The sequence below is a fragment of the Hyla sarda genome, chromosome 3, assembly GCF_029499605.1.
Source record: "Hyla sarda isolate aHylSar1 chromosome 3, aHylSar1.hap1, whole genome shotgun sequence".
Taxonomy (NCBI): Eukaryota; Metazoa; Chordata; class Amphibia; order Anura; family Hylidae; genus Hyla; species Hyla sarda.
In genome coordinates, this window is record NC_079191.1 from 12,310,889 (window position 1) to 12,887,604 (window position 576,716).

General features: G+C 43.9%; 2 protein-coding genes across 4 annotated transcripts; both read right to left on the reverse strand.

Annotated features, from left to right (window-relative positions):
• Nucleotides 1–12,508: 12,508 nt before the first annotated feature.
• On the reverse strand, nt 12,509–350,375 carry SCARA5 (scavenger receptor class A member 5). Of its 3 annotated transcripts, XM_056563754.1 has the most exons (9): nt 350,237–350,375; nt 327,422–327,552; nt 288,855–288,983; nt 182,220–182,894; nt 158,080–158,160; nt 148,369–148,467; nt 94,446–94,499; nt 41,479–41,673; nt 12,509–13,439 (listed from the first exon to the last, which is right to left on the reverse strand). In XM_056563754.1, exons 2-9 carry the CDS (start codon nt 327,531–327,533, stop codon nt 13,303–13,305), a joined length of 1,482 nt encoding a protein of 493 aa, XP_056419729.1. In that variant the 5' UTR covers nt 327,534–327,552; nt 350,237–350,375; the 3' UTR covers nt 12,509–13,302. The 3 variants fall into 3 exon arrangements, with proteins under 3 accessions (XP_056419729.1, XP_056419730.1, XP_056419731.1); XM_056563755.1 differs by lacking the exons at nt 327,422–327,552; nt 350,237–350,375 and adding an exon at nt 292,275–292,354; XM_056563756.1 differs by lacking the exons at nt 327,422–327,552; nt 350,237–350,375 and adding an exon at nt 292,264–292,298.
• A 40,424-nt stretch (nt 350,376–390,799) lies between these two features.
• On the reverse strand, nt 390,800–516,032 carry LOC130361141 (L-gulonolactone oxidase-like). The gene is made up of 12 exons (XM_056563757.1): nt 515,898–516,032; nt 505,069–505,170; nt 501,336–501,461; nt 496,642–496,736; nt 454,022–454,112; nt 443,699–443,884; nt 412,050–412,157; nt 409,080–409,156; nt 395,293–395,442; nt 394,220–394,384; nt 391,364–391,454; nt 390,800–391,161 (listed from the first exon to the last, which is right to left on the reverse strand). The coding sequence occupies exons 1-12, from the start codon at nt 515,898–515,900 to the stop codon at nt 391,033–391,035; spliced, it is 1,323 nt and encodes a 440-aa protein (XP_056419732.1). The 5' UTR covers nt 515,901–516,032; the 3' UTR covers nt 390,800–391,032.
• Between the last annotated feature and the right edge of the window lie 60,684 nt (nt 516,033–576,716).

Below are 576,716 nucleotides of genomic sequence, written 5' to 3' on the forward strand. Positions count from 1 at the left end.
CAGGAGAAGGCAGAGCTGTCCGCTGGGGATCCGGGACAAGTGTCCTGGATCCCCAGGAGTGGCGGCAGTGGTGGGCCCTGTACCCGGCCAGGCCCTCGGACAACATCCGTTCGGACCGGCCAGTCAGTCTACCCCTGCTGCTCAATGCTTTCTCAGCCTGCTCTCTATTAAATTTGTAAAGACTTTCTGGGATCAGTAATTCCTCTGTGCGCTGCTCTCTCTCATTCAGCTATCGCTCCAAGATGGCAGCTGCAATGCAATGCACAGGGTTTTATCAGCCTCTTAAACCTACCCCTTTGCTGTCTCCTGATTGGCCTGGAAGCTGTATGTCACATTATGCAAGCAATGGTTGGATAACCTGGGGTCATGTGATCTTGCTGCTAGCGCAGAGTATGCTGGGTTACCCTGACATCATCTCAGTGTTCCTAGTACTTCCTCCATTCATTCGGACACCAAAACGTCATGTGTTCCTCATCCTTTTTGCTAATGGTAGCGTCAATGCCAGGTTTGAGCTTACCGAGCCTGGCAAAGTTTGAAAGTCCTGCGAGCCAGTAAGTTACCCTAAAGTTCTGAGCGAGACCGGGTGTGCCGGGCTTGGCTCGCTCATTTCTAGTCATTACAGAGTGCAACGTGTCTTGCAAAAAACAAGCCCTCTAGATGGGTCTCTAGATGAAAAAGTCTAGGAGTCATGTTCTTCAGAGGTGAGGAGGAAAATTTTGAAATGCTAAAACAAAAACTGGCCCGGTTTTTAAGGGAGGCTACCCCCTTACCACAACAGCATGCCCTGTATTGCCTTATGTGTGGGATAACAATATGGGCTTTCATACAACATCTCACTTCCTTTTTATTTCTTTTTGATCAGATAAACTTTTTTGTAAACAATGAAGGAAGAGGGTGCAAGATTAGGGGCATCAAGACACAAAGCCCAACGGGCATAAAGTTTTTTTTTACAGACCCTCTTTTTTGATTGACAAATTGTTCCAGACTAAGAGCGGCATTGACCCTAGTCTTACATCAGGCGCATTGACTCTAGTCTTACATCACGTGATGTGGAACTGCCTCCATTTAAGAGGCCTGAGGAAGCTGCGCTTGCGCAGTGAAACGCATTGCATCTTGGTCAATAAAGAATTTTAACTCAAGCCACCGCACCTGGATTGTGTCTGTTCCGGTCAGCGCCAAGCAAATTCCTGCTACCTTCGAAGTTGCACTTTGTCTCCCAAGTTCCTACAGGAAGGCTGCAAGATGGGAACTCCAATATACCTGATATTCACTATGTGCTGTCCATTGTTGTGTATGTCGGTACACAACCGGAGTGGGTAAGCGACCACCTGTATCCCCTCCGACTTCCCTTCATTTCAGCACGTGTGATCCTCCACATGGAGCGCCTTTGCTTTTTGTTTTAGCCTCCTAAATGGAGGCAGTTCCACATTGCACACATTCATTCCCAGGTTTATATTCCCATTTTTGTAGTAGGGAGGGTGTCCTGTAGACCCTACACATGGGAAAGAGACCAACGGTTGGAAGGTGAATTCATACAATACTTAAAGACCACCTAGATGGTCCAATAATACCCTTAGGTTCCCAACCGTCAAACTTATTATGAATTTAATCCTAAATTAAAGGACTTTATTGAACTGATCCATAAACTAAATAAGGTATAGTAAGAAATAACAAAATCACACTCTTAAAAGCACTGCATGCATGACAGCCTGATTGTTTGTTAGATGATTGGGCTAATTTTAGCTCCTTGTGTTTATTTGGTTTGCAGGGGCCATTCTGCAGATAACGTCCCTTTCTACTCTATGGCTGGAGCATGCAGCTAGTTAAAACCAAAATACACTGCCCCCTCAACGTTTCGCCACTTCAGTGGCTTTGTCAAGAGGCATGTGGGCAATGGCAGCTAAGAACGCCGACCTGCAGCTTTATAACCTAGTAGCGTGATGTCATGAAGTACTTCTACCAATGGCAATACTGTATTCTGAGTTCCTTATTTAATTATCCAATCATGTGCTGTGACTGTTATGATAGACAGTCAGTATATCCATAGGTGAGCATTTAGGGGTGTGGTTATGACATCATGAGTGGGGCACAGCTGTGACGTGACGAGCCTCCGGCACTGCACCCGATGCTCTAAACAAACTCAGAGTGCAGCAGGGATCAGACTTATTTTCCCCTATACTTTGGATAGGGGATAAGATGTCTAGGGGCCGAGTACCACTTTAAGGGATCAAAGAGGGTTGTTGTACTGCTTCCAGAAGTCATTTATAGTGAGCAAGAGGCAGACTGGACTGGGCACACCGTGTTCTGAGTCTGAGAAGCATGTCTAAGCTGCAAAAATTTAAGGGACCTGTTATGGGAGATACCAAACTTCTGTTGAAATACCAAAAAGGGCTAACATATGATACCCTGAAGCAGCTGTGATATCCTTATAACCCCATTGTCGTGCCAAAATGCACAGCCCTTCAGTTTTGATAACATTCATTGTTCCAGATGGACGAGTATAATGTATACACCGACACCCCCAGTAGTGTTTTTTTTTTTAATCTTAATCAACACCCTTCGGATAAGATAGAGTAAATGCCAGATTCTAGAGTAAATGCCAGAATCCCAGCACAGGTAGATGAGGGGGCATCCTGCCCTAAATCATGAAGATGTTGCAGCTGAGCGGCTATATAATACAGCCAGGGGTTACACACCGCAAGGCCTCCATACGTCTTGGCTCTTTGAAGGGTTTCAAGTCTGATTCTAGGGATTTGTTACTTCCATATGAGATCCCTAAAGATACTGTTAACCTTAAAACAAAGTGGGAGCCATATCGGGGCATTGTGACCTTTCTTTCCTTTATTATTCCACCAATATAATCGCTCAGCATCTGCAGCTCTGGGAGTTCTGCTCTCTTCACTTTACCCAGATACTATTGGTATCAACACATTATCTATTGCTCACCGGTATCTCCTGTGGTAGTCACACTGGGGTCTAAATGTTTGTATTTCTACAGGTCACTTCAGCCTTATGTGGTCTCAGCCACAGACTGGCTCACTTTCCTCTTACAACCTTTATATACAGCCTATGGTGCTGCAGAGCCATCTGGTGGCCACTTTATTAGACTGTTTTTATGTATTGATTGTCAAACCATTTCTGAATTAGTCTTACTTATCACCTACCTATGTTTATTAATACTTATTGAGCCCTTCCAGGAATGGCTTTTAGTCACATTCATATGAGCCATGTGATTAATGTGTCCACCGCCTGAGCCTCCTAATGTGACTCCAGGTACACTTACTCTACCACAAGTCAACGTCAATGGGAATTTCTGATCACTTCAATGAGATCAATACTCACGTGGCCTTGTTTTTTTTTTTGTTTTTTTTTCCCCATAGTTGGCCTATTTGGCAGTTTTCACCTCCCACCGCATTAGACGGGATACAATCAATACCAATAGTCTCAACTATAGACACCTTGCAGCGTTTTACCTCTTTGGATGGGATTCGGTGATACCATTCGGTGATACCATGCTTGGTCTAGTGGTGGCCATCTTGGACCTTGTTACATAAAATCAAGCTGGATATTAATAGAATTTATATACATAAATAAAAAGGGGTAAGTATTCTCCTTAGGAAGGAGCACCCCTTCCGGTGTAGAACGGAGATTCAAAAAGGCCATTAGCACTCCGCGGGCTTTCTGGGTAAGGAATATGCAAAGCAGCTCATCACATCACCTTCTCCCTTCTGGATAGAATTCTGGCTTGGCATAAATCCCAGTTTCTGAAACTTTGTAACTGGAGCCAAAGCTGATCTTAGGGCCTGCTATCTGAGAAGGTGGTGTGATGAGCTGCTTTGCATATTTTATATACGGGGTATATGTATATATATATATATATATAATGAGGTAATATTTTTTTTGTTGCTTTTTACTAAGTCTGAGTAAATTGTAGTCATGTTCTTGGCCGTTGTGCGCTCCTGCGTCCCCACCACATGTTTCTCATTTGTCAGGCTTCATCGATGGTCGTATAAACAGATGAACAGAAAGACGTTCACAGCAACCTAAATAGTTCAAATCCAATTTAGATCTGGACGGAACATATTAATCCCGCGGTGAAGTAAAGCAGGTCTGTCGGGGGAGGTCACCCATTACTTTAGGGTCATTCCGAAAAGGTTTACTTGTAGTTTTCGGCTTTGAGATGCATCAGGATAATAACAGCGAGATGAAGGACCAGACTACACCCGATATATGAATACACAAAGTGCAAATCAAGTGGTGGAAAGACCTTGTACGTCCCTCTCTAGGAGCAAATCATAAAGGGGTACTCCGCCCATAGACATATTATCCCCTTTCCAAAGAATAGGGGGATAAGATATCTGATCGTGAAGGACCCCCCACAATCTCCAGTTCTGAATGGGCTTCAGGCGACCATGGTTGGGATGCCCCCTCCCATTCATGTCTATGGGGTGGGGCATGACGGCTGCACCGGGTCCCAGTGACCCCCTGGGATCAGACATCTTATCCCCTATCCTTTGGATAGAGGATAAGATATCTAGGGGCAGAGTACCCCTTTAACTCCTTAAAGGGGTACTTAAATCAACTGGTGCCAGAAAGTTAAACAGATTTGTAAATTATTTCTATTAAATAAAATCTTAATCCTTCCAGTACTTATTAGCTGCTGAATACTACCTAGGAAATTATTTTTGGAACACAGAGCTCTCTGCTGACATCATGAGCACAGTGTTCTCTGCTGACATCTCTGTCCATTTTAAGAACTGTCCAGAGTAGGAGAAAATCCCCATAGAAAACATATACTGCTCTGGACAGTTCCTAAAATAGACAGAGATGTCAGCAGAGAGCACTGTGATCATGATGTCAGCAGAGAGCACTGTGGTCATGATGTCAGCAGAGAGCATTGTGTTCCAAAAAGAAAATAATTTCCTCTGCAGTATTCAGCAGCTAATAAGTACTAGAAGGATTAACCCCTTAAGGACGCAGCCCTTTTTCACCTTAAGGACTGAGCCCTTTTTCGCAATTCTGACCACCGTCGCTTTACGCATTAATAACTCTAAAACGCCTTTACCGAATTTTCTGATTCTGAGATATTCTACTTTATTTTGGTGGTAAATTTTCGGCGTTACTTGCATCCTTTTTTGGTGAAAAATCCCAAAATTTCATGAAAATTTTGAACATTTTGTATTTTTCTAACTTTGAAGCTCTCTGCTTGTAAGGAAAATGGATATTCCAAATAAATTTTATTTTTATTCACAAATACAATATGTCCACTATATGTTGGCATCATAAAATGGCCATATTTTTACTTTTTGAAAAAATTAGAGGGCTTCAAAGTAGAGCAGTAATTTTCAAAAATGTCATGAAAATTGCAAAATCTGAAGGGACAGATGTTACAGAACTACAACTCCCAGCATGCCTGGGCAGCCTAGGCATGCTGAGAGTTGTAGTTTGGCAACATCTGGAGGGCTACCGTTTGGGCACCACTGTAACAGTGGTCTCCAAACTGTGACCCTCCAGATGTTGCAAAACTACAACTCCATGTCTGGGCATGCTGGGAGTTGCAGTTTGGCACCCACTAGGAAGGGCAGCAGTAAATATTGCTTACTGCCCCTTCCTTCCCCCTCCCCCCCACGTCGTTTCCCTACCTGCGCCTGTCTCCAACGACAATCTGCGGTCCCCAGGCCATCTTCTTCTCAGGTACCGGCCTCCATCTTCTCCCCCCGTTCTGCCCGACATCCAGGGGTGGGCAGAACGGGGGGTTGCCATGGCAACCCAGTGTCCTGCGCTGCCATTTTTCAGTTATGACCAATGGCAGGGGATAGGAGGAGATAGCAGCACTGCGACCTCACTCCTATCCCTCAGGATGATCGGGGCTGTCACTGACAGCTCCGATCATCCCTATTTTCTGGGTGATCGGGTCACCAGAGACCCGATCAGCACGGAATAGCAGAAAATGGCATGTCTGAATTGACATGCGATTTTCTGCGATCGCCGACATGGGGGGGGTCTCAGTACCCCCCTCGGCGACGGCTAGCGGCGGGGACCGAAATTCCCATGGGCATATGCATACGCCCCACGTCATTAAGGACTCTGGATGCAGGGCGTATGCATACGCCCGGCGTCCTGAAGAGATTAAGGTTTTTTAATAAAAGTAATTTACAAATCTGTTTAACTTTCTGGCACCAGTTGATTTAAAAAAAAAAAAAAAAAAGGTTTTCCACCGGAGTACCCCTTTAACTCCTTAAGGACGCCCCTCGCCCGGGCCAGGTGTTTAAAACGGGGTCACGCCGTGACCCCGCATCACACCGTGTCATTCCCGGCTGCTAACGATAGCTGGGACCCTGGGCTAATAGCGTGCGCACTGATCGTTGTGCCGCACGCTATTAACCCTTCAGACGCGGCGATCAAAGTTGACCGCCGCATCTGAATGTGAAAGTAAACGCTTCCCGCCAGCGGACTTTTCCTATTCCATCCTGCCCGGGCTTCAAAAAAAGAGAAAACAAACTTTCACTCACCTTCCTAGGTTCCCCCAGAGCTCCGTAACAGCTGATCTGTCAGCCGGGCTGTCTACTTCCCTTAGCCCGATACGTCACACGACACTTCAGCCTATCACCTGCCGAGGCGGGTCATTGCTGCGCCCGGTGATAGGCTAAAGCACCGTGTGATGTACCGGGCTAAGGAAAGTAGGAAGTAGACAGCCTGACCGAGCAGCTGTTGCGGAGCTCCGGGGGAACGTAGGAAGGTGAGTGAAAGTTTGTTTTCTCTTTTTATGCAGCCTGGGCAGGATGGAATAGGAAAAGTCAGCACCGGACATCTCCTTTAAAACCTGTTGGTCACACCGTAACACCTGAATGTGGATGGCATCATGGGGAAGAAGGGGGTCATTGTGTTGCCAAAGTTATAGGCAGGACATCTCGTACTGGATGAGGAACATCTAACGGAACAGGAATACAAAATACTTGACCTTCCTTCCCAGTATAAAGTCTGGTTGTTCATCCAATGTGTTCGGTTTATTTCCCTGGGGTGAATATTCACATTGTAGAGGCAAACGTAATCCTTCCATGAAGCTGACGTTAATGTACCATGGAAAGTTTAGGCAATCATCTTCACCGCAGATCCTCATTGAGTCCTGCGTGAGTCACCAAGTTGTGTAACTCCAATCGAAACCAAATGAAAAGTATAGAAGTAGTGAACCACCAGGAATAAACACGGAGCCAGGTCGGGTGAATCAGATGATGGTTATAGTAGATGCGAGTTGTAGTTCTCTGTCTACATGGCAGGGTGAGGACGCTAACCTGGTGTTCCCTGTGACCCAACCACAAAACCAGTCGAGGAAGCTGTTTCCATATGCAAAGTGCAGGAATGAGACCTCTGGACACTAGGATTCCATAAAACAACATTAAAGGGGTCCTTTGCCCCTAGACATCTTATTGCCTATCCAAAGGATAAGGGACAAAATGTCTGATCGCGGGGGTCCCGCCGCTGGGGACCCTCGGAATCTACCTGCTGCACCCGGCATTTATTTTGAGCGTCGGATGCAGCGCCAGAGGCTCGAGAAGTCACGGCTGTGCCCCGCTTGTGATGTCACGACCACCCCCCCTCAATGCAAGTCTATGGGAGGGGGCGTGACGGCCGTCACGCCCCCTCCCGTAGACTTGCATTGAGGGGGCGTGGCCGTGATATCACAAGCGGGGGCGTGACGTCACAAGCCTTCACCCCGCATCGCCAGTCATCTGGCACGGAGCAACGTTCACTCGGTGCACCGGATGTGTGGGGTGCTGCAGACGAGATCACGGGGGTCCCCAGCGGCGGGACCCCCCGCGATCAGACATCTTATCCCCTATCCTTTGGATTGGGGATAAGATGTCTAGGGGCTGAGTACCCCTTTAAAAACATTACTCAAATGTCTGGTGCAATTCCAAAATAAAATGCCCTCGCTTTGGTACAGACTCTGAGCCAGATGAATGGATATTTGATCACTGTCCCTTTATTTGGTGCTTTTTGCAGTTTTACTGAATTTATCAATCTTTGAGGATGCTTTTTAACACATGTATGTGTAATGTCTACTGCAGGTGTAGATATAAATGTTCTCAGGTTCTCAAGTTAACGCTAAAATGACTAGAGTCCTTACTTAATAGGATTTTCACAGGTTAGCTCACCGGGAAATGTTCCTGACATGACAGACAAGCAGCACTAACTCCGACCGGAGACAAACAAAGAGATTAGCTTGTTGCAGAGGGGTCCTTGTTCAACTTCCTCTCTACTGGCATAGACAATATTCTCCCTCTTGGATATGTAGAATTTGTAGCAACTTTATCTTGACATTGTGGACATGAACAGACATGAACAGTGACTTGATTGGAGACAGGATGGTATCTATGTATATGACATGTGGCCTAGGTGGAGGTAGGCAAAACAATAGCAGAGCTTGGAAATATATTCACACTTTTCTGACTGACTGGAATACACAGCAAGTATGGAATGTAATTCCTGTAATCTAAGATAGTGGATTAATTTATTCTATCTCAATCATTGTACATCTTTCTACGATTATTATTATTATTATGTATGTTCACATTGTCACTTTGTCACTTTATTATATTGTACCTAAGGGCATTGTACCCTTACACTAATGTACTATCTTTGTTGTGTTTTTCCCTCTTTTTCTCTCTCCCCTTTTTATATAATTTTAATTTATATACATATATATTTTATATATAATTTACATAATTTTTATGCACTATTGCACTTTATGCAACATTATTGTACTTTTGACTGTGTGCAGCTATATTTGGCACCTCACGAATAATATTAGTGTATATAGATTGTCATGATATGATCCTTTATATATATATTAGCTGAGTACCCGGCGTTGCCCGTTTTTTCCTTCCAAATCCTTGTTGGGGAGGAAAATAAACAAAGGAGGAAGCTTTTGACTTCACATCCAGTCCTCATATATTGTTGTCATAGCCCAACCCCATATCCCGACCTCCTATCCCGTCCTCCTATCTTGACCTTCTATCCCGACCTCCTATCCCGACCTCCTATCCCGTCCTCCTATCTCGACCTCTTATCCTGACCTCCTATCCCGACCTCCTATCTCGACCTCCTATCCCGACCTCCTATCCCGTCCTCCTATCCAGTCCATCTATCCCGACCTCCTATCTCGACCTCCTATCTCGACCTCCTATCCCAACCTCCTATCCCGTCCTCCTATCTCGACCTCCTATCCTGACCTCCTATCCCGTCCTCCTATCCAGTCCATCTATCTCGACCTCCTATCCCGACCTCCTATCCCGTCCTCCTATCCAGTCCATCTATCCCGACCTCCTATCCCGTCCTCAGATCCTGACCTCCTATCACGACCTCCTATCCCGACCTCCTATCCCGTCCTCATATCTTGTCCTCATATCTTGACCTCATATCTCGACCTCCTATCCTGTCCTCCTATCCTGACCTCCTATCCCGTCCTCCTATCCCGATCTCCTATCTCGACCTTCTATCGCCCTCCTCCTATACCCTCCTCCTATCCCGTCCTCCTATCTCAACCTCCTATCCTGTCGTCCTATCCCGACCTCCTATCCCGACCCGTAATATGTGTACCAGTTATTGAAATATCTCCAGCCGTACGGATATTATGTGGGAACATACATTTCCCATTGATTTGCATGGGACTTTAAACAAAAACCCCGACCCTCACAAATGGGGGTAGTTAAGGGTTAAATTAACTATTACTATATTTTAAGTGGACATATAAGTAACATGTGACCAAGTATTATCGAAATATCTCCAGCCGTTTGGAAGTTATACAGTAATATGTAATTCCCATAGACTTGAATGGGACTTTAAACATAAACCTCGCCCCTGACAAATGGGGGTGAGTAAGGGTTAAATCACCTATCCTATGTTTGTTGTTGACATATAAGTTTCATGTTAATATCTTTAGCCGTTAGGACGTGATGCTGGAACATACATACACACAATGGGGGAGATTTATGAAAGGATTTAGACTGGTTTTTCCTGTCTAAATTTGTCGCACAGAAAGTCGCAGTCTAAATATGTGCGACTTTTCTGCGACTTTTGCTCTAGAGGATTTTTAGTCCATGATGCATGCAAGTCTATTTTAGACGGAAATGCATTGGAAAATGCATTGGTGCTGAATTTATCAAGTGCGACTTTTGTGCGACAAGTCGCATCTGCCCAAAATACGCTGAAATGTCAGACCATGTTGGAGCAGGTCTAAATGCAGTTTAAGCTGTAGACCCTGAAGTCTGAGCACAGAATTTATTAAGGGCTGTGAGACCTTTGATAAATTAGGAGCACAATAGACAGGAGACTACCACATACGCTGGTCTATAAGCATGCCCAGAATAGACTAGATTAGGAAATGTCCCCCATTGAGATATATAGATATATATATATATATATATATATATATATATATATATATATAAATGGGTTGAGTATATACCTCAGGGCGAAGCCACCACTCCTGGTGTAACGGATCTCTTACCCCAGCCAAACCAGATCCCCCTGCTCTGTACTGACGAGTGGCAAAAACCACGAAACAGATGTCTGCAGATGGGTAGAAACTTACCTTTTGGGGGAGTAGTCTGGCTTGGCATAAATCCCGATCAGCTTTTTATAATCCTTAACAGGAGCTAAGCTGATACCAGGGAACATTACCTGAAAAGGTTGTGTAATGAGCTGCTTTGCATATTCCCCTATATATATATATATATATATATATATATATATATATATATATATACACATACCTGTACTATCATCATCATGTGTGGCTCTAATTATTACTATTGAGTATCACTCTGTTATTTGTCTATTTCCCCATTATTCCCTTTGTAAGATGTGAAATCCATGTCTTTATATACATGGATTTCCTATATTCATTTTATATTTCATTAATGCTTATTATGACATCACCTGTTACCTATATTGTCAATAAACAGATATTTTAACAATCTAATTTTGGGGTAATAATTTTCGGATTCATATACTAGGTGTAGGTACGCCAAACAATAGCAGAGCTTGGAAATATACACACTTTTCTGACTGACTGGTATACACAGCAAGTGCAGGGCTAGGAGATGTTAGTCTGGCAAAGGTCAGGTCTCCACTACTAACAGGTTTAGGTCCACCTATTATTTGGGATAGAGGGGTCAGACTAAGGACTTCTCCTGCAATCACGGACTAGGGGGGGGAATACCCACTAGACCAGGGAGTAATTCTGATCACTTGGACTTGGAATATAGAATGGAGGTACTGCCAGAGGGGGATACTAGACCACTGAATCGTCAAGCACAAAAGTCACGGCCCATAAGGTGTGAGCTCTGTATAACTGGGGTAGTACCGTATTTTTCGCTCCATAAAACGCATCTGACCATAAGACGCACCTATATTTTAGAGGAGGAGAACAAGAAAAAAAATATTCTGAACCAAACCCCCCCCCCTTGTGGCCAGCAGGACCCCCCTTGTGGCCAGCAGGACCCCCCTTGTGGCCAGCAGGACCCCCCTTGTAGCAAACAGAACCCCCCCCTTGTAAACAGCAGGACCCCGCTTGTGGCCAGCAGGACCCCCCTTGTAGCAAGCAGAACCCCCCCCCCCCTTGTAAACAGCAGTACCCCCCTTGTGGCCAGCAGGACCCCCCTTGTAGCCAGCAGAACCCCCCTTGTAGCCAGCAGAATCCCCCTTGTAAACAGCAGGACCCCCCTTGTAGTTGTTTACCGGTACTTATCACTACTGTTGCCCTGTTCTGCCGTCCGCAGAAATGAGTCTATGGAGGAGCATGTGACACACCCGTCACTCTGCTTCCTCCGTAGCGTTACGCTGGGCGCAGGGGAGGAGGTGGAGTGAAATGTGTCACATGCTCCTCCATAAGACTCCCTTATGCGGACAGGAGAACGGGACAGCGGCAGTAAAGGGGAAAGGGGATGGAAGAACGGGGCAGCGGCAGTAAAGGGGAAAGGGGATGGAAGAACGGGGCAGCGGCGTGAATCAGAGGCAGCGGAGCACTTTGCCGTACAGACCCAGGAGCAGGTAACCTTAGCAGCCTCCCCTCTGCAGCCTTCCCTGCACTTCGGCACACACATTCGCTCCATAAGACGCACAGACATTTCCGTCCCACTTTTGGGGGAGAAAAAGTGCGTCTTATGGAGTGAAAAATACGGTATTTACCTGTAATTTGCGTCATCATGTTCCTCCAATGTTCCTCTAAATCCATTCTAGTAGGATGTTCTGAACTCTGTGTATGAACATTTTCCTACTTTTGATAAAAGTTTCTAATTTTATCCTTGTACAATTCTCACCATTGTCTGAGCCGGAATCGTGGCTTAGATACCCCAACCGAGTCTGAATAATGACAGTAATAGCAAAAAGATGTATCCCAAATGGTTCCCATGGTCAATATAAATGACCAAACCCCTTCAGGGCAGTCGCCCCTCCGGGATTAATAAATAATGACAGGACACGTTCTTCATAAAAACATTTTCCTTTACCTCGTACCATATGGTCACATTATCACCGTATATTCCTCAGTAAATAGCCTCCGTTTTGTCTGTCTTCTGTCTGCGCGAGCTACGGAAGTAAAAAAAACAGAAGCCGTGCCATGACAATATGGCTGTCTACCTTAGTGCCCATCTCGGTCATATTGTGTTTCCTGCTATTTCATGGTTTTCCATTAGTTTCAAATACATGAAATTCGAAAAAGACGACAAAAGCACAGTATAAGAGAAACGGTCATTGGATTAAAAAAAAAAAGCAGAATCGGTGAGTAAATATCTGCCCAGAATTTTTTTTTTTTTTTGGGGGGGTACATTTTTTATGCATATTGCTTGGTATACAAGGCTCTGGGACAAGTTAGTCAGTTTCTCGACAGATCGCGGACGCGAATAGCAATGTCCTATATGTTGCATTTTATGTATGAATTTTTGGTTTATTACAATGGCGCTCAGCTCAATCTTAGCCCCCATTTGTACCAAAATCGGAGCTACACCAGATTCGGGATGCTACTGGCTGAGTCCTGGTCTTCCCAGATAACAATAATGTGCCCCCCGCTGAATATTTCTTTGGCTTCATAAACACCTGCGATAAACGGAATTGGAAGCGTGGCCATCTTGGTTTCCTTCCTTTTCGAGCCTGAAGTCAACGAAGAAGCAAAGTCTCGTTCAACAGTCTCCGCGATGCTCGGGCCACAACACGTAACATAAGATGTTGTGACCTTCTAAGCCGGGACTGGATCTAACGTCTCCATGATCAAGGTTCCACCGTCTTCTGACCCCCCTTGGCTCACTGTTTGAGACAGGTCACTCCGGCATCCTCGGCATGGCCACAGTTAGTCTTGCCCCAGCTGGAGAACATGCACTGAAGAAGCGATTCCTCGGTTCCTTTACAGGCAACGTCGTCCATCCAGATACGTCCAGTACCTGCAAAAGTGAAAAAAGAATGCATCAGTATTATTCTCTTGATGGAAAAAAACTTTTTGTCCAAGTTTATAGGTACTATAGCACCCGGTGTGCTAGGACACCTTCTCTACTGGTCAGAAGATCCATCACAGTTTCAAATACACGGTAATTTGCCTCGAAAAGGTCGCTCACCTCACCAATTTCCCCACCATTGCCATTCTGATGGTGCCCTGGTCTCAACCATCTGGTCATCCTTTTCGAAAAAATGACCTACTTAGCCAGTCGTTGGCTACGTTGGGTCACCACTGTTGCTGTTGACTGTCTAAAACTTTTTGACAAGGTTTGGGGGGGGGGGGGGCACTACATTTTTCAATACTAAAGAACCCGATGTGCTAGGACTCCTTTTCTACTGGTCAGAAGATCCATCATAGTTTCAAATACACAGTAATTTGGCATCAGTAATTTCCCCACCATTGCCATTCTGATGGTGCCCTGGTCCCAACTTTCTGGTCATCCGTTCGGCAAAATGAATTGCTTAGCCAGTCATGGCTATGTTGGGTCATGTCTGTTGCCGATGACTCATAGGTCACAAAGTGTGGCCCTCAGATGTTGCAAAACTTCAACTCCCAGCATGCCTGGACAGCCGTTGGCTGTCCGGCATGCTGGGAGTTGAAGTTTTGCAACATCTAGAGGGCCACACTTTGAGACCACTGGCCTAAACTGACATCCTTGACATCCTGTGTGTCAAGTCAAGGACCAGTAGGTGGAAATCAGCAGTGACCTGGTGAACGTTGGAATGGCACCGGTAGTGGATCGGGCACCCTGATCCTGTATAAAACATTTTTTTTGTATTTCTGGAAAAGCCCTTTATACACAATATTAAACAAAGTTATTTTGGACCCCAAAAGCAGCACAGTGTCGAAAGAAGGATCAGGCTTCCATGTGACATTTCATCTTCATTACTTCAACACAGTAAGACAGGCTGTCAAGACCGGAGCATTCATATTGCCCCAGAAACTTCTTGGGCTCTTTGATGCATTGCGTAAATGTAATATTTTGCATTCGGAAAGGAACCAGGGAGTCAGGGCAACCCCGTGCATTGCTCCAGGGCACAGTATTGAACATGGGGATTCCTGCGTTCTCCTCATGATTTATGGAGTCTCTTCCCGTCTTTGTCTGAGCTGCACATGCTCCTGATTTATATCTCCGGGATGGAGATTTGGACTCAGTTCTGTAATTACGAAGGCAGCAGAACATGTCCTGCAGATGAACAGGGAAACCTCTATGAATGTCACGGCTGAATGTTTCAAGAGGAACAATGTGGGGCTCTGAGCTTTAAAGGGGTACTCCGGTGGGAAATAAAATCAAATCAACTGGTGACAGAAAGTTAAACAAATTTGTAAATGACTTCTATATAAAAATCTTAATCCTTCCAGTACTTATCAGCTGCGTCCTCCAGAGGAAGTTGTGTAGTTCTTTCCAGTCTGACCACAGTGCTCTCTGCTGCCACATCTGTTCATGTCAGGAACTGTCCAGAGCAGGAGCAAATCCTCATAGCAAACCTCTCCTGCTCTGGACAGTTCCTGACATGGACAGAGGTGTCAGCAGAGAGCACTGTGGTTAGACTAGAAAGAACTACACAACTTCCTCTGGAGCATACAGCAGCTGGAAGGATTAAGATTTTTCTGGCACCAGTTGATTTGAAAAATAAATTTCCACCCCTTTAAGGAGGTGCATGAAGACCTTCTGAGGCTGGTGGTGGATAAAAACTTCTCATAAAGTTTTTATACATACATATTGGGATGCAGAATTAGGGGCAAACCACCAATCCCCAAAACCATACAAACTACCAGACTAAATGTAATCCTCCAAACCAGGAGATACATAGTGTGGAAGAAACCACCATATGGAGAAACAAGAACAGTTACTAGGTCTTTCTGACCTGGAATGGTACAGGCGGTGGACCCCCGCCATACCATTGGACCATAGAGAAAAGGTATACTCTCGAATGTGGTCATCAACATGTAACTTTTGAACATCCAGACTTGGACATATACTACTTGTCTATAGAACATACAGCTGGTCTGTTGGTTACAGGATATACTCTACTCCAGTGTAACATGTACCCACAGGTGTACACACCTGCCAAGACTCAAAAATCAACATTAAGGCCCCATCTCCTAGGAATGCCCCCAAAACACTTATGAATTCGGTTTACATAGACCCTGAAACTTTTGCTAACTGTTTCATGAAATTGTTCAGCTGTGAGATTGTCCTGGCACCCCATGTTTCTAGAGGATACCCATACTAGGCTCATGCTCTCAATGTAGAACCATAGATGATCAGTTTGGGGGATACTTCGGTGTAGGTTAAGTGAGAAGGGAATATTTTACCTAAGAAGGTTGAGGAACATGAGTCTACAGTATACGGTCCTTGTGCTAATAGAGCTGTCACCATATGTAGGTCAACATGTTCCAGTTGTTAACCAATTGATTTGGGGTTTGTTGATTTCCAATTGGTGTAATGACCACATTGATGTTCGTGTCATTTTGGGCTGAATGATAAACATACTGATGTTCTCTAAGATTACATAATCAGAATCTCGATTCAACATCCTGATTTACTTTGTGGGGACACAGAGGAGTTACTATTACTTTGTGGGAACACAGAGGAAGTACTATTACTTTGTAGGGACACAGAGGAGGTACTATTACGTTGTAGGGACACAGAGGAGGTACTATTACTTTGTAGGGACACAGAGGAGGTACTATTACTTTGTAGAGACACAGAGGAGGTACTATTACTTTGCAGGGACACAGAGGAGGTACTATTATGTTGTAGGGACACAGAGGAGGTACTATTACTTTGCAGGGACACAGAGGAGGTACTATTATGTTGTAGGGACACAGAGGAGGTACTCTTACTTTGTAGGGACACAGAGGAGGTACTATTACTTTGTGGGAACACAGAGGAAGTACTATTACTTTGTAGGGACACAGAGGAGGTACTATTACGTTGTAGGGACACAGAGGAGGTACTATTACTTTGTAGGGACACAGAGGGGGTACTATTACTTTGTAGGGACACAGAGGAGGTACTATTACTTTGTAGAGACACAGAGGAGGTACTATTACTTTGTGGGGACACAGAGAAGGTACTATTACTTTGTGGGGACACAGAGGATGTACTATTACTTTGTGGGAACACAGAGGAGTTACTATTACTTTGTAGGGACACAGAGGGGGTACTATTACTTTGTGGGGACACAGAGAAGGTACTATTACTTTGTGGGGACACAGAGGATGTACTATTACTTTGTGGGAACACAGAGGAGTTACTATTACTTTGTAGGGACACAGAGGGGGTACTATTACTTTGTGGGGACACAGAGAAGGTACTATTACTTTGTGGGGACACAAAGGAGTTACTATTACTTTGTGGGAACACAGAGGAGTTACTATTACTTTGTAGGGACACAGAGGAGGTACTATTACTTTGTATCGACACAGAGGAGGTACTATTACTTTGTAGGGACACAGAGGAGGTACTATTACTTTGTAGGGACACAGAGGAGGTACTATTACTTTGTAGGGACACAGAGGAGGTACTATTACTTTGTGGGGACACGGAGAAGGTACTATTACTTTGTGGGGACACAGAGGAGATACTATTACTTTGTGGGAACACAGAGGAGTTACTATTACTTTGTAGGGACACAGAGGGGGTACTGTTACTTTGTAGGGACACAGAGGAGGTACTATTACTTTGTAGGGACACAGAGGAGGTACTATTACTTTGTGGGGACACAGAGGAGGTACTATTACTTTGTGGGAACACAGAGGAGTTACTATTACTTTGTAGGGACACAGAGGGGGTACTATTACTTTGTGGGAACACAGAGGAGGTACTATTACTTTGTAGGGACACAGAGGAGGTACTATTACTTTGTAGGGTCACAGAGGAGGTACTATTACTTTGTAGGGACACAGAGGAGGTACTATTACTTTGTAGGGACACAGAGGAGGTACTATTACTTTGTGGTGACACAGAGGAGGTACTATTACTTTGTGGGAACACAGAGGAGTTACTATTACTTTGTAGGGACACAGAGGGGGTACTATTACTTTGTGGGAACACAGAGGAGGTACTATTACTTTGTAGGGACACAGAGGAGGTACTATTACTTTGTAGGGACACAGAGGAGGTACTATTACTTTGTAGGGACACAGAGGAGGTACTATTACTTTGTAGGGACACAGAGGAGGTACTATTACTTTGTGGGGACACAGAGGAGGTACTATTAATTTGTGGGGACACAGATGAGGTACTATTACTTTGTAGGGACACAGAGGAGGTACTATTACTTTGTAGGGACACAGAGGAGGTACTATTACTTTGTAGGGACACAGAGGAGGTACTATTACTTTGTGGGGACACAGATGAGGTACTATTACTTTGTGGGGACACAGAGGAGGTACTATTTGTGGGAACACAGAGGAGTTACTATTACTTTGTAGGGACACAGAGGAGGTACTATTACTTTGTAGGGACACAGAGGAGGTACTATTACTTTGTGGGGACACAGAGGAGGTACTATTACTTTATGGGGACACAGAGGAGATACTATTACTTTGTAGGGACCACAAGGAAGGCACAATTATTTCGTGGGGTCACAGAGGAGATACTTTAATTTTGTGGAAGCAAGGAGGGAGCATTATAATTTGTGGGGGCACTGAGGAAGTCTGATTATTTTGTGGGGGCATTAAGGGCTACAAATACTGAGTGGGACACAAATGGGGCATATTTAATAAGTAGGAGTAAAGGTGGGAACGGTTGCTGTGGGTATTTCACAGAAAATAACTAGTTTGGCAACAAGGTCAAGTAGCACTAAGGTTGTTGGAGCCGCATCTGCCATTCCAGGGTTCCCCTGTTTCATTACTGCGCCCAAATACTCCTGCACTTTTGGTATTTTTTGTTAATTACTGTTAAACCTGTAAATTATTTACTACCCAATTAGTACATTATATTTTTACACCTTTGTACTGTTTTCTACAGACCACTTCCTACCCACTCCCCTGAGGATTTTACCAACAGTTGAAACACGTAGGGATATACATGGTAGGATTTATAAAGGGGTGGCTCGGGGCATGTGTTTACCTTTATTGGACAGGTGTCCCGATGGTTCACTGTGTGATCAGGTGTAGTCTTCAGCACTCAAATAGAGTGATTACACCAGTTTTCATATGTCCCTTATTTGCCCACACCCACTCCATTGGATTACACTTCTTCCACAACCTCCTGGATGACTTGAAGACGACTTGATTACAGTGTTTGGATCGACTCCTATGCATTTTTATGGAGTTCCTATTTTGGTGTCTCTCCACGGGTTCCATTTTGGTATCGGTTCCTTGCTGTCCTAAGCAGGTTTGGTTATTGTTGTGTTATGCGGTATCATTTTAGGTTTATAAGGTTATGTTTTAATAGGTGTGAATTTATTTTTGGGATTTTCTGAACTAAATTGTGGGGCCCAGTGAGGGGATTATTACTTGTGGGACAATAAAAGGAGCACTAGTATTTTGTTAATCTTAAAGGGGGCACTGAGTGGGGTATTGGGGGTGACTGCAGGATCGGGAGATCCCCTCTGTAGGCACTTGTGGTAGAGTGTGTGATAAAGGCAGATGTTATTACCCTAGGGGAAGATGGCATTAACCCCTTGTATTCGTGATGCCAGGGTGTGGTTTTACCTCTACACCACCCGAAGGTATGGCCGCTGGATCCTGGGCTAGGCACGATGCAAATAATGACTCTGACGTCAAGTTACAGAACAACGGCAGCTTTACTGAGGCAGACAGATGGAATAGTCTTTACAGCCCAAGGAGATGACCAGTGACTTAGGAGACTTGAAGTTTCGCTGGGACTTGTACTGGACTTGGATAGAATGCTGCAGACCCATGCTGAATTTAGACAGACTTGACTGACTTGACTAGGACTGACTAGACTTCACCCCTTGTGTAGCTTACCAGGCTTTGACGTTAACCTGTGGGGCACTTGGTCATGGAAGCGTGACTGGGCCTCGGGTCTCCTCAGGACACCAGACACTCTCAGATCTTGACTGTACTGCTCCTCAGCTAAGACTGGAACTCAAGAGAGCTAGCTAACTCTGCCCAGGGTTTATATGGGGAGACTTTGGAGGGGTCCTATAGGTCACCCACAAGTCATCTGGTCCCTGACACCTTCCCTGGTTACAAGACATGGCAACAACACTTAAAGGTATATACAGTGACCCCCCGACCTGCGATGGCCCCGACATACGATCATTTCAGCATACGATCACTCTCAGAGGCCATCGCATGGTGAAGGCAGCATCAACATACGATGCTTTTGTATGTCGGGTCCATCGCATAAACGGCTATCCGGCAGCGCAGACCGCTTCAGCCGCCACCGGATAGCCGTTTACGGTGCCCCGTTTGTGGTCCGGTGACGATCACTTACCTGTCCTCGGGGCTCCGGCGCGTCCTCTTCGGAATCCCCTGCATCGTCGGCGCTCTCCATCGTCGTCATCACGTCGCTGTGCACGCCGTCCCGTCATCAAATAGGATGGCGGCGACGGAGAGCGAGGATGCCGGGGAAGCAGAGGCCTTACCGGAGCATCGGGGACGCGGCGACAGCGATGGAGGGTGACATCCAGGGCAGCGGTGACGAGCGGTGGCGGTCCAGAGCGGCGGGGACACGTGAGTATAACCTCCAATACCAGTGGTCTTCAACCTGCGGACCTCCAGATGTTGCAAAACTACAACTCCCAGCATGCCCGGACAGCCAACGGCTGTCCGGGCATGCTGGGTGTTGTAGTTTTGCAACATCTGGAGGTCCGCAGGTTGTAGACCACTGTCCTATACTGTACATTGCACGGATCCCTCAACATACGATGGTTTCAACAAACGATGGTCCGTTGTACAGTGGCTGAGGGACCACTGTACGTTATAAACACACTTTCATGAATAACATAAGGCACTGATTAACCATTTAACATTCTCAATAGAAGGGTGGAATCAGGGGTCACTGCAATAGAGTCCGCCAGACAGGACAGGAAGGGTATAGGGGTTCACCTCCTGTACTGGGCCACCACACTGTATAGAGCAGCTGTAGCTATACGTGGAGCCTTCTAGAAGCTGTTCTTATAGATAAGCCATCTCCGGGGTCCTAATCACAGTACTCACTGTATCATCTATAAGATCTAATGGTGTTGTTTGTGGATCATCCATTATTGTGTCAGCTGCGGGGCCCCCCGGAGGATCCTCAGGTCATTTTACTCATTTGCTCGGACATGGAAAACCTTATTAGAACCATTCCAGGAATGACGGAGCCCCTCACCACCCGGATGGTAAATCGTATAAGCGCCTCATGTATCTGCTGAGGGGGTCCGGTGATAATCTAATAATCTCGGAGTCATCATTACACAATTACGGAGAGAAATTTATCTGGAAAATCGAAACTCTGAAGCGGAGGAGAATTATTCCTTATACGTCACTGTCCGCTCTTCTTTACTTACTTTCTGAATCCTTTCGTGAAGCGAGGAGCTGCTTTACTCTACCGTCGCCTCTCGTCCCCTCCACAATAAACGTGCAGGCACAATAGATACAATATATACATTGCCCTCCCCCCATAATAAGCTTTCCCTCACACTGTGGAGATTGTCCGGGACTTTTAAACATCCTGCCAAATGTCTGGAAGACCGATGCAGAGAACAGTTAGTGCAAGGGACAGGATATGAGGATGGGATATAAGGTTGGGATATGAGGACAAAATATAAGGACGGCATATGGGGACGGGATACAAAGTCGGGATATGAGGATGGGATATGAGGTCAAGCTATGAGGACGGGATATAAAAGGGGGATATCAGGACAGCATATAAGTGAGGGATTGAGGGCTGGGTAAGAAGATGGCATAGGAGGATGGGTTATGAGGTTGGCATATCAGGACAGGATATGAGGTCGGTATTTCAGAACGGAATATGAGGACAAGATATGAGGATGAGATATGAGATCGGGATATAAGGATGAGATATGAGATCGGGATATCAGGATGAGATATGAGATCGGGATATAAGAATGAGATACAAAGAGATATGAGATCGGGATATCAGGATGAGATATGAGATCGGGATATCAGGATGAGATATGAGATCGGGATATAAGGATGAGATACAAAGAGATATGAGATAGGGATATCAGGATGAGATATGAGATCGGGATATAAGGATGAGATATGAGATCGGGATATAAGGATGAGATACAAAGAGATATGAGATAGGGATATCAGGATGAGATATGAGATCGGGATATCAGGATGAGATATGAGATCGGGATATCAGGATGAGATATGAGATCGGGATATCAGGATGAGATATGAGATCGGGATATCAGGATGAGATATGAGATCGGGATATAAGGATGAGATATTAGGTCAGAATATGAGGATGAGATACAAAGGGATATGAGGTCGAGATATGAGGATTGGATATGAAGGTGGGATATACGGGTGGAATTGAGGGCAGTTTATGAGGTCGTGACATGAGGATGGGGTAGGTGGATGGGATATGAGGATGGGGTAGGTGGATGGGATATGAGGATAGGGTAGGTGGATGGGATATGAGGATGGGGTAGGTGGATGGGATATGAGGATGGGGTAGGTGGATGGGATATGAGGATGGGGTAGGTGGATGGGATATGAGGATGGGGTAGGTGGATGGGATTTGAGGATGGGGTAGGTGGATTGGATATGAGGACAGGATAGGAAGACAGGTTGTGAACTGGGGATATAAGGAGGAGCTCCAAAATGATTGCTTTACCAGACAATATCTTCAGTAGACTGGGAAAGCTGGGTGGCAGGCAGTACACAGGTGAGGACTCACAGCACTCCTCCGGCTTTCCCAGTCTCCTGAAGAGATCATCTGTCTGGTGAAGCCATCATATATATCATTGTTCACCGGCAACTCCAGATTTCTGCCAGATTCTCAGACTAAACACAATGGGGGGAGATTTATCAAAACCCGGTCCAGAGGAAAAGTTGCTGAGTTGTAACATAGCAACCAATCAGATCACTACTTTCATTTTTAACAAGGCCTCTGCAAAATGAAAGAAGCGTTCTGATTGGTTGCTATGGGCAACTGAACAACTTTCCCTTTGCACAGGTTTTGATAAATCTCCCCCAATATGAAGTAATTATTCTGAAGGAGCGAGAACAAGAAAATCGATAGATCCACCCGGCCAGAGAAGACATTTCTACCACCAAAACGAAAACAAATGGCCCCCGAACTACTACCTATATTAGGAGGGTACAAGTCAGAATGGGACCAACTCAATGGCTTAAAGGGGTCTTCCAGTTTTAATATTTCATGTCACTTGTTGGGAAACTAAACCGAAGACACATCCAGTGATCAAGGGCTCTCACTATTTAAAGGGGTACTCCACTGGAAAACTTTTTTTTAAATCAACTGGTGCCAGAAAGTTAAACAGATTTGTAAATTACTTCTATTAAAAAATCTTAATCCTTCCAGTACTTATCAGCTGCTGTATGTTCAACAGGAAGTTCTTTTCTTTTTGAATTTCTTTTCTGTCTGACCACAGTGCTCTCTGCTGACACCTCTGTCCATTTTAGGAACTGTCCAGAGTAGGAGCAAATCCCCATAGCAAACCTCTCCTGCTCTGGACAGTTCCTGACATGGACAGAGGTGTCAGCAGAGAGCACTGTTGTCAGACAGAAAGGAAATTCAAAAAGAAAAGAACTTCCTGTGGAGCATACAGCAGCTGATAAGTACTGGAAGGGCTAAGATTTTTTAATAGAGGCAATTTGCAAATCTGTTTAACTTTCTGGCACCAGTTGATATCTATCTATATATCTATATATATATATATATATATATATATATATATATATATATATATATATATATAAATGTTTTCCAGGGGAATAACCCTTTAAAGTGTCCGGACCTGCTAGTGGGGTCAGACAGACTTCTCAACTCTACTTTGAAGGCAGACGTTAAAGGGGTATTCCAGTTAAAAACAATTTTTTCCATATGAACTGGCTCCAGAAAGTTCAACAGATTTGTAATTTGTAATCTTAATCCTTCCAGTGCTTATCAACTGCTGAAGTTGAGTTGTTCTTTTCTGTCTGACCACAGTGCTCTCTGCTGACTCCTCTGTCTGGCTCAGGAACTGCCGAGAGTGTTAGCAAATTCCCATAGCAAACCTCTCCTGCTCTGGACAGTTCCTGAAACAGACATAGGTGTCAGCAGAGAGCACTGTTGTCAGACAGAAAAGAAGAACTCAACTTCAGCAGCTGATAAGTACTGGAAGGATTAAGATTTTGTAATAGGAGTAATTTACAAATCTGTTTGACTTTCTGGAGCCAGTTGATATGAAGAAAAAAAAAAGTTTTTTTATTGGAGTACCCCTTTAAGGGAAAGAAGGATAAGGCTGTTGGGTTTCACTTGCCCAATCTTTTTGCTCTTAGTAGACAAAAGTCACTGCCAAAGGAGTCTGGTTTCTTTCTCCCTATTCAGCAATGTAAATGTATAAGGAGGTTGGGATAAATTTCAGTCGACAGCCAGTATCTGGTCAATAGGTAGAACTTCAGTGGCTTCTCTGATTAAAGGGGTACTCTGGCCCTGAGACATCTTAGATGTCTCACCGTGGGGGTCCCGCCGCCACCCACCTGTTTGAGCTGCACGGCGCAGTGCCAGCTCACAAACAGCCGGGTGCCGACCACGGGGCCAGAGTATCGTCACGCCCCGCCCCCGCTATGCAAGTCTATGGGAGGGGGCGTGACGGCCGTCACGCCCCCTCCCATAGACTTGCATAGCGGGGATGATATCACACGGGGCAGAGTCTCCGGCCCCATGGTGGCGAATACAAGGTTGCAGGGGTCCCCAGTGGCGGGACCCCCGTGGTGAGACATCTTCTCCTCTATCCTTTGGATAGGGGATAAGATGTCTCAGGGCCGGAGTACCCCTTTAAGCGTAGTGTAGGGTTCTGGTTGGCTGAGAAAGATGTTGTGTTAACGTCAAAGTTATTTCAACATATATGGCTATGGGTAAACAGAAAGTACCCGGGGGTAACTAATAGTTACACACTGCAATATTTTTTTATGTTTTTATTTTATTTTATATAAAGTCCACAAATTATCTCTTTTTGGAGGCACATGTGTGGTAGCGGGGTGTGATGAGGGCAGATGTTGTTATCCTAGGGGAAGATAGCATTAACCCCTTGTATTCGTGATGCCAGGGCGTGGTTTAGCCTATAACCACCCGAAGGTATAACGCTGGATCCTGGGCTAGGCACGGGGGCAATAAAGACTCCGATGCCAAGTTATGGACAACGGTAGCTTTACTGAGGGTAGACAGATGGTAAAGTCTATACAGTTCAGCCAGGGCCCAAGGAGATGACCAGTGACTCAGAGACCTTAAGGATGGCTTGCTGGGACTTGTAGTATAGCTGACTTGACAAATGATAACTTGACTGACAATACTGAGACTGTGGTTACTTGTGGCTGCAGACTGGACTTGAGGCTCCTAGGACTCTGGACTCTCTAGGACTCGACTTGACCTCAGCAAAGACTTGTAAGGAAAGAGCGAGGGTTAGCACCACCCAGGGCTTATATGGGGAGACTAGCAGGGAGCCCATAGGTCACCCCTGGGATCACCTGGTCACTGGTACCTCCTGGGTAACAATCACATGACAAGTCACATGGTGAACAGTCTTAAAGTGACAAAGTTTTCTGAACACATTACATGGTATAATACATTAGAAACATCTTTACATGGGGGGGACAGATGCAGGGGGGGGGCCCAGGGGACACTGAAGGGAGGCTGCCGTACTGGGCTACCACACATGCCTGCTGATATATATATATATATATATATATATATATATATATCCAAAATAGATGCAGCACACCACCGGATTCAATTCAAAGTGAAGATGTTCATTCCATGATGTATTACAGACAACGTTTCACCAGCCTCACCCTGGCTTTTTCAAGTGGGGCTGGTGAAATGTTGTCTGTAATACATCATGGAATAAACCTCTTCACTTTGTATTGAATCCGGGGGTGTGCTGCATCTATTTTGGATATGTGGATGAAGGAGCCAGCCGGCCGAGGCTCTAGTTTGCTAGTTTGCTTGCACCCCAACATCATCTCTTCTGGCTACCTGGTGTGCTGCTCATATTGGAATTTTATATATATATATATATATATATATATATATATATATATATACATACATTCACGAAGGTATCAGAAGAAGCAGCAGCTTTTCCCAAGTGGACCAAATATTATACCTTTTTGGAAGTAGCAACAAGTTTTGCAGCTGTGGAGTGAAGAAGCAATGGCTTTTTACAAGCCTCCAAAAAATTGGATTGGTATCCTTGAAAGGGCACAAAAATGATACAACACCCTCAATTCAGCTTTTTACATCAATTAGTGTACCACACACAAAAAACTGCCACACATGTAAACAGATTTTGCACTGACAGAACAGATGCAGAACGCTCTCTGCCGCTTTAATACAATTATTACATGTGTGTGGGGTCCTAATCCTATCTGTGTTGTTCTTTGCTCACTGTCCCTCACAGAGATCTTCACCTAACACTTGCTAGAGCTTTGTTCTTGGCTTTGACATGACCCCTTTAATGCCTCCTGATTGGCTGGGAGACATGTTTGCACTGTATTATGGGCTGCCCTGAGGTCATGTGACCTGTCCTCCTCCTCTTTTCTGCCATGTGGCTGGCACTATATCAGCAGGTTCATTGGAAACAAACCATCTAAGGTTCTAGTTCTTGCCAAACCAAACTTTTAGCAAAGTTTGGACAAAACCCAGATTGGACAGTTTCAATTCGCTTATCTTTAGTACTGACATACCTCATATGAAATATTATTGAAAATCCAATAATTTTGGAAGATGACGTCATCGATATAATGGAGGGAATACCGTAAGTCATGTATCTATGAATTCTGTGTACAGGTGTTTTATATAACTTTAATGCTTTTAACGTCCAAGATGATGACTTCTTAATTATGGGAACATGTTACTGGCTGGAAATGTAACAAGTCATTACCAGCTTGGAGAATTGGCGCGTCTGCCAGCACATTTCACTGGCCTCTGGGGAACAGAGCCGTGTTATGTTTATTAATGACGATAAATGAGAATGGACTGTGTCAGTGAGTGGCTGGTCTGGTGCCCTCCTACTGCGCCCCCCTGAGGTCTTCACCAATTATCATGTATAAACAGGGCTAAGTAAGACTCATTGTGTGCCGAATTCCTAATAAAAAACCTTCTAGGAATATTTTATTGTGTCCAGTTATGGTCCAAGATGCAAAATGACACTTCAGAAGATGTTTTAGTGGGATCCAAGTACAGTAAAGTCCAAGGATCTCTTTAGTATAGGATCTCATTGCAGTGAAGAAAAAAGTATTTGACCCCCTGCTGATTTTGTATGTTTGCACTGACAAAGAAACGATTCGTCTATATTTTTATTGGCCGTTTTTTTCAACAGTGAGAAACTAATGAACACGAAAAAAAAAAGAAAAACATTTCAGATAAGTTACAAATTGATTTGCATGTTACTCAGTGAAATAAGTATTTGACCCTCTATTAATCCACAAGATTTCTGGTCCCCAGGAGTCTTTTATAGAGTTAATGAGTTGAGATTAGGAGCACTCTCTTAAAGCGAACACTACTAATCTCAGCTTGTTACCTGTATAAAAGACACCGCTCCACTGAAGAAACCAATCAGATCCCAAATTCTCCACCATGGCCAAGAACAAAGAGCTATTCAAGGATGTCAGGGACAGGATTGTAGACCTACACAAGGCTGGAATGGGCTACACGATCATCACCAAGCAGCTCGGTGAGAAGTTTACAACAGTTGGTGCCAATAATCACAAATGGAAGAAACACAAAATATCTATCAGTCTCCCTCGGTCGGGGGCTCCATGTACGATCTCACCTCGTGGAGGATCAATGATCATGAGAACGATGAGGAATCAGCCCAGAACTACACGGGAGGATCTTGTCAATGATATTAAGGCAACTGGGAGCATAGTCACCAAGAAACAATTGGTAACGCACTACACTATGAAGGAATGAAATCCTGCAGTGTCCGCAAGGTCCCCCTGCTCTCAAGGATGCACATGTACAGACCCGTCTGGTCCCTCTGCTATCAAGGATGCACATGTACAGACCCGTCTGGTCCCCCTGCTCTCAAGGATGCACATGTACAGACCCGTCTGGTCCCCCTGCTCTCAAGGATGCACATGTACAGACCCGTCTGGTCCCCCTGCTCTCAAGGATGCACATGTACAGACCCGTCTGGTCCCCCTGCTCTCAAGGATGCACATGTACAGACCCGTCTGGTCCCCCTGCTCTCAAGGATGCACATGTACAGACCCGTCTGGTCCCCCTGCTCTCAAGGATGCACATGTACAGACCCGTCTGGTCCCCCTGCTCTCAAGGATGCACATGTACAGACCCGTCTGGTCCCCCTGCTCTCAAGGATGCACATGTACAGACCCGTCTGGTCCCCCTCAAGGATGCACATGTACAGACCCGTCTGGTCCCCCTCAAGGATGCACATGTACAGACCCGTCTGGTCCCCCTGCTCTCAAGGATGCACATGTACAGACCCGTCTGGTCCCCCTGCTCTCAAGGATGCACATGTGCAGACCCGTCTGGTCCCTCTGCTCTCAAGGATGCACATGTACAGACCCGTCTGGTCCCCCTGCTCTCAAGGATGCACATGTGCAGATCCATCTGAAGTTACCAATGAACATCTGAATGATTCAGAGGAGTAATGGATGAAAGTGCTATGGTCAGATGAGACCAAAATCGAGCCGTTTTTGGAGGAGGAGGGAGGCTTGAGTAGCCAAATGTCAGTCTCGAAATCTTAAATGGGTTATCCATCATAAGGTGATTTTAGTACGTAGCTGGCAGACAATAATGGACATGCTTAGTAAGGATCTGCGCTTGTCTTGGGGCTAAATGGCTATGTTGTGAGATTACCATAATACTGTGGCTAGCTTTTTGTGAACTGGTATTTCCTGTTTGAGTTTTCTTCTTTTGTCTACAAATCTCATAATTCCATTTTCCTCCCTCCCACCCATTGAAACATAAATGAGCTGCATCCATTCAAAAGACCTGCGGTTTTCAATCAGGGTGCCTACAGCTGTTGCATTAGTTGCAGATTGATCTCTCTCCCACCAAGCGATCGCTCCACCCATTGATGCAGACAGGCTCCCTGTCATCAGCTGACTAGTGATGTCAGGTCTAGGACGCATTGCAACCTGGGAAAAATCTGAGACAACAGTCATTTTGTATGCTGGTAAAAATAAATATTGGGGTGAAAATCACATAAGAATTGTGAGAAAACCGTCACACACAGGTACAACAAAAAAGACAAAAAGGAGCGCTCCATGGTGCAATAAATAACATATGTGGAAACGCTAGTGATGATAGAGCGCTTACCAATGTAAGTTGTGCAAATGCCAGCACAACGTGGATGATAGCATGAAACAGATCCCTCTGCTGCCACTACACAATAAGAGCAATATAAAAAACCAACGACCTCCAGACCAGTGGATAGTAGGGCGCTGAGGGACCAGGCAACAGTTGAAGCAATCAGCTTTATTCCCAACATGCAACGCGTTTCACGCTAGTGCGCTTCATCGGGCATCTGATGCCTGATGAAGTGCACTAGCGTGAAACGCGTTGCATGTTGGGAATAAAGCTGATTGCTTCAACTGTTGCCTGGTCCCTCAGCGCCCTACTATCCACTGGTCTGGAGGTCGTTGGTTTTTTATACACACAGGTACAGACACTATATTATGAACTATACTAGTGTTGAGCGGCATAGGCCATATTCGAATTCGCGAATATTCGCGAATATATGGACGAATATTCGTCATATATTTGCGAATATTCGCATAGTCGTTATATTCTCGTTTTATTTTCGCATATGCGAATATTAACATATGTGAAAATTAGCATATACAAAATTAGCATACGCGAAAATTCGCATATGCTAATTTTCGCATATGCGAATTTTCGCACGCCAGTCTCACACAGTAGTATTACAGCCTTCTTTACACCACACAAGCTGGAAGCAGAGGGGGGTGATCACTGTGATGTGTACTGTGAAGAAAAAAATAAAACTAAAAAACGAATATTCGTAATTACGAATATATAGTGCTATATTCGCGAAATTCGCGAATTCGCGAATATGCGATATTCGCGAATAATATTCGAATTGCGAATATTCGCGAGCAACACTAAACTATACTAACTTTACAGCCCCTGTAAATTCCTGGAATACCCCTTTAAGAAGATCTGTAAAGAGGAGTGGGACAAAATCCCTCCTGAGATTACTGCAAACCTGGTGACCAACTACAAGAAACCTCTGACCTCTGTGATTGCCAGCAAGGGTTTTACCACCAAGTGCTAAGTCGAGTAAAATGCAAATTAATTCATAACTTATGTGAAATGCATTTTTCTGGGAATTGTTGTTATTCTGTATCTTGATGTTGAAATAAACCGACCATTAATATTAATAGATGCATAATTCCCCTACAAAATCAGCAGGGGATCAAATACTTTTTTCCTTCCCTGTAAATGAGCAGGGGGTGAAGCTTCTCATACACATTAAGAAATTTAGACTGACCCTGCCAAATTTGGATTCTCTCCCAATATTTAAAGGGGTTCTCCACCCCTAGACATCTTATCCGCTATAGAAAGGATAGGGGATAAGATGTCAGATTGCGGGGATCCTGCCATTGGGGACCCCTCTCGATCTCCCTGCTGCACCAGGCATCCGTTTAGGAGCGTTGGGTGCAGCTCCGGAGGCTCGTGACGTCACGGCTGTACCCCGCTCATGACGTCATGGTCACACCCCCTCAATGCAAGTGTGGCCCCCTCAACGCCCCCTCAATGCAAGACTTGCATTGAGGGTGTGTGGCTGTGACTTCCTGAGCCTCCGCCTCGCATTGCCAGTCATCTGGCATGGGATGTCAGGGGTGCCGCAGCCCAGTGGCGGGACCCCCATGATCAGACATCCAAAGGATAGGGGAAAAGATGTCTAGGGGCGGAGTACCCCTTTAATGTTGGGGGAGAGAAGGATCAGGCATGCTGGATTTTATCTGCCTAATCCTTAAAGGGGTATTCCAGCAAAAAACTTTTTTTTATATATCAACTGGCTCCAGAAAGTTAAACAGATTTCTAAATTACTTCTATTAAAAAATCTTAACCCTTTCAGTACTTTTTTGCTGCTGAAGTTGAGTTGTTCTTTTCTGTCTAAGTGCTCTCTGATGACACGTGTTTCAGGAACTGTCCAGAGTAGAAGCAAATCCCCATAGCAAACCTCTTCTACTCTGTACAGTTCCCGAGACAAGCAGAGATGTCAGCAGAGAGCACTGTTGCCAGACAGAAAAGAACAACTGAACTTCAGCAGCTGATAATTATTGGAAGGATTAAGATTTTTTAATAGAAGTAATTTACAAATCTGTTTAACTTTCTGGAGCCAGTTGATTGGCTTACTCCCCTCTCCCCATTCGGAACACTTGGTTAAACCAAATAGTTTTAGAAGTTTTTCCTGGGATAGGCCATCAATGTGAGATCTGTGTGCCAGAGCCATGACGGTGCCATACACAGTGCAACATAAAATCTCTGAGGTAAAGACAGTAAGGTCAGTAAGTAAGCGGCTGCCAAATGATAGCTGGGCCTATGCAGTCTCCTCTCTGCTGGTCACAGGAAGAGCATGCTACTGTGCTTGTTCAGCTTCTCCTCTGACAAGCAGAGAAGAGGCCGAAGATCCATTGGCAGCTATAAACAATAGACGAAAGCTTGGTTTAAAGGGGTAGTCCAGTGGTGACCCAGTGGTGAACAACTTATCCCCTATCCTAAGGATAGGGGATAAGTTGCAGATCACGGGGGGCGTGTCGACTTCCGCACGAAGCGGCGGCCGACACGCCCCCTCAATACAACTCTATGGCAGAGCCGAAGCGCTGCCTTCGGCAATCTCCGGCTCTACCATTGAGATGTATTGAGGAGGCGTGTCGGCCGCCGCTTCGTGCGGGGGTCGACACCCGCTATCTGGCCGGAGAGCCTGGCCCCCGTACAGAGAGATCGCAGGAGGCCCCAGCGGTCGGACCCCCCGCAATCTCAAACTTATCCCCTATCCTTAGGATAGGGGATAAGTTTTTCACCACTGGACTACCCCTTTAAAGGGGTTCTTCGCCCCTAGAAATCTTATCCCCTATCCAAAGGACAGCGAATAAGATTTCTGATCGCGGGGGTCCCGCCGCTGGGGCCTACTACAATCTCCCTTGTCCACCCAGCGATCATTTAGAACGTCGGGTGCAGTGCCGGAGGCTCGTGATGCCACTGCCATGCCCCCGTGACATCACGACCACGCCCCCTCAATGCAAGTCTATGGGAGGGGGCCTGACAGCTGTCAGGCCCCCTCCCATAGACTTGCATTGAGGGGGCGTGGCCGTGACGCCATGAGCCTCAGGTTCTGCATCCCTAGTCATCCGGCAGGGAGCGAAGTTCACCAGATGACTGATGTCTAGGGGCGGATTACCCCTTTAACCTCTTCAGGACGGAGCCTATTTTGGCCTTAAGGACCGGAGCGTTTTTTGCACATCTGACCACTGTCACTTTAAACATTAATAACTCTGATGCTTTTAGTTATCATTCTGATTCCGAGATTGTTTTTTCGTGACATATTCTACTTTAACATAGTGGTAAATTTTTGTCGATACTTGCATCCTTTCTTGGTGAAAAATCCGTAAATTTGATGAAAAATTTGAAAATTTTGCATTTTTCTAACTTTGAAGCTCTCTGCTTGTAAGGAAAATGGATATTACGAATACATTTTTTTTGGTTCACATATACAATATGTCTACTTTATGTTTGCATCATAAAATTTGAGTTTTTACTTTTGGAAGACACCAGAGGGCTTCAAAGTTCCGCAGCAATTTTCCGATTTTTCACAAAATTTTCAAACTCAGTATTTTTCAGGGACCAGTTCAGGTTTGAAGTGGATTTGAAGGGTCTTCATATTAGAAATACCCCATAAATGACCCCATTATAAAAACTACACCCCCAAAGTATTCAAAATCACATTCAGTCAGCGTTTTAACCCTTTAGGTGTTTCACACGAATAGCAGCAAAGTGAAGGAGAAAATTCACAATCTTCATTTTTTACACTCACATGTTCTTGTAGACCCAATTTTTGAATTTTTACAAGGGGTAAAAGGACAAAATTTTTACTTGTATTTGTAGCCCAATTTCTCTCGAGTAAGGACATACCTCATATGTCTATGTAAAGTGTCCGGCGGGCGCAGTAGAGGGCTCAGAAGGGAAGGAGCGACAAGGGGATTTTGGAGAGTACGTTTTTCTGAAATGGTTTTTGGGGGGCATGTTACCTTTAGGAAGCCCTTATGGTGCCAGAACAGCAAAAAAAAAACACATGGCATACCATTTTGGAAACTAGACCCCTCGGGGAATGTAACATGGGATAAAGTGAGCCTTAATACCCCACAGGTGTTTCACGACTTTTGCAAATGTAAAAAAAAAAAAAAAAATTTACCTAAAATGCTTGTTTTCCCAAATTTTTTTTATTTTTAAAAAGGGTAATAGCAGAAAATACCCCTAAAAATTTGAAGCCCAATTTCTCCCGATTCAGAAAACACCCCATATGGGGGTGAAAAGTGCTCTGCTGGCGCACTACAGGTCTCGGAAGAGAAGGAGTCACATTTGGCTTTTTGAACGCAAATTTTGCTCTGGGGGCATGCCGCATTTAGGAAGCCCCTATGGTGCCAGGACAGCAAAAAAAAAACCCACATGGCATACTATTTTGGAAACTAGACCCCTCGGGGAACATAACAAGGGGTTAAGTGAACCTTTATACCCCACAGGTGTTTCACGACTTTTGCATATGTAAAAAAAAAATTTTTTTTTTACCTAAAATGCTTGTTTTCCCAAAAATTTTACATTTTTAAAAAGGGTAAAAGCAGGAAATACCCCCCAAAATTTGTAACACAATTTCTCCCGAGTACAGCGATACCCCATATGTGACCCTAAACTGTTGCCTTGAAATACGACAGGGCTCCAAAGTGAGAGTGCCATGCGCATTTGAGGCCTAAATTAGGGATTGCATAGGGGTGGACATAGGGGTATTCTACGCCAGTGATTCCCAAACAGGGTGCCTCCAGCTGTTGCAAAACTCCCAGCATGCCTGGACAGTCAACGGCTGTCCGACAATACTGGGAGTTGTTTTGCAACAGCTGGAGGCTCCGTTCTGGAAACAGTGGCGTACCACAAGTTTTTCATTTTTATTGGGGAGGGGAGGGGGGCTGTATAGGGGTATGTGTATACGTAGTGTTTTTTACTTTTTATTTTATTTTTTGTGTTAGTGTAGTGTAGTGTTTTTAGGGTACAGTCACACGGGCGGGGGTTCACAGTAGTTTCTCGCTGGCAATTTGAGCTGCAGCAGAAAGTTTGCGGCAGCTCAAACTTGCAGCCAGATACTTACTGTAAACCTCCGCCCATGTGAGTGTACCCTGTACGTTCACATTGGGGGGGGGGGGGGGACATCCAGCTGTTGCATAACTACAACTCCCAGCATAGCCGTTGGCTGTCGGTGACTGCTGAGAGTTGCAGTTTTGCAACAGCTGTAGGCACACTGGTTATGTATCACTGAGTTTGTGACCTAACTCAGTGTTTCACAACCAGTGTGCCTCCAGCTGTTGCAAAACTACAACTCCCAGCATGTACGGTGCATGGTGTACGGTGACTGCTGAGAGTTGTAGTTTGCAACAGCTGGAGGCACACCGGTCGTGAAACACTGAGTTAGGTAAAAAAAAAATGAGTTTCACAACCAGTGTGCCTTCAGCTGTTGCAAAACTACAACTCTCAGCAGTCACCGACAGCCAACGGGCATGCTGGGAGTTGTAGTTATGCAACCAGCAGATGCACCACTACAACTCCCAGCATGCACTTTAGCTGTTTGTGCAAGCTGGGAGTTGTAGTTATACAACAGCTGAAGGTACACTTTTCCATAGAAAGAATGTGCCTCCAGCTGTTGCAAAACCATAAGTCCCAGCATGCCCATAAGGGAATGCTGGGAGTTGTGGTGGTCTGCCTCCTGCTGTTGCATAACTACAGCTCCCAGCATGCCCTTTTTGCATGCTGGGAGCTGTTGCTAAGCAACAGAAGGAGGCTGTCACTCACCTCCAACGATCCAGATGCTGCAGGTCAGTCCCGCCGCCGCCGCTGCTCCTGGGGCCCTGATCCCAACATTAACGCCGGGGATCGGGGTCCCCAGCACCCGGGGTGCACGTCCCGCACCCGCTCATGTCCTCCAGAAGAGGGGCGGAGCGGGTGCGGGAGTGACACCCGCAGCAGGCGCCCTGATTGGTCGGCCGGTAATCCGGCCGACGAATCAGGGCGATCGTGAGGTGGCACCAGTGCCACCTCACCCCTGCAGGCTCTGGCTGTTCGGGGCCATCTCTGACGGCCCCGATCAGCCAGTAATTCCGGGTCATCGGGTCACTGGAGACCCGATTGACCCGGAATCGCCGCAGATCGCTGGACTGAATTGTCCAGCGATCTGCGGCGATCGCCGACATGGGGGGGCATAATGACCCCCCTGGGCGATATGCCGGGATGCCTGCTGAACGATTTCAGCAGGCATCCGGCTCCGGTCCCCAACCGGCTAGCGGTGGGGGCCGGAATTCCCACGGGCGTATGGATACGCCCTCGGTCCTTAAGGACTCGGGATGCAGGGCGTATCCATACGCCCTATGTCCTGAAGAGGTTAAAGGGGCACTCAGGTGAAAAACTTTTTTTTTTTTTTTAATCAACTGGTGCCAGAAAGTTAAACAGATTTGTAAATTACTTCTATTAAAAAATCTTAATCCTTCCTGTACTTATTAGCTGCTGAATACTACAGCGGAAATTATTTTCTTTTTGAAACACAGAGCTCTCTGCTGACATCACGAGCACAGTGCTCTCTGCTGACATCTCTGTCCATTTTAGGAACTGTCCAGAGTACCATATGTTTTCTATGGGGATTTTTTTTTTTTTACTCTGGACAGTTCCTAAAATGGACAGAGATGTCAGCAGAGAGCACTGTGCTCATGATGTCAGCAGAGAGCTCTGTGTTTCAAACGGAAAAGAATTTCCACTGTAGTATTCAGCAGCTAATAAGTACTGGAAGGATTAAAGGGGTACTCCGTTGAAAACCTTTTTTCTTTTAAATCAACTGGTGGCAGAAAGTTAAACATACTTGTAAATTACTTCTATTAAAAAATCTTAATCCTTCCAGTACTTATTAGCTGCCTAATGCTACAGAGGTAATTTCTTTCTTTTTGGAACACTGATGATATTACGAGCACAGTGCTCTCTGCTGACATCTCTGTCCATTTTAGCAACCATGCATAGCAGATATATGCTAAGGGCAGCATGGTGGCTCAGTGGTTAGCACTGCTGCCTTGCAGTGCTGGGGACTTGGGTTCAAATCCCACTAAGGACAACAATAAATAAAGTGTTATTATTATAATAACGTCAGCAGAGAGAACTGTGGTCGTGATGTCATCAGAGAGCATTCCAAAAAGAAAAGAATTTCCTCTGTAGTATTCAGCAGCTAATAAGTACAGGAAGGATTAAGATTTTTAATAGAAGTCATTTACAAATCTCTTTACCTTTCTGGCACCAGTTGATTTAAAAAAAAGTTTTTCTCCGGAGTACCCCTTTAAATGTTCCCGCTTTCAATTTGAATCCTGAGCTTTTTGACCAGTTTTAAGTACTTTTTTTTTTTGTCAAAAAGAAGCAAAGTCGGTCTTTGAGTAGAAGACTACCACAATGTGGCCCCTGTTTATTTGGTTCTATACTGATTGATGCATGAACCCCAATGGTAGGTGTGGAGGGTGGTATAGCGAGCGTGCAGGATGCTGGCGGTCCACGGACCCCGCAGTTACTGTTTATATAAATCTGCTTTATGTTCATCAGATCGTAACCCAGATAGGACGAAATCTACCAAAGCGACGGCAATACACGCGTCACGCAGCTGTCAATCAACCCGGGATATGTTTGTAATCATCTCCCCCCATAGCGCATGTAATGATCAGCACCAGATCCTTATCTAAGAAGGAAATCTACATCGGATCTGAGCGCGGGCGAGCTGGGTGGTTACAAGTCTCCAGGACCCTAGTAATGTGTATATTTACCATATGTATGATTTGCAGTACAGAATATTTTGTGGCTTGGGGCCCTAAAAAGGAGACATTGGATTTAAAAAAAAAAGCACTTTGGGAAGTTTTTCCTTTTTTTCTTTAGCCTGTATAGTACATCATAGGCTATTATTAGAGAATAATGTAGAGGTTCCTGTGTATGCCCTGTGCTTACCTGTTTTAGCTGATGTGGCAGGTATGGGGTTTCAGTCATATTGTTTGCAATTCACTGAAATGATTTCCTAATCCTCTGCAGAGAGAGGGGTGGAGTCTGATCACTGCACCTGGTCTTCTTATTAGGCTACTGTTGCTGGAGGTCACTCAGGTGAACTAATTAGATTCATAGGTGGGTAGGGGTCAGTTCACATTATGTGCAGTTTCTATGAATTTTATGTTGTTTTTTTAGAGAAATATTGTGAAAGTGATTTGACCTATAATCACAGTCTTTTATGTTTTATAAATATTTGACGTCTTTTATCTGTGTTCACATGCTGAACTTTTAATGCGTTTTGGCTGGTTTTGCAATGTTTTTCCGAAATGGTAGACAATTACGGTAAAACAGCATCATTTTTTAAACTATTTTAGAAAATCAGATAAAGCGCAGCAAAAAATGCAATGTGTGTTAAAGGTGTAGAGATAGAGCTGGAGGGGGAGGTGTATAACTACTATATATCCTAATCTCATAGAGATAGCAGCAGTATACAGATAGAGCTGGAGGGGGAGGTGTATAACTACTATATATCCTAATCTCATAGAGATAGCAGCAGTATACAGATAGAGCTGAAGGGAAGATGTATAACTACTATATATCCTAATCTCATAGATATAGCAGCAGTATACAGATAGAGCTGAAGGGAAGATGTATAACTACTATATATCCTAATCTCATAGAGATAGCAGCAGTATACAGATAGAGCTGGAGGGGAGGGGTATAACTACTATATATCCTGATCCTATATAAATAGCAGCAGTACACAGATAGAGCTGGAGGGGAGGGGTGTAACTACTATATATCCTGATCCTATAGAGATAGCAGCATTATACAGATAGAGCTGATCTGTTGGCTGTCTGGGCATGCTGGGAGTTGTAGTTTTGCAACAGCAGGAGGCACCCTGGTTGGGAAACACTGTATTAGACCCTTGCAGGTAAACAAATGGGTCACGATGTGATAAGATTCACATATCGGTAGGAGCATGGTCCCCTCGCATTGTGGAAGAAACGGGTTACACAGCAGCACAAAGTATTTCAGGAGAAGAATACACTGATCATGTGGGGACGGTAAGGGCAGAAATCTCCTTAAGGAGCAAATTAAAGTAAAGCCCACCATATCCTGGAGGAGAATTACATGAAGGGTCTTGAAAGCAGTGCGGCTATATGAGTGCCCCCACATCTATCTATCTATCTATCTATCTATCTATCTATCTATCTATATATATATATATATATATATATATTCCTGTTGGACTTGGAGCGTGGACCCCTCTGCTGGGTGGAATGTAGAATGACACCCCCTATGGCAGTGTTTCTCAACCAGGACGCCTCCAGCTGTTGTAAAACTACAACACCCAGCATGGCCGGACAGCCAACGGGACCAAATTCCACACTGTGAAATCTGTGAGCGCTTTAAAAATAAAGAATTATTATTATTACACGAATAAACGCTTTCAAGTCCAGTCTGCAGCCACAGTCAATTGCAAGTAATCTACAGTCACAGCTTTGTCAGTCATCAGTCAAGTCAGCGTGGTCTGCATTACATTGTCCAGTCCTACTACAAGTCCCAGCAAGCCCTTAAGGTCTCTGAGTCACTGGTCACCTCCGTGGGCCCTGGCTGAACTGTATAGACTTCACCATCTGTCTACCCTCAGTAAAGCTGCCATTGGTGCCATTATTGCCCCCGTGCCTAGCCCAGGATCCAGCGGTATAACTTCAGGTGGTAACGAGGATAAACCACGCCCTGGTGTCACAAATACAAGGGGTTGCGGGACAACTGCCTCTGGGGTAACAACATCTGCCCTAATCACACCCCGTTACCACATATATATATATATTCAAAAACAATGCAGCACTACTTCACCATTAGATGCCCGGTGCCAGCGCCCCGATCGAAGTCCATGTAATAGCAAACAATGGCGCAGCACTCCAAAATTGTAAAAAAAAAGTGTAAAAATGTATTCCTTCATGTCAAAATTTAAAGCAACGTTTCAGCTCCTCAATGGAGCTTTTTTCAAGCATCAAATGCTTGAAAAAAGCTCCATTGAGGAGCTGAAACGTTGCTTTAAATTTTGACATGAAGGAATACATTTTTACACTTTTTTTTTTACAATTTTGGAGTGCTGCGCCATTGTTTGATATATATATATATTTATAGTAGTGTCAACAGTTTGGGGATAACATATATATTTACTTTTCCAAATGACTCTGATTTATTTCACGTGTAAACAAGATAACATTCCTCCATCTGATCAGACAGAGCAGCGCCACCTAGTGGCCATATTATGTCATGATCAGAAATGATCACTTGGGGTTTTCTTCTTACCTTCTTTGACAATAATTCTCAGTTATATATCAATCTGAACAGGGTCATAGACATAAAGATCTGACCTACAGTGACACCTCTCTAAGATGACCAAAAGGGTGGTCTTCTAGGAAGGGTGGTCTTCTAGGAAGGGTGGTCTTCTAGGAAGGGTGGTCTTCTCAAAGAGTGCATAGTAAATGAGGAACTGAAAATTTGTGACAGAAAATCTGGGCTGGGTTTAGGGAGTGGTTTTCTCATGGAGGTGGTCTTTTGGAGAGGTCACATTATATGTAATTTATGTCTATGGATGATCAGCTCGGGACACTTATCGGGACACTTATCGGGACATTTATCGGAACATTTATCGGGACACTTATCGGGACACTTATCGGGACATTTATCGGAACATTTATCGGGACACTTATCGGGACACTTTTCGGGACACTTATCGGGACACTTATCTGGATGCTTATCGGGACACTTATCTGGGCAATTATCAGGACACTTATTGGGACACTTATCTGGATGCTTATCGGGACACTTATCTGGACAATTATCAGGACACTTATCGGGACACTTATCAGGACACTTATCTGTACACTTATCTGGACACTTATCGGGACACTTATCTGGACAATTATCGGGACACTTATCGGGACACTTATCTGGACAATTAACAGGACACTTATCGGGAAACTTATCAGGACGCTTATCTGGACGTTTATCGGGACACTTATCTGGACACTTATCAGGACACTTATAAGGACACTTATCAGGACACTTATCTGTACACTTATTGGGACACTTATCAGGACACATATCAGGACACTTATCAGGACACTTATCAGGACACTTATCAGGACACTTACCAGGACACTTATCTGTACACTTATCTGTACACTTATCAGGACACTTATCGGGACACTTATCGGGACACTTATCAGGACACTTATCAGGACACTTATCTGTACACTTATCTGTACACTTATCGGGACACTTATCGGGACACTTATCGGGACACTTATCAGGACACTTATCAGGACACTTATCAGGACACTTATCTGTACACTTATCTGTACACTTATCAGGACACTTATCAGGACACTTATCAGGACACTTATCAGGACACTTATCAGGACACTTATCTGCACACGTATCCGGACACTTATCCAGACAACTCGCCATCCACATCAATATCTATAGGTACTGTGTATGTGGGTGGTTATTGATGGGAATGAGAGATTTTATCTGCACAATTAACCATTCACATCTACCACGTCCCCATGACAACACTTATCCACACAACTCACCATCCACATCAATATCTATAGCTATAGAATAGAGGAATTTATGTGTATATATGTGGACATTGATGGGGATGGTGATTTTAATCTACACAAGGTCCCCATGACAACACTTATCCACACAACTCACCTTCCACCTCTATGTCTACACCTAATCTAATGGTTTCCAAACGATGAGTCTCCAGCTGTTGCAAAACTACAACATGCTGGGGGTTGTAGTTTAGCAACAGCTGGAGACACACTGTTTAGAAAACACTGCTCTAATCACATGGTAGATGTTATGTGTATATGTGTAGATATTGATGGGGATGATGATTTAAATCTACACAGGGCCCCTATGACAACACCTATCCACACAACTCCCCATCCATATCAATATCTACATCTATAGAATAGTAGAAGATATGGCTGTATATGAGGACATTGATGGGGGTGGTGATGTAATTCTATGACAATTCTTCTCCTGACTGAATTCAGTCGCAGACATATGCCCAGACACTCTCCATAGCGCACCTTAAAGGGGTATTCCAGGAAAAAACTTTTTTTTATATATGAACTGGCTCCAGAAAGTTAAACAGATTTGTAAATTACTTCTATTAAAAAATCTTAATCCTTTCAGTACTTATGAGCTTCTGAAGTTAAGGTTGTTCTTTTCTGTCTAAGTCCTCTCTGATGACACCTCTTCTAAACTGAGCATTTCCCGAGACAGGTGTCATCAGAGAGGATTTAGACAGAAAAGAACAACCTTAAATTCAGAAGCTCATAAGTACTGAAAGGATTAAGATTTTTTAATAGAAGTAATGTACAAATCTGTTTAACTTTCTGAAGCCAGTTGACATATATAAAAAAGTTTTTTCCTGGAATACCCCTTTAAGGTTTTGGGTAACTATAAGACGAATAAGAGATTTAGGGCTTTTTTTGATGAGATGAAATGCAAGACATTTTTTTGTTACCTTGTCCAAACTTGGCAGTCCTGTACACCTCTTCGGCTCCCTTGTATCCCAGCATCCGGCAGACCACGTCGCCGTCCTTCTTATCCCAGCCGTCGTCGCACACGGTGCCCCAGCTCTTGTTGTGGTAGACCTCTACCCGTCCTTCGTGGGGTCCCGATCCGTTCACCAGCCGCACCACCCCCTCCTCGGCCGACCCTGGAAGACAACACATGGGTGTAAGTCATAGAATCCTGGTTCAGAACGGCAGTGGAGACTGGCACATAAAAAACATTACACATAGAAGACATGACACATAGAAGACATGACACATAGACGACAGGATACATAGAAAACGTTACACATAGAAGACGTGATACATAGAAGACAGGACACATAGAAGACATGACACATGAACGACAGGATACATAGAAGACATGACACATAGACGACAGGATACATAGAAGACATGACACATAGACGACAGGATACATAGAAGACATGACACATAGACGACAGGATACATAGAAGACATGACACATAGACGACAGGATACATAGAAGACGTGACACATAGAAGACGTTACACATAGAAGACAGGACACATAGAAGACATGACACATGAACGACAGGAGACATAGAAGACGTGACACAGACGACAGGATACATAGAACACATGACACATAGACGACAGGATACATAGAAGACGTGACACATAGAAGACAGGATACATAGAAGACGTGACACATAGACAATAGGATACATAGAAGACATGACACATAGACAACAGGATACATAGAAGACATGACACATAGACAACAGGATACATAGAAGATGCGACACATAGACAACAGGATACATAGAAGTCGTGACACATAGAAGACAGGACACATAGAAGACATGACACATAGAAGAAGACAGGACACATAGAAGAAGACAGGACACATAGAAGACAAGACACATAGACGACAGGACACATAGAAGACATGACACATAGACAACAGGATACATAGAAGACGTGACACATAGACAACAGGATACATAGAAGTGACACATAGACGACAGGATACATAGAAGACGTGACACATAGAAGAAGACATGACACATAGAAGACAGGACACATAGAAGAAGACAGGACACATAGAAGACAAGACACATAGAAGACATGACACATAGACAATAGGATACATAGAAGACGTGACACATACATAGACAACAGGATACATAGAAGTGACACATAGACGACAGGATACATAGAAGACGTGACACATAGACGACAAGACACATAGAAGACATGACACATAAACGACAGGATACATAGAAGATGTGACACATGGATGACAGGATACATAGAACACGAGACACATAGACGTCAGGATACATAGAAGACGTGGCACATAGATGACAGGATATATAGAACATGTGACATAGAAGACAGGATACATAGAAGACGTGACACAGAGAAGACAGGATACATAGAAGACGTGACACATAGACAACAGGATACATAGAAGACGTGACACATAGACAACAGGATACATAGAAGTGACACATAGACGACAAGACACATAGAAGACATGACACATAAACGACAGGATACATAGAACATGTGACACATAGACAACAGGATACATAGAAGACGTGACACATAGAAGACGTGACACAGAAAAAGGAAGTCACCTTTGGTGATGGAACGTGTGGGGACCTGACGTGACACATAGACAACAGGATACATAGAAGTGACACATAGACAACAGGATGCATAGAAGACGTGACACATAGAAGATGTGACACAGAAAAAAGGAAGTCACCTTTGGTGATGGAACGTGTGGGGACCTGACGTGACACATAGAAGACGTGCCCCTGAGGAAGTCACCTTTGGTGACGGAACACATGGGGACCTGTTTCTGGGGGGACATCCGCTCCTGTGCCTACTATGTGATGTATCACTAATGTTTTTTTCTCCCTTGTGATCAGATTGGTTAACACCATTACTAACTTGTGACTACGGGTATTGTGAATACGGGTATTATTTAGTGATTACTATTATTATTAGCTTTTTTTGAACATATACTATTACATGAATTGAAATTGTTTGTTACTACTCTGTTTACCGACTATTGCTGCTAGGACCTGTGCAATTTATATTATTCTGTTTACTACTGTTTACCAACTACTGCTGCTAGGACTTGTGTTATCCTTATTTAGGGATTGCGGGTGTCACTTGGGGGGGATTCTCCAGGTGACTGGGGGTCCTCCTTCGTGGAGTTGGGAGACCATGTACTTACTGGCTCCAACATTTTAATTGTTTTAAAATCTTGATACATACACACTTTGCTTGTTTTTTCATGTGATTTAATAAAAGTATATATTGCTTTATGCACAAGTGAAGATCAATGAGAGAAAGAAAAGTAGGGGGAGCACTCACAGAAACCAGGTCTCACTTATGGTGCAGAAAGTTTCTTTATTAAGGTGCTGTACGGAACTGAAGAAGTGGTGGATTGAAGAAGCGCCTTGTATCGGCGTGAAAGCTTACCTGTAACACCGGCGTCCCTGGTGTCCAGCTTGTACCGTACAGCACTTGAATAAAGAAACTTTCTGCACCGCAACTGAGACCTGGTTTCCGTGAGTGCTCCCCCTACTTTTCTTTCTCTCATTGATCTTCACTTGTGCATTTGAATTGCTGTCCGTAAGGGGTTTGAGCACCGAAGATGGGTGAATGGTGCACCGCGAGTGGTGAACCACTGTACAGGATTGTCCAGCATTTGTATCTATCTCCACACATCTCAACTTAGGCCGGAGCAAGGTAGTGCCGATCACTATTTCTATACATTTTCCATATATTGCTTTATCATTGGTGTGCGCCTTCATGTGCTCTTGCTTTTTCATTTTTAGTACATAGAAGACAGGACACATATAAGATGTGACACATAGAAGACAGGACACATAGAAGACAGGACACATAGAAGACATGACACATAGAAGAAGACAGGACACATAGAAGACATGACACATAGACGACAGGATACATAGAAGACGTGACACATAGAAGAAGACAGGACACATAGAAGACGTGACACATATAAGACAAGACACATAGAAGACGTGACACATAAAAATGTGACACATAGAAGACAGAACACATAGAAGAAGACAAGACACATAGAAGACGTGACACATAGACGACAGGATACATAGAAGACGTGACACATAGAAGAAGACAGGACACATAGAAGACGTGACACATATAAGACAAGACACATAGAAGACGTGACACATAAAAATATGACACATAGAAGACAGGACACATAGAAGACAGGACACATAGAAAACATGAAACATAGACGACAGGATACATAGAAGATGTGACACATAGAAGACAGGACACATAGAAGACATGACACATAGAAGAAGACAGGACACATAGAAGACATGACACATAGACGACAGGATACATAGAAGACGTGACACATAGAAGAAGACAGGACACATAGAAGACGTGACACATATAAGACAAGACACATAGAAGACGTGACACATAAAAATGTGACACATAGAAGACAGAACACATAGAAGAAGACAAGACACATAGAAGACGTGACACATAGACGACAGGATACATAGAAGACGTGACACATAGAAGAAGACAGGACACATAGAAGACGTGACACATATAAGACAAGACACATAGAAGACGTGACACATAAAAATATGACACATAGAAGACAGGACACATAGAAGACAGGACACATAGAAAACATGAAACATAGACGACAGGATACATAGAAGATGTGACACATAGAAGACAGGATACATAGAAGACGTGACACATAGAAGACAACACACATAGAAGACGTGACACATAAAAATATGACACATAGAAGACATGAAACAGACGACAGGATACATAGAAGATGTGACACATAGAAGACAGGACACATAGAAGAAAACAGGACACATAGACGACAGGATACATAGAAGACGTGACACATAGAAGACAGGACACATAGACGACAGGATACATAGAAGACGTGACACATAGAAGACAGGACACATAGAAGACGTGAAACATAGAAAACATGACACATAGAAGACGTGACATATGGAGGGAAGGAATAGAACTAAACTGCTGCTCAGGACCATAAAAAAAAGCTGTGTGACATGTAATGGCCGCCATATACTTGTCACCCCAAGGGATTGTATGTTTGGGGTGAAGTTTACTTTAAGGGCATTCAGGGTACGCAACATCTGTGAGGTTATAATCAGGACCATATAGCGCGTGGCGAGCAGTCACAGATTGGATGAATAGCGGACACATGGTTCTCATTATCGTCTTTGGAAAAGGGAGGGCGGACATTGGAGACCCCAGCTGTAGGCGATGCAGCGCGGCTTTCGTGTGCGGTTCATGGTATATCGCAGCTGTACTCATAGGTCACCATCCTTGTGTGTCAGACCGGGCGACACCCTAGACCACTGATTATAATGGGGTCTCAAATATATAGCTGGACTCCCCCCCCCCCCCCCAAACATATTATAACTGGGTGCCCTATTACAACATAATGGGTTCTGAAAAAAAAGCTAATTAAAATATCCATTATATTGAGAAACATTATCCTGACCTATTACTTCTCACAGCTGAGGTTTAGTTACACATCCAGTCAAGACAATCCTTTCTGAACTGCTTAGGCTAGACTCCAGAGTGATGCAATGTGTTTATCAGTGCAGGACTAAGGCAGTGTTTTCCAAACAGTGTGTCTCCAGCTGTTGCAAAACTACAACTGCCAGCATGCCCGGATAGCCTTCGGCTGTCAGGGTATCCTGAGAGTAGTAGTAGTAGTAGTAGTAGTAGTGATGCTCCAGCAACAGCTGGAGCATCACTGTTTTAAAAACTCTGTACTAATGTGTTCAACTCACAGGACCATCTAATCCGCCATATCCTGTATTATACTCCAGAGCTGCACTCACTGTTCTGCTGGTGGGGTCACTGTGTACATACATTACATTACTTATCCTGTACTGATCCTGAGTTATATCCTGTATTATACTCCAGAGCTGTACTCACTATTCTGCTGGTGGGGTCACTGTGCACATACATTACATTACTTATCCTGTACTGATCCTGAGTTATATCCTGTATTATACTCCAGAGCTGCACTCACTGTTCTGCTGGTGAGGTCACTATGTACATACATTACATTACTTATCCTGTACTGATCCTGAGTTATATCCTGTATTATACCCCAGAGCTGTACTCACTATTCTGCTGGTGAGGTCACTGTGTACATACATTACATTACTTATCCTGTACTGATCCTGAGTTATATCCTGTATTATACCCCAGAGCTGTACTCACTATTCTGCTGGTGAGGTCACTGTGTACATACATTACATTACTTATCCTGTACTGATCCTGAGTTATATCCTGTATTATACCCCAGAGCTGTACTCACTATTCTGCTGGTGAGGTCACTGTGTACATATATTACATTACTTATCCTGTACTGATCCTGAGTTATATCCTGTATTATACTCCAGAGCTGTACTCACTATTCTGCTGGTGAGGTCACTGTGTACATACATTACATTACTTATCCTGTACTGATCCTGACTTATATCGTGTATTATACTGCAGAGCTGTACTCACTATTCTGCTGGTGAGGTCACTGTGTACATACATTACATTACTTATCCTGTACTGATCCTGAGTTATATCCTGTATTATACCCCAGAGCTGTACTCACTATTCTGCTGGTGAGGTCACTGTGTACATATATTACATTACTTATCCTGTACTGATCCTGAGTTATATCCTGTATTATACTCCAGAGCTGTACTCACTATTCTGCTGGTGAGGTCACTGTGTACATACATTACATTACTTATCCTGTACTGATCCTGACTTATATCGTGTATTATACTGCAGAGCTGTACTCACTATTCTGCTGGTGAGGTCACTGTGTACATACATTACATTACTTATCCTGTACTGATCCTGACTTATATCGTGTATTATACTGCAGAGCTGTACTCACTATTCTGCTGGTGAGGTCACTGTGTACATACATTACATTACTTATCTTGTACTGATCCTGAGTTATATCATGTATTATACTGCAGAGCTGTACTCATTATACTGCTGGTGAGGTCACTGTGTACATACATTACATTACTTATCCTGTACTGATCCTGACTTATATCGTGTATTATACTGCAGAGCTGTACTCACTATTCTGCTGGTGAGGTCACTGTGTACATACATTACATTACTTATCCTGTACTGATCCTGACTTATATCGTGTATTATACTGCAGAGCTGTACTCACTATTCTGCTGGTGAGGTCACTGTGTACATACATTACATTACTTATCTTGTACTGATCCTGAGTTATATCGTGTATTATACTGCAGAGCTGTACTCATTATACTGCTGGTGGGGTCACTGTGTACATACATTACATTACTTATCCTGTACTGATCCTGAGTTATATCCTGTATTATACTCCAGAGCTGTACTCACTATTCTGCTGGAGGGGTCACTGTGTACATACATTACATTACTTATCCTGTACTGATCCTGAGTTATATCCTGTATTATACTCCAGAGCTGTACTCACTATTCTGCTGGTGTAGTCACTGTGTACATACATTACATTACTTATCCTGTACTGATCCTGATTTATATCCTGTATTATACTCCAGAGCTGTACTCACTATTCTGCTGGTGAGGTCACTGTGTACATACATTACATTACTTATCCTGTACTGATTCTGAGTTATATCCTGTATTATACTCCAGAGCTGTACTCACTATTCTGCTGGTGAGGTCACTGTGTACATACATTACATTACTTATCCTGTACTGATCCTGAGTTATATCCTATATTATACTCCAGAGCTGTACTCATTATTCTGCTGGTGAGGTCACTGTGTACATACATTACATTACTTATCCTGTACTGATCCTGAGTTATATTATGTATTATACTCCAGAGCTGTACTCACTATTCTGCTGGTGAGGTCACTGTGTACATACATTACATTACTTATTCTGTACTGATCCAGTTAGGTCGGACTTGGGCACAGCTAGGTGGAAGCCATCATGACAGGGTTTGCCAGGGAGTAAAGGGTTAAGTGGAGGGAAAAGGATACATGGGGTGATATGGGGGTCAAGGAAGTGACAGGGGGAGGAGTAGGGGATGGAGGGGCTAGAGGTGATTGTTGGAGAAGGGGGTAAGATCTAGGGGGAAAAGGGGGGGGGGGGGGGAGGGATATATAGAAGAAGTAGGGGGTGGGGAGATTCAGTGTGACTGAGGGACAGAAGCAGAAAGCTCCCACCCTTCCACCCTTTGTGTGGGTTGTTTTGGTTGTTGTCATACATGTCGGGGGGGGGGGGGTTGTGTGTTGTGGGGTTTTGTGGTGGAATGGGATGGTTGGCCTTGAGGTTTGTTTTTTACTTGTCACAACAGTTGTGGGGCAGGGGGGGGGGTCCTCGAAGTCGGTGAGGAAAAAGGTGTGGGAAAACCTAAAAGGGAGGGAACCGAATTGTTCTGGACTCCTTTGTGGAGGTTTGATCGGGGAGGATGGCGGTTCCAGTGGAGGAAGTCAGTAATGGGAGGCTTAGGCCTCTGGAGGTGGGTCCCCGCGGGGTAGTGTCCTGTCTCTGAGCCAGAAGGATCGGCTGGAGGCAAAATAAAAAGAGCCCGTGTGGGATCGAAGTGGGGGAACTGCCATGTGGATTTTTGGGCCTCGAGGACCATCTTGGGATTTGATTGGATTATTTAATGTTATTTAAGATTATATTAATGTTATGTGTTTGTTATAATAAAACGGCTGCTGAGGCCAATTCATTCCATTCTGTGTCCGTGTTAATTATTGGTAGGAGGGGTGAGAGGGGACGAATTGGCAATACCTCTGTCATGAGTTGGAGCTCATGGGTCGGTCGGAGATAGAGACTAACGCAGGTCATGTGATCTAGTGACTTGTGGGATCAGTACTGAGAGGGTTATTATGAAATGTATGGAGGGAACAGTCTTATATTATTTTTATGCCGCACGCTGGAATGTCACTTGGCCGCTGACTCCGCATGACGAATATTGGAACAGTGCGGAGCCTTGGTCTGAGGCCAGGGACTGGACAGAGGAGAGCGCAGAGCTGGAATGGTGGCACAACACAGACTGCACGAGCTAAAATTATCTACAGATGAAGTGGAGCTAAATTTGTATGATGTAGCAGACGTGAATTTGTCAACAGAAACATAGTGGTCTTAGATTATGAGCTGCTTAAAAAAAATAATAATGTGCAGATGTAGCTGAGCTGTGTTTGTGAATGTAACAGGTCTATAATGTGAACTCTGTTTCATAGTATGTATTTCATTTAGGTGTCAGGTTTAAGATCTTTATTAGTTTAGGAGGTTTGGTCTGGGGTCTGTATTAGTTTAGGAGGTCTGATCTGTGGTCTTTATTAATTTAGGGGTCTGATCTGTGGCCTTTATTAGTTTAGGAGGTTTTGTCTGGGGTCTGTATAAGTTTAGGGGTCTGGTCTGAGGCCTGTATTAGTTTGGGGTCTGGTTTGCCATCTGTTTTAGTTTAGGGGTTGGTCTGGGGTCTGTATTAGTTTAGGAGGTGTCTGGTCTGGGGTCTGTATAAGTTTAGGAGGTGTCTGGTCTGGGGTCTGTATAAGTTTAGGGGTCTGGTTTGCCGTCTGTATTAGTTTAGGGGTTTGGTCTGGGGTCTGTATTAGTTTAGGAGGTTTGGTCTGGGGTCTGTGGATAAGGAAATATAGGAAAAAAAGAAAGGGAGGGCAGCCCCTTGTGTAATTCCGTGAGGTCAGTGGGTCCCTAAATACCCTGGGGTGGTATTGTGCTCACCTTAGGTGAACCTTGGGCTCATGCATATAACCCCTGTTGGGGTACAGATGTGCGATCAGAAGCTGCAGCCCGCTGGTACAGGGCCGATGTCCTCGAAAGGGTCGGCAGTTCAGACAGGAGTTAAAGCAGAGGAAAAAACTTGCGATGGCGCTGTTCGAGCAGGGCCAACGCAAGTTGTTTCCTCTGCTATAACTCCTGGTCTGGGGTCTGTATTAGTTTAGGAGGTTTGGTCTGGGGTCTGTATTAGTTTAGGAGGTTTGGTCTGGTGTCTGTATTAGTTTAGGAGGTTTGGTCTGGGGTCTGTATTAGTTTAGGAGGTTTGGTCTGGTGTCTGTATTAGTTTAGGAGGTTTGGTCTGGGGTCTGTATTAGTTTAGGAGGTTTGGTCTGGGGTCTGTATTAGTTTAGGAGGTTTGGTCTGGGGTCTGTATTAGTTTAGGAGGTTTGGTCTGGGGTCTGTATTAGTTTAGGAGGTTTGGTCTGGGGTCTGTATTAGTTTAGGGGTCTGGTCGGGGTCTGTATTAGTTTAGGAGGTTTGGTCTGGGGTCTGTATTAGTTTAGGAGGTTTGGTCTGGGGTCTGTATTAGTTTAGGAGGTTTGGTCTGGGGTCTGTATTAGTTTAGGGGTCTGGTCGGGGTCTGTATTAGTTTAGGGGGCTTGCTCTGGAGTTTGTATTAGTTTAGAGGTCTGGTCTGGGGTTTGCATTAGTTTAGGTGTATAGTATGGGATTTGTATTAGTTTAGGGGGTTTAGTCTGTGGTTCGTATTAGTTTAGGGGTTCTGGTCAGGAGTCTGTATTAGTTTAGGGGGTTTAATCTGTGGTTTGTATTAGTTTAGGGGGTTTGCTCTGGAGTTTGTATTAGTTTAGGGGTCTGATCTGGGGTCTGTGTTAGTTTAGGTTTATAGTCTGGGGTATGTATTTGTTTAGGGGGTTTAGTCTGTGGTTTGTATTAGTTTAGGGGATGTAATCTGGGGTCTATATTAGTTTAGGGATCTGGTCTGAGATCTGTATTAGTTTAGGGGGTTTAGTCTGTGGTTCGTATTAGTTTAGGGGTTCTGGTCTGGAGTCTGTATTCGTTTAGGGGGTTTAATCTGTAGTTTGTATTAGTTTAGGGGATTTGGTCTGGGTCTGTATTAGTTTAGGGGGTTTGCTCTGGAATTTGTATTAGTTTAGGGGTCTGATCTGTGGCCTTTATTAGTTTAGGAGGTTTTGTCTGGGATCTGTATTAGTTTAGGGTGTCTGGTCTGAGGTCTGTATTAGTTTAGGGGTCTGGTTTGGTGTCTATATTAGTTTAGGAGGCGTCTGGTCTGGGGTCTGCATTAGTTTAGGGTGTCTGGTCTGGGGTCTGTGGATAAGGAAATATAGGAGAAAAAGAAAGGGAGGACAGTGCCTTGTGTAATTCCGTGAGGTCAGTGGGTCCCTAAATACCCTGGGGTGGAATTGTGCTAACCTTAGGTGAACCTTGGGTTCATGCATATAACCCCTGTTGGGGTACAGATGTGCGATCATCAGAAGCTGCAGCCCGCTGGTACAGGGCCCATTTCCTCGAAAGGGTCGGCAGTTCAGACAGGAGTTAAAGCTCGAGCAGCGCCAACACAAGTTTTTTCCTCTGCTTTAACTCCTGGTCTGCGGTCTGTATTAGTTTAGGAAGTTTGGTCTGGGGTCTGTATTTAATTAGGAGGTTTGCTCTGGAGTTTGTATTAGTTTAGAGGTCTGATCTGGGGTTTGCATTAGTTTAGGTGTATAGTATGGGATTTGTATTAGTTTAGGGGGTTTAGTCTGTGGTTCGTATTAGTTTAGGGGTTCTGGTCTGGAGTCTGTATTAGTTTAGGGGGTTTAATCTGTAGTTTGTATTAGTTTAGGAGATTTGGTCTGGGGTCTGTATTAGTTTAGGGGGTTTGCCCTGGAGTTTGTATTAGTTTAGGGGTCTGATCTGGGGTCTGTATTAGTTTAGGTGTATAGTCTGGGGTTTGTATTAGTTTAGGGGGTTTAGTCTGTGGTTTGTATTAGTTTAGGGGTTGTAATCTGGGGTCTGTATTAGTTTAGGGGGTCTGGTCTGGGGTCTGTATTAGTTTAGGGATCTGGTCTGTGATCTGTATTAGTTTAGGGGGTTTAGTCTGTGGTTTGTATTAGTTTAGGGGTTCTGGTCTGTAGTCTGTATTAGTTTAGTGGGTTTAATCTGTGCTTTGTATTAGTTTAGGGGTTCTGGTCTGGAGTCTGTATTAGTTTAGTGGGTTTAATCTGTGCTTTGTATTAGTTTAGGGGATTTGGTCTTGGTCTGTATTAGTTTAGGGGGTCTGGTCTGGGGTCTCTATTAGTTTAGGGATCTGGTCTGTGATCTGTATTAGTTTAGGGGGTCTAATATGGAGTCTGTATGTTAGTTTAAGAGCTTATATCTGGGGTCTGTATTAGTTTAGGAGGTTTGGTCTGGGGTCTGTGTTAGATAAGAGGTCTGGTCTGGGGTCTGTATTAGTTTAGGGGTCTGGTCTGGGGTCTGTGTTAGTTTAGGAGGTCTGGTCTGGGGTGTGGGTTAGTTAAGGAGGTCTGGGGTCTGTATTGGTTTATTTGGTCTGGGGTCTTTATAAGGTTATGTGGTCTGTATTAGTTTAGGAGTTCTTGAGTCTGTATGAGTTTAGGAGGTTTGGGATGGGTTCTGTATTAGTTTAGGGGGTCATGGGGTATGTGTTAGGTCTAGTCAGGTTTATTAGTTTTTGAGGTGTGGTCTTGGGTCTGCAGTAATTTAGGGGTCTGGCCTGGGGGTCTGTATCAGTTAAGGGTGTCTGGTCTCAGGTTTCCATTAGTTAAGGAGGTTTGTTTTTGTTTTGTTTTTTCATTAATTGTTAGAACATTTTATACGATTATATTCTTTTTTAACTGTTACTTCGAGAAATACATCAAATTCCCTTCCAAACCACATAATATAAAAAAAACACAGGCCCAGGACTGCATGTTCCAGCAGCAGCGTCAGGCGGCCATCTTTCTCTTCGGACAATATATCTTTCCCCTGAATGTGACATCACATTGGCGTCATCTGTCTGGTAAACAAATCTAATTATTCAGTAATTCATTAACTCTCTGCCTATTAAGGAAATTCATAGAAAATATGTTTTTCCACAATTTCTCTTTGAATATTACATTTCACTATAAGAAGAAAACCATGAAAATTAGTAATTTATCAAAAACATCTTTCAAATTTGCCAAGAAATTTCAATCTGGCTTGATGGTGACTGGACAAGGTCCCAGCGACATGTGAGGCCAATCGCGCCAATCTTCTCTTTACACATTTTATTTATTTATTTTTTTCTGTTCTGAGAAATACAACCAATATTTTTACCCCATGTGACTTTTTTGTAATGGAGGACAGATGTGCTGCTTTTTTTTTGTTTTTGTTTTATTTTAAGGTAAAATGATCTCCGCCCCTGTACTGTTCTTCTCCCCCCCCATCACTTGGTTTCTCCATATGGGAGCAAAGACTATTGTGACCCTTGGGGCCAGTTACCCAATGGCTTTTTGTTAAAGGGGTTTTTCAGGGCTTTGATATTCATGGCCTATCCATAGGACATCATATCTGCCTCCCAGCACCCCCTTATGATGAGCTGATTAAAGGGATACTCCATTACTTAAAGGGGTACTCTGGTGGAAAGCATTTTTTTTTTAAATCAACTGGTGCCAGAAACTTAAACGGATTTGTAAATTACTTCTATTAAAAAATCTTAATCCTTCCAGTACTCATAAACTGCTGTATGCTACAGAAAAAGTTATTTTCTTTTTGGATTTATTTTCTGTCTGACCACAGTGCTCTCTGCTGACACCTCTGTCCATGTCAAGAACTGTCCAGAGCAGGATAGGTTTGCTATGGGGATTTTCTCCTATTCTGGACAGTTCCTGACATGGACAGAGGTGTCAGCAGAGAGCACTGTGGTCAGACAGAAAGGAAATTCAAAAAGAAAAGAACTTCTGGTGGAGCATACAGCAGTTGATAAGTACTGGAAGGATTACGATTTTTAAAAAGAAGTAATTTACAAAACTGTTTAACTTTCTGGCACCAGTTGATAAAAAAAATAATAATAATTAATAATTCGACCAGAGTACCCCTTTAAAAACATCTTATCCCCTATCCAAAGGATAGGGGATAAGTTGCCTGATTGCCTGGGTCCTGCCGCTGGGGACCCCGATCTACGGGCATCTGGTACACGGAAGCTTGGAGCTTCTGTGTTCATCACGTCACACCACGCTCCCTTCATTCATGTCTATGGGAGGGGACGTGAATGGCTAGTACTGGAAGGAAGGGGACATGGCGGCTGCAGTTCGCTCTGTGCACGGATGACTGGGTTGCCGCCCTGGAGATTGCGTGGTCCCGCCGCTGGGGACCCCTGTGATCTCCGGAGCGGCACCCCGGTCATCTTATACCCTATCCTTTGGATAGGGGATAAGAGGTTTTTCACCAGAGTACCCCTTTAATTGTGTACCAGACGCAACGCCATACACTTGATAGTGGTTGTACCTGGTACTGCAACTCAGTCTTAATCAGTTGAATGGTAGTAAACTGCAGTACAGGCACAACCAATACCCATGTGGCATTCTCAGGGCTTGGTGGCCCCTTCGATCAGTTGATCACTGAGGGGTTCCTGGGAGTTTGGATATGTTAAAACAGGCAATGTCCGCACAAAAAATTCCAAGTGCGGACATTGGGGGGCATTTACTAAGATGTGTGTGATTTAGTTCATTTTTTAGTGTTTTTTTTTTTTGCATGTTTTTTTGCGTGACTCCGCCAAATCTATTAAATGGTCGCAGGGCATTTGATAAATTTTGTGGAGGATACACATTTTCAGAAATTTGACTCTTCACATACACCAAAAAAGCTACGATAGGTCTGGGCTGGTGTAGAATTGCGCCTTAATGGTGGGTTTTGCGTTTTTTTTGCGACTGTCGCCAGTTGATAAATTCATTACCACTGCACAAGACTGAGCCTTAACATCTGGCCTGTACGCTCTTTTTAAAAAGTGTCAATCGAAAAAAGGCGCAAAAAATAGCCTGAGGCGCAGCGCTGCTCCTAAATAGCGACAAAGCAACGAGAAAAAAAAAATAACACTCAAGACACAATGATAAATGCCCCCCATTGCCCCTGAATGCGCTACGCATTCAGGGGCCATGGGGGGGGGCATTTACTAAGAGGTGTGTGATTTTGTTCATTTTTTTAGTTCTTTTTTTGCGTGTTTTTTGCATGACTTCGCCAAATTTATTAAATGGTCGCAGGGCTGCGCCTAAATAGCAACAAATCAAAAAAGCTAAAAAAAAATGCTCGAAACACAATGATAAATGCCCCCAAATGTCCTCACTGAGGTTTTTTCTCATGTCGGCCATAACATGCTGACACTAGGACCGCTCGGGAATGTGCTGTCTCATAGACGTCAATGCATTTTTGCGCGGAGTCTGCAGAAAGAATAGACACGTCTATTCTTTCTGAGGACACAGGAATTAGAATTTCCGTGCCAGATGTAAACAGCGCAGCAAAATTCTATTTAATCCAATGGGACTGCGCTGCTGCGGAACTTCCATGCGGAACTCCAAGGCGGAATTCCGCAGGGAAATTCCCTTGTGTAAACACAGCCGTAGGGCCCATACATGCTATGGATTTTACGGATTGATCTCAATGGGATTCTGCTGCTCAGTGCACACTGGGACTTCCGGACTTCAGATCCGGAATTTACCCCATAAAAGACCATTGTCAATAGGACTTTGAATGCCAGGGGTTATTTTTGGCTGCAAATTAAGTGCAAAATTAAAGGGGTATTATGCCCTTAGACCTCTTATCTCCTATCCAAAGGCATTCTGTGTGGGGTGCTGCTCCAGTCTCAGAAACACTGGGTTTCCGAGATGGAGGCACGCCACACCCCGTCACGTCACACCGCGCCCCCTACCGGGTGCTGCACCGAGATTGCGGGGGGGGGGGGGGGGGCGGGGGAGGTCTTGGGGGTGTTTTTCCAGTATGGGATAGGTTTGTCTAAGGGCAGAATAACCAAAAAAAATGCCTAAGGGTGGAATACCCCTTTAACCCTTATTCTGGGTGGCATGGAATTCGGCAAGGAAAGTGTGCATGTGTCCTTTACCAATTTGATATCCCAAAGGTAGGTAGCTATACATCTACGACAGCTGTCGGCCCAAGGCTCACACACTCTGCTCTTCTGAGTGTTGCTGTGTAAGAGGGGGCGTGAAAGAGGAGTTTCAAAAACTGGAGTTTGAAAGCAGGAGGTTGAGATCGCTGTGAGTGTTAATTTCTGAACCCACAAGGTCTACAAAAAATTTTAAGTGTAATTTTGACTGTCTGTTTCTGCCTATACATTTGTGAAATCCCCATAACTAGATGGCCTCCATGTTGGAAAAGGCAGTCCAATGTACATCCTGTTCAATGTATGCAATCCTTGAACAACAGTTTGAGGGTGCATATTGTTGTGCGAGATGTGTGCTAGTTGTCCGTTTGGAAGCCCAGATCCTGCGTCTAAAGGGGCGACTGGCAACAATGAGAAGCATTAACAACATGGAGAGGAGTCTCGTGCTCACTGAGCAGGCACTCTCGGGAGTAGAGGTGGGGGAGGACAGTGGGACGGAGTTGCAGGACAGTCAGGCAGTTAGCTGGGTTACAGTTAGAAAGAGGGGTAGGGGAAAAAGTGTCAGGGAGGCTAGTCCTGAACTGGCACACCCCAACAAGTTTGCCCGCTTGGCAGATGAGGGGGATGCCATTACAGAGCTAGCAGAACTGCAGCAGGATACCGCCTCTGACCGCCAGGGGGGTGTCTGCTCCAGTAAGGAGGGAGGGAGGAGTACAGGGCAGGCCAGACAGGTACTAGTGGTGGGGGACTCAATTATTAGGGGGACAGACAGGGCAATCTGTCACAAAGACCGGGATCGCCGAACAGTGTGTTGTCTGCCTGGCGCACGAGTTCGGCACATTGCGGATCGGGTTGACAGGTTGCTGGGTGGGGCTGGAGAGGACCCAGCAGTCATGGTACATATTGGCACCAATGACAAAGTAAGAGGTAGGTGGAGTGTCCTTAAAAATGATTTCAGGGACTTAGGCCGCAAGCTTAAGGCAAGGACCTCCAAGGTAGTCTTTTCTGAAATACTACCAGTACCACGAGCCGCACCAGAGAGGCAGCGGGAGATCAGGGAGGTAAACAAGTGGCTCAGAAGCTGGTGTAGGAAGGAAGGGTTTGGGTTCATGGAGAACTGGGCTGACTTCGCTGTCGGTTACCGGCTCTACCGTAGGGACGGACTGCACCTCAATGGGGAGGGTGCAGCTTTGCTTGGGGAGAAGATGGCTAGAAGGGTGGAGGAGTGTTTAAACTAGGGACTTGGGGGGAGGGAACCTACAGCAAAGAGGGGGAAGATAGTGTAGATAGAGAGGTGGGAATTATAAATGTACCTGGGGGTGGAGCGGAGGGAGGGGTTAGAATAGTTAATAGGAATAGGCTTCATAGGAAAATAAAACTTACACCCTTGAATCCCATTAACCCCAATAACATAAAGGATGGAAATGTAAAGTGTATGTTCACAAATGCCAGAAGCCTAGCAAATAAAATGGGGGAGCTTGAGGCCTTGATACTGGAGGAACATATTGATATAGTTGGGGTCACTGACACATGGCTGGTGATATAGTTGGGGTCACTGAGACATGGCTGGTGATATAGTTGGGGTCACTGAGACATGGCTGGTGATATAGTTGGGGTCACTGAGACATGGCTGGTGATATAGTTGGGGTCACTGAGACATGGCTGGTGATATAGTTGGGGTCACTGAGACATGGCTGGACTCCTCGCATGACTGGGCTGTTAATCTGCAGGGGTTTACATTGTTTCGCAAGGATAGAATGAACAGAAAAGGTGGTGGAGTCTGTCTGTATGTAAGAAGTGGTATGAAAGCCAGTGTGAACGATGCCATAGTGTGTGATGATTCTGAGAAGGTGGAATTACTGTGGGTAGAATTACAAAAGGAGGGAAATACTGAAAAAATAATATTTGGTGTAATCTACAGACCCCCTAATATCACTGAAGAGATAGAAGGTCGGCTGTATAAACAAATAGGGAGGGCCGCCCGGGCAGGTACAGTGGTAATAATGGGAGATTTTAACTATCCAGATATAGATTGGGGCCGGGGGTTGGCTAAAACTACAAAGGGGCGACAATTCCTAAATTTATTGCAGGATAATTTTATGGGCCAGTTTGTGGAGGACCCAACAAGAAGTGATGCCTTGTTGGATCTGATCATTTCCAACAACGCAGAGCTGGTTGGTAATGTAACTGTGAGGGAAAACCTTGGTAATAGCGACCACAATATAGTTACTTTTGACTTAAAATGTAGAAAACAAAGACAGACGGGGAAGGCAAAAACCTATAACTTTAAAAAGGCAAACTTCCCTGGGCTGAGGGCTGCACTACAGGACATAGACTGGGGGGAGGTGTTCTCAAATACTGATACAGAAGGGAAATGGGACATCTTTAAATCAACTCTAAATAACTATACAGCTAAATATATACCAAAGGGAACAAATATAAACGATTAAAACTAAATCCTACATGGCTGACAAATGAGGTTAAAAGAGCAATAAACAACAAAAAAATAGCCTTCAAAAAATACAAATCTGATGGGTCAGCTATAACATTTAAACAGTACAAGGAGGTTAATAAAATCTGTAAAAATGTAATAAAAACAGCAAAAATTCAAAACGAGAGACAGGTGGCCAAAGAAAGCAAAACTAATCCTAAATATTTTTTTAGATATATAAATGCAAAAAAAACAAGGACAGCATGTAGGACCCCTTAATAATGATAATGGGGAGGTTGTCACAGGCAATAAAGAGAAAGCGGAGCTACTGAATGCGTTCTTTAGTTCTGTATACACTATGGAAGAAGGAGGAGCTGACATTGGTCAGGTCAGTGCTGGTAACACATCATGTACAGATCAGTGCTGGTAACACATCATGTACAGGTCAGTGCTGGTAACACATCATGTAATGTACTGAACTATCTTAATGTAGAGATGGTACAAGGTAAGTTAAGTGATATAAATGTAAGCAAATCCCCAGGGCCGGATGGACTACACCCAAGAGTTCTTAGAAAGGTAAGTTCAGTAATATCTGTACCCCTGCTCATGATATTTAGAGATTCTCTGGTGTCTGGTATTGTGCCAAGGGACTGGCGCAAGGCGAATGTGGTGCCAATCTTCAAAAAGGGCTCTAGGTCTTCCCCAGGCAATTATAGACCGGTAAGTCTAACGTGCATTGTGGGTAAATTATTTGATGGACTTATAAGGGATTACATACAGGAATACATAGGGGATAATAGTATTATAAGTGATAGCCAGCATGGGTTTACTAAGGATAGAAATTGTCAAACCAATCTGATTTGCTTTTATGAAGAGGTGAGTAGAACCCTTGACAGAGGAATGGCTGTGTATATAGAGGGGGGCAGTGTATATAGAGGGGGGGCTGTGGATATAGAGGGGGGCTGTGTATATAGAGGGGGGCTGTGTATATAGAGGGGGGGCTGTGTATATAGAGGGGGGTTGTGGATATAGAGGAGGGCTCTGTATATAGAGGTATGGCTGTGGATATAGAGGGGGGCTGTGTATATAGAGGGGGGCTCTGTATACAGAGGAATGGCTGTGGATATAGAGGGGGGCTGTGTATATAGAGGGGGCTGTGTATATAGAGGGGGGCTGTGTATACAGAGGAATGGCTGTGGATATAGAGGGGGGCTCTGTATATAGGAGGGCTGTGTATATAGAGGGGGGCTGTGTATACAGAGGAATGGCTGTGGATATAGTGTTTCTGGATTTTGCCAAAGCATTTGATACTGTCCCTCATAGATGTCTGACAGGTAAGTTAAGGTCTTTGGGTTTGGAAACTTTAGTTTGTAACTGGATTGAACACTGGCTCATGGATCGTACCCAGAGAGTGGTGGTCAATGATTCGTACTCTGATTGGTCCCCGGTTATTAGTGGTGTACCCCAAGGTTCAGTACTGGGCCCCCTGTTGTTTAATTTATTTATCAATGATATAGAGGATGGTATTAACAGCTCTGTTTCTATCTTTGCAGATGACACCAAGCTTTGTAGCACGGTACAGTCTATAGAGGATGTGTATATAGAGGGGGGGGGGGGGGTGTATATAGAGGATGTGCATAAGTTACAAGATGACTTGGATAGACTAAGTGTCTGGGCATCCACTTGGCAAATGAGGTTCAATGTGGATAAATGTAAAGTTATGCATCTGGGTACTAATAACCTGCATGCATCGTATGTCTTAGGGGGGATTAAACTGGCAGAGTCACTGGTAGAGAAGGATCTGGGTGTACTTGTAGATCACAGACTACAGAATAGCACAATGTCAGGCTGCTGCTTCCAAAGCCGGCAGGATATTGTCATGTATCAAAAGAGGCATGGACTCAAGGGACAGGGACATAATACTCCCCCTTTATAAAGCATTGGTACGGCCTCACCTGGAATATGCTGTTCAGTTTTGGGCACCTGTCCATAAAAGGGACACTGCGGAGTTGGAAAGGGTGCAGAGACGCGCGACTAAACTAATATGGGGCATGGGACATCTTAGCTATGAGGAGCGATTAAAGGAGTTACAATTGTTTAGTCTTGAGAAGAGACGTTTAAGGGGGGATATGATAAACGTATATAAGTATATAAATGGCCCATACAAAAAATATGGAGAAAAACTGTTCCAGGTTAAACCCCCCCAAAGGACGAGGGGGCACTCCCTCCGTCTGGAGAAGAAAAGGTTTAGTCTCAAGGGGCGACACGCCTTCTTTACCATAAGAACTGTGAACTTATGGAACAGTCTACCTCAGGAACTGGTCACAGCAGGAAAAATTAACAGCTTTAAAACAGGATTAGATACATTCCTGGAACAAAATAACATTAATGCTTATGAAGAAATATAAAATCCCATCCCTTCCCCAATATCGCGCCACACCCCTACCCCTTAATTCCCTGGTTGAACTTGATGGACATATGTCTTTTTTCGACCGTACTAACTATAAAAAAAAAAAAAAACTCTATTGATCCCCACAGCCTAGTGGGGATCGGGGGGATAAGCTGCTGCAAGGCTCATGTCCGATTCTCCTCAGAAGACCTTTCCCCTCCATGCACATTAGATAGTTGGCCAGTTCTGACAATATTGGCTGGTTTGGCCAGTTAGTGGAATGGTGTCTTCTTGAGAACCTTCCAAATCCACCGGGGAGAACATGGATAGACTCTTGAAGATCTAATTCCGTCTAGACAGGTGTTATCCGACTTAATGGATGGAATTGTTTTTCCCTTAATAATCCTCAGGGTTAATCCACCAGGACACCACCCGCCGTTTCTCAAAAACAATATCTTATTAGATCAACAAATTGTCCTGCCAATTTCTGTAGGTTCGCCAACAGCTCGTAAAAGCAGCTTAGCTTTGGGATCTCGTGGGGACCAATAAAACTGTCTTATGTTCAGCAACGCCAGCTCGAAGACCGTAAGCCTAGAACAGAAGGCGGCGCTCCCCCCGGTACAGGTGCTGAGGTCGGACCGTCACATCCATCAGCTGTAAAGATGCCTTATAACGGCTTCATAAACCCTTTATCAGGGCTTTATGGGTAAGTGCAGAAGACTGGCCCTGAGCCTACGGAGCTTCAGTCAGGAGGAATCATGTACAAATGCCTTCCTGGAGGATTTCTACATCACACCAGGCTCCAATGAACAGGACTCACAAAGAAACCTGAGACATTTTATAACGCATTCAACCATTTAGCTGCCGGCGGTTTCTGGACAATTTTCACATTTTAAAGGAGTACTCGGGTCTAAAACTATTTTTTCTTTTTTTATCAACTGGTGCCAGAAAGTTAAACAGATTTGTAAATTACTTCTATTAAAAAATCTTAATCTTTCCAATACATTTTAGGGGCTGTATACTACAGAAGAAACACTTTTCTTTTTGGATTTCTCTGATGTCATGACCACAGTGCTCTCTGCTGACCTCTGCTGTCCATTTTAGGAACTGTCCAGAGCAGCATATGTTTTCTGTGGGGATTTTCTCCTGCTCTGGACTGTTCCAAAAATGGACAGAGATGTCAGCAGAGAGCACTGTGGTCATGACATCAGAAAATCCAAAAAGAAAAGCATTTCTTCTATAGTATACAGCCCCTAAAAAGTACTGGAAGGATTAAGATTTTTTAATAGAAGTAATTTACAAATCTGTTTAACTTTCTGGCCCCAGTTGATTTAAAAAAAAAAAAAAAAAAAAAAGTTTTCCACGGGAGTACCCCTTTAAGAAAAGGCAAAAAAAAAGTAGATTTAAAAAAACAAACAAACAAAAAAGCATTTTACACCTCATGCCGGAAAGCAAAAAGCTTTATCTCCACTGCCACATATTAGAGATACCTTCAGATGCCCCCTCCAGTAGGTGGCAGTGCACAGCATGGTCTTTTTTGGTTTGGATAGGAGACACACTATCATGTCAGTCCTGAACCCCCATATCTATATATTCCAACAGCCTAGACCAGTGTGTGGTGTCCCCGTACCGCATTCTATCCCGTACCTGTGTATATAGGTCCCCTTAGCCAGAGTCCCTAGGACGTCGAGGTCCTTATTGTTTCGTTCACTCATAGTCACCTCTCATCCAGATAGTAGTTATCCGGTAAGCCTTTAGCATTTATATCTATAGTATTGTATAAATGTAAATAAAAAGTAAATTACCTGTCCATAGCGTAGCAGGACCTGCGGGTCACGTGATCAGATAAACTCTATGGTTTTGTGCTTCAGGACCTTTGGCGGTCCCTATGACATATATCTCCCATCACTCCTTGTAACGGTGAGTGACAGTTAATTGGACCAGTAAAAGCGGCCCTGCCCATATAAGGGGGAGGCGGCAATTGTTCTCTCTCTTTGCTCCTGCGCTCCTGATGAGGAAGGACCTGTACAGCTATCTCCCGCAGTGAGTTAGGCCCGAGCCTTGTGGCAACAGCTGATCGATTCTAAATTGAGAGTGTATCAATCCCTAAGCACTCTGCATGATCACCGGACCTTATCTATCCCCTAAATCCGGAAGGATCTGCAAAATTACCCTAAATTCAGAGACTATATCTAAAGTCAAGGTCGGCCACAACTGTCAGTCATTGCACTATATAGAGACTGTATTCTGGTGACTGTTATTGTGCATTGGATGTACCGTAAGCCTTTCAGTAAAGTTATCCAAGTTCAAGTTCAAGTACCTTGTGGACCTTCAATAATTTTATACATGCCCCTATTGCTACTGGGAAGGGCGGCGATAGGCCGGAGAATTACCTCAGCATACTAGCCCTCAGCCTGGCGTCACGAACAATAGGGTTAACATTAACCCCTCATCTATCACAATACTCCAACTACCATACACCCCCCAGGGCCACCACAAGTGTTTTCCAACCTTTTTACACCTTGACATTTGTTTTTTACTGCGGGCAGCCCCACGGACACCCCCCCCCCACCCATTCAGTTTGCCCCCCCATGTAGGTAGTTTTCCCCCAGGATGTAAGAGTCCTCTGTCGGTAGTTTGTAGTTTGCCTCCTATATGTAAGACTCCCCTTTAGTTATTTTTTCTTCTGTATATAGAACCCCTGTATGTAGTTTGCCCCATGTATATAGGACCCCCTGTAGGTAGGATTCCACTGTAGGTAGCTTTTTAAAGGGGTACTCCACTGGAAAACATTTTTTTCTGAACCAACTGGTGCCAGAAAATTAAGCAGATTTGTAAATTACTTCTAGTAAAAAAAATCTTAATCCTTCCAGTACTTACCAGCTGTTATATGCTCTGCAGGAAGTTAATTTCCTTTCTGTCTGACCACAGTGCTCTCTGCTGACACGTCTGTCCATTTTAGGAACTGTCTGGTGTAGAAGCAAATCCCCATAGCAAACCTCTCCTGCTCTGGACAGTTCCTGGCATGGACAGAGGTGTCAGCAGAGAGCACTGTGGTCAGGCAGAAAGGAAATTCAAAAAGAAAAGAACTTCCTGTGGCTCATACAACAGCTGATAAGTACTGGAAGGATTAAGATGTTTTTAATAGAAGTAATCTACAAATCTCTTTAACTTTTTGGCACCAGTTGATATATAAAAAAAAAACACATTTCCAGTGGAGTACCCCTTTAAGTAGCTGCCTGTATTTAGGGAGACGGGAGCTTCTCTACCTATGGGACGTGCATTATGACATCATTTTTCATGTCCCAGAGGGAGGGACTTTCCCATCCTATCCAGCCTTTTGCTGTCCGTGCATGCTGAGATTTGTAGTTTTGCAACAGCTGGGGGCACCTTGGTTTGGAAACACTGGTCTATCCTTCGGAAAGAGGGGTGATAACCTGAAGAAAAGCTCTATCCCTTACATCAGTGTTCCCCAACCTTTTGTAAAACGACAATTCCCATCTTGCTCGGACAGCCTTTGTTGGGGTTGTATTACTCGACAGCCGGAAGGTCACAGCTTGAGAAAAAAGCCGCCATACATTGTACGTGCAGAAAGTGTTTACAGACATGATGTATGGCGCACGGCGCACGTTCTTGGCAGCAACAAGTTTGTAAAGTTTTTTTTAAAATTATTTTTACATGGATGTAGGAGGTGATGTTTTTTATGGCTTGGCGTAAACCTTTTATGTAGATGTATTCTACAAAGGATAAGGGATAAGATGTCTCACAGCGGGGGTCCCCCGCAATCTTGTATTCACCACCCACCTGTTTGAGCTGCATGCCACGGTGCCAGCTCACAAACAGCCGGATGGCACCTCCATGTGACGTCACCCCCCGCCCCCGCTATGCAAGTCTATGGGAGGGGGCATGACGGCACGACTCCGCCCCCGTGTGACATCACCACCCACCCCCCGCTATGCAAATCTATGGGAGGGGGTGTGAAGGCCCGACTCCACCCCCGTGTGACGTCACCCCCTGCCCCCAGCTATGCAAGTATACAGGAGGGGGTGTGACGGTACGACTCCGCCCCCCATGTGACGTCATCCCCTGCCCCCGCTATGCAAGTCTATGGGAGGGGGTGTGACATCGCGACTCCTCCCCCGTATGACGTCACCCCCTGCTATGCAAGTCTACAGGAGGGGGCGTGGCGGCACGACTCCGCCCCCCGTGTGACGTCACCCCCCGCCCCCGCTATGCAAGTCTATGGGAGGGGGCGTGACAGCACGACTCCGCTCCCATGTGACGTAACCCTCGCCCCCGCTTTGCAAGTCTATGGGAGGCAGCCGTCACGCCCCCTCCCATAGACTTGTATAGCGGGGGGTGATGTCACACAGAGGCGGAGTCGTGATGTCACGATACTCCTGCCCTGTGGTCACCACCCGGCTGTTTGTGAGCTGGCACCGCAGCGTGCAGCTCAAACAGGTGGGTGGCGAATACAAGATTGCGGGGGAACCCTTGCGGTGAGACATCTTATCCTTTGGATAGGGGGATAAGATGTCTCAGGGCCGGAGTACCCCTGTAAGGCTAATTTCTAACACATTACCACTGTGCATGATATATGCTCATATATATAGGTTAGGACGTGTAACGTATGGCCTAACAAAGGGTCTGTGGTTATAGGGGGATGAAAGGATAGGGGATAAATTGTATAAAGCTGGAATACCCCTTTAAGAATGGTTAAGCTGGGTGCTGTAACCAAGCCCACCGAGCTCAGTTACATCATTTATTTGCATATGGAGGCTCACTGCATCCTAATATAAAGGGGTCCACCACACTGCCTTATAGAAGATGGACATAAGACGTCTAGCGTACAGAACATTTCCATGTCAGCTGGTTTCCATAAATGATTATGTCTTCATTGGCACTGAGAAGATGGCGGGTTCACCACCTGCTACGTGGAAAGTCCCATTCATCTCCTCCTACAAACCCTTCAGAGAACACAGCGTTTATTTTATTATGTGGTTGGGTTTCTGGTCAAAACACATGATGTCACCTACCGTAAAAAACAGGAAGGACCACCCTCAAACACAGGTCAGGGGCTGTATATATGTATATTAATTGGCTCCAGTAAGTTAAACAGATTTGTAAATTACGTCTATTAAAAAATCTTAATCCTTTCAGTACTTATGAGCTGCTGAAGTTGAGTTGTTCTTTTCTGTCTAAGTGCTCTCTGATGACACCTGTCTCGGGAACTGTCCAGAGTAGAAGCAAATCCCCATAGCAAACCTCTTCTACTCTGTGCAGTTCCCGAGACAAGCAGAGATGTCAGCAGAGAGCACTGTTGTCAGACAGAAAAGAACAACTCAACTTCAGCAGCTGATAATTATTGGAAGGATTAAGATTTTTTTAATAGAAGTAATTTACAAATTTACTTTCTGGAGCCAGTTGATATATATATATATTGGCGTAGTGGGAGGACCCGGCACTGTGTTCGGACTCTTGGTCCCGTGGGTGCTCTGCTTCTCAGGACAAGACCCAATGTCCCATGAACTGTAGTACCAAGGAAGAGGCGGCACTCCAATTTGGCATAAAAAGTGGTTTATTCACCCATTCAGTCACAAGTGCTACGTTTCGGTCTACTCAATGAGACCTTTTTCATTTATGCCACATTGGATTGCCGCCTCTTCCTTGGTACTATATATATATATATATATATATATATATATATATATATACAGACAAAGAATGGCCTTGCACCCCACCCACCTCTATCAGGTGTATATAAGGTGTCTTGGATGTTCCAGACCCTGCCATGCTTACTGAACTGTTCACACAGAGGCATATTCACAGTGTAGGGTCCGTCCCAATGAGGCCACCTTATCGCGGTGGGACGGTCCAAGCTATTTGACCGCCGGCGGAGACAAATTTGCGAGCTAAGTGCCTCACTATTTCATAGTTTCACATTTGCATCTATTACACCATAGCTGTATAGTCTCCATGTTTTATCTGCGTGTTCATGTTTTATCTATATCTTTGTGCTGGCAGTGTGCTGCTGTATTCTTCTGTTGCTGTATATATATATTAGAGATGAGCGAACTTACAGTAAATTCGATTCGTCACGAACTTCTTGGCTTGGCAGTTGATGATTTATCCTGCATAAATGAGTTCAGCTTTCCGGTGCTCCGGTGGGCTGGAAAAGGTGGATACAGTCCTAGAAAAGAGTCTCCTAGAACTATATCCACCTTTTCCAGCCCACGGGAGCACCTGAAAGCTGAATTAATTTATGCAGGAAAAGTCATCAACTGCCGAGCCGAGAAGTTCGTGACAAATTGAATTTACTGTAAGTTCCCTCATCTCTAATATATATATATTTATATATATATATATATATATATATATATATATATATATATACACACACACACACAGTGATCCCTCAACTTACAATGGCCTCAACATACAATAGTTTCACCATACAATGGTCTTTTCTGGACCATTGTAAGTTGAAACCAGACTCAACATACAATGCTATGGAATCTGCGAAACGTGTCAATGGCTGGAAGAACCGACCAATCAGAATGGACATTTCACTGGTAAAACCTCTGTATACCAAAAGTGCATGCACTGACTGGTGTCTAGTAGCGCCCCCTACAGTACAGGGAGGTATTACATGTCCTGTACTCTTTACCATTATTACTGAAGTGTATGCACTGACTGGTGTCTGGTAGTGCCCCTTACAGTACAGGGAGGTATTACATGTTCTGTACTCTTTACCATTATTACTGAAGTGTATGCACTGACTGGTGTCTGGTAGCGCCCCCTACAGTACAGGGAGGTATTACATGTCCTGTACTCTTTACCATTATTACTGAAGTGTATGCACTGACTGGTGTATGGTAGCGCCCCCTACAGTACATGGAGGTATTACATGTTCTGTACTCTTTACCATTATTACTGAAGTGCATGCACTGACTGGTGTCTGGTAGCGCCCCCTACAGTACAGGGAGGTATTACATGTTCTGTACTCTTTACCTGTATTACTGAAGTGTATGCACTGACTGGTGTCTGGTAGTGCCCCCTACAGTACAGGGAGGTATTACATGTCCTGTACTCTTTACCATTATTACTGAAGTGTATGCACTGACTGGTGTCTGGTAGTGCCCCCTACAGTACAGGGAGGTATTACATGTCCTGTACTCTTTACCATTATTACTGAAGTGTATGCACTGACTGGTGTCTGGTAGTGCCCCCTACAGTACAGGGAGGTATTACATGTTCTGTACTCTTTACCATTATTACTGAAGTGTATGCACTGACTGGTGTCTAGTAGCGCCCCCTACAGTACAGGGAGGTATTACATGTCCTGTACTCTTTACCATTATTACTGAAGTGTATGCACTGACTGGTGTCTGGTAGCGCCCCCTACAGTACAGGGAGGTATTACATGTCCTGTACTCTTTACCATTATTACTGAAGTGTATGCACCTTTAAGGGATCTTGTGTTCTATGGACAGTGCCGGACATAGAACAGAATTATCCAGTAATGAATGGAATGGAATCAGATGTGCCTAAAGTTCTTCTCCAAAGGAGGTTGTAAATTGTTTAGAAAAGTAACCCAAAAATAATCCAATCATCGTCCCACCCTCAATGATCAGGAGTCTGAGAGGGAACCGGGCAGCATGAAGTGTCACCACAAGAGGGTCCACACCACGACCACAGTGCTCTCTGCTGACATCTCTGTCCATTTTTAGAAACTGTCCAGAGCAGCATATGTTTGCTATGGGGATTTTCTCCTACTCTGGACAGTTCCTAAAATGGAAAGAGATGTCAGCAGAGAGCACTGTGCTCGTGATGTCATCAGAGAGCTCTGTGTTCCAAAAAGAAATGAATTTCTGCTGCAGTATTCAGCAGCTAATAAGTACTGGAAGGATTAAGACTTTTTAATAGAAGTAATTTACAAATCTGTTTAACTTTCTGGCACCAGTTGATTAAAAAAAAAAAAGTTTTCCACCGGAGTACCCCTTTAAAGGGGTATTCCGGCTTTAGACATTTTATCCCCTATCCAAAGAATAGGGGATAAGATGTCTGATTGCAGGGGGGCTGCCGCTGGGACCCTCGTGATCTCCTTGCAGCACCCGCATTATGTGCGGAGCTGCGTCTCCAGGCTCGGAAACCGTAATTTTTCGGGACTGGAGAGGTGACGTAACACCACGCCCCTCCCCCCCCCCTCATGATGTCACATCATGTCCCCTACCTTCATGTCTATGGGAGGGGGCGTAATGGCCTTTGGATAGGGGATAAAATGTCTAAAGTCAGAATACCCCTTTAAACATCTTGTCAAGCCTCCATTTGAACCTCTTGAGTACAGAACTGAAGTTCCTCTCCGAGAAAACAATTGCGCACAGAATGTTTCCCAACCAAGTGTGCCTCCAGCTGTTGCAAAACTACAACTCCCAGCATGTTGGACTATATAGTAGTATATAGTATAGATCAGTGTTTCCCAACCAGGGTGCCTCCAGCTGTTACAAAACTACAACTCCCAGCATGTTGGACTATATAGTATAGGTCAGTGTTTCCCAACCAGGGGTGCCTCCAGCTGTTACAAAACTACAACTCCCAGCATGTTGGACTATATAGTAGTATATAGTATAGATCAGTGTTTCCCAACCAGGGTGCCTCCAGCTGTTGCAAAACTACAACTCTCAGCATGTTGGACTATATAGTAGTATATAGTATAGGTCAGTGTTTCCCAACCAGGCGTGCCTCCAGCTGTTACAAAACTACAACTCCCAGCATGTTGGACTATATAGTAGTGTATAGTATAGAACAGTGTTTCCCAACCAGGGAGTGCCTCCAGCTGTTGCAAAACTACAACTCCCAGCATGTTGGACTATATAGTAGTATATAGTATAGATCAGTGTTTCCCAACCAAGGGTGCCTCCAGCTGTTGGAAAACTACAACTCCCAGCATGTTGGACTATATAGTAGTATATAGTATAGGTCAGTGTTTCCCAACCAAGGGTGCCTCCAGCTGTTGGAAAACTACAACTCCCAGCATGTTGGACTATATAGTAGTATATAGTATAGGTCAGTGTTTCCCAACCAGGGGTGCCTCCAGCTGTTGCAAAACTACAACTCCCAGCATGCCCGGACAGCTGTTGGCTGTCCGGGCATGCTGGGAGTTGTAGTTTTGCCACAGCTGGAGGCGCTCTGGTTGGGAAACACTGGTATAGTATATGGTGCAACATTCCGGGAGTTGGAGGATTGGTTGGATAAGTACCGGCCATGTGGGAACCCTAGATGAGGAATCCTCTGTTCACCTACTGGATGTCAGGAAGCCTGTCGTATGTTACCCAGACTACCGAAACCTTTCACATTTGTAAATTACTTCTATTAAAAATCTTAATCCTTCCAGTACTTTTTAGGGGCTATATACTACAGAGGAAATGCTTTCCTTTTTGGATTTCTCTTCTGACATAACCACAGTGCTCTCTGCTGACCTCTGCTGTCCATTTTAGGAACTGTCCAGTGCAGGAGAAAATCCCCATAGAAAACATATGCTACTCTGGACAGTTCCTAAAATGGACAGCAGAGGTCAGCAGAGAGCACTGTGGTCGTGACAGAAGAGAAATCTGAAAAGTAAAGCATTTCCTCTGTAGTATATAGCTCCTATAAAGTACTGGAAGGATTATGATTTTTTTTTTTTATTAGAAATAATTTACAAATCTGTTTAACTTTCTGGCACCAGTTGATTTAAAAAAAAAAAAGTTTTCCACTGGAGTACCCCTTTAAAGGGGTTATTCCAGGAGAACACTTTTTTTTTTTTTATCAACTGGTGCCAGAAAGTTAAACAGATTTGTAAATTATTTCTAATAAAAAAAAAAAATCATAATCCTTCCAGTACTTTATAGGAGCTATATACTTAATTCTTTCAGTAGTTATGAGCTTCTGTAGTTAAGGTTGTTCTTTTCTGTCTAAGGCCATGTTCACACTACGGAATTCTCGCGGAACTCCACAAGCGGAACTCCGCGAGCGGAATTCCGCGGTGTGAACTTAACATTAGTGTGAATGGGTCTCCGCGAGACACTGCGGAATTTCTGTGGCGGACACTTCCTCCGCTGAAATTGTTCTGCGCAAAGAAAGAACATGTTCATTCTTTGCGTGGATTCCGCGAGCACTGCATAGCTGTCAATGGTGACAGCTCAGTGCCCCGCGGCCCTAGCGCCGAAGCACTTGCGGCAGCGGCCACCAGCCGGAATCTCCGCTCGCGGAATTCAGCGAGCGGAGATTCCGTAGTGTGAATGCACCCTAAGTGCTCTCTGATCACACATGTCTTGGGAACCAGTTTAGAAGAGGTTTGCTATGGGGATTTACTTCTAAACTGGGCGGTTCCCGAGACACGTGTCAGCAGAGAGCACTTAGACAGAAAAGAACAACCTTAACTTCAGAACAGTGTGAGTAACAGAGTACTTCAAGGAGCTGCCTCGATTTTATCCCATATGTTCTGTCCTAGGATGTCCAGGAATTTATAAACTTTGTTTTCTTTTTCCTGAAGTCCATAGGCAGCACAAGTTTCACTCCCTAATACATTATTATTGCCACATACTACTCAGTGTAGTCCGTCTTGTGTGGTCTATTTATAGTGTCTGATTAGTCTTTACTAGTCATAATAAAAGGGGTTGTCCAGAAAAAAAAGTTTTGCTTAAAGGCATACTCCACTGGAAAAAATGTTTTTTAAATAAACTGGTGCCAAAAAGTTAAACAGATTTGTAAATGACTTCTATTAAAAAATCTTAATCCTTCCAGTACTTATGAGCTGCTGTATGATCCACAGGAAGTTCTTTTCTTTTTGAATTTCTTTCCCGTCTGCCCACAGTGCTCTCTGCTGACACCTCTGTCTATTTTAGGAACTGTCCGAAGCAGGATATGTTTGCTACGGGGATTTGGACAGTTCCTAAAATGGACAGAGGTGTCAGCAGAGAGCACTGTGGTCAGACGGAAAATAAATTCTCGTGGAAGATACAGCAGCTGATAAGTACTGGAAGAATTAAAGGGGTACTCCATTGTCTTCTCCACAGTGCTCTCTGCTGACACCTGATGCCCGTATCAGGAATTGTCCAGAGAAGAAGAAAATACTCATAACAAACCTATGCTGCTCTGGACAGTTCCTGACACGGACAGAGGTGTCAGCAGAGAGCACTGTGGACGAGACAAAAAAGAAATTCAAAAAGAAAAGAATTTCCTCTGTAGCATACAGCTGCTAAAAAGTATTGGAAGGATAAATATTTTTTTTATGGAAGTAATTTACAAATCTGTTTAACTTTCTGGCACCAGTTGATTAAAAAAATAAAATAAAAATGTTTTGCAGCGGAGTACCCCTTCAACAAGCCTTATAAGTTGTTCTGCACTGCCTATGTGCTGCCACTAGTGGGCGACTGTGTGCTCACACTATATGTTGTGAATAGCATTTGTCGTGTACTGTCACAGTGAGTGCTTTATGTTGTGACTAGAAGGTGCTGCTATATTCTTGCTGTAGATTGCTACGGTGGGCTGTGCGTTGTTGCTTGTGGTCACCAGGGGGCGCCGGCGGCGCAGATTATTTTTCAGCTGTGTTTGCTTTTTTTTTAACTTGTGGTTTGGATGTAGATAAATTCAGATCTGGTTAGTTTGTTGCACTTGTTGATGTGTAATAGGGAACAGGTTCCAGTGAACAGACGTCGTCCTTACCCGGAAAATATCCGGAATATAGCATCGAAATATTAGACATGAGGGTCCGCCCTTAATTAGGCCACGCCTGTGTTAAGACTCCTCCCCTCATAAAGGCTCCTCCCCTTTGTCAGTGTTCTGTGGTCACCTGACAATTTTGTAATTTATTATCTGTTCTTGCTGTAATGCTTTGGTCTCCAAACTGTGGACCTCCAGCTGTTGCAGCACTACAACTCCCAGCATGCCCGGACAGCCGTTGGCTGTCCGGGCATGCTGGGAGTTGTAGTTTTGCAACAGCTGGAGGTCCACAGTTTGGAGACCACTGGATGATAGACTACGTCATAGACCAAATAGTCAATGCAGCTAAGCACTCACTTATCACTGCTGTGCCCCAATAGAGCAGAACTGCAGTATAAAGCATCAGCTGGAAGATGCTGGGATTTGTAGTGTTTTAGCACAAACATAAAGATTAAAGGGGTACTCTCCACTTGAAAACATTTTTTTTTTTAAATCGACTGGTGCCAGAAAGTTAAACAGATTTGTAAATTACTTCTATAAAAAAAAATCTCAATCCTTACAGTACTTATCAGCTGCTGTATGCTCCACAGGAAGTTCTTTTTTTAAAAAAAAATTTTTCTATTATTTTCTGTCTGACCACAGTGCTCTCTGCTGACACCTCTGTCCATTTTATGAACTTTCCAGAGTAGGAGCAAATCCTCATGGAAAACTTCTCCTGCTCTGGACAGTTCCTAAAATGGACAGAGGTGTCAGCAGAGAGCACTGTGGTCAGGAAAAAAGGAAATTCAGAAAAAGAAAAGAACTTCCTGTGGATCATACAGCAGCTGAGAAGTACTGGAAGGATTAAGATTTTTTTTAATAGAAGTCATTTGCAAATCTGTTTAACTTTCTGGCACCGGTTGATTTATGATTTAAAAAAAAAAAGGTTTTCCAGTGGAGTACTCCTTTAATACTTACAGTACTTATCAGCTGCTGTATGATCCACAGGAAGTTATTATTTTTTTTTTTATTTCCTTCCTGCCTGACCACAGTGCTCTCTGCTGACACCTCTGTCCATGTTAGGAACGGTCCAAAGCAGGAGAAGCTGTCCATGGGGATTTGCTCCTGCTCTGGACAGTTCATAAAATGGACAGAGGTGTCAGCAGAGAGCACTGTGGTCAGACAGATAGGAAATTCAAAAAGAAAAGAACTTCCTGTGGACCATACAGCAACTGATAAGTACTGGAAGGATTAAGATTTTTTTAATAGAAGTAATTTGCAAATCTGTTTAACTTTCTGGCACCAGTTGATAAAAAAAAAAAATGTTTTCCAGTGGAGTACCCCTTTAATACGTACAGTACTTATCAGCTGCTGTATGATCCACAGGAAGTTTTTTTTTTTTTCAGAACTTAATTTTTAAAGGGGTACTCCGGTGGAAAACATTTTTTTTTAAATCAACTGGTGCCAGAAAGTTAAACAGATTTGTAAATTACTTCTATTAAAACAATATTAATCCTTTCAGAACTTATCAGCTGCTGTATGATCCACAGGAAGTTCTTTTCTTTTTGAATTATCTTTCTGTCTCACCACAGTGCTCTCTGCTGACACCTCTGTCCATTTTAGGAACTGTCCAGAGCAGAAGGAGGTTTGCTACGGGGATTTGCTCCTACTCTGGACAGTTCCTAAAGTGGAAAGAGGTGTCAGCAGAGAGCACTGTGGTCAGGCAGAAAGGAAATTCAAAAAGAAAATAACTTCCTGTGGATCATACAGCAGCTGATAAGTTCTGAAAGGATTAAGATTTTTTAATAGAAGTAATTTACCGATCTGTTTAACTTTCTGGCACCAGTTGATTTAAAAAAAAAAAAAAAAACCTTTAAAGATTAAGTTCTGCTTTAAACAAAGAGGTAAAAAAAGGAGTGTGACTGTCATACCGAGGATGGGTAAATATTTTTTTTAAAAAGTAAATTTTTTTACAATAATTCTGCATGCAAGGATGGATAAAAAGGCGTCTAGCTGTATTTTGCTGTCGGAGAGACCCTTTAAAATGACTTTTCTGACATTGGAAAAATCTAGCTGCTGTCTTCCATAAACAGCCCCACACCTGTCCTCAGGATGCAGGAGATATTACAACTCTTCTTCATTCACTTAGATTGAACTGAGCTGCAATACCACACACAACCTGAAGACAAGTGTGGCGCTGTTTGTGGAAGAAAGCAGTTATGTTTTTCTAATCCTGGCATTCCCAAGGACTTTAACATTGGTGGCATATTATAATTATTATAAGCAGTCAGAATGGTGGGTGCGCCCACAGGTCAGAACAATAAAGAAGTACTACTCCCCCCATTATTGTTTACACATCTGATTCCAGAACACAGCCTATGGTGCAGAGCTGCGGTAGACTGTGGGACGCAGCATTCATAGGAGCGGGTCAGGGCCTCTTCATTGTGTTGACGTGTGGGAGACCCAAAGGTCAGACCTTACCAATCAAACACTGATGGCCTATCCTCTGTCCTGGAGGACCCCTTTAGGCAGCAAATCACACATGCAGTTTTTGTAGCAGTTTTTTATTTAATTTTTATTTTTTATATGCCATTTTAGTGAAGTCCTTTCTCTCTATTTCCAATGTTTTTCAACCTAATTTATTTTAAAGGGGTACTCCGGCGCTAAGACATCTTATCCCCTATAGGGGATAAGATGCCTGATCGCGGGGGTCCCGCCACTGGGGACCCTCGTGATCTTGCACACAGCAGCTGCCACGCCCCCTCCCATAGGCTTGCATTGAGGGGGCTGAGCGTGATGTCACACGGGGGCGTGGCCGTGACGTCACAATGCTCCGGCCCCATGATCGCCAGTAATCAGACCCGGAGCGAACATGCTCCGGGGACTGATGGATAGGGGATAAGATATCTTAGCGCCGGAGTACCCCTTTAAGTCTTTAGCTTCAGGAAGGAACTTTTTTTTTGTATTAGCAGAGGGGAATAGGCTGAACAAGGGCCCCTCTACATAGGCTAACACCTTCACTGGCCTACGGTCGGAATCAGTGCTGGGTATCTTATCACTTCATCAAACGTTTCTGCGTGCGTCCATCCTGGTATCGTGCCTCAAATGAGAGTTTGGGAGTTAGGGCCCATTCACACTACATATTGTTTGAGTGGAATGAAAAATTCTGCTGCACCATTTACACTATGGAATTTCCTAAGTAACTACTACAACATGGGGTAGTGTTTGGATTCTAACTACTATATGGGGCAGTGTGGAGGTCCTAACTATTATTTGGGGGCAATGTGGGGTCCTAACTACTATATGGGGCAATGTGGAGGTCCTAACTACTATATGGGGCAGTGTGGAGGCCCTAACTATATTATGGGGGCAGTGTGGAGATCCTAACTATTATTTGGGGGCAATGTGGGGTCCTAACTACTATATGGGGCAATGTGATGGCCCTAACTAGATTATGGGGGCAATGTGGGGTCCTAACTACTATATGGGGCAATGTGATGGCCCTAACTAGATTATGGGGGCAATGTGGGGTCCTAACTACTATATGGGGCAATGTGATGGCCCTAACTAGATTATGGGGGCAGTGCGGGGGTCCTATCTGATGTGTGGTTGCAGTATGTGTGTGGGCTAACTAGCCTACCATGAGTTTATAATGAGTTTGGAAATAATTAATTACACTTAAAGGGGTATTGCAGGAATTTTTTAAAATTTGACTATGCTACAGGGGCTGTAAAGTTAGTGTAGTCCATAATATAGTGTCTGTACCTGTGTGTGACGGTTTTCTCACAATTCTTCTGTGATTTTCACCCCAATATTTATTTTTACCAGCATACAAAATGACTGTTGTCTCAGATTTTTCCCAGCTTGCAATGCGGCCGAGACCTGACATCACTAGTCAGCTGATGACAGGGATCCTGTCTGCTTCAATGGGCGGAGGGATCAATCTGCAACTAATGCAACAGCTGTAGGCACCCTGATTGAAAACCACAGGTCTTTTGAATGGATGTAGCTCATTTATGTTTCAATGGGTGGGGTGGCTGATGTGTGGGAGGGAGGAAGATGGAATTGTGGGATTTGTAGTCAAAAAAAGAAAAGTCAAACAGGAAATACTAGTTCACAACAGCTAGCCACAGTGTTATAGTAATCTCACAACATAGCCATTTAGCTCCAAGACAAGTGCAGATCCTTCCTAAGCATGTCCATTACTGTCTGCCAGGTACCTACTAAAATCATCTTATGCTGGATAACCCATTTAACTAAACCCATTACATTTTAATCTTCTCAGTTTTCCAGGAGATCAGCCATGTCCCCCTGCCCCACCTTCTCCTCACTTTCCTCCTATGTCAGGCTGTAACAGACAGTTGGCTGCAGCAGGAGCCTCCCCCCTTTTTTCATCTGTTAGACCAAACTTCTAAGATAAGCCCCACCCCTCAGCTAAAAGATGCAATCACAAATCATGGAAATCTGGACTCTCTGCGGGGTTTCTCTCGGACTATTCGCTTTCCGTAGCTTTCTGTAAGAGAATGTCTGATGGTTATTTCACGGTTTCCTCAGTTTATTGTTATAAACTTGTTATGTATATTATTACAGAATGTAATGATCCTAGGTGGGCCCCTGCCCTTGTGTAATGATTCTAGGTGGGCCCCTGCCCTTGTGTAATGATTCCGGGGGAGGGGGGCATTGTTATGTAATGATTCTGGGGAGGGCCCCCGCCATTGTGTCTATGTCTTCTAGCATCCAGGCGCCGGATCATGAGACGCGCAGTTCTGTTATCGGTCTGCAGGGAAAATCCGTGACGCCGCAGCTTAGACACCTTTGCCCGCCGCCTGCGAAGACTTCACAGGAGTCAAGTTATCGTCTGGAACGCGTCAGTCCATGTCTGGATTGTGTCACAGCGAAGACCAAAAAACCTAATGGGCCCATTCTTTACTACTTAGTAACATTAAGGGCCCGGAATATTGATGCACAGAACTAGAGGGGCCTGGGGGGAGGTGGAGCCATGAGGGAGTGAGGATACCAGCTGGCATAACTTTACTTCGGAGTTTTCTTTCTTTCGTTGTTTTTTTTTTTTTTTTTTTTTTAACAAAAAACAACACAAAAAGCTGTCCTGTTATTTTGCACTCCCAAGATGCAGTTTTTGTGGCGTTTTTTCCACTGTGTTTTTCTTACAAGTCATGTGACTCGAGGATTATTAGTTAAACCCACACAGCTGCTTTCTTCCCGGTTCTGTGTGGTTTTGCAACTCAATTTAATTCACTACTGCGCCCTCCCCTGCCCGCAGGTTGCCTGTGGTATTGCAACTCAGCCTAATTTACAACACATGGACAAGTGATTGATTTTTGGTCTGTTATGTTATAACTCAGAGAAAACATTATTATTTTTTATTTGTTCTCAGAAAATAAAATTCATAAAATGTTTTATTCTTTGGCAAAACCTAGAAAGGAAAAAATTCTGCAAATCCAAAAGTCTCTATCGATGCCCAGGACTGGAGATGAAAGGTGGACCGGGGCCAAAATGTCTCCTCCTTGTATGTAAGATGAATACTGAACGTCAATGTTGTATCCAGAGTGAAGAGCGTAGGAGACGACCGACCCCCTACACAGCATCTTATCCCCTACACAGGATCTTATCCCGATCCCCTACACAGCATCTTATCCCTATCCCCTACACAGGATCTTATCCCCTACACAGGATCTTATCCCTATCCCCTACACAGGATCTTATCCCCTACACAGGATCTTATCCCCTACACAGGATCTTATCCCCTACACAGGATCTTATCCCCTACACAGGATCTTATCCCGATCCCCTACACAGGATCTTATCCCTATCCCCTACACAGGATCTTATCCCTATCCCCTACACAGGATCTTATCCCGATCCCCTACACAGGATCTTATCCCGATCCCCTACACAGGATCTTATCCCTATCCCCTACACAGGATCTTATCCCTATCCCCTACACAGGATCTTATCCCGATCCCCTACACAGGATCTTATCCCTATCCCCTACACAGGATCTTATCCCTATCCCCTACACAGGATCTTATCCCGATCCCCTACACAGGATCTTATCCCTATCCCCTACACAGGATCTTACCCCTATCCCCTACACAGGATCTTACCCCTATCCCCTACACAGCATCTTACCCCTATCCCCTACACAGGATCTTATCCCTATCCCCTACACAGGATCTTATCCCGATCCCCTACACAGGATCTTATCCCTATCCCCTACACAGGATCTTATCCCTATCCCCTACACAGGATCTTATCCCCTACACAGGATCTTATCCCCTACACAGGATCTTATCCCTTTCCCCTACACAGGATCATATCCCCTACACAGGATCTTATCCCGATCCCCTACACAGGATCTTATCCCGATCCCCTACACAGGATCTTATCCCTATCCCCTACACGGGATCTTATCCCTATCCCCTACACGGGATCTTATCCCCTACACAGGATCTTATCCCTATCCCCTACACAGGATCATATCCCCTACACAGGATCTTATCCTGATCCCCTACACAGGATCTTATCCTGATCCCCTACACAGGATCTTATCCCGATCCCCTACACGGGATCTTATCCCGATCCCCTACACGGGATCTTATCCCTATCCCCTACACAGGATCTTATCCCTATCCCCTACACGGGATCTTATCCCGATCCCCTACACGGGATCTTATCCCTATCCCCTACACAGGATCTTATCCCTATCCCCTACACGGGATCTTATCCCTATCCCCTACACAGGATTTTATCCCTATCCACTACACAGAATCTTATCCCCTACATGGGATCTTATCCCTATCCCCTACACAGGATCTTATCCCTATCCCCTACACGGGATCTTATCCCTATCCCCTACACAGGATCTTATCCCTATCCCCTACACGGGATATTATCCCTATCCCCTACACGGGATCTTATCCCTATCCCCTACACAGGATCTTATCCCTATCCCCTACACAGGATCTTATCCCTATCCCCTACATATCTGGGACTGACAGGAAGGTGAATGTAAGGGGAGTTCTCTTTTGCTCCATATGGACATGATGACATCACACAGTTCCTCCATATAGACATGATGACATCACACAGTTCCTCCATATAGACATGATGACATCACACAGTTCCTCCATATGGACATGATGACATCACACAGTTCCTCCATATAGACATGATGACATCACACAGTTCCCCCATATAGACATGATGACATCACACAGTTCCTCCATATGGACATGATGACATCACACAGTTCATCCATATAGACATGATGACATCACACAGTTCCTCCATATAGACACGATGACATCATACAGTTCCTCCATATGGACATGATGACATCACACAGTTCCTCCATATTTACAGGATGACATCACACAACTCCTACATTCGGACATGATGGCATCACACAGTTACTCCATATGAACATGATGACATCACACAGTTCCTCCATATAGACATGATGACATCACACACAGTTCCTCCATATAGACATGATGACATCACACAGTTCCTCCATATAGACATGATGACATCACACAGTTCCCCCATATGGACATGATGACATCACACAGTTCCTCCATATAGAAATGATGACATCACACAGTTCCGCCATATAGACATGATGACATCACACAGTTCCTCCATATGGACATGATGACATCACACAGTTCCTCCATATGGACATGATGACATCACACAGTTCCTCCATATGGACATGATGACATCACACAGTTCCTCCATATGGACATGATGACATCACACAGTTCTTCCATATAGACATGATGACATCACACAGTTCCTCCATAGGGACATGATGACATCACACAGTTCCTCCATATAGACATGATGACATCACACAGTTCCTCCATATGGACATGATGACATCATACAGTTCCTCCATATGGACATGATGACATCACACAGTTCCTCCATAGGGACATGATGACATCACACAGTTCCTCCATATAGACATGATGACATCACACATTTGCTGTAGATTTGTCGGATCCATGATGAGAATCTCTGGTTCCACCACATCCCAGTGGTGATCTATTGGATGAGATCTGGTGACTGTGGAGGCCATTGGAGTCATGTGACCTCATTGTCCTGTATGAGATGACGTCATGTGATCTCACCGTCCTGTATGAGATGACGTCATGGGACCTCATTGTCCTGTATGAGATGACGTCATGGGACATGGGGCATTATCCTGCTGGAAGTATGATCAGAAGATGGGTCCACTGTGGTCATTGTAGCCTCAGTTTCCTGTTCTTAGCTGACAAGAGTGGCCCTAGGTGTGGTCTTCTGCTGCTGTAGCCCATCTGCTTCAAGGTTGGATGGTGTTATGCTTTCAGTGATGGTACTCTGAAGGTACCTTGGTTGTAACCAGTGGTGTTTTAAGCTACTGTTGCCTTTCTGTCATCTAGAACCAGTCTGCCCATTCTCCTCTGACCTCTAACATCAACAAAGCATTTTTGGCTACACAACTCAATATTATCCTTTTTTTTTTTTTTTTAAATGATCAAGGGTATGATGTCAATTTTAGGACATCGTCAGAAATCAGCCGTAACTCTGTCCTCCGTCGGGTGAAACGGCGTCCCGCCTCCTCCCACGGACCAATCGCTGTCAGCCGCAACTCTGTCCTCCATCAGGTGAAACGGCATCCCGCCTCCTCCCTCACACAGTCATCCTTCAGCCACAACTCCCTCATCTGAAACTCCCTCGTCCAAAATGCCGTCATGCCTGAGATGATTCTCCCTCAGATGCAACTTCCTGCCGCATAGCAGAGCCGACGCTACACAGACACTACATGTGCTACAGAGTCTGTATAGCAGAGCCGACATTGAATAGCACGTACAGCAGAACCCGTATAGCAGAGAGCCGACACTGACTTGGCTCTGCTACACGGCAGGAAAGTTTTTCGTTTGAGGGATGGCGGAGTTTCGGATGTGAGACTTAAGGATGACAAAGGAGGGAGGAGGGAGTTGCGGCTGAAGCCTGACGGAGATTGGCCCGAGGGAGGAGGCGGGAGGCCGTTTCACCTGATGGAGGACTGAGTTGCGGCTGACGACTGGCGGCGATTGGTCTGAGGGAGGAGGCGGGACGCCGTTTCACCTGACGGCTGACGATGTCCTAAAATGGACACCGTACAAGGGTTCTTGGTATTCCCAGTGATTGGAGCCCATTTGATCAGCTAGTTATCCCCTATCCTAGGGATGGGGGGTAACCCCTTTAATATTAAGATTTATGGTGGCCACAAGTCCTCTTGTAATAGCAGGTGATTCCTACTCGTATATAGACCATTCACCTAACATTGGACACAGAAGATATCTCTATTGACCCAACTATAAACAAGGGTGACCAAATAGGGACACTGTTTTTACTCGGCCTATGACTCTCACTAGTTTTGACAAAAGGCAAGAGATTTTAGTTGGGTAGATGCCACCAGTAATGGCAGGATATCTTTTGAATATGATATCTATTGAATGAGACCAAAATGGTGCCAAGGGACTTGTCAAGCATGACCCCTGTCTCTGGAGGTCTACAATGGTGGAATGGATGTTCATTGGTTTCAACCGGCGCCATATTCACTGCAGAAACTAATCTCTTATCTTCATGTCCAGTTGACTTGAGGTTCAAGAAAACATGAATTGGACCATTTACATTTTAACCCATCAGATGCTAATATTTCCTTGAGCCATATGTCCTGGAGGACATAATAGGATCTGATGGGATGAAATCTAAATAAGACGTCAACTGTTGCAAAGAGATATGGGAATCCTGACTTATGACTCTGGTCTACGATGGTGGATTCCCATTGGTTTCAATTGGCGCCATGTTCACTGGAATAACCACTCTCTTGTACCTTGTAGAGGTTGGAGAAAACAGGGATTTGACAATTTAGGTTTCAACCCATCAGATCCTTTTATGTCCTCCAAGTCATATGGCACAAGGAAATAGTAGGATCTGGTTAGTTGAAATCTACGTTGTCCAACCTCTAGTCAGTTGGACATAAAAACAAGAGAGTACTTTCTGCCCTGCACATGGCGCTAATTGAAACCAATGAGTCGCCACACCATCGTAGACTTCCAAAGTCTAGGATCATGCTTAACGTGTCTCTTGGCACTATTGAGGTCTTATTCAGATTTTAACCCATCAGATCCTATTATGCCCTCAGGACCTATAGGATCTTATGGGTTAGAATCTACATTGTCCAATCCGTTTTTTTTTTTCAAGTGTAGACAAGTAGGCAAGAGAGTAGTTTCTGCAGTGCTCATGGTACCGGATGACACCAGTGAGCATCCACTCCACCATCGTAGACCTCCAGAGAACAAGGGTCATGCTTCACATGTCTCCAGTTTGGTCTTATTCAATAGATATTGTATAGAAAAGATAATTCTGCCCCTACTGGTGGCATCTACCAACTAAAATCTCTTGACTATTGACCATTTGAACAAATTTCTTGAACCATCTATATCAGTGGCCTCAAACTTTGGCCCTCTAGATTTTGCAAAACTTCAACTTCCAGCATACCCGGACAGCCGTTGGCTGTCTGGGCATGCTGGGAGTTGAAGTTTTGATACATCGGGAGGGCCATAGTTTCAGACAAACCACTGTTCTATATAGTTTGAGATACTGTGGCATTGTTCATGTTCTACAGGCTCCTTATACATTAAGTTGTGAAATTCTGCCCAACTTTAAAATGTTGTCGCAAATGGCGCCAACTTCATTACCATCACAGTCAACATGAAGTGAATGTTTCCATTTAGGTTTGATGAAGTGTCAGAGGACTTGAAATGGCCTGTTGGCCGTACCTGTGAGTGTCCAGTTCCCATCTGATTGCTATGTAATGCCTTAAAGGGGTACTCTGCCCCTAGACATCTTATCCCCTATACAAAGGATAGGGGGTAAGATGTCTGATCGTAGGGGGTCCCGCCACTGGGGACCCCCTGCGATCTCGGAGGTGGCACCGCAGGCATCCGGTGCACGGAGCAAAGTTCGCTCCGTGCCAGATGACTTCCCATCGTCACGGCCATGCCCTGTTCATGACGTCATGGCCACGCCCCCTCAATGCAAGTCTATGGGGGGGCCGGTGATAGTACAGCATTGAAAAGTGCTGAGTCACCTGAGGATGCTTGATGGGCTGAAACGCGCACACCCGCCTTCGCCCAATGGTTCTAGAAGGGGGGATGGCACGGGACCACCCATGCTGTGTTGTAATACAGTTTTCTTCAGTGTGTTGTAGGCTTCCACAGCGGGAGGATGTCTCCTGCTGTGAGAGCACAAGCACTTTGGCTGAAAGTTAATTCATTCCCCGATGTGGGGACAGCGTCCTTGCAGGAGATAAGCTGATCTGCGCCGCGGGTTACATATAATTGAATCCCCGATGTGGGGATAGCGCTTGTAAGGGGAGAAGCTGGCAGCTTCTGTTCCCCGATCCGCGATCTGGGAAGGGGAACAGAAGCTGTCAGCTTCTCCCCCCGCAAGCGCTATCCCCACATTGGGGATTCAATGACATGTGACCTGCGGCGCTGCTCAGTGCCCACCCCAGTAGTAAGGAGATTACATGCGGAGGAGGTTTGTTACAGTGTGTCACCCCAGTAGTAAGGAGATTACATGAGGAGGAGGTTTTTTACAGTGTGTCACCCCAGTAGTAAGGTGATTACATGAGGAGGAGGTTTTTTACAGTGTGTCACCCCAGTAGTAAGGAGATTACAGGAGGAGGAGTTTTGTTACAGTGTGTCACCCCAGTAGTAAGGTGATTACATGAGGAGGAGGTTTTTTACAGTGTGTCACCCCAGTAGTAAGGAGATTACAGGAGGAGGAGGTTTGTTACAGTGTGTCACCCCAGTAGTAAGGTGAGTACATGAGGAGGAGGTTTGTTACAGTGCGTTACCCCAGTAGTAAGGAGATTACATGAGGAGGTTTGTTACAGTGTGTCACCCCAGTAGTAAGGTGATTACATGAGGAGGAGGTTTGTTACAGTGCATGACTCCAGTAGTAAGGAGATTACATGAGGAGGAGGTTTGTTACAGTTTGTCACCCCAGTAGTAAGGTGAGTACATGAGGAGGAGGTTTGTTACAGTGCGTTACAACAGTAGTAAGGAGATTACATGAGGAGGAGGTTTGTTACAGTGTGTCACCCCAGTAGTAAGGAGATTACATGTGGAGGAGGTTTGTTACAGTGTGTCACTCCAGTAGTAAGGTGATTACATGAGGAGGGTGGTTGTTACAGTGTATCACCCCAGTAGTAAGGAGATTACACGAGGAGGAGGTTTGTTACAGTGTGTCATCCCAGTAGTAAGGAGATTACATGAGGAGGAGGTTTGTTATAGTGTGTCAGCCCAGTAGTAAGAAGACTACATGAGGAGGAGGTTTGTTACAGTGTGTCACCCCAGTAGTAAGGAGATTACATGAGGAGGAGGTTTGTTACAGTGTGTCATCCCAGTAGTAAAGAGATTATATGAGGAGGAGGTTTGTTACAGTGTGTCACCCCAGTAGTAAGGAGATTACATGAGGAGGAGGTTTGTTACAGTGTGTCACTCCAGTAGTAAGGTGATTACATGAGGAGGAGGAGGTTTGTTACAGTGTGTCACCCCAGAAGTAAGGAGATTACATGAGGAGGAGGTTTGTTACAGTGTGTCACCCCAGTAGCGAGGTGATTACATGAGGAGGGTGGTTGTTACAGTGTATCACCCCAGCAGTAAGGAGATTACACGAGGAGGAGGTTTGTTACAGTGTGTCATCCCAGTAGTAAGGAGATTACATGAGGAGGAGGTTTGTTATAGTGTGTCAGCCCAGTAGTAAGAAGACTACATGAGGAGGAGGTTTGTTACAGTGTGTCACCCCAGTAGTAAGGAGATTACATGAGGAGGAGGTTTGTTACAGTACATCACTCCAGTAGTAAGGAGATTACATGAGGAGGAGGTTTGTTACAGTGTGTCATCCCAGTAGTAAAGAGATTATATGAGGAGGAGGTTTGTTACAGTGTGTCACCCCAGTAGTATTAAGGAGATTACATGAGAAGGAGGTTTGTTACAGTGTGTCAGCCCAGTAGTAAGGAGATTACATGAGGAGGAGGTTTGTTACAGTGTGTCAGCCCAGTAGTAAGCAGATTACATGAGGAGGTGTGTTAATGGGAGGAGTCAAGGGGCAGCAAAATTAGATTTTGCCTAGGGGAGCAAAAATCCTTGCGTGTTTCTGCTTGGAGATAGACACCTCGGGCCAATGCGTTGCAGCTGAACTGTAAATAACAAGTCTTCTCCGATTGAGCCTCCCTCTAAGAGAGTCAGGAAATTGCTTACAAATGAGACATTCGTAAGGATAAAACAGATGCACATTTTTTCTCTGTGTTCTTTTTGGAAACCTTAAGTGTCTGTTTTAATCCCGAGAAGAGACTTAACATCAACACAATGAGGTTCTGTTCACGGATAAAAGAATAAAAAGGAAAGAAAACAAAGAATGGCTGCCTCGAAACGCATCCACCGGGGATGTGACCTCTCTCCTGTTACTGGATCTGATTACATGACTTAGACTAGAGTTATGCATGCGTTCCGCTCTAGGCTCACTCCTCTGACACGTCGGCCCATGGATGGGACTTCTGGGCCAGATGGGTGGAAATATGTAAGGTCCCAAAGACTAAAACATAGAGGAGAATTACAAATCTGTGACTGTGCGGCTGCTCCTTACCCTGGTCACCTGGGTCTTGTAGAGTTAGAATTTGTGGTGGCCCAGTAAAGGAGTTGCACCCCTGAACCCATAGCTGCCCTGTCCGGCAAACTCCATCCTGTGACCCCTGACCCCCCGCACCTGTTCCTTGTGCATTTACTTCTATGCCTGTTGTTCTGTAACTTGGCGTCGGAGTCATTATTTGTCCCCGTGCTTAGCCCAGGATCCAGCGGCCTATCTTCGGGTGGTTAAGTGGTTTTAAACCACGTCCTGGCATCACGAACACAAGGGGTTAATGCCATCTACCGATAGGGTAATTCCATCTGCCCTGCATCGCACCCTCACCACAAATTCATTATTCTTAAGCTACTCTACACAACTACACCATAATCCATACTCCAACTCCAGACCACTCATGTAAGGTCTTATGTACAGGGTCCTCTCTCCTGTAGAGTGTAAGCTCTTATGTACAGTGTCCTCTCTCCTGTAGAGTGTAAGCTCTTATGGGCAGGGTCCTCTCTCCTATATAGTGTAAGCTCTTATGGACAGGGTCCTCTCTCCTGTAGAGTGTAAGCTCTTATGGACAGGGTCCTCTCTCCTGTAGAGTGTAAGCTCTTATGGGCAGGGTCCTCTCTTATGTACAGGGTTCTCTCTCCTGTAGAGTATAAGCTCTTATGTACAGGGTCCTCTCTCCTGTAGAGTGTAAGCTCTTATGTACAGGGTCCTCTCTCCTGTAGAGTGTAAGCTCTTATGGGCAGGGTCCTCTCTCCTATATAGTGTAAGCTCTTATGGACAGGGTCCTCTCTCCTGTAGAGTGTAAGCTCTTATGGACAGGGTCCTCTCTCCTGTAGAGTGTAAGCTCTTATGGGCAGGGTCCTCTCTTATGTACAGGGTTCTCTCTCCTGTAGAGTATAAGCTCTTATGTACAGGGTCCTCTCTCCTGTAGAGTGTAAGCTCTTATGTACAGGGTCCTCTCTCCTGTACAGTGTAAGCTCTTATGGGCAGGGTCCTCTCTCCTGTAGAGTGTAAGCTCTTATGGGCAGGGTCCTCTCTCCTGTACAGTGTAAGCTCTTATGGGCAGGGTCCTCTCTCCTGTACAGTGTAAGCTCTTATGGGCAGGGTCCTCTCTCCTGTATAGTGTAAGCTCTTATGGGCAGTGTCCTCTCTCCTGTACAGTGTAAGCTCTTATGGGCAGTGTCCTCTCTCCTGTAGAGTGTAAGCTCTTATGGACAGGGTCCTCTCTCCTATATAGTGTAAGCTCTTATGGGCAGGGTCCTCTCTCCTGTAGAGTATAAGCTCTTATGTACAGGGTCCTCTCTCCTGTAGAGTGTAAGCTCTTATGGGCAGGGTCCTCTCTCCTGTAGAGTGTAAGCTCTTATGGGCAGGGTCCTCTCTCCTGTAGAGTGTAAGCTCTTATGGACAAGGTCCTCTCTCCTATAGAGTGTAAGCTCTTATGGGCAGTGTCCTCTCTCCTGTACAGTGTAAGCTCTTATGGGCAGTGTCCTCTCTCCTGTACAGTGTAAGCTCTTATGGGCAGGGTCCTCTCTCCTGTAGAGTGTAATCTCTTATGTACAGGGTCCTCTCTCCTGTAGTGTGTAAGCTCTTATGGGCAGGGTCCTCTCTCCTGTAGAGTGTAATCTCTTATGTACAGGGTCCTCTCTCCTGTAGTGTGTAAGCTCTTAAGGGCAGGGCCCTCTCTCCTGTAGAGTGTTAGCTCTTATGTACAGGGCCCTCTCTCCTGTAGAGTGTAAGCTCTTATGTACAGGGTCCTCTCTCCTGTAGAGTGTTAGCTCTTATGTACAGGGCCCTCTCTCCTGTAGAGTGTAAGCTCTTATGGGCCAGGTCCTCTCTCCTGTAGAGTGTAAGCTCTTATGGCCAGTGTCCTCTCTCCTGTAGAGTGTAAGCTCTTATGGGCAGGGTCCTCTCTCCTGTAGAGTGTAAGCTCTTATGGGCAGGGTCCTCTCTCCTGTAGAGTGTAAGCTCTTATGGGCAGGGTCCTCTCTCCTGTAGAGTGTAAGCTCTTATGGGCAGTGTCCTCTCTCCTATACAGTGCAAGCTCTTAAGGGCAGGGCCCTCTCTCCTGTAGAGTGTTAGCTCTTATGTACAGGGCCCTCTCTCCTGTAGAGTGTAAGCTCTTATGTACAGGGTCCTCTCTCCTGTAGAGTGTTAGCTCTTATGTACAGGGCCCTCTCTCCTGTAGAGTGTAAGCTCTTATGGGCAGGGTCCTCTCTCCTGTAGAGTGTAAGCTCTTATGGGCAGTGTCCTCTCTCCTGTACAGTGTAAGCTCTTATGGGCAGGGTCCTCTCTCCTATATAGTGTAAGCTCTTATGGGCCGGGTCCTCTCTCCTGAAGAGTGTAAGCTCTTATGGGCAGGGTCCTCTCTCCTGTAGAGTGTAAGCTCTTATGGGCAGTGTCCTCTCTCTTATACAGTACAAGCTCTTAAGGGCAGGGCCCTCTCTCCTGTAGAGTGTTAGCTCTTATGTACAGGGCCCTCTCTCCTGTAGAGTGTAAGCTCTTATGTACATAGTCCTCTCTCCTGTAGAGTGTTAGCTCTTATGTACAGGGTCCTCTCTCCTGTAGAGTGTAAGCTCTTATGGGCATGGTCCTCTCTCCTGTAGAGTGTAATATCTTATGTACAGGGTCCTCTCTCCCTGTAGAGTGTAAGCTCTTATGTAAAGGGTCCTCTCTCCTGTAGAGTGTAAGCTCTTATGTACAGGATCCTCTCCTGTAGGGTGTAATCTCTTATGCACAATGTCCTCTCTCCTGTAGAGTGTAAGCTCTTATGTACAGGGTCCTCTCTCCTGTAGAGTGTAAGCTCTTATGGGCAGGGTCCTCTCTCCTGTAGAGTGTAAGCTCTTATGGGCAGTGTCCTCTCTCCTGTAGAGTGTAAGCTCTTATGGGCAGGGTCCTCTCTCCTGTAGAGTGTAAGCTCTTATGTACAGGGTCCTCTCTCCTGAAGAGTGTAAGCTCTTATGTACAGGGTCCTCTCTCCTGTAGATTGTAATCTCTTATGGGCAGGGTCCTCCCTCCTGTACAGTGTAAGCTCTTATGGGCAGGGTCCTCTCTCCTGTAGAGTGTAAGCTCTTATGTACAGGGTCCTCTCTCCTGTAGAGTGTAATCTCTTATGGGCAGGGTCCTCTCTCCTGTAGAGTGTAAGCCCTTATGGGCAGGGTCCTCTCTCCTGTAGAGTGTAAGCTCTTATGGGCAGGGTCCTTTCTCCTGTAGAGTGTAAGGTCTTATGGGCAGGGTCCTCTCTCCTGTAGAGTGTAAGCTCTTATGTACAGGGTCCTCTCTCCTGTAGAGTGTAATCTCTTATGGACAGGGTCCTCTCTCCTGTAGATTGTAATCTCTTATGGGCAGGGTCCTCTCTCCTGTAGAGTGTAAGCCCTTATGGGCAGGGTCCTCTCTCCTGTAGAGTGTAAGCTCTTATGTACAGTGTCCTCTCTCCTGTAGAGTGTAAGCTCTTATGGGCAGGGTCCTCTCTCCTGTAGAGTGTAAGCTTTTATGAACAGGGTCCTCTCTCCTGTAGATTGTAATCTCTTATGGGCAGGGTCCTCTCTCCTGTAGAGTGTAAGCCCTTATGGGCAGGGTCCTCTCTCCTGTAGAGTGTAAGCTCTTATGAACAGGGTCCTCTCTCCTGTAGATTGTAATCTCTTATGGGCAGGGTCCTCCCTCCTGTACAGTGTAAGCTCTTATGGGCAGGGTCCTCTCTCCTGTAGAGTGTAAGCTCTTATGTACAGGGTCCTCTCTCCTGTAGAGTGTAATCTCTTATGGGCAGGGTCCTCTCTCCTGTAGAGTGTAAGCCCTTATTGGCAGGGTCCTCTCTCCTGTAGAGTGTAAGCTCTTATGGGCAGGGTCCTCTCTCCTGTACAGTGTAAGCTCTTATGGGCAGGGTCCTCTCTCCTGTAGAGTGTAAGGTCTTATGGGCAGGGTCCTCTCTCCTGTAGAGTGTAAGCTCTTATGGGCAGGGTCCTTTCTCCTGTAGAGTGTAAGGTCTTATGGGCAGGGTCCTCTCTCCTGTAGAGTGTAAGCTCTTATGGGCAGGGTCCTCTCTCCTGTAGAGTGTAAGCTCTTATGGACAGGGTCCTCTCTCCTATAGATTGTAATCTCTTATGGGCAGGGTCCTCTCTCCTGTAGAGTGTAAGCCCTTATGGACAGTGTCCTCCCTCCTGTAGAGTGTAAGCTCTTATGGACAGGGTCCTCTCTCCTGTAGAGTGTAAGCTCTTATAGGCAGGGCCCTCTCTCCTGTAGAGTGTAAGCTCTTATGTACAGGGTCCTCTCTCCTGTAGAGTGTAAGCTCTTATGTACAGGGCCCTCTCTCCTGTAGAGTGTAAGCTCCTAAGGGCAGGGTCCTCTCTCCTATAGAGTGTAAGCTCTTATGGGCAGGGTCCTCTCTCCTGTAGAGTGTAAGCTCTTATGGGCAGGGTCCTCTCTCCTGTAGAGTGTAAGCTGTTATGGGCAGGGTCCTCTCTCCTGTAGAGTGTAATCTCTTATGGGCAGGGTCCTCTCTCCTGTAGAGTGTAAGCTCTTATGGGCAGGGTCCTCTCTCCTATATAGTGTAAGCTCTTATGGGCCGGGTCCTCTCTCCTGTAGAGTGTAAGCTCTTATGTACAGGGTCCTCTCTCCTGTAGAGTGTAAGCTCTTATGGGCAGGGTCCTCTCTCCTATATAGTGTAAGCTCTTATGGGCAGGGTCCTCTCTCCTGTACAGTGTAAGCTCTTATGGGCAGGGCCCTCTCTCCTGTAGAGTGTTAGCTCTTATGTACAGGGCCCTCTCTCCTGTAGAGTGTAAGCTCTTATGGACAGGGTCCTCTCTCCTGTACATTGTAATCTCTTATGGGCAGAGTCCTCTCTCCTGTTGAGTGTGAGCTCTTATGTAAAGGGTCCTCTCTCCTGTAGAGTGTAAGCTCTTATGTACAGGGCCCTCTCTCCTGTAGAGTGTAAGCTCTTATGGACAGGGTCCTCTCTCCTGTAGAGTGTAATCTCTTATGGGCAGAGTCCTCTCTCCTGTTGAGTGTAAGCTCTTATGTAAAGGGTCCTCTCTCCTGTAGAGTGTAAGCTCTTATGGACAGGGTCCTCTCTCCTGTAGATTGTAATCTCTTATGGGCAGGGTCCTCTCTCCTGTAGAGTGTAAGCCCTTATGGACAGGGTCCTCTCTCCTGTACAGTGTAAGCTCTTATGGGCAGGGTCCTCTCTCCTGTAGAGTGTAAGCTCTTAAGTACAGGGTCCTCTCTCCTGTAGAGTGTAAGCTCTTATGTACAGGGTCATCTCTCCTGTAGAGTGTAAGCTCTTATGTACCTCTCTCCTGTAAAGTGTAATCTCTTATGTACAGGGTCCTCTCTCCTGTACAGTGTAAGCTCTTATGGGCAGGGTCCTCTCTCCTGTAGAGTGTAAGCTCTTATGTACAGGGTCCTCTCTCCTGTAGAGTGTAAGCTCTTATGTACAGGGTCCTCTCTCCTGTAAAGTGTAAGCTCTTATGGACAGGGTCTTCTCTCCTGTACAGTGTAAGCTCTTATGGGCAGGGTCCTCTCTCCTGTAGATTGTAACCTCTTATGGGCAGGGTCCTCTCTCCTGTAGATTGTAACCTCTTATGGGCAGGGTCCTCTCTCCTGTAGAGTGTAAGCTCTTATGTACAGGGTCCTCTCTCCCTGTAGAGTGTAAGCTCTAATAGGCAGGGCCCTCTCTCCTGTAGAGTGTAAGCTCTTATGTACAGGGTCCTCTCTCCTGTACAGTGTAAGCTCTTATGGGCAGGGTCCTCTCTCCTGTAGAGTGTAAGCTCTTATGGATATGGTCCTCTCTCCTGTAGAGTATAATCTCTTATGGGCAGGTTTCTCTCTCCTGTAGAGTCAAAGCTCTTATGGGCAGGGTCCTCTCTTCTGTAGAGTGTGAGCTCTTATAGGCAGGGTCCTCTCTCCTGTACAGTGTAAGCTCATATGTACCTCTCTCCTGTAAAGTGTAAGCTCTTATGGGCAGGGTCCTCTCTCCTGTGAAATGTAAGCTCTTATTGGCAGGGTCCTCACTCCTGTAGAGTGTAAGCTCTTATAGACAGGGTCCTCTCCTGTAGAGAGTAAGCTCTTATAGACAGGGTCCTCTCCTGTAGAATGTAAGCTCTTATGGGCATGGTCCTCTCTCCTGTACAGTGTAAGCTCTTATGGGCAGGGTCCTCTCTCCTGTAGAGTGTAAGCTCTTATGGACAGGGTCCTCTCTCCTGTAGAGTGTTAGGTCTTATGGGCAGGGTCCTCTCTCCTGTAGGGTGTAAGCTCTTATGGGCAGGGTCCTCTCTCCTGTAGGGTGTAAGCTCTTATGGGCAGGGTCCTCTCTCCTGTAGAGTGTTATCTCTTATGGGCAGGGTCCTCTCTCCTGTAGAGTATAATCTCTTATGGGCAGGGTCCTCTCTCCTGTAAAGTATAATCTCTTATGGGCAGGGTCCTCTCTCCTGTACAGTGTAAGCTCTTATGGGCAGTGTCCTCTCTCCTGTAGAGTGTAAGCTCTTATGGGCAGGGTCCTCTCTCCTGTAGAGTGTAATCTCTTAGGTACAGGATCCTCTCTCCAGTAGAGTGTTATCTCTTATGGGCAGGGTCCTCTCTCCTGTAGTGTGTAAGCTCTTATGGGTAGGGTCCTTTCTTCTGTAGAGTCTAAGCTCTTATGGGCAGGGTCCTCTCTCCTGTAGTGTGTAAGCTCTTATGGGCAGTGTCCTCTCTCCTGTAGAGTGTAAGCTCTTATGGGCAGGGTCCTCTCTCCTGTAGAGTGCAAGATCTTATGGACAGGGTTCTCTCTCCTGTAGAGTGTAAAGCACTTATGGACAGGGTCCTCTCCTATAGAGTGTAAGCTCTTGTGGGCAGGGTTCTCTCTCCTGTAGAGTGTAAGCTCTTATGGACAGGGTCCTCTCCTATAGAGTGTAAGCTCTTATGGGCAGGGTCCTCTCTCCTGTAGAGTGTAATCTCTTCTGGGCAGGGTCTTCTCTTCTGTAGAGTGTAAGTTCTTATGCACAATGTCCTCTCTCCTGTAGACTGTAATCTCTTATGGGCAGGGTCCTCTCACCTGTAAAGTGTAATCTCTTATGGGCAGGGTCTTCTCTTCTGTAGAGTGTAAGCTCTTATGGGCAGGGTCCTCTCTCCTGTACAGTGTAAGCTCTTATGGGCAGGGTCCTCTCTCCTGTACAGTGTAAGCTCTTATAGACAGGGTCCTCTCCTGTACAGTGTAAGCTATTATGGTCAGGTTCCTGTCTCCTGTAGAGTGTAAGATCTTATGGACAGGGTCCTCTCTCCTGTACAGTGTAAGCTTTTATGGGCAGGGTCCTCTCTCCTGTAGGGTGTAAGGTCTTATGTACAGGGTCCTCTCTCCTGTAGAGTGTAAGCTCTTATGTACAGGGTCTTCTCTCCTGTAGAGTGTAAGCTCTTATGGGCAGGGTCCTCTCTCCTGTATAGTGTAAGCTCTTATAGGCAGGGTCCTCTCTCCTGTAGGGTGTAATCTCTTAGGTACAGGGTCCTCTCTCCTGTAGGGTGTAATCTCTTAGGTACAGGGTCCTCTCTCCTGTAGGGTGTAATCTCTTATGGGCAGGGTCCTCTCTCCTGTAGGGTGTAATCTCTTAGGTACAGGGTCCTCTCTCCTGTAGAGTGTAAGCTCTTATGTACAGGGTCCTCTCTCCTGTAGAGTGTAAGCTCTTATGTACAGGGTCCTCTATCCTGTAGAGTGTAAGCTCTTATGGGCCTGTAATTTACCCTTCCAGTTAACCACCATTAGCCCTATGTACAGATCACCATATGTTAACCCTTTAAGATAACAATATATATTCATATAAAAAAAAATGTGAAAAACTATTTCTCACCTAGTTCTCCTCTGTCGCCTTTCTCGCCCTTTTCTCCTCTTTGCCCACGATCACCTAAACAAAACACAAATAAATATAAATATAATGTTCATGGTTAAAGCTGTGACGCAAACACTTTATACACACACAGTGCCAGCAGAGCGCCAGCTTAGCTCCCCCTAGTGGTGCTTGCAGGCAAAACATAATTTTATCATTTAAATTGAAATAGTTATTAAAATGTTTATTAGTTTTTTTTATTACAAAATATAGATTTTTTTTTCTTTTTATAATTAATTTTATTAACTAATTGTGGCCCTCCGGGAGGCGTGCATACAAGATGTGATCTGCATTTGCAAAACGGGTCTCCGGCTGCTATTAATATACAGAATATAAATACATTTATCAATAGAAAATGTTAGACCTAGACATGACATAAAGATTAAATTCGGAGATTCACTTTAACCATTGTTCTTATTTGGTATATGACAACTTTCTGCCCTAGTCCCGGTATCACACATAACAACTGTTCTGCATGGCCCCGTAATACGTCTGCTTCTAAATATTTTTCAATGTATATGCACCCCACCATTTACGTGCAGTGTTTCCCAACCAGTGTGCCTCCAGCTGTTGCAAAACTATAACTCCCAGCATGTCGGGACAGCCTTCGGCTGTCCCGACATGCTGGGAGTTGTAGTTTTGCAACAGCTGGAGGCACACTGGTTGGGAAATATTGTTTTAGGTCTTCGTATGTATAAAAATATGGAATATTTCCTGTTTAACCTTCTGATGTCAATCAATGCTGCAAGTCACTACTACCCCCCCAGAGGCCCGGGCCTAGAACACCCATCCCTCGCCATGTATACAGCTACCACTAATGTTTCTAATGTGTACGGCTGTGAGCAAATACGGTAACATGGTCTCAGAGCCAGTGAGAAGGATGGGGTTACATAACACAGAGAGTGTTGGGATATTTATGGGGAGCAGGGACTCCTCTGGAATGTGTAATGTCTCACAGGGGACCCGGCTCCGCTTCCTCCGCCGCGGGGGCCGAAGGCCATTTGTCTCAGATCTGCACTTGTTCTGAATAGTCAGGAATAATAAAACTTGATTAACTAGGAACATGCAGGGGAACCATTTGTAAGGACGGTGCTGGATTACCGGGAAAGGTTCCTACTAATGTATAATATGAACCTGAACCGATAGGAAGGATGAGGGGTCATTACAGTTCAGATCCATCTTTCAATCCTAAATAGTAGTGTTGCTCGCGAATATTCGCAAAGGAGCGAAGTTCACTCCGTGCACCAGATTTCTGGGGAGCCGCAGCCGAGATCGCGGGGGTCCCCATCGGCGGGACCCCCGCGATCTCCCTGCTGCACCTGACGTTTGTTTAGAGTGTCGGGTGCAACGCCGGAGGCTCATGACATCGCGGGTGCGCCCCGCTCGTGATGTCACGGCCACGCCCCCTCATTGCATGTCTATGTGAGGGGGCGTGACGCAGTCACTCCTCCTCCCATAGACTTGCATTGAGGGGTTTGGCCGTGACGTCACGAGTGGGGCGTGACAGTGACGTCACGAGCCTCCGCCCCGCATGGCCGTCATCCGGCATGTTGCGAAGTTCGCTCCGTGCACCAGATGTCTGGGATGCCGCAGAAATCGCGGGGATCCCCGCGATCAGACATCTTATCCCCTAGCGCACTTATAATAGTGCAAGTCTCAGTGTGTGTCTTATACAGTGCATCTGTGGTGTCCCGGTACCATATTGCATACCATACATAGTGTGGTGGTCCTCAAAGTCAGAGTAACTACGCTCAGGTAGGGTCCCCAGGTGGGGCAGCCCCTAGTCACCTCTTCTCTACTCTAATTCTACAGTCTTAATATATGTATATATTTAGTAATAATGTATATTTAATATAATGTATAGTACTTACCTTGTTTAGCGTCGCAGGACCTTCGGTCATGTGACCATGTTAATATCCTCTTTGGTATTTTGGAGGACCTTTGGAGGTCCTTGTGTCAAATGTTACCCATAATCCTTTGTAATGGTGATTGACACAAGTATTGGACCAATTAGCACTAGTCCAGCTCCTGCCCATATAAGGGAGCTGTGGCCAATTATCGCTCTCTTGGGTTGCTGCTCTCGTGGATGCCGGACTAGCAGGACGGATCTACGCAACTTGCAAAGATACGCTAGGCCTGAAAACCTACCGGCCTCAGCGGAACTTAAACCGTGAGTTCTAAACTACTCCCCGCTAAAGCTAGCGTGACTACTGGACCGCAACTAACTCCCCTAAATCCAGTGGAACAGAGCATATTATCCTAAAGACTCTAAATTGCTAAAGTCCCAACCTTTGTCAATCTCCAAAGAAATCTTGCATGTATAGAGGCTGTTCCGGTTATGAAAACTCAGAAAACTCAGAAAACTCTCCGGTTGTGGACATTGCATTATTATCTACCTCCCTATAGCTCTTGGGAAGGGTGGCGGTAGGACAAGCATTACTGAGGAGCCCCCACCCTGGCTTCACGAATTGCAAGGGTTAACAAGCACCCTTTAGTCACCACACAGCTGCACTCCCCATACCCTACTTTCCCCAGTCTATCACACATCTGTACAAGGCAGCTCTCTCTTTCTACCTCTCGCCCTTTTTCTTCAGGACATATGGTCCTTGAGACATCTCCATGCTTTCACGTTTTACTTAGAGGATTACGCCAAGTGAGAGCACAGCGGGGGCAGGTACTATACGTAGATGAAGAGTCTAGTCTGGGATCACTCCACTCTCGGTGTCCTCTCCAGAACATATGGTAGCCACAGCATAACTACCACGAGCCGGAGCAATCTCATGGAGCTCCATAAAACGCTCTTCATTAAATATTCCAGAAGAACCCATCAGCTGTTTTATGTCTTGCTCTATATTGTTTAAGCTGAAATAACAAAAAAATAAAATAAAATTGTAATAAAAACCTACAGGAAATTCTTGAACTCGAAGACTCTAGGAAAGAATTGTTCTCCAGAGTCCTTCTCAGCTGTGTCGGATACAACAAGATGCACCGAGGCCCGGAGACCTGATGAGAAGCAGATGAGCGGTGGCTTTGGGTTATTAGACGCTACACGTTATAATAAGTGCGGGCGGCACATGAAGGGCCACAATAAAGCGCATAATGAACAATATAAAGATCAAACAAGATGGTCACTTCTACTGCGTTAGATGGATGGAGCTTATCATGAAACGTTCTTATGGCTGTATTCCAAAGAGCCTAACAGAGAAGTACAATCATGTAGAATCATGATCATTTTTATGTAAAGTAAGTCATTTTTTGTTAAAGGGGTACTCCAATGGAAAACATTATTATTATTAATTTTTTTGAATCACCTGGTGCCAGAAAGTTAAAACAGATTTGTAAATTTCTTAATTTAATAAATCTTAATCGTTCCAGCACTTTAGCTCCTGCAAGAGCCAAAGGAAGTTATTTTCTTTTTGAATTTCCTTTCTGTCTCACCACAGTGCTCTCTGCTGACACCTCTGTCCATGTCAGGAACTGTCCAGAGCAGGAGAGGTTTGCTATAGGGATTTTCTCCTACTCTGGACAATTCCTGGAATGGACAGAGGTGTCACTGTGGTCAGGCAGAAAGGAAATTCAAAAAGAAAAGAACTTCCTGTGGATCATGCAGCAGCTGATAAGTACTGGAAGGATTAAGATCTATATAGAAGTAATTTACAAATCTGTTTAACTTTCTGGCACCAGTTGATTTAAAAAAAAAAATAATATTTTCCAATGGAGTACCCCTTTAATATTGAATCTCCTATTGCCATTGGTCAATATCGACCCAAAGCTTTAGACGTTTTATGGGATTTTTGTTCACACATAGGTCAATACCCCCTTACCTCCCAGGCCCCATCGTAGTGCCATGTCCAGCTTTTACCCTAGTAGACCTTCTGTCTGAAAAGAATTTGTCCTGAAGCTCCAGCTCCATTTATCTAACTTTGTTATTGAACATGAATGAGGCCTGGTGAGGTAGTGGGAATTATTATTATTATTTTTTTTATGTGCCTCAGTTTTGGCGTTATGGTCGGAACTCACAGAATAACTAGGAGGGGTTGAAGTCGCTCATGAAACCTGTAGCCTGCTGGGGCACACAGCTCCCTTGTTTCCATATGAGAAGACCATTAGCCATGATAGTTGTGGTGGCCCTATCTCAGAAGGTCCCTTGTCTCCATATGAGAACACCTCCAGTAGCCATGATAGTTGGGGGGGACCTTGTTTCCATATGAGATCATTAGACATGATAGGTGGGTGGGTGGGGGCCTTGTCTCCATATGAGAAGATCATTAGACATGATAGGTGGGGCTGGGGGTGGGGGCTTGTCTCCATATGAGAAGACCAGTAGCCATAATAGTTGGGGTGGTCTTTTCTCAGATTTTCCACTGTTGCCCATAAGATTTAGTTAATGGGGTACTCCGCCACCTGGAAATCTTAAGATTAAGATCTCCCTGCTGCACCCAGCGTTTGTTTAGAGCATCAGGTGCAGCACCGGAGGCTCGTTACGTCATGCCCACGCCCCACTCGTGACGTCACGGCCATGCCCCCTCAGTGCAAGTCTATGGGAGGGGGCATGCCGGCTGTCACACCTCCTCCCATGGACTTGCATTGAGGGGGCGTGACATCACGAGTAGAGATGAGCCAATTCAAATCTGCCCGAATCTGAATTTGTTACGAATTCCTGAAAAATTTGATTCATAATGAATCCGAATATTGCCGTGATTCGATAAAACAATCGCTTCATTAAACTCCATTTAGTGTGGTCCTAGGGATCTAAAATGGCTACACGTGTGAGAACATGGGGCAAGGAATTCTGGAAGGTGTGTAGGATGGATGACCCTGAATCCCATGGTGGCATGCAGCCAGCCAGCCCCTGTGATGTCACAGCCCTATATAATCGGCAGCCATTGCTGTCAGACAGGCATTTGTGGGATTCTTAACACAGACAGTATGTGTTCACAGAGAAAAAAAAGCTTTACAGCAGCGAATTGATTCTCAAGCCAAAAAAAAACAGCAGACAGGCAGGGACAGGAAAGAGAGAGAGAGAGAGAGAGAGAGAGAGAGAGAGAGAGAGAGAGAGAGAGAGAGAGAGAGAGAGAGAGAGAGAGAAAGAGAGAGAGAGAGAGAGAGAGAGAAGAGAGAGAAGAGAGAGAGAGAGAGAGAGAGAGAAGAGAGAGAGAGAGAGAGAGAGAGAGAAGAGAGAGAGAGAGAGAGAGAGAGAGAGAGAGAGAGAGAGAGAGAGAGAGAGAGAGAGAAGAGAAGTGCACTCTTTTTCTGTTTCCTGTACTGGGTGTACTACTCTTGCTAGTCTGTACTGCTGTACTGGGTTGTACTACTCTAAAGCTAATAGGGGATAGTTAATGTGAGCACTTGAAAGACCTAGTCACCTGCTTTTAATGCTAATACAGGTTTAATTGTACCAGGGCGTAACGTCCTCACATAGGTGTAACCTATACGCCGGTGTACATTTTTTCCTGTTAAACTCATAAGGGCCAGTTACTGTTTTAGGCCAGCAATACCTGCACACCTGCTTTTAACGCCTAATTGAGGTGTAACATTACTAGGGCATATTGTCCTCACACAGGTAGTAACCTATAAGTACACTTTGCCGGTTGTTAGCTTTTTTCCTGTTAAACTCATGAGGGCCAGTTACTGTTAAAAGCCAGCAATACCTACACATCTGCTTTTAACTCCTAATTCAGGTGTAAGCATGCTGGGGCGTATTTTCTTCTAATAGGTGTAACATATATGCACTCACCTGGTGTATGAGTATGTCAAGGCAGAGAAGTGCCAGGACATGCACAGAGGAGTGGTAGAGGCCTAAATTTATCAGGCGGCAGGCAGAGGTCACAGCAGACTAGGGGCACGTGGCAGCAGGAGTTGCAAACGAGAGGACTGAGCTCCCGGTATCAGCTAGTAGTCGTGTCTCGACCAGCAACCCATCTGCCGTCATTGATTGGTTAACTTGGTCATTCCATTCCAAGTGACATCTGACACCCCCCAGTCAACAGTCGGTGGGTTTCCTCAGACACAACCCTTAGTTGGCATGGCCCGGAGCAGTCCCTGTCCTCCCATTGCCCTTTGTCCTATGCTGTTCCCCTCTTCTAAAGAAGTATCTTATGCTGTGGGTTCAGCTCCACTATTTACTGAGGACGATCTAATAGAGGACAGTCAGCAGCTACTGCCCAGCCAAAAGGAGGGAGGAGGAGACATGCGCCGCTTGCTCGCTAGGCGGCCAAGTAGTGATGCGGAGAGTGACGTGGGAGGCTGTGCTGCAAGCGTTCAGGCTCCCTGAAGCAGACACTGTTGGGGAACCTGAGGAGGACATCAGTGACGTGCAGTCACTTATTGATGATGAAGAAGCCGATCGCAATTGGGAGCCGGGTGCCAAAGGGGCTTCATCATCATCAGGAGAAGAGGGTTGCAGGTTGCCCATGAGGCAGCCAGCTGAGCCAGCAAGGTGGGTAGCATGGTTGGCAGTCAGCATGGTGGCAGAAGTGTGAAGTCTGGAGCCCAAACGTGCCCTGGGGTAGACCACCTTCCCAGGGGTTCCCGGTATCAGCAGCAGTAGCAGTAAGTCAGTGCGGACTGTTCGGGGGAAAATCACCTACTCGGCGGTTGTGGCAGTTTTTCATCAAGCATCAGGAGGATGTAAACCTGGCCACATGCAAGATGTGTCGATAGAAGGTGAAGCATGGCCAGGGTCCCAATGTTGGCACCAAAGTCCTGCGTCAACATATGCAGCGTCACCATAAAGCGGCCTGGGAGAACTGTGGGGAGCTGTGTGTCAAACCCATCTTCTGTCGCTCCAGATGCTCCTGCTCCTCCCTACTTTTAGTCAGCCATTCCGCCAACAATCCATCGGCTAAGCCATGTCCAGGAGACAACAGTATGCGCCCACTACTCCAACGGCGCAGAAGTTGAATGTGCTCCTGTCCAAGTTGCTGGTGCTGCAGTTCCTCCCTTTTCAAGTGGTGGACTCTGCACTTTTCAGAGAATCGATGGCTTGTGCCGAGCCGAGGTGGAGAGTCCCAAACCGTCATTTCTTTGCGAAGAAGGCAGTACCAGCCCTGCACAATTTTGTGGAAGAGAAGGTGGGCCAGTTCTTGAGCCTGTCGGTGTGTACCAAAGTGCACAGCAGCGCTTACATCTGGAGCTGTAACTACGGTCAGGGACAATACATGTCCTTTACGGCCCAGTGGCGGGACCCCTCACAATCAGACATGTTATAGATGTCTAGGGGCGGAGTACCCTTTAAGGCTATAAGACTATGTAAGGTTTGTTAAAAACTATAGGCTTGCAGTGGGTATGCTATTTAGTAGATATTTCAATGTGCAGTACACCGGCAACGTAGCCTCCAAAGTTGATGTGAATGGGGCTGATGCCACTAGGAAAATCTAACCGCAATGGACAAACCTAACCATTCACTGTTGTAGACCAACAGGGATGTTGTCATATACTTTCTTACTACCATAGATCACCAGGAATATTATCTTTAACTCAGTCACTGCCCCAGACCACCAGGCATGTTACCAAAATTAGCATTTTTGACATATTCACGGTTATTTTCGCTTTGCGTAAATGTGCATGCCTGTCTGCGCATGCGGATAACTATCTACCTATATTATCTATCATCTATCCATCCATCTATCTATCTATCTATCTCCAAATTCTTGGTCTAGTCTTGGTCTATACAGAAGTGATAATGGATCTATGACATTTTTCATTTTGAATATTGTCGTGTCATATTCGCGAATATCGTCACCGTCTACCTAATTTTAGTGATGATATTCGCTAATATGAGGATTCACATATTCGCATATTCTCATATTCGCGAATATTTTGCTCTCAGTCTAATACAGTAAATAGTATAGGACAGTATGAATATTGCAGGTCCATCTTCATCCAAAATCAGTCTGGAAGACATACAGACCTACCCAGTGGCATACATAGAAGAAAAGTGGCCCAAAGAAAATATTGAAATGGGGGTCTGATTTTGCCCCCCAGAACTAAAGGGTCTGGTGTTTATTTCTCCAATCTTTCCATGACCCATTGATCAGTACCCCCCCTCCATTAATTTGCTGACAATTGCAATATTTACAAATAGAAAAAGGGATAGGACCAACCAGGATGGGGCCCATCTCTCCAAGGGCTCCATAGCAACTGCATGGTTTGCCCACTATGGTGCGTTCGCCCTTGGACCTACCACTGACTATTTATTCCATTTTTGGCTCAACCTGAAAGTCCTCCATGTAGCTTAGATAATATAATAATTGGAAACTCTCAGGCACCGTGGGACATTAAAGGGTTAATGCTGCGTCCAATGATTCTGGGATTGGAAGGGGTGAGAATACTCAGATGCTCAATACGTTTTCGGGGCTAAGATAACAAACATGGCTTCGAGGACTCAGCGAAAACATCTTTCCTTACAAAAACAGTTTACGTTCACTATACACAAGACAGACTCGAGGTTTTACATTCACAATAAACCCTAAGTCTGAATAAACAAGAAAGGGAAGAGGGACCCCGGAGACCTGGCGCCCGCCCCCAGTCCTTGTGCCCACTGTGAGTACCCATTGTGCAGGAGACGACATGGCCGCCATCACCGAAGCACAAAAATATACACGGCCTGACCCAGATTCTTCATTTCTAGGGAGGGGGGAGGGAGCCGGACACTTCGCTCCAAACATCTGTAGATCCAGCACAGATCTGGCTCTGAGATCCACCATGACTTTGTATATTTATACAGTATTGTAAATGTGGCGGAGGTGGGGGGGGGGGGGGGAGGGGGGTCAGGTTACAAAATGTTAAGAGTCTAGTGGACTGGAAATTGTCACAAGGAAACTAAACCATTAACTCACAGCCACAATACTGACCATATCTGATATGTTGATGAACAGATGTAGCAGAGCTGATTATGTCATTTAAAGGGGTATTCTGGCTCAGAAAATTGTTTTTAAATAAAACTAATTCCCCAGATATATAACTTACTAAGAAAGTGTTATCACACATTGTACTGGGCTTCAGCGTGCTTTTGTGTAATTTACCCTTGATAGGAAGTTGTGTAGTCTTGTTATTATCAGTGTGGTGTTTTCTCAGCAGCTCCACAGCTCCTCCCTCTCTCCTGACAGGGAGTTGTGTAGTCCTCTCATTGTCAGTTTGGTGTTGCCCTCAGCAGCTCCTGACTCCTCCCCTCACTCCCTAATAGGAAATTGTGTAGTCACTCTCATAGTCAGTGGGGTGTGTGCCTTAGTAGCTCCCGGCCCCTTGCTCTCTCCTGACAGGAATCTGTTGTCGGCCTTTCATTGTCAGGGTGGTGTTGTCTCAGGCAGCTTCCCTACTCCTCCCTTTATCCTGACAGGAAGTTAGGCAGTCATTTTATTGTCAGTGAGGTGTAGCCTCAGCAGCTTCCAACTCCTTCCTCTCTCCTTATGGGATGTTGTGTAGTCCTCATGTTGTCAATATAGTGTTGTCTCAGCAGTTCCCTAGCTCCCACCCCTCTCCTGACAGGAAGTTGTGTAGTCCTCTCATAGTCAGTGTGGTGTTGTCTCCAGCTGCCCCCTCTCGTCTGACAGGAAGTTGTGTAGTCCTCTCATTGTCCGTTTCATCAAAATATCTCCAGCTATTTCGAAGTTAAGGTGGAACACACATACATACATGCATAAAAAAATACACATACACACGTACATACTGTACATACACACATACGCACACAAACATACATACATACACACGTACATACTGTACATAAACATGTACATACATACATACACACGTACATACAGATACACACGTATATACATATATACACGTACATACATACAGACACACGTATATACATACATACACACGTACGTACATACATACAGACACACATACACACGTATATACATACATACATACGTACATACATAAACACACACGTACATACACACATACATACACACGTACATACATACATACATACATACACACGTACATAAACACACACGTACATACACACATATACAAACATACATGCACACATACATACACATATACACACGTACATGCACATATACACACATACGTACACATATACACACATACATACACATATGCACACATACATACACACGTACATACAGATACACACGTATATACATATATACACGTACATACATACAGACACACGTATATACATACATACACACGTATGTACGTACGTACATACATACAGACACACATACACACATACATACATACATACACACGTATATACATACATACATACGTACATACATAAACACACACGTACATACACACATACATACACACGTACGTACATACATACATACATACATACACACGTACATAAACACACACGTACATACACACATATACAAACATACATGCACACATACATACACATATACACACGTACATGCACATATACACACATACGTACACATATACACACATACATACACATATGCACACATACATACACACATACATACACATATACACACGTATATGCACATATACACACATACATACACATATACACACATACATACACATATACACACGTATATGCACATATACACACATACATACACACGTACATATGTTGAGTTTTACAGATGTAGATTGCAACTACAGCATCTAGCACTCAATGCCAAGCAGCAGCTACAAAAGCCAATACAAATACATTAGGATGCAAAAAAGAGCTAAATACCTTGGGCTCATGCATAGAACTGCTCTGATTTGAAGCCACATCTCCAGTGCACAGGGGCAAGACCTTGAATTGACCCCGATACAAAAGTATAATACAGAAATCATATAAAGGTATAACCCCCTCCCCTGCAAATATTTTATATGTCTGATTATTTGTACGACTTTATTAGGATTCCCTGATACAGATCTGCACACGCTGAACTTTTTTTTCTTTTTTTTTTTCGCATTATGCGCTCGAAAGGCCAAAGGAAGCTTCTCTTGGCCGAGCCCCATCTGGCAGTGAAGATTCACCGCGAGGTCCAGGAAGAATAATATTTCTCCAGTAAATAATAATTGTCAATTAATAAGGAATCACTCAGAACACGGACCCTCCGCTCCAATTCCCCCGAATGGATCTCATTAGCCAATATTACCGGAAAAAGTTTTTGCTTTTCGATGTGAATTTTTTTATTTTTTTTTCCCAGGCAGATTATGTAAAGGATCTTCTGCTTTCTGTTATGGGACGAATGGCCGGTGAGAACCTCCGTGGTTTCCAACTTGAAAAACATTGGTGTTTTGCGGTATTGGGAATACGAGCGTCAAGTTCCAAAAAAGTTTGAGGATTAGGAGGGAAAATTTGTGATTGTGGAAAAAAATCTGAGCCGTAATGTGAAGGAGGGGGGGGGGGGGGGGTATGTTTTCTTAATCAGCCACATGATGTCGAAAATCAACATTTTAGTGGGAAATACTTTTTCTTCTCACCCTGGGGGGTTGAGTTGAACTCATGGAAATTCTTGTGGTCGGTGGTTAGACCACTATGTTGATTGTAGATTTATCTTCCCCGCGGGTTGGTACATTGTAGATAACAAATACCTTATTCTCCAACGTGAGATTCACATTTTAGTGGTTTGGGGGTCGGTGAACCTGCGCACACACACGAATGAGTTTACCTAGAAGATGTATTGTCTAATCATGGGGACCCCCAAGCCGTATGAGCGAAGCGGTGAGATTGGATGACACAATGTGGATAGTAATAACCACAGAATTGACTACGGTCATTACTCTTCAACCACATTTCCAAAATACCCAATAACATTTGGGTTATTATCGACATGTGGGAACATTTATGGTGTCGGGTCATCACGGGAGGTCATACCATGTCTTAGAAGCACTTAAAAATGCAGAGAAGCCCCACCTGAAAAGGAAGGTTTAAAGGGGTACTCCGCCCCTAGACATCTAAAGCATAGGGGATAAGATGTCTGATCGCTGGGATCCCACTGCTGGGGACCTTCGCGATCTCGGCTGCAGCACCCCAGACTTCCGGTGCACAGAGTGAATTTCGCTCCGTGCCGGATGACTGGCGATGCGGGGCGGAGGCTCATGACATCATAGCCGTGCCCGGCTTGTGACATTACAGCCCCGCCCCCTCAATGCAAGTCTATGGGGGGGGGGGGGGCGTGAGAGCCCCTCCCAATTTTTTTCTAATCAACAGGTGCCAGAAAGTTCTACAGATTTGTACATTACTTCTATTAAAAAATGTTAATCCTTCCAGTACTTCTGGATCATCTGCTGTATGATCCACAGGAAGTTCTTTTCTTTTTGAATTTCCTTTCTGTCTGACCACAGTGCTCTCTGCTGTCACCTCTGTCCATGTCAGAAACTGTCCAGAGTAGGAGAGGTTTGCTATGGGGATTTGCTCCTGCTCTGTTCCTAAAATGGACAGAAGTGTCAGCAGAGAGCACTGTGGTCAGACAGAAAGGAAATTCAAAAATAAAAGAACTTCCTGGGGAGTATACAGCTGCTGATAAGTACTGGAAGGATTAAGATTTTTTTTAATAGAAGTAATTTACAAATCTGTATAACTTTCTGGCACCAGTTGATTTAAAAAAAAAAGGTTTTCCAGTGGAGTACTCCTTTAAGTTCGAGTCAGCTTTAGGAACAAGTGCCAAGAGAGCCGAGTGAAAGCCTCTGGCAGCTCCGGTCCAAATAAGTCCACCCTGGCGGTAAGCCCTAATGCAGAAACCCTGTGTGTGTGTGAGTCCAGGCCAGTGGCAGCTACCTTCTCTGTCTGAAGACTGTGTTTACCACTTTCTCAAGTCAAGTCTAAGGGCCCGTTCACACGGAGTAATTCAAGAGGAATTTACTCGAGCAATTCCTCTTGAATTCTCCGCTCCAAATTAATGCCCATCTCCTTTTCAGCATGAATTCCTCTTGATTTGCTCAGTGTGAACGCACCCTAAGTCAGTCCAGTCTAGTCACTTGGCACCGGCAACTGCTTCATCCTTGAAGTGTGGTGGTTAACACTTCTGGCGTCACGAACACTTATCCATAAGTCTACATACACACCATTTACCCCAGCCTCCACAATTGTCTAAGCAAAAATATTCTGATTTCTAAAGAACTAATGACTCCAACCTGTTGACTCGGTCCAATGTCACTGTTCACAAGTGCTAAGAGGAAAAAGGGTTTTGTACTTTATTCTGTCACATAACAAGAACCTCGATGTTCTAACAGAGTCTCCATGTTCTTAGGATTTGCACAATGACAGATCTCCTATTATTATGGGAAACATATCCATGTTGTGCTGTCTGACCATAACTCTTCTGTGTTGCGACTAGTGATGACATTGTGTTCCAGCTGGTCCTTAGGAAATACGTCCAACATTACGTTTGCGGTAAAACTGCATCTAAAATAAACAGCTAAAGCAGTTTTTTCCAAACGATGGATTAAAGTTTCCCTCCATTCTATGTCTACAGCTGCTACAGACCTATGTGTCTCTATGGTAACAGACTACAGACGTATTAGGTGTAGTCAGAAGGCAAAAGGCTCCAGTTTTGTCTTATCTGTCCCAAAAGCTTTGTGTCTTCTCCTTTGGAAAGATAAGACAAAACTGGAGCATTGTGATAAGTCACATTAACTCTATGCGGGACATTTCTCAAAAGTCGCTGAGTTCCCCATAGCAACCAATCAGATCGCTGCTTTCATTTATGAAAAGGCCTCTGTAAAATGAAAGAAGCGATCTGATTGGTTGCAATGGAAAACCCAGCAACTTTTTCTTTGGACGGGTTTTGATATACAGTGGTCCCTCAACATATGATATTAATTGGTTCCAGGAGAACCATCATATGTTGAAACCATCATATGTCGAGTACATATGTATATGTAAAAATGGTAATTGGTTCTGGGGCCTCGGAACCATTGTATGTTGAATACATATCTCTATGGGAAACTGCTAATTGGTTCTGGGATGACCATTGTATGTGGAGTGTATGGGGAGTGTTTAACAAACCAAGGTGCCTCCAGCTGTTGCACAACTACAACTCCCAGCATGCATGTACAGCCATTCACTGTCTGGGCATGCTGGGAGTTATAGTTTTGCAACAGCTAGAGGCACACTGATAGGGAAACACTGATGTATGGGGTGTATTGTGTGTATATGTATTGTATGTGATGTGTGACATCGCATACAGTACTGTACAGTTCTTTAAATACCTTCAGGGGGGACAGAATGTCCTCCATTACCATCCTGCCGACTACAGCTCTATAGGAAAGGAAGGGGAGGGCAGCCAGCAGCTCATTGGATGCCTGCAGCAAGATGCTGCAGGCTATTGGCTATGGCTGCACTGGGGGGCGGGGCTTACACAGAGCTCACAGTGGAAGCCTGTATGAGTTAGCAGGACAGCATGTGAGTAACAGGAGGCAGAACGGGGCACACGGGGACATTATACAACTATCTGTCAGTTGCTGAAGTTGTCAGCGCTGTCACATAGCTGTTTGTACGATGGCCCCGACACACAGCAGCATCATATGTCGAGGCTGCCTTCAACATACGATGGGCTCTGAGAGGCCATCATATTTTGAAATGATCATATGTCGGGGCCATCATAAGTCGAGGGGTCACTGTACAGCGGTCCCTCAACATACGATGGTAATCCGTTCCAAATGAACCATCGTTTGTTGAAACCATCGCATGTTGAGGGATCCGTGCAATGTAAAGTATAGGACAGTGGTCTACAACCTGCGGACCTCCAGATGTTGCAAAACTACAACTCCCAGCATGCCCGGACAGCCAACGGCTGTCCGGGCATGCTGGGAGTTGTAGTTTTGCAACATCTGGAGGTCCGCAGGTTGAAGACCACTGTTAGAGGAAGTTGTACTCGCCTGTCCCCGCCGCTCCGGACCGTCACCGCTGCCCTGGATGTCGCTGTCCATCGCTGTCGCCGCGTCCCCGATGTTCCGGCAAGGCCTCTGCTTCCCCAGCATCTGTGCTCTGCGTCGCCGCCATCACGTCGCTACGCACGCCGCTCCTATTGGATGACGGGACGGCGTGCGCAGCGACATGATGACGACGATGGAGAGCGCCGACGATGCAGGGGATCCCGAAGAGGATGCGCCGGAGCCCCGAGGACAGGTAAGTGATCGTCAGCGGACCACACGGGGCACCGTAAACGGCTATCCGGTGGGAGCTGAAGCAGTCTGCGCTGTCGGATAGCCGTTTATGCGATGGCCCCGACATACAAAAGCATAATATGTTGATGCTGCCTTCAACATGCGATGGCCTCTGAGGGTGATCGTATGCTGAAATGATCGTATGTCGGGGGCCATCGTAGGTCGAGGGGTCACTGTATCTTCCCATATGTTAAAAGATGCAAAAAATGAAACCTACAAAGAAAAGAACACTGTATCTACCGTGGAGTATGGAGGAGGCTCGAGTATATTTCTGGGCGGCTTTGATGCATCTGGCATCTGTATAGGTTATAATTGCGGTGGGCCCCATACGGGAGTTGTGCCCCCATACCCTTGCTGCCCTATCAGGCAGCCTCCTTACAGTGTCCCCTTAGGTATATACTGTTTGCCATGTGCTATACTGTATAATGCATAAAGAAAATGTTATTACTTTAGTAGAGGTTAACATGTGATCACCAGTTGTCATGTGAGTGTAACCCATGAAGTATCAGTGACCATGTGACTTAAAGAGGCACTGTCATCATGAAAAACTTTTTATATTTTGTAGTAATACTGATAAGATGACTTTTTTTAAATATACATTTATTTAAAAAAAAAAATTCAATTTTTACAAAAAAAAAAATCAAAAATGAAAATAGCCACCACTAGGGGTCATCTGTCTTTATGCAGACAGACTACTCTGTATTTTTCAGCATACTGGATACCGGCCGTAAAGCATGTTGGTATCCAGTATAGGAGATCACCATTGCACCACTACAGACTATAGCTGTTCCTAAACTACAACTCCCATCATGGAAGTTGTAGTTTTACAACAGCTGGGGATAGAATCTTTGTAAAACTCAGTTTTAGAGCTGGGGAATTCTCCAGCTGTGTGCCTCCAGCTCTTGCAAAACTACAGACAAAGGATGTGTGGGCATGCTGGGAGTTGTAGTTTTGCAACAGCTAAAGGCAACACTGCTCTAACACAGTGCTTTATAAACACTGTAGCTCCAGCTCTTGCAAAACTACAACTCCCAGCATGCTTGAACAGCCAAAGCTTTCTCTGACTCCTGAATGACAAAGAAGCTGATCAGACATTCAGGAGTCTGTGAAAGCTGAATGACCCACATAGTAAGAGCTATGTTTATTAGCATCCAGCTTTACTAGGAACAGATAGAAAATGTAAGCATAAAAACTACTGTGCCGTGATTTGCAGACTGCCAGGCTGCTCACAGACTAGATGAGTCATCACAGTGAGGGAGAGAGATGGACACGCCCCCTCAATAAGGAAGAACGAAAAGCAAGTGAGCTACATATAAAGGCTTTTTGTAAGGGATACATGATCAGGATTAGGTACTGAGTAGCTTAACACTTTTTTTTTTGCACTATGACAGGTACGCTTTAAGGATGACCTGTGGGAGCCTACCAGATTCTCCCCTAGAAAAGCCCTGGGAGGAGTCTCTTCGCTCCTCTTTCTGCTGAGGTGCAGTGCAGTCTAGTCCTAGAGTGTGCCTGGAGTCCATAGGAGCCTCAAGTCAGTCCAGCAGCCACAATTCTACAAGTAAGCTACAACCACAACATTGTCAGTCTCAAGTCAAGTCAGTGACAGTCATCTTTAATCAAGTCAACGTAGCCTGCACTAAATTGTCCAAAACCACTGCAAGTCCCAGCAAGCCCTTTAGGTCTCTGAAGTCACTGGTCACCTCCGTGGGTCCGGCTACACTGTATAGACTGTTCCATCTGTCACTCAGTAAAGCTACAGCTATCCGTAACTTGGCGTTGGAGTCACTATTGTCCCCGTGCCTAGCCCAGGATCCAGCGGTATACCTTCGGGTGGTATTGAAGATAAACCACGCCTTGGCGTCACAAATACAAGGGGTTAATGCCATCTGCCCCTAGGATAATTCCATCTGCCCTGCATCCCACCCCATACCACATAATGAAATCAAAGCATTCTGGAGCAAAATGTGCTGCCCAGTGTCTGAAAGCTTGGTCTCAGTCACAGGTCATAGGTCCTCCACCAGGATAATGACCTAAAACACAGATAAAAACAACAAAAAATGGTGAAGAGTAAAACTATTGTAAAGCATCCTTCTAAATGCCCTGATCTGAATCCTATTGGACATCTTTGGAAAGAGATGAAACCTGCAGTCTGGAGGAGACAGCTGGAGCCAGAGGCGGATCCGAGGGTGGGGGGGGGGGGGGGGGGTGGGAGATGGGGGCAACGGGACAATTGCCCCCCCCCCCCCCATATTGCTTCCCCTCACATATAATGTCAGGGGGGCATTATATGTGAGGGGCAAATGTCAGGGGGGGCATTATATGTGAGGGGCAAATGTCAGGGGGCCCCCATGTCACATGCCCCCCTGACATTTGCCCCTCACTTATAATGCCTTCAGTCATGTATCACTCACATATAATGCCCCCCTGACATTTGCCCCTCATTTACAGTATAATTCCCCCGTCATGTGCCCCTAACATATAATGTGCTCCCTGACTTATAATGCCCCCCTGTTATGTGCCCCTCACATATAATGCCGCTCTGTCATGTGCCCCGCACATATAATGCCCCTCTGTCATGTGCCCCGCACATATAATGCCCCTCTGTCATGTGCCCCGCACATATAATGCCCCTCTGTCATGTGCCACACACATATAATGCCCCTCTGTCATGTGCTCCGCACATATAATGCCCCTCTGTCATGTGCCCCGCACATATAATGCCCCATGTCCTGTGCCCATCACATATAATGCCCCATGTCCCATGCCCCTTACATTTAATGCCTGAGGGGGCAGGACAGGAGGCATTATATGCTAGGGACACAGGACTGAGGGCATTATATGTGAGGGGGATGGGTCATAATTATTACATGTGGGGGCACAGGATGGGACATTATTACTGTATGAGAGGGGCACAGAGTGCTTTGCATTCCAAAGGTATAGTGTATATTATTAGGAATTTATGGGGTAGTCTGTTTTTTATGGGCCACAATACATTACGGTGTTGTATTCAGAGGGTACATGGCAAGGTTACATTCAGAGAGCGCAGTATGTGGTAGTATTATATTCAGAGGGTACGGTGTTTGGCAGTATTATATTCAGAGGGTACAGTGTGTTGAGGTTTAGTGTGTAGTAGTATTATATTCAGAGGTATGTTGTGTGGCAGATTTATATTCAGAGGGTACAGTGTATAGCAGTAGCATTATATTCAGAGGGTATGGTGTGTGGCAGTATAATATTCAGAGAGTACAGTGTGTAGCAGTATTATTATATTCAGAGGGTAGGATGTATGGCGGTATTATATTCAGAGGGTACAGTGTGTTGTAATAATATATTCAGAGGGTTCAGTGTGTAGTATTATTATATTCAGAGGGTACGGTGTGTGGCAGTATTATATTCAGAGGGTACAGTGTGTGGCGGTTATATATTCAGAGGTTACAGTGTGTAGTAGTATTATATTCAGAGGGTACGGTGTATGGCGGTTTTATATTCAGACGTTACAGTGTGCAGTAGTATTATTTACAGAGGGTACGGTGTGTGGCAGTATTATATTCAGAGGGTACAGTGTGTGGCGGTTTTATATTCAGAGGTTACAGTGTGTAGTAGTATTATATTCATACGGTAGGGTGTGTGGCAGTATTATATTCAGAGGGCACAGTGTGTCAGAATTATATCAAGAGGGTGTGTGCCAGTATTATAATCAGAGGGTACAGTGTGTAGTAGTATTGTATTCAGAGGGTACGGTGTGTGGTAGTATTATATTCAGAGGGTACAGTGTGTCTGAATTATATTCAGAGGGTGTGTGCCAGTATTATATTCAGAGGATACAGGGTCTGGCAGCATTATAATAATGATTGTTTTCATATAGAGATCAGAATCTGCTGACATAGTGAGGAGCCGTCTGGGCATCAAGTTCTGCAGAGAGAACATTTAGCTGGACCCGGCGGTATGTACATCTGAATTAGATAAGGAGGAACTATAGAAAAGACGTCACCTGTAGTCACTGATATCATTGTGTATTGTCCTCACTATAGAGAAGACGTCACCTGTAGTCACTGATGTCATTGTGTATTCTCCTCACTATAGAGAAGACGTCACCTGTAGTCACTGATGTCATTGTGTATTCTCCTCACTATAGAGAAGACGTCACCTGTAGTCACTGATATCATTGTGTATTCTCCTCACTATAGAGAAGACATCACCTGTAGTCACTGATATCATTGTGTATTTCCTCACTATAGAGAAGACGTCACCTTTAATCACTGATATCATTGTGTATTCTCCTCACTCTAGAAAAGACGTCACCTGTAGTCACTGATATCATTGTGTATTCTCCTCACTATAGAGAAGATGTCACATGTAATCACTGATATCATTGTGTATTCTCCTCACTATAGAGAAGATGTCACCTGTAATCACTGATATCTTTGTGTATTCTCCTCATTATAAAGAAGACGTCACCTGTAATCACTGATATCATTGTGTATTTTCCTCACTATAGTGAACGTCACCTGTAGTCACTGATATCATTGTGTATTCTCCTCACTATAGAGAAGACATCACCTGTAGTCACTGATATCATTGTGTATTCTCCTCACTATAGAGAAGACGTCACCTGTAATCACTGATATCATTGTGTATTATCCTCACTATAGAGAAGACGTCACCTGTAGTCACTGATATCATTGTGTATTCTCCTCACTATAGAGAAGACATCACCTGTAGTCACTGATATTATTGTGTATTCTCCTCACTATAGAGAAGATGTCACCTGTAGTCACTGATATCATTGTGTATTCTCCTCACTATACAGAAGATGTCACCTGTAGTCACTGATATAATTATGTATTCTCCTCACTATAGAGAATACATCACTTGTAGTCATTGATATCATAGTGTATTCTCCTCACTATAGAGAAGACGTCACCTGTAATCACTGATATCATTGTGTATTATCCTCACTTTAGAGAAGATGTCACCTCTAGTCACTGATATCATTGTGTATTCTCCTCACTATAGAGAAGATGTCACCTGTAATCACTGATATCATTGTGAATTCTCCTCACTATAGAGAAGACGTCACCTGTAAAAACTGATGTCATTGTGAATTCTCCTCACTATAGAGAAGACGTCACCTGTAGTCACTGATATCATTGTGTATTCTCCTCACTATAGAGAAGACGTCACCTGTAGTCACTGATATCATTGTGTATTCTCCTCACTATAGAGAAGACGTCACCTGTAGTCATTGATATCATTGTGTATTATCCTCACTATAGAGAAGACGTCACCTGTAGTCACTGATATCATTGTGTATTCTCCTCACTATAGAGAAGATGTCACCTGTAGTCACTGATATAATTATGTATTCTCCTCACTATAGAGAATACATCACTTGTAGTAATTGATATCATTGTGTATTCTCCTCACTATAGAGAAGACGTCACCTCTAGTCACTGATATCATTGTGTATTCTCCTCACTATAGAGAAGATGTCACCTGTAATCACTGATATCATTGTGTATTCTTCTCACTATAGAGAAGACGTCACCTGTAGTCACTGATATCATTGTGAATTCTCCTCACTATAGAGAAGACGTCACCTGTAGTCACTAATATCATTGTGTATTCTCCTCACTATAGAGTAGACTTGTGCACTAGAAAAAATTTCGTTTAATTTCGTTTCGTTTTTTCGTTTTGGAAAAAAATTTCGGTTCGGCAATATTTTCGGATTAGATTTTTCGGATACATTCGGTATTCGGGTATTCGTGTAGTTTTTTTCGGATACATTCGGTATTCGGGTACATTCGGTAAATCTTTTTAGTCTTTTTTTGGACTTTAGCGGTCCTAATAAATAATGGAGATACCTTTTTTATTAAAATTTCGCAGGGTATCATAAAAAAATCATAATAAAAAAGATACAGTGGTGATGAAAAAAATTGTATCTAAGGAAATGTATCTTTTTTATTATGAAATGTTTATTCATTTTTAAACAGGGATCAATTTATGTGAGCGGGTAAAGCACTAAAAATGTAGCCGACAATAATGAAAATGTAGAGTGTGCGTGTTTTTCACTTTTTTTTTTAAACATTTTTTAGGTAGTACTACTACTCCCAGCATGGAACACACTCTTCCATGATGGGAGTAGTAGTTACCTGTACTAATTGACAGATTGCAGGGTCCCTTGCGATCATCTTGTATAATGTATAGATGCGGCGGCTGCTCTTCTATGGTCCCCTGCACTCACGTATATATACACATATTCATATTTCCCGCAGAGCTGTGATTGGCCAGATGGTTCCAGCCAATCACAGCTCTCTGTGAGAAATAGGAATATGTGTATATATACGGCCGTGCAGGGGTCCATAGGAGAGCGGCCACCGCATTCATACATTATACAGGAGGATCACAGCGGGTGTCAGGAGTGATACCCACAGTGATCTTTACTTTACTACAAGTACTACCACTCCCAACATGGAGTACACTCTGCTCCATGCTGGGAGCTGTAGTACCTGCATTAATAGACAGCGGGTGTCAGAAGTTACACTCGCTGCCATATGTCTATTAATGCAGGTACTACAGCTCCCAGCATGGAGCAGAGTGTGCTCCATGTTGGGAGTAGTAGTACCTGCAGTAAGGGACAGATCCCAGGGATGTCACTCCTCCTGACACCCGCTGCGATCCTCCTGATGTGAATGTCGGGATCAACTGTTCTCAGGGCTACAGAGCCGGGAGAACAGCTGACGCTGAGCCGTAGGTATACATCGTATATCTACTGCCCAGCAAGAACTTACAGTGAGCCTGCAATGTGTATACAGCATACACATTGCTGGCTCACTTAACCCCTTGCTGAGCTGTGCGCTATGCGCAAGCCCAGCAAGGGAAGAGTTAACTTACACTGCTGGACAGTGTAGGTTAACCCTTTGTGCAGTATACACTTTATACAGCTATCTATAGATAGCTGTATACAGTGTATACAGAAGACGAAGTCCAGCTTACTTCCCTCGAGTCCCGGGACGGGTTCGTGTAGCTCCGCCCCCTAGTGGTGACGTCATTAGGGGGCGGAGCTACAGAAGGGAACAAGGCTAGTTTATCTGAAGCTCTGTTCACATTGTACGTTTTGTATAATGTGAACAGACCCTTCTGGCAGTGTCTACCCAGACAGGGAGACTCCAGCTGTTGCTAAACTACAACTCCCAGCATGCCCAGACAGCCAAAGGCTGTCTGGGCATGCTGGGAGTTGTAGTTTTGCACCAATTGGTTGCTCCCTGTTTGGGTAGACATTGCATCATGGGTGCTCTCCCCAGCGGACAGCGCCAAAAATGTCATAACCAATTTTTTGTGTTTTTTTTTCTTCTCGTTTCAGATCCGTGTATGCAGAGGATTACTGCGGATTCGATGGATTACGGCGGATTATTTTTTTTCCCTTTAATAAAATGGTTAACGAGGGCTGTGGGGGAGTGTTTTTTTAAATAAAATAATTTTTCCAATGTGTTGTGTTTTTTTTTTATTTTTATTGAATTTTCAGGGTTAGTAGCGGAAGCTGTCTTATTGACGGAATCCATTACTAGGCCAGGGCTTAGTGCTAGCCCCAAAAACAGCTAGCGCTAACCCCCAATTATTACCCCGGTACCCACCGCCACAGGGGTGCCGGGAAGAGCCGGTACCAACAGGCCCGGAGCGTCAAAAATGGCGCTCCTGGACCTAGGCGGTAACAGGCTGGCGTTATTTAGGCTGGGGAGGGCCAGTAACAATGGTCCTCGCCCACCCTGGTAACGTCAGGCTGTTGCTGTTTGGTTGGTATTGTGCTGAGAATAAAAATACGGGGAACCCTATGCGTTTTTTTTTTTTTATTTAAATAAAAAAAATAAAAAATAAAAAACGCATAGGGTACCCCGTATTTTCATTCTCAGCCAGATACCAACCAAACAGCAACAGCCTGACGTTACCAGGGTGGGCGAGGACCATTGTTACTGGCCCTCCCCAGCCTAAATAACGCCAGCCTGTTACCGCCTAGGCCCAGGAGCGCCATTTTGACGCTCCGGGCCTGTTGGTACCGGCTCTTCCCGGCACCCCTGTGGCGGTGGGTACCGGGGTAATAATTGGGGGTTAGCGCTAGCTGTTTTTGGGGCTAGCACTAAGCCCTGGCCTAGTAATGGATTCCGTCAATAAGACAGCGTCCACTACTAACCTTGAAAATTCAATAAAAAAAAAAAACACAACACATTGGAAAAATTATTTTATTTAAAAAAACACTCCCCCACAGCCCTCGTTAACCATTTTATTAAAGGAAAAAATAAATAATCCGCCGTAATCCATCGAATCCGCAGTAATCCTCTGCATACACGGATCTGAAACGAGAAGAAAAAAACACAAAAAATTGGTTATGACATTTTTGGCGCTGTCCGCTGGGGAGAGCACCCATGATGCAATGTCTACCCAAACAGGGAGCAACCAATTGGTGCAAAACTACAACTCCCAGCATGCCCAGACAGCCTTTGGCTGTCTGGGCATGCTGGGAGTTGTAGTTTAGCAACAGCTGGAGTCTCCCTGTCTGGGTAGACACTGCCAGAAGGGTCTGTTCACATTATACATAACGTACAATGTGAACAGAGCTTCAGATAAACTAGCCTTGTTCCCTTCTGTAGCTCCGCCCCCTAATGACGTCACCACTAGGGGGCGGAGCTACACGAACCCCGCCCGGGACTCGAGGGAAGTAAGCTGGACTTCGTCTTCTGTATACACTGTATACAGCTATCTATAGATAGCTGTATATAGTGTATACCGCCCAAAGGGTTAACCTACACTGTCAAGCAGTGTAAGTTAACTCTTCCCTTGCTGGGCTTGCGCATAGCGCACAGCTCAGCAAGGGGTTAAGTGAGCCAGCAATGTGTATACTGTATACACATTGCAAGCTCACTGTAAGTTCTTGCTGGGCAGTAGATATACGATGTATACCTACGGCTCAGCGTCAGCTGTTCTCCTGGCTCTGAAGCCCTGAGAACAGCTGATCCCGACATTCACATAAGGAGGATCGCAGCGGGTGTCAGGAGGAGTGACATCCCTGGGATCTGTCCCTTACTGCAGGTACTACTACTCCCAACATGGAGCACACTCTGCTTCATGCTGGGAGCTGTAGTACCTGCATTAATAGACATATGGCAGCGAGTGTAACTTCTGACACCCGCTGCGATCTGTCTATTAATACAGGTACTACAGTTCCCAGCATGGAGCAGAGTGTGCTCCATGTTGGGAGTGGTAATACTTGTAGTAAAGGGAAGATCACTGCGGGTGTCAACACCCGCTGCGATCCTCCAGTATAATGTATGAATGCGGCGGCCGGCGCTCTCCTATGGTCCCCTGCACGGCCGTATATATACACATATTCCTATTTCTCAAAGAGAGCTGTGATTGGCTGGAACCATCTGGCCAATCACAGCTCTGCGGGAAATATGAATATGTGTATATATACGTGAGTGCAGGGGACCATAGAAGAGCAGCCGCCGCATCTATACATTATACAAGAGGATCGCAAGGGACCCCTGCAATCTGTCAATTAGTACAGGTAACTACTACTCCCATCATGGAAGAGTGTGTTCCATGCTGGGAGTAGTAGTACTACCTAAAAAATGTTTTAAAAAAAAGTGAAAAACACGCACACACTACATTTTCATTATTGTCGGCTACATTTTTAGTGCTTTACCCGCTCACATAAATTGATCCCTGTTTAAAAATGAATAAACATTTCATAATAAAAATGATACATTTCATTAGATACAATTTTTTCCATCACCACTGTATCTTTTTTATCATGATTTTTTTATGATACCCAACGAAATTTTAATAAAAAAGGTATCTCCATAATTTTTCAGGATCGCTAAAGTCCAAAAAAAGAATAAAAAGATTTACCGAATGTACCCGAATACCGAATGTATCCGAAAAATCAAACTATCTATATCCTTTTTATTATATTTGTTATCAGAATGAATTCTTCACGTTCGTTTACAGATAACGAATGCATTCGTTATTTACAACGATATGGTCGGGAAATAACGAATGTATTCGTTACTTTGCTATTCGTATTATCGTGGCTATTCGGGAATGTTCAAAATATGTTTTCGTGCATTCGGATCGGTCCGAATGCACGAAAACGGTAAAATTCGTTAATTTAGACATTCGTGCCGAACCGAATTGCACATGTCTACTATAGAGAAGACGTCACCTGTAGCCACTGATATCATTCTGTATTCTACTCACTGTAGAGAAGACGTCACCTGTAGTCACTGATATCATTGCGTATTCTCCTCACTATAGAGAAGATGTCACCTGTAATCACTGATATCATTGTGTATTCTCCTCACTATAGAGAAGACGTCACCTGTAATCACTGATATCATTGTGTATTCTCCTCACTATAGAGAAGACGTCACCTGTAGCCACTGATATCATTCTGTATTCTACTCACTGTAGAGAAGACGTCACCTCTAGTCACTGATATCATTGCGTATTCTCCTCACTATAGAGAAGATGTCACCTGTAATCACTGATATCATTGTGTATTCTCCTCACTATAGAGATGATGTCACCTGTAGTCATTGATATCATTGTGTATGCTGCCTGACTGTCCCATCAGAGCTGGAGTCATTTGTAAGTTTTGCAGTAATGATGGGTGAAACAACAACTCCCAGCATAACCTTACCACAAACTTAAGGTCATACTGGGAGCTGTAGTTTTAAATGGTAAAAACTTCTTTAGCACTTTCCCGTTCTGTGGCACTTGGTATATTTGATTATTATACTGGAAATAATTTTCTGCAACATGCTATAGTGCGGGCATCCCAACATGCTAAAAAAAACAGGTCCAATATTCCTTAATGTTAGGTTTTTCCAAGTATTCATCCAGTTGCTGTTTAAACGTCTGTACAGACTCTAATAAAACCGCATCTGCAGGCAGAGGATTCCACATCCTTATTGTTCTTAGTGTAAAAAACCCTTTCCTCTGCCTTAGACAAAATCTCATTTCTTCCATGCTAAATGTTTGATCACGTGTCTTATGTGTAGTCCTGTTTATGTAAACATTCTAATATATTATACGTGAACTGCTTAAAATGTCTTCTCTTTGTAAGGCTGGGTTCACACTACGTTTTCTCCCATATGGGAGCGCATACGGAAGGGGGGAGCTAAAACCTCGCGCTCCCGTATGCCTTCGTATGCTCTCCCGTATGTCATTCATTTCAATGAGCCGGCCGGAGTGAAACGTTCGGTCCGGTCGGCTCATTTTTGCGCCGTATGCGCTTTTACAACCGGACCTAAAACTGTGGTCAACCACGGTTTGAGGTCCGGTTGTAAAAGCGCATACGGCGCAAAAATGAGCCGACCGGACCGAACGTTTCACTCCGGCCGGCTCATTGAAATGAATGACATACGGGAGAGCATACGAAGGCATACGGGAGCGCGAGGTTTTAGCTCCCCCCTGCCGTATGCGCTCCCGTATGGGAGAAAACGTAGTGTGAACCCAGCCTAATATTGATATATCTGTTTAAACATATCCTATCTGTTTGTAATGTAATGCCATGTTCACACTACGGAATGTCCGTGCGGTGTCTGCAGAAAGAATGAACGTATTTGTTCTTTCTGCAGATACAGAACGGAATTTCCGTACTGTAAACATCTGGCATGGATATTCCGCCGAGTGCACAGAGCAGCGGAATCCCATTGAATTCAATGGGACTCTGCTGCAGCGGAATTTCTGTGACAAATTATGCATTGGAAATTTTGATATGTGAACATGGCCTAAGAGTCTTAAACAAGGTTAGGACTGTATGATACATTTAATAATATTGTAAGTTCCTTAAGCAACACCTTTTTTCTGTCCGCCAACACAAAATACTCTAATAGTGCCCCTCCCGAGACTCCACTCTGGATCCGCCCCTGGCTGTAGGAGGATCTTATGAGGAGTGGGCCAAGATACCTGCAGTCTGGAGAAGACACCCACACACCTGAGCCAGCTGTAGCAGGATCTTATGAGTAGTGGACCAAGATACCTGCAGTCTGGAGAAGATTCCTTCACACCTGAGACAGCTGTAGCAGGATCTTAGGAGGAGTGGGCCAAGATACCTGCAGTCTGGAGAAGACACCTTCACACCTGAAACAGCTGTAGCAGGATCTTATGAGGAGTGGGCCAAGATACCTGAAGTCTGGAGAAGACACCTTTACACCTGAGACAGATGGAGCAGGATCTTATGAGAAGTGGAACAAGACCGCACTGTCCTACAAGGTTGTGCAACCAAATATTACGTTTAGGGACCATCATTTTTGTCCAGGACAGTTATACTACAGTAACCGCCCGACCTGCGATGGCCCCGACATATGATAAAATCGACATACGATGCTTTTATATGTCGGGGCCATCACATTAACTGCTATCCGACAGCGCAAAATGCTTAAGCTGCTGTCGGATAGCAGTTTAAGCATCCCGGGCAGGTTCGCTTACCGATTCCCGCTGCTCCGGGTCCACTTCGCGATCCTCCAGCGTCTTCCGCATCTTCTCCAGGGTTCGGGACTCACTTTCCGGCGTCGTTATTACGTCACTACGCACGCCGCGCCGGCGCAGCAGCGTAATAACGTCACCAGAAAGCGAGGCCCAGACCCTGCAGAAGATGCGGAAGAAGCCGGAGCAGCAGGAAGACACCGGAGCAGCAGGACAGCATCGGGAGCCCCTTGGACCGCATCGGGAGCCCCTGGGACAGCATCGGGAGCGGTGAGGACCTGGTCCGGAGCGGCGGGGACAGGTGAGCACAGCTTCCTATACTTTACATTGCACGGATCCCTCAACATACGATGGATTCGACAAACGATGGGTCGTTTGGAACGAATTATCATCGTATTTTGAGGGACCACTGTATTTTGTTTTACAACATCTTTCTGTTGAACCACAAATCAGAAGCAATGTCTGATCTTCATCAGGTAATTTTCAGTACATTTTTATTCATTATTATCTTTATCTGTTTCAAGCTATTTCAGGGATCATTGTGGGTTTTTCTGTCTGAAAATGAAGGTAATCAACAATTTTGTCCAAGTCTGTATACAAGTGTCTATATCTGCTTTTTGTATAGTGTTGATAGCACAACTGGGTTAAAGAGGTTATCCAACATAAGGTGACTTTAGTAATTAAGTGTCATATAGTAATGGACATGCTTACCAATGATCTGTGCTTGTGTTAGTGGTAAATGGCCGTGTCCTGTGTCCCACATCACGCTGCTGGCTTATTTTTGGGACCTGGCTACACCCTCCCTCAGACTACAATCCCCAGGATGCTTTGTTTCAAGGTGGGAGGTGACTTATTTCCCTCCTACACATCGGTCGCCCCACCCATTGCAGTACATCTACACTACCTTTGATCTCATGACTTGCCTGACATCACCTGACACGCAAGCTGTGGATCTGTGTGATGATAAATGCATGCACATATGTGCTGGTCACGTCATCAGGGGGCCGACTTCACACACACAGACAAAGCATCCTTTCAGCTCCTGACATGTGATGTAATGTCTCGGGCCGCACAGCAAGCTGGGAAAGGTCCGAGACAACGCTCATTTTGTAGGCTGCAGAATTTGAACTTCCAGGGAAAAGAAAGACAAAGAAATTTGATACCAGCCAACAAACACCGGTAAGTGAAGTATATTAGTAACTAGATTAACTTTGCTGCCCCGTCTTACATTCCAAGAACCGAAATTCCCGGAATACCCCTTTAATAGGGAAATACGCACTGTTATTGTGTTTGAGTGTCTGATGGTAAATGTTACATTCCTTGGAGTTAATATAGGATATAACCACAGTCCATTTGGATCGGTAACCATTACCTCCATCCGGCATTTACTCGGTCCATTACATGACTTTGTTTACCCGATGGAGGCCAAGCCTCGGGATTACTGAGGCCTCTCGTTAAAACGCTCTACCCTGATTAAATCCAAGTGTCTGATTGGAAATGTGTTGAGCAGACGTCTCTTCACCCAACATCTCAGCCTTGGTAACCACACAAGCCAAGATGTTGGCCAAGACTCTTCTGCATCTCCAACCTCGACCTCATTGGTCTCCTGCCAACTCCTTATTTGTGGGACGGTCCATCCCACCGCTGACCAGACTGGCCAAAGCCACCGACACCGAGATTTCATAGGAGCCTGCGTTATCTTTGCATGTGGTTCTATTGATTATTTCTGGATTAAGGCTGTTTATTTCTTATTTCTATTGGATTGGATTTATTTGTCCTGGCTCCTATCCTGAGCTCTCATTTCCTTCATGTCGGCTATTAAAGTTTTCCTATGGACAGATTGTTTCCCACGAATGTCATAAACAAGCAGGAACGCGATCGAAACTCCACTCGAAACTCTACGGCAACTCAACGGTTGGTAATCAGGCTACGTTCACATCTGTTACAGTGCCTTGCATAAGTATTCACCCCCCATTGGACTTTTCTACATCTTTTCATGATATAACCACACAGACTTAAATTTATTTTATTGGAATTTTATGTAATAGACCAACACATAATAGTTTATGATTTGGAAGTGGACTTCAAAATTATTTATAAATAAAAATCTGAAAAGATGTACCGTATATACTCGAGTATAAGCCGACCCGAAAATAAGCCGAGGCCCCTAATTTCACCCCAAAAACCCAGGAAAAGTTATTGACTCAACTATAAGCCTAGGGAGGGAAATACATCTTCCCCCCATGTCATCATCCAGACCCCCGTCATTAACACCCCCTTCATCATCACCGCCTGTCAATCCCTTCTCAGTGGTCTTCAACCTGCGGACCTCCAGATGTTTCAAAGCTACAACTCCCAGCATGCCCGGACAGCCGATGGCTGTCCGGGCATGCTGGGAGTTGTAGTTTCGAAACATATGGAGGTCCGCAGGTTGAAGACCACTGATAAGGGATTGACAGGTGGACAGGCCGGGACCATCCCCTCACAGCTAAAGCCAAAAACGTTTTTGTTTTTTTTGTTCACTCGAGTATGAGCCGAGGGGGGCGTTTTCAGCACGAAAAATCGTGCTGAAAAACTAGGCTTATACTCGAGTATATATGGTATATGTATTCAACCCTCTTTACTGTGAAACCACCAACAAAGATCGCGTGCCACCAATTATCTTCGCAAGTCATATCAGAAGCAAATAGGGTCCAACTACCTGTAATTTAAAGGGGTATTCCAGGCAAAAACTTTTTTTTATATATCAACTGGCTCCGGAAAGTTAAACAGATTTGTAAATTACTTCTATTAAAAAATCTTAATCCTTCCAATAGTTATTAGCTTCTGAAGTTGAGTTGCTGTTTTCTGTCTAACTGCTTTCTGATGACTCACGTCCCGGGAGCTGTCCAGCTCCTATGGGGATATTCTCCCATCATGCACAGCTCCCGTGACGTGACATCATCATTGAGCAGTTAGACAGAAAACTTCAGAAGCTAATAACTATTGGAAGGATTAAGATTTTTTAATAGAAGTAATTTACAAATCTGTTTAATTTTCCGGAGCCAGTTGATATATATAAAAAAAGTTTTTGCCTGGCATACCCTTTTAATCCTTCCAATAATTATCAGCTGCTGAAGTTGAGTTTCCCTTTTCTGTCTAAGTGCTCTCTGATGACAAGTGTCTCGGGAGCTGTCCAGCGTAGAAGCAAATTCCCATAGCAAACTTATTCTACTCTGTGCAGTTCCTATGGGAATTTGCTTCTACTCTGGACAGCTCCCGAGACACGTGTCATCAGAGAGCACTTAGACAGAAAAGAACAATTCAACTCCAGCAGCTCATAAGTACTGAAAGGATTAAGATTTTTTAATAGAAGTAATTTACATATCTGTTTAACTTTCTGGAACCAGTTGATATATATATATATAAAAAAGTTTTTCCCTGGATAACCCCTTTCATCTCAGCACAAATACATCTGTTCTGTTAAGGCCTCAGAGTTGGTTAGAGAGCAATACTGGACAAACAGCAACATGAAGACCAAGGAGCTCACCAAACAGGTCAGGGATACAGGTCTGCCCTCGACCACCAGAGATGTTGTCATAAGCTCCCCTGAACATCCCTGGTGGTCTGGTGCAGTGGTCTTCAAACTGTGGCCCTCCAGAGGTTGCAAAATTACAACTCCCAGCATGCCCGGACAGCCAACGGCTGTCCGGGCAAGCTGGGAGTTGTAGTTTTGCAACAGCTGGAGGGCCACAGTTTGGAGGCTACTAGACTAGACCACCAGGGATGTTCTCTTAGAATAGAGATGTTCCACATTCTCTACAGTTCTCTCATAGATAACATGGAATATAGCCCACCAGGAATGTTCTAAATTACCCAATCTGTGCCCTGGACCACCAGGGATGTTATTATTAACTTTTTCACTACCCTAGGCCACCAGGAATGTTATCATTTACCCAATCTGTGCCCTGGACCACCAGGGATGTTACAATTAACACCTTCACTGCCCTAGACCACCAGGGATGTTATCATTAACTCCTTCACTGCCCTAGATCACCAAAGATGTTATGATTGACCCCTTCACTGCCCTAGACCCTCTGGGATGTTATCATTAAATCCTTCACTGCCCTACACCACCAGGGATGTAATCATTAACTCTTTCACTGCCTTACACCACCAGGGATGTTATCATCAACCCCTTCACTGCCCTAGACCAGCAGGGATGTTATAATTTACCCCTTACCTGTGCCAGACTACATAGGTGTTAGAATTTACCCCTCTCCTTCCCCAGACCTCTAGGGGTAATTAAGCCTTTTCGCCACACTAGACCATCAGGGATGTATCTCCTCCACAGCCCTAGCCCATTTGCTTTTATTTCATGACTTTCCTGTTCTTTATCTCCTCTGCGGCCCTAGACGAAGGTTCAAGTGAGACAGGTGAACATGTAGACACTATACAAAACCATGCTGGACAATGCTCAGATAACATCTATGTAGTCCCTAAATAATAACATCATAGAGTACACACATATTCTGTCTGTATATAGTAGTAACATTTATTGCCTACATTTCTAGCCAAATTGGAGATCCCAGTGTAATGTCCCAGTACAGAACATAGTCCTGTACTACACTTAGGCCCTGTCAGATTGAGTCCCTCAGTGTCCTGGGGGCTCTCCTGCAGTGTCTCCCCCATAATGAAGTTAGTGTTACTATGTCTAGCCAGTACAAGGTTATGTATTATGTGGATATAAAGTATAAAGGACCTTTGGAGGACCAATGTAAATGTCTAAAGGACCTTTGGAGTTATCACATGTTACCCAGAGAGCACCAGTTGAACACATGACTTGCAGCTTGACCTATGGGCTGCTGGCTCAGCCCCCTTTATAAGAGGGGTGGCCATTACAATCTCTCTCTTCCACCATCACTCCTGCTGAGGAACAGTAAAGCACAGACATGACAGATCCTGTGTCCAGTCCACCTGGAGGCCACAACGCCTGCACACCAGCCACATTGTCAGTAAGTCAACTCATCTATGTCTGCTGTCTCTACCTACAACCAAGTCAAGATACTAGTCAAGTCAATTATAGTCAGAGTGGCTGTATTGAAGTCTGAACCAAAAGTACTACAAGTCCCAGCAAACTTCAAGGCCCTTTCCGTGTTACTGATCGACTCTCTGGGATTCTGTCCGAGCTGTAAAGACTTAAACAACTGTCTAACCTCAGTAAAGCTACCGTTAACCCTTACCTGGTCTTGGACTATTATTGCCCTGCCTAACCTTGGGATAGATGTTCTACCGTTCGGGTGGTTACCGGAAAAACTACTCTGGTGTCATGAAAAATAGGGGTTAATAACACCTTGCCCCTGGGTTATACCATCTGCCCCATCCACCTACACCCTTCACACCCCGTGGTCACACCACAACTTTGGCATCACCACTCCAGGGATTTTGCCCCTTATGCCCTCCCCATTATCCAGTAGACCTAAATGAGGAACATCATGGTGTGTCAGCTGGCATGAGACTGCTGATATGGATACACAACCTCACAATTACATATAAGTTTGTCAGGAAGCCCATCCCTAGCAACCATCTGTCTTACAGTGCCTATACATTATCTTTCCCGGCCTCCCCATATACATGTGTGGTAGCCCTTGGGGGGTGTATGGTAGTGGTGGTATGGTATAGGCATATAAGGGGTTAATGTTAACCCTAGAAGAGTTTGTGATGCCAGGTTGAGGGCTGGTATGCTGAATCAGTGTTCCGGCCTATCGCCGCCCTTCCCAGTGACGATAGGTACATAAAATAACTGAAGGTCCGCAAGGAGAATTGAACTTGAACTGGAACAACTTTTACTGAAGCACTTGCAATGTCCAAGTACAGTAACAGTCTCATATAACAGTCTTGAGGTTGCTTAGTGACTGGCAGAAGTTACGGACCTTGAATTAGACATATAGTCTCTGAATTTTAGGAAGAGATTTGCAGATCCGTCCGGATTTAGGGGAGTTATTAGGTCCGGTGGTACTGCAGAGTGTTTGGGAGATGATACACTCTGTTTGTAATGGCTCAGCCGTTGCCGCAAGGCTCGGGCCTAACTCACTGCGATAATTGCTGTACAGGTCTTCTCTCATCAAGAGCACAGGAGCATGAGAGCAAAAGATGGCCGCTGCTCCCTTATATGGGCTGGGCAGGGGGCGTGGCAAATCTGATTGGTCCGAACATTTGCCACCCACCATTACATGGTGTGATGGGATTGCCTACATCACAAGATCTATACACATTATAAAACCAAAACGAGGCTAGAGATACCAAAGTGAGGCCTGGAACGCATCCAGAGTGAGGCTTGGAACGCATCACATGACCCGAAGGCCCTGCGACACGATGGAAACAAGTAATTAACCATTTATTTACATTTATACTATACTATTTACATTATCTATACATAAATTACTAATTATACATTAGGATAGAGGCGACTAGGGGTAGACTAACTAATAGGGAACCCTAAGTCCTAGGGACTCTGGCTATGGGGACCCATAAATAAATAAGTACCGTATGAAATGCGGTACTGGGACACCACACATGAACAGTTGGCATGGCTGAACCTTCATGTAGATAGAAGGAAAAAATCCAGCTCCCAATGGTGCAGTTAAAACTTAACATTTAATACATCCAAAAATAAAAATTTAAAAGACATTGCAGGGATGGGTAGTGACATGTCACTCTAAAATCAGAGTGAAACTCTGTCGCATTTCGAGCCTAAGCCCTTAGTCATGGCAATAATATCACTGCACTGAGGGGTTTAAGTACACAAATGCAAATGACGCAAAACCCATTGCAGGTACGCCCACTGGGCTTCAAAGCCGGAACTGACATCATGTTCCATGTACAGGTGCAATATAATTACTTCTTCTCATTTACTATTGTGGTGCTGGGAAAAGCATCTAGTTGATCGTGAAATTACTTGCCGCACAGTGTGAAAACACCCGATATATTGGTGTGTGTTAGATTCTGTATTTTTTCGATTTTTTTCAAATGAAATGAAATTTCATTTTATTTGAAAAAATGTAAAACAATACAGAATCTTACGCACACCAATATATCGGGTGTTTTCACACTGTGCGGCAAGTAATTTCACGATCAACTAGATGCTTTTCCCAGCACCGCAATAGTAAATGAGAAGAAGTAATTATATTGCGCCTGTACATGGAACATGATGTCAGTTCCGGCTTTGAAGCCCAGTGGGCGTACCTGCAATGGGTTTTGCGTCATTTGCATTTGTGTACTTAAACCCCTCAGTGCAGTGATATTATTGCCATGACTAAGGGCTTAGGCTCGAAACGCGACAGAGTTTTACTCTGATTTTAGAGTGACATGTCACTACCCATCCCTGCAATGTCTTTTAAATTTTTATTTTTGGATGTACTAAACTTTAAGTTTTAACTGCACCATTGGGAGCTGGATTTTTTCCTGCTATCTGTCTTTCACGAGGGAAAAGTGGTTCCCTGCATCCATGCTTCCGAGTCATCCTCCACCAGTGCCCGGCTATCCACAATCTGAGCGGTGAGATGATCTATTTTTTCTTTCATTACCTTAACCTTAACCATGTGTTACCTATGGGAGGGAAGGGGTAAACCACAGCCAGACAGCTCTGGTGACGGCTTATACCAAACCCACAACCACCGGCTTCAGCCAACTCTCCAAGGTGTATGGTCACCTCTTGACTCTCCACCGACAGATGATGTCGGTGGAGAGAAGGGTCAGGCACATTGAATTTTCACCTCTGACTCTTCTCTCCACCGACATCATCTGTCGGTAGGGAGTCAAGAGGTGACCATACAGCTTGGAGAGTTGGCTGAACCCGGTGGTGGTTTGGTCGACATAAGAATAACGTGCATGGACATATTTACATTACGTGGGTCAGAGGGGTAAGGAAAAAGTTGGATAAACCCTGTACAGATGATGTTAGGAGGAGAAGGGTCGGCCATGTTGAATTTCACACCCCCCATCCATTTGTTCTCTGAGAGATAAGCCACCACCAGAGTCATCTGACCCTCCTTTTTTCACATGGACGCCCGGCTGGGTGGCATACTAATCACAATCGGAATACATTTTTGTACACGTAGCCGAGTGATAAATACTTGGAGAGATGTAGACTTCTTCTGACCCTTACACATGTGTGAACCTAGTAAAAACGTCCACATCGACAGAGAAAGAAAAACTCATTGTTTGGAGGCAGGTCACTTCCGCCCTGTGGATTTCTACAATAGATAAACCATGTTTGTTTCCATTCATCACTTTGCCTAGAATCCAGGACTCCAGTGTCGACCACTATCAAACACAGATGTACCACCTGCTGTGCTCCGGCCCCGGGAGAGACGTCCGATGTTATGGCCAATATAAGACCCCATTCTTTCTGCTCATATAATTCTAAATGCTCCATAACTCATGTTACACGGAGGACAACAAATAACCCTGCATCAGTTAACCCCTTGGTATCCATGCAACCATCAACAATAGAAACATTTTTTTTCTGGTCTGGCTGGGGGTCTCCCATTCTCCCATTACGCTATTTTATTAAATCCTCATAGAACAAAATCCTTAGAACATGGAGATTTCACATAAGAACACTGAGGTTCTTGTAAGTGACAGAATCCAGTACAAAACCATTATTCTTCTTAGCACTTTGGGAGTGGTAATATTGGACCGAGCTCAGAGTTCATGGTCCTTTCTTATTAGTTCACTGGAAACAAGAGGTTTTTTTCTTCCAAAATTCTATCAAAAAAATTCTCGTATGTGATCCTATCCAGTTATAGCCGTCTGTTTATGTAGAATCAGACCTGCAAAGAGAAGGGCAGATATAGAAGGAACCTCATGGCCAGCTGCTTCCTTCTCCACAAAAGATCTGATGGCCATGATTATGGGGTCTTAAAGGGGTACTCCACCGACCAGCATGGAACTAAATGTTCCGAACACTGTTTTCACGCTGCGGGTGTCAGCCATGCCCGACGGCCAGACACCCTCAATGCTGTCACGCCCCCTCACATAGACTTGAATTGGATGGGCGAGGCTGTGAAGACACGAAGGGGCGTTGCTGACCCCTGCAGAGCAAAAACAGTTTTCGGAACATTTAGTTCCATGCTGGCTAATGGAGTACCCCTTTAAACCTCTATCCGTTGCGTGCATGGAAGCCATTCGTAGGATTCGCCTCTATGAAGTCCATATCATTGGTGGGACACAAACTGATCCGGAGAAGGAGCCAGTGCCCGTGTCCATAAGAGTGCCAACCAAGTCTCTTGGCCCACTGGGACCACTTTGGTGGGAATCTCCATACAGGGGTTAAAGGGAAAAAAACAGGTGGTCTACTAAGACAATGTTTTTGAATGTGGCCTAAAGCCAAAATGGTTGAGTGGCTCAATTAGTCCATGTGTTTGCCAGAACTGTAAGGACCAACTCTAGGTTCTGGGTCCCAGACAGGAAACCCCTCAAGACATCCAAATGCCCTTGTAGGGTACATGGACAGCTCTTTTATAACCCCCAAAAAGATACAGGGGCCAAACAAAGGAAATATATAGAATTATAATAATCTGGCCCATGGCTAGCGGATCTGGCAGGGCTTAGAGGCAGATGAATATTTCATGTATCCGGCACTATGGCCTGGTAAGAGGACAACATCATGTGACACCTGGATCCTGGTCATGCTGAGATACAATAATCTACAATTCCCAGAATCTCCTGCTCTTCCAGTAAGAATTATATAAAACTAGAAATGACAATTAACCGGATATTTCTGTCATGTAATCCGATCATTTCTGTCATGTATTTCCATCTGTTTATTCTAGGCCCAGATACAGTGGGAAAAACTTCACCGTGAAACCTGATTAAAGGGATTGTTGGCATCACTGAGCAAACCCCTTAACAATCCACTACATTAACTTAGTCATCACAACCTCCTGTATTTACCCTCATTCCTGATAGAGTGTAAGCTCCTATGGTCAGGACTCTTACTCCTCCTCTGGTATCTCCTCTTATTCCTTATAGAGTGTAAGCTCCTATGGTCAGGACTCTTACTCCTCCTCTGGTATCTCCTCTTATTCCTTATAGAGTGTAAGCTCCTATGGTCAGGACTCTTACTCCTCCTCCTGTATCTCCTCTTATTCCTTATAGAGTGTAAGCTCCTATGGTCAGGACTCTTACTCCTCCTCCTGTATCTCCTCTTATTCCTTATAGAGTGTAAGCTCCTATGGTCAGGACTCTTACCCCTCCTGTATCTCCTCTTATTCCTTATAGAGTGTAAGCTCCTATGGTCAGGACTCTTACTCCTCCTCCTCCTGTATCTCCTCTTATTCCTTATAGAGTGTAAGCTCCTATGGTCAGGACTCTTACTCCTCCTCCTCCTGTATCTCCTCTTATTCCTTATAGAGTGTAAGCTCCTATGGTCAGGACTCTTACTCCTCCTCCTCCTGTATCTCCTCTTATTCCTTATAGAGTGTAAGCTCCTATGGTCAGGACTCTTATTCCTCCTCCTGTATCTCCTCTTATTCCTCATAGAGTGTAAGCTCCTATGGTCAGGACTCTTACTCCTCCTCCTCCTGTGTCTCCTCTTATTCCTTATAGAGTGTAAGCTCCTATGGTCAGGACTCTTACTCCTCCTCCTCCTGTATCTCCTCTTATTCCTTATAGAGTGTAAGCTCCTATGGTCAGGACTCTTACTCCTTCTCCTCCTGTATCTCCTCTTATTCCTTATAGAGTGTAAGCTCCTATGGTCAGGACTCTTACTCCTCCTCCTGTATCTCCTCTTATTCCTTATAGAGTGTAAGCTCCTATGGTCAGGACTCTTACTCCTCCTCCTGTATCTCCTCTCATTCCTTATAGAGTGTAAGCTCCTATGGTCAGGACTCTTACTCCTCCTCCTCCTGTATCTCCTCTTATTCCTTATAGAGTGTAAGCTCCTATGGTCAGGACTCTTACTCCTCCTCCTGTATCTCCTCTTATTCCTTATAGAGTGTAAGCTCCTATGGTCAGGACTCTTACTCCTCCTCCTGTATCTCCTATTATTCCTTATAGAGTGTAAGCTCCTATGGTCAGGACTCTTACTCCTCCTCCTCCTGTATCTCCTCTTATTCCTTATAGAGTGTAAGCTCCTATGGTCAGGACTCTTACCCCTTCTGTATCTCCTCTTATTCCTTATAGAGTGTAAGCTCCTATGGTCAGGACTCTTACTCCTCCTCCTGTATCTCCTCTTATTCCTTATAGAGTGTAAGCTCCTATGGTCAGGACTCTTACTCCTCCTCCTCCTGTATCTCCTCTTATTCCTTATAGAGTGTAAGCTCCTATGGTCAGGACTCTTACTCCTCCTCCAGTATCTCCTCTTATTCCTTATAGAGTGTAAGCTCCTATGGTCAGGACTCTTCCTCCTCCTGTATCTCCTCTTATTCCTTATAGAGTGTAAGCTCCTATGGTCAGGACTCTTACTCCTCCTCCTGTATCTCGTCTTATTCCTTATAGAGTGTAAGCTCCTATGGTCAGGACTCTTACTCCTCCTCCTCCTGTATCTCCTCTTATTCCTTATAGAGTGTAAGCTCCTATGGTCAGGATTCTTACTCCTCCTCCTCCTGTATCTTCTCTTATTCCTTATAGAGTGTAAGCTCCTATGGTCAGGACTCTTCCTCCTCCTCCTCCTGTATCTCCTCTTATTCCTTATAGAGTGTAAGCTCCTATGGTCAGGACTCTTACTCCTCCTCCTGTATCTCCTCTTATTCCTTATAGAGTGTAAGCTCCTATGGTCAGGACTCTTACTCCTCCTCCTCCTGTATCTCCTCTTATTCCTTATAGAGTGTAAGCTCCTATGGTCAGGACTCTTACTCCTCCTCCTCCTGTATCTCCTCTTATTCCTTATAGAGTGTAAGCTCCTATGGCCAGGACTCTTACTCCTCCTCTTGTATCTCCTCTTATTCCTTATAGAGTGTAAGCTCCTATGGTAAGGACTCTTACTCCTCCTCCTCCTGTATCTGCTCTTATTCCTTATAGAGTGTAAGCTCCTATGGTCAGGACTCTTACTCCTCCTCCTCCTTTGTCTCCTCTTATTCCTTATAGAGTGTAAGCTCCTATGGTCAGGACTCTTCCTCCTCCTCCTCCTGTATCTCCTCTTATTCCTTATAGAGTGTAAGCTCCTATGGTCAGGACTCTTACTCCTCCTGTATCTCCTCTTATTCCTTATAGAGTGTAAGCTCCTATGGTCAGGACTCTTACTCCTCCTCCTCCTGTATCTCCTCTTATTCCTTATAGAGTGTAAGCTCCTATGGTCAGGACTCTTACTCCTCCTCCTGTATCTCCCCTTATTCCTTATAGAGTGTAAGCTCCTATGGTCAGGACTCTTCCTCCTCCTCCTCCTGTGTCTCCTCTTATTCCTTATAGAGTGTAAGCTCCTATGGTCAGGACTCTTACTCCTCCTCCTCCTGTATCTCCTCTTATTCCTTATAGAGTGTAAGCTCCTATGGTCAGGACTCTTCCTCCTCCTCCTCCTGTGTCTCCTCTTATTCCTTATAGAGTGTAAGCTCCTATGGTCAGGACTCTTACTCCTCCTCCTCCTGTATCTCCTCTTATTCCTTATAGAGTGTAAGCTCATATGGTCAGGACTCTTACTCCTCCTCCTCCTCCTGTATCTCCTCTTATTCCTTATAGAGTGTAAGCTCCTATAACCTTCTACCCCATTATCTCTTCCTTCCTTTTCTCTCTATTTTGTGTATGTTCCATCTGTTCTCGTCTTCGTCTTTATCCTGTTATGTCGCAGTCACACTGTCTCAGTATATAATCTTATTGCCTGTAGACCTCCCCCCGGGTTTAGACCCATCGTTCTCGTCTGTACATTTTACAAGGTGTCTGATGGTCTCTGGTGGAGACACTAAAAACCGCCCAAACAAGGAAAATTCCCAGAGACAAATGTAGTGACGTCCTGAATCCCACAGTAATGTCCGGGACCGAGCCACAGGGGAAACTCGTTCCTTCATGTGTAATAAGCCTAAATGATCCTATTATAATCTACAACAAGAAGAGTCTGGAGGACGTGAGGCACCAGGATAGATGGAAGACACATGAAGTACTATGGATCTATGGATAAATACTTAACTTAATACTTAAAGGGTTTTTTTGGGCTGGATTTGTGATTTTTGGTGGGGGCAGACTAGTGATCACATGACCCAGTTACAGTTAAGAAACGCATGTATGCAGCTGTGTTGGAATAAAACAGATGGCACGGTATGACCAGTGATGGTGAGTGTGCATGATATAGGAAAAATACAGTGGAAAAAAGATTTTTTCATCTTCTCTCAACTGGTTCCAGAAAGTTATACAGATTTGTTAATTACTTCTATTAAAAAATCTTAATCCTTCCAGTATTTATCAGCTGCTGTATGCTCCACAATCTGAGCACAGTGCTCTCTGCTGTCCAGAGCAGGAGCAAATCCCCATAGCAAACATATGCTGCTCTGGACAGTTCCTGACATGGACAGAGGTGTCAGCAGAGAGCACTTTGGTCAGACAGAAAGTACTACACAACTTCCTCTGTAGTATACAGCAGCTGGTAAGTACTGGAAGGTTTAAGATTTTTATATAGAAGTAATTTACAAATCTGTATAACTTTCTGGCACCAGTGAAATTAAAAATTTTTTGTCCTCCGGAGTACCACTTTAAAGAAGCACTCAGGGTTTGTTTGTATTTTTGTCATATCATGCACACTCACCATCACTGGTCATACAGCTAAATCAAAAAGAAGAATGGTTCCGCTCACCCCTCCACGTTGTAACTCCAGTGTTCAAGTCGGCCAGGTGCAAGGGCGTAGCTGCCGTAAGCACGGTGATGGGAATGAAAGAGATCCTTTTTTTTTTACCAGGAAGCCAGGACTGCAGTCCGTACTTGAAAAATAGTTAAAAAACCTGAGGCTTTATTAAATCCATGTTAAAAAGATGCATACAAGAAGGGAAGGAGAGGTTAAAATGTACAACACCGACGCATTTCGGGAGGCCCTTTGTCAAGGCATGGAGCGCCATCTGTTTTATTCTAGCACAGCTGCATACAGGCATCTAACTGTAAGTGGGTCATGTGATCGCTAGTCTTCCCCCACCAAAAATCACAAACACAGCCAAAAAACAAAACGTATTCCCTATCCAAAAGTATGTAAGTGTCTGGTTGCAGAAAAGGTTTGGGGTCCAACCATTGGGACCCCAGAAATCTCCAGAACGTGGGGCTCCAACTTTCCACTTGCCCTGGAACTGCAGACGCTACGTCATCCATTCATTTCTATGGGAGTGCCGGAGAAACCTATAAGTCCGGAACGATGGCAGAGAGAGCTCCGTGTTGCGGCTCAGTAACTCTGTGTGTCAGCTCGAGCCCCCTGTTGTAAGAGCAGGGCCCCATTCTGAAGATCATGGGTGGTCCCTGTGGATAGGGGGTAAGTTTAACATAATTAGAGAGCCCCTTTAATGCCTATGTCTAAGCGTTTATCGATAGGTCCGTACGGTTCTGTAGATATGGAGAGAGGTCTTGGGCCTCCTCTCTTGAATTCAGGTGTATTATATCCAGCCCGACCAATGCAGTCGCCTTTACAACCAAAAAAGGGTTCCTCTCCCCCCTATAGATGCTTGGGATTACCACATTTGGGTTAGGGCACAACTCACTATCTGGGATATACGGTGTGAAATGTACAGAAAGTATCTTTGACCTTTGGATTGTGGTGGCCCAGTACGGGAGGTGTTCCCTCGTACCTTTTCTACCCTGTCAGGCAGCCTCCCTACAGTGTCCCCCCCCCCCATGTAAAGATGTTTCTAATGTATTATACCATGTAATGTGTTCAGAAAGCGTTGTCACTTTAAGACTGTTCACCATGTGACTTGTCATGTGATTGTTACCTAGGAGGTACCAGTGACCAGGTGATCCCAGGGGTGACCTATGGGCTCCCTGCTAGTCTCCCCATATAAGCCCTGGGTGGAGCTAGCTCTCGCTCTTTCCTTACAAGTCTTTGGTGAGGTCAAGTCGAGTCCTAGAGAGTCCAGAGTCATAGGAGCCTCTAGTCCAGTCTGCAGCCACAGTCAATTGCAAGTAAGATACAGTCATAGCTTTGTCAGTCATCAGTCAAGTCAGTCCCTGTCAGCAACTGTCAAGTCAGCGTGGCCTGCATTAAATTGTCCAGTCCTACTACAATTCCCCACAAGCCCTTAAGGTCTCTGATTCACTGGTCACCTCCTTCAGCCCTGGCTGAACTGTATAGACTTTACCATCTGTCTACCCTCAGTAAAACTACCGTTATCCGTAACTTGGCGTCAGAGTCATTATTGCCCCCCTGTGCCTCGCCCTGCATCCAGCGGTATAACTTCGGGTGGTATCGAGGATAAACCACACCCTGGCATCACGAATACAAGGGTTAATGACATCTGCCCCCAGGGTAACAACATCTGCCCTCATCACACCCCGTTACCACAGGATTTTATCGAGTCGTAGCTCAACCTGATGGGAACATTGGGCCCTTTATAGGAGGTGACGGCTGTGAGTATCCGACCCTCTGGTTTATATTATGTGGATCTAATCATGGGGAGGAAGCGTTCACTCTGATGAGTTATGGCGGCTTGTTATGGAATGAAGCTACATGTTTCTATCCCCCCGGGGGATTCTGTTCCATGTTCTCCAGTATTAAGGATTCCCCCGAGGATATTTTTTAAATCTCAAAATCATTTTCGTACCCAGATTGTTCCAGTGCAAACGTTTCAAGTGTCCGTCACGTGACTGGATTCTGCGGACAGAGCGAGGAGGTATCTAGAACCTTCAATGGTTTTCATGTGTTGACCCGATACCTTATCAGGACGACTCAATGGGAATTATTTGCAGGTTTTGTCTCTACCGTCATCCCTCTGATCAGCACACCCACCGCTAAATGTTCACATTCCTCTCCAACCCTCTAAGGACCATCATGGCACTAAAAAGGTTAATGTTAGACATTATGACCGGATCAATTGTTTTTTTCATCCCACGGCTCATAACTTAGTTTTAGCTTTCTGTCTATAGCTGTCGGAAATGTTCTTTTATTTTTCGGGGAAGGGGGATGACTGAAGATCAGTGGTGAATGGAAACTTAGTTTTTTGGCAATGCTTTCTGGGAAAAAAAAGTATGCAGATTAGCTGACCTCTGTCCCTGTTACGTGGGGCCATAATCGATGCTTCTACTACTCACCAGCTAAGAAGTATCTGTAGGCCCTTAAAGGGGTACTCCGCCCCTAGACATCTTATCCAATATTCCCTGTCTGATTGTGGGAGTCCCGCCGCTGTGGACCCCCGCGATCTCCCTGCTGCACCCAGCGTTCGTTTAGAACATCGGGTGCAGCACCGGAGGCTCGTGACGCCACGGCCACGCCACGTTTGTGATGTCACGGCCACGTCCCCTCAATGTAAGTCTATGGAAAGGGGTGTGACAGCCATCACGCCCCCTCCCATAGACTTGCAATGAGGGGGCATGTCCGTGATGTAACGAGCGGGGCGTGGCCGTGATGTCACAAGCCTCTGGCAGGCATCGCCAGTCATCCAGAAGCAGGACCCCCGCAATCAGACATCTTATCCTTTGGATAGGGGATAAGATGTCTGAGGGAGGAGTACCCCTTTAACTTACAGTACACTCTATATATAATGTGAGAGATTAGCTCCGTAGAACCAGTCAAATAGAGGCAAAACAGCTGTCAGAGACCGGGACACAGAAGTAAAGTTTAAACAGGGCTTCTCCAGTAACAAAACAAATACAGCCATTAATTTCAGGCATAAGCAAATACTAAATAAATTGCCCAGTGCTAACTACACAAATCTCTTCCCTATCTAAATAGGTTGATATGGAAAGAAAAAAACGACAGTGGTGGCGCCATCCTTGTGCCGTTACCAAGGGCAACACAATAACAGTTTCCACTTTGTAAAATGCCCTTGTACCTGGACGTGTTGGGCTCAGAGCTCAACACCTTTTTGCGCATAAACAGGACTAGTTGTGTGGCAGCCAGGACCCGGTTCTGTAGATGAACCGAGTTTGCAGAGAAGACTTGATCCCGTTGGAAGGCTCGAAAGGAGAGGTAAAAAACGGGTTTTCCTGAGGGCGCACACCGCTATGGTAGGTTAAAACCGCGGACATCAATAGTAATATAATTAAACGGCTTTAATGACATAAAGACGACGCGTTTCGAGAGCGCAGCTCTCTTTATCAAGTCATGACTGGATAAAGAGAGCTGCGCTCTCGAAATGCGTCATCTATATGTCATTAAAGCCGTTTTATTATTTTACTATTGATGTTTGCGGTTTTAACCTACCGTAGTGGTGTGCACCCTTAGGAAAACCCGTTTTTACCTCTCCGTTCGAGCCTTCCAACGGAACCAAGTCTTCTATCTAAATAGATGGCTTACTACCAGGTTGAAAAAAGACAAGAGCCCAACAAGTTCAACCAGAGATGTAACTTGTAGCTTCTGGGCCCCAGTAAAAATCTGTAATGGGGCCCCATGTCCACCATGTGCCACTTATAATATTGGTGTTTTCCTATGGGGTAGGGGCGCTTTCGGGCGCTCTTGGGCAACAAGGTCCTTGTACAACTGCTACCTCTGCACCCCTTATAGTAAGGCCCCTGATTCAACCTAAATCCCTACTGCATTGATTGATCCGAAAGGAAGACAACGGAAAAACTATGTCTTACTCACACAAGACAAATGTCACCTTTGAGGCAGCACCTCAGGACTCCACCTCTCACCAGAGGTTTCTCACAGCCTCACTCGAAGACGGACTCTCTCCTTGTTTTAACGCGCAGTGATAACCTGTCTTCAGCACCTGTGTTGATCTGGGCTACACTGAAACCCTGGAGTGGCACAGGAAGGGGATGAAAAGCCCCACTACCAAGCCTGCCTTTCATGTCATAAAAATCCAAGCCCGATAACAGGACTTACCAAAAATGCTCCCAAGGGAATTTACTATTTCTGTATTTCCACTATTACAAAAAGCTTTTCATGCTCTTCGTGAAACCTGGTGTCCACATACGACAGGTACCTTGGGGAAATAAAGCGATCCCTGACCACCATTCTTATCACTGTCTGACAATACATTCATCATTGTCTTTTTGTGGGTATTGTATCTCCTCTGATTTCCACCGCCTGGTGACCCCCATATACAGATGTAGCAGAGCCGAGTTTATTCCATCCCCTGGCTCCTCAGCTCGTCCTCCATTGCTCCCTTGTCCTGTGATCACCTGGCCGTATTATTCTACATGTAAGATATATCCGCTGTACAGCCAAGTCTTCCTTGAAAAATGCGAAAACGAAACGTTGTCTACATCTTCTCGAAACAATTCATTGGTTCATAAATAAGATGTCCGTCACGTTTATCCCTGTATAATCCTCTCATTGTGAGAGCAGAAAGTTGGCCAGAGGTTTGTCTGGAGAGACGATGACTTTTTGTTCTGAAGGTAGAGGTGTGGGCGAGAGCCATGGAGGATCAGTCATCTGCCCGGGTGTTTGTCTTTGCTCTCAGGTATCAGCCCTCACGCTGTGCTCCTCTGTCCTTGGCACTGCCAGCTCCAGACTCTTCCATACGGGGCCACATTAATTCCCTCTGCAGACTCTTGGATCACCGGGAACGGCTTAGAAATTACCAAGATGAATGCGAGATCTGAAATAACATGGTCCCAACCCAAGAAGTAACTGGGAGCCTCACCAAAGATAAGACACAAACCTGCTGTTATATCGGGCATGGGGCGGGGGAGACGTTCCTCAGCTAGACGTTACAACAACATGTGAGGGCCGAGGATGAGGAGCGGGTACAGAGGCCCCACTGTTCTGTCTGCAGCCGCTCATTGTAAGAGAAGGAATTCTTACAGGAATCTCAAGAGCATCAAATAATACATGAAATATAAATCCTAAAGAGACATCTTGGTGTAGTCCCTACCTAGTCCCCAAAATGTCAGCGTGTCATTATCCTGTACCCCAAGTGTAATTATCCTGTACCCCAAGTGTTATTATCCTGTACCCCAAGTGTTATCATCCTGTACCCAGAGTGTTATTATCCTGTACCCCTAGGGTTATTATCCTGTACCCCAAGTGTCATCATCCTGTACCCCAAGTGTAATTATCCTGTACCCCAAGTGTTATCATCCTGTACCCAGAGTGTTATTATCCTGTACCCCAAGTGTTATTATCCTGTACCCCAAGTGTTATCATCCTGTACCCAGAGTGTTATTATCCTGTACCCCAAGTGTAATTATCCTTTACCCCAAGTGTTATCATCCTGTACCCCAAGTGTTATCATCCTGTACCCCAAGTGTTATCATCCTGTACCCCAAGTGTAATTATCCTGTACCCCAAGTGTAATTATCCTGTACCCCAGGTGTTATCATCCTGTACCCCAAGTGTCATCATCCTGTACCCCAAGTGTCATCATCCTGTACCCCAAGTGTTATCATCCTGTACCCCAAGTGCTATTATCCTGTACCCCAAGTGCTATCATCCTGTACCCCAAGTGTTATTATCCTGTACCCCGAGTGTTATCATCCTGTACCCCGAGTGTCATTATCCTGTACCCCAAGTGTTATCATCCTGTACCCCAAGTGTTATCATCCTGTACCCCAAGTGTCATCATCCTGTACCCCAATTGTTATCATCCTGTACACCAAGTGTTATTATCCTGTACCCCAAGTGTTATCATCCTGTACCCCAAATGTTATCATCCTGTACCCCAATTATCATCCTGTACCCCAATTGTTATCATCCTGTACACCAAGTGTTATTATCCTGTACCCCAAGTGTTATCATCCTGTACCCCAAGTGTTATCATCCTGTACCCCAAGTGTCATCATCCTGTACCCCAAGTGTTATCATCCTGTACCCCAAGTGTTATTATCCTGTACCCCAAGTGTTCTCATCCTGTACCCCAAGTGTCATTATCCTGTACCCCAAGTGTTATTATCCTGTACCTCAAGTGTTATCATCCTGTACCCCAAGTGTTATTATCCTGTACCCCAAGTGTCATTATCCTGTACCTCAAGTGTTATTATCCTGTACCCCAAGTGTTATCATCCTGTACCACAAGTGTCATTATCCTGTACCCCAAGTGTTATTATCCTGTACCCCAAGTGTCATCATCCTGTACCCCAAGTGTCATCATCCTGTACCCCAAGTGTTATTATCCTGTACCCCAAGTGTTATTATCCTGTACCCCAAGTGTCATTATCCTGTACCCCAAGTGTCATTATCCTGTACCCCAAGTGTTATTATCCTGTGCCCCAAGTGTTATCATCCTGTACCCCAAGTGATATTATCCTGCACCCCAAGTTTTATCATCCAGTACCCCAAGTGTCATCATCCTCTACCCCAATTGTTATCATCCTGTACCCCAAGTGTTATCATCCTGTACCCCAAGTGTTATTATCCTGTACCCCAAGTGTTATCATCCTGTACCCCAAGTGTTATCATCCTGTACCCCAAGTGTTATCATCCTGTACACCAAGTGTTATTATCCTGTACCCCAAGTGTCATCATCCTGTACCCCAAGTGTTATCATCCTGTACCCCAAGTGTTATTATCCTGTACCCCAAGTGTTATTATCCTGTACCCCAAGTGTTATCATCCTGTACCCCAAGTGTTATCATCCTGTACCCCAAGTGTCCTTATCCTGTACCCCAAGTGTTATCATCCTGTACCCCAAGTGTTATCATCCTGTACCCCAAGTGTCCTTATCCTGTACCCCAAGTGTTATTATCCTGTACCCCAAGTGTTATCATCCTGTACCTCAAGTGTCATCATCCTGTACCCCAAGTGTTATCATCCTGTACCCCAAGTATTATCATCCTGTACCCCAAGTGTTATCATCCTCTACCCCAAGTGTCCTTATCCTGTACCACAATAATGGAATTTAGATGCTAAGTAGGATTAAACATATTTATAGCCTTATATTCCAATCTACAGATTCCTCCTCCACTTTTAGTACTAGGAAACATCGCACTAGAGAATATCAAGTCCAAGCCTCAGGAATGGCCCCAGAAAAGCAACGGAGGGAAAACCTGATTAATGTCACTGACTGGATGTGAGGCCCACGAGTAAACACCGGCCATGCTTTATACTACACTTACGTCACAGTCATAAACTTCATGGCTTCTTCCCTTTGGCTGAGATTTATGTGAAGGCTTCCAGTCATAGTGAACTAACATTCCTGGCCAACAAGTGGTTTTAGGTTGGCACATGATCTCCATGTCCTTTCCCATTATTTCGGTAAACATAGAGTTATTTTAAGAAATGCGTCTAATAGAAGATGACTGCAATGGAGATGACGATGGGAACAAAATATGAGGGCAAAACAAGTATTAATAAACATGGTGAGGACTGAGGATAGTGGTGGCCAACACATTGGAGAACGTGACTGGATTGAATATGCTGATGAGAATGGAAGATGGCGGCACTCCCTGGATGGGTGTAGGCGCCCAAGTAGGATCATACTCTGTACAGATGCAAAAGACAATATTTGATACTTGGTGTCTTGCCAAATTGTATCTTTTTTATTTGTAATCTACCAAACAATTCATGACGATTTGGTCATCACAACCTTCATCAGATAATCGGATTAATGGGTTAATATCTATGAATAGTGGTTCAGGGGGGTAGTGGCCTCTGCGTATGAGGCAATCGCACTGTTGCAAGGGGGTGCATTGGCCAGAGATGTCCGGAACACATTACACTGGGCAGTGATTCTTAATCAGGGTGCCCTGGCAGGGGTCCTGGGACACTCCGGTGGTTAAAGATGACAAACCATTTTCTACCGTACCAGGTGACACCAACCCGAGCATCGCCACTGCTCATACTCCGTATACTCTGGGTTCTGTAAGCAACGCCTTATTTTCTGCAAAATACTCTGAGACACCACAGGCTTCAGGTACTGCACCCCCACCCTTCTGTCAACCCTCTGTCACCCTTCTACATCCCTTGTTACCCCTCTACACCCCTCATTACTCCTCTATCACCCTGTACACCCCTCTGTCACCCCTCTACACCCCTCTGTCACCCCTCATTACCCTCATGTCACCCCTGTAGACCCCTGAGTCAACCATGTACACCCCTCTGTCACTTCTCAACATCCTTGTCACCTATGTTCGCCTCTCTGTCACCCATGTACACCTCTGTGTCACTCTTGTACACCTATACACCCATGTACTCCTCTTCACCTGTAAAAGAAATGCTGGAGGTATTTTGTGTGGGTGAGATTGTAGGCACTGTGTGTGGGTGAGGCTAGAGACATTGTGTGTGTGGGAGGCTGGAGGCATTTGGGTAAGGCTGGAGTCATTGTGTGTTTGTGTGATGTGGGGCTGGAGGCCTTGTGTGGGGGGCTGGAGGTATTTGTGTGAGGCTGGAAACATTGTGTGTTGTAGGGAGGCTGGAGGCATTTGTGGATAAATGAGGGGAATAATGCTGGAAAAGTGCAGAGTTTAATGTGTTTGTGTTGCAGGTTCTGTGCTGAAGAGTTTTGGCTGGAAGTAATCATCATGATGTCCTGGGCCAGATGGGGAAGAAGAGAACAAGAGGACGACTCCAATCAGAGAAGACGTCATTTGTGAGTCGCTGCATATAGAAGTACTGCAATCTACATAGCCAACATATAACAAAAATTCGAATTTCTGAAGAGTGTCCTGAGCCAAAATGGAGGGGGGCGCAATCTTCTGTTCTCGCCTCAAGTGCAAAAGGAGCTACAGCTCTGGACCTCCATCACAATGGAAAAGCTGCAGTGCAATGTTTAGTTGTTGGGACACTGTGAATCCTTGTATTGAGTGTGGCCCAACTGGTCCCACCAAGCCCGGGGAGAATGACAGTGCCCCCTGCTCACCTAAAGACTGCTTAGTGCCACCTGTCTGCCTACATCTTGGTGTAATCCACAAGATGGGCGCAACTATAGTGACCTATGCAACTTCATCGTCAGCATCAGCATTACATCCCATGGTTCCAGTAGGGGGCACTACAAAATCATTTACCCAAATCGAATGTCTCAAACTTATTAGAGGACTGGGAGGAAAGGCTTAAAGTTGAAGCTGAACTCGGCCCCAGCGTGGCCCCGTATTTGAGGGCCAATCTAGCCTGGAGTACCCTTTAAGGTGAAGCTGGAAGAACAAATGGTACTGCTGCCAGCAGGCAGAGAACATGTGGACAGATTACATCCATCCAGGAAGACATGTTCAGAGAGTGCAAGACTTTTTTTTTTTTTCTTATATGGCCACAATTATTAATACATGGGAACACAGGGGCATTACTACTACAGGGGCTTAATATTATATGTGGGCACAGGAGGGCATTATTTGTATATGGGGCACTGGAGGGAATTATTTGTATATGGGGCACAGGAGGGCATTATTTGTATATGGGGTACATATGGGCATTATTTGTATATTGGGTACTGGAGGGCATTATTTGTATATGGGGCACAGGAGCGCATTATTTGTATATGGGGTACAGACGAGCATTATTTGTATATTGGGTACAGGAGGGCATTATTTGTATATGGGGCACAGGAGGGCATTATTTGTATATGGGGCACTGGAGGGAATTATTTGTATATGGGGTACATATGGGCATTATTTGTATATTGGGTACAGGAGGGTATTATTTGTATATGGGGCACTGGAGGGAATTATTTGTATATGGGGTACATATGGGCATTATTTGTATATTGGGTACAGGAGGGCATTATTTGTATATGGGGCACAGGAGCGCATTATTTGTATATGGGGTACAGACGAGCATTATTTGTATATGGGGTACATATTGGCATTATTTGTATATTGGGTACAGGAGGGCATTATTTGTATATGGGGCACTGGAGGGCATTATTTGTATATGGGGTACAGACGGGCATTATTTGTACATGGGGTACAGGAGGGCATTATTTGTATATTGGGCAAAGGGGGCATTATTACTTTTGGAGGACAAAGGGGGCATTATTGCTACAGGGGGCACAAATAGATATTTCTAGAGGGTATTATTGCTATATGGAGGCACAGAGGCCCATTATTACTACATGGGGCACAATGGGGGCATTTTTACTAGTTGGGGCAGTTAGGCCTATATGATAAATCAATATTTAGGGACAGTGTAAAGATAAGAGACTCCCTATGTCTGCATTTTGCGCTCACTATTCCGCTGGTGGAGTCAGGTGTGTCTGTATCCATTACTTATAGATGTGGAAATATTACCAGGTAACTATGGAGAAGCTCTGATTGAAACGTAAAAGTTACATGTCAGAAATGAACCTCCTTTGTTGTTCCCTTACGATATCCCACAATATTTCAACCTCCGATGCAGAAAACACTTGGACACGGCTGAATATATTTCCCTCTTAGCCGTCACGTCTCCTTGGCCCCGTAGGATCTTGGCAGACGTCTTGGAGCACTGTATCACTTAAGTCCACCACCCCATTAGTCTTAATCTCTGTCCTTCTGCCTTAGGAACAAGTCCTTATGTAACGGAAAGGCGAAGCTTATAAAGCGTGTGAGCTCTCACTTACAGAAGATGATCCTGGAGAGAAATCCAGAAGGTCGGAGCCAGGAAACCAATGTGCGTTCTCTGTCATCTCAGGAACATCGCTGTTAGTTGTGTTTGCATTTTACTATTGTCCAGGAACATTCTCAGATTCTCCGGCCACTAATCCCATCAGGTCATCTTCAGACAATTTCAAAGACCCCAGACATTTTATTATCTTATAAACTTTACTCCAATAAATCACTTTCTTACCGATCTAACAAAGAGAATTTCACATGAGCCTAATATGAGGAAGCAGAAGGTTCGGAAACACTGAAAAGATCTAAGACACTGACAGCCCCGGCCTGTCTAATGGGATCTCATCAGGGGAATATAAGAAACGTCTGGTCTGTAACATGTAGGAGGTTCAGGTAGGGACAAAATCGGTCTGGAAACCTCTACTCAAATGTGGGTCTTCCCAGACTACCAGAGGTATGAGGTATGCCCATTATAGTGCGAGGATATGCCATAACATTCTGGCGTGTACAGAGTACAGAGATCATTTTGGGGTTTTCTCTAAGAAGAAAGGTAACCCCCCCTCACAATAAGAAAATAATACAATATATCATCACTTGCTAAGGTGAGAAACCTATTTCTTTAGGCAGGGGTGGGGGTGAGGTAGGTTAACATCACCTATATTTAGCTGTCTGAGTAAATATCATTGCCTTGACTCCCTGAGGAACCTGTCTTATATCAAGAGAAATGCGTCGGAAGCAATGTGATTTGTTTTTACCTGTTGAGTATGTTTTCAGTATCTTGATACCATCATTATGTTAAAGGGGTTGTCTGGGTATTGAGAATGTACCCCCTATCCACACGATAAGGGAAAAGTGTCTCATCTCATGACTGCCAGGACCATAGCAATCTCCAGAACAGGGACCATCTCTTACCTCTGAATGCTCACGGCCAAACCTTCCAAGACTCACTGGTCTCAGCAGTGATGGTCCGCTCAGGCACAGCAATGTCCTGCCTCAGCCAGTGATTGGCAGAGCAAGCCCTCACTGCAAAGACCAGTCTTGGAAGGTGGGGGCCGGAGAGCTCAAACATAAGAAACGGCCCTGTTCTGGAGATCTGATTGGACCCTTTGCGGTCAGACACTCATCTCCTATCCTGTGGATAAGTTTTTTTTATACCCGGAAAACCTCTTTAAGTATGCTCACAGAATTCCCTCATGTTGGGTATACATCTTTCCAGAATTCCCTCTTGTTGGGTATACATCTTTCCCCTTACCTACCTTAATTTATCCTGCACTTTATGGTAAGGAGGGACCATCTTCATGGTTGGGGCCACCCTGTTAAGGAGGGTATAAGGATAGTTTGGGCTCCTATCCCACTGTTTTATTGGGATGAGACCAGTCATGTAATGGTGGAAGCTGAAATTATTGCTCATTAGATTTATGACTCATTAGATAAGGCAGCAGGAAGCTGTTCTCAGTTACAGTAGTTTTTGTGAGAAAGGGTTCCATGCTGCCTTATCTAATGAGTCATAAAGGTATTTCTTAAGGTATTTTTGTCTATATGATCTTAGATGTAAGAACTTTTAGCTTTTCTTGCAGTGGTTTTTGATGCGGTGATCAGCTTTAGTTTCTGGCTGCCAAAGGTGACATTATTTGGTCATTCAGAGACCTTGTACTAGTCCGACTCTGTGATGTGTTTTCTGTGTCAGTAGTAGGTACTTTTACATCATCTACTGTCATATCAAAGTTTCATAAGAAATACAAAGAAGAAAAGGACAGAATGTAGGTACCTTTAAGTCCACGTAGACCCATACTACCAGGAACTCCAATATCTCCCTGATCTCCTTTCTGACCAGGAAGACCAGGAAGTCCTCTTTCACCTGGAAAACCTGGAAAATAAAGAGAGGGATCTCATTAGACAGATTAGACTCCCACCTGCAGGGGTTTACATTGTTTCGCAAGGATAGAATGAACAGAAAAGGTGGTGGAGTCTGTCTGTATGTAAGAAGTGGTATGAAAGTCAGTGTGAGCGATGCCATAGTGTGTGATGATTCTGAGGATGTGGAATCATTGTGGGTAGAATTACAAAAGGAGGGAAATACTGAAAAAATAGTATTTGGTGTAATCTACAGACCCCCTAATATCACTGAAGAGATAGAAGTTCAGCTTCATAAACAAATAGAGAGGGCCGCCCGGGCAGGTACAGTGGTAATAATGGGAGATTTTAACTATCCAGATATAGATTGGGGTCCGGGGTTGGCTAAAACTACAAAGGGGCGACAATTCCTAAATTTATTGCAGGATAATTTTATGGGCCAGTTTGTGGAGGACCCAACAAGAAGTGATGCCTTGTTGGATCTGATCATTTCCAACAACGCAGAGCTGGTTGGTAATGTAACTGTGCGGGAAAACCTTGGTAATAGCGACCACAATATAGTTACTTTTGACTTAAAATGTAGAAAACAAAGACAGGCGGGGAAGGCAAAAACATATAACTTTAAAAAGGCAAATTTCCCTGGGCTGAGATCTGCACTACAGGACATAGACTGGGGGGAGGTGTTCTCAAATACTGATACAGAAGGTAAATGGGACATCTTTAAATCAACTCTAAATAACTATACAGCTAAATATATACCAAAGGGGAACAAATATAAACGATTAAAACTAAATCCTACATGGCTGACACATGATGTTAAAAGAGCAATAAACAACAAAAAAATAGCCTTCAAAAATTACAAATCTGATGGGTCAGCTATAACATTTAAACAGTACAAGGAGCTTAATAAAATCTGTAAAAATGTAATAAAAACAGCAAAAATTCAAAATGAGAGACAGGTGGCCAAAGAAAGCAAAACTAATCCTAAATATTTTTTTAGACATATAAATGCAAAAAAACCAAGGACAGAGCATGTAGGACCCCTTAATAATGATAATGGGGAGGTTGTCACAGGCGATCAAGAGAAGGCGGAGCTACTGAATGGGTTCTTTAGTTCTGTATACACTATGGAAGAAGGAGCTGACATTGGCCAGGTCAGTGCTGGTAACACATCATGTACAGATCAGTGCTGGTAACACATCATGTACAGGTCAGTGCTGGTAACACATCATGTAATGTACTGAACTGGCTTAATGTAGAGATGGTACAAGGTAAGTTAAGTGATATAAATGTAAGCAAATCCCCAGGACCGGATGGACTACACCCAAGAGTTCTTAGAGAGGTAAGTTCAGTAATATCTGTACCCCTGTTCATGATATTTAGAGATTCTCTGGTGTCTGGTATTGTGCCAAGGGACTGGCGCAAGGCGAATGTGGTGCCAATCTTCAAAAAGGGCTCTAGGTCTTCCCCAGGAAACTATAGACCGGTAAGTCTAACGTGCATTGTGGGTAAATTGTTTGAAGGACTTATAAGGGATTACATACAGGAATACATAGGGGATAATTGTATTATAAGTGATAGCCAGCATGGGTTTACTAAGGATAGAAGTTGTCAAACCAATCTAATTTGCTTTTATGAAGAGGTGAGTAGAAGCCTTGACAGAGGAATGGCTGTGGATATAGATGGGGGGCTGTGTATATAGAGGAATGGCTGTGGATATAGTGTTTCTGGATTTTGCTAAAGCATTTGATACTGTCCCTCATAGACGTCTGACAGGTAAGTTAAGGTCTTTGGGTTTGGAAATTTTAGTTTGTAACTGGATTGAACACTGGCTCATGGATCGTACCCAGAGTGGTGGTCAATGATTCGTACTCTGATTGGTCCCCGGTTATTAGTGGTGTACCCCAAGGTTCAGTACTGGGCCCGCTGTTGTTTAATTTATTTATCAATGATATAGAGGATGGTAATAACAGCTCTGTTTCTATCTTTGCAGATGACACCAAGCTTTGTAGCACAGTACAGTCTATAGAGGATGTGTATAGGTTACAAGATGACTTGGATAGACTAAGTGTCTGGGCATCCACTTGGCAAATGAGGTTCAATGTGGATAAATGTAAAGTTATGCATCTGGGTACTAATAACCTGCATGCATCGTATGTCTTAGGGGGGATTAAACTGGCAGAGTCACTGGTAGAGAAGGATCTGGGTGACTTGTAGATCACAGACTACAGAATAGCATGCAATGTCAGGCTGCTGCTTCCAAAGCCGGCAGGATATTGTCATGTATCAAAAGAGGCATGGACTCAAGGGACAGGGACATAATACTCCCCCTTTATAAATCATTGGTACGGCCTTACCTGGAATATGCTGTTCAGTTTTGGGCACCTGTCCATAAAAGGGACACTGCGGAGTTGGAAAGGGTGCAGAGACGCGCGACTAAACTAATATGGGGAATGGAACATCTTAGCTATGAGGAGCGATTAAAGGAGTTACAATTGTTTAGTCTTGAGAAGAGACGTTTAAGGGGGGATATGATAAACGTATATAAGTATATTAATGGCCCATACAAAAAATATGGAGAAAAACTGTTCCAGGTTAAACCCCCCCAAAGGACGAGGGGGCACTCCCTCCGTCTGGAGAAGAAAAAGTTTAGTCTCAAGGGGCGACACGCCTTCTTTACCATGAGAACTGTGAACTTATGGAACAGTCTACCTCAGGAACTGGTCACAGCAGGAACAATTAACAGCTTTAAAACAGGATTAGATACATTCCTGGAACAAAATAAGATTAATGCTTATGAAGAAATATAAAATCTCATCCCTTCCCCAATATCGCGCCACACCCCTACCCCTTAATTCCCTGGTTGAACTTGATGGACATATGTCTTTTTTCGACCGTACTAACTATGTAACTATGTAACTTATTGAGAGAATGTGTACAATAATCCCAACAGTGCTGCCATATGTAGTTCAACCTTACTTTGTTGAGTTGGAAGAACGTATGGAGTCCATACTTGATGATGACCTTTTTGACTTTGGGGCCCCATTGTACTAATTGTGTTATATTATGTACCCAATGACCAGTACCAATTCACAGAGCGTATGGGGTAATAAAGATTATATTGTAGACGTTCTTTGGAACAAGCCGCAAAAATTGGGAACCATCTGTCAATTCAAGGGCAGTCTGTAACATTAGGGGACTTCTGTCAAGTGGTCATTGTGTCCTGAAAAGGCCCCATGCTTAGATTGTTGAGCATGTGCATATGTGGGGAACTGTATATATGGTGTCTCTTAACACGCCTCTCAAAGCAGATGTCAAGGGAGAGAAGGGTCTACCATGTTTGTTCTTAAAGGGGTACTCCGGTGGAAAACAAATGTTTTCAAATCAACTGTTGCCAGAAAGTTAAACATATTTGTAAATTACTTCTATTTAAAAATCTTAATCTTTCCAGTACTTCTCAGCTGTTGAATGCTCCAGAGTAAGTTGTGTAGTTCTTTTCAGTCTGACCACAGTGCTCTCTGCTGATACCCCTGTCTGTGTCAGGAACTGTCCAGAGCAGGAGAAGTTTTCTATAGGGATATAATTCTAATCTGGACAGTTCCTGACACGGACAGAGGTGTCAGCAGAGAGGACTGTTGTCAGACTGAAAATAACTACACAACTTCCTCTTGAGCATACAGCAGCTGATCAGTACTGGAAGGATTAAGATTTTTTAAATTGAAGTAATTTACAAATCTGTTTAACTTTCCTGCACCAGTTGATTTGAAAGCATTTGTTTTCCACTTGTCTCCACCGGAGTTCCATTTTAACTTCTTGATCTTCTTGTTTTCTGGGAGATAAGCTACTGCCAGAGGAGGCAAGGCTAAAACTGAAGAAGACAATGAAATTGTCAGTAGAGGAAGGGCTAAAGTCAGTAGATAAGGTAAGCAGAGGATGACCTAGAAATAAAGGGGGCATGACTGTCAGGACATAAGCAGTACATACAGGGGTGCTTGAAAGTTTGTGAAGTCTTCAGAATTTTCTACATTTCTGCATAAATTTGCAGGTACATAGCCCTGGCTTCCTCAGACTCTCACCCCCTGCACATAGCATATGCTAAGCTCCGCCCTCTATTTCCTATGTACTTGTGTCTGTTACTAGAAACATACTGTCCCTAGACAACAGACAGTTAACAGCAGATTGCATGGAAGGGAGACACCTAGTGGCCAAGATTTTAGAGTTTTTTTTTTTTTTTGTTTTATGGGGTAAGGAGTCATTTTAGTAAATGGGCGAGAAATTGAAGGGGGAAAAAATGGAGACAAGTTCTTTGAAACAATTGTAATGACATTTAAAGAAAACAGGTCATCGCCTCATCACCCGATTATCATCCCATTGATCGAAAACACCATGGCCGTGACATCACAAGCTTCTGCCCCCCTTCGCCAGTCATTCGGCACGGAGCGAAGTTCACTCCGTGCACCGGATGTCTGGGGTGCCGCAGCCAAGATTGCTTGGGACCCCCGGGATAAGATGTCTAGGGGAGGAGTACCCCTTTAAGGGCTGGTCCTGCAGTACTCCTGCCAATAGAAACTGTGTTCCTGCTATGGAAAAAGTGCAGGAACTCCATTCCCATGAGTTTCTGCAGGACTTGAGCCCTGGATAGATAGATAGATAGATAGATAGATATGAGATAGATAGATAGATATGAGATAGATAGATAGATAGATAGATATGAGATAGATAGATAGATAGATATGAGATAGATAGATAGATATGAGATAGATAGATATGAGATAGATAGATAGATATGAGATAGATAGATATTAGATAGATAGATATTAGATAGATAGATAAATAGATATGAGATAGATATGAGATAGATAGATATGAGATAGATAGATAGATAGATATGAGATATAGATAGATATGAAATATAGATAAATATGAGATATAGATAGATAGATAGATAGATATGAGATAGATAGATATGAGATAGATAGATAGATAGATAGATATGAGATAGATAGATAGATAGATAGATAGATAGATAGATATGAGATAGGTAGATAGATATGAGATAGATAGATAGATAGATATGAGATAGATAGATAGATATGAGATAGATAGATATGAGATAGATAGATAGATAGATATGAGATAGATAGATAGATATGAGATAGATAGATATGAGATAGATAGATATGAGATAGATAGATTTGAGATAGATAGATAGATAGATAGATAGATAGATAGATAGATATGAGATAGATAGATAGATAGATATGAGATAGATAGATAGATAGATAGATATGAGATAGATAGATAGATATGAGATAGATAGATATGAGATAGATAGATAGATATGAGATAGATAGATATGAGATAGATAGATATGAGATAGATAGATATGAGATAGATAGATAGATAGATAGATATGAGAGATAGATAGATAGGAGATAGATAGATAGATAGATATGAGATAGATAGATATGAGATAGATATGAGATAGATAGATAGATAGATAGATAGAAAGCAGAGACCCTTACAGTTGCACCTTGTTCTCTTATTATGAGGAGGGTCCCTGATAATTTTCTCTCATTCCGATGGATCAGTCGCAGGATAAATGCCGTCTCAGCCCCGGAGGATCAGGGCATTGATGGGGACGTCACATGTGGAAGCATTTTAGTAGTTTCTGTAATTTTATACAAAGTGCAGATGATCCAAAAATTGTGAATGATGTGAAACGTCAGTATTCAGATGAAATAAGCAGCGTGTCCTCTCCGAGGGTTAATGACAGATAAAATGAGCGATGACATGAGGTGGTAATAATGAACATGGGTCGGTACTGTTTGCTGTTGGGACCTGCTGGGAGTTGTAGTTTTGCCCTGTACACGAGCTGCTGTGACATCAATGGTTAAAGGTGTTATCCAGGATAAGAAAAACAGATCTGATCTCTTCCAAAAACAGCACTCCCCTCATCCTCAGGTTGTGTGTGGTATTGCAGCTCAGTTCAATTGATGTGAACAGAGCCGAGTTATGATACCTCACACAACCTGAGCACAGGGGTGGTGCTGTTTCTGGTAGAAGTTATCTGTTTTCTATCCCTGGATAACCAAACTAAGTAATTGGGGGAGAAAGGTCTTAGTATGAGAGGTGACCGAGAACCCAATGGTCACTCTGGCTGAGCAGTTATAGGGAGTGGAGAAGGTAAAATCACTTAAAGGGGTACTCCGGTGGAAAACTTTTTCTCAACTGGTGCCAGAAAGTTAAACAGATTTGTAAATTACTTCTATTAAAAAATCTTAATTCTTCCAGTACTTATTAGCTGCTGTATACTACAGAGGAAATTCTTTTTTTTTTAAATTTCCTTTCTGTCTGTCCTCTCTGCTGACACCTCTGTCCGTGTCAGGAACTGTCCAGAGTAGGAGGAAATCCGCATAGCAAACCTCTCCTGCTCTGGACAGCTTCTAAAAATGGACAGAGGTGTCAGCAGAGAGCACTGTGGTCAGACAGAAAAGAAATTCAAAAAGAAAATAATTTCCTCTGTAGTATTCAGCAGCTATTAAGTACTGGAAGGGTTAAGATTTTTTTTAATAGAAGTAATTTACAAATCTGTTTAACTTTTTGGCACCAGTTGATTTAAAAAAAAAAAAAAAAAAATTGTTCCAAACACTCCACAACAGATAATACCCGGCACTGCTGCTTCACTACAGTTAATCCCGCTAGGCTTTACTGGTACAATAACCTTTCCGGTGCTCACATATGACAGTCCATGACATGGTCCACAAAAGAAATCGAAAGAATGGAGCACTCACCAGGTTTCAAGGAACAGCAAACTCCTTTATTTCATATTTGCTCGATAGCGTTTCAACATGTGCGGGAGAGCGGACGGATGCAGATGGGTGGGGGAGTGGGTTGGGCGACAGTCCATATTGCGCAATCAGCGCTTCATCAGGCCCCTCATAGCGTTTCAACATGTGTGGGAGAGCGGACGGATTCAGAGTGGTGCGCGATAGTCCGTATCGTGCAATCAGCTCCTCATAGCGTTTCAACATGTGCGGGAGAGCGGACGGATGCAGATGGGTGGGGGAGTGGGTTGGGCGACAGTCCGTATTGCGCAATCAGCGCTTCATCAGGCCCCTCATAGCGTTTCAACATGTGCGGGAGAGCGGACGGATGCAGAAGGGTGCGCGATGGTCCGTATCGCGCAATCAGCGCTTCGTCAGGCCCCGAGGGGCCTGACGAAGCACTGATTGCGCGATACGGACTGTCGCCCAACCCACTCCCCCACCCCTCTGCATCTGTCCTCTCTCCCGCACATGTTGAAACACTATGAGGGGCCTGATGAAGCGCTGATTGCATGATACGGACCATCGCCCAATCAACTCCCCCACCCCTCTGCATCCGTCCGCTCTCCCGCACATGTTGAAACGCTATGAGGGGCCTGATGAAGCGCTGATTGTGCAATACGGACTGTCGCCCAACCCTCTCCCCCACCCCTCTGCATCCGTCCGCTCTCCCGCACATGTTGAAACACTATGAGGGGCCTGATGAAGCGCTGATTGCATGATACGGACCATCGCCCAATCAACTCCCCCACCCCTCTGCATCCGTCCGCTCTCCCGCACATGTTGAAACGCTATGAGGGGCCTGATGAAGCGCTGATTGTGCAATACGGACTGTCGCCCAACCCTCTCCCCCACCCCTCTGCATCCGTCCGCTCTCCCGCACATGTTGAAACACTATGAGGGGCCTGATGAAGCGCTGATTGCATGATACGGACCATCGCCCAATCAACTCCCCCACCCCTCTGCATCCGTCCGCTCTCTCGCACATGTTGAAACGCTATCGAGTAAATATGAAATAGAGAAGTTTGCTGTTCCTTGAAACCTGGTGAGTGCTCCATTCTTTCGATTTCTTTTGTGCAACACATGAAAACAAAACAAAAGCTGTTTTCCACTGGAGTACCCCTTTAAAGGGGTTCTCCGGTGCTTAAACATCTTATCCCCTATCCAAAGGATGCCTGATCGCGGGAGTCCCGCCGCTGGGGACCCCCGGGATCATGCACGCGGCACCCCGCTTGTAATCAGTCCCCGGAGCGTGTTCGCCCCGGGACTGATTACCGGCGACTACAGGGCGGGCGGCGTGTGACGTCACGCTCCGCCCCTCAATGCAAGCCTACGGGAGGGGGTGTGATAGGTATCACGCCCCCTCCCGTAGGCTTGCATTGCGGGGCGGAGCGGGACGTCACACGCCCGCCCTGTAGTCGCCCGTTATCAGACCCGGAGCGAACACGCTCCGGGGACTGATTACAAGCGGGGTGCCGCGTGCATGATCCCGGGGGTCCCCAGTGGCGGGACTCCCGCGATCAGGCATCCTTTGGATAGGGGATAAGATGTTTAAGCACCGGAGAACCCCTTTAAGGCTTTGGTGCAGAATAAGCCCAAGGGTCCCACTGCCCCATGAGTAAACCCCAGTATTACAAATGACACATGGTAGATTACGCCCCTGGAAACCAGTTTGGGAAGAGGTAAAGTATGAGGTTTCTGGCTTCACCAGGAGATCTTGTAGATCACAACTGGGTCAAACCAACCTGGAAAAGTACAAGGCTAAGGGAAGAGGCACAAACAGAGTCAGAAGGTCAGAAGAGTCAGAACGAAGATACAAACCATACATGGCCCCATGCCAAAACTATCTAGAATCACCATATTATGGATCTAATAGTGTTGAGTGACATAGGCCATGTTCGAATTCGCGATATTTTGCGAGTATATGGACGAATATTCGCAATATTTGCGGCCTTTTATTTTACTATGCGCCATAAAATTTGCATGTGCATTCACCATAAAAATCGCATTGGCGCAATATCGTGTTATAAAAGAGCTAGTAGTGTTGGGCGCAAATATTCGCAATGCGAATATTTGCAAATATTGCGAATATAACGCTAAATATTCGCAATTACGAATATTCACTTTTTTTCACAGTATACATCACAGTGATCATCACCCCTCCCTGCTTCCAGCTTGCGGTGTCAACAAGGCTCCAATACTAGTTACTGTGTCAGACTGGCGGGTGCCCGAAAATTCGAATTTTCGTGCATAATGATCCCTCCCTTCTTTTAGCTCTTTTATCACATGATATTGTGCACGCGCATGCAAATTTTATGGTGAATGCACATGCGCATGCAAATTTTATGGTGAATGCACATGCAAATTTTATGGTGAATGCACATGCAAATTTTATGGCGCATAGTAAAAAAAAGTCCGCGAATACTTTGAATTTTGCGAATATATGACGAATATTCGTTCCATATATTCGCGACATATCGCGAATTCGAATATGGCTTATGCCGCTCAACACTAGTAATATTAGAGCTGGAAGCAGGGAGGGATGGTCACTGTGATGTGTACTGGGGAAAAAAATGTGAATATCCGTAATTGTGAATATTTAGCGCTATATGCGCAATATTCACAAATTCACCAATATGCGATATTCGCAATAAATATTCGCATTGCGAATATTCGCGCCCAACACTACTAGTGATAGGAATGTTCTGTCCAACAAGGGGCCCCTATGGTCCTCTATAGACGGGGCAGCTCCATGATGTCATATACAAAAATTCTAGAAACATTGAAGTCATTGTCACCTCTTAATCCAGGCAGTCCGGGGACCCCAGGTTCTCCTTCCATTCCTTCATGTCCTTGGTCTCCCTTTGGCCCTGGCGGACCTGGAAAAAATATTTGTATATATATCTATTATTCATCAGAAAGGCTTGTTTCTCAGAAGATTTATATAGAAATATACATCGAGGTCACTGACAGGACCAGAACATCATCATCTGGTTATCAAGAGTCTTCTAGAACTTTCTAGGTTGTGATCTGTCTTATTAAAGGGGTACTCCGGTGGAAAACTTTTTTTTTTTTTTTTTATCAACTGGTGCCAGAAAGTTAAACAGATTTGTAAATGACTTCTATTAAAAAATCTTTACCCTTCCAGTACTTATTAGCAGCTGTATGCTACAGAGGGAATTCTGTTATTTTTGAATTTCTTTTTTGTCTTGTCCACAGTGCTCTATGCTGACACCTGATGCCCGTATCAGGAACTGTCCAGAGCAGGAAAAAAAAGCATAGCAAACCTATGCTGCTCTGGACAGTTCCTAATACAAACATCAGGTGTCAGCAGAGAGCACTGTGGACAAGACAAAAAAGAATTTCAAAAAGAAAAGAATTTCCTCTGTAGCCTACAGCTTCTAAAAAGTACTGGAAGGATAAAGATTTTTTTTAATAGAAATGACAAATCTGTTTAACTTTTTGGCACCAGTTGACTTATAAAGACCTAAAAAAAAAAAATGTTTTCCACCGGAGTACCCCTTTAATTCAAGATACAATAACCTTTGAAACGGCACAGTCACAATATATGGCAGAACAGTGGGATTCATTGATATTCTAATGTGTTGGAAGGAAAAAGAACGTCAGACATGTTGGATTTTGGTAATATGTAAAATGTATTAGCTCCTGTATCTATTATTATATTATATTGTATTGTTGTATATTATGCTGGATGATGATACAGAATTCAAAAAGTTTCCTGAATATTGTATGACAATTTTTTTTTATTGGACGTGACTCAGCACCGGGAACATTACACAATATTAAAGGGGTACTCCGGTGAAAAACTTTTTTCTTTTAAATCAACTGGTGGCAGAAAGATAAACATATTTGTAACTTACTTCTATTAAAAAATCTTAATCCTTCCTGTACTTATTAGCTGCTGAATACTGCAGGGGAAATTCTTTTCTTTTTGAAATGCTCTCTGATGACATCACGAGCACAGTTCTCTCTGCTGATGTTATTCTAATATTAATAATGCTTTATTTATTGTTGTCCTTAGTGGGATTTGAACCCAAGTCCCCAGCACTGCAAGGCAGCAGTGCTAACCACTGAGCCACCAGGCTGCCCTTAGCAAACAGCTGCTATGCATGGTTCCTAAAATGGACAGAGATGTCAGCAGAGAGCACTGTGCTCGTGATGTCATCAGTGTTCCAAAAAGAAAGGAATTTCCTCTGTAGCATTCAGCAGCTAATAAGTACTGGAAGGATTAAGATTTTTTAATAGAAGTAATTTACAAATATGTTTAACTTTCTGAAACCAGTTGATTTAAAAGAAAAAAGGTTTTCACCGGAGTACTCCTTTAAAGGGGTACTCCGGTGGAAAACTTTTTTTTTTTTTTTTTTTTTATGAAATTGGTGCCAGGAAGTTAAACAGATTTGTAAATGACTTCTATTAAAAAATCTTTACCCTTCCAGTAATTATTAGCAGCTGTATGCTACAGAGGAAATTCTTAGTTTTTTAAATTTATTTTTCGTCTTGTCCACAGTGCTCTCTGCTGACACCTGATGCCCGTATCAGGGACTGTCCAGAGCAGTATAGGTTTGCTATGGGGATTTCACAGTTCCTGATACGGACAGAGGTGTCAGCAGAGAGCACTGTGGACAAGACAAAAAAGTAATTCAAAATCAAAGATTTTCCTCTGTAGCAAACAGCTGCTAAAAAGTACTGGAAGGGTAAAGATTTTTTAATAGAAGTCATTTACAAATCACCACTGAGGAAGGGGCACTACTAATCTGCTTTGAACCCCGAAACGCGTTTGGTGACTGTGATTGAGCCTTGCATATCTGTCCAGTTCACACTACAGTTGCAGGTTATACAAGCACTGATCGGACAGTTCCTCTCTGGAGAGACTCTACTTATCATCCATCATCCACTCACTACATGGTCTTGTATTCAAATCCATCTGCTGAACCGGTGCAGAGCCCTCCACCATTGGAATAATACTTCTATCTGCACGTATTATTGACATTTAACGTTATTCAGTATCAACTAGCCTCCCGCACAAGGTCAGCTGACCTGCCATCAGCTGACCTGCTACGTCAGACGCCAAGAGACACCTCGCCGGTGAGAGCGGCTGGATACTTTGCGATCAACACTCCGCCCCGGCTAGAGTACACCTGACGCCAAGGGACAGCTCGCCGGTGAGAGCGGCTGGATACTCTGCGATCAACACTCCGCCCCGGCTAAAGTACACCTGACGCCAAGGGACACCTCGCCGGTGAGAGCGGCTGTACACTCTGCGATCAACACTCTGCCCCGGCTAGAGTACACCTGAAGCCAAGGGACAGCTCGCCGGTGAGAGCGGCTGGATACTCTGGGATCAACACTCCGCCCCGGCTAGAGTACACCTGACGCCAAGGGACAGCTCGCCGGTGAGAGCGGCTGGATACTCTGCGATCAACACTCTGCCCCGGCTAGAGTACACCTGAAGCCAAGGGACAGCTCGCCGGTGAGAGCGGCTGGATACTCTGGGATCAACACTCCGCCCCGGCTAGAGTACACCTGACGCCAAGGGACAGCTCGCCGGTGAGAGCGGCTGGATACTCTGCGATCAACACTCTGCCCCGGCTAGAGTACACCTGACGCCAAGGGACAGCTCGCCGGTGAGAGCGGCTGGATACTCTGGGATCAACACTCTGCCCCGGCTAGAGTACACCTGACGCCAAGGGACAGCTCGCCGGTGAGAGCGGCTGGATACTCTGGGATCAACACTCCGCCCCGGCTAGAGTACACCTGATGCCAAGGGACAGCTCGCCGGTGAGAGCGGCTGGATACTCTGCGATCAACACTCCGCCCCGGCTAGAGTACACCTGACGCCAAGGGACAGCTCGCCGGTGAGAGCAGCTGCACATCCTGCGACCATCACGCCGCCCCGGCTAGAGCGCATCTGTCCATCGCCTATCTGTCCACCAGCGGTGCGGTGAGTGGCACAATCGTGCCAGCTATCGTATTTTCATTTGCAGGCCATTTGGTTGTGGAGTGGAGAAACCGGTAACAGCGATCCAGCTTTAATACCCACTATACAAATTGATCTATATGTCATAATTATTACAGCATATGACTATATCACAGGACATTGTTTCAGGACAATCGTAGGATTTATTTGACAGGATACAACTTCACCATCTATTATTACCATTCACAGGATATTTTGTACATTTATAAATTTTTATTTTTTTTATTTTTTTTTATATCAAGCCATTTCCTTTCCAGGAGGAACGTTCCTATTCTATTTTTGTGCACACCGAATCTACTACCATTCTGATCAGTGTTAGGCTGGGTTCACACTATGTTTTCCCCCATACGGGAGCGCATACGGCAGGGGGGAGCTAAAACCTCGCGCTCCCGTATGTCACCGTATACGCTCCCGTATGTCATTCATTTCAATGAGCCGGCCGGAGTGAAACGTTCGGTCGGCTCATTTTTGCGCCGTATGCGCTTTTACGACCGGACCTCAAACCGTGGTTGACCACAGTTTTAGGTCCGGTTGTAAAAGCGCATACGGCGCAAAAATGAGCCGACCGGACCGAACGTTTCACTCCGGTCGGCTCATTGAAATGAATGACATACGGGAGCGCATACGGTGACATACGGGAGCGCGAGGTTTTAGCTCCCCCCTGCCGCATGCGCTCCCGTATGGGAGAAAACGTAGTGTGAACCCACCCTAACACTATATGTTACAGTATCATTCAGTGTATCATTATACGGCTGGTAGCCATAATAGATACATTTGTTATTAAGAGTGTTATTAGTACTACACATGTTCGCTCTGTAGTGTAACAACTTGTTGCATTTTCATATTTATTATCTTTTAACCATTTGTGCGCCACCGTAGGGCCCTGCGGGAACGCACAATTTAATACACATTAAATACCATTTTTATATACCAATTTTGTTTTCTCTATTATTGACACCAGACATCCACCATTTCATCTTTTTGATATTGAGCTGAGGACTAATATCCCATTTCTATCACTTTTTTTATATCTCTCTGTGGGGGAGAGATTTTAGTTAACCTCGCTCATTTTTTGTGGTTGAGCTACACATATCTGTATATCCATAATTTACAAATCTGTTTAACTTTCTGGCACCAGTTGATTTAAAAAAAATAAATAAAAAAAAATAAAAGATTTCCACCGGAGTACCCCTTTAACCTATTTAGATACAGAATACCCATCCAATTGCCTAGACCAGTGGTCTTCAAGTTGCAAAACTACAAGTCCCAGCATGCCCGGAAAGCCGTTGGCTGTCCGGGCATGCTGGTAGTTGTAGTTTTGCAACATCTGGAGGTCTGCCGGTTGAAAACCACTGGCCTAGACCAGTGTTTCCCAATCAAGGGTGCCTCCAGCTGTTGCAAAACTACAACTCCCAGCTGGCCCAGACTGCCTCCAGTCAGAAAACCAGATACGGGTAAAAAATGAGCTGACTGGAGTAAAACAGGCCGACCGGAGTAAAACGAGTAAAACGGTCACTCTGGTTGGCTCATTAATGTCAATGGGTTTCAGCGCCGATCCGGTAGGGGTACGGGAGCGTACGTTCCCCCCCCCCCCCAGCCGGATCCGGAACCTATACTGTGAAAACGTGGTATGCATGCACTCTAAGAAAACCCGAAAAAGGGGTGTGGTCGTTGGGAAAAGGGGGCGTAGTCACCGAAAAGGGGCGTGTTCCTGACAACAACATATTTACTGAGGTTTTTCACATAAAATGTGGTGGATTTGAGCTGGGAAAAACCAGACAGATCAGAACATGTGTAAAAAAAAGAAAAATGTAGGGAAAAGTGGAAAATGTAGGGAAAAGAGGAAAATGTAGGGAAAGCTTAGTACGGTAAATACCGTGGGGCAAAAAATTGTAGAGAATTAAAACCCACAAAGAAATCTACACAACTCTTAGTAAATCAGGGCCATTGAGTCACGATTTCCATTTTGCGCTCTTTTTGGCCACATACTCTTTCCATAACATGGCGGCCCGTAGACACCTCCTCCATGAGCGTTTCCCATGTTGTACATAATCCCATCCGCCCGCGGGGAGTGAAGAACAGATGTACCCCCCCCCCCCCCCCGGCATCCAGGGAGGAGAAATAAAAAATGTGACCTTATTGTAAAAACCCTTTTTACTTTCTCTTGTGGTTTTATGAATGTTGGGAAGTAAACAGCGCTCCCCGACTGACGACAGGCGCTGTCATAATGTCGCTGCCAAAGTGATATCTCTGGCAGAACATCTATAACCACAGCGCGCGGATCGGGGGTGAGAGACCGGGAAATGTTGGAAGAAATTCGCACTAAGTACAAATGCCAGAGGGAAAATGACACCGTATCAATCATCGTACCGTCCCACGGGAATGGATTTACTCTGTGCCAGTGTGAGCTGAAAACATAGACAAATCCCAAATCCTATTATTAGTATTAAAAAAATATCATTATTATGTTTACAAAGAGTTTCTCTTACTCTGAAGGACCAGTCCTGTCCACTGTTACAGAGACAACCCATTGATTTCAATAGGTGTAATACTTCATTTAGCCTCTAGGGGTGCTTCAAAGATATTGAATATTGATGAGCGGCAGGGGCCATATTCAAATCTACGATATTTCGTAAATATATTGATAATTATTCGTCCTATGTTTGCGAAAATTTGCATATTCGCTTATGCTCATTCCCTTAATAATATTTGGCATTAAGATTGTATAGCACTATATTCTAAATATTCACGAAATTGCAAAGTGCCGATATTTGTGATAAAAATTCGCATTACGAATATTCGTGCTCAACACCTGAACACCTACTTGCTCTGGACTACCGATCCTGTCCTGCATTACATAGACAAACCATTGATTTAAATAGGCAACTGTGTAATACCTCATTCAGTCTGCGGGGGTGCTGCAGAGATATTTAACACTTACTGCCAGATTTCCAAGAGATTACAATTGATCTCTGGGTGTTCAGCACGGGGTCAATCTGGGTTCAGACTTCTATAGGGGATCCTTATGACTATGGGTCGCCACCTTTCTTGCAAAAGAAATGCCGGCCATGCTAATCTGCATAATTAATTATATATGCGTGACATCACAGGATAGACATATGCAGGGGGATTTTTTTGTGGTATTCTGACCCCTATAACTTTTTTATTTCTCCTTATACGGGGATGTATGAGGGTCATTTTTTGCGCCCCGATATGTAGTTGTTAGCAGGATCATTTTTGTTTTGATGTTACTTTTTGATCACTTTTTTTAATTAAATTCGGGAGTTGCAGATAGTTACTAACTACAACTCCCAGCATGCTCTGATACAGCCTGTGGCTCAGCAGCTGCCCCAAAGAAAACTACAACTCCCAGTATGTTGGACTATATAGTAGTATATAGTATAGGTCAGTGTTTCCAAACCAAGGGTGCCTCCAGCTGTTGGAAAACTATAACTCCCAGCATGTTTGACTATATAGTATTACATAGTATAGGTTAGTGTTTCTCATCCAAGGGTGCCTCCAGCTGTTGCAAAACTACAACTCCCAGCATGTTGGACTATACAGTAGTTTATAGTATAGGTCAGTGTTTCCCAACCAGGGGTGCCTCCAGCTGTTGGAAAACTACAACTCCCAGCATGTTGGACTATACAGTAGTTTATAGTATAGGTCATTGTTTCCCAACCAGGGGTGCCTCCAGCTGTTGGAAAACTACAACTCCCAGCATGTTGGACTATATAGTAGTATATAGTATAGATCAGTGTTTCCCAACCAGCGGTGCCTCCAGCTGTTGCAAAACTACAACTCCCAGCATGTTGGACTATACAGTAGTTTATAGTATAGGTCAGTGTTTCCCAACCAGGGGTGCCTCCAGCTGTTGCAAAACTACAACTCCCAGCATGTTGGACTATACAGTAGTTTATAGTATAGGTCATTGTTTCCCAACCAGGGGTGCCTCCAGCTGTTGGAAAACTAAAACTCCCAGCATGTTGGACTATATAGTAGTATATAGTATAGATCAGTGTTTCCCAACCAGCGGTGCCTCCAGCTGTTGCAAAACTACAACTCCCAGCATGTTGGACTATACAGTAGTTTATAGTATAGGTCAGTGTTTCCCAACCAGGGGTGCCTCCAGCTGTTGCAAAACTCCAACTCCCAGCATGTTGGACTATATAATAGTATATAGTATAGATCAGTGTTTCCCATCCAAGGGTGCTTCCAGCTGTTGGAAAACTACAACTCCCAGTATGTTTGACTATATAGTATTGCATAGCATAGTTTAGTGTTTCCCATCCAAGGGTGCCTCCAGCTGTTGGAAAACTACAACTCCCAGCATGTTGGACTATATAGTAGTATATAGTATAGGTCAGTGTTTCCCAACCAAGGGTGCCTCCAGCTGTTGGAAAACTACAACTCCCAGCATGCCCGGACAGCCAACGGCTGTCCGGGCATGTTGGGAGTTGTAGTTTTCCAACAGCTGGAGACGCTTCGGTTGGGAAACACTGACCTATACTATATACTACTATGTAGTTTAACATGCTGGGAGTTGTAGTTTTCGTTTGGGGCAGCTGCTGAGCCACAGGCTGTATCAGTGCATGCTGGGAGTTGTAGTTAGTAACTAAGTGCAACTCCCGAATTGGATAAATACCGGCCATTGCATTGCCGTTATTTTTGGGTATTGACATGAAGGAATTGTCCCCCTCTCAGATATCTGTACAGCCTGTAGAGTCAGGTAATCTTCTTCTGGGCCCAACAAATCATGGAGACTCTTCAATAAATGAGCGCTGTCAGATACAAACACTTTTGATATGATGTAAAGCATGTATAACCAATAAGTTTTGCAATTGGTTTCATTAGAAAATTTTCAGTATTTCATAGAGAAAAATCCAGTCAAACAACTGCCCCCCCTGCCTGCTTGGACACATACTAGTCCTGCTGTGTCCATGAGTCATCACCTATGTCATGGACACACTTCCTGGATTGACAGCTGTGAGTGTAAAATCCTCCCACTGTCAGCTTGTGTCCTGCTACTGTCAGTGAGGACAAGCTGGGAGTTGTAGTTTTGCTAATGCTAGGGGAGATGTGAGTAGACAGCATACTGAGGGAGGGGGCGGAGACCTGCACAGTGAGGCCACGCCCCCTCCCTTTGAGAGGAATTCAGACTAGTCAGCTAAATTAAAAGTGTAATAAAAAAATAAATAAAGGTTCTAGACACATAAAAATTAGATGTACATGGTCAGGATTAGGGAAATGTTTTTTTGTTGGATCTGACGGAAACACTTTAAGGCAACTTATATGGCAGCCGGGCCGAGGCCTCCACAGTGATATAAACCTGAAGCCTTTTTCTGCAAAAAGCAAATAAAAGTGACCTAATCAGCAGATAAAACATGTTCCAGAGGTGGACGCCATCCAAGACCCTCAGCGAGGACTCAGCAAAAACGTAGAAAGAATCCAAGAAAAGCGAAAACTCATTGAGGGACCGGAAGGGACGTGAGGCCTAACGAGCTTTCATATAAAGGACAAGAAAAGCACAACAAAAAGCGGGTCACAACCGGGTCACAACCGGGTTACCAAAATATAGTGAGACCGTCCTGGCACACCACAGGACAGGGGGGATGAAGATGGACACAGCGGATAAGGAGGGAGGTTTTATTTATATATATTGTTCTAAACAATAAGACCAAATGTGATTGGTGTCTCCGGAGAATTGGGATCCTGTATGGATCTGTTACCTGTATCCTGTACGGTTCTGTTATATGTATCCTGTACGGTTCTGTTATCTGTATCCTGTATGGTTCTGTTATCTGTATCCTGTATGGTTCTGTTACCTGTATCCTGTATGGTTCTGTTATCTGTATCCTGTATGGTTCTGTTATCTGTATCCTGTATGGTTCTGTTATCTGTATCCTGTATGGTTCTGTTATCTGTATCCTGTATGGTTCTGTTATCTGTATCCTGTATGGTTCTGTTATCTGTATCCTGTATGGTTCTGTTATCTGTATCCTGTATGGTTCTGTTATCTGTATCCTGTATGGTTCTGTTATCTGTATCCTGTATGGATCTGTTACCTGTATCCTGTATGGTTCTGTTATCTGTATCCTGTACGGTTCTGTTACCTGTATCCTGTATGGTTCTGTTATCTATATCCTGTATGGTTCTGTTATCTGTATCCTGTATGGTTCTGTTATCTGTATCCTGTATGGATCTGTTATCTGTATACTGTATGGTTCTGTTATCTGTATCCTGTATGGTTCTGTTATCTGTATCCTGTATGGTTCTGTTATCTGTATCCTGTATGGTTCTGTTATCTGTATCCTGTATGGTTCTGTTATCTGTATCCTGTATGGATCTGTTACCTGTATCCTGTATGGTTCTGTTATCTGTATCCTGTACGGTTCTGTTACCTGTATCCTGTATGGTTCTGTTATCTGTATCCTGTACGGTTCTGTTACCTGTATCCTGTACGGTTCTGTTATCTGTATCCTGTACGGTTCTGTTATCTGTATCCTGTATGGTTCTGTTATCTGTATCCTGTACGGTTCTGTTATCTGTATCCTGTATGGATCTGTTATCTGTATCCTGTATGGTTCTGTTATCTGTATCCTGTACGGTTCTGTTATCTGTATCCTGTATGGTTCTGTTATCTGTATCCTGTATGGTTCTGTTATCTGTATCCTGTATGGTTCTGATATCTGTATCCTGTATGGTTCTGTTATCTGTATCCTGTATGGTTCTGTTATCTGTATCCTGTACGGTTCTGTTATCTGTATCCTGTACGGATCTGTTATCTGTATCCTGTATGGTTCTGTTATCTGTATCCTGTATGGTTCTGTTATCTGTATCCTGTATGGTTCTGTTATCTGTATCCTGTACGGGTCTGTTATCTGTATCCTGTATGGTTCTGTTATCTGTATCCTGTACGGTTCTGTTATCTGTATCCTGTATGGTTCTGTTATCTGTATCCTGTATGGTTCTGTTATTTGTATCCTGTATGGTTCTGTTATCTGTATCCTGTATGGATCTGTTATCTGTATCCTGTATTGTTCTGTTATCTGTACCCTGTATGGTTCTGTTATCTGTATCCTGTATGGTTCTGTTATCTGTATCCTGTATGGATCTGTTATCTGTATCCTGTATGGTTCCTGTATGTATCCTGTATGGTTCTGTTATCTGTATCCTGTACGGTTCTGTTATCTGTATCCTGTATGGTTCTGTTATCTGTATCCTGTATGGTTCTGTTATCTGTATCCTGTACGGTTCTGTTATGTGTATCCTGTATGGTTCTGTTATCTGTATCCTGTATGGTTCTGTTATCTGTATCCTGTACGGTTCTGTTATCTGTATCCTGTATGGATCTGTTATCTGTATCCTGTATGGTTCTGTTATCTGTATCCTGTATGGTTCTGTTGTCTGTATCCTGTACGGTTCTGTTATCTGTATCCTGTACGGTTCTGTTATCTGTATCCTGTATGGATCTGTTATCTGTATCCTGTATGGTTCTGTTATCTGTATCCTGTATGGATCTGTTATCTGTATCCTGTATGGTTCTGTTATCTGTATCCTGTAAGGTTCTGTTATCTGTATCCTGTATGGTTCTGTTATCTGTATCCTGTATGGTTCTGTTATCTGTATCCTGTATGGTTCTGTTATCTGTATCCTGTATGGTTCTGTTATCTGTATCCTGTATGGTTCTGTTATCTGTATCCTGTATGGTTCTGTTATCTGTATCCTGTATGGTTCTGTTATCTGTATCCTGTATGGGTCTGTTATCTGTATCCTGTATGGGTCTGTTATCTGTATCCTGTACGGTTCTGTTATCTGTATCCTGTACGGTTCTGTTATCTGTATCCTGTATGGATCTGTTATCTGTATCCTGTATGGTTCTGTTATCTGTATCCTGTACGGTTCTGTTATCTGTATCCTGTACGGTTCTGTTATCTGTATCCTGTATGGTTCTGTTATCTGTATCCTGTACGGTTCTGTTATCTGTATCCTGTACGGTTCTGTTATCTGTATCCTGTATGGTTCTGTTATCTGTATCCTGTACGGTTCTGTTATCTGTATCCTGTATGGTTCTGTTACCTGTATCCTGTATGGTTCTGTTATCTGTATCCTGTATGGTTCTGTTATCTGTATCCTGTATGGTTCTGTTATCTGTATCCTGTATGGTTCTGTTATCTGTATCCTGTATGGTTCTGTTATCTGTATCCTGTACGGTTCTGTTATCTGTATCCTGTATGGATCTGTTATCTGTATCCTGTATGGTTCTGTTATCTGTATCCTGTATGGTTCTGTTATCTGTATCCTGTATGGTTCTGTTATCTGTATCCTGTATGGTTCTGTTATCTGTATCCTGTACGGTTCTGTTATCTGTATCCTGTATGGATCTGTTATCTGTATCCTGTATGGATCTGTTATCTGTATCCTGTATGGATCTGTTATCTGTATCCTGTATGGTTCTGTTATCTGTATACTGTACGGTTCTGTTATCTGTATCCTGTACGGTTCTGTTATCTGTATCCTGTACGGTTCTGTTATCTGTATCCTGTACGGTTCTGTTATCTGTATCCTGTATGGATCTGTTATCTGTATCCTGTATGGTTCTGTTATCTGTATCCTGTATGGTTCTGTTATCTGTATCCTGTATGGTTCTGTTATCTGTATCCTGTATGGTTCTGTTATCTGTATCCTGTATGGATCTGTTATCTGTATCCTGTATGGTTCTGTTATCTGTATCCTGTATGGTTCTTTTATCTGTATCCTGTATGGTTCTGTTATCTGTATCCTGTATGGTTCTGTTATCTGTATCCTGTATGGTTCTGTTATCTGTATCCTGTATGGTTCTGTTATCTGTATCCTGTATGGTTCTGTTATCTGTATCCTGTATGGTTCTGTTATCTGTATCCTGTACGGTTCTGTTATCTGTATCCTGTACGGTTCTGTTATCTGTATCCTGTACGGTTCTGTTATCTGTATCCTGTATGGATCTGTTATCTGTATCCTGTATGGTTCTGTTATCTGTATCCTGTATGGTTCTGTTACCTGTATCCTGTATGGTTCTGTTATCTGTATCCTGTACGGTTCTGTTATCTGTATCCTGTACGGTTCTGTTATCTGTATCCTGTACGGTTCTGTTACCTGTATCCTGTACGGTTCTGTTATCTGTATCCTGTATGGATCCGTTATCTGTATCCTGTATGGTTCTGTTATCTGTATCCTGTACGGTTCTGTTATCTGTATCCTGTATGGTTCTGTTACCTGTATCCTGTATGGATCTGTTATCTGTATCCTGTATGGATCTGTTATCTGTATCCTGTATGGTTCTGTTATCTGTACCCTGTATGGTTCTGTTATCTGTATCCTGTATGGTTCTGTTATCTGTATCCTGTACGGTTCTGTTATCTGTATCCTGTATGGTTCTGTTATCTGTATCCTGTATGGTTCTGTTATCTGTATCCTGTATGGTTCTGTTATCTGTATCCTGTATGGATCTGTTATCTGTATCCTGTATGGTTCTGTTATCTGTATCCTGTATGGTTCTGTTATCTGTATCCTGTATGGATCTGTTATTTGTATCCTGTATGGTTCTGTTATCTGTATCCTGTATGGATCTGTTATCTGTATCCTGTATGGTTCTGTTATCTGTATCCTTTATGGATCTGTTATCTGTATCCTGTACGGTTCTGTTATCTGTATCCTGTACGGTTCTGTTATATGTATCCTGTACGGTTCTGTTATCTGTATCCTGTATGGTTCTGTTATCTGTATCCTGTATGGTTCTGTTATCTGTATCCTGTATGGTTCTGTTATCTGTATCCTGTATGGTTCTGTTATCTGTATCCTGTACGGTTCTGTTATCTGTATCCTGTATGGATCTGTTATCTGTATCCTGTATGGTTCTGTTATCTGTATCCTGTACGGTTCTGTTATCTGTATCCTGTACGGTTCTGTTATCTGTATCCTGTATGGTTCTGTTATGTGTATCCTGTATGGTTCTGTTATCTGTATCCTGTATGGTTCTGTTATCTGTATCCTGTATGGTTCTGTTATCTGTATCCTGTATGGTTCTGTTATCTGTATCCTGTATGGTTCTGTTATCTGTATCCTGTATGGTTCTGTTATCTGTATCCTGTACGGTTCTGTTATCTGTATCCTTTATGGATCTGTTATCTGTATCCTGTATGGATCTGTTATCTGTATCCTGTATGGATCTGTTATCTGTATCCTGTATGGATCTGTTATCTGTATCCTGTATGGTTCTGTTATCTGTATCCTGTATGGTTCTGTTATCTGTATCCTGTACGGTTCTGTTATCTGTATCCTGTATGGTTCTGTTATCTGTATCCTGTATGGTTCTGTTATGTGTATCCTGTATGGTTCTGTTATGTGTATCCTGTATGGTTCTGTTATCTGTATCCTGTATGGTTCTGTTATCTGTATCCTGTATGGTTCTGTTATCTGTATCCTGTATGGATCTGTTATCTGTATCCTGTATGGATCTGTTATCTGTATCCTGTACGGTTCTGTTATCTGTATCCTGTATGGTTCTATTATCAGTATCCTGTATGGTTCTGTTATCTGTATCCTGTATGGTTCTGTTATCTGTATCCTGTATGGTTCTGTTATCTGAACCCTTTATGGATCTTGTATATTTCTCCTATTATCTGTCAGATTCTCACATAGTCTAGATTATTATACAGGAATATATAAGTCCATTATGTTTTCTTCTCTGGTTGAAGACATTTCAGGGATAAGAGCAGAAATGAAAATATGATATATTTATGGGATTATTAAATGTCGGATTGGAGGGCCTCACTATATTTTGGGGGGCCCTCCTATATTACATGTTGTTATTTTTGGGGGCCCCAGGCAGATCCCACACAAAATATCTGCTGCCTCATTACAGGCCGGCGCTGGATGACCGCGTGCTGCCAAGTTTTTGGTTTTTATTTTTCTGGCGCTCGTCTCAATGTTATGAATATTCAACATAAAAGTGAGAACAGTCGACCATGGAAAAAATCTCCTCCTGAAGGAAAACACACGGAGGCTTCACAGGCTTTACACTCGGTGGGAGAACTTCTCCAGTTTATGGTGGTGGAAATAATGGAGTTCTCCACCCAATGAGAAGCCTCAAGGAGCCAAGAACTGATGGTGTCTCCTTCCCTGGGTTCTCATAAGTCTTCAGGAGATGAGGCTTTATGGTGAGGTCTGTAGGACTACAGAAACAGTAAACAGGCAGGAGGAGTACTGCTGATGACCACAGGCTGCGCTCTCCTATACAAGTGACTATTACATAAAGATTGCCTGCAAGAGGGGTCAACAGGTGAAACACATAATGGGGCCATAGACAGATGGATAGAGCTGCACAGTCCTCTCCATATCTTCTCTGCACTCATCTCTATGATCATAGAGAGAACTGTGTGGTCATACAGTTACAGCTGCACAGTCCTCTCTGTCCCCTCCCTGCACTAATCCATATGATCATAGAGAGAACTGTGTGGTCATACAGTTACAGCTGCACAATCCTCTCTGTCCCCTCCCTGCACTAATCCATATGATCATAGAGAGAACTGTGTGGTCATACAGTTACAGCTGCACAGTCCTCTCTGTCCCCTCCCTGCACTCATCCTTATGATCATTGAGAGAACAGTGTGGTCATACAGTTACAGCTGCACAGTCCTCTCTGTCCCCTCCCTGCACTCATCCATATGATCATTGAGAGAACTGTATGGTCATACAGATACAGCTGCACAGTCCTCTCTATCCCCTCCCTGCACTCATCCATATGATCATAGAGAGAACTGTGTGGTCATACAGATACAGCTGCACAGTCCTCTCTATCCCCTCCCTGCACTCATCCATATGATCATAGAGAGAACTGTGTGGACTTACAGTTACAGTTGCACAGTCCTCTCTGTCCCCTCCCTGCACTCATCCTTATGATCATTGAGAGAACTGTATGGTCATAAAGATACAGCTGCACAGTCCTCTCTATCCCCTCCCTGCACTCATCCTTATGATCATAGAGAGAACAGTGTGGTCATACAGTTACAGCTGCACAGTCCTCTCTGTCCCCTCCCTGTACTCATCCATATGATCATTGAGAGAACTGTATGGTCATACAGATACAGCTGCACAATCCTCTCTATCCCCTCCCTGCACTCATCCATATGATCATAGAGAGAACAGTGTGGTCATACAGTTACAGCTGCACAGTCCTCTCTGTCCCCTCCCTGCACTCATCCATATGATCATTGAGAGAACTGTGTGGTCATACAGTTACAGCTGCACAGTCCTCTCTATCCCCTCCCTGCACTCATCATTATGGTCAAACTGAGAAGTATGTTAGAGAACTGGTTATTCCTAAAACTGCAAGGGCATACTTGGTGACCTAGTTGTATTTTGATAACAGGACTCAGCAGGAAAATATGTATTTGCCTTAAAGGAGATCTCCAGGAAAAATTTACTCATCCCCTAACCATGAGATAAGCGGATAGGAGATAAGTTATTTTTTTTCCTTTAAAGGGGTACTCGGGTGGAAAACATTTTTTTAGGTCTTTATAAGTCAACTGGTGCCAGAAAATTAAATAGATTTGTAAATTACTTCTATTAAAAATATTTACCCTTCCTGTACTTATTAGCAGCTGTATGCTACCGAGGAAGTTAAGTTCTTTTTTAATTTCTTTTTTGTCTTGTCCACAGTGCTCTCTGCTGACACCTCTGTCCGTATCAGGAACTGTCCAGAGCAGCATAGGTTTGCTATGGGGATTTTCTCCTGCTCTGGACAGTTCATGATACGGGCATCAGGTGTCAGCAGAGAGCACTGTGGACAAGACAGCGAGCTTCTAATATCTTTACTGCTCTTACTCCTTATTCTTTTTCTTTTGTCTCTTTCTTGTTTTTGTTCTTATTATTTGGCTTAGATTTTCCCCATATTTTTTTCACCACACAGTAGACCAATGTTATACAAGTACCGATTCTGCAAGTGCCTACTACTGATTTATGCATCTTCATGTCTTTGAATTTAATCGACAGTGATGCAACATTGTTATGTATGTCATATCCCTTTTGTTTTTGTTGTTTTAATTTTACCCCTGTATTTTATACTTGAATATCTCTTGCTTTTCACTTTGTATGGAAAAAATTTGAAAAAGTTTATAAATAAACAGTTTGAAAAAAAAAGAAAAAAAAAAAGAACAGAATTTCCTCTGTAGTATAAAGCTGCTAAAAAGTACAGGAAGGGTAAAGATTTTTTAATAGAAGTCATTTACAAATCTGTCTAACTTTCTGGCACCAGTTCATTTAAGGAAAAAAAAAAGTTTTCCATCGGAGTACCCCTTTAACCTCTCAAGGACTTTGGAGATAGATATGAGATAGATAGATAGATATGTCAAAGACGAAAGCAGCACTCCAAATAGTGTGGGTAGGTGCCTCCAGCTTGGGTCCCAGTCCAGGATCCTTCATACGTACTCCAAGGAAGATGCAGTGGCACTCAAATAGTGAAAAAATGAAGTTATTTATTCATCCAAAATGTGCAAAAAAGCGACGTTTCCATGGTCTCACATCATCATTATAATGCTTGATAGATAGATAGATAGATAGATAGAGAGATGCGAGGATAGCACACCAAAGTAATTCCACAGCAGGTGGGTGCAGGCCAAAATCAACAGTCGCAGACTGTATAGCCAATATCCAGAGTAGGTATAAGGCAGCACACCAAATAGTGTTCAAATCAAAGTATATCTTCATATCTATCTATCTATCTATCTATCTATCTATCCCATATCTATCTATCTATCCCATATCTATCTATCTATCTCATATCTATCTATCTCATATCTATCTATCTATCTCATATCTATCTATCTATCCCATATCTATCTATCTATCTATCTATCTCATATCTATCTATCTAATATCCAGAGTAGGTATAAGGCAGCACACCAAATAGTGTTCAAATCAAAGTATATCTTCATATCTATCTATCTATCTATCTATCTATCTATCCCATATCTATCTATCTATCCCATATCTATCTATCTATCCCATATCTATCTATCTATCCCATATCTATCTATCCCATATCTATCTATCTATCTATCTCATATCTATCTATCTAATATCCAGAGTAGGTATAAGGCAGCACACCAAATAGTGTTCAAATCAAAGTGCGATTTAATATCCCATATCAAGATACAATGTTTCGGCAGTATCACCCTGATGCTTGAGAAAGGCAGGGTGATACTGCCGAAACGTTGTATCTCGATATGGGATATTAAATCGCACTTTGATTTGAACACTATTTGGTGTGCTGCCTTATACCTACTCTGGATATTAGATAGATATGAGATAGATAGATAGATAGATAGATAGATAGATAGATAGATAGATATGGGATAGATAGATATGGGATAGATAGATAGATAGATAGATATGAGATAGATAGATAGATATGAGATAGATAGATAGATAGATATGAGATAGATAGATAGATATGAGATAGATAGATAGATAGATATGAGATAGATAGATATGAGATAGATAGATATGAGATAGATAGATAGATAGATAGATAGATAGATAGATATGAGATAGATAGATAGATATGAGATAGATAGATAGATAGATATGAGATAGATAGATAGATATGAGATAGATAGATAGATATGAGATAGATAGATATGAGATAGATAGATAGATAGATAGATAGATAGATATGAGATAGATAGATAGATAGATATGAGATAGATAGATATGAGATAGATAGATATGAGATAGATAGATAGATAGATAGATATGAGATAGATAGATATAGATAGATATGAGATAGATATGAGATAGATAGATATGAGATAGATAGATAGATAGATATGAGATAGATAGATACGAGTTAGATAGATAGATAGATATGAGATAGATAGATATGAGATAGATAGATATGAGATAGATAGATAGATAGAAAGATAGATATGAGATAGATAGATAGATAGATAGATATGAGATAGATAGATAGATATGAGATGGATAGATAGATAGATATGAGATAGATAGATATGAGATAGATAGATATGAGATAGCTAGATATGAGATAGATAGGTAGATATGAGATAGATAGATAGATATGAGATAGATGGATAGATAGATAGATATGAGATAGATGGATAGATATGAGATAGATATGAGATAGATGGATAGATAGATATGAGATAGATAGATATGAGATAGATAGATATGAGATAGATAGATATGAGATAGATAGGTAGATATGAGATAGATAGATATGAGATAGATATGAGATAGATGGATATGAGATAGATATGAGATAGATAGATAGATATGAGATAGATAGATAGATATGAGATAGATATGAGATAGATGGATATGAGATAGATAGATAGATATGAGATAGATAGATAGATAGATATGAGATAGATAGATAGATATGAGATAGATAGATAGATATGAGATAGATAGATATGAGATAGATAGATAGATAGATAGATAGATATGAGATAGATAGATAGATAGATATGAGATAGATAGATATGAGATAGATAGATATGAGATAGATAGATAGATAGATATGAGATAGATAGATATAGATAGATATGAGATAGATATGAGATAGATAGATATGAGATAGATAGATAGATAGATATGAGATAGATAGATACGAGTTAGATAGATAGATAGATATGAGATAGATAGATATGAGATAGATAGATATGAGATAGATAGATAGATAGAAAGATAGATATGAGATAGATAGATAGATAGATAGATATGAGATAGATAGATAGATATGAGATGGATAGATAGATAGATATGAGATAGATAGATATGAGATAGATAGATATGAGATAGCTAGATATGAGATAGATAGGTAGATATGAGATAGATAGATAGATATGAGATAGATGGATAGATAGATAGATATGAGATAGATGGATAGATATGAGATAGATATGAGATAGATGGATAGATAGATATGAGATAGATAGATATGAGATAGATAGATATGAGATAGATAGATATGAGATAGATAGGTAGATATGAGATAGATAGATATGAGATAGATATGAGATAGATGGATATGAGATAGATATGAGATAGATAGATAGATAGATATGAGATAGATAGATAGATATGAGATAGATAGGTAGATATGAGATAGATAGATATGAGATAGATATGAGATAGATGGATATGAGATAGATAGGTTATTGGCCGTTGATGACCTCTCTCAGTACACAGTAGAGCAGATATCTGGCAGATATCTGGTGGATATTTCTCTTGGCACTGTCATTCCCCTGTGGATTATAGAGGTGACACCGAGTGCACTGACACATTGTAACGCCACATGCAGCATCTGTCCTCCAGCTTGTAATAATGGTCTTTATATGTGTTTTGTGCTATCAGCCGCCCAGATCTGCGCCTCATGATCTCCTTATTTCAAACAACTTGTTCCTTCAGGATTCACCTCAAGTGACCCAGTGTAACATCTCCCGTATACCTCCCCTCCTATATATTCTCCTCCACCCCTACAGGACGACCATAGACGTTTACTACAACAGGAAAAATCCTACCAAAACAAAGATCCTTTATTAAGAGAGATAATAATTAATAGATTCTTATTTGATGGTGTACATTAAACATCTATATCTAGATTCCCTTATAAAACTGTAATCCCATAAAAAAATTATATAATAAAATGCAAATAAAAATTGTAATGAAAAAATAGTGAGGAAATAATTTTATTTTCTTATATTTAAAACAAAAATAAATAAAAAAATAAAACCCCTACACATACTAGAATAAAAAAAAACAATCACAAAAATTGGTTTACTCTGTGATCTGCAACACAAAAATAAATAAATTAATAAATTACGCAAAGCACCACAAATCCCAACAAGACAACAGGGCTCCCAAGGGGTTACCCTGCATCCTCTCACCCAACCCCAAACTGTCTGGGTATTACCATCTGTACCAGCTCAGTAAAGACAGTTTTCTGTAACCTGACGTCGGTGCGTTCATTTACTCCCCGTGTCTGGCCCAGGAGAAGCTGTCTCCAACCTCAGACTGTGTATAGGATAACGGTGCCCTGGCGTCACGAAGTGATAAGGTATTTCTCCTAACACCCCATGGTACCACACATAGATCTGCTTTCTGTATCCTCTAAGGGCCGTGACCTGAAGGACAGCTCGTGTCAAAGACCATATTTCTTCTATGGTGGCTACATTTAGACTCCAGGCCCTGTTGACCGATTACTAGGTATAGAGGAGGTTCTCCGACATTCACAGGTTTGAAGCCAATTTAAAATATGACAAGTATGAAAGCTACATAAGAAAAAGCTACAAGTTGGGGAACCAGTGTATAAATGACCCGCGTACCCTATATAACAGGTAGACAAGATAATGGAGCTTATACACAAGGAATCCCCGCACGTTGTCCACTATCCCCATCCTAAAGTGGAACCAGAGGACAATTACAGCAGAACATCCACATCTGGAAGTCGGACACAGCCCCGATAAGATCTAAGAACACCATGGCGTAAATCCCTGACGGCCCAAGGCTGCGAATGCTGGACATGTTTCATTGGATCTGACACAACACCAGAGGACATGAAAGCAGCCCCGATAGGACAGGACATATCTAATGACTTAGATACCATCAGTACAAACACAATCTAGTCTTAAGACGCCATTTCATGTCTTGTGTTTGGCCAATAAAGTCCGACAGATCATATCTCAAGTGGTTAAGATGGTGGAGAGCAGTTTATTATTCAATCTGACATCTTAGTCTCACAGTGTTCTCCAATGTTCCCAAATGTTGGCAAATGGCTGAGGGTGGGTGTATTTATCCCGATCCCTGGGGGTCGTTCTATAACACAATAGTAATAACACTACAGAACAGATATATACAGTATATATATATCCCAGGGCAGATGAATACCAATTGTATTTTATATGGATTCCTAAAGAAGCATTCCATCTCATGCACACCCTCAGAAAATCACAGTGTTAAATGTGACCCCTCCACTCTGAGCTCTATCTGTATACTGCTTCTATCTCTATGGGATCGGAATATATAGTAGTTATAAACCTCCCACCGAGCTCTATCTGTATACTGCTGCTATTTCTATGGGATCAGGATATATATTAGTTATACACCTCCCCTCCAGTTCTATCTGTATACTGCTGCTGCTATCTCTATGGGATCAGGATATATAGTAGTTATACACCTCCCCTCCAGCTCTATCTGTATACTGCTGCTGCTATCTCAATGTATCAGGATATATAGTAGTTATACACCTCCCCTCACAGCTCTATCTGTATACTGCTGCTGCTATCTCTATGGTATCAGGATATATAGTAGTTATAGACATCTCCTCCAGCCCTATCTGTATACTGCTGCTTTCTCTATGTGATCAGGATATATTGTAGTTATACCCCTCCAGCTCTATCTGTATTCTGCTGCTATCTCTATGGGATCAGGATATATAGTAGTAATACACCTCTTCTCCAGCTCTATCTGTATACTGCCACTATCTCTATGGGATCAGGATATATAGTAGTTATATACCTCCCCCTCCAGCTCTATCTGTATACTGCTGCTGCTAGATGCATAGTAGTTATTCCCCTCCCCTAAGGCTGTGCCCCAAAAAATCCTTCTTTAAAGTGTATCTGTCATTGTCATACCACAATATGTATATTTGTCATATACATTGGTTAAAAATGTTATATATATATTCTGTGGGAAAATGCTGTCCCTGCAGCTATTGTTATTTTCTACATTATATTAAAGATTTTTGTTAATGACAGGTACACTTTAACAATTGTATCTCTGTCCACACAGCATACTATTGTGGCATTGAGGCAGGATTGAAGGCAATGAAAGGGTGTTTTTCCCAGTCCTTCATCCTAGGTGAACTAGCAGAGACTCTCATCAGGGCCTGATCATCACAGAACAGCAGGGAGGCCGATATTTAAGTGTAGACTGGTCAATCTCCCCAAAAGACAGCAAGGTGGCTGTGTGGGAGAGGCAGGGGTCCTTGCAAGGAGAACACAGCCCGGCGCTGTGAGTGACCCACACCAGGGAAGTGGACTATGACAACTTGTGGTAACACAGGTAAAGTGTTCGTTCTCCAATATGAGACAGACAAGAGTCTGAGAACATGAGGCCACAAATGCTGTGTGTGAACGGTGAGTAAAAGGTTACAGGACACATGTTTTAATTGGCAGGGAAAAGCCCTAGAGCTGATAGTCAGGGCAGGCTGTTTTGTGTAGTCAGTGGCTAGACGGCCTAGGATTTTGTTTGTTCCTGTGTTATGTTTTTGTTTATCCGGCAACCTATCTATTAAAGCTGGCGAGCGGCCGGACCTGTATAAAGAATTGTTTGCTGCTGAATGAAGTAGAAACGTGTCCTGTGACTGCGTCAAGGACGATCCCAGAGCAAACCCCAGAGTTAAATCCCTACATTATATAAAATCAGACGTATATGGGGTCCAGTAAGGGTCCATATACCTGCAAACAATCTCTTACTTTTATACATATTGATGTTTTTCAGTGTTTAAGATTGCTTGGATTTCTTGATGCGGGAGGGGAGAAGGAGAAGCGCCTCATTAAATAGTCAGCAGCTAAAAAGTACTGGAAGGATTAAGATTTTTTAATATAAGTTATTTACAAATCTGTTTAACTTTCTGGCACCAATTGATTAAATAAATAAAAAGTTTTCCACCGGAGTACCCCTTTAATATTAAATAAAAAATATCACTGCCTATTTTTGTCTGGCTAAGGCCAATTCCTCTCCACCTCCCATGTAGATATTTCTTTTTGTTTTCTTTTCTTTCTCTTTTATTTATTTATTTATTTTTTGTTTGTTTCTGGCAGAATTTACAGCTTGTTGTCTGGGTTCACACTACGTTTTGTCCCATACGGGAGCGCATACGGCAGGGGGGAGCTAAAAGCTCGCGCTCCCGTATGTCACCGTATGCGCTCCCGTATGTCATTCATTTCAATGAGCCGACCGGAGTGAAACGTTCGGTCCGGTCGGCTCATTTTTGCGCCGTATGCGCTTTTACAACCGGACCTAAAACCGTGGTCAAAACAGAAGTGATCTTTAGAGCCCTGTGTTCTTACTTTACAACATGACTACGATTACAAACAAGGTTTGGCGGATATATATACGGAATACACCAATATCTGATCTAAGAGGAACACAGAAAGGAGAAGGGGAAAGAAGACCTATCATTCACTAGGAGAAAGAATGGAGAGGTGGCCATGATGGTAACTCCCATAACCAACACAATGGTGGTAGAGAGAGGTGGCCACATGGCTACCACATAGTCACATGTCCATTCTCTGTCTGGGTACTCTGCCCCTGGACATCTTATCCCCTATCCAAAGGATAGGAGATAAGATGTCTGATTGCGGGTTTCCCAACGATAGGGACCCCCGCAATCTTGGCTGCGGCACCCCAGGCATCTGGTGCACGGAGCGAACTTCGCTCCATGCTGGATGACTGGTGATGCAGGGTGGTGGCTTGTGACGTCAGGGTCACACTCCACTCGTGACGCCACGGCCATGCCCCCTCAATGTAATTCTATGGGAGGGGGCATGACGGCCATCACGCCCCCTCCCATAGACTTGCATTGAATGGGGGGGGGCGTGACGTCACCAGAGGGGCGCGGCCGTGAGGTCACAAGCCTCCAGGGCAGCACCCGACACTCTAAACGAAGGTCGAGTGCAGCAGGAAGATCGTGGGGATCCCCAGAGGTGGGACTCCAGTAATCAGACGTCTTTTCCCCTATCCTTTGGATAGGGGATAAGATGTCTAGGGGCAGAGTACACCTTTAAGGTGGTGGTGGGTCCTCTTGCCTTCATGGTTGTCACCCAGCATTCAACATCTACATCTTGAAGTAATTGACATAAGACGTTCACCTACCTCTTACGAATGTGATGTTTTTTAGGGCTATTGAGTGTTCCCAATCTTTAAGACGAAGATCTTCGGTCACATTGTTGATCAGAGCCATCTCATGTTTTAGCTGCTGCTCCATAACCATGTGAAGAAGCCTCGTCTGTCTGGTGTCTTCAGATACATTGGTTATGAGACCCTGAAGTTCTTGTATCCTTGAATGATGGATTCCGATGTCGTAGGAAAAAGTTCCATTTATGGCATTCAGGGTCACCATCAAGTCACTTATCTGCTCATTGAGTCCTTCGACTTTAGTCGTCAGTGTCTTCAGCATGGCGTCATGGTGGTTCCATACATAATGGCTGTTGTTTACCTCGGCTGATAGTCTATAGATGTCTAGATTGTGAGAGTCAGTGACCTGGTTTAGGCTGGCACCAAGACTTGAGGCAATTGTGTCAGTCTTGGAGGCCATGTCTTGGACACCATTGAGGTTCTGCTCAAGTTTCTGCAAGGATTCTGTCAATTGAAACAAAAAGTCTGTATGGTTCTGTAAGAGGTCCTGCAGCTTCCAGATATGGACCATAAAGTCTCCTTTAAAGGTGAGCTGCATGAGCTTAAACTGAAGATCCCTGTAGCTCTCATTCAGGCGGTTGACGTTGCTTGTTAGCACCTTAAGATCTTCTGGGGCACTCTGAGGTCTTGACACTGAAAGAAAATAAAAGCAAAAAGGCATAAAAAAACAATGAAGGACACCTTACATACAAGAGCTGAACACGCTGAACACTGTGTATACATAAAGAGCTATGTGATCAATTCTTGATACCTGCAGCCACCACTAGATGGAGCTTACAAGCTGACTGCATACTGATCACAAAATAATAACACAGAAATAAACAGAATGCAGTAAGCTACATACTACCTTCAACTTGGCAACCAAAATTAAGAGCAGATCTGTCTAATCCAACATTTACAGCTGTCAAATCCAACAGTTTTATGTCCATACAGATATACGCACCCCATTGGAATTCTCTGGAATTTTGTTCAGATTACCAATAAAACAAGTGACAATTATAGATAAAAAATTAATTAATGGGGTTCTCTGCCCCTAGACATGTTATCCCTTATCCAAAGGATAGGGGATAAGACGTCTGATCGCGATGGTCTCGCCGCTGGGGGCCCCCCGCGATCTCCCTGCTGCACCCAGTGTTCGTTTAAAGCATCGGGTGCAGCGCTGGAGGCTCATGATGTCAAGTCTGTGCCCCCGCTTGTGACATCACGGCCACGCCTGCCTCAATGCAAGTCTATGGGAGGGGGCGTGACTTGCATTGAGGAGGTATGGCAGTGACGTCACGAGCGAGGCGTGACTGTGACGTCTTGAGCCTCCGTCCCGCATCGCCAGTCATGCAGCACGGAGCGAAGTTCGCTCCATGCACCGGATGTCTGGGGTGCCGCAGCCGAGACCCCGCGATCAGACATCTTATCCCCTATCCTATGCATAGGGAATAAGATGTCTTGGGGCGGAGTACCCCTTTAAACTCATAACACAGAAGCAGTTGTACTGTTACAGTATGTTAGTGAGCACATTTTGAGTATACATCCACAGTGCAGGGAGAAAATGTAAGTGAATCATTTGAATTGATCTGGATTTCCACACTTTTTACAAATAACATCTATTCCTATTGTTAAGTCACATTAAAAAACCAACACACTAGGGGGGGGAGGGGAGCACTTGCATTGAACCCAGCTTTGGTTTTTCGGATGCCTTTTTAACAATTATTGCTATGGGCAACTGCTACTGTTTCTCTACACAATTTTGATAAATCTCCACCAATGTAAATAAAATTGAGCACATTGAGTAAACATACACAGTGCAGGGAGTAAGTGAAGCATTGAAATTGCCTGGATTTCAGGATTTATTACTGACAAAATGTGGTCTAATTGTCCTGTAAGGCACAAATATGAACAAACACATTGGGGCAAATTAATTAAAAGTGTCTAAAAGAAAACTTAGAGAACTTAGTTTTACCAGATACCCATCGATTGCTATAGGCAAGTAAATACACCTGATTATACACTTTTGATCAAATTTGTCACAATGGCCCAGATTTAACTGTGTGAGAGACAAAGTGGAGTGATTTTCCCACAGCAGCCAATCACGGCTCAGCTTTCACTTTACCTCAACTCTTTAGCTGAGCTGTGATTGGTCGCTGTGGAAAAATCACTCCACTATTTCTCTCAAACTGTTTGCTAAATCTGGGTCAGAGGGTTTTTCCTACAGCATCCAATCACAGCTCAGCTTTCACTTTACCAGAGCTTGTTAGCTGAGCTGTGATTGGTTGCTGTGGGAAAATCACTCAATTTTTTTTCTCTCACACAGTTTAAAGGGGTACTACCGTGCTGACAACTTATCCCTTATCTAAAGGATAGGGGATAAGTTGCCTGATCGTGCGGGGTCCTGCCGCTGGGGAACCCAGCGATCTCGCACGCAGCACCCCGCTCTCATCAGGCCCCGGAGCGAACATCCGCTCCGGGTCTGATGACGGGGCCAGTGATCGTGACATTACAGCTACGCCCCCGTGTGATGTCACGCTCCGCCCCCTCAATGCAAGTCTATGGCAGGGGCGAGACAGCTGTCTCGCCCCCTGCCATAGACTTACATTGAGGGGGCGGAGCGTGACGTCACATGGGGGCGGAGCTGTAATGTCACGATCACTGGCCCCGTCATCAGACATCACAATACTCCGACCCCGTGATCGGCAGTGATCAGACCCGGAGCGATGTTCGCTCCGGGGCCTGATTAGAGAGTGGTGCTTGGTGCGAGATCACGGGGGTCCCCAGCGGCGGGACCCCGCGTGATCAGGCAACTTATCCCCTATCCTTTAGAAAGGGGATAAGTTGTCAGCACGGTAGTATGCCTTTAATAAATTAATAAATTGTTGTTCTGTTCATGTCTTTTATTGAGCATATTGAGTTAACATCCACAGTGCAGGGAGAAAACATAACTAAATGGAAAATGGATGGCATACAGCAGCATCTGTTAACATATACGTTTTTCCATAAAAAGGTATATGTTAAACTGAAACAAAATGTGGTGTCAATGTACCCTAATGCCCTTTCAAACTGGAAAACCAATCAAAAATTTGCAAAAACAATGATAAGTGCGCCCTAATAATAATAATATAGATAATTATAATAATAATATGGATAATAATAATAATAATAACAATAAAAGGATAATAATAGTAATAATTATTAGTGTTGCTCGCGAATATTCGCAATTCGAATATTATTCGCGAATATCGCATATTCGCGAATTCGCGAATTTCGCGAATATAGCGCTATATATTCGTAATTACGAATTTTCATTTTTTTTTTTCTTTTTTTTCTTCACAGTACACATCACAGTGATCATCCCTCTCTGCTTCCAGCTTGTGTGGTGTAAAGAAGGCTCTAATACTACTGTGTGAGACTGGCGTGCGAAAATTCGCATATGCGAAAATTAGTGTATGCTAATTTTCGCATATGCGAATTTTCAAGTATGCGAATTTCCTATATGCTAATTTTCACATATGCTAATTTTCGCATATGCGAAAATAAAACGAGAATATAACGAGTATGCGAATATTCGCGAATATATGACGAATATTCGTCCATATATTCGCGAATATTCGCGAATTCGAATATGGCCTATGCCGCTCAACACTAATAATTATTATAATAATACTAATCATAATCCTTAATTTATATAGCACACACAGATTCCGCACTTAATATAATCATCCTGGGATAGTCCTATATGCTTTAGTGTTTGGAGAAGGAATAAAGCTGTTCTGATTCCATACAGCAATGATGTGGGAAAAGTATGTGAACCCTAAACATGTTGAAGTCCTGAGTTATTCTATTCCAGTATTTCCGTCACAATATTATCTTAGAATCATTGAGGACAAAGTTCACCCCTCCTGGCTGTTGTCTTGCCCCCCATGTGATGTTTTCTCACTGGGCCCGCGGTACAGAACTCATTATTTCCCCCGATCAATAACGCATCATGGAGTCCTAACATCCGAGGTTACGGTTTGTACTTTGTTGTGAAGCCAAAGGGATTTAGTTATTTAAGCTGAGATAAAAAAAAACACCGAAGGAAGGCCCGAAAATTCCTCAGGAACATTGTTGGACATAACACAAAGCAGGAGTCACATGTCAGCGGGCCTGGCCGGGCTCCAGGGTCCATTAATGTATATCTTCTGTGAAATATGGGGAAATTTGTACTTGAGATGTTTCCAAGTTCCTGTGATTTATTGTGACGTGTTAGATCTGGATGTTCCATGTTTTCCTGTATCCTATATGGTTCTTATAGGCTTTTATACGTTCTAGTTGTCCTCAGGGGTAATGTAGGAGGTGTTATCCAAATCTGGTGGTTAAAGTTGCATTAAATGTATTTGGCAATCCTAAAGTGGCTCAAAATAGTCTCTAAAAAGGTCAGATCCAGACATCATGAGTTCCCTGAATGCTGATCCCATGCCCACAACTTGACACCTTTACTCCATACAGGGACGAGGCCAAATGGCTAGTTTGACCCCATCTCTGTTCTTCATGGGTGCTAACAGGCTTGGGATCCACCTCTCCCTACGACCGCTGTCCCTTTCTATTGCCCATCCACCCTAAACGATGGATCAACAACCAAGAGGACGGACCCTATACTGTGCTAAAGTGCAGGGCATAAGAGTCAAACAAAACAAGCCAAATTGTACATGTCGGGAAACAAGTAAGGAACAAAACTGGAATACTACAAAGCTACAAACAGATTTACCAGGCAGGATATAGCATACTAACAAACATTTTAAGAACCAGGATCAAGATTAACTAGATTAGACTAGACTAGATATGAGGATAAGTATACAGCAGACAAAAGCAGGAGATGCAAGGGATGAACAGGTTAACTGAATTTCAGAGCTCTAAACGGCCAGGAAATCTAGAGCACTGGACTCATAACAAGAGACACACTGGACACCCCACTCCAATCATGGAGGGACAACAATACTAAAGCCAAATAGGCTTCTAGCCACCAGGCACTCTCTACAGTGTGAACAGGATACTGGCCTAGGAGGAACAAAATCCTAAATACAAGCAAACACGGGTACAGACACAAGATACATTCACTCCTAGATAGACGGATTAGCACAAGACACAGAACAGGAATGTATCCTAGGAGATCCAGGATCAAACAAGGTCAAAACAGGACGGACAAAATGCACAGTGTGAACACGGACTAGACAACACAAAGCAAAAGTTAAATCTAGATATCAGACAGGACAGATACCCATGGTTAAAACTCAGGATACATGTGGTCAGACAGACATAGTGAACATAATGCAAACATGGTCAGAGTAACAGGTGTAATTAACAGCCCAGAGCAGCACCTGAAGAGGCCTTATATATCCTCCCAGTGCTGAAGGGCTAGAAGGTTAAAGGGGTACTCCACCCCTAGACATCTTATCCCGTATCCACTTATCCAAAGGATAGGGCATAAGATGTTTGATCGTGGGAACCCCCGCAATCTCTCCTGCAGCACCCTGTGTCATCTGCTGCATGGAGCGAACTTTGCTCCGTGCCAGATGACGGGCGATACAGGGGCTGGAGTATCATGATGTCAAGGCCCCACCCCCTTGTGATATCACATCCCACCCCCTCAATGTAAGTCTATGGAAGGGGGCGTGGCAACCCAGAGGTCCCATCAGCCGTCTTCTATAGAAGAGATGTAAGGGTAGTTTGGGAACCAGAAAATAAAGGAGGGGGGGGGCATTGAGATATTTACTCTGGGCCACTTTTTGTACATAGATCTCTCTAAATTCTGTGAAATAACGGGTGCAGATGTAGTGACTCTGCTCCTTTCCCATCTGGATCCTGTGCGCAGTTCAGCTGCACTTAACATATTTAATCAGCTTTTATGGCAAGTGAATGTGTTTATTTAACACCCATTAACTTACAAGGTCGGGATAATGGGATTTGTTTTGGACAGTCAGTCGGCCCCATAAAATAAGGGGAGGCGACAGCTCAATAACACGAGGACAAGTCAAGGAGCGAGCGCGGCCAAGGAAAAGCCATTAATGCCTACAAATGGATCTGGAAATTAGGGAAAGATGGAAACAAACTCATCATGTGACCGCGCCAAGAGGAACATCACAGGCTCTAAAAACACCATTAACCCTAAGCCGAAGACCCTAAAATCTCAAGGGGGCACCAGAGATGTTGGGTGAAGACACCAGTCACTTTACTAATGGGGGGCAGTCAAAGTGGAGGTCACCACTAGGGGGCCTTTCAGCCATGGTGATTCTTGGTGACTGTGTTTTGCGTTTTCCTATTTGCCTTTTATTTTTCAGTTTTGTTTTATTTTTCAGTTTTACTATTTTTTGATAGGATAAGTTGCCCTTCTTAATGGCTCGGTTTATTTTAACCCATTGTATATTGGAAAACAACTAAATAATTTGGGGAGAGAATGGAAAAACAAACCGTTCTTTCATTTTGTGGGGGATTTAGTTTTTATATGGAATTTCAAAAACTATCATGATATCTATTCTGGGGTCGGAACAATTTGTATTGTTTTCGAGAAGTTTTACCACTTTTACTACATTTATGAATGTGGCGGCACTAGTTATGTTTATTTCTGTATTGTTTTCTTTGTTATCCTTTTCTAATGTTTTTTCACTTTTTTTTCTTTGCCCTTTTTTTTTTACTTGCACTACAATTTCAAAGCAACACTAATTATGTAAATTTTTTTACTCATTTTTTAATATGACCATTCATGACAGGAAAAGGTTTTCTTTTCTAATAGTTTTTATGCTTTTATTTATTAATTTTTTTTACTTGAACTACATTTCCAAATGCAGCAACACTAATTATATTAAATAATTATTAAATATTATTTATTATTTATTTATTAAATTATTTATACATATACAGGAAAAGTTTTATTTGTAATTTAGTTTTTGTTAATTTTATATTCCTTTTTTTTTTGTTTTTACTTGTACTACATTTTTAAATTCGGCAACACAAATGATATATTTTTTTCTTTTTTTATACTTTTTAATTTAGATTTTTTTGGTATGCTTGTACTAACTACATTTCCAATTGTGAAAACACTAATTATGTGTATATTTTATTGTTTTCTTTTTTTTTTTTTGCCTTTTTTTTTTTTTTTTTTTTTTACTTGTACCACATTTCCAAATGTGGCCAAACTACTTATGTTAAATTTTTGTGTCCTTATTTTCATATGATCTTTTTCATATAATTCTTGTATATTTATTCATTTTATTTTGTTTTTAATATTTATTTATTTAAAAAAAAATTCTTTGTCTTTTTTTTTTTTTTACTTGTGATTTTAGTTTCCATAGGGAACTTGATTGCGTGATGCCTTACTGTATTAAAGGGGTTGTCCAGGAATAGAACAACAGAGCTACTTTCTTTAAAAAAAAACGCTTCCTGTCTGTCTACAGGTCGGCTGTGGTTCTACAGCTCAGTACCACTAAAGTGCATGGAGCAGAGTTGTAAAACCACACCCAACCTGGAGACAGACGTGAAGCTGTTTTTGAAGGAAATTAGCTCTGTTTTTCTATTTCTGGATAACCCCTTTAATGTGTTGCAGCATTTTGTTTTCTGACCATTCCATTAGTACACCCTTCATATGACCCCCTCCTACAACCATCACCCTCCATCCTCCCCCATCCCTCGTTGTCATCTTAGCCACTGGGCACTAGTGGGCAGCTTAGCCGACCATAGGGGGCAGCCATCTGCTACCCATCAGCCTCAAAGCTGAAGCTGCCATTAACCACTGTGGTAGTAACCCTGGTTGAGATACATAACTGGGATCTGAGTTATCTCTTGTACCGTCCATATATAGAGCAGCCTCAGCTGCTGAGCCTGCTTCATACTCCTTCTACCAACACCGTGACATAATACACTGCTCAAAAAAAAGAAACGAAACCCTTAAAAAACACAATGTAACTCCAAATCAATGACACTTCTGAGAAATCCCACTGTCCACTCAGGAAGAACACTGACTGACAATCAATTTCACATGGAACAGACAACAGGTGGAAATTATAGGCAATTAGCAAGACACCCCCAATAAAGGAGTGGTTCTGCAGGTGGTGACCACAGACCACTTCTCAGTTCCTATGCTTTCTGGTTGATGGTTTGGTGACTTTTGAATGCTGGCGGTGCTTTCACTCTAGTGGTAGCATGAGACGGTGTCTACAACCCACACAAGTGGCTCAGGTAGTGCTGCTCATCCAGGATGGCACATCAATGCGAGCTGTGGCAAGAAGGTTTGCTGTGTCTGTCAGTGTAGTGTCCAGAGCATGGAGGCGCTACCAGGAGGCAGGCCAGTACATCAGGAGACGTGGAGGAGGTCGTAGGAGGGCAACAACCCAGCAGCAGGACCGCTACCTCCACCTTTGTGCAAGGAGGAGCAGGAGGAGCACTGCCAGAGCTCTGCGAAATGACCTCCAGCAGGCCACAAATGTGCATGTGTCCACTCAAACGGTCAGAAACAGACTCCATGAGGGTGGTATGAGGGGCCGACATCCACAGGTGGGGGTTGTGCTTACTGCCGAACACTGTGCAGGACGTTTGGCATTTGCCAGAGAACACCAAGATTGGCAAATTCACCACTGGTGCCCTGTGCTCTTCACAGATGAAAGCAGGTTCACACTGAGCACATGTGACAGATGTGACAGAGTCTGGAGACGTCGTGGAGAACGTTCTGCTGCCTGCAACATCCTCCAGCATGACCGGTTTGGCGGTGGGTCAGTAATGGTGTGGGGTGGCATTTCTTTGGGGGGGCTGCACAGCCCTCCATGTGCTTGCCAGAGGTAGCCCTACTGCCTTTAGGTACCGAGATGAGATCCTCAGACCCCTTGTGAGATCATATGCTGGTGCGGTTGGCCCTGGGTTCCTTCTAATACAAGACAATGCTAGACCTCATGTGGCTGGAGTGTGTCAGCAGTTCCTACAAGAGGAAGGCATTGATGCTATGGACTGGCCGCCCTTTCCCCTGACCTGAATCCGATTGAGCACATCTGGGACGTCTTGCTCCATCCACCACAGACTGTCCAGGAGTTGGCGGATGCTTTAGTCCAGGTCTGGGAGGACATCCCTCAGGAGACCATCCCCCACCTCATCAGGATCATGCCCAGGCATTGTAGGGAGGTCATACGGGCACGTGGAGGCCACACACACACTGATCCTCATTGGGACTTGTATTAAGGACATTACATAAAGTTGGATCAGCCTGTAGTGGGGTTTTCCTCTGTGATTTTGAGTGTGACTCCATATCCAGACCTCCAGGGGTTCATACATTTCATTTCCATTGATCATTTTTGTGATGATTTTGTTGTCACATTCAACTATGTAAAGAGGAAAGGATTTCCTACGATTAGTTCATTCATTCAGATCTAGGATGTGTTATCTCAGTGTTCCCTTTATTTTTTTGAGCTGTGTAGTAATGTTGGGAAGAAGTTAAATGTTGAACTCAATAAAATTACCCTATGCCAGTGTTTCCAAACCAGCGTGCCTTCAGCTGTTGCAAAACTACAACTCCCAACATGTCCGGGCATGCTGGGAGTTGTAGTTTTGCATCTGCAACTAATACTATCTGGTAGACATGATGCCAGGATTCACTGTCACACTGTAGGTGCTGCCCCATAAAACTGGCAGCAAGAATTTTAAATCAAAGTCATGGAGGGAGAACACCCCCCCCCCCCTTTTAAATCCCCCACCTCCCCGCCCCTCTCCCCCCACATTCCACTGATTTCTAACTTTCACATAATTGTAACAAAGTAATTCACTGTTTCCAGATGCTAAATGGAAATTCTAACTATTTCCAGAGTGTAAAATACCTGTGACCCCCAGCCCCCCCCCCCCCTCGCCCGTTCACACAGCAGGGGGGGAGATTTGTTACAGTGTATCCGCATACACAGTGTATTGTGGGATAATCAATACACAAGTGCCACGGGCGACACACCGCGCTCAGCCACTCTGATACATTGTAACAAAAGAAGAAAAGGTTCCAATTATTGACGATAGGTGAAGGTAAGAAAAATAAATATATACAAATAAATAAAAATAAATTCAAATTTCATCATTCAAAATAAATAAATAAATAAATAAATCCTGGTGGTCTATGGCAGTAAAAGGGTTAATATTACATTCCCTTATGGTCTATGGCAGTAAAAAGGTTAATATTACATTCCCTTATGGTCTATGGCAGTAAAAGAGTTAATATTACATTCCCTTATGGTCTATGACAGTAAAAGGGTTAATATTACATTCCCTTATGGTCTATGGCAGTAAAAGGGTTAATATTACATTCCCTTATGGTCCATGGCAGTAAAAGGGTTAATATTACATTCCCTTATGGTCTATGGCAGTGTTCCCCAACCTGTGCCCTCTGTCCAGATGTTGCTAAACTACAACTCCAGCTGGTAGCTGTCAGGGCATGCTGGGAGTTGTAGTTTTGCAAAAGGCTGAGGAGCACTGGTCTAGGGCAGTGGTCACCAAATGTTGGCCCTCCTGATGTTGCAAAACTACAACTCCCAGCATACCCAGACAGTTAAGGCCCTCCAGATATTGCAATACTAGAACTCCCAGCATGCCCGGACAGCCAAAGCCCTCCAGATGTTGCAAAACTACAACTCCCAGCATGCCCGGACAGTTAAGGTCCTCCAGATGTTGCAAAACTACAACTCCCAGCATGCCCTGACAGCCAAAGCCCTCCAGATGTTGCAAAACTACAACTCCCAGCATGCTTGGACAGTTAAGGCCCTCCAGATGTTGCAAAACTACAACTCCCAGCGTGCCCGGACAGTTAAGGCCCTCAAGATATTGCAATACTACAACTCCCAGCATGCCCTGACAGCCAAAGCCCTCCAGATGTTGCAAAACTACAACTCCCAGCATGCCCGGACAGTTAAGGTTCTCCAGATGTTGCAAAACTACAACCAGAAAAACTGTTGCAAAACTACAACTCCCAGCATGCCCGGACAGTTAAGGCCCTCCAGATATTGCAATACTACAACTCCCAGCATGCCCTGACAGCTAAAGCCCTCCAGATGTTGCAAAACTACAACTCCCAGCATGCCCGGACAGCCAAAGCCCTCCAGATGTTGCGAAACTACAACTCCCAGCATGCCCGGACAGTTAAGGTTCTCCAGATGTTGCAAAACTACAACCAGAAAAACTATTGCAAAACTACAACTCCCAGCATGCCCGGACAGCCAACGGCTGTCCGGGCATACTGGGTGTTGTAGTTTTGCAACACGTGGAGGTCCACAGTTTGGAGACCACTGCTCTAGGGCAAAGAAGGGGTCAATAGTAACTTGGGGAACGTCCCTAGGGCCCCCACCAGTAATCCGGGGCCCTTGGCAATGGCCGTTCACCAGGAACACGACTCCCATGCGCGGTTCTATCAAACCCATACGCAGAAATACGGAGCCGCGTCCAGCCAGGAATCTTTAATGTAGCCGGGCGCAGCGCCAAAGCAGCATAAAGCTCCAACGAGTTACGTGATTTATACGATTGCCTTAACCCCTGCGGCAAGTCAAGAGGGAACGGACTAAAGACATACATATGTAGCAGAGCCGAGGCTGTCACATCAATAGAGAGTTTGTCAGGTGTAGAAAAGTTACGATCATTATCGGATATAGCAGAGCTCAATTCGGGAGGCGGAGAGAGATTGAGCTCGCCACATCGTAAAAAGATGAGTGTGTACATGTAGCAGAGCTTAGTGTGTACTGTAGATGTAGCAGAGCTGAGTGTGTGTAGATGTAGCAGAGCTGAGTGTTTGGATTTAGGACAATTGGGTTAGGTGAATTAAAGTTATTATCATTATTGGATATAGAATGCCATTTGGAAGGCAGGGGAGATTGAGCTATCTGCATGGTGAAAAGGCTACGCATGTAGATGTAGCAGAGCTGAGTGTGTGTAAATGTAGTACAGGTGAGTGAGAGTAGAGAGTTTGAGCTACATTGTAAAAAGATGAGCACCTAGATGTATCAGAGCCGAGTGTGTAGGGGAATCAAAGCTGAGTGTGTGTAGATGTAGTAGAGCTGAGTGTGTGCAGATGTAGCATAGCTGAGTGTGTGTAGATGTAGCAGAGCCGAGTGTGTGTAGATGTAGTAGAGCTGAGTGTGTGAAGATGTAGCAGAGCTGAGTGTGTGTAGATGTAGCAGAGCCGAGTGTGTAGGTGAATCGAAGCTAAGTGTGTGTAGATGTAGTAGAGATGAGTGTGTGCAGATGTACCATAGCTGAGTGTGTGTAGATGTAGTAGAGCTGAGTGTTTGTAGATGTAGCAGAGATGAGAATGAGTAGATGTAGCAAAGCTGAGTGTGTGTAGATGTAGTAGAGATGAGTGTGTGCACATGTAGTAGAGCTGAGTGTGTGTAGAAGTAGTAGAGATGAGTGTGTGTAGATGTAGTAGAGCTGAGTGTGTGTAGATGTAGCAGAGATGAGAATGAGTAGATGTAGCAAAGCTGAGTGTGTGTAGATGTATCAGAGCTGAGTGTGTGTAGATGTAGCAGAGCTGAGTGTGTGTAGATGTAGCAGTGCTGAGTGTGTGTAGATGTAGCAGAGCTGAGTGTTTGTAGATGTAGCAGAGATGAGAATGAGTAGATGAAGCAAAGCTGAGTGTGTGTAGATGTAGCAAAGCTGAGTGTGTGTAGATGTAGTAGAGATGAGTGTGTGCACATGTAGTAGAGCTGAGTGTGTGTAGATGTAGTAGAGATGAGTGTGTGTAGATGTAGTAGAGCTGAGTGTGTGTAGATGTAGCAGAGATGAGAATGAGTAGATGTAGCAAAGCTGAGTGTGTGTAGATGTAGCAAAGCTGAGTGTGTGTAGATGTATCAGAGCTGAGTGTGTAAAGATGTAGCAAAGCTGAGTGTGTGTAGATGTAGCAGTGCTGAGTGTGTGTAGATGTAGCAGAGCTGAGTGTGTCTAGATGTAGCAGAGCTGAGTGTGTGTAGATGTTGCAGTGCTGAGTGTGTGTAAATGCAGCAAAGCTGAGTGTGTGTAGATGTAGCAGAGCTGAGTGTGTGTAGATGTAGCAGAGCTGAGTGTGTGTAGATGTAGCAGAGTTGAGTGTGTGTAGATGTAGCAAAGCTGAGTGTGTGTAGATGTAGCAGAGCTGAGTGTGTGTAGATGTAGCAGAGCTGAGTGTGTGTAGATGTAGGACAGTTGAGTGAGTTTGTCAGGTGTAGAATGTTTTACATTTCTCTCTTATGTAGTGGAGATGAGGATGTAAATGTAGCAAAACTGACAATTTCAGATATAGTAGAGCTGAGTAGGTAGAGACAGTAAAGCTAAGTTTGTCAGGTGTAGAAGGGTTACGGCTTGTTATCAGATATAGCAGAGCTATATTTGTGAGGTGTGGAGAGTTTTAGCTGGCCACATTGTAGAAAGATGGGAATGTAGATCGAGCTAAGTGTAGAGGTGTAGCAGAGCTGAGTGTGTAGATGTAGCAGAAATGAGTGTGTAGATGTAGTAGAGATGAGTGTGCAGGTGTAGGGCAGGTGAGTTTGTCAGGTGTAGAAAGGATAGGGATTGGTATTTTTATATAGCAGATCTATATTTGTAAGGCACAGAGAGTTTGAGCTTGCAGAATTATTAAAGGGTACCTCTCATCAAAAAAACTTTTGCTATATTATAGATAAATATATGCAGAATAACTTTACAATTGCATGCTATTAAAAAATATGCTTCTTTCTATTTAATTTTCCACTTTGAAGAAATGACCACTAGGGGTCTCCCTACCAGTCCTGGCAGCAAGCATTTCAGACTCATGCTGGAGTCCTAAACACTACGAGCTGCCAGTCTGCTTTGTTCACAAAGGAGAACACTCAGAGCTGCCAGCCTGCTTTGTTCACAGCCTGTTTGGCTGTGAACAAAGCAGGCTGGCAGCTCTGAGTGTTTAGGACTCCAGCATGAGTCAGAAATGCTTGCTGACAGGACTGATCGGGAAAAATACAATAGAAAGAAGCATATTTTTCATTAACATGTTATTGGAAAGTTATTAAACATTCATTCATCTAAAATATATCAAAAGTTTATTTGATGAGAGGCACCCTTTAAAAGCCAAGCATTAAGATGTAGCAGAGCTGAGTGTGTGTAGATGTAGGACAGGAGTGAGTTTGTCTGGTGTAGAATGCTTTACATCTCTCAGATGCTAAAATAATTTGTCCTATGTAGAGGAGATGAGGATGTAAATGCAGCAAAACTGATCTTTATAGATATAGTAGAGCTGAGTATGTAATGGCAGGACAGCTAAATTTGTCAGGTGCAGAAAGGTTACAGATATGTATGTATGAGATATAGCAGAGCTCAAATTGTGAGCTGTAGAGAGTTTCATCTTGCCACATTGTAAAAAGCTAAGCATGTCGATGTAGCAGAGGGGAGTGTGTAGATGTAGCAGAGCTGAGTGTGGGTAGATGTAGCAGAGCTGAGTGTGGGTAGATGTAGCAGAGCTGAGTGTGGGTAGATGTAGGACAGTCTACTGAGTTTGTCAGGTGTAGAATGCTTTACATCTCTCATATTCAAACATAATTTGTACGGTGTAGAGGAGGTGAGGATGTAACTGTAGCAAAACTGACCTTTACAGATATAGCAGAGCTGAGTATGTAGACGCAGTACAGCTAAGCTTGTCAGGTGTAGAAAGTTTACAGATATGTATGAATGAGATATAGCAGAGCTCAATTTGTGAGAGGTAGAGCGTTTGAGTTCCCCACATTGTAAAAAGATGAACATGTATATGTAGCAGAGCCGATTGTGTAGATGTAGAAGAGTTGAGTTTGTCAGGTCTAGAAAGGATAGAGATTGTTATCTGATATAGCAGATCTATATTTGTGAGGTGTAGAGAGTTTCAGCTTGCCACATTGTAAAAGTGTCTATGTAGCAGAGGGGAATGTGTAGATGTAGCAGAGCTGAGTGTGTGTAGATGTAGCAGAGCTGAGTGTGGGTAGATGTAGCAGAGCTGAGTGTGGGTGGTTGTAGCAGAGCTGAGTGTGGGTGGTTGTAGCAGAGCTGAGTGTGTGTAGATGTAGCAGAGCTGAGTGTGGGTAGATGTAGCAGAGCTGAGTGTGGGTGGTTGTAGCAGAGCTGAGTGTGGGTAGATGTAGCAGAGCTGAGTGTGGGTGGTTGTAGCAGAGCTGAGTGTGGGTTGATGTAGCAGAGCTGAGTGTGGGTAGATGTAGCAGAGCTGAGTGTGGGTGGTTGTAGAAGAGCTGAGTGTGGGTTGATGTAGCAGAGCTGAGTGTGGGTAGATGTAGCAGAGCTGAGTGTGGGTAGATGTAGGACAGTTGAGTGAGTTTGTCAGGTGTAGAAGGTTTTACATCTCTCATATGTAGAGGAGGTGAGGATGTAAATGAAGCAAAACTGACCTTTACAGATGTAGCAGAGCTGAGTATGTAGAGGCAGGACAGCTAAGTTTGTCAGGTGTAGAAAGCTTACAGATATGTATGTATGAGATATAGCAGAGCTCAATTTGTGAGGTGTAGAGAGTTTGAGTTTGCCACATTGTAAAAAGATGAGCATGTATATGCAGCAGAGCCGATTGTGTAGATGAAGGGCAGTTGAGTTTGTCATCTGTTGTAGCAGATCTATATTTGTGAGGTTGTGTAAGAAGCCAAGCTTGTAAGATGTAGCAGTGCAGAGTGTGTAGATGTAGGACAGCTGAGTTTGGCGACCCAGGGGGATGCATGCTGGCACTAGTAGTACTCCTAATATGTTAACAGTGCTGCGAATGGTGTGGCAGTCCCAAGTAAACCCGGCCCTAGGTGCGCACAGCTTTGTCACTGGAGAGGCTGCACATGTTGCTACTATGGCGGACTCTCGGGGCACACCTCTATATACAGCAGTGCTTCCCAACCAGGGTGCCTCCAGCTGTTGCAAAACTACAACTCCCAGCATGCCCGGACAGCCGAAGGCTGTCCGGGCACGCTGGGAGTTGTAGTTTTGCAATAGTTGGAGGTGCCCTGGTTGGGAAACACGGGTATACAGTGTACAGGTGAGCCCAGGCTGTAAGATCTGTAAGGGTTACTGTAGCGTGCAGAGGAGAGGTGTTTGTTGCAGTGTAGCGGTGACTAAATTTTCTTGGAATATAGGATGACTTGCCTTAGGAGTTTGGACTCATCACTCGGTTCTAAACCAGGACATGAATTGGTTCCTGATCACAGTGTGGTGGCCCAGTACGGGAGGTGTTACCCCGTACCCTTGCTTTCCTGTCAGGCAGCCTCCCTACAGTGTCCCCTGGGCCCCCCCTGCATCTGTCCCCCCCATGTAAATTTGTTTCTAATGTATTATACCATGTAATGTGTTCAGAAAGCGTTGTCACTTTAACCCCTTCCCGCTATGGGACGTATGCTTACGTCCCAGCATACGACACGTTCGCGCACTGGGACGTATGCATAAGTCCTAGCGATCTCCTGCACTGCCGCAGGCAACGCAGGAGATCGGCGACAGGACCCGGCTGTCAATCATAGCCGGAGTCCCGCCGCAGCTGCCGGGACAGGCAATCCTGATCATGGGATCTATGGTGTTGACAGGGGGAACGCGCTCCCCCTGTTCACCAACGGCAATGGCGCCGTGATACGATTCCAGGTCGCCATTGGTTGCTATGGCAGCAGGAGGTCAGATCATGACCTCCTGTCTGCCTGTTACGGAAGCCTGTGAGATCCAGCCAGAGGCTGTAGTGTGTGTAGCTGATCGGGTCATACTTAGTGTTGAGCAGCATAGGCCATATTCGAATTCGCGATATTTTGCGAATATATGGATGAATATTCTTCATATATTCGCTAAATTCGCATATTAGTAATCGCGTTTTATTTTCACATATGCGAAAATTCGCGTATGAGAAAATTAGCATATGCAAAAATTCACATATGCAAAAATTTGCATATGCAAATTTTCGCATATGCGACAATTCGCACGCCAGTCTCACACAGTAGTATTAGAGCTTTCTTTACACCACACAAGCTGGAAGCAGAGAGGGATGATCACTGTGATGTTTACTGTGGAAAAAAAACTAAAAAATAAATAACTAATATTCGTAATTACGAATATATAGTGCTATATTCGCGAATTCGCGAATATGCGATATTCGCTAATAAAATTCGCATTGTGAATATTCGTGAGCAACACTAGTCATACTGTGCTGCAGTACAAATGTTTTGCAGCATAGTATAACCTGTAAAAAGTGAAAAAAATAAAAAAAAAAGTTCTTCAATAAAAGTATGAAGTGTAAAAAAAAAAATTTAAATTTTAAAACACCCCTTTTCCCAATAAAAGCACTGTATTATCACCAAAAAAGATCAAAAACACAAATCATATACATAATAGGTATTGCCATGTCCGTAATGATGTGCACTATAAAATTATAATGTAAATTATCCTGCACGGTGAACGCCGTAAAAAACAACAACAAAAAAAGCACAAAATTTGCCAATTTTGGTGCAAATGGCAGAATAAAAAAGTTCAAAAGGTAGCACATAACACAAAAATTATACCAATGAAAAGTACAACTCATCCCGCAAAAAATAAGCCCTCAGTCAATGGCGTCGGACGAAAAATAAAAAAAAGTTACGGAAAAAGAACATAGAAAGCCATATAAAATGGTATCGCCATAATCGTACCGACCCACAGAATAAACATAACATCACTTTTACCGCACGGTGTACACTATAATTTTTTTTTTCAAATGCCACAATATTTTAGAGTTTTTCACAAAAATTGCTGAATGTGTCAACAAAAATGCACCAGTTATATAAAGTACAATTTGTCACGAAAAAAGGATATCAGAATCGCTCCGCTCAGAAAAAGCGTTCTAAAGTTATTACCATTTAAAGAGACACATGTCACATAAAATATAAAGAGCCTGGTCATAGAGGTAAAAAATGGGTCTGTCCTTAATTAAGGGGTTAAAGTAGTATTCCAGGAAAAAAAAAAAAAAAAAATTATATCAACTAGCTCCAAAAAGTTAAACAGATTTGTAAATTACTTCTATTAAAAAAATCTTAATCCTTCAAACAATTATCAGCTGCTGAAGTTGAGTTGTTCTTTTCTGTCTGGCAACAGTGCAGTCGGGAACTGCACAGAGTAGAAGAGGTTTTGCTATGGGGATTCGCTTCTACTCTGGACAGTTCCTGAGACACGTGTCATCAGAGAGGACTTAGACAAAAAAGAACAACTCAACTTAGACAGAAAAGAAAAACTCAACTTCAGCAGCTCATAAGTACTGAAAGGATTAAGATTTTTTTATAGAAGTAATTTACCAATCTGATTGACTTTCTGGTGCCAGTTGATATATAAAAATAACTTTTTTCCTGGATAAACCCTTTAAGACTGTTCACCATGTGACTTGTCATGTGATTGTTTCCCAGGAGGTACCAGTGGCCAGGTGATCCCAGGGATGACCCAGGGCCGCCCTTTGAGGTGTGCGAGCTGTGCGGCCGCACAGGGCGCCATAGCAACAGAGGAGCCGGGTGGCCGACACAGCTCGCAGTGTAACAGGCCGGTGTGAGGTGGAATTTTGTGCCCCCGGTGAAAACTTGCGTCCGCTCCTCCCCCAGCCCTCCGAAGATGAGGACATTCCCTAGTGTGAACAGTCACAGAGTCAGGTAACAAGTCCGGCTATACTGTTGTGGTGGAGGGTGTGATGCAAAAGGCAGATGGAATTTCCCTAGGGGCAGATGGCATTAACCCCTTGTATTCGTGACGCCAAGGCGTGGTTTAGCCTATAAACACCCGAAGGTATACCGCTGGATCCTGGGCTAGGTACAGGGGTAATAATGACTCCGACGCCAAGTTACGAATAACTGTAGCTTTACTGAGGGTAGACAGATGGTAAAGTCTATACCTATCATCATGGGGGGCGATCCACTGCTGAGGTATCCTGAGGGCTTACCTCTCATGCTGCGGCGGCTCCGGTGCTCTGAATGATACAGTCTGGCTGGACCAGGCTTTATCAATCGAGCGCAGAGCACACAGATCAATGTGGTTCTATGGAACCATAATGATCTGTATGAGGAATCTAATGATTCCTCCTAAAAGTCCCCTAAGGGGACTTAATGTGTAAAAAAAAAAAACAAAAAAATAAAAAGAGTTTCAAAAAAGTTTCAAAACACACACATTAAAGGGGTATTCCAGGATTTTTTTTTATTTGACTATGCTACAGGGGCTGTAAAGTCAGTGTAGTCCATAATATAGTGTCTGTACCTGTGTGTGACAGTTTTCTCACAATATTTATTTTTACCAGCATACAAAATGACTGTTGTCTCAGATTTTTCCCAGCTTGCAATGCGGCCGAGACCTGACTCACTAGTCAGCTGATAACAGGGAGCCTGTCTGCTTCAATGGGTGGAGGGATCGCTTGGTGGGAGAGAGATCAATCTGCAACTAATGCAACAGCTGTAGGCACCCTGATTGAAAACCACAGGTCTTTTGAATGATTGCCGCTCATTTAGGTTTCAATGGGTGGGGTGGCTGATGTGTGGGAGGGAGGAAAATGGAATTATGGGATTTGTAGTCAAAAAAGAAAACTCAAAAAGGAAATACCAGTTCACAAAAAGCTAGCCACAGTGTTATGGTAATCTCACAACATAGCCATTTAGCCCCAAGACCAGCGCAGATCCTTCCTAAGCATGTCCATTACTGTCTGCCAGGTACCTACTAAAATCACCTTATGGTGGAGAACCCATTTAACCCCTTCTTCCGCTACATTCCGCAAACTGCGGACACCAGCATGAACAGGCCGGCAATAGGACCGCACAGGGATGGGCTGTCTCATAGACGGCAATGTATTCTGTGCAAAGTCTGCAGAAAGAATGAACGTGCTCATTCTTTCTGCGGACATAGAAAATGGAATTTCTGTACCGTAAACATCTGGCACGGAAATTCTGCCATGTGCACAGCGTAGCAGTATCCCGTTGAATTCAATGGGACTCTCTGCAGTGGAATCTCTGTGCATTTCAATGTAGAATCCAGCATGTAGATTCCGATGTGTGAACATGGCCTAAGACTTGTGTGGCTTGTGTGTTTCCTCTGTTTGCTATCAGGCCCTTCGGTATTTGCCTTTCTCCTGAAAGCTTCATTTAGACTTGTAGTGGACAATATCCACCCTGTCAGCATAGAAAAGGCTAGGCATAGACTCGACTTGTGTTCAGCTAGGGCAGTGTTTCCCAACCAGGGTGCCTCCAGCTGTTGCAAAACTACAACTTCCAGCATGCCCGGACAGCCAAAGGCTGTCCGGGCAGGCTGGGTGTTGTAGTTTTGCAACAGCTGGAGGCACCCTGGTTGGGAAACACTGAACTAGGGACGGGTGAGCAGTGTTTTATATGGACTCCCCTGACCTACACCTGCCATGTGACATTGCCCCTTAAAGGAGACCTAACCCTAGTGTGACCTCTGCATCACATGCGTGTAGTGCGGTTAAATGGGTACTCCGCTGTAAAACTTTTTTTTTTTTTAATCAACTGGTGCCAGAAAGTTAAACAGATTTGTAAATTACTTCTATCAAAAAATCTTAATCCTTCCAGTACTAATTAGCTGCTGAATACTACAGAGGAAATTATTTTCTTTTTGGAACACAGAGCTCTCTGCTGACATCACGAGCACAGTGCTCTCTGCTGACCTCTCTGTCCATTTTAAGAACTCTGCAGAGTAGGAGAAAATCCCCATAGAAAACATATGCTGCTCTGGACAGTTCCTAAAATGAACAGAGATGTCAGCAGAGAGCACTGTGCTCGTGATGTCAGCAGAGAGCTCTGTGTTCCAAAAAGAAAAGAATTTCCTCTGTAGTATTCAGCAGCTAATAAGTACTGGAAGGATTAAGATTTTTTTTTTTTTTTTTTTGATAGAAGTAATTTAGAAATCTGTTTAACTTTCTGGCACCAGTTGATTTAAAAAAAAAAAAAAAAAAAAAGGTTTTCCACCGGAGTACCCCTTTAAGATCTCTGCTTGATGTCAGTGAATGGGAATATTCTTGTTTACACACAGACATGAGGGTTTGTTAAAATTGCATCCAAGCTACGAGTTCACTTGCAATATAGGGTCACTACTAGGCATGGCTGACAGTGACTGTCTTCGTTGCCCCCCGGGACACCAGGGATGGTTTAGGTTTTGGGGATTCTGTTGTATTTTATTATATTATATATTTGTCGCTTGCGCGGTACGTACAGTCACGCTTCACTGTAATTTCTGGTGTATTTATGGGATACAGATGGGAAGTATTGGAGAACACAAGCGTGGAGAGTCTTGGCAGAAGGAAGTGCCCCTGAGGAGCAGAAGATGTAAATCATTGTATTTTATCTCCATATAACACAATGTGCACCCATCACCCTGCACCCAGCACATGTGCAACGCATTTCAACATTCATTCTTAGGATATGCAATAAAAAAAAAAAAATCCCCCCTTTGGTGAGCCTTTGGCTGTCTGGGCATGCTGGGAGTTGTAGTTTTGCCACATCTGGAGGCACCCTGCTTGGGAAACACTGGCACATGGTCTCCCCCCCCCCCCCCCCCTACAGCATTGTTTATCTGCTGGCCAGGGAGGCAGGCAGCACTTCCTCAGCGGAGCTCCCTGTCAGCATGTAGGCTAAGGGAAGCCGCAGACTATCGCTCCCCACAGCAGAGGAGGGGGAGGAGCAGGGACTGACTGCCGCCAGGGCCCCAGTGATGCTCCTCTCCCAGGCAGCCATTGCGGTACTCTTAAAGGGCCATAGTGGCTGCCTGGGCAAATGACCTCCCTCCGGCTCCTCTACACAATGTGGTCAATTAGCGCAGCAGACGGGCCGACACCCATGCCACCCCACCCCCACCCCCACCCCCCCATCCTAATTTTTATCTGGGCCCTGACTTTAGGTACAGAAGCAGCAGCACGGAAGCAGAAGACCACTGTTTAAACAGCAGTCTTCTGATTCTGTGCTGGGGCTGCTGCAGGTTGGTGTAGCGGGGGCCCGGGCCACCTGGGATCCCGGGCCCCTCACTGGAGTACTGGCTGTACCCCCCTGATGGCGGCCCTGCATTCAGCCAATATACTTTGCAAATGTAAAAATGGTTGTGCGGGCCTCATGACAGGGGAAAAGGGTGAGGAGAGGAGCTCATCATACTCCAGGGGAAACACCCCCAGCCTCTGAGAGAAATTCAGAAGACTGATCACAGTAATACATAAATCAAAAGTTATTTTACATATTAACACTTGCATATTATTATGCATACATGTCTTAGGGCACATTTCTGCACTGATTTAAAGGGGTACTCCGCCCCTAGACATCTTATCCCCTATCCAAAGGATAGGGGATAAGATGTCAGATCGCCGGGGTCCCGCTGCTGGGGACCCCCGGGATCCCCGCTGCGGCACCGCGCTATCATTACAGCACAGAGCGAGTTCGCTCTGTGCGTAATGACGGGCGATACGGGGGAACGGAGCAGCGTGACGTCATGGCTCCGCCCCTCATGACATCACGGCCCGTCCCCTTAATGCAAGTCTATGGGAGGGGGCGTGACGACCGCCACGCCCCCTCCCATAGACTAGTATTGAAAGGGGCGGGCCGTGACGTCACGAGGGGCGGAGCCGTGACGTAACGATGCTCCGACCCCTGTACTGCCCATCATTACGTGCGGAGTGAACTCGCTCTGCGCAGTAATGATAGCGCGGTGCCGCAGCGGGAATCCCCGGGGTCCCCAGCAGCGGCACCGCGGCGATCTGACATCTTATCCCCTATCCTTTGGATAGGGGATAAGATGTCTAGGGGCGGAATACCCCTTTAAGCATTTTTTTTTCTTACTAATGACAGTAACGCTTTAAATCATACAAATGTCATCATCATTGTGTCCTCTATTTAAAAGAAGATTCCTTAAACCTGAGGCCACTGGTGCTCCTGACCCTTTTGTAACTGGGTCAAGTAGCAGCAGCCATGTTAGTAGCTATGGAGCCATCATTTTGTCACAGAGTCGCCCAGTCCTCAGAGAAGCGCCTAGCCCCTACAAATAAGAGGTTTTCTATCCAGGACTGGAGATTTTCTTTAGTGAGGCTACAGGAGGATCATTTGTGTAAGTTACTGGTCCTGATGGGTTTACCAGCGCTTAAGACAATGGCCGAGACGTGAGGTCATCTTCCCAGCTACGACCCGATCCAAATTTGACATGAAGAAACCCATTGTGCTGCTTTATGCATAAGACAGATGACTCCTTATGTCAGTGCTTTCCAACCAGGGTGCCTCCAGATGTTGCAAAACTACAACTCCCAGCATGCCCGGACAGCCTTTGGCTGTCCGGGCATGCTGGGCGTTGTAGTTTTGCAACATCTGGAGACACCTTGGTTGGGAAACACTGCCTTAAAGGAATTATCCAGGGAAAAACTTTATTTTTATATATATATATCAACTGGCTCCAGAATGTTAAACTGATTTGTAAATTACTTCTATTAAAAAAAAATCTTAATCCTTTCAGTAATTATGAGCTGCTGAAGTTGAGTTGTTTTTTTCTGTCTAAGTGCTCTCTGATGACACCTGTCTCGGGAACTGTCCAGAGTAGAAGTAAATCCCCATAACAAACCTCTTCTGCTCTGTGCAGTTCCAGAGACAAGCAGAGATGTCAGCAGAGAGCACTGTTGTCAGACAGAAAAGGACAACTCAACTTCAGCAGCTGATAATCATTAGAAGGATTAAGATTTTTTTTATAGTTATTTACAAGTTAAAAGTTATTTACAAATCTGTTTAACTTTCTGGAGCCAGTTGATATATAAAATTTTGTTTTCTTGGAATACCCCTTTAAATGCAGACAGTATTTCATTGTCTATGTCCCTTTACCAGGCTATAAAAGGTGTCATTCCACATATGGGGCCCAAAATCCCTGGCAGGGCTGAATGCTGGCACCTCTCCTGTAGGATATAAACCCCGGTAATTGCTCCGGATTAGGAAAGATTAGATATAAAAACAAACGCGCGGTGGTTTCGAAGCACGGGCCGAGGAGACGTCGCCCCATCTGGCATCACGAATGCAAGAACATAATATAGAACAAAACACCATAAAATGGGCAAGAATGGCCTTGTTGTGCCAAGCCTGTCAATAAAACCATCTACCGGGACGGTCGGAGACAGTGGGGTGGGGGCCGTTTTCCGGAGGTCACATGCTTTTTTGCTATCAAGGGATTTCTTAACCCAACAGATGTCTGGAAATGATAAACGTGGCAGAAGGCGCCCTGGGAGGGGCAAGGGCCCAATACCAGACCAGTCCTAAGTCATGACAGTGCTCTCAGCCTATCACCGACCGAGGCGGGACATCGCTGAGGCCGGTGATAGGCTGACGGCTTTGTGACGTTCCCATCCCCAGCGTGAGGCCATTACCGGAGCAACGGGGGAACGTAGGAAGGTAAGTTAAAGTTTATTTTGTTTCATTTTGCAGCCCGGGCACACGAATATGTAGTACAGTACAGATTTCCAGCGCCGGCGGCCCGCAACTCACAGGAGGATGAGGTGACATTTATTAGTTCCCCGATGTGGAAGCAGCGCACACGGGTCACATGATTGGTGGGGAGGGTGAAATACCGTTAAATACCGTGGAACCACCATAACTTGCAAAAATACTGTGATACACATTTTTGGTCATATTGCCCAGCGCTCACAGACCCTCAAATAAATACAGACCTAGAGTAAAAACAGACACTTTTCCCCAGAACAAATATAGACTCCAGACTAGACAATAGAATACTGTAAATATAGACCCCAGACTAGACCCCAGAACAAAAACAGACCCCAGGCAAGACCCCAAAACAAATACAGACCCCAGAATAGACCCCAGAACAAAAATAGACCCCAGGCAAGACCCCAAAACAAATACAGACACCAGACTAGACCCCAGAACAAAAACAGACCCCAGGCAAGACTCCAAAACAAATACAGACACCAGACTAGACCCCAGAACAAACACACACCCCAGGCAAGACCCCAAAACAAATACAGACCCCAGAATAGACCCCAGAACAAATACAGGCAGAAGACTAGACTTTAGAACAAAACAGATTCCAGGCTAGACCCCAGAACAAATACAGACACAGAATTGACCACAGAATAAATACAGACACCAGACTAGACCCTAGAACAACTACAGGCAGAAGACTAGACCCCAGAACCAAACAGATTCCAGGCTAGACCCAAGAAAAAAATAGATTCCAGACTAAACCCCAGAACAAATACAGACACAAGACTAGACCCCAGAACAAATAGATTCCAGACTAGACCCCAGAAGAAATACAGACACAGACTAGACCCCAGAAGAAATAAAGACACCGGACTAGACACCAGAACGAAATAGATCCTAGACTAGACCCCAGAACAAATAAAGACACAGATTAGACCCCAGAACAAATACAGACACCAGACTAGACCCAGAAGAAATACAGACACCAGAACGAAATAGATTCTATACTAGACCCCAGAACAAATAAAGACAGATTAGACCCCAGAACAAATAGACACAAGACTAGACCCCAGAACAAATACAGACACAGACTGAACCCCAGAACAAATAGACACAAGACTAGACCCCAGAACAAAATAGTTTCCAGACTAGACCCCAGAACAAATACATGCACAGACTAGACCCCAGAAGAAATACAGACACCGGACTAGACACCAGAACGAAATAGATCCTAGACTAGACCCCAGAACAAATAAAGACACAGATTAGACCCCAGAACAAATACAGACACCAGACTAGACCCAGAAGAAATACAGACACCAGAACGAAATAGATTCTATACTAGACCCCAGAACAAATAAAGACAGATTAGACCCCAGAATAAATAGACGCAAGACTAGACCCCAGAACAAATACAGACACAGACTAAACCCCAGAACAAATAGACACAAGACTAGACCCCAGAACAAAATAGTTTCCAGACTAGACCCCAGAACAAATACATGCACAGACTAGACCCCAGAAGAAATACAGACACCTGACTAGACACCACTACGAAATAGATCCTAGACTAGACCCCAGAACAAAGACACAGATTAGACCCCAGAACAAATACAGACACCAGACTAGACCCCAAAACAAATACAGACACCAGACTAGACTCTAGAACAAATACAGACACAGACTTAACCCCAGAACAAATAAACACACCAGACTAGACATCAGAATGAAACACAGATACCAGACTAGACCCCAGAACAAATACAGACACCAGACTAGACCCCAGAACAAATACAGACACTGGACTAGACACCAGAACGAAATAGATCCTAGACTAGACCCCAGAACAAATAAAGACACAGATTAGACCCCAGAACAAATACAGACACCAGACTGGACCCAGAAGAAATACAGACACCAGAACAAAATAGATTCTATACTAGACCCCAGAACAAATAAAGACAGATTACACCCCAGAACAAATAGACACAAGACTAGACCCCAGAACAAATAGAGACTAAAATCCTGAAACAAATAGACACAAGACTAGACCCCAGAACAAAATAGATTCCAGACTAGACCCCAGAACAAATACATACACAGACTAGACCCCAGAAGAAATACAGACACCAGACTAGACACCACAACGAAATAGATTCTAGACTAGACCCCAGAACAAAGACACAGATTAGACCCCAGAACAAATACAAATACAGACTAGACCCCAGAACAAATACAGACACTGGACTAGACACCAGAACGAAATAGATCCTAGACTAGACCCCAGAACAAATAAAGACACAGATTAGACCCCAGAACAAATACAGACATCAGACTAGATCCCAGAACAAATACAGGCACCAGACTAGACTCCAGAACAAATACAGACACAGACTAAACCCCAGAACAAATACAGACACCAGACTAGACATCAGAACGAAATAGATTCCTAACTAGACCCTAGAACAAGTACAGACACCAGACTAGACCCCAAAAACAAATACAGATACCAGACTAGACCCCAGAACAAATACAGACACCAGACTAGACCGTACAGCAAGATAGATTCCAGTCTAGACCCCACAACAAATACAGACATCAGGCTATATTCTAGAAAAATATATAACTAATACTGGACCCCAGAATAAATGCAGATCAAAAAATAAAGACCCCATACTAAACCCTGGAATAAACATGGGCCTCATAAAAAAAATAAACATGCCCCCCCCCAAAAAAAAAAAAAAAAAAATTGACCCTGGACAGACCCTCAAATAAATACAGACCCCCCCCCAAAAAAATTCCCTTAATCTAATGCCTTAGAAATACAACTAAAACATGATAAAAACACCCCAAAATAATTCAGACCACAATACCCCAAACCTAAAATAAATACAGACCCCAGACTAGACCTAAATCTCTCCAAAATACAGAGGTGAATGGTTCCCCTTTCCACAGCCCTAAACTATTCACTATACAACACATAGAAAGAATTTGGGGACCAGATGGTTTCTTCTTCCCTCCCGCGACTTTGTGGGATTACATATGATTGCTATGACAGGCCGTCATCTTTTTTGCTTGTTGATGCAGCGTTCTATGGGCGATCACATGATTCGCATCCCCTTCATGTATATACAGCGCTCCCCGCCGTCTCTTTTCATGTATCCTGGTGTTTGGGGGATCGTGTTCGCTCGGCTTGTTATAGGCCTCGTGTATCATTGGAGGTAATTATAGAAGGATTTACAAAATGTACACGAGAAATGAATTGGCGCGGAAGCAATTTAGAGATTTTTGTGTTAGGAGCGGTGGGTGGCCCATAAAAATGTTACCATTATGATGTCAATTGGCCTTTGAATCCTATAATGAAGTGCTCAGGGCTGACAGGCCTTCTGGGTCACATTAACCTCTTACAGACCGGATTCCAATAACGGTACAAAAATGGAAAAAACAATACTTTCTCCAAAACTCAAAAAAAAAAAAAAAAAAAAGATGCAAAGTATAAAATAAAAGCCATTGATTAACATGAGACATTGAGATAATGCCACTTTATCTCATAATGTTCTCTTGCTGCCATCGTATGTCATCACTATCTAATGCCCATGGTCACGCTGGCCCACCAGTAACAAGGCTCCTAATATAATGGGTCCTTCATATAACCAATCAGTACGGTCCAATAATACTTCCATACAGTCCCTCAATAATACCGACATATATTTGCCCCATAATACTACTACAGTATGCCAGTATTGCTCCTATGGTATGAGAGAACCGCACATACATCTAACCAGATGAATCCTAATGGAAGACATATCGGCTCCTCGGCGCTAATAAAACGATTATTCAACATGCAGATCCGCCATAATTGCCGCTTGACCCACTAAAGAAAACAACGCTCCGTCGGGATTTATTAGAGGAGAATTCCTAATTGGATCGGTCTGGTTGGGTGGACGCCATCCAGAAGAGATGTTGGCAGCTGCCGCAAGTCATTCCGGAGCAGAATCTGGGACAGGCGTCAAGTGAGACAAAGGTTCCACGAGCTCGGAGAGGAGTAGAGTTATCATAGGGGCCGGTTTGTAGAGATACCTGCCCCGGACTGTCTACAGTTCAGTCGTAAATTTAGCGGTCTTATGGGTTATTACTTGGTCTGGAAAGGCCCAAAATGTGTAACAACAACACTTACAGCTATACATCTACCCAAGTGTAAAATCTGAAGAATATGTAGCCAGGGCTCAAGTCCTGCAGGAATGCATGGGAACAGAGTTCCTGCACTTTTTCCACAGCAGGAACATAGTTCCCATTAGCAGGAGTTCTGCCGGACCAGCCCTTCGAGTGGAAATCTTGGGTGAGTTCCTGTACTTTTTTTCCCCAGGACAAAATTCACCATTTCGGTATAACATTACTGACTGTCATTGGGACTTGTCCACTTACAGATTATATACAGGCTATATGTGGCTACATTTCAGGGTTGCACCATTTTGCCTTGGTCTTGTTGGGTGGCACCCGATTGGAATGTTGCGAGTCAGCATTTGGAGCAAACAGGGCTCAAATCCTGCAGGAACGCATGGCAACAGAGTTCCTGCACTTTTTCCACAGCAGGAACATTGTTCCCATTAGCAGAAGTCCCTGCAGGACCAGGCTTTTTTTTTCCAGGACTTGAGCAAACAGTTTAGGATATATCTTCTTTCTCACATGGAGGCATGGACTCTTGATGGTTACAGTGACTCTCAATGGTACTACAGTGGTGATACACTACAGTACACACAATGTTGATGGTTCCAGGACAACCATTGTGCACTGGGTCCATAACTCTATGGAAAACTGGTGATTGGTTCCGAAGCGCCAGAAATGTCCACACAAAGTAAGAAAAAATGAAGAATGAAGAAAAATGTCCACAATAAGTACAAATAGTACAAATAAACCATGTTCAGACCCTATCCACACCAAACCGCGCACCATGGCCTTCCTGCAGGTAACCAATAAGACACGGACAACTTTTTTTCAAAACAACAGGCAATAACCCCAAGAACCTCTTCCTGCTCATCCACAAACCCAAGAGGCAGGAAGACACAGAGGCCGCACTGCTGGGGGCCGAGGTAACTGAGAACATTATGTCCATGATCAGCGCGGCCATCCTGGTCTCATAGACACAGAGCGGGGACAGAAGCATGCGGCCATGCACTACTTGTTCTCATGATCGGTTTGGGTCCTTCAGACATGTCGAAAGTTTTTTTATTGACAGGTACAACTCAAATGTCCCTTGTAAGGATGAGCGACGACTTGGTCACATGACCCATTCCCCACCAAAGCTTACTATGCAGAAGTTTCCAGAACAGCTGTCTACTCTAGAATGTTCCTCCTAGGCTGAGTTAGAAAAGGTAGTGCCTGGTCTAGAGTGTGTTTCTCCTAGGATCTGTTAGAAAGGGTCTTGCCTAGTCTAGAATGTTCTTTCTAGGTTCAGTAAGAAAAGGTGGTGTATACAGTAGTCCCTCAAGTTACAATATTAATCGTTTCCAGGGCGACCATTGTATGTGGAAACCATTGTATGTTGAGACCATAACTCTATGGAAACCTGGTAATTGGTTCTGAAGCCCCCAAAATGTCATCCAAAAATAGGAAAAAGTGAGGATTAAAGACAAATAAGTAGATAAGTAATAGAGATAAAGCAAATCCTTACATATAAAAGTACCGTAAGAAAGATCTGCTGGGAGCTTAAATAATTTTCTATGTCAGTGTTTCCCAACGAGGGTGCCTCCAGCTGTTGCAAAACTACAACCCCCAGCATGCCCGGACAGCATGCTGGGAGTTGTAGTTTTGCAACAGCTGGAGGCACCCTCGTTGGGAAACACTGGTCTATGTAGAGGACAGGAGCTTTTTCAGGGTCCTGTACAGTACACATAATGCCCTAAAAAAAAAGTTAAATAGAGCCGCCCTTACTTTGTGTCCAAAGGAGCAGCTAACCATGGGATAGGTTAAAAGTAGTACAGAACATGTAATACTACCCTGTACTGTAGGGGGCACTACCAGACACCAGTCAGTGCATACACTTCAGTAATACAGGTAAAGAGTACAGAACATGTAATACCTCCCTGTACTGTAGGGGGTGCTACCAGACGCCAGTCAGTGCATACGCTTCAGTAATACAGGTAAAGAGTACAGAACATGTAATACTACTCTGTACTGTAGGGGGCACTACCAGACACCAGTCAGTGCATACACTTCAGTAATACAGGTAAAGAGTACAGAACATGTAATACCTCCCTGTACTGTAGGGGGGGGCGCTACCAGACACCAGTCACTGCATACACTTCAGTAATACAGGTGAAGAGTACAGAACATGTAATACCTCCCTGTACTATAGGGGGCACTACCAACACCAGTCAGTGCATGCACTTTAAGAATACAGGAGTTTTACCAGTGAAATGCCCATTCTGATTGGTCGGTTCTTCCAGCCATTGACATGTTTTGCAGATTCCATAGCATTGAATGTTGAGTCTGGTTTCAAGTTACAATGGTCCAGAAAAGACCATTGTATGTTGAAACTATTGTATGTTGAGGCCATCGTAAGTTGAGGGATCACGGTAGTCTACTGTAGAATGTTCCTCTTAGGTTCAGATAGAAAATGTGGTGTCTAGTCTAGAGTTCTTCTAGGTTCAGTAAGTATCCGGCCAGAAGCGAAAGACAACCCCTAGTTGAGTGTTTCTCCTGGCGGCCTCTTCAGTGTCCTGCATCCAAATCATGTCAACTCCTTATCCAGTTGCAATTTCCATCACCTGAGACAGATCTGGGCCACGTGTAAGGTGATCACGGCACTGTATGGAGGGTTTGTCCAAGAGATCGTCTCCAGTCCACACTGTGAGGGCAGAGTGCTTCCAGTTTCCAACTCCAAGAAAGAGTATCATCTTGGCCTGAGGAGAATAATGCTAAACAAGGACCCCTCTGCTTACACTAATCTCTTCAGTTGACCGATGGACAGAGTTAGTTCTGGAAGAATGGCATGTCACAATGGTTTACTGCGTATGCTCTTCCTATAGGGTATCGTGCCGAAAGACTCTCTTTTCAGTATATCCGCTAGTGAGGTCATTCTTAAAGGGACAGTGACCAACTGTTCCACTTGGACATGTGACATTCCCCCCTGTGCTGAAAAGACGGTGTTTGCACAGAACATTCAGTAGTCAAGTTGTTTCCCTAGTATCCAGAAGTCTCATTCCTGCACTTCGTACTCTGGCTCACAGGGGAACATCAGTTTGGCTACACCACACAGCCACTTGACATTCCTAAAGGACCATTATTCCCAGCTAGCCTGCATTGTAATCTCCCCTGTACTGCACATTGGCCACATTTGTCATCACAATACCCCATTAAAGGGGTACTCCACTGCCCCAGCGTCCAGAACATTTTGTTCCGAACGCTGGGGGCAGGCTGCAGGGGTCGTGACATCACAGTCACGCCCCTCATGATGTCACGCAACGCCCCCTCAGTGCAAGTCTATGGGAGGGGGCGTGGCTACTGCCACCCCCCCTCCCATAGACTTGCACTGAGGGGCCGTTGCGTGACATCGCGAGGAGCGTGACCGTGACGTCACGACCCCCGTAACCCGCACCCATCGTTCGGAACAAATCGTTCTTGACGCTGGGGCAGTGGAGTACCCCTTTAAATCCACCATCGGCCACAATAACTATAAACTAAAAGCAACTAAAACAGCGAGAAAGAGAAGTGTGTAATGTAAATGTCTGACACAGATCGGAGAGAATGGGAAACGTCAGGTCTTCATCCTGTAAACCCAACACACAACCAGTAGGGGGGGTAACTATACCAGGTGAAGAGGTCACAATCACACTTTGGCCCTGGTGCCTGAGGGGCCCAAAGGTCCTTCCACAACATCAGAGAATATTAAAGCTACAAATTACATGATAATTGTTGGGCCCAGTTCTAATTTCGCATCAGGGCCCAATGGCTTCCAGTTCTATAGCTAACATCAGCTTTAATCCACCGCCGCCCAAGTCAATCGTAAAAGTACAGAACCTGTAAAAAATACCGCTATAACCTCATCACTACAAGAGGATGAATCAGACAGGACCCGAGCCAGGCCGTATATGTGTTTACTATGTGAATGTGCCAGAGAATTGGTGGAGTCTCCTCCAGGATTAGTCCATGCCTGGGTGGAGCGCAATTCTTATCTCTGACCTCACACCATATGGCGGTGATTATAACAGAATTACTGTACCGTATCAATAATCTGTTTTACTGGAAGTTGCAGCACATGGAAGATGTCACAAGAGGGAAGGTGATGAAATGTTTATTGTGATAACTCAGCAAAAAAATTAAAAAATAAAAGAGAAAAAAGGCTGTGCAGAAACAGAGACAATGCCTAAATACCATAAATATAGATATTGCTAAAGAGTAAGTATACTTCAAAAGTAGGCAGAGCCAAAAGCATAAAAAATAGGCATAAACTTTGCTAACTGTGACTCTGCAGTTTGATTGCTATATATGTTATAATGCTGCCACCTATGTACAAAAATATAACAACTATAATACTGCCACCTATGTACAAGCATATAACTACTATAATACTGCTCCTATATACAAGAATATAACTACTATAATACTGCCACCTATGTACAAGAATATAACTACTATAATACTGCTCCTATATACAAGAATATAACTACTATAACACTGCTCCTATATACAAGAATATAACTACTATAATACTGCTCCTATATACAAGAATATAACTACTATAATACTGCTCCTATATACAAGAATATAACTACCATAATACTGCCACTATATACAAGAATATAATTACTATAATACTGCTCCTATATACAAGAATATAACTACTATAATACTGCCCCTATATACAAGAATATAACTACTATAATACTCCTCCTATATACAAGAATATAACTACTATAATACTGCTCCTATATACAAGAATATAACTACTATAATGCTGCCTCCTATATACAAGAATATAGCTACTATAATACTGCCTCCTATATACAAGAATACAACTACTATAATACTGCTCCTATATACAAGAATATAACTACTATAACACTGCTCCTATATACAAGAATATAACTACTATAATACTGCTCCTATATACAAGAATATAACTACTATAATACTGCTCCTATATACAAGAATATAACTACCATAATACTGCCCCTATATACAAGAATATAATTACTATAATACTGCTCCTATATACAAGAATATAACTACTATAATACTGCTCCTATATACAAGAATATAACTACTATAATACTGCTCCTATATACAAGAATATAACTACTCTAATACTGCCTCCTATATACAAGAATATAACTACTCTAATACTGCCTCCTATATACAAGAATATAACTACTCTAATACTGCCTCCTATATACAAGAATATAACTACTATAATACTGCCCCTATATACAAGAATATAACTACTATAATACTGCCCCTATATACAAGAATATAACTACTATAATACTGCTCCTATATACAAGAATATAACTACTATAATACTGCTCCTATATACAAGAATATAACTACTATAATACTGCTCCTATATACAAGAATATAACTACTATAATACTGCTCCTATATACAAGAATATAACTACTATAATACTGCTCCTATATACAATAATATAACCACTCTAATACTGCCTCCTATATACAAGAATATAACTACTATAATACTGCCTCCTATATACAAGAATATAACTACTATAATACTGCCCCTATATACAAGAATATAACTACTATAATACTGCTCCTATATACAAGAATATAACTACTATAATACTGCTCCTATATACAAGAATATAACTACTATAATACTGCTCCTATATACAAGAATATAACTACTATAATACTGCTCCTATATACAAGAATATAACGACTATAATACTGCTCCTATATACAAGAATATAACTACTATAATACTGCTCCTATATACAAGAATATAACTACTATAATACTGTCTCCTATATACAAGAATATAACTACTATAATACTGCTCCTATATACAAGAATATAACTACTATAATACTGCCCCTATATACAAGAATATAACTACTATAATACTGCTCCTATATACAAGAATATAACTACTATAATACTGCTCCTATATACAAGAATATAACTACTATAATACTGCCCCTATATACAAGAATATAACTACTATAATACTGCTCCTATATACAAGAATATAATTACTATAATACTGCTCCTATATACAAGAATATAACTAATATAATACTGCGCCTATATACAAGAATATAACTACTATAGTACTGCTCCTATATACAAGAATATAACTACTATAATACTGCCCCTATATACAAGAATATAACTACTATAATACTGCTCCTATATACAAGAATATAACTACTATAATACTGCTCCTATATACAAGAATATAACTACTATAATACTGCGCCTATATACAAGTTGTAGTATTGTATAGTATCCTCTGCAGCGTCTTCTGTTGTGTACAGTCTTTAGGTTCTGTTCTGTATTATATCATCTCTATGTCGGCTCCATTGTGCTGTAATCTATGGTGACTGTGGGATCAGTGGACGCTCTGTGGTATATAACAGATAGTGACGCCTGTAGACATGTATTCATGGATGTGATGGATTCAGTTTCTTGTAACAAAACATAAATAATCGCCTAAAATATCTAATCTACAAAATATGGAGCCAGCGTGAGGAGGAATTCTCCAAAGAAAACAAATAAAGAAAGGAAAGAATATTCAGAGACATAAATCCTAGACAAGTGAAGAGCAACAAATATACAGAAACACTGATACACAAAGATACATTATATCCTAGGAGAATAATGAAATAGATATAGATAAAACATGAGTATATAGATGAAACATGAGTATATAGATAAAACATGAGTATATAGATGAAACATGAGTATATAGATAAAACATGAAAAGCTATACAGCTGTAGTGCAATAAATATGAAAATATGAAAAATATGAAATTATGAAGTTATGAAATAGTGAGGTACTTAGCTTGCAAATTTGGCGGCCAAATAGCTTGGACCGTCCCACCACGGTAAGGTGACCTCATTTTGGGACGGACCCTACACTATGAATATGCCTCTGTGTGAACAGCTCAGCAGGCATTGCAAGATCTGAAACATCCAAGGCACCTTATATACACCTGATAGAGGTGGGTGGGGTGCAAGAGCCAACATGGAGGTAGCCACTCCCCCATATGTGTAATTCAACCAAAGAATAAGTTGGCCAGCACTAATGATTCCAAACTATTGTAAAGACCTGGCTTACAGGTGCAGGCTGCTGGGCTAAATGAGGTCACCTTACCGTGGTGGGAGGGTCCACACTATTTGGCCGCCAAATTTGCAAGCTAAGTACCTCATAATTTCATAGTTTCATATTTTCATTTATTGCATTACAGCTGTATAGCTTTTCATGTTTTATCTATATACTCATGTTTTATCTATATACTCATGTTTCATCTATATACTTGTGTTTTATCTATATCTTTGTGCTAGCAGTGTGCTGCTGTATTCTCCTGTTGTTAGATAGATAGGTAGATAGATAGATATGAGATAGATAGATAGCAACAGAAGAATGCAGCAGCACACTGCCAGCACAAAGATATAGATGAAACATGAATATGCAGTAAAACATGGAGAGCTATACAGCTATGGGGTAATAGATGCAAATGTGAAACTATGAAATAGTGAGGCACTTAGCTCACAAATTTGTCTCCGCCGGCGGTCAAATAGCTTGGACCGTCCCACCGCGATAAGGTGGCCTCATTGGGACGGACCCTACACTGTGTATATGCCTCTGTGTGAACAGTTCAGTAAGCATGGCAGGATCTGGAACATCCAAGACACCTTATATACACACCTGATAGAGGTGGGTGGGGTGCAAGGCCAACATGGAGGTAGCCACTCCCCCGTATGTGCAATACAGACAAAGAATAAGTCAGCCAGCACTTTAGTTGATACCAAACTATTATATGGACCTGGCCTACAGGTTCACGCTACTAGGCTAAATATACAGCAAGCTATTTGACCGCCGGCGGAGACAAATTTGCGAGCTAAGTGCCTCACTATTTCATAGTTTCACATTTGCATCTATTACACCATAGCTGTATAGTCTCCATGTTTTATCTGCATGTTCATGTTTCACCTATATCCTTGTGCTGGCAGTGTGCTGCTGCATTCTTCTGTTGCTGTATATTTAGCCTAGTAGCGTGCACCTGCAGGCCAGGTCCATATAATAGTTTGGTATCAACTAAAGTGCTGGCTGACTTATTCTTTGTCTAGATAGATAGATTGATAGATATGAGATGGATAGATGGATATGAGATAAATAGATAGATAGATATGAGATAGATACAGTGGGGCAAAAAAGTATTTAGTCAGCCACCAATTGTGCAAATTCTCCCCCTTATAAAGAATGGGAGACGGTCATTTTAATCATAGGTTATAACCTCAACTATGAGAGACAGAATGAGAAAAAAAATCCATAAAATCACATTGTCTGATTTCTAAAGAATTTATTTGCAAATTATGGTGGAAAATAAGTATTTGGTCACCTACAAACAAGCAAGATTTCTGGCTCTCACAGACCTGTAACTTCTTCTTTAAGAGTCTCCTTTGTCCTCCACTCGTTACCTGTATTAATGGCTTCTATTTGAACTTGTTATCAGTATAAAAGACACCTGTCCACAACCTTAAACAGTCACACTCCAAACTCCACTATCGCCAAGACAAAAGAGCTGTCGAAGGCCACCAGAAACAAAACTGTAGACCTGCACCAGGCTGGGAAGACTGAATCTGCAATAGGCAAGCAGCTTAGTGTAAAGAAATCAACTGTGGGAGCAATTATTAGAAAATGGAAGACATACAAGACCACTGATAATATCCCTCGATCTGGGGCTCCACGTAAGATCTCACCCCATGGTGTCAAAATGATCACAAGAACGGTGAGCAAAAATCCCAGAACCACACGGGGGAACCTAGTGAATGACCTGCAGAGAGCTGGGACCAAAGTAACAAAGGCTACCATCAGTAACACACTACGCCACCAGGGGCTAAAATCATGCAGTGCCAGACGTGTCCCCCTGCTTAAGCCAGTACATGTCCGGGCCCGTCTGAAGTTTGCTAGAGATCATTTGGATGATCCAGAACAGTATTGGAAGAATGTCATATGGTCAGATGAAACCAAAGTAGAACTTTTTGGTAAAAACTCAACTTGTCATGTTTGGAGGAGAAAGAATGCTGAGTTGCATGCAGGACCATAAAAAGCCAGAAGCTGTAACACTAGTTGCTTGATAATGGCTGAGTGAGTCAGCCGAAACGTCGCCTTTATTGCACATTCAAGATGAATAAATAATTCAACTTAGGATAATACCAGCCCATACTAGTACCACACCTCCACCTTGTTGGTGTCTGAGCAGAAGTGGAGCTCTGTGCCCATTACTGATCTAGCCCTGGGCCCATCCATCTGGACCGTCAAGATTCATTCACAACTCATCAGTCCATAAAACCTGTGAAGAATCTGTCTACAGATAAGTCTTGGGCGAGTCATGTTCAGAGGTAGTTAGGTCTCTAGATAAATCTTGGCCAAGTCTTGTGTCTTGTTCAGTGGTGGTTGGGTCTTCAGATAAGTCTTGGCCCAACCTCATGTCTTGTTCCATGGTGGGTGGGGTCTTCAGATTAGTCTTGTCCCAGCCTTATGTCTTGTTCAGTGGTGGTCGGGTCTTCAGATTAGTCTTGGCCAAGTCTTGTGTTTGTTCAATGGGGGTCAGGTCTTCAGATTAGTCTTGTCCCAGCCTTGTGTCTTGTTTAGTGGTGGTCAGGTCTTCAGATAAGCCTTGGCCCAGTCTTGTGTCTTGTTCAGTCAGTAGTGGCCAGGTCTTCAGATAAGTCTTGGCCCAGCCTTGTGTCTAGTTCAGTGGTGGCCAGGTCTTCCGATTAGTCTTGTCCCAGCCTTGTGTCTTGTTTAGTGGTGGTTGGGTCTTCAGATAAGTCTTGGCCGAGTCTTGTGTTTGTTCAGTAGTGGTTGGGTCTTCAGATAAGTCTTGGCCAAGTCTTCTGCCTTGTTCAGTCAATAGTGGTAGAGTCCTCAGATAAGTCTTGGCTGAGTCTTGTGTCTTGTTCAGTGGTGGTCGGATCTTTACATAAGTCTTGGCCCAGCCTTATGTCTTGTTCAGTGTAGGTTGGGTCATCAGATAAGCCATGGCCAAATCTCGTGTCTTGTTCAGTAGTGGTCAGGTCTTTAGGTAAGTCCTACTCTAGACCAATATATGGTGGGTAAATTAACTAATTACAACCTATTGGTCACTAGGGTGACCCAATGATACCCTTTTTCCCATATATAAATAATCTTATCTTTATTGATTTACTAAACACACATTATCAAAAAGATTTAAATTCCAGTGTGACTCACTCCCTATAGATGCATAGTTTGATGTGTAGTGCCGAGCTGGCCACTCTCATTAATTGTTTGTTTAAAGCCCCTGTGTATCTGCAGTATACACTCGAGGTGTCTGGAGTGATCACTGTGAATAAAATCGTTCACTAGCCAAGAGTTAGTGGAGCATCCTGAGTATAAGGTTAGAAATGTTCTGTATAAGGAGGTCTTGAATTACTGAAGCCCCTACATGACGGGACCCCCTAGAAAATGTCCTTTGATTATACTATAAACTGAGTGTGAATGTGCCCCCGAGCCCTGTGTATGTGTGCGTCCAGGAAACACCTGGGGACGGGGCCAAAATACACTGATCCAGACACTTAGCACCTAATATACACACAGGAGCCTCTCCCTCTTCTAAGAACTTGGGTTAACTCCTTGTGTATCGCTCTGCAGTGCTCCTCCGACATCACAGTGCTGGACTGTATTCAGCACCATGGTCAGAGGTCGTCTTCTCTGTGACTACAAGGATGATTCCTCTCCAACCAGACAACCATCGAGGAGACACAGACACTATAGTGAGTGCAGCTCTGGAGTATGAGACAAGATAATTAATGTAATGTATGTACACAGTGACCCCACCAGCAGAATAGTGAGTACAGCTCTGGGGTATAATACAGGATGTAACTCAGGATCAGTACAGGATAAGTAATGTAATGTATGTACACAGTGACCCCACCAGCAGAATAGTGAGTACAGCTCTGGGGCATAATACAGGATATAACTCAGGATCAGTACAGGATAAGTAATGTAATGAATGTACACATTTACCTCACCAGCAGAATAGTGAGTACTCTGGAGTATAATACAGGATATAACTCAGGATCAGTACAGGATAAGTAATGTAATGTATGTACACAGTGACCTCACCAGCAGAATAGTGAGTACAGCTCTGGAGTATAATACAGGATATAACTCAGGATCAGTACAGGATAAGTAATGTAATGTATGTACACAGTGACCTCACCAGCAGAATAGTGAGTACAGCTCTGGAGTATAATACAGGATATAACTTAGGATCAGTACAGGATAAGTAATGTAACATATGTGCACAGTGACCTCACCAGCAGAATAGTGAGTACAGCTCTGGAGTATAATACAGGATATAACTCAGGATCAGTACAGGATAAGTAATGTAATGTATGTACACAGTGACTGTCACGATTTGGCTGGCTGGAGGTGGATCCTCTGTGCCAGAGAGGGATTGGCGTGGACCGTGTCGGTGGACCGGTTCTAAGTTGCTACTGGTATTCACCAGAGCCCGCCGCAAAGCGGGATGGTCTTGCAGCGGCGGTAGCAACCAGATCGTATCCACTGGCAACGGCTCAACCTCTCTGACTGCTGAGATAAGCGCGGCACAAGGGAGTAGACAAGAGCAAGGTCGGACGTAGCAGAAGGTCAGGGCAGGCAGCAAGGATCGTAGTCAGGGGCAACGGCAGGAGGTCTGGAACACAGGCTAGGAACACACAAGGAAACGCTTTCACTGGCACAATGGCAACAAGATCCGGCGAGGGAGTGCAGGGGAAGTGAGGTATAAGTAGGGAAGTGCACAGGTGAAGGTACTGATTAAAACCTCATGCGCCAATCAGTGATGCACCGGCCCTTTAAATCGCAAAGACCCGGCGCGCGCGCGCCCTAAGGAGCGGGGCCGCGCGCGCCGGGACAGCACAGACGGGGAACGGGTCTGGTAAGGGAATCGGGATGCGCATCGCGAGCGGGCGTGTCCCGCATCGCGAACCGCATCCCAGATGGGAACATTATCGCAGCGCACCCGGTCGGCAGGTCTGACCGGGGCGCTGTGAATAAGAGAACGCCGTGAGCGCTTCGGGGAGGAGCGGGGACTCGGAGCGCTCGGCGTAACAGTGACCTCACCAGCAGAATAGTGAGTACAGCTCTGGAGTATAATACAGGATATAACTCAGGATCAGTACAGGATAAGTAATGTAACGTATGTGCACAGTGACCTCACCAGCAGAATAGTGAGTACAGCTCTGGAGTATAATACAGAATATAACTCAGGATCAGTACAGGATAAGTAATGTAATGTATGTACACAGTGATCTCACCAGCAGAATAGTGAGTACTCTGGAGTATAATACAGGATATAACTCAGGATCAGTACAGGATAAGTAATGTAATGTATGTACACAGTGACCTCACCAGCAGAATAGTGAGTACAGCTCTGGGGTATAATACAGGATATAACTCAGGATCAGTACAGGATAAGTAATGTAACATATGTACACAGTGACCTCACCAGCAGAATAGTGAGTACAGCTCTGGAGTATAATAAAATGATATAACTCAGGATCAGTACAGGATAAGTAATGTAATGTATGTGCACAGTGACCTCACCAACAGAATAGTGAGTACAGCTCTGGAGTATAATACAGGATATAACTCAGGATCAGTACAGGATAAGTAATGTAACATATGTGCACAGTGACCCCACCAGCAGAATAAGTAATGTAATATGTTACTGATCATCTAGCAGGTAGCGGTCATATAGTCGGATAGAGAATGTCACAGATACATTCCATATAACGTAATATATAATATCTAAGCCTTCTGTCTCCTCCATCCAGATTTTCTCCTCGAGGCCTTTGATCTCCGGGGCCCATGAGCTCATTCTCTCCTTATTGTTCCCATTGACACATTACTCGGTAAATCCTCTTTTAATTACTTTTATATGAAGCATACGTTACTTTATTACTTGTATAATTCTTTCGTTACACAAACATTCTCTGGTCACTGGGCGGCCATTGCTCTCAGATATATAGCGGTGCAGCGCCCAGGTGATGTGCATTGGAGGAGGTTTCGCTCCTCTGTATCAGGCGGTTCTAGTATAGAGGACTGTGATTTGGATCCTGGCCGGGGCTCAGATCCGCCTTTTCCATGTTGTGCACAGACTTGTTTTATTTTACTTTTTGGCTATTTATAATTGTAATAAAATATGGTGCATATCATGTAGTCTGAACACGAGCCAAGGGGGAGCACGTGCAGGAACATTTACCGATGCTGCCTGAGGCACCGCACAAAATGCGCAAAATGATTTCAGCTACGATCCAAGTCAGTGTATTATCAAAAACGTAACGTGATATGGAAGAACGAGAGTCAGACAGAAAACACATTACACTGAAGGGTTCAAGATTTTCCTACTAAGCTGAAAATGACTTATACAAAGCATTCGGAAAGTTTTCAGACCCTTTCATCTTTTTCACGGTCCCCCTTGCTCCTTGTGCTAAAATTTAAAAAAATAAATAAATAAATCCAGTGCCCCAGTCCCCCCCCCCCCCCCCTCAAATTTTTTTTTACAAGTTACAGTGCAAAAAAAAAAAAAAAAAGATTAGTAAAAGTTATTAAATAAAATATTTATAAAAAAGAATTTTTTAAAAATAAAATATAGTTATAAAATAATTACCGTATATACTCGAGTATTAGCCAACCCGAATATAAGCCCAGGCCCCTAATTTCACCCCAAAAACCCAGGAAAAGTTATTGACTCGACTATAAGCCTAGGGTGGGAAATACCTCATCCCCCCATGTCATCATCCAGACCCTTGTCATTAACACCTCTGCCATCATCCCCCCCCCTTCATCATCACCGCCTGTCACAGTGGTCATCAACCTGCAGACCTCCAGATGTTGCAAAACTACAACTCCCAGCATGCCCGGACAGCCATCGGCTGTTTGGGCATGCTGGGAGTTGTAGTTTTGAAACATCTGGAGGTCTGCAGGTTGAAGTCCACTGCAGGCTTTCGTCATCATCCAGACTCCCCTTTAGTTTTCTACTCACCTCCCCTATGTTGGAAGGAAGGGTGAGCTGGTACGGGCCATCTATGCTACAGGGACCGTCCGGTGGCGGGGGGTTAGTCATTCCGGGCTGTCCATCTTCACCGGGAGGCCCTCTTCTCCGCTCCGGGCCGGCCCCGGACTAGTGATGTTGCCTTGACGACGACGCACAGGGACGTCTGCTGCGCACGGACGTCCCTGTGCGTCGTCGTCAATGAAACGTCACTAGGCCGGGGCCGGCCCGGAGAAGAGGGCCTCCCGGTGAAAATGGACAGCCCGGAATGACTAACCCTCCCCACCGGACGGTCCCTGCAGCATAAATGGGCCGGACCAGCTCACCCTTCCTTCCCACCGAGGGGAGGTGAGTAGAAAACTAAAGGGGGGTCTGGATGATGACGAAAGCCTGCAGTGGTCTTCAACCTGCGGACCTCCAGATGTTTGGGAGTTGTAGTTTTTCAAAATCTGGCGGTCTGCAGGTTGAAGACCACTGGAAGGGATTGACAGGCGGAGAGTTCACTCGAGTATAAGCCGAGGGGGGCGTTTTTAGAACGAAAAATCGTGCTGAAAAACTCGGCTTATACTCGAGTATATACGGTATGTCTCATTTGACATAACTATTTTTTTCTGCTACAGACCCATGTGAGACTTGTTTATTCTATATATGGAAACACTTTTCATTTTACAGTAAAATGTACGTCTAAACCAAAAAAACTATTATTATTTGTGAAAGGAAATTGATAACAAATCCATAATTTAGCACTTTATGGTAAAAATGAATCGTAGGTCAAATATCATGTTTTAGAATGCTTAAAGGGGTACTCCGGTGGAGAACAACTTTTTTTTTTTTTAATTCTACTGGTGCCCGAAAGTTAAACAGATTTGTAAATTACTTCTATTAAAAAAATCTTTACCCTTCCAGTACTTTTTAACAGCTGTATGCTACAGAGGAAATTATTATTATTTTTTTATTTCTTTTTTCGTCTTGTCCACTGTTACGCCGAGCGCTCCGGGTCCCCGCTCCTCCCCGGAGCTCTCGCAACATCCTCGCAATCGCAGCGCCCCGGTCAGACCTGCTGACCGGGTGCGCTGCGATACCTCTTCCAGCCGGGATGCGATTCGCGATGCGGGTGGCGCCCGCTCGCGATGCGCACCCCGGCTCCCGTACCTGACTCGCTCTCCGTCGGTCCTGTCCCGGCGCGCGCGGCCCCGCTCCTTAGGGCGCGCGTGCGCCGGGTCTCTACGATTTAAAGGGCCACTGCGCCGCTGATTGGCGCAGTTGGTTTAATTAGTGTATTCACCTGTGCACTTCCCTATATAACCTCACTTCCCCTTCCCTTCCTTGCCGGATCTTGTTGCCATTGTGCCAGTGAAAGCGTTTCCCAGTGTGTTCCTAGCCTGTGTTCCAGACCTCCTGCCGTTGCCCCTGACTACGATCCTTGCTGCCTGCCCCGACCGTCTGCTACGTCCGACCTTGCTCTTGTCTACTCCCTTGTACCGCGCCTATCTTCAGCAGTCAGAGAGGTTGAGCCGTTGCTAGTGGATACGACCTGGTTGCTACCGCCGCTGCAAGACCATCCCGCTTTGCGGCGGGCTCTGGTGAATACCAGTAGCAACTTAGAACCGGTCCACTAGCACGGTCCACGCCAATCCCTCTCTGGCACAGAGGATCCACCTCCTGCCAGCTGAATCGTGACATCCACAGTGCTCTCTGCTGACACCTGCTGCCCGTATCAGGAACTGCCCAGAGCAGGAGAAAATCCTCATAGCAAACCTATCCTGCTCTGGACAGTTCCTGATACGGGCAGCAGGTGTCAGCAGAGAGCACTGTGGACAAGCCAAAAAAAATTAATCAAAACGAAAAGGATTTTCTCTGTAGCATACAGCCACTAAAAAGTACTGGTAGGGTAAAGATTTTTTAATAGAAGTCATTTACAAATCTGTTTAATTTTCTGACACCAGTTGATTTAAAAAAAAATATGTTTTCCACTGGAGTACCCCTTTAACCCCTTAAGGACCAAGGAGGTACCGGTACGTCCTTGGTCCTGCTCTTCTGATATAACACGGGGTTACACAGTAACCCCGCGTCATATCACGGCGGGCCCGGCGTCATAGTGAAGCCGGGACCCGCCTCTAAAAGCGCGCAGCGACGATCGCGGCGCTGCGCGCTATTAACCCTGTAGCCGCGCGCTCAGAGCTGAGCCGCGCGGCTAAAAGTGAAAGTTACCGGCTAGCTCAGTCGGGCTGTTCGGGATAGCCGCGGCTAATCGCGGCATCCCGAACAGCTGACAGGACAGCGGGAGGGCCCCTTCCTGCCTCCTCGCTGTCCGATCGCCGAATGACTGCTCAGTGCCTGAGATCCAGGCATGAGCAGTCATGCGGCAGAATCGTTGATCACTGGTTTCTTATGAGAAACCATTGATCAATGTAAAAGATCAGTGTGTGCAGTGTTATAGGTCCCTATGGGATAACAATGATCAGTATAAGAGATCAGTGTGTGCAGTGTTATAGCCCCCTATGGGAGCTATAACACTGCAAAAAAAAAAGTGAAAAAAAAAGTGAATAAAGATCATTTAACTCCTCCCCTATTAAAAGTTTGAATCACCCCCCTTTTCCAATAAAAAAAAAACACAGTGTAAATAAAAATAAAAATAAACATATATGGTATCACCGCGTGCGGAAATGTCCGAATTATAAAAATATATCATTAATTAAACCGCTCGGTCAATGGCGTGCGCGCAAAAAAATACCAAAGTCCAAAATAGTGCATTTTTGGTCACTTTTTATATAATTTAAAAATGAATAAAAAGCGATCAATAAGTCCTATCAATGCAAAAATGGTACCGTTAAAAACTTCAGATCACGGCGCAAAAAATGAGACCTCAAACCGCCCCATACACAGAAAAATAAAAAAGTTATAGGGGTCAGAAGATGACAATTTTAAACGTATAAATTTTCCTGCATGTAGTTATGATTTTTTCCAGAAGTCCGACAAAATCAAACCTATATAAGTAGGGGATCATTTTAATCGTATGGACCTACAGAATAAAGAGAAGGTGTTATTTTTACCAAAAAATGCACTACGTAGAAACGGAAGCCCCCAAAAGTTACAAAACAGCGGGTTTTTTTCAATTTTGTCGCACAATGATTTTTTTTCCCGCTTCACCGTAGATATTTGGGCAAAATGACTGATGTCATTACAAAGTAGAATTGGTGGCGCAAAAAATAAGCCATCATATGGATTTTTAGGTGCAAATTTGAAAGAGTTATGATTTTTTAAAGGCAAGGAGCAAAAAATGAAAATGCAAAAACGGAAAAACCCTTAAGGGGTTAAAGGGGTACTCCGCCCCTAGAAGGATAGGGGATAAGATGTCTGATCATGGGAGTCCTGCCGCTGGGAACCCACACAATCTCTCCAGCAGCCCCCCTGTCATCTGGTGGACTTCGCTCCTTGATGACTGGCGATGCAGGGGCCAGAGGATTGTAACGTCACGGCCCCGCCCCTAATGACGTCATGCCCCGCCCCCTCATGCAAGTCTATTTTTCTGTATACGGGAATGTATTAGGGTCATTTTTTGTGCCGTGATCTGTAATTTTAAACGGTACCATTTTTGTTTTGTTTTTTGTCACTTTGCATGTGGCGATACTAAATATGTTTATTTTATTTATTGTTAAGTGGGAAAATAATATTGATTTTATTTTTTATTAAAGGAGGGGCTTTTATATAATTAAAAAATATAAATAGCTTTGCCTATGTGGGGTCCGATAAGCTGCAATAAGCTACCAGCATCTTTCACTTTCAATTTGTGAGGTCAGCACCCGATCCTCACCACATGAACTCCTTCGCTTGCTTAATAGTCATTTATAATTCCAGGGCGTACATCTACACCCTGGTGCGGTAAGTGGTCACTGTCATCTGAACAAAGGTTACATAGATCAATGGTGCAAGCGAATATAAGAAACTTTGTATCTTATTAAACAAAAACACTTCTTTCTCTGTTATCAAGCTTCTTCCCTCTGGCGGGGTGGTGTATAACTACTATATATCCTGATCCCATAGAGATAGCAGCAGTATACAGATAGAGCTGGAGGGGAGGTGTATAACTACTATATATCCTGATCCCATAGAGATAGCAGCAGTATACAGATAGAGCTGGAGGGGAGGTGTATAACTACTATATATCCTGATCCCATAGAGATAGCAGCAATATACAGATAGAGCTGGAGGGGGATGTATAACTACTATATATTCTGATCCCATAGAGATAGCAGCAGTATGCAGATAGAGCTGGAGGGGAGGTGTATAACTACTATATATTCTGATCCCATAGAGATAGCAGCAATATACAGATAGAGCTGGAGGGGAGAGTGTATAACTACTATATATCCTGATCCCATAGAGATAGCAGCAATATACAGATAGAGCTGGAGGGGAGAGTGTATAACTACTATATATCCTGATCCCATAGAGATAGCAGCACTATACAGATAGAGCTGGAAGGGAGAGTGTATAACTACTATATATCCTGATCCCATAGAGATAGCAGCAGTATACAGATAGAGCTGGAGGGGAGGTGTATAGCTACTATATATCCTGATCCCATAGAGATAGCAGCAGTATACAGATAGAGCTGGAGGGGAGGTGTATAACTACTATATATCCTGATCCCATAGAGCTAGCAGCAGTATACAGATAGAGCTGGAGGGGAGGTGTATAACTACTATATATCCTGATCCTATAGTAATAGCAGCAGCAATATACAGATAGAGCTGGAGGGGAGGGGTATAACTACTATATATCCTGATCCTATAGTAATAGCAGCAGTATACAGATAGAGCTGGAGGGGAGGTGTATAACTACTATACATCCTGATCCCATAGAGATAGCAGCAGTATACAGATAGATCAGGGAGGGGGAGTGTATAACTACTATATATCCTGATCCCATAGAGATAGCAGCAGTATACAGATAGATCAGGGAGGGGGAGTGTATAACTACTATATATCCTGATCCTATAGTAATAGCAGCAGTATACAGATAGAGCTGGAGGAGAGATGTATAACTACTATATATCCTGATCCCATAGAGATAGCAGCAGTATACAGATAGATAAGGGAGGGGGAGTGTATAACTACTTTATATCATGATCCTATAGTAATAGCAGCAGTATACAGATAGAGCTGGAGGAGAGATGTATAACTACCATACATCCTGATCCCATAGAGATAGCAGCAGTATACAGATAGATCAGGGAGGGGGAGTGTATAACTACTATATATCCTGATCCTGTAGTAATAACAGCAGTATACAGATAGATCAGGGAGGGGGAGTGTATAACTACTATATATCCTGATCCTATCGTAATAGCAGCAGCAGTATACAGATAGAGCTGGAGGGGAGTTGTATAACTACTATACATCCTGATCCCATAGAGATAGCAGCAGTATACAGGTAGGGCTGGAGGGGAGGTGTATAACTACTATATATACCAATTCCATAAAGATAGCAACAGCAGTATCCAGATAGAGCTGGAGGGGAAGTATATAACCACTATATATATCTTGATCTAATACAGACACCAGCCGCAGTATACAGATAAAGCTGGAGGTGAGATGTATAACTGCTATATATCCTGATCCCATAGAGATAGCAGCAGTATACAGATAGAGCTGGAGGAGAGATGTATAACTACAATATATCCTGATCCCATAGAGATAGCAGCAGTATACAGATAGAGCTAGAGGGGAGGTGTATAATTGCTATATATCCTTATCCCATAGAGATAGCAGCAATATATAGATAGAGCTAGAGGGGAGGAGTATAACTACTATGTATATTGATCCCATGGAGATAGCAGCAGCAGCAGTATACAGATAGCACTGGAGGGAAGGGTATAACTTCTATATACCAAGTGTCTTGGTATATGTAGTATTGATCCAATAGAGATAGCAGCAGCAGTATACAGATAGAGCTGGGAGCTAGCAGGAGGGATCTGATGTCATTCCATAGCAGTCAGAAACAGAAGAGAGAACAAAAACCCCTGAGCTATAGGAATCCCCCATCCTCCATCTAAATAACTTACAATCTAAATCACTGTTTCCCAAGTAGTGTGCCTCCAGATGTTTCAAAACTACAACTCCCAGCATGCCCGGACAGCCTTCGGCTGTCCGGGCATGCTGGGAATTGTAGTATTGCGTAAGCTGGAGTCCCACTGGTTGGGAAACACTGGTGATTCCAGGTCAATAAGCTTATTTTACAGCTCAGCATAACTGCATGTAACGTTCCCTGACCCGACCTCAATGACCGGGACAAAAGGTTATATAAACGAAAAGTGGCGCACTTAGCAGCCCCAGGCGAATGACGTGGTCCTGACATTGGTAAAAACCAGGCCAAACACAACGATGACGGAGCCAAAATCCCTAACCAGCTTGCGCAACGTTACACATCTGTAAATGGGGGGGGGGGGAGCCACCAGGCCCGACCGCCGCACACGTATCCCACACATCTCCGGTAACAGGCTGGTGGGAAGAGTCAACTGAGACGTCACCGAAACCCGAATCCGAAAAACGGAAAATTACTTATTTTGCAGAATTTATTATTCTTTTTTCTTTCTTAATTCTCAGTGACATCTTCGTCATCGGGGACATATCCAAAAAATAAATAAAAAAACGTCCTATCTGCTAAATATTCAACTTTAAAGGGGCACTCCACTGGAAAAATCAACTGGTGCCAGAAAGTTAAACAGATATGTAAATGACTTCTATATAAATATCTTAATCTTTCCAGTACTTATCAGCTGCTAAATGATCCACAGGAAGTTCCTTTCTTTTTGAATTTCCTTTCTGCTTGACCACATCGCTACGGTCCAGAGCAGGAGAAGTTTTCTATGGGGATTTGCTTGGACTCTGGACAGTTCCTAAAATGGACAGAGGTGTCAGCAGAGAGCGATGTGGTCAAGCAGAAAGGAAATTCAAAAAGAAAGGAACTTCCTGTGGATCATTTAGCAGCTGATAAGTACTGGAAGGATTAAGATTTTTTTAATAGAAGTTATTTACAAATTTGTTTATCTTTCTGAAACCAATTGATTTAAAAAGAAAAAAAAAATCCAGTGGAGTACCCCTTTAAAGAAGCACTCCGAGAATGTTTTGCTTATAAAGCGCAGCATAAGCTTTTATTAGAGAGGTTCTTGTGTATGCCTTGTGCTTGCCTGTTCTAGCTGATGTGGCAGGTATGGGGGTTTTCAGCCATATTAATTCTAATTCCATCACTGAAATGGTTTCCGAAGCCTGCCTACATTTCCCATGAATCCTCTGGCTTTGCAGAGAGAGGGGGTGGAGTCTGATCCCTGCACCTGATCATCTAATTAGGCTGCTGGTGCTGGAGGTTTACCCAGGTGAACTGATTAGACTAAGTGGGTTGGGGTGAGTTCACATTATGTACAGTTTTGATGTTTGTTTGTTTTTTTGTTTTTTTAATGCTTTTTATTAAAGAAATATCCTCATGAGAAGAAAGTGATTTGACCTATAATCACAATTGAGATGTTTTTATAAAAATTTGAAGTCTTTAGGCTTTGTTCACATGTTGAATTTTTACTGCATTTTTGTTTTACACATTTTAGCTGCATTATGGCTGATTTAAAGAAAAAACGCAGCAAAAAAACAAGTGTGAACAAGTCTCATGGAGGGGTATATAACTATTTTGTATCCTGATCCCATAAAGACAGTAGCAGTATACAAATAGAGCTGGAGGGGAGGGGTATAACTACTATATATCCTGATCCCATAGAGATAGCAGCAGTATACAGATAGAGCTGGAGAGGAGGTGTATAACTACTTTATATCCTGATCCCATATAGAAAGCAGCAGTAGTATACAGGTAGACCTGGAGGGGAGGTGTATAACTACTATATATCCTAATCCCATAGAGACAGCAGCAGCAGTATACAGATAGAGCTGTAGGGTATAATTACTATATATGCTGATCCCATATAAATAGTAGTATACAGATAGAGCTGGAGGGGAGGGGTATAAGTAATTTATATCCTGATCCCAAATAGAAAGCAGCAGAAGTATACAGATAGACCTGGAGGGGAGGTGTATTACTACTATATATCCTGATCCCATAGAGATAGCAGCAGAAGTATACAGATAGACCTGGAGGGGAGGGGTATAACTACTATATATCCTGATCCCATAGAGATAGCAGCAGCATGTATACAGATAGAGCTGGAGGGGTATACTTACTATATATCCTGATCCTATAGAAATAGTAGTATACAGATAGAGCTGGAGGGGAGGGGTATAACTAATTTATATTCTCATCCCATAGAGGGCCCCATAGCAAGACACTAGAACCTTAATGGGCTTAAGGCCAGGCCTAGGACACAATCCTTCAAGACCTGCACCTTGCTGTTGGGAACTGCAGAAATGGTGGGAAAAGTGGATACAGCTCGGCACTCTGAGCTCAGTTATGAGTAAAGACTTGTCTGTATAAGCTGTGAGACAAAAATCCAAGACCTACCCCAAGGAGAAAGACAAAAGTCACTATGACAGCATGTTGGGCTATAGTAAAGAGGGTAAGCTCCAGTTACCTTAGTATACATTGACTTTGTGGGTTACCTAACTTCAGCTAAATGCCTGCCTTTTTAACTTTCCAAGAACTGTGCCTATTGTGTGAAACAATCTGTTGTTACCAGAAAAGACTGAAGGGGAGATTTACCAATACTCTTGTAGCACCAATCATACCCATAGCAGCCAATCAGATCGCTTCTTTCAGTTTCCAGAGGCCTTTTCAAAAACGAAACTAGCGATCTGATTGGTTGCTATGGGAAACTCAGCATTTTTTTTTTCTCCGGACCGGTTTTGATAAATCTCTGCATTTAATCAAATTATTAGTATGTCTGTGACCATCATGGCAGCATCCCTGTCACTGTGCCAAACCTGGGGGAGTGTAAGAGAGCAAGAGGAGCCGCTGAAGCCACTATAAAGAACATTACCATGACCACAGGCAACTACAATCCCCATCATCTCAGTTACACCTACTGGGCCTCTGGTTGTGGTGTCAGGGGTGTGGTTGGTGTAATATACAGTTCATGACGCCATGGCAACGTTAACCTCCACGTTCCGAGGATTGAGATAGCTCTCCTAGGCCAAGCACTAGTGCAATGATGACCACGATGCGAGGTTACGGATAACTATCTTTACTGAGGCAGGAATCTTGTTTAATCCTTCACAGTGCAGAGTTATGCAGGAGAAAAGTGCAAAGTGAACCCAGGGAGCCTGTCGCCTTGCTGGGATTTGTAGTTGGATTTGTAGTTACTGCAACTGCAGACTTGTGGTTAAAGGGGTACTCCGCTGCTCAGTGTTTGGAACAAACTGTTCCGAATGCTGGAGCTGGCACCGGGAGCTCGTGAAGTCATAGCCCCGCCCCCTCAATGCAAGTCTATGGGAGGGGCGTGGCAACTGCCACGCCCCCTCCCATACACTTGCATTGAGGGGGCGGGGTATAACGTCAAGAGAGGGTGGGGCCATGATGTCACGAGCTCCCGGCGCCGGCTCCAGCGTTCGGAAAGTTTGTTCCAAACTAAAGTGGAGTACCCCTTTAATGACAGCCCATGCTGAATTGGAGACTTTATACTGACTGACTTATCAGCTGCTGTATACTACAGAGGAAGTTCTTTTCTTTAAAAAAAAAAAATCTGTCTGACCACAGTGCTCTCTGCTGACACCTCTGTCTATTCCAGGAACTGTACAGAGCAGGATAAGATTGCTATGTGCATTTGCTCCTACTCTGGACAGTTCCTAAAATGGACAGAGGTGTCAGCAGAGAGCACTGTGGTCAGACAGAAAGGAAATTCTAAAAGAAAATTTTCTCTGTAGCATACAGCAGCTGATAAGTACTGGAAGGATTAAGATTTAAAAAAAAAAAAATTATTTACAAACCTGTTTAACTTTCTGGCACCAGTTGATTTAAAAAAAAAAAAAGTTTTCCACCGGAGTACCCCTTTAAGCCTTCTCTGACTTCTTCACACACTGTTACTCCACACTGTACCTCAGCTAGAGGTACAGCTTGAACTACATAAGGATAATGGGGGGGGGGGGGGGCTCCCATTGGGGCATCAGGGTAACCTGGATTACTCTGCAATATTCCCTTAAAGAGACAGTAACATGATTAATTATAACATAGCACTTCGGTATAACAGAATACACCATTGAGCATAGTCCAGAACAGTGGCACCAGAGGCACCTGAGGCAACATTTAGCCAACAGGACGACATCCTGTGCTGGGTCACCACATGGTCACGGTACACACTGTGCATTAGACATGTGCAATTCGTTTCGTAACGAAAGAATGCACGGAAAAGAAAATTACAAAATCCCGAAAAAGCATACGAATACGAATATACAGTTAACTAATGCATTCTTTAACTAACGCATAACGAATATGCATGTTAACGAACAACGAATGCATTCGTTATCAGTATACCGAATGTCGGGGCCATGCATCAACTGCTATCTGGCAGCGCATAATGCTTAAGCTCCTGCCAGATAGCAGTTGAAGCAGCCCGGGCAGGTTCACTCACCTTTCCGCACTGCTCCGGGCCTTCCTCCGGTGGGTCCTGGGCTGGTCCGGGGCCTTCATACGGGTCTCCCTCTGACGTTGTCATGACGCCGTCGCGCACGCCGTCCCGTCATCCAACAGGAACGGCGTGCGGCAGCGACGTGATGACGTCGCTACGGAGGCCCAGTAAGGCCTTGCGGCAGACAACGGAGGACCGGAGAAGACCAGGAGAGCTCAGCAGAGCCCAGGGGAGTACCGAAGAGGACTAGGAGAGCCCAGTTGAGGCCCGGGAACACCATCGGGAGCAGCGGGGACATGTGAGTAGGACTTTACTTTTTTACATTGCACGAATCCCTCAACATACGAATTACCATGTGCAGAACCAAAAATCAGAATTAACGAATGCATTCGTTGTTTTGAAAGAATGCATCCGTTTTTTTAAACAAATGCATCCAAAAACGAAAAAAAATTTCACGGATGCATCCGAAAACCGAATATGACGAACGCACAGCATTCCGAATATTCACAGAACCAAAAATTTTTAAAGAAGGAAAACGAACATAACGAAAAAAACGAAATTTTTGGTTCTGCACATGTCTACTGTGCATGTAGTACATGTTACTAAATGGTGGTCACGCATAGTGGAAGACAAGTGGTTTCTAGAGAACCTGTCACAATCTGAAGAATGGATTAAGGAGAAATACAAGAGGACAGAGGAACATAAATTCCTCAAACGTTTCAAATACTTTGCACTTGCACACTGTGCACCGGAGTTGGTGCTGGCGGGGGAGTCTCTCGAATGAAGTCTCGGAGTGTTTGGTTGTGACCTTCATGTTTCATACTCATAAATATCCATATTTCATTGTTTTCCGGGAGCCCTGGGCCGTTCCCTCTCTTGAAGCTGTCATGAGAGCAGGATCCCGCTCAGCAGCTGCAGCCATTTAGAGGAACATCTGCTTTGTGTAGATCACTTACGTCAAACTTAAGTTCCAAAGTGATGTTCCGGCAATGACTGCCAAGACATAGAGCAGAGTCCCACCAAACTCCACCCTTGGATCTTTTGTATCAGCAGGACCCTCCAAATGATGGATTATTTTCTCCAGTCAGGTCTGCTCTGTCATGTGCAGAACAATTTATGGCTAAGAAGATAAGCCCTGATCATGTCCATTAACAGCCATTCCAGAAGAGACTCAGACCAGAGCCAAACTGGCCCAGAACGGGGTCCGTCACTTGACTGACACCATTACAGCCCACGGACTGATAAAGAAATGTGTTTATATTACTCATCGCAATCCTAATAACACTGTTCGGCCACCATTGCCGTAACCTCATTAAAGAGTGAGAAGAAGAACCATAATCTGGTGCTACGACCTGCCAAGAATTGAGAAGGTTTCATGTTCGGGATATAAGTTCTTCGCTATAAATGTGATCTTCCCAGAAAGCTACAGGGTGAAACACAAGTCAGAAACATGACCCTTTACATGAAATTCTTGTGTTGTAAGACAGAGGCCTTCAAGATGGGGGAGGTAGCATAGAACGTCGCTACACTTAACAGTCTACGATATGGTCTACACTAAACAGTCTACGATATGGTCTACACTAAATGGTCTACGATATGGTCTACACTAAATGGTCTACGATATGGTCTACACTAAATGGCCTACGATATGGTTTACACTAAATGGTCTACGATATGGTCTACACTAAATGGTCTACGATATGGTCTACACTAAACAGTCTACGATATGGTCTACACTAAACAGTCTACGATATGGTCTACACTAAACAGTCTATGATTTGGTCTACACTAAACGGTCTATGATATGGTCTACACTAAATGGTCTACGATATGGTCTACACTAAACAGTCTACGATATGGTCTACACTAAATGGCCTACGATATGGTCTACACTAAATGGTCTACGATATGGTCTACACTAAATGGTCTACGATATGGTCTACACTAAATGGTCTACGATATGGTCTACACTAAATGGTCTACGATATGGTCTACACTAAATGGCCTACGATATGGTCTACACTAAACAGTCTACGATATGGTCTACACTTAGGGGGACATGTATCATTGCATTTAGACCATTTTTCACGTCTACAAATTTTGCGCAATTGCGCTTTTTTTGCATAGAGCTGCGTTTTTTTTTGGTGGACAGTTTTCTAAAGTTGTCACCAGTTTGGTCTACCGTACAACACCTAATCCAGTGGACTGGTATTTATCAATTGCGCAAAAAAAAAGTAGATGGTTTTTTTTGCGCAATTGCGCTTTTTTGCAAGAAAAGTAGTCTAAACCTAAGAGTGCTAGCAAGGACTCGTAGAAAATGGCAGACGGTGGAAGATGCAGGTGGGGGATGCAGGAGCTGTCTCTCAGCACTGCAGTACTACAACTACTCCCATCATGGGACAGAATCTGTCCCATAATGGGAGTAGTTGTAGTACCGGAGCGCTGAGAGACGCACATCCCCTGTCTGCAGGACTCTATTGTGACTGTTAGGACTACTACTCCCATCATGGACAGACTCTGTTCATGATGGGAGTTGTAGTCCTGGGGCTGAAGGACAGATCGCAGCAGGTCATTCTCCAGAGACCCGCTGCGATCTGCATTTATTAACTTAAAAAGCCGGCGGTACATGCGGCTCCACTGCGCTACCGCCGGCTCCTGTATACAGATGTCACGATTCATAATCCCCGCCTCCGGGAGAGGGGAGCTCTGATTGGTGGAAAGCTATTCACCACTATTAGCCAATCAGAGCTCCTGTCTTCTGGTGGGGATTATGAATTGTGACAGGTCTATACAGGGGAGCGAGTGGAGCCGCTTCTACAGTACAGTATATAATTGTTATGTGCACTGTACCCCCCCCCCAGACTAATACTGACCCCTTCTACAGTATATAATTGTTATGTGTACTGTACCCCCCCCCCAGACTAATACTGACCCCTTCTACAGTATATAATTGTTATGTGTACTGTACCCCCCCCCCCTCCCAGACTAATACTGACCCCTTCTACAGTATATAATTGTTATGTGTACTGTACCCCCCCCCCCCCAGACTAATACTGACCCCTTCTACAGTATATAATTGTTATGTGTACTGTACACCCCCCCCCCAGACTAATACTGACCCCTTCTATAGTATATAATTGTTATGTGTACTGTACCCCCCCCCCCAGACTAATACTGACCCCTTCTACAGTATATAATTGTTATGTGTACTGTACCCCCCCCCCAGACTAATACTGACCCCTTCTACAGTATATAATTGTTATGTGTACTGTACCCCCCCCCCCAGACTAATACTGACCCCTTCTATAGTATATAATTGTTATGTGTACTGTACCCCCCCCAGACTAATACTGACCCCTTCTATAGTATATAATTGTTATGTGTACTGTACCCCCCCCCCCAGACTAATACTGACCCCTTCTATAGTATATAATTGTTATGTGTACTGTACCCCCCCCCAGACTAATACTGACCCCTTCTATAGTATATAATTGTTATGTGTACTGTACCCCCCCCCCAGACTAATACTGACCCCTTCTATAGTATATAATTGTTATGTGTACTGTACCCCCCCCCAGACTAATACTGACCCCTTCTATAGTATATAATTGTTATGTGTACTGTACCCCCCCCAGACTAATACTGACCCCTTCTATAGTATATAATTGTTATGTGTACTGTACCCCCCCCCCCCAGACTAATACTGACCCCTTCTATAGTATATAATTGTTATGTGTACTGTACCCCCCCAGACTAATACTGACCCCTTCTATAGTATATAATTGTTATGTGTACTGTACCCCCCCCCCCCAGACTAATACTGACCCCTTCTATAGTATATAATTGTTATGTGTATTGTACCCCCCCCCCCCCCCCCCCCCCAGACTAATACTGACCCCTTCTATAGTATATAATTGTTATGTGTACTGTACCCCCCCCCCCCAGACTAATACTGACCCCTTCTATAGTATATAATTGTTATGTGTATTGTACCCCCCCCCCCCCCCCCCCCCCCCAGACTAATACTGACCCCTTCTATAGTGAGCGCTGGGACCGCTGTGTGATTGACAGGTCCCCAGCGCTAGTGTCCGGCCCCACTGACCTTGTTATAAATCTTTATGATACACACTGCCCGTCCTCCTCCTCATTCTTCTGATGCCGGAGACGCGCGGCTTCTGCTTTCACTACAGTCAGAGCGCCCCCTACCGTTGTCTGACCCCAGCCCCGTGCAGTGTGGAGGCCGGGAGGGGGCGCTCTGTCTATAGACTATGATACAGAAGCCGCTCGTCTCCGGTATCAGAAGAATGAAGAGGAGGACGGGCAGTGTGTATCATAAAGATTTACAACATATAAAGGTCAGTGGGGCCGGACACTTGCGCTGGGGACCTGTCAATCACACAGCGGTCCCAGCGCTCACTATAGAAGGGGTCAGTATTAGTCTGGGGGGGGGGGGGGGGGGTACAATACACATAACAATTATATACTATAGAAGGGGTCAGTATTAGTCGGGGGGGGGGGTACAGTACACATAACAATTATATACTATAGAAGGGGTCAGTATTAGTCTGGGAGGGGGGGGGGCAGTACACATAACAATTATATACTATAGAAGGGGTCAGTATTAGTCTGGGAGGGGGGGGGGGGTACAGTACACATAACAATTATATACTGTAGAAGGGGTCAGTATTAGTCTGGGAGGGGGGGGGGGCAGTACACATAACAATTATATACTATAGAAGGGGTCAGTATTAGTCTGGGAGGGGGGGGGGTACAGTACACATAACAATTATATACTATAGAAGGGGTCAGTATTAGTCTGGGAGGGGGGGGGGGTACAGTGCACATAACAATTATATACTGTACTGTAGAAGCGGCTCCACTCGCTCCCCTGTATAGACCTGTCACAATTCATAATCCCCGCCAGAAGACAGGAGCTCTGATTGGTGTATAGTGGTGAATAGCTTTCCACCAATCAGAGCTCCCCTCTCCCGATGGCGGGGATTATGAATCGTGACATCTGTATACAGGAGGCGGCGGGGAGTGCAGTGTTGCCGCCGGCTTTTTAAATTAATAAATGCAGATCGCAGCGGGTCTCTGGAGAATGACCTGCTGCGATCTGTCCTTCAGCCCGAGGACTACAACTCCCATCATGGACAGCGTCTGTCCATGATGGGAGTAGTAGTCCTAACAGTCACAATACAGTTTCGCAGCTGGGGGATGTGTAAGAGCCATCCCTCAGCACTGCGGTACTACAACTACTCCCATCATGGGACACAAAATTTCCCATGATGGGAGTAGTAGTCCAAGGGCAGACTGACGGATCTCAGGGGTCTCACTCTTGAGACCCCTTGCAACTTCTCCGCCCCTGCCCCCTAGTGATGACATCATTAGGGGGCGGAGCTTCACAGTCCAGGCCTGAAGCCAGGGTGGTAAGTATGGCTCTGTTCTCATTATGCGTTTTGCATAATGGGAACAGAGCCTTTTTGGCAGTGTGTTCCCAAACAGGGAGACTCCAGCTGTTGTTTACCTACAGCCCCCATGATGGGAGTTGTAGTTTAGCAACAATTGGAGGCTCCCTCTTTAGGAACACACTGCATTATGTGCGCTCTACCCAGGGGAGAGTGCCAAAAATGTCATTTCAGATAAGTGAATGCAGAGGACTACCTGAGATTCGGTGGAGTGTGACGATGACTAGCATTTTTTTAATGTCAATAAAAGGGTTAACGAGGGCTGTGGGGGAGTGTTTTTTTAAATCCATTTTTTATTTCATGTGTTGTGTTTTTTATAATTGAAATTTCAGGCTTAGTAGTGGAAGCCGTCTTGTAGACGGAATCTATTACTAAGCTGGGCTTAGCGTTAGCCCCGAAAACAGCTAGCGCTAACCCCCAATTATTACCCCGGTACTAACCGCCACAGGGGTGCCGGGAAGAGCCGTTACCAACAGGCCCGGAGCATCAAAAATAGCGCTCCTTGGCCTAGGCGGTAACAGGCTGGGGTTATTTAGGCTGGGGAGGGCCAGTAACAATGGTCCTCGCCCATCCTGGTAATGTCAGGCTGTTGCTGATTGGTTGGTGTCTGATTGACACTGAAAATATGGGGAAGCCTATGTGTTGTTTTTTTTTGTAATAAAAAAAAGTGTGTGGTTCCCCATATTTTCAGTGTCAGTCAGATACCAACCAATCAGCAACAGCCTGACGTTACCAGGGTGGGCGAGGACCATTGTTACTGGCTCTCCCCAACCTAAATAACCCCAGCCAGGAGTGCTATTTTTGACACTCCAGGCCTGTTGGTACTGGCTCTTCCCGGCAACCCTGTGGCGGTGGGTAACGGGGTAATAATTGGGGGTTAGCGCTAGCTGTTTTTGTGGCTAACGCTAAGCCCGGCATTGAAAAAAAAATGTATTTAAAAAAAAAAAAAACACTCCCCACACAGCCCTCATTAAACCTTTTATTGACATTAAAAAAAAGCTGGTCATCATCGCAATACACTGAATCTGACGTAGTCCTCCCCATTCACGTATCTGAAATGAGAAAAAAAAAAGGTTAGGACATCATTTGCGATCTCACCTGGTGAGTGCGCCCATTCTGCAGTGTGTAACAGGGAGCCTCCAACTGTTCTTGTCTGCCTACTGTATCCTGTATATACAGTCATCTATAGATGGCTGTATATACAGGAGAGCGCACAAAGATTTAACTCAGAGCTGCAGTGTGGGTTAACTCTTTCCTTGCTGGGCTCCTGTATAGTATACATGGATACACTATGCCCCCTGTATACTATACAGCGGGCGGAGGTAAGTAGTGATGCTCTGCACCCTGTATATGTATATGCTATACATCACTCCTCACCTCCTTACACTCCGTGGGGCGGGCGCTCTGCATCCGACCCATGGAGTAGTACCTGCAGTGAAAAAAATGCACACAGGGTACAAAAATGTTTGTTTCCGCACACCAGCCAAAATGCAAGAAAAAACACAAGGGGGGGGGGAGATTGATCAAAACCTATGTAGAGGAAGAGCGGTGCAGTTGCCCATAGCAACCTATCAGATTGCTCCTTTCATTTTTGTAAAGAAGCAATCTGATTGGTTGCCATGGGCAACTGCACTACTCTTCCTCTGTACAGTTTTTGATAAATCTCCCCCAAGAAAAATTACCAAAATGCAGGAAAAGCTGGGACCGTTTTTCAGGCGTTTTTGCTGGTGGACAAAAAAAAACCTCAGTGGAATCCTGAAAAACAATAGAACAAAAGACCAGCGTCCAGGAAACACCACTATTCCTGTGAGGTGTAGAACAGGTCTACAAATAGAACTGTGTGGAGATTTAGACCATTGCACGAAATTTATCATGGGGCTTGCACAAGTTTGATAAATTTGGAGAAATTGCTCCAAATTTAGACCAACCAAAATGATCTACAAAAAACGTCTACCAAAAACAACATTGATACATCTCCCCCTTAATGGTCTACACTAAATGGTCTATGATATGGTCTACACTAAATGGTCTACGATATGGTCTACGCTTAATGGTCTACGATATGGTCTACACTAAACAGTCTACAATATGGTCTACACTAAACAGTCTATATATGGTCTACACTTAATGGTCTATGATATTGTCTACAATAATGGTCTACGATATGGTCTACACTAAATGGTCTACGATATGGTCTACACTAAATGGTCTACGATATGGTCTACGATATGATCTACACTTAACAGTCTACAATATGGTCTACACTAAACAGTCTATGATATGGTCTACACTAAAGAGTCTATGATATGGTCTACACTAAACAGTCTACGATATGGTCTACACTAAACAGTCTATGATATGGTCTACACTAAACGGTCTATGATATGGTCTACACTTAATGGTCTACACTAAACGGTCTATGATACAGTCTACACTAAATGGTCTACGATATGGTCTACACTAAACAGTCTACGATATGGTCTACACTAAACAGTCTATATATGGTCTACACTTAATGGTCTATGATATGGTCTACAACAGGGGTCCTCAAACTTTTTAAACAGGGGGCCAGTTCACGGTCCCTCAGACCGTTGGAGGGCCAGAGTAAAAAAAAAAAAAACTATGAACAAATTCCTATGCACGCTGCATATATCTTATTTTGAAGTGAAGAAACAAAATGGGAATAAATAGAATATTTAAAGTGAACAAGTAAAGTTAAATCAACAAACTTACCAGTATTTCAATGGGAACTGGGTAGTTCCCCCCACATTAGGTGCAGTATAGTTCCCCCCACATTAGACTGGCAGTATAGTCCCCCCACATTAGGTGCAGTATAGTCCCCCCACATTAGGTGTAATATAGTCCCCCCCATTAGGCTGGCAGTATAGTTTCTCCCCCATTAGGTGCAATATAGTCCCCCACATTAGGCTGGCAGTATGTTTCCCCACATTAGGTGCAATATAGTCCCCCACATTAGGCTGGCAGTATAGTTCCCCCCACATTAGGTGCAATATAGTCCCCCAAATTACATTGGCAGTATGTTCCCCCACAGGCATACAGCCTCCAGCTATACAGTATGGCTGGAGGCTGTATGCCTGTGTACTGCCCCATTTCAGTGTTCCGACCACCGCTCTGGCCATAGCAGGACAGGAGGATCGGTGGTCAGAACACCGAAGGGACGTGCCGCTGGTAAACACTTACCTCCAGCGCGCGTCCTTGCTCCTTCTCTGCTCCTCTGCTCGGTTGCCATGGGCGCACGCATGGAACATCAGTGACGTCGCTGCGTGCACCTGCTCCCGGCGGTCCCCGCTTTTTTTAAGTAAAAGCGGGCCGCAGGGACTTAACAGAGGCATCGTTGTGTTCTGAAAGCATCTTTCGGAACACATGGATGTCCTGAGTCAAAAACGCCCGGCGGGGTGGGTAAATGCGCTCCGTGGGCCGCATGTGGCCCGCGGGCTGTAGTTTGAGGACCCCTGGTCTACAATAATGGTCTATGATATGGTCTACACTAAATGGACTATGATATGGTCTACAATAATGGTCTACGATATGGTCTACACTAAATGGTCTACGATATGGTCTAAACTGAATGGTCTATGATATGGTCTACACTATGGTCTACACTGAATGGTCTACGATATGGTCTACAATAAAATGTCTACGATATGGTCTACACTAAATGGTCAGTCTATGAAGTAATGGCTTATCATCAAAGGAACTTTCCATATTTGCTATAGGCCCCCCTTTCTTCTATGTATGCCACTGAAGTCACCATGTTCATTGGATAGTTGACCATGCATTGAAATTTATAGGAATTAAGGAAATAGCTGTACCATACAGTGGAGTGAAAAAAAGTATTTAACCCCTGCTGATCTTGTACCTTTGCCCACTGACAAATAATTGGTCTATAATTTTAATGGTTGGTTTATTTGAACAGTAAGAGACAGAATAACAACAAAAACCCAGAAAAACACATTTCAAATAAGTTATGAATTGATTTGTATTAAACTCAAGGAAGTATTTGACCCCTTATCAATCAGCAAGATTTCTGACTCCCAGGTGTATTTTATACAGGTAGGGAGCTGAGATTAGGAGCACTCTCTTAACCCCTTAAGGACCAAGCCCATTTTCACCTATTTTCACCATTTTTTGCACATCTGACCACTGTCACTCTAAGCATTAATAACTCTGGGATGCTTTTACTTATGAATTTGATTCCGACAGAGTTTTTTCATGACATATTCTACTTTAACATAGTGGTAAATTTTTGTCAATACTTGCATCATTTCTTGGTGAAAAATTCCAAAATTTCATGAAAAATTTGAAAATTTTGGATTTTTTTATAATTAATTTGTAGCTCTCGGCTTGTAAGGAAAATGGTCATACCAAATAAATGATACATTGATTCACATATACAATATGTTCATTTTATGTTTGCATCATAAAGTTGACATGTTTTTACTTTTGGAAGACATCAGAGGGCTTCAAAGTTCAGCAGGAATTTTCAAATTTTTCACAAAATTTTCAAAATCAGAATTCTTCAGGGACCAATCCAATTTTGAAGTGGATTTGAAGGGCCTTCATATTAGAAATACCCCAAAAATTACCCCATTATAACAACTGCACCCATCAAATTATTCAAAATGACATTCAGAAAGTTTGTTAACCCTTTATGTGTTTCACAGGAATAGCAGCAAAGTGAAGGAGAGAATTCAAAATCTCAATTTTTTACACTCACATGTTCTTGTAGAGCCAGGAGGAGAAAAGGAGAGAAATCCCCCCAAAATTTGTATGTGTGTATGTAAACTCTTCAGCGGGCGCAGTGGAGGGCTCAGAAGGGAAGGAGCGACAATGGGATTTTGGAGAGTGAGTTTTTCGGAAATGGTTTTTGGGGGGCATGTCCCATTTAGGAAGCCCCTATGGTGCCAGAACAGCAAGAAAAAAAACAAAAACTATTTTGGAAACTACACCCCTTAAGGAACTTAACAAGGGGTCCAGTGAGCCTTAACACCCCACAGGTGTTTGACGAGTTTTCGGTAAAGTGAGATGTGTAAATTATTATTTTTTCCCTAAAATGCTGTTTTATCCCCAAATTTTACATTTTTACAAGGGGTAATAGGAGAAAATGCCCCCCAAAATGTGTAACTCCATCTCTTATGAGTATGGAAATACTCCATGTGTGGACGTCAAGTGCTCTGCGGGCGCACTACAATGCTCAGATGAGAAGGAGTCACATTTGGCTTTTGGAAAGCAAATTTTGCTGAAATGGTTTTTGGGCGGCATGTCCCATTTAGGAAGCCCCTATGGTGTCAGAACAGCAAAAAAAAACTACACCCCTCAAGGAACATAACAAGGGGTACAGTGAGCCTCAACACCCCACAGGTGTTTGACAAATTTCTGTTAAAGTTGGATGTGAAAATTAAAAATTTTCACAAGGGGTAATAGTGAAAAAGCCTCCCAAAATTTGTACCCCATTTCTTCTGAGTATGGAAATACCCCATATGTGGATGTAAAGTGCTCTGTGAGCAAACTACAATGCTCAGAAGAGAGGGAGCGCCATTGAGCTTTTGGAGAGACAATTTGGTTGGATTAGAAGTCAGGGGCCATGTGCGTTTACAATGGTGCCAGAAAATGCAGAGCACTTTACATCCACATATGGGGTGTTTCCATACTCAGAAGAAATGGGGTTACAAGTTTTGGAGGGCTTTTTCTCCTATTTTGCCTTGTGAAATGTAAAATGTAGGGTAACACCAGCATTTTAGTGAAAAAAAAAAGTTTTTTTGTTTTTTCATTTTCACATCCAACTTTAACGAAAATTCGTCAAACACCTTTGGGGTCTTAAGGCTCACTATGCCCCTTGTTATGTTCCATGAGGGGTCTAATTTCCAAAATGGGGTCATGTGTGTATTTATTGTTTTCTGTTAATGTAAGAACCATGGTAAAATCAACCACCCCTGTGCAAATCACCTCAAATGTACATAGTGCGCTCTCACTCCTGAGCCTTGTTGTGCATCCGCAGAGCATTTTACGTCCGCATATGGGGTATTTCCGTACTCAGGAAAAATTGTGTTACAAATTTTGAAGGTCTTTTTTTCCTTTTACCTCTTGTGAAAATTAAAAGTATGGGGCAACGCCAGCATGTTAGTGTAAAAAAAATAAAATAAAATTTACACTAACATGCTGGTGTAGACCCCAACTTTACCTTTTCATAAGGGGTAAAAGGAGAGATACCCAGCATGTACAGAAATACCCCACATGTAGCACTAAATTGTTTCCTTGAATTACGACAGGGCTCCGAAGTGAGAGAGCACCATGCGCATTTGAGGCCTAAATTGGTAATTTGCATCCACCACCGAAATACCCTACGGCAGTGTTTCCCAAACAGGGTGTCTTCAGCTGTTGCAGAATTCCCAGCATGCCTTGACAGTCAGTGGCTGTCCGGCAATACTGGGAGTTGCTGTATTCGAACAGCTGGAGGCTCTGTTTTGGAAACACTGCCATGCAAGATGTTTTTTATTTTTATTGGGGGGGCGGGCTGTGCAAGGTGTGTATATGTGGTGTTTTACCCTTTATTTTGTGTAGTATAGTGTTTTTAGGGTACATTCACACAGCGGGGGTTTACAGTAAGGCTCTCGTTGGAAGTTTGAGCTGCGGCAGAAAATTGGCCGCATCTCAAACTTGCAGCAGAAAACTCGCTGTAAACCCGCCCATGTGAATGTACCCTGTACATTCACATGGGGGGGGGGGGGGGGGGGGGCAAACCTTCAGCTGTTGCAAAACTACAACTTCCAGCATGTACTGACAGACCATACATGATGGGAATTGTAGTTATGCAACAGCCGGAGGCACATTGGTTGCAAAACACTGAGAGTTTGTTACTTAATTCAGTGTTTCACAATCAGTGTGCCTCCAGCTGTTGCAAAACTAGAACTCTCAGCATGTACAGTCTCTCAGTGCATGCTGGGAGTTGTATTTTAGCAACAGCTGGAGGCACACTGGTTGTGAAACACTGAGTTAGGACACAAACTCTGTTTCACAACCAGGGTGCCTCCAGCTGTTGCAAAACTACAACTCTTAGCATGCCCCTCAGCTGTCAATGCATGCTGAGAGTTGCAAAACAACTCTCAGCACTCAGCATGCATTGACAGCTGAGGGGCATGCTAAGAATTGTAGTTTTGCAACAGCTGGAGGCACACTAATACAACTCTCAGCATGCCCTTTGGCTGTCCTTGCATGCTGGGATTTGTAGTTATGCAACAGCTGGAAGCACACTTTTACATAGAAAAATGTGCCTTCAGCTGTTGCATAACTACAGCCCCCCGCATGCACAGACTACTAAAAGGGCATGCTGGGAGTTGTAGTTAGAACTCCAGCTGTGGCAAAACTACAACTCCCAGTATGCCCTTTGGCTGTGCATGCTGAGAGTTGTTGCTAAGCAACAGCAGGAGGTGAACGGGCCTCACCTCCTGCTGTATCCTGTTGCCTGAACCGCCGGGACAGCCACTGCTGCTTCCACCACTCCTGCTGCTCCTGTTCGCCGCTGACGCTACTGAGGGGACCCCTGCCGGCCCCGATCACCGCCCCGATCGCCGCCCCAATCACCGACAAGCAGGTTAGTGATTGGTCGGTCGTTCCACCTGTGTCACCTCACTCCTGCTGGGTAAGGGTGATTGGGGCTCCTTTGCCCCTTTTTTTCCGGTTCACCGGAGACCCAATTGACCCGAAATCGGAAAAGATTGGAATGGGCTACAAGACTGGAATGAGCTAGCAGCTTGGTGATAAGTTTACAACAGTTGGTTCCATTATTCACAATTGAAACACAAAATATCTATCAATCTCCCTCGGTCGGGGGCTCCATGTAAGATCCCATCTTAGGGAGGATCAATGATCATGAGAACAGTGAGGAATCAGCCTAGAACTACACGGGAGGATCTTGTCAATGATCTCAAGACTGCTGGGACCATAGTAACATAGTGTTTACACAATATACCATATAGGACTGAAATCCAGCAGAGCCTGCAAGGTCCCCATGCTCAAGAAAGAACATGTACAGGCCTGTCTGATGGAGAAAGATCATGTACAGGTTTGTCTGATGGAGAAAGCTCATGTACAGGCCCGTCTGATGGAGAAAGATCATGTACAGGTCTGCCTGATGGAGAAAGCTCATGTACAGGCCCGTCTGATGGAGAAAGATCATGTACAGGTCTGCCTGATGGAGAAAGAACATGTACAGGCGTGTCTGATGGAGAAAGATCATGTACAGGTCCATCTGATGGAGAAAGATCATGTACAGGTCCGTCTGATGGAGAAAGAACATGTACAGGCGTGTCTGATGGAGAAAGATCATGTATAGGCCTGTCTGATGGAGAAATATCATGTACAGGTCCGTCTGATGGAGAAAGATCATGTACAGGCCCATCTGATGGAGAAGGATCATGTACAGGCCCGTCTGATGGAGAAAGATCATGTACAGGCCCTTCTGATGGAGAAAGATAATGTACAGGCCCTTCTGATGGAGAAAGATCATGAACAAGTCCATCTGATGGAGAAAGATCATGTACAGGCCCGTCTGATGGTGAAAGATAATGTGCAGATGTGTCTGATGGAGAAAGATCATGTACAGGTCCGTCTGATGGAGAAAGATCATGTACAGGCCCGTCTGATGGAGAAAGATCATGTACAGGCCCGTCTGATGGTGAAAGATAATGTGCAGATGTGTCTGATGGAGAAAGATCATGTACAGGTCCGTCTGATGGAGAAAGATCATGTACAGGCCCGTCTGATGGAGAAAGATCATGTACAGGCCCGTCTGATGGAGAAAGATCATGTATAGGTCCGTCTGATGGAGAAAGATCATGTACAGGCCCTTCTGATGGAGAAAGATAATGTACAGGCCCTTCTGATGGAGAAAGATCATGAACAAGTCCATCTGATGGAGAAAGATCATGTACAGGCCCGTCTGATGGTGAAAGATAATGTGCAGATGTGTCTGATGGAGAAAGATCATGTACAGGTCCGTCTGATGGAGAAAGATCATGTACAGGCCCGTCTGATGGAGAAAGATCATGTACAGGCCCGTCTGATGGAGAAAGATCATGTACAGGCCCATCTGATGGAGAAAGATCATGTACAGGCCCATTTGATGGAGAAAGATAATGTACAGGTCCGTCTGATGGAGAAAGATCATGTACAGGCCCATATGATGGAGAAGGATCATGTACAGGCCCGTCTGATGGAGAAAGATCATGTTCAGGCCCTTCTGATGGAGAAAGATATTGTACAGGCCCTTCTGATGGAGAAAGATCATGAACAAGTCCGTCTGATGGAGAAAGATCATGTACAGGCCCGTCTGATGGAGAAAGATCATTTTCAGGCCCGTCTGATGGAGAAAGAGCATGTACAGGTCCGTCTGATGGAGAAAGATCATGTACAGGCCCGTCTGATGGAGAAAGATCATGTACAGGTCCATCTGATGGAGAAAGATCATGTTCAGGCCCGTCTGATGGAGAAAGCTCATGTACAGGCCCGTCTGATGGAGAAAGATCATGTACAGGTCCGTCTGATGGAGAAAGATCATGTATAGGCCGATCTGATGGAGAAAGATCATGTACAGGCCCGTCTGATGGAGAAAGATCATGTACAGGACCGTCTGATGGAGAAAGATCATGTACAGACCCATCTGTTGGAGAAAGATCATGTACAGGCCCGTCTGATGGAGAAAGATCATGTACAGGCCCGTCTGATGGAGAAAGATCATGTACAGGCCCGTCTGATGGAGAAAGATCATGTACAGGCCCGTCTGATGGAGAAAGATCATGTACAGGTCCGTCTGATGGAGAAAGATCATGTACAGGCCTGTCTGATGGAGAAAGATCATGTTCAGGCCCGTCTGATGGAGAAAGATCATGTACAGGCCCGTCTGATGGAGAAAGATCATGTACAGGTCCGTCTGATGGAGAAAGATCATGTACAGGACCGTCTGATGGAGAAAGATCATGTTCAGGCCCGTCTGATGGAGAAAGATCATGTACAGGCCCGTCTGATGGAGAAAGATCATGTACAGGTCCGTCTGATGGAGAAAGATCATGTACAGGCCTGTCTGATGGAGAAAGATCATGTTCAGGCCCGTCTGATGGAGAAAGATCATGTACAGACCCATCTGTTGGAGAAAGATCATGTACAGGCCCGTCTGATGGAGAAAGATCATGTACAGGCCCGTCTGATGGAGAAAGATCATGTACAGGCCTGTCTGATGGAGAAAGATCATGTACAGGCCCGTCTGATGGAGAAAGATCATGTACAGGTCCGTCTGATGGAGAAAGATCATGTACAGGCCTGTCTGATGGAGAAAGATCATGTTCAGGCCCGTCTGATGGAGAAAGATCATGTACAGGCCTGTCTGATGGAGAAAGATCATGTACAGGTCCGTCTGATGGAGAAAGATCATGTACAGGACCGTCTGATGGAGAAAGATCATGTACAGGTCCGTCTGATGGAGAAAGATCATGTACAGGACCGTCTGATGGAGAAAGATCATGTACAGGTCCGTCTGATGGAGAAAGATCATGTACATGCCCGTCTGATGGAGAAAGATCATGTACAGGACCGTCTGATGGAGAAAGATCATGTTCAGGCCCGTCTGATGGAGAAAGATCATGTACAGGCCCGTCTGATGGAGAAAGATCATGAACAAGTCCGTCTGATGGAGAAAGCTCATTTACAGGCCCGTCTGATGGAGAAAGATAATGTACAGGCCTGTCTGATGGAGAAAGATCATGTACAGGCCTGTCTCATGGAGAAAGCTCATGTACAGGCCCATCTGATGGAGAAAGATCATGTACAGGCCTGTCTGATGGAGAAAGATCATGTATAGGCCGGTCTGATGGAGAAAGATCATGTACAGGCCCGTCTGATGGAGAAAGATCATGTACAGACCCGTCTGATGGAGAAAGATCATGTACAGGTCCGTCTGATGGAGAAAGATCATGTACAGGCCCGTCTGATGGAGAAAGATCATGTACAGGCCCGTCTGATGGAGAAAGATCATGTGCAGGCCCGTCTGATGGATAAAGATCATGTACAGGCCCGTCTGATGGAGAAAGATCATGTACCGGCCCGTCTGATGGAAAAAGATCATGTACAGGCCCGTCTGATGGAGAAAGATCATGTACAGGCCCGTCTGATGGAGAAAGATCATGTACCGGCCTTATCCACATTCAGATGCCCCTCATGTGTTAGTGTTATGCCCCTAATTGGACTCACAATCTAAATTCCCAATCCTACACACTCTGTGACTGATCTCCTAGGAAGCCTCTTAACCTATCAGTAAGTTTAGGTGGAAGCCCAAGAGAACATGGGGAAGAACATAGAAACTTCATGCTGATGTTCCCCTTGGCTGGTGCAGATGCAGGACCTAAGTTGTCAAGGCCATGGTTCTAACCACTAAGCCAGTGTGTAGTCCCTTCATGTAATCATATATCTTCATCCTGGGACAAGAGGGCTGAGGGCCAATATTGCTTTTTTGCGGTTGTGCCCCAGACACTTCTTATCAGCCTCATAGAAACTATGTGGGATGTCCCTATGGTATTTACACTCTTAAATGGTTCCATGAAAAATGATTACAGTGCATCTGCTTCAATGGGGCATTGGTATCGTCTAATGTGCCTGTTTATGTATACAGAGTTGGACCAGTTACCAAAGTCCACACATCTTGGCTCACGAAAGATGATGTTTCCCCATTGACTTCCCCTTTTGTCTTATTGTATGAGCGATCTCATAGGAAGCCAATTAACCTATCAGTAAGTTTAGGGGAAACTTAAGAACCTGGTAGAAACCCATGGGAACATGGTGAAAAACATACAAGCTCCATGCTGATGTCCCCCTTGGCTGGTCCAGATACAGGACCAAAGTTGGCAAGGCAATGGTCAAGGTAGAAAACTAAAAAAATTATAAAAATAAAGGCAGGGGGTGGTTTATCATGATGGGGCAGTGAATTGGGAAGATTAAAAAATGTAACAAGATCATGACAGATACACTTTAAAGGGGTACTCCGCTGCTCAGTGTTTGGAACAAACTCTTCCGAACACTTTAGCCGGGAGCTCGTGACGTCACAGCCACGCCCCCTCATGACGTCATGTCCCACCCCCTCAATGCAAGTCTATGGAAGGGGGCGTGACAGCCGTCACGCCCCCTCCCATAGACCTGCATTGAGGGGGCGGGACATAATGAGGGGCAGCGCTATGACATCACGAACTCCCGGGCCGGCTTTAGCATTCGGAACAGTTTGTTCCAAACACTGAGCAGCGGAGTACCCCTTTAAGTCCTGCAGGAACGCATGGGAACAGAGTTCCTGCACTTTTTCCACAGCAGGAACACTGTTTCCATTAGCAGGACCAGCCCTTGAGTGGAATCTTGTCGCACAAATGATGATGTTCCCCCATTAAATTCCCCTTTTGTCTTAGTTTATGGCTGAGTAGATAAATCAGAAATAAATAAGATCTCACTCATTGGCCGATAACGTAACGCGCCAAGACCTCAACCCTTTCCATCTTGTCTTAATCTTCGAAAATTATTTCATTTCTGTTGGGTAAAGATAATGGAGATATATTCCGAGCTCCAGACAGGGGCGGCCAAAGATCTTCATGACATGAGGTCATAAATAACCAGTATATAACAAAGACTTCATTGGGGAAGTGAAACGTTATCCAACCCTCCATGATGGATGTTCTGGAGACACAATGGTTCTTATCATCCAGGACCATCAGTCCTGATATCTCCTCTGAGCCACTTACAATGACTTATGAGGTCGAGGAGACATATTTCAGGATTTACGGCAGATAATAAATTGCCATCGACAAGAAGCTCTCATAAGGAATGAATATTCTGGGATTTATCATCATTATGGACGTAAATTACGAGTCGAGGAACCAATGAGGAACCAACTCTTCAATTCCGAGAGATGCTCGATAGAAGTTTGGAAAATCCCTAGATTTTAACCTCTTACGACAGCCTGAGAACAGGGAACAATGATTGACACACTGATTATATCTACATGACCAGCGGGGGGGGGCAGCAGACAAGATCGGAGATAGCCCTGATCACAGACATTTAACCCTTGTGATGCTGCGATCAATAGCTGGAGAGATAACAGAACATCTGGGAGTGGCTGTTCTATAGACAGCCCTGGACCGAACAAAGTCCCCCAAACTCCACTGTTAGGGTGTATTTTACACTAGTGTTTACCAACCACGGTGCCTCCAGCTGTTGCAAAACTACAACTCCTAGCATGCCCAGACATGCTGGGAGTTGAAGTTTTGCAACAACTGAAGGCATCCTGGTTGAGAAACACTGTTTTTCACACACACACACACACACACACACAGGCATATAAAGGTAGATTTGTGATCGGGGCTCCATACGTGTACTAGTGACAGGAAAGATTGCCTACATACCTATACAAGATCTTACCCTTGCATAGCGGTCTGAGTTGTGCCATAACCGCGCAATGAGGGCACGCCTATAGAGGGCATGCACTATAGTGAAGGAATAAGATAAGGGAGGGTTGGGAGGGTTCCACAAACGACACCTGCTCCGCCCCTGTAGGAGAGGGGGAAGTTATATACACACGCCCCCACCTGTTCCCAATAAGCCCCACCTGGAAGTGCAGGGAGCGATAATTACTTCCGCCCCTCGCACAAATACAGCCCATCAGGCTTTATACTTGTGATCGGGGCTCCATACGTGTACTAGTGACAGGAAAGATTGCCTACATACCTATACAAGATCTTACCCTTGCATAGCGGTCTGAGTTGTGCCATAACCGCGCAATGAGGGCACGCCTATATAGGGCAAAAAGCAACCATGCTAGGATGAATACAATTCCTGAAAAAACATCCTACAACCAGCATCAATCTTCACATACCCGAAGTAGACTACCTAGTGTTCTGAAAGAGTAGCCCTGACCAACTAGTGACTACTAGAGGTGGTAACCATACCTTTGAAACCGTGGTAGTAATGTCCACCTGTAAAGAATCAACCTGAGAATAACCTTCCCTGCCAAATATACTAACTGACCTATACCTATCACCATCCCTACTTGTGACATTACTTCAAATGGACACGGAAAGGCTAACTTCATGGCAGGTCTGACAAGCACCAATCCCCTGCTATTTAAGAGGCAAAAACTAAACTGACAGGTAAATGACAAGAAATACCTATCTACCTGATAGACCGTGTGGGTCATGTCGCCTGACAAGGTTCACGAAGGCACCTTACCTGATTAAGACTGTAACAGACATACCTAACTAGCCACTGTACTGACCCAACTGGACTTGGAAGTGATGACCTGTTGCAGATGACAGCTCCCTGCGAGAGCAACGTACCTGTAGATGTGACCAGTGTTTAGGTGAACCATCATGCCTGTAGACATGACAGGTCTTTGTGAAATCATCGTGCCTGTAAACATCACAGGTCTTTGTAAACCACTTTTTTTTTTTTTTTTTTTTTAATAAGTGTGAAATGCCATATTAAGATTGTATGCTATCTGAAAACGTGTCAGATTACCTACATAACCATGTCAAATCAATTGCTCTGAAATGAGACAGCAGCAACCACGATTCAATCCCCGATCCTAAAGAAATGAGTCATGTAACTGTATTAAATGCACAATATATCTGCAACTAAATGCTGGCCCTCCTTAAAAGAGAACGTGCAATTATGCCGGATAGTTTAATCTGTGTACTATAACGAAATTATAAAGTCATCGAGAAATACAACAGACGATGTTGTATCTGACCTGAAAACGTGTCAGGTCATCACAAATATAACACACGACAAAATTTCTCTGAAAACGAGTCAGTAGCAACTGGCATTACCCCTTTTAACCTGAAGAGGAGTCAGGCAACAGGGTAACATCATGAGTATTCATGACAAGATACCTGTATGAAGCTGGCGTGTTGTTCTGAAGGCGTGTCAGTAACAAAAATGACCAATTGAGTCCAATACCCTAAGCAAATGATCTACCTCCCCTGTGTGCACCACATGAAACATGTTAACCGTATGTACGGCATAACCTGCTAACAGTATGCCCCACTACAAGTCGCTACTCAATATGTTATTGCTCTGAGACTTGTCTGTAAAAATAACCTATGTGGTGCATCCCCCCCTGCAGACGTAGGAGGTTTAAGAATATGTGCTCAATATATCTGCAATGAATGTAAGCACCATATGAATACTGTAGCCGTGTATTGTAAATATATGTACAGCCAGAGGTGCAACTGCTATTCAACACTAGGAACAAATGCACATAATAACCTACCCGCATACAACTATGGTAGTATGCAACAAATGCTGTATACTGGTGCATGTATCATACACAAGCTGGGAGCGTAAGTACCGTGAAAACGTAAGGAACATTATGAATTTATGCTCTAACACCATTATGAGTAAAGCATACATGCCTAGAAAATAAAGTGCAAACAACATATATCTAAAAAGATAAAAGACAACGTGCAACTATGCCGGATAGTTGAATATGTCTACTATAAGTAACTGATAGCGTGGTCATGAAATACCACGGAGGAGGCTGTATCTGTCCTGAGAACGTCTCAGGTCATGACAATAAACCACAATGTAATTGCTCTGAAAATTCGTCGGTAGCAACCGACATTAACTCCTTAAGCTGAAGGAGTCAGGCAAATAGGGCAACATCCTAACAAAGCTGTATAAGCTTTCCGTATAAACACTATGCACGAATATGCAGTATGAAAGCTATGAGCATGAGTACAGTAAAGCTACGGGAGCATATGTGTAGCGTAGACTCTAAGGATGGAAATGCAAAAAACTATTACCCATGTGCAGTACAACAAAATAAAGCTATGAACGTAACCAGACTATGAGCGTAACGTGCAACTATGCCAGATAGTTGAATCTGTGTACTATAACGAAATAACGTAATCGAGAAATACAACAGACGAGGTTGTATCTGACCTGAAAACGTGTCAGGTCATAACAAATACACCAACGACAAAATTGCTCTGAATACGAGTCAGTAGCAACCAACATTACCCCTTAACCTGAAGAGGAGTCAGGCAACAGGTTAACATTGTGAGTATTCCTGAAATTGGTTGCTCTAAATGTGAGTCAGTAACAACCGCGATTCAACCCCTGAAGGAACGAGTCAGGTGACCGGGTATTGAACAGCCGATTAGTGCCACTAACATGATGACCACCCTTTGAACGAGTACCTGTGCCGGATAGTTGAATATGTGTTCTATAACTAACTGATAACGTAGTTGTGAAATACAACAGAGGAGGTTGTATCTGACCTGAGAACTTGTCAGATCATGTCAATAAACAACAATGCGATTGCTCTGAACGAGACAGTAGCAACTGACATTGACCCCTTAACCTGAAGAGGAGTCAGGCAATAGGGCAACATCCTGACAAACCTGAGTGAACTTTCTGTATAAAAGACTATGCACGAATACACAGAATGAATGCTATAAACATACGTACAGTAAAAGCTACGGGGGCATGTGTGTAGTGAAGACGCTATGGATGAATATGCAGAATAAATACCATTACCCATGTACAGTAAACGCTATGGATGTTAGTGCAGAGAACATAACAGAATGAATGCTACATGTACGCAGAATAAGTACTACAACGTGTCAGCATAATAATTACTACCATCGTATGTACAGAATGAATGCTATGAATGTCCGTGTAGTGTATTGCTACAATTCTATGTGCAATATACATGACGTGAACATGTCTGTGGTATGAATACAACGAGCGAATATGTGGTATAAATGCTATGAGCGTATAGTGATATGATACTATGAGCAGTATAATGCTATGAGTATACTTGCGGTATCAATGCTAAGAGCGTATGTGCAGTATAATTGCTACAAGTACATGTGCAGTATAAGCGTCGAGCATATGTGCTATGAATTAATATGTGGTATGACGCTATGAGGTATGAGTACTATGAGCAGTATAATGCTGTGAACATGCTATGAGCGCGTGGCCACAACTGCACGAAACAGCATGACACTATGTGAGAACCGTATGAAACCTGCGTGTATGAATGCGGTGAACGTGTGAACAACAAAACAATGACCGTGTAACCAATATAACTGTCATGAGCATATGAACCCTGCATGTATGAATGCGATGAACGTGTGAACAAAACCATAACCGTGTGACCAATGTAACTGCCATGAGCGTATGAAACCTGCGTGTATGAATGCGGTGAACAACAAAACCATGACTGTGTAACCAATATAACTGCCATGAGCATATGAACCGTATGAACCCTGCGTGTATGAATGCGATGAATAAAACCATAACCGTGTGACCAATATAACTGCCATGAGCGTATGAAACCTGCGTGTATGAATGCGGTGAACATGTGAACAACTTAAGAACCGTGAGCGTGTGACCACTATAACTGCCATGAGTGTCTGAACCTTATAATCGCTATAGGCAGTATACTGTCGTAACCAGTATGAAATACCATTAACATATGAACCGAATGATACTTTGAGTGTATGAACCAGTGATAATTACGAGGTGTTTGATTGCCATGAACGTAACATGGTAGAAAGAACGCAAGACCGTGAACATGCGAACAGCATAAATGCCAAGTTTGTGGACCGTGTAAAACACCAGCGAGTGAGAGAATAACCATGAGGTGAACAGCATAAACAAGTTTGTACAGTATAAATGCTGTGAATGTATCGTCAGTGAGTATATGTACCGTATATAATGATATTAGCACATGAAACTGTATACATACTATGCGCGTACGAGCAGAGTGCCATAAGCGTATGAATTAACCATGAGAGTACGGAAAATAAGAAACTCATGGCGTTATCATACCGTGAAGATGCTTTACTCGTGTGCACCTTGTACCAGTAATGCGTGTATGCCCATTATAAACCAAGCGTATGAACCGTATGGATACCATGATCGTGCAAATAACGAGTATTACACTGTGTATACTATGATTTAATTGGATGTAGCCTATGTTATATCTCTACAGAGCATTGCACCCTACTGCATACTATATTGAAACAAGACAGTCTGCAGAGCACTGCACCACCACACACAGCATTTGGTACCCTGCAACGTGATCCTCTGCAGAGTATTGCACCACACCAAACAGTAAATGCCACCCTGTGTTGCAACGAGACCCTTCGCAGAGCAATGCACCACACTGGACATGCTAACTGTAACGACCATCTGCAGAGCATTGCACTATGTCCTATATAATATGTTGTATTGAAACAATCCGCAGAGTATAGCACTATACTGTATATAGTATAAATTATATATTATATTGTAACAAGACCATCTGCAGAGCATTGCACCATAACTATATATCATGTATACTATATTGTAATGAGACCATCTGCAGAGCATTGCACCATAGCTGTATATCATGTATAATATATTGTAACAAGACCATCTGCAGAGCATAGCACCATAGGGGTATATCATGTATACTATATTGTAACGAGACCATCTGCAGAGCATTGCACCTTAACTATATATCATGTATACTATATTGTAACAAGATCATCTGCAGAGCATATTGCCATAGCTGTATATCATGTATACTATATTGTAACGAGACCATCTGCAGAGCACTGCACTATACCGTTATACAGTACATGTTATATTGTAACGAGACCCTTTGCAGAGCATTACACTGTACCGTATACTGCAACGGCACTGTATACCCCGCAGAGCACCGCAGCACACAGCAAAAGTTATATTGAAACAACTCTTTGCAGAGCATTGCATCACACTGTATACAGCAAACGTTATATTGAAACAACCCTCTGCAGAGCATTACACTATACTTTAGATTAACGATAGCAGACAAGCTGACAGGACCGCCTAACGAGGACTGGGCAGCTGCCGCAACCTGTCCCAAGAGCATAGACAATTGTAGCTGTGCGGGTGGCAGGCGGTCCACATGTCGCCATGAGGCAGCTAACGGGCTGCGCAAAATGCTGAGGCCTCACCACCCCCCAGCACCGATTTAACTCACCTGCTTGCCGCTCCTGGCCCCCCCACTACCGCTGCGGGCAGAGCCAGCCAGAACCATACCTGCCCAATATTACCTTATAATCAGAGTGAGACACAGCATCCCCAGATGAGACAGCCAGCAGAGCTGCCAGGATGCCGCGCCTGCACCCCCCAGACTCATGATCAGCGAGGCTTCCGCACCGTGAGCAGCAGCTCTGAGGATTTTTGTGGGAGATTCAAACACCAGACACAGGAAGCAGAGATTCCACAAACGACACCTGCTCCGCCCCTGTAGGAGAGGGGGAAGTTATATACACACGCCCCCACCTGTTCCCAATAAGCCCCACCTGGAAGTGCAGGGAGCGATAATTACTTCCGCCCCTCGCACAAATACAGCCCATCAGGCTTTATACATATGGTGTGTGTGTGTGTGTGTGTGTGTGTGTGTGTGTGTATATATATATATATATATATATATATATATATATATATATATATACACTGTTCAAAAAAATAAAGGGAACACTTAAACAACACAATGTAACTCCAAGTCAATGACACTGTCCACTCAGGAAGAACACTGATTGACAATCAATTTCACATGCTGATGTGCAAATGGAACAGACAACAGGTGGAAATGATGGGCAATTAGCAAGATACCCCCAATAAAGGAGTGGTTCTGCAGGTGGTGACCACAGACCACTTCTCAGTTCCTATGCTTCCTGGCTGATGTTTTGGTCACTTTTGAATGCTGGCGGTGCTTTCACTCTAGTGGTAGCATGAGACGGAGTCTACAACCCACACAAGTGGCTCAGGTAGTGCAGCTCATCCAGGATGGCACATCAATGCGAGCTGGGGCAATAAGGTTTGCTGTGTCTGTCAACGTAGTGTCCAGAGCATGGAGGCGCTACCAGGAGACAGGCCAGGAGACGTGGAGGAGGCCGTAGGAGGGCAACAACTCAGCAGGAGGACCGTTACCTCCGCCTTTGTGCAAGGAGGAGCAGGAGAAGCACTGCCAGAGCCCTGCAAAATGACCTCCAGCAGGCCACAAATGTGCATGTGTCCACTCAAACGGTCAGAAACAGACTCCATGAGGGTGGTATGAGGGCCCGACGTCCACAGGTGGGGGTTGTGCTTACAGCCCAACACAGTGCAGGACGTTTGGCATTTGAGAACACCAAGATTGGCAAATTCACCACTGGCGCCCTGTGCTCTTCACAGATGAAAGCAGGTTCACACTGAGCACATGTGACAGACGTGAGAGTCTGGAGACGCCGTGGAGAACGTTCTGCTGCCTGCAACATCCTCCAGCATGACCGGTTTGGCGGTAAGTAAGTAATGGTGTGGGGTGGCATTTCTTTGTGGGCCACACAGCCCTCCATGTGCTTGCCAGAGGTAGCCTGACTGCCATTAGGTACCTCATCAGGAGCATGCCCAGGCGTTGTAGGGAGGTCATACGGGCACGTGGAGGCCACACACACTACTGAACCTCATTGTGACTTGTTTTAAGGACATTACATAAAGTTGGATCAGCCTGTAGTGTGGTTTTCCACTTTGATTCTGAGTGTGACTCCATATCCAGACCTCCATGGGTTGATAAATTTGATTTCCATTGATAATTTTTGTGTGATTTTGTTGTTAGTACATTCAACTATGTAAAGACGAAAGTATTTCATACGATTATTTCATTCATTCAGATCTAGGATGTGTTATCTTAGTGTTCCCTTTATTTTTTTGAGCAGTATATACAGTATATATATTCTAATGCCTCATATTAAAAAAAAAAAAAAAGTCTAAAAAGAGAAAAGTAAGTTAAAGTCATCTTATGGGACAAATATATATTTATAAATGTATATACAGTGGGGCAAAAAAGTATTTAATCAGCCACCAATTGTGCAAGTTCTCCCACTTAAAAAGATGAGAGGCTGTAATTTTCATCACTGTTCTACTTCAAGTATGAGAGACAGAACGAGAGAAAAAATCCATAAAATCACATTGTCTGATTTTTTTAAGAATGTATTTGCAAATTATGGTGGACAATAAGTATTTGGTCCATAACAAAAGTTAATCTCAATACTTTGTTATATCCCCTTTGTTGGCAATGACAGAGGTCAAACATTTCCTGTAAGTCTTCACAAGGTTTTCACACACTATTGCTGGTATTTTGGCCCATTCCTCCATGCAGATTTCCTCTAGAGCAGTGATGTTTTGGGTCTGTCGCTGGGCAACACAGACTTTTAACTCCCTCCAAAGGTTTTCTATGAGGTTGAGAACTGGAGACTGGCTAGGCCACTCCAGGACCTTGAAATGCTTCTTATGAAGCCACTCCTTTGTTGCCGAGGCGGTGTGTTTGGGATCATTGTCATGCTGAAAGACCCAGCTACGTTTCATCTTCAATGCCCTTGCTGATGGAAGGAGGTTGTTATGCCGAGCGCTCCGGGTCCCTGCTCCTCCCCGGAGTGCTCGCGGTGTTCCTCTCTCTGCAGCGCCCCGGTCAGACCCGCTGACCGGGAGTGCTGCACTGACACTGCCGGCGGGGATGCGATTCGCATAGCGGGACGCGCCCGCTCGCAAATCGCATCCCAAGCCACTCACCTGTCCCGGTCCCCGGCTGTCACGTCCTGGCGCACGCGGCTCCGCTCCTTAGGGCGCGCGCACCAGCTCTCTAAGATTTAAAGGGCCAGTGCACCAATGATTGGTGCCTGGCCCAATCAGTCTAATTAGCCTCCACCTGCTCCCTGTCTATTTAACCTCACCTCTCCTTCACTGCTTTGCCGGATCTTGTTGCCTTGTGCCAGAGAAAGCTATCGCCATTGACTACGAACCTTGCCACCTGCCCCGACCTTCTGCTACGTCTGACCTTGCCTCTGTCTAGTCCTTCTGTCCCATGCCTTCTCAGCAGTCAGTGAGGTTGAGCCGTTGCCGGTGGATACGACCTGGTTGCTACCGCCGCAGCAAGACCATCCCGCTTTGCGGCGGGCTCTGGTGAATACCAGTAGCAACCTAGAACCGGTCCACCGACACGGTCCACGCCAATCCCTCGCTGACACAGAGGATCCACATCCAGCCTGCCGAATCCTAACAGAGGTTATCACTCAAAATCTCACGATACCTAGCCCCATTCATTCTTTTCTTTACACAGATCAGTAGTTCTGGTCCCTTAGCAGAAAAACCGCCCAAAAGCATGATGTTTCAGGTATGGTGTTCTTTAGATGCTCTTCAGCATTCTTTCTCCTCCAAATACGACGAGTTGAGTTTTTACCACAAAGTTCTACTTTGGTTTAATTTGACCATATGACATTCTCCCAATCCTCTTCTGGATCATCCAAATGCTCTCTAGCAAACTTCAGACGGGCCCGGACATGTACTGGCTTAAACAGGGGGACACGTCTGGCACTGCATGATTTGAGTCCCTGGCGGCGTAGTGTTTTACTGATGGTAGCCTTTGTTACTTTGGTCCCAGCTCTCTGCAGGTCATTCACTAGGTCCCGCCATGTGGTTCTGGGATTTTTGATCACCGTTATTCTGATCATTTTGACACCACGGGGTGAGATCTTGCATGGAGCCCTAGATCGAGGAAGATTATCAGTGGTCTTGTATGTCTTCCATTTTCTAATACTTGTTCCCACAGTTGATTTCTTCACACCAAGCTGCTTGCATATTGCAGATTCAGTCTTCTCAGCCTGGTGCAGGTCTACAGTTTTGTTTCTGGTGTCCTTCGACAGTTCTTTGGTCTTGGCCATAGTGGAGTTTGGAGTGAGACTGTTTGAGGTTGTGGACAGGTGTCTTTTATACTGATAACAAGTTCACACAGGAGCCATTAATACAGGTAACGAGTGGAGGACAGAGGAGACTCTTAAAGAAGAAGTTACAGGTCTGTGAGAGCCAGAAATCTTGCTTGTTTGTAGGTGACCAAATACTTATTTACCACCATAATTTGCAAATAAATTCTTTAAAAATCAGACAATGTGATTTTTTGGATTTTTTTTTCTCATGTCATGTTTTGCTATACACATGTCTATTCCCTTTGTGTGTATTGGAACTAAACCAAAAAAGGGAGGAAAAAAGCTAATTGGAAATAATATTTGGTTGCACACTATTTAGAAAAAATAACTGAAATCAGTGGCTTCCTATAACCATCAATAAGCTTCTTACACCTCTCAGCCGGAATGTTGGACCACTCTTCCTTTGCAAACTGCTCCAGGTCTCTTATTGGAAGACGCCCTTTCCCAACAGCAATTTTAAGATCTCTCCACAGGTGATCAATGTGATTTAGATCTGGACTCATTGCTGACACTTCAGAACTCTCCAGCGCTTTGTTGCCATCCATTTCTGGAGGCTTTTTGACTTATGTTTGGGGTCCTTGTCCTGCTGGAAGACCCAAGATCTCGGACGCAAACCCAGCTTTCTGACACTGGGCTGTACAGTGCGACCCAAAATCCATTGGTAATCCTCAGATTTCATGATGTCTTGTACAAATTTAAGGCCCCCAGTGCCAGAGGCAGCAAAACAACCCAAAACATCACTGACCTCCACCATATGTCACTGTAGGTACTGTGTTCTTTTCTTTGTAGGCCTCATTCCGTTTTCGGTAAACAGTAGAATGATTTGCTTTACCAAAAAGCTCTATATTGGTCTCATCTGTCCACAAGACGTTTTCCCAGAAGGATTTTGGCTTACTCAAGTTCATTTTGACAAAATGTAGTCTTGCTTTTTTATGTCCCTGTGTCAGCAGTGGGGTCCTCCTGGGTCTCCTCCATAGTGGGGTTCTCCTGGGTCTCCTCCATAGTGGGGTCCTCCTGGGTCTCCTCCATAGTGGGGTCCTCCTGGGTCTTCTCCATAGTGGGGTCCTCCTGGGTCTCCTCCATAGTGGGGTCCTCCTGGGTCTCCTCCATAGCGTTTCATTTCATTTAAATGTCGACGCATAGTTCAAGCTGACACTGATGCTCCCTGAGCCTGCAGAACAGCTTGAATACCTTTGGAACTTGTTTGGGGCTGCTTATCCACCATTCGGACTATCCTGCGTTGACACCTTTCTTCAGTTTTTCTCTTCCGTCCATGCCCAGGAAGATTAGTTACAGTGCCATGGGTTGCAAACTTCTTGATAATGTTGCTCACTGTGGACAAAGGCAAATTTAGGTCTCTGGAGATGGACTTGTAACCTTGAGATTGTTGATATTTTTCCACAATTTCGGTTCTCAAGTACTCAGACAATTCTCTTCTCTTCTCTTCTGTTGTCCATGCTTAGTGTGGCACACACAGACACACAGTGCAAAGACTAAGTGAACTTCTCTCCTTTTCTCCTTTTTATCTGCTTTCAGGTGTGATTTTTATATTGCCCATACCTGTTACTTGCCCCAAGTGAGTTTAAAGGAGCATCACATGCTTGAAATAATCTTATTTATCCACAATTTTGAAAGGTGCCAATAATTTTGCCCAGACCATTTTTGGAGTTTGGTGACATTATGACCAATTTGCTTTTTTTCCTCCCTTTTTTGGTTTAGTTCCAATACACACAAAGGGAATAAACATGTGTATAGCAAAACATGTGTTACTGCAATCCTTTTCTGTGAGAAATACTTCATTTTATAGAAAAATGTCAGGGGGGACAACATTTACAGCCATGACTGTATGTAACGAGTGTCATGGGGTTCAGTCTCTTCAGTCTCTTCACTGTAGAGCCTTGGGCCTTGGGGGGGGGGGGGGGGGGGGGGCATTAAACTCTGAAATGCTGAAAGGATAGGTGAAATGATTAGATCCTCATGATTTATTAACTATGTCCTCTCGCTGAGGGCATACTGGGAGTTGTAGTTCTTCATCAGCAAAAAAGTCCTGGTTCAGAGTGCACGGCTCTATGGTAAGAGGATTATTGGGAGAACGTGCTTACATTTTATTTAGTCATTAGGAGTCATAGGGGTATCTGGTCATTAGGAGTTGTCATAGGGATATCTGGTCATTACTGGTCATTGTCAGCCCCTGCCAATACCTTCCCCTAAATAATGGTGTCATGCGTTTTCTTCATCGGACGCGGCCGGGAGATGATATAAAGTGCAAATAAATAACATAGAAAGATTAAAGCCAAGAACATATTAAGTCATAAGGAAACACAGAGACAGCCAAGTGTTCTCTGACACAAAGTCACGGATCTCCTCCTGCGGGAGGGGGGGGGGGGGCTCGCTGAGTTGCTTTTTATTAGCTGATGTTTTATGTTCTGTAAATGGTGAATTAATGTCCCTGTAGATGTAATAAGGTCCCTTATGGGGTACCAGTCCCTTCACTATAGAGGGGGGGGGGGGGGGACTGTATTCTCTACCGGACATTGTGCTTGGCCCAGAGATCGGCTCCCGATAAAGGGCTACTTATTCCACAATCACATGAACGCTTCTCACAAAGTGTTCCCTTCTTTGTTATAACATTATCTGGTCCCATAGAGAAAAGCTGCGATATGATAACATACATCTGTCCTTACACTACATATGGCCATATATATATATATATATATATATATATATATATATATTTATATATGACTGCGGTGTCCCAGTACCGCATCCTATACGGTACCTGTATATAAGTCCCTAGGACTTCGGGGTCCTTCTTATCTAGTCCGCCCCTTGTCACCTCTCATCTAGTTATTAGTAATTTAACACTTTATTCAGGATTTATATAAATATAATTGTACAAATGTATATAATTGGTTAATTACTTGTACGGAGCTTAGCAGGACCAGCGGGTCACGTGATCAGGTAAACTCTATGGATTTTGCTTAAGGACCTTTGGAGGTCCCTATGACGTATTGCACCCATCGTTCCTTGTAACGGTGAGTGACAGTTATTCGGACCAATCAAAACGGCCCTGTCCCTGCTCATATAAGGGAGCGGCGGCCATTACTCGTTCTCTTGTTCCTGTGCAGCCAAGCAAGCAACATCTCTTTGCTCGTGGGCTGTTATTAGAGAAGGATCTGCGCTGCTGCCATCATTGAGTTTAGGCCCGAGCCTTGCGGCGACGGCTGATATCTTATAAAACTGTGAGTGTAATCAATCCCTAGCATTCTGCAATATCGCCGGACCTTATCTATCCCCTAAATGAGGACGGATCTTCACAATTAACCCTAAATTCAGAGACTTATATCCAAAGTCAAGGTCCGCAACAACTGTTAGTCACTGAAGTGTATAGAGACTGTTTGAATGAGACCGTTACTGTTCATTGGATGTACCGCAAGCCAAGTTCTAGTTCAACTACCTTGTGGACCTTCAGTCATTTCATGCATCTATCGTTACTGGGAAGGGCGGTGATAGGCCGGAGAATTACCTCAGCATACTAGCCCTCAGCCTGGCATCACGAACAATAGGGTTAACCTTAACCCCTGATATACTGAAGCAATACCCTAACTGCACTATCCCTACCCCAGAGGCCTACCACATGACCACCATAAGGATTTCCTCCTCTGTATGATGGATTTTCCTGTGAAGTCCAGTTGGGTGTTGGGCTCGGACGTAGCATTTGCACGCAGTCCCCATAGTTTCGTACTACCTTTGTGGTAAGCTGTGCACATTCTTTGGCGGGCACATTATCATTGCGGGGGTGAGTAGGAAATAACAGGACTGTGTTCTTTAGCATAAAATTTAGATTACATAACAATAATTAAAGGTAAATCAGAAGAGGGAGCAGCTGTGAGCGATTATTGGCGCGGTTATGGCGGACGCGGTGGTCATTAGTGGTTGGTTAATTGTAGATGAGGCAGGAAACCCACGACGCCTTAATGACTGAATTACATATTTCAGGAAACAAATTCCAGTGCATGAAACCCGGAGTAAACACCATAATAATGTATAGACACTTAGAGGTAATGGCCCAGTTACTTATGGATCCCAAAATCCAGATTGGAAAAGTCCTCTGAACTCATTGTGAGACCTTTATCATCTAAGAAATCTATAGAGCAGGGTTTACCAACCAGGATGACTGCAGCAAACTACAACTCCCAGCATGGCCGGACAGTCCTCAAAGTATATACCGTATTTATCAGGGTATACCACGCACCGGCCTATAACACGCACCCTCATTTTACCAAGGATATTTGGGTAAAAAAAGTTTTTTACCCAAATATCCTTGGCTAAAGGGGTACTCCGGTGCTTACACATCTTATCCCCTATCCAAAGGATCATGCACGCGGCACCCCGTTTGTAATCAGTGCCCGGTGCGCTCCGGGTCTGATTACGCTCAACTGCAGGGCCGGCGGCGTGTGACGTCACGCCTCTGCCCCGTGTGACGTCACGCTCCGCCCCTCAATGCAAGGCTACGGGAGGGGGCGTGACAGCTATCAGTGGGGATCAAAAGTTTGGGCACCCCAGGTAAAAATTTGTATTAATGTGCATAACTGCCCATACGTCTGCAAAAGTATGGGCACCCTGCAGAATTTATAGCATGCACTGCCCCCTTTGCAAAGCTGAGACCTGCCAGTGTCATGGATTGTTCTCAATCTCAAAGGTTTTAAATGCCCAGACTCATCTGACTTTGCCCCAACAATCAGCACCATGGGTTCTTCTAAGCAGTTGTCTAGAAATCTGAAATTGAAAATAGTTGACAAAGCTGGAGAAGGCTATAAGAAGATAGCAAAACGTTTTCAGATTTTAATATCCTCTGTTTGGAATGTAATTAAGAAATGGCAGTCATCATTAAACTGTGGAAGTTAAAGCAAGATCTGGAAGACCAAGAAAAATATCAGACAGAACAGCTCGCAGGATTGTGATAAAAACTATTCAAAACCCACGTTTGACTACACAATCCCTCCAGAAAGATCTGGCAGACACTGGAGTTGTGGTTACACTATTCCACTATAAAGAGATACTTGTACAAATATGATCTTCATGGAAGAGTCATCAGAAGAAAACCTCTTCTACGTCCTCACCACAAAAATCAGCGTTTGAACTTTGCAAATGAACATATAGACAAGCCTGATGCATTTCGGAAACAAGTTCTGTGGACCGATGAGGTTAAAATTGAACTTTTTGGCCGGAATGAGCAAAGGTACTTTTGGAGAAGAAGGGGTACAGAATTTAATGAAAAGAACCTCTGTTCAACTGTTAAGCATGGGGGTGGATCAATCACGCTTTCGGGTTGTATTGCAGCCAGTGGCACAGGGAACATCTCACGAGTAGAAGGAAAAATGGATTCAATAACATTTCTGCAAATTTTGGATGCTACCTTGATGCCATCTGTGAAAAAGCTGAAGTTTAAGAGAGGATGGCTTCTACAAATGAATAATGGTCCCAAACACAGCTCGAAATCCATGGGGGATTACATCAAGAGGCATAAACTAAAGGTTTTGCCATGGCCTTAACAATCTCCCGACCACAACATAATTGAAAATCTATGGATAGACCTTAAAAGAGCAGTGTGTGACAGACAGCCCAGAAATCTCAAAGAACTGGAAGACTTTTGTAAGGAAGAATGGGCAAAGATACCTCAAACAAGAATTGAAAGACTCTTGGCTGCTACAAAAAGCGTTTACAAGCTGTGATACTTGCCAAAGGGGGCAGTACAAGATATTAACACTGCAGGGTGCCCAAACTCGCCATTTTTTTTTTTCTGTTATTTTGAAAGTGTAAATGATGGAAATAAAATGTAACTTTTGTTGACATATTATAAGAATGTCTGATCTGTAATTTGATGCCTTTGGGAGATTTTTCCATCTTTCCTTGGCTTCTTTATGCACATTAATACAATTTTTTACCTGGGGTACCCAAACTTTTGATCCCCACTGTATATACAGTATTTCCTATAAGTGACTCCACCCCTCATATTATATACAGTATATCCCATAAGTAAGTCCACCCCTCACATTATATATACAGTAACCCCCCGACATGCGATGGCCCCAACATATGATCAAATCGACATACGATGGCCTCTCAGAGGCCATCTCATGTCGATGTTAGCATCGACATACGATGCTTTTATATGTCGGGGCCATCGCATTAACTGCTATCCGACAGCGCAAAATGCTTAAGCTGCTGTCAGATAGCAGTGTAATGTGCCCCAGCAGGTTCACTTACCTATCCCTGCTGCTACGGGTCCTCTCCGGGGTCCAGGCCTCGCTTTCCGGCGTCGTTATTACATAGATGCGCACGCCGTCCCGGCGCAACAACGTAATAACGTCACCAGAAAGTGAGGCTCGGACACCGGTGAAGATGCGGAAGACGCCGGAGGACCCAGAAGAAGATGCCAGAGCAGTGGGACCCCATCGGGAGCCCCTGGGAGACCATCGGGAGCGGTGAGGACGCAGTCCGGAGCGGCGGGGACAGGTGAGTATTTAATGCACTTTTACATTGCACGAATCCCTCAACATACGATGGATTCGACAAACGATGGGTCGTTTGGAATGAATTACCATCGTATGTTGAGGGACCACTGTACAGTATATCCCATAAGTGAGTCCACCCCTCACATTATATATACAGTATATCCCATAAGTGAGTCCACCCCTCACATTATATATACAGTATATCCCATAAGTGAGTCCACCCCTCACATTATATATACAGTATATCCCATAAGTGACTCCACCCCTCACATTTTATATACAGTATATCGCATAAGTGAGTCCACCCCTCACATTATATATACAGTATATCGCATAAGTGAGTCCACCCCTCACATTATATATACAGTATCTCCCATAAGTGAGTCCACCCCTAACATTATATATACAGTATCTCCCATAAGTGAGTCCACTACTCACATTATATAGAGTATCTCCCATAGGTGAGCCCATCCCACATTAGGATATACAGTGGGGATCAAAAGTTTGGGCACCCCAGGTAAAAATTTCTATCAAAGTGCATAAAAAAGCCAAGGAAAGATGGAAAAATCTCCAAATGGCATCAAATTACAGATTAGAAATTCTTATAATATGTCACCAAAAGTTAGATTTTATTTCCATCATTTACACTTTCAAAATTACAGAAAACAAAAAAATGGCATCTCCAAAAGTTTGGGCACCCTGCAGAATTTATAACATGCACTGCCCCCTTTGCAAAGCTGAGACCTGCCAGTGTCATGGATTGTTCTCAATCATCACCTGGGAAGACCAGGTGATGTCAATCTCAAAGATTTTAAATGCCCAGACTCATCTGACCTTGCCCCAACAATCAGCACCATGGGTTCTTCTAAGCAGTTGTCTAGAAATCTGAAACTGAAAATAGTTGATGCTCACAAAGCTGGAGAAGGCTATAAGAAGATAGCAAAATGTTTTCAGATGTCAATATCCTCTGTTCGGAATGTAATTAAGAAATGGCAGTCATCAGGAATAGTCGAAGTTAAAGCAAGATCTGGAAGACTAAGAAAAATATCAGATAGAACAGCTCGCAGGATTGTGATAAAAACAATTCAAAAGCCACGTTTGACTGCACAATCCCTCCAGAAAGATCTGGCAGACACTGGAGTTGTGGTAAACTATTCCACTATAAAGAAATACTTGTACAAATATGGTAGAGTCATCAGAAGAAAACCTCTTCTACGTCCTCACCACAAAAATCAGCGTTTGAACTTTGCAAATGAACAGAGCAACGCGTGACAGACAGCCCAGAAATCTCAAAGAACTGGAAGACTTTTGTAAGGAAGAATGGGCAAAGATACCTCAAACAAGAATTGAAAGACTCTTGGCTGGCTACAAAAAGCGTTTATAAGCTGTGATACTTGCCAAAGGGGGCAGTACAAGATATTAACTTGTACTGCAGGGTATTGCAGGGTGCCCAAACTTTTGCAGACGCAATTTTTTTGTTTTCTGTTGAATACGTAAATGATGGAAATAAAATGTAACTTTTGTTGACATATTATAATAATGTCTAATCTGTAATTTGATGCCTTTTGGAGATTTTTCCATCTTTCCTTGGCTTCTTTATGCACATTAATACAATTTTTTACCTGGGGTGCCCAAACTTTTGATCCTCACTGTAGACATATGAGTGCTGCCACCATTGCTGCAGAGGTTGAAGGGATGGAAGGTCAGTCTGTCAGTGCTCAGACCATATGTTGCACACTGCATAATATTGGTCTGCATGGCTGCTATCCCAGAAGGAAGCCTCTTCTAAAGCTGAAGCACAAGAAAGCCCACAAACAGTTTGCTGAGGACAGTCAGACTAAGGATATGGATTACTGGAACCGTGTCCTGTGGTCAGATGAGACCAAGATAAACTTATTTGGTTTAGATGATGTCCAGTGTGTGAGGAGGTAACCAGGAGAGGAGTACGATGACAAGTATGTCCTGTCTACAGTCAGCATGGTGGTGGGAGCGTCATGGTATGGACCTGCATGAGAGCTGCTGGAACTGGGGAGATACAGTTCATTGAGGGAACCATGAATGCCAATATGTACTGTGACATACTGAAGCAGAGCATGATCCCCTCCCTTCAGAGACTGGGCAAAATTCCAACATGATAAGGACCCCAAACACATCCAAGACCACCACTGCCTTGCTAAAGAAGCTCAGGGTAAAGGTGATGGACTGGCCAAACATGTCCCCAGACCTAAATCCTATTGAGTATCTGTATAGGGCATCCTCAAACAGAATGTGGGAAAGCACAAGGTCTATAACATCCACCAGCTCCATAATTTTGTCATGGAGGAGCAGAAGAGGACTCCAGGGGCAACCAAATTCATGCCCATTCAGACACTAGATTTAACTAAGCGGCTCTCAAAAACTGTAATACTGGGAAAATTCCTGCTAATTCCTAATTTAACTTTTTTTTGCTTTTGAAACTGTAATACCCTGCCTGACCACACGGTGTAATGTTAACAGGGAACACGCCCACGAGGAACACAGAACCCATACACCTAGAGTTAAAAATGCAGTCCTTCCTTTTTTCTAGTGAAAATATATTGCAGAGCCTGGTCTTTATGGCTCATCTACAGAATTCCAACCTTTAGTTTTGCACATATGGAAGAGCTATAGAGATCGTGAATTTGAGGCCCTTTACGAGACATTATTCTTTTTGTTGGTCCCAAGTGCAATTGTATTCTGCTATATGATATTTGTAACATGTTCATGCTTTGTAGGGAAGGAGGGTAACAACGCACGACATACACAGAATGTACCTAATACACTTGTAATGTTTCAGATTCTTACCAATTGTAAGATCTCTGCTTGCTATCAGTGAATGAGAAACTTTTTGTCTACATCCAGACCTAAGGCTGGGGTTACAAATTGAAGTTTTTCCATGTAGTTTTTGCATTTATAAAGTGGTTTTTACATACTTGTTAAATGCAAGGACAACACATTTCGAAAGCCGTATGCGCAATTTTCCGACATGGTTATTTTTAGTTTTTTTTCCCAGTGAAACATATTTTTCCTGTGTTTTGCCTATAAATACTGTCTGACCAGAATATACATCTCCCAATACTGTGATAATTCCCAGTAAAAAAAGAAAATAGCATTTTTCAATACATTTAAAAAACAAAAGTTTTAAAAAACTATAGTTGTTTTTTTTTAAAGATAATTCCCAGTAAAAATGCATTTTTAATAGATTTATAAATGTAACATAAAAAATAAAATGTAAAAATAAATAAAATAAAAATATTAAGATTTTTTTTGATACATTCATAAATGTAACATAAAAAAGTTAAAAAAAATACCATTAAAAAAATAATATATATATATATATTATTTTTTATTTATTTTTTTATTTACATTTTTTTTACTAATCAATCAATATAAATAAATGGAAAAAAATGTAATTCACACCAAAAAATTAATTTTTTACTACATTTTTAAATGTATTATGAAAATTCACAGTAACAAATGCATTGCTCAAGACATTTATAAATACAACATAAAAAATTACATTTAAAACCTTTTTTAAATGTATTATAAAAATTCACAGTAAAAATGCATTTTTTACTACATTTATCAATGAATAAAATAAAAAAGATAAAAAATTACAAATTTTTTTTTATTGACAGTAAAAATTTATTTTTTGCAAACATTTCTACATGTAAACAAAACAATTAAATAAAATAAAGGTTGAAATAAAAAATAAAATAAAAAAATAGGGAAACCACACTTTTGTTACAGTTTTAACCGGTGTAGATCTTTTGTGTATTAATGGAGATATGTCATGACGAAAAAGTCCCCTATCCGCAGGAGTTGTTGTTTTGCAACAGCTGGAGGCACCCTGGTTAGTAAACACTGGTCTGGATTATAAACAGGTGAAAATATTAGATTAGCCTAAACAATATTTCCATTCACTGACAGCAAGCATAGATCTTACAAAAAGGTGAAGAATTAAAACGCTAATTATATTAGGAAGTTACACAACTTTTTATACTTTTTATTATACAGTAATTTAGTGTAAATTACATAAAACCAGATAATAACATCCCCCCCTCACCCACCCCCATGGCCGCTTTATAAACTTCCACTCTCCTGCAGCTTTTCTGCTAGAAAACATATATATACTCTGGTTTTTCTCACAAATAAAAAAAAGATTTCTACCTTGTAAAGCGATACGACTACAGAGCCGCTGATGGAACCTTTTGGGTATGTGAAGTTTGCAATAAGCGTAGCAAAAAGGCGAATGCCCCGGCGGCCCATAAATCACCGTGATGGACGCTACATTAACTGCTAATGAGGTATCAATGGGCTGTAAGCTCGCAATGATCAACTCCCTGTTCTGGAAGGTTTTACCACGAAGACCCCAGAATCGCGCACAGAACGCCATGATGTCACCTCCCCAGGCTTACAGCCAGGCCTTCTATAAAATCCTTGACCTGGAGAAATAGACATTTAAAGACGACGGCTGAAATCGCAGTGTATAGTTAATAATGTTTTATCTTCTTGATGTCGTAAAAATAATGTGAGGACTTCAGAATCAACAAATGGGCCATGTGAGACTGATTACTTTAGTCAGATTCACTTAAAGGGGTACTCCACTGCCCAGCGTTTGGAACATTTAGTTCCGAACGCTGTGTGCACGTTGCAGGGGTCGGACACGCCTCCTCGTGAGACATGCCTCCTCGTGACGTCACGTCATGCCACACCCCCTTCCATGTAAGTCTATGGGAGGGGGTGTGGTGGCCGTCAAGTCAAGCCAGTCATAGACATGCATTGGGTGTGGCGTTATGTCACGAGGGGGCATGGCCGACCCCCGCAGCGTGCGTTCACAGTGTTCGGAACTAAGGAAAAGATTTATCAAAACCTGTCCAGAGGAAAAGTTGCTGAGTTGCCCATAGCAACCAATCAGATCGCTTCTTTCATTTTTCAGAGGCCTTTTCAAAATTTAAGGAAGCAATCTGATTGGTTGCTATGGGCAACTCAGCATCTATTCCTCTGGCCAGGTTTTGATAAATCTCCCCCTAAATGTTCCGAAAGCTGACCAGTGGAGTACCCCTTTAAAAAAAAAAAAAAAACAGATAGAAGAGCATGTGGTGTCCCGATACACTATCTCTGCATATACTGTAGTATTACAAGTGATGAAGATCCCCGGGGCTCCGGTTCACGTGGTAAAAAAGGTGTGTTAGAGCGCTCACTCCTGTAGATTAGCTTGACTGGGATCGTGGCAGTATAGAGGTAGCCGGACACGGTTGAGTTTGAGAGATAATAACCGGATTTTATTAGGGTTGATCACAGATAACGCGTTTCGAAGGGGTGGGACCCCCTCTTCGTCAGAGCCAATGATGTGGCAGATGTGAGAGGCCACTGATTTATGCATAAAAAGCCAGCGAAATTTAACAGCAATTACCGGGTACGGAATAAAATACATATATGCATCTATGCAATACAGTTTGCACGGTTTATTTTATTGTATTGCATAGATGCATATATGTATTTTATTCCGTACCCGGTAATTGCTGTTACATTTCGCTGGCTTTTTATGCATAAATCAGTAGCCTCTCACATCTGCCACATCATTGGATCTGATGAAGAGGGGGTCCCACCCCTCGAAACGCGTTCTGTGATCTACCCTAATAAAATCTGGTTATTATCTCTCAAACTCAACCGTGTCCGGCTACCTCTATACTGCCACGATCCCAGTCAAGCTAATCCACAGGAGTGAGCGCTTTTTACCAAGTCCAAACCTCTCTCCCCAGGGGGCTGGAACCAGTTCAGTCCAGCTCAAGCTAGAGAGCAGATAGAACCAGTCTGCCTCCTCCTACGTAATGTGAGGAGAAGGGGGATTGGGCATAGTTCAGCATTTCAGTTGTAGTGTCCCAATACCATCTCCCGGTACGCTATCTCTGCATACACAGTAGTATTAGGAAGTGCAAGGGTTGAACATGTTTGCTCTTCACAGCCACAACTGGTGAATTGTGTCTGCATGGAACATTGGTCACATTACTGCCTTCAGATTGGTTTCTATGCAGAAACTGCTAGAAGGGTTGAGGGAGGAGTCTCGCAAGTCCAACCATCTCCAGTCAAGCTCAAGCTAGAGCAGATGCAACCTGTCTGCCTCCTGCTATGTCATGTCAGGTGAAGGAAGATTAGGTCTAGTTTAGCATTTTAGTTTCCAGCTAAAGCCTGAGGCAAGTAACCAAACCCTGGCTTTGCCAGTGACTCAACTCTCACCCCGTTCTTACATATGTGGTAGCCCAGTATGAGAGGTGTTACCCCGTACCCTTGCTGCCCTGTCAGGCAGCCTCCCTACAGTGTCCCCTGGGCCCCCCTTGCATCTGTTCCCCATGTACATATGTTTATTATGTAGTATACTGTATAAGCTGTATAGAAAGCATTGTCACTTTAATACTGCTAACATGTGAGTTGTCATGTGATTGTTACCCAGGAGGTATCAGTGACCAGGTGACTTAAGGTTGACCAATAGGACCCCTGCTAGCCTCCCCTATAAAAGCCCTGGGAGGAGCTCTTCTCTTGTAGCTTAGAGCTCTTGTTGCTGAGGTCCAGTGCAGTCAAGTCGAGCCTAAGTGTGTATCCAGAGTCAAAAGAGGCCTCAGGTCCAGTCTGCAGCCTCCATCTACAAAATCTGTAAGTAAGCCACAGTCACAGTGCTGTCAGTCACCAGTCAAGTCAGTCATAATTTGTCAAGTCAGTGTGGCCTGCATTAAATTGACCCCATCTACTACAAGTCCCAGCAAGACCTTAAGGTCTCTGAAATCACTGGTCACCTCCGTGGGCCTGGCTGAACTGTATAGACTTTTCCACCTGTCTAACCTCAGCAAAGCTACCATTGTCTGTAACTTGGCTCTGAGACATTATTGCCCCCGTGCCTAGCCCAGGATCTAGCAGTATATCTTCAGGTGGTATTGAGGATAAATCACACCCTGGCGTCACGAATACAAGGGGTTAATGCCATCTGCCCCTATGGTAATTCCATTTTCCATTTGCATCACACCCTCTGCCACACATAGAATGGCTTGTAGTGACCCGATACCATCTCCCGGTATGCTATCTCTTCATACACTGTAGTATTAGGAAGTACAAAGGTTAAACATTCTTATCTTCACTGCCACTACTGGTAGGTTGTGTCTGTAAGGATGGATGGAACATTGGTCACATTACTGCTCTCAGATTGGTTTCTATGCAGAAACTGCTAGAGGGGCTGGGGAAGGAGTCTCCCATGTCCAACCCTCTCTCCCCAAAGGTCTGGAACCAGTTGAGTCCAGCTCAAGTTAGAGTTGGTAGAACCAGTCTGCCTCCTGCTTTTTCAGGTAAGTAACAAGAGGTAAGTAACCAAACCCAGGCTTTGCCAGTGAGTCAACTCATTGCTAAATTTCTGGGTTGGTGTTCAGGAGGTTTTATGCACAACTGTCTACAGTCGCCACCGAAAGGGCAGTTCTTCTTATTGTCTAGACAGAAGAGGGAATAGCTGAGCAAGGAATCTTCTGCCAACCATTTGACAGCCCTTTGTGGGCTTTCAGCCAGAGTTAGTGCCACGTGTCTTACATGTCACAATCGTCTGTGGCTTAAAGGGATATTCCAGGATTTTTTTTATTTGACTATGCTACTGGGGCTGTAAAGTTAGTGTAGTTCATAATATAGTGTCTGTACCTATGTGTGATGGTTTTCTCACAATTCTTCTGTGATTTTCATCCCAATAATTACTTTTATCAGCATACAATATGACTGCTGTCTCAGATTTTTCCCAGCTTGCAATGCTGTCGAGACCTGACTCACTAGTCAGCTGATGACAGGGAGCCTGTCTGCTTCATTGGGTGTAGAAAGCAATTTGCAAGTAATGCAACAGCTGGAGGCACCCTGATTGAAAACCACAGGTCGGCAGCTCATTTATGTTTCAATGGGTGGGGTGGCTGATGTGTGGGAAGGAAGAAAATGGAATCATGGGATTTGTAGGCAAAGAAGAAAACTGAAAACAGGAAATACAAGTTCACAGAAAGCTAGCCACAGTGTTATGGTAATCTCACAACATAGCCATTTAGCCCAAGACAAGTGCAGATCCTTCCTAAGCATGTCCATTACTGTCTGCCAGGTACGTACTAAAATCACCTTTTGCTTGATAACCCCTTTAAACCCTGTGATAGGGAACCATACTACCCATAACTGTGAGTACAAGTCTTCTTCAGCATCTTTATCACAGGTAACCAGCCTGTCTAGGCTCTTCACGGTAGAGAATTATCTACATTGGTCTGTATCCATAACCATAAGCAACACTAATGTGAGTTCAGCATATCCAGAGGCTTCCATGTCAGTATTACTTTTCTAAAAGCCTTAAAAGGAACTGTGACCAATTTTCAGTCATCTTTCCTTTGTCCTGTAACCAGGGCTCAAGCCCTGCAGGAACGCATGGGAACTGAGTTACTGCACTTTTTCCCATTAGCAGGAGTCCTGTAGTACCAGCCCTTGGTGGAAATCTTCGGTGAGTTCCCACACTTTTTTTTCTCAGGACTTGACCTCTGACTGTAACTCTACAAACCTGCGCTGTGAGAAGAATACATTGCCTGGATTGTGCACAGTGTACTTCAGTAAAGTTAAAGGGGTACTCCACTGGTCACCATTCGGAACTAAATGTTCCGAACGCCGTTTTCGCACCCCTCAATGCAAGTCTATGGGAGGGGGCATGACGACTCCTCCCCATAGACTTGAATTGAGGGGGTGTGGCCAAGATATCACCCCCGCAGCGCAAAAACAGTGTTCTGAACATCTAGTTCCGAATGCTGGCCAGTGGAGTACCCCTTTAACACCTGTTACCTGTTTGTCTGGTGCTATTCCTATTGCACATGAAGTGTCCCAATACCACTTTATAGCTACTAAAGTAGATAGTTGTCGTGTGGCTGAGGAGTAATCTAAGGAGTGTCTAAGCTCATTCCTCAGTATAGTGATTGTCTGTGACACATTTCTTCCTCTGCTTTACACTGTGTTAATATGGAAGTGCAAGGTTTAACATTTTGATCTTTCCTGCCAACACTGTTCAGCTATACTTGTAAAGGATGCAGGGAACATTGGTCACATGATGCCCCTCAGATCAGTTGCTATGTAGAAATGATTAGAAAGTCTGAGGGAGGAGTCTTCCTATTTCAACCATCTCTCCTCAGATGGCTGGAACCAGTCTAGACCAGTTGAGTCAGAATCTGCAAAGACATCCTGTCACGTCAGAAGTTTTTAGGCCTTGTCAGAAACCAGTTCCCAAGTTAAAGCTACTAAAACCAAGTTTCATGCCTCTTGCCTTCATCCATCTCCTCACCTCCTTGGTTGAACTTGATGGACAGGTGTCTTTTTTCAACCGTACTAACTATGAAACTATGTAAGTAGCTGAGACCTGACTTTGCTAGTAATTCCAGTTCCAGTTGTTAGATTCTAACCTAACCTAAGTAAGATCCTGTTAAGATGGTGGTGATCTAGGTACCAGGAGGTTTTACTCAAGACTGCCTTCCGTCAATGCTGAGAGGGCATTCATCTCCAAATTTCTGTTCTTGCTCCAAGAGGGAGAATTGTCTAGTCAGAAGAGGGAATAGCTGAGCAAGGACTTTTCTGCAAACACTTAAGTTTTTGTTGACTTCTAGCTAGTGCTGTGTGACTACTGTAGTGTATGAATAGTACACTGTAAGTATCTACAAGACAGTAAGCCAACCTATGTTATGTTTTTTTTTGCCCATGAACCCACAGTAGATACCGGGGGAACCTATATTATATTTTATAAATTCCAAAGTGATTATCCTTAAGACAGGTATTCAGTTATACTGACTGACAGACAACAAGCGTCCTTAAAGTGACACTTGTTTGGTGGTAGAGATATTTTCTTGAACACACGTGGCAGTGAAGGGAGGAGTAGTTCATCTCATCCTTTTAGCTATGAGAATCCTGAATTTGATCCCACATCATAATCTCCTGTTCCATCATTTGCCCTTAGTGACTCTGATCCAGAGATCATCTCCATCCCCTCCCAGCCTCCGAACACAAAGAGAATAAATAACCATCTCTGTGTCACTGTGTTACTGTGCAGATCCTTGTTCTGTGTCCAGAGATTACTCACCCTATTATTGTTGGTTACACCCCAAATTAATGACTGCATGAAGGGAGAGGATGAGGAGCGTGTACGGAGGGGAGCGGAACACTGCTCTACAAGGCCCAAAATGTGACCCCACAGGGCAGAGCTGGAACGTCTTGTCATCTTGCACTTGTGTAGACTGAACCTCTGGTGCATGATGTAAGAGCTGTGCCCTGTTGTCACCTACTGAAGATGTCCTGTGCCCTGTTGTCACCTACTGAAGATGTCCTGTGCCCGGCCTCATCACCTACTGAAGATGTCCTGTGCCCGGCCTCATCACCTACTGAAGATGTCCTGTGCCCGGCCTCATCACCTACTGAAGATGTCCTGTGCCCGGCCTCATCACCTACTGAAGATGTCCTGTGCCCGGCCTCATCACCTACTGAAGATGTCCTGTGCCCGGCCTCATCACCTACTGAAGATGTCCTGTGCCCGGCCTCATCACCTACTGAAGATGTCCTGTGCCCAGACTTATCACCTACTGAAGATGTCCTGTGCCCGACCTTATCACCTACTGAAGATGTCCTGTGCCCCACCTCATCACCTACTGAAGATGTCCTGTGCCCGGCCTCATCACCTACTGAAGATGTCCTGTGCCCCACCTCATCACCTACTGAAGATGTCCTGTGCCCGGCCTCATTACCTACTGAAGATGTCCTGTGCCCCACCTCATCACCTACTGAAGATGTCCTGTGCCCCGCCTCATCACCTACTGAAGATGTCCTGTGCCCGGCCTCATCACCTACTGAAGATGTCCTGTGCCCCACCTCATCACCTACTGAAGATGTCCTATGCCCCACCTCATCACCTACTGAAGATGTCCTGTGCCCCACCTCATCACCTACTGAAGATGTCCTGTGCCCGGCCTCATCACCTACTGAAGATGTCCTGCGCCCGGTCTCATCACCTACTGAAGATGTCCTGTGCCCAGACTTATCCCCTACTGAAGATGTCCTGTGCCTGGCCTCATCACCTACTGAAGATGTCCTGTGCCCGGCCTCATCACCTACTGAAGATGCCCTGTGCCCCACCTCATCACCTACTGAAAATGTCCTGTGCCCCACCTCATCACCTACTGAAGATGTCCTGTGCCCGGTCTCATCACCTACTGAAGATGTCCTGTGCCCGGTCTCATCACCTACTGAAGATGTCCTGTGCCCAGACTTATCCCCTACTGAAGATGTCCTGTGCCTGGCCTCATCACCTACTGAAGATGTCCTGTGCCCGGCCTCATCACCTACTGAAGATGCCCTGTGCCCCACCTCATCACCTACTGAAGATGTCCTGTGCCTGGCCTCATCACCTACTGAAGATGTCCTGTGCCCGGCCTCATCACCTACTGAAGATGCCCTGTGCCCCACCTCATCACCTACTGAAGATGTCCTGTGCCCGGCCTCATCACCTACTGAAGATGTCCTGTGCCCGGCCTCATTACCTACTGAAGATGTCCTGTGCCCGGCCTCATCACCTACTGAAGATGCCCTGTTCCCGGCCTCATTACCTACTGAAGATGTCCTGTGCCCGGCCTCATCACCTACTGAAGATGCCCTGTTCCCGGCCTCATCACCTACTGAAGATGTCCTGTGCCCGGCCTCATCACCTACTGAAGATGCCCTGTTCCCGGCCTCATTACCTACTGAAGATGTCCTGTGCCCGGCCTCATTACCTACTTAAGATGTCCTGTGCCCGGCATCATCACCTACTGAAGATGTCCTGTGCCCAGACTTATCACCTGCTGAAGATGCCCTGTTCCCGGCCTCATTACCTACTTAAGATGTCCTGTGCCTGTGGTAACCTCATCATGTACATTGGAATCATGTGGAATGTTGACATAAGGTTATTTCTCTTAGATTTAAATTATTAAACTCTTTAGGTACCTAGTGCCCCCATAACATTTCAGGCCACATTACCCCAAAAGATATAAAGGCTACAGTGTCCCACAAAACAAGTCATAGTGCACCATAACAATTTCAGTCACAGTGCTTCATAAAAGATCAAGTCATAGTGCACCATAACAGTGTCAGACATAGTGCACTATAACAGATCAGGTCATAGTGTCCCATAAGAGTACAACCATAGCGCCCTATATCAACTCCCTTTCCCTTTCACATCCTTTCACTTTCCCCTCTACCACAACCCTTCACTACAGACATCCCCAATGTTTCGCCAAGTAAATAGGCTTTTTCAAGGGCCGAGGTAATAAGCTGATTTACTCAGCGAAACGTCAGGGAGGTCCGGAGTATATTGTTGTTTTAAACCAGCAGAACATGTGATGTAAACTACAAGTGGAGATAAAGGGGAAAGTGAAGGGATGTGAAAGGGAGTAAACTCCTAACACAGGGGAAAAGTGCCTTAGTGCATACAGAGAAAAGAGAGGGTTATACATAATCCTCCTAATCATACCCAGTACCCAACAATTTAACACATATTTTTAAAAACACATTTGTTTTTTGTGCACTTTGTTAGATTTTAAGTGCACTAATAAAAAAATTAGTTTAATATTAAGGTGGTTCCTAAGGTAATAGGGGACTTGTCTCTTTGGGGGGGGGGGGGTCTTATGCAATTTGCAGGGGTTTGTGTTAATTCGTAACAGTGTTTATCACAATGTGCTCATAACAGTTTCTTACATACACTTAGCTACACTTAACACGCTCGCTTAGATACACTTACATACATTAGATACACTCATATACACTTACGTACACTAGATAAATTTACATACACTAGATGCACTTACACTTATATACACAAGACACACTTAGATACAATAGATACACTTAAATACATTAGACACAGGTATACTTATATGCACTTACATACACTTGATACACTTAGATACATTAGATACACTAGACACACTTAGATACACAATACACACTTAGATTCACTTATATACAATAGATACACTAGACACAGTTATACTTATATGCACTTACATACACTAGATACACTTTAGATATATTAGATGCATTAAGATACACTAGACACACTTAGATACACTTATATACACTGTCCAGGCATGCTGGGAGTCGTAGTTTTGCAACAGCTGGAGGCACCCTGGTTGTTAAACACTGCACTAGATACTCTGAAAGACTAGACATATACAATTATATGCACTTACATACACTATGTACACTTAGATACAGTAGATACACTAGACACACTTAGATACACTTCTATACACTACACACAGATACACTTTTATGCACTTACATACACAGGGGTACACTTAGATACAGTAGACACAGATACACTTATATGTACTTACATACACTAGGTACACTTAGATACACTAGACACAGATACACTTATATACACTTACATACACTAGGTACACTTAGATACAGTAGACACAGATACACTTATATGCACTTACATACACTAGGTACACTTAGATACAGTAGATACACTAGACACACTTAGATACACTTCTATACACTAGATACTCTGATACACTAGACACAGATACACTTATATACACTTACATATACTAGGTACACTTAGATACACTAGACACAGATACACTTATATGTACTTACATACACTAGGTACACTTAGATACAGTAGATACACTAGACACACTTAGATACACTTCTATACACTAGATACACTAGACACAGATACACTTATATGCACTTACATACACTAGGTACACTTAGATACACTAGACACAGATACACTTATATGCACTTACATACACTAGGTACACTTAGATACACTAGACACAGATACACTTATATACACTTACATACACTAGGTACACTTAGATACACTACACACAGATACACTTGTGTACACTTACATACACTAGGTACACTTAGATACACTACACACAGATACACTTGTATACACTTAGATACACTAGACACAGATACACTTATATGCACTTACATACACTAGGTACACTTAGATACACTACACACAGATACACTTGTATACACTTAGATACACTACACACAGATACACTTGTATACACTTACATACACTAGGTACACTTAGATACACTAGACACAGATACACTTATATACACTTAGATACACTAGACACAGATACACTTATATACACTTACATGCACTAGGTACACTTAGATACACTAGACACAGATACACTTACATACACTTACATACACTCATATACGCTAGACACAGATACACTTGTATACACTTACATACACTAGGTACACTTAGATACACTAGACAGAGATACACTTATATGCACTTACATACACTAGGTACACTTAGATACACTAGACACAGATACACTTATATACACTTACATACACTAGGTACACTTAGATACACTAGACACATATTCACTTATATGCACTTACATGCACTAGGTACACTTAGATACACTAGACAGAGATACACTTATATGCACTTACATACACTAGGTACACTTAGATACACTAGACACAGATACACTTATATGCACTTACATACACTAGGTACACTTAGATACACTAGACACAGATACACTTATATGCACTTACATACACTAGGTACACTTAGATACACTAGACACAGATACACTTATATACACTTACATACACTAGGTACACTTAGATACACTACACACAGATACACTTGTGTACACTTACATACACTAGGTACACTTAGATACACTACACACAGATACACTTGTATACACTTAGATACACTAGACACAGATACACTTATATGCACTTACATACACTAGGTACACTTAGATACACTACACACAGATACACTTGTATACACTTAGATACACTACACACAGATACACTTGTATACACTTACATACACTAGGTACACTTAGATACACTAGACACAGATACACTTATATACACTTAGATACACTAGACACAGATACACTTATATACACTTACATGCACTAGGTACACTTAGATACACTAGACACAGATACACTTACATACACTTACATACACTCATATACGCTAGACACAGATACACTTGTATACACTTACATACACTAGGTACACTTAGATACACTAGACAGAGATACACTTATATGCACTTACATACACTAGGTACACTTAGATACACTAGACACAGATACACTTATATACACTTACATACACTAGGTACACTTAGATACACTAGACACATATTCACTTATATGCACTTACATGCACTAGGTACACTTAGATACACTAGACAGAGATACACTTATATGCACTTACATACACTAGGTACACTTAGATACACTAGACACATATTCACTTATATACACTTACATACACTAGGTACACTTAGATACACTAGACACATATTCACTTATATGCACTTACATACACTAGGTACACTTAGATACACTAGACACAGATACACTTATGTGCACTTACATGCACTAGGTACACTTAGATACACTAGACAGAGATACACTTATATGCACTTACATACACTAGGTACACTTAGATACACTAGACACATATACACTTATATGCACTTACATGCACTAGGTACACTTAGATACACTAGACACAGATACACTTACATACACTTACATACACTCATATACACTGGCTCGGCTCTACACCTTACATATTTGGGAATATTACATGATGTACAGATTTTAATAATTTAGCTATAACTTGGTAACGCCCGGATCACTACCCCATATCTTATTTCATGACTCTCTGTATAACAACACTGTAAGATAAGATAATACAGCGCCAGAAACCAGGGATCAGCCATCACTCTGGGGATTCCATAAACCACATGTTTCTATATTTCACTCTATGGAAATCGTTAAGGAACGGCTGCGAATCCCACAAACCTCCTTATTATTACTGAACACTACTATACGCACATGTAGCAGAGCTGACATTGTCATTCAGCTTTTCCATTGATGTATATTAATAGGCCCCAGAGTTAAATGAGTCCATGTACCTGCAGCCATATGCTGCCCTCAAATGACAATCTCATAATGGGTCATCCAGATGTCAGGCCCAGCTGTATATGTCTTTATTACATTGCACATGTATAGTGTTTATATTATTTCTCCTCATGCAGCTCGTTCTGTAGTGTATTATCGGCTGGATAAGGCTCCGTCTCCTCATCTTACACCATATAAAATGTACACAAGAAAAACAAAAGAAAAACTAGGCGTATGTAGATCAAAAAATATTAAATATATTAAATATAAAATATTAAATATATTAAATATAAAATATTTTATTAAACATGAATGCATTAAGAGAGGACATTTAAAATCCCTAAAAGATATAGTTGTATCAGATCAGTTGTAAACAGAGACTAATCTATCAAGTGCAGGACAGGAGGTCTAAAAAACATATATATCAAACACTATGTAGGCTGTATAAAACATCACCAGCATCATCCAACGTTTCACTTAATCTGCTTCGTCCGGGGCGTAAACCGCCCCGGATGAAGCAGATTAAGCGAAACGTTGGGTGATGCTGGAGGTCTTTTTGTGCGCCCACTAGATGATACTTGTAAATACCTTTAATGCTGTAATTCTTTACTGATAATGACTTAGTTACTTGCAGTATTCAGGGTAATTTTTTTTATACAGCCTACATAGTGTTTATATATATATATATATATATATATATATAGATTAGTTAGGAGTAGCCGTATTAGTCCAGTGATGCAAAAAGCAAAATCATCGGTAGTTGCAGTATCTTGTAATACCTTTTTTATTGGACTAACAAGATTTTGTAGAGACAAGCTTTCGGGATTCCTCCCTTTATCAAGTCATAAGCATTTCTGAGCTCACAAGGAGAAAACACAGGTTCTATCTCACAAAATATGCAGGGGTTAAAACAACATTAGTGGAGAATGGACATTAAGTTGGGCCATAAATTGTATAGCAATAGGACGATAGATACAGATAAGGATGAGGCCCAACTTAATGTCCATTCTCCACTAATGTTGTTTTAACCCCTGCATATTTTGTGAGATAGAACCTGTGTTTTCTCCTTGTGAGCTCAGAAATGCTTATGACTTGATAAAGGGAGGAATCCCGAAAGCTTGTCTCTACAAAATCTTGTTACTCCAATAAAAAAGGTATTACAAGATACTGCAACTATATATATATATATATATATATATATATTTATATATATATATATATATATATATATATATATATATATATATAAACACTATGTAGGCTGTATAAAACATGTATCTACGGGAGACATAGAAAAATTACCCTGAATACTGCAAGTAACTAAGTCATTATCAGTAAAGAATCACAGCATTAAAGGTATTTACAAGTATCACTTAGTGGGCGCACAAAAAGACCTCCAGCATCACCCAACGTTTCGCTTAATCTGCTTCGTCCGGGGCGGTTTACGCCCCGGACGAAGCAGATTAAGCGAAACGTTGGATGATGCTGGTGATGTTTTATACAGCCTACATAGTGTTTGATATATATGTTTTTTTAGACCTCCTGTCCTGCACTTGATAGTTTAGTCTCTGTTTACAACTGATCTGATACAACTATATCTTTTAGTGATTTTAAATGTCCTGTCTTAATGCATTCATGTTTAATAAAATGTAAATATTTTTTGATCTACATACGCCTAGTTTTTCTCTTGTTATTCTATGGTATATGCATAGGATCCCCTATAATTGGCAATTTCTGTTTGCAAAATGTACACAAAAAGTCTCTGCCACAGAGTCTGTCATATTACCCCCACAACAGTGCATCTGCGTGACTTTACCATCATGACGACCATGCGTCGTCATCGCGACCATCAAAAATGATCATCCCATAGATCACAGATACACTACGCACACTTAGATACACTTATATACACTAGACACACCTATATACACTAGATACACTTAGATACACTAAACACACTTAGATACACTAGACACGCTTATATACACTAGATACACTTAGATACACTAAACACACTTAGATACACTAGATACACTAAACACACTTAGATACACTAGACATGCTTATATACAATAGATACACTTAGATACACTAGACACACTTATATACACTAGATACACTTAGATACACTAAACACACTTGATACACTAGATACACTAAACACACTTAGATACACTAGACATGCTTATATACACTAGATACACTTAGATACACTAGACACACTTATATACACTAGATACACTTAGATACACTAAACACACTTGATACACTTACATACATTAGATAGACTTCTACACCCCAGATATACTTAAATACACTTACGTACACTAGATATATTTACATACACTACACTAGATACACTAGACACAGATACACTTATATGTACTTAGATACAGTAGATACACTAAGATACACTTATATACATTAGACACACTTATATACACTTATATACACGCTTATATACACGCTTATATACACTAGATACACTTAGATACACTAAACATACTTAGATACACTAGATACACTACAGGGGTCTTACCTGCCAAGATGAACACTCCAACAAGGATAAGGAAGACCAGTAGGTAGAGACCCACCACTGCATACTTCAGAGCCGCGATAGACCCCAGCTGCCCGCAGCGACGAGATGATTTCTTTCCATTTGTTGGACCTGTATATAAAATGGAATTTGTTATCCATCATATATCTTGGAAAGTTGGTTGGGAAGAGTCATAGTGGCCCTACATGGGCAGAATATTGTGACCCAACTCTAAGATAAAACTGAGTAAAGATTTTCTGTATTGAAAAAAGAATGGTCAGATGCCCAGTGCATAGAAAGTCCAATGGCAGGCTCACAACCATGGCCCTCTCCTCAAACCCTCTCATGGATGTGATTACTGTTGGGGGACGAGATGAGAGCCCTGAATGCGATTACTGCTGGGATGGAGGGGAGTTAGAAGTGACCTCTGAATGTTATTACTAATGGGGGATGAGATGTGAGCCCCGAATGAGATTACTGTTGGGGGATGAGATGTGAGCCCTGAATGTGATTACTGCTGGGGGGGTTACAAGTGACCTCTTAATGTGATTACTAATGGGGGGGTGATAATTGAGCCCAGAATGTGATTACTGTGATATGTGAGCTCTGAATGTGATTACTGATGTGGGTGATGATATCTAAGCCCTGAATGGGATTACTGCTGGGGGGCCTGGGTAAGAGCTCTGAATGTCATTACTGCTTGGGGGTTGAGATGGGAGCCTTGAATAAGATTACTGTTGGCGGGGATGAGATGTAAGCCCTGAATGTGATTACTGCTGTGAAGGGGGTGGGTGGGTTAGAAGTGACCTCTGAATGTAATTACTAATGGGGGGGATGAGATGTGAGCCCTGAATGAGATTACTGATATGGTTGATGATATGTGAGCCCTGAATGATATTACTGCTGGGGGGCTTGGGTTTGAGCCATGAATGTGATTACTGCTTGGGGGATGAGATGTGAGCCCTGAATGGGATTACTGATGGGGTAGTGGGAGTGTGGGGGGTGAAATGTCAGCCCTGAATGTAATTACTGCTGGGGGAAATGTTAGCCCTGAATGTGATCACTGATAGAAGGGGGGGGGGGGGGGGAGATGTTTCCTAGAAGGAAACTCCTCACATGTTATCCTATTGCTGAGACCTCCAGTGGTCAGCTACCATCAGTGGAGAAACCTGGCATCAAGTGTTCAGCTCCCCCGCAGGGCCACCACCGAGAAACTGGAGTATTATAAGGTGCAAATGGATCCTCCAGAACAAGACATGCTTCTGGGGTAATAATAGATGGAGGCCCTGAATGACAGACTGGACACATCATGGCTCAGTAAGTAGAGCGTATAAAAATAGGTTCTTTATACAAGACAAACACTTGAAGCAAGCCATTTTCCATGGTTGAGCTAAGACGCTACGAGTTGATATTCCCATTGTTTTCTAGCTAGATTGGCACCACAGCTCAGCTCTACTTAGTATACCTCAACGTAACAAAGTCTAAACTATAAGTAGTTCTGCCGTATCCTGAATGGCAAAATCCCTTCATCTGAAGTTCATTATCAAATAATGAGAATTCCAAAAAGTAAAGCCTAAAACGAGTGGTGTAAATGGGTTACGCCGCTATTGTTATGACTCGCCTTAATGAAATAATGGAACTGAAGTTCCGACATACGGGAAAAGAAATATCATTAGAAAAGTCAGATCTCTTGTCTCTCTCTCTCGTTCCTCTATGTTCCTAATAGATTGGGCAACCTATAAAACACGTTGGTTTTAAACGAAAAACCAAAAGACCGCAAAAGGGAAACAGATGTAGAGCTCAGAAAAACCTCAATAAATTGTGGTTTGAATGTATTTCCAGATTTAATCTACAAAAGATGTCGAGGATTCCAACCTGGAATATATGAAGGCACCTTTCTATGAAAGAATCGTATATTACGAGAGGTGAGGAGAGGCGAGGAGGCTGCGCGGTGAGGAGAGGTGAGAAGGCCGCGTGGTGAGGAGAGGTGAGAAGGCCGCTTGGTGAGGAGAGGCGAGGAGGCCACGTAGTGAGGAGAGGCGAGGAGGCCGCGTGGTGAGGAGAGGTGAGAAGGCCGCTTGGTGAGGAGAGGCGAGGAGGCCACGTGGTGAGGAGAGGCGAGGAGGCCGCTTGGTGAGGAGAGGCGAGGAGGCCGCTTGGTGAGGAGAGGCGAGGAGGCCACGTGGTGAGGAGAGGCGAGGAGGCTGCGCGGTGAGGAGAGGTGAGAAGGCCGCTTGGTGAGGAGAGGTGAGGAGGCTGTGTGGTGAGGAGAGGTGAGGAGGCAGCGTGGTGAGGAGAGGTTAGGAGGCTGCTTGGTGAGGAGAGGTGAGGAGGCTGTGTGGTGAGGAGAGGTGAGAAGGCCGCATGGTGATGAGAGGCGAGGAAGCCACATGGTGAGGAGAGGCGAGGAGGCCGCATGGTGAGGAGAGGCAAGGAGAGTCGAGGAGTGGTGAGGAGAGGTGATAAGGCCGTATGGTAAGGAGAGGCGAGGAGGCCATGTGGTGAGGAGAGGTGGGGAGACCGTGTGGTGAGGAGAGAGGAGGAGGTTGTGTGGTGAGGAGAGGCGAGGAGGCTGCTTGGTGAGGAGAGGCGAGGAGGCCACGTGGTGAAGAGTGGCGAGGAGCCCACGTGGTGAGGAGAGGCGATAAGGCCGTGTGGTAAGGAGAGGCGAGGAGGCCGTGTGGTGAGGAGAGGCGGGGAACGCCGTGTGGTGAGGAAAGAGGGGGAGGTTGTGTGGTGAGGAGAGGCGAGGAGGCTCCATGGTGAGGAGAGGCAAGGAGGCTGAGTGGTGAGGAGAGGCGAGGAGGCCGCGTGGTGAGGAGAGGCGAGGAGGCCGCATGGTGAGGAGAGGTGAGGAGGCCGTGTGGTGAGGAGAGGCATGGAGGCCACGTAGTGAGGAGAGGCGAGGAGGCCGCGTAGTGAGGAGAGGAGGCCGCGTGGTGAGGAGAGGCGAGGAGGCCGCATGGTGAGGAGAGGAGGCCGTGTGGTGAGGAGAGGCGAGGAGGCCGCGTGGTGAAGAGAGGCGAGGAGGCCATGTGGTGAGGAGAGGCGAGGAGGCCGCGTGGTGAGGAGAGGCGAGGAGGCCATGTGGTGAGGAGAGGCGAGGAGGCCATGTGGTGAGGAGAGGCGAGGAGGCCATGTGGTGAGGAGAGGCGAGGAGGCCATGTGGTGAGGAGAGGCGAGGAGGCCGCGTGGTGAGGAGAGGCGAGGAGGCCGCGTGGTGAGGAGAGGCGAGGAGGCCGCGTGGTGAGGAGAGGCGAGGAGGCCGCGTGGTGAGGAGAGGCGAGGAGGCCGTGCGGATCTCACATCTGGACATACATGCAAACTGATGTCCAGTGAATCTGCAGACAAAACCATATAAATCTCCAGTGTGAACCCTCCCCTGATGACTCCGGAGAACATATATGATCACCTCAACCATACCGTGCTTCCTATGGGGAAGATTTATCATAACCTGTGCAGAGCAAAAGTGTACCAGTTGCCCATAACAACCAATCAGAGCACTCCTTTCATTTTCATTTTCCAGAGGCCTTTTTAAAATGAAAGAAGCAATCTGATTGGTTGCTATGGGCAACTGGTCAACATTTTGTCTGCACAGTGCAACCGGACATGGTGTGAACACATATACACACAAAAAGAAAACTGGAGCCGCTTATTATTTTGTAAGAATTAATACACAATTTTATTAATAGTCATATAACTTTTTAGTGCCTAGTGCATGATACATAAAAAGACTAACATACATCATGTATATAGCAGCAAACAGCTGTAAGCAGAATTACTAATATATACATTTATGAGCATTAAAGTTAGACTTAAAGAGAGGCGACTAGGGGCTGTCCCACCTGAGGAACCCTACCTGAACGTAGTTACTCTGACTTTGGGGACCTCTACAATAGGTACTGGATGCAATACAGTACCGGGACACCACATATTTATATCCCCACAGACCAATCAAGGGTAGCCACGTAGTAGTGCTTAATTATAAAAACGCCGCCACACATCCCTGACTTCCGGGTATCGCGTCGGAGACCTGGTCAGCTGACCGGATCACATGATGCTGTACACCCGTAGTCACGTGAGTCGGGAGATGGCGCGCGCGCACTGCGCTGAGCTCAGTACTTCGCCGAAGCGAAGTCTGTATTGCCCCGGAGCCGGCTCCTATGGCGCATGCGCAATAGTGAAACAAATAAATAGAGTGAAATGCTCATTGTAATTATGTGTAAAGGTGATGCCGAGTGCAGAAAAATGTGGGGAGAGTGTGAAGTGGGGTGTAGGCGAGAAAGAGTGATGCATGCAAGAAATTTGAAAGAAGTACCGTATTTTTTGCCCTATAGGACGCACCGGCATATAAGACGCACCCAATTTTAAAGGCGCAAAATCTAGAAAAAAAAAGATTCTGCACCCAACAGTGATCTTCAACCTGCGGACCTCCAGATGTTGCAAAACTACAACTCCCAGCATGCCCGGACAGCCAACGGCTGTCCGGGCATGCTGGGAGTTGTAGTTTTGCAACATTTGGAGGTCCGCAGGTTGAAGACCACTGGTATAGGAGGTAATACTCACCTGTCCCCGCCGCTCCGGACCCATCACCGCTGCCCTGAATGTCGCCCTCCATCGCTGCCGCTGTGTCCCCGGGGTGTCCCCGTCGCTCCGGAACGTCTCTGCTGCCCGGTATCCTCGCTCTCCGTCGCCGCCATCACGTCGCTACGCACGCCGCTCCTATTGGATGACGGGACGGCGTGCGCGACAAAGTGATGACGAGGAAGGAGAGCGCCGGCCATGCAGGGGATCCCGGCACGGAGCAGACACCGAGGAGGCAGGTAAGGTCCCTCCCGGTGTCCTGTAAGCTGTTCGGGACGCCACGATTTCACTGCGGCGGTCCCGAACAGCCCGACTGAGCCGGGTTAGTGTCACTTTCCCTTCAGATGTGGCCGTCAGCTTTGATCGCCGCGTCTGAAGGGTTAATACAGGTTAATACACCGCGATCGGTGATGTCCTGTATTAGCCGCGGGTCCCGGCAGTTGATGGCCGCAGGGACCGACCCGATAGGTGTTTATTCGCCATATAAGAGGCACCAACTTCCCCCCCCCCCCAGTTTTGGGGAAGAAAAGTGCGTCTTATACGGCGAAAAATACGGTAGTGTAAATTAGTGTGATAAGGATGTAAGTCCCCTTATTTGCGAACTGAAAACTAAGTATATGGTGTGAACACAGCCCAACTATAGAGAGTTGGGCATAAAAGCCATGCTACATCAATGCTTCCTAAAAGTGTCTATGGGAGGGGGTATGCAGCAAGGGTGACCCCCAAACCACTAGGGATCGATCAGATTGTTGATTGATAATTGATCATTAAAGGGGTACTCCACTGGAAAACTTTTTTTTTTAAATCAACTGATGACAGAAAGTTAAACAGATTTGTAAATTACTTTTATTAAAAAATCTTAATCCTTCCAGTACTTATCAGCTTCTGTATGCTACACAGGAAGTTCTTTTCTTTTTGAATTTCCTTTCTGTCTGACCACAGTGCTCTCTCCCGACACCTCTGTCCATGTCAGGAACTGTCCAGAGCAGGATAGGTTTGCTATGGGGATTTTCTCCTACTCTGGACAGTTCCTAAAATGGACAGAGGTGTCAGCAGAGAGCACTGTGGTCAGACAAAAAGGAAATTTAAAAAGTAAAGAACTTCCTCTGGAGCATAACAGCAGCTTATAAGTACTAGACTGTTGTCCTGTCTGTGTACATCCGGTAAAAGACTTCTTGTTCCTGTGTACAGGACACTCTAGCCGGGAACTGAGTCAACACTAGCTCCTTCCCACTACTTCTTGACTATAACCCCTCCTACAAAATGGGAGGGATGTAGAGTTGGCTGTATTCCCAGCTAGAGTGTCCTGAACACAGGAAGAGGAAGTCTATTTTAGGATGGACAGCAGACCGGGTGTTGGGCTGAAGACAACAGAGGAGTCAGTTTGCATCAAAAGCAAATGGAAGGCATGAAAGACTAAAGAATGGTAGAACAATAACCGTCTCTTCCAATATAAGTTAAAGGGGTACTCCGCACCTGGATATCTTCTCCCCTATACAAAGGATAGGGGATAAGATGTCTGATCGCTGGGACCCCCCATGATCTCCGTACCGGCACCCCAGTATTATGAATATTTATGTTCAGAAGAACACCGTCTATGAGTGGACATGTTCATGAAGTCACGCCCCGCCCCCTTCCTTCATGTCTATGGGAGGGGGCGTGACATGAAGTCATGAACACAGCCACACAAAGCCGGCATTCTGAACCTATATGTTTTGAATGCCGGAGTGTCAGAACGGAGATCAATAAGACCCCCTGCAATCAGACATTTTATCCCCTATGCCTTGGATAGGGGGATAAGAAGCCTAGGGGCGGAGTACCCCTTTAATAGATGGTAAAAAAAAATAGGTTTTATCATGTGACATCTCTTTAAGGGGCTATTCTTGATTGTCCAGCTAAGTGTTACGATAGTGTCTAATACAGTGGCCCCCCAGCCCTGTCCTCAAGGCCCACCAACATTTCAGTTTTTTTTTCAGTGACTCCTAATTTACATACTGGACTGTTAGTGGTGGGACCTTGAGGAGCTGCTTGGGGACCCCTAATCCAATACATGCCAGGTATCATGTGTATTGACAAATTATCGAAAACAGTGGTCTCAAACTGTGGCCCTCCAGATGTTTCAAAACTTCAACTCCCAGCATGCCCGGACAGCCAAAATCCTGTCTGCTATCTCCAAAGGATCCACACTGTTCCTGAAAGGTAAATCAATGCTTCCCTCTCATGTCATCCCTTTGTGAAGTGGTCTCAAACTGTCGCCCTCCAGATGTTGCAAAACTTCAACTCCCAGCATGCCTGGAGAGCCAAAAGCCTGTCTGCCTTCTCCAAAGAATCCACACTGTTCCTGAAAGGTAAATCAAGGCTTCCCTCTCATTTCATCCCTTTGAGAAGTGGTCTCAAACTGTGGCCCTCCAGATGTTGCAAAACTTCAACTCCCAGCATGCCCGGACAGCCAACGGCTGTCCGGGCATGCTGGGAGTTGAAGTTTTGCAACATCTGGAGAGCCACGTTTTTAGACCACTGGTCTAAAAGGTTAGGGCTGCGGTCTTTAGTTGTGGTCATCTCATGTAGCCCACAATACCGTATTACCGGCCACAACGTATTTCCGTGTAGAACTTCTTTGTAGCCATATAGTCCTCCTGGCCCCGGTTTAGCGCAGCAGCAGGTGTACGGCGATCCAATATCCTGCGAAAACTTTGACATCTTGCACGCAGCCCTGAAATTCGACTCCACACGTGTGGATTTACAGCGCCCCCCCATCCAGCCTAATAGTCACAAAACAGCCAAAACTATGCGTCTGCACCTCGTCCCCTCCAGAGCAGCCATCATGGCTATTATAGGAAATGAAGATAATAGGATAGAAAATAATCAGGGACATTGGAACCTCCGGAGTAACCTAAAAAGGGATGAACCGGGGGTCTGTGCAAAATCCCGGTGCCAAAAACTCCAATTATTGGATGGAGCGTGCTGAGTGTAACCTGATCCTGAGCAACAGGGACCCCAAGCGAACGCAACGACAGTTTTCAGCCCAATCGTAAAACTCCACACGTGTTCCCTGTGTTCTCCTCCAATGGCGATCTCCTTCGTTGCATCCACCCGTTCCGCCAACTATGTGACATCTAATGATTAACGGGGAACGGCCCACGTCTTGGGGATGAAAACATTTATACAGCTGGTCGTTTGGAACCATCAACCTCCTAGTGGAGGTCCAGGAAGACGTGCACCTTGGCACGGGAATCGGGTCTCCCGGGAAGAGGTGGTTTGTCGAAGAAAAAACCCACGATCAAAACATCTCCCTTAGTCAACCGGTGAACTCGAATGACATTGAACAATCTCCGCGGCTTTGGCAGCCAAGACACAGGGCCGGTTCTGCCTATAGGCAAAATAGGCGGCTGCCTAGAGCGACCTCTTGATGGGGGCGCCGCCCCACATGCTGCAAGAAGGTTAGTAGCAAGCAAGCATCTGAAGCAACCTCCCAACCAGCACCACCGTGTCACTCCAGTAGTAAGGAGATTACATGAGGAGGAGGTTTGTTACAGTGTGTCACTCCAGTAGTAAGGAGATTACATGAGGAGGAGGTTTGTTACAGTGTGTCACTCCAGTAGTAAGGAGATTACATGAGGAGGAGGTTTGTTACAGTGTGTCACCCCAGTAGTAAGGTGATTACATGAGGAGGGGGTTTGTTACAGTGTGTCACCCCAGTAGTAAGGACATTACATGAGGAGGAGGTTTGTTACAGTGTGTCACTCCAGTAGTAAGGAGATTACATGAGGAGGAGGTTTGTTACAGTGTATCACCCCAGTAGTAAGGAGATTACATGAGGAGGAGGTTTGTTACAGTGTGTCACCCCAGTAGTAAGGAGATTACATGAGGAGGAGGTTTTTTACAGTGTGTCACCCCAGTACTAAGGAGATTACATGAGGAGGAGGTTTGTTACAGTGTGTCACCCTAGTAGTAATGGTGATTACATGAGGAGGAGGTTTGTTACAGTGTGTCACCCCATTAGTAAGGAGATTACATGAGGAGGAGGTTTGTTACAGTGTGTCACCCCAGTAGTAAGGAGATTACATGAGGAGGAGGTTTGTTACAGTGTGTCACCCCATTAGTAAGGTGATTTCATGAGGAGGAGGTTTGTTACAGTGTGTCATCCCAGTAGTAAGGAGATTACATAAGGAGGAGGTTTGTTACAGTGTGTCACCCCAGTAGTAAGGTGATTACATGTGGAGGAGGTTTGTTACAGTGTGTCACCCCATTAGTAAGGTGGGGAGTGTCAAAGGGCGGAGCCAATGGGCAGGGTCAAGGGGCGGCAAAATTAGATTCCGCCTAGGGTGGCAAAAAGCCCTGCGAAGACAGAACGTGAAACCGTTGCCATAGAACCAACTTGAACTTTATTTATGACCTATCTGGGCAGGGCTGTAGCAAGGATTTTTGCCACCCTAGGCGAAAGCTAATTTTGCCGTCCCTTGACCTGGCCCATTGGCTCCGCCCTTTGACACTCCCAACCTTACTACTGGGGTGACACTGTAACAAACCTCCTCCTCATGTGTTGGATGTATTATGGAGGTGCACACGATGTTAGGATGCTGGACGGACCGGACCTACCTGTCGGCCTGGCCTCAGAGGTGGTACTGTGCTGAAGAATGCTGATTATTATGGTATCGGGGGGGTGCGATGGTGGTGCTGGCTGGACGGGTGCTTTGGATGCTTCCTTGCTACTAACTTTCTTGCAGAGGGCAGGACGGTGCCCCCATCAAGAGGGTGCTCTAGGCGGCTGCCTATTTTGCCCATAGGGCCTGTATCTGGGTTAGGAGAATGTATCATAAGCTGTCACTACTGGGAAAGGTCTTCCAGATATCTACGAATCCCTCAAATAAAGACATTGGGGGAGATTCATCAAAACCTGTTCAGAGGAAAAGTTACACAGTTGCCCATAGCAACCAATCAGATCACTACTTTCATTTCTCAGAGGCCTTTTCAAAACTGAAAGAAACAATCTGATTGGTTGCTATGGGCAACTGTGCAACTTTTCCTCTGGACAGGTTTTGATAAATCCCCCCACCCCCATGTGTCTTTGGAAGCTTATAGGGCCGGTGCAGGTGTTCCGTAGACCTTGGCCAACGTCTTTGGCGCCTTGGGATAGAATGTGATTCCAGAGAGCGGCTGCCCATAACCACAATCCCACACATGAGTAATTCCTTTCCCACAATGGTCATTTTAAGTGGTGCGAGAGGCCCGGGGCTGGGTGTGGACGCTATATCCATTGGCATGTGTTTTTATCTCGACTCGCATTTCTCAGGGTTTAGCTATAGACTCAATAAGACGTTTTATTTCAGGAATGATCTGATCATAGGCCACGGACTTTTTTTTTATCCAGGATTATTTATTCAAGGGGATACTAGCAGTATCTTTTGGGACACAATTTAAAAAGGGGTCAAAAGGTGACCCCAGGAATTATAGACCTGTTAGTTTACCTCTGTTGTATGTAAATTGTTTGAGGATTTTCTAAGAGATGCTATTTTGGAATATCTTGATAAAAATAAATGTATGACTCCATATCAGCATGGCTTTATGAGGGATCGGTCCTGTCACCTGATCAGCTTTTATGAGGAGGTGAGCTCCAGACTGGACCAGGGGCAATCGCTGGATGTCGTATATCTGGATTTTTCCAAAGCATTTGATACGGTGCCACATAAAAGGTTGGTGCATAAAATGAGAAGGATCGGGCTGGGGGAGAATGTGTGTAAGTGGGTAAGTAACTGGCTCAGTGATAGGAAACAGAGGGGGGTTATTAATGGTATTTATTCTGATTGGGTGACTGTTACTAGTGGGGACCACAGGGGTCAGTCTTGGGTCCTGTTCTGTTTAATATATTTATTAATGACCTTGTAGAGGGGTTGAATAGTAAAGTAGCAATCTTTGCAGATGATACTAAACTATGTAAAGCGGTAAACACTATAGAGGACAGTGCACTGTGTATAGTAGATAACACAATAGAGGACAGTGCACTGTTACAAATGGATCTGGATAGGTTGGAGGTTTGGGCTGGGAAGTGGCAGATGAGGTTCAACACTGATAAATGTAAGGTAATGCACATGGTGAGGAAAAATCCGGGCTGGGATTATGTATTAAATGGGAGCACACTTGGGACGACTGACATGGAAAAGGACTTGGGAGTCTTAGTTAATAATAAATTTAGCTGTAGTGACCAGTGTCAGGCAGCTGCTGCCAAGGCAAATAAAATCATGGGGTCATCAATAGGGGCATAGATGCCCACAACAAGGAAATAATTCTACCGCTGTACAAATCACTAGTCAGACCACGCATGGAATACTGTGTACAGTACTGGTCAAACCACACATAGAATACTGTGTACAGTACTGGTCAGACCACACATGGAATACTGTGTACAGTACTGGTCAGACCATACATGGAATACTGTGTACAGTACTGGTCAGACCACACATAGAATACTGTGTACAGTACTGGTCAGACCACACATGGAATACTGTGTACAGTACTGGTCAGACCACACATAGAATACTGTGTACAGTACTGGTCAGACCACACATAGAATACTGTGTACAGTACTGGTCAGACCATACATAGAATACTGTGTACAGTACTGGTCAGACCACACATAGAATACTGTGTACAGTACTGGTCAGACCACACATAGAATACTGTGTACAGTACTGGTCAGACCACACATAGAATACTGTGTACAGTACTGGTCAGACCACACATAGAATACTGTGTACAGTACTGGTCAGACCACACATAGAATACTGTGTACAGTACTGGTCAGACCACTCATAGAATACCGTGTACAGTACTGGTCAGACCACACATAGAATACTGTGTACAGTACTGGTCAGACCACACATAGAATACTGTGTACAGTACTGGTCAGACCACACATAGAATACTGTGTACAGTACTGGTCAGACCACACATAGAATACTGTGTACAGTACTGGTCAGACCACACATAGAATACTGTGTACAGTACTGGTCAGACCACACATAGAATACTGTGTACAGTACTGGTCAGACCACACATAGAATACTGTGTACAGTACTGGTCAGACCACACATAGAATACTGTGTACAGTACTGGTCAGACCACACATAGAATACTGTGTACAGTACTGGTCAGACCACACATAGAATACTGTGTACAGTACTGGTCAGACCACACATAGAATACTGTGTACAGTACTAGTCAGACCACACATAGAATACTGTGTACAGTACAGGTCAGACGACACATAGAATACTGTGTACAGTACTGGTCAGACCACACATAGAATACTGTGTACAGTACTGGTCAGACCACACATAGAATACTGTGTACAGTACTGGTCAGACCACACATAGAATACTGTGTACAGTACTGGGCACCAGTGTACAAGAAAGATATAGTGGAGCTGGAGAGGGTTCAAAGACTGGCAACCAGAGTAATACGGGGAATGGGAGGACTACAGTAACCAGAAAGATTATCAGAATTAGGGTTATTTAGTTTAGAAAAAAGAAGGCTTAGGGGAGACCTAATAACTATGTATAAATATATCAGGGGTCCGTACAGAGATCTCTCCATGATCTATTTATACCCAGGACTGTATCTATAACAAGGGGGCATCCTCTACGTCTAGAGGAAAGAAGGTTTCTACACCAGCACAGACGGGGGTTCTTTACTGTAAGAGCAGTGAGACTGTGGAATTCTCTCCCGGAGGAGGTGGTCATGATGAACTCTGTAAAAGAGATCAAAAATGGTCTGGATGTATTTTTGGAGAATAATAACATTGCTGGTTATGTATACTAGATTTATAGGGACAGAACGTTGATCCAGGGATTTATTCTGATGCCATATTTGTAGTCGGGAAGGAATTTTTACCTCTAGTATGAGGGTTTTTTGCCTCCTCTGGATCAACTCAGTAGGGACTCATTAGGGATATAGGTTGAACTTGATGGACTCTGGTCTTTTTTCAACCTTATGACCTATGTTACTATGATAATATTCCAGGTTAAAGTGTCCACACAGGAGACGTCTTACGGGACACTGCCAACAGGAATACTCTGTTAACACTTCGTAGTAAAGTTGTCCCTACATTCCAGATAAAGGTCGGCCAGCAGATAACTCTCTGGATCCCCCCACAACATTGTAAACAAGCTGATGTCAGACCTGCTGAAATCCAACATACCCAACACTTTGCTCTTCAACAACTGGCATCAAGGGGCGAATCAGGAGACTCTTATACACATAGATATTTGGTTGAGCACACCGAAAATGATGGGTCTGGTAAATTTAAATCCAATATCTATGTTCAGTTTCAAGTCTAATTGTCATAAAAAAAATAAACTATAGTGCCCATATACGTATTAATTACTTTGCCCACAAGTCATGGTAAAATTCTGTAATGCCTGCCACATTGAGTATGTTCAAAATTGTGTTGGGGTGCACTTCAGCCAGCTATCACTCATAGAGGGGAAGCATTATAATAGTTATATTCTTGTATATAGGAGGCAGTCTTATAGTAGTTATATTCTTGTATATAGGAGCAGTATTATAGTAGTTATATTCTTGTATATAGGAGCAGTATTATAGTAGTTATATTCTTGTATATAGGAGCAGTATTATAGCAGTTATATTCTTGTATATAGGGGCAGTATTATAGTAATTATATTCTTGTATATAGGAGCAGTATTATAGTAGTTATATCAAAGTGAGAAAAAGGTTGCTTCTGCACTCACCCTTCTAGCGCTGTGTCACTGAGTTGGTCCATGTACGGCCGGCCGCTGTACGGGAGATGATACGGAGAGATCGCTACAGCCGGAGCTGAGCGGAGACAGCTACGAGCTCGTTTCGCGGTTAAAACCGCTTCTTCGGGCCCGAAGAAGCGGTTTTAACCGCGAAACGAGCTCGTAGCTGTCTCCGCTCAGCTCCGGCTGTAGCGATCTCTCCGTATCATCTCCCGTACAGCGGCCGGCCGTACATGGACCAACTCAGTGACACAGCGCTAGAAGGGTGAGTGCAGAAGCAACCTTTTTCTCACTTTGATATTTTGGACATTGTTCTCTCCTGCTTTCTTGCACCACCCCGCTCCATACCTCCGATTTCCCCTGTTACAGTGTACACACTCCCGGACATTGTGGGTGACCGCGGTGCGGTCCTATCTCTTTTTCTCCCCTCCACATTATAGTAGTTATATTCTTGTACATAGGAGGCAGTATTATAGTAGTTATATTCTTGTATATAGGAGGCAGTATTATAGTAGTTATATTCTTGTATATAGGAGCAGTATTATAGTAGTTATATTCTTGTATATAGGAGCAGTATTATAGTAGTTATATTCTTGTATATAGGAGCAGTATTATAGTAGTTATATTCTTGTATATAGGAGCGGTATTATAGTAGCTATATTCTTGTATATAGGAGCAGTATTATAGTAGTTATATTCTTGTATATAGGAGCAGTATTATAGTAGTTATATTCTTGTATATAGGAACAGTATTATAGTAGTTATATTCTTGTATATATGAGGCAGTATTATAGTAGATATATTTGTGTATATAGGAGCAGTATTATAGTAGTTGTATTCTTGTATATATGAGGCAGTATTATAGTAGTTATATTCTTGTATATAGGAGCAGTATTATAGTAGTTATATCCTTGTATATAGGAGCAGAATTATAGTAGTTATATTCTTGTATATAGGAGCAGTATTATAGTAGTTATATTCTTGTAAATAGGAGCAGTATTATAGTAGTTATATTCTTGTATATAGGAGCAGTATTATAGTAGTTATATTCTTGTATATAGGAGCAGTATTATAGTAGTTATATTCGTGTATATAGGAGCAGTATTATAGTAGTTATATTCTTGTATATAGGAGCAGTATTATAATAGTTATATTCTTGTATATAGGAGGCAGTCTTATAGTAGTTATATTCTTGTATATAGGAGGCAGTATTATAGTAGTCATATTCTTGTATATAGGAGCAGTATTATAGTAGTTATATTCTTGTATATAGGAGCAGTATTATAGTAGTTATATTCTTGTATATAGGAGCAGTATTATAGTAGTTATATTCTTGTATATAGGAGCAGTATTATAGCAGTTATATTCTTGTATATAGGGGCAGTATTATAGTAGTTATATTCTTGTATATAGGAGCAGTATTATAGTAGTTATATTCTTGTACATAGGAGGCAGTATTATAGTAGTTATATTCTTGTATATAGGAGGCAGTATTATAGTAGTTATATTCTTGTATATAGGAGCAGTATTATAGTAGTTATATTCTTGTATATAGGAGCAGTATTATAGTAGTTATATTCTTGTATATAGGAGCAGTATTATAGTAGTTATATTCTTGTATATAGGAGCGGTATTATAGTAGCTATATTCTTGTATATAGGAGCAGTATTATAGTAGTTATATTCTTGTATATAGGAGCAGTATTATAGTAGTTATATTCTTGTATATAGGAACAGTATTATAGTAGTTATATTCTTGTATATATGAGGCAGTATTATAGTAGATATATTTGTGTATATAGGAGCAGTATTATAGTAGTTGTATTCTTGTATATATGAGGCAGTATTATAGTAGTTATATTCTTGTATATAGGAGCAGTATTATAGTAGTTATATCCTTGTATATAGGAGCAGAATTATAGTAGTTATATTCTTGTATATAGGAGCAGTATTATAGTAGTTATATTCTTGTAAATAGGAGCAGTATTATAGTAGTTATATTCTTGTATATAGGAGCAGTATTATAGTAGTTATATTCTTGTATATAGGAGCAGTATTATAGTAGTTATATTCGTGTATATAGGAGCAGTAATATAGTAGTTATATTCTTGTATATAGGAGCAGTATTATAGTAGTTATATTCTTGTATATAGGAGCAGTATTATAGTAGTTATATTCTTGTATATAGGAGGCAGTATTATAGTAGTTATATCCTTGTATATAGGAGCAGTATTATAGTAGTTATATTCTTGTATATAGGAGCAGTATTATAGTAGTTATATTCTTGTATATAGGAGCAGTATTATAGTAGTTATATTCTTTTATATAGGAGGCAGTATTATAGTAGTTAAATTCTTGTATATAGGAGGCAGTATTATAGTAGTTATATTCTTGTATATAGGGGCAGTATTATAGTAGTTATATTCTTGTGTATAGGAGCGGTATTATAGTAGTTATATTCTTGCATATAGGGGGCAGTATTATAGTAGTTATATTCTTGTATATAGGAGCAGTATTATAGTAGTTATATTCTTGTATATAGGAGCAGTATTATAGTAGCTATATTCTTGTATATAGGGAGTAGTATTATAGTAGCTATATTCTTGTATATAGGAGCAGTATTATAGTAGTTATATTCTTGTATATAGGAGCAGTATTATAGTAGTTATATTCTTGTATATAGGAGCAGTATTATAGTAGTTATATTCTTGTACATAGGAGCAGTATTATAATAATTATATTCTTGTATATAGGAGCAGTATTATAGTAGTTATATTCTTGTATATAGGAGGCAGTATTATAGTAGTTATATTCTTGTATATAGGAGCAGTATTATAGTAGTTATATTCTTGTATATAGGGGGCAGTATTATAGTAGTTATATTCTTGTATATAAGAGCAGTATTATAGTAGTTATATTCTTGTATATAGGAGCAGTATTATAGTAGTTATATTCTTGTATATAGGAGGCAGTATTATAGTAGTTATATTCTTGTACATAGGAACAGTATTATAGTAGTTATATTCTTGTATATAGGAGCAGTATTATAGTAGTTATATTCTTGTATATAGGAGCAGTATTATAGTAGTTATATTCTTGTATATAGGAGGCAGTATCATAGTAGTTACATTCTTGTATACAGGAGCAGTATTATAGGGGTTATATTCTTGTATATAGGAGCAGTATTATATTAGTTATATTCTTGTACATAGAAGGTGGAAAAATAGCAGTTACATAAATATCAAATTATTCTTTTATAGATGTACTTGTCTTGATAAAAATAATGGAGAAATAATGATATTAAAAACTGAATTTGATGGTTATTATTCTTGAAATATCTCACATAATACTCAATTTCATATAAATCCTGGATTAAATTTTTCATCGGTTTCTCTGCCAAACATGAGGTTGGGGAGGGGGTGGGGGAGAGTTAGATAAATTGGGAGATATCTACATTACAGCATTGTGTGCCTTGTCGGTATTGAATCGTGACCCGCTTTCCGTCAATGATCTCACATATAGATGGATAAGGATATAACCTACACTCTGGTGCCACGATATGACCACTTGATCGGGTGTTCACCACTTTAACACATGGTGCCAAATCTGTCTTCAATTATGTCGACTTATGTAACATGTATCAACATTTGCGCGGAGAAAGTTTATATCTTCGCTAAGTGATGGCGTCCACCGGAGGAACACTAAATCACATCCATATTTACATGGGATTTTCCAAACTCAGGCGAAAACTTATCACGATGGAAAACTGCCATCTAAGAGTGCATTCACACCACGATTTGGGCATACGGCAGCCGGATACGGCTGCCGTATGCCTAAATCGTGGTGTGAATGCACCCTAACCCTCAGCATTTCGTTTTTCAGGGCCTTTCGATGAAATGTGTTGCACTGTGTTTATGTGTTTTTAGGCAAAACTTGACAGCGCTGTATTAAATATGCCCAATTTCTGTTTTCTTCTTAACAGCGCACCAAGTGGTCAGACACGGTATTGCAGTTAAACATGTTTTAAGTCACAGTGCCCATATAAAGTTGAATGGTATTGCAGCGAAAATGTTACCCCCACATTTAGGGAAAGTCTGTTCTCGTGCAATTGGTAAAAAAATAAATAAGTAACTTAGTGCCCTTCACCAAGGGATCCTGATATTTGCACCATTTATCTTCTCTAGGCCACCAGGGATAAAAGCATTAAACAGTACCTCTCATTAACTTGATACTTTTTGTAATCCACCCAGGTCACTGCCCCCATCATGATAAACCACCCCCTGCCTTTATTTTTATTATTTTTTAGTTTTCTCCCTTGATATTTCTCAGTATTTTCTGCTCAGTCTCAGTCAGATTCACAGACTGGGAAGGGGCGTTCCCCAGCAGGCATGACATCATCTGAAGCCATACAGGGGAGAACTTCCTTCCTTACTCTGCTACACACAACCCAGAGCAGCTCAGTGTGAGATGAGCTATGATTGGCTAAGGCTGCACACACCTTCCCCAGCACTCCAAACTGCATTTCCTGATTTTGGACTTCTGCCAGGCCAGCAGGAGTCCAAAGTCTGTGCAAGAGATAGGGGGAAATGTGCTCTGGAAAAATAGGGAGACACCTAGAGGCATAAAGTAATAAACCCCATCAGTACACCAGACCACCAGAGATACAGGTATGTTTTGTTTATATGCTCTAGACCACCAGGGATGCAGGCATTAATCCCTTTAGTACCCCAGACCACAAGGGAACAAGTATGAACCTGTTTCATCATCTAGGTCACAACGGATCAGATATAAACCGGTTCCGTGACCAAGTCCACCAGGGACGCAGGCATGAATCTCTTTAGTACCCTAGATGACGAGGGAACAGGTATGAGCTTGTTCCATGCCCTAGACCACCAGTGATCAGGTATGAAATTGTTTCATGACCTAGACCACCAGGGATGCAGGCATTATTCCTTTAGTATCCTCAACTATTAGGGAACAGGTATGAACATGTCCTAGACCACTAGGGATCAGGTATGAACTAGTTCCATGACCAAGACCATCAGGGATGCAATCATTAATCCCGTCAATATTCTAGACCACCAGGGAACATATATGAACCTGTTCTATTACCTAGACCAGCAGACATCAGGTATGAACCTGTTCTTTGACCTAGACCACCAGGGATCAAGTATTAACCAGTTCCATGACCGAGACCACCAAGAATGCAGACACCAATGCCTTTAGTATCCTAGACTAGTGTTGAGCATGAATAGTCGAAATGCAAATTTTTACCGCGAATATCAGCACTTCGCAATTGCACGAATATTTAGAATATAGCGATATGTATTCGTAATTACGAATATTCTTTTTTTTTTCATCTTCACATTACACATCACAACAATGATGTGTACTGTGTAAAAAGAAAAAAAGTGATCATCCCTCCCTACTTTTCCATGACCGAGACCACCAGGGATGCAGGCATTATTCCCCTCAACATCCCAGACCACCAGGGATCAGTTATTAACCATTACATGACCAACATAACCAGGGATGCAGACGTTAATCCCTAGACCACCAGATATTAATATCCTAGACCACCAGGAATTAGGTATGAACCTGTTCCATGATCTAGGCCACCAGAGATCAGTTATGAACTGGATACATGAGCAACATAACCAGGGATGCAGACATTAAAGGGGTACTCCAATGGAGTGCCAGAAAGTTAAACAGATTTGTAAATTTCTTCTATTTAAAAATCTTAATCCTTCCAGTACTTAGCTGCTATATGTTGCAAAGGAAGTTCTTTTCTTTTTAATTTATTTTCTGTCTGACCACAGTGCTCTCTGCTGACACCTCTGTCCATTTTAGGAACTGTCCAGAGCAGGAGAAAATCCCCATAGCAAACCTCTCCTGCTCTGGACAGTTCCTGACATGGACAGAGGTGTCAGCAGAGAGCACTGTGGTCAGACAGAAAGGAAATTCAAAAAGAAAATAACTTCCTGTGGTGCATACAGCAGCTGATAAGTACTGGAAGGATTAACATTTTCTGTTTAACTTTCAGGCACTGGAGTGCCCCTTTAAGCCCTTTAGTATGCTAGACCACCGAACAGGTATGAACCACCAGGGATGTAGACAATACCTCTTCTATACACTAAACTACAATGTTTACATGCATTTACCCTTTCACTTCCACACACAATAATGGATGCAGTTATTAACCCCTTTAACAACTTTAGACCGCCCGAGATCATTACCATCATTCATTATTGGGTAGAAGGAAAGGAATGAGAAGCTGAACTCCAACGCGCCCCAACATCTGCCATTGGGTAAGAGAGTCGGGGGGCCCCCATGCACATAAGATTGTTGACCTGTTCCTGCCATTATTCAACGTGCATGACCAGCTTTACTTTCCCCCTCACCAGCTAGAAAGGACCCGCAAGAGAGCCCTATGGACTGCAGGGACTCTTCCTGAGGGGACTTAGGGATGGTATAGGACCATGTCCTGTACCGGGACACCACATAAAGGTTTCATGACATGACTGCTGGAGGGCCACAGTTTGGAGACCACTGTATTAAAGGGGTACTCCACTGGCCAGCGTTCGGAACTAAATGTTCCGAATGCCGTTTTCACGCTGCGGGGGTCGGCCACGCCCACAGTGATGTCACGGTCACGCCCCCTCAATGCAAGTCAATGAGAGGGGGCGTGGCGGACATCACGCCCCCTCCCATAGACTTGCATTGGGGGGGCGTGGCCGTGATGTTACTATTTCGTTCCGAACGCTGGCCAGTGGAATACCCTTTTAAACTATTGTTCTTCAATGTAACCTAAATGACCCTGTTGGAATAATAATAACCTCACCCAAAAATAAACATAAACCGGCCGAACACTTAGGATAAAAACGAAACAAATGTGACCAAAAGGATTTCCTAACAACACGTACGGAGCCATAAGTCAGCAGTAAACACCGTCACATGCACCTTCCTCCAGATGCCTCCACAATGGATTTTTTTGGCACATGTTGTATCAACGCCGAGAAGCTGAGGATCTGCAAAATTCACCCGAAAATTACTTTTTCCCCACCCTCCCCCTTGGTTACAGCGTGAACCTAACTTATATGGATCTGACTAACAACCTTTTTTTTTATTATTATTTTTTATACTTTTTTTTTTTGCTTGTACAGCTGCAGATGGAGCGCTTCGAAAAAGTCTGGGAGTGGAGGCGGGTTACGGCAGTCCAAGCCAAGTCCTTCTTTGTTCTCCAAGGACCGGGTCTAAGTGCTAATGTCAGTAAAATATCGCTGTTACCTCCATTATGGAAGGCCAGGCCCATCTGTTTCTCTGCACGAAAATTACCTGAGCGATGAAAAAATAAGAAGGGGGTCTAATCGTAACCAGAAGGACCCCGACAGAACCGGTCATGTGCCGCTGGAATCACCGTTCTCCACCAGTTTACAAGTTTATTCCAGGACACCAAGACAAAAAAAGGACAAAAAAAAGATACAAAGTACAATTTAAAAAAAAAGAATAATAGAAAAATAATTAAAAAATAAAAAGTAAATCTTTATTTTCTTTCCAGTTCCGGAGACAGTGGACTATTTTTCAAAAAAATCCATAGCCAAACCACAAAAACAAGAGCAAAAGACAAGAAAACAAGAAACTGAGGTGGAGCCAAAGACTGAGAGATAGAATGAGACCAGCGGAGGACAAGATGTAGGAAGGATTCGTTCTTCCCTCCGGTAATCCCTCGTAGAACAGAACATTTCTTGTAAGATACTTTGCCTCGAGATGTCACTGAACTTGTAAGAATGTGGAAAGATTAAATGCTCATCCAAAGATTTGTAAGAATGAGAGTTTGAGATATTAATAGATAGATAGATGTGAGATAGATATGAAATAGATAGATAGATAGATATGATATAGATAGATATGAGATAGATAGATAGATAGATATGAGATAGATAGATAGATAGATAGATATGAGATAGATAGATAGATATGAGATAGATAGATAGATAGATAGATATGAGATAGATAGATAGATATGAGATAGATAGATAGATAGATAGATAGATAGATAGATATGAGATAGATAGATAGATACGAGATAGATAGATATGAGATAGATAGATAGATATGAGATAGATTGATAGATAGATAGATAGATATGAGATAGATAGATAGATAGATAGATATGAGATAGATAGATAGATATGAGATAGATAGATAGATAGATAGATAGATAGATAGATATGAGATAGATATGAGATTGATAGATAGATAGATAGATAGATATGAGATAGATAGATAGATAGATATGAGATAGATAGATAGATAGATAGATATGAGATAGATAGATATGAGATAGATAGATATGAGATAGATAGATAGATATGAGATAGATTGATAGATAGATAGATATGAGATAGATAGATAGATAGATATGAGATAGATATGAGATAGATAGATATGAGATAGATCTGAAATAGATAGATAGATATGAGATAGATAGATATGAGATAGATAGATAGATATGAGATAGATTGATAGATAGATAGATAGATAGATATGAGATAGATAGATAGATAGATAGATATGAGATAGATAGATAGATATGAGATAGATAGATAGATAGATATGAGATAGATAGATAGATAGATATCAGATAGATAGATAGATAGATAGATAGATATGAGATTGATTGATTGATAGATAGATAGATAGATAGATAGATATGAAATAGATAGATAGATAGATATGAGATAGATAGATAGATAGATAGATAGATATGAGATAGATAGATAGATAGATAGATATCAGATAGATAGAGAGATATCAGATTGATTGATAGATAGATAGATATGAGATAGATAGATAGATAGATAGATATGAGATAGATAGATATGAGATATATAGATAGCTTGCCACCCGGGCCTCTCCACCTGACTGTGAACAGCCCCCACATAGAAAACCTGTCCCTGTTCCCCGTAATTTTAACCCCCGCAATCCTCCACCCAATAGGCCCTCGGGGACTCAAAGGCCCTTTTGTACTTACTGCAATAAGTCAGAACACTGGAAAGTGCAGTGTTGGGATTTAAACGGAGTTCCCCTGAGGTCGCGGACCGCCCTCAGGAAAACAGTCACCAGGTCCACTCTTAGTCCGGACTCTCACTTTATGTCGCCTCCTACCCCTATGTACAAATTGTTATAGAAGGTGTACAGTTTGAGGAGCTAATATATACTGGGTCACAAGTGTCTACTATACCTAAAAAAAAATTCTATAAGTATTGGGATGCCAGCTTATTGTGTGACCTGATGATGTTGACTTTAGAGTAGTTACAGGTAATGGGCAACCAGTCCCCAGACATGGATACTGGGAGCCAACCATTCAGTTGGGAAAGCATGTACTTAGAGGGCAGGGAGTGATTGTAACTAATGTGACAGATAAGGGGTCTGCTCAGTTTATATTGGGGATGAACATTATGAAAAACTGTTTCGCTGAAGTAGTAGATTCCTTGCATGCCTCTCTCCCCTACATGCCCCCCTTAAGACCAGCAGGCTGCACAGCACCACTTGAAAGTTCTCCAAGCGGAGCAGAAGTTTGCCAACAAGCAAGGTGAAATCAGCAGAGTGCGAGTACAAGACATCAGGTCGGTGACCTTGCAACCTAGCACAGAGACCATCATCTAGTGTCGTGCATGTCCCGGAGTAAGGAACAAGGACTATCAAGCCCTGCTGGAACCTATGCAGTTGGAAGATCATCCCCTTGTCCAAGCTGCGAGAAGCCTTGTCACAGTTACCAACGGGAGAGTCCCAGTGTGGTTAGTCAATCTGTCTGATGCTGCTACTGTGTTACCTAAATACACCCCAGTCACCCAGCTGTATCTCATAGAGTCAAGGGACATCCTAACAGAACACAAGGTGGCCCGACAGCGTGCAGCCCAAGTGACTGAAGGATCTGATGCAAGTACTCCTGAGCCCTGGTGGGTGCAATTCCAAGTTAGGAGATGATACTACCCCAAGGGATCAAGTCAAGGGAGTCGTCAACGTCGCCAAAAGATACCACAAGGCTTTTAGTAAACACCCTACAGACTTTGGACATACGCCTATGATCCAACACAGAATCCTCACCGGTGACAGTCCACCTATTAAAGAAAGACACCGTCCGGTCGTGCCAGGCATGTATCAGACTGTCAAGAAGATGCTGGATGACATGAAAGAGGCAGAGGTCATTCAAGAAAGTCAGAGTCCCTGGGTGGCGCCACTTGTTCTGGTCAAGAAAAAGAATGGAACTATCCACTTTTGTGTTGACTACAGGAAGCTGAACACATGAAGACGCTTATCCTCTGCCAAGAATCGAAAAGTCACTCACAGCCCTTGGGTCGGCTTCTTACTTCTCCACCTGGGACTTTACCAGCGGGTATTGGCAAGTACCTATGGCCATGGAGGACTGAGAGAAGACCGCCTTTGTGACACCCATGGAACTGTTCGAGTTTAAGAGAATGCCGTTTTAATGCCCCTGCTACATTCCAGCGTTTGATGGAAAGGTGCCTAGGACATCTGAACTTTCAAAGTGTCCTATTGTACGTGGACAATGTCATCGTGTATTCCAAGTCCTACCAGGAGCACCTCAGTCATCTGTCAGACGTCTTCCAAGCTTTGATCAAGCATGGGCTGAAGATCAAGCCGTCAAAGTGTCATCTGCTTAAGCTGCAGGTACACTACCTGGGTCATGCTGTCAGCGCAGAGGGAGTCCAGCGTATTCCTGAAAAAGTGGAAGTTGTTAAGAACTGGCCTACCCCGCGCACGGTGAAAGATGTCAGGAGCTTCATGGGATTTGCTGGCTACTACCGCCACTTCATCCCCCACTTCGCCTAGATTGCAGAACCCCTCACAGCTCTCCTGCGGGATATGGTAAAGGAGAACTACAGTGGAAGATTACCTGTCGAATGGGCAAAAGAGCAAGAGACAGAGTTCCGAGCTCTTAAACATCTGCTGACAGAACCACCCATCCTGGCGCATCCACACTACAGTCAGCCATTTCGGCTATATAGTGATGCCAGCTTCGAAGGTCTGGGGACTGTCCTGTCCCAAGTTCAAGTAGGGCAGGAGTGAGTGATAGCCTATGCCAGTCGTAACCTGCGAGGAACAGAAAAAAAATGATGCAAACTACAGCTTCTTCAAGCTGGAACTTCTCGCCCTTGTATGGGCCGTGACTGAAAAGTTTAAGGACTACTTGGCTGCCACATCATTCACTGTCTACACAGAAAACAACCAGTTGGTCCATCTTAATACTGCCAAGTTGGGTGCCATCGAGCAGCATTGGGCCTCAAGATTGGCCAATTACAACTTTATGATCAAGTACAGAAGCGGCACGTCAAATGTCAATGCTGATGTACTGTCTCGGATGACCCCCGGCGAAGAACCACCTGTCAAAGACGAGTGGGAAGATGTAGAGAAGCCCCCATTTTACCAGAAGTTCATGAATCATAATGTTGTGACCACCCTTGGGGACGGTGAACCCAGGTCCGAGAAGGTCCAAGAAGACCTATACATCTGGAAGACTCTTCAAGACGAAAGTCGAGTCATGGGGGATCTGTTGGACTACCTTCTGATGAAAAAGGTACCAACCCATCTACACCGGGCCCAGTGTGACTACGTGTTGAAACACCTGTGGCGACAGAGGAAGCGACTGTTCGTACACAAGGGACTGTTGTACCGGAATTCTTTGGATCCTTTCTCTGGTAATTGACTTCATCAGATTCTGGTTCCCCAAAGAGACGGCAACGGCGATGGTCCTCATTGCATATTCGCAATATTTGTGAATTCGTGAATTTGCGATTTTCGCGATAAAAATTAGAAATGCGAATATTCGCGCTCAACACCAGTCATGATCAGTCGGGACACTTTGGAGTCCACAAGAACGAGACTGTTGTTAGGTGAAGATTGTACTGGATTGGGATGTGGAGCGACATTGAGAAATGATGCAGTGAGTGTGCAGTCTGCAATGTCACCAAGAATGTGCCCAAGGATGCAAGAGCACCCCTCCATTCCATCCAAATGAAAGGCCTAATCAGTTGGTAGGGCTAGACCATGTCAAGTTGTCTCCTACCTGGTTCGGGTACACTCTCACCATGGTTGATCACTACTCCAAATGGGTTGTCGTAGTATCTGTTAAAGACCTCACAGCCAAAACAGCGGCCCAGATGTTTTACTCCAATTGGGTAAAAACCCTTGGGTGTCCGGAGTCTGTCCTAATGGAGATTTACAAGGACATAGTCCATTGTTCTACAGGGTACACCCCTTTCTACCTGATGATGAGGCGGCATGGGCAGCTGCCGAAGGACCGAATGTTTGGGCTTCAGGCCCCGTTCAATAACTCCCCGCAAGCCTCCATGGAGTGGGTCTATGACCATCAAAGAAGGATCCAAGAAGCAAAAGAGATTGTTGGCAAAAAGATGGGCGAGGCTCAACAAAGATAACAGCAAGATTATAACAGTCATGCCTCTGCCAAACCCCTCCAGTTAGGTGACAAAGTCTGGCTGCGGAAGTTCCCGAGAACTCATAAACTGGACTCTATCTGGGAGACAGAACCATATACAGTGACGGCCGTACTCTATCCAGACTCTGACATGTACGAGGTACAAAAACTTGGGTACAAGCCTCAAGTTGTCCATCGTAACAGATTCAAGCTATGTCATAAAGAAGGCCTGTGCTCCCTATACCTTCACCACCAGCAGTCACACCTATGAGGGAGTATATGCCGGGAGAAGGGATCCATCCATCTATGGATGTTCCAATGTTCTCTCCCAGCCAACTTGCAATCTTCTGTATTGCGCCAACACTGGGACCGGTGCAAACAACCTTAGTCTCCACACCAACCCCCGTCCTGTCACCGTTAGCACCAGTCTATACTCTAGTCTCCAGACCACCTTTCTCACCAATGTCTATGCCTGCAAGTCCAAGTCCTGCCAGTCCAGAACCGCTACCTACTCCAGCGTTCGATGAGTGAGAGCCTGTTGCAATTCCAATCAAGTCAAGAGCTCCTGAAGAAGTAGACTTTCCTGAATCCCAAGAGGTGGTCCTGCGTAGTTCCCAACTCAAGGCCAAGTTCCAGCCAGATACAAAGATTGACTTGTCACAGAAAGGTTCAAGTAACACATAAAGTCCTGTGCTACACATAGTCCGCTAATACCGTATTATTAGGTCATATCAGTTATATATGTCTATACTTACATTAGGACTGTAGCATCCACTGTCGTACTAGTCCGCAACTGTCTATAATGCAAATGTCTATGATAAGAATGTCTAATATTATCATGTGTCCACGTGCTTAGGATATTTTCCTGGTCAGAAGATATTCCTGTTAACCCACTGCGCACGTACAGTAAAAAAAAAATTAATAATAATAAACAAATGTCTAGTGGTGTCTAGTGATATACATAGAGTTCTGGGGAGAAGTGTGTCCACCGAGGGACCCCAGTAACTAAGGCATTGGGTAGAAAGCCTCTGACAGCCCAATCCGTCAGAATAGTATCTTATGTTATGCAGTTATATCCTTCAGTAGTCATACAGTTAAGTCTTTTTATAGTTCAGAGTGTGTATGAACATTTTATAATACATGGACTCTTTGTCTTCATCTGCATCAGACCTGGATATGAACGTTGTTTGAAATGCCCAAGGAACTGTCTGTGGCCCCTGTGGTCATTACGGTCCCCCGCCCTCCAGGACTGGACGTTGTTTGTGGTGGCCCAGTACAGGATGGTGTTTCCTGTCAGGCAGAGTCTCTCCATGTCTCCAGGGCCCCTTTATGTATTATCCCCTGTGTCTAGAAGTTGTGATATTAATAATGTACTGTTTCTTTAATTGTTATACCATATTATTGTTACCCAGGAGGCACTAGTGACCAGGTGACCCCCCAAGTGACCTATGGGCTCCTTGCACAGCCCCCCTATATAACCAGGGGAGGGGCTGCAATCTCTCTCTTTCCATGCTCTTGGTCCCTGAGGACCAGTGCAGTCAAGTTGTCTCAGTGTGCACTGGAGCATTGGAGGCCTCAAGCCTTAAGTCTGCAACCACCTGTCAATTGCAAGTAAGCCAAAGTCATCTAATTGTCAGTCATCAAGTCAGTCAAGTCAAGTCTACTGTTTAGTCACCGTGGCCTGCACCAAAGTCTGTCTAACTACTGCAAGTCCCAGCAAGCCTGCGAGGTCCCCCTGTGTCACTGGTCACCTTCTTGGGATATTGGCTGTACTGCATAGACTGTGTCATCTGTCTACCCTCAGTAAAGCTACCATTTGCTGTAACTTGGGTTTGGTGTCTTCATTGCACCCGTGCCTAGCCCTGGACAAGCGGTATTATCTTCGAGTGGTTAAGGTTAAACCGCACCCAGGCATCACGACAAGAAGGGGTTAATAACATCTGACCCTTGGGCTATAACATCTACCCTCACACCCCGATGCCGCAGATAAATATGAGATATAAAACCTACTCCCCGTTATCCTTCTCCTGTCCTGTTACTATAGCTGAGAACTGGATCTATATATCTATCACATTGTATCTCTTGTTCTATGGTAATATCCGTACCCCGGTAGGCTTCCCTTCTCCTCAGCTGTTCGCGGTTTGGCGTCTTGCTCGTGGTTTGTGGTATTTGGTGAGGATTTGATGTTTTCATGGATTTTCATGAGGAGCTTTGGACTTTCCTTGAGTTAATCTGTGTTCAGGGAGTCGGGTCCCCGAGTTCCCAGGAAGATTAGGGAGGAATGTTCTTCTATTTCCTGTTGGCTTCTTATGTTATTAACAAGACAGAGAGGCTCAAGGCTGAAGATGAATACAATGTAAAGCATATAGGGCCAGAACTAAGGGGCCACACTAAGGGATAGGACATCTCTACACCATCATGGTGAGGGGCCACACTAAGGGATAAGGTATCTCTACACCATCATGGTGAGGGGCCACACTAAGGGATAAGATATCTCTACACCATCATGGTGAGGGGCCACACTAAGGGATAGGACATCTATACACCATCATGGTGAGGGGCCACACTAAGGGATAAGATATCTCTACACCATCATGGTGAGGGGCCACACTAAGGGATAATACATCTCAACACCATCATGGTGAGGGGCCACACTAAGGGATAGGACATCTCTAAACCATCATGGTGAGGGGCCACACTAAGGGATAGGACATCTCTACACCATCATGGTGAGGGGCCACACTAAGGGATAGGACATCTCTAAACCATCATGGTGAGGGGCCACACTAAGGGATAGGACATCTCTACACCATCATGGTGAGGGGCCACACTAAGGGATAGCACATCTCTACACCATCATAGTTGGCTGAACTCCTTGAGCACTGATGACATGTCCCAGATAGTGTACTTGTGGCTTTAACAAGTGACATTTGGAGGGTTTATCCTTGAACCCATGTTGGATAAGGACTTGGAAAACTTCTTTCAGGTGGTCCAAGTGTTCCTGATATGTCCGGGAATAGACGATGACGTCATCTAGATACAACAGAACACTCTGGAAGTTAAGATGTCCTAAACATCGTTCCATTAAGCGTTGTAAAGTAGCCGGTGCATTGCTGAGTCCAAAGGGCATACTTTTGAACTCAAAGAGTCCCATGGGGGTCACAAATGCTGTCTTCTCTCTATCCTCTTCCGCCATTGGCACCTGCCAGTAACCGCTCGTCAAATCCAGTGTGGAAAAGTAGGCGGCAGACCCCAGTGCAGTCAAGGATTCTTCAATACGGGAAGAGGGTAGGCATCCTTATGAGTTCTGCCGTTCAACTTCCGGTAATCTACGCAAAAGCGGATAGTCCCATCCTTTTTCTTCCCCCGGACCAACGGTGCGGCCCAAGGACTCTGACTTTCTTGGATGACATCAGCCTCTTTTATTTCCACCAGCATCTTCTTTATGGTCTGATACATTCCAGGAGCCACAGGGTGATGCCTCTCCTTAATGGGTGGACTGTCCCCAGTGAGAAATCGATGTTTAATCATTGTGGTCCTGCCAAAGTCTGTGGGGAACTTGCTGAAAGCTTCTTGATATTTCTTAGCTACCTGAATGACTCCTTCCACCTGGTCTTTGGGGGTATCTTCGTCTCCTATTTGTAGTTGGCCCCACCAAGGTGCCGCAGGATTCTGGTCAGATCCTCGTTGGGCCACTTGTGACTTCGAGACCACATCTCTGACGTCTAAATGGTGCAGTGCAGCCACAGGGGTATACTTGGGTAGTCGGACGGCAACTTGAGAGAGATTAATGAGTCTCATCGGAACTTTCCAATTACGTACGGTTACCAGGCTTCAGTGCCTCATAATATTCATTCCTAAGATGAAATCAGCTGCCACTCATCCCTAACATTGGGGACAATCACACCCTGCCTTTCTAACACATGCTTTCCCACCTTCACCGTGGGCTCCCAGTAGCCATGCCTGGGTACTAGTTTCCCGTTCCCTGCAATTACTCTAAACTCCGCTTCCTGAGGTTCACACAACCTTTCGGGACCCCAATACTTATAGAAAACCCCCTGCAGAATAGTGGACACCTGAGACCATGTATCTATCAGAGCTTGTAACCGGATACCTTCAACTATCACCTGTACATAAGAACAAGAAGCTACATACATAGACAGTCCTTTCTTGTCGCTGGTTGGTTCTAGACCTTCAGCAGCTACTCCTGGGGTGCGGTCCTCGACCCCTCGACCCCGTTTAAAGCCAACATTGGCTCTTCCAGTGCCCATTCTTGTTACAATAACTACAGACAGGTCTCTGACTTCCAGGTGGTCTCACAGGAGGGGTATTAGGTGGACCAGCAGGGCGGGGGTCAGGTTTCTTAGGTGGTGGTGTTGCAGATATAGAAGGGTTTGGCCATACAGCCATTTCTTTAAAGGCCTTGGCTAACTGTTCAATGTCCTGTTTAATGTCTTGTAGGTCAGCTGTCCAAGGGCTAGAAGAAGGTGTTGGCAGGGCAGACTGAGAAGGGACAGGCGGCTGTGGCAAGGAGATTCTGTAGCGGGAACACTAGCCTCCTCTGTCTGAGGTCCTGATTCTATCTCTTTAACCGTTAGTCTCTTGAAAGCTGGGAAAGCCATATCGGGATTTTGCACGGCCAGCATCCTAAGTTGGGCCTTGTCCCATTTGTTCAGTGCCCCTTCTATAAAACGGTCCATCAGTACCGCATCAGTTCAACTTCTGTACCGCCTCTAACGCGCTCTGTAAAGCTACTGCATATGCTCTGAGGGTCTCACCTGGCTTCTGACGTCGTTCATATAGTCTGAGACGTACCTCCGAGGGAGAATGAGATTCAAACACTTGAGAAAGTCCTTCAAAAATCTGTCCCACTGTGGCTTTGTCAGCCGCCGGCCAGGTGCGAAGTTCCTCCAAGGTGGGTCTCTGGAGCTGTCCCAGAAGCAACTGTATCTGTTGATGAGGGGGTAGTGCATGAAATCCAAAGAGGCTGTAGAACTTTTCTTTAAAGTCTCTCAGTGTAAAAGGGTCACCAATGTAGGTGGGAAGCACAGGATTCCCCAAGAAGATAGGTGCAGCAACAGGGGCTCCCAATACATAGGGAGAGGCTGGAGGTGGACTTGCCGGATCCTGCTCCGCCCGTGATGAAGGTCCTGCTGAAATCACAGGGAGAGTACGTTTTTGTGAGGTAGAAAGTGTTGATGGAGGCGGCAACACCCTTCTGACTGGGGGTGGAGACCCCATTGGTGAAATCATTGGAGCTGACATCTTTGTATTTGGTATGCCGGCCCTTTAAATAAATCTTGAATTCCTAGGTCCCGATGAGGTACGCAGTTGTTCTCTAATATGGAACTTGAGAGCGTAGATTTCAAATTTGAGAGCGGTGACTTGGAACTCAATAGCTTTTAGTTGAAATTTGAGTGCGTTGATCGGCAGCTGGAGTGACTCTATATAGGATTTCAATTCGGCAATCTGGTGTCTCAGAGTCCCGTACTGTTCTGGCTCCTTACAGCTTCCAACCCGCTGTCGCACTCTGCGTCTATTCCCGCGCTGAACTATTTCTCCTTGTTGGTCTCCGGTAGAGATGAGCGAACTTACAGTAAATTCGATTCGTCACAAACTTTTCGGCTCGGCAGTTGATGACTTATCCTGCATAAATTAGTTCAGCTTTCATTAGTTCCGGTGGGCTGGAAAAGATGGATACAGTCCTAGGAAAGAGTCTCCTAGGACTGTATCCACCTTTTCCAGCCCATCGGAGCACCTGAAAGCTGAACTAATTTATGCAGGATAAGTCATCAATTACTCAATTACCGTGCCGAGAAGTTCGTGACGAATCGAATTTACTGTAAGTTCGCTCATCTCTAGTCTCCGGCACTAGACTCCAACAAAATGGCCGCCGCGGCACCGAGGGCTTCGGTAGGCGGGGTCTCTGGATCACGTGCGCAGGAAGATTCTGCGCTGACTTCAGCTCTTCCTCTCGCAGCTTGTAACTCCGCTGTGCTGTTCGCCTCCCCCCTTACTTTACATGCGCACTTCCTCCACACAGCACTGTGCGCGCAACCCCTTACTCCGGAGTATAAATCACAGTACATGAATAAAGTTCGTTACTTGGGGGGAGTACACTTTCACTAGTGGCAACTGTAGTAGGCACACACCCGAATCCTGTTCGTGCGACGACAAAAAGGCTTTGTGGTAGCCCTTTGGAGGATATAATACAGTGGGGGTGTTGCTTCGGTATATGAGGGGTTAATTTAACCCCTGTCACTCGTGACGCCAGGGTGAGGGTTAATACGCTGAGGTAAATCTTCGGCCTATCGCCACCCTTCCCAGAAACGATAGGTGCGTGCTTAAATGAATGAAAGCCCACAATAGGGATGAACTTGAACTTGTATAAACTTTACTGACGTACTTGCGGTACATCCAATTAACAGCAACAGTCTTAGTAATACAGTCTCTATACAGCTCAGCAATGATTGACAGATGCTGCGGACCATTGACTTATCCAAGGGTTAATAGAATTAGGATTTGTGCAGAGATCCGTCCGGATTTAGGGGTTTGTTTAGGTCCGGTGATCTTGCGAAGTTAACAGGGATTGAGGTAACTCACAGTTTGGTATGAATGGCCGTTGCCGCAAGGCTTGGGCCTAGTCACTGCGGAAGATAGCTGCGCAGATCCGTCCTCATCAGCAGCCCACGAGGAAAGAGATGTTGCTTGCTTGGCAGCACAGGAACAAGAGAGTGAACAATGGCCGCCGCTCCCTTATATGGGCAGGGGCAGGGACAGGGCCGCTTTGGATTGGTCCGAGTCAGCTGTCAATCACATTTACAAGGCATGGAGGGAGAACACCTTATCACATGACCCGCAGGTCCTGTTACACTACAAACAGGTAGACTATTCAATATATACACTTTTTATACTTATAACTGTATAAATATCAGATAGAACTACTATACATTTAGTGGCTAAGTGAGAGGTGACAAGGGGAAGACTAGAAAAGAGGGACCCCGATGTCCTAGGGACTCTGACTATGGGGACCTCTACATAGGTAACGTATAAAATACGGTACCGGGATACCACATCTACATTATCATGGTGAGGGGCCCCTGTATATAAGAAGAACATGGCTAAGTGCAGAGAAGGCGACCAAGGAGCCAAAAGCATATTAAGGACATTTTAAGATTAAACCATATCCTCTAGCCACATAATACAGAATAACAAGCAAATCAGTGGGGGGTTCAACCACTGGGACCCTCACAGATCACACAAATGGAAGTCAACTGTTCCCCAAGTGAATGAAGCAGCAGCATGTTTGGCCACCACTTCATTCATTTTCTATGGGACTTCCAAAAACTTCAGACTACAGAACTCGGCGATCTTCACATATCCCATAGGCCATTGGTCTCCAAACTATGGGCCTCCAGATGTTGCAAAACTACAACTCTTTGCATGCTCGGACAGCCAACGGCTGGGGGTTACATTTTTGCAACAGCTGGAGGGCCACAGTTTAGAGACCTAGGCCATCGGTTGCGGCACCCCAGACATCGCAAACTTTGCTCCATGCCGGATGACTGGCAATGCAGGTTGGAGGCTCGTGACGTCACGGCCATGCCCCCTCCCATAGACTTGCATTGAGGGGGCGTGGCCGTGACGTCACGAGCCTCCGGCGCTGAACCCAACGCTCGAAACAAACGCTGGGTGCAGCAGGGAGATCGCGGGGGTCCCAACCGGTGGGACTCTCTCGATCAGACATCTTAACCCCTATCCTTTAGATAGGGGATAAGATGTCTACCCCTTTAAGCATCCCCGAGAACTCAAAGTCAAGATTTGGGTAAACAAGTAGGGGGATTGAGGGGTTAAAGAACCTAAGGGCCACATTCACCCATCCCATAGAATGAGGAACATCCCATAAGGGCTCCATACCCTCAAGTATACATTTATAGCCTCTGGGGTAGCATGGTGGCTCAGTAGTTAGCACTTACAGCACTGCAGTCCTAGGTTCAAATCCCACAAAGTACAACATATGCAAGGAGTTTGTATGTTCTCTCTGTGTTTGCCTAGGTTTCCTTCAGTCTTCTCCCATACTCCTAACACACATGGGTGAATTAAAGAGGCATTCCAGTTAAAAACATATTTTTCATATCAACTGGCTCCAGAAAGTTAAACAGATTGTAAATTACTTTGATTTAAAAAAAATAGTAATCCTTCCAGTACTTATCAGCTGCTGAAGTTGATTTTTTTTTTTTGTCTGACCACAGTGCTCTCTGCTGACACCTCTGTCTGTTTCAGGAACTGTCCAGAGCAGGAGAGGTTTGCTATGGGGATTTGCTGCTACTCTGGACAGTTCCTGAGACAGACAGAGGTGTCAGCAGAGAGCACTGTGGTGAGACAGAAAATGAAAACTCAACTTCAGCAGCTGATAAGTACTGGAAGGATTAAGATTTTTAATAGAAGTAATTTACAAAACTGTTCAACTTTCTGGAGCCAGTTGATATGAAAAAAAAAAAAATGTTTTTAACTGGAATACTCCTTTAAGATTGTGAGCCCCAATGGGGACAGGGACCAATTTTAGTGCATAGTTGGTGCCGTGCACAAGAGGATAAATCCAGCGCTCAGAGCCGATGCCAGGAATAAATTGAATTTACATGAGAACCTTCTGCCAACCTGAGTCCTGCAGAACATCTATCATGTGGCTTTTCCCCTCCTCGCTGTATTTTAACGTAGACGTAGAACACGGTTATGTCAGAGAAAACCTAATGTAAAATAAATGGCAGCATTAAATGATGTCTCTGTTCATACCCGGCGAGCTCACATATACTGCACTGCGGTCTGTTTCCACTTACGCCGCCTGAGTCACCACATTTTTTATATGTGCTGTCTATGCGGAGCCGTGCCATGGCAAGAGGTAGAAACCTCTGCATTAACTGGAGTCTGTGGCATGATTTATGTTCATTTCCATTCAACGGCCCAGCTTATTAAAGGGGGACTCCGACATCAGGAAGAAGAAAATTAAACAGAAATGCTGCAGAAGCATATAGCATCGCTTACCTGTCTGCCCCAGTTCTGAAACCACCAGAAAAAGTATTTGTTTTGTGTGTCTGCGGGTCTCGTCCAATGTCAGATCATCACTGTGCTTCCTGGCTGAGCAGTTGCTCAGTACTTCAATACCCAGAATGCATTGCTTTCTTTCTTCATCATAGTCCTCTCACCCTGTCTCCTCTCCTCCCCCAGATTCCATCCCAGAAATGCTGCTGAACATTGCTTTACAATGCAGAATAGTCTGCAGCTGCTGTATTCATTTTCTGTCTGCTCCTCTGCCTGTGACATTGTTCAGCACAAGGCAGCATGCTGTAACCACACCTAATTTCCTAATTGTCCCAATAGAGATCTATCTATATGTATATGTGTATCTGGAAGAGAGATGGTAATGTAGGTTGTAGGGGCTGGTCAGAGGTGATGACATCATCAGGGGTGGGGCTAGAGCCCAGAGACAGGATCAAACCATGCCTCCTGAGACAGCAGAGGATGTTATGTTGTCTCCAGAGAGAGAGAGGGAGGAGCAAGAAAGCTACTTAGACAACACCACACTAGCAATAAGAGGACTACACAACTTCCTGTCAAGGGAGAGGGAAGAGCCGATGAACTGCAGAGACAACACCACACTGACAATAAGAAACTACACAACTTCCTGTCAGGAGAGAGGCAGGACACACAATGAGAGGACTACACAAATTCCTGTCCGGAGAGAGGGGGAGGAGCTACTGAGACAGCAAGACACTGACAATGACAGGACTACACCACTTCCTGTTTGGAGAGAGGATGGAGCTGGGGAGCTGCTAAGACAACACTGCACTGACAATAAGAGAACTACACATCTTCCTGTTTGGAGAGAGGGTGGAGCCGGAGAGCTGCTGAGACAAAACCACTCAACAAAAGGACTACAGAACCTCCTGCCAGGAGAGGAGGGGGGGGGGGGGGGGGGGGGTTGGGGGGGGGGAGCTGCTAAGACAATAACACACTAACAATGAGAGGACTACACAACTTCCTGTTTGGAGAGAAGATGGAGCTGGGGAGCTGCTGAGACAACTCCACACTGACAATGAGAAGTCTACATAACTTCCTGTTAGGGAAGAATTATACAAAAGATTAGTAATATTAGTAATCTACATGTCTTGTATTAGTATTATTAAACATTAAACATCAATCTAATACCTGAATACCCCTTTAAAATCACAAAATGTGTTCAGCTACGGGTCTTTGGACTAAAAAAATTGATTCACACCCCAGGTTTCAGGACTGCCCAAACCCCCCATGTGACGTTAATAACCATTGTGGGCTATATAAGGTTTCCACATCAGACTCCCCTAAAACTGCCAAATAGAACCTATATGCTCTGTATAGATGAGAACAAATCTAAATTTTTAAGGTGGAACTGCCTATTTTTAAGGCGGAATCGCTCCAATGAATTAGGATAAATGATAAATCTAGTGACTGCTGGGGCCCAAATACAGAACAAATTGTCTTACTTCAGAGGCTTCCCAAATGTCCTGCTAATAAATAAATAACCGGGGAATGAGGTCACCGTGAGACACAGGGTATAAATAGCCAAAGTGTCAGACGTCGTTGGCTTCATTCGTGTTTACACCAAACCAGCTCGCCTTGTTTCTGAGCGGCAGACGTGGGCGCTGAGATACATTCTGTCATACCCGGGCCGCAGCCTGCCAAGCCGCTGTTCATCCAGAGGACACAGCTCTTCCCTATGTGTTCTGTCTGTGGGCCGGAGATCTCACATTTTTGGCATTGGCCGTAACTTTTACACATTTTGTAGCCTCGTCTTGTAGCCTTTATGTGAATTATTGTGTAACTATAACCAGATCCAATCAACATCAAAGAAAAGATGGCTCTGCAAACATAGTGACATGAGGAGCAAAGTGTGCATGTGCATCCCACCTGAGTGAGGGGACCTGTGCATCCCACCTGAGTGAGGGGACCTGTGCATCCCACCTGAGTGAGGGGACCTGTGCATCCCACCTGAGTGAGGGGACCTGTGCATCCCACCTGAGTGAGGGGACCTGTGCATCCCACCTAAGTGAGGGGACCTGTGCATCCCACCACAATGAGGGGACCTGTGCATCCACCTGAGTGAGGGGACCTGTGCATCCCACCTAAGTGAGGGGACCTGTGCATCCCACCTGAGTGAGGGGACCTGTGCATCCCACCTAAGTGAGGGGACCTGTGCATCCCACCAAAATGAGGGGACCTGTGCATCCCACCTGAGTGAGGGGACCTGTGCATCCCACCTGAGTGAGGGGACCTGTGCATCCCACCTGAGTGAGGGGACCTGTGCATCCCACCTGAGTGAGGGGACCTGTGCATCCCACCTGAGTTAGGGGACCTATGCATCCCACCTGAGTGAGGGGACCTGTGCATCCCACCTGAGTGAGGGGACCAGTGCATCCCACCTAAGTGAGGGGACCTGTGCATCCCACCTGAGTGAGGGGACCTGTGCATCCCACCTGAGTGAGGGGACCTGTGCATCCCACCTAAGTGAGGGGACCTGTGCATCCCACCTGAGGGAGGGGACCTGTGCATTCCACCTGAGGGAGGGGACCTGTGCATCCCACCTGAGTGAGGGGACCTGTGCATCCCACCTGAGTGAGGGGACCTGTGCATCCCACCTAAGTGAGGGGACCTGTGCATCCCACCTGAGTGAGGGGACCTGTGCATCCCACCTGAGTGAGGGGACCTGTGCATCCCACCTGAGTGAGGGGACCTGTGCATCCCACCTGAGTGAGGGGACCTGTGCATCCCACCTGAGTGAGGGGACCTGTGCATCCCACCTGAGTGAGGGGACCTGTGCATCCCACCTGAGTGAGGGGACCTGTGCATCCCACCTGAGTGAGGGGACCTGTGCATCCCACCTGAGTGAGGGGACCTGTACATCCCACCTGAGTTAGGGGACCTATGCATCCCACCTGAGTGAGGGGACCTGTGCATCCCACCTGAGTGAGGGGACCTGAATATCCCACCTGAGTGAGGGGACCTGTGCATCGTGCCTGAGTGAGGGGATATGTGCATCCCACCTGAGTGAGGGGATCTGTGCATCCAACATGAGTCAGGGGATCTGTGCATCCCACCTAAGTGAGGGGATCTGTGCGTCCCACCTGAGTGAGGGGACCTGAGCATCCCACCTGAGTGAGGGGACCTGTGCATCCCACCTGAGTGAGGGGACCTGAGCATCCCACCTGAGTGAGGGCATCTGTGCATCCCACCTGAGTGAGGGGATCTGAGCATCCCACCTAAGTGAGGGGACCTGTGCATCCCACCTGAGTGAGGGGATCTGAGCATCCCACCTGAATATGAATATAACAAAGTAGATATGAAGAACAAACATGGCGCCATTTATGGTTTATGATAACTCCAAAACATATGGCTAAAGTTTTAAATAAATCTAAATTATTTTTTTACTTGTAGTACCCCTCCTGACCACATGGACTGCTGTTATGAGTAATGCTTAACACAAAACACTTTCATCATTGTAGAAAGTTCCATCTGGTGGTAGAGATATATACAGCAAAAAATTACTCTACAAGACACCTTGCACCAATGGCATAATCCTGTGGAATAGACACATGGTATATACAAATCTACAAATCTGTCATGAACGGTCAGTATGGAGAGTCCACTGGTAACACAAGAAATGTTGACCTTCTGGAGGTCTGTACCCAGTCTGGGGCCACCACTGGGTCAACCACATTAGGAGATGGTCAGTACTTACATCCTTCACATAGATTCATCTTGGACAGATTTTTCCCGTCGAATGATTCCTCGAAAACTGAGCCATTTTCTTTTTCATCAAACGTGTGTAGATACATGGCCTTATTGTCCATCCCGGGTCATGAACTCAATCTACAAAGGAAAATGAAAATGGATTGTACATAGGAGGCAGTATTATAATAGTTATATTCTTGTATATTGGGGCAGTATTAAAGTAGTTATATTCTTGTATATAGGAGCAGTATTATAGTAGTTATATTCTTGTATATAGGAGCAGTATTATAGTAGTTATATTCTTGTATATAGGAGCAGTATTATAGTAGTTATATTCTTGTATATAGGAGCAGTATTATAGTAGTTATATTCTTGTATATAGGAGCAGTATTATAGTAGTTATATTCTTGTATACAGGAGCAGTATTATAGTAGTTATATTCTTGTATATAGGGGCAGTATTATAGTAGTTATATTCTTGTATATAGGGGAAGTATTATAGTAGTTATATTCTTGTATACAGGAGCAGTATTATAGTAGTTATATTCTTGTACATAGGAGCAGTATTATAGTAGTTATATTCTTGTATATAGGAGCAGTATTATAGTAGTTATATTCTTGTATATAGGAGCAGTATTATAGTAGTTATATTCTTGTATACAGGAGCAGTATTATAGTAGTTATATTCTTGTATATAGGAGGCAGTATTATAGTAGTTATATTCTTGTATATAGGAGCAGTATTATAGTAGTTATATTCTTGTATATAGGAGCAGTATTATAGTAGTTATTTTCTTGTATATAGCAGCAGTTTTATAGTAGTTATATTCTTGTATATAGGAGCAGTATTATAGTAGTTATATTCTTGTACATAGGAGGCAGTATTATAGTAGTTATATTCTTGTATATAGGAGCAGTATTATAGTAGTTATATTCTTGTATATAGGAGCAGTATTATAGTAGTTATATTGTTGTATATAGGGGCAGTATTATAGTAGTTATATTGTTGTATATAGGGGCAGTATTATAGTAGTTATATTCTTGTATATGGGAGCAGTATTATAGTAGTTATATTCTTGTATATAGGAGCAGTATTATAGTAGTTATAATCTTGTATATAGGAGCAGTATTATAGTAGTTATATTCTTGTACATAGGAGCAGTATTATGGTAGTTATATTCTTGTATATAGGGGACAGTATTATAGTAGTTATATTCTTGTATATAGGAGGCAGTATTATAGTAGTTATATTCTTGTATATAGGAGCAGTATTATAGTAGTTATATTCTTGTATATAGGAGCAGTATTATTGTAGTTATATTCTTGTATATAGGAGCAGTATTATAGTAGTTATATTCTTGTATATAGGAGCAGTATTATAGTAATTATATTCTTGTATATAGGAGGCAGTATTATAGTAGTTATATTCTTGTATATAGGGGCAGTATTATAGTAGTTATATTCTTGTATATGGGGGCAGTATTATAGTAGTTATATTCTTGTATATAGGAGCAGTATTATAGTAGTTATATTCTTGTATATAGGAGCAGTATTATAGTAGTTATATTCTTGTATATAGGAGGCAGTATTATAGTAGTTATATTCTTGTATATAGGGAGCAGTATTATAGTAGCTATATTCTTGTATATAGGAGCAGTATTATAGTAGTTATATTCTTGTATATAGGAGCAGTATTATAGTAGTTATATTCTTGTATATAGGAGCAGTATTATAGTAGTTATATTCTTGTATATAGGGGGCAGTATTACAGTCATTATATTCTTGCATATAGGAACAGTATTATAGTAGTTATATTCTTGTATATAGGAGCAGTATTATAGTAGTTATATTCTTGTATATAAGAGCAGTATTATAGTAGTTATATTCTTGTATATAGGAGCAGTATTATAGTAGTTATATTCTTGTATATAGGGGGCAGTATTACAGTAATTATATTCTTGCATATAGGAACAGTATTATAGTAGTTATATTCTTGTATATAGGAGCAGTATTATAGTAGTTATATTCTTGTATATAAGAGCAGTATTATAGTAGTTATATTCTTGTATATAGGAGCAGTATTATAGTAGTTATATTCTTGTATATTGGAGCAGTGTTATAGTAGTTATATTCTTGTACATAGGGGGCAGTATTATAGTAGTTATATTCTTGTATATAGGAGCAGTATTATAGTAGTTATATTCTTGTATATAGGAGCAGTATTATAGTAGTTATATTCTTGTATATAGGAGGCAGTATTATAGTAGTTATATTCTTGTATATAGGAGCAGTATTATAGTAGTTATATTCTTGTATATAGGAGGCAGTATTATAGTAGTTATATTCTTGTATATAGGAGCAGTATTATAGTAGTTATATTCTTGTATATAGGAACAGTATTATAGTAGTTATATTCTTGTATATAGGAGCAGTATTATAGTAGTTATATTCTTGTACATAGGAGCAGTATTATAGTATTTATATTCTTGTACATAGGAGCAGTATTATAGTAGTTATATTCTTGTTACATCTGTTCTGCATTGTATTATTACACTGACTATAGGTAATGAATTGTTGTGTCCTATATAAAACCTCAGACACATTTGTGGTCAGTCTGACGTGGCTTGGTAGTAAATTACATGCTTTCCTCCGCTCTGTAGCTCGCTCTCTTTATTATGATCTTTTTTTTATATGTTATACTTTATTTTCCTTCAATTCTTAAAAATTATATTGTTACTGAGAAAGGAAAAGAACATTAGATCAGACGCCATGTAAACAGAACATGGAACGGGTTTTGTTTTAGGAACAAAATTAAATTTCCTTCTAGTTCTAATCTGTTTACCTATAACAGGGCCGGTGCTAGGAGTGTGCCAAGGGGGGCAGATACCAGAGCCCAACGGAGGCCGCTCTTTTGCCAACGACCCACATATACATGGTGTCGGCCTTGCCCTTCCAGAGGTATGACTATAGGGTACACTGTATGTCAGCACACTACATGGGGAGGTCACCAACAGAAGGTTCAGCACAGGGCACCAATGTAAGGATCATCCTGCTGGGAGGTATATATATATATATATATATATTATATCTCCGTGGGGCTATTCACACCCCGTACACATAACATACATGCTCAGTGCTGTCAAAATAGATGAGTTTAGACAACTTCGCTGTCCAAGGGAACTAGAAGCCCTTAACAAAATTTACGGTTCAATATTATTTTCATGCTATCTGCTCCAGCTCATCTACCATATAGGTTATCTTTTTATGGGTTGTTAAATGGTCACTCTCATTAAAACTCATTTTTGCTATTGCGCTCCTTATGGTTAATGAAAAATCTTTCTAATGTACTTTGATAAAAAAAAAAAAATAATTCTATGTTTTATTTGTGATAATTTGTGTTAAAATAGCTGCCACTAGGTGTCTCCCTTCTTGTCCAGAGCACATTTCCCCCCCATCTCTTGCACAGACGTTGGACTCCTGCTGGCCTGGCAGAAGTCCAAAATCAGGAAATGCTGAAGGAGGGGGGTGGGAGGGGAGTTGCAGCCTTATCCATTCCTAGCTCATCTCACACTGAACTGCTCTGGGTTGTGTGTAGCAGAGTGAGGGAGGAAGTTCTCCCCTGTATGGCTTCAGATGATGTCATGCCTGCTGGGGAACACCCCCTTCCCAGTCTGTGAATCTGAATGAGCAGAAAATACAGAGCAATATCAAGGTAGAAAACTAAAAGAATAATAAAAATAAAAGCAGGGGGTGGTTTATCATGATGAACTGAGAGAATTATGACATTTAACAAGATCATAAGAGGTTCTCTTTAACCTCTTCAGGACATAGGGCGTATGGATACGCCCTGCATCCCGAGTCCTTAAGGACCGAGGGCGTATCCATACGCCCGTGGGAATTCCGGCCCCCACCGCTAGCCGGTTGGGGACCGGAGCCGGATGCCTGCTGAAATCGTTCAGCAGGCATCCCGGCATATCGCCCAGGGGGGTCATTATGCCCCCCCATGTCGGCGATCGCCGCAGATCGCTGGACAATTCAGTCCAGCGATCTGCGGCGATTCCGGGTCAATCGGGTCTCCAGTGACCCGATGACCCGGAATTACTGGCTGTTCAGAGACGGCCCCGAACAGCCAGAGCCTGCAGGGGTGAGGTGGCACTGGTGCCACCTCACGATCGCCCTGATTCGTCGGCCGGATTACCGGCCGACCAATCAGGGCGCCTGCTGCGGGTGTCACTCCCGCACCCGCTCCGCCCCTCTTCCGGAGGACGTGAGCGGGTGCGGGACGTGCACCCCGGGTGCTGGGGACCCCGATCCCCGGCGTTAATGTTGGGATCGGGGCCCCAGGAGCAGCGGCGGCGGCGGGACTGACCTGCAGCGTCTGGATCGTTGGAGGTGAGTGACAGCCTCCTGCTGTTGCTTAGCAACAGCTCCCAGCATGCAAAAAGGGCATGCTGGGAGCTGTAGTTATGCAACAGCAGGAGGCAGACCACCACAACTCCCAGCATTCCCTTATGGGCATGCTGGGACTTATGGTTTTGCAACAGCTGGAGGCACATTCTTTCTATGGAAAAGTGTACCTTCAGCTGTTGTATAACTACAACTCCCAGCTTGCACAAACAGCTAAAGTGCATGCTGGGAGTTGTAGTGGTGCATCTGCTGGTTGCATAACTGCAACTCCCAGCATGCCCGTTGGCTTCGGTGACTGCTGAGAGTTGTAGTTTTGCAACAGCTGAAGGCACACTGGTTGTGAAACTCAGAGTTTTTTTTTACCTAACTCAGTGTTTCACGACCGGTGTGCCTCCAGCTGTTGCAAACTACAACTCTCAGCAGTCACCGTACACCATGCACCGTACATGCTGGGAGTTGTAGTTTTGCAACAGCTGGAGGCACACTGGTTGTGAAACACTGAGTTAGGTCACAAACTCAGTGATACATAACCAGTGTGCCTACAGTTGTTGCAAAACTGCAACTCTCAGCAGTCACCGACAGCCAACGGGCATGCTGGGAGTTGTAGTTATGCAACAGCTGGATGTTCCCCCCAATGTGAACGTACAGGGTACACTCACATGGGCGGAGGATTACAGTAAGTATCTGGCTGCAAATTTGAGCTGCCGCAAACTTTCTGCTGCAGCTCAAATTGCCAGCGAGAAACTACTGTGAACCCCCCGCCCGTGCGACTGTACCCTAAAAACACTACACTACACTAACACAAAAAAGAAAATAAAAAGTAAAAAACACTACATATACACATACCCCTACACAGCCCCCCTCCCCAATAAAAATGAAAAACGTCTGGTACGCCACTGTTTCCAGAACGGAGCCTCCAGCTGTTGCAAAACAACTCCCAGTATTGTCGGACAGCCGTTGACTGTCCAGGCATGCTGGGAGTTTTGCAACAGCTGGAGGCACCCTGTTTGGGAATCACTGGCGTAGAATACCCCTATGTCCACCCCTATGCAAGTCCCTAATTTAGACCTCAAATGCGCATGGCGCTCTCACTTTGGAGCCCTGTCGTATTTCAAGGCAACAGTTTAGGGCCACATATGGGGTATCGCCGTACTCGGGAGAAATTGTGTTCCAAATTTTGGGGGGTATTTTCTGCTTTTACCCTTTTTAAAAATGTAAAATTTTTGGGAAAACAAGCATTTTAGGTAAAAAAAATAATTTTTTTTTTACATATCCAAAAGTCGTGAAACACCTGTGGGGTATAAAGGTTCACTTAACCCCTTGTTACGTTCCCCGAGGGGTCTAGTTTCCAAAATGGTATGCCATGTGAGGGTTTTTTTGCTGTCCTGGCACCATAGGGGCTTCCTAAATGCAGCATGCCCCCAGAGCAAAATTTGCTTTCAAAAAGCCAAATGTGACTCCTTCTCTTCCGAGACCTGTAGTGCGCCAGCAGAGCACTTTTCACCCCCATATGGGGTGTTTTCTGAATCGGGAGAAATTGGGCTTCAAATTTTTAGGGGTATTTTCTGCTATTACCCTTTTTTTTAAAAAAAATTTTGGGAAAACAAGCATTTTAGGTAAAAATTATTTTTTTTTTTTTTACATTTGCAAAAGTCGTGAAACACCTGTGGGGTATTAAGGTTCACTTTATCCCATGTTACATTCCCCGAGGGGTCTAGTTTCCAAAATGGTATGCCATGTGTTTTTTTTTTGCTGTTCTGGCACCATAAGGGCTTCCTAAAGGTAACATGCCCCCCAAAAACCATTTCAGAAAAACGTACTCTCCAAAATCCCCTTGTCGCTCCTTCCCTTCTGAGCCCTCTACTGCGCCCGCTGAACACTTTACATAGACATATGAGGTATGTGCTTACTCGAGAGAAATTGGGCTACAAATACAAGTAAAAATGTTGTCCTTTTACCCCTTGTAAAAATTCTAAAATTGGGTCTACAAGAACATGTAAGTGTAAAAAATGAAGATTGTGAATTTTCTCCTTCACATTGCTGCTATTCGTGTGAAACACCTAAAGGGTTAAAACGCTGACTGAATGTCATTTTGAATACTTTGGGGGGTGTAGTTTTTATAATGGGGTCATTTGTGGGGTATTTCTAATATGAAGACCCTTCAAATCCACTTCAAACCTGAACTGGTCCCTGAAAAATAGTGAGTTTGAACATTTTGTGAAAAATCGGAAAATTGCTGCTGACCGTTGAAGCCCTCTGGTGTCTTCCAAAAGTAAAAACTCGTCAATTTTATGATGCAAACATAAAGTAGACATATTGTATATGTGAACCAAAAAAAATGTATTCGTAATATCCATTTTCCTTACAAGCAGAGAGCTTCAAAGTTAGAAAAATGCAAAATTTTCAAATTTTTCATCAAATTTACGGATTTTTCACCAAGAAAGGATGCAAGTATCGACAAAAATTTACCACTATGTTAAAGTAGAATATGTCACGAAAAAACTATCTCGGAATCAGAATGATAACTAAAAGCATTCCAGAGTTATTAATGTTTAAAGTGACAGTGGTCAGATGTGCAAAAAACGCTCCGGTCCTTAAGGCCAAAATGGGCTCCGTCCTGAAGGGGTTAAGGGCAATGACATTGCTGGATATTGATGGCAGTTGCCATTCTGTATTATATGTGATCTAAGATGGTAGTATTATTGGCTTTATACCAGTAAGTGAAGCCTCATGGGTTTAAAGGGTACCTCTCATCAAATAAACTTTTGATATATTTTAGATGAATGAATGTTGAATAACTTTCCAATAGCATGTTAATGAAAAATATGCTTCTTTCTATTGTATTTTTCCCGATCAGTCCTGTCAGCAAGCATTTCTGACTCATGCTGGAGTCCTAAACACTCAGAGCTGCCAGCCTGCTTTGTTCACAGCCAAACAGGCTGTGAACAAAGCAGGCTGGCAGCTCTGAGTGTTCTCCTTTGTGAACAAAGCAGACTGGCAGCTTGTAGTGTTTAGGACTCCAGCATGAGTCTGAAATGCTTGCTGCCAGGACTGGTAGGGAGACCCCTAGTGGTCATTTCTTCAAAGTGGAAAATTAAATAGAAAGAAGCATATTTTTTAATAACATGCAATTGTAAAGTTATTCTACATACATTAATCTATAATATATCAAAAGTTTTTTTGATGAGAGGTACCCTTTAACTTCTGTCCTTTTCTCTGCATATAAGAAATTGTCATGGGATTGAGGAAAAGTTCCTCCCAGGACTTGACCTGACCAATGGGACTCCCGGCTTAGAGCTAGAGATGCCACCTATAAATACAGATGCCAAGTCTAGTTAAAGGAGAAGGTCGGACTGCTGTCACCTGTTCCCGAGAGGAGGCTTGTGCACCCCAATTGGTTGTGCCTACTGGTGTAATGAGCCCCGGCATCTGATGGGAACTGGAGTGTTTATGGTGCCGAGCTACCAAACTTCTAAATGGAGGGTTCCAGGAGATAATCGGGACTGAGTTTGGTCAGGAGAAGTAACATGGTCATTTCAACAGACTACGTGTCCTAAACCATAGTGCGGAAACTATAAATAGGGCACCACCCTGCTCGGACTATTGGCCTCACATAGGACTGTGAGTTTACAAGTGGATTGACCTTTTATGCACATGTGTATGGCGGACATGGGCCTAGCTGAGCCACCACGGCTAAGGGACCACAGTCTGCAAGTTGTGTTTAGTGTTGAGCGGTATAGGCCATATTCGAATTTGCGATATTTCGCGAATATATGGACAAATATTCGTCATATATTCGCTAAATTCACGAAAATTCGCTTATGAGAAAATTAGCATAAGCGAAAATTCACATGTGCGGAAATGACCATATGCGAAAATTAGCATAAGCGAAAATTCACATGTGCGAAAATTACCATATGCGAAAATTAGCATATGCAAAAATGCGCACGCCAGTCTCACACAGTAGCATTAGAGTCTTCTTTACACCACACAAGTTGGAAGCAGAGAGGGATGATCACTGTGAAAAAAAACAAAAACAAAATAACAACGAATATTCGTAATTGGAATATAAAGTGCTATATTTGCGAATATTCGCGAATATGCGATATTCGCGAATAAAATTTGCATTGTGAATATTCGCGAGCAACACTAGTTATGTTACTACCAGTCTGATAGAAACCTGAAATCTTCAGGACACGAGCCTCCGTACTGAGGAAGAATAAAATTCTCACTTGGAGTTGTTACAACGACACAGTAAAAACCTTAAAGGGGTACTCCACTGGAATGGAATATTATTATTTTTTTTATTTCTTACCAATTGGTGTGAGAAAGTTAAACAGAATTGTAAATTACATTTATAAAAAAAAAAAAATCTTAATCCTTCCAGTACTTATCAGCTGCTGTGTGATCCACAGGAAGTTATTTTCTTTTTGAATTTCCTTTCTGCCAGAACACAGTGCTCTCTGCTGACACCTCTGTTAATTTTAGGAACTGTCCAGAGTAGGAGCAAATCCCGCAAATCCCCATAGAAAACCTACCCTGCTCTGGACAGTTCCTGACATGGACAGAGGTGTCAGCAGAGAGCACTGTGGTCAGACAGAAAGGAAATTTTAAAAGAAAAGAACTTGCTGTGGAACATACAGCAGCTGATAAGTACTGGAAGGATTAAGATTTTTTTTTTAATAGAAGTAATTTACAAATCTGTTTAACTTTCTGGCACCGGTTGATGAAAATAAATAAATAAATACATTTCCAGTGTAGTACCCCTTTAATTTGGGTAAATGTCTGTTGTAGCTCATTGCCTGTAACCAGACCTTCGCTCTTCACCATCCAATCTATAGGCCTGGCACTCACTCCAGACAGCGTCACCCACACACGTCTCCCCTACAAGACTACGGACATATCAGGGCTGTTGAACAAAGCAATAAATACATGTATATGGCAGCAGGTCCTTTTAGGTTGCACCAGAGGAACATTTACTGGGTCATCTATAGAGTTGCCCCCCTGCCGGTCCTTTATATTAAAAATATCGGCAATGCAATCACCAGTATTTATCCAACCAATCCTCCAACTCCCGGAATGTTGCACCATATACTATACCAGTGTTTCCCAACCAGAGCGCCTCCATCTGTTGCAGAACTACAACTCCCAGCATGCCCGGACAGCCAACGGCTGTCCGGGCATGCTGGGAGTTGTAGTTTTTCAACAGCTGAAGGCACCTCTGGTTGGGAAACACTGACCTTTACTACATACTACTATATAGTCCAACATGATGGGAGTTGTAGTTTTTCAACAGCTGGAGGCACCTCTGGTTGGGAAACACTGACCTATACTATATACTGCTATATAGTCCAACATGATGGGAGTTGTAGTTTGTCAACAGCTGGAGGCACCCCTGGTTGGGAAACACTGACCTATACTATATACTGATATATAGTCCAACATGCTGGGAGTTGTAGTTTTGCAACAGCTGGAGGCACCCCTGGTTGGGAAACACTGACCTATACTATATACTGATATATAGTCCAACATGCTGGGAGTTGTAGTTTTGCAACAGCTGGAGGCACACCTGGTTGGAAAACACTGACCTATACTATATACTACTATATAGTCCAACATGCTGGGAGTTGTAGTTTTGCAACAGCTGCAGGCACCCCTGGTTGGAAAACATTGACCTATACTATATACTACTATATAGTCCAACATGCTGGGAGTTGTAGTTTTACAACAGCTGGAGGCACCCCTGGTTGGGAAACACTGACCTATACTGTATACTACTCATAGGCGTGCGCACGGGGTGTGCCGGGTGTGCCCAGGCACACCCTAATCAAGCTCAGGGGGGCATCCGAGGCCACCACTGAGCAGCCCGCAGCCCGCAGCCCTCACATTCGGGACATCCCTGTGTCCCGAAAGATCTTTTCGGGACACAAGGATGTCCCGGTTACCTTTCTACAGCGGCCCCCGCGTTAACTTTAAAAACACAGGGGCCGCCGGGAAGTAGCGCACGCAGGGACGTCATTGACGTCCCGTGCGTGCGCCCATAGTAACGGAGGAGCGGAGATTCAAGGAAGAGGATGCGCGCGCCGGCCGGAATGGTAAGTGACCAACACGATCTGGCAGCACGTCTTCTTCAGTGTTCCGACTACCGGTCCTCCGGTCCCGGGACCTACTGCTATGGACTATAGGCCATAGCAGTAGATCGTGACCCCGGACCGGAGGACCGGTGGTCGGAACACTGAAGTGGGGCAGTACACAGACATACAGCCTCCAGCCATACACTGTATATGGCTGAAGGCTTTATGTCTGTGGGGAATATACTGCACCTAATGTGGGGGACTATACTGCACGCTATACTGCACCTAATGTGGGGGACTATACTGCACCTAATGTGGGGGACTATACTGCACCTAATGTGGGGGAGCTATACTGCACCTAATGTGGGGGAGCTATACTGCACCTAATGTGGGGGACTATACTGCTCCTAATGTGGGGAGCTATACTGCACCTAATGTGGGGAGCTATACTGCACCTAATGTGGGGGAACTATACTGCACCTAATATGGGGAGCTATACTGCACCTAATGTGGGGGAACTATACTGCACCTAATGTGGGGGAACTATACTGCACCTAATGTGGGGGAACTGTACTGCACCTAATGTGGGGAACTATACTGCACCTAATGTGGGGAACTATACTGCACCTAATGTGGGGAACTATACTGCACCTAATGTGGGGGAACTGTACTGCACCTAATGTGGGGGAACTGTACTGCACCTAATGTGGGGGAACTGTACTGCACCTAATGTGGGGGAACTGTACTGCACCTAATGTGGGGGAACTGTACTGCACCTAATGTGGGGGAACTGTACTGCACTTAATGTGGGGGAACTGTACTGGTGCAGTACAGTTCCCCCACATTAGGTGCAGTACAGTTCCCCCACTGCCAACCTAATGTGGGGGAACTGTACTGCCAACCTAATGTGGGGGAACTGTACTGCCAACCTAATGTGGGGGAACTGTACTGCCAACCTAATGTGGGGGAACTGTACTGCCAACCTAATGTGGGGGAACTGTACTGCCAACCTAGTGTGGGGGAACTGTACTGCCAACCTAGTGTGCGGGGACTTATACTGCCAACCTAATGTGGGGGAACTGTACTGCCAACCTAGTGTGCGGGGACCTATACTGCACCTAATGTGGCGGGACTTATACTGCACCTAATGTGGCGGGACTTATACTGCACCTAATGTGGGGGAACTATGCTGCACCTAATGTGGGGGAACTATACTAACTGTGTGTATGTGTGCGTGTATATATATATATATATATATATATATATATACACACACACGCGCAGCGGGAGTTTGTGCTTTAGGGTGCACACCCTAATGCAATAGGCTGCGCACGCCTATGATACTACTATATAGTCCAACATGCTGGGAGTTGTAGTTTTGCAACAGCTGTAGGCACCCCTGGTTGGGAAACACTGCCCTATACTATATACTACTATAAAGTCCAACATGCTGGGAGTTGTAGTTTTGCCACAGCTGGAGGAACCACTGGTTGGGAAACACTGACCTATACTATATACTACTATATAGTCCAACATGCTGGGAGTTGTAGTTTTGCCACAGCTCCCAGCATGCCCTGCTGAGCCACAGGCTGTATCAGGGCATGCTGGGACTTGTAGTTAGTAACTAACCGCAACTCCCGAATTTAATTTAAAAAAAAAAGTGATCAAAAAGTCCCATCAAAACAAAAATGGTCCTGCTAAAAACTACAGATCGGGGCACAAAAAATGACCCTCATACATCCCCGTATAGCGAGAAATAAAAAAGTTATAGGGGTCAGAATGGGACAACATTTCCCTCCCCCGCATATGTCTTTCCTGTGATGTCACCTGTATATAATTAATTATGCAAATTAGCATGGCCGGTATTTTTTGGGCAAAAACCCCAAGTCATGTATAACCAGATATTAGCTGATTTATCAAAACCCGTGCAGAGGAAAAGTTGCCCAGTTGCCCATAGCAACCAATCAGATCGCTTCTTTCATTATTAACAAGGCCTCTGCAAAATGAAAGAAGCGATCTGATTGGTTGCTATGGGTAACTGGGCAAGTTTCCCTCTGGACAGGTTTTGATAAATCTCCCGAGTACCAGGCAAAACCCTGAATGGTGAAGGTCATCGTTCCAATCAGGATGAAGAATGAAGCCGTGGATGACCCCAGAAATATAGGAATAAGGGCCCGCGATGATGTCATCCATCTCCAGTGATTGCCATGGCAACTGGAGGCATAGCAAATATTAGAGAACCACCGTGTGATTCGGGGAGCGATACCCTAAAATTTACAGAATTTGTTAAAATCTACAGGAAGTTCAGCTCCATTGGAAAAGGGAAAAATTCTAAATTATCCCCAAATTTAATTATAATAACATGAAATAAAAGAAAAAATCCGTAGAATTCCTTGGACACCATTAATCATTTCCTGATATTAATCCCTGGGCCGATTCAGCTGAGGAGCCCCCACAACAAGAGCGGCCATTATCATGTTATTACAGCTGCTACGGCAGATTGGGTGACACCGAAAAGAGAGAACGTCAGTATGGAGGAGAACGTCCTGCTGATCCTGAAGATGGGGCGACACCGAAAAGAGAGAACGTCAGTATGGAGGAGAACGTCCTGCTGATCCTGAAGATGGGGCCACGTGTCTGCTGATCCTGAGGATGGGGCCACGTGTCTGCTGATCCAGAGGATGGGGCCACGTGTCTACTGATCCTGAGGATGGGGCCATGTGTCTGCTGATCCTGAGGATGGGGCCACATGTCTACTGATCCTGAGGATGGGGCCACGTGTCTGCTGATCCTGAGGATGGGGCCACATGTCTGCTGATCCAGAGGATGGGGCCACATGTCTACTGATCCTGAGGATGGGGCGACACCTAAATGAGCGAAAGTCAGTATGGAGGAGAACGTCCTGCTGATCCTGAGGATGGGGCCACGTGTCTGCTGATCCAGAGGATGGGGCCACGTGTCTACTGATCCTGAGAATGGGGCCACATGTCTGCTGATCCAGAGGATGGGGCCACATGTCTACTGATCCTGAGGATGGGGCGACACCTAAATGAGCGAAAGTCAGTATGGAGGAGAACGTCCTGCTGATCCTGAGGATGGGGCCACGTGTCTGCTGATCCTGAGGATGGGGGCGAGTGTCTGCTGATCCTGAGGATGGGGCGACACCGAAATGAGCGAAAGTCAGTATGGAGGAGAACGTCCTGCTGATCCTGAGGATGGGGCGACACCGAAAAGAGAGAACGTCAGTATGGAGGAGAACGTCCTGCTGATCCTGAAGATGGGGCCACGTGTCTGCTGATCCTGAGAATGGGGCCACATGTCTACTGATCCTGAGGATGGGGCCACATGTCTGCTGATCCTGAGGATGGGGCGACACCAAAAAGAGAGAACGTCAGTATGGAGGAGAACGTCCTGCTGATCCTGAGAATGGGGCCACATGTCTGCTGATCCTGAGGATGGGGCCACATGTCTGCTGATCCTGAGGATGGGGCGACACCAAAAAGAGAGAACGTCAGTATGGAGGAGAACGTCCTGCTGATCCTGAGAATGGGGCCACATGTCTGCTGATCCTGAGGATGGGGCCACATGTCTACTGATCCTGAGGATGGGGCCACATGTCTACTGATCCTGAGGATGGGGCCACATGTCTACTGATCCTGAGGATGGGGCCACATGTCTACTGATCCTGAGGATGGGGCCACGTGTCTACTGATCCTGAGGATGGGGGCGAGTGTCTGCTGATCCTGAGGATGGGGGCGAGTGTCTGCTGATCCAGAGGAAGGGGCCATGTGTCTGCTGATCCTGAGGATGGGGCGACACCGAAAAGAGAGAACGTCAGTATGGAGGAGAACGTCCTGCCGATCCTGAGGATGGGGCCACATGTCTGCTGATCCTGAGGATGGGGCCAAATGTCTACTGATCCTGAGGATGGGGCCACGAGTCTGCTGATCCTGAGGATGGGGCCACGAGTCTGCTGATCCTGAGGATGGGGCCACGTGTCTGCTGATCCTGAGGATGGGGGCAAGTGTCTGCTGATCCAGAGGATGGGGCCACGTGTCTGCTGATCCTGAGGATGGGGCCACGTGTCTGCTGATCCTGAGGATGGGGCCACGTGTCTGCTGATCCTGAGGATGGGGCCACGTGTGAGGATAGGGCCATGTGTCTGCTGATCCTGAGGATGGGGCCACGTGTCTGCTGATCCTGAGGATGGGGCCACATGTCTACTGATCCTGAGGATGGGGCCACGTGTCTGCTGATCCTGAGGATGGGGGCGAGTGTCTGCTGATCCAGAGGATGGGGCCACGTTTCTGCTGATCCTGAGGATGGGGCCACGTGTCTGCTGATCCTGAGGATGGGGCCACGTGTCTGCTGATCCTGATGATGGGGCCACGTGTCTGCTGATCCTGAGGATGGGGCCACGTGTCTACTGATCCTGAGGATGGGGCCACGTGTCTGCTGATCCTGAGGATGGGGCCACGTGTCTGCTGATCCTGAGGATGGGGCCACGTGTCTGCTGATCCTGAGGATGGGTCCAGGTGTCTACTGATCCTGAGGATGGGGCCACGTGTCTGCTGATCCTGAGGATGGGGCCAAGTGTCTGCTGATCCTGAGGATGGGGTCATGTGTCTGCTGATCCTGAGGATGGGGCCACGTGTCTGCTGATCCTAAGGATGGGGCCAAGTGTCTGCTGATCCTGAGGATGGGGCCACGTGTCTGCTGATCCTGAGGATGGGGGCGAGTGTCTGCTGATCCAGAGGATGGGGCCATGTGTCTGCTGATCCTGAGGATGGGGCCACGTGTCTGCTGATCCTGAGGATGGGGCCACATGTCTACTGATCCTGAGGATGGGGCCACATGTCTACTGATCCTGAGGGTGGGGCCTCGTGTCTGCTGATCCTGAGGATGTGGGCGAGTGTCTGCTGATCCAGAGGATGGGGCCATGTGTCTGCTGATCCTGAGGATGGGGGCGAGTGTCTGCTGATCCTGAGGATGGGGCCACGTGTCTGCTGATCCTGAGGATGGGGCCACGTGTCTGCTGATCCTGAGAATGGGGCCACGTGTCAGCTGATCCTGAGGATGGGGGCGAGTGTCTACTGATCCTGAGGATGGGGCCACGTGTCTGCTGATCCTGAGGATGGGGGCGAGTGTCTGCTGATCCTGAGGATGGGGCCACGTGTCTGCTGATCCTGAGGATGGGGCCACATGTCTACTGATTCTGAGGATGGGGCCACGTGTCTGCTGATCCTGAGGATGGGGCCACGTGTGAGGATAGGGCCATGTGTCTGCTGATCCTGAGGATGGGGCCACGTGTCTGCTGATCCTGAGGATGGGGCCACATGTCTACTGATCCTGAGGATGGGGCCAAGTGTCTGCTGATCCTGAGGATGGGGGCGAGTGTCTGCTGATCCAGAGGATGGGGCCACGTGTCTGCTGATCCCGAGCATGGGGCCGAGTGTCTGCTGATCCCGAGGATGGAGCCGAGTGTCTGCTGATCCTGAGGATAGGGCCGAGTGTCTGCTGATCCTGAGGATGGGGCCACGTGTCTACTGATCCTGAGGAAGGGGCCACGTGTCTGCTGATCCTGAGGATGGGGCCACGTGTCTGCTGATCCTGAGGATGGGGGCACGTGTCTGCTGATCCTGAGGATGGGGCCATGTGTCTGCTGATCCTGAGGATGGGGGCCAGGTGTATGCTGATCCTGAGGATGGGGCCACGTGTCTGCTGATCCTGAGGATGAGGGCACGTGTCTGCTGATCCTGAGGATGGGGGCACGTGTCTGCTGATCCTGAGGATGGGGCCACGTCCTGCTCATCCTGAGGATGGGGCCACATGTCTGCTGATCCTGAGGATGGGGGCACGTGTCTGCTGATCCCGAGGATGGGGCCACGTTACTGCTGATCCTGAGGATGGGACCACATGTCTGCTGATCCTGAGGATGGGGGCACGTGTCTGCTGATCCTGAGGATGGGGCCACGTGTCTGCTGATCCCAAGGATGGGGCCATGTGTCTGCTGATCCCGAGGATGGGGCAATGTGTCTGCTGATTCCGAGGATGGGGCCACGTGTCTGCTGATCCTGAGGATGGGGCCACGTGTCTGCTGATCCTGAGGATGGGGCCACGTGTCTGCTGATCCTGAGGATGGGGCCATGTGTCTGCTGATCCTGAGGATGGGGCCACGTGTCTGCTGATTCTGAGGATGGGGCCACGTGTCTGCTGACCCTGAGGATGGGGCCACGTGTCTGCTGATCCTGAGGATGGGGCCACGTGTCTGCTGACCCTGAGGATGGGGCCACGTGTCTGCTGATCCTGAGGATGGGGCCACGTGTGGAGTACAGAGAATGGTGGTGACCCCAACAAACACCAGAGGCCTCCCCCCGAAAAGGAGACACCACCTGACCCACAAAGAGTAGTGGACCGCTATAGTGTCAGTGTTATTATCCTGTACCCCAAGTGTTATCATCCTGTACCCCAAGTGTTATCATCCTGTACCCCAAGTGTTATCATCCTGTACCCCAAGTGTTATTATCCTGTACCCCAAGTGTCTTTATCCTGTACCCCAAGTGTCATCATCCTGCACCCCAAGTGTCATCATCCTGCACCCCAAGTGTCATCATCCTGTACCCCAAGTGTCATTATCCTGTACCCCAAGTGTCATCATCCTGCACCCCAAGTGTCATCATCCTGCACCCCAAGTGTCATCATCCTGTACCCCAAGTGTTATTATCCTGTACTCCAAGTGTTATCATCCTGTACCCCAAGTGTTATCATCCTGTACCCCAAGTGTCATTATCCTGTACCCCGAGTGTTATCATCCTGTACCCCAAGTGTCATCATCCTGTACCCCAAGTGTCATCATCCTGTACCCCAAGTGTCATCATCCTGTACCCCAAGTGTTATTATCCTGTACTTCAAGTGTTATCATCCTGTACCCCATGTGTTATCATCCTGTACCCCAAGTGTCATCATCCTGTACCCCAAGTGTTATTATCCTGTACACCAAGTGTTATCATCCTGTACCCCAAGTGTCATTATCCTGTACCCCAAGTGTTATAATCCTGTACCCCAAGTGTCATCATCCTGTACCCCAAGTGTCATCATCCTGTACCCCAAATGCTATCATCCTGTACCCCAAGTGTTATCATCCTGTACCCCAAGTGTTATCATCCTGCACCCCAAGTGTTATCATCCTGTACCTCAAGTGTTATTATCCTGTACACCAAGTGTTATCATCCTGTACCCCAAGTGTTATCATCCTGTACCCCAAGTGTTATCATCCTGTACCCCGAGTGTTATCATCCTGTACCCCAAGTGTCTTTATCCTGTACCTCAAGTGTCATTATCCTGTACCCCAAGTGTTATCATCCTGTACCCCAAATGTTATCATCCTGTACCCCAAGTGTTATTATCCTGTACCCCGAGTGTTATCATCCTGAACCCCGAGTGTTATCATCCTGAACCCCAAGTGTCATTATTCTGTACCCCAAGTGTTATTATCCTGTACACCAAGTGTTATTATCCTGTACACCAAGTGTTATCATCTTGTACCCCAAGTGTTATCATCTTGTACCCCAAGTGTTATCATCCTGTACCCCAAGTGTTATTATCCTGTACCCCAAGTGTTATTATCATGTACCCCAAGTGTCATTATCCTGTACCCCAAGTGTTATTATCCTGTACCCCAGGTGTCATCATTCTGTACCCCAAGTATTATTATCCTGTACCCCAAGTGTTATTACCCTGTACCCCAAGTGTTATCATCCTGTACCCCAAGTGTTATCATCCTGTACCACAAGTGTTATCATCTTAAACCCCAAGTGTTTTCAACCTGTACCCCAAGTGTCATCCTCCTGTACCCCAAGTGTTATTATCCTGTACCCCATGTGTTATCATCCTGTACCCCAAGTGTTATTATCTTGTACCCCAAGTGTTATCCTGTACCCCAAGTGGTTTCATCCTGTACCCCAAGTGGTTTCATCCTGTACCCCAAGTGGTATTATTATGTACCCCAAGTGTTATCATCCTGTACCCCAAGTGTTATCATCCTGTACCCCAAGTGTCAATATCCTGTACCCCAAGTGTCATCATCCTGTATCCCAAGTGTTATTAGACTGTACCCCAAGTGTTATCACCCTGTACCCCAAGTGTCATCATCCTGTACCCTAAGTGTTCTCATCCTGTACCCCAAGTGATCTCATCCTGTACCCCAAGTGTTCTCATCCTGTACCCCAAGTGTTCTCATCCTGTACCCCAAGTTTCATCATCCTGTACCCCAAGTGTTATCATCCTGTACTCCAAGTGTCATCATCCTGTACCCCAAGTGTCATCATCCTGTACCCCAAGTGTTATCATCCTGTACCCCAAGTGTTATCATCCTGTACCCCAAGTGTCATCATCCTGTACCCCAGGTGTTATTATCCTGTACACCAAGTGTTATCATCCTGTACCCCAAGTGTCATCATCCTGTACCCCAAGTGTCATCATCCTGTACCCCAAGTGTCATTATCCTGTACCCCAAGTGCTATCATCCTGTACCCCAAGTGTTATCATCCTGTACCCCAAGTGTTATCATCCTGTACCCCAAGTGTCATTATCCTGTACCCCAAGTGTTATCATCCTGTACCCCAAGTGTTATCATCCTGTACCCCAAGTGTTATCATCCTGAACCCCGTGTGTTATCATCCTGTACCCCAAGTGTCATTATCCTGTACCCCAAGTGTTATTATCCTGTACCCCAAGTGTTATTATCCTGTACCCCAAGTGTTATCATCCTGTACCCCAAGTGTTATCATCCTGTACCCCAAGTGTTATTATCCTGTACCCCAAGTGTATCATCCTGTACACCAAGTGTTATCATCCTGTACCCCAAGTGTTATTATCCTGTACCCCAAGTGTTATCATCATGTACCCCAAGTGTTATCATCCTGTACCCCAAGTGTTATTATCCTGTACCCCAAGTGTATCATCCTGTACACCAAGTGTTATCATCCTGTACCCCAAGTGTTATTATCCTGTACCCCAAGTGTTATCATCATGTACCCCAAGTGTTATCATCCTGTACCCCAAGTGTTATTATCCTGTACCCCAAGTGTATCATCCTGTACACCAAGTGTTATCATCCTGTACCCCAAGTGTTATTATCTTGTACCCCAAGTGTTCTCATCCTGTACCCCAAGTGTTCTCATCCTGTACCCCAAGTTTCATCATCCTGTACACCAAGTGTTCTCATCATGTACCCCAAGTGTTATTATCTTGTACCCCCAAGTGTTTTCATCCTGTACCCCAAGTGTTATCATCCTGTACCCCAAGTGTTATTATCTTGTACCCCAAGTGTTATTATCCTGTACCCCAAGTGGTTTCATCCTGTACCCCAAGTGTTATCATCCTGTACCCCAAGTGTTACTATTCTATACCCCAAGTGTCATCATCCTGTACTCCAAGTTTCATCATCCTGTACCCCAAGTGTTATCATCCTATACCCCAAGTGTTATCATCCTGTACCCCAAGTGTCATTATCCTGTACCCCAAGTGTTATTATCCTGTACCCCAAGTGTCATCATCCTGTACCCCAAGTGTCATCATCCTGTACCCCAAGTGTCATCATCCTGTACCCCAAGTGTTATTATCCTGTACCCCAAGTGTTATTATCCTGTTTCCCAAGTGTTATCATCCTGTTTCCCAAGTGTTATCATCCTGTACCCCAAGTTTCTTCATCCTGTACCCCAAGTGTCATCATCCTGTACCCGAAATTTTCTCATCCTGTACCCCAAGTGTTCTCATCCTGTACCCCAAGTGTTCTCATCCTGTACCCCAAGTGTTATCATCATGTACCCCAAGTGTTATCATCCTGTACCCCAAGTGTTCTCACCCTGTTCCCCAAGTGTTCTCACCCTGTTCCCCAAGTGTTATTATCCTGTACCCCAAGTGTTATTATCCTGTACCCCAAGTGTTATCATCCTTTACCCCAAGTGTTATCATCCTGTACCCCAAGTGTTATCATCCTGTACCCCAAGTGTCATCATCCTGTACCCCAAGTGTCATCATCCTGTACCCCAAGTGTTATCATCCTGTACCCCAAGTGTTATCATCCTGTACCCCAAGTGTCATCATCCTGTACCCCAAGTGTTATCATCCTGTACCCCAAGTGTTGTTATCATCCTGTACCCCAAGTGTTATCATGATGTACCCCAAGTGTTATCATGATGTACCCCAAGTGTTATTATGATGTACCCCAAGTGTTATCATCCTGTACCCCAAGTGTTATCATCCTGTACCCCAAGTGTTATTATGATGTACCCCAAGTGTTATTATCCTGTACCCCAAGTGTTATCATCCTGTACCCCAAGTGTTATCATCCTGTACCCCAAGTGTTCTCACCCTGTTCCCCAATTGTTCTCACCCTGTACCCCAAGTGTTATCATCCTTTACCCCAAGTGTTATTATCCTGTACCCCAAGTGTTATCATCCTTTACCCCAAGTGTTATTATCCTGTACCTAAAGTGTTATCATCCTGTACCCCAAGTGTTATCATCCTGTACCCCAAGTGTCATCATCCTGTACCCCAAGTGTTATCATCCTGTACCCCAAGTGTTATCATGATGTACCCCAAGTGTTATCATGATGTACCCCAAGTGTTATTATGATGTACCCCAAGTGTTATCCTCCTGTACCCCAAGTGTTATCATCCTGTACCCCAAGTGTTATTATGATGTACCCCAAGTGTTATTATCCTGTACCCCAAGTGTTATCATCCTGTACCCCAAGTGTTATCATCCTGTACCCCGAGTGTTATCATCCTGTACCCCAAGTGTTATTATCCTGTACACCGAGTGTTATTATCCTGTACCCCAAGTGGCATCATTCTGTACCCCAAGTGTTATCATCCTTTACCCCAAGTGTTGTTATTATCCTGTGCCCCAAGTGTTGTTATCATCCTGTACCCCAAGTGTCTTTATCCTGTACCCCAAGTGTCTTTATCCTGTACCCCAAGTGTTATTATCCTTTACCCCAAGTGTCATCATCCTGTACCCCAAGTGTTATTATCCTGTACCCAAAGTGTCTTTATCCTGTACCCCAAGTGTCTTTATCCTGTACCCCAAGTGTCTTTATCCTGTACCCCAAGTGTCATTATCCTGTACCCCAAGTGTCTTTATCCTGTACCCCCAAGGGTCTTTATCCTGTACCCCAAGTGTCTTTATCCTTTACCCCAAGTGTTATCATCCTGTACCCCAAGTGTTATCATCCTGTACCCCAAGTGTTATTATCCTGTACCACAAGTGTTATTATCCTGTACCCCAAGTGTCATCATCCTGTACTCCAAGTGTTATCATCCTGTACCCCAAGTGTCATCATCCTGTACCCCAAGTGTTATCATCCTGTACCCCAAGTGTTATCATCCTGTACCCCAAGTGTTATCATCCTGTACCCCAAGTGTTATCATCCTGTACTCCAAGTGTCATCATCCTGTACCCCAAGTGTTATCATCCTGTACCCCGAGTGTCATCATCCTGTGCCCCAAGTGTTATCATCCTGTACTCCAAGTGTTATCATCCTGTACCCCAAGTGTTATCATCCTGTACCACAAGTGTTATCATCCTGTACCCCAAGTGTTATCATCCTGTACCCTAAGTGTTATTATCCTGTACCCCAAGTGTCATCATCCTGTACCCCAAGTGTAATTATCCTGTACCCCAAGTGTTATTATCCTGTACCCCAAGTGTTATTATCCTGTACCCCAAGTGTTATCATCCTGTACCCCAAGTGTTATTATCCTGTACCCCAAGTGTTATCATCCTGTACCCCAAGTGTCTTTATTCTGTACCCCAAGTGTTATTATCCTGTACCCCAAGTGTCATCCAATAGCTTTCTGGGCATGCTGGGATTTGTAGTTTTGCATCATCTGGAGACCATTGTCTTACATAGTTCTCACAGCTGATGACTTGTTAGAACTCGGATACACAGGGATATATGTAGACTGGATGCAGCAGTAACAAACCCTCAGCCATGAGAAGTATTAACTATTAACAGGTGGATGGAGACCAGAATGTTCCCATTCTAGCGAACAGAGATTATGTAAAAAAAAACGTGAAAAACTTGCTAGTGGCAGAACGTTAAATTTCCGGAGAGCTTCACGTGTTCCTTGATGTGCAGCCGACACCTGCTCCACATGATGACAGGTCCTGTTACAGCGCTCGGCTGCTGCAGATCTGCCTGTCCTTCAGAGCTGAAATCATCCTGGTGCATTATAAGTCTTCATACCCTATATAATGTATAGGATTCCCCTATAGTCCCCCTATAGACCCCCCAGCCCCTCATACACTTACAGTTTCTGGAGCAGGTCCCTCACCTGTAGTTCCAGATGTGATCCCAGGTCCCTGGTGCCTTAGTGCTGCTCAGTCCTCTATATAGTCCTATGGTAAGGGCCACAGCTGCAGATCAGGGGCCGGTGTGTCGGTCCGATATCTTAAGGATTCGATGTAATCTCCTCTCTCTGCGCCTCCTCTGACACAACTCTCCGACTGCTGGAACTTGTAAAGAAGTTTGAGAGTTTTTTTTCTTTTCTTTTTTTTTTTTAGTTTTTTTTTTTTGCGGTCACCTTATTTTGTAGAAGGGTGAAGAAAAAAAAAAAAAAAAGAATGTATTTCTTATTTGACAAACCGTACTATGAAACCTCCCCCTTTTCTGCAAAAAAAAAAAAAAAAAAAAAGTTGTATTGATGAGTCGTTAGAATGTGCAGATCCAAAAAATTCATATGTTCAACTTTAGAGCAAAGTTCATGTAGATTATTTTTTTTTGTCCCATTTTACGTGGAAGACACTGACCTCTAGTGGAGACTTTATAGAATAGCAATTAGAACGGTGTTTCCACAGTAGGTGTCTACAGCTGTGGCCATACTACAACTCCCAGCATGCCCGGACAGCCTTCGGCTGTCCGGGCATGCTGGGAGTTGTAGTTTGGCCATAGTTGGGGACACCCTAGTTGGGAAACACTGAATTAGAAGTGGTGGACTCACTTATGGGAAATACTGTATATATAATGTGAGGGGTGGAGTCACTTATGGAATATACTGTAAATATAATGTGAGGGGTGGACTCACTTATGGGAGATACTGTATATATAATGTGAGGGGTGGACTCACTTATGGGATATACTGTATATATAATGTGAGGGGTGGAGTCACTTATGGGATATACTGTATATATAATGTGAGGGGTGGACTCACTTATGGGATATACTGTATATAATGTGAGGGGTGGAGTCACTTATGGGATATACTGTATATATAATGTGAGGGGTGGAGTCACTTATGGGATATACTGTATATAATGTGAGGGGTGGACTCACTTATGGGATATACTGTATATAATGTGAGGGGAGGAGTCACTTATGGGAGATACTGTATATAGTGTGAGGGGTGGACTCACTTATGGGATATACTGTATATATAATGTGAGGGGTGGACTCACTTATGGGATATACTGTATATATAATGTGAGGGGTGGAGTCACTTATGGGATATACTGTATATATAATGTGAGGGGTGGAGTCACTTATGGGATATACTGTATATATAATGTGAGGGGTGGACTCACTTATGGGATATACTGTATATATAATGTGAGGGGTGGAGTCACTTATGGGAGATACTGTATATAATGTGAGGGGTGGAGTCACTTATGGGATATACTGTATATATAATGTGAGGGGTGGACTCACTTATGGGATATACTGTATATAATGTGAGGGGTGGAGTCACTTATGGGATATACTGTATATATAATGTGAGGGGTGGACTCACTTATGGGATATACTGTATATATAATGTGAGGGGTGGAGTCACTTATGGGATATACTGTATATAATGTGAGGGGTGGAGTCACTTATGGGATATACTGTATATATAATGTGAGGGGTGGACTCACTTATGGGATATACTGTATATATAATGTGAGGGGTGGAGTCACTTATGGGAGATACTGTATATATAATGTGAGGGGTGGACTCACTTATGGGATATACTGTATATAATGTGAGGGGTGGACTCACTTATGGGATATACTGTATATATAATGTGAGGGGTGGACTCACTTATGGGATATACTGTATATAATGTGAGGGGTGGACTCACTTATGGGATATACTGTATATATAATGTGAGGGGTGGAGTCACTTATGGGAGATACTGTATATATAATGTGAGGGGTGGACTCACTTATGGGATATACTGTATATATAATGTGAGGGGTGGAGTCACTTATGGGATATACTATATATAATGTGAGGGGTGGACTCACTTATGGGATATACTGTATATAATGTGAGGGGTGGAGTCACTTATGGGATATACTGTATATATAATGTGAGGGGTGGACTCACTTATGGGATATACTGTATATATAATGTGAGGGGTGGACTCACTTATGGGATATACTGTATATATAATGTGAGGGGTGGAGTCACTTATGGGAGATACTGTATATATAATGTGAGGGGTGGACTCACTTATGGGATATACTGTATATATAATGTGAGGGGTGGAGTCACTTATGGGATATACTATATATAATGTGAGGGGTGGACTCACTTATGGGATATACTGTATATAATGTGAGGGGTGGAGTCACTTATGGGATATACTGTATATATAATGTGAGGGGTGGACTCACTTATGGGATATACTGTATATATAATGTGAGGGGTGGACTCACTTATGGGATATACTGTATATATAATGTGAGGGGTGGACTCACTTATGGGATATACTGTATATATAATGTGAGGGGTGGACTCACTTATGGGATATACTGTATGTATAATGTGAGGGGTGGACTCTCTTATGGGATATACTGTATATATAATGTGAGGGGTGGACTCACTTATGGGATATACTGTGTATATAATGTGAAGGGTGGACTCACTTATGGGAGATACTATATATAATGTGAGGGGTGGACTCACTTATGGGATATACTGTATATAATGTGAGGGGTGGACTCACTTATGGGATATACTGTATATATAATGTGAGGGGTGGACTCACTTATGGGATATACTGTATATATAATGTGAGGGGTGGACTCACTTATGGGATATACTGTGTATATAATGTGAAGGGTGGACTCACTTATGGGAGATACTATATATAATGTGAGGGGTGGACTCACTTATGGGATATACTGTATATATAATGTGAGGGGTGGACTCTCTTATGGGATATACTGTATATAATGTGAGGGGTGGAGACACTTATGGGATATACTGTATATAATGTGAGGGGTGGAGTCACTTATGGGATATACTGTATATAATGTGAGGGGTGGAGTCACTTATGGGATATACTGTGTATATAATGTGAGGGGTGGAGTCACTTATGGGATATACTGTATATAATGTGAGGGGTGGAGTCACTTATGGGATATACTGTATATAATGTGAGGGGTGGACTCTCTTATGGGATATACTGTATATAATGTGAGGGGTGGAGACACTTATGGGATATACTGTATATAATGTGAGGGGTGGAGTCACTTATGGGATATACTGTATATAATGTGAGGGGTGGAGTCACTTATGGGATATACTGTGTATATAATGTGAGGGGTGGACTCACTTATGGGATATACTGTATATAATGTGAGGGGTGGACTCACTTATGGGATATACTGTATATATAATGTGAGGGGTGGACTCACTTATGGGATATACTGTATATAATGTGAGGGGTGGAGTCACTTATGGGAGATACTGTATATATAATGTGAGGGGTGGAGTCACTTATGGGATATACTGTATATATAATGTGAGGGGTGGACTCACTTATGGGATATACTGTATATATAATGTGAGGGGTGGACTCACTTATGGGATATACTGTATATATAATGTGAGGGGTGGACTCACTTATGGGATATACTGTATATAATGTGAGGGGTGGAGTCACTTATGGGAGATACTGTATATATAATGTGAGGGGTGGACTCACTTATGGGATATACTGCATATATAATGTGAGGGGTGGACTCACTTATGGTATATACTGTATATATAATGTGAGGGGTGGAGTCACTTATGGGAGATACTGTATATATAATGTGAGGGGTGGACTCACTTATGGGATATACTGTATATATAATGTGAGGGGTGGACTCACTTATGGGATATACTGTATATATAATGTGAGGGGTGGACTCACTTATGGGATATACTGTATATAATGTGAGGGGTGGACTCACTTATGGGATATACTGTATATAATGTGAGGGGTGGAGTCACTTATGGGAGATACTGTATATATAATGTGAGGGGTAGACTCACTTATGGGATATACTGTATATATAATGTGAGGGGTGGAGTCACTTATGGGAGATACTGTATATATAATGTGAGGGGTGGACTCACTTATGGGATATACTGTATATAGTGTGAGGGGTGAAGTCACTTATGGGATATACTGTATATAATGTGAGGGGTGGAGTCACTTATGGGATATACTGTATATATAATGTGAGGGGTGGAGTCACTTATGGGATATACTGTATATATAATGTGAGGGGTGGTCTCACTTATGGGATATACTGTATATATTATGCGAGGGGTGGACTCACTTATGGGATATACTGTATATAATGTGAGGGGTGGACTCACTTATGGGATATACTGTATATAATGTGAGGGGTGGAGTCACTTATGGGATATACTGTATATATAATGTGAGGGGTGGACTCACTTATGGGATATACTGTATATATAATGTGAGGGGTGGAGTCACTTATGGGAGATACTGTATATATAATGTGAGGGGTGGAGTCACTTATGGGATATACTGTATATATAATGTGAGGGGTGGAGTCACTTATGGGATATACTGTATATATAATGTGAGGGGTGGACTCACTTATGGGATATACTGTATATAATGTGAGGGGTGGACTCACTTATGGGAGATACTGTATATATAATGTGAGGGGTGGACTAACTTATGGGATATACTGTATATATAATGTGAGGGGTGGAGTCACTTATGGGATATACTGTATATATAATGTGAGGGGTGGACTCACTTATGGGATATACTGTATATATAATGTGATGGGTGGAGTCACTTATGGGATATACTGTATATATAATGTGAGGGGTGGACTCACTTATGGGATATACTGTATATTATGTGAGGGGTGGACTCACTTATGGGATATACTGTATATAATGTGAGGGGTGGAGTCACTTATGGGATATACTGTATATAATGTGAGGGGTGGACTCACTTATGGGATATACTGTATATTATGTGAGGGGTGGACTCACTTATGGGATATACTGTATATAATGTGAGGGGTGGACTCACTTATGGGATATACTGTATATTATGTGAGGGGTGGACTCACTTATGGGATATACTGTATATAATGTGAGGGGTGGAGTCACTTATGGGAGATACTGTATATATAATGTGAGGGGTGGACTCACTTATGGGATATACTGTATATAATGTGAGGGGTGGAGTCACTTATGGGATATACTGTATATTATGTGAGGGGTGGACTCACTTATGGGATATACTGTATATAATGTGAGGGGTGGACTCACTTATGGGATATACTGTATATTATGTGAGGGGTGGACTCACTTATGGGATATACTGTATATAATGTGAGGGGTGGACTCACTTATGGGATATACTGTATATTATGTGAGGGGTGGACTCACTTATGGGATATACTGTATATTATGTGAGGGGTGGACTCACTTATGGGATATACTGTATATTATGTGAGGGGTGGACTCACTTATGGGATATACTGTATATAATGTGAGGGGTGGAGTCACTTATGGGAGATACTGTATATATAATGTGAGGGGTGGAGTCACTTATGGGAGATACTGTATATAATGTGAGGGGTGGAGTCACTTATGGGATATACTGTATATATAATGTGAGGGGTGGACTCACTTATGGGATATACTGTATATATAATGTGAGGGGTGGAGTCACTTATGGGAGATACTGTATATATAATGTGAGGGGTGGACTCACTTATGGGATATACTGTATATAATGTGAGGGGTGGACTCACTTATGGGATATACTGTATATATAATGTGAGGGGTGGACTCACTTATGGGATATACTGTATATATAATGTGAGGGGTGGAGTCACTTATGGGATATACTGTATATATAATGTGAGGGGTGGACTCACTTATGGGATATACTGTATATATAATGTGATGGGTGGAGTCACTTATGGGATATACTGTATATATAATGTGAGGGGTGGAGCCACTTATGGGATATACTGTATATATAATGTGAGGGGTGGACTCACTTATGGGATATACTGTATATATAATGTTAGGGGTGGACTCACTTATGGGATATACTGTATATATAATGTGAGGGGTGGACTCACTTATGGGATATACTGTATATATAATGTGAGGGGTGGAGTCACTTATGGGATATACTGTATATATAATGTGAGGGGTGGAGTCACTTATGGGATATACTGTATATATAATGTGAGGGGTGGACTCACTTATGGGATATACTGTATATATAATGTGAGGGGTGGAGTCACTTATGGGATATACTGTATATATAATGTGAGGGGTGGACTCACTTATGGGATATACTGTATATATAATGTGAGGGGTGGAGTCACTTATGGGATATACTGTATATATAATGTGAGGGGTGGAGTCACTTATGGGATATACTGTATATAATGTGAGGGGTGGACTCACTTATGGGATATACTGTATATATTATGTGAGGGGCGGAGTCACTTATGGGAGATACTGTATATAATGTGAGGGGTGGAGTCACTTATGGGAGATACTGTATATATAATGTGAGGGGTGGAGTCACTTATGGGATATACTGTATATATAATGTGAGGGGTGGACTCACTTATGGGATATACTGTATATATAATGTGAGGGGTGGACTCACTTATGGGATATACTGTATATATAATGTGAGGGGTGGAGTCACTTATGGGATATACTGTATATATAATGTGAGGGGTGGAGTCACTTATGGGAGATACTGTATATATAATGTGAGGGGTGGACTCACTTATGGGAGATACTGTATATAATGTGAGGGGTGGACTCACTTATGGGATATACTGTATATAATGTGAGGGGTGGACTCACTTATGGGATATACTGTATATAATGTGAGGGGTGGAGTCACTTATGGGATATACTGAATATATAATGTGAGGGGTGGAGTCACTTATGGGATATACTGAATATATAATGTGAGGGGTGGAGTCACTTATGGGATATACTGTATATATAATGTGAGTGGTGGAGTCACTTATGGGATATACTGTATATATAATGTGAGGGGTGGAGTCACTTATGGGATATACTGTATATATAATGTGAGGGGTGGAGTCACTTATGGGATATACTGTATATATAATGTGAGGGGTGGAGTCACTTATGGGATATACTGAATATATAATGTGAGGGGTGGAGTCACTTATGGGATATACTGTATATATAATGTGAGGGGTGGAGTCACTTATGGGATATACTGTATATATAATGTGAGGGGTGGACTCACTTATGGGATATACTGTATATATAATGTGAGGGGTGGACTCACTTATGGGATATACTGTATATATAATGTGAGGGGTGGAGTCACTTATGAGAGATACTGTATATATATAATGTGAGGGGTGGACTCACTTATGGGATATACTGTATATATATAATGTGAGGGGTGGAGTCACTTATGGGATATACTGTATATATAATGTGAGGGGTGGAGTCACTTATGGGATATACTGTATATATAATGTGAGGGGTGGAGTCACTTATGGGATATACTGTATATATAATGTGAGGGGTGGAGTCACTTATGGGAGATACTGTATATATAATGTGAGGGGTGGACTCACTTATGGGATATACTGTATATATAATGTGAGGGGTGGAGTCACTTAAGGGATATACTGTATATATAATGTGAGGGGTGGACTCACTTATGGGAGATACTGTATATAATGTGAGGGGTGGAGTCACTTATGGGAGATACTGTATATAATGTGAGGGGTGGAGTCACTTATGGGATATACTGTATATAATGTGAGGGGTGGAGTCACTTATGGGAGATACTGTATATATAATGTGAGGGGTGGAGTCACTTATGGGATATACTGTATATAATGTGAGGGGTGGACTCACTTATGGGATATACTGTATATAATGTGAGGGGTGGAGTCACTTATGGGATATACTGGATATATAATGTAAAGGGGTGGAGTCACTTATGGGATATACTGTATATAATGTGAGGGGTGGAGTCACTTATGGGATATACTGTATATATAATGTGAGGGGTGAAGTCACTTATGGGATATACTGTATATAATGTGAGGGGTGGACTCACTTATGGGATATACTGTATATAATGTGAGGGGTGGAGTCACTTATGGGAGATACTGTATATATAATGTGAGGGGTAGAGTCACTTATGGGATATACTGTATATAATGTGAGGGGTGGACTCACTTATGGGATATACTGTATATAATGTGAGGGGTGGAGTCACTTATGGGAGATACTGTATATATAATGTGAGGGGTGGAGTCACTTATGGGATATACTGTATATATAATGTTAGGGGTGGACTCACTTATGGGAGATACTGTATATATAATGTGAGGGGTGGACTCACTTATGGGATATACTGTATATAATGTGAGGGGTGGACTCACTTATGGGATATACTGTATATAATGTGAGGGGTGGACTCACTTATGGGATATACTGTATATATAATGTGAGGGGTGGAGTCACTTATGGGATATACTGTATATATAATGTGAGGGGTGGAGTCACTTATGGGATATACTGTATATATAATGTGAGGGGTGGACTCACTTATGGGATATACTGTATATATAATGTGAGGGGTGGAGTCACTTATGGGATATACTGTATATATAATGTGAGGGGTGGACTCACTTATGGGATATACTGTATATATAATGTGAGGGGTGGAGTCACTTATGGGATATACTGTATATATAATGTGAGGGGTGGAGTCACTTATGGGATATACTGTATATAATGTGAGGGGTGGACTCACTTATGGGATATACTGTATATATTATGTGAGGGGCGGAGTCACTTATGGGAGATACTGTATATAATGTGAGGGGTGGAGTCACTTATGGGAGATACTGTATATATAATGTGAGGGGTGGAGTCACTTATGGGATATACTGTATATATAATGTGAGGGGTGGACTCACTTATGGGATATACTGTATATATAATGTGAGGGGTGGACTCACTTATGGGATATACTGTATATATAATGTGAGGGGTGGAGTCACTTATGGGATATACTGTATATATAATGTGAGGGGTGGAGTCACTTATGGGAGATACTGTATATATAATGTGAGGGGTGGACTCACTTATGGGAGATACTGTATATAATGTGAGGGGTGGACTCACTTATGGGATATACTGTATATAATGTGAGGGGTGGACTCACTTATGGGATATACTGTATATAATGTGAGGGGTGGAGTCACTTATGGGATATACTGAATATATAATGTGAGGGGTGGAGTCACTTATGGGATATACTGAATATATAATGTGAGGGGTGGAGTCACTTATGGGATATACTGTATATATAATGTGAGTGGTGGAGTCACTTATGGGATATACTGTATATATAATGTGAGGGGTGGAGTCACTTATGGGATATACTGTATATATAATGTGAGGGGTGGAGTCACTTATGGGATATACTGAATATATAATGTGAGGGGTGGAGTCACTTATGGGATATACTGTATATATAATGTGAGTGGTGGAGTCACTTATGGGATATACTGTATATATAATGTGAGGGGTGGAGTCACTTATGGGATATACTGAATATATAATGTGAGGGGTGGAGTCACTTATGGGATATACTGTATATATAATGTGAGGGGTGGAGTCACTTATGGGATATACTGTATATATAATGTGAGGGGTGGACTCACTTATGGGATATACTGTATATATAATGTGAGGGGTGGACTCACTTATGGGATATACTGTATATATAATGTGAGGGGTGGAGTCACTTATGAGAGATACTGTATATATATAATGTGAGGGGTGGACTCACTTATGGGATATACTGTATATATAATGTGAGGGGTGGACTCACTTATGGGATATACTGTATATATATAATGTGAGGGGTGGAGTCACTTATGGGATATACTGTATATATAATGTGAGGGGTGGAGTCACTTATGGGATATACTGTATATATAATGTGAGGGGTGGAGTCACTTATGGGATATACTGTATATATAATGTGAGGGGTGGAGTCACTTATGGGAGATACTGTATATATAATGTGAGGGGTGGACTCACTTATGGGATATACTGTATATATAATGTGAGGGGTGGAGTCACTTAAGGGATATACTGTATATATAATGTGAGGGGTGGACTCACTTATGGGAGATACTGTATATAATGTGAGGGGTGGAGTCACTTATGGGAGATACTGTATATAATGTGAGGGGTGGAGTCACTTATGGGATATACTGTATATAATGTGAGGGGTGGAGTCACTTATGGGAGATACTGTATATATAATGTGAGGGGTGGAGTCACTTATGGGATATACTGTATATAATGTGAGGGGTGGACTCACTTATGGGATATACTGTATATAATGTGAGGGGTGGAGTCACTTATGGGATATACTGGATATATAATGTAAAGGGGTGGAGTCACTTATGGGATATACTGTATATAATGTGAGGGGTGGAGTCACTTATGGGATATACTGTATATATAATGTGAGGGGTGAAGTCACTTATGGGATATACTGTATATAATGTGAGGGGTGGACTCACTTATGGGATATACTGTATATAATGTGAGGGGTGGAGTCACTTATGGGAGATACTGTATATATAATGTGAGGGGTAGAGTCACTTATGGGATATACTGTATATAATGTGAGGGGTGGACTCACTTATGGGATATACTGTATATAATGTGAGGGGTGGAGTCACTTATGGGAGATACTGTATATATAATGTGAGGGGTGGAGTCACTTATGGGATATACTGTATATATAATGTTAGGGGTGGACTCACTTATGGGAGATACTGTATATATAATGTGAGGGGTGGACTCACTTATGGGATATACTGTATATAATGTGAGGGGTGGACTCACTTATGGGATATACTGTATATAATGTGAGGGGTGGACTCACTTATGGGATATACTGTATATAATGTGAGGGGTGGACTCACTTATGGGATATACTGTATATAATGTGAGGGGTGGACTCACTTATGGGATATACTGTATATAATGTGAGGGGTGGAGTCACTTATGGGAGATACTGTATATATAATGTGAGGGGTGGAGTCACTTATGGGATATACTGTATATAATGTGAGGGGTGGACTCACTTATGGGATATACTGTATATATATTGTGAGGGGTGGAGTCACTTATGGGATATACTGTATTTATAATGTGAGGGGTGGAGTCACTTATGGGAGATACTGTATATCATGTGAGGGGTGGAGTCACTTATGGGATATACTGTGTATATAATGTGAGGAGTGGAGTCACTTATGGGATATACTGTATATATAATGTGAGGGGTGGAGTCACTTATGGGAGATACTGTATATATAATGTGAGGGGTGGACTCACTTATGGGATATACTGTATATATAATGTGAGGGGTGGAGTCACTTATGGGATATACTGTATATATAATGTGAGGGGTGGAGTCACTTATGGGATATACTGTATATATAATGTGAGGGGTGGACTCACTTATGGGAGATACTGTATATAATGTGAGGGGTGGAGTCACTTATGGGAGATACTGTATATAATGTGAGGGGTGGAGTCACTTATGGGATATACTGTATATAATGTGAGGGGTGGAGTCACTTATGGGAGATACTGTATATATAATGTGAGGGGTGGAGTCACTTATGGGATATACTGTATATAATGTGAGGGGTGGACTCACTTATGGGATATACTGTATATAATGTGAGGGGTGGAGTCACTTATGGGATATACTGGATATATAATGTAAAGGGGTGGAGTCACTTATGGGATATACTGTATATAATGTGAGGGGTGGAGTCACTTATGGGATATACTGTATATATAATGTGAGGGGTGAAGTCACTTATGGGATATACTGTATATATAATGTGAGGGGTGGACTCACTTATGGGAGATACTGTATATATAATGTGAGGGGTGGAGTCACTTATGGGATATACTGTATATATAATGTGAGGGGTGGACTCACTTATGGGAGATACTGTGTATATAATGTGAGGGGTGGAGTCACTTATGGGATATACTGTATATATAATGTGAGGGGTAGAGTCACTTATGGGATATACTGTATATAATGTGAGGGGTGGACTCACTTATGGGATATACTGTATATAATGTGAGGGGTGGAGTCACTTATGGGAGATACTGTATATATAATGTGAGGGGTGGAGTCACTTATGGGATATACTGTATATATAATGTTAGGGGTGGACTCACTTATGGGATATACTGTATATAATGTGAGGGGTGGAGTCACTTATGGGATATACTGTATATAATGTGAGGGGTGGACTCACTTATGGGATATACTGTATATAATGTGAGGGGTGGAGTCACTTATGGGAGATACTGTATATATAATGTGAGGGGTGGAGTCACTTATGGGATATACTGTATATAATGTGAGGGGTGGGCTCACTTATGGGATATACTGTATATATATTGTGAGGGGTGGAGTCACTTATGGGATATACTGTATTTATAATGTGAGGGGTGGAGTCACTTATGGGAGATACTGTATATCATGTGAGGGGTGGAGTCACTTATGGGATATACTGTGTATATAATGTGAGGAGTGGAGTCACTTATGGGATATACTGTATATATAATGTGAGGGGTGGAGTCACTTATGGGATATACTGTATATATAATGTGAGGGGTGGAGTCACTTATGGGATATACTGTATATAATGTGAGGGGTGGAGTCACTTGTGGGATATACTGTATATATAATGTGAGGGGTGGAGTCACTTATGGGATATACTGTATATCATGTGAGGGGTGGAGTCACTTATGGGATATACTGTATATATAATGTGAGGGGTGGAGTCACTTATGGGAGATACTGTATATATAACGTGAGGGGTGGAGTCACTTCTGGGATATACTGTATATATAATGTGAGGGGTGGAGTCACTTATGGGATATACTGTATATAATGTGAGGGGTGGACTCACTTATGGGATATACTGTATATATAATGTGAGGATTGGAGTCAGTTATGGGATATACTGTATATATAATGTGAGGGGTGGACTCACTTATGGGATATACTGTATATATAATGTGAGGGGTGGACTCACTTATGGGAGATACTGTATATATAATGTGAGGGGTGGAGTCACTTATAGGAGATACTGTATATAATGTGAGGGGTGGACTCACTTATGGGATATACTGTATATATAATGTGAGGGGTGGACTCACTTATGGGATATACTGTATATATAATGTGAGGGGTGGACTCACTTATGGGATATACTGTATATATAATGTGAGGGGTGGACTCACTTATGGGATATACTGTATAAATAATGTGAGGGGTGGAGTCACTTATGGGATATACTGTATATATAATGTGAGGGGTGTAGTCACTTATGGGATATACTGTATATATAATGTGAGGGGTGGACTCACTTATGGGATATACTGTATATATAATGTGAGGGGTGGAGTCACTTATGGGATATACTGTATAGAATGTGAGGGGTGGAGTCACTTATGGGAAATATTGTATATAATGTGAGGGGTGGACTCACTTATGGGATATAGTGTATATATAATGTGAGGGGTGGAGTCACTTATGGGATATACTGTATATATAATGTGAGGGGTGGACTCACTTATGGAAGATACTGTATATATAATGTGAGGGGTGGAGTCACTTATGGGATATACTGTATATATAATGTGAGGGGTGGACTCACTTATGGGAGATACTGTGTATATAATGTGAGGGGTGGAGTCACTTATGGGATATACTGTATATATAATGTGAGGGGTGGACTCACTTATGGGATATATTGTATATATAATGTGAGGGGTGGAGTCACTTATGGGATATACTGTATATAATGTGAGGGGTGGACTCACTTATGGGATATACTGTATATATAATGTGAGGGGTGGAGTCACTTATGGGATATACTGTATATATAATGTGAGGGGTGGACCCCCTTATGGGATATACTGTATATATAATGTGAGGGGTGGAGTCACTTATGGGATATACTGTATATATAATGTGAGGGGTGGAGTCACTTATGGGATATACTGTATATATAATGTGAGGGGTGGACTCACTTATGGGATATACTGTATATAATGTGAGGGGTGGAGTCACTTATGGGAGATACTGTATATATAATGTGAGGGGTGGACTCACTTATGGGATATACTGTATATATAATGTGAGGGGTGGAATCACTTATGGGAGACACTGTATATAATGTGAGGGGTGGAGTCACTTATGGGATATACTGTATATATAATGTGAGGGGTGGAGTCACTTATGGGATATACTGTATATATAATGTGAGGGGTGGAGTCACTTATGGGATATACTGTATATATAATGTGAGGGGTGGACTCACTTATGGGAGATACTGTATATAATTTGAGGGGTGGAGTCATTTATGGGATATACTGTATATATAATGTGAGGGGTGGAGTCACTTATGGGAAATATTGTATATAATGTGAGGGGTGGAGTCACTTATGGGATATACTGAATATATAATGTGAGGGGTGGAGTCACTTATGGGATATACTGTATATATAATGTGAGGGGTGGAGTCACTTATGGGATATACTGTATATATAATGTGAGGGGTGGAGTCACTTATGGGATATACTGTATATATAATGTGAGGGGTGGACTCACTTATGGGATATACTGTATATAATGTGAGGGGTGGAGTCACTTATGGGATATACTGTATATAATGTGAGGGGTGGAGTCACTTATGGGATATACTGTATATATAATGTGAGGAGTGGACTCACTTATGGGATATGCTGTATATATAATGTGAGGGGTGGAGTCACTTATGGGAGATACTGTATATATAATGTGAGGGGTGGAGTCACTTATGGGAGATACTGTATATATAATGTGAGGGGTAGAGTCACTTATGGGATATACTGTATATATAATGTGAGGGGTGGACTCACCTATGGGATATAGTGTATATATATTGTGAGGGGTGGAGTCACTTATGGGATATAGTGTATATATAATGTGAGGAGTGGACTCACTTATGGGATATATTGTATATAATGTGGGGGGGGGGGGCTCACTTATGGGATATACTGTATATAATGTGAGGCGTGGAGTCACTTATGGGATATACTGTATATATAATGTGAGGGGTGGAGTCACTTATGGGAAATATTGTATATAATGTGAGGGGGGGGCTCACTTATGGGATATACTGTATATAATGTGAGGCGTGGAGTCACTTATGGGATATACTGTATATATAATGTGAGGGGTGGAGTCACTTATGGGATATACTGTATATATATAATGTGAGGGGTGGAGTCACTTATGGGATATACTGTATATAATGTGAGGGGGGGCTCACTTATGGGATATACTGTATATAATGTGAGGGGTGGACTCACTTATGGGATATACTGTATATATAATGTGAGGGGTGGAGTCACTTATGGGATATACTGTATATATAATGTGAGGGGTGGACTCACTTATGGGATATACTGTATATAATGTGAGGGGTGGAGTCACTTATGGGATATACTGTATATAATGTGAGGGGTGGAGTCACTTATGGGAGATACTGTATATATAATGTGAGGGGTGGAGTCACTTATGGGATATACTGTATATAGTGTGAGGGGTGAAGTCACTTATGGGAGATACTGTATATATAATGTGAGGGGTGGACTCACTTATGGGATATACTGTATATATAATGTGAGGGGTGGAGTCACTTATGGGATATACTGTATATATAATGTGAGGGGTGGACTCACTTATGGGATATACTGTATATATAATGTGAGGGGTGGAATCACTTATGGGAGACACTGTATATAATGTGTGGGGTGGAGTCACTTGTGGGATATACTGTATATATAATGTGAGGGGTGGAGTCACTTATGGGATATACTGTATATCATGTGAGGGGTGGAGTCACTTATGGGATATACTGTATATATAATGTGAGGGGTGGAGTCACTTATGGGAGATACTGTATATATAATGTGAGGGGTGGAGTCACTTCTGGGATATACTGTATATATAATGTGAGGGGTGGAGTCACTTATGGGATATACTGTATATAATGTGAGGGGTGGACTCACTTATGGGATATACTGTATATATAATGTGAGGGGTGGAGTCACTTATGGGATATACTGTATATATAATGTGAGGGGTGGACTCACTTATGGGATATACTGTATATATAATGTGAGGGGTGGACTCACTTATGGGATATACTGTGTATATAATGTGAGGGGTGGAGTCACTTATGGGATATACTGTATATATAATGTGAGGGGTGGAGTCACTTATGGGATATATTGTATATATAATGTGAGGGGTGGACTCACTTATGGGATATACTGTATATATAATGTGAGGGGTGGAGTCACTTATGGGATATACTGTATATATAATGTGAGGAGTGGAGTCAGTTATGGGATATACTGTATATAATGTGAGGGGTGGAGACACTTATGGGATATACTGTATATATATTGTGAGGGGTGGACTCACTTATGGGAGATACTGTATATATAATGTGAGGGGTGGAGTCACTTATGGGATATACTGTATATATAATGTGAGGGGTGGACTCACTTATGGGAGATACTGTATATATAATGTGAGGGGTGGACTCACTTATGGGATATACTGTATAAATAATGTGAGGGGTGGAGTCACTTATGGGATATACTGTATATATAATGTGAGGGGTGGACTCACTTATGGGAGATACTGTATATATAATGTGAGGGGTGGAGTCACTTATGGGATATACTGTATATATAATGTGAGGGGTGGAGTCACTTATGGGAAATATTGTATATAATGTGAGGGGTGGACTCACTTATGGGATATAGTGTATATATAATGTGAGGGGTGGAGTCACTTATGGGATATACTGTATATATAATGTGAGGGGTGGAGTCACTTATGGGATATACTGTATATATAATGTGAGGGGTGGACTCACTTATGGGATATATTGTATATATAATGTGAGGGGTGGAGTCACTTATGGGATATACTGTATATATAATGTGAGGGGTGGAGTCACTTATGGGATATACTGTATATATAATGTGAGGGGTGGACTCACTTATGGGATATACTGTATATAATGTGAGGGGTGGAGTCACTTATGGGATATACTGTATATATAATGTGAGGGGTGGAGTCACTTATGGGATATACTGTATATATAATGTGAGGGGTGGAGTCACTTATGGGATATACTGTATATATAATGTGAGGGGTGGACTCACTTATGGGATATACTGTATATAATGTGAGGGGTGGAGTCATTTATGGGATATACTGTATATATAATGTGAGGGGTGGAGTCACTTATGGGAAATATTGTATATAATGTGAGGGGTGGAGTCACTTATGGGATATACTGTATATATAATGTGAGGGGTGGACTCACTTATGGGATATACTGTATATATAATGTGAGGGGTGGAGTCACTTATGGGAGATACTGTATATATAATGTGAGGGGTGGACTCACTTATGGGATATACTGTATATATAATGTGAGGGGTGGAGTCACTTATGGGAGATACTGTATATATAATGTGAGGAGTGGAGACACTTATGGGATATATTGTATATAATGTGAGGGGGGGCTCACTTATGGGAAATATTGTATATAATGTGAGGGGGGGGCTCACTTATGGGATATACTGTATATAATGTGAGGCGTGGAGTCACTTATGGGATATACTGTATATATAATGTGAGGGGTGGAGTCACTTATGGGATATACTGTATATATAATGTGAGGGGTGGAGTCACTTATGGGATATACTGTATATAATGTGAGGGGGGGCTCACTTATGGGAGATACTGTATATATAATGTGAGGGGTGGAGTCACTTATGGGATATACTGTATATATAATGTGAGGGGTGGAGTCACTTATGGGATATACTGTATATATAATGTGAGGGTTGGACTCACTTATGGGATATACTGTATATAATGTGAGGGGTGGAGTCACTTATGGGATATACTGTATATATAATGTGAGGGGTGGAGTCACTTATGGGATATACTGTATATATAATGTGAGGGGTGGACTCACTTATGGGATATACTGTATATAATGTGAGGGGTGGACTCACTTATGGGATATACTGTATATATAATGTGAGGGGTGGAGTCACTTATGGGATATACTGTATATATAATGTGAGGGGTGGACTCACTTATGGGATATACTGTATATAATGTGAGGGGTGGAGTCACTTATGGGATATACTGTATATAATGTGAGGGGTGGAGTCACTTATGGGAGATACTGTATATATAATGTGAGGGGTGGAGTCACTTATGGGATATACTGTATATAGTGTGAGGGGTGAAGTCACTTATGGGAGATACTGTATATATAATGTGAGGGGTGGACTCACTTATGGGATATACTGTATATAATGTGAGTGGGGGCTCACTTATGGGATATACTGTATATAATGTGAGGGGTGGACTCACTTATGGGATATACTGTATATAATGTGAGGGGTGGACTCACTTATGGGATATACTGTATATATAATGTGAGGGGTGGAGTCACTTATGGGATATACTGTATATATAATGTGAGGGGTGGACTCACTTATGGGATATACTGTATATAATGTGAGGGGTGGAGTCACTTATGGGATATACTGTATATAATGTGAGGGGTGGAGTCACTTATGGGAGATACTGTATATATAATGTGAGGGGTGGAGTCACTTATGGGATATACTGTATATAGTGTGAGGGGTGAAGTCACTTATGGGAGATACTGTATATATAATGTGAGGGGTGGACTCACTTATGGGATATACTGTATATAATGTGAGGGGTGGACTCACTTATGGGATATACTGTATATATAATGTGAGGGGTGAAGTCACTTATGGGATATACTGTATATATAATGTGAGGGGTGGACTCACTTATGGGATATACTGTATATATAATGTGAGGGGAGGAGTCACTTATGGGATATACTGTATATATAATGTGAGGGGTGGAGTCACTTATGCGATATACTGTATATATAATGTGAGGGGTGGACTCACTTATGGGAGATACTGTATATATAATGTGAGGGGTGGACTCACTTATGGGATATACTGTATATATAATGTGAGGGGTGGACTCACTTATGGGATATACTGTATATATAATGTGAGGGGTGGACTCACTTATGGGATATACTGTATATATAATGTGAGGGGTGGACTCACTTATGGGATATACTGTATATATAATGTGAGGGGTGGAGTCACTTATGGGAGATACTGTATATATAATGTGAGGAGTGGAGACACTTATGGGATATATTGTATATAATGTGAGGGGGGGCTCACTTATGGGAAATATTGTATATAATGTGAGGGGGGGCTCACTTATGGGAAATATTGTATATAATGTGAGGGGTGGACTCACTTATGGGATATACTGTATATATAATGTGAGGGGTGGAGTCACTTATGGGATATACTGTATATAATGTGAGGCGTGGAGTCACTTATGGGATATACTGTATATATAATGTGAGGGGTGGAGTCACTTATGGGATATACTGTATATATAATGTGAGGGGTGGACTCACTTATGGGATATACTGTATATATAATATGAGGGGTGGACTCACTTATGGGATATACTGTATATAATGTGAGGGGTGGACTCACTTATGGGATATACTGTATATATAATGTGAGGGGTGGAGTCACTTATGGGATATACTGTATATATAATGTGAGGGGTGGACTCACTTATGGGATATACTGTATATAATGTGAGGGGTGGAGTCACTTATGGGATATACTGTATATAATGTGAGGGGTGGAGTCACTTATGGGAGATACTGTATATATAATGTGAGGGGTGGAGTCACTTATGGGATATACTGTATATAGTGTGAGGGGTGAAGTCACTTATGGGAGATACTGTATATATAATGTGAGGGGTGGACTCACTTATGGGATATACTGTATATAATGTGAGGGGTGGAGTCAGTTATGGGATATACTGTATATATAATGTGAGGGGTGGACTCACTTATGGGAGATACTGTATATATAATGTGAGGGGTGGAGTCACTTATGGGAGATACTGTATATATAATGTGAGGGGTGGAGTCACTTATGGGATATACTGTATATATAATGTGAGGGGTGGAGTCACTTATGGGATATACTGTATATATAATGTGAGGGGTGGACTCACTTATGGGATATACTGTATATATAATGTGAGGGGTGGACTCACTTATGGGATATACTGTATATATAATGTGAGGGGTGGAGTCACTTATGGGATATACTGTATATAATGTGAGGGGTGGACTCACTTATGGGATATACTGTATATATAATGTGAGGGGTGGACTCACTTATGGGATATACTGTATATATAATGTGAGGGGTGGACTCACTTATGGGATATACTGTATATATAATGTAAGGGGTGGAGTCACTTATGGGATATACTGTATATAATGTGAGGGGTGGACTCACTTATGGGATATACTGTATATAATGTGAGGGGCGGAGTCCCTTATGGGATATACTGTATATAATGTGAGGGGTGGACCCACTTATGGGAGATACTGTATATATAATGTGTTTGGTGGACTTTAATATAGTTTTATATATGTGATAGCTTGGAGAGTGTTGGGTATGGGGAGTGTAGCTGTGTAGGTAATATAGGGTGTTTGTTAACCCTTGGTATTCGTGACGCCAGGGTGAGGGCTCATCAATAAAGCTTTTCCTACCGCCGACCTTCCCAGGAACCATAGGGAGGTAGATGATACTGAGTTTAAGTAGATAGTAATAACGGATTGTCCACAACCGGAAAGCTTCTGTAAACAGCGTTAACTTTTACTGAAGATTTTCTGTACACTTCATCAACATAACAGTCTCTCATCAATACAGCTTCCTTTTGGAGATTGACAATGGTTGGGACTTTAGCTTTAAGAGTCTCTAGACTATTGCGCTATTCCACTGGATTTAGAGAATTAGTTGCGGTCCAGTAGTCAGGCTAGTATTAGCAGGAATTAGTATAAGACTCACGATTTTTGGTTTTGCTGAGGCCGTAGGTTTGGAGGCCTATCGTGTCGTTGAAAGTTGTGTAGCACCGTCCTGTTAGTCCGGCATCCACAAGAGCAGCAACCCAAGAGAGCGATAATTGGACGCAGCTCCCTTTTATGGGCAGGGCCTGGACTAGTGCTAATTGATCCATACGGATGTCAATCGCCATTACAGAGAATGCTGGGAAACACGTCACCCAAGCACCTCCTAAGGTCCGGCAACATACCATAGAGGTTACTAGCTTGGTCACATGACCGAAGGTCCTGCGACGCTGAACAAGGTAAGTACTATACAGTCCTATGTAATATAGATGGGATTACTAATATATACACATTAATATACAAGTTAAACTTAAGGAGAGGCGACTAGGGGCTGTCCCACCTGAGGAACTCTACCTGAATGTAGTTACCCTGTCTTTGGGGACCTCTATACTAGGTACTGGGTGCAATACAGTACCGGGACACCACAAACCCCCTTACTTAAGATAAGTCGGTCTCGACGTCAGTCCCCTAAGACAGAGGGACAAAGTGAAGGTCGGGTAAAACCTATAAAACCTACTTAACATTTATTTTTGGTATACATAAATTGGTTTGGGTAAACTCACGAACAGGGCTGGTTAGTTCATGAATTTAGCAACAGGATGATACTAGTCACATGATATACATCCTACTTAGCATTTTCTTTTCTCTAGCTCACTAGACAATTGAAATTTGTGCCATATTAGCTTCCTGTTTAGTACACTGGAAGTATATTGGCTTGCCCGAGGCTTTCTACCAATAAGAGTGGCTACTAGGGTCTATTCGCTACACGCTCCTATCCCTAGAACACAACAGATAAACCTTATCTAGGTTACCTTTAAGTATGTGCATTACCTTTAAGCTAGCAAGAGTATCTTCTGGCCAGGCAGAACATCTCGCACACGTATGAGAACAGAGAATTAGTGTACATGACAGTGGCAGGAATTGGAAAAATAACAATACCTACAATTCCCAAGGCATTTACTTTAGTGTGAGGATAAATTTTTGTTTGTTTGGTGTACTAAATTTAAGTGAAGTAAGTACACTTAAGTGATTGTTTTGTGAAGTACTATGTGTTTAGCACTGTGTGAGGTAGGTCAGTCTTGATATCTTAAGGGCAATTTCCCTTGAGTGGACCTTTGAGAAGGTGTTAGTGATGAGTGACAACACTGTTTTTCCTCAGCCGAGGAAATCACCTATGAGCTACTACTACAACACCTATTATATACATTTTTTATGTACATGTGTACAATAACCATTTACCTTTAGTTATTCTAAACACTCCAACAGGGTTATATAGTTAGTACGGTTGAAAAAAGACATACGTCCATCAAGTTCAACCAGGGAATTAAGGGGTAGGGGTGTGGAGCGATATTGGGGAAGGGATGGGATTTTATATTTCTTCATAAGCATTAATGTTATTTTGTCCAGGAATGTATCTAATCCTGTTTTAAAGCTGTTAATTTTTCCTGCTATGACCAGTTCCTGAGGTAGACTGTTCCATAAGTTCACAGTTCTTATGGTAAAGAAGGCGTGTCGCCCCTTGAGACTAAACCTTTTCTTCTCCAGACGGAGGGAGTGCCCCCTCGTCCTTTGGGGGGGTTTAACCTGGAACAGTTTTTCTCCATATTTTTTGTATGGGCCATTTATATACTTATATACGTTTATCATATCCCCCCTTAAACGTCTCTTCTCAAGACTAAACAATTGTAACTCCTTTAATCGCAGTGTCCCTTTTATGGACAGGTGCCCAAAACTGAACAGCATATTCCAGGTGAGGCCGTACCAATGCTTTATAAAGGGGGAGTAATATGTCCCTGTCCCTTGAGTCCATGCCTCTTTTGATACATGACAATATCCTGCCGGCTTTGGAAGCAGCAGCCTGACATTGCATGCTATTCTGTAGTCTGTGATCTACAAGTCACCCAGATCCTTCTCTACCAGTGACTCTGCCAGTTTAATCCACCCTAAGACATACGACGCATGCAGGTTATTAGTGCCCAGATGCATAACTTTACATTTATCCACATTGAACCTCATTTGCCAAGTGGATGCCCAGACACTTAGTCTATCCAAGTCATCTTGTAACCTATACACCTCCTCTATAGACTGTACTGTGCTACAAAGCTTGGTGTCATCTGCAAAGATAGAAACAGAACTGTTATTACCATCCTCTATATCATTGATAAATAAATTAAACAACAGCGGGCCCAGTACTGAACCTTGGGGTACACCACTAATAACCGGGGACCAACCAGAGTACGAATCATTGACCACCATTCTCTGGGTACGATCCATGAGCCAGTGTTCAATCCAGTTACAAACTAAAATTTCCAAACCCAAAGACCTTAACTTACCTGTCAGACGTCTGTGAGGGACAGTATCAAATGCTTTAGCAAAATCCAGAAACACTATATCCACAGCCATTCCTCTATATACACAGCCCCCTCTATATACACAGCTATTCCTCTGTATACAGAGCCCCCCTCAATATACACAGCCCCCCTCTATATACACAGCCCCCCTCTATATCCACAGCCCCCCTCTATATCCACAGCCGTTCCTCTATATACACAACCCCCCTCTATATACACAGCTCCCCTCTATATCCACAGCCATTCCTCTATATACACAGCCATTCCTCTGTCAAGGCTTCTACTCACCTCTTCATAAAAGCAAATTAGATTGGTGACAACTTCTATCCTTAGTAAACCCATGCTGGCTATCACTTATAATACAATTATCCCCTATGTATTCCTGTATGTAATCCCTTATAAGTCCTTCAAACAATTTACCCACAATGCACGTTAAACTTACCGGTCTATAGTTTCGTGGGGGAAGACCTAGAGCCCTTTTTGAAGATTGGCACCAATCTTAAGGTGCATACACCTGATAAGTGCAACTTTCAAGAAGAATGTCAAGTTACGATTGAGGTATGTACATGTAAACGTGCGTGCAAGGATCAGCAGTCCACCTGCACTGAGTCTAAACTTTCTCGGCTGCAGCTATCAGCCGGGCACACACTTACAATTCTCCTACCTCTAGGAGTCTCTTGGTCTAAAGACCAGGCACAAAAGCTTGATGGTTGCGTTACAACTGGAACAGTTTTAGCATAGTCCTGCTAGGCACATTTCTTGAACTTGTTGCAAATATTCTGTGAAGACAGAAACAAAAAAAAATACTCAAAGCAGAATGAGTGTCAGCTTCAAATAAATCTCTGGCGACATTGTCCTGCTCCTTGCCTAGAGCCTCTACCCCTCTCAGGATCACGAGCAGGTAAAGAGTTTATGTGGCTCTCCCATACCACATTGGTCAGGGTAGAATGTGACACAGAAGGATTGAGGTTAACCGTTGGTGCTGGTTGATTCGGCCCCACCTCCTCATCAGGCTTGGGCCGCAGCACATTTGTTGGTACCTGGGGGGCAGACCAAAGCTCCTTGTCAGGAGTAGGCCCAGGTACTTCTGTTGGCACCCGTGGTCGAGGCCAAACCTCCTGGACAGGAGTAGGCCAGGGTGCTTTGCTGTAGACAGTAGGAATTGGTTGCTGTTGTAGAGGCTCCTCCTCCTTGAGTACGTTGGTGGAGGCATCAGGAGGAGGCCATTTCGGCCTCAGCTGGAAGGGATCCGCTTCCCAATCATTTGATGGAAAATACTAGAAAGGCAATTGTGTTGGAGCTGCTGGCCTGGTGACTGCGGCCGCCCACTCTCCTCGCAGGCCCCGGACGGGGGTGTATTCCACTATCTCACCTACCTCCAGGGAATGGAACGTCTTGTGTAGATATAACCTCTGTACAGCTCGCCGGTTTACGAGGATGGTATAGCCTGTGTGGCAATCAATGAGGGTACCATAACCTCTGACCTTGTCGAACTTGGCCACTGTTGCTCTGCGACGTTCCAAGGGCTTCTCCCCTTCTCGGGGATGATCCCATCTGCGGATGAAGAGTGCCTCCATCTCCTTGGTGTTCTCCTGATAGCGGATCGTCTCCTCAAGAGGTAGATGTACATGTTTAGGAGCATAAAGTTTTCTGTGTCGGGCCTTTAATTGTTCCATCAGGTCGAATATTTCGGCCTCCTGGCGGGCCTTTTCTTGTTGTGCCTTAGGAACCGATGGTAGAGGTTTCTCAGGCAGGGGTTGAAGCACATCATGCATATATTGGATAAAGTCAGGTTCATCCCCAAAGACCCATTGGGGCAATTTCGGTGAACATGGTCGTGTATTTTGCAGGGCAGATAAGGGTATCTCTGGCTCAGGGCTGCTAGAGGAAGAGAAGGCAGCTTCAGGTGGTGTGCTTGCCGAGGATTCCTCTGTCGGGATCTCAGCCCATGAGCCCCAGGTGCGGTGGTGAGGGGACAATCTCACCAGTGATGGAGTTCCGGGTGTCCCCGCGGTGTCCCCTGGAGGGGTATCCTGCCAGTCGTCGTCATCGGGCAGTGGGAGAAGATTGCAGGCCCCCTCTTCATCCAATGACAACCACTGCAATCGGTCGGCAAGATCGTGGAACAGCTGGGCTGCGACCGCCGCAACTTTCCTTTGTTCCGGGGCCATCTTCGTGCGCAAGCCAAGTGGACCGCTGCTTTCCACCATGTCTGTACCTTCCTGCTCTCCTTTGTGCAGACTGAAGAGGTCGCTGTGCAGGGTGTCCTTTATACTGGGCTTCGCCAAAATGGCTGCCGGACGGAAGAACGTCATCGGTGCAGCCCCGACTTCCTGTACTCCTGGAAACAACAACCGCGTCCGGCTGCGATAAACTCACTTGATAGCCACGCCCAGGGGCAGGTCGTGGTACAGCGCGGGCCTTCTTTGCGCGCTTTTCCGGCAGCGAGTTAACTGCTGCAGTGTTGACCAGACCTGAGGATCGTAGCATACATTCGCATTTCACTTTACACATTTCTGCAGCAATAACATTTTCGTCTCCCCACTTACTTTTCGCGTGTGCTCTCTGCACGTGGCACCATATGCAATCTTCCGTACAAGTATATGGTGCTCCGTAACACATGGGGACAGTCTAATATACAGGGGGAGTACACTTTACTTGGTGGCAGCAGCTGGAAGCACACACCCGTATCCTGTTCGTAAGACGCCAAAAAGCTAGTAGCTTTGGGGGGTGTAGGGTATGGGGAGTGTAGCTGTGCAGATAATAAAGGGTGTTTGTTAACCCTTGCCAGGGTGAGGGCTCCTCAATAAAGCTTTTCCTACCGCCGCCCTTCCCGGAACGATAAGGAGGTAGATGATACTGAGTTTAAGTAGTGAGTAATAATGGATTGTCCACAACCGGAAAGCTTCTGAAAACAGCGCTAACTTTACTGAAGATTTTCTGTACACCTCATCAACACAGCTTCCTTTTGGAGATTGACAATGGTTGGGACTTTAGCTTTAAGAGTCTCTAGACTATTGCGCTGTTCCACTGGATTTAGAGAATTAGTTGCGGTCCAGTAGTCAGGCTAGCATTAGGTGGAATTAGTATAAGACTCACGATTTTTGGTTCTGCTGAGGCTGTAGGTTTGGTGCCTAGCGTGTCTTTGAAATTTGCTTAGCACTGTCCTGTTAGTCCGGCATCCACAAGAGCAGCAACCCAAGAGAGCGATAATTGGATGCAGCTCCCTTATATGGGCAGGGCCTGGACTAGTGCTAATTGATCCATACTGATGTCAATCACCATTACAAAGACTTGTGGGTAACACGTGACCCAAGGACCTCCAAAGGTCCTCCAACATACCATAGATGTTACTAGCTTGGTCAAGGTAAGTACTATACAGTCCTATATAATATAGATAGAATTACTAATATATACATTTATTAATATACAAGTTAAACTTAAGGAGAGGCGACTAGGGGCTGTCCCACCTCAGGAACTCTACATGAACGTAGTTACTCTGACTTTGGGGACCTCTACACTAGGTACTGGATGCAATACGGTACCGGGACACCACATATATATAGATTAATACACCAAGCATATTTCTGTTCATATATGTAGTTTTTGCTTACAATGTTGTTATGTCATTTATCGAGGGTACATCTTGCGTCTTCTATCTGCCGGCAATCAGCATTCGTGTAGCTAATAATATATGGCACACTGGATCTCTCCCAAATTGATTGAGTTTTTCTAAACCCATGCGTAGCAGAAGCATTTCTGGTGTGATCCTGCAATTGTCGCCTACTAGTAGTGAAAGTAGGATTTGAAGCACATTGAAACTGCAGGAAAGGTGGTGGGAAACATGGTGAAAATGGCAAGAACAGCACTCTCCCTCTCAATGCTGGAATTCACGCTGGTGTCGGATCATTGTGACACCCTTTTATACCCTTGCCTTGGAGTAGGAGGCGGAGTTTCAGGTGTTGCAGGGTGGGACAGGTAGGAGAGGCCAAAAAAGGGTTAATAAAAACAGACATTAGAAAAATACATAATGGATGTAACAAAGGGTACTAACGGATGAAAAAGGCCCGTTATTTCAAAGGTTTATCTGTTAAAATAACGGGACTCTGAACTTATCACCCGTTATTTCATCCGTTTTTAATGATCCGTTACTGCAGAATAACAGGGGAATTGCTGTAGTGTGAAAGAAGCCTTAGATTTACCATAATAACATATTGGGGGGATACACAGTCCTATTCAGTTTGGTACAGTTCATTGGGTCGATCCATTATTGTAGGTAGTTACTGCATTGGTTCAGTCCATTATTTTAGATAGTGACTTCTTATTGGTCCAGTCCATTATTGTAGGTAGTGACTTCTTATTTGTTCAGTCTATTTTTGTAGGTAGTGACTGTGCATTGGTTCGGTCCATTATTGTAGACAGTGACTGCATTGGATCAGTCCATTATTGTAGGTTGTGACTTCTTATTGGCTCAGTCTATTTTTGTAGGTAGTGACTGTGCATTGGTTCGGTCCATTATTGTAGACAGTGACTGCATTGGATCAGTCCATTATTGTAGATTGTGACTTCTTATTGGTTCAGTCCATTATTGTAGGTAGTGACTTCTTATTGGTTCAGTCCATTATTGTAGGTAGTGACTGTGCATTGGTTCGGTCCATTATTGTAGGCAGCGACTGCATTGGTTCAGTCCATTATTGTAAATAGTGACTGTGCATTGGTTCGGTCCATTATTGTAGGCAGCGACTGCATTGGTTCAGTCCGTTATTGTAAATAGTGACTGTGCATTGGTTTGGTCCATTATTGTAGGCAGCAACTGCATTCGTTTGGTCCATTAATGTAGGCAGTGACTGCATTGGATCAGTCCATTATTGTAGGTAGTGACTGTGTATTGGTTCGGTCTATTATTGTAGGTTGTGACTGCATTGGTTCAGTCCATTATTGTAGGTAGTGATTGTGCATTGGTTCAGTTCATTATTGTAGGTAGTGACTGCATTGGCTCAGTCCATTATTGTAGGTAGTGACTGCTTTGGTTCGGTCTATTATTGTAGGTAGTGACTGCATTGGCTCAGGCCATTATTGTAGGTAGTGACTGTGTATTGGTTCGGTCTATTATTGTAGGTTGTGACTGCATTGGTTCAGTCCATTATTGTAGGTAGTGATTGTGCATTGGTTCAGTTCATTATTGTAGGTAGTGACTGCATTGGCTCAGTCCATTATTGTAGGTAGTGACTCTACATTGGTTCGGTCTATTATTGTAGGTAGTGACTGCATTGGTTCAGTCCATTATTGTAGGTAGTGACTGTGCATTGGTTCGGTACATTGTTGTAGGTAGTGACTGCATTGGTTCGGTCTATTATTGTAGGTAGTGATTGTGCATTGGTTCAGGCCATTTTTGTAGGTAGTGACTGTGCATTGGTTCGGTACATTGTTGTAGGTAGTGATTGTGCATTGGTTCAGGCCATTATTGTAGGTAGTTGTTACGCCGAGCGCTCCGGGTCCCCGCTCCTCCCCGGAGCGCTCGCTACACTCTCCTCACTGCAGCGCTCCGGTCAGATCCACTGACCCGGGGCGCTGCGATACCGCCTCCAGCCGGGATGCGATTCGCGATGCGGGTGGCGCCCGCTCGCGATGCGCACCCCGGCTCCCGTACCTGACTCACTCTCCGTCGGTCCTGTCCCGGCGCGCGCGGCCCCGCTCCCTAGGGCGCGCGCGCGCCGGGTCTTTGCGATTTAAAGGGCCACTGCGCCGCTGATTGGCGCAGTGGTTCCAATCAGTACCTTCACCTGTGCACTTCCCTATTAATACCTCACTTCCCCTGCACTTCCTTGCCGGATCTTGTTGCCATTGTGCCAGTGAAAGCGTTTCCTTGTGTGTTCCTAGCCTGTGTTCCAGACCTCCTGCCGTTGCCCCTGACTACGATCCTTGCTGCCTGCCCCGACCTTCTGCTACGTCCGACCTTGCTTCTGTCTACTCCCTTGTACCGCGCCTATCTTCAGCAGTCAGAGAGGTTGAGCCGTTGCTAGTGGATACGACCTGGTCACTACCGCCGCAGCAAGACCATCCCGCTTTGCGGCGGGCTCTGGTGAAAACCAGTAGTGACTTAGAACCGATCCACTAGCACGGTCCACGCCAATCCCTCTCTGGCACAGAGGATCCACTACCTGCCAGCCGGCATCGTGACAGTAGTGACTGTGCATTGGTTCGGTACATTGTTGTAGGTAGTGACTGCATTGGTTCGGTCTATTATTGTAGGTAGTGACTGCATTGGCTCAGTCCATTATTGTAGGTAGTGACTGTGCATTGGTTTGGTACATTGTTGTAGGCAGTGACTGCATTGGTTCGGTCTATTATTGTAGGTTGTGACTGCATTGGCTCAGTCCATTATTGTAGGTAGTGATTGTGCATTGGTTCAGTCCATTATTGTAGGCAGTGACTGCATTGGTTCAGTCCATTATTGTTGGTAGTGACTGTGCATTGGTTCGGTACATTATTGTAGGTAGTGATTGTGCATTGGTTTGGTACATTATTGTAGGTAGTGACTGCATTGGCTTAGTCCATTATTGTAGGTAGTGACTGTGCATTGGTTCGGTCTATTATTGTAGGTAGTGACTGCATTGGCTCAGCCCATTATTGTAGGTAGTGACTGTGTATTGGTTTAGTACATTATTGTAGGTAGTGACTGCATTGGCTCAGTCCATTATTGTAGTTAGTGACTCTACACTGGTTAGGTGTATTATTGTAGGTTGTGACTGCATTGGTTCAGTCCATTATTGTAGGTAGTGATTGTGCATTGGTTTGGTACATTATTGTAGGTAGTGACTGCATTGGCTCAGTCCATTATTGTAGGTAGTGACTCTACATTGGTTCAGTCTATTATTGTAGATTGTGACTGCATTGGCTCAGTCCATTATTGTAGGTAGTGACTGTGCATTGGCTCAGTCCATTATTGTAGGTAGTGATTGTGCATTGGCTCAGTCCATTATTGTAGGTAGTGACTGTGCATTGGTTTGGTACATTATTGTAGGTAGTGACTGCATTGGCTCAGTCCATTATTGTAGTTAGTGACTCTACATTGGTTCGGTCTATTATTGTAGGTTGTGACTGCATTGGCTCAGTCCATTATTGTAGGTAGTGATTGTGCATTGGTTTGGTACATTATTGTAGGTAGTGACTGCATTGGCTCAGTCCATTATTGTAGTTAGTGACTCTACATTGGTTCGGTCTATTTTTGTAGGTTGTGACTGCATTGGCGCAGTCCATTATTGTAGGTAGTGATTGTGCATTGGTTTAGTACATTATTGTAGGTAGTGACTGCATTGGCTCAGTCCATTATTGTAGTTAGTGACTCTACATTGGCTCAGTCCATTATTGTAGGTAGTGACTGTGCATGCATTGGTTCAGTCCATTATTGTAGGTAGTGACTGCATTGGCTCAGTCCATTATTGTAGTTAGTGACTCTACATTGGTTTGGTACATTATTGTAGGTAGTGATTGTGCATTGGTTCAGTCCATTATTGTAGGTAGTGACTGTGCATTGGTTTGGTACATTATTGTAGGTAGTGACTGCATTGGCTCAGTCCATTATTGTTGGTAGTGACTCTACATTGGTTCGATCTATTATTGTAGGTTGTGACTGCATTGGCTCAGTCCATTATTGTAGGTAGTGATTGTGCATTGGTTTAGTACATTATTGTAGGTAGTGACTGCATTGGCTCAGTCCATTATTGTAGGTAGTGACTCTACATTGGTTCGGTTTATTATTGTAGGTTGTGACTGCATTGGCTCAGTCCATTATTGTAGGTAGTGACTCTACATTGGTTCGGTTTATTATTGTAGGTTGTGACTGCATTGGCTCAGTCCATTATTGTAGGTAGTGATTGTGCATTGGTTTAGTACATTATTGTAGGTAGTGACTGTGCATTGGCTCAGTCCATTATTGTAGGTAGTGACTGTGCATTGGCTCAGTCCATTATTGTAGGTAGTGACTGTGCATTGGTTTGGTACATTATTGTAGGTTGTGACTGCATTGGCTCAGTCCATTATTGTAGGTAGTGACTGTGCATTGGTTTGATACATTATTGTAGGTAGTTACTGCATTGGCTCAGTCCATTATTGTAGGTAGTGACTGTGCATTGGTTTGATACATTATTGTAGGTAGTTACTGCATTGGCTCAGTCCATTATTGTAGGTAGTGACTGTGCATTGGTTTGGTACATTATTGTAGGTAGTTACTGTGTATTGGTTCGGACAAATTTGCATTTCATCTAGGAGCCAGGATCTTTTTTGGTCAGACCTTTGCTCCATCCTTATTGCTCCTGTAAATGTACCATAAAGGAACGTGTCAGATATCAGAAGATGGTTAAAAAACTCTAACCCTAAACCATCATTTGCCTCTTCACAAATTAAAGAGGACAAGATCAGGTGTAAAGAGAACAAGTGTAGGTATGTAAAGTCTGTAAGCTGTGAGGCTGGGGCTATAGGGGGCGAGGGGTATTAGCTAGCCAATAGGCTGGGGGCCTTCGGTGGTCGCAGAGGGGTTCTCAGCTTGTTAGCACAAGGGCCATATATTCCTACCCTACTTCATTAGGGCTTTCCTGCTTCGAAGGCTTTTGGCCACAGTTTTGGCATCAAGCTCCTTAGTCTAGGGGCTTTGGGTGGTCACAGGAGGGTCTCTGGCTCGATATTCCGAAGCCAGGGGCCACGGTTCATTGGACTTGGGGCTTTGGGTGGTTGTGGTGAAGGGGGGGGGGGGTACAATGGATCGTTAGTTGTCAAATTAAAGAGCGCAAGACCAGGTAAAAAGAGGACAAGTCAAGGTATGTAGAGTCTGTTAGCCATGAGGCTGGGGGCATCCGGGCATCGGGGGTTGGTTGGGGGCTTTGAGAGGCAAGGGTTTTTTGCTAGCCGTTAGGCTGGGGTGCTTTGGAGGGCATGAGTTTTTACGAAACATTAGGCTAGCTATTAGGTTTCCCCACCAGCTTGCTAGGTTGGGGGCTTTTGGTGGTCTCCCAGCTGTTAGCCCGAGGACATGGTTTCAGCCCACCCAGCTTGTTGGGCTGAAGACTTTAGGTAGTTGCGTGGGTGACCTGGGCTCCTTAATCAGGGGGCCCCAGTTTCAGTTTTAAGGGTTTGGGTGATCACAGGGGACCCCCATCTTGTTAGTCCAAAGCCGGGGGCCGTGGTTTGTTAGGCTGGTGGTTTTGGGTGGTCATGGGGGCAGGGAGGGGGGAGTCCCTGACTCATGAGTGTATTTGTCTGTCAAAGCCGGGGGCCACGGTTCATTGGGCTGGTGCTTTGAGTGGTCATGGAGGGGGACCCTGGCTCATTAGTCCGTTAGTTGGCTCATTGAAGAGAACAAGACCAGGTATAAACAGGCCAAGTCAAGGTATGTACAGTCTGTTAGCTGTGAGGCTGGGGGCTCAGGGCATTAGCTAGGTTGGGGGCTTTGTGGGGCAAGGTGCATTCCTAGCCTTTAAGCTGGACCCTTTGGAGGGCTAAGCTAAACATTAGGCTAAGGGCTTAGGGGGGTATGAGAATGGGGGTACAAGACTTCCACTGGCCATCAGGCTAGGGGCTTTGGGGGCCAAGGGTATCTGCTAGCCATTAAGCTGGGGGCATTCGGTGGTTGTGGTGTGTACTCAGCTTGTCAGCCTTAGGACCAAAGATTAATTTACTGCTTCGAAGTCTGAGGGTTTTAGGTAGGGTACCCTCTTGGCTCATTAGGCTGGGGTGTTTGGGTGGTCGAGAGAGGAGCTACAGCTTGTAAGCCTGGGGGCTGCGGTTTTGGCTCCCAACTCATTAGGCTGGGGACTTTTGGGTGTCATGGGGGTCCTCGGCTTATAAGTTTCAGCCCCTGGTTTGGTATGGCTGGGGCTTTGAGTGATCATGAGGGAGTCACTGGCTCATTTGTCCGGGGACTGCATTTTTGGCTTCCAGCTTGTTAAGCTGGGGGATTTGTGTGGTCGCAAGAGGGTCACCAGCTCATTAGTCTGAAGCCGAGGGCCCCTATTCGTTAGGCAGGGGGCTTTGGGTGGTCACGGAGCAGAAGGGATCCCCGGGCCCTTGGTGTGTTAGTCCGATGAAGTCAGGGGGCGCGGTTCATTGGACTGGGTGCTTTGGCTGGTTGTGGGTGTAGGACAACAGATCTTTAGTTGTCAGATTGAAGAGGACAAGTCAAGGTATGTAGAGTCTGTCAGCTGTGAGGCTGGGGTCTCGGGGCATCAGCTTGGCCGGGTGCTTTGGGAGGCAAGGTGGATTCGCTAGCCGTTAGGTTGGGTGCTTTAAAAGGCTGTTAGCCATGGGGAAACTGTTTCAACCCCCAGGCCATTGGGCTGTGGGCTTTGGGTGGTTGCAGGGGAGTCCTGGGCTCGTTAATCAGGGGGCCACAGTTTAAGCCTCCAACTTTTTAGCTTTAAGGGTTTAGGTGGTCGTGGAGGGGCCCTGGCTCCTAAGTCCGAAGCCGGGGTCTGTGGTTTGTTAGGATGGGGGTTTTCGGTTGTTATGGGGCCGTGCCTGGCTAAGGAGAAGCTGTCCTATCCTCGGACTGTGTAGGTTAACAGTGCCCTGGCGTCATGATCTTAACGCCCTGCACACAGTACCCCATAAATGGGTGCCACACTGTTACATATTGACATTACCTTGTAAGCCCTGAGGAGGGGCAACTCTCTAGCCATGGCTCCCTCGTGGTTTCCTCCACAGGCGGTTTTCCCTACCTGAGTGCTGGGGGGGGGGGGGGGGGGGGGTGCTGGGGGTGTTTTTATTTTGGGTTCCTTGATTTTATACATTTTGGCTCTGATGATAAGGAGGAGGATGCTGAAAAGTGATCTGTACAGCATTACAGTGAAAGGTGACAGCAGTAGATAGAGAAGACAATAGGAGCTCAGCCTCACCCTCCCTGTAGAATGACCTCTGCACAGGTCACAGGTCAGAGCCCTGACACCTATCCCATTCATGTTAATGGACAACTCCTGTTAAGTAATTTCTCCTATAAGGCATTAGACCAGTGTTTCTTTACCAGAATGCCTCTAGCTGTTGCAAAACTACAACTCCCATCATGCCCGGACAGCCAAAGGCTGGTTGATAAACACTGGTCTTGTGGTATGGGTGGGGATGGTAAGATCATTGTTGGGTATAAGACCCTGATTGCAGTGAGATTCAGAGCTGTCTTTGGATGCTTCAGTATTTGGAAGGAGGTGTTGTAGGGTAATAAGTAAATTATTTGTTGACCATCCAGGGGGAACTGTGGACAGGTTCCCCCTTATAGAGATCAGTAGGGGCCCCAGCGGTTGGAATTTCCCTGTCTTGTCATGCAGCCTATGCTTTATATGAAAATTCTGCTTTTTACCAGCCACCACCAGGGGGAGTTCATTGCATACACATTTATACAGCTCCAATTGATCACTGCTCCCCCTAGTGGTGGCTGCAGGCAGAAATTATTTAATCACTAGCCGAGGACCCGTTGTGGCCAGGTCTTCCTACCCATCTGTGTGGGAGAGGAAAAGCAACAATTATATATATAGATATAGATAGAGATATATAGATATAGATATATATATATATATATATATATATATACACATATATATACACATAGATATAGATATACACAACTCAACATATGTGTATATATTGTATTATCAATCAATCAATGACATTCCAGGAGATCTGGGGGAAAGCTGGGGGCGTACTGTGAGCTCTGCACTGTATACTGTCTGACACCTTAATACAGCCATATTGGAGCTCTTCAGTAAACTGGGAAAGATAGGTGGCACACATACTGCATGCCACCCAGCTTTACCAGTATCCTGAAGCCCCAGCGGTGATAAGCTACTCGTCCTCCCTGCACTCCAGTTCTGCCATTCCCTCTCTTTGTCCTCCACACTGATGTGATCTCTCAGTCTACAATAAATCATTTGTCCCCCCTGCACTATTTTCTGCACCTGCAGGACAGTTAAATTATACTTTACCGTGATGTTGGTCCTGGGACAGGATGTTTCTAGTTATTACAAAGCCACCATTGACATTTAATGAAGTTGAGTTCTGTGTTTTTTTTTCCTCACATGCAAAAATAAAGCTACGAGCATTGTCACCCTAAGTGTCAGAGAAAAGCTCAAAAGGGCTAGAGGTGTGAACAGAGGCAAACATACAACTCCTCTGCTGTGTAAGTCTTAAAGAGACAGCAGCTGCTTAATCTCCCTGATACAATGTATCAATCACTATCATGGCTGTTCCTGGGAGCTCACGATTTATGGAGCCTGCTCTATATTCAGTGAAGGCTCAAATAATGATGGAAAAAAGGCTTAAGAGCGGTCACTAAGTGGTTAAAGAGTACCTATCCTAAACTAAACATTCCCTAATCCCTCTCCCTATCTGTCCCTGACTCTAACTATCTCTATCCCTGTATTTATTTTTAGTTAAAACTCCCTGTAAATACCTTTTTTATTGCATCTTTGGTAGCTCAGTTTTGAGCTGTGTATGAGGGGGGGGAGTGGGTGTGGCCCGGCAGGCGCAACGTCATCTGATGCCTGCCAGGGCCGGTTTCCGCCCTTCTTCCTGTATGCTGTGCTCCCTCTCGGGAGCGCGCATACAGGCTGAATACAGAGCAGGGACGGCAGCCTCTGAGTCTCCTCCTCTCTGTTTGGCTATACACGTGCCATACAGAGAGGAGGAATGCCGGAGGACTGAGCTGCCGTGTGCTGCAGGGATTCGCGCACAGTGCTCCCCCCCCCTGTCTGACAGGCAGGGAGCTGCAATTAGTATGCGATTTAAGACTCAGCAGCCAGGCCGGCGTGAGTCCGAAATCAATGAAACAGGGACTCCTAGTGGCCAAAATTTCAAAAGTAAAAAAAAAATGAAAGGAATTTTTTTCTTTTTTTTTATAGAATCCAATTACAAACCTAATCTATATTTATTAAACTATAAAAAAAAATTATTTTTTATTTTGATGAGAGGTACTCTTTAATAGTGTAAATTAGGAAATATGTGGAAAATGTTATCTCTTATCATATACAATGTATCACTCCCATCATCCCTGACCCCAGGAGCTCACAATCTAATCCTGTGCTGTATTCTACATCTCCCATCATCCTCTAATTGTAGGGTTGTCCACCATTGATCCTATATAACTGTGTAAACTTGTTCACCATACTTTTACATTTGGTTTTTATTGTATTTTGTTTTTTTAATCACTGTGCAGTGACTTCCTTCACCACTAGAGGGAGCTCACTACGCATAGATTTACATGTTTTTCAAATAGTGTGCCTCCAGCTTTTGCAAAACTACAACTCCCAGCATGTTCAGATCACACATGTCCTCATAATCTGCAAAACAGGTAGGAAGTCCAAGGGACCTTCAACAAACCTTGTCCCCGGTTTCGGCACCAAATACAGTGTTTCATAACCGATGCGCCTCCAGCTGTTGCAAAACTGCAACTCCCAGCATGCTCAGACAGCCAAAGGCTGCCCAGGTATGCTAGAAGTTGTAGTTTTGCAACAGCTGGAGGCACATTGTTTGGAAAAGACTGTTATGCAATGAACACTTGCTGTATGAGGGTGCCCCTAGTGGCCAGCAGAAGCAGAGCTCAGCATAAAGCAGAGGAAGAAGCTGTGGGAGGCTACAGAGGTGCAGGAAAGGGGTTAGGATGGACTTGGTGTATATCTATCTTTTATAACACGGCCATTAAAACAAACTATTTGTGGGATTTTTTAAAATACATTTATTAGGATAATTTGCATAATTTTGCAAGAATTAAGGATAAACCCATAAATAGTTATTTCCAGTAGAGAAAAGTCTGTATGGTAAAGTATTTATTAAATAATAGACTGTAAAAGCAAAAAAGTTCCATGTGCGGTGAGTGATGGTACGGTCCCCTGGGGTCTTCTCCTCCAGCAATTATGAATCGGAGAGGTAGATACATAAAGGTAACTGTCATGGATGGGGAGTCATCAGGTGGTGCTGGGATGGACCCCAGTAAGGCATGCTGGGATGGACCCTAGTGAGGTGTACTGGGATGGACCCTAGTGAGGTGTACTGGGATGGACCCTAGTGAGGTGTACTGGGATGGACCCTAGTGAGGTGTACTGGGATGGACCATAGTGAGGTATACTGGGATGGACCCCAGTGAGGTGTACTGGGATGGACCCTAGTGAGGTGTACTGGGATGGACCATAGTGAGGTGTACTGGGATGGACCCCAGTAAGGTATAATGGGATGTACCCTAGTGAGGTGTACTGGGATGGACTCCAGTAAGGTATACTGGGATGGACCCCAGTGAGGCATGCTGGGATGGACCCTAGTGAGGTGTACTGGGATGGACCCTAGTGAGGTGTACTGGGATGGACCCTAGTGAGGTGTACTGGGATGGACCCCAGTAAGGTATAATGTGATGTACCCTAGTGAGGTGTACTGGGATGGACTCCAGTAAGGTATACTGGGATGGACCCCAGTGAGGTGTACTGGGATGGACCCTAGTGAGATGTACTGGGATGGACCCTAGTGAGGTATACTGGGATGGACCCTAGTGAGGTGTACTGGGATGGACCCTAGTGAGATGTACTGGGATGGACCCTAGTGAGGTATACTGGGATGGACCCTAGTGAGGTGTACTGGGATGGACCCTAGTGAGGTGTACTGGGATGGACCCTAGTGAGGTGTACTGGGATGGACCCTAGTGAGGTGTACTGGGATGGACCCTAGTGAGGTGTACTGGGATGGACCCTAGTGAGGTGTACTGGGATGGACCCTAGTGAGGTGTACTGGGATGGACCATAGTGAGGTGTACTGGGATGGACCCCAGTAAGGTATAATGGGATGTACCCTAGTGAGGTGTACTGGGATGGACTCCAGTAAGGTATACTGTGATGGACCCCAGTGAGGTGTACTGGGATGGACCCTAGTGAGATGTACTGGGATGGACCCTAGTGAGGTATACTGGGATGGACCCTAGTGAGGTGTACTGGGATGGACCCTAGTGAGATGTACTGGGATGGACCCTAGTGAGGTATACTGGGATGGACCCTAGTGAGGTGTACTGGGATGGACCCTAGTGAGGTGTACTGGGATGGACCCTAGTGAGGTGTACTGGGATGGACCCTAGTGAGGTGTACTGGGATGGACCCCAGTGAGGTGTACTGGGATGGACCCCAGTGAGGTGTACTGGGATGGACCCCAGTGAGGTGTACTGGGATGGACCCCAGTGAGGTGTACTGGGATGGACCCCAGTGAGGTGTACTGGGATGGACCCCAGTGAGGTGTACTGGGATGGACCCCAGTGAGGTGTATTGGGATGGACCCCAGTGAGGTGTACTGGGATGGACCCCAGTGAGGTGTACTGGGATGGACCCCAGTGAGGTGTACTGGGATGGACCCCAGTGAGGTGTACTGGGATGGACCCCAGTGAGGTGTACTGGGATGGACCCCAGTGAGGTGTACTGGGATGGACCCCAGTGAGGTGTACTGGGATGGACCCTAGTGAGGTGTACTGGGATGGACCCTAGTGAGGTGTACTGGGATGGACCCTAGTGAGGTGTACTGGGATGGACCCCAGTGAGGTGTACTGGGATGGACCCCAGTGAGGTGTACTGGGATGGACCCCAGTGAGGTGTACTGGGATGGACCCTAGTCAGGTGTACTGGGATGGACCCTAGTGAGGTGTATTGGGATGGACCCCAGTGAGGTGTATTGGGATGGACCCCAGTGAGGTGTATTGGGATGGACCCTAGTGAGGTGTACTGGGATGGACCCTAGTGAGGTGTACTGGGATGGACCCTAGTGAGATGTATTGGGACGGACCCCAGTGAGGTGTATTGGGACGGACCCCAGTGAGGTGTATTGGGATGGACCCTAGTGAAGTGTACTGGGATGGACCCCAGTGAGGTGTACGGGGATGGACCCCAGTGAGGTGTATTGGGATGGACCCTAGTGAGATGTATTGGGACGGACCCCAGTGAGGTGTATTGGGATGGACCCTAGTGAAGTGTACTGGGATGGACCCCTGTGAGGTATACTGGGATGGACCCCAGTGAGGTGTACGGGGATGGACCCCAGTGAGGTGTACTGGAATGGACCCTAGTGAGGTGTACTGGGATGGACCCTAGTGAGGTGTATTGGGATGGACCCCAGTGAGTTGTACGGGGATGGACCCTAGTGATGTGTACTGGGAAGGACCCCAGTGAGGTGTATTGGGATGGACCCAATGAACCCTAGTGAGGTGTATTGGGATGGACCCCAGTGAGGTATACTGGGATGGACCCCAGTAAGGTATACGGGGATGGACCCCGGTGAGGTGTACGGGGATGGACCCCGGTGAGGTGTACGGGGATGGACCCTAGTGAGGTGTATTGGGATGGACCCTAATGAGGTGTATTGGGATGGACCCTAGTGAGGTGTACTGGGATGGACCCCAGTGAGGTGTACTGGGATGGACCCCAGTGAGGTGTATTGGGATGGACCCTAGTGAGGTGTATTGAGATGGACCCCAGTAAGGTATAATGGGATGGACCCCAGTGAGGGGTACTGTGAAGGACCTTAGTGAGGCGTACTGGGATGGACCCTAGGGAGGCGTACTGTGATGGACCCTAGGGACGTGTACTGGGATGGACCCTAGGGACGCGTACTGGGATGGACCCTAGGGACGCGTACTGGGATGGACCATAGGGACGTGTACTGGGATTGACCCCAGTGAGGTGTATTGGGATGGTCCCCAGTGAGGTGTACTGGGATGGACTCCAGTGATGTGTATTGGGAAGGACCCCAGTGATGTGTATTGGGTTGGACCCCAGTGAGGTGTACTGGGATGGACCCCAGTGAGGTGTACTGGGATGGACCCCAGTGAGGTGTACTGGGATGGACCCTAGTGAGGTGTACTGGGATGGACCCCAGTGAGGTGTACTGGGATGGACCCCAGTGAGGTGTACTGGGATGGACCCCAGTGAGGTGTACTGGGATGGACCCCAGTGAGGTGTACTGGGATGGACCCCAGTGAGGTGTACTGGGATGGACCCCAGTGAGGGGTACTGGGATGGACCCCAGTGAGGGGTACTGGGATGGACCCCAGTGAGGGGTACTGGGATGGACCCCAGTGAGGGGTACTGGGATGGACTATGATGACAGGTCCTTGGGATGGACCTTAGTGGGTATAAATGGGAGGAACTTTCTTCAGCAAGCTTCCACCAAAGTCTATAATTTTTTGAGAAGAACGACAATCCGCCATGTTCTTGCACTAAGAAATAAACTATAGGAACTGACATGAAGACATCTTATCGACCACCGCGTCCTTCTCAGTAAAAGACCTTCTCTAGATATGCATTGAGGAACATTCCTGTTGGGTCGAGCTTTTCTCTGATGTTTTTGAATTTCCCAAATGCTGGATACATCTTCTCAAAGTCTTTACGAGTGCAAGTATGGGCCTGGAGACAAAGGTAAAAGGGAGGGTCATACTGAGAACACGCTGGACGTACAAGGGTGGTCAAATATAACTTCGAAAGAAATAAGAATCCCAAATGTGCAGAAAAGGTTACAAAATGTTTTGGTGTGTTGGGTATGGTTAGCCTGGGTGGGGGAGGCTCATTTGGTCAATAGCATGCAAGGTGTCATATGTATTGGCCATACCTTAGCCCAGTGAGGTCGTCCTCCCACTCGCTTCATAATCTTCTCATACTCTGACCAGTAGTCTTGGTGCGGAACGTCTTTTCCATACGGCCTGAGGGCGAAGTATTCATGGATGGAATCAAGAATTGATAGAAAAATATCCAACTTGCAAAACTGTTTTTGCGCTTTGCATTACATTTATAGCATACAGCGAGGAAAAACAAGAGAGTGTAAGGGTTAAAATCAGATGATTGATGCCTTGGTCACGTGATGCTCCCCTAGCCTATGTCCCTTTCTAGCCTCCTCTCCCAGGAGAAGGGGTGGACCCAAATGTGAGAGCATCTAGTCCAGTGTTTTCCAAACAGTGCGTCTCCAGATGTTGCAAAACTACAACTCCCAGTATGCCCGGACAGCCAAAGGCTGTCCGGGCATGCTGTGAGTTGTAGTTTTGCAACAGCTGGAGACACACTGTTTCGAATACACTGGACTAGTCAGTCTAGTTTGGGCAAGATCTCCTAGCCTTGTCCCACTGGACATATCTACACCAAGGCCAACGTGTTATTCGTAGGTGGGATTCTGTTCTCTAAGCAAGTCCCAGTTTTGTTTCTTATTCAGTCCATGCTGTGAGGACAAAGTGCTTCAAGTCTTCAGCTCCAAGAAGGAGTTTTCATTTTAGTCAGAGGAGAATAAGCTGAACAAAGGCCCCTCTACATACACTAATCTTTTTAGTCATCTATGATTGGAGTGACTTCTTTACCACTAGGGGGAGCTCACTGCATATGGATTTACAGAGCTATAATACCAGTGTTTTTCAAACAGTGTGTCTTCAGCTGTTGAAAAACTTTTACAACAGCTGGAGGCACACTGTTTGAAAAATACACTGTGTTTTACAATGAATACTTGCTGCATGAAGGTGCCCCTAGTGGCCAATAGAAGTAGAGCACAACCCTTTATCAACATAAAGGAGAGGAAGGAGCTGTGGGAAGCAAGGGGAGTGTGGGAATGGGGTCAGCCCTATAGAGAGGATGCTATCTTCTATAAATTGACCAAAAAACAGACTATTTTTGGGGATTAAAAAGACAAATACATTTGTTATGATAATTTACATAGTTCTATGGGAACCCATGAATAGTTATTTCTAGGTAGAAGCAAATCACTGTGCTGTTCCTGTTTCAGTCCACACTGTGAGGATAAACTGCTTCAATTCTTCAGCTCCAAAATAGAGTTTTCGTTTTGGTCAGAGAGAATAAGGCTGAACAAGGACCCCTCCGCACACACCAATCCCTTCAGTCACCTATGGTTGGAGTTGACGCTGTGTAGCTTTCACGTCTTGGGTTTTCCTCATACATCCCTCTGGTTATTGTGCCGCCACCAGAGTGCGTGAGTATAAGTACTGCACCACAGTGAGCCGACCTGTGTAGATCTTCATAGGTAGAGAACAAGCTCATTGGACTTTGTAACATCTACATCTGCGCTAGTCATTTAAATGTGCACACCAGAAGCCTTCTATGCAGTAAATGCAGATGAATATGTGGTCACTGTCCCTTTATAGATTGCTGCAAAACCAACCTATAAGTAGACAGTGACCAAATACTCATCTTTGCATTTACTGAATAGAAGATCTCTGGTGTGCAAAGATGAGTATTTGGTCACTGTCTCCTTATAGGTTGGTTTTGCAGCAATCTATAAAGGGACAGTGACCAAATATTAATCTGCATTTACTGAATAGAAGATCTCTGGTGTGCAGATTAATATTTTGTCATTGTCCCTTTATAGGCTTCTGCAAAACCAACCTATAAAGAGACAGTGACCAAATACTCATCTGTGCTCACCAGAGATCTTCTATTCAGTAAATGCAGATGAATATTTGGTCACTGTCCCTTTATAGGTTGCTGCGATACTAACCTATAAAGGGACAGTGACCAAAAACTCATCTCTGCTCATGAGAGATCTTCTATTCAGTAAATGCAGATGAATATTTGGTCACTGTCCCTTTATAAATTGCTGCAAAACCAACCTATAAAGGAGACCGTGACCGAATACTCATCTGTGCACAGCAGAGATCTTCTATCCAGTAAATGCAGATGAATATTTGGTCACTGTCCCTTTATAGGTTGCTGCAAAACCAACCTATAAGGAAACAGTGACCAAATACTCATCTGTGCACAGCAGAGATCTTCTATTCAGTGAAAGCAGATTAATATTTGGTCACTGTCCCTTTATAGGTTGCTGCAAAACCGACCTATACAGAGACATTGACCAAATACTTATCTTTGCACACCAGAGATCTTCTATTCAGTAAATGCAGATTAATATTTGGCCACTGTCCCTTTATAGGTTGCTGCAAAACCAACCTATAAAGGGACAGTGACCAAATACTCATCTGCACCAAAAGCTGTTACACTGTGCTAAAGTAACTGTAATATACTGAATTTGAAGTTTTAGCGTTAAAGTTATTTCATGTAATCTTAGTGTCCTGAGGTCTCATTCCTGCACTTTGGGAACAACTCAATTGATGAGGGGTCAGTAGGGTTCATAGGGTAACATCAGGTTGGCTACACCCCCCCCCCCCCCCCCACTCCTGCTGTGTAACATATCTACAGTACTACTAACCCAGCTAGCCTGTAGCCCAGTGTTTCCCAACCAGGGTGCCTCCAGCTGTTGCAAAACTACAACTTCCAGCATGCCCGGACAGCATGTCCAGGCATGCTGGGAGTTGTAGTTTTGCAACAGCTGGAGGCACCCTGGTTGGGAAACACTGCTGCAGCCCAGTGCTCTTCATTCCTATAGCTACCACATTAGCCGTTCATGAGATTCACAACAGGGGGCGCCCTATGTATAGACTGTTCTGTAATGTCATCCGCATAGCCGTCTCACCTGTAAATGATGATGTTCATGTAGCAGCTGTCTTGTTGGTAGCACGGACTCATCAGAATGTCATCACCTTTGGCGAATCGAACTTCAACTGGGAAATGCGCCACCACTTGGGGGTTCCTCTCCAGCCAGGATTTCAGCTGCATTAAACCCTCCTTAGTTTTATCTCTATGGAAAAAAAACAACAGTGAGTGGGGCCACAAATGAGCTTCAGAATGGCAGCGGTGGGGGATCAGGGAAGTGGCGGACATGCTGGGTGTAGTAGATTTGCAACATCTGGAGGGCCAGAGTTTGAAGACCACTGGACTAAAGTGTATGGTGGCCTCCCAACGTTCATCCAGCAGATGTCAAGGAAGACAATGTCATCTGCCTGACTCTTCTGTTGTCTGAGATGTGAGCCGATGCCAGCAGCAGAAGCATACCCCTACTCTCTCCACTGAGGACACATGAACATTCAGCTGTGCCTAACATTCATGTATATGGGGGAGACCGGGAAGAGTTCAGCCAACAGCTATTTTTTATTTTATTTATTTATCTATTTATTTATTTTTGTACAAAATTTGAATTCAATAGCTTTTTTTTTCCAATGTATTTATTAATTTTTTGGGCAATTTTCCAAATATGTTACAGTACAGATTCATTTAATTTTCAATTGCATATTCCAAAGTCTAAAATTGCAGATTTATGGTCACTTCATTTACCAGAAGAAAATGTCTAAAATGTCATAAAAAAAGTCCCATAAAAACAAAAAATGATACAAAAATAAATAAATAAAACTAACAGATTACTGAGCAAATTAATGACCCTCATATATGGAAAAATAAAAGCGTTATAGGGGTCAAAAGAGGACATACTTTTAGGCTTACACATTTTCTAATAATAATATATATATATATATATATATATATATATATATATATATAAAGTTAAAAGTAGTAAAATAAAACCTATATAAATTGGGTATGGGTGTAACCGTATAAACCTACAGAATAAAGATAAGGTGTCATTTTTACCAACAAATAATTTTACTTATGTAGTGTTTTTTTTCTTTTTGTAATTGTGTAACCTTGACTTACATGGGAATGGCCCAGTCCTGCACGTGCTGCTTAAACAGGCAGTCGAAATTGAAGACTTTGTAGCTGATGTCCACACGATCGCGTCTGCCCGCGAAGAGCAACCAGAAGAAAAAACGATTTATCCCTGGGACCAGACGTGGAATAAAAGTGCTGATAACAGAGAACAATAGAACAGAACAATCATTATTAAAAAATAAAAGAACATATTAAAAGGAATGAGTTACTAAATACCGCAAACACATAAGTAACAAAGAAAACTTAAGATTTCTATTAAAAAAATCTGCTTCATATGGTAAGTATATACTGTCTTTCGTGCGTCTGTCCCGTCGGCCTTTAGTGACGCATCTGTCCCGTCGGCCTTTAGTGACGTGTTTGTCATGTTGCATTTAGTGACGCGTCTGTCCTGTCGGCCTTTAGTGTAGTATCTGTCCCATCTAACTTTAGTGATGCGTTTGTCATGTTGCCCTTTAGTGACGTGTCTGTCCTGTCGGCCTTTAGTGTAGTATCTGTCCCATCTACCTTTAGTGACGCGTTTGTCATGTTGCCCTTTAGGGACGTGTCTGTCCTGTCGGCCTTTAGTGTAGTATCTGTCCCATCTAACTTTAGTGATGCGTTTGTCATGTTGCCCTTTAGTGACGTGTCTGTCCTGTCGGCCTTTAGTGACGCATCTGTCCCATCTACCTTTAGTAATGTGTTTGTCATGTTGCATTTAGTGACGCGTCTGTCCCGTCGGCCTTTAGTGTAGTATCTGTCCCATCTAACTTTAGTGATGTGTTTGTCATGTTGCCCTTTAGTGACGCGTCTGTCCTGTCGGCCTTTAGTGTAGTATCTGTCCCATCTAACTTTAGTGATGCGTTTGTCATGTTGCCCTTTAGTGACGCGTCTGTCCCGTCGGCCTTTAGTGTAGTATCTGTCCCATCTAACTTTAGTGATGCGTTTGTCATGTTGCCCTTTAGTGACGTGTCTGTCCTGTCGGCCTTTAGTGTAGTATCTGTCCCATCTACCATTAGTGACGCATTTGTCATGTTGCCCTTTAGTGACGCGTCTGTCCCGTCGGCCTTTAGTGTAGTATCTGTCCCATCTAACTTTAGTGATGCGTTTGTCATGTTGCCCTTTAGTGACGTGTCTGTCCTGTCGGCCTTTAGTGTAGCATCTGTCCCATCTACCTTTAGTGACGCGTTTGTCATGTTGCCCTTTAGTGACGCATCTGTCCCATTGGCCTTTAGTGTAGCATCTGTCCCATCTACCTTTAGTGATGCGTTTGTCATGTTGCACTTTAGTGATGCGTCTGTCCCGTTGGCCATTAGTGACACATCTGTCCCATCGGCCTTCAGTGACGCGTCTGTCTCTATCTGATACTTAAGCTTTTGCCGGTTTCGGGTGGCCGTAGTCATGATGTAACGCCCACGCCGTGCCCCCTCCATTGATGCCTATAGGAGGAGGTGTGATGCCTTTGGATAGGGGATAAGATGTCTAGGGGTGGAGTACCCCTTTTTGGGGTGTTTTCTGAAGAGCAGAGAAGGTCCTGCCTGGCACTTTGCTTTCACTCTGTGGTGGTCTCAGAAGTACCGCCACCCTGAGACAAGAGGGGGACAAACTAGGCACAACCATCATGTGCCGGGAGTTATGGTTGATTCATTGATGCCTAAACCTTTCTGTTTGCGCAACCAGTTTCCTGCACAGATCACAGCCGATCGGTGGAGATCCCAGCCGTGGGATATTTTATTATCAAATTATATTTCAAAGACTCTTATTATACATTGAGATTGTAAATGCAGAGGACCCCCTTAAAGAGGTATTCCAGGAAAAAAAAATTTTTTTATATATATAAACAGATTTTTTAATTACTTCTATTAAAAAAATCTTAATCCTTCTAATAATGATCAGCTGCTGAAGTTGAGTTGTTCTTTTCTGTCTGGCAACAGTGCTCTCTGCTGACACCTCTGTCTGTCTCGGGAACTGCACAGAGTAGAAGAGGTTTGCTATGGGGATTTGCTGCTACTCTGGACAGTTCCCGAGACACGTGTCATCAGAGAGCACTTAGACAGAAAAGAACAACTCAACTTCAGCAGCTCATAAGTACTGAAAGGATTAAGATTTTTTAAATAGAAGTAATTTACAAATCTGTTTAACTTTCTGGAGCCAGTTGATATATATAAAAAAAAAAAAAAAAAGTTTTTTTCCTGGATAACCCCTTTAAGACAACCAGCAGCATGCAGAGTGAAACTACGGAGCATGTGTCTGGCAGCGTCACCGTCACATCAGCTATGTAGTATTAGTCTCAATGCTTCTTTACCTACAGGGACATACACTGTATCAGTGACATTGGCGCGGTTACGTTATCTTGCATCTATCATTATGATTCCCTGACTATTCGCAGATCGACCGCTTTCATATGTTCCCATCAAGAACGCGGTTGAAGTGTTATGTAAATAGAACATGACATTTCCACTAATCTCTCCCCGCGGGCGGCCGTCAGATTTAGTGGTCATCTGGTGCAGCAGATGTTACCGTCCCCAGGCCAATAAAAGATGTCAATGTCTGAGAGGATCCGACAAACCCTCGCTGTGCGTCCTGACAAACCGTCATCTGTCCGGTGGAGGAGACCCTCCGGTAACACAGATCTAAACATTAAAGGGGCAGGAAAGAAGAACTGTAGCCTTTTACTTTACTAATCAAAACCAACAGGAAGCCCTGGCGGCACGAAAACAACTGTGCTGCACAGAATCGTGCAACACAATGAAAAGGATTCATTTAGAATGCAGGGTGTGGACGGCAGGGGTCACGACATCACGGCCACGTCCCTCGTGACGTCATGCCATGCCCCCTCAATGCAAGTCTATGGGAGGGGGGCGTGGCTGGCGCCACGCCCCCCTCCCATAGACTTGCATTGAGGATACATGGCATGACGTCACAAGGGGGGCATGGCTGTGACGTTACGACACCCGCCGACTGCTCCAAGTGTTCGGAACAAAATGCTCCGAACGCTCGGGCAACGGATTACCCCTTCAAGTCTTCAGAGGAGTCAAATACAAATTGGCAAACCTAATTTAAGTGACTTATGTGAATTACTCATATCGTTTCTATGTGACTCATGGAATACTGTCTAGTCACACTTACACTACTCTTCCCCTTTTAAGGGTATGTTCACACTGAGGAATCGCCATCTAGTGGCCACTGACGAAACCCTTCGGAGGTAGGACCGTGCTGGCCCGCACCGTCGCCATTGATGGCAATGCAGAGCTTGCATAATTCCAACGATATCATGAACAGGTTAATTCTTTTGGTGGCAATTGCGGCTGAAATTACGTAGTGTGAAAGGGGTCGGCGGAAGACTTATTCGCACCAATGTTGAGGTTCACAAAGCGGAATTCCAAAGCGCAATTCAGTGCGCGGAAATTCTGTATTGGGAACGTACCCTTGGGGTATGTTCACACTGTGGAATTCTGGCAGAATTCTGCGAGCGGAATTCCGCGCAATCAATATTAGCATCAGCGTGAATGGGTCCTCCGCGAGACTTTCTGGAATTTCACCAGCAGACAATTCCGCCGCTGAAATTGTTTCCTCGCAAAGAAAGAACATGTTCTTTCTTTTCGTGGAATTCCGCGAGCACTGCATATCCATCAATGGTGCCGCGCGGTCCTACTGCTAATGTATTTACGGTGGCGGCCGCCAGACGGAGTCTCCACTCGTGGAATTCCACAAGCGGGGTTTCCGCAGTGTGAACATACCCTTAGGAGTATCTTACTTACAACTTGATTTCAATGGTAGGATGACATAATAGTGAATGAACACTAGATGGCAGCAGCGCACTGTATTTGGCTTCTTTGTGCAGAGTCAATAATGAACAATGTACGTTGATATTTTTGCAGCAAAAATGCGCCTGTGTGAATAGACCCTAAAAGCAAAAAACAACAACTGAATGTACCAGCGAAGCAGATGCTGTTGTTTCCATAGAGCCAACGTAGCTGAAGAGTCTCTTCTATAAGAGGGATAGATCCATAGTAAAAGCATAACTTGGAGCCCCCCTCCCACCGACATACACAAATGCGCCAATACCATGTGACATTAATAATGTAAAGGTCCTGCGCATCCGCTGCACCACCTATAGCCGTCCGTCTAACACAGGCTGACAGAGTCGCAGTTACTATTAGCAGCAGATGTCATTTTCTTGAGATACACAAAAAAGTTTTCAATTTTTTATTCAATTGCACAGTATAGATCCCAGATTCCAATGAGATAGCAGCAGCAGTATACAGATAGAGCTGGGAGTTTAGGTGTATAACTACAATATATCCTATAGGATCACGCTATATAGTGGTTATACACCTCCCCCGAGCTCTATCTGTATAGTGCTGCAATCTCTATAGGATCAGGATATATTCCAATTCCATAGAGATAGCAGCAGTATATAGATAGAGCTGGGAGGGGAGGGGTATAACTACTATATATCCTGATCCTATAGAGATAGCAGCAGTATACAGATAAAGCTGGAGGGGTATAACTACTATATATCCTGATCCTATATAGATAGCAGCAGCAGTATACAGAAAGAGCTGGGGGGAGGTGTATAACTATTATATATCCTGATCCTATAGAGATAGCAGCAGTATACAGATAAAGCTGGGATGAAGGTGTATAACTACTATATATCCTGATCCCAAAGAGATAGCAGCAGTATACAGATAGAGCTGGAGGGGAGGGGTATAACTACTATATATCCTGATTACATAGAGATAGCAGCAGTATACAGATAGAGCTGGAGGGGAGGTGTATAACTATATCCTGTTCCCATAGAGACAGCCGCAGTATACAGATAGAGCTGGGGGAGGTGTATAACTACTATATATCCTGATCCCATAGAGATAGCAGCAGTATACAGATAGAGCTGGAGGGGGAGGTGTATAACTACTATATATCCTGATCCCATAGAGATAGCAGCAGTATACAGATAGAGCTGGGATGGGAGGTTTATAACTACTATATATCCTTATCCCATATAGATAGCAGCAGTATACAGATAGAGCTGGGGGGAGGTGTATAACTGCTATGGGGAAGATTTATCAAAACCTGTGCAGAGAAAAATTTGCCCAGTTTCCTATAGCAACCAATCAGATCACTTCTTTCATTTTGCAGGGGACTAGTTAAAAACGAAAGAAGCGATCTGATTGGTTGCTATGGGCAACTGGGCAACTTTTTCTTTGGACAGGTTTTGATAAATCTCCCCCTATATATCCTGATCCTATAGAGGTAGCAGCAGTATACAGATAGAGCTGGAGGGAGGAGTATAACTAATATATATCCTGATCCCATAGAGATAGCAGCAGTATACAGATAGAGCTGGAGGGGAGGTGTGTAACTACTATATATCCTGATCCTATAGAGATAGCAGCAGCAGTATACAGATAGAGCTGGAGGGGAGGTTTATAACTACTATATATCCTGATCCCATAGACATAGCAGCAGCAGTATACAGATAGAGCTGGAGGGGAGGTGTATAACTACTATATATCCTGATCTCATAGAGATAGCAGCAATATACAGATAGAGCTGGAGGGGAGGTTTATAACTACTATATATCCTGATCCCATAGACATAGCAGCAGCAGTATACGGATGGAGCTGGAGGGGATGTATATAACTACCATATATCCTGATCCTATAGAAACAGCAGCAGCAGTATACAGATAGAGCTGGAGGGGATGTATATAACTACTATTTATCCTGATCCCATAGGAATAGCAGCAGCAGTATACAGATAGAGCTGGAGGGGATGTATATAACTACTATATATCCTGATCCCATAGAAATAGCAGCAGCAGTATACAGATAGAGCCGGAGGGGAAGTATATAACTGCTATATATCCTGATCACATAGAAATAGCAGCAGCAGTATACAGATAGAGCTGGAGGGGATGTATATAACTACTATATATCCTGATCCCATAAAAATAGCAGCAGCAGTATACAGATAGAGCTGGAGGGGAAGTATATAACTACTATATATCCTGATCCCCTAGAAATAGCAGCAGCAGTATACAGATAGAGCTGGAGGGGGAGGAGTATAACTACTACTCATCCTGATCCCATAGAGATAACCGCAGCAGTATACAGATAGAGCTAAAGGGGAGGGGTCTGAGAGCTACTTGGAGGGATCTGGTAAGTGACAATGTCATCCTGAAGTTTATAGGAAGTCAGCTGACCCAGGACTGACCACTTCCTCTGACAAATAAAGCACTGTGATTTTCTGTGGGTCAGGCTGGTGATCACATGACCCAGATACAGTAATGAAACACATGGATGCAGCTGCGCCGGAATAAAACAGATGGCGCTGTAAGGCTAGGGATGGTGAGCGTGGCTTATTATGGTGTTTAGAGGCCAAATATACAAATATTCTCAGTTCGGAGCTATAACATATATCAGTGTTTCCCAAACGGGGTGCCTCCAGCTGTTGCAAAACTACAACGCCCAGCATGCCCGGACAGCCTTTGGCTGTCCGGGCATGCTGGGAGTTGTAGTTTTGCAGCAGCTGGAGGCACCCTGGTTGGGAGGCAAGGATGATGTTCTTAGGAATACACCTGATAACAAGGAAGTCCTCCGCCGCCGCCGCCGCACTCGCTGCACATTATGATTAATACGTAAGTTCTTTTGAAGAATCATTACGGGTTCAGTCTGTCGATTACAGGCGGCGCCGTCCTTTCAAGTCTAAGCGCCTGTGGTGTCCTCCCGATCCGACCTCCCTCCGCTTTACGTTTTTTTCTTGGCAGCTTTGATAGAAAAACTAAATATATAAAAAACGGGGACAAGGGGGGGGGGGGGGTTAAAAAGTGACACCTCCAGAGCCGGGCACGGAGAGAAAGCCCATGCCCCACATGGGGAAGGAACATCGTAGTCAGGGCAACTCGTCAATCTACCTGAGGGAGTGACGTAATGTACTAATAGGCGAAACGCGTCGGCGTCTACAGGAAGTAGGGCGTGAAATGATCTATTAGTAAATATAATCAAGAACTGAAGACGTGACAGCCCAAGAGGACGTCCGTGTCATTTCTAATGATGATGATGTCACCTACAGGAGACTGCGGAGATCACAGGCATGGATGCCGGCCGGGGGCACAGTTGTTAAAGATGCCGATTTGCCGGCCCAGATAATGTGCATCTGCCGTCTAAGGAGACGGGCGATTTATGGGATGAACCAACATTCTGTCTCTTCACTAAAATTACTCTCTATAAAAGCTTTACGACTGTGGTCTACAGACCGAAAACCCAGGTGCAGCGCCAAACCTGAGAATATACTTTACGGGCGTGGGTAACATGCTTAAAGGGGTACTCCCGTGAAAAAAAAAATGTTTTTAAATCAACTGGTGCCAGAAAGTTAAACAGATTTGTAAATCACTTCTATTAAAAAATCTTAATCCTTCCAGTACTTTTTAGGGGCTGTATACTAAAGAGAAATCCAAAAAAGAAATGCATTTCCTCTGATGTCATGACCACAGTGCTCTCTGCTGACCTCTGCTGTCCATTTTAGGAACTGTCCAGAGCAGCATATGTTTGCTATGGGGATTTTCTCCTGCCCTGGACAGTTCCTAAAATGGACAGCAGAGGTCAGCAGAGAGCACTGTGGTCATGACATCAGAGGAAATGCATTTCTTTTTTGGATTTCTCTTTAGTATACAGCCCCTAAAAAGTACTGGAAGGATTAAGATTTTTTAATAGAAGTGATTTACAAATCTGTTTTAATTTCTGGCTCCAGTTGATTAAAAAAAATAAAAAATAAAAAAAAAAAAGTTTTCCATGAGAGTACCCCTTTTAAAGAGGTACTCCGCCCCTAGACATCTTATCCCCTATCCAAAGGATAGGGGATAAGATGTCTGATAGCTGGGAACCCCCACGATCTTCCTGTAGCACCCCTGTCATCTGGTGCACAGAGCGAGCCTTGTGACATCACACCCCACCCCCTTAATGCAAGTCTATGAGAGGGGGCGTGGCATCAGGGTACTCCGGTGGAAAACTTTTTTTTTTTTGTAAATCAACTGGTGCCAGAAAATTAAACTGATTTGTAAACAACTTCTATAAAAAAAATATTTATCCTTCCAGTACTTATTAGCTGCTGAATACTACAGAGGAAATTTTATTTTTTTTGGAACACAGAGCTCTCTGCTGACATCACGAGCACAGTGCTCTCTGCTGACATCTCTGTCCATTTTAGGAACTGTCCAGAGCAGCATATGTTTTCTAAGGGGATTTTCTCCTACTCTGGACAGTTCTTAAAATGGACAGAGATGTCAGCAGAGAGCACTGTGGTCATGATGTCAGCAGAGAGCTCTGTGGTCATGATGTCAGCAGAGAGCACTGTGTTCCAAAAAGAAAATAATTTCCTCTGTAGTATTCAGCAGGTAATAAGTACTGGAAGGATTAAGATTTTTTCATAGAAGTAATTTACAAATCTGTTTAACTTTCTTGCACCAGTTGATTTAAAAATCCCCGAAGTACCCCTTTAAGAGTCTCCTCTGTCCTCCACTCGTTACCTGTATTAATGGCTCCTGCTTGAACTTATCAGTATAAAAGACACCTGTCCACAACCTCAAACAGTCACACTCCAAACTCCACTATCGCCAAGACCAAAGAGCTGTCGAAGGCCACCAGAAACAAAATTGTAGACCTGCACCTGGCTGGGAAGACTGAATCTGCAATAGGCAGCTTGGTGTGAAGAAATCAACTGTGGGAGAAATTATTAGAAAATGGAAGACATACAAGACCCCTGATAATATCCCTCGATCTGGGGCTCCACACAAGATCTCACCCCCTGGTGTCAAAATGATCATAAGAACGGTGAGTAAAAATCCCAGAACCACATGGGGGGTCCTAGTGAATGACCTGCAGAGAGCTGGGACCAAAGAAACAAAGGCTACCATCGGTAACACACTATACCACCAGGGACTAAAATCATGCAGTGCCAGACGTGTCCCCCTGCTTAAGCCAGTACATGTCTGGGCCCGTCTGAAGTTTTCTAGAGAGCATTTGGATGATCCAGAAGAGGATTGGGAGAATGTCATATAGAACACCATACCTACTGTGAAGCATGGGGGTGGAAACATCAAGCTTTGGGGCTGTTTATTTGCTAAGGGACCAGGACGACTGATCCGTGTAAAGGAAAGAATGAATGGGTCCATGTATGGTGAGATTTTCAGTGAAAACCTCCTTCCTAGTGTTGTTCGCGAATATTCGCAATTCGAATATTATTCGCGCATATCGCATATTCGCGAATTCGCGAATTTCGCGAATATAGCGCTATATATTCGTAATTACGAATATTCGTTTTTTATTTATTTTTTTCTTCACAGTACACATCACAGTGATCATCCCTCTCTGCTTCCAGCTTGTGTGGTGTAAAGAAGGCTCTAATACTACTGTGTGAGACTGGCGTGCAAAAATTTGCATATGCGAAAATTCGCTATGCGGAAAATTAGCATATGTTAATTTTCGCATATGCGAATTTCCACATATGTTAATTTTAGCATACGCGTATTTTCGCATACGCGAAAATAAAGCGAGGGTATAACGAATATGCGAATATTCGCGAATATATGACGAATGTTCGTCCATATATTCGCGAATATTCGCGAATTCGAATATGGCCTATGCCGCTCAACACTACTCCTTCCATCAGCAAGGACACTGAAGACGAAATGTGGCTGAGTATTTCAGCATGACAATGATCCCAAACACACCACCGGGGCAATGAAGGAGTGGCTTCGTTAGAAGCATTTCAAGGTCCTGGAGTGGCCTAGCCAGTCTCCAGATCTCAACCCCATAGAAAACCTTTGGAGGGATTTAAAAGTCCATGTTGCAAAGCGACAACCCCAAAACATCACTGCTCTAGAGGAGATCTGCATGTAGGAATGGGCCAAAATACCAGCAACAGTGTGTGAGAACCTTGTGAAGACAGAAAACGCTTGACCTCTGTCATTGCCAGCACAGCTAAATAATGGACGCTCATGTACAGCACTCCCAGGAGAGTCTCCTCCAGATTGTAACACTTCCTTGGATGCCCGCTACAACGCCACGCCCCTTCCATATAGTTCTATGGGAGAGCCATTCGGCAATCATTGGCTCTCCCATAGAGGTATATGGAGGGGGCGTGGCGCCCTCCATTTCGTGGGGGGGCAGCGCTCGGACCCCCCGCAATCTAAAACTTATCTCCTTTACTTCGGACAGGTGATACGTTTTTGATCATGAGACTTGTCCTTTAAAGAGGTACTCCAGTGGCTAGCGTTCTGAATGCTGGCCAGTGGAGTACCCCTTTAATGGTATAGCCAATTTATATGCCTTATAAAGGGGAATGCTCAGAACATCTCTTTCGGACCATTTGTTAAATAGGTGATGATCGTGATTGTCTTTAAGACATTTTCTCCGGGCGATCTTGAGTCCTCCTTTAGTCTCTTAGCGATAACATTGAAGCCGTGTAGAAGGATCGGCAGTGAATCTTCATCTCCAGAGGCTGGATCCACACCTCCCATCACCAGAGATAAATGTGTCCCGGGGCTGTGGAGCTGTGATTGATCCGCCATCCACAGCCCACCAAACCATATGACACAGAGATGAAGTTCTCAGATAATTCCGCCGCCTTATATATCTCTACCTGCCGACAGCTACAACCGCTAATATATCCATTTATCACCTTCTTATGAGATCTTCACTCCACGTCTACAGATGTTATTATCCATGACAGAAGACTGCGGAACAAAATCATGTTTATAGATCTTATCAACATGACATGATAAGGGCTATCTATCTATCTATCTCATATCTATCTATCTATCTCATATCTATCTATCTCATATTTATCTATCTATTTATCTATCTATCTCATATCTATCTATCTCATATCTATCTATCTCATATTTATCTATCTATTTATCTATCTATCTCATACCTATCTATCTCATATCTATCTATCTATCTCATATCTATCTATCTCATATCTATCTATCTCATATTTATCTATCTATTTATCTATCTATCTCATATCTATCTATCTCATATCTATCTATCTATCTATCTCATATCTATCTATCTATCTATCTCATATCTATCTATCTATCCATCTCATATCTATCTATCTATCAATCTCATATCTGTCTATCTCATATCTATCTCATATCTATCTCGTATCTATCTATCTCTCATATCTATCTATCTATTTATCTATCTATCTCATATCTATCTATCTCATATCTATCTATCCATCTCATATCTATCTATCTATCTCATATCTATCTATCTATTTATCTATCAATCTCATATCTGTCTATCTCATATCTATCTATCTCATATCTATCTATCTCATATCTATCTATCTCATATCTATCTATCTCATATCTATCTCATATCTATCTATCTCTCATATCTATCTATCTATCTATCTATCTATCTATCTATCTCATATCTATCTATCTATCTATCTCATATCTATCTCTCTCTCATATCTATCTATCTATCTATCTATCTCCCATATCTATCTATCTACCTACCTACCTACCTACCTATCTCATATCTATCTATCTCATATCTATATATCTCTCTTATCTATCTATCTATCTCATATCTATCTCATATCTATCTATCTCATATCTATCTATCTATCTATCTATCTATCTCATATCTATCTATCTATCTCATATCTATCTATCTCATATCTATTTCATGTCTATCTATCTATCTCATATCTATCCATCTATCTCATATCTATCTATCTCATATCTATCTATCTCATTTCTATCTATCTCATATCTATCTCATATCTATCTATCTATCTATCTATCTATCTATCTCATATCTATCTATCTATCTCATATCTATCTATCTATCTCATATCTATCTATCTCATATCTATCTATCTCATATCTATCTATCTCATATCTATCTATCTCATATCTATCTATCTCATATCTATCTCATATCTATCTCATATCTATCTATCTCATATCTATCTATCTCATATCTATCTATCTATTTCATATCTATCTATCTCATATCTATCTCATATCTATCTATCTATCTCATATCTATCTATCTCATATCTATCTCATATCTATCTATCTATCTATCTATCTATCTATCTATCTCATATCTATCTATCTCATATCTATCTATCGTATCTATCTCCCATATCTATCTATATCTCATATCTATCTATCCATCTATCTATCTATCTATTTATCTATCTATCTATCTCATATCTATCTATCTATCTATCTATCTATCTATCTATCTATCTCATATCTATCTATCAATCTATCTATCTATCTATCTATCTCATATCTATCTAATATCTATCTATCTATCTATCTATCTATCTATCTATCTATCTATCTATTACATACAGTAGGATTGGGTATATGTCCAAGTGACTTGTATAGGTATCAGCAGTCCCAGGCAGTGAGATGATGAATCCCCATGAAGTTATTGGTAGTAATATGAGCAGATAATCACTGAGGAACAATGAAGGTTTAATGTTCAAAGATGAGATAAAAGGGGAGAATTATTTCCTGTCACTGCTCAAAAATCATCAAAAGACGACGTCTGAGATTTCAGCGAGTTTGTAACATCCTGTAATAACCATAAAGAGACCCCACAAGGCTGGAGTAAGATGGGGGGACAGGTCTGTGGAGATCAGAGCTCCACCACTTCACCAACCAGCTCTGCATAAAGGGTTAATGCCTGAAGGGTTAATAGGGAGATCCTTGTTATTGATGACATCTCCATGGACTAGTCTAGGGAGATTATTGGTTAATTTTAAATATCATTGGCGATCTAGGGTGGCTGTGGGCTAATATCCAATATCCCTGGTGGTCCAGGGGGTTATAGGTTACTATACAATAATCATAGGGGGATATTGGATAAATATGCACTATTTCTAGTTGTGTTAGAGGTTATATACTAATATCCCTGGTGGTCCAGGGTGGTATAGATTAATATACACATTCCCTGGTGATCTAGGGGGAAGTAAAGATTAATATCTAGTATCCAAGGTGGTCTAAGAGTCTTAGAAAGTAAGGCATTAACATACAATGTACCTAGTGGTCAAGGGGAATTTGGGGATAAAATCCAAGATCCCTGGTGGTCTAGAAAAATCATAGGTTAATATACAAAATTCTGTGTGGTCTAGGGGAATTATAGGTTAATATACAATATCCCTGGTGGTCTAGAGGAATCAAAGGTTAATATCCAATATTTCAGGTGGACTAGGGTAATCATAAGTAATTTACAATATTCCTGATGGTCTAGGGAAATCAAAAGTTAATGTACAACACCCTGGTGGTCTAGGGGTATACCATAGGTTAATATTCAATATTTCAGGTGGACTAGGGTAATCATAAGTAATTTACAATATTCCTGATGGTCTAGGGAAATCAAAGGTTAATATACAACATCCCTGGTGGTCTAGGGGTATCATAGGTTAATCTACAATATCCCTGGTGGTCTAGAGGAATCATAGGTTAATATCCAATATTTCAGGAGGTTTAGGGTAATCATAGGTAATTTACAATATTCCTGATGGTCTAGTGTAATCAAAAGTTAATGTACAACATCCCTGGTGGTCTAGGGGTATTATAGGTTAATATGCTAAATCCCTGGTGGTCTGGAGGAATCATACGTTGATATATAATATCCCAAGATTATAGATTAATATCAAATATCCTTGATGGTCTATGGTGGTTATGGAGTAATAACAAATATCCCTGGTGGTCTAGGGGGCCACCATGCTGCCACGTGGTTGCACCATACCTGATCCAGAGGAGGAGCTCCAGCAAGTAATATCCCACAAAATAATCCCAAAACCAGCTGGGCTTGGAGGACGGAGGCTGTGGGAAAGAAAAATCACATGGTTAGGAGACGTCATTAGATTGGTGCCCTTCCTGGGCGAGGCCGACCCTTATTGGGCAATCACCAATAAAGAGAATGCCCTAATAAGTAAGGAGATCCTATCTATGTGATGCCCTATTATGGTGTTTCCCAGCTGCGTGCCTCCAGCTGTTGAAAAACTACAACTCCTAGCATGCCCGGACAGCCGTTGGCTGTCCGGGCATGCTGGGAGTTGTAGTTTTTCAACAGCAGGAGGCACACTGCTTGGGAAACACTTCCCTATTCTCCACCTAAGGTGAATTCACTTGTGGCAGAATAGATGCATTTTTTAATTGTGGAAATTTCTGCAAAAAATCTGCTGTATGCATTCACTGTCTGCTCCTCTGCCTGGGGGGTTTCTCAGCACATGGCAGCATGCTGTAACCACACCTCGTTTTCTCCCTAAATGTCCTAATAAAGATATTTGTATACATATGTACAGATGGTGATGTAGCTATAGGGGCTGGACAGAGGTGATGATGTCACTCAGGGGCGGGGCTACGGCTCAGAGACAAGATCCAGCTATGCCTTGTGAGAGAAGAGAAGGAGCCGGGTGAGCTGCTGAGACAACACCACACTGAAAATGAGAGAACTACACAACTTTGTCAGGAGAGAGAGGGAGCTGGACACAACACCACACTTACAATGAGAGAACTACACAACTTCCTGCATGGAGAGAGGGAGGAGCCAGGAAGCTGCTGAGACAACACAACACTGACAATAAGACGTCTTCACAAATTCCTGTCAGGATAGAGGGAGGAGCCAGGGAGCTGCCGAGAAAACACCACACTGACAATGAGAGGACTAAACAACTTTATGCCAGGAGAGGGAGGGGGAGCTGGAGACAACACCACACTAACAATGAGAGGACTACACAACTTCCTGTCAGGAGAAAGAGAGGAGCCAGGGAGCTGCTAAGGCAACCCCACACTGACTATGAAGGGATTATACAACTTCCTGCTAGAAAAGAGGTTGGAGGCGGGGAATTGCCGCTGAGACAACACCACACTGACAATGAGAGGACTACACAACTTCCTGTCAGGAAAGAGGTTGGAGGCGGGGAATTGCTGCTGAGACAAAACGCACTGACAATGAGAGGACTACACAACTTCCTGTCAGGAAAAAGAGAGGAGCCAGGGAGCTGCTAAGGCAACACCACACTGACTATGAGGGGATTATACAACTTCCTGCCAGGAAAGAGGTTGGAGGCGGGGAACTGCTGCTGAGACAACACCACACTGACAATGAGAGGACTACACAACTTCCTGTCAGGAGGACGAGAGGAGCCAGGGAGCTGCTAAGGCAACACCACACTGACTATGAGGGGATTATACAACTTCCTGCCAGGAAAGAGGTTGGAGGCGGGGAACTGCTGCTGAGACAACACCACACTGACAATGAGAGGACTACACAACTTCCTGTCAGGAGAAAGAGAGGAGTCGGGGAGCTGCTAAGGCAACACCACACTGACTATGAGGGGATTATAAACTTCCTGCCAGGAAAGAGGTTGGAGGCGGGGAACTGCTGCTGAGACAACACCACACTGACAATGAGAGGACTACACAACTTCCTGTCAGGAGGACGAGAGGAGCCAGGGAGCTGCTAAGGCAACACCACACTGACTATGAGGGGATTATACAACTTCCTGTCAGGGAAGAGGTTGGAGGCGGGGAACTGCTGCTGAGACAACACCACACTGACAATGAGAGGACTACACAACTTCCTGTCAGGAGAAAGAGAGGAGTTGGGGAGCTGCTAAGGCAACACCACACTGACTATGAGGGGATTATACAACTTCCTGTCAGGAAAGAGGTTGGAGGCGGGGAACTGCTGCTGAGACAACACCACAATGACAAAGAAAGGACTACACAACTTCCTGTCAGGGGTGAATTGTGCAGAAACATAAGTAAAGCCAGTACAATAAGTCACAACCCTATATTAGTAAGACATATCTCTTGGGGGGGGGGGGGGGAGATGGAGGGATATAAGGTCATGTTAGCTGAGATTTCCCAGGAAGCCAATAGGATTGTGCGTGCAGCTCTGGATGTGAATAGAGAACAATGCAAATTTTACAATGAGATAAGAAAATAGCTCCCAAGAACGTCATTTGTATCGTAGTGATCTCGTGTAACTTCATCTTTTATACTCCAGTTACTGCCAAAGCAGCGTTCAAAATTGTACCGACTGCCCCAGTGCACGACATGAAAAAGCAGGGGGTGCAGAGAAATGCTCACAGGAAGCCTACTGTGCTTTGATGCAGCTCTTCATGTGACTGGAGTATAAGACATTACAGAAGAGGTAAAGGCAAGTAATAACAAAGACATAGATTAAAGAGGTACTCCGAGGCCCCATCGTTCAGAACATTATGTTCCGAATGCTTGAAGCCGGCAGCGGGGGTTGTGGCATTACACCACACCGCCTCAATGCAAGTCTATGGGAGGGGGCGTAGCCCCCTCCCATAGACTTGCATTGAGGGGGTGTGGAGTGACTTCACAAGGGACGTGCTCGTGACGTCACGACCCCCGCCGCCGGCACCCAGCTTTCTAAACGAATGCTGGGTGCTGCATAGAGATCGCGTAGGTCCCAGCTGAGGGACCCCCAGGATCAGACATATTATCCCCTATCCTTCGTATAGGGGAAAATATGTCTCGGGGCGGAGTACCCCTTTAAACTTGTAAGCTTCAGATTACTAAGAAACATACAAAGTGACACTATATTGTCAGCGCCCCCTGCCTGCAGAAAACTACACTGCACCCCGGTGTGCAGACAGAAGAGACGGGTGACAGCGGGGAATAGATACAGGGAATGTATCCGAGGACAGATAACAGCGGCGTCATCCATAACCACCGATACCTTGTCTGTAGGGTCCTGATAAAAGACGCTGACGCTGTCCGAGTGCGGAAACCAGAAGAAGCGGAAATATTCCGAAGAACTTAAGTGTCTGTCAAGATTGTCAAGAACCTGCAAAGAAATAAGATAAATGGTCACAACACGAACTGCATAATACCACAAACTGGGTGAGGACTGTATGGGAGGGGCAATCCCGATAACATTCCACTGGATATTACTTGGTGAAACCAGAACCTAAGATACATGTAGACATAGCGATTAACTGTGTAGTACTATTATGTAGCCTAATGGGGGCAGTACTATAGTAGTTATATTCTTTTATATAGGAGCAGTATTATAGTAGTTATATTCTTGTATATAGGAGCAGTATTATAGTAGTTATATTCTTTTATATAGTAGCAGTATTATAGTAGTTATATTCTTGTATATAGGAGCAGTATTATAGTAGTTATATTCTTGTATATAGGAGCAGTATTATAGTAGTTATATTCTTGTATATAGGGGCAGTATTATAGTAGTTATATTCTTGTATATAGGGGCAGTATTATAGTAGTTATATTCTTGTATATAGGAGCAGTATTATAGTAGTTATATTCTTGTATATAGGAGCAGTTTTATAGTAGTTATATTCTTGTATATAGGAGCAGTATTATAGTAGTTATATTCTTGTATATAGGAGGCAGTATTATAGTAGTTATATTCTAGTATATAGGAGCAGTATTATAGTAGTTATATTCTTGTATATAGGAGCAGTATTATAGTAGTTATATTCTTGTATATAGGAGCAGTATTATAGTAGTTATATTCTTGTATATAGGGGCAGTATTATAATAGTTATATTCTTGTATATAGGATCAGTATTATAGTAGTTATATTCTTGTATATAGGAGCAGTATTATATTAGTTATATTCTTGTATATAGGAGCAGTATTATAGTAGTTATATTCTTGTATATAGGAGCAGTATTATAGTAGTTATATTCTTGTATATAGGAGGCAGTATTATAGTAGTTATATTCTTGTATATAGGAGCAGTATTATACTAGTTATATTTTTGGATATAGGAGGCAGTATTATAGTAGTTATATTCTTGTATATAGGAGCAGTATTATAGTAGTTATATTCATGTATATAGGAGCAGTATTATAGTAGTTATATTCTTGTATATAGGAGCAGTATTATAGTAGTTATATTCTTGTATATAGGAGGCAGTATTATAGTAGTTATATTCTTGTATATAGGAGCAGTATTATAGTAGTTATATTCTTGTATATAGGAGCAGTATTATAGTAGTTATATTCTTGTATATAGGAGCAGTATTATAGTAGTTATATTCTTGTATATAGGAGGCAGTATTTTAGTAGTAATATTCTTGTATATAGGAGCAGTATTATAGTAGTTATATTCTTGTATATAGGAGCAGTATTATAGTAGTTATATTCTTGTATATAGGAGCAGTATTATAGTAGTTATATTCTTGTATATAGGAGCAGTATTATAGTAGTTATATTCTTGTATATAGGAGCAGTATTATAGTAGTTATATTCTTGTATATAGGAGGCAGTATTATAGCAGTTATATTCTTGTATATAGGAGCAGTATTATAGTAGTTATATTCTTGTATATAGGGGCAGTATTATACTAGTTATATTCTTGTATATAGGAGCAGTATTATAGTAGTTATATTCTTGTATATAGGAGCAGTATTATAGTAGTTATATTCTTGTATATAGGAGCAGTATTATAGTAGTTATATTCTTGTATATAGGAGCAGTATTATAGTAGTTATATTCTTGTATATAGGAGGCAGTATTATAGTAGTTATATTCTTGTATATAGGAGCAGTATTATAGTAGTTATATTCATGTATATAGGAGCAGTATTATAGTAGTTATATTCTTGTATATAGGAGCAGTATTATAGTAGTTATATTCTTGTATATAGGAGGCAGTATTATAGTAGTTATATTCTTGTATATAGGAGCAGTATTATAGTAGTTATATTCTTGTATATAGGAGGCAGTATTTTAGTAGTAATATTCTTGTATATAGGAGCAGTATTATAGTAGTTATATTCTTGTATATAGGAGCAGTATTATAGTAGTTATATTCTTGTATATAGGAGCAGTATTATAGTAGTTATATTCTTGTATATAGGAGCAGTATTATAGTAGTTATATTCTTGTATATAGGAGGCAGTATTATAGTAGTTATATTCTTGTATATAAGGGCAGTATTATAGTAGTTATATTCTTGTATATAGGAGGCAGTATTATAGTAGTTATATTCTTGTATATAGGGGCAGTATTATAGTAGTTATATTCTTGTATATAGGAGCAGTATTATAGTAGTTATATTCTTGTATATAGGAGGCAGTATCATAGTAGTTATATTCTTGTATATAGGAGGCAGTATTATAGTAGTTATATTCTTGTATATAGGGGCAGTATTATAGTAGTTATATTCTTGTATATAGGGGCAGTATTATAGTAGTTATATTCTTGTATATAGGAGCAGTATTATAGTAGTTATATTCTTGTATATAGGAGCAGTATTATAGTAGTTATATTCTTGTATATAGGAGCAGTATTATAGTAGTTATAATCTTGTATATAAGGGCAGTATTATAATAGTTATATTCTTGTATATAGGAGCAGTATTATAGTAGTTATATTCTTGTATATAGAAGGCAGTATTGTAGTAGTTATATTCTTGTATATAGGAGCAGTATTATAGTAGTTATATTCTTGTATATAGAAGGCAGTATTATAGTAGTTATATTCTTGTATATAGGAGCAGTATTATAGTAGTTATATTCTTGTATATAGGAGCAGTATTATAGTAGTTATAATCTTGTATATAAGGGCAGTATTATAATAGTTATATTCTTGTATATAGGAGCAGTATTATAGTAGTTATATTCTTGTATATAGTCGGCAGTATTATAGTAGTTATATTCTTGTATATAGGAGCAGTATTATAGTAGTTATATTCTTGTATATAGGAGGCAGTATTATAGTAGATATATTCTTGTATATAGGAGACAGTATTATAGTAGTTATATTCTTGTATATAGGAGCAGTATTATAGTAGTTATATTCTTGTATATAGGAGCAGTATTATAGTAGTTATATTCTTGTATATAGGAGACAGTATTATAGTAGTTATATTCTTGTATATAGGAGCAGTATTATAGTAGTTATATTCTTGTATATAGGAGCAGTATTATAGTAGTTATATTCTTGTATATAGGAGCAGTATTATAGTAGTTATAATCTTGTATATAAGGGCAGTATTATAGTAGTTATATTCTTGTATAAAGTAGTACTGTATTACCAGACTGACATTTCTTAGACAGTTACATACATTTCGACAGGGATTTGGATTTGCCCTTTAATTTAAACCTTAATAAAACATAACAAATCCCATGAATAAAGTAACGTCATGCAACATATAAAATGTGGTTAAATACATCCATAGCATACGGGAGGCGGCATTAAAATAGGATCCATCAGTGTTAATTTTGATAATGTAAAATGTCAGTGATGGGGGATGGGTGGTGTACGGAGACGCTGCGGGCGGGCACTAAATGCTTCCTATATGCTCAGCCATACGGTTCCCCCTTTAAGGAAAAGAGCATCTGTACATGACTCCTCAAGGAGACCATCCGTTTGCTTAGCATTTGGTTTCCCAGCAGGCAAAACATCACTATGGAGACCGGCGCTGTAATACACGGAGATTTATAACGGAGGGCCGGGAAGATTTACCGACAAATGTCACCGCCATCTTTGATATTGCTACAATGTTGCTGAATGTCAAGGTTATATTGATCAATATCAGTGGTCTCAAACTGTGGCCCTCCAGAAGTTGCAAAACTACAACTCCCAGCATGCCCGGACAGCCAACGGCTGTCCGGGCATGCTGGGAGTTGTAGTTTTGCAACATCTGGAGGGCCACAGTTTGAAGACCACTGCTCTAAATTATCTTAGTGTCTGTTTGTTTAAACCTTCAAGTTATTGCAAAACAAATTTTAAAAAAAACTATTAAATTATTTGATACTTTTTGATTTTAAAATATTTTGATTTACTTTTTTTTTTTAAAAGGGTTATCCAGGAAAACATTTTATTTATTTATATATATATATATATATATATATATATATATATCAACTGACTCCAGAAAGTTAAACAGATTTGTAAATTACTTCTATTAAAAAATCTTAATCCTTTCAGTACTTATGAGCTTCTGAAGTTAAGGTTGTTCTTATCTGTCTAAGTGCTCTCTGATGACACCTGTCTCGGGAACCGTCCAGTTTAGAAGAGGTTTGCTATGGGGATTTGCTTCTAAACTGGGCAGTTCCCGAGACACGTGTTATCAGAGAGCATTTAGACAGAAAAGAACAACCTTAACTTCAGAAGCTCATAAGTGCTGAAAGGATTACGATTTTTTTTTAATAGAAGTAATTTACAAATCTGTTTAACTTTCTGGAGCCAGTTGATTTATAAAAAAAAAAAAAAATTTTTTCCTGGATAACCCCTTTAATCAAATGTAGGACAATTCCAAGTCCTTTAAAAGTGCTTTCTAGCTTAGAAAACCTACACTGCTCAAACAAAATAAAGGGAACACTAAGATAATACGTTCTTGATCTGAATGAATGAACTAATCGTAGGAAATACTTTGGTCTTTACATAGTTGAATTCGCTGACAACAAAATCATCACAAAAATGATCAATGGAAATGAAATGTATTAACCCCTGGAGGTCTGGATATGGAGTCACACTCAAAATCACAGTGGAAAACCCCACTACAGGCTGATCCAACTTTATGTAATGTCCTTATACAAGTCCCAATGAGGCTCAGTAGTGTGTGTGGCCTCCACGTGCCCGTATGACCTCCTTACAACGCCTGGGCATGCTCCTGATGAGGTGGAGGATGGTCTCCTGAGGGAAGTCCTCCCAGACCTGGACTAAAGCATCCACCAACTCCTGGACAGTCTGTGGTGGATGGAGCGAGACGTCCCAGATGTGCTCAATCGGATTCAGGGGAACGGGCGGCCAGTCCATAGCATCAATGCCTTCCTGTTGTAGGAACTGCTGACACACTCCAGCCACATGAGGTCTAGCATTGTCTTGTATTAGGAGGAACCCAGGGACAACCGCACCAGCATATGGTCTCACAAGGGGTCTGAGGATCTCATCTCGGTACCTAATGGCAGTCAGGCTACCTCTGGCAAGCACATGGAGGGCTGTGCGGCCCCCCAAAGAAATGCCACCCCACACCATTACTGACCGACCGCCAAACCGATCATGCTGTAGGATGTTGCAGGCAGCAGAACGTTCTCCATGGTGTCTCCAGACTCTGTCACGTCTGTCACATGTGCTCAGTGTGAACCTGCTTTCATCTGTGAAGAGCACAGGGCGCCAGTGATGAATTTGCCAATCTTGGTGTTCTCTAGCAAATGCCAAACGTCCTGCACTGTGTTGGGCTGTAAGCACAACCCCCACCTGTGGACATCACCCCACCCTCATGGAGTCTGTTTCTGACTGTTTGAGTGGACACATGCACATTTGTGTCCTGCTGGAGGTCATTTTGCAGGGCTCTGGCAGTGTTCCTCCTGCTCCTCCTTGCACAAAGGCGGAGGTAGCGGTCCTGCTGCTGGGTTGTTGTCCTCCTACGGCCTCCTCCACGTCTCCTGATGTACTGACCTGTCTCCTGGTAGCGCCTCCATACTCTGTACACTACGCTGACAGACACAGCAAACCTTCTTGCAAAACATTTTTTTTTATCCTTATCCACTGGGGCCAGATTTGTAAATTACTTCTATGTAAAAATGTTAATCCTTCCAGTACTTATCAGCTATTGTATGCTCCAGAGGAAGTTATGTAGCTCATTCCAGTCTGACCACAGTGCTCTCTGCTGACACCTCTGTCCATGTCAGGAACTGTCCAGAGCAGGAGAGGTTTGCTATTGGGATTTGTTTCTCCTCTGGACAGTTCCTGACATGGACAGAGGTGTCAGCAGAGAACGGCTGTCACGCCCCCTCCCATAGACTTGCATTGAGGGGGCGGGCGTGATGTCATGAGAGGGCGTGGCTATGACATCACAAGCTCCCGATACTGGCTCTAAGCATTCGGAACATTTTATTCCAAACTTTGAGCAGCGGAGTACCCCTTTAACCCCTTAAGGACTCAGGGTTTTTCCGTTTTTGCACTTTCGTTTTTTCCTCCTTACCTTTTAAAAATCATAACCCTTTCAATTTTCCACCTAAAAATCCATATTATGGCTTATTTTTTGCGTCGCCAATTCTACTTTGCAGTGACATTAGTCATTTTACCGAAAAATGCACGGCGAAACGGAAAAAAAAATCATTGTGCGACAAAATCGAAAAAAAAACGCCATTTTGTAACTTTTGGGGGCTTTCGTTTCTACGCAGTGCATATTTCGGTAAAAATTACACCTTATCATTATTCTGTAGGTCCATACGGTTAAAATGATCCCCTACTTATATAGGTTTGATTTTGTCCCACTTCTGGAAAAAATCATAACTACATGCAGGAAAATTTATACGTTTAAAAATGTCATCTTCTGACCCCTATAACTTTTTTATTTTTCCGTGTATGGGGCGGTATGAGGACTAATTTTTTGCGCCGTGATCTGAAGTTTTTATCGGTATGATTTTTGTTTTGATCGGACTTTTTGATCACTTTTTATTCATTTTTTAATGATATAAAAAGTGACCAAAATACGCTTTTTTGGACTTTGGAATTTTTTTGCGCGTACGCCATTGACCGTACGGCTTAATTAATGATATATTTTTATAGTTCGGACATTTACGCACGCGGCGATACCACATATGTTTATTTTTTATTTTTTTTACACTGTTTTATTTTTTTTATGGGAAAAGGGGGGTGATTCAAACTTTTATTAGGGAAGGGGTTAAATGACCTTTATTAACACTTTTTTTTTACATTTTTTTTGCAGTGTTATAGGTCCCATAGGGACTTATAACACTGCACACACTGATCTCCTATGCTGATCACTGGCGTGTATTAACGCGCCTGTGATCAGCATTATCGGCGCTTGACTGCTCCTGCCTGGATCTCAGGCACGGAGCAGTCATTCGTCGATCGGACACCGGGGAGGCAGGTAAGAGCCCTCCCGGTGTCCGATCAGCTGTTCGGGACGCCGCGATTTCACCGCGGCGGTCCCGAACAGCCCGACTGAGCAGCCGGGTCACTTTCACTTTCACTTTAGAAGCGGCGGTCAGCTTTGACCGCCGCTTCTAAAGGGTTAATACCGCACATCGCCGCGATCGGCGATGTGTGGTATTAGCCGCGGGTCCCGGCCGTTGATTAGCGCCGGGACCGACGCGATATGATGCGGGATCGCGGCGCGATCCCGCTTCATATCGCGGGAGCCGGCGCAGGACGTAAATATACGTCCTGCGTCGTTAAGGGGTTAAAGGGGTACTCCCGTGGAAAACTTTTCTTTTTTTTTTTTTTATCAACTGGTGCCAGAAAGTAAAACAGATTTGTAAATGAATTCTATTAAAAAATCTTAATCCTTCCAGTACTTTTTATGGGCTGTATACTACAGAGGAAATACAGAGGAAATACTTTTTAGATTTTTCTGATGTCACGACCACAGTGCTCTCTGCTGACCTCTGCTGTCCATTTTAGGAACTGTCCAGAGAAGCATATGTTTGCTATGGGGATTTTCTCCTGTTCTGGTCAGTTCCTAAAATGGACAGCAGAGGTCAGCAGAGAGCACTGTGGTCATGACATCAGAGAAATCTAAAAAGTAAAGCATTTCCTCTGTAGTATACAGCCCCAAAAAAGTACTGGAAGGATTAAGATTTTTTAATAGAAGTAATTGACAAATCTGTTTAACGTTCTGGCACCGGTTGATTTAAAAAAAAAAAAAAAAAACTTTTCCCCCGGAGTACCCCTTTAATGAGGAATCCAAATACCAAATAAGAAGAGACGAGTATTATGAATGGTACAAGGGGGGTGGAGGGGGCGTTCCCAATTGCGCCTTCGGATGATTTCTGTAAGGTTCCTAAATATTTTTTTTTTTTTCCTATCGAGCGGCGAAGCCATGGACCAGGGGTGATTTGTTCAGGTCCCGCCCTCTCCAGCTCCCGCCGTGCCGGTGATTTTGACGCTTTGCGGTTATTGTGTATCGCACCTTCCTGGAAAGATTTCATTTAGTCCAGGAAATCATTACATCTGCAGAGCAGCGGAGCAGGAGTAACGGCGCGCACGGCTTATCGGGCAGATTTACACACAACGCTGGATCGTAATTCAATTCCTTCCGCACATTAAGCTTGTTAACGAAATTAAGTGGTGAAGATTTTACAATTGTGTTAAGACCGGTCTCTAGGTAACCGAAATATATATATATACACAGGAAGTGGTATATAGAACTACTACAGAAAGAGGCATCGAGAACGAATATGGAGCCAAAGTGCTGGACTTCACGTTTACGGTGATACATTGTGTAGACAAGATCATTGTATTCTTCATGTTTTTACATTTTATGCCATTTGTAATTCGTTTTTATGTTTACTTCATTTACCGTTTTGTAATAATTGAATAGTGTAGACAAATTAATGTATTTATTTTTACTTTATTTTGGAAAATGAGAAAAGGGAGGGATTTCAAATTTTTTTTTTTTGGGGGGGGGGGCGGGGTATATAAAAAAACAACTTTATTTTACACTTTTGGAGGGAGGGTGACAGCAGTGAGAAGAGGTGCAGCAGGAAGGAGGGTGACAGGAGGTGCAGCAGGAGGAAGGGTGACAGGAGGTGCAGCAGGAAGGAGGGTGACAGGAGGTGCAGCAGGAGGAAGGGTGAAAGGAGGTGCAGCAAGAGGAAGGGTGATAGGAGGTGCAGCAGGAAGGAGGATGAAAGGAGGTGTAACAGGAAGGAGGGTGACAGGAGGTGCAGCAGGAAGGAGGGTGACAGGAGGTGCAGCAGGAGGAAGGGTGAAAGGAGGGGCAGCAGGAGGAAGGGTGACAGGAGGTACAGCAGGAGGAAGGGTGACAGGATGTGCAGCAGGAAGGGGGGTGACAGGAGGTGCAGCAGGAGGAAGGGTGAAAGGAGGTGCAGCAGGAGGAAGGGTGACAGGAGGTGCAACAGGAAGGAGGATGACAGGAGGTGCAGCAGGAGAAAGGGTGAAAGGAGGTGCAGCAGGAGGAAGGGTGACAGGAGGTGCAGCAGGAGGAAGGGTGAAAGGAGTGCATCAGGAAGGAGGGTGACAGGAGGTGCAGCAGGAGAAAGGGTGAAAGGAGTGCATCAGGAAGGAGGGTGACAGGAGGTACAGCAGGAGGAAGGTTGAAAGGAGGTGCAGCAGGAAGGAGGGTTACAGCAGTGACAGGAGGGGCAGCAGGAGGGACAATTACAGCAGTGACAGGAGGTATAGTTACAGCAGTGACAGGAGGGGCAGCAGAAGGGAAGGTGATAGGAGGTGCAGCAGGGTAGAAGGTAACAATAGTGACAGGAGGTGCAGTAAGTGGGAGGGTGATGCGCATTCAAGAGGTGGCACAGGAGCCCCTAAGTGACAGAAATTATGGGAGAAGCTACTGCTGACCACCACCACCGGCAGCACAGGACAGCCTCCTTCTCCACACAGGTGGCTCAGCACTAGATTAAAAGGGGATACATTATCCAATGGGTGTATCTAATTGCCATACACCTCTGGTGCTCAGGCTGACAAACACCTAGGCGCCAGGATGAAATTCTCAGTTGCCATGATGACCTGGCGCCTGGAATTTGTGGAGCCCTTGTTAAGAGACAGTTGGGAGTTAGAGAGGAGAACAATTTCTCCAACTAAAAAGCAATCCCATAAACACATAGTTAAAAAATGTGCGGTAAGACGAGCTGAAGAATGAGAAAAAGAAAGGGCACGAAGACTCCATTAAGTGAGAAAACCAGATGTCCTGAAAACAGTGAGAGAGTCGCCTTGAGAGAGAAACACTGAATGGTGACCAACAAGATCAGTTCACATAATTGTCAGAAACCACCATGTACGGAGCTGCTGAGCCTGCTCCATATTCCCTAACTGCGCCATGGAGCAAGTGCTGATCTGGCGACAACTTTGATCAGGTCTATTTATTGGACTGCTTTCTTTAAGCCAGTGTTTACCAACTAGGGGGCCTTAAGCATGCTGAGAGTCATAGTTTTACAACAGCTGGACTCACCCTGCTTGGGAAACACTGCTCTAGGCCATCACCTAGCGCCCACATCATGGCACTATTAGAGAATATGGAGCAAGCTTTGCAGCTGAGCATGCTCCATACATGATGAATGCTGGCCATTATTTCAACTAACACCCACGGTCAGTATCCAGTTTGGAGACAACTCTGATCGGTTCTGCTACTGGGCCTGCTTACTTTGAGTCATCTCCAAATCTGGATGCTGACAATGGGCGTCAGTTGACCTAATAGTCAGCAACCACCATGTATGGAGCAGGCTCAGCAAACACCATGTATGGAGTAGGCTCAGCAACCACCATGTATGAAGCAGGCTCAGCAACCACCATGTATGGAGCAGGCTCAGCAACCACCATGTATGGAGCAGGCTCAGCAACCACCATGTATGGAGCAGGCTCAGCAACCACCAGTTATGGAGCAGGCTCAGCAACCACCATGTATGGAGCAGACTTAGCACACACCATGTATGGAGCAGGCTCAGCAACCACCATGTATGGAGCAGGATCAGCAACCACCATGTATGAAGCAGGCTAAGCAACCACCATGTATGGAGCAGGCTCAGCAACCACCATGTATAGAGCAGGCTCAGCAACCACCATGTATGGAGCAGGCTCAGCAACCACCATGTATGGAGCAGGCTCAGCAACCACCATGTATGGAGCAGGCTCAGCAACCACCATGTATGGAGCAGGCTCAGCAACCACCATTTATGGAGTAGGCTCATCAACCATCATGTATGGAGTAGGCTTAGCTGCTGAGCCTACTCCATATTCCCCAACAATGCCATGACATGGGAATATGGAACAGCTTCAGCAGCTAAGCCTGCTCCATACATGGTGGTTGCTGAGTCTGCTCCATACATGGTGGTTGCTGAACCTGCTCCATACATGGTGTGTGCTGAGCCTGCTCCATACATGGTGTGTGCTGAGCCTGCTCCATACATGGTGTGTGCTGAGCCTGCTCCATACATGGTGTGTGCTGAGCCTGCTCCATACATGGTGTGTGCTGAGCCTGCTCCATACATGGTGTGTGCTGAGCCTGCTCCATACATGGTGTGTGCTGAGCCTGCTCCATACATGGTGTGTGCTGAGCCTGCTCCATACATGGTGTGTGCTGAGCCTGCTCCATACATGGTGTGTGCTGAGCCTGCTCCATACATGGTGTGTGCTGAGCCTGCTCCATACATGGTGTGTGCTGAGCCTGCTCCATACATGGTGTGTGCTGAACCTGCTCCATACATGGTGTGTGCTGAGCCTGCTCCATACATGGTGTGTGCTGAGCCTGCTCCATACATGGTGTGTGCTGAGCCTGCTCCATACATGGTGTGTGCTGAGCCTGCTCCATACATGGTGTGTGCTGAGCCTGCTCCATACATGGTGTGTGCTGAACCTGCTCCACATACACTAACAATTCTATAAGGTAATATTATATCAAGACCAAGGTCCAAAATCAAGAACCAAGGTCCAAAATCCAGAATCAAGGTCCAAAATCTAGGACCCTTCCCAGATGACCAGAAAAGGAGATGCAATTCCACCTTAATGCTTTTGGCCACGTGATGTATGTATAACCTTGTGTAAGAATTATGCTACAATCTCAGATCTGAATGAGGCAAACGCTACCAGAGAAGAAAAGAAGAATAAACAGGATGCTCGTCAAACTGTCCCCGCAGCTTCTTTTATGTGAAGCTGAGATTTATTCATACGGTAGGAGAGACAAGTGCGGAGGAAATGAAGAGCAGCTCCGGAGCTCGGCATCTGCACAATAACATCTTTACAACAAAGTCATTGTTCATCCTATGACTAGAATATGTTTATGTCACTGCCTTACAATACAAGCGCAGAGCTGCATTTCCATGTTGTTTATTTTTCTTATTTCTTGAAAGTAACTGCTGCAGATGTAGCAGAGCTGAATGGGCAATTTAAAGGGAATGTATCATACGCCTGCGTCGCATGACTACAACTCCCAGCATGTCCTTACTGTAAGGGCATGCTGGGAGTTGTAGTCATGTGGTGCAGTGCGGGTGGGAAATGTGCAGGTGGGTTACAATAAATGTACTAACCTATTTTCCTTGTTTTTTTTCCCTTCTCATTTCAGATCCATGTATCCTGTAGACTACGACGATGACCAGTGTTTTTTGTTTAATGTTAATAAAAGGGTTAACGGGGGCTTGTGGGGGAGTGTTTTTTGGAATAAAAGTTTTTTAAACATGTTTTTTTATTTACTTTTCAGGCTGAGTAGTGGAAGTCGTCTTGTAGACAGAATTCATTACTAAGCCAGGGCTTAGCATTAGTACCAAAAACATCTAGCCCTAACCCCCGATTATTACCCCGGTACCCACTGCCACACGGGTTCCAGGAAGAGCCTCTACCAACAGGCCCGGAGCGTCAAATATGGTACTCCTAGGCGGTAACAGGCTGCCGTCATTTAGGCTGGGGAGGGCAAGTAACAATGGTTCTCGCCCACCCTGGTAACATCAGGCTGTTGCTGCTTGGTTGGTTTCTGGCTGATACTGAAAATAGGGGGAATCATATGCATTTTTTTTCCCCCCATAAATAATTAAATAACAAAAGAAAAACGCATGGGGTTCCCCCTATTTTCAGTATCAGCCAGATACCAACCAAGCAGCAACAGCCTGATTTTACCAGGGTGGCACAGGCCCAGGAGCGCCATATTTGATGCTACGGGCCTGTTGGTAGTGGCTCTTCCTGGCACCCCTGTTTCGGTGGGTACCGGGGTAATAATTGGGGGTTAGCGCTAGCTGTTTTTGATGCTAAGCCCCGGCTTAGTAATCAATTCTGTCTATAAAACGGCTTCCACTACTAAGCCTGTAAAGTAAATAAAAATATAAAAAAAACACATTTAGGGTACGTTCCCACAAGCGGATTTTCGCAACGTATTTCGCTGCGGATCCACTGGTGAAGGCCCGCTCTATGCTGACTTTACATGTGCCTGCTCATAGTGGCAAATCGCCACTGCGAGCAGACACACTGTGGTGTGCGAGTCGCAGTATACTCGCACATCGCAGGAGCTCTCTACCTAGCTCAGAGCAGGGAGAGTGGCCGCGATGTGCGAGTACGTCACGCACATAGCTGCAGTGTGTCTGCTCGTCACGGCGTATTGCCGCTATGAGCAGGCACATGTAAAGACAGCATAGAGCAGGCACTCCACCAGCGGATCCGCAGCAAAATACGTTGCGAAAATCCGATCGTGGGAACGTACCCTAAATGTGTTTTTTTAAATATTTTTATTTACTTTACAGGCTTAGTAGTGGAAGCCGTTTTATAGACAGAATTGATTACTAAGCCGGGGCTTAGCATCAAAAACAGCTAGCGCTAACCCCCAATTATTACCCCGGTACCCACACTGTAAAACCGCTCGTGTGAACATACCCTTAAAAAACATTTTTTATATATCAACTGGCTCCAGAAAGTTAAACAGATTTGTAAATTACTTCTACAAAAAATTCTTAATCCTTTCAGTACTTATGAGCTTCTAAAGTTAAGGTTGTTCTTTTCTGTCTGAATGCTCTCTGATGACACGTGTCTCGGGAACCGCCCAGTTTAGAAGCAAATCCCCATAGCAAACCTCTTCTAAACTGGGTGTTTCCCGAGACATGTGTCATCAGAGAGCACTTAGACAGAAATGAACAACCTTAACTTCAGAAGCTCATAAGTACTGAAAGAATTAAGATTTTTTAATAGAAGTAATTTACAAATCTGTTTAACTTTCTGGAGCCAGTTGATATATAGAGAAAAGTTTTTTCCTGGATAACCCCTTTAAACAAAAAAAAAAAAAAAAAAAAATGCTGAAATCTGAAGTAGCCCACAGGATAGATGGATCTGAAATGAAAAGAAAAAAAATGGGTTAGTACATTTAGGGTGGTAAAGTGGTAAAAAAAAAAAAAATAAACACACATACACTTTTTTTGTTTATGTGTGCTAAGAAAATGGTATTACAAAGTGATTTTATTGATTTTTACTTATGTGAGCCAAATTAATTAACCCCCTGTGATAGTAAGATAAATATGTCACACATAAGCAAAAACAAAGCAAAAAAAAAAAATGCCTACAGAACTCGCTTCCCAACGCAACAATGATAAATGTCCCCCATAATCTTTTTTTTCTTTACCTTGGAAAGTAGTGAGTGACTGTCCGTCCCACTTTTGTTGTGATTGGCAGAATCATGTCACGTGTTGCCTTGGTTGTGCTGTGTTCATAGCGTTCCCTTGTGGACCGTTATCCAGGGGTACTCCGCTGCTCTGCGTTTGGAACAAACTGTTCTGAAAGCTGGAGCCGGCGCCGGGAGCTCGTGACGTCATAGCCCCGCCCTCTCATGACGTCACACCCCACCCCTCAATGCAAGTCTATGGGAGGGGGCGTGACGGCTGTCACGGCCCCTCCCATAGACTTGCATTGAGGGGGCGGGGTGTGACATCATGAGGGGGCAGGGCTATGACATCACGAGCTCCCGGCGCCGGCTCCAGCTTTCGGAACAGTTTGTTCCAAACACTGAGCAGCGGAGTACCCCTTTAATATACGTATTCTATGAGGTGCATTGGATTGTTTTTTGAGGTTAAAGGGGTACTCCAGCGGAAAACCTTTTATTTTATTTATTTATTTTTTTATCAACTGGTGCCAGAAAGTTAAACAGATTTGTAAATGACATCTATTGAAAAATCTTAATCCTTCCAGTACTTATTAGCTGCTGAATACTACAGAGGAAATTCTTTTCTTTTTTGAACACAGTGCTCTCTGCTGACACCTCTGTCCATTTTAAGAACTGTCCAGAGTAGGAGAAAATCCCCATAGCAAACATATGCTGCTCTGGACAGTTCCTAAAATGGACAGAGATGTCAGCAGAGAGCACTGTGGTCATGATGTCAGCAGAGAGCTCTGTGTTCCAAAAAGAAAATCATTTCCTCTGTAGTATTCAGCAGCTGATAAGTACTGGAAGGATTGAGATTTTTTTTAATAGAAGTAATTTACAAATCTGTTTAACTTTCTGGCACCAGTTGATAAAAATAAAAAATAAAAAAGTTTTCCACTGGAGTACCCCTTTAAGAGTATAACATATTCTTCAAACACTTTGAGAACCCCCCGAAGAAACCTAAATCCTCCTTGATCCTAGGTCTCATCCCTCCGTCTATATAATTCCGTCTCAGGCTGTAATTTTCCCCAGAGAACGTGCGTTTTTAATGCTTTCGGAATCTTTCATCAGTACAAAAGAGTGTGAGAGATAATGTGCGCAGAAGGGTACGGGATTAACCCCGCGCTCCGCTTCAGACACCCCGGCATTATCTAGATAGGCTGAAGCCTTTTATCAGGATGGCAGATGGCGTGCCCTCTGCGGTATTATCCGGCAAAACTTCTGCCAAATGAAATACCTCAATCTTTTATAAATATATATATATATATATATATATATTTATATATACATATATATATATATATATATATATATATATATAAAATATATATAAACATACATATAAACATATATATATATATATATATATATATATATAAACACACATATATATATATATATATATATATATATATATATATATACTAAACGGGATGAGTATTTAACTCACGTACTGACGAGGGGCAAGTACCCCGAAACAGCTGTCTGCAGATGGGTGCTCTTTCCTTCTGGAGAGAGAGTTCTGGCTTGGCATTAATCCCGATTAGCTTTTTATATTCCGTAACTGGAGCTAAGCTGATACCAGGGAACATCGCCTGAAAAGGTCATGTAATGAGCTAATTTGCATATTCCCATATATATATATATATATATATATATATATATATATATATATTATTATTTTTTTTTGTATCAAAGTTTTAGTTTTGTTCTGATCTTGAGGTTCACGTCTTCTACTCCGGTCACATCCGAAACTTCATCGACAACTTTGTGTCGCTTATAGATCAAAAATTACTAGTTGCAAAACTACAACTCCCAGCATGCCCGGACAGCCGGTGGCTGTCCGGCCATGCTGGGAGTTGTAGTTTTGCAACCGCTGGAGGCGCCCTGGTTGGGAAACACAGCAATAGGTCACAGAAATGCATATGCATTGCATTGACCTGTATAAGCAATCAAATTATTGCTTATTAAAATCCCCATAAATCTCCCCTTCCCCAATACAAATTCTAATCACTTTTCTTTTAACATTATCACATTCATGATCCTGCAGTCAACAGGGTAACCGAATGCCCAAATTTCTGATTTTCAGTCACATGACATCTCCCGCAGTTCAATACTACAGGGGGCGCCGTGTTGTAAGGTCAGGGTTACAGGGATGGTCTGACCAAAATATAGGAAATGTAGTAGGAGAAGAATGTAATAGATGAATGGGCTGGGTCCACCACAATGAGGGAGACTCTTCTTTCTGGCCCTTAAGCATAGGGCACCCCCTATATAACATCCATAGGGCATATGCATATTAGTTGTATTTATAAAACAAACCCTATATGGCATCATTTTTTTTTTTTTTTATATGGCCCACCTTGTACATATAAAAATTGGGGGCGCTGTTGCATTGATGTCAATGAAAAATATTTACTGCTACAAGTGGTGAAAAATGGTACTGCAGTTTAAAAAATATATATTTACAACCAGGAATATATTGTGGTCACATCCAAAGCTGCATTGACCAATGTGTATTACTATACTATATTATTACTATATTATATTATTACTACATAGCTGTATTGACTCATGTGTATTACTATACTATATTATTACCATATTATATTATTATATTATTACTATATCATATTATTACTACAAAGCTACATTGACCAAATTGTATTACTATATTATTACTATATTATATTATTATATTATTACTACATAGCTGTATTGACTAATGTGTATTACTATACCATATTATTACCATATTATATTATTATATTATTACTATATTATATTATTACTACAAAGCTGCATTGACTAATGTGTATTACTATACTATATTATTACTATATTATATTATTACTATATTATATTATTACTACATAGCTGTATTGACCAATGTGTATTAATGTACTATATTATTAGTATATTATATTATTATTATTATATCATTACTACATAGCTGCATTGACCAATGTGTATTACTATACTATATTATTACTATATTATATTATTACTACATAGCTGTATTGACCAATGTGTATTAATGTACTATATTATTAGTATATTATTATTATCATTATTATATCATTACCACATAGCTGCATTGACTAATGTGTATTACTGTACTATATTATTACCATATTATATTATTATATTATTACTATATCATATTATTACTACAAAGCTACATTGACCAAAGTGTATTACTATACTATATTATTACTATATTATATCATTACTACATAGCTGCATTGACCAATGTGTGGTGGGAGTTGTACTTTTGCAACATCTGGAGGTCCACAGTTTGGAGACCACTGCCCTACAATGAAAAGACAGAATAACAACAAAAAAATCCAGAAAAACTATGTCCAAATAAATACTGAATTAATTAATGCATTTTACTCAGTGAAATAAGTATTTGCCCCCTTTGCAAAACATGACTTTGTCTTGCGTGGTAAAACCCTTGCTGGCCATCACAGAGGTCAGAGGTTTCTTGTAGTTGGCCACCAGGTTTGCAGACATCTCAGGAGGGATTTTGCCCCACTCCTCTTTATAGATCCTCTCCCAGTCATTAAAGGGGTACTAAACTATTTTAAAATCAACTAGTGCCAGAAATGTATACAGATTTGTGAATTATTTCTATGTAAAAATCTTAATCCTCCAAATACTTATCAGCTGCTGTACACTACAGAGGAAGTTGTGTAGTTCTTTCCAGTCAGACAATACTGCTCTCTGCTGCCACCTCTGTCCTTCTCAGGAACTGCGGTTCGCTATGGGGATTTGTTCCTGCTCTGGACAGTTCCTGACAAAGACAGAGGTGGCAGCCGAGAGCACTGCGGTCAGACTGGAAAGAACTACACAACTTCCTGTGGAGCATACAGCAGCTGATAAGTACTGGAAGGATTGAGATTTTTTTTATATAGAAGTAATTTACAAATCTGTATAACTTTATGGTACCAGTTGAAAACGTTTTTGTTTTTTTTCCCCATAGGAGTACCCCTTTAAATGGGCACTGTCAGATACAAAAACTTTTGATATGATGTAAAGCATGTATAATCAATAGGTTTTGCAATTGGTTTCATTAGAAAATTTTCTGTATTTCATGCTGAAAAATCCAGTCAAACAACTGCCCCCCCCTGCCTGCTTGGCTTGGACACATACTAGTCCTGCTGTGTCCATGAGTCATCACCTATGTCATGGACACACTTCCTTGATTGACAGCTGTGAGCGCAAGGCTCTGAGATGGAAGAAAAATCCTCCCACTGTCAGCTTGTGTCCCGCTAATATCAGTGAGGACAAGTGTTACGCTGAGCGCTCCGGGTCCCTGCTCCTCCCCGGAGCGCTCGCGGCGTTTTCCTCTCTGCAGCGCCCCGGTCAGACCCGCTGACCGGGAGCGCTGCACTGACACTGCCGGCGGGGATGCGATTCGCATAGCGGGACGCGCCCGCTCGCGAATCGCACCCCAAGCTACTCACCTGTCCCGGTCCGCGGCTGTCACGTCCTGGCGCGCGCGGCTCCGCTATCTGGGGCGCGCGCGCGCGCCAGCTCTCTAAGATTTAAAGGGCCCGTGCACCAATGATTGGTGCCTGGCCCAATCACTGTAATTAGCTTCCACCTGCTCCTTGCTCATATAACCTCACTTCCCCTTCCCAGCATTGCCAGATCTTGTTGCCCTTGTGCCTAGAGAAAGCGTTTCCTGTGTTTGCCTTACCAGTGTTTCCAGACCTTCTGCTATCACCATTGACTACGAACCTTGCCGCCTGCCCTGACCTTCTGCTACGTCTGACCTTGCCTCTGTCTAGTCCTTCTGTCCCACGCCTTCTCAGCAGTCAGCGAGGTTGAGCCATTGCCGGTGGATACGACCTGGTTGCTACTGCCACAGCAAGACCATCCCGCTTTGCGGCGGGCTCTGGTGAATACCAGTAGCAACCTAGAACCGGTCCACGCCAATCCCCCGCTGACACAGAGGATCCACATCCAGCCTGCCGAATCCTAACAGTAGATCCGGCCATGGATCCCGCTGAGGTCCCGCTGCCAGTTGTCACTGACCTTACCACGGTGGTCGCCCAGCAGTCGCAACAGATAGCGCAACTAGGACAACAGTTCGCCCAACAAGGACAGCAGCTGTCGCAGTTGACCGCCATGCTACAGCAACTTCTGCCACAGCAGCAACCATCTCCTCCGCCAGCTCCTGCACCTCCTCCACAGCGAGTGGCCGCTCTTAGCCTCCGCTTGTCTCTGCCGGACAAATTTGATGGGGACTCTAAACTCTGCCGTGGTTTCCTGTCTCAATGTTACCTATATTTGGAGATGTTGTTGGACCAATTTCCTACAGAACGGTCTAAGGTGGCTTTCGTGGTTAGTCTCCTGTCTGGGAAGGCCCTGTCATGGGCCACACCGCTCTGGGACCACAACGATCCTGTCACTGCCACTGTTCAGTCCTTCTTTGCTGAGGTTCGTAGTGTCTTCGAGGAACCAGCCTGAGCCTCTTCTGCCGAGACTGATTTGCTGAACCTGGTCCAAGGAAATTCTTCTGTAGGCGAATACGCCATCCAATTTCGTACCCTCGCCTCTGAATTATCTTGGAACAACGAGGCTCTCTGCGTGACCTTTACAAAAGGCCTATCCAGTAACATAAAGGATGTGCTGGCCGCACGAGAAATTCCTGCCAACCTGCATGAACTTATCCATTTGGCCACCCGCATTGACATGCGTTTTTCTGAGAGACATCAGGAGCTCCGCCAGGAAAAAGACCTTGATCTCTGGGCACCTCTCTCCCAGTATCCTTTGCAATCTACCCCTGTTCCTCCCGCCGAGGAGGCTATGCAAGTGGATCGGTCTCGCCTGACCCATGAAGAGAGGACTCGCCGCAGAGATAAAAATTTATGTCTGTACTGCGCTAGTACCGAACATTTCCTAGTGGATTTCCCTATTCGTCCTCCGCGTCTGGGAAACGCACGCACGCACCCAGCTCACATGGGAGTGGCGTCTCTTGGTGTGAAGTCTGCTTCTCCACGTCTCACTGTGCCCGTGCGGGTTTCTCCTTCTGCCAACTCCTCCTTCTCAGCTGTGGCCTTCTTGGACTCTGGTTCTGCGGGAAAATTTATTTTGGCCTCTTTTGTTAATAGGTTCAACATCCCTGTGACCCGTCTCGTCAAGCCGCTCTACATTTCCTCTGTCAACGGAGTAAAATTGGACTGCACTGTGCGTTACCGAACAGAACCCCTGCTTATGAGCATTGGATTGCATCACGAAATTTTTTTATTTTTTGTTCTGCCCAACTGCACCTCTGAAGTCCTCCTCGGTCTGCCATGGCTCCAACGTCGTTCTCCTACCCTTGACTGGACCACCGGGGAGATCAAGAATTGGGGTCCTTCTTGTCACAAACGATGTCTCACATCTGCTCCCACTTGTCTAACTCCTGAGGTGCCTCCCATACCGGCTCCTCCCAAGGCTTACCTGGATATTTTTCGGCAAAAAGCAAGCTGGGATTTAGCCTCCTCATAGCCCCCTTCCTGGTAACACTCTGCCCCATGGCAAGCTTCACCCTCTGCCCCCCCTCCCCCTTCCCACTTCTTCTGGATTGCCTGCCATTGTTGAAGTTACCCAGGACTTCTCTGCCTTTCTGAAGGAAACTCAAGAATCGCTCCCAATGGCCTCATCTCCCATGAAGCGACAAGCAGACAAAAAGAGGGGGAGATCTAAGGGGGGGGGTACTGTTACACCGAGCGCTCCGGGTCCCTGCTCCTCCCCGGAGCGCTCGCGGCATTTTCCTCTCTTCAGCGCCCCGGTCAGACCCGCTGACCGGGAGCGCTGCACTGACACTGCCGGCGGGGATGCGATTCGCATAGCGGGACGCGCCCGCTCGCGAATCGCACCCCAAGCTACTCACCTGTCCCGGTCCCCGGCTGTCTTGTCCTGGCGTGCGCGGCTCCGCTCTCTGGGGCGCGCGCGAGCCAGCTCTCTAAGATTTAAAGGGCCAGTGCACCACTGATTGGTGCCTGGCCCAATCACTGTAATTAGCTTCCACCTGCTCCTTGCTCATATAACCTCACTTCCCCTTCCCAGCATTGCCGGATCTTGTTGCCCTTGTGTCTAGAGAAAGCGTTTCCTGTGTTTGCCTTACCAGTGTTTCCAGACCTTCTGCTATCACCATTGACTACGAACCTTGCCGCCTGCCCTGACCTTCTGCTACGTCTGACCTCGCCTCTGTCTAGTCCTTCTGTCCCACGCCTTCTCAGCAGTCAGAGAGGTTGAGCCGTTGCCGGTGGATACGACCTGGTTGCTACAGCCGCAGCAAGACCATCCTGCTTTGCGGCGGGCTCTGGTGAATACCAGTAGCAACCTAGAACCGGTCCACCGGTATTGTCCACTCCAATCCCTCGCTGACACAGAGGATCCACATCCAGCCTGCCGAATCCTAACAACAAGCTGGAAGTTGTAGTTTTGCTAATACTAGGGGAGATGTGAGCAGACAGCATACTGAGGGAGGGGGCGGAGACCTGCACAGTGAGGCCACGCCCCCTCCCTTTGAGAGGAATTCAAACTAGTGAGCTAAATTAAAAGTGTAATAAAAATAAATAAAGGTGCTAGACACATAAAAATTAGATGTACATGGTCAGGATTAGGTACTGAGTGATAGATTAAAAAAAATAAAAAAAATTGTTGGATCTGACGGGTATGCTTTCAGGTCTGGAGATTGGGTAGGCCACTCCAGGACCTTAATGTTCTACTTCTTGAGCCTCCTTTGTTGCCTTGGCCATTTGTTGTGGGTCATCGTCATGCAGAAATACCCATCCATGACCCATTTTCAATACCAAGGCTCATCAATGGTCACTTTGATGCAATGTGAAGTTGTCCTGTCCCCCTAGCAAAAAAAAAACATCCTCAAAGTATGTTTCCACCTCCACGCTTGATGATGGAGATGGTGTTCTTAAAGGGGTACTCCGGTGAAAAATCATCTTTTCCCCTAGCCAAAGGATAGGGGATAAGATGTTAGATTGCTGGGGTCATGAGCAGTGGGACCCCGCAATCTCCGGGCCGGCAGCAGCGGCATCTGCGTTTGTGACATCACACCACACCGCCTCCATTCATATCTATGGGATGGGGCGTGACGGCTGTAGTCGCCTGTCATCCGGCACGGAGCGGAGTTTGCTTCGTGCACAGATGACAAGGGTGCCTTGCCGGAGATAGTGGAGTCCCCAGCAGCGGGACCCCCGCAATCAGACATCTTATTCCCTACCCTTTGAATAGGGGATAAGATGTTTTTCGCTGGAGTACCCCTTTAAGCTCATATACAGCAGTCATCCTGCTTGTCCAAAACACGGCAAGTTGAGTTGCTGCCAAAGAGTTCCATTTTGGTCTCATCTGACCACAACACTTTCACCCAGTTCTCATCTGAATCATTCAGACATTCATTGACAATATTCAGTCCTGTACATGAGCTTTCTTGAGCAGGGGGACCTTGCGGACAATGCAGGATTTCAGTCCTTCACAGTGTAATGTGTTACCAATTGTTTCTTGGTGACTATGCTCCCAGCTGCCGTGAGATCATTTATAAGATCCTCCAGTCTAGTTCTGAGCTGATTCCTCATCGTTCTCATGATCATTGATCCTCCACAAGGTGAGATCGTACATGGAGCCCCCGACCGAGGGAGATTGACAGATATTTTGTGTTTCTTCCATTTGTGAATAATGGCACCAACCTCTGTAAACCTCTCCCCAAGCTGCTTGGCCATGGTCTTGCAGCCCATTCTAGCCTTGTCTAGGTCTACAATCTTATCCCTGACATCCTTGGACAGTTCTTTGGTCTTGGCCATGGTGGAGAGTTTGGGATCAGATTGATTCTGTGGACAGGTGTCTATTATACAGAATTAAGAGTGTTCCCTTTAAGAGAGTGCTCCTAATCTCAACTCAATAACTGAATAGAAGACACATGGGAGCCGGAAATCTTGCTGATTTATAGGAGTCGCTGTTGCATTAAAGGGGTACTCCAATGGAAAACTTTTTTTTTTTTAAATCAACTGGTGCCAGAAAGTTAAACATATTTGTAAATTACTTCTATTAAATAATCTTAATCCTTCCAGTACTTATCAGCTGCTGTATGCTCCACCAGAAGTTGTGTAGTTCTTTCCAGTATGACCGCAGTGCTCTCTGCTACCATCTCTGTCTTATTAGCTGGGGAATACTACAGAGGAAATTCTTTTCTTTTTGGAACACAGAGCTCTCTACTGACATCACGAGCACAGTGCTCTCTGCTGACATCTCTGTCCATTTTAAGAACTGTCCAGAGTAGGAGAAAATTCCCAAAGAAAACATATACTGCTCTGGACAGTTCCTAAAATAGACAGAGATGTCAGCAGAGAGCACTGTGCTTGTGATGTCAGCAGAGAGCACTGTGTTCCAAAAAGAAAAGAATTTCCTCTGTAGTATTCATCAGCTAATAAGTACTAGAAGGATTAAGATTTTTTTAGTAGAAGTTATTTACAAATCTGTTTAACTTATCTGGCACCAGTTGATAAAAAAAAAAAAAGAAAAAAAAAGGTTTTCCACCGGAGTACCCCTTTAAGGTCAGAGGAACATTTTTGCTGCCACTAGTGGTGAAAAGTGGTACTGCAAGTTACAAACAAATACATTACAAAAAGGACACCTGGGAACCAGAAATCTTGCTGATTTATAGGGGGGTTAAAGACTTACGCAAATCAATTCATAACTTATTTGAAATACATTTTTCTGGATTTTTTTTTTATTGTTATTTCGTCTTTTTACAGTTTAAATAAATTGGCCATAAAAATGATAGACGGATTGTCTCTTTGTCATTGTAAGCATACAAAATCGACAGGGGGGGGGGGGGGGGTCACATACTTTTTTCCTTTACTGTAACAGGAACATATTTTAATAAACGTTGACTTTGCCTAACACAGTGATTGCCAAACAGAGCGTCTCCAGCTGTTGCAAAACTACGAATCCCAGCATGCCCGGACAGCCGATGGCTGTCCGGGCACGCTGGGAGTTGTAGTTTTGCAACAGCTGGAGGCACACTGGTTGAAGGAAAAAAACAAACACTGGTCCAACATTACAGATGTTGCTTTATACAAATAACAACTTGGTGGCGCTGTTGCATTAGTTAAAGGTCAGAGGAAAATTTTTGCTGCCACTAGTGGTGATACGCGGTACTGCAAGTTACAAACAAATAAATAAAAGAATGGATTTTCGAAACACAAATCCTGCAAATGTCAGATTGTTATTGTAATCCTCCAAAACAGAGATCCGGAACATTCATTCCACGTTCCTAATACTAAATCCCCTCTAAACCTGCAGGGAGGGGGGACGATTATTACGGGAGCACCATGGACTTCAATGGGATGGATGACACCTCATTATCCAGAAAGGGATGGAGACTGAAGCTGTAGACACATCAGGAGAAGGGCGAAGAAGGGGAACTCCGGCGAATATAGGGATGCGCAACGTCTGACCCCAAGAATGGCGCATACACCTCCTACACGGATCTTACCGAATAATCTGCCTGAAATTGCTTTATGGTAAATACGACAAACGTGGCGGAAATTTCTCTATTTGCGTAAAGACAAGTTCATGGAGATAAATAAGCAAATGTGAAGATAAACATTACACGTATAGAGGTAAAGGTAAAGCGGAGAGCGCACTATACACGGCAACACAGACGTCCCCCATATTAGTGACACTCCAGTGATACCCTTGTATATAGGAGCAGTATTATAGTAGTTATATTCTTGTACATAGGAGCAGTATTATAGTAGTTATATTCTTGTATATAGGAGCAGTATTATAGTAGTTATATTCTTGTATATAGGAGCAGTATTATAGTAGTTATTTTCTTGTATATAGGGGCAGTATTATAGTAGTTATATTCTTGTATATAGGAGTCAGTATTATAGTAGTTATATTCTTGTATATAGGAGCAGTATTATAGTAGTTATTTTCTTGTATATAGGGGCAGTATTATAGTAGTTATATTCTTGTATATAGGAGTCAGTATTATAGTAGTTATATTCTTGTATATAGGAGCAGTATTATAGTAGTTATATTCTTGTATATAGCAGCAGTATTATAGTTGTTATATTCTTGTATATAGGAGGCAGTATTATAGTAGTTATATTCTTGTACATAGGAGCAGTATTATAGTAGTTATATTCTTGTACATAGGAGCAGTATTATAGTAGTTATATTCTTGTATACAGGAGCAGTATTATAGTAGTTATATTCTTGTATATAGGAGCAGTATTATAGCAGTTATATTCTTGTATACAGGAGCAGTATTATAGTAGTTATATTCTTGTATATAGGAGCAGTATTATAGTAGTTATATTCTTGTATATAGGAGCAGTATTATAGTAGTTATATTCTTGTATATAGGAGCAGTATTATAGTAGTTATATTCTTGTATATAGGAGCAGTATTATAGTGGTTATATTCTTGTATATAGGAGCAGTATTATAGTAGTTATATTCTTGTATACAGGAGCAGTATTATAGTAGTTATATTCTTGTATATAGGAGCAGTATTATAGTAGTTATATTCTTGTATATAGGAGCACTATTATAGTGGTTATATTCTTGTATATAGGAGCAGTATTATAGTAGTTATATTCTTGTACATAGGAGCAGTATTATAGTAGTTATATTCTTGTATATAGGAGCAGTATTATAGTAGTTATATTCTTGTATATAGGAGCAGTATTATAGTAGTTATATTCTTGTATATAGGAGCAGTATTATAGTAGTTATATTCTTGTATATAGGAGCAGTATTATAGTAGTTATATTCTTGTATATAGGAGCAGTATTATAGTAGTTATATTCTTGTATATAGGAGCAGTATTATAGTAGTTATATTCTTGTATATAGGAGCAGTATTATAATAGATATAGGGGCAGTATTATAGTAGTTATATTCTTGTATATAGGAGCAGTATTATAGTAGTTATATTCTTGTATATAGGAGCAGTATTATAGTAGTTATATTCTTGTATATAGAAGCAGTATTATAGTAGTTATATTCTTGTATATAGGAGCAGTATTATAGTAGTTATATTCTTGTATATAGGAGCAGTATTATAATAGATATAGGGGCAGTATTATAGTACATATATTCTTGTATATAGGAACAGTATTAGAGTAGTTATATTCTTGTATATAGGAGCAGTATTATAGTAGTTATATTCTTGTACATAGGAGCAGTATTATAGTAAATATATTTTTGTATATAGAAGCATTATTATAGTAGTTATATTCTTTTATATAGGAGAGAGTATTATAGTAGTTATATTCTTGTATATAGGAGCAGTATTATAGTAGTTATATTCTTGTATATAGGAGCAGTGTTATAGTAGTTATATTCTTGTATATAAGAGCAGTATTATAGTAGTTATATTCTTGTATATAGGAGGAGTATTATAGTAGTTATATTCTTGTATATAGGAGCAGTGTTATAGTAGTTATATTCTTGTATATAGGAGCAGTATTATAGTAGTTATATTCTTGTATATAGGAGCAGTATTAAAGTAGTTATATTCTTGTATATAGGAGCAGTATTATAGTAGTTATATTCTTGTATATAGGAGCAGTATTATAGTAGTTATATTCTTGTATATAGGTAGGAGTATTATAGTAGTTATATTCTTGTATATAGGAGCAGAATTATAGTAGTTATATTCTTGTATATAGAAGCAGTATTATAGTAGATATATTCTTGTATATAGGAGCAGTATTATAGTAGTTATATTCTTGTATATAGGAGCAGTATTATAGTAGTTATATTCTTGTATATAGAAGCAGTATTATAGTAGTTATATTCTTGTATATAGCAGCAGTATTATAGTAGTTATATTCTTGTATATAGGAACAGTATTATGGTAGTTATATTCTTGTATATAGGAGCAGTATTATAGTAGTTATATTCTTGTATATAGCAGCAGTATTATAGTAGTTATATTCTTGTATATAGGAAGCAGTATTATAGTAGTAATATTCTTGTATATAGGAGCAGTATTATAGTAGTTATATTCTTGTATATAGCAGCAGTATTATAGTAGTTATATTCTTGTATATAGGAAGCAGTATTATAGTAGATATATTCTTGTATATAGGAGCAGTATTATAGTAGATATATTCTTGTATATAGGAGCAGTATTATAGTAGTTATATTCTTGTATATAGGAGCAGTATTATAGTAGTTATATTCTTGTATATAGGAGACAGTATTATAGTAGTTATATTCTTGTATATAGGGGGCAGTATTATAGTAGTTATATTCTTGTATATAGGAGCAGTATTATAGTAGTTATATTGTTGTATATAGGGGCAGTATTATAGTAGTTATATTCTTGTATATAGGAGCAGTATTACAGTAGTTATATTCTTGTATATAGGAGGCAGTATTATAGTAGTTATATTCTTGTATATAGGAGCAGTATTATAGTAGTTATATTCTTGTATATAGGAGGCAGTATTATAGGAGTTATATTCTTGTATATAGGAGCAGTATTATAGTAGTTATATTCTTGTATATAGGAGGCAGTATTATAGGAGTTATATTCTTGTATAGAGGAGCAGTATTATAGTAGTTATATTCTTGTATATAGGAGCAGTATTATAGTAGTTATATTCTTGTATATAGAAGGCAGTATTATAGTAGTTATAGTCTTGTATATAGGAGCAGTATTATAGTAGTTATATTCTTGTATATAGAAGGCAGTATTATAGTAGTTATATTCTTGTATATAGGAGCAGTATTATAGTAGTTATATTCTTGTATATAGGAGCAGTATTATAGTAGTTATATTCTTGTATATAGGAGCAGTATTATAGTAGTTATATTCTTGTATATAGGTAGGAGTATTATAGTAGTTATATTCTTGTATATAGGAGCAGAATTATAGTAGTTATATTCTTGTATATAGAAGCAGTATTATAGTAGATATATTCTTGTATATAGGAGCAGTATTATAGTAGTTATATTCTTGTATATAGGAGCAGTATTATAGTAGTTATATTCTTGTATATAGAAGCAGTATTATAGTAGTTATATTCTTGTATATAGCAGCAGTATTATAGTAGTTATATTCTTGTATATAGGAACAGTATTATGGTAGTTATATTCTTGTATATAGGAGCAGTATTATAGTAGTTATATTCTTGTATATAGCAGCAGTATTATAGTAGTTATATTCTTGTATATAGGAAGCAGTATTATAGTAGTAATATTCTTGTATATAGGAGCAGTATTATAGTAGTTATATTCTTGTATATAGCAGCAGTATTATAGTAGTTATATTCTTGTATATAGGAAGCAGTATTATAGTAGATATATTCTTGTATATAGGAGCAGTATTATAGTAGATATATTCTTGTATATAGGAGCAGTATTATAGTAGTTATATTCTTGTATATAGGAGCAGTATTATAGTAGTTATATTCTTGTATATAGGAGACAGTATTATAGTAGTTATATTCTTGTATATAGGGGGCAGTATTATAGTAGTTATATTCTTGTATATAGGAGCAGTATTATAGTAGTTATATTGTTGTATATAGGGGCAGTATTATAGTAGTTATATTCTTGTATATAGGAGCAGTATTACAGTAGTTATATTCTTGTATATAGGAGGCAGTATTATAGTAGTTATATTCTTGTATATAGGAGCAGTATTATAGTAGTTATATTCTTGTATATAGGAGGCAGTATTATAGGAGTTATATTCTTGTATATAGGAGCAGTATTATAGTAGTTATATTCTTGTATATAGGAGGCAGTATTATAGGAGTTATATTCTTGTATAGAGGAGCAGTATTATAGTAGTTATATTCTTGTATATAGGAGCAGTATTATAGTAGTTATATTCTTGTATATAGAAGGCAGTATTATAGTAGTTATAGTCTTGTATATAGGAGCAGTATTATAGTAGTTATATTCTTGTATATAGAAGGCAGTATTATAGTAGTTATATTCTTGTATATAGGAGCAGTATTATAGTAGTTATATTCTTGTATATAGGAGCAGTATTATAGTAGTTATATTCTTGTATATAGGAGCAGTATTATAGTAGTTATATTCTTGTATATAGGAGCAGTATTATAGTAGTTATATTCTTGTATATAGGGGGCAGTATTATAGTAGTTACATTCTTGTATATAGGAGGCAGTATTATAGTAGTTATATTCTTGTATACAGGAGCAGTATTATAGTAGTTATATTCTTGTATATAGGAGCAGTATTATAGTAGTTATATTCTTGTATATAGGAGCAGTATTATAGTAGTTATATTCTTGTATATAGGAGCAGTATTATAGTAGTTATATTCTTGTATATAGGAGCAGTATTATAGTAGTTATATTCTTGTATAAAGGAGCAGCATTATAGTAGTTATATTCTTGTATATAGAAGCAGTATTATAGTAGTTATATTCTTGTATATAGGAGCAGTATTATAGTAGTTATATTCTCGTATATAGGAGGCAGTATTATAGTAGTTATATTCTTGTATATAGGAGCAGTATTATAGTAGATATATTCTTGTACTTTTACAGACAGCCCTAAGTCATACATGGAATGAGTTTATATTCTAAATGTAATGTTATTCGGGGCTTGGATTCCATTACAGGATTGTTGACCCTATTGATCAGAATGTTGTATATGATGAAGCTTCATCTTGGGAATAATTTGAAGTATAAATAAAATGTGATCATTTCTCAGGGGACACAATCCAACATCAGCGATACGGTTACCCAGTTAGAGGACAGCCAATGAGATGACATAGAAATGGCGAACAGTTATGACCGAGCAGCCTGTATATAGGGTAATGGCCTTTTTGCTGAATGAAATGCAAATCTGTATAATGTATATGAAATGAGATGGACAGTAACTTAGATTAGATACTTTCAGAAGACTGCTAGGCTTAGATACACAGTGGTGAGCTCCCTACACATGGACTTATACAGCTCCTGCTCAATATGAAGTATCCTACTAGTACCAGCGTTACCATGCTGACAGTGATTTCTGATCCCATGGACATACTTAAGGGTTAACACCTGGCCGGTATTTTTATATTAAAAATACCGGCAATGCAATGGGCGGTATTTATCCAACCAATCCTCCAACTACGGGAATGTTGCACCATATATTATACCAGTGTTTCCCAACCAGAGCGCCTCCAGCTATTGCAAAACTACAAATCCCAGCATGCCCGGACAGCCGTGGGCTGTCCGGGCATGCTGGGAGTTGTAGTTTTCAACTGCTGGAGGCACCCCTGGTTGGGAAACACTGACCTATACTATATACTACTATAAAGTCCAACATGATGGGAGTTGTAGTTTTGCAACAGCTGGAGGCACCCCTGGTTGGGAAACACTGACCTACACTATATACTACTATATAGTCCAACATGCTGGGAGTTGTAGTTTTGAATCAGCTGGAGGCCCCCCTGGTTGGGAAACAATGACCTATACTATATACTACTATATAGTCCAACCTGCTGGGAGTTGTAGTTTTGCAACAGCTGGAGGCACCCCTGGTTGGGAAACACTGACTTATACTATACACTACTATATAGTCCAACATGCTGGGAGTTGTAGTTTTGCCACAGCTGGAGGCACCCCTGGTTGGTAACCACTGACCTACACTATATACTACTATATAGTCCAACATGCTGGGAGTTGTAATTTTGCAACAGCTGGAGGCACCCCTGGTTGGGAAAAACTGACCTACACTACAGTATACACTACTATATAGTCCAACATGCTGGGAGTTGTAGTTTTGCCACAGCTGGAGGCACCCCTGGTTGGGTAACACTGATCTATACTATATACTACTATATAGTCCAACATGCTGGGAGTTTTAGTTTTGCAACAGCTGGAGGCACCCATGGTTGGGAAACACTGACCTATATTATATACTACTATAGTTTTTTGTTTGGGGCAGTTGCTGAGCCACAGGCTGTATTTGGCCATGCTGGGAGTTGTAGTTAGTAAGTAACCGCAACTCCCAAATTTAATTAAAAAAAAAAAAAAAACGATCAAAAAGTCCCATCAAAACAAAAATGCAAAAAATAAAAAGGTTATAGGGGACAGAATAGGACATAATTTCCCCCGCATATGTGTACCCTGTGATGTCACACATATATAATTAATTATGCAAATTAGCATGGCAGATATTATTATTTTTTTTTTTTTGCAAGAAAGGTGGCGCCCCTACCTACAGTGGATCAGAGCTCCAGGGGGGGCTCCAGGGGCCCCGATTCCCATTGACTGGCTGTTGTAGGAGACATTACCTCTTGCAGGGTGGAGGAGTACTGGACCTCTTGCAGGTTGAATGCCGCCTTGCATTGCAGAGTGACGGAGAGAATGACCCCCAGAGACCCCAGGTGAAGTCTGGCAGCTTGGAAGACGTCAGGATTCACTGACGGGGAGCACTCCAAGATCTCGCCCGATGCCGTCATCATAGTCAGCGCCACAACCTGTGTATAACAAAGGGAGGAACATTACAAATGTAGCACTACTCTAGTGTCCAGGTACCATCTTCCAGTTACTGAGGTATATAGTTCTCATGTGGCCGAAGAGTATTATCACTTAGACATATACAGTGGGGATCAAAAGTTTGGGCACTCCAGGTAAAAATTAGTATTAATGTGTATAAAGAAGCCAAGGAAAGATGGAAAAATCTCCAAAAGGCATCAAATTACAGATTAGACATTCTTATAATATGTCACCAAAAGTTACATTTTATTTCCATCATTTACACTTTCAAAATAACAGAAAACAAAAAAATGGCGTCTGCAAAAGTTTGGGCACCCTGCAGAGTGAATATCTTGTACTGCCCCCTTTGGCAAGTATCACAGCCTGTAAATGCTTTTTGTAGCCAAGAGTCTCTCAATTCTTGTTTGGGGTATCTTTGCGCATTCTTCCTTACAAAAGTCTTCCAGTTCTTTGAGATTTCTGGTCTGTCTGTCACGTACTGCTCTTTTAAGGTCTATCCATAGATTTTCAATTATGTGAGGTCAGGAGATTGTGCAGGCCATGGCAAAACCTTCAGTTTACGTCTCTTGATGTAATCCCAGTGGATTTCGAGGTGTGTTTAGTATCATTATCCATTTGTAGAAGCCATCTTCTCTTTAACTTCAGCTTTTTCACAGATGGCAACAAGTAAGCATCCAAAATTTGTTGAAATTTTATTGAATCCATTTTTCCTTCTACTCGTGAGATGTTCCCTGTGCCACTGGCTGCAATACAACCCCAAAGCATGATTGATCCACCCCCATGCTTAACAGTTGGACAGAGGTTCTTTTCATTAAATTCTATTCCCCTTCTTCTCCAAACGTACCTTTGCTCATTCCGGACCAAAAGTTCAATTTTAACCTCATCGGTCCACAGAACTTGTTTCCAAAATGCATCAGGCTTGTCTATATGTTCATTTGCAAAGTTCAAATGCTGATTTTTGTGGTGAGGACGTAGAAGAGGTTTTCTTCTGATGACTCTTCCATGAAGACCATATTTGTACAAGTATCTCTTTATAGTGGAATAGTGTACCACAACTCCAGTGTCTGCCAGATCTTTCTGGAGGGATTGTGCAGTCAAACGTGGGTTTTGAATTGTTTTTCTCACAATCCTGTGAGCTGTTCTGTCTGATATTTTTCTTGGTCTTCCAGATCTTGCTTTAACTTCCACTATTCCCGATGACTGCCATTTCTTAACCCCTTAAGAACCAATGCAAATAAACCTGTACGCCCCTGAAAGACCAGGCCTGTTTTTTCAAATCGGGGATGTCTGTCTTTATTAGAGAATAACTCTGGTAACGTTTTGCCAATCACGATAATTCTGAGATAGTTTTTTTGTCACAAGTTGTCCTTCATGTACATAGTAAAAGTAAGCCGATATCATTTGTAGTTTTTTTTTACAATGCAAAAAATCATGAAATTTTTACAAAAAATTAAGATTTTTTGCTATTTTAACACTAATAGGTTGCATATATTTATACTTACTGACCAAATAGTTCATGAAACTTATACTTTCAGATGTCTACTTTAATTTGACGTCATTTTTTAGTTTTTAATTAACATTTTAAATTAGTTAAAACCCTAACAATTGAACTTGAAATTTAGAAAATTTTGAAAATTTGAAAAGTACATCTTTTTTTGTGTGCTATGCAAGGTTTGCAGAAATTAAAAGGTAGTAGAACATAGGAACCCCCCCCAAATGACCCCATTTTAAAAACTAGACCCCTCAAGGTATTCGCTAGGGGGTACATTGAGTATTTTAACACCATAGTTTTTTGGCAGGAATTATTACAAAGTCAGTGTTAAAAATTCGAAATTTGCAATTTTTCACAAATGCATCATTTGGGGGGCATATTTTTTGTACATAACTTCTGATATTGAAAGAAATGCACCCTATATATTATTTAGCCGCTTGTCCCATGTTCGGAAATACCCCCGCTTTGGCCATATATGGTTCCTTGGCCGCGTGGTAGGACTCAGAAGGAGAGGAGCGCCATTTGGCTTTCAGGGCAGAACAGTACCCCCACCCCCACAAGTGACCCCATTTATATACCGCACCCCTACAAGTTATTGGCTGAACCAGGGACCTCTCTGATTGGTAGACAGTATAACGCATCTGTCTGTGACAGTTAAGGCTCCTGATGGATATATCCGCCATGTTGTGGGAATAAGCACCTGTTCATGGCGAATATATCCATCACTGCTGTGGCTGGGTAGCTCAGTGTGTCCGCTCATGACTGCTGGCGGGAAATCCGCCGCTATGAGTGGACGCACAAAGCTACCCAGCCGCAGCAGGGAGCTCATTACCGTGACTGCTGCATAATGTGTAGGATCACATGGTGGACATCCGCAGCATATTACATGCTGCGGATGTCCGCCAATGCGATCCTACACATTATGCATTTTTTTTATTAGATTCATTTAATAAATGTATTTTTAATATTTTTATTTATTTTTATTTTTTATTTTTTACACTTTTATTACATTTTTATTTATTTTTACACTTTTATTTTATTTATTTTTACACTTTTTAATGCTTTAGAATACTTAGTATTCCAAAGCATTACAGTTATATGCTGCCTGCCAGTTTTCACTAGCAGGCAGCATATTAGGACGTGCCTCTCAGGCAATACCCAGGGCAGACCTGGGGATCTTTGTAGGACCCCCGGCAGCCCAGGTATGCAGCAGGTATGCTGCAGGAGAGACAGAGGGAGCCCCCTCCCTCTGTCAGAACTCCTTACAGCGCGCAGTCACTTCTGACCGCGGCTGTAGGGGTTAAACTGTCAGGAGTGAAGTGAACTTCACTCCCGGCAGTGCGGCCACACACAGCACCCCGCGATCGCGATGCGGGGTGCTGCAGAGGAGACAGAGGGAGCCCCCTCCCTCTGTCGTAACACTTACAGCCCACGGTCACTTCCGACTGCGGCTGTAAGAGTTAAAACTGCCGGGACTGAAGTTTACTTCGGTCCTGGCAGTGCAGCAGGGACCCGGCTGTGTGATACAGCCGAGTCCCTGCCGCGATCTCGTGGGTGCACTGGGCAGCACCCACGGGAATAATGGACGAGTATAGACGTCCAGGTGCGGGAACGGCTGCCAACCTGGACGTCGATACTCGTCCATGGTCGTTATCGGGTTAATTACATTCTGAACAGAGGATATTGACATCTGAAAACGTTTTGCTATCTTCTTATAGCCTTCTCCAGCTTTGTGAGCGTCAACTATTTTCAGTTTCAGATTTCTAGACAACTGTTTAGAAGAACCCATGGTGCTGATTGTTGGGGCAAGGTCAGATGAGTCTGGGCATTTAAAACCTTTGAGATTGACATCACCCGATCTTCCCAGATGATGATTGAGAACAATCCATGACACTGGCAGGTCTCAGCTATGTAAAGGGGGCAGTGCATGCTATAAATTCTGCAGGGTGCCAAAACTTTTGCAGACGCCATTTTTTTTATTTCTGTTATTTTGAAAGTGTAAATGATGTTAATAAAATGTAACTTTTGTTGACATATTATAAGAATGTCTAATCTGTAATTTGATGCATTTTGGAGATTTTTCCATCTTTCCTTGGCTTCTTTATGCACATTAATACACATTTTTACCTGGGGCGCCCAAACTTTTGATCCCCACTGTATAACCAGTATAACATTTCTACCATTGCATACACCATGATGTATTTCAGTGGTCTTCAACCTGCGGACCTCCAGATGTTTCAAAACTACAACTCGCAGCATGCCCGGACAGCCGATGGCTGTCCGGGCATGCTGGGAATCGTAGTTTTGCAACATCTGGAGGTCCGCAGGTTGAAGACCACTGGTGTATTGGATATGCAAGGGTTAACTTTTTCACTCTTTACTGCCCACCAGTGGTAAATGAGTGGAATATTGGTCTCATTGCTCCCTTAGGATCTATTCAGACGTACTGTATTCTGCGCAGGATTTGATGCTGTGCTCAGTCATTCCGTTTACATTGAAATCTGCAGCAAAAAATCCTGCGCATCAAATCTGTGCAGATTATTGTACATGTGAATAGACCATTAAAGGGGTACTCCGGTGGAAAACTTTTTTTTTTTTTTTTTTTAAATCAACTGGTGCCAGAAAGTTAAACAGATTTGTAAATTACTTCTATTAAAAAAATCTTAATCCTTCCAGTATTTATTAGCTGCTGAATACTACAGAGGAAATTCTTTTCTTTTTGGAACACAGAGCTCTCTGCTGACATCATGAGCACAGTGCTCTCTGCTGACATCTCTGTCCATTTTAGGAACTGTCCAGAGTAGGATTAAATCCCTATAGCAAACATATGCTGCATTTATTTATTTTTTTAACTTTTTATTTTTTATTTATTTATTAACTTTTTTTTTGTTTGTTTTTTTTAACAGTTTTTACCCTTTTTTTTAGTCTGGATCTCAGGCATGGAGCAGCATAGTGATGATTGGACGGCGGGAATAAAGGTAAGAAGCCTCCTGCTGTCCTCTCAGCTGTTCGGGAAATTGCGGCGGCCCCAATCAGCCCACTGAGTTAACCTGTAACTGCTTTCCCCCTTTTTTAGAAGCAGCGATCGACTTTGATCGCGGCATCTAGAGGGTTAATACCGGACCGGCGATGTCCGGTATGAGCCGCGGGTCCTGGTTGCTGATAGCAACCGGGACCTGCCGGGTATGAATTGCGCTCAGCTCCTGAGCACGCTTCACATAACGGGAGCTGACGCAGGACGTAAATATACATCCTGGGTTGTTAAGGGGTTAAAAAAAATATACGTTTTTAACTTTTCATTCCGTTCGGTGTGCACTGAGCATGTGCAAACTCAAAAACCGTATTGTGCAAGCCGGATAGAAATGTATGCACATCTGGTTCCCTATGGTTCTCATTGACTCCTATGTTAAAAGAACCGTATAGACTTCCGGTTCCGGCTCCATGCGGTGAGGACGCAGCTCCGCACCTGCGAACCGGTCATAGACCCTCTTTACCCGCATTTTCCTCTCCTGGAGCTCCCTAATAGGTGCGAAAGTACCCGGGGAATGTATAGAACGTTATTTACTCTGGATGGGTGGCAAAAATCGCTCACAGAAGGACGGCAGTCCCCAGCACACCGCAGTAATAGGGCCAATATGGCGGACTCTCCCGAGCCGAGCGTCTTCTCCGTCCACCTGGCCTCCTGAGGGGGACACTGATGATCCTGATCTTGATTCCTCAGCCCTGGATCATGATCGTTTGGTGGTAGCTGTGGCCAGAAATATTTCCCCCAAGGTACAAGGAATCCTGGAGGCAACAGTACAGGCGACCATGCAGAATTTGCAGCGCACCACTGAAAAACATGGCGAACGGATCTCGGCAGTGGAGTCTCGTGTGTGCACATTGGAGACGACCCAGGAAAATACTGGCAACAAGGTACAGGTGCTGGAGACTGAATGCTGGAGACTGTGGGACAAGTGGGAGGACCTTGAGAACAGGTCCCGCCGTAGTAGTTTAAGAGTTGTGGGTCTCCCGGAGTCGGTGCCTGCCAGGGACTTACATAAATCCTGCGAATCTACACTACCCTGTATGCTAGGCCTGGGTCACCCCTGCAAAGTAGAGCGAGCTCACCGCTTAGGCCCCAATTTATGTCAGATGTTGTTACCCTACGGGCAGATGTTGTTACCCTAGGGGCAGATGGCATTAACCCCTTGTATTCGTGACGCCAGGGAGTGATTTATCCTCAATACCACACGAAGGTATACCGCTGGATCCTGGGCTAGGCACAGGGACCATAAAGACTCCGACGCCAAGTTACGGATAACGGTAGGTTTACTGAGGGTAGACAGATGGTAAAGTCTATACAGTTCAGCCAGGGCCCAAGGAGGTGACCAGTGACTCAGAGACCTTAAGGGCTTGCTGGGACTTGTAGTAGGACTGGACAATTGAATGCAGACCACGCTGACTTGACAGATGACAGGGACTGACTTGACTCATAAAGCTGTGACTTTATCTTACTTGAATTGATGGCGGCTGCAGGACTGGACTTTGAGGTCTCCAACACTTTGGACACACACACTAGACAAGACTGCACTGGACCTCAGCAGAAGAGAGAGAAGCTCCACCCAGGGCTTATATGGGGGAGACCAGCAGGGAGCCCATAGGTCACTCTTGGGATCACCTGGTCACTGGAACCTCCTGGGTAACAATCACATGACAAGTCACATGGTACAACTCTTAAAGCAACATTACATTTTATAATACATTACAATGCAGAACATATGTATCGGGGGGAAACAAGAACAAGGGGCCCAAGGGACACTGAGGGGAGGCTACCGGACAGGGCAGCAAGGGTACGGGGTAACACCTCCCGTACTGGGCCACCACACATGGCGAATAGGTTGGCCTGTCTTTTGCCCCAGCTTATCTTCCCGGACCAAGTAGGTTTTATTCAGAGTAGATCGGCAGTGGCAAATCTCCGAAAAGTGGCAGCTGTGTTAGATGATTTACATTTGCGGCCTCTTCTGCGTCCGTCCCCAGCCATCCTTCCAGTTGATGTAGAAAAAGTCTTTGGGGATAATGTCCATTGGGGATAATGTCCATTGGGGATGGTTGTGGAGGGTTCTGCAGAATATGGGTTTTCAGGGACCTTTCCTTAACTATGTCCAGGCGCTAAACACATCTCCTGTAGCTAGGATTCACACCCCAGGTTTTATTTCACCGCTGTTTCATCCACAGTAAGGGACACGACAGGGGCGTCCCCTTTAACCCCTGCTTTTCAATTTGGCTGTTGAGCCCTTCTCGGGTGCCATCAGCAGCATCGGATGTCGGGGTATCTCGATAGGAACGACCTCTGTTAAGGTCGTCTTTTTTGCGGATGACCTACTGCTCTTTCTGGCCAACCCAAGGAGGGACTTACCTTTGGCTATGAATTACCTAGAAGATTTTGGGGTGGAATCCGGGTTTAGGGTTAACATGGCTAAAAGTGTCCTCCTAGACTTATCTACTTCTACGGAGGCTTTAATTCCCCTCGTCTTTTCCGTTCCCATAAAAGTAACTCGGTCCTCCCTGAAGTATTTAGGCATTTGGGTGGGGCACTCACCGAATACTTAGTATATACTCTGAACTATCCACCACTGGTACAACACATTTTTAAGGAACTGGCACGGTGGAAGTCTCTCCCTCTACCCTTTTTATCCCGCTGTCATCTGCTCAAGAGGATGAACTTCTCCAAATTATTGTATCCCATGCAAACAATTCCTGTTCTACTCAAACGCTCTGATGTGGCCGGATGTACTGCTGCATTCACGAGATTCATATGGGCGGATAAACGCCCTCGTATCGCGCTCCGGAAATTAATGCTCCCCAAGGAAAAAGGGGGGCATGGGGTTCCCTGATCTGAAACATTACAATATGGGACGCCAGTGTATACATTGATTGGATGAGGGGTTCTATTTGGGTATTAGAGTCTGAGATGGTCCCTCGCTGGCCCCTTTACTTCATACCAAATTCGGAGGCCTTCCTCACTAAGTAAGAGGCAGTCTCCTACTGGGCGATACCATTGCTGCCTGGAAATCCAGTCTTGGTTAGCAAACATATGCCCTTATGGACTCGCCCTGAGTCCAGTTAGGGTCACGTTGACGTCGTGTCTCCTGATTGTCTCCCAACATGGGACCATCCCTCAATACATCTCACCCACTGTACCCGGGGTTCAAGGACTTCCTATTGGTGCAGACCCCCCATTTACAGAAGGGCTCACAGGGGTACCTATAGGATTAGCCCGCCACAAAGTCCTCAGTGATCCTACATAAGACTATTCCCAGAGGACTACTACCCTTATTTCCCTAAACTACTCCACTTATCCTCCTCATGGGCACCAAACTACAATAACCAGTACCGTATTTTTCGCTGTATAAGACGCACTTTTTCTTCCCCAAAACTGGGGGGGGGAAAGTCGGTGCGTCTTATACGGCGAATACACCCCTATCACGGCGGTCCCTGCGGCCATCAACGGCCGGGACCCGTGGCTAATACAGGACATCACCGATCGCGGTGATGCCCTGTATTAACCCTTCAGACGCGGCAATCAAAGCTGACCACCGCATCTGAAGGGAAAGTGACACTAACCCGGCTGTTCAGCGATTTCACCGCGGCGTCCCGAACAGCCCGACTGAATAGCCGGGTTAGTGCTTACAGGACACCGGGAGGGACCTTACCTGCCTCCTCGGTGTCTTCTCCGTTCAGGGATCCCCTGTATGGCCGGCGCTCTGCTTCCTCGTCATCACGTCGTCGCGTACGTGCGTCGGCGTGCGTAACGACGTGATGATGGCGACGGAGAGCGAGGATACCCGGCCGGCAGCAGAGACGTTCCGGAGCAACAGGGACGCGGCGACAGCGATGGAGCGACATCCAGGGCAGCGGTGACGGGTCCGGAGCGGCGGGGACACGTGAGTATTACCTCCTCCTGCAGTGGTCTTCAATCTGCGGACCTCCAGATGTTGCAAAACTACAACTCCCAGCATGCCCGGACAGCCAACGGCTGTCCGGGCATGCTGGGAGTTGTAGTTTTGCAACATCTGGAGGTCTGCAGGTTGAAGACCACTATTGGGTTCAAAATCTTTATTTTTTTAGATTTTGCCCCTAAAAATTGGGTGCGTCTTATACACCGGTGCGTCCTATAGGGCGAAAAATATGGTAGTTCTGATCTTATGTATACAAGGGAATTCCAGTGGGGGAAAAAATGTTTTCAAACCAACTGGTAAAAATCTTAATCCTTCCAGTACTTATCAGCTGCTGTATACTACAGAGGAAGTTGTGTAGTCCTTTCCAGTCTGTTCACAGTGCTCTCTGCTGACACCTCTGTCCATGTCAGGAACTGTCCAGAGTAGAAGCAAATCCCCATAGCAAACCTCTCCTGCTCTGGACAGTTCCTGACATGGACAGAGGTGTCAGCAGAGAGCACTGTGATCAGACTGGAAAGAACTACACAACTTCCTCTGGAGCATACAGCAGCTGATAAGTACTGGAGGATTAGGAGTTTTAAATATAATTAACTTACAAATCTATTTAACTTTCTGTCACCAGTTAAGTGAAAATTATTTTTTTTTTCCACTGGAGTGCCCCTTTAAGCATCAGCAGTAGGAGACGGGATTCTACATAGATGAATCAATGGCATAAACCCAAGTGGCTGATACAGAAGAGGTAAAGCCATTAAAGGGGTACTCCGGAGGAAAACTATATATTTTTTTATTTTTTGATGTTAATGAACTGGTGCCAGAAAGTTAAACAGATTTGTAAATTACTTCTTTTAAAAAAATCTTTACTCTTCCAGTACTTTTTATCAGCTGTATGCTACAGAGGAAATTCTGTTTTTTTAGAATTTCTTTTTCGTCTTGTCCACAGTGGTCTCTGTTGACACCTCTGTCCGTGTCAGGAACTGTCCAGAGCAGGAGAAAATCCCCATAGCAAACCTATGCTGCTCTGGATAGTTCCTGACACGGACAGAGGTGTCAGCAGAGAGCACTGTGCTCAGACTGGAAAGAAATCCAAAAAGAAAAGAATTTCCTCTGTAGTATACAGCAGCTGATAAGTACTGGAAATATTAAGATTTTTTAAAAGAAGTAATTTACAAATCTGTTTAACTTTCTGGCACCAGTTGACTTATAAATCTATTAAAAAATCTTAATCCTTCCAGAACATTTTAGGGGCTGTATACTAAAGACAAATCCAAAAAAGAAATGCATTTCCTCTGATGTCATGGCCACAGTGCTCTCTGCTGACCTCTGCTGTCCATTTTAGGAACTGTCCAGAGCAGGAGAAAATCCCCATAGCAAACATATGCTGCTCTGGACAGTTCCTAAAATGGACAGCAGAGGTCAGCAGAGAGCACTGTGCTCATGACATCAGAGGAAATGCATTTCTTTTTTGGATTTCTCTTTAGCATACAGCCTCTAATAAGTACTGAAAGGATTAAGATTTTTTTTTTTATAGAAGTGATTTACAAATCTGTTTAACTTTCTGGCACCAGTTGATTTAAAAAAAAAATAAAAGTTTTCCACGGGAGTACCCCTTTAAAGGACATCATATGTGGCAGGGGTTTTGCACCACCACACTAGTGTGGTCTCTTATCTGCAGTAAGATATCATACCTGTGTAGCCAGTATGCCATGAGTGATGCCCGTATTGTGGGTTCCCGTTCCGATAACTCCGCCCGCTGCGACATCAGACACGGCTCCAATGCTGCGGTAAAGAAAAAGAGAGGAATGAAGATGTTAGGAGGAAAGGGAATCTGTCAGCTGCAATTCACATTCCAAACTGCTGACACTGTTAGATGCTGTTAGGGCAAAGAGAAACATGATACCTGCTTGATTGGCAGTCAGCTGGAAGCCGCAGCCCTGTTTCCAAATTTTGCACCTGCATGCACAAAATTTGTATGAACAGCACAAGAATGAGATTTGAAAACAGGGCTCGGCTTCCAGCCGACTGCCAATCAAACAGTGACAGGGATGATAGGAGGGAGCGAGGTGGTGTTCCAGTCCTCAGCACTGCAGCGCCTCTTTGACTCTTTGCACCAGAGGATAAAAGTATTTTTTTATGTTATAAAGCACAGAGTCAAGACAGGCATTCCCAAGCGAGCCCCTGAAGTGTTCAAGACTGACACCTCTCTTTGCTCTGCCTCCTATCCCTATCTCTGCTTGATTGACAGTCAACTGGAAGCCGAGCCCTGTTTTTAAATTTCAGTCCTACAGTGTGAATACAAATTGAGGGCAGGAATAAGATTTGGAAACAGGACTCGGCTTCCAGCTGACTGTCAATCAAGCAGGGACAGGGATCTTTTTATAACCTATAAAAAAATGCTTTCATTCTCTGGTACAAAGAGTCAAAGCAGCATTCTCAAGGCCCTGAACACCATGTCACTTCTCTCCCCTTCCTGTCCCTGCTTGATTGACAGTTAGCTGGGAGACGAGTCCTGTTTCCCAACCTTATTTCTGCACTGTGGATAAAAATTGTGGGCAGGAATGTAATTTGGAAACAAGGCTGGGCATCCAATTGACTGTCAATTAAGCAGGGACTTGGGAATACTTGGGGACTTTAGCACTTTAGGGACTTGGGAATACTCTGTTGATGTAATCATTGACAAAATCGACACTATCGTGTCACATTAGCTAGCTTAACCATAGAACCAACTCAACATTAGCTAAAATGTCACTTTTATTAAAATTCCATTTAACACCCTATCACAAAAACATCAATATCATAAACAATTGCTACACAAAAGCACAAGGAATAACCCTAGATATAATAACAATTCTGATAAAATTTTGGCCCACACTTCCCAACACGTTTCCCCGTGCATCAGATACAATAACACGGTTCATCAGGGGATTACAAGTAGGGTAAAAGGCAGGTTAGGGAATTAGACATTCACACATCCAAATTACAGACAGATTTTAAAGGGGTTATCCAGGAAAATACTTTTTTTATATACATATCAACTGACTCCAGAAAGTTAAACAGATTTGTAAATTACTTCTATTAAAAAATCTTAATCCTTTCAGTACTTATGAGCTTCTGAAGTTAAGGTTGTTATTTTCTGTCTAAATCCTCTCTGATGACACCTGTCTTGGCAACCGCCCAGTTTAGAAGAGGTTTGCTATGGGGATTTGCTTCTAAACTGGGCGGTTTCCGAGACACGTGTCATCAGAGAGGATTTAGACAGAAAAGAACAACCTTAACTTCAGAAGCTCATAAGTACTGAAAGGATTAAGATTTTTTAATAGAAGTAATTTACAAATCTGTTAAACTTTCTGGAGCCAGTGGACGTACTCCTACGCCCCCGTTTCCGAGTCCTTAAGGACCGAGGACGTAGGAGTACGTCCTGTCCATTCCCAGCCCCCCACCGCTAGCCGGAGGGGAGCCGGTGCCCGATGCCTGCTGAAATAGTTCGGCAGGCATCGCGGCATAACGCCGAGGGGGGTCATTATGCCCCCCCATGTCGGCGATCGCAGCGCATCGCTCGTCAATTCAGACGAGCGATGCGCTGCGATTCCGTTCCCCGCCGCTCGCCGGGCGGGGATCGGAGCCGGATGTCTGCTGATTTCTATCAGCAGACATCCCGGCAGTGTGCAGGAGGAGGTCCGGAGGACCTCCTATACCTGCGATCGCTGCAGGACGCCGGTAACTACTTACCGGCGTTCTGCAGCGGTTCCGGGTCATCAGGGTCACGTGTGACCCTGTGACCCGGATATAGATGGTGACTGGTGGTGTAGTATACACCATCAATCACCATCCATGCTGTACTGGGGGCTGGCATTGTGGCCACCCCCTCAGTACAGTTGTGATTGGGTGGCCAAAGTGGCCACACCAATCACATAGTAATGGGAGGGAGTGGTGGGGGCTAGGAGCACGTTGCTCCGTTCTGCCCACCATTCCACATAGATCTGGTGTGCAGGACGGAGCCCCGTGCTGCCCACCATCCCCTGAGTCCAAAAAAAGTGCCCCTTGCCCCCTTTCTGTGGCCCCTTGGCACAGAAATCGCCAGGGATAGCTTTAGATTAGGTAGGGACAGGTTAGGGTTAAAAAAAAAAGAGTTTTTTGGTGTCTTTTTTTCAGCGTACCTCAGTGGGTGTCCGTGGGTCCGTAGCACCTTTAGCTGCGTGACCCCGGCCCTGCTGGGTCGCTGCGGTCTGCCACCAGCCTTTTTTTTTTGGTGCAGATCTTTTTTTTTTTTTTTTTTCACTAAGCGTGTGTGCGGACCCTCTTAGTTATAAAAGAGCGGTCCACCACCGTTTGTTAAAGCCCACCCGCCGCTGATCAGTCCCGTAGTACTGATCAGCGTTTTTTTTTGTGGTGCCGGCGCTTTTTTTCGGGTTTTCTAGCGTATTTTTGCACCCATAGGCGGTCCGTGCCACCAGTAGCAGGCGTGTACTGTGTGGCCGGACCTTACCTGTGTGTGTGCGGCGTGCCTCACCGCTGTCGGTGATTTATCACTGATCAGCGTTTTTTTTTGTGGTACAGGCACTTTTTTCGGTTAACGCGGTTTATTTTTTGCACCCATAGGCGGTCCGTGCCACCAGTAGCAGGCGTGTACTGTGCGGACGGACCGTACCTGTGTGTGCAGCCTGTCCCGCCGCTGTCTGTGATTTATCACTGATCAGCGTTTTTTGGGGGGTTCAGGTGGGTGCATTTTTTTCGGGGTAAAGCGTTTTTGTTTTTTTTTTCAGTTTTTTTTTGTGTGGGGGTCAGTGGCCAGACCCCCCACTGACTTCTGCGCCCCCTGCCGCCACAAGCGCTAATCAGTGCGCACACCACTGATTAGATAAACGCTTTTTTTTGGCGCAGGGCTTTTTTGCGCTAGAAGTCCCCCCCTTTTTTTTTTAAAAAGGCTCCTTTTTATTTTATATTTTTTTCTGTTAGGGCGGGTTAGTTTAGTTAGGTTAGGTTAGGGAGGGTTAGGGCGGGTTAGGGAGGTAATATCGCACCACATCACACGCAGCACACACACCAATAAAGTTTTCCCCCCCCCCCCACACACACACACACACCCCCCGTATCCACATTAGAGTAGGGAAATGGCCCGCAGAGTGTTTTCGGCGGAGGAGGCATATGACCTAATTGCCTCCGACACCGAGAGCGGCTCAGAGGACGATGAAGACCCCACCTTCCTTATTTCATCGTCCTCCTCATCATCTAGTTCTGATGATGAGCCACCAAGGCGGCGGAGACGCCGCCGTGCGGTGCCGCAAACCTCCTCTGCCCTTGACCCTGTGCCCCATGCTAGTATGAGTCCCCCTGGCGCTCATACTAGTGAAGCCCCCCTGCCAAGATCACTGGTACATCGTACCGGAGAACTTGACTGAGCTGAGCCAGCGGACCACGAGCCCGTGATTCCTGAGTTTGTTGGCGACTCAGGAATCAAAATAACATCGCCGGGTTCACTGAAAAGGACTTTTTCGGTCATTTTTTCAGTGACGACTTTGTTAATTTGATGGTTACACAGACGAATCTGTACGCCCAACAGTTCGTCGCCGCTAACCCGGGCTCACTTTTAGCTAGACCCGGCGGCTGGACTCCAGTCGATGCAGCCGAAATGAGGACCTTTTGGGGCCTCGCGCTGCATATGGGTATAGTTAAAAAACCCAGTGTCAGGCAATATTGGAGTGGGGACGTCTTTTACCAGACACCCCTCTACAGTATGGCCATGGCACGCTCCCGGTTCGAGGCCATTCGGAGATGTTTGCATTATGCTGATAATGCGGCATGTCCCCCCCGAACTGATCCTGCGTATGACCGCCTGTATAAAATCAGGCCGGTCATCAATCACTTCGGGGCCAGATTTTGGGAGGCCTATGTCCCGGGGCGGGAGGTCTCTATTGATGAGTCTCTCATCAGCTTCAAGGGGAGACTCAGCTTCCGGCAATACATCCCGACCAAGCGGGCGCGGTATGGCGTGAAGATGTATAAACTTTGCGAGAGTACCTCCGGGTACACTTGCAAGTTTATAGTGTATGAGGGACGAGATTCCCGTTTTGAACCCCCAGAATGTCCCCCCACTCTGGGTGTTAGCGGGAAAATCGTTTGGGGCCTTTTGCACCCATTGCTAGATAAAGGTTACCACCTTTACGTGGATAACTTTTATATTAGTATCCCTCTCTTCACATCCCTCGCCGCCAGATCCACGGTCGCTTGTGGGACAGTCCGGAAGAATCAAAGAGGCCTTCCGCCCCATCCCCTACATGCTCCTATCCCCCGGGGTGAGTCCCGTGCCTTTTCCCATGAGAACCTGTTGTTGGTCCGGTATAAGGACAAGAGGGATGTCCTTATGCTCACCACAATTCATGGGAATGGCAGCACCCCTGTCCCTGTGCGAGGTACCGTGGGACCGGTCCTCAAGCCCGATTGTATTCTGGACTACAATCGGTATATGGGGGGAGTTGATCTTTTTGATCAAGTCCTCAAGCCATATAACGCCATGCGGAAAACACGCGTATGGTATAAAAAGGTTGCGGTCTACATGGTACAGGTTGCCATGTACAACTCTTTTATACTGTACCAGAACGCTGGCAACACAGGGACATACCTGGAGTTTCAAGAGGTAGTTCTAAGGGCCCTCATCTTTGGTGACCGCCAAAGAGCGGGTCAGAGCACCTCTGGAACTTTAGGTCCCCGGATCGTCCCCGGCCAACACTTTCCAGGTGTGATCCCCAACACTGGAAGGACGGGACGAACCCAGAAGAAATGCAGAGTGTGTCACAGGAGGGGGATTCGGAAGGGCACCACCACTCAATGTGACACTTGCCCCGATCATCCGGGCCTCTGCATAGGCTGCTTCAGGGAGTATCACACTTCCATGGAGTACTAAATTTTCCATCCTTTGCCCTAATTTTCATTCCCCAGAATTCGGCTCCAATGTACCAGTCCAGGGTACATTGACTTCCAAATTTTAAACCAAAACACACCCAAAAAACAAAACCTTTTCCCCAATAGCCCAATATCTTTTTTTTTTCTTCCCCCTAAAAAATGGGTCATGGGACACAGAGTCAACAGCATTGGAGGTTTGCAGTTGCCTCAAATGCGCAACGCTCTCTCTCCCCACCTGAGCGGGTTGCGCATTTGAGGTAACAGAATAGGGACGGCCCCACACATCCCCTTCCCAGAATGATGATTCAGAGTATAGGGTTTGGGGCGGGCATCATTTTTACTTTTGGCTGTACTCTGGGTCATCATTCTGGGAAAATAATTGGCATATCAGTACTAAAATTGCAATTTTCTTCCCCCCATAGTACACTTCATCCATTCCTGGAAAATAAATGAAGGGAACACCCGTCTGTTCCAAATCTCCACTTCACCCTATACACCTTCCCTAGGGGGTGCACTGTTTGTAGTATTCTCACATGTGGGTGTTCCTTTCTTGTACTTTCCTCTGAATGTATGAAACTGTTAGGTCCGTAACAAACATCCGCCTCAAATGCGAAGAGTTCTCACTGAGCTCTGTCGTATTTTCAGGCGACAATTCGGAGTCACATGTTAGCTTTTCCCAGAAAGATGAAGCAGAACATAGGTTGAAAATTGCAATTTTCAAAAGCTACCCTTCATCCATTCCTGGAAAATAAATTTAGGAAACACCTGTGCATTAAAAATTACCCCTATACCCATTCCTCAGGGTGGGTACTTTCTGTAATGGTGTCACATGTGGGTGTTTCATTTTTGTATTTTCCTCGGAATGTATGTAACCGTCAGCTACTGATATGCCAAAGGCCACAAATACAAAGTGACCTCTATGACTTCTGAGCCTTGTTGTGCGCCCGCCCAGCATGTTACCCCATATGTGGATGTATTTTTATAGTCAGGGGGAAAAGCCCTCCAAAATTTGTAACCCAATTTCTCATATTATGTTAATAATTGGGTAACCCCAGCATTTTACTGTAAAAAAATCAAATTTTTCAATTTATCGCCCACTTTTCAAAAAAAACCTGTGAGGTGTTATTTCCCGCTGTACCCCTTGTTACGTTCATTGAGGGGTGAAGTTTCTAAAATGGTGTCACATGTGTTTTTTTTTTTTTCCTGTTGGGGGCTTTATAAATGCACATGACCCCCGACTTCAATTACAACAAAATTTTCACTCCTTCTATTCTGAGCATTGTAGTGCGTCCACAGAGCAATTTACATCCACACATGGGGTATTTTTTTTCTCAGACAAAATTGTTCTACAAATTTTGGGGGCCTTTTGCCCTATTACCCAATGTGAAATTGAAACATTTGGGGTAACACTATCAATATAGTGCAAAAAAATCAAATTTTTCACTTTTACGGCCCACTGTTCAAAAAACCTGTGAGGTGTAAGTACTCACTGTAACACTGTTACGTTCCCCAAGGGGTCTAGTTTCCAAAATGGTATGCCATGTGTTTTTTTTTTACTGTCCTGGCCCCATAGGGGCTTCCTAAATGTGGCATGCCCCCAGAGCAAAATTTGTAACTCCTTCTCTTCTGAGACCAGTAGTGTGCCAGCAGAGCACTTTTCACCCCCATATGGGGTGTTTTCTGAATCAAGAGAAATTGGGCTTCAAATTTTAGGGGGTATTTTCTGCTTTAACCCTTTGTAAAAATGTAAAATTTTTGGGAAACCAAGCATTTTAGGTAAAATTTATTATTTTTTTTTTACATATGCCAAAGTCGTGAAACCCCTGTGGGGTATTAAGGTTCACTTTACCCCTTGTTACATTCCCCGAGGGGTCTAGTTTCCAAAATGGTATGCCATGTGGTTTTTTTTAGCTGTCCTGGCAACATAGGGGCTTCCTAAATGCCGCATGCCCCCAGAGCAAAACTTGCTTCAAAAAAGTCAAATGTGACTCCTTCTCTTCTGAGACCTGTAATGCGCCAGTAGAGCACTTTTCACCCCCATATGGGGTGTTTTCTGAATCGGGAGAAATTGGGCTTCAAATTTTGGGGGGTATTTTCTGCTTTAACCCTTTGTAAAAATGTAAAATTTTTGGGAAACCAAGCATTTTAGGTAAAATGTATTATTATTTTTTTACATATGCCAAAGTCGTGAAACTCCTGTGGGGTATTAAGGTTCACTTTACCCCTTGTTACGTTCCCTGAGGGGTCTAGTTTCCAAAATGGTATGCCATGTGTTTTTTTTTAGCTGTCCAGGCACCATAGGGGCTTCCTAAATGCAGCATGCCCCCAGAGCAAAATTTGCTTCAAAAAAGCCAAATGTGACTCCTTCTCTTCTGAGACCTGTAGTGCGCCAGCAGAGCACTTTTCACCCCCATATGGGGTGTTTTCTGAATCGGGAGAAATTGGGCTTCAAATTTTGGGGGGTATTTTCTGCTTTAACCCTTTGTAAAAATGTAAAATATTTGGGAAACCAAGCATTTTAGGTAAAATTTATTATTTTCTTTTTACATATGCCAAAGTCGTGAAACCCCTGTGGGGTATTAAGGTTCACTTTACCCCTTGTTACGTTCCCCGAGGGGTCTAGTTTCCAAAATGGTATGCCATGTGGGGTTTTTTAGCTGTCCTGGCACCATAGGGGCTTCCTAAATGCAGCATGCACCAGAGCAAAATTTGCTTCAAAAAAGCCAAATGTGACTCCTTCTCTTCTGAGACCTGTACTGCGCCAGCAGAGCACTTTACACCCCCATATGGGGTGTTTTCTGAATCGGGAGAAATTGGGCTTCAAATTTTGGGGGGGATTTTCTGCTTTAACCCTTTGTAAAAATGTAAAATATTTGGGAAACCAAGCATTTTAGGTAAAATGTATTATTTTTTTTTTACATATGCCAAAGTCGTGAAACCCCTGTGGGGTATTAAGGTTCACTTTACCCCTTGTTACGTTCCCCGAGGGGTCTAGTTTCCAAAATGGTATGCCATGTGGTTTTTTTTTAGCTGTCCTGGCACCATAGGGGCTTCCTAAATGCAGCATGCCCCCAGAGCAAAATTTGCTTCAAAAAAGCCAAATGTGACTCCTTCTCTTCTGAGACCTGTAGTGCGCCAGTAGAGCACTTTTCACCCCCATATGGGGTGTTTTCTGAATCGGGAGAAATTGGGCTTCAAATTTTGGGGGGTATTTTCTGCTTTAACCCTTTGTAAAAATGTAAAATATTTGGGAAACCAAGCATTTTAGGTAAAATTTATTTTTATTTTTTTTACATATGCCAAAGTCGTGAAACCCCTGTGGGGTATTAAGGTTCACTTTACCCCTTGTTACATTCCCCGAGGGGTCTGGTTTCCAAAATGGTATGCCATGTGGGTTTTTTTAGCTGTCCTGGCACCATAGGGGCTTCCTAAATGCAGCATGCCCCCAGAGCAAAATTTGCTTCAAAAAGCCAAATGTGACTCCTTCTCTTCTGAGACCTGTAGTGCGCCAGCAGAGCACTTTACACCCCCATATGGGGTGTTTTCTGAATCGGGAGAAATTGGGCTTCAAATTTTGGGGGGTATTTTCTGCTTTAACCCTTTGTAAAAATGTAAAATATTTGGGAAACCAAGCATTTTAGGTAAAATTTTTTTTTTTTTTTTACATATGCCAAAGTCGTGAAACCCCTGTGGGGTATTAAGGTTCACTTTACCCCTTGTTACGTTCCCCGAGGGGTCTAGTTTCCAAAATGGTATGCCATGTGGGGTTTTTTAGCTGTCCTGGCACCATAGGGGCTTCCTAAATGCAGCATGCCCCAGAGCAAAATTTGCTTCAAAAAAGCCAAATGTGACTCCTTCTCTTCTGAGACCTGTACTGCGCCAGCAGAGCACTTTTCACCCCCATATGGGGTGTTTTCTGAATCGGGAGAAATTGGGCTTAAAATTTTGGGGGGTATTTTCTGCTTTAACCCTTTGTAAAAATGTAAAATATTTGGGAAACCAAGCATTTTAGGTAAAATTTTTTTTTTTTTTTTTACATATGCCAAAGTCGTGAAACCCCTGTGGGGTATTAAGGTTCACTTTACCCCTTGTTACGTTCCCCGAGGGGTCTAGTTTCCAAAATGGTATGCCATGTGGGTTTTTTTTAGCTGTCCTGGCACCATAGGGGCTTCCTAAATGCAGCATGCCCCCAGAGCAAAATTTGCTTAAAAAAAGCCAAATGTGACTCCTTCTCTTCTGAGACCTGTAGTGCGCCAGCAGAGCACTTTACACCCCCATATGGGGTGTTTTCTGAATCGGGAGAAATTGGGCTTCAAATTTTGGGGGGGATTTTCTGCTTTAACCCTTTGTAAAAATGTAAAATTTTTGGGAAACCAAGCATTTTAGGTAAAATGTATTATTTTTTTTTTACATATGCCAAAGTCGTGAAACCCCTGTGGGGTATTAAGGTTCACTTTACCCCTTGTTACGTTCCCCGAGGGGTCTAGTTTCCAAAATGGTATGCCATGTGGTTTTTTTTTAGCTGTCCTGGCACCATAGGGGCTTCCTAAATGCAGCATGCCCCCAGAGCAAAATTTGCTTCAAAAAAGCCAAATGTGACTCCTTCTCTTCTGAGACCTGTAGTGCGCCAGTAGAGCACTTTTCACCCCCATATGGGGTGTTTTCTGAATCGGGAGAAATTGGGCTTCAAATTTTGGGGGGTATTTTCTGCTTTAACCCTTTGTAAAAATGTAAAATATTTGGGAAACCAAGCATTTTAGGTAAAATTTATTATTTTTTTTTTTTACATATGCCAAAGTCGTGAAACCCCTGTGGGGTATTAAGGTTCACTTTACCCCTTGTTACATTCCCCGAGGGGTCTAGTTTCCAAAATGGTATGCCATGTGGGGTTTTTTAGCTGTCCTGGCACCATAGGGGCTTCCTAAATGCAGCATGCCCCCAGAGCAAAATTTGCTTCAAAAAAGCCAAATGTGACTCCTTCTCTTCTGAGACCTGTACTGCGCCAGCAGAGCACTTTTCACCCTTATATGGGGTGTTTTCTGAATCGGGAGAAATTGGGCTTAAAATTTTGGGGGGTATTTTCTGCTTTAACCCTTTGTAAAATGTAAAATATTTGGGAAACCAAGCATTTAAGGTAAAATTATTATTTTTTTTTACATATGCCAAAGTCGTGAAACCCCTGTGGGGTATTAAGGTTCACTTTACCCCTTGTTACGTTCCCCGAGGGGTCTAGTTTCCAAAATGGTATGCCATGTGGGTTTTTTTAGCTGTCCTGGCACCATAGGGGCTTCCTAAATGCAGCATGCCCCCAGAGCAAAATTTGCTTCAAAAAGCCAAATGTGACTCCTTCTCTTCTGAGACCTGTAGTGCGCCAGCAGAGCACTTTACACCCCCATATGGGGTGTTTTCTGAATCGGGAGGAATTGGGCTTCAAATTTTGGGGGGTATTTTCTGCTTTAACCCTTTGTAAAAATGTAAAATATTTGGGAAACCAAGCATTTTAGGTAAAATGTATTATTTTTTTTTTACATATGCCAAAGTCGTGAAACCCCTGTGGGGTATTAAGGTTCACTTTACCCCTTGTTACGTTCCCCGAGGGGTCTAGTTTCCAAAATGGTATGCCATGTGTTTTTTTTTAGCTGTCCTGGCACCATAGGGGCTTCCTAAATGCAGCATGCCCCCAGAGCAAAATTTGCTTAAAAAAAGCCAAATGTGACTCCTTCTCTTCTGAGACCCGTAGTGCGCCAGCAGAGCACTTTTCACCCCCATATGGGGTGTTTTCTGAATCGGGAGAAATTGGGCTTCAAATTTTGGGGGGTATTTTCTGCTTTAACCCTTTGTAAAAATGTAAAATTTTTGGGAAACCAAGCACTTTAGATAATTTTTTTTTTGTTTTTTTTTTTACATTTGCAAAAGTCGTGAAACCCCTGTGAGGTATTGAGGCTCACTTAATTCCTTGTTACGTTCCTCAAGGGGTCTAGTTTCCAAAATGGTATGGCATGTGGGGGGTTTTAGCTGTTCTGGCACCATAGGGGCTTCCTAAATGCAACATGCCCCCCAAAAACCATTTCAGAAAAACGTACTCTCTAAAATCCCCTTGTCGCTCCTTCACTTCTGAGCCCTCTACTGCGCCCGCCGAACACTTTACATAGACATATGAGGTATGTGCTTACTCGAGAGGAATTGGGCTACAAACACAAGTAAAAATTTTCTCCTTTTACCCCTTGCAAACATTCAAAAATTGGGTCTACAAGAACATGCAAGTGAAAAAAATGAAGATTTTGAATTTTCTCCTTCACTTTGCTGCTATTCCTGTGAAACATCTAAAGGGTTAAAACGCTTACTGAATGTAATTTTGAATACTTTGGGGGGTGTAGTTTTTATAATGGGGTCATTTATGGGGTATTTCTAATATGAAGACTCTTCAAATCCACTCCAAACCTGAACTGGTCCCTGAAAAATATTGAGTTTGAAAATTTTGTGAAAATTTGGAAAATTGCTGCTGGACTTTGAAGCCATCTGGTGTCTTCCAAAAGTAAAAACACGTAAATTTTATGATGCAATCATAAAGTAGACTTATTGTATATGTGAATCAAAATTTTTTTTATTTTGAATATCCATTTTCCTTACAAGCAGAGAGCTTCAAAGTTAGAAAAATGCAAAATTTTAAATTTTTTCATCAAATTTTGGGATTTTTCACGAAGAAAGGATGCAAGTTACCATAAAATTTTACCACTATGTTAAAGTAGAATATGTCACGAAAAAACAATCTCGGAATCAGAATAATAACTAAAAGCATTCCAGAGTTATTAATGTTTAAAGTGACAGTGGTCAGAATTGCAAAAAACGCTCCGGTCCTTAAGGTATAAAATGGCCTGGTCCTTAAGGGGTTAAAGCGGCACACGTATAATTAGTACAATTAATGCTTCACATAGATCAGACACATAGATTAGGCAAATTGCTTGAAGTCTCTCCTTTGAAGATAATCAATATAACCTTCAGCTATTTGTAGTTTAGTGGAAGTTATGAAGAGAGGAGTAGATGTAGTAGATGATAGCCAGCAAATTGAGTATATTGGTCAACACAAAACACGTATTTCTGAATCCAATAGTGACTCTCTAGAGCAGTGGTCTTCAACCTGCGGACCTCCAGATGTTGCAAAACTACAACTCCCAGCATGCCCGGACAGCCATTGGCTGGATGTTGCAACAATACAACTCTCAGCATGCCCGGACAGCCAACGGCTGTCCGGGCATGCTGGGAGTTGTATTTTTGCAACATCTGGAGGTCCACATGTTGAAGACCACTGCTCTAGAGGGTCTTCAGATATCACATATACCCCTCAGTAGCAACCAATACCTCAAAATGTGAAAATCACCTTCCAAATAAGAATCTCTCAATCCAAGGTATTACTAATTCAGTCGCTGAAGGATAAAATCATTTATAAGGAGGAGAATATAGATATATCCCCAATGACACTATAAATCCATTTGTCAAATGTACTCACTAGTACAAGCTATATATAAAGGAAGTACAGAAAATGCGGGGGTTCTGTACCCAAGCGCTACTATTAAGTAGAGTCGGTAGGCCAATAGGTATACAGGATGCTTTTTATTTCATTCTTTAATAAAAAGTACAACTGGACAACGCGTTTCGGCGTGCTCTCACGCCTTCCTCAGGTCCACAATATAAATTATGTGGCGTCCTGTGAATGGGTACCCGTGTCCTGGTGGCAACCTTTGGTTGCCACCAGGACACAGGTACCCATTCACAGGACGCCACAAAATTTATATTGTGGACCTGAGGAAGGCGTGAGAGCATGCCGAAACGCGTTGTCCAGTTGCCACCAGGACACAGGTACCCATACACAGGACGCCACAAAATGTATATTGTTGACCTGAGGAAGGCGTGAGAGCATGCCAAAATGCGTTGTCCAGTTGCCGCCAGGACACAGGTACCCATACACAGGACGCCACAAAATGTATATTGTGGACCTGAGGAAGGCGTGAGAGCATGCCAAAACGCGTTGTCCAGTTGCCGCCAGGACACAGGTACCCATTCACAGGACGCCCCAAAATTTATATTGTGGACCTGAGGAAGGCGTGAGAGCATGCCAAAACGCGTTGTCCAGTTGCCGCCAGGACACAGGTACCCATACACAGGATGCCACAAAATGTATATTGTTGACCTGAGGAAGGCGTGAGAGCATGCCAAAATGCGCTGTCCAGTTGCCGCCAGGACACAGGTACCCATTCACAGGACGCCACAAAATTTATATTGTGGACCTGAGGAAGGCGTGAGAGCATGCCAAAACGCGTTTTCCAGTTGCCGCCAGGACACAGGTACCCATACACAGGACGCCACAAAATGTATATTGTTGACCTGAGGAAGGCGTGAGAGCATGCCAAAATGCGTTGTCCAGTTGCCGCCAGGACACAGGTACCCATTCACAGGACGCCACAAAATTTATATTGTGGACCTGAGGAAGGCGTGAGAGCATGCCAAATGCGCTGTCCAGTTGCCGCCAGGACACAGGTACCCATTCACAGGACGCCACAAAATTTATATTGTGGACCTGAGGAAGGTGTGAGAGCATGCCGAAACGCGCTGTCCAGTTGCCGCCAGGACACAGGTACTCATTCACAGGATGCCACAAAATGTATATTGTGGACCTGAGGAAGGCATGAGAGCATGCCGAAATGCGCTGTCCAGTTTCCGCCAGGACACAGGTACCCATTCACAGGACGCCCCCAAATTTATATTGTGGACCTGAGGAAGGCATGAGAGAACACCGAAACACATTGTCCAGTTGTACTATTTATGTACGAATGAAATAAAAAGCATCCTGTGTACCTATTGGCCTACCGACTCTACTTAACAGTAGCGCTTGGGTACAGAACCCCCGCATTTTCTGTACTTCCTTTTATATATAGCTTCTTCCATTGCCCTGCCCTGGGGGTGTAACGGACAAGGGGGTACCAAGCAGCAAGCTGTCATAACCCACCCCACACTACTCCAGAGCCGCGCCATATAGAGGTCAGTACCACTGCACAGGTGTGGTGGTGGGGTCCTTTCTATCTCTCTTCTTCTATTCAAGAGGTACAAAACTTACTGCGCCAGAGAGCGCCCCGCATCTTTTTTTCTTTTCCTCCCTTTCTCACTAGTACAAGGCCGCTTTAGTTTTCATCCAGTGCAAAGTTCCCCGTGCCTGCCTCCATAAAGATGTCCTGGAAATGCAGCTGCCGGTCCGAGCGGATGCAGATAAAAGTGACATTTTAGCTAATGTTGAGTTGGTTCTATGAATACTCTGTTAACTCTTTGTGTTTGTATAACGTCGAAAAATGCTTCGATTCACTGGTGCAAGGAAGCATTCTCAGGTCCTGGAAGTGCTGAGGACTGGAATGCCTTCTCGCTCCCCCTTTCTTCCCTGTCTCTTCTTGCTTGACAGTCACCTGAAAGCCGAGCCCTGTTTCCAAATCTCATTCCTGGGCTGTGTATATAAATTGTGGGCAGGAATAAGATTTAGAAACAGGGCTTGGCTCCCAGCTGACTGTCAATCAAGCAGGGATAGGAATAGGAGGGCGAGAGAGGAGGTATTCCAGCTTTTAGCACTTTAGGATCTTGTGATCATTGTGTTTCCATAACACAGGAAAATGCTTATATCATCTGCAAAGAGTCAAAGAGGCGTTCCCAAGCTCCTGAAGTGCTGTGGGCTGGATGGACTTCTCCATCCCCCTCCTATCTCGGTCCCTGCTTGATTGACAGTCAGCTGGAAGCCAAGCTTTCTTTCCAAATCTCGCTCCTGCTCTCTGCAGACAAACTGTGGGCAGGAATGAGATTTGGAAACAGGGCTTGGCTTCCATCTGACTGTCAATCAAGTATGGACAGGGATGGAAGGGAGAGAGATGAGGTGTTCCAGCCATCAGCACTTTAGGGCCTTGGGAATGGCGTTGATGATCAGCAAATACGTGGTCTGTAATCTTTTGCCCTTAAAGGGGTACTCCGGTGCTTACATATGTTATCTCCTATTCAAAGGATAGGGAATAAGATGCCTGATCGCGGGGGTCCCGCCGCTGGGGAACCCCGTGATCTTGCATGCGGCACCCCAGTTAAAATCAGTCCCCGGAGCATGTTCGCTCCAGGTCTGATTACCGGCGACCATGGGGCCGGCGGCGGGACCCCCGCGATCAGGCATCTTATCCCCTATCCTTTGGATAGGGGATAAGATGTCTAAGCACCGGAGTACCCCTTTAAGCTTTTATTTTAGAAGACTACAAGTCCCAGCTAGAGAGATTTGGAACTATTAAAAGGATTTTCAAAGTGCCAAAAAAAAAAATCCAAAGTCTACAAAGTGGACGCCATTTGATATGTAAATAGTGACATATGACGAAGAACGTCGACAACCGCATCAATATTCCTTCCTCTAAATACCGCCACACTGTGTCACCCCCCGATCCCGGGAGATGTAAATCATCATCACCTCAGGTGTCACGCTGATTCATCAAATGTCAGCGGCAATTAATGTCTGGTGTCGGCCAGCTGGGCCCATGTCCCCCGAGACAGTCTCTCTCCTGTCCACACTTATCTTCTTGAAGAACAACTCAAGTTTTGGAGAAGTTTGCATAAAGTTCTGCATGATAAGCAAAATCCTCTCCTGAAATACTCTGTGCTGCCGGGGAACCTGCTCCTTCCACTATTTAAAGAGAACCTGTCATCAAACTATATTTTCTAAGCTAACTCAGATTATATTCCCTAACTACTCCTAATACCCCTCTTGCCCTTAAAATATTTTTACGAGCATTGAAAAGCTGTGTGTATCATGCCTTTCCCCTTGCTCACATCGTGTGAGCTCCCGGCAGGAGAAAGTGGGCGTTCCCCAGCAGGCACAACGTCACTGAAGCCTGCGAGAGTTGTGCCTCGCCATACCCCGTATGCACTTCCTGAGTTTGGTCTCCTGCCAGGCTGGGAGAAGACAAAACTAACTGTTTGACTTGCACACGGAACAGAACAGAGCCACCTAGTGGCCGTTTTTTCAATCACATTAAAAACATATAAAGGTTAAGAATTTTTACAGCAAGTAAATAGCAAAACGTCTTATAATTACATAAGGAACAATATATAAAATGTTTACTTTGGTGACAGCAGGTACTTTTATCTCTCAGTTTGTGACCTACCACAAGATCAGAACACTCTCCTGAAATACTCTGTGCTGCTGGGGCCCTACACCTTCAACTTTGTTACTCTCAGTCTGTGTCCTCTCACAATATCATGCCTCTTTCCTGAAACACTCTGTGCTGCTGGGGATCTCTCACAAGGTCAGAACATTTGTGGTGCCACGGGGTAGCGTTGGTGACAATCGCTGATCACTTCGTGACGCCAGGGCACAGTTATCCTCATCAAGCTTCTCCTTTGCCAGACACGGGGAGTAAACGTAAACAACAAATCCCCCGGGGATTCCGGGGCAAAATTTGCAAACAACAACTTTTAGGGGTGCTCTCCCAAAGAGGTTAACCCTAAAAGTAGACTGTGGACTCTTATATGTCTTTCTATCTATGCTGGCTTTATGGTCGCTGCTTAAAATAAATCGCTAGCCATCCACCCCCAGGAGTAAACGAACACATCGACGTCAGGTTACAGATAAATGTCTTTTCTGAGCTGGGTGCAGATGGTAATCCACGTACAGCTGGCTTTAGGGGAGAGAGTGCAGCATAACCCCTTGGGAGCCCTGTTGCCTTGCTGGGACTTGTGGTGCTTACACCAAACATATCAATACTGACTTGTGAGACAAAAGAATAAATCTTAGTATCTAGGGTCCTGTCAAGGTACTGAAGCCTTCTCCGCATGGGCATAAACTTCCTCCTTGCAGGATGACCAATTGAGAGATTAGATTTGAACTCAGCCTCTCCTCAGAGCACACAACACACAGCACACCTGAACCACACTGTAGCTCAGCTTACACTGGACTGAAAAACTCCTCCCCCCCACTTTACTATACAGGGGAGACTTTAGGGGTTCCCATTGGGTTCCCTGCTCTCATTTAATGGTACAGTAGCACATAAAACATACATACATATAACAAGAATATAATTGATTTAGAAAAATATATATTACTTTGCAATAGAATTAATATAACAGTAAGTCCTTTGGTGGGCCCAACACCTTATACTGCCAAGCTGCCCGAGACAGTCCACAGCAACAGGACAAATATTGGTGCTGGGACACCACAAACTCCCCCTCTAAAATGCAGCCGACCTCGGCGCCCAGTCCTGGCGGCTGAGGAATGGTGAAGGGCAGTCCTTTGAGGTAGGAAGTAAACGTGGAGTAGTGCAAAAGGTCAGAGTCTCTTCCTGGTTAGAGTTAAAGTTCATGCCCATTATTGAACCAAATGCTTTGTGTGTTGTTTTGTGCCAGTTAGGAAGTGGGATGAGAGATTATCTACCCTTATAACTGCATATGGAATATGGATATACAAACATATAAGACGATTCATACATTAAACACTCCTTGACGTACACCATGGGTTGCAGCAGACACTTCTGAGGGAACTCTAGAAGGCGGGCCGGCGCTGCCTTAGGTTATCATTTTGCAACCAGTCCTGTGCCACTGGGCCCTTTGACTTCTAGCAACTTCTCCCTGCAACGAACTTAAGTCCTCCTCCTTGGCCACACCCAGGGACAGGCAAGGACACAGACAGACACCTCCTTCCATGACTATTCTACCACCAAGGTACCTCCTTGAATTTTAGGGGCCCTCATGCGCTTCAGGAGACACTTAAGACATAAAGTAACACATAAAACATATATACATGTAACAAGAATATCATTGATTTACAAAAATATATATATTACTTTGCAATAGAAGTAATATAACAGTAAGTCCTTTGGGTGGGTCCAACACCTTATACTGCCAAGCTGCCCGAGAAAGTCCAAAGCTACAGGACAACTATTGGTGCTGGGACACCTCACATTATTTTCCTAAAATACTCTGTGCTGCTGAGGAAACAACTCCTTCAACTATATAACTCCCAGTATGTGACCTCCTTATATGATCAGCATAGTCTCTTCTCTCCTGAAATACTCTGTGCTGCTGGGGACCCTGCTCCTTTCTGACCTCCCTCAAGATCACTGCTCTCCCTCAACGAAATCCCATTGATGAAGGTCCTGACAGATTAGGTCCTATTGTCCTATATGTCCATCTGGATCGTCGGTATAAAAATACAAGGAATATAATAGACCACTGACGCGTTTCAGTTCCCTACAGATTAGGTCCTATTGTTCTATATGTCCATCTTGATCATCTGTATAAAATACAAGGAATATAAGAGACCCCCGACGCGTTTCATGATCCCTACAGATTAGGTCCTATTGTTCTATATGTCCATCTGGATCATCAGTATAAAATACAAGAAATATAAGAGACTCTGACGCAATTCAGGTCCCTACAGATTAGGTCCTGTTGTCCTATATGTCCATCTGGATCGTCAGTATAAAAATACAAGGAATATAAGAGACCCCCGACGCGTTTCATGATCCCTACAGATTAGGTCCTGTTGTTCTATATGTCCATCTGGATCATCAGTATAAAATACAAGAAATATAAGAGACTCCGACGCATTTCAGGTCCCTACAGATTAGGTCCTGTTGTCCTATATGTCCATCTGAATCATCGGTATAAAAATACAAGGATTATAAGAGACGCTAACGCGTTTCAGGTCCCTACAGATCAGGTCCTGTTGTCCTATACGTCCATCTGGATCATTGGTATAAAATACAAGGAATATAAGAGACCCCCGACGCGTTTCAGGTCCCTGTTACGTCATTTTTTTAATCTCGAGTTACAAGAGAAATGACTTTGTACAAAGAAGAGACTATTAACCTAGACTGCATCGTAATCACTTTTGCGCGTTCTTCTCGGCAACTTTCAGAAACTTTTCATGTTTCAGAAATGGAAAGATGAAGTGAAAGTTTATCAGCAGGAAAATAAAATGTTATCGCAAAATAACAAAATGGGAAAGACGGGATTATTGATTTCTCTATAAAACAAGAACAATCCACAGAACGCGAAAACGATTCCTGGAGGCGACTTCACGGGATCAGGAGTCAAAGCGGAGAAAATCCCCTGAAACAAGTCCTTGAGACGTCTCCGTCTGTCAGTCTGAACAATTCTATATAAAGGGGAACCCCGACATCGGGGGAAGAAAACAATACAGTCATATACTGTTCTTTTAGCACGTGTGCGCAAGTCCACACTCAGTTCAAAACAAAGCAGTCGGGGCCCCATTCTAGAGGTTGCGAGGTGACCCAGGGGTCATACCCCCCGTGATCTGACAGAAATTAACATCTACTATCCCTGGTGGTCAGGGGCGATAAAAGAGCCAACATCTACTATCCGTGGTGGTCACATGTGATTAAGGAGTTAAACATCTACTATTCACAGTGGTCAGAGGTGAAAAAAACTAAAATCTACTATCCCTGGTGGTCAGAGGTGATAAAAGAGCTAACAACTACTACTCCTAGGGATCAGGGGTAATAAAAGAGCTAAAATCTATACTCAATGATGGTCAGGGATGGTCATAAAAAAAAAAGCTAACATTAGGTATCCCTTTTGGTCAGGGTTGATTGATAAAAGAGCTAGTATCTACTATCCCTGGTGGTCAGAGGTGATATAAGATCTAACATATACTATCCCTGGTGGTCAGGGGTGATATAAGCTCTAACATCTACAATCCCTGGTGGTCAGGGGTGATATAAGCTCTAACATCTACTATCCCTGGTGGTCAGTGGTGATATAAGATCTAACATCTACTATCCCTGGTGGTCAGGGGTGATATAAGATCTAACATCTACTATCCCTGGTGGTCAGAGGTGATATAAGCTCTAACATCTACAATCCCTGGTGGTCAGGGGTGATATAAGATATAACATCTACAATTCCTGGTGGTCAGAGGTGATATAAGATCTAACATCTACTATCCCTGGTGGTCAGGGGTGATATAAGATCTAACATCTACTATCCCTGGTGGTCAGGGGTGATATAAGATCTAACATCTACTATCCCTGGTGGTCAGGGGTGATATAAGATCTAACATCTACTATCCCTGGTGGTCAGAGGTGATATAAGATCTAACATCTACTATCCCCGGTGGTCAGAGGTGATATAAGATCTAGCATCTACTATCCCTGGTGGTCAGAGGTGATATAAGATCTAACATCTACTATCCCTGGTGGTCAGAGGTGATATAAGATCTAACATCTACAATCCCTGGTGGTCAGGGGTGATATAAGCTCTAACATCTACCATCCCTGGTGGTCAGGGGTGATATAAGATCTAACATCTACTATCCCTGGTGGTCAGTGGTGATATAAGCTCTAACATCTACAATCCCTGGTGGTCAGGGGCGATATAAGCTCTAACATCTACTATCCCTGGTGGTCAGTGGTGATATAAGATCTAACATCTACTATCCCTGGTGGTCAGTGGTGATATAAGATCTAACATCTACTATCCCTGGTGGTCAGAGGTGATATAAGCTCTAACATCTACAATCCCTGGTTGTCAGGGGTGATATAAGATCTAACATCTACAATCCCTGGTGGTCAGAGGTGATATAAGATCTAACATCTACTATCCCTGGTGGTCAGGGGTGATATAAGATCTAACATCTACTATCCCTGGTGGTCAGAGGTGATATAACATCTAACATCTACTATCCCTGGTGGTCAGAGGTGATATAAGATCTAGCATCTACTATCCCTGGTGGTCAGTGGTGATATAAGATCTAACATCTACTATCCCTGGTGGTCAGGGGTGATATAAGATCTAACATCTACTATCCCTGGTGGTGAGAGGTGATATAAGATCTAACATCTACTATGCCTGGTGGTCAAGGGTGATATAAGCTCTAACATCTACTATCCCTGGTGGTCAGAGGTGATATAAGATCTAACATCTACAATCCCTGGTGGTCAGGGGTGATATAAGCTCTAACATCTACTATCCCTGGTGGTCACGGGTGATGTAAGCTCTAACATCTACTATCCCTGGTGGTCAAAGGTTATATAAGATCTAACATCTACTATCCCTGGTGGTCAGGGGTGATATAAGCTCTAACATCTACTATCCATGGTGGTCAGAGGTGATATGAGCTCTAACATCTACTATCCCTGGTGGTCAGGGGTGATATGCGATCTAACATCTACTATCCCTGGTGGTCAGGGGTGATATAAGATCTAACATTTACTATCCCTGGTGGTCAGGGGTGATATAAGATCTAACATCTACTATCCCTGGTGGTCAGAGGTGATATAAGATCTAACATTTACTATCCCTGGTGGTCAGTGGTGATATAAGATCAAACATCTACTATCCCTGGTGGTCAGTGGTGATATAAGATCTAACATCTACTATCCCTGGTGGTCAGGGGTGTTATAAGATCAAACATCTACTATCCCTGGTGGTCAGGGGTGATATGCGATCTAACATCTACTATCCCTGGTGGTCAGAGGTTATATAAGATCTAACATCTACTATCCCTGGAGCTAATTAATTTCTTCTAGACCAGTGGTCTCCAAACTGTGGCCCTCCAGATGTTGCAAAACAACAACTCCCAGCATGCCCGGACAGCCGTTGGCTGTCCGGTCATGCTGGGAATTGTAGTTTTGCAACATCTGGAGGGCCACAGTTGGAAGACCGCTGTTCTAGACTGAGCCGCGTCCCTGAACAGCTGTAATTATGGCGCTGGCCGCGTCCCTGTGAATTATTATTTTCTTCATCTTCCCTCTATAATGTGGCCATGTTGTGTAACAGCGTTATACGGTTTTCCAGGAAAAGGCAACCGCCATGACACGTATCTCATTTTAACTGCTCCTGGAAAGTGACAGCCGATCAATAGGGAGAAGCCGGAGACGTGACGAGACAATCCGAGGCGATAAATCCACCGCGAGCGCTGACAGCTGCCGGGAACACCGCGCCATATCCGAGAGACGGCGAACGTGAGACTCCCTGATACTGACTGTGATTACTACACGAAATGCAGTCCTATGTAACACCACAGATAACACAGTGATAACTCTCTGAGTACAGATAATGTATAGATGTGACCTGCAGTCCTATGTAACACCACAGATAACAGTGATAACTCTCTGAGTACAGATAATGTATAGATGTGACCTGCAGTCCTATGTAACACCACAGATAACACAGTGATAACTCTCTGAGTACAGATAATGTATAGACGTGACCTGCAGTCCTATGTAACACCACAGATAACACAGTGATAACTCTCTGAGTACAGATAATGTAGTAGATGTGACCTGCAGTCCTATGTAACACCACAGATAACAGTGATAACTCTCTGAGTACAGATAATGTATAGATGTGACCTGCAGTCCTATGTAACACCACAGATAACAGTGATAACTCTCTGAGTACAGATAATGTATAGATGTGACCTGCAGTCCTATGTAACACCACAGATAACACAGTAATAACACTCTGAGTACAGGTAATGTATAGATGTGACCTGCAGTCCTATGTAACACCACAGATAACAGTGATAACTCTCTGAGTACAGATAATGTATAGATGTGACCTGCAGTCCTATGTAACACCACAGATAACAGTGATAACTCTCTGAGTACAGATAATGTAGTAGATGTGACCTGCAGTCCTATGTAACACCACAGATAACAGTGATAACTCTCTGAGTACAGATAATGTATAGATGTGACCTGCAGTCCTATGTAACACCACAGATAACAGTGATAACTCTCTGAGTACAGATAATGTATAGATGTGACCTGCAGTCCTATGTAACACCACAGATAACACAGTGATAACTCTCTGAGTACAGATAATGTATAGATGTCACCTGCAGTCCTATGTAACACCACATATAACAGTGATAACTCTCTGAGTACAGATAATGTATAGATGTGACCTGCAGTCCTATGTAACACCACAGATAACAGTGATAACTCTCTGAGTACAGATAATGTATAGATGTGACCTGCAGTCCTATGTAACACCACAGATAACACAGTGATAACTCTCTGAGTACAGATAATGTAGTAGATGTGACCTGCAGTCCTATGTAACACCACAGATAACACAGTGATAACTCTCTGAGTACAGATAATGTATAGATGTGACCTGCAGTCCTATGTAACACCACAGATAACACAGTGATAACTCTCTGAGTACAGATAATGTATAGATGTGACCTGCAGTCCTATGTAACACCACAGATAACAGTGATAACTCTCTGAGTACAGATAATGTATAGATGTGACCTGCAGTCCTATGTAACACCACAGATAACACAGTGATAACTCTCTGAGTACAGATAATGTATAGATGTGACCTGCAGTCCTATGTAACACCACAGATAACACAGTGATAACTCTCTGAGTACAGATAATGTATAGATGTGACCTGCAGTCCTATGTAACACCACAGATAACATAGTGATAACTCTCTGAGTACAGATAATGTATAGATGTGACCTGCAGTCCTATGTAACACCACAGATAATAGTGATAACTCTCTGAGTACAGATAATGTATAGATGTGACCTGCAGTCCTATGTAACACCACAGATAACACAGTGATAACTCTCTGAGTACAGATAATGTATAGATGTGACCTGCAGTCCTATGTAACACCACAGATAACACAATGATAACTCTCTGAGTACAGATAATGTATAGATGTGACCTGCAGTCCTATGTAACAGCACAGATAACACAGTGATAACTCTCTGAGTACAGATAATGTATAGATGTGACCTGCAGTCCTATGTAACACCACAGATAACACAGTGATAACTCTCTGAGTACAGATAATGTATAGATGTGACCTGCAGTCCTATGTAACACCACAGATAACACAGTGATAACTCTCTGAGTACAGATAATGTATAGATGTGACCTGCAGTCCTATGTAACACCACAGATAACAAAGTGATAACTCTCTGAGTACAGATAATGTATAGATGTGACCTGCAGTCCTATGTAACACCACAGATAACACAGTGATAACTCTCTGAGTACAGATAATGTATAGATGTGACCTGCAGTCCTATGTAACACCACAGATAACACAGTGATAACTCTCTGAGTACAGATAATGTATAGATGTGACCTGCAGTCCTATGTAACACCACAGATAACACAGTGATAACTCTCTGAGTACAGATAATGTATAGATGTGACCTGCAGTCCTATGTAACGCCACAAATAACAGTGATAACTCTCTGAGTACAGATAATGTATAGATGTGACCTGCAGTCCTATGTAACACCACAGATAACACAGTGATAACTCTCTGAGTACAGATAATGTAGTAGATGTGACCTGCAGTCCTATGTAACACCACAGATAACAGTGATAACTGTTACGCCTAGCGCTCCGGGTCCCCGCTCCTCCCCGGAGCGCTCACGGCGTCTCTCTCCCCGCAGCGCCCCGGTCGGTCCCGCTGACCGGGAGCGCTGCACTGTTTTGGCCGTTGGGGATGCGATTCGCACAGCGGGACGCGCCCGCTCGCGAGTCGCATCCCAGGTCACTTACCCGTCCCGGTCCCCTGCTGTCATGTGCTGGCGCGCGCGGCTCCGCTCTCTAGGGCGCGCGCGCGCCAGCTCTCTGAGACTTAAAGGGCCAGTGCACCAATGATTGGTGCCTGGCCCAATTAGCTTAATTGGCTTCCACCTGCTCCCTGGCTATATCTGGTCTCCTCCCTTGCACTCCCTTGCCGGATCTTGTTGCCTTGTGCCAGTGAAAGCGTTTAGTGTGTCCAAAGCCTGTGTACCTGAACTTCTGCTATCCATCCTGACTACGAACCTTGCCGCCTGCCCCCGACCTTCTGCTACGTCTGACCTTGCCTCTGCCTAGTCCTTCTGTCCCACGCCTTCTCAGCAGTCAGCGAGGTAGAGCCGTTGCTAGTGGATACGACCTGGTTGCTACTGCCGCAGCAAGACCATCCCGCTTTGCGGCGGGCTCTGGTGAAAACCAGTAGCCTCTTAGAACCGGTCCACTAGCACGGTCCACGCCAATCCCTCGCTGACACAGAGGATCCACTACCTGGAAGCCGAATCGTGACAGTAGATCCGGCCATGGATCCCGCTGAGGTGCCGCTGCCAAGTCTCGCTGATCTTCCCACGGTGGTCGCTCAGCAATCGCAGCAAATTGCCCAACAAGGACAGCAGCTGTCGCAGTTGACCGCCATGTTACAGCAAATTCTGCCTCTGCTACAGCAGCAACCATCTCCTCCGCCAGCTCCTGCACCTCCTCCGCAGCGAGTGGCCGCTCCTAACCTCCGCTTGTCCCTGCCGGACAAATTTGATGGGGACTCCAGACTCTGCCGTGGATTTTTGTCTCAGTGTTCCCTGCATATGGAGATGTTGTCAGACTTGTTTCCTACAGAACGGTCTAAGGTGGCGTTCGTAGTAAGCCTTCTTTCAGAAAAGGCCTTGTCTTGGGCCACACCGCTCTGGGACCGCAATGATCCTGCCACAGCCACAGTCCAGTCCTTCTTTGCTGAAGTCCGAAGTGTCTTTGAGGAACCTGCCCGAGCCTCTTCTGCTGAGACTGCCCTGCTGAACCTGGTCCAGGGTAATTCTTCAGTGGGCGAGTACGCCATACAATTCCGTACTTTTGCTTCTGAACTATCCTGGAATAATGAGGCTCTCTGCGCGACCTTTAAAAAAGGCCTATCCAGTCGCATCAAGGATGTGCTGGCCGCACGAGAGATTCCTGCCAACCTCCAAGAACTCATCCATTTGGCTACCCGCATTGACATGCGTTTTTCTGAACGACACCAAGAGCTCCGCCAGGAAAAAGACTTAGATCTCTGGGCACCTCTCCCACAGCATCCTTTGCAGTCTTCGCCTGGGCCTCCCGCCGAGGAGGCCATGCAAGTGGATCGGTCTCGCCTGACCCAGGAAGAGAGGAATCGCCGTAGAGAAGAAAATCTCTGTCTGTACTGTGCCAGTACCGAGCATTTCTTGGTGGATTGCCCTATCCGTCCTCCACGCCTGGGAAACGCACGCACGCACCCAGCTCACGTGGGTGTTGCATCTTTTGGTTCTAAGTCTTCTTCTCCACGTCTCACGGTGCCCGTGCGGATTTCTCCTACAACCAACTCCTCCCTCTCAGCCGTGGCCTGCTTGGACTCTGGTGCCTCCGGGAATTTTATGTTGGAGTCCTTTGTTAATAAATTCAGCATCCCGGTGACCCGTCTCGTCAAACCGCTCTACATTTCCGCGGTCAACGGAGCCAGATTGGACTGCACCGTGCGTTACCGCACAGAACCCCTCCTGATGTCTATCGGACCCCACCACGAAAGGATTGAGTTCTTCATTCTCCCCAACTGTACCTCTGAGGTCCTCCTCGGTCTGCCTTGGCTCCGGCTTCATTCCCCCACCATTGATTGGACCACCGGGGAGATCAGGAACTGGGACTCTGCCTGCCACAGGAAGTGCCTCTCCCCCCCTCCCAGTCCCATCAGGCAAGCCTCTGTGCCTCCCCATGGCCCCCGTCCTGGTGTCACACTGCCCCGTGCCAGGCCTCGCCCTCTGCCCTCCCTCCCCATCCCCACTCCTGCTGTACTGCCTGCCGTTGAGGAAACCCTCCATTCTTTCCCGGTGTCCTCATCCCAGGGGAGGCAGTTACCGGACAAAGAGAAGGGGAGACCTAAGGGGGGGGGGTACTGTTACGCCTAGCGCTCCGGGTCCCCGCTCCTCCCCGGAGCGCTCACGGCGTCTTTCTCCCTGCAGCGCCCCGGTCAGTCCCGCTGACCGGGAGCGCTGCACTGTTTTGGCCGTTGGGGATGCGATTCGCACAGCGGGACGCGCCCGCTCGCGAGTCGCATCCCAGGTCACTTACCCGTCCCGGTCCCCTGCTGTCATGTGCTGGCGCGCGCGGCTCCGCTCTCTAGGGTGCGCGCGCGCCAGCTCTCTGAGACTTAAAGGGCCAGTGCACCAATGATTGGTGCCTGGCCCAATTAGCTTAATTGGCTCCCACCTGCTCCTTGCCTTTATCTAGTCTCCTCCCATGCACTCCCTTGCCGGATCTTGTTGCCTTGTGCCAGTGAAAGCGTTTAGTGTGTCCAAAGCCTGTGTACCTGAACTTCTGCTACCCATCCTGACTACGAACCTTGCCGCCTGCCCCCGACCTTCTGCTACGTCTGACCTTGCCTCTGCCTAGTCCTTCTGTCCCACGCCTTCTCAGCAGTCAGAGAGGTTGAGCCGTTGCTAGTGGATACGACCTGGTTGCTACTGCCGCAGCAAGACCATCCCGCTTTGCGGCGGGCTCTGGTGAAAACCAGTAGCCTCTTAGAACCGGTCCACCAGCACGGTCCACGCCAATCCCTCGTTGACACAGAGGATCCACTACCTGGAAGCCGAATCGTGACAATAACTCTCTGAGTACAGATAATGTATAGATGTGACCTGCAGTCCTATGTAACACCACAGATAACAGTGATAACTCTCTGAGTACAGATAATGTATAGATGTGACCTGCAGTCCTATGTAACACCACAGATAACACAGTGATAACTGAGTACAGATTATGTATAGATGTGACCTGCAGTCCTATGTAACACCACAGATAACACAGTGATAACTCTCTGAGTACAGATAATGTATAGATGTGACCTGCAGTCCTATGTAACACCACAGATAACACAGTGATAACTCTCTGAGTACAGATAATGTATAGATGTGACCTGCAGTCCTATGTAACACCACAGATAACACAGTGATAACTCTCTGAGTACAGATAATGTATAGATGTGACCTGCAGTCCTATGTAACACCACAGATAACACAGTGATAACTCTCTGAGTACAGATAATGTATAGATGTGACCTGCAGTCCTATGTAACACCACAGATAACACAGTGATAACTCTCTGAGTACAGATAATGTATAGATGTGACCTGCAGTCCTATGTAACACCACAGATAACACAGTGATAACTCTCTGAGTACAGATAATGTATAGATGTGACCTGCAGTCCTATGTAACACCATAGATAACACAGTGATAACTCTCTGAGTACAGATAATGTAATAGATGTGACCTGCAGTCCTATGTAACACCACAGATAACAGTGATAACTCTCTGAGTACAGATAATGTATAGATGTCACCTGCAGTCCTATGTAACACCACAGATAACAGTGATAACTCTCTGAGTACAGATAATGTATAGATGTGATCTGCAGTCCTATGTAACACCACAGATAACACAGTGATAACTCTCTGAGTACAGATAATGTATAGATGTGACCTGCAGTCCTATGTAACACCACAGATAACACAGTGATAACTCTCTGAGTACAGATAATGTATAGATGTGACCTGCAGTCCTATGTAACACCACAGATAACAGTGATAACTCTCTGAGTACAGATAATGTATAGATGTGACCTGCAGTCCTACGTAACACCACAGATAACACAGTGATAACTCTCTGAGTACAGATAATGTATAGATGTGACCTGCAGTCCTATGTAACACCACAGATAACATAGTAATAACTCTCTGAGTACAGATAATGTATAGATGTGACCTGCAGTCCTATGTAACACCACAGATAACAGTGATAACTCTCTGAGTACAGATAATATATAGATGTGACCTGCAGTCCTATGTAACACCACAGATAACACAGTGATAACTCTGAGTACAGATAATGTATAGATGTGACCTGCAGTCCTATGTAACACCACAGATAACAGTGATAACTCTCTGAGTACAGATAATGTAGTAGATGTGACCTGCAGTCCTATGTAACACCACAGATAACACAGTGATAACTCTCTGAGTACAGATAATGTATAGATGTGACCTGCAGTCCTATGTAACACCACAGATAACAGTGATAAATCTCTGAGTACAGATAATGTAGTAGATGTGACCTGCAGTCCTATGTAACACCACAGATAACACAGTGATAACTCTGAGTACAGATAATGTATAGATGTGACCTGCAGTCCTATGTAACACCACAGATAACAGTGATAACTCTCTGAGTACAGATAATGTATAGATGTGACCTGCAGTCCTATGTAACACCACAGATAACAGTGATAACTCTCTGAGTACAGATAATGTATAGATGTGACCTGCAGTCCTATGTAACACCACAGATAACACAGTGATAACTCTCTGAGTACAGATAATGTATAGATGTGACCTGCAGTCCTATGTAACACCACAGATAACAGTGATAACTCTCTGAGTACAGATAATGTATAGATGTGACCTGCAGTCCTATGTAACACCACAGATAACAGTGATAACTCTCTGAGTACAGATAATGTATAGATGTGACCTGCAGTCCTATGTAACACCACAGATAACACAGTGATAACTCTCTGAGTACAGATAATGTATAGATGTGACCTGCAGTCCTACGTAACACCACAGATAACACAGTGATAACTCTCTGAGTACAGACAATGTTTAGATGTGACCTGCAGTCCTATGTAACACCACAGATAACAGTGATAACTCTCTGAGTACAGATAATGTATAGATGTGACCTGCAGTCCTATGTAACACCACAGAAAACAGTGATAACTCTCTGAGTACAGATAATGTATAGATGTGACCTGCAGTCCTATGTAACACCACAGATAACACAGCGATAACTCTCTGAGTACAGATAATGTATAGATGTGACCTGCAGTCCTATGTAACACCACAGATAACACAGTGATAACTCTCTGAGTACAGATAATGTATAGATGTGACCTGCAGTCCTATGTAACACCACAGATAACACAGCGATAACTCTCTGAGTACAGATAATGTATAGATGTGACCTGCAGTCCTATGTAACACCACAGATAACAGTGATAACTCTCTGAGTACAGATAATGTATAGATGTGACCTGCAGTCCTATGTAACACTACAGATAACAGTGATAACTCTCTGAGTACAGATAATGTATAGATGTGACCTGCAGTCCTATGTAACACCACAGATAACAGTGATAACTCTCTGAGTACAGATAATGTAGTAGATGTGACCTGCAGTCCTATGTAACACCACAGATAACACAGTGATAACTCTCTGAGTACAGATAATGTATAGATGTGACCTGCAGTCCTATGTAACACCTCAGATAACAGTGATAACTCTCTGAGTACAGATAATGTATAGATGTGACCTGCAGTCCTATGTAACACCACAGATAACAGTGATAACTCTCTGAGTACAGATAATGTATAGATGTGACCTGCAGTCCTATGTAACACCACAGATAACAGTGATAACTCTCTGAGTACAGATAATGTATAGATGTGACCTGCAGTCCTATGTAACACCACAGATAACAGTGATAACTCTCTGAGTACAGATAATGTATAGATGTGACCTGCAGTCCTATGTAACACCACAGATAACACAGTGATAACTCTCTGAGTACAGATAATGTATAGATGTGACCTGCAGTCCTATGTAACACCACAGATAACACAGTGATCACTCTGAGTACAGATAATGTATAGATGTAACCTGCAGTCCTATGTAACACCACAGATAACAGTGATAACTCTCTGAGTACAGATAATGTATAGATGTGACCTGCAGTCCTATGTAACACCACAGATAACACAGTGATAACTCTCTGAATACAGATAATGTATAGATGTGACCTGCAGTCCTATGTAACACCACAGATAACACAGTGATAACTCTCTGAGTACAGATAATGTATAGATGTGACCTGCAGTCCTATGTAACACCACAGATAACAGTGATAACTCTCTGAGTACAGATAATGTAGTAGATGTGACCTGCAGTCCTATGTAACACCACATATAACAGTGATAACTCTCTGAGTACAGATAATGTAGTGATGTGACATGCAGTCCTATGTAACACCACAGATAACAGTGATAACTCTCTGAGTACAGATAATGTATAGATGTGACCTGCAGTCCTATGTAACACCACAGATAACACAGTGATAACTCTCTGAGTACAGATAATGTATAGATGTGACCTGCAGTCCTATGTAACACCACAGATAACACAGTGATAACTCTCTGAGTACAGATAATGTATAGATGTGACCTGCAGTCCTATGTAACACCACAGATAACACAGTGATAACTCTCTGAGTACAGATAATGTATAGATGTGACCTGCAGTCCTATGTAACACCACAGATAACAGTGATAACTTTCTGAGTACAGATAATGTATAGATGTGACCTGCAGTCCTATGTAACACCACAGATAACACAGTGATAACTCTCTGAGTACAGATAATGTATAGATGTGACCTGCAGTCCTATGTAACACCACAGATAACACAATGATAACTCTCTGAGTACAGATAATGTAGTGATGTGACATGCAGTCCTATGTAACACCACAGATAACAGTGATAACTCTCTGAGTACAGATAATGTATAGATGTGACCTGCAGTCCTATGTAACACCACAGATAACAGAGATAACTCTCTGAGTACAGATAATGTATAGATGTGACCTGCAGTCCTATGTAACACCACAGATAACACAGTGATAACTCTCTGAGTACAGATAATGTATAGATGTGACCTGCAGTCCTATGTAACACCACAGATAACAGTGATAACTCTCTGAGTACAGATAATGTATAGATGTGACCTGCAGTCCTATGTAACACCACAGATAACAGTGATAACTCTCTGAGTACAGATAATGTAGTAGATGTGACCTGCAGTCCTATGTAACACCACAGATAACAGTGATAACTCTCTGAGTACAGATAATGTAGTAGATGTGACCTGCAGTCCTATGTAACACCACAGATAACACAGTGATAACTCTCTGAGTACAGATAATGTATAGATGTGACCTGCAGTCCTATGTAACATCACAGATAACAGTGATAACTCTCTGAGTACAGATAATGTATAGATGTGACCTGCAGTCCTATGTAACACCACAGATAACACAGTGATAACTCTGAGTACAGATAATGTAGTAGATGTGACCTGCAGTCCTATGTAACACCACAGATAACAGTGATAACTCTCTGAGTACAGATAATGTGTAGATGTGACCTGCAGTCCTATGTAACACCACCGATAACACAGTGATAACTCTCTGAGTACAGATAATGTAGTAGATGTGACCTGCAGTCCTATGTAACACCACAGATAACACAGTGATAACTCTCTGAGTACAGATAATGTATAGATGTGACCTGCAGTCCTATGTAACACCACAGATAACACAGTGATAACTCTCTGAGTACAGATAATGTATAGATGTGACCTGCAGTCCTATGTAACACCACAGATAACACAGTGATAACTCTCTGAGTACCGATAATGTATAGATGTGACCTGCAGTCCTATGTAACACCACAGATAACACAGTGATAACTCTCTGAGTACAGATAATGTATAGATGTGACCTGCAGTCCTATGTAACACCACAGATAACACAGTGATAACTCTCCGAGTACAGATGATGTATAGATGTGACCTGCAGTCCTATGTAACACCACAGATAACAGTGATAACTCTCTGAGTACAGATAATGTATAGATGTGACCTGCAGTCCTATGTAACACCACAGATAACAGTGATAACTCTCTGAGTACAGATAATGTAGTAGATGTGACCTGCAGTCCTATGTAACACTACAGATAACAGTGATAACTCTCTGAGTACAGATAATGTATAGATGTGACCTGCAGTCCTATGTAACACTACAGATAACAGTGATAACTCTCTGAGTACAGATAATGTATAGATGTGACCTGCAGTCCTATGTAACACCACAGATAACACAGTGATAACTCTCTGAGTACAGATAATGTATAGATGTGACCTGCAGTCCTATGTAACACCACAGATAACAGTGATAACTCTCTGAGTACAGATAATGTATAGATGTGACCTGCAGTCCTATGTAACACCACAGATAACACAGTGATATCTCTGAGTACAGATAATGTATAGATGTGACCTGCAGTCCTATGTAACACCACAGATAACAGTGATAACTCTTTGAGTACAGATAATGTATAGATGTGACCTGCAGTCCTATGTAACACCACAGATAACAGTGATAACTCTCTGAGTACAGATAATGTATAGATGTGACCTGCAGTCCTATGTAACACCACAGATAACACAGTGATAACTCTCTGAGTACAGATAATGTATAGATGTAACCTGCAGTCCTATGTAACACAACAGATAACAGTGATAACTCTCTGAGTACAGATAATGTATAGATGTGACCTGCAGTCCTATGTAACACCACAGATAACACAGTGATAACTCTCTGAGTACAGATAATGTAGTAGATGTGACCTGCAGTCCTATGTAACACCACAGATAACACAGTGATAACTCTCTGAGTACAGATAATGTATAGATGTGACCTGCAGTCCTATGTAACACCACAGATAACACAGTGATAACTCTCTGAGTACAGATAATGTATAGATGTGACCTGCAGTCCTATGTAACACCACAGATAACAGTGATAACTCTCTGAGTACAGATAATGTATAGATGTGACCTGCAGTCCTATGTAACACCACAGATAACACAGTGATAACTCTCTGAGTACAGATAATGTATAGATGTGACCTGCAGTCCTATGTAACACCACAGATAACAGTGATAACTCTCTGAGTACAGATAATGTATAGATGTGACCTGCAGTCCTATGTAACACCACAGATAACAGTGATAACTCTCTGAGTACAGATAATGTATAGATGTTCCCTGCAGTCCTATGTAACACCACAGATAACACAGTGATAACTCTCTGAGTACATATAATGCATAGATGTGACCTGCAGTCCTATGTAACACCACAGATAACACAGTGATAACTCTCTGAGTACAGATAATGTATAGATGTGACCTGCAGTCCTATGTAACACCACAGATAACACAGTGATAACTCTCTGAGTACATATAATGTATAGATGTGACCTGCAGTCCTATGTAACACCACAGATAACACAGTGATAACTCTCTGAGTACAGATAATGTATAGATGTGACCTGCAGTCCTATGTAACACCACAGATAACACAGTGATAACTGTCTGAGTACAGATAATGTATAGATGTGACCTGCAGTCCTATGTAACACCACAGATAACAGTGATAACTCTCTGAGTACAGATAATGTATAAATGTGACCTGCAGTCCTATGTAACACCACAGATAACACAGTGATAACTCTCTGAGTACAGATAATGTATAGATATGACCTGCAGTCCTATGTAACACCACAGATAACACAGTGATAACTCTCTGAGTACAGATAATGTATAGATGTGACCTGCAGTCCTATGTAACACCACTGATAACACAGTGATAACTCTCTGAGTACAGATAATGTATAGATGTGACCTGCAGTCCTATGTAACACCACAGATAACACAGTGATAACTCTCTGAGTACAGATAATGTATAGATGTGACCTGCAGTCCTATGTAACACCACAGATAACACAGTGATAACTCTGAGTACAGATAATGTATAGATGTGACCTGCAGTCCTATGTAACACCACAGATAACTGTGATAACTCTCTGAGTATAGATAATGTATAGATGTGACCTGCAGTCCTATGTAACACCACAGATAACACAGTGATAACTCTCTGAGTACAGATAATGTATAGATGTGACCTGCAGTCCTATGTAACACCACAGATAACACAGTGATAACTCTCTGAGTACAGATAATGTAGTAGATGTGACCTGCAGTCCTATGTAACACCACAGATAACAGTGATAACTCTCTGAGTACAGATAATGTATAGATGTGACCTGCAGTCCTATGTAACACCACAGATAACAGTGATAACTCTCTGAGTACAGATAATGTATAGATGTGACCTGCAGTCCTATGTAACACCACAGATAACAGTGATAACTCTCTGAGTACAGATAATGTATAGATGTGACCTGCAGTCCTATGTAACACCACAGATAACAGTGATAACTCTCTGAGTACAGATAATGTATAGATGTGACCTGCAGTCCCATGTAACACCCCACAGATAACAGTGATAACTCTCTGAGTACAGATAATGTATAGATGTGACCTGCAGTCCTATGTAACGCCACAGATAACACAGTGATAACTCTCTGAGTACAGATAATGTATAGATATGACCTGCAGTCCTATGTAACACCACAGATAACAGTGATAACTCTCTGAGTACAGATAATGTAGTAGATGTGACCTGCAGTCCTATGTAACACCACAGATAACACAGTGATAACTCTCTGAGTACAGATAATGTATAGATGTGACCTGCAGTCCTATGTAACACCACAGATAACAGTGATAACTCTCTGAGTACAGATAATGTATAGATGTGACCTGCAGTCCTATGTAACACCACAGATAACAGTGATAACTCTCTGAGTACAGATAATGTATAGATGTGACCTGCAGTCCTATGTAACACTACAGATAACAGTGATAACTCTCTGAGTACAGATAATGTATAGATGTGACCTGCAGTCCTATGTAACACCACAGATAACAGTGATAACTCTCTGAGTACAGATAATGTATAGATGTGACCTGCAGTCCTATGTAACACCACAGATAACACAGTGATAACTCTCTGAGTACAGATAATGTAGTAGATGTGACCTGCAGTCCTATGTAACACCACAGATAACACAGTGATAACTCTCTGAGTACAGATAATGTATAGATGTGACCTGCAGTCCTATGTAACACCACAGATAACACAGTGATAACTCTCTGAGTACAGATAATGTATAGATGTCACCTGCAGTCCTATGTAACACCACAGATAACAGTGATAACTCTCTGAGTACAGATAATGTATAAATGTGACCTGCAGTCCTATGTAACACCACAGATAACAGTGATAACTCTCTGAGTACAGATAATGTAGTAGATGTGACCTGCAGTCCTATGTAACACCACAGATAACACAGTGATAACTCTCTGAGTACAGATAATGTAGTAGATGTGACCTGCAGTCCTATGTAACACCACAGATAACACAGTGATAACTCTCTGAGTACAGATAGTGTATAGATGTGACCTGCAGTCCTATGTAACACCACAGATAACACATTGTTATATCACATGACTGAAGCCCTTCTACCCCCCAGATGTTCCTATATCTGCTGCATTATGTATGTTCTCCTATTCATTCCCGTACGCTCATCCTGCACCCCCTGACATTGGTCTCACATGGGGGGGGGGGGGGGGGGGGGTTAAACACTTCACACGATCAATACACAATCAATTGCTGGTGGAGACATTTTTCAGCGCATCTTGTGGCCCCTGACAGATGTGGAGGGGGGGGGGGGGGGTCACATGCAGTAAAATGAGGAGCTGTAATAAACTCTCGATTTACCGATACAGCAGCCAATCTAAACAAGCAGTGCTGCTGTATAAAGCAGGGGGAGGAGGAACAGCCGCCTGGTCCCAATCTAGTTAGGAATCAGTTCTGAGGTATCAATTTCTTTAGTGCTCTTATACAGGGTAAATGAATTGGGGGGCTTGTCTGTGGTCTTAAATTACTTAGAGGTCTGATCCAGGGACTACATCTATATTGGGATCTGAAATAATTAAAAAAAAAATATATATATTTAATTAATATTGGCATTTGTTGTCTTCCTTTATTTTGGGTTCTGTCTGGGTTCACTTTGTATAGGGGTCTACATTGGGCTCAAAATTATTTTAGGATCTGATCTTGGGTTTGAAATAATTAAGGGGCAGATCTGGGATTTGGAATAATTTGCGAGTCTGATCTAGGGTTTGGAATAATTCAGGAATCTGATCTGGGGTTTGGAATAATTCAGGAATCTGATCTGGGGTTTGGAATAATTCAGGAATCTGATCTGGGGTTTGGAATAATTTAGGAGTCTGATCTGGGGTTTGGAATAATTTAAGGGTCTGATCTGGGGTTTGGAATAATTCAGGAATCTGATCTGGGGTTTGGAATAATTCAGGAATCTGATCTGGGGTTTGGAATAATTCAGGAATCTGATCTGGGGTTTGGAATAATTCAGGAATCTGATCTGGGGTTTGGAATAATTCAGGAATCTGATCTGGGGTTTGGAATAATTTAGGAGTCTGATCTGGGGTTTGGAATAATTCAGGAATCTGTTCTGGGGATTAGAATAATTAAGGAGTCTGATCTAGGGTTTGGAATAATTCAGGAATCTGATCTGGGGTTTGGAATAATTCAGGAATCTGATCTGGGGTTTGGAATAATTCAGGAATCTGATCTGGGGTTTGGAATAATTCAGGAATCTGATCTGGGGTTTGGAATAATTCAGGAATCTGATCTGGGGTTTGGAATAATTCAGGAATCTGATCTGGGGTTTGGAATAATTTAGGAGTCTGATCTGGGGTTTGGAATAATTTAAGGGTCTGATCTGGGGTTTGGAATAATTCAGGAATCTGATCTGGGGTTTGGAATAATTTAGGAGTCTGATCTGGGGTTTGGAATAATTCAGGAATCTGTTCTGGGGATTAGAATAATTCAGGAATCTGATCTGGGGTTTGGAATAATTTAGGAGTCTGATCTGGGGTTTGGAATAATTCAGGAATCTGTTCTGGGGATTAGAATAATTAAGGAGTCTGATCTAGGGTTTGGAATAATTCAGGAATCTGATCTGGGGTTTGGAATAATTCAGGAATCTGATCTGGGGTTTGGAATAATTCAGGAATCTGTTCTGGGGATTAGAATAATTCAGGAATCTGATCTGGGGTTTGGAATAATTTAGGAGTCTGATCTGGGGTTTGGAATAATTCAGGAATCTGTTCTGGGGATTAGAATAATTAAGGAGTCTGATCTAGGGTTTGGAATAATTCAGGAATCTGATCTGGGGTTTGGAATAATTCAGGAATCTGATCTGGGGTTTGGAATAATTTAAGTGTCTGATCTGGGGTTTGGAATAATTCAGGAATCTGATCTGGGGTTTGGAATAATTTAGGAGTCTGATCTGGGGTTTGGAATAATTCAGGAATCTGTTCTGGGGATTAGAATAATTCAGGAATCTGATCTGGGGTTTGGAATAATTTAAGGGTCTGATCTGGGGTTTGGAATAATTCAGGAATCTGATCTGGGGTTTGGAATAATTCAGGAATCTGATCTGGGGTTTGGAATAATTCAGGAATCTGATCTGGGGTTTGGAATAATTCAGGAATCTGATCTGGGGTTTGGAATAATTCAGGAATCTGATCTGGGGTTTGGAATAATTTAGGAGTCTGATCTGGGGTTTGGAATAATTTAAGGGTCTGATCTGGGGTTTGGAATAATTTAAGGGTCTGATCTGGGGTTTGGAATAATTCAGGAATCTGATCTGGGGTTTGGAATAATTCAGGAATCTGATCTGGGGTTTAGAATAATTCAGGAATCTGATCTGGGATTTGGAATAATTTGCGAGTCTGATCTAGGGTTTGGAATAATTCAGGAATCTGATCTGGGGTTTGGAATAATTCAGGAATCTGATCTGGGGTTTGGAATAATTCAGGAATCTGATCTGGGGTTTGGAATAATTTAGGAGTCTGATCTGGGGTTTGGAATAATTTAAGGGTCTGATCTGGGGTTTGGAATAATTCAGGAATCTGATCTGGGGTTTGGAATAATTTAGGAGTCTGATCTGGGGTTTGGAATAATTCAGGAATCTGTTCTGGGGATTAGAATAATTCAGGAATCTGATCTGGGGTTTGGAATAATTTAGGAGTCTGATCTGGGGTTTGGAATAATTCAGGAATCTGTTCTGGGGATTAGAATAATTAAGGAGTCTGATCTAGGGTTTGGAATAATTCAGGAATCTGATCTGGGGTTTGGAATAATTCAGGAATCTGATCTGGGGTTTGGAATAATTCAGGAATCTGATCTGGGGTTTGGAATAATTCAGGAATCTGATCTGGGGTTTGGAATAATTCAGGAATCTGATCTGGGGTTTGGAATAATTCAGGAATCTGATCTGGGGTTTGGAATAATTTAGGAGTCTGATCTGGGGTTTGGAATAATTTAAGGGTCTGATCTGGGGTTTGGAATAATTCAGGAATCTGATCTGGGGTTTGGAATAATTTAGGAGTCTGATCTGGGGTTTGGAATAATTCAGGAATCTGATCTGGGGTTTAGAATAATTTAGGGATCTGATCTGGGGTTTGGAATAATTTAGGGATCTGATAATTTGGAATAATTCAGAGATGTAAAACACTAGGAATCTTTATCGAAAAGTATATCTTAAAAACATGACTTAAAAGGTAGAGGCACAGGACACATAGCTGGAAAATGTGCAGGTGGTAAAGACAATAACATTGGTATAATAGCGAATAAAATACATCAATGGGAAAGGATACAAAGGCAATAATATTATGGACCCAAGGTGTAAAGAAATACCACCCAAAAAAGAACAGAATGAAGGACCAATGCCGAGTCAATACCAACCAGCACTTACCCCAACGTGCGTTTCACTTTGGTGCTTCGTCAGGGGGCGTGGCATTGCCCCTGATGAGAATAACGTCCATATGATACGTCACTACCATATGGACGTTATTCTCATCAGGTGCGATTTTTATTTCATGCATTATGGGTGTGGATCCTTATTGGACCATTCGGTTGTCAATCTTGTAATACTACATAATAAATGGCTGTCTTCTCCTTTTATTCTGGTTCTGGAATCAGTTAGCCACGCCCCCTGAGGAAGCGCCATAGCGAAGTGTATGTTGGGGAAAGTGCTTGTTGGTATTGACTCCGCACTGGTCCTTCATTCTATATTTCTTTACACCTTGGATCCATATTATTATTGCCTCTGTATCCTTTCTCATTGATGTACAGTGACCCCCCGACCTACGATGGCCCCGACATACGATCATTTCAACATACGATGGCCTCTCAGACGCAGCATCAACATTCGATGCTTTTGTATGTCGGGGCCATCGCATAAACGGCTATCCGGCAGCGCAGACTGCTTCAGCCGCCACCGGATAGCCGTTTACGGTGCCCCGTGTGGTCCGCTGACGATCACTTACCTGTCCTCGGGGCTCCGGGGCGTCCTCTTCGGGATCCCCTGCATCGTCGGCGCTCTCCATCATCGTCATCATGTCGCTGCGCACGCCGTCCCGTCATCCAATAGATGCCACGTGCGTAGCGACGTGATGGCGGCGACGGAGAGCGAGGATGCCGGGGAAGCAGAGGCCTTGCCTGCCGGAGCATCGGGGTCACCACGCGGACGCGGCGACAGCGATGGAGGGCGACATCCAGGGCAGCGGTGACGAGCGGTGACGGTCCGGAGCGGCGGAGACACGTGAGTATAACCTCCGATACCAGTGGTCTTCAACCTGCGGACCTCCAGATGTTGCAAAACTACAACTCCCAGCATGCCCGGACAGCCGTTGGCTGTCCGGGCATGCTGGGTGTTGTAGTTTTGCAACATCTGGAGGTCCGCAGGTTGTAGACCACTGTCCTATACTTTACATTGCACTAATCCCTCAACATATGATGGTTTCAACAAACGATGGTCCGATTGGGACGGATTACCATCGTATGTTGAGGGACCACTGTATTTTATTTTGCTATATTTGTCTGTTTAGCCTGTGATACCAATGTTATTGGAGGAGATTTATCAAAACCTGTGCAGAGGAAAAGTTCCCCAGTTGCCCATAGCAACCAATCAGATCACTGCTTTCATTTTGCAGAGGCCTTGTTAAAAGTGAAAGTAGCGATCTGATTGGTTGCTATGGGCAACTCAGCAACTTTTCCTCTGGACAGATTTTGATAAATCTCCCCCCATTGTCTTTACCACCTGCACATTTCCCAGCTATATACCCTGTGCCTCTACTTTTTACGTCATGTTTTTAAGATGTACTTTTCAATAAAGATTTATAGTGTTTTTCTGCTGTTGTGCAGTTTTTTTGGAGGTTGTGTACTTTGGTGCATTTGAAGCATCATCATAATTTTTTTTTTATTATTTGGGTGACAATAATTTATGGATCTTATCTGGGGTTTAGAATAATTTAGGGGTCTGATCTAGGGGCCCCTGAGCCTTAAAGTGTACCCGTCAGATCCAACAAAAAAACTTTTGTTTTAATATATCGCTCAGTCCCTAATCCTGACCATGTACAGCGGTCCCTCAACATACGATGGTAATCCATTCCAAACGGACCATCGTTTGTTGAAACCATCGTATGTTGAGGGATCCGTGCGATGTAAAGTATAGGACAGTGGTCTACAACCTGCGGACCTCCAGATGTTGCAAAACTACAACACCCAGCATGCCCGGACAGCCGTTGGCTGTCCGGGCATGCTGGGTGTTGTAATTTTGCAACATCTGGAGGTCCGCAGGTTGAAGACCACTGGTATAAGAAGTTGTACTCACCTGTCCCCACCGCTCCGGACCAACACCGCTTGTCACCGCTTCCCGGGATGTTGCCGTCCATCACTGTCGCCGTGTCCCCGAGGTGTCCCTGACGCTCCAGCAAGGCCTCTGCTTCCCCGGCTTCCTCGCTCTCCGTCGCCGCCATCACGTCGCTACACAAGCCGCTCCTATTGGATGACGGGACGGCGTGCGCAGCGACGTGATGATGACAATGGAGAGCGCCGACGATGCAGGGGATCCCGAAGAGGACGCGCCGGAGCCCCGAGGACAGGTAAGTGATCACCGTAAACGGCTATCCGGCGGCAGCTGAAGCGGTCTGCGCTGCCGGATAGCCGTTTATGCGATGGCCCCGACATACAAAAGCATCGTATGTTGATGCTGCCTCTGAGAGTGATCGCATGTTGAAATGATCGTATGTCGGGGCCATCGTAGGTCAAGGGATCACTGTACATCTAATTTTTATGTGTCTAGCACCTTTATTTATTTTTTTATTACACTTTTAATTTAGCTCACTAGTCTGAATTCCTCTCAAATGGAGGGGGCGTGGCCTCACTGTGCAGGTCTCCGCCCCCTCCCTCAGTATGCCGTCTGCTCACATATCCCCTAGCATTAGCAAAACTACAAGCATGTCCTCACCGACAGTAGTGGGAGGATTTTTCCTCCAGCTCTGAGCCTTGCGCTCACAGCTGTCAATCAAGGAGGTGTGTCCATGACATAGGTGATGACTCATGGACACAGCAGGACTAGTATGTGTCCAAGCAGGCAGGGGGGGCAGTTGTTTGACTGGATTTTTCAGTATGAAATATGAATTCAGTATACATTTTCTAATGAAAGCAATTGCAAAACCTGTTGGTTATACATGATTTACATCATATGAAAAGTTTTTGTATCTGACAGTGCCCATTTAAGCTACCGTATGTCACCACCAACCATAAGCACTAGGACCATGAGGAGATCCATTAATCCAACATACACAATACACAGTACAGCCAATGATTCCCACAGCGCCCCCTGCTGGATGGATTTTCGGGCACTTACTTAGACAAAGCCATCCCGTTCCTGGCGAGCACCTCGTTCACCTGAGTCAGGTGGATCCCGGCCTCCACCGTCACCTGCTTCTTATCCTTGTCGACCTGCAGGAGAAAACACAGGACAGGGGTGAGCACAGGTGGAGAAAGAGTCAGGACGACCAAAACTCTCAGGACTACTCAACATAGACACCCTCCGCTCCTGAAATACTCTGTGCTGCTGGAAAAACCTTAGCTCCTTCAACAAGCATCTAGTTCTCTGAATATTTGTTTGTTGTCTGTCCCAAAAGGGAATAGGTATAAATCAGTGTTTCCCAGCCAAGGTGCCTCCAGCTGTTGCAAAACTACAAACTCTCAGGCAATAAACGAATATTTTTCCAAGTCGCCAGCAGCTCTTCCACGTGGAGTACGACATCTGGGCAGTTATGAGCCCCTGATGTTTCCACTCGCCATGGTCGCTGAGATTTACAGCCTGCGTGCGGAGATAATAGCGAGCGATTCCCGAGCACGGTAATGGCTGCACCTGCATCTCAAGTGCTCTCCGAAGTACCAGAAAGAAAAGAAATAAATGCAGCGAACGGAAAGACTGCGGGGGCGACATCGATACGCCCCCCCCCAATTACCCCTCACCGGTGCATTCAACCTAAAATAACACAAGTCTGTCCGAGATCTGACAAGCACTGATGGCCGCCATAACGCCACCAATGGGTTAAACCTTCTGGAGTGAACAACATATGTCGCCATTCTTTATATGTATATATATATATATATATATATATATATATATATATATATATATACCAGTTGCTCATAGCAACCAATCATATTGCTGCTTTCATTTCTATTTAAAAAAATGAAAGCAGCAATCTGATTGGCTGCTATGGGCAACTGGTCAACTATTTGATACATATCCCCCTAGGTTAATGGTCTCAAACTGTAGTCCTCAAGATGATTCAAAAATTCAACTCCCAGCATGCCCGGATAGCCAACGGCGTTGATGGATGGAGCGAGACATGATGTCCCAGAAGTGCTCAATCGGATTCAGGTCTGGGGAACGGGCGGCCAGTCCATAGCATCAATGCCTTCCACTTGTAGGAACTGCTGACACACTCCAGCCACATGAGGTCTAGCATTGTCTTGTATTAGGAGGAACCCAGGACCAACCGCACCAGCATATGGTCTCACAAGGGATCTGAGGATCTCGGTACCTAATGGCAGTCAGGCTACCTCTAGCAAGTACATGGAGGGCTGTGCGGCCCCCCAAAGAAATGCCCCCCCCCACACCATTACTGACCCATCACCAAACCGGTCATGCTGGAGGATGTTGCAGGCAGCAGAACGTTCTCCACTGCGTCTCCAGACTCTGTCACGTCTGTCACATGTGCTCAGTGTGAACCCATCTGTGAAGAGCACAGGGTGCCAGTGGTGAATTTGCCAATCTTGGTGTTCTCTGGCAAATGCCAAACGCCCTGCACGGTGTTGGGCTGTAAGCACAACCCCCACCTGTGGACGTCGGGCCCTCATACCACCCTCATGGAGTCTGTTTCTGACCGTTTGAGTGGTCACATGCTGGAGGTCATTTTGCAGGGCTCTGGCAGTGCTCCTCCTGCTCCTCCTTGCACAAAGGCGGAGGTAGCGGTCCTGCTGCGGGGTTGTTGCCCTCCTACGGCCTCCTCCACATCTCCTGATGTACTGACCTGTCTCCTGGTAGCTCCTCCATGATCTGGACTCCTTTATTGGGGGTGTCTTGTCTTGCTAATTGCCTATAATTTCCACCTGTTGTCTGTTCCATGTGAAATTGATTGTCAATCAGTGTTCTTCCTGAGTGGACAGTGGGATTTCACACAAGTGTCATTGACTTGGAGTTACATTGTGTTGTTTAAGTGTTCACTTTATTTTTTAAGCAGAATTTAAAATGACACTAACTTCTATTACTGACAGTTACGCACCACAGGTGCCGCGTACTTAACCGATGCTGCGTAATTCACAGGTGCCGTGTACTTCACCGATGCTGCGTAATTCACAGGTGCCGTGTACTTCACCGATGCTGCGTAATTCACCGATGCCGCGTAATTCACACGGTGCCGCGTACTTCACCGATGCTGCGTAATTCACAGGTGCCGCGTACTTCACAGGTGCCGCGTACTTCACCGATGCCGCGTAATTCACAGGTGCCGCGTACTGTTCTTTACCATCTATTATCAGGTGAGTAAGGTATCAGTATCTTATAAAGAAGTAGCATAACCCCAGTACTGATGAGCATTTTGGGCAGCACTTTACTACTCTGCCTATAGGGGGAGCCATTGTGTTGTAACATTAGCAGCTCTTATCAAATTTTAATCCCTTAAACCACTGTTTTTAACACCTTAAAGGGGTTATCCAGGAAAAAACTTTTTTAATATATACAGTATATATATATATATATATATATATATATATATATATGTGTGTGTGTGTGTGTGTGTGTGTGTGTGTGTGTGTGTGTATCTCAACTGGCTCCAGAAAGTTAAACATATTTGTAAATTACTTCTATTAAAAAATCTTAATCCTTTCAGTACTTATCAGCTGCTGAAGTTGAGTTGTTCTTTTCTGTCTAAGTGCTCTCTGATGACACCTGTCTCGGGAACTGTCCAGAGTACAAGGAAATCCCCATAGCAAAATCTCTTCTACTGTGTGCAGTTCCCGAGACAAGCAGAGGTGTCAGCAGAGAGCACTGTTGTCAGACAGAAAACAACAACTCAACTTCAGCATCTGGTAATTATTGGGAGGATTAAGATTTTTTTAATTGAAGTAATTTACAAATCTGTTTAACTTTCTGGAGCCAGTTGATATAAAAAAAAAAAAAAAAAGCTTTTCCTGGAATACCCCTTTAAAGCCTCCAGCTGTTGCAAAACTACAACTACCAGATTGCCCGAAAAACATCGTTTCCCAACCAGTGTGCCTCCAGCCTTTGGCTGTCCAGGCATGCTGGGAGTTGTAGTTTTGAAAACGCTGAAGGCACACTGGTTGGGAAACACTGTCTGAATGGACTCTACTAAAGTAACATATGAGCTCCCTGCTCTTTAAGAACTCTGCAAATAGCGCCCCCTATGTTTCTTTGATAGTAATTTTGTTATTACAGGGCCTAGGTTGTACACGTTATGTCTGACCCTTAGGGTTACACACATTGCACACCCCAGGTGTATAGAATTCTGCCCCATAGTAGTCTATAAATTAAAGTGAGATGCCTCTGCACTAATGACTCCGGTGGTCATTAGTGGTACTGCATTTTTTCCTGTTATACCTTGAATTTTGATGGAAATCCAATTCCTGAGTTTCCCCCCATCACATTTTATCCCCCCCCCCCTACTTTACAGCATTGTGGGGGGGGGGGGGGTCTTTAGCTTTCTTTGTTGATCTGTTTTAATTAATTTATTCCCTTATTGTCCTAAAGCAGGAGGCTGATAAATTCTTCTTTACAGAGATATTTCCAGGACCTGCCGCTTGTTAAGAGGATTAGATATTGACCGTCTACCATCCGGCTCCGTCCGCCATCGATCCCATCAGGGTTATTCTGTTCTTTCTTTTATTCTGCATTATTCCTGACTGGCAGATGAAGCTGAAAACATGGAGAATAAGCAGCGTATTGTGACCAGCAATGTCTGGGGGAGGAGCTGCCATGTTCCTCTCCGTCTTGGTTTCAAAGCAATACATAGTGCCCCCATAATAATCACTGTCCAAGTGCCCCCATATTCTAACTAAGTCATTGCGCCCATAGTAGTCACTGCCACAGTACCTCCATAATGACTGCCACAGTGCCCCATATTAATCACCGTCACAATACCCCCATAATAATAACCACCACAGTGTCCCATATTAATCACCGTCACAATACCCCCATAATAATCACCGTCACAATACCTCCATAATAATAACTACCACAGTGTCCCCATAATAATAACTGCCACAGTTCCCCCTCAGTAATAACCACCACTGTGCCCCCATATTAACTGCCATAGTGTCCCCATAATAATAAACACCACAGTGCCCCAATAAAACTGCCATAATCCCCTCATAATAATAACAGCAATTGCTCAGTACTACAATTCCCAGAATAGATTGCTATCCCTTAGTTCTTCATCACAGCCCTCCCCACCTCCCTATTCGGCTACAACAGTATTCCTGCCAGTCCCCTGCCCAGAGCTGCTGCAGAACATTTTAGTACATAGCAGAACAGTCTGCTGCATTCATTTCAGGTATGCTCCTCTGCCTGTGGCATTGTTGGCAGCATATGCTGTAACTATACCTTAGTCTTCTCTAAATGTCACAATAAAGATATATATGTATATGTCAGGGAGATGGTGATGAAGCTGTTGTTGCTGGTCAGAGGTGATGACATCACTGATGGGGCGGGGCTAGAAAAGATCCAGTCATGCCTGCTGAGACAGCAAAGGATGATGCATTGTCTCAGGAGAGGAGAAGGAGATGGAGAGCTGCTGAGACAACACCACATGGACAACGAGAGGACTACACAACTTCTTGTCAAGAGAGAGGGAGGAGCCAGCGAGCTGCTGAGGCAACACCACACTGACAATGAGAGGACTACACAACTTCCTGTCAGGAGAGAGGGAGGGGTCGGCGAACTGCTGAGACAACACCACACTGACAATTAAAAGAATACACAATCCCCCCGTTGAACCCCAAAGACATCAGTATGGTCCATACCTTCAGGACTTTGTTCATCTTATCCATTCGGATCATAAAATCATCGGTGCAGGCGATGTCGGAGGGCGAGTGCCCTCCCCCGACCACCTTCACCCTCTTACTCCTCTGCCGCGCCAGGTCCAGGATCTGAGGTGGAAGGAAAGAATTGTTCATATTCTGCCACTGACTTTCATTTAGTCCAATGGAGATCTCTGAGGTCGTGTTCACACGTTTAATCAGCAGAACCACATTGTCGCAGCTCTACCTCACTTTGCATATTCCCACAGTGAAGATAAAATTGCGCTATTTTACCTTGATATTCTCTAATAAATTGTCACGTGTGAACAGAGTCTTATATAAACCGCAGAAATCACATCAAAACTCCTCAAAAGCTGCAGATCGAGATCTCTGTTTTCTATCAGTGAATGGAAATATTCTCAGCTAAAACTGAGAACTTAAAGGGGTACTCCGGTGGAAAACTATATATATATATATATATTTTTTTTAATCAACTGGTGCCAGAAAGTTAAACAGATTTGTAAATTACTTCTATTAAAAAATCTTAACCCTTCCCGTACTTATCAGCTGCTGTATACTACACAGGAAGTTCTTTTCTTTTTTGAATTTCCTTTCTGTCTGACCACAGTGCTCTCTGTTTTCTATGGGGATTTGCTCCGACTCTGGACAGTTCCTAAAATGGACAGAGGTGTCAGCAGAGAGCACTGTGGTCAGGCAGAAAGGAAATTCAAAAAGAAAAGAACTTCCTTCCTGTGGATCATACAGCAGTTGATAAGTACTGGAAGGATTAAGATTTTTTTTTATAGAAGTAATTTACAAATCTGTTTAACTTTCTGGCACCAGTTGATTAGAAAAAAATCATTTTCCACCGGAGTACCCCAATTGTATCAGATCTAGAACATTGTCTGGACCAGTGATTTCCAACCCAGGTGCCTTCAGCTGTGGCAAAACTATAACTCCCAGCATGCCGTTGGCTGTCCGGGCATGCTGGGAGTTGTAGTTTTGTAACAGCTGGAGGCACCCTGGTTGGTAAACACTGCTCTGGGAGGTGAACACATCAGTTGTGCACATTTCTCTGCTGTCTTGTTTGTTACAATGTATCACAGCCAGTAACATGTATCAGTTCAGAGTCTTGACTGGATACAATTGTAGCTGTCAGGAGTTTGCAGTAGTTTTTCTTCACCTGGAGGAGATATAGAGGAGAGTGGACCATCAATGCCATAAGGAGCGCCCCCTAAAGTTAGGTCATAGGCAGGGGGGAGTCTAGACTCTCTGTTCAAAGAAATGCCCCCCCCCCCCCCCATACATATATATATACATGCAGGCATCATGATGTCACCAAGTTCGATTTTTTGTTTGTTTGTGTGTTTACGCTATTGAATGTGCAGGATCCACAATGTACCGTAATCATTTAATAGTGCAGACAGTTCCGAAATCAAATTTTTTTTTTTTTTTTTATGTATGTATTTAATTTCTTTATTTTTTTTATATTGTTTATATAAAAATTCTTAAATTGTTTATATAGATCAATATAATGTGTATATTTATATTTTTCATTTCTCTAATTTTTTTTTATACTTTTTTCAGTGTAATGCGCATCACATATATGAAATCACATATACTTCTTATTTTAGTAGAACGAAGATAGAAAAATGTCCACACTCACCAAGCCGTTTCAAGTGGTTCGATTTATTGGAATCTTCAAATTTCCATCAGAAAGCAGAAGACAAAAACACCCGGGTGTTTTTGTCTTCTGCTTTCTGATGGAAATTTGAAGATTCCAATAAATCGAACCACTTGAAACGGCTTGGTGAGTGCGGACATTTTTCTATCTTCGTTCTACATATGAAAGACTGTCTCTATGATTGTCCAGCACCATATACCAGCCACACACCCGAATACATTCATTGCTGCACCTGCATAGTGGTTCTCTAGCAGTGCCCACCCATTTTTTCCTACTTCTATATACTTCTTATTTTATTTATTTTTTATTTGTTTATCTCTTTATATTTCTTAAAGAATTTTATATAAAAAAAAAATGTTTCTTCTTTTCTTCTCTCTACTAGGGGCCTTTGAAAAGCAATCTTAGATGAATTATATAGATCAATGTTATGATAATATATATATATATATATATATATATATATATATATATATATATAATGTCTGATCACGGGGGTCTCGCTGCTGGGAATCCTCTGCGATTTCCTGCACGCTCCCCTGGCATTCTCAACTTTTCGTTCTGGACACTGGGTTCAGGGCGTGGTCATGACACCACGCCCCCTCCCATAGACATGAATGAAGGGGCATGGCGTGACGTCACAAGGGGGCGTGGTGTCATGATTGCCGCTACTCCAGACCTGAATGGAGGGGGCGTGGTGTGACGTCTTCCCAGGGGGGGGGGGGCGTGACGTCTTGACCCCTGCTGCGGGAACCCAGCACTCTAAACAGCAGGTTTAGAATGCTGAGTGCTGCACAGAGATCGCAGGGGTCCCAGCAACGGTACCCTCGCGATCAGACCTCTTATCCCCACCATTTTAGCTTACTGAACCCCCATGATCACGTCGCTGGGGTCCAGTAAGCTCCTCTGAGCTACCGCTGACATTTACTTTCACTATGGACACCGTGATCGTCGCTCTCGCTCTCCTAGGAGACTTTTATAAGCAATCATAAATAGTTCATATCAATCAATGTACTGCTAATTATATATATGATGTCAAATATGTTTTATCTATTTTATTCTTACATTTTTCTTTTTTTTTTTACTTTTCTTCGCTTCCCTAGGGGACTTTTATAAGCAATCATTACTTTGCTTATATAGATCAATATAGTGCACATGCATTACACCATTAGATCGGAGCTCAATTTGCTACAATGTGGCCCAGCTGAGGCCTGGGCTGCCCCAACAACCGAACAGCACGCAGCAATTACATAGTAGGGGGAAGCCAGGGTTGAGTGCCAAAAACAATGCAGCATTTAAACAGTTAAAGGAGTACTCCGGGATAAGAAAACTTATCCCCTATCCTAAGGATAGGGTATAAGTTTGAGATCTCCCACCTGGGGCCCTCGGTTCTTTGCCGAAATAGCGCGTTTCAACCACAGCATGATGCGGCAGCTGACACGCCCCCTCAATACATTTCTATGGCAGAGGTGGAGACTGCCGAATGCAGAGCTCCGGCACACCCATAGAGATGTATTAAGGGGGCGTGTCAGCTGCCACATCATGCTGTGGTCAGACACGCCCCCTTGCCGCTGTCTGCCCCGTACGAGAGATTGCAGGGGTCCCCAGTGCTCCCCCCCACACCGAGATCTGAAACTCATCCCCTATCCTTAAGATAAGGGATAAGTTGTCCTATCCCGGAGTATTCCTTTAAGTGATGTACTCCTATGAGTGATCTCTGCTGTTGGTCATTGCTGGCGGGTGTCGGCTGCAGATAGCAATCGACACCCATCAGGTATGGAGCAGGACGTATGCCCTCATCCAACCTCTGCCATAATTATACCCAATGGTTTGGAAGGGGTCACCTCTGTTACGCACCCCCCCCCCCCCTCCTTCCTGATATCGGGTGGTGCCGGCTGAGGCTACTAATGCAAGTGGCCTTGTGTCACATGTACTTCACTCACAGGGTATAGGCTATACAGGGGTGAATATACAAAATACATTGCAGGAGACTATAGACCTCTGAAGGACTAGACATGATGGGAGTGGTAGTTGAACAAACATCGCTGCACTCACCTCTTTCACTTCTTCCACTGTCGTTGGTTGGAAGTAAAGTTCGGGGCTGGACTCGTACGTCTGAGCCCAATTTTGGAACTTGTATCCTCCCCGACCCAGCACCTGGAATTAGACAAAGAATTGTTGGGAGTTGTAGTTTTGCAACAGCTGGAGGCACACTGGTTGTGAAACACTGATCTACTGCATGCATTTTTGCAGCACAGAAAAATGTTATTGCAGTAAAGGATGCAACCACTTGGTGGCACTCTACAGTATATTACCACATGTTGTTGAATAAAACGTCTATGATCTCTGTGTAGGATACATTGTCCCGTCATGTGGTCAGGCCTGGTACTACAAGTAAAACCGGTAGAGTCAGAAAACAAGGACCACTATATGGTGCAAATAAAAGTGGGTCAGAACATTCCCTCCTGCCTTCAACTTCATATATCCAAGGCCAATAGGTTCTTCATTATATGTCACAATGAAGGATGACAAACACCCAAAGGCAGCCCAGGGTGGACATAGTAATATGGTAGTACAGGTAGAGATCAGAAAAGTACATGTAGTACAGTTATAGAGCAGTACAGTATGTGTAGTACAGCTAAAGATCAGTACAGTACATACAGTACAGATATAGAGCAGTACAGTATGTGTAGTACAGCTAAAGATCAGTACAGTACATACAGTACAGATATAGAGCAGTACAGTACATGTAGTACAGGTAGAGAGCAGTACAGTATGTGTAGTACAGCTAAAGATCAGTACAGTATATACAGTACAGATATAGAGCATTGCAGTACATGTAGTACAGGTAGAGAGCAGTACAGTACACGTAGAAAGCAGTGCAATATATGTAGTACAGGTATAGAGCAGAATAGTACATGTAGTACAGGTAGAGAGCAGAACAGTACATGTAGTACAGGTAGAGAGCAGTACAGTACACATAGAAAGCAGTGCAATATATGTAGTACAGGTATAGAGCAGTACAGTACATGTAGTACAGGTAGAGAGCAGAAAAGTACATGTAGTACAGTTATAGAGCAGTACAGTATGTGTAGTACAGCTAAAGATCAGTACAGTACATACAGTACAGATATAGAGCAGTACAGTACATGTAGTACAGGTAGAGAGCAGTACAGTATATGTAGTACAGCTAAAGATCAGTACAGTATATACAGTACAGATATAGAGCAGTACAGTACATGTAGTACAGGTAGAGAGCAGTACAGTATATGTAGTACAGCTAAAGATCAGTACAGTATATACAGTACAGATATAGAGCAGTACAGTACATGTAGTACAGGTAGAGAGCAGTACAGTACACGTAGAAAGCAGTGCAATATATGTAGTACAGGTATAGAGCAGAACAGTACATGTAGTACAGGTAGAGAGCAGAACAGTACATGTAGTACAGGTAGAGAGCAGAACAGTACATGTAGTACAGGTAGAGAGCAGTACAGTACACGTAGAAAGCAGTGCAATATATGTAGTACAGGTATAGAGCAGAACAGTACATGTAGTACAGGTAGAGAGCAGAACAGTACATGTAGTACAGGTAGAGAGCAGTACAGTACACGTAGAAAGCAGTGCAATATATGTAGTACAGGTATAGAGCAGAACAGTACATGTAGTACAGGTAGAGAGCAGAACAGTACATGTAGTACAGGTAGAGAGCAGTACAGTACACGTAGAAAGCTGTGCAATATATGTAGTACAGGTATAGAGCAGTACAGTACATGTAGTACAGGTAGAGAGCAGAAAAGTACATGTAGTACAGTTATAGAGCAGTACAGTATGTGTAGTACAGCTAAAGATCAGTACAGTACATACAGTACAGATATAGAGCAGTACAGTACATGTAGTACAGGTAGAGAGCAGTACAGTATGTGTAGTACAGCTAAAGATCAGTACAGTATATACAGTACAGATATAGAGCAGTACAGTACATGTAGTACAGGTAGAGAGCAGTACAGTACACGTAGAAAGCAGTGCAATATATGTAGTACAGGTATAGAGCAGAACAGTACATGTAGTACAGGTAGAGAGCAGAACAGTACATGTAGTACAGGTAGAGAGCAGTACAGTACACGTAGAAAGCAGTGCAATATATGTAGTACAGGTATAGAGCAGAACAGTACATGTAGTACAGGTAGAGAGCAGAACAGTACATGTAGTACAGGTAGAGAGCAGTACAGTACACGTAGAAAGCAGTGCAATATATGTAGTACAGGTATAGAGCAGTACAGTACATGTAGTACAGGTAGAGAGCAGAAAAGTACATGTAGTACAGTTATAGAGCAGTACAGTATGTGTAGTACAGCTAAAGATCAGTACAGTACATACAGTACAGATATAGAGCAGTACAGTACATGTAGTACAGGTAGAGAGCAGTACAGTACATTTGGTACAGGTAGAGAGCAGTACAGTACACGTAGAAAGCAGTGCAATATATGTAGTACAGGTATAGAGCAGAACAGTACATGTAGTACAGGTAGAGAGCAGAACAGTACATGTAGTACAGGTAGAGAGCAGAACAGTACATGTAGTACAGGTAGAGAGCAGTACATTACATGCAGTACACGTAGAGAGCAGTACAGTACATGTAGTACAGGTAGAGAGCAATACAGTATGTGTAGTACAGCTAAAGATCAGTACAGTATATACAGTACAGATATAGAGCAGTACAGTACATGTAGTACAGCTAAAGATCAGTACAGTATATACAGTACAGATATAGAGCAGTACAGTACGTGTAGTACAGCTAAAGATCAGTACAGTACATGTAGTCCAGATATAGAGCAGTACAGTACACATAGTACAGGTAGAGAGCAGTACAGCACACATAGAAAGCAGTGCAATATATGTAGTACAGGTATAGAGCAGAACAGTACATGTAGTACAGGTAGAGAGCAGTACAGTACATGTAGTACAGGTAGAGAGGAGTACAGTACATTTAGTACAGGTAGAGAGGAGTACAGTACATGTAGTACAGGTAGAGAGCAGTACAGTACATTTAGTACAGGTAGAGAGGAGTACAGTACATGTAGTACAGGTAGAATAAAGTAAAGTGCATGTAGACAGGTAGAGAGCAATACAGTACATGTAGTACAGGTAGAATTCAGTGCAATCAGTGGCGTACCAAGGGGAGGGGGGCGGCCTGCCCCGGGTGCCACTCTCAAGGGGGGTGCCAGGGGCGGACTGACCCGCCACCGCCGCTGCTGAGGTCCGGGACACTCGTCCCAGATCCCCAGCAGACAGCGCTACACTCTCCTGTATGCGCGATACACACACATACAGGAGAAGGCGGCCCCTCTGTGTGAGCCGCATCTGCAGCTACACAGAGGAGACGTGACGTCCGCCCCCACGCAGCACTCATCCGGTGCCTGTACTGTGGAGGGGAGAAGACGCGGGCCCTGCAGCTGAGGAGATCGCTGCGTGGGATATCAGGTGAGCATCATTTTTTTTTAACCCTGCCTATAGGGGGGGGGGGCTCTGCATATAGGGAAGTGGGGAGAGGGGGGTGCTCTGCATATACTGTACCTATAGGGAAGGGGGGAGAGGGGGGATGCTCTGCATATACTGTACCTATAGGGAAGGGGGGGAGAGGGGGGTGCTCTGCATATACTGTACCTATAGGGAAGGGGGGGGGGTGCTCTGCATATACCTATGGGAAAGGGAGGGAGAGGGGGGTGTAGCTCTGCATATACCTATGGGGAAGGGGGGGGTGTAGCTCTGCATATACCTATGGGGAAGAGGGGGGGGGTGTAGCTCTGCATATACCTATGGGGAAGTAGGGGGTGTAGCTCTGCATATACCTATGGGGAAGAGGGGGGTGTAGCTCTGCATATACCTATGGGAAAGGGGGGTAGTGTAACTCTGCATATACCTATGGGAAAGAGGGGGAGTGTGTAACTCTGCATATACCTATGGGAAAGAGGAGGGTGCAACTCTTCATATACCTATGGGAAAGAAGGGGGTGTAACTCTGCATATACCTATGGGAAAGAGGGGGGGTGTAGCGTAGCTCTGCATATACCTATGGGAAAGAGGGGGGATGTAACTCTGCATATACCTATGGGAAAGAGGGGGTTACCTGGCTACCTACCTACCTGCCCTTTTACTGTGCAGGACACCAAGGAGGGCATTATTACAGTTTGTGGGCCTATAGATGGGAATATTGTGTAGAGGAGGGGAGGGCACTGAAAAAATGAGTCTGACATGTTTTTACTGCAGATGTTAAAAGATCCACATGGCGGTCTTTTCCGGACAGAGAAGAAAAGGAAAGAGGACGCAGCTGATCAGAAAAGATGTAATTGTGAGTCCCAAAATGTAACTGTAATCACTTATATGGTATACACATCCTGTGTACAGCTGATATCTACCGCCATATGGTCCTGTATATAATCACATATATTGTATACAGATTCTTTATAGTATACTGGTCTGTATATAGTGGTTTTATTCAGTACAGTATGGCCGTATTATCCAGTTATTGTGTGGTGCTATATATTTACTCCTTGTATACCAGTATTATTAGTCATGGAAATTTACCTACGTTAAAGTGTTTCTTACATATATAAATTTTAATTTATTGTGTGTGGGATTTGGGTGGAATAGGAGCGTGGCAGAAGATTGACAAGCTGCAGAGCCTAGCAGGGGCCCTTGCCTTTTTTTTGGTCCGGGGGCCCCGAGTGTTGTCAGTCCGCTCCTGGGGGGAGTGGAGGGAGGGGGTGTAATTAAGGGGTGTATGTGGGGGGGGGGGGTGCCAAACAAAGGGTCCGCCCCGGGTGCCAAAGGCTCTAGGTACGCCCCTGAGTGCAATATATGCAGTACAGGTTGAGAACAGTACAGTACATGTAATACTGGAAGAGAGGAGTACAGTACATGTGGTACATGTAGAGAGCAGTAAAGTGCATGTAGTACAGTTAGAGAAAAGTACAATATATGTAGTACAGGTTGAGAACAGTACAGTACATGTAGTACAGATAGAGAGCAGTTCAGTACACGTGGTGCAGGTAGAGAGCAGTTCAGTACATGTGGTGCAGGTAGAGAGCAGTTCAGTACATGTGGTGCAGGTAGAGAGCAGTTCAGTATATGTGGTGCAGGTAGAGAGGAGTACAGTACATGTAATACAGGGAGAGGAGTACAGTACATGTAGTACAGGTAGAATAAAGTGCAGTGCATGTAGACAGGTAGAGAGCAGTACAGTACATATAGTACAGGTAGAGAGCAGTACAGTGCATGTAGAACAGGTGGAGGGCAGTACAGTACATGTAGTATAAAAAGTTGTGCAGTACATGTAGTATAAAGTGTAGTACAGTACATGTAGTATAAAGAGTAGTACAGTACAAGTAGTATAAAGTGTAGTACAGTACAAGTAGTATAAAGTGTAGTACAGTAAAAGTAGTATAAAGAGTAGTACAGTACAAGTAGTATAAAGTGTAGTACAGTACATGTAGTATAAAGTGTAGTACAGTACAAGTAGTATAAAGTGTAGTACAGTACAAATAGTATAAAGAGTAGTACAGTACAAGTAGTATAAAGTGTAGTACAGTACAAGTAGTATAAAAAGTAGTACAGTACATGTAGTATAAAAAGTAATACAGTACAAGTAGTATAAAGTGTAGTACAGTAAAAGTAGTATAAAGAGTAGTACAGTACAAGTAGTATAAAGTGTAGTACAGTACATGTAGTATAAAGTGTAGTACAGTACATGTAGTATAAAAAGTAGTACAGTACATGTAGTATAAAAAGTAGTACAGTACATGTAGTATAAAGAGTAGTACAGTACATGTAGTATAAAGAGTAGTTCAGTACAAGTAGTATAAAGTGTAGTACAGTACGTGTAGTATAAAGAGTAGTACAGTACATGTAGTATAAAGAGTAGTACAGTACAAGTAGTATAAAGTGTAGTACAGTAAAAGTAGTATAAAGAGTAGTACAGTACAAGTAGTATAAAATGTAGTACAGTAAAAGTAGTATAAAGAGTAGTACAGTACAAGTAGTATAAAGTGTAGTACAGTACATGTAGTATAAAGTGTAGTACAGTACATGTAGTATAAAAAGTAGTACAGTACATGTAGTATAAAAAGTAGTACAGTACATGTAGTATAAAGAGTAGTACAGTACATGTAGTATAAAGAGTAGTTCAGTACAAGTAGTATAAAGAGTAGTACAGTACATGTAGTATAAAGAGTAGTTCAGTACAAGTAGTATAAAGTGTAGTACAGTACATGTAGTATAAAGAGTAGTACAGTACATGTAGTATAAAGTGTAGTACAGTACATGTAGTATAAAGTGTAGTACAGTACATGTAGTATAAAGAGTAGTACAGTACAAGTAGTATAAAGTGTAGTACAGTACATGTAGTATAAAGAGTAGTTCAGTACAAGTAGTATAAAGTGTAGTACAGTACATGTAGTATAAAGTGTAGTACAGTACATGTAGTATAAAGAGTAGTACAGTACATGTAGTATAAAGTGTAGTACAGTACATGTAGTATAAAGAGTAGTACAGTACATGTAGTATAAAGAGTAGTTCAGTACAAGTAGTATAAAGTGTAGTACAGTACATGTAGTATAAAGAGTAGTTCAGTACAAGTAGTATAAAGTGTAGTACAGTACATGTAGTATAAAGAGTAGTACAGTACATGTAGTATAAAGTGTAGTACAGTACATGTAGTATAAAGAGTAGTACAGTACATGTAGTATAAAGTGTAGTACAGTACATGTAGTATAAAGAGTAGTACAGTACATGTAGTATAAAGAGTAGTTCAGTACAAGTAGTATAAAGTGTAGTACAGTACATGTAGTATAAAGAGTAGTACAGTACATGTAGTATAAAGAGTAGTACAGTACAAGTAGTATAAAGTGTAGTACAGTACATGTAGTATAAAGAGTAGTACAGTACATGTAGTATAAAGAGTAGTACAGTACAAGTAGTATAAAGTGTAGTACAGTACATGTAGTATAAAGAGTAGTACAGTACAAGTAGTATAAAGTGTAGTACAGTACAAGTAGTATAAAAAGTAGTACAGTACATGTAGTATAAAGAGTAGTACAGTACAAGTAGTATAAAGTGTAGTACAGTACATGTAGTATAAAGAGTAGTACAGTACAAGTAGTATAAAGTGTAGTACAGTACATGTAGTATAAAGAGTAGTACAGTACAAGTAGTATAAAGTGTAGTACAGTACATGTAGTATAAAGAGTAGTACAGTACAAGTAGTATAAAGTGTAGTACAGTACATGTAGTATAAAGAGTAGTACAGTACATGTAGTATAAAGAGTAGTACAGTACATGTAGTATAAAGTGTAGTACAGTACATGTAGTATAAAGAGTGGTACAGTACATGTAGTATAAAGTGTAGTACAGTACATGTAGTATAAAGAGTAGTACAGTACATGTAGTATAAAGTGTAGTACAGTACATGTAGTATAAAGTGTAGTACAGTACATAAAGTATAGGTAGATAATGTGAGGCTTGTAGAACAGATGGCAGCAGTATAACAGACTCAGACCTTCATAAGTTCCCTCCATATGTTGAAATTATTATAATTTGAGGGTTCACTATATATCTTAGCCCCAAGTCCCTTATCAGAGATCACTGATAAAATGTTGAGTACAGCCTCCCCTAGTGGTAGTGTTGGGCACGAATATTTGCATTTCAAATTTTTATCGTGAATATCGCAAATTTGCGAATATTGCAAATATATTTGCTATATATTCGAAATTGCACATATTCGCTTTTTTCGCATATGCGCATATTTGTATATGTGAATTTTCGAATATGCGCATATTCGCATGTGTGAATATTCACATATGTGAATATTCGCATATTCCTTCTTTTCACTTGTGGGCCAATTAGAATAATGCAAATACACTTGTCAGAGGTTATCAACAACATCCCTAGCAACCAATAGGAAAGTTGCCCCCCCCCCCCCTCACTGTTTTCTTCCTCCAATACACGAATTTGCGAATATAACGAATACGCGAAATTCACGAATATAGGACAAATATTCGTCTATATATTCGCGAAATATCGCGAATTCGAAATGGGCAATGCCGCTCATCACCACTAGTGGCAGCCGCTGTCAGTAACACTGTATATGTGTTCAGCATAGACCAAAGAATAATATAACATTTTTGGGGGGCACAGAGGGGGCCTTATTACTTCTCATAATACAGGGATTAAGCCTAATGTTCACATATAGTGTTTAGGATCGAGGTTTTATGCAATACGTTGGGCATTGCCCCTTTAAGAGCAAAAAGAACCCCCCATGTGTAATTACATTAAGAGACCCGCTCAGCCATATTAAAGCTCCACTTGCAATATTCCCGTGACAGGTCTGAAGATAGACGGGCGATGCAGAATTGCGCTGTCAATCACCGACTATTGTAAAATCAATGTCTGCCCAAATACATATATACGGCCGGGGATAACTGATGGGGGGCCACGTCCGACCTTTGTGCTGAAGAAATAATTCAGAGGTTCATTCCCGTCATAAACCTGGAGTATGACAGAGAACACGGCCGGGCCCATACATTAAACGCGTTTTACACCAGGTGCTTTGTGCAGAACTGCTGACCGTCCTATAGCTGCAGCCATCAATTGTGAGACGGGGGCAGGAGCCATCTGTTATACGCTGCGCTCCAAAGACTTCGCTACCCAGAATCCCATGGACTCATTTATATACTGAGCAGAAGAAGAGTATACAGCCGCTCGGGTCAACACGCAGCTATATGATGCAGTGTGTGTATGGGTTATTTGTATAGGCACAAATGGGGCATGTGAAGAACGAAAAGAAGAGACACTCATAGGGCAACGCAGTAAAACTAAGGGGAAAAGGGGCTTTATGTCTCGAAATGTGTTGTCTGGGCCCATGGGGAGACCGTCCAATGGAGGCGCCCCTTTATATCTGTCCTATGTACCCGCTGAGTGTTCAATGGGTTCATGGGGAAACCATCCCACGGAGGTGCCCCTTTATATCTGTCCTTTGTACCCGCTAAGTATTGAATGGGGAGTGTTCAATGGGTTCATGGGGAAACCATCCCACGGAGGTGCCCCTTTATATCTGTCCTTTGTACCCGCTAAGTATTGAATGGGGAGTGTTCAATGGGTTCATGGGGAAACCATCCCACGGAGGTGCCCCTTTATATCTGTCCTTTGTACCCGCTAAGTATTGAATGGGGAGTGTTCAATGGGTTCATGGGGAAACCATCCCACGGAGGTGCCCCTTTATATCTGTCCTTTGTACCCGCTAAGTATTGAATGGGGAGTGTTGAAGGGTTCATGGGGAGACCGTCACATGGAGGCGCCCCTTTATATCTGTCCTATGTAACCGCTAAGTGTTAAATATGTTTTCAAGAATTTCAAGCGGAATTTGCTGATTTTTTTTGGGCAAAGCGAAACCTGCAGGGCAAGCGTGTGGTTTTCCCAGTTGTTGCTTTAAATTTAATATCTGCAAATGACAGGAAGGGGTGGGGTGAAAAGATTTCAAACGTTCATTCCGTGGGTGGTCATTGGAAGAGATTTGAACAAAATAGACAATGGTTTTAGTGCAGTTTTGCAGATGCGCGCTAGTTCCAAAAATCCCCCCCCCCCAATGTTATTAGATTTTGTTCTATTCTTTATTCAGATTGAAACTAAATTCACAATTCTGCTGCTTTCCTATGACTGTTGTTATTGTAGGAGCTTAAGAGAAAAATCAGGGCTCCGTAGGGGCTTGTCAGCATTATAGGAAAAATAATGGTCATGTGACCAAAAGCTGCCACCATGAAAACTTGGTCATAGCTCAGCTTTCATTGTTTCTACTATCCCTTCTTACTCTTGTAAAGTTGCCACCGTAAACATTAGTTTCACATGGTGAGAGCTCAGCATTTGTTGTGTCTCCTATACCATCGCGGAGGGGCTCGAAGGAGACCCCAGTATTATAAATCACACGTGGTAGGTTGGGCGTCCCATTACAGATTTTACATTGGGGCCCATCTTGGCTCTCACTGTAGTCAAGAATTATAGAAACAGAATATGTGAGCAGATAAGAAACATTTGGCCCATCTAGCCTGCCAAAAAAGAGGAGAAAAGGAGGTGACAACTTCTCCAAACACATTACATGCCAACATGGGTCCTGTAATATATAATTGTCGAGGAAAAGGATGTAAAGATGTAGAAATCAGGAACTCATCCATTGGAATTAGGACACCTATATACTTGGGATCAACAGAGGTTCCAAATCCAATGGACAAGGGGTCATTCATATAGCCATGGTTTGCCACTTGGGATGGGACATCTTCTTATCTGGGATCCAAAGAGGCTCCAACCCCAATGGATAAGTGGTCATTCAAGTACCTCATGGAGGTTTTTGGGACAGATGGCACATATTTGGCAACTTATCCATTGGGATGGGATACCTTCTTACCTGTAACCCATGGTGGTTCCATTCCCAATGCATAAGTAGCCACTCATGTGCCTCTTGGAGGCTTTAAACACTGACAAACGTTATTGGTCACTTATCCATTGGGATGGGACAACTTCTTACCTGGGAACCATAGAGGTTCCAATCACAATGGATAAGTGGTTGATCATGTCCCTCTAGAGGCTTCTGGACATGACGCTACATTATTGACCACTTATCCGTTGGGATTGAGACACCAGTCAATGACCATAGGTGACAGAAGCATCCAAGCTATCTAGAAGGTTTGAGACATGGTTAGTCATTTACTCATTTTAGATTAGGACACCTTCTTACTCAGGATCAATAGAGGTTCCAGCTGTTAGGCCACCACCAACAATCTGACAGAAGTACTCTAGAGAAAACCCTCTCAATTTAATTGTCCCATTGTCACTTACCATTGTTGCCCTATAGGTTCTGAAGAGAATCTGGTCTGGTTGCCCTGGTACTGGCTGTCCGGTAATGGTAAGAGAGTGCGTCCTTCATCTCAGGGGTATTTTATCAGGTAGCATGAGGTTGTCGACTAAGCAAATGTCTCGTAACACTTGAGGGCACTCTAGTTACAGATTCATGATATATATTAAGAGCGGGGTAATGTATAACCATCTAGAAGCTACTGGCCCATATCTACAGGGATTCCCCGCACCGGCACCATTCTTCACCAAAATGGCTTTTTAATGATAAATCTAATAAATATCCAGACTCTTGGGTAAGAAGGAAGAAAATATTGTGTAATGTCAGAGTATCCTGTGGTGAGGGTGCGATGAAAGGGCAGATATTATTACCCTAGGGGCAGATGGCATTAACCCCTTGTGTTCATGACGCCAGAGCATGGTTATCCTCTACACCACCCGAGGTATGGCTGCTGGTTCCTGGGCTAGGCGCGGGGCAAATAATCACTCCGATGCAAGGTTATGGAACAACGGCAGCTTTACTGAGGCAGACAGGTGTTATAGTCTTTACAACTCAGTTAGGTTCAAGGAGATGACCAGTGACTTTAGGATACTTGTGGGCTTGCTGGGACTTGTAGTGGACTTGGACTGAATAATGCAATCCCATGCTGACTTTAGACTTGACTATGACTGTGTGATGTCCTAGTACTGGATATAGTCCTGTACAGTACTTAGGCCCTGTGAGGTTTAGTCCCTCTGTGTCCTAGGGGCCCTCCTGCAGTGTCTCCCCCATAATAATATATGTAATGTATAGTGTTATGTGTGTAATGGATAAAGGACCCTTAATGACCTTTGAGTTGTCACATGATAATGTATTCACATGATATGTTATGTTACCCAGAGAGCACCAGCTAACCAGGTGACCTGCAGCTTGACCTATGGGCTTCTGGCTCAGCCCCCCTTTATAAGAGGAGCAGCCATTACAATCTCTCTCTTAGATCCTGAGGCTCAGTAAAGTCCAGACGTCTCAGAGCCAGTGTCCAGCACATCTGGAGGCCTCAAGCCACCTACAGCCACGTGTCAGTAAGTCAAGTCATGTATGTCTGCTGTCACTACCTACAGTCAAGTCAAGTCTATAGTCAAGTCTATTATAGTCAGCGTGGCTGTTCTAATGTCTGTCAAAGTCACTACAAGTCCCAGGAAGCTGCGAGGTCCTTCTGTGTTACTGGTCACCTCTCTGGGATCCTGGCCGAGCTGTAAAGACTGTTACCATCTGTCTATCTCAGTAAAGCTACCGTTAACCCTTACCTGGTCTTTGACTATTATTGCCCTGCCTAACCTTGGGATAGCGATACTACCGTTCAGGTGGTTACCAGGAAAACCACGCCCTGGCGTCACAAACATTTAGGGGCTAATAATACCTTGCCCCTGGGCTACAACATCTGCCCAATCCACCTCACCTTCGCACCTTGAGGCACCTCGTGGCTTCCCGTGGTTGATTAACAGGCTGAAGCGGTACACGGTTGATGGAAGCGTGGCTGCGTGGCTAGGCCTTGGTCTCCCTTAGGACTCCAGACACTCTCAGGTCCTGACTGTACTGCTCCTCAGCACAGTCTAAACTCAAATTAAACGAGCTCCTCCCTGCTATATAAGGGAGCAATTTGTAGGACTCCCATAGGTCCCCACAAGTCACCTGGTCACTGACACCTTCCCTGGTTACATGACTTAACAACAGGACTTAAAGACATATTCACTTAAGTACAACACATTAACCCTTTATATGAACCATAGAGTGATGAGTGTCCTGAGGAATGTGGGGCCACCTGAAAGGACCAAACAGTGTACAGAAAGGCCACTTCTGTACTGGGCCACCACAATCTGATGAGATGTTCTGACTCCTCATACATCATCGGGAGCTCAGAGTCCTCAGGACTGGGGTCCTGCGTATTATAGGACCCTCTGTCCTAAATTCTATCTTGAGTCTGTACAACTGCTCATAAAGTTAATCTTCATGTATCTATATAACCTTTCTATCTATTGACTTATAAATGACAGGCATAACTACAGAGGGATTTGGAGAAATTACATGTTTGGGAAAATAAAAGAAAAATTAAAGGGGTACTCCAGCATTCTGAACATTTAGTTCAAAACGCTCGGAGCCGGAGACACGCCCCCTCCCATAGACATGAATGGAGGGGGTGTGGTGTGACGTCACGAGGGGGCGTGTCCGAGACGTCATGACCACTGCCGCAGGAACCCAGTGTTTTTTTAAGATCGCTGAGTTCTGTGGGAGATCACAGGGGGCCCCAGCGGCGGGACCCCCGTGATCAGACATCTTATCCCCTATCCTTTGGACAGGCAATAAGATGTCTAGGGGCGGAGTACCCCTTTAAATGTCAGCGCTGATAAATATAAGGTCATGGACTTGGGGGTAGAAAACAAATGTCACCTTTACCAGGGTTGTGACCATCAGTGGTAGAACCTCTGGGGCCCCAGACAATCACTTTCAATCATATCTGCATCCAAAGGGAAGGATCTGACACCATTAGGCTGTTGCAGGTGCCTATGTAGAGCATTGTGGTTGGCATGAGGGTATTGTGGCACCAGTAACATACATTTACTTGGGTAAGTAGCTAGTGTGGAGTGGCTGTCATGAGAGGCATTTGTGACTGTAATTCCTGGGAGGCATGATGGCTGGCACAGGGGCAGATATAGCTGTTACTCAAAGGGGCAAAATAACAGATTGGGCACTCGTGCACTGGGGGCACAAAGGGAGACAATCTACTACATGGGGGCACAGAGGAGGCCTAACTACTATATGGGGGCACAGAGGGGGCATATCTACTATATGGTGGCACTGAGGGGGCATATCTACTATATGGTGGCACTGAGGGGGCATTTCTACTATATGGGGGCACAGAGGGGGCCTATCTACTATATGGGGGCACAGAGGGGGCATATCTACAATATGGGGGATCAGAGGGGGCTTATCAACTATATGGGGGAACACAAAGGGCCTATCTGCTATATGGGGGAACAGAGGGGGCCTGTTTACTATATGGGGGCCTATCTACTATATAAGGGGGCGCAGAGGTGGCCTATCTACTTTATGGGGGCATAGAGGGGGGCCTGTTTACTATGAGGGCACGGGGGGCCTATCTACTATATAGGGGGGCACAGAGGTGGCCTATCTACTTTATGAGGGCACAGAGGGGGCCTGATTACTATATGAGGGCAAGGGGGGGCCTATCTACTATATAGGGGGGCACAGAGGTGGCCTATCTACTTTATGGAAGCACAGAGGGGGCATGTTTACTATATGAGGGCACGGGGGGGCCTATCTACTATATAGGGGGCACAGAGGTGGCCTATCTACTATATAGGGGGCACAGAGGTGGCCTATCTACTTTATGGGGGCACATAGGGAGCCTATTTTATGGAAGCACAGAGGGGCCTATCTACTAAATGGGGGTACAAAAGAAGCCTACCTACAATATATAGGGCATAGGGGGTAGGGGTGTGGAATGAGGAGGGGTTTGGGTTAAATAGGGGTGAGGCCAGGGGTGGATCCTTGCAGGGGCCTTTGCTTTATTTGGTCTCGGGGCCCTGAGTGTTGTCAGCCAACCCTTGGGTATTCATAACTGTCATAAAGTGAAATGCTGCAAAAATGAGGTGCCAAAACGTCTAGGGGGAAACTCTATATAACGTCACAGCTAGAAAAAACATTTATTCAAATAAAAAATAGGAAATACATAGAATCACCCCCTAAACATTCTTACTAAACCATCCTTTGTCCTACAGCAGAATCATAAAGTGCTCCATTCATATTGACAGTCCAGCTAAGCCCCTGGGGGGCGGGGCAGGGGGAGGACCAAATTAGCTCTGGGTTACGCCCCTGAGCATTACATTAAAAAAAAAATCACACAATTAGGCTTTGAATATGTCCCCCCCCCCCATTGTGTGCAAAAGCCGTAAATCCGCCTTATTCTGTTGCAATATGATAACCAGACACAATCCTTCATGACAAGTCTCCATACGTCACCGAACAGCGATCGCATCCCGTACGAGGCCATCCGGATCTGCGCTCCATTCAACCAAAGGGTTTTACATTTGCGCTTGTAACAACAGGATAAGGGGCTTTTTTTTTTTTTTACTTACATCTGGATTAGCGACTATAATACAATTTATAAATAAAGAAATAAAAAAACGAAAACACTTGCTCAAGGAGGCGCGATGGCGGCGACTTTTCAATCAGCTTAAACTTGTTGATATCTTTTCAATTTAGCAGTGTAAAGATTTGCCAAGGAAATGGAGAACGCCGGCCGTGCTCGGGAAGCCAATGTGCTGCATTCTGTCGGCATTTTTAACCATCTGTGTTCTTTACAGCCTGAGAACTAACAGGGAAAAACAGCGAAATTAAAGAAGCACCCCGAGAATTTTTTTCTCTTATAAAGTGCAGCATAGGCTTTTGTTAGAGCAGTGTTTTCCAAGCAGTGTGCCTACAGCTGTTGCAAAACTGCAACTCCCAGCATGCCCGGACAGACGAAGGCTGTCCGGGCATGCTGGGAGTTGTAGTTTTGCAACAGCTGGAGGCACACTGGGAAACACTGTGTTAGTGACTAGGCTTTTGTGCTTACCTGCTTTAGCTGATGGGGCAGGCGTTGGGATTTCAGCCATACTGATTACAATTCCATCACTGAAATGATTTCCTAATTCAGCCTACATTTCCCATGAACCATTTTACTTTGCAGAGAGAGGGGGTGGGGTCTGATGGAATGCTGGGAGTTGTAGTTTTGCAACAGCTGGAGGCACTCTGCTTGGAAACACTCTGTTAGAGACTAGGTTTTTGCACTTACCTGTTTTAGCGGATCTGGCAGGCGTTGGGATGTCAGCCATACTGATTGCAATCCCACCACTGAAATGATTTCCTAATGCAGCCTACATTTCCCATGAACCCTTTGACTTTGCAGAGAGAGGGGGTGGAGTATGATTGCATGCTGGGAGTTGTAGTTTTGAAACAGCTGGAGGCACACTGGGAAACACTGTGTTAGTGACTAGGCTTTTGTGCTTACCTGTTTTAGCTGATGTGGCAGGTGTTGGGTTTTCAACCATACTGATTGCAATTCCATCGCTGAAATGATTTCCTAATGAAGCCTACATTTCCCATGAACCCTTTGACTTTGCAGAGAGAGGGGGTGGAGTCTGATGGTATGCTGGGAGTTGTAGTTTTGCAACAGCTGGAGGTACACCTGGAAACACTGTGTTAAAGACCAGGTTTTTGTGCTTACCTGTTTTAGCTGATGTGGCAGGCGTTGGGTTTTCAGCCATACTGCATAACTACATTATATAATTATCCTATAGAGACAGCAGCAGCAGTATACAGATAGAGCTGGAGGAAAGATGTATAACTACTACATATTCTGATCCCATAGAGATAGCAGCAGTATACAGAGAGAGCTGGAGAAGAGGTGTATAACTTCTATATATAATGACCTCATAGAGATAGAAGCAGCAGTATACAGAGAGAGCTGGAGGGGAGGTGTATAACTACTATAAATAATGACCCCATAGAGATAGAAGCAGCAGTATACAGATAGAGCTGGGGGGAGGTGTATAACTACTATATATCCTGATCCCATAGAGATAGCAGCAGTATAAAGATAGAGCTGGAGGGGAGAGGTATAGCTACCATATATCCTGGAAAATGTAAAACTTTTGAAAAATAAACAGTTATTTAAAAAAAAGAGCAGTATACAGATAGAGCTGGAAGTGAAATATATAAATACTACATATTCTGATCCCATAGAGATAGCAGCAGTATACAGATAGAGCTTGAGTGGAGGTGTATAACTTATATATATAATAGTCCTATAGAGATAGCAGCAGCAGCAGTATACAGATAGTGCTGAAGGAGAGGTGTATAACTACTAATGATCTTATAGAGATAGCAGCAGTATACAGTTATAGCTAAGTGGGAGGAGTATAACTACTATATATCCTGATGCCATAGTGATAGCAGCAGCAGTATACAGATAGAGCTGGAGGGGAGGAGTATAACTACTATATATCCTGATCCCATAGAGATAGCAGCAGCAGTATACAGATAGAGCTGGAGGGGAGGAGTATAACTACTATATATCCTGATCCCATAGAGATAGCAGCAGCAGTATACAGACAGAGCTGGAGGGGAGGTATATAACTACTATATATCCTGATCCCATAGAGATAGCAGCAGTGTACAGATAGAGCTGGAGGGAGGTGTATAACTACTATATATCCTGATCCCATAGAGATAGCAGCAGTATACAGATAGAGCTGGAGGGGAGGGATATAACTACTATATATCCTGTTAATATATACAGTTCCCTGTAATGAATGGAGCTTTATGATGAACAATAATAATAACTAGTAACTACACAGATCCAGTACTTTGTGCAGAATAAGCCGCGCTCCATGTCTCTCGGTCATACTTCATCTGTCCGCCATTCCTCGTACTCAGCACCTTCTGTCCTGTTGTCTACAAATCCTGCAAACACAGTGACATCCATTACTTTATACTGTACAGCCGAGTGGAGCGCGACAGATGATATAAAATCAATCTACGAGAATGGAAACATAAAGCCACCTGTAAACCCGTATATTACTGCGCACGACACAACGTAAATCAAATAGACTTAGAAATACAAGTATTAACAGAAAAGAGGCAGCGCGAGGGCCATAATATACCTCACACTATATAGTGGCTACACGTATACACATCTAGTATAGAGACTTACACAGCAGAAACATAGATGCCATAGACACAAACAAGTATGGTGCAGAAATGAGGAAGATCATTCACAAATCATTGAGATATAATAAATCACAAACATTTCAGAATTTAATTTACAGTACAAGCAAAAAACTTTCTCATAGTTACAAATACCACAGGGGAGGCACGACTATAATAATATCTCTTGTCCTAGGTACAAGAAAATATTTTTTATAATACTGCCCTATATGTATAAAAATATAACTGCTATAATACTGCTCCTATATACAAGAATATAACTACTATAATACTGCTCCTATATACAAGAATATAACTGCTATAATACTGCTCCTATATACAAGAATATAACAACTATAATACTGCTCCTATATACAAGAATATAACTACTATAATACTGCCCCCTATATACAAGCATATAACTACTATAATACTGCCCCTATATACAAGAATATAACTACTATAATACTGCCCCCTATATACAAGAATATAACTACTATAATACTGCTCCTATATACAAGAATATAACTACTATAATACTGCCCCCTATATACAAGAATATAACTACTATAATACTGCTCCTATATACAAGAATATAACAACTATAATACTGCTCCTTTATACAAGAATATAACTACTATAATACTGCCCCCTATATACAAGCATATAACTACTATAATACTGCTCCTATATACAAGAATATAACTACTATAATACTGCCCCCTATATACAAGAATATAACTACTATAATACTGCTCCTATATACAAGAATATAACTGCTATAATACTGCTCCTATATACAAGAATATAACAACTATAATACTGCTCCTATATACAAGAATATAACTACTATAATACTGCCCCCTATATACAAGCATATAACTACTATAATACTGCTCCTATATACAAGAATATAACTACTATAATACTGCCCCCTATATACAAGAATACAACTACTATAATACTGCTCCTATATACAAGAATATAACTACTATAATACTGCTCCTAGCTGTGAGGTTGTGTGTTTGTGGTTCTCCTCATGTCTGGAGCAAGCCCAGGGAGGGGCCACCCTGGGCGGGGAAGCTCCCCAAGCAAGGCCCAGGCTTCTCGGCCTACACTGGGGGAAAACTCCCAGGCTTCTTCTAATGTGGATGTAAATCCTAAAGTCATTCCAGTACAGAAGAATACTGAGCATGTAAGTCCAGCCATTGCAAAGAAGGAAAATACAGCGATGGACGTATGTAAAGAAAAGAAAGCAACAAGTATGTGTAAGGAATGTGATGTGAAACAGTCTGCCAGCCATGGCGTACAGTGTGATGGTAACATGACTGAATTCAAGACAGAATCCATTGTGGGAACTCCGAAGTCTGCTAACAGAGGCCATGATGGTGCACAGGAGGTGAGGGGATCACATGGAGGTGCACAGGAGGTGAGGGGATCACATGGAGGTGCACAGGAGGTGAGGGGATCACATGGAGGTGCACAGGAGGTGAGGGGATCACATGTTGGTGCACAGGAGGTGAGGGGATCACAGGCAGCAGGTGTGCAGCTCCACTCTCCAGCACAGAGACAGAGGAGGACATCACTGGAGAGACAGACCTTACAGGAGAACCTACAGCAACAAGAGGTGGTCTCCAGCATGACCCGCTCAGGCCGCACCAGATCCCAGGCTGGAGGTAAGAGCCATAACACTGCAGAGGGGTCTATGGGAGTGACACCTGGGAAATCTGCCGAAAAATCTGAAAGTGTTTACAAAACTGTTCCTGCCCCAGACCCTGGTGTATGTGACCGGGCCTCAGGAGATCCAACCAGCCAAGGCTCCGCTGTGTTTACCCAGCCTGAGAGACTGTCCAGACCCCTCCAGCAGGGCAAAGAGACCGCCCGGGCACCAGAGCTACAGCTGGCGGAGGAGATCCCAGCACTGGTGAGGAGGATGGAGGAGCTGAAGCACCTAAAACATATGCTGCAAATGCAGATAGACTGTGTATACAAACTAAAGACTGCGAACCCACAGTACAAGTCCATGCATGACGACAAACTGTATACACTGAGCACAGAGCTGGCCACCATAGTGAGCGAGATGGACTCTATACTGGAGAGGATGGGACCTTTGGCGGAATCCTATAGGAACAAGGAACGCTTTTCCCAGTACCAGCTGAGTTTTGGTGCAGAGCCCAGATCGGATGTGGTACCTGTCATCACCCCAGATGAGCCCCAGGAGGTGACAAGACCCCTTATAAAACCCCCAAGTTTCACCTTCAAGGATCGGCATGTTCATAAGCCCGAGGAGCAGCAACCTCAGACACCTGCAGCTGTTCCGGAGCCTGCAACTCAGTTACCTGCAAAGGCACTACAAGTCCCAGAAGTCCCAGTGCATCAGGAGGACAGTGGACATTTGCCGGTGTATGAAGGTGATGGGGTGATGGAGCAGAGCTCTAATGTTGGGGCACGGACTGGGGGTGAGGACTGTGATAATGTTGGGGCACGGACTGGGGGTGAGGACTGTGGTGATGTTGGGGCACGGACTGGGGGTGCGGACTGTGATGTTCCTGAGGGGTCGGTGGCTGGAGGGGGTGCACAATCTGTGTGGGGTGTTGTGTCTGATGATGATATAGAGGTGGATGGGTCAGGGGATGTTGTACACAATACTGTGCAGGATTTCCCCCCTTTACCTACAAGTACAGCAGATGTGGCAGGGCCCCCTAGAGTAGACCCCAACCCTGTAAGACATGACACAGGTACCTGCCAGGTTCCTCCCAGAAATGCCTGGAGCCGTGGTGCTCCATCATTCACCTCCAGCGCCAATTACACTGGCCAGGCATTTAAAAGGAGGAACGTGGTGAGATTTCGGCACAGAGGTGCCAAGGAGGACCTTCCGGATAGGAGGTTTGTGGTGAGGGAGCTCCTGTGCCACCAGATGGGGTTTGTTCCAGTGGACATCTTGGCTGTAATAAACCTTCCAGATAGACAGGGCTACGATGTCAGCTTTAAGCTCATGTCTAATCTGGATAGGTTCTGGTCCAACTTCCCCAGGTTCAGAGACAAGGATGGATGGAGTAAATTTAGTTTTATTCCCATATCCAAGCCAGATACCGTCATCATCAATATCATCTTCTGGAATGAAGCTGTTCCTCCCCAGGACATTGTGGTGTGGCTCCGTAGACATTGTGACCTGGTGTCTGATCTCACCAAGAACAGAGATGATGACGGTATCTGGACTGGAGGGTGGAAGGTCCTGGTGAAGCTGCGCCAACATGGTAACATCACCCAACATCTGCCCAACTCCTTCTTTATTGGTAGAGAGAAGGGCGTTTGTTTCTACCCTGGTCAGCCCAGAAAGTGTTTTAAATGTGGTAAACCTGGGCATCTGGCTAACACCTGTACTGTAGTAAAATGCAACCTGTGTGGTGAGACTGGTCACCTAAGTGCTGACTGCCAGAACATCAGGTGTAACCTCTGTGGTGAGATCGGTCACCCTCACCGGGACTGTCCCAATGCCTGGCACAACATCTGCCGGGAGCTTCCTGATGAGGACCTTGTGGCGGAGGCAGAGGCTGTAGAGGAGGAGGCTTTGTTATCAGACCCTATACTGACCAGACAGGAGGTTCAGACAGATGTGAGTAACACTGCACCAACACCTCAGCAGTCAGAGAGCACACAGGGGGACATGGAGGTTGTGCCACAAGACCAGCAGCAGCCGGGGGTGTCCACTTCTGTGTCTGAGGGGAATAGGATGCAGCAAAATAAAAGGAGGAAAAAAGACAAGTCCTCCCGCAGGCCTGAGGGGGAGAACAGCTCCGGCCAAAGTGTGAAGAAAAGGGCTGACAACAGGGCAGGAGTGATGGTTGTGTCCAACAGGTACGAGGTCCTGTCAGAGTCCGAGGGAGATCTGGACACTGAATTGAAAAGAATAGAAGGTGAATGTGATAAATAAAAGAAAACCGCAGAGTGTGAAAGACAATGTAGAGTCAGATATGGAGACAGGTGGTGGCCAGCGGGACTCAGATTCTGACTTGTGATGATGGGTAGTGTTGAGCGGCATAGGCCATATTCGAATTCGCGAATATTCGCGAATATATGGACGAATATTCGTCATATATTCGCGAATATTCGCATATTCGTTATATCCTCGTCTTATTTTCGCATACGTGAATATTCGCGTATGCGAAAATTAACGCATGCGGAAATTCGCATATGCGAATATTAGCATATGCTAATTTTCGCATATGCGAAAATTCGCACGCCAGTCTCACACAGTAGTATTACAGCCTTCTTTACACCACACAAGCTGGAAGCAGAGAGGGATGATCACTGTGATGTGTACTGTGAAGAAAAAAAAAAAAAAAAAAACGAATATTCGTAATTACGAATATATAGCGCTATATTCGCGAAATTCGCGAATTCGCGAATATGCGATATTCGCAAATAATATTCGAATTGCGAATATTCGCGAGCAACACTAATGATGGGGATCAGGTCTCTGCTCTTCTGTCTTATCATGGCTGGGTTTACTTTAAGGGTAACTTCTAATAATGTGAACAGTATTAAAGTGAGGAGGACACGGCACATAGTCTATGACCATCTTAGAGACCTGGACGCAGATGTCATCTTCTTACAGGAGACGCGCCTGACTACACTGGGACACTTATGTGAGGCTGAGAGGGAATGGACGTCTGGTCTTTCTTTCTGGTCACTGGCTGTGGAGCCTTATGCCGGGGTGGCCATACTGTTTACAACCAGGGATGTGACAGTACATAGGATGACAGAGGTAGTCATGGGAAGGTGTCTGATTTTGGAGGTCACTATCCATGGTAGAAGGCTCCGGCTCATAAATATCTATGGCCCACAGACAGTGACCGAAAGGATCCAGCTATTTAATGATGTCAAGCCATATCTATTCACATCTGTTCCTGTTATAATGGCCGGGGATTTTAATGTCACTAGGACATCAGGTGACAGGTCCTCAGGCAGAGCGGTGGCCAGAGACTCCAAGGTCCTAAATAACATGATCTTGCAGGCCGGTCTGAGTGATGTGTTCACACAGGGTGGAAGAAAACCAAAACTCACATACACCTGTTCTAACAGGAGCAGTAGAATAGATATGGCGTTTGTGCGTCCTGAAGAATTTATTAGTGATAGGAATGAGAAAACTGTCCCTTATTCAGATCACATGGCCTTAGTTTTCCATCTTGGTGTCACTAAGCATCCAGATATTGGTAGGGGGCTCTGGAAGCTCAATTCTAGTATCTTGGATGATGTCTATGTCCAGAAATGTGTTTATTCCTTCATGCAGAGCCAGCTAGAGAGGGTGGACTTCTATGATGATATGGCCGCCTGGTGGGAGGATGTCAAGGATGAGATCAGAACCCTCTTAAAGAGACTGTCCTTTAAAAAGGGGAGGAGTAAGTATGGCCAGTATCTCAAGCTGCGGAAAGAATTGGAGTCACTATATTCGGCGGGTGGGGACCAACAAAGGATAGACCAGCTGAAATCTGAGATAAGGCAGTATCAGTACAGCAGGTATACCTCCCTGGTTCTTGAACGGGATTATGGGTCTTTAGGGTCTCCTGATCCCTTTGAGAATTGCCGGGAGCGGGTGGCAAATAAATCTGTCACCGGTCTCACTGACTCCCAGGGTGTTTTGCAGGAATCTCGGGAGGGTATCCTGGGGGTGGTGAGATCGTACTATGCTGACTTGTTTCAGAGGAAGGTTTTGGATAGAGACAAGATGACCCAATTCTTGGAGACAACTCCGCTCCCTGATACTAATGATTTGGACTTTTCTCCTTTGACAGCAGAATTGACGGTGGCGGAGGTCAAAGAGGCCATTGATAAGTTACATGTGAAGAAGTCACCAGGTCCAGATGGGATAACAGCAGAATTCTATAAGACATTCAGAGACCTCTTGGCTCCAATCCTCATGGATGTTTACACAAATTGTCTAGAAAGTCACCTGATGCCTCCATCCATGAGAGTGTCTTCGCTGATTCTGCTGTCTAAAGGTAAAGAGCCGAGTGACATCAAGAACTGGAGGCCGATTGCCCTCTTGAATGTCGACAGAAAGATTCTGGCAAAGATCCTGTTTTCTAGGTTAGTTTGTCTGTCCCCGGCACTGTTGGCAGGCTGTCAGTATGGCACAGTAAAAGGGCGGAACATCTCTGGGGCAGTGATCTCCATAAGGGAGATGTTTGAGAGATGTAAAGCCCTGAGGTGTGGGAGATATGTTGTGAGTCTTGACCAGGCTAAAGCCTTTGACAGAGTAGATCATGAGTATCTATGGGCCACTTTGTCAAAGTACGGTATTCCGGAACAATTCATCGATTGGCTGAAGACTTTGTATTGTGAGGCTGAGAGCTTTCCTCTGATCAATGGTTGGCAGGGTGACACGTTCAGGGTTGAGGCGGGGGTGAGACAAGGTTGCCCACTGAGTCCGCTGCTGTATGTATTTGCCTTAGACCCGTTTCTGAGGTCACTGCAGGAGTGTGGTTTTCAGGGGGTGCCGGTCCCCCACTGCCTGCCCCTGAGTGTTGTTGCCTATGCGGATGATGTGACCGTAGTGATATCTGAGCCTCGTGAGGTGGAGATGTTGTCTGCGGCCATCAGAAGTTACTCGGAGGCCTCAGGGTCTCTGGTCAACCTTGAGAAGAGTCAAGCTCTCTGGGTATCAGATACTGATCCAGACTTTGATCTGCCCCAATTTGTGAGAGCCTCCTCCTATATTAAAATCTTAGGGGTCAAATTCGGGAGGGACGATAACGCCAAACTAAATTGGGAAGAGAAATTGGAAGCCGGAAATGCAAAGGTTCAGCGATGGAAGAACTGGAGGCTGACCTATAGAGAAAGGGTTAAAATGTTGAAGACTTACCTGGTCCCCGTCTTCTTGTATGTCTCTGTCGTTTTTCCTTTGCCAGAATGTTTCTCCGCTCGGCTCTTTAGCCTGTTCTTCCAAATGTTTTGGGGGAACAGGTTGAACCCAATAAAAAGAGGGATCACCTACCTACAGAGGAGAGAGGGTGGGTTGGATATGCTGAATCCAAGGGTGTTCTTTGACTCCATGTTTCTAAAAGTTAATTTTGGTTGCCTGGACTCAAACAACAGCTCCCTGTGGGCGAATAGTATCAGGGACTGGATATTGCCTTTTGCAGAGTCTTGGGTGCGAGGCGGCAGTCTCAAGAGGGGGAGATGGACGCGTGACTACCTCCCCCCGTACCTGGAATACGGGCTCAGATGTCTGAAGAGATGGCGCATTGAGAAGTCCTATATTGAGAGTAAGACCCGTAAGGACCTGTATGTCAGGGTTTGTAGGACCTTTTTCTTTTTACAGCCAGCACTAAGGGACTGTACATCCGCCATTTTACGAGACAGTCTGAGGCTTCTAAACAGTGTGAGGCTCCCGAAAAAATTCCATGACATCGCCTGGCTGTCACTGCATGGGAAACTGTTCGTAAGAGGGAATTTAAAATACCTGAGTCTGTCAGATCGCCAGTGTCCCCTGGGGTGTCAGGAGGAGGAGACCATGACACATTTTATATCGGAGTGCTGGGGAGGGCGACAAATATGGCAGACGATATCCAACAAGCTAAGTATCCCGAGACTACAGACCCTAAAGTACCCAGAAATTATTTACGGTGTAACATCTAGTGTAAGTGGCATTGACAGGGAGACCTTATATATCATCATATCTGTCATAAAATACTATCATTGGCACACCAGGACCCGAGTCTCTATGTATAATGAACCCTTCCATGATAGGAGAGCAGTAGACCTGATCATGTCAGAGCTGAGGTGGATCAAGTGTTTGGAGATCAGGAAGGATGAGAAAAATCGTTCATTATGGAGGAACCTGTATATAGAATGATATTTACCTTCATGATGCTTTTGTGTTGTTCATTTATTTACTTATCTTCTCATTTAAAAGCAATGGGCTTTTTCTAAGTTAACATTGTTTCTTTTGTAATGGAAGTGTATGATTTTTAATATTTGATATTGTTTTGATAATTTTGGTCGAGTGTACTGTAATATTTCTGTTTGTTTTTTACTAATAAAAATTGCCTCCTATATACAAGAATATAAGTACTATAATACTGCTCTTATATACAAGAATATAACTACTATAATACTGCTCCTATATACAAGAATATAACTACTATAATACTGCTCCTATATACAAGAATACAACAACTATAATACTGCCCCTATATACAAGAATATAACTACTATAATACTGCTCCTATATACAATAATATAACTACTATAACACTGCTCCTATATACAAGAATATAACTACTATAATACTGCTCCTATGTACAAGAATATAACTACTATAATACTGCTCCTATACACAAGAATATAACTACTATAATACTGCCCCCTATGTACAAGAAAATAACTACTATAATACTGCTCCTATATACAAGAATATAACTACTATAATACTGCCCCCTATATACAAGAATATAACTACTATAATACTGCTCCTATATACAAGAATATAAATACTATAATACTGCTCCTATATACAAGAATATAACTACTATAATACTGCCCCATATATACAAGAATATAACTACTATAATACTGCTCCTATATACAAGAATATAACTACTATAATATTGCTCCTATATACAAGAATACAACTACTATAATATTGCCTCCTATATACAAAAATATAACTACTATAATACTGCTCCTATATACAAGAATATAACTACTATAATACTGCTCCTATATACAAGAATTAACTACTATAATACTGCTACTATATACAAGAATATAACTACTATAATAATGTCTCTTGTCCGAGGTACAAGAAAATACTTTTTATAATACTGCCCTATATGTATAAAAATATAACTGCTATAACACTGCCTCCTATATACAAGAATATAACTACTATAATACTGCTCCCTATATACAAGAATATAACTACTATTATACTGCCTCCTATATACAAGAATTTAACTACTATAATACTGCTCCCTATATACAAGAATATAACTACTATAATACTGCCTCCTTTTATACAAGAATATAACTATTATAATACTGCTCATATATACAAGAATATAACTACTATAATACTGTTCCTATATAAAAGACTATAGCTACTATAATACTGTTCCTATATACAAGAATATAACTACTATAATACTGTTCCTATATACAAGAATATAACTACTATAATACTGCTCCTATATACAAGAATATAACTACTACAATACTGCTCCTATATACAAGAATATAACTACTATAATACTGCTCCTATATACAAGAATATAACTACTATAATACTGCCTCCTATATACAAGAATATAACTACTATAATACTGCCTCCTATATACAAGAATATAACTACTATAATACTGCTCCTATATACAAGAATATAACTACTATAATACTGCTCCTATATACAAGAATATAACTACTATAATACTGCTCCTATATACAAGAATATAACTACTATAATACTGCTCCTATATACAAGAATATAACTACTATAATACTGCCTCCTATATACAAGAATATAACTACTATAATACTGCTCCTATATATAAGAATATAACTACTATAATACTGTACTATATACAAGAATATAACTGTTACGCCGAGCGCTCCGGGTCCCTGCTCCTCCCCGGAGCGCTCACGGCGTCTCTCTCCCTGCAGCGCCCCGGTCAGACCCGCTGACCGGGAGCACTGCCCTGACATTGCCGGCGGGGATGCGATTCTCATAGCGTGACGCGCCCGCTCGCGAATCGCATCCCAAGTCACTTACCCGTCCCGGTCCCCGGCTGTCATGTGCTGGCGCGAGCGGCTCCGCTCTCTAGGGCGCGCGTGCGCCAGCTCTCTGAGACTTAAAGGGCCAGTGCACCAATGATTGGTGCCTGGCCCAATTAGCCTGATTAGCTTCCACCTGCTCCCTGTCTATATTACCTCACTTCCCCTGTACTCCCTCGCCGGATCTTGTTGCCATTGTGCCAGTGAAAGCGTTCCCTTGTGTGTTCCTAGCCTGTGTTCCAGACCTCCTGCCGTTGCCCCTGCTCTTGTCTACTCCCCTGTACCGCGCTTATCTTCAGCAGTCAGAGAGGTTGAGCCGTTGCTGGTGGATACGACCTGGTTGCGACCGCCGCAGCAAGACCATCCCGCTTTGCGGCGGGCTCTGGTGAACACCAGTAGCCACTTAGAACCGGTCCACCGGCACGGTCCATGCCAATCCCTCTCTGACACAGTGGATCCACAACCTGTGAGCCGAATCGTGACAATAACTACTATAATACTGCTTCCTATGTAAAAAATACAACTTAATGTTTTTGTTAATGTAATTTTTAAGTTCATATCCCATCGAGTCTTGTAAAATTGGATCACTGTTGGACATTAAATAATGGGATCTCAAGTGTTACAGTGAGTCCGGGGATTCTGGTAGTTTTACCTTTGATTCCAAAGATCAGTCAGAACTGTGAATTATTAGTCAACGTGGAACAACGTTAAAGCATTTCATTAACCTGATTCTGGTAATTACGAGTGAAATGAAGAAGCCTCATGTAATGTGGCTGCTAAGTAATGGGTCATACTACTTCTAGGTACAAACCTCACGACCTTATTATAATCCAAACCTATAAAAGCACAATATCTGAATGGGAATTAAGCATCGGTATGGCAGGTTTAATACTAGAGCGGAGACATAAGGCTGATGTTTCCTGTCTTCTGCAGATCACGTCATTAGCTTTACTGTATAGACTGAGACAAGATAAAAAGAGTCATCTCATGATTTCAATAACTTATCATTATTATTATTATTTTTGTTATTAATAATAATAATAATAATAATAATCGTAATAATAATAATAATAATTTATCTTTATTGTGTAATTTTATGTCTGATACTTGTCTTTGTTTGTACCCCATAATTGTAAGCGCTGCGGAATCTGTAGGCGCTATATAAATAAATAAATAAATAAATTATTATTAGTATTCTATAGAATGTATAGACTGGGACAAGATTAACAGAGTCATCTCATGATTTTTATAACTTATCATTATTATTTGTATTTTTAAATTATAATTTTTTTCTATTATTTTTTTATAATTTTGATATTGTTTTTTTATTATTTTTTTATAATTTTTTTACTATTTTTATAATAATTTTTTTTATTATTTTTATTAATAATAATAATAATTCTTTATTTATATAGTGCACACAGATTCCGTAGTGGTAGTAAGGCAAGTTAATGAATCACATAAAGTCTTGAGTGCTTGAAGGGCTTGTTCAGGATTTGAAAAACATTAATAATACCGCCACACTGTACGTCACAGTCTTAAAAGTAGCGGTTGTGGGGGGGGGGGGGGGAGGGGTATAAGTGCAAATATTACTGTGGCTCATATTCTGAGATTGTCTTTGAGGCAAATTGTCTTTTTCTTTGCATCCGGTAATATGAGTTTATACCGCTATATAGACTCGCGTAATTAATGGAGGGTTCATTACATTTCTCATCGCATTACGAGCTCTGCTGCATTCCCCGGGCTGATGAGCTGAGAAGGTCGCCGGCTCCGGCTTTCATTGTCGTCCTCGGGATTAATTACAATGCAGATATTTATTCCTATTCAACTGCTGTAAATTAAATCCGCCACGTGGTGACCCGGAAATAATGCCGCCATCTCTGCAGCACCAATGAGCTGTCGGGACCAACAAAGTATCATTTTCTATCATCAGTATCGAGAATATTTGCCAACTATTTACTTTTAACCCTATGTTTGTTGCGGCCAAATGCATCCGAGGTTTATGTTACCGCCACAAATGTATGGCGGTATTATTTAGGCATTGTATTTTTTATTTTTTTTTTAAATGCAATGTTATTGTCTTCTTACTATGTTAATATTTTTTGTACACTGTATGGTGGGATTAGCATTACGTGTAGCATTGTTAGACTGTTACTTTATGCATAGAGTTGTTTTTTAGCATTATTTGTTCACCATAGGGTGGTATTATTTAGCACTGTACAATATAGTTGCAATGTATGATGCTGATGATACAGTGGTCTCAAACTGTGGCCCCCCAGGTGTTGCAAAACTACAACTCCCAGCATGCCCGGACAGCCGTTGGCTGTCCGGGCATGCTGGGAGTTGTAGTTTTGCTACAGCTCAAGCCACCCAGGAGGGGAAACACTACACGAAATTGTACCCCCTGGTGGCTGTTATTACTATGACATCTACGGTATTTCCCTGCACCAGCAGTCAGCAGTGTCTTTTTAGTTATCAACATGATATTACCAGAACTTCTCGATCAAACATTAAAGGGGTACTCCGGTGGAAACCTTTTTTTTTTTTTTTAATGAACCGGTGCCAGAAAGTTTAACAGATTTGTAAATTACGTCTATTAAAAAATCTTTACCCTTCCAGTACTTTTTAGCAGCTGTATGCTATAGAGGAAATTATTTTCTTTTTGAATTTCTTTTTTGTCTTGTCCACAGTACTCTCTGCTGACACCTGATGCCCGTATCAGGAACTGTCCAGAGCAGGAGAAAATCTCCATAGCAAACCTATGCTGCTCTGGACAGTTCCTGACACGGACAGAGGTGTCAGTAGAGAGCACTGTGGACAAGACAAAAAGGAAATTCAAAAAGAAAAGAATTCCCTCTGCTGCTAAAAAGTACTGGAAGGGAAAAGATTTTTTTTAATAGAAGTGATTTACAAATCTGTTTAACTTTCTGGCACCAGCTGACTTATAAAGACCTAAAAAAAATGTTTTTTTTCCACCGGAGTTCCCCTTTAACCCCTTAAGGACTCAGGGTTTTTCCGTTTTTGCACTTTCGTTTTTTCCTCCTTACCTTTTAAAAATCATAACCCTTTTTCCACCTAAAAATCCATATTGTGTCTTATTTTTTGCGTCGCCAATTCTACTTTGCAGTGACATTAGTCATTTTACCCAAAAATGCACGGCGAAACGGAAAAGAAAAATCATTGTGCGACAAAATCGAAAAAAAAACGCCATTTTGTAACTTTTGGGGGCTTCCGTTTCTACGCAGTGCATATTTCGGTAAAAATTACCCCTTATCATTATTCTGTAGGTCCATACGGTTAAAATGATCCCCTACTTATATAGGTTTGATTTTGTCGCACTTCTGGAAAAAATCATAACTACATGCAGGAAAATGTATACGTTTTTTAATTTTTCCACGTACAGGGCGGTATGAGGACTCATTTTTTGCGCCGTGATCTGAAGTTTTTATCGGTATGATTTTTGTTTTGATCGGACTTTTTGATCACTTTTTATTCATTTTTTTAATGGTATAAAAAGTGACCAAAATACGCTTTTTTGGACTTTGGAATTTTTTTGCGCGTACGCCATTGAGCGTGCGGTTTAATTAATTATATATTTTTATAGTTCGGACATTTACGCACGCGGCGATACCACATATGTTTATTTATTTATTTTTTTACACTGTTTTATTTTTTTTATGGGAAAAAGGGGGTGATTCAAACTTTTATTAGGGAAGGGGTTAAATGACCTTTATTAACACTTTTTTTTAACATTTTTTTTGCAGTGTTATAGGTCCCATAGGGACCTATAACACTGCACACACTGATCTCCTATGCTGATCACTGGCGTGTATTAACACGCCTGTGATCAGCATTATCGGCGCTTGACTGCTCCTGCCTGGATCTCAGGCACGGAGCAGTCATTCGTCGATCGGACACCGAGGAGGCAGGTAAGGGCCCTCCCAGTGTCCGATCAGCTGTTCACCGATTTCACCGCGGCGGTCCCGAACAGCCCGACTGAGTAGCCGGGATACTTTCAGTTTCACTTTAGAAGCGGCGGTCAGCTTTGACCCCCGCTTATAAAGGGTTAATACCGCACATCGCCGCGATCGGCGATGTGTGGTATTAGCCGCGGGTCCCGGCCGTTGATGAGCGCCGGGACCGGAGCGATATGATGCAGGATCGCGGCGCGATCCCGCTTCATATCGCGGAAGCCGGCGCAGGACGTGAATATACGTCCTGCGTCGTTAAGGGGTTAATGAGTACCTGTCATCACAAAAACTTTTTATATGTTGTGAATTATTGTATTAGAAACAACTTTCTAATAGTGATGAGCGGCAGGGGCCATATTCGAATTTGCGATATTTCGCAAATATATGGAGGAATATTCGTCCTATGTTCGCAAAATTCGTATATTCGCTATGTTCGTTCTCTTTTTTTTTTCATGTGAAAATTTGTAATGAAATTTTGCATAGAGCACATGCGCGATTATATCTTTCACCTAAAAGAAGGGAGGGATCAGTGTTCAGACTGGAAGTGCCACATTAAAAGAAAACAAAAAGAAAAAACCATTCGTCATTACGAATATATATCACTATTCTAAATATTGAATAGTGCCGATATTCGCGGTAAAAATTTGCATTTCAAATATTCGTGCTCAACACTACTTTCTAATAACATGTCATAAAATTTTTTTTATATTTATATATTTATTTTGACTTGTAAAAACTGACCACTAGGGGTCTCCCTACATGTCCTGGCCGCAAAGTCTCTCATAGAGTTCAGACTCATGCATGAGTCCTAACTCTCATAGTGCAGCCTGGACACTGACGAGCACAGTGCAGCCTGTCAATCAGGCAGACGGGAGCAAGCACTATGCACGCTGTATGGCGCACCTCAGCTACATTGAACACTCCGGCAGTGAACAAGCTTTGAAAGAGGATTATGAAGGAAATACTCGGCGAAAATGAAAAAGAAAAACTGCAGGGGGCAGGTAATAAAGAGGGCAACATACCAGCAGCATAACATAAAGCAATGGAGATGGTGGTAGGTACTCTTTAGATAATTCCTAAATGAGAAGAAATGATTTGGAGAAGGACGTGAGCGGAATGATGTAGAGAGCGTGTTGTATCCCAGGGGGTGTAACCCCCTGATATTATTGTTGGTATTATCCTGCAATTAAATGTGCTAGAATTGTCCAGTAGATGCATATGAACTGAGCAGTGACTAAAGCTGGGGAAGGAGGAGTTTTGTGGACATGCGCTGGTAGCCATCTTGGATTTTTCAGAGAGTGTGTTGTATCTGAATGTCACAATTTACAGCTACAGTGTATACAGGATGTTACAAATCAGTATACAAAGGGTCACATAGTAAAAGGACGTGTAACCCCCTGGGATTATTGTTTGTATTATCTTGCAATTACATGAAGTGTACAGTAGGAAATGAACTGAGCGGTGACTTAAGCTGGGGAAGGAGGAGTTTTGTGGACATATACTGGTAGCCATTTTGGATTTATCATTTTTGGTATTGGGCATGCACAATCGTCTAATCCTGAAAGTCAATGGTGTGAATGCAAAGAAACACCGCATCCCAGGAAGAATAAATAAAAAGTGGTCAAAAAGTCCCAACCATGTAAAAGTACCAATAAAAACTGCATCTCAGGGTACAAAAAAACGAGCCCTTGAACAGCTTGTATACATTGTATAAAGTACTTTCAGGATCAGTAATATTACTGCCAACTTCCATCATACTATAATCACATAATAAAAGGATGTGTAACCCCCTGGGATTATTGTTTGTATTATCCTGCTATTACATGTGGAATTATATGTGTTAGAAGTGTCCAGTAGATGGCGGACTGCACATGCAAATGAACTGAGCAGTGGCTAAAGCTGGGGAAGGAGGAGTTTTGTGGACATGCGCTGGTAGCCATCTTGGATTTTTCAGTTCCAGATGAGTCGGGAGAGAGAGAGAGTGCTGCAGCAACTAAGAGGAATCTGCTCACAAGTTTGAGATCTTTGGAGGGATAAGTGAACAGTAAAGAGAAAGTAAAGTTGGACTGATCTGATGACAATCTGTGTAAGGGTGAGAGTTTTGAGAGTTGACAATTAAAGGGGTACTCCACTACCCCAGTATTTGGAACATTTAGTTCCCATAGCTAGGGGCAGGGGTTGTGAGGTCACAGCCATGCCCACTCAATGCAAGTCTATGGGAGGGGCCCCCACCCATAGACTTGCATTGAGGGGGTGTGGCTCTAATGTCATGCCCCCCGCTGCCCACACAGAACGTTGGGAACAAAATGTTCTGAATGCTGAGGCAGTGGAGTACCCCTATAATAGACATAAGTTATATAAGTGACTATTTTAAACAAACCAGTTTAATTGCTAACACTGTACAATGCTATGTCGCAGCAGTGTTATTGTCAATCTGCTTGTACAGCCTGCCTGAGGAAGACTGTACAAGAGTCAGAGAGGAAAACTGAAGCCCTGAGACAGACTGTACAAGAGTCAAAGAGGGGAACTGAAGCCCTGAGGCAGACTGTACAAGAGTAAGAGAGGAAAACTGAAGCCCTGAGACAGACTGTACAAGAGTCAAAGAGGGGAACTGAAGCCCTGAGGCAGACTGTACAAGAGTCACATGGGTAAGCGAAAGCCCTCAGGCAGCTATCTTAACTCATCAGCCCCCTGTGATTGCATAGTGGTGGTGGGGGGGGGGGGAGGTATGGGGCAATAAAAGCCCCCTAACCCTGCCAACAGTTTTTTTTTAACACCCTAGATGCCATGATCACCTTTGTTCACAGCATCTAAGGTGTTAAAGGGATACTCCACTGCTCAGCGTTTGGAACAAACGGACCAGTGTCGGGAGCTCGTGATGTCATAGCCACGCCCCCTCAATGCAAGTCTATGGGAGGGGGCGTGACAGCCGTCACAGCCCTCCCATAGTCTTGCATTGAGGGGAGGGGGCTATGACGTCACAAGCTCTCGGCACCAGCTCCAGCGTTCGGAATAGTTTATCCCAAATGCTAAGCAGAGGAGTACCCCTTTAATGCCGGACTTCATGATCAGTGATGTTCGGCATTAGTAATGAGCCTTAGCCTGTTACATAGTGGGTCCAAACCGTGCGCAGCCTGTCAACTTTCAGCGCGCTTCATACATACCGAGTGTGCACAGGGTGTACATGTGTGGCCTGTTCATTAAGGTGTTAAAGTGTCTGTGGAGAAACACTGGTCCCCAGTTGGTGCTGTACAAAGTGGACCTGTTCAGCGAAGTAGAACTCCGGATGCAGGATGTATGCTAATGTTTATTGTCTAGCACGTATATAACGCGTTTCGAGTCAGAACCTGACTCTTCAGCGAATATTAAAGTGTCCTTTGGGGAGATTTATCAAAACCTGTCCAGAGGGAAAGTTGCTGTGTTGCCCATAGCAACCAATCAGATCGCTACTTTCATTTCTCAGAGGCCTTTTCAAAAATGAAACCATGGATCTGATTGGTTGCTATGGGCAACTTTCCCTCTGGACAGGTTTTGATAAATCTCCCCCCTTATCATGAAAAAAAAACAATTAAGTAGGAGTTTCAATTCTGAGACCCCCTCCGATCATTAGAATTGTACGTGGCTGTGCGCTTCACCCCCCTGCTCGCAGCGATGTTATGGCTGATCCGTGATGACAGACGTTACAATGATCAGTTCCCAGCCTCGTCCTGTCACATGATGCGATCATAAACCCCTCTTTGGCTATAAATGTGATAAATTCTAATTTATACCCTGGTGTAAAATATTTTGCGCCTCCTCTGTGTCCGCAATCACCTCCCCGGTGTCACACGGTAATGAGTCTTATAATGAGCAATTGGAAAGTATGAAAACTTCATCCTCGTTCTTCTTGGTGAATCTCCTGAGGACGCGGCTAATGGCATCAATGACAGAAGGTAACAGCACGGAGCGGCGAACAGCGCCAATTACCGAGAGCGTTTATCTTATCACAACAAAGGCTGCTTATCTTCATTCACAGGGACGTGTGAACGCGGACGGAGAGAGCGTCCATACAGGGAACCAATACGAAGAGACACATTCTAATACAACAGTGACTCTACCAGCAGAATAGTGAGTGCACCTCTGGAGAATAATACAGGATATAACTCTGGATCAGTACAGGGTAAGTAATGTAATGTATGTACACAGTGACCCCACCATCAGAATAGTGAGTGCAGCTCTGGAGGGTGTGGTCACTAGGTGTGTCTGTTGCTGAGCTCCTTAGACTCCAGACTTCCAGAGGAGAGAGGCTGATTTTTTTCCACCTGCTTTCCCAGGGAGGTGGCAGATTCCTGGGGAAGAGCCTCCTGCAATGGAGCCTCATGGCTCCACTTCCCGTTCTAGGCTGGCGGGGAGTGGAGTGAAAACTTCAACAGCCATTGTTCCGGCCGGGAGAAGATCTGGCAGAGTCTGCAGAAATGCAGGCTCTGCTTCCCAGGCTACGGGTCCAGCCAGAGATCCACAGGTGGAAGAGGGGCACGGAAAAGCAGTGGGGAGATGTGGTCGGAGAGTGGGCCCGGAGAGTCCAGTTCCACGTACTGCTCCCGCATGGCCGCAAGGTTTGCGGAGTATGAGCAGCGCGGCAAGGAGCTGAGGATGGCCAGAGAGGATCTGCGTGCGGCCCAGAGTCTGATGAGCACCGGATCCAGAAAGAGCAAGCCAGAACTGAAGAGAAGGATAACATCGCTGAAAGGCGAGATTGTGAGGCTGGAGGCGAGGAGAGCGGAGATACTGGAGGGGAGCGGTCTCTTCAAGGAGAAGCTGATCAACAGCGATCGGTTTGCCGCCATGAAATCCCCAGGTAAGGTGGAGGTGGATGATGGGGAGAGTAGTGGCGGTGAAGATAGTTAGAATGGTGGTGAGGAGGTAAAGGAGGAAGAGGAGAAGATGGAGGAAAGTGTGGAGGTTGTAGCTACTTCATGTGAAACCCAGACCCAGGACAGCTACATTGAGGCTGGACAGGTGGCACTTCCACCAAGCGAGAGTGAGGAGGATGACGTGGAGGGTGAGGCTGGGGGTCTGCTGAGGGCAATTGTGATGCAGGAGTCCCCAGCCCACCTCCAGAATTTGACCTTTGGGGACGAGGAGTGTGAGGATGTGGTGGTCCAGCAGAGGTAAAAAAAAATGGAAGACCAAGGAGATGGTGCAATATGTATTTGTCCCTTTCCAGCAGTCTGGGCCAGCTGCAAAGCTGGTTCAGGCTGCGGGCTCCCCCAAACTGCCAGACCCCGTTCCTGTAGTGGAGCGGGGCCAGCATGGGGAGTACAGTATGGCGTCAGGAAAGGCTAAGGGCGCAATAGTTGTGAAGCCCACCCATCCTGTCGGTAGGGAAGGGCAGGATGGGCTCATGCCGGGCAGCTCTGGCACTGCAGGACCGCCCCAGGGTGGCAGGGGGCGTGTCCAAGTGCCAGAGGCAAGTTACGCTGCCGTGTGCTCGGGGGGCGGTTCCCCGAGTACTGTGGGCACTACTGGTGCCGCGGGGCACTCACCTGTGAGGGGGGGGAGTGTCCGGGCGCCAGAGAGCGTTGAGTCAGTGTGCTCGGGGGGGCGGTCCCCCGAGTACAGTTTATTCTGCGGGTACTGTGGGGCACTGCCCTGTGAGGGGGGGGAGTGTCCCGGTGCCGGGATCAGCGTCTGGCAATGGCGCCGTGGGAGGAGCTAGGGTGCGCCCGGGGGGGCAGCCCCAGACTCAGGAGGCGTCATTGCCCAGTCGGGAGGAGGAGCCATCGTCAGCAGCATTGACCCCAGCAGCAGCCAAGCCAGAGAAAAAGACTTTGGTTAAACCAGCCATACTACAACTCCCAGCCAGCCCAGAGTCAGTTAGGCAGGGTATGAGTGCAGGATGTGAGAATGCTGAGTGTAGTAGTGTTGTGGATGAGAGGAGTGTCAGTGGAGTGAATGTTGGTGGGAGTAGTGGTACGAATGGGAAGTCTGGTATGGATGGAAAAAAGGATGATGTGAGCGGTGGTGTGTGTGGTGGTGTGAATGGTGGTTCTGGGTCTGGGTCTGGGTCTGGCCCGGCTGCCCCCCTGGCAGTGACTGCTCCTAGGAGCTATGCTAATGTCGCTGCCGGGGGTCCAGGGGGGGTCCCTGTCTCCGTCCGGCCCCGGGGGTTACTTGCAACAGCGCCTCCTGGAGGCTCTGCGTAGGGGAGACAGGTCGATCCAGGTAGAGGGAAGGGGTGAGGTCGACCTGTTTTTCTGGATAGAGAGGCACGGTTTGGGGGCTTTCCGAGGGCAGAATGGGGAGGTGGTCTGGTCCCTCCTACAACCGGACAGGACAATAACCGCAGGAATGTGGTCCGTCTGATTTGGAGGGGTGAGGATGCGTGCCCACCTCGCGCTAAAGTGGTTGAGCTCCTCCAGATGGAATTCAGGGCGAGGGACATCTTTACCCTGATCCACCCCTACGGTTCGTCCGAGTTTGACGTCAGTTTCGTTCGGCCAGAGGGTCTCGAACTCTTCTGGTCAAACTACGAGGTGGCGAAGAACGAGCCCGGCTGGCGGGATTTTGCCGTAAAGGCAATTTTCCGTCAGAACTTGGTCAAGAAGGTGACCGTTTTGACCCGTAACGAGGCACTTTCTTGTTATGACATCATGACCTGGCTCGGTCGGTATGGGGATGTGACAGACATGCCCAAGAAAAACTTTGATGAGCACGGGATCTGGTCCGGGGCCTGGACGTTTTCCGTCAAACTCAGGCGTTCAGGGAGTACGGTTGCCCACATTCCGTCAGCCACCTTCCTTGGACGTGACAGGATCCAGGTTTTCTACCTGGGGCAGCCTAAGGTCTGTCACAGGTGCGGTAGCCCCAGCCATTTTAGCGCAGCCTGTACTGTACAGGTCTGTGCTTTGTGTGGTGGGGTGGGTCATCTGGCCGCATCCTGTAGGCAGATCTGCTGCCATCTGTGTGGTGTCCTCGGGCACCCTTTTAGCCGTTGTCCTAGCGCCTTCGCCCGTGCGGCGGCCGCTCTGGCTGGGGAGAGCTGTGAAGTTGCCTCGGCTGGAGAGGGTACGAGCAGGGATGGGGGCGCACCAGGGCTAGTGAGGAGGAAGGGCCCTGCCAAACTAAGGCGGGAGGAAAATCGGAGGAGTTGTAGGGAGCTGGAGAGTGCCCAAGTGACGGGGGTAGCTCCGGCCCCTGCTCCTGAAGCTGGCCCTGAAATTACTGAAGCCCTGGAGGAGGACATGCTGGATGAGGAGATCAGGAGACTGGGCGAAGAGGAAGGCAATATGGCCAACTCTTCCGATTCCTCCCACTATGAAAGGGTGGATGAGGAGAGTGTAGAGAAGGCCAAAAAGAAAGACAAGGGCAAAAGGAAAGGGAGAAAGAAGAGGTCCAAGCCCTCTCTCCCTCGTACTGCGGGCCGGGTCCAAAACGGAAGCCTGACTGCCCCCCCTCTGGTTGACCTGTCAAACCGGTACCTCGTCCTTGATAACATCTCCTCCCCCTCCTTGGAGGGGGAAGGTGAGGGCGGGGTGCCTAGGGAGAAAGAGCCTCTGGGGGGGAACTGGGCCCTGTCCTGTTGAGGCACCTTCCTCGGAGGGCAGGGCTAGACCAGGGTCGGACGGAGACGGGGACCATATGGACCAGAGTGAGTAAAAAAAAAGAGGTAAAAGCGGTCCTGCCATTTCTTCTTCTTCTGGGGATGAGGGGGCGAAGAAGAAGGGGAAGAAAAAATAAAGGTGAGGCCGTCTAACTCAATCACCCATGATGGCGGCACTCACCCCATTGACGCTGGCATCCATTAACTGTGCCAGTATAAAGTCGGATACGGCTAGCTTCGCAGCCTTTGATTTTCTCGGCCGTGTTGAAGCCGACATTTTCCTTTTACAGGAGACCAGGTTGTCAGATCTAGCCTCCCTGGTAAAAGCCAGGAGAGAGTGGAGGCGCGGGCCCTCCCACTGGTCTCTTGCGGCTGAGCCGTATAGTGGGGTGGCGGTCCTTTTTACCGCTCCGGTTGAATGCCGACGGGTTATTGAGTTAGAAATGGGGAGGTGCCTGATCTTGGATGTCCTCATGAAGGGGCAAGAGCTCCGGCTCATTAACATCTATGCCCCACAAACCAAGTGGGGCCGCAAAGATCTCTTTATGAGGATTAAGCCCTTCCTTTTTACTAGCCGGCAAGTGATTTTTGGAGGGGACTTCAATAATGTCACGAGGTCCCAAGATAGGAGAGGTTCCAATGGTCCGCTGGCTTACCATAGCGTGGCCCTCAATAATATGGTTAGGGAAGCTCGCCTAGAGGACGCCCACATCCGGAGCCCCTCAGGCCATGTGGGTTTCACCTATCATCGAGGTAGCTGCAGGTCTAGGATAGACAGGTTTTATTTAAAGGAGGAAGCCGTCTCTTCTGCAGTGTCCGTGGTTGAGGTGGAATTCTCCGATCACTGTATGATTTTGTTTTCCCTGAATGTTTCAGAGACCCCCCGGATGGGTAAAGGTTATTGGAAGCTGAATTCGTCCCTCCTGGAGGAAGCAGAGATAAGACAGTCCTTTGAGAATTTTCTTCAGAGTCAGGTACCTTTACTGGGCCTTTGTAGTAGTAAGTCAGAGTGGTGGGAGATATTCAAGAAGCGGGTTGCGGGGTTCTTCCGCCAGCTCTCGAGCCTCAGGTCCCTGAATAGGTATCGCCTGTATCAGGGTCTGAGGAGGAAACTCGAGCTCCTTGTCTCGACTGGAGGTAGCCGGGAGGATATCTCCAGAGTGAAATCCTTGCTGATGGGGTGTCAGTACGATAGGCACGCATCTTTGGTTTTTGAGAGGGATTACGGGAGGTACCGCTCGCCCGACCCTTACAGGAACTGTAAGATGTCAGTGAGTAGTAAAGTGGTCTCAGGACTGATTGACAGTACGGGATCTCTGAATCGGTCCAGATCAGGGATCCTGGAGGTCGTCAGATCCTTCTACTCGCACCTCTTGGGAAGGAAGGATCTAGATCGAGACGGGATGTCGGCTTTCCTGGCTGAAACTATTCCTAAGCCAGGAGTAGACCCCTCTCTTGATGTTTTGGCAGAAGAAATCAGGGAAGAGGAAGTGAGACTGGCGATCGAGGGGCTCGCCCCCAAGAAGTCGCCAGGTCCGGATGGCTTAACATCCGAGTGGTACAGGACCTTTAAGGAGTCTTTAGCTCCCCTCTTGACTGAGGTATTCAATGAGTGTCTCTTCTCGGGCACTCTACCAAAGTCAATGAGGAGGTCAGCCCTGATTCTTCTGTCAAAGGGTAAAGATCCTAGCCTTATTGAGAATTGGAGGCCCATAGCTCTTCTCAATACAGGAAGCTTCTGGCTAAGATACTGTTTAATTGGTTGGTGAAGTTTGCACCCCGGCTCCTTTCGGGGGCCCAGCACTGCTCTGTTCCAGGCCAAAGCACCTTAAGTGCTGTCCTCAGTGTCAGGGAGGCAGTGGAGCGGAGTAGTGCGGGTCTCTGGAAGGGGTACTTACTGTCCTTGGATCAGGCCAAAGCATTTGATCGGGTGAACCACGAGTACCTCTGGTCCGTCCTCCTGAGATATGGCTTACCGAGTACTTTTGTGAATTGGCTTGTCACCTTATATGCAGGGGCAGAGAGTTTCCCGCTGGTGAACGGTTGGTCTGGCCGCTCTTTTGAGGTGGGGTCCGGAGTCCGTCAGGGTTGTCCTTTGAGCCCGCTGTTATACGTGTTCGCAATCGATCCCTTCGTCCGGAGGGTAGATTGTGGGCCGTTGGCGGGAGTCGGGATGACTCTGGCGGAGCCGGATGTCGCCCAGAGAGTGGTGGCGTACGCTGATGATGTCACTATTTTCGTCTCCTCACGGGAGGAGGTCGATATGGTGATGTCAGAGGTGGACCGCTACTCGGAGGCATCCGGGTCCAAGATCAACCGGGATAAGTGTGAAAGTCTCTGGCTGGGAGGGGGAGATCCCACGTTTGATCTCCCGGACACCCTTCCAGGGCTCCAAGAGTCAGCAAAAATTCTGGGCATCACATTCGGCCAGGATGATTATCCCACCAAAAACTGGGACGGTAAGCTCCAGGATGCCACTCAGAGGGTGAACCAGTGGAAGGGTTGGTCTATGACCCTCAGGGAAAGGGTACACCTGATCAAATCGTACCTGCTCACCTTGTTTATCTATCTGGGCAGGGTATGTATCTTACCAGAAGCTTACTACACTAAGGTCTACAGCCTGTTTTTCCAACTGTTATGGGGGAACAGGTTGAACCTAGTCAAGAGGGAGGTTACGTACCGCACGAGGAGACTAGGGGGTTTATCTATGGTAAACCCCGTGGTGTTCTTAACGAACACCTTCTTGAAAGCCAACATTGCAAACCTCTGGAAAGAGAGGGCTCCTCCGTGGGTGCTCTCCTGCAGGGAGTGGTTTCGGCCTTTCTTCCAGGAATGGGAGACAGGAGGGCAAGTGAAGGACCTCCGTACGCCCCATGGATATCTTCCGGCTTACGCTACCCCGACTCTGAAGGCGATACGTCGGTGGGGTCTGGGAGTGTGGGAGATCAGGACCCAGTCAAGGCAGTTCCTTGACAAACGGGTTCTGTTGACCCACTTCCAGAAGCCTCTGGCGCTCAGGGACTGCCCAGGTCGGGATCTGAGGGTGGGGTTGTATCTTTTAAACATGAAAAGGATCCCCCAGAAGTTTTGGGACTTGGCCTGGCGCTGCTTTCAGGGGAAGCTATGTGTAAGGGACAACCTGAAGTGTAGGAGCTCTGATGACCGGGGATGTCCCCGAGAAGAGTGCGGGGACACGCTGGAAAGCATGGACCACTTCCTGCTTCATTGTCCCTTTAACATAGGGGTCTACAACAGGGTGGGCGCTTCCATCGGCTGGAGTCAACTTGCCGGCCTTGCCTATCCGGAGTGGGCTTATGGGGCTTTCAGGAACCTGGGTGGCCGAGATCGGGGCACTTTATTTTTAGTCAGTTTAGTGGTTAGGTACTACATGTGGAACGCACGGTGTTTAGTATCTACACAGCGGAAAGTCCTCTCCGAGGTGGAGGTCTGTAGGAACATCACCGGTGACCTCGGGAAGATCAGGTCTTTGGAGTATGGCAGTCTTGGTACCAGTAGGGCATCTCTCCTGTGGAGAGGTTTCTCATTTCATGTGCCCTAGGTACTAAACCGTTTGGGTAGAGTACCTTTTATTTTTGGTTAGGGGCAGTGTTATAGGGGTAGAGATAGGGTGAGGGCAGGGTCAGATTTATTGTAGGGATAGAATTAGGGAGAATTGTAGGGGGAGTTAGGGAAAGAGTATAACATGATTTATGTATCAGGTCTGGTATCCTTCTCCCTGGTGGTGGGCTGATGCATGTGCACATTAGCTTTTTGTTTTGTTTTCAGTTGACATGGTATGAAGGGCTTACAGGCAACCAAACTTGGGTCTAAAGGGGGTTGTGGATAAGAGTGTATAGGTTAGTATATAAATTGGTTGGGAGGAGTGTTAGATGGGGAGGGTGTATTTGTGGGTGGTGGTTTTGTGGTGTTTTGGGGACCTGACATGGGTCAGTTAAGGACTGAGAACTGTATGGACGGTATGGACTCTGACCCATGTACAGGAGGGGTGGCGTGGGTGAGGGGATAGTTTTAGTGTAGGTGTTTTCTGTTGTTTTCTGTAGTGTATTTATTATATTTTGTATATTTTCTGTGATTTTTGTATATATTGTGTTTTGTATATATTGTGTTATGTATTTATATTGTTTTATATTATATAGTGTATAGTGGCAGTCGGGCCAGTAGTAAAGTGGTGTCATATGTATTTATGTGTATGTTTGTGTATGCTTAGGTTTCTCCTTGGGGGGGCCGCTCCCCTCAGGTGTCTCTGCTCTCCTCGCCTCCGGCTTCGCGGTCTCGTTTTTCGGCGGTGTTGTCCTTCTCTTCGGTTCTGGCTTGCTCTTTTTGGGTTAGGCGCTCGCCGGATTCTGGGCCGTGCGCAGATCCTCCCTGGCCGTCCTCGGCTCCTTGCCGTGCTGGGCGTGCCTTGCGGCCGTGCGGGGGCGGTGCGTGGGGCTGGGCTCTTTGGGCCCTCTCTCCGGCCGCATCTCCGCGCTGCTTTTCCTTGCCCTTCTTTCACCGGTGGATCTCTGGCTGGGAGGCAGAGCATAATTTTGTTTCAATTTTTTTTTTTTTTTTTTTTAAAAGCAAGTTGTGCTTAGTAATTTATTTATTTATTATTATAATTATTTTTTTTTTCTTCTCTTCTCTGAGTGAGGATAATTTTTGAGTTATAGCCAGTTGTGCTACTTTTATGTTCCTTTTTGTTTTATTTTTATAGCCAAGTCGTGCTGAATTTTATGTTTATATATTTTTTATAAGCCAAGTTGGGCTATTTTTCTGTTCATGTTTTTTTTTTGTATGTGTGTTTGTGTGAGTTATTTTGGTATGGGCAAAAGGAAAAAAAAAAGTGTATTTTAGTAAATTTGGGCTGGCCGGTTAGGCAGAGTTTGTTTTTGTAATTTTATTTTTGTAATGTTTGTTATAGCTGGTTAAGCTTGTTTTAGTTTTATGTTTTGTATTGGATGTGTTTTGTATTTTTATAATAAAAAGAGTTACAGGATATAACTCAGGATCAGTACAGGATAAGTAATGTAATGTATGTACACTGTGACCTCACCAGCAGAATAGTGAGTACAGCTCTGGAGTATAATACAGGATATAACTCAGGATCAGTACAGGATAAGTAATGTAATGTATGTACAGTGACCTCACCAGCAGAATAGTGAGTACAGTACTGGAGTATAATACAGGATATAACTCAGGATCAGTACAGGTTAAGTAATGTAATGTACACAGTGACCTCACCAGCAGAATAATGAGTACAGCTCTGGCTTTATTTTATGTATATTGTATGTATACTATACAATGGTGATCATTTTACACCTATTCTGTATGAAGCAGTCCCAGTTGGTTACCGTTTTCCTGTAATCCAGTGTAATAGTTGTGATGGACGCAGAATCTTCTTGTATTATATCTTTGTGGTGACGGCTGATTCAGCACGATCTGGTCCTACAGATGACCCCACAGGAGCAATGGCCGAATCTGCATTGCTCAGCACTAGTAATGAGTGGCAGGGGTCATATTCGAATTAGCGATATTTCGCGAATATATGGACGAATATTCGTCCTATGTTCGCGAAATTCATGTAGTCGCTATGTTCATTCTTTTTTTTTTTCATGCGAAAATTCTTAATGAAATTCGCATAGTGCGCATGCACAATTATATCAGTGTCCAGTCTGGAAGTGCCGATATTCGCACAAATATTCGCATAAATTTGCATAAAAGAAAATACACTGTTAGGATTCGGCAGGCTGGAGGTGGATCCTCTGTGTCAGCGAGGGATTGGCGTGGACCGTACTGGTGGACCGGTTCTAAGTTGCTACTGGTATTCACCAGAGCCCACCGCAAAGTGGGATGGTCTTGCTGCGGCGGTAGCAACCAGGTCGTGTCCACCGGTAACGGCTCAACCTCGCTGACTGCTGAGAAGGCGTGGGACAGAAGGACTAGACAGAGGCGAGGTCAGACGTAGCAGAAAGTCAGGGCAGGCGGCAATGTACGTAGTCAAGGGCAACGGCCGAAGATCTGGTAACACTGGTAAGGCAAACACAGAAAACGCTTTCACTGGCACTGAGGCAACAAGATCCGGCAAAGCAGGGAAGGGGAAGTGAGGTAATATAGGCCTGGAGCAGATGGGAGCAATAACACTGATTGGGCCAGGCACCAATTAGTGGTGCACTGGCCCTTTAAATATTAGAGAGCCAGCGCGCGCGACCTAGAGAGCGGAGCCGCGCGCGCCAGGACGTGACAGCCGGGGAACCGGACAGGTAAGTAGATTGGGATGCGACCCACGAGCGAGCGCGTCCCGCTATGCGGATCGCATCCCCGCCAGCAGTGACAGTGCAGCGCTCCCGGTCAGCGGGTCTGACTGGGGCGCTGCAGAGAGGAGAACTCCGCAAGCACTCCGGGGAGGAGCAGGGACCCGGAGCGTTCGGCGTAACATACACGAATATTCGTCATTACAAATATATATTACTATATTCTAAATATTTGCGAAATAGCAAAGTGCCGATAAAAATTTGCATTTCGAGTATTCGTGTTCAACACTACTCAGCACCTGCCCTGTTCTTGTCGTGTATCCAGCAATAACTGCACTTGATGCCGTATCCTAAAGATGACTGTAGTGTTGTGATTCTACTACTATCTACTGATTTTCCCCTCAGAGGTGTCACCTATGACTGCGGGGCCTGGACCCCAATACCATGTATCAGATATAACACTGGGGTCTTCTTATGGGCCCTCAGGCACTTGCTGTGTGATACATCAGATTCCACTTATTCTGTCTATTGAGCGTGAATCTCAGTAAAATGAAGGGGAAGGAAATACAATAATCTGCTCTAACCGAGATAATAATATGGAGCCGGGCCTAACGCCTGAGATATCGTACAGGGTCTCACTTCTGAATTATCGCATCAGGTCTCACTCCTGAGATATCGTACAGGGTCTCACTCCTGAATTATCACATCGGGTCTCACTCCTGAGTTATCGCATCAGGTCTCACTCCTGAGTTATCACATCAGGTCTCACTCCTGAGTTATCGCATCAGGTCTCACTCCTGAATTATCGCATCAGGTCTCACTCCTGAGTTATCGCATCAGGTCTCACTCCTGAATTATCGCATCAGGTCTCACTCCTGAGTTATCACATCAGGTCTCACTCCTGAGTTATCACATCGGGTCTCACTCCTGAGCTATCGCATCAGGTCTCACTCCTGAGTTATCACATCGGGTCTCACTCCTGAGTTATCACATCGGGTCTCACTCCTGAGTTATCGCATCAGTTCTCACTCCTGAGTTATCACATCGGGTCTCACTCCTGAGTTATCACATCGGGTCTAACTCCTGAGTTATCGCATCAGGTCTCACTCCTGAGTTATCGCATCAGGTCTCACTCCTGAGTTATCGCATCAGGTCTCACTCCTGAGTTATCACATCGGGTCTCACTCCTGAGTTATCGCATCAGTTCTCACTCCTGAGTTATCGCATCAGTTCTCACTCCTGAGTTATCGCATCAGGTCTCACTCCTGAGTTATCGCATCAGGTCTCACTCCTGAATTATCACATCGGGTCTCACTCCTGAGTTATCGCATCAGGTCTCACTCCTGAGTTATCACATCAGGTCTCACTCCTGAGTTATCGCATCAGGTCTCACTCCTGAATTATCGCATCAGGTCTCACTCCTGAGTTATCGCATCAGGTCTCACTCCTGAATTATCGCATCAGGTCTCACTCCTGAGTTATCACATCAGGTCTCACTCCTGAGTTATCACATCGGGTCTCACTCCTGAGCTATCGCATCAGGTCTCATTCCTGAGTTATCGCATCAGGTCTCACTCCTTAGTTATCATATCGGGTCTCACTCCTTAGTTATCACATCGGGTCTCACTCCTGAGCTATCGCATCAGGTCTCACTCCTGAGTTATCGCATCAGGTCTCACTCCTGAGTTATCACATCGGGTCTCACTCCTGAGTTATCGCATCAGTTCTCACTCCTGAGTTATCACATCGGGTCTCACTCCTGAGTTATCACATCGGGTCTAACTCCTGAGTTATCGCATCAGGTCTCACTCCTGAGTTATCGCATCAGGTCTCACTCCTGAGTTATCGCATCAGGTCTCACTCCTGAGTTATCACATCGGGTCTCACTCCTGAGTTATCGCATCAGTTCTCACTCCTGAGTTATCGCATCAGTTCTCACTCCTGAGTTATCGCATCAGGTCTCACTCCTGAGTTATCGCATCAGGTCTCACTCCTGAGTTATCACATCGGGTCTCACTCCTGAGTTATCGTATCGGGTCTCACTCCTTAGTTATCGCATCAGGTCTCACTCCTGAATTATCGCATCAGGTCTCACTCCTGAGTTATCACATCAGGTCTCACTCCTGAGTTATCACATCAGGTCTCACTCCTGAGTTATCACATCAGGTCTCACTCCTGAGTTATCGCATCAGGTCTCACTCCTGAGTTATCGCATCAGGTCTCACTCCTGAGTTATCGCATCAGTTCTCACTCCTGAGTTATCGTATCGGGTCTCACTCCTGAGTTATCGTATCAGGTCTCACTCCTGAGTTATCGTATCGGGTCTCACTCCTGAGTTATCGCATCAGGTCTCACTCCTGAGTTATCGCACCAGGTCTCACTCCTTAGTTATCGCATCAGGTCTCACTCCTGAGTTATCACACCAGGTCTCACTCCTGAATTATCGTATCTGGTCTCACTCCTGAGTTATCGCATCAGGTCTCACTCCTTAGTTATCGCACCAGGTCTCACTCCTGAGTTATCGCATCAGGTCTCACTCCTGAGTTATCGCATCAGCTCTCACTCCTGAGTTATCTCATCAGGTCTCACTCCTGAGTTATCGCACCAGGTCTCACTCCTGAATTATCGCACCAGGTCTCACTCCTGAGTTATTGCATCAGGTCTCACTCCTGAGTTATCGCATCAGGTCTCACTCCTGAGTTATCGCATCAGGTCTCACTCCTGAGTTATCACATCAGGTCTCACTCCTGAGTTATCGCATCAGGTCTCACTCCTGAGTTATCGCATCAGGTCTCACTCCTGAGTTATTGCACCAGGTCTCACTCCTGAGTTATTGCATCGGGTCTCACTCCTGAGTTATCACATCAGGTCTCACTCCTCAGTTATCACATCAGGTCTCACTCCTGAGTTATTGCATCAGGTCTCACTCCTGAGTTATCGCATCAGGTCTCACTCCTGAGTTATCGCATCAGGTATCACTCCTGAGTTATCGCATCAGGTCTCACTCCTGAGTTATCGCATCAGGTATCACTCCTGAGTTATCAAATCGGGTCTCACTCCTGAGTTATCACATCAGGTCTCAGTCCTGAGTTATCGCATCAGGTCTCACTCCTGAGTTATCGCATCAGGTCTCACTCCTGAGTTATCGCATCAGGTCTCACTCCTGAGTTATCGCATCAGGTCTCACTCACGAGTTGTAAGCCTGTGAAGTGCGCAGCATGTTGCCTTTCTTCCCCCCCCCCCCCCCCCCCACAACCTTTTTAAGTGAAAAGGTCAGATTTCATTGAGAGCCAGGAGAGAGATCCATTGCAGTCACAACTTTTAAGATGTCTGGAAAACATTTCATGGGAGATAAAAAACAAACTCTAGAGAGAAGACCCCCATACTGCCGATACAGAACCGTATCCATGTGAAGTCACCCAATGGTGACCAAAACACTGTCCATTGGTGAACATGGCTGTGACTTTCCCTCACTGTATGAAGGACTCAGTGCACTTTTTTATGTAGAGTTTTACCACATCATTAGGTATCCTTATGTTTTCAGGATGGAAGCCTGTGTGTGACATCTACCACTGTATGTATATCCTCCTCTCTCCCTCTCTCTCTCTCTCTCTCTCTCTCTATATATATATATATATATATATATATATATGTATCTGACAGAAGACTCCAATGAGACGGGAGAACAGCCGAGCTGCCAACTCACAGAGAATACCCACAATTTATTATAGTCACACATGGGACAAGACATGGCTGCCACCACCCGATACACAGGCGAGTCTCCAGAATTTTTCCTAGGTCTCTACAATAGTGAATCCTGAAGAACATTCATTGTTCCCTCCTGAATATACAGCAGTTCAGATTACATAGAAAACTACCAATTGTATGGAATTCAACCCGGAGAAAAATTAATCATAATGAAAAACATCTGCCAAACGCTTTGTATACAGCTAATGGGTTTTGTCTATGCGTATTGAGCAGAATTATAATTCATGTATAAAGTTTTCATACCCTTCACTTTTTGTTATGTTGCTCCTTGAGCTAAAATAGGAGAAAAAATCTTTGAAAATTTGTAGAACATGGAAAAACTATAATCTTGCAGTGACTAGTATTCATATCCTGTACTAAAACATGTCAAATAAGTATTCATACCCTTAGTTGAAGCCCATTTGGCAGTGATTCCAGCTCAAGATGAACGAATTTTAGAAAAATTTGATTCGGCCAATTCGCTGAATTTTGGTCCGAATTTATTCGCAGCAAATCTGTATTAAAAGCAGCTATTTCTGGCCTACAGAGAGCCTCAATAGGGGTGTAGAACACTTTGTCTTGCTGTAACACACATAGGGTGTGTGCTAAGGTAGTGAAATAATACTGTTATTCAGTATGGCCTGCAGATTAGAGGCGTCGCTATTAGAATCTCTATCGCAGAGTGGCACAATGACAGAACCCGGAGGTGGCATCAGTATGAGGAGACCATATAGTGGCTGAATGACACAGCATGTAGGTGGCAGCAGCATGAGGAGACCATATAGTGGCTGAATGACACAGCGTGGATGTGGCAGCAGCATGAGGAGACCATAGGGCCTCACAATTGAAAAGATTAAAGATATTTTTTGATATTTAAATTGAAGATTTCAAATAGATGAACCTATAAAGTTTTATTTAATGTGCCAGCAGCATGAGGAGACCACATGGTGGTACAGTGACACAGCCTGGAGGTGGTAGAAGCATGAGGAGACCATATAGTAGCTGAATGAGACAGCCTGGAGGTGGCATCAGCAGCATCAGGAGTAGTGATGTTGCGAACATAAAATTTTCGGTTCGCAAACCGGCGAACCGGGCGAACCGATATTGACTTCAATGGGCAGGCAAATTTTAAAACCCTCAGAGACTCTTTCTGGCCACAATAGTGATTTAAAAGTTGTTTCAAGGGGACTACCACCTGGACTGTGGCGTGCCGGAGGGGGATCCATGGCAAAACTCCCATGGAAAATTACATAGTTGATGCAGAGTCTGGTTTTAATCCATAAAGGGCATAAATCACCTATTATTCCTAAATGGTTTGGAATAATGTGCTTTAGCACCCTTTAGGCAGCACATAGAGCCCCCCTTTAGGCATCACATAGTTAGATTCCCCCCTTTAGACAGCACATACAGTAACCCCCCGACCTACGATGGCCCCGACATATGATAAAATCGACATACGATGCTTTAATATGTCAGGGCCATCGCATTAACTGCTATCCGACAGCGCAAAATGCTTAAGCTGCTGTCGGATAGCAGTATAAGCATCCCTGGCAGGTTCGCTTACCTATTCCCGCTGCTCCGGGTCCACTTTGCAATCCTCCGGTGTCTTGCGCATCTTCTCCAGGGTCCGGGCCTTGCTTTCCAGCGTCGTTATTACGTCGGCACAGCAGTGTAATAACGTCACCAGAAAGCGAGGCCCGGACCCTGCAGAAGAAGCCGGAGGATCGCGAAGAAGACACCGGAGCAGCGGGACAGCATCGGGAGCCCCTGGGACAGCATCGGGAGCGGGGAGGACCTGGTCCGGAGCAACAGGGACAGGTGAGTACAGCTTCCTATACTTTACATACGATGGATTCGACAAACGATGGGTCGTTTGGAACGAATTACCATCGTATGTTGAGGGACCACTGTAGTTAGATTCCCTCCTTTAGGCAGCACATAGTTAGAGCCTCCCTTTAGGCAGCACATATTTAGATCCCCCCTTTAGGCAGCACATAGTGGGATTTGAACCCAAGGCCCCAGCGCTGCAAGTCAGCAGTGCTAACCTCTGAGCCACCATGCTACCCTTACCATACATCTAATATGCACGGTTGCTAAAATGGACAGAGATGTCAGCAGAGCGTACCAGAAAAATTTGGCATGTACACATGGCTCAAAAATTTGGTATTGTTGCAGCCGCAGCTGTAGCAGCGCCCAGAATAATTGCGCAGCATAAAAAGTGCAGCACCAGAGGCAAGAAAAAATAGGCATGTACACATGGCTGAAAAATAAGAACAAGAGCATATCCAAGAGTCCAGAAGACTCTATAATGCAGGACGGAGAAACAGACAAAGAAATTATTTTCTAAATAACATTTTTCATCAAATAAAGAAACAGAGTTCATCCCTCTCTGTATTTTATTTTTGAAATTTAAGTTTAAAAATCACACGCAACAAGCGTTCCTTGGTGTAATGGTTAGTACTCTGGAAAATTCAAGTTTAAATTATCAGAAAGTCAAGAAGACTCTATAATGCAGGGCGGTGGTGCGGTGTGACTCTCCGCTTTGAGGCAAGTCAACCCCAAGATGGCGTGACACTGCCGTATCCGGGATGTGGAATAGCACCTGGGGAGCTGGGGGTGCCGGTGATGTGGAGCAAGACGCAGAAGAGGACTCGACCGAGGATGTTATGGAAGAGGATGGAGGAGTAGAGGAGGTGGCAGCAGGTCTGCCTGCAAGTCGTGGCAGTGTCACCAACTCCTCTGCAGAGACACGCATTCCATGCTTGGCAGCCGTCACCAGGTTTACTCAATGCGCAGTGTAGGTGATATACCTGCCCTGACCATGCTTTGCAGGCCAGGTATCAGTGGTCAGATGGACCCTTGCCCCTACACTGTGTGCCAGACATGCCATTACTTCCTTTTGCACAATGGAGTAAAGGTTGGGGATTGCTTTTTGTGCCAAAAAATTTCGTCCGGGTACCTTCCACTGCTGTGTCCCAATGGCTACAAATTTTTTAAAGGCCTCAGACTCCACCAGCTTGTATGGTAAAAGCTGGTGGGCTAGCAGTTCCGACAAGCCAGCTGTCAGATGCCGAGCTAGGGGGTGACTTTGAGACATTGTCTTCTTGCGCTCAAACATCTCCTTGACAGACACCTGACTGTGGGCAGATGAGCAGGAGCTGCTCAAGGCGAGAGACGGAGAGGCAGATGATTGAGAGGGGGCAAGGAGGGCAGCAGTGGTTGACCTGGCTGAATATGCTGGACTAGGAGGAGGATGGCGACTTTGACTGTGTGTGCTGCTTGTACTGACGTGTTGATCTCATAGGCGTTTGTGATATGACATCATGTGCCTTCGCAAAGCAGTTGTGCCTAGGTGGGTGTTGGACTTCCCATGACTCAGTTTCTTCTGGCACAGGTTGCAAATGGCTTCGCTGTTGTCTGAGGCAGACACACAAAAAAAATGCCACACTGCTGAGCTCTGCGATGACGGCATTCTGGTGGTGGCAACAGCATGCGTTGATTGGCGTCCCGTCTGGCTGACCCCGGGTACCGATGCATGCTGTCTGACTCTGCCACTAGCTCCTTGCGAAGACCTCCCCCTGCTTCCAACTCGTCTCCTCCTCCTCTCTCCCCATCTGAACTTTCCCCATCTTCTTCTCTTCTAGCGGGCACCCACGTGGCATCCACGGACACATCGTCATCATCAACACCTTCACCGCTATCTGACACCTCAAGAAAGAAAGCAGCAGCGGGTACAACATCATCATCACACCGTACGTCCATGTGTGTAATGCTGCTTGACTGAGACATATCCCTGTTAACTACATCCTCTGGCAATAATGGTTGTGCATCACTCATGTCTTCAAACTGATGTGTAAATAACTCCTCTGATGGATCAAGTAAAGCTGCTGTGGTGCTAGTGTTGGTGGTAGCGGCAGGCGGGCAAGTGGTAGCATGAGAGGTGCCCGAAGCTAAGCTAGAGGAGGAGAAGGATGGTGCGTCAAGGTTCCGAGCGGAAGCTGTAGTAGATTGGGTGTCTTGTGATAGCCCGTCAACTAAGTTCTCAGAACTTTGGGGGTTCAGGGTACGTGGCCTCTGAACACTGGCCATTCTAGGGCCAAAGGGAATCCCAGCACCATGACTGCCCCTGCGGGGTAGCCTTCCTCTGCCTGTTATTTTTTTTTTAAATTTGCACAACTGTCACACCTAATGTGATTTGCACTAGTGTGACAATGAGCAAAAAAGCTTGCCAGCGGAGTTCCCCTTTTAAGCAGTGGTCCCCAACCAGGGTGCCTCCAGCTGTTGCAAAACACACGGACTGATATCTTTCAGCCCTTTGAATACTGTAGTAGTTAGTTGCTTGAAGGAACTTAAGTTTGATTCTGGAGTACCTCTTTTAACCAACGGTTACCTCCCAACCAGGGTGCCTCCAGCTGTTGGAAGACACACGGACTGATATAAAAAGGGCTTTTTTGGGTGCTGTCTTTAAAGCAGATGTTACACTAGTGCTTTAGGAGTAAACTGGACCCTGAATACACCACCTAGCAGCAACCTAGCTATCGCTTTCCCTATACAGCAGGAGCAGCTTCTCTGACCCTCCACTTCCTAAGCCCGCAACATGCTGAATGAGGGTAAAATGGCGTCCGTGCAAGAGGTAGGAGGGTCTGGAAGGGAGAGACTGCTGCTGATTGGCTATAATGTGTCTGCTGACTCTGACTCATAGGGTCAAAGTTTACTGCAATGTTAAAGTATAGAGGGCGGATCGAACTTCACATATATTCGCCCGGTGATGCGAACGCGAACATGCTAAATTTGCCGCAAACTGTTCGCCGGCGAACAATTCGCATCATCTCTAATCAGGAATCCTGAAAGTGACCCGGTGACATAGTGGGGCAGTGGGTGGCAATACCAGTACCCGGTGACGAAGGTGGGTGAAAAAAGGAGAACTTGGCATCAGATGTGCGGCATCAGGCGGGTGGCAGGATAAGAATAGTAGCTGAGGCAGGTAGGCAGAAGAAAACGGTCTCTTTTCTAAAAGTGTTAGTGTGCACAAGTAAGTATTGAGGATATGCATTACATACAACGTAACTTTTAATAATAATCTTAGGATAAAATTTATAGACCCATATTTTTTTTTAAATCAAACAAAAGGAAAGGCTCCAGCCGTTGGTCCCTCTCATGCCCGGCTTCCTCCAGGACACCAGAGATGTTGCCATGGACAACATCGGGTAGAAGCCGGGCATGAGATGGATAACGGCTGACGTCACGTCATTATATTCTGTGATACCTCATGAGAAGGCAATTCTTTCTTTGAAATGGTTTTTGACCACCTATGCCCCATACTCCGGTGAGCTGCAGGAATACATTATATTAGTGGTTAATTATCTTTTGAAACACAATTTTTTTATGTTTGACAAATGTTATTTCCTGCAGATCACCGGAGCTTCTATGGGAGCCAAATTCTCACCATCCCTTGCGAACATTTACATGGCGTGGTGGGAAAAAGAGTATCTGTTTTCCCATAGCAACGTCTTTGCGGACCACATAGTTTGGTATGGCCGGTACATAGACGACCTCCTGTTTATCGGGGGGTCGTCTATGCCGGCCATACATGAGTTTGGTGCTTTTCTTAATGATAATCCCTATGAATTAAAATTTACTATAAATTGTGAGCATGAGGAAATTTGTTTTCTAGACTTGATACTGAGTGGTAACTTGGAACTAGCTAAAATCGTTACCAGGACATTTCGCAAGGAGCTGGCAGCTAATTCTATATTACAAGCCGAGTCATGCCACCCGCCTCATGTAATTTCTAATCTTCCAGTTGGAGAAATGATAAGAGCTGAACGTAATTGTTCCTCGGAAATTCTATTTGAAAAAGAGGCGGGTGACATCACTAATCGCTTATTAGCCAAGGGCTATAAAAAATGGACCCTGGAGAGGGCCAAAAACATTGCTAGACTTAAAAATAGAAATACTCTCATCCATGGGGAAAACTCCAGTATTGTCCATAAGAACACCAATAAACAATTGGTTTTCTCTACTACCTATAGTCAAAATTACAGGGCAGTTTGCAACATTTTACATAAATATATTCCCATGATATCTAATGATAATCAATATGCAAAAGTGTTTGAAAACGGGTACAAATGTGTTGCCAGACGAGCTAAAACAATAGGACAATCTGTTTCCCCGATATATTTCCCAAACATCATCTACCAGAACATGGCTAGACACCAATGGCAGTTTTAAATGTGGACATAATAAATGTATTGTTTGTGGCATTATGAAGAACAGTAAAACTTTTACTTCTATGGTTATCAAACAACAATACAATATTAAACATTTTATTAATTGCAATACGGCGAATGTTATATATCTATTAACCTGTGAAAAATGCCATGTACAATATGTGGGTTGTACTTCGAATGCTCTTAAAGTTCGGATTAGAAAGCATCTGTCAGATATCCCACACTTTTTGTCCCGCCATGTTTCTATGGCCACCAAACATTGCGTTGAGAAACACGGGGGGAGATTTCTCCTCCTTGTCTCTCCTCGGCATTGAAAAAAATTGTTAACCCCATGAGGGGAGGGGATGTCAGGCAGAAATTATTGGATAGGGAAGTTTTTTGGATAATAGAGCTTCAAACTAGATATCCGAATGGTATGAACCTAAGACAAGATGTTATTCTCCACTATTAGTGTCTTCAACTTATTTAAATTTATTACTCATATTTATATATGTATTATTTTTGTATACGTTTTTTTATAGAAGACATTCATGGTGGATGAATTTTATATATATACATCTTTTGTTTCTCTCAATAGGTTTTAATACTTGAAATTATACCTGTGTCCCATGGGTTCAAACCTGCCCTCTCTTTCATGTGGACGTGTACTATTTTTCCATGTTCACATTTCTCCTCTTCTATATACTAGTCCCGACTGTTCGTGTGCTCCTATTCATTTATTTTATTCCATCCACTTTCCACTGACAGAATTTATACATTTTTTTATATATATATATTTATATATATATATATATATATTTATTTGTATAAAAAAATTCCAGAAGAGCAGCTCAACAAATTTAATGTGGGTGTGGACCTTGGTGAGAGGTTCACATGTACTAGAAAAATACAAGAGACCAGCAGTACACAGAAAATAAGGTGCAAAAAAAGGTGAAAAATGTATTGCATTATCCCAGTGTACAAAGGAAGCGACGTTTCAGCGACTTCTCGTCGCCGTTCTCAAGCTCAACTGAATAGATCCCTGTGCAGTCTTATATGTGCAGTTAATTACATAATTACTTAACCCCTTAACGACGCAGGACGTATATTTACGTCCTGCGCCGGCTCCCGCGATATGAAGCGGGATCGCGCCGCGATCCCGCATCATATCGCGTCGGTCCCGGCGCTAATCAACGGCCGGGACCCGCGGCTAATACCACACATCGCTGATCGCGGCGATGTGCGGTATTAGCCCTTTAGAAGCGGCGGTCAAAGCTGACCGCCGCTTCTAAAGCGAAAGTGAAAGTGACCCGGCTGCTCAGTCGGGCTGTTCGAGACCGCCGCGGTGAAATCGCGGCGTCCCGAACAGCTGACCGGACACCAGGAGGGCTCTTACCTGCCTCCCCGGTGTCCGATCGGCGAATGACTGCTCCGTGCCTGAGATCCAGGCAGGAGCAGTCAAGCGCCGATAACACTGATCACAGGCGTGTTGATACACGCCAGTGATCAGCATAGGAGATCAGTGTGTGCAGTGTTATAGGTCCCTATGGGAGAGATCAGTGTGTGCAGTGTTATAGGTCCCTATGGGAGAGATCAGTGTGTGCAGTGTTATAGGTACCTATGGGACCTATAACACTGCAAAAAAAATGTAAAAAAAAAAGTGTTAATAAAGGTCATTTAACCCCTTCCCTAATATAAGTTTGAATCACCCCCCTTTTCCCATAAAAAAAATAAAACAGTGTAAAAAAAATAATAAATAAACATATGTGGTATCGCCGCGTGCGTAAATGTCCGAACTATAAAAATATATCATTAATTAAGCCGTACGGTCAATGGCGTACGCGCAAAAAAATTCCAAATTCCAAAAAAGCGTATTTTGGTCACTTTTTATAACATTAAAAAATGAATAAAAAGTGATCAAAAAGTCCGATCAAAACAAAAATCATACCGATAAAAACTTCAGATCACGGCGCAAAAAATGAGTCCTCATACCACCCCATACGTGGAAAAATAAAAAAGTTATAGGGGTCAGAAGATGACATTTTTAAACGTATAAATTTTCCTGCATGTAGTTATGATTTTTTCCAGAAGTGCGACAAAATCAAACCTATATAAGTAGGGTATCATTTTAACCGTATGGACCTACAGAATAATGATAAGGGGTCATTTTTACCGAAATATGCACTGCGTAGAAACGGAAGCCCCCAAAAGTTACAAAATGGCGTTTTTTTTTCGATTTTGTCGCACAATGATTTTTTTTTCCGTTTCGACGTGCATTTTTGGGTAAAATGACTAATGTCACTGCAAAGTAGAATTGGCGACGCAAAAAATAAGCCATAATATGGATTTTTAGGTGGAAAATTAAAAGGGTTATGATTTTTAAAAGGTAAGGAGGAAAAAACGAAAGTGCAAAAACGGAAAAACCCTGAGTCCTTAAGGGGTTAATGCAATAATGAACATACAGTACATAAATAAATATATACAAGTTGCGCTCTGTTGGGTAAGTGCAATACTGTACTTATCAATGTGAATAAGAAGTAAAGAATTATGGAACACAACGGCACGGTTATGCACATCTAGGAGAAACACAACCTAAACACACGTGGTTATAATGAGATCACTATTGCACTTCAATATGATACGGACATGTGGTCTGTTTGTATAAAAATCACATTTGTTTATATGTATGCACAACTTGTATATATTTATTTATGTACTGTATGTTCATTATTGCATTAAGTACTTATGTAATTAACTGCACATATAAGACTGCACAGGGATCTATTCAGTTGAGCTTGAGAACGGCGACGAGAGGTCGCTGAAACGTCGCTTCCTTTGTACACTGGGATAATGCAATACATTTTTCACCTTTTTTTGCACCTTATTTTCTGTGTGCTGCTGGTCTCTTGTATTTTTTTTTAATTTATTTATATATCTATTCTAATAATGATAAAAATATTCTTTTTTTTCTCTTTCTTCTTTTTATTCCCAGTTTTCTTTCTCTCTCTTGTGAGTGGCGCACATGGGCATACTATTCCTGGATTTTCCCCAACATGGACATTTGGAATATTTTCCTGATATTATTCAGTATGAAGAAAAAGGAAGAAATCACACAAAAAACAAATAATAAAAAACTATTGTTCTCTATTTTATATGCTCATGTGCGATATCGGAAAAGACAGAGAAGAAAACGGAGGGAACGCTCAAACCTAATATCCAGATCGATTTCTCAAGTATTGAAGATAACATATAAAATTATGCTGTTTGATATACAAATTTCTCTTTTTTTATATATATTTTATATTTAAGGTGTTTACATTCATGTTCACATTGCAAGATACTATTTCCTTGCATTTTTATTGTTATCTTGGTTTGTTAGGGAGCGAGGGGGTTAAACACCTGGGCCAAGCCCCGTGGTGATTTCATCCCCTTCCTCTATGAATAACATGTACCTATGTCTGTTAATTGTACGACTAAGGCTACGTATTGTGGCCGAAACGCGTCACCTGTCTTCCATGTTGGCTGATTGCTAAATAAAGTACCAAGTATTGCTTGAATTGCCACGCTGGACCTTCTCTTCATTTCTCCATTACATACAACGTAACTTTTAATATAATTCTTAGGATAAAATTTATAGACCCATATTTTTTTTTTTAAATCAAACAAAAGGAAAGGTGTGCAAAAAACACCATGTGCCACCTACACCACCAAGTATTGATGTGATGCAAAGACCTCTAAAAGGTGGAAGGGAACAATGTATGGTCCATTGTAACCGGTGGGTGGGGGGGTAAAAACTTCCCCTGTAAGGCCCTACACTCGCATTATTAATTTCCTTCTTGGCAAGTGTTACTCGCCCTAAAAAGGGCAGCCCCACACAGCAACCTCTCCCTATTTCCACCTAAAAACCCTGTGAAATGACAGTCTTTGTAGGTGGAATTAGATACGAATTGAATTTTTCCTGAAAATCGTAACAAATTTAGATTCGTCAGATTCAATTGGCTCATCCCTAATCCCAGCCTCCAGTCTTCTTGGGATTGAGGCCACAAGGTTTACACACCTGGATTTGGGGATTTTCCTCCATTCTTCTCTGTAGATCCTCTCAGCTCTGTCAGGTTGGATGGGATTGTTGGTGGAAGCCATTATCAGGTCTCTCCAGAGATGTCCCATTGGGTTCGAGCTCTGGCTGGGCCCCTCAAGGACATTCACAGAGTTGTCCCTAGGTCACTCCTGTGTTGTCCTGTCCGTGTGCTTAGGGGCATTGTCTTGTTGGAAGGTGAACCCCCATTCTGAGATCCAGAGCGTTCGGGATCAGGTTTCCAATAATAATATCTCTGTGTGGTGCCATTGGGGTGCAAGGTAACCATGTCACTTCGTGACGCCAGGGCACAGTTAGCCTATGCATGGTCCAAGGTGGAGACAGCTTCTCCTAGGCCAGACACGGGGGTAAGAAACACAATGACATAAGGTTACGGATAACTGTATTTTACTGAGCAGGTGTAGTTGGTACAACACACAGTACGGAGCAGAGTAGGAGGGATGCAGTGTAACCCTTTGGAGCACTGTTGCCTTGCTGAAACTTATGGTGCTTTTCACCCACTTGGAATATATAGACTTGAGATTTGAGCCTAGAAGATTTCCCACGCTGACTAGGGTTCTAGCAAGGTCCAATTACTAACACTGGCAGGGCTTGACCTACTGCTGTACAGGGGAACACTTGCAGTATGGCGGTGCTGACTTGAGAGGAGATTTCCTGAGGATTCCCTACGGATTTCTCCACACACGACATCTACCTCCTACTGAAGCTGTAACTATTAAGAATTCTGCCTCCCTGCAGAGTGAACTTACATCCAGTTATTGGCATGTGTCTGCCTCTCCACTGTGACATCTTTGAGTAGGGCCCATAATTGAGTCTACGGAAGTGATCTCAAAGTGTGGCCCTTCAGATGCTGCAAAACTTCAACTCCCAGCATGCCCGGACAGCCAACGGCTGTCCGGGCATGCTGGGAGTTGAAGTTTTGCAACATTCAAAGGGCCCCGGTTTGAGATCACTGGTCTAGAGCTACATACAGTACCGGCGGTAGTAGATGTGAGTGATGGGCTGTCAGTTGCTCCCCTAGTGGTGGAAATCGGTATGGACAAGAAAGTTCAGCTTAAAGGGGTACTCCCGTGGAAAACTTTTTTTTTTTTTTAAATCAACTGGTGCCAGAAAGATAAATAGATTTGTAAATCCCTTCTATTAAAAAATCTTAATCCTTTCAGTACTTTTTAGGGGCTGTATACTAAAGAGAAATCCAAAAAAGAAATGCATTTCCTCTGATGTCATGGCCACAGTGCTCTCTGCTGACCTCTGCTGTCCATTTTAGGAACTGTCCAGAGCAGGAGAAAATCCCTATAGCAAACATATGCTGCTCTGGACAGTTCCTAAAATGGACAGCAGAGGTCAGCTCATGACATCAGAGGAAATGCATTTCTTTTTTGGATTTCTCTTTAGTATACAGCCCCTAAAAAGTACTGAAAGGATTAAGATTTTTAATAGAAGTGATTTACAAATCTGTTTAACTTTCTGGCACCAGTTGATTAAAAAAAATAAAAAAATGTTTACCACGGGAGTACCCCTCTGGTGGTAAACATTTTTTTTTTTTTTTTTTTAGATCGACTGGTGCCAGAAAGTTAAACAGATTTGTAAATCACTTCTATTAAAAAATCTTAATCCTTCCAGTACTTATCAGCTGCTGTTATGATCCACAGGAAGTTCTTTTCTTTTTCAATTTCCTTTCTGTCTGACCATAGTGCTCTCTGCTGACACCTCTGTCCATGTCAGGAACTGTCCAGAGTACAAGCAAATCCCCATAGAAAACCTCTCCTGCTCTGGACAGTTCCTGACATGGACAGAGGTGTCAGCAGAGAGCACTGTGCTCAGGAAGAAAGGAAATTCAAAAAGAAAAGAACTTCCTGTGGATTATACAGCACCAGTTTCTGGCACCAGTTGATTTCAACTTTAAAGGGATACTTTGCCCCTAAACATCTTACATCCCAAACCTCTTAAAGGTGTACTCCCCCCTAACATCTTAGATGTTTGATCACGGGGGTCCACCCCCCCCCCCCCCCCCCCAAACTCCGGCAGAACACCCCAGTTATGTGGTGCACAGAGCGAACTACGCTTCGTGGCGGATGACGGGAGACCACAGCCATCACGCCCCCTCCCTTTGGATAGGGGATAAGATATCTAAGGGTGAAGTACCCCTTTAATGACTGGTCTTAGCTCTGATGGTCTCCTTTCCCATAGACATGAATGGAGGGGACGTAGCGTGGCTCTAAGCTTTCGTGTTCAGAACGCCGCAGTGTCGGCCTGGAGATTGTGGGGAGTCCAGCCGCTGTTACCTCTCTGGGCCGTCACTGCGTCATTCTGAACATGGAAGCTGTAAGATAGGGGATAAGATGTCTAGGGGTGGAGTACCCCTTTATAGGGGTACTCCACTGGAAAAAAAAAATTAATCAATTGATTCCAGAAAGTAAAACAGATTTGTAAATTACTTAAATAAAAAAAAAAAAAATCTTAATCCTTCCAGTACTTATCAGCTGCTGTTATTATCCACAGGAAGTTCTTTTCTTTTTCAATTTCCTTTCTGTCTGACCACAGTGCTCTCTGCTGACATCTCTGTCCATTTTAGGAACTGTCCAGAGTAGGAGCAAATCCCCATAGCAAACCTCTCCTGCTCTGGACAGTTCCACATCATCCACCTGGCTCTCAGGTTGCAGCCCCATCAACCTTTTATTTTTATCTTCTTCTGTCACCCTGAAGCGCTCCTCATTTTCCAGTTTCTCTTTAAATGGACCACTCTTCTCCAATAATTCGGCTCTCCTCTCCTCCAAAACTTGTATTTCAGACATGAGTCCCATTATCTGCCCCTGGATCTCTGTCTTTTTCCTTTTTGGAGTAATCTTGGCCTTGGCACGGGCACAGCGCAGTTCCTCTCGGAGCCTCCTGATGGCCTTACAGGCGTCTTCATACTCACGGAGGTGACTTTTTACCCGGGACGTATAGGTGGAAATAGACTCCCGGGTCCTCAGCACTCCCCAGCCTTCCTCACTGAGGTCGGCTTCACCTCCGTGAGCACTCTGCCTTCTTCCAGACAAACCCAGCTTTCCGCTGGCTGCACCCAGCTTTTCCGAGGAGGATCCAGCCTTGCAGCTTCTCACCTCTGTGGGGGGAGTTGGAGCAGCATTGCTGCGACTCCTAGTAGAACGCCTCACCCCCAAATCCTCCGATGTTCCGGCCGCTTGCTGGCTTCTACTGCTCCCCTGCGGCCTATTCCGAGGAGCAGAAGCCTGGGCCTCGCCTCCCTCACTCATGCCTGGAAACCCACTCCCTCCCTGGGGAGGAGGAAGCAGGCCCCAGGTGGAACAGATGGAAATCCCTGGAGCTCAGGAGACACAGCAGACACACAGCACAGCTGAAGCACGACCACACCCGCAACTAATTGGTCAGCACTCCAGAGCTGTACTCGCTATTCTGCTGGTGGGGTCACTGTGTACATACATTACATTACTTATCCTGTACTGATCCTGAGTTATATCCTGTATTATACTCCAGAGCTGTACTCACTATTCTGCTGGTGAGGTCACTGTGTACATACATTACATTACTTATCCTGTACTGATCCTGAGTTATATCCTGTATTATACTCCAGAGCTGTACTCACTATTCTGCTGGTGAGGTCACTGTGTACATACATTACATTACTTATCCTGTACTGATCCTGAGTTATATCCTGTATTATACTCCAGAGCTGTACTCACTATTCTGCTGGTGAGGTCACTGTGTACATACATTACATTACTTATCCTGTACTGATCCTGAGTTATATCCTGTATTATACTCCAGGGCTGTACTCACTATTCTGCTGGTGAGGTCACTGTGTACATACATTACATTACTTATCCTATACTGATCCTGAGTTATATCCTGTATTATACTCCAGAGCTGTACTCACTATTCTGCTGGTGAGGTCACTGTGTACATACATTACATTACTTATCCTGGACTGATCCTGAGTTATATCCTGTATTATACTCCAGAGCTGTACTCACTATTCTGCTGGTGAGGTCACTGTGTACATACATTACATTACTTATCCTGGACTCATCCTGAGTTATATCCTGTATTATACTCCAGAGCTGTACTCACTATTCTGCTGGTGAGGTCACTGTGTACATACATTACATTACTTATCCTGTACTGATCCTGAGTTATATCCTGTATTATACTCCAGAGCTGTACTCACTATTCTGCTGGTGAGGTCACTGTGTACATACATTACATTACTTATCCTGTACTGATCCTGAGTTATATCCTGTATTATACTCCAGAGCTGTACTCACTATTCGGCTGGTGAGGTCACTGTGTACATACATTACATTACTTATCCTGTACTGATCCTGAGTTATATCCTGTATTATACTCCAGAGCTGTACTCACTATTCTGCTGGTGAGATCACTGTGTACATACATTACATTACTTATCCTGTACTGATCCTGAGTTATATCCTGTATTATACCCCAGAGCTGTACTCACTATTCTGCTGGTGAGGTCACTGTGTACATACATTACATTACTTATCCTTTACTGATCCTGAGCAAAAACAAATGTAAGAATTACCTACAGATGCTCTTCATAAGTCCATAGAAAATGCCTATGGCAGTACATATCAGTATGGGCGGAGTAATTTGTGATGGGTGGGGTATATTGGCATGGGCGTGGCATACCTTGTGGTTGTGGGGGAGGAGCTTAGGGGCCTCCTCAAAAAATCTTGCAGGGGGGCCCCCAAATTTATTGTTACCCCACTGCTCTCCTGTCGCCTCATATGAATGGTATTTAATATATATATATATATATATATATATATTTAGTATGTTATATAGGAATACCTCTGTATAGGACCTTAGAGGTCACGTGCCTTTAATTAAATTGTATCATGGTTTAAGGACCTTTAGGTCATGTGATACCCAGAGTTCACTGGGTCAGGATTTACAGGTCTGCTGACCAATGAGCTTTGTCCCACCCCCTTAATATATAAGGGGCTGCAGCCACTAAATTCTCTCTTCTCTCTTCCTGCCGGACTACAAGGCTAAGCACATCTATCATAGGCCTGAAGCCTAATACCTAGCAGCCACAAAACCTGAGTTACTCCAAGCTCAATCTACTAAATCCTGTGTGACTAGGAACTCAAATCTCCTAAAAATAGTAGCACAGTGGCTAGCACCAAAGCTCATTGATCCCGGATTCCCAGCAAACCTGTGAGGAACCTGTACCCCGGTTCTCTTTCTCAAAACACTGTTATGTTCCATGCCATTGCATAAAATATGCAGTATTTCCTTCAAGTTTACTTAAAGTTTACATAAAATCTGCTGTGGACATTCCGTTATTTCTCCCTGCCGTTTGTGGGACGGTTGGCAGTAGGACCATTACATTGAGGAAACCTCACCCTGGCGTCACGACATTCAAGGGTTTACACCACCAGACCCTACACCATTATCGCAACACACAAGACCACCACAATTCGTTCATAGTTTTGTTTTTTTTAACTATAGTCCGGCTCTCTGCCCTGTTTGGTTGCTGTGGTCCCTCTGCACTTGCTTCTTCTGCCTCTAGGGGTCGACAGTGTTCTGTAGTGCGCACACTACTTGTTCTTCCCCTACCCATTCTGGTGGGCCATCTTCTATTTAAGGGAGTATTCCGCCCCTAGACATCTTATCCCCTATCCAAAGTATAGGGGATACGTCTGATCATGGGGGTCCCGCCACATGGAACCCCCGCGATCTTGGCTGGGGCACCCCAGACATCCGGTGCACGCAGCGAACTTCACTCCAGCCTGGATGACTGACGATCCGTGACGTCACGAGCGAGACAAGGCTGTGAAGTCGTGAGCCTCTGATGCGGCACCTGATGCTCTAAACAGGGGTACTCCACTGGCCACGCTGTGTGCGCACTGTGGGGTGTCAGCTACACCCCTCGTGATGCCACGGCGCCACGCCCCTCAATGCAAGTCTATGGGAGGGGGCGTGGTGCCGTGACATCACAAGGGGGCGTGGCTGACCCCCGCAGCGCCCATACAGTCTTTGGAACTAAATGTTCTGAACGCTGGCCAGTGGAGTACCCCTTTAAGAATTGCGACACCTAAAGGTGATGCTTGTTTTTGCAGTCTAGTAACCCGCCAGTGCTGCTCTTTTGCTGATATCGCCATAATGAAGAGCTGAACCTTATAACTCTGTTATACCGCCTATAATACAGCCGCTGTGTGTCCTTAAAGGAGTATTCCAGGAAAAAAACTTATATATCTCAACTGGCTCCAGCAGAAAGTTAAACAGATTTGTAAATTACTTCTATTAAAAAATCTTAATCCTTTCAGTACTTATGAGCTGCAGAAGTTGAGTTGTTCTTTTCTGTCTAAGTGCTCTCTGATGACACGTGTCTCGGGAACTGTCCAGAGTAGAAGCAAATCCCCAGAGCAATCCTCTTCTACTCTGTGCAGTTCCCGAGACAGACAGACGTGTCAGCAGAGAGCACTGTTGTAAGACAGAAGAGAACAACTCAACTTTAGCAGCTGATAATTATTGGAAGGATTAAGATTTTTTTTTAATAGAAGTAATTTACAAATCTGTTTAACTTTCTGGAGCCAGTTGATATAAAAAAAAATGTTTTTCCTGGAATCCCCCTTTAATATCCTATACACAGACTGCAGTGATCAGTCTATGGGAATCTGAGTTCTTATTAAGATTTATTGGATCATATTCCGTCTATAGAGACAAAGTTTCCGGTTATTATGGGATTTATTGTGGTGTTTATAGCGGTATGTTTTGGAGGACATCCTGCGGAGTCACAGTCTGTTCTTTCTTGGGTTTCCAATGATCTTTGGGGAAATATATTTTCCATTATACACAGCGGCACCGCGTCTGTATACTGCTGGGAACACGGGGGGGGGGGGGGGGGGTAATAAATAAGAGTCTAACTAGTTAATGATCTAGTATTACACACACAGCGCACGTCAGCCGTAATCCGTCATTGGGAAATATTATCACGTAATAAACAAGTAGGAAACATCAAGAGCGGGATGAAGCCTTATGAAGTGTACAATATTCATGTCTCTGATGGGGACTCCTGTGGTCAGCACATAATATATATCCTGATCCTATAGAGATAGCAGCAGTATACAGATAGAGCTGGAGGGGAGGAGTATAACTACTATATATCCTGATCCTATAGAGATAGCAGCAGCAGTATACAGATAGAGCTGGAGGGGAGGTGTATAACTACTATATATCCTGATCTCATAGAGACATCTGCAGCAGTATACAGATAGAGCTGGAGGGGAGCTGAATAACTACTATATATCCTGATCCCATAGAGAGAGCAGCAGTATACAAAGAGAGCTGGAGGGGAGGTGTGTAAGTACTATATGTCCTGATCCCATTGAGACATCTGCAGCAGACTGTTGAGACCCAATTAGCTCCTAGCAGGCAATAACTACCCCTCCCCCTTACTACAATAATTAATTAAATAATAACTGACACAACAACAATTTAACTTTTCCCTGGGTGGGAATCGGCCACAGCTTTATTTATAAAATTACTTATATAAATAACAATTTATAACAAAGACATCGATTGGCTTCTTGCCAACCCGTGAGGTGCTGCCACACCGTCCTGTGTGGAGGTCTACCCCGGGTTGACCCCGCTTTCACCGTCTTCTTACCGCCACGGAGGAGACCAGTATAGCCCTACACTGGGCTCCGACCCCCACCCAAGAGATACTGGATAGCCAACACCTGGGGCCACTTCAGCCCCCCGGACACACCCAACACATTTCCTCTCCAGGAAATCCGCTCAACACATTTCCTCTCCAGGAAATCCGCTCAACACTTTTCCTCTCCAGGATATCTGAGGTACCTGCCGCCAGGACCATTTTTTTTAAATTTTTTTTATTAAATAACTCGTGTGAACTCCACTCTCAGACTCGCCCATACACCGAAGAGTGCCGCAGCACTCGTACCACCTTGCGGAAAGCCGCTCTCAAAACAAAAACACATATGGGAAACATCAAACTGGGCGAAAATAGCAACACAACATGCAGATCGCCCGTGCCCCATGCACAGCGCTACCCTCTCCGGAAACCAAGCCATCTCCGCCGGCTCCGATACAAAAAGAGAGCAAATCCCGAACTCACAAAACCCCATCCTATCAAAGAAAAGCCAAAACCCAAAACAGACAAAAAACCTGGAACTGAATAATCGGGAACGGGGAGCAAAAGAAAAAAAAGGGGGGGGGGCCCACCGCCGCCCAGTCAACAATAGGATGACAACGGAAAAAACAGTCATCCGCGGACCCTCATGCAGCACAAGCTGCGTGACCCGGATCGCCTAAGCAGTCTCGGACCGACGGGCCTTTTTATTTTATTTTTTTAACTTTTTTCGTGAAACCACAAGATAGGCACCCAAAAACACAGACACCCAAGTCCCATGGAAGGAGACGAGGAGAAAGGAAGTGCCCCATCCACATAGCCCCGAAAAAAGCTAGCGCGAAACCTCGGATCAGAGAAAACGACGCAAAAGCGACAACCAAAAACCCAACCCGCAGCCGCCACCAAGCGACCCAAAAACTGATAGGAAAAACCGGTTGCCGACAGCAAGGCCACCCACTCACGGGCCCAGCCCCTAGGTATACACCAACCGCAAAGCAGAAAAGAAAACACCCCCTGCCATGTGCCATGCGGCAACTGCACCCCACTGGATCGCAGCACAGCGGGAAAGCCACCCAACTTTTTTTTTTTTTTTTTAATTAGCAGGTGATTCACATGAACAGGTGAAGATACCCAGCGTCACATACTAAGAATGTTATTTGGATTCACGGAGAACACATCCCAAATCTCGAACCTCCTTAGAGAGGTGACACAGCAGTTAACGTCCGGTAACACAACCTATTAAAACGAAATAGGAAATCAAACATCAGAGCCTCGTAAGGTTACCACAAGGGGCATTCCAGGTATGAAAAACAAATCCCCTATCCACAGACCATTTGGAACCTCCGGGACCCTCCTCGGCTGTAGACATCCCGGCCTCCACACCAACACCAACCACTCGCAAGCGCCTTACCGTGAGTCGCAGGACCCACCAAAGCGGACCAAGAAATACACCACTCTGCACAATGACACATGGGCCAGTCACACAAGCAAACCTTCCAACTCCACCCAAGGGAGCAACCTCCGGAACCACTGCCAGAGAAAACGGGACAAAGCATCAACACCCAGTACCGACCCCAAGGAGCAAAGCCCCAAAATAACTCGTAACTCCAAACAGCGAAGAACTGGGTGCAACAAACCGAGCACAGGAAGAAAGCCGAAAAAGAGATAATAGCAGAGACAACGCCCCGAATGTCAGACCGACAACACACCACGATCACTCCAATCACACCCTAGAAAAGAAGAAAAGTATCACCAAATTAGAGCGCAACCAAGCGCAAAAGAGTCCTCTTGAGTCTGGCGCCCTAGACCGCTCGGCCATTTTTTAGGGGCCACGCCAACCCACACAGTACCGTTACAATTCTAGAACATGAGCTGCTGAAGCAAGCACCCAAAGTCCCACAACAAATACCAAGGGAAAAGCGCAAACAAAACCCAAGCATGGCAGAAACCCCCCGACTACTAAGACCCAGGGGTAAACCACCCCGCAGCACCACTGTGAAAAACCAAACACCACACCAACAACCAACCAAACCAGCCACATCTGAGAACAGAGCAAGCTCCCCGTGAGCCGCAACCGGGGACTGAAAGCAGGCCTGTCCACTGCACAACTCACGAAAAACCCCAAGCAACGGAAACGTCAGCCCTTAGCGCATCCGGGGCACATATGCTGGGGCACAGACACCACACACCCTCGGCAGCCAGAGACAACCTGCAGGAAAAAACTCCGCCCAGAACCATATTCCCCGTGGAACATTCAGTAAACTAGCAAGGACCGGAACCAGGGCACCTACAAGCCCAGAGGAAACCAAAACAGAGAATTATTATTTTTTTTTTTTTACTTTTCAACGCAATCACTCCCTAACCACAGGAAAACAGCCGACCAACGCCAACGCGGCATGCGGAAGCCATGCCAATCTTTACTGTATCGTTCCAATTATAACATATGTGCTGCTGAAGCGAGCACAAAATATGGAACACTTCACAAAGTTGCATGTCAGCCTTGCAGCAACAAACCACACCCCAACAAGCGTAGAGCACTGGAGAATCACCCTCCGGAATACCACCACGAAAAGAACTCACAAGGGTGGACAAACGGATACTCAAGCGAAACCTACCCACTGAAGACTCAAGCGAAATCTACCCACCGCCACATCAGCTAAAGCACCCAGCACAACATACAGGAGTCGCAGCGGAGAGAGACTACAACCAAGATGGAGAGATAAACCAAACAAAGGGGGAGAAAACCAAAAGAAACAAAACCGTAACTCGGTGGCAACCACTGATCCAGGATAAGGAACAAGCCTCGGGAGCGAAGTCCGCCAAACCCCGGCCACCCAGAGTTTAAGGCCAAAAGACCACTCACCCAAGTGCACACCGCGCAAGATGAAACCCTACCAAAGCACCCCGTCTAGAAGAGACTTACCCAACTCACCACCAGAGACCAAAACAGACATACATCCATATCCGAGACCCAAACACAACAAACACACGGGAACAAAAGGACGAACACTAAACAGAACGTAGCCATAAGCACACAAACCGGGGAAGGGGCCAAGCCCCGCAGCAGAACACTCACCAATTCCAGAAGATGGAGAAGCACAACAGCTGGAGGGACCACTTCACCACTGCCGCAGGCATGGGACAAGGCACGCTGGAGACCGCCGGGTCGCAGGCACTCGGCCGCCGCCCGAAACGGCGCTGGAAACCACGCCGGGAAACCAGCAGTAGAGGACTCCGAGGCACTGTATGAGGCAGAGGAGGATGAGGGAGAACCACTGCGGGAAGAACCGAAACACCTACTCCCTGCAGGTGAGCAGAAAGTCCAAAAAACACCGCCTCCCAGGGCCAGAGTGAGAGCGGCGACGAATAAGTATATGCTCCCATCCGGCCCCAGAGGGGGAAGAGCAACATGAAATCAGGGGAGCGCTCCCTACCCCTCCACGGGGGCACTGGAGAGGCAGGAGGAAGAAGAACAGCAGCGGCAGCAGGGGGGAGGGGGTTGGGAACTTGGGACAGAGAGGTGATGGGGAGACGGGGGGGGGGGGGGGGCGTGGCTGCAAGGACATGGGGAGCACTAGAAAAGCATGAGGAAAAAGGGGGGGGCAACAGCAGCCACAGCAGCAGGGGGAGATAAGGGGGGGGGGGCGCTAGTGTGGTGGGGGTAAGGAGCTGGGTAAATGAGTGGGGACGATATGAGGGCTCATACAGTTTGCACCGTGATCTGAAGTCGTCCGTGGTACCAGCGTCATTTTGATCAGATGATGAGATCACTGTTTATACATATTTACGGTACAAAAAGCGATCAAAAACACGCTAATTAGGACTGTGAAATATATTTGTTCAATTATTAATATTTGTAGCTATTTATGTATTGTATTTATTTAATAATTTAATTTTTAAATTTTTTATTTTTTTTTTATTTTTTATGTATGAAATTATCCAATTTTTTTTTTTTTTTTTTTTTTTTTTATTTATGTTTTTTTTTTTTTTTTTTGCACATACGCCATAGACGGAGCGCTTCAATTGATGATATATTTTTATATTTCGGACATGTACGCACGTGGCGATACCACATATGTGTGTGTTTGTTATAATATACAGTACTTAATTTATGTGCACATACACACACATATACATATATATATATATATATATATATATATATATATATATATATACATATACATATACACACATATATACATACACATACAAACTTTTATTGAAAGGGTTAAACTTAACTGTTGAAATCTTTTTATTTTTTATTTTTTTGCATAGACATAGCTCCCACAGGGGGCTATAACACTGCACTCACTGAACCAGACACTGATCACTTGCCATGTATGAACATGGCAATGATCAGTGCTATCAACGATCGATTGCTCAAGCCTGAATTTCAGGCTTGTAGCAATCAATCAACCAGCGGACGCACAGGAGGCAGGTGAGTGACCCTCCTGCGGCGTCCCAGCTGATCGGGACATCGCGATTTTATCGCGATGGTCCCGATCAGCCCGACTGAGCAGCCGGGATGCTTGCAATGTCACTTTCAGACGCGGCGATCAACCTTGATCGCCACGTCTAAAGAGGCAATGCCGGACATCTGCCCGATCGGCGATGTCCGGCATTAGCATGAGTCCTGGTTGCTAATAGCAACCGGGACTCACGGCTATGATGCGCGCTCGCCTTAATAAACGTCCATTTGCGCGGAAAAAAAAGGGGGGTTAAGCCAGCAGCAGCCACCCAGGGGCCGCCACCTCCAGAGACGGAGGGGACAACAGGGG

Excerpts from the sequence above, each read along its gene's own strand:
- SCARA5 (XM_056563754.1), bottom strand. The coding sequence starts at position 327,533 with ATGGACAATAAGGCCATGTATCTACACACGTTTGATGAAAAAGAAAAT. Across the intron at positions 182,895-288,854 it reads TGGAGTGTTCATCTTGGCAG|TGTCAAGACCTCAGAGTGCC; the intron begins GTAAGACCCCTG and ends ATTTTCTTTCAG. Across the intron at positions 94,500-148,368 it reads GGGTCTACGTGGACTTAAAG|GTGATCGTGGGCAAAGAGGA; the intron begins GTACCTACATTC and ends TGTTTTGTTTAG.
- LOC130361141 (XM_056563757.1), bottom strand. Across the intron at positions 496,737-501,335 it reads AGATGAACAAAGTCCTGAAG|GTCGACAAGGATAAGAAGCA; the intron begins GTATGGACCATA and ends TTTCTCCTGCAG. Across the intron at positions 395,443-409,079 it reads GAGCTCCTCCTCTGGATCAG|CACTTTTATTCCACGTCTGG; the intron begins GTATGGTGCAAC and ends CTCTGTTATCAG.